The 575,525-nt window shown below is 49.7% G+C and overlaps 1 protein-coding gene across 1 annotated transcript; it reads left to right on the top strand.

Annotated features, from left to right (window-relative positions):
* Positions 1 to 200,052: 200,052 nt before the first annotated feature.
* Positions 200,053 to 553,836, top strand: PLXNA4 (plexin A4; the record flags this gene model as incomplete). Its single annotated transcript, XM_080819151.1, has 31 exons — positions 200,053 to 201,237; positions 217,557 to 217,739; positions 404,897 to 405,028; positions 453,143 to 453,243; positions 465,163 to 465,286; positions 465,990 to 466,143; positions 467,406 to 467,505; positions 469,890 to 470,004; positions 480,795 to 480,995; positions 487,445 to 487,541; positions 487,957 to 488,147; positions 491,941 to 492,092; positions 496,968 to 497,085; positions 502,362 to 502,498; positions 503,144 to 503,308; positions 506,342 to 506,435; positions 506,928 to 507,167; positions 507,833 to 507,979; positions 508,490 to 508,724; positions 511,541 to 511,683; positions 518,941 to 519,209; positions 521,537 to 521,603; positions 522,359 to 522,505; positions 526,292 to 526,451; positions 537,681 to 537,784; positions 538,321 to 538,420; positions 539,573 to 539,763; positions 540,722 to 540,891; positions 544,519 to 544,731; positions 551,745 to 551,895; positions 553,741 to 553,836. The coding sequence occupies 31 exons, from the start codon at positions 200,053 to 200,055 to the stop codon at positions 553,834 to 553,836; spliced, it is 5,682 nt and encodes a 1,893-aa protein (XP_080675277.1).
* Between the last annotated feature and the right edge of the window lie 21,689 nt (positions 553,837 to 575,525).

Here is a 575,525-nt window from a genome sequence, read left to right as displayed (position 1 = left end):
GATCAGCCACGCCCCCGCTGTTAGGACATCTCAGGCTCCCTGGCAGCAGCTCCAGGACGAGGTTTCCTGGGTGAGCTGAAGTCACCCGGCCAGGGCCCAGCTGTGAGAGGCTGGCTGCTGTGTTTTGCTGATCACTGTGTTCCGATGCCCTCTGGAGAATCAAAATTGCTGGGTGAGGAGACCCAGCTTGGGTCACTTTTGATGCTGGAGGGTGGAGCTGTTGTGGGGAGCTAGGACCTTGAGAATAAAAGGACAGTAGGAAAAAGAGAGACAGAGAGGGAGAAGGTAATGCTATTCAAGCCACTGATATTCACTGCCTGCTGTAGCTGGCACAGATGCATTCATGTGTAAGGCCTGTCATTCCAGCATGTGGAACTGCTGACAGCCATCAGGGCAAGTAGTCCGCCTGTGCTGGGGGCTGCGGAGGGGGGCGACTTGCAGGTTTTGTCTCTCTACGGCAGCCAGGGCTGGGAGAGTGAACCGTCCGTGGGAGGGGACCCCACCTACCCCCCCAGGGGGTCACCCATCTATTCCTGGAGGACAAGGGACTGGCCTCTGCTGCAGCATGGATGAAGGGCAGGAGCCAGTCTCCTTGAGGCATTAAGATGCTGCCAGCAGGGTGACTGGTCTTGTGTGCAATTCTCATGTCCCTCCACCAAAGCTGTACCCCCAAAGCAGCCCTAGGCAGAGATGCTTGGCAAGTAAAAGAAGTACCCCACGCTCGGTGGTTGTTTCCACTCTATCCCTTCCAAAACACTGGTAAAATGCAGCGGGAGTTTAAGTTGGTTTCTAGTCCGTGATGCTTGACTCAGTTTCCATTGTGTGAAATGCTTGCGAGTGTTCCTAGAACATTCTCATGTCTGAAAATGTTAAGAGTCCCAAAGACCAGTTGCTCAGATCTTCTCCAAGAAGCAGAGTGACTGAGTGTGGACCGCTGACCCCAGCGACCATGGCCTCTCCCTGAGTCTTGGAGGACCCGAGGCAGACTGTTCCCAGTGCTGTGATGGATGGAGGTACGGGGCAGAAGGATCTTTTGGCAGCGGCCTGCCCGGCCTCTGATGAGCAGCCAACTCAGAATGAAGATAAAGCACCAGTGAGCTTTGATGGACGATGGGCAAAGCTTGTCTTGAAATTGGCCTCTCAAAACAATATACAAACTAATACACAAATCAATGCAAAGTGTTTAAACCGCCAGGAAAACTGGGCCCATCTATCACACTTAAGGGGAAGAGGGGGCTATGGAGTTTGGCAATTGCCTGAGTCCCCAAGGCCCTGGGGAAGGAAACTCTATCTCTGGGAACTGACAGCTTGATTCAGCATCTCCCTGCTGAGCATGGACCCCAATACGGCCCGATCTGGGTAAAAGGGAACGAATTCCAACCTCAGCCATGCGCCCGTGCTTCATAAGAAGAGTTGTGGCCCTTGTCTCTTTCATTCCCCCCAGTGAGTATGGATGGAGGGGCCCACAGTCCAGGGGTGGCCATTGTATCAGGGGGCCTGAGATGGTGGGAATCTACGAGAGTTGGTGATTGAAAGCCCAGCAGCACGGGGGCCTGTGATCACTAACATGGTTCAGTTCCTGTGTGTTTTTTCAATATAGATGGGTATGTATTTTTATTTTTAATGAAATATAAAAAATTGTATTGAAGGTATAAAACATGGTGTTTTGGTACACATACTAAGTGAAATGCTGACCTCGGTCCAGCTGTTTCATGTAGACGTCATGTGTGCCGATGAGAGCCCCCAAGACATACTATCTTATGGGACGTTCAGTACTCAGTACGGAATTATGAGCAGTAGTCATCATGCTTGCACATTAGATCTCAAGACTCAGTCATACTGTAGACCTGCACCTCTGTGCCCTTGGCTAATGTCTCCCACGTCCCCCACCTCCCTGCCCAAGTATCTGCCATTCTACTCTCTGCTTCCATGTGTTTGACTTTTTCGGATTCCACGAACAAGGGAGATCATGAAATATTTTTCTTTCTGTAAGTGGCTTATTTCACTAAGTGGAATGTCCTCCAGGTTCCTATATGTTTCAAGTGGTGGGATTCCCTACTTTGTAAGGCAGAATAATACTCCATTGTGTGCCTATACGGACCCCCCCACCCCTAGTTTCTTTGGTCTTCATCCATCGACAGACCCTTACGTTGTTTCCACACCTCGGCTGTTGGAAGTAATGTGGCAGTAAACACGGATGACTGGGTTTCAGCGGCCACTCCAGCCCCATTCTCCTTACTCTCTGCCCATCGGGGGTGGCTCACTTCTTTCTTCATTCTCTGAATAATCACACTGTCTACCCTGGACTGATTCTTTCATTGACATTAAGCTCTTAGAATTTTGTATCAGCCTTATTCGTTCTAGATACAGCTTCACTGGAGTAAGAAGTGAGCACACGTCACTATTTGCAGCCTGCCTTGCACGTTGCAGTCTTTTCCTGTTTATGGCTGACAGTGTTAGTTCCACTTAAGAGAAGAGATCGAAGCTCAGAGAGGTTTAGTGCTGTGAGCAGTCTGCCAGAAGGAAAAACCTTGTAGGACTAGGGAGTTGTAGCTGTGTTTTATTTCTCAAATCGTTGACCACAGAAGTTGGTCTCCGGCAAGGGCTCTATTATTCCAGCTTCCACAAAGGTTCTGGGGAAGGACTAGCTACTTCGTCCTTCCCTTGGGTTGTTACAGTTTCTGATCTCATCTCGTGGCAGCAAGGCCTTACTAGCCTAGGAATTTGACCAGAATGAAAGATGGTTACTTTTTATGGATCTTACCCCATAACCCAAAACTGAAAGAACAATCCCATTTTCAGCAATAAACATTAAGAGAAAGGTTCAGAGAGCCTCCAGCAAAGGGGCCATATGAATCACAGGGGGAGAGGAGCCCCTGGATGTTCCTCGCTCATCTACTTCCGGGTTACATCCACCCCATCCCAGCCAGGTACGCTTCTGACTTCTCGTCAGAGGGAAGGAAAGGAGATGACCTTCTCCTGGAGCTTAGCCCAGTGCTGTGCAAAGCCCTTGCTTGGCAGTTCATCCTAAAATTCCTCTTCTGTAATTTTGATCCATGATCTTTGGTTGGACTCTGTCCTGTTATGATGTCTCAAAACTGCAAGGTCATTCTCGGATCCTCTAGGCTAGTCTCGGTGCCATTTGGATCACCCCTGGAATGTCTGGTCACTTGTGGGTGTCCTTCTGTATAGAGGCTGTGGACAAACTGGAGGCCTGCAGAGGAGAGTGAATAGGACATAGAGTGGACAGGCCACCCTGCCCCATTGAGCATAGGCCAAGAGTCTGAATTCTGTGGGAAAAAAAAAAAAAAGGATTCAACTTACTGGCTGGGAATTCAAAGGAGCACATTAGGGGAAATGCAGGGATGCACTGGGATCAGACACACAAAGATAGGGAGCTATGGGGAATATGGCTACAGAGATGGGCAGGGATCAGGGCATGGATCAGGGATCAGGGATCAGTGTCATGATAGGGAGTTTGGTTCTGAGAGTGGTAGGCAGCCAGTGAAGGTCAGTGCATGGCAGTCACCTACTTAGATGTGTGTTCAAAGGTCACTAGGAGACTATCTGGAGGAGGTCTCAGAGGGGCCAAGACTAGAGGCAAGGAGGGCCATAGGAGATGGGCAGAGTGTCAGCACCTAAAGAAGAAACTTCTGGCTCTTCATTTGGGGTCACGAGAGGCTCTGGGGGTTATATGGGCTTCCCCTCTCCCTCAGAGGCCCTGGCAGTTTCCCGCAGAAGGTACCGTGCTTCTGCAGGGGATCACATGGGGGCTGGTTGTCAGTTGAGCTGCTGTCCTGTGAACAGCAACCATGTGAGAGCCCACATCCCCCTTCTTGGGCCCCAGAGGATTCTGGGAAGGCCAGCTGGACAAGTTCCCAGAGGAGGAGCAGGGTGTTTTTTACTCCCCGGTTTCTGTTGACAAGAAGAAAAAAAAATCAAAACTCTTATTTTTAAAGACACATGATTAGGAGAGGCTGAGACTCATTCCAGGAAAGCCTTTGGGGGCAGTGGATCTGGTCTATACACTGTCTTTATGTTTTGGGGCCCATGAAGGCCCAGGCCTATTCTACCACAGACTCTTTTTTTTTTTTAATTGTAGTAAAATATGCATGAGATAAAATTTACCATCTTAGCCATTTCTAAGTGTACATTAGTGATAGGTACATTCACGTTGTTGTACGCTAGTCTTGGGAACTCTCTATGTGGCAGAAAACATGCCCGTGAGACAACTCCCCACTGCTCCTGGCGGCCCCATCCTACTTTCCGTCTCTGCCAATGTGACCACCCCAGGTGCCTTTTATAAGTAGACTCATACAGTATTTGTCTTTTTGTAACTGGCTTATTTCACTCAGTGTAATGTCCTCCGGGGTCAACCTCACTGTAGTGTGCATCAGCATTGCCCAACTTTTTAAGGGCGAATAATATTCTATTTAGGTATATACCACATCTTGTTCATCTATTTATCAGTTCATGAGCCCTTGGGTTACTTCCCCACTCTGGGCACAGTGAATAATGCTGCCATAAACATGGGTGTACAAATGTCTCCTTGAGACCTGCTTTCAGTTCTTTGGGTCTGTACCCAGAAGTGAAATTGCTAGATCAGATGGTAATTCTACTTTTACATTTTTGAGGAACCACCATCTAGATTTCCACAGCAGCTGTACCATTTTCCATGTCTACCAATACCCACCATAGACTTTTTATGACATGCCCATAAGCTATAGGGCTGCCATGGGAGTCGAGGTCGCAGGCTGAGTGATAGCCACACTGGGCATATCATTCAACCCTTAATCACACCACCACACACTTGCGAGCCCTGGAGGTGAGAGGCGGGGAGCAGTGGGATCTCTAAGCCACCTCAGCTCAAAGTGACTCTGGCTCAATTTCAGAGCGTTGGGTTTGAATGTAAAGATTTCCCCTACAAGTCTACTTAAGAAACAATATAAGTTTGGAATAAGCTTCCTGAGTTATGAACTATAAGTTGTTTAGGGAGCTAATTTGCCTCCCATCCTTTGTTCCTTTTTTGAAGGTGGGAAATTTCAAAGTGTCTCATTCTAGCTAAGACTTTGTTTCTGAGGCTCTCAAGTGACCACAAGAAGTTTCGTGCTACTCAATTCCATGAGATTATCTTGAAGTCAGAGGATGCAAGAGCTAAGATGCCCAATTTATGGCTGCTACGATGAGAAGTGATATAGTGGACCCTCATTGGGGTGTCTCCTCAGACTCTTCTCTGAGAACTGCGTGCCTCACCTCCAGGCTTTGGTTCCCCGCTCTCATTGCCTCCTGCCTTCCTGTTTTTGTAAATAAAGTTTTATTGGAACAGAGTCATATGCCCATTTATTACGTATTAACTGGAACTGTTTTTGCATAACAACGATAGAATCAAGTAGCCGTACAGAAACTCTACGGCCCACGGCCCACAAACCTAAAAATACTTTCTGTCTGGCCTTTACAGAAGAAGTTTGCCAACTGTCAGTCTAAGGGAAAGTCAGTTAGTCTCTCTGAATGGCTGGCCCAGAGTCTAAACCTCCGATCTGTGGATAGCCACATTCTGCCATGTAGACTGAGGAGAAGGCCGGTCTGCAGAAAGAGAGAAACAGGAAACAGACCTAGAGGGAGATAAGGAGAGCAAATCCTCCTCAGGATAGTCCCTGAGGCCTTTGTTCTATACCTTTTTTAAGGCTACTGGGTTTCTGTAGTTACTCCCAGACCCTTATGATGAAATCATCTTTTTTTTTTTTTTTTTTTTGCTTAAGTTAGCTCAAGTCTGTTTCTGGTTTTGGCAACCAAACCCCTGACAAATAATCTGGAGAAGCTCTGTGCCTCCTGCTACTCACAGATCAGTGGTGGACCGGCACACCAGAGCTAAGTCCAGAGATCTGGCCTTCCCTCTGTCTTATCTTCTGAGCTCGTGAACCTCTCCAGGCCCTGCCGGGGGAAGCAGGTGTGCGCAAATGTTGGCAGCTGAGCTGACGCAGAGAAAAAGTTGCTGGTGAGGAGCCCAGGATCAGAGCCCCGGTGCGTGGCCTCTTGCTCTTGACTGACAGCCACCGTGTCCTGCTGGCAGGAGCTGGAGTGACCTCCAAGCCTTGTGTGCTCCAGCAGCTGCCATCAGGGGAAAGACCAGAAGCTGCCAACCCTGGCCTTTCTGCCCTTGAACCTTTTGAAACAGTTCTCTCAAGTCTGACTTGAATTTCCTCTGTAACTTTTAAAAATGGACTCAAGTGTAATTTTTAGTCAAACACTTTTTTTTAAGTAGGCTCCACCTCCAAAGCGGGGCTTGAACCCACGACCCTGAGGTCAAGAGTTACTTGCTCTACTGACTGAGCCAACTGGGCACGCCTTGAACACTTCTTATCCTGGCAGCCTGGTAAGGTCAAACAATGTTTGGGACAGAGTGGAATAGCATTCATGGTTGAAATTCACAGTAGAAGTCCAACAAATTTTTAATGAGAATTTCTGGTTCAAGATGGTAGCTTGAGCTCATGCTTTCATCTTTGTCACTTAGATTTCACTGGAATCAAGGTAGAAATAATGTTTATTATGGCAAAAGAGTGGAGAGGAAGATCACCACAGGGCAAGAAAGCTCAACACTCTTCTGGAAGATGGAATGAATGGGATTTGTGATGCATGCAATAGTCAAAGAAGGACCAACCTACAGTAGAAGGAGGCTGCATTAGGATGTGGGAGCCTAAAAACCTGTTAGAAACCTAGAAAGGTTCTGGGCTCAGACTTAGCAGGTGCAGTGAGAACCTGGAGTAAGAAATGAGGCTTATGGAGGAGGGATGGTTAAGTTAGTATATGTTTGCACAGGTCATCTGGTGTGTCTGTTCCAAGACCACATACAAGAGGTATATCTGTAATTTTAAACCAACCCTCTGGAAAAGGCTGAAGTGTCTAATGCAGATTTTGGTGTACACTCTGCCCTTTCCAGAGTCTGTAGCTTGACTTTCAAGTCAGCTCTGCATCCATTCACCCTAACACCAAACCTGACAGCCAGCATGCAACCAGGCAACCTTTCACGCCCCAGGGAGAGTTAATCAAACTTCTAGGATAGAGACCTGGTGATAAAATGGATCTCTTGTGTTGTAGCACAAAGCAGAAGAAAACCACATTAGCTGCCTGGTTCTTTTAAACTATGGAGTGACAACCAGAGATCACAAGAATTAGTCAAGAATTAGACAAGAATCTGAAAGAGACAGACCGAGATAAGTAGACTGACCCCAGTGGAAATTGAGTTAATTCAGAAAAAAAAATCATATTTATACACTCACATTCAAGAGTATATTATATCCATAAAACATGATAAGATGTAATACAAAAAAAAAGGAGCAGAAAGCAAATACGAGACAGTTCTTAGAGATTATAAAATCTCACTTATCAAAATAAATTCAAAACAAGCTTGAGATAAAAAGTCAAGGGGACCTCTCAAGATGGAGAACAGAAATTTTAAGAGAAGAGAAATACTGGAGTAAAGGCAAGAAACACGAGAGCTCATCCTGAAACAACCCAACTCTCAGACACTTCTTTGCAAAATCTTTAATCACCAAGGATAATCGGTAGATCCTAAAACCTCCCAGAGAGATCAAATGAGTCCCTTCCATGGAACGAAATTTGAACTGGCAACGGACTTCTCATCTGTAACTCTCAGTGCTACAAGACAATAATGTCTCCAAGGTTCTGAAAGAATAAGACCTAACTTAATTTTTTTAAAATCCAGCCCCAATTATCAAGTATCAGGGCAAAATGAAGACATTTAATTTTCATATACCCTTCTTAGGAAATTATTTGAGCGTGTATCCCAGCAGCATGGGGAGGTAAACAGAGGAGGGGAGGTAAACAAAGGAAGGGAAAGACATGGGATCCAGGGGACGGGAGAACCGCTGAATCAAGAAGAATCGTTAAGTGGACCCCAAACTACCAAAGAAGGCAGCGCGTCTTCGGGACAACTGATCTCGAGGGTCGCTAGTCCAGACTGGAACAGAAGAACAGTGTGCTCTGTCAGGAAGAGTGTCTGAGCAAAAAGGCAGCTCCTTGTGGTAGATGATACCCTTGGGAAGATGGAAAACGGTGAGGACCTGAAAAATGCCCTTTGTTCACAGAAAAAAAGAATGTATTTAGAAACTTCTGGAAAAACAAGAAGTTATACCAGAAAGTCATTATCCAAATAACAAGAAAATTTGCATCACAATTTTAAGCAGTTGCTGGAATACCAGGAAAAATAATTCATGGAGTTTTATGCTGTGACCATTCTTCCTTCCGTGGCCTGGGGATCATAATCTCAGGTTTGTAGAAGAGAAACGGATTCAGGAGCCTTACTGAATTTGGGCCGTGAGCAATATGTCTATAGTGATAGTAATGTAAACACCATTAAAAGAAAACATTTGGAGTCACCCTGTGGAAGCTTAGAAGATGGGCTTGTGGTTGCAGAATGTAAATGCTAACCTTTTCAATTCAATATAAAAATATATCTGAGAGTAGGTTGAAGATGGAAGGGAGAAGGAAGTGTAGGGGCATAAATATTACCATCTTTACATGAAAGAGAATCAAAATACTGACTCAAGTTGATGGAACAATAAAGAAAGCACAGTGTATATGTTGTTTAATGTTATGAGAGTTACCAAATGTATTCTTAAAAAATAGGAAACCGCAAGCATGAAGCTAGGTCTTAGAGGCAAGCAGTTGAAACAGGTTTAAATCCTTCTATTTTTGCAGAAGGAAAACAACAGATATTGTTTAAAATTGACAAACCAAGAAGTGGAATCATCCATACCATTTAGGATAAGAAGGTGACCGCCAGTAGGGCACAACCTTGATCGTCTGGGTTTGGTGTAGAGCCCTGTGGGGCCTAGAGTGGCTGAGCTCCAGACTGGCCCCTGGCCATCGTGGGCTCTTTCCGCTTCTGCAGATGCGCTGAGTGGGTTACATCACTTTCTGTTTGTGCACTCAGGGGAGCAAAGTCAGGGAGGCTTCTTTTACAGAACCTGGCAGGCCTGGCTCTTTTCCATCTCCACCTGTGATCTCTCCTGGCTGCTGGGCACCTGTTTGCATCCAAGATGGAGCACTCCATCTCGGTATGGGATGGGATGGGGTCAGTTGCAGCCTACAGGATACTGGCAGTTCGAGGCTGAGCTGCCGTGCTCTTTGGAGCCGGGGAGGGCCTGCTGGGTGCCCCAGAAATGTCCTCCTGGCCAGACCTGGTGTTGCTGTGCAGTGTTCTGGTGATGTCTGTGTGCTGGAGACAGGCCCAGGTGTCTGCGGGTTTCCCTGTGAGATCCCAGTGTGTCCTGCAGTGGTGGTTTTTATAGCAAGGAGCTGGCGTACTTCGGCCCCCATGAGCGTGTACTGAAGAGCCACAGGGTAGGCTGGGCTAGTGACAACCTATGAAGCCCCCTAGGCTCCTGTGGTGGGGTCAGTTCTCTGCAGCCACAGATGCTGTGTTTGGCAGCACTTACTAAAACTCAGAACTGGTCTGCACTTGAGAACGCGACTGACTTGCTTGAAAAAAGACAGAAAAGCGAGGCCTCTCGATGATGCAGTGTGACTGGCCCAGGCTGGTGGACTCTCACTGGGTTCAGAGGGGCCCAGCGTGCTGCCAGAAGAAAGGGTAGATACACAACAGAGCTCGTAGCACGGGGTCACTTTCCCGGGAGCTAAACTTAAAACTGATGGCTAAAAGAGACCCAAGAAGCCACACCACCCTCCCAACCAATGCAAGATTCTCTTCTGTGCTTGCCCAGCTTCTGCCTGCCTGGAGTTCAAGCTGGGAAACGCACTCCTACCCCGGCTGGCCTGTCTGCTTTCTCCACAGTGCTAATCATTCAAAAATTAAATTTGCTGGTCTTCTGGGGAATGGTCCTGTTGCGCTACTCAGCCATCAAAAAGTGGAATCTTGCTACTTGCAAGGACATGGGTGGAGCTAGAGAGTATTATGCTGCGTGAAATAAGTCAGAGAAAGACAAATATTATATGATTTCACTCATATGTGGAATTTAAGAAACAAAACAGATGAACATAAGGGAGGGGGGAGGAAAAATAAAATAAGATGAAAATAGAGAGGGAGACAAACCATAAGAGGCTCTTAACTCTAGGAAACAACTGAGGGAGGCTTGGGGGGGAGCTGAGGGAATGGGGTAACTGGGTAATAGGCAGTAAGGAGGGCCCTTGTAATGAGTACTGGGTGTTATACGCAACTGATGAATCATTAGAATCTACTTCTGAAACTAATAACACATGAGATGTTCATTAAATTGAATTTCAATAAAATTTTTTAAAAATGGCTTTCTGATCATTAAAAAGAAAAAAAAGGTGAGCTCTCTAAACTTGACTTCGTGGACCAAGTTCACCTTCAAAGATGGATACAATCGGGGCACCTGGGTGGCTCAGTGGGTTAAAGCCTCTGCCTTCAGCTCAGGTCATGATCCCAGGGTCCTGGGATCAAGACCCGCATCTGGCTCTCCGCTCAGCGGGGGGCCTGCTTCCTCCTCTCTCTGTCTGCCTCTCTGCCTACTTGTGATCTCTGTCTGTCAAATAAATAAATAAAATCTTAAAAAAAAAAAAAAGACAGATATGATCACTTGAAGATGTGTTAACGTCCCTCCAATCCCAAGAGACAGAGGCAAAAACAAAAATGGAAACACACCTTAAAAGCATCTCACAACAGTGGAGAACAGCTTCAGAAGATGACAGATGAATTAAATGAAAACACTGATCTTCAGGGGAGTCTAGAACTCTGTGCCCAAGAAACTGAGGGATGGAAGCCAAGGGCCCGTGCACCGAAGGAGCAGAAAAAAGGTATGAAAACACAAATGCACGGTTGAAACAAGTCACAGATGAGAAAGAGAGCCGGTTGCAGTCTTGAGCTGAACCAATGCTGGACGTCATAGGTTTGCTTGCTCTGTCTAGAGCAGATCTCTACATGGATGGTGGCCACTTGGAATGAGAGGAAAGAGGGCAGCAGACAGTGGAATTCACCGGGTGCCTCAGTGCAGGTTGATTTGAAGAGACTCAGGGACCTAATAATTTAGACACATCCTTTAAACGACATGGAGGAAAACAAAATATATCCCCCATATTAGGTGAAGACAATTGAATGAAGAGTTTCCAGGACAAATAAAAAGCCTCCAGACAGCCCCAGTATCTCTGCAGTCCGAGAACTCTAGCTTGAACGTGAGTTTGAAAGTGAGATTTGGAAGCTCCAGCCGAATCCTGAAGTATAACAAGAACATGTAATGCCAACTCAGGGAAAACACATTGAAAAGGAACTCTCGTGCTTGCAAATAGAGAAGAATGGTCTCAAAGTGCATGGAAACATGAACCACACAAAGCAGAAGGGCCACCTCTGCGGGAAGGTGGCCGAAGACTCGGACAGAGAATCGGAAAGAACCACTTCCTTTTATCAAAATCAGATTCTCTTCTAAGAGAAAATGTTTGAGGAAGTTGGATGGCAGCTCTGTCAGCAGAGAGAAAGCTCAGTGAGCTGGGAGAAGAAAATGCTTGCAGCCACTATTGGCTAAAGTTGAGTTTCAGTTCTAGCCTGTCTCACGTGGGCCTTTGCTGCTGCTGCTCCTCGTGCAGCCCTCGGGGCCGGGAGTATCACCCCCCACTCGCCTGCACCCGGCCCCCCAGGGGAGAGGAGACTTAAGTTGGGGGAGCTAAAGGATCTGGTGCCTGAGGCAGATTTAATTCCACTGACCACAGCCAGACAATTCCCTGTGTTTCCTCTTTGCAGAAATAATTTTGATTTATCTCCTTTTAGTTTAACTGCTGTTATTTAATTGATACTATAGTTGCTCTTATGAAAGTTTGATAGCATTACAAAAAAAAAAAAAAAAGCTAATGGTCACCCAAAGAGCTGAAAATGGATAGGTTTTAGACATTGTATCTGGGAGAGGAGATGAGGATGAATGGAGGGGTCAGGTCATCTAAAGCTGGAGGAATGACAAATATGAGTGTCCCTGGAGCTCATTCCTGCTCGCCGAGTGTCTGGTCTGGCCAGGCCTGGCTTTGGCCACCTCTTTGGGGATGATGGGAGCCTGGGGGGGACCGGGCACTCCTATTGCAGAGATTTGTGAATGTTCCCTCAATCAGCCAATGTGACATCTACGCCACTTGGCATAAGCCATGTATTGTCTTCACATCCCCTTTGCACAAAAGGGCACTCTTGCACGATTTGATGTGTTACCGTATGCATGTTATTTTAAGAAAATAAGAACTATAAAAACCATTGAGAGTCTACTGGGTGGCAGGTATGATACTGAGTCCTGAGAACAGGCAGGTAAACAAATAATTGGAGCTAAAATATGTTTTGAATGACTAAAGGGAGCCTTCACTAACATGGAATCTGTGAATCCAATTCCAATGGCTGCCTGTCCTCCCATTGTACCCTTTGCTTTCCTGCGGAAACAGTTCTTTGCTAAGGACCCAGAGTGAAGGCTTCTAAAGTGACCAGACATTTCATTCATACACGGCTCTGACCAGCCTTGAGGAGGTCCTGAAAATGCCATAGATGTGTAGTAATCAGAGGTTCAAGCTGATCACGTGTGTTTATGTTGAAGAAGGCGTCTACAAGCTGATAGAGGATTTGAGTTTGTCTTTTTTTTTTTTTTAATCTGAGTGACTTGTCCTTCTAAGCTTGAATACCCTTTGCAAAATAAAACCAAAACCAACAAACACAATCCCAATCTTTTTTTTTTTTTTTTGGTTTTTGTTCTCGAATAGTTGAGTTGGCTGGGGTCCATGGGGCTGACGGTAAACTTGCCCCCTGTGTTCTGTGTCTCGACGTTAGTTCCCTGGAGGGCAAGGACTTGATTTTATTTGTTCTTGAACCCCTTGTACTGGGGACAGTGCCTGGAACCTAGGAAGTGCTCAAAAAATTGTTAAACAAAAAGTAGTTTGCACTAAATACTAAAATAAAAGGTGCCAACAAGTAATTCAGTAATAAATGTATTGCTCAGTTGTAAGATTTGGTCCTGAATACGTGAAACATGTGGTCCATCCCGTCTCCACCCCAAAAAGCTGAGTGAATGAATGGGTAGAAGAATGGATATCCTTGCTCCCAAGTGAAAGTTTGCCACAAGAGTGCACTTTGGGTTCAAACCTCTGCTGAGGTTAAAATGACAGAGGAGTAGGGATACTGTATACATATGAGAAAGGCAGCATCTTAGTATCAGTAATGTTTCAGTACAATTTCTTTTGGGCTTTTTTCCCCATATTTTCGCGGTCTGATGTAGTGCCTGGTACACACTAAATAGTGGTTTTCTTCCTTCTCTCTTTTTTTTTTTCTCTCTGTTTTTTCAGTAAGCTACTGAGCAAATGTTTTACTGCATATTGCCCTTTATTTCTCCCCCATGCCTCCCCTCCCCCCATTTGAATTCTATTATGCAGGGAGCTGGCATGAACTAAAGTGAAGAACACATCCTTGCAGACTTGGGCTTAGGGCACTGGTGTGTAAGGGTCACTCATGGCCAGCTCCAAGGTATCTGCCACTGATAGGACCTAGTCCTGAGCTGTCAGAGAGAAGAGGCGAATATCCCATGGGTCAGGATGAGACTGCAGGATCAGAAAGGGTTTTGGGAAGGGTAGAAAGACCCCAGCTGTTATCCTCCTGCCTCGGACCAGCCATCACCATGAAGAGACACAGTTCCCTGCTCACGTTCTCCTGCTCTGATCCCACCCACCAAGCCGTAGAGACACATGGGCAATGCTTGTTTACAGTTGAAGATGAAGACTTTTTTTGCCCCCATGGACTGGAGGGAAATATTTACCCTCTTGGTCCTTTGTTTTCCCATCTGTAAAATGGAGCTCCTAATATGTGCTTGCTGAGCAAGGCAAGGAGATGTCTTGGCAAACACTAGCCTAAATGAAACTGACCTTACCATCCACTGTGCAAAGAAACTGAAAGCCATGGGCAAGGCTGGCTTCCCTCCTGCCTGAGATCCGAGCCCCCTCCCCCCTGCCCCGGGAGGGAGCTGCTTCCTGCTCAAAGGAGAGCCCTTCAGAGAGATATTTTATGGGCATTGCTGAAAACATAGGGGATACAGTAAAACACAAAGACACAAGAGCATTGAGTGGGAGATCTCATCCATTCTGCTTGACAGACATAAATTACTGACCAGACGCAGGCATTTCCCCTCTTGGTCATCACCCGATGAAGGGGAGAGCTTTTATTTTCTAAATGATATATTGATCCGATAAAATTATTATTACATCATCTCTATTGCCCATCACCACTCACAATGGGAGAGCATTATAGGGAAAATGAATGCTCCCACTGGAATGGGGTATAGAGATATGTGTGTGTGTGTGTGTGTGTGTGTGTGTGCGTGCGCACCTGCACGCACACGTTCGTGTGTGTGAAAGAGAGAAAAGAATGTGTGAGTGTGCATGTGTGTGTAAAGATTTCTGACAGAGGAAGATAGAGAGTTTCATTAATATTAGTTGAGGATGTTCCAGCACTCACATGCCAAACCAAGCATCTCTCCCAGGGCCCTCCTCATGGGGGTTACAGGGGAAATTAAATGCTGTTAGGGAGATGTGTGGAAAGCATGTCATAGACCAGGGCCTTCAGGGCTAAAGGAATGGGACTAAAGGGCTCTTGCCAGACTCCATATGTCTTCCTTAAAGTAGGGAGGAAGGGAGGGAGAATCCACAAAGTAGAATTTCATACATCTGCATATGCCATGCAGGGGAAAGGGGTAGCTTAGCGAAGGTTCTCAGACTCTTAATGCATGCTTTATGGCCATCTTGGGGGAGAGCCTCCTTCACTTAAGAACTAAGGTAGCTCCATAGATTGTGGGAAACTGTCTTCTCCTGAGGCAAGTTATTGGTGGGTTAATAACCTTGAGTCAAGTTGGCCATGGGGAACTAGACCCCTCTATGTTGATAGAAGGCTGGGATGGGCCAGAGTGGTAGAGTTGTGAGTGGGACCCCAAAGCAGGACTGGCTTTAACCACCTGACCCCTGAAGGTTGCTGTCTCTGAGCCCTCAGTTACTTCTCTGGTCTTAGCAAGTGAAGGATAACAACAGGATTTCTCTAACTTCTTTGGGTCTGAGGGAACAGCTAGACCTGGGGAATTTTTCTCTCTTGAGTAAATGGACTGGGTGCCAAAGCATCACAACAGTTTGCGTGACTCTTGAGCCTACCTGGGAGCTCCAGGAGAGAGAACACAACCAGACAGCCAAGCGTCACCTGCTGGGAGGACAGCTTTTAGTTCTGGGTAATCCATGAGATGGACTGAGAACGTGTACAGATATGTACACATGCGGTGCAGACACACACGCACACACACACAAAGACTTCCAAAAGATAGAGGTATTTGATTGTACAAAGTAGTTATCCTGGAAAAATATCTCAGCCTGGTTGGTTTTACTTTCCCTATGGTTTAGTGCTATTTTAATTTTGAATTATATACAAGGGGGTGTTTTTAGTGCTTGGAGTCCTGGCCAATTTGGCCTGAGAGGGTGGAGTTGTGAGAACTGCGGTGTCCTCTTGGGACACCTTGGACCCGGTGGACCTGGGTGCATCTTGAGCAGTCTTAGACCTTATGGAGACTTTTGGGGTCACTTGTCTCCTAAATTCTCATTAACCACATATTCAAGTTTATCCTTTTGGAATACAGCTTAGTGGAGAAAGACATAACAACACAAGCTTAGATAGGTAAGCTCCCACTCCTCCCTCTCTGAGTCAATTCAACTTTGTAATGCTCACGCTGTCACTAGGTCCACAAAACCTTCAGCACCTTGAAGGCCTTCAGCCCCCTCAGCACCCTGTCTGCCCCTCAGCGGGGAGCCAACAGGCTTGCACAAGCCAGGAACCACTGACCTTCAGGGATGTTGCTGTGTGTTTCTCTAGGAGGACTAGGGGCCAACACACCCTGCTAGGAGGACCCTGTATAAAGATGGGATGGTGGAGGGTTTGTCCCAGGGAGTATCAACTTTCCAAATCGGAGAGAATGCCTCTAGACCTCTGTCCGTAGATTACTAGCAAACCTATCCTCCTCAAGAACAGAGTTGTCCTTCACTTGTGTTTCAGAAAACCTATTTCTGAACACCCTATTTTGGGCCACAGACATGGGAACTCAGCTTCCAAGGTCTTCTACCTTCTCAATACATCCTACTTACACAATAATGTTGATTTCTCTACCCCCTCAATGGCCAGTTCCATTCCTTTAGTCTCCTTAGGGTTTCTACATATGTTGGAGCCAGAGTTAAAGCTGTGTCTTACAGCAGCTCCTCAACTTATGGCCAGTCCTCTTTTAGTTCCAGATTTCCTTCCTATAAAGTGGACATAATAATGGAACCCACTTCTTTAGCCTTCATTTAAGTTCTTGGCCAGTGCCCACGGCTATTACACATATTATAACAAATGTCCATTGGTTGATGAGTCCCATGTTGCAGGATGAATCTAATGAGTTTTGACTGTGATTCTGGAAAAGCATGCAGGCTCTGGAGTCCATCACAAATGCCTGATGAAAGAAAACCTCCTTGAATATACAGGCAGACAAAACCACCTGAAATGTGAGGGTATGCTGCCTTTGCTGTTGTGCTGTATCAACGGGCTCTGTAACTTTGCTAACACTCTACACCCTTGCTGTCTATTTCATGTTGAACTTAATCCATCTTATTTTCACAAACCCAAGCATGTTTCAAAAATGTTCTTTGTAGCTATCTTGAGAAAGAGTGATGTGGTTATCTGTTAGCTGAACAGTGCAGTGGCCTTTACTGACATCACTTTGTTTTTTTTTAGAGTTATCTTAAAAGCTTTCCAGAGATGCTTGGGAAGGATGGGGCTCTAAAAGAAGAAGGGAAACCAAGGGGGAACTGAGGGGCATCAAAGGGAGAGCTCTAGAGTCCCATTATCCACGAGTATGATCTTGGAAGTCACGACTTAGAGATCTGATGATAACTTGTTTCCCTCTACAATGGATGATTACTTTATAGCTGATTTGTGTGGTTTTCAGAGTTTATTTGAAAGGAAGAAGAAAAAATGGAAAACAGAGTCACAGCTCTAAAGATTGGATGTCACTGGAGGAATTCCCTCTTCTGATGTTATCTGTATCACCTCAGTTACAGAAAGCAGATCCGACCTTTCCAGATCAGACAAGCTGGGCCTTCGTCTGACCCTGTCCTCACATGTGAGGATAGCATCAGAGCTGATCTCGGCAAGTCTAGAAGACTCTAGCACCCATCTGCCAGGATGCTGGGGCCCATGGGGTTCTTCCCACTTCCCCTACTAAGAGCTGTGGCCAGGCTGGTTTTAAAGAGTCTGATAAGCCCATTGATACCATGGAGTATGCGATTATCAGTAATTTAAGATTGTCCTTTTCCAACCATGGGTGCTCCTAAAGGTTGAGGCAATGCCTTCACCAGAAGGAATGAGTCTATAATGGCAGAATTTCAGGCCTCGGGTGTGTGTTGTGGTTGGGAAAGGCACTGAGGAATGGGTGATTTAGTGGAGGGCTCTTCTGAGAATCTCTCCAAATTATACCACAAGAGTGACCTTTACTCTGCCGGTGGTTTAAGGAGATAGCAGCCATTATGGTCTCTAGAAAGCCTGGTACCTAAAGGAAAAAGGAGGTTTGGGAAATACAGTGGAATCTTGTTGCTATATGGTAGATCCCTGACTCTTCAGGGATATGGCCTCACACCTCAGTGAACTACCAAGTTTGAGAGTGATACTAAGTCCTAAGACTGCTACCCCCGCAAGGCAATAAAATATAATTGAAAAATCTCCTGCCTCTTTTAGATCCATGAGGATTCTATAAAAATGGACCTCAGGTAATTTATAAAAGCTCCTTTCTGGCCCAGACTGTCACATGATTAGACTTCTCCTCTTTCCTCCCCCATGCTAGCTGCCGCCTTCCTTCTCAGATACATTTTTCCCACAAAGCAGCACAGGCTTTGTCATCTCCCCTGTGTTCCTGCCTACGGGTGACAAATGGAGGAGAACAAAGCCACAGCCAAGTGCCCTGTCCATGCAGCGGGCTCAGAGTGTATGATTCAACTTTGTGCCTTGGCAAAATGACTAATGCCAGCCCGTCATGTGTCATAAATTATGGGATCATTCATGAATAGTTAAAACCACGAATGCTGAGTCCTTGAATGCCAACGGCCTCCTGGATTGCTATCATGGAGATGACTTTGACACTTGAGGTACAGCCTGAGAAACACAGTGCCCTGTCCCAGGGCTGCCCAAGGGAAGGGCCTTTGACCTGTTGTATTGGCCACACTCCCCTTTGTCCACCGACCTTCGTATTAGTTTCTTGGGGCTGTCCTAACAACGTACCACCACCTGGGAGGCTTAGAACAGCTAAAATACCTCGTCTCATGGTTCTGGAGGCCCCCACGAGATCAAGCTTTCAGTAGGGATGTGCTCTCTCTCTCAAGGTGCTAGGAAAGGCCCTCTGGTCCAGGCCTCTCCTGGTTTCTGGTACCTTCCAAGGTCTACTGGCATGTAGATGGTTGTGTTTTCCCTCTGTCTCTTTACCTCTCTTCTCTCTACACGTCTGTCTCTTCACACGGTGTTCTTTTTTTATGATGACACCCATCATATCACATGAGGGCCGAGCGTAGTCCAGTAGGGCCTCACCTTAACTCATGACGTCTGCAATGACCCCACTTCAGAATAAGGTCAGGTTTGGAGGTGCTGGTGGTGAAGACGTGAACGTGTGAATTTGGGGGGAGGGGAGACATGTTTCAATCCATAGCAACCTCAGAAACTTCTCGTAGACTCTTGCTGATGCTTGTCAGTGGCCACTTTCAGAGAGTGACCAGGCCTCGTCATTTTAACACTCAAAAGAGTGATAAATACCTATTCTAACTTCTTACCCATCTCATCAAACACATGCACACCCATACCCCCCCCCACATAAACACACTCACACATACACACACCTGGCTGCTTTTAAAAGAAGCCTTAGCACCAAACACACACACACACACACACCAGGGTGGCAGAAAGCTGTGTTGGAAAGCGTGTGGGAGCCCAAGCTGGGCACTGAGGGGTTAAGTGCAGAGGCTGGAAACTCCCTTCAAGGACCCGTATTCATAGCCTGAGGCCTTGGAGGAGAATGGAGACAAGGACTTCTGCCCTGTTTACCTCTGTGGGGGGCTCGTGGTGAGGCCATGTCCTTTGAGAGAAGGAAGCTGATGACCCTAAAGAATGACCTGAGTGCCACAGACCACAGCCTCCTCAGTGCTGTCTGCAGACAGCCCCAGCGCCCCCGGGTTCTGGCAGGGGAGTGAGCCCTGGAACCAAAGCTGTCTAGGCTTCTAGATAAGTCTGTCTCTGAAGCCAAGAGAATAGAAATCCTTCTCAGGACGTCCCATCTTGAGCCTCAGAGCTGGCGCCCCCCTTCAAGGCACGGATACCGCCGCGACAGCTCTGGGTCCCGAGGAGGCAGGGGAGAGACGGCTGGGCGCCGACAAAGTCTAAACCTCTGCTTGGTGGTTCACGTTCTTCCTCAGCGTCAAGACTCCATCTGCCCAGAGGAAGGGATAGACTCCTTGGTCTGTCCCTCTGAACTTTTTTGTTTTCGTTTCCATCCTTTTCCTCCTCACAAATCTGCTACCAACGAGCTCAGGACCAAAACAGCCCCCTTCTTCAAAGGGAGTCAGGGCCACTGAAGTCTGTCTCCTTGAGAGGAGCCCTGTCCCCTCCGGGAGTGGTGGGAGCCAAGCTGGAGCCCGTCAGGACCTGAGGGCCAGTTCCCTGGTACTCCCCAAAGCCTTTGACTGAAGCTGCCATTCCCCGACATGATTGTCCAAGGGCCAGCGGTTCTCGATGAGTATTTACCTGGTAGAGAGTCTGGCCACATGGGGGGTCTGCACGCTTACCCAGCCCCTCCTGGCTGGAGGGCCAGGAGCCGTGGACAGGAGCCAATCTGAAGTGCTCAAGGAGTGTCTGCCCTGCCTTGATGACACGGTGGTAGACTTCAGAGCAGGAAGGAGGGTCACACTGATGGCGCACCCCTATGTGCATGGTGACAGTAGGTGTCATGGACATGGTCTAGCTTACTGCGCAAAGCAATTCTGTGTGGCCCACCTGGGCGCCATTGTTTTTACAGAGGAGGGAAACAAGGCACTAGAATCACTCAGGGGAGCCTTAAAATGTTCACTGACCGCGCAAGAGAGTGTTAAATTAAAACAACAACAGCATCAACACTATTCTGGGAACTGCCCTGAGAAAGACTTTCTCCTCAAACAAACTCTAATCAGGCTTCTCTGATTTTATTGTCCTATTTTAGAAAGAATCTGGCTAAATTGGTTTAGCCAGAACTTCACCCCACCATATCCGATCATCCTAAAATCTGAACGGATTCCTCATCCTCCACCGTCCCCCACAGCCCTGCAGGAGATGTCCAGTGCCTTCAGCAAGAATCCTGTTGTTCGCTTTAGCCAGAATTCACCCTTAACCCTGATGTTTCCTCTCAGTCATTTCCATCCACTGACCCCACGCTCTGCTCTTTGCTATAAATTTTCACTTTTCCTTATTGTGTTTGGAGTTGAGCCCAATCTCTCTCCTCAGTGTGAAACCCCCTTGCACTAGTCCCCGTGAATATTACACTGTGATAGTTGACCTTACTATTCTTTTTTACTATTCTTTTTTTTAAAAAGATTTTATTTACTTATTTATTCATTCATTCATTCATTCATTTAATTAACATATAATGTATTATTTGCTCCAGGGGTACAGGTCTGTGAATCGTCAGGCTTTCACACTTCACAGCACTCACCAGAGCACGTACCCTCCCCAGTGTCCATAACCCAGCCACCCTATCCTTCCCACCCTCACCCCCAGCAGCCCTTAGTTTGTTTTGTGAGATTAAGAGTCTCTTATGGTTTGTCTGCCTCCCGATCCCATCTTGTTTCATTTTTTCCCTCCCTACTCCCCACGACCCCCTGCCCTGCCTCTCAAATTCCTCATATCAGAGGGATCATATGATAATTGTCTTTCTCTGATTGACTTATTTTGCTTAGCATAATAGCCTCTAGTTCCATCCACATTGTTGCAAATGGCAAGATTTCATTTCTTTTGATAGCTGCATAGTATTCCAGTGTGTGTGTGTGTGTGTGTGTGTGTGTGTGTGTGTGTGTGTGTGTATCTCACATCTTCTTTATCCATTCATCTGTTGATGGAGATCTAGGTTCTTTCCATAGTTAGGCTATTGTGGACATTGCTGCTATAAACATTTGGGTGCATGTGCCTCTTTGGATCCCTACATTTGTATCTTTAGGATAAATACCCAGTAGTGCAATTGCTGGGTTGTAGGGTAGCTCTATTTTCAACTTTTTGAGGAACCTCCATTCTGGTTTTCCGGAGTGGCTGTGCCAGCTTGCATTCCCATCAATGGTGTAGGAGGGTTCCCCTTTCTCTGCATCCTTGCCAACATCTGTCATTTCCTGACTTGTTAATTTTAGCCATTCTGACTGATGTGAGGTGGTAACTCACTGTGGGTTTGATTTGTATTTCCCTGATGCCGATGTTGAGCACTTTTTCATGTGTCTGTTGGCCATTTGGATGTCTTCTTTGCCAAAATGTCTGTTCATGTCCTCTGCACATTTCTTGATTGGATTATTTGTTCTTTGGGTGTTGAGTTTGATAAGTTCTTTATAGATTTTGGATACTAGCCCTTTATCTGATATGTCATTTGCGAATGTCTTCTCCCATTCTGTCGGTTGTCTTTTGGTTTTGTTGACTTTCCTTTGCTGTGCAGAAGTTTTTTATATTGATGAAGTCCCAATAGTTCATGTTTGCCCTTTCTTTCCTTGCCTTTGGTGACATTTCTAGGAAGAAGTTGCTGCGGCTGAGGTTGAAGAGGTTGCTGCCTGTGTTCTTCTCAAGGATTTTGATGGATTCCTGTCTCATATTGAGGTCTTTCATCCATTTGAGTCTATTTGTGTGTGCAGTGTAAGGAAATGGTCCAGTTTCATTCTTCTGCATGTGGCTGTCCGATTTTCCCAACACCATTTGTTGAAGAGACTGTCTTTTTTCCATTGGACATTCTTTCCTGCTTTGTCGAACATTAGTTGACTATAGAGTTGAGGGTCCATTTCTGAACTATTTTGTTCCATTGATCTATGTGTCTGTTTTTGTGCCAGTACCATATTGTCTTGATGATGACAGCTTTGTAATAGAGCTTGAAATCTGGAATTGCGATGCCACCAACTTTCGTTTTCTTTTTCAATATTCCTCTGCCTATTCAGGGTCTTTTCTGGTTCCATATAAATTTTAGGATTATTTGTTCCATTTCTTTGAAAACCATTGATAGTATTTTGATAAGGATTGCATTAAATGTGTAAATTGCTTTAGATAGCATAGACATTTTCACAATATTTGTTCTTCCAATCCATGAGCATGGAATACTTTTCCATTTCTTTGTGTCTTCCTCAATTCTTTTCATGAGTACTTTATAGTTTTCTGAGTACAGATTCTTTGCCTCTTTGGTTAGGTTTATTCCTAGGTATTTTACAGTTGTGGGTGCAATTGTAAATGGGATCAACTCCTTAATTTCTATTTCTTCTGTCTTGCTGTTATTGTATAGAAATGCGACTGATTTCTGTGCATTGATTTTATATCCTGACACTTTACTGAATTCCTGTATGATTTCTAGCAGTTTTGGAGTGGAATCTTTTGGGTTTTCCACATAAAGTATCATATCATCTGCAAGGAGTGAGAGTTTGACTTCTTCTTTGCCAATTCAGGTGCCTTTTATGGTTTTTTGTTGTCTGATTGCTGAGGCTAGGACTTCTATACTATGCTAAATAACAGTGGTGATAGTGGACATGCCTGCCATGTTCCTGACCTTAGTGGAAAAGCTCTCAGTTTTTCCCCATTGAGGATGATATTCACTGTGGGTTTTTCATAGATGGCTTTGATGATATTGAGGTATTATGTGCCCTGTATCCCTACATTTTGAAGAGTTTTGATCAAGAAAGGATGCTGTACTTTGTCAAATACTTTTTCAGCATCTATTGAGAGTATCATATGGTTCTTGTTCTTTCTTTTATTAATGTATGGTATCACATTGATTTGCGGATGTTGAACCAACCTTGCAGCCCAGGAATAAATCCCACTTGGTCGTGGTGAATAATCCTTTTAATGGATTTATTGGCTAGTATTTTGGTGAGAATTTTTGCATCCATGTTCATCAGGAATATTGGTATGTATTCTCCTTTTTGATGGGGTTTTTGTCTGGTTTTGGGATCAAGGTAATGCTGGCCTCATAAAATGAGTTTGGAAATTTTCCTTCCATTTCTATTTTTTTGGAACAGTTTCAGAAGAATAGGTATTAATTCTTCCTTAAATGTTTGGTAGAATTCCCCTGGGAAGCCGTCTAGCCCTGGGCTCTTGTTTATTGGGAGATTTTTTTTTTTTACTTTTTTTTAATTTTTTTATTTTAATAAACATATAATGTATTTTTATCCCCAGGGGTACAGGTCTGTGAATCGTCAGGTTTACACATTTCACGGCACTCATCATAGCCCATACCCTCCCCAATGTCCATTTCCCCACCACCCTCTCCCGTCCCCCCTCCCCTCAGCAACCCTCAGTCTGTTTCTTGAGATTGAGTCTTTTATGGTTTGTCTCCCTCCCAATCCCATCTTTTCATTTTTTCTTTTCCTACCTCCCCCCAACCCCCCCCCCCGCATTGCATCTCCACTTCCTCATATCAAAGAGATCATATGATAGTTGTCTTTCTCCGATTGACTTATTTCGCTAAGCATGATACCCTCTAGTTCCATCCACGTCGTCGCAAATGGCAAGATTTCATGTCTTTTGATGGCTGCATAGTAGTCCATTGTGTATATATACCACATCTTCTTTATCCATTCATCTGTTGATGGACATCTAGGCTCTTTCCACAGTTTGGCTATTGTGGACATTGCTGCTATAAACATTCGGGTGCACGTGCCCCTTCGGAGCACCACGTTTGTATCTTTAGGATATATACCCAGTAGTGCAATTGCTGGGTCATAGGGTAGCTCTATTTTCAGTTTTTTGAGGAACCTTCACACTGTTTTCCAGAGTGGTTGCACCAGCTTGCATTCCCACCAGCAGTGTAGGAGGGTTCCCCTCTCTCCGCATCCTTGCCAGCATGTGTCATTTCTTGATTTGTTAATTTTAGCCATTCTGACTGGTGTGAGGTGGTATCTCATTGTGGTTTTGATTTGTATTTCCCTGATGCCGAGTGATGTGGAGCATTTTTTCATGTGTCTGTTGGCCATCTGGATGTCTTCTTTGCAGAAATGTCTGTTCATGTCCTCTGCCCATTTCTTGACTGGATTATTTGTTCTTTGGGTATTGAGTTTGATAAGCTCTTTATAGATTTTGGATACTAGCCCTTTATCTGATATGTCGTTTGCAAATATCTTCTCCCATTCTGTCAGTTGTCTTTTGGTTTTGTTAACTGTTTCCTTTGCTGTGCAAAAGCTTTTGATCTTGATGAAATCCCAATAGTTCATTTTTGCCCTTGCTTCTGTTGCCTTTGGCGATGTTTCTAGGAAGAAGTTGCTGCGGTTGAGGTCAAAGAGGCTGCTGCCTGCATTGTCCTCAAGGATTTTGATAGATTCCTTTCGCACATTGAGGTCCTTCATCCATTTTGAGTCTATTTTCGTGTGTGGTGTAAGGAAATAGTCCAATTTCATTTTTCTGCATGTGGCTGTCCAATTTTCCCAGCAACATTTGTTGAAGAGGCTGTCTTTTTTCCATTGGATATACTTTCCTGCTTTGTCGAAGATTAATTGACCATAGAGTTGAGGGTCTATTTCTGGGCTCTCTATTCTGTTCCATTGGTCTATATGTCTGTTTTTGTGCCAGTACCATACTGTCTTGATGATGACAGCTTTGTAATAGAGCTTGAAGTCTGGAATTGTGATGCCACCGACTTTGGCTTTCTTTTTCAATATTCCTTTGGCTATTCGAGGTCTTTTCTGGTTCCATATAAATTTTAGGATTATTTGTTCTATTTCTTTAAAAAAAATGGATGGGATTTTGATAGGGATTGCATTAAATGTGTAGATTGCTTTAGGTAAAATAGACATTTTCACAATATTTGTTCTTCCAATCCATGAGCATGGAATATTTTTCCATTTCTTTGTGTCTTCCTCAATTTCTTTCATGAGTACTTTATAGTTTTCTGAGTATAGATTTTTTGCCTCTTTGGTTAGATTTATTCCTAGGTATCTTATGGTTTTGGGTGCGATTGTAAATGGGACTGACTCCTCAATTTCTCTTTCTTCTGTCTTGTTGTTAGTGTAAAGAAATGTGACTGATTTCTGTGCATTGACTTTATATCCTGACACTTTACTGAATTCCTGTATAAGTTCTAGCAGTTTTGGAGTGGAGCCTTTTGGGTTTTCCACATATAGTATCATATCATCTGCAAAGAGTGATAGTTTGACTTCTTCTTTGCCAATTTGGATGCCTTTAATTTCTTTTTGTTGTCTGATTGCTGAGGCTAGGACTTCTAGTACTATATTGAACAGCAGTGGTGATAACGGACATCCCTGCCATGTTCCTGACCTTAGCGGAAAAGCTTTCAGTTTTTCTCCATTGAGAATGATATTTGCGGTGGGTTTTTCATAGATGGCTTTGATAATATTGAGGTATGTGCCTTCTATCCCTACACTTTGCAGAGTTTTAATCAGGAAGGGATGCTGCACTTTGTCAAACGCTTTTTCAGCATCTATTGAGAGTATCATATGGTTCTTACTCTTTCTTTTATTAATGTATTGTATCACATTGATGGATTTGCGGATGTTGAACCAACCTTGCAGCCCTGGAATAAATCCCACTTGGTCGTGGTGAATAATCCTTTTAATGTACTGTTGGATCCTATTGGCCAGTATTTTGGTGAGAATTTTCGCATCTGTGTTCATCAAGGATATGGGTCTGTAATTCTCTTTTTTGGTGGGATCCTTGTCTGGTTTTGGGATCAAGGTGATGCTGGCCTCATAGAATGAGTTTGGAAGTTTTCCTTCCATTTCTATTTTTTGGAACAGTTTCAGGAGAATAGGAATTAATTCTTCTTTAAATGTTTGGTAGAATTCCCCTGGGAAGCCGTCTGGTCCTGGACTTTTGTTTGTTTGGAGATTTTTGATGACTGTTTCAATCTCCTTACTGGTTATGGGTCTGTTCAGGTTATCTATTTCTTCCTGGTTCAGTTGTGGTAGTTTATACATCTCTAGAAATGTATCCATTTCTTCCAGATTGTCAAATTTGTTGCCGTAGAGTTGCTCGTAGTATGTTCTTATAATTGTTTGTATTTCTTTGGTGTTGGTTGTGATCTCTCCTCTTTCATTCATGATTTTATTTATTTGCGTCCTTTCTCTTTTCTTTTTGATAAGTCTGGCCAGGGGCTTATCAATCTTATTAATTCTTTCAAAGAACCAGCTCCTAGTTTTGTTGATTTGTTCTATTGTTTTTTTAGTTTCTATTTCATTGATTTCTGCTCTGATCTTTATGACTTCTCTTCTCCTGCTGGGTTTAGGCTTTCTTTGTTGTTCCCTCTCCAGCTCCTTTAGGTGTAGGGTTAGGTTGTGTATTTGAGACCTTTCTTGTTTCTTGAGAAAGGCTTGCACCGCTATATATTTTCCTCTCAGGACTGCCTTTGTTGTGTCCCACAGATTTTGAACTGTTGTGTTTTCATTATCATTTGTTTCCATGAATTTTTTCAATTCTTCTTTAATTTCCTGGTTGACCCATTCATTTTTTAGAAGGATGCTGTTTAGTCTCCATGTATTTGCGTTCTTTCCAAATTTCCTCTTGTGATTGAGTTCGAGCTTCAGAGCATTGTGGTCTGAAAATATGCAGGGAATGATCTCAATCATTTGGTACCAATTGAGACCTGATTTATGACCCAGGATGTGGTCTATTCTGGAGAATGTTCCATGTGCACTAGAGAAGAATGTATATTCTGTTGCTTTGGGATGGAATGTTCTGAATATATCTGTGATGTCCATCTGGTCCAGTGTGTTATTTAAGGCCTTTATTTCCTTGTTGATCTTTTGCTTAGATGATCTGTCCATTTCAGTGAGGGGAGTGTTAAAGTCCCCTGCTATTGTTGTATTACTGTCAATGTATTTCTTTGATTTTGTTATTAATTGGTTTATATAGTTGGCTGCTCCCATGTTAGGGGCATAGATATTTAAGATTGTTAGATCTTCTTGTTGGACAGACCCTTTGAGTATGATATAGTGTCCTTCCTCATCTCTTATTATAGTCTTTGGCTTAAAATCTAATTGATCTGATATAAGGATTGCCACCCCAGCTTTCTTCTGATGTCCATTAGCATGGTACATTGTTTTCCACCCACTCACTTTTAATCTGGAGGTGTCTTCGGGTCTAAAATGCATTTCTTGTAGGCAGCATATTGATGGGTTTTGTTTTTTTATCCATTCTGATACCCTGTGTCTTTTGATTGGGGCATTTAGCCCATTAACATTCAGGGTAACTATTGAGAGATATGAATTTAGTGCCATTGTATTGCCTGTAAGGTGACTGTTACTGTATATTGTCTCTGTTTCTTTCTGATCTACTCCTTTTAGGGTCTCTCTTTGCTTAGAGGACCCCTTTCAATATTTCCTGTAGAGCTGGTTTGGTGTTTGCAAATTCTTTCAGCTTTTGTTTGTCCTGGAAGCTCTTTATCTCTCCTTCTATTTTCAATGATAGCCTAGCCGGATATAGTATTCTTGGCTGCATGTTTTTCTCGTTTAGTGCTCTGAATATATCATGTCAGTTCTTTCTGGCCTGCCAGGTCTCTGTGGATAGGTCCACTGCCAATCTAATGTTTTTACCCTTGTATGTTACAGACTTCTTTTCCCGGGCTGCTTTCAGGATTTTCTCTTTGTCGCTAAGACTTGTAAATTTTACTATCAGGTGACGAGGTGTGGACCTATTTTTATTGATTTTGAGCGGCGTTCTTAGCATTTCCTGGATTTTGATGTTTGTTCCCTTTGCCATATTAGGGAAATTCTCTCCAATAATTCTCTCCAATATACCTTCTGCTCCCCTCTCTCTTTCTTCTTCTTCTGGAATCCCAATTATTCTAATGTTGTGTCGTCTTATGGTGTCGCTTATCTCTCGAATTCTGTCCTCGTGGTCCAGTATTTGTTTGTCTCTCTTTTGCTCAGCTTCTTTATTCTCTGTCATTTGGTCTTCTATGTCACTAATTCTTTCTTCTGCCTCATTTATCCTGGCAGTGAGAGCTTCCATTTTTGATTGCACCTCATTAATAGCTTTTTTGATTTCAACTTGGTTAGATTTTAGTTCTTTTATTTCTCCAGAAAGGGCTTTTATCTCTCCGGAGAGGGCTTCTCTAATATCTTCTATGCCTTTTTCGAGCCCGGCTAGAACCTTGAGAATTGTCATTCTGAACTCTAGATCTGTCATGTTACCTATGTCCGTATTGATTAGGTCTCCAGCCTTTGGTACGGCCTCTTGTTCTTTTTTTTGAGGTGAGTTTTTCCGCCTTGTCATTTTGTCCAGATAAGATTTGCTTTCTCCTGCTGTGGAATTCCGCTGTTCTTGGTGACTGAAGTTGGTTTTGGATGGGTTTCTTGTTGATCTTCTGGGGGAGGGGCCTGTTGTAGTGATTCTCAAGTGTCTTTGCCGCAGGCGGAATTGCACCGCCCTTGCCAGGGGCCGGGCTAAGTAATCTTCTCGGGTTTGCTTTCGGGAGCTTTTGTTCCCTGAGCGCTTTCCGTAGAGTTCCGGAGGATGGGAATGAAGATGGCGGCCTCCCAATCTCTCGGCCCGGAGGAGCCGAGAGCTTGGGGTTCCGCTCCTCAGTGCACTCTCAGAGCAAAGTGCCCAACGGCCCCGCCTCCCTGGCTTGCGGTCGCGCCTCGAGGAAAGCAGTCAATTGCTGGAGCTGGAGAAAAGTGCTGGGTCGCTTTCGTCTCTGTGGCCTCCGGCCATGCTCCGAGCCCTCCCAGCCTGCGACTGGCACAAGGTAACCCCGGGCTTAGAGCTCACTCCTCGGCTTTGTCGCTGTAGCCGGCTTCCCCGCTCTAATACCTGCGAGCTCTGCGGCACTCAGACACCCCTGGTCCTTCTGTGACCCCGCGGGACCTGGGGTTATGCTGACCCTGCCTGGGTTTCCCACCAGTTTAGCCTCTGGAGCGATGTCTCCCAGTGGAGCCGACTTTTAAAAGTCCCGATTTTGTGCTCCATCGCTCCGCCGCTTGCCGGAAGCCGGCCCCTCCCCCCGGGGTCTATCTTCCCGTCGCTTTGGATTCACTTCTGCGCAGGTCCTACCTTTCAGAAAGTGATCGATTTTCTGTTTCTGGAATTGTTGCTCTTCTTCTCTTCGATTTCCCGTTGGATTTGTAGGTGTTCGCAATGGTTAGATAAGCTGTCTAGCTGATCTCCTGCTACCCGATGTCATCTCAGCCTGCTACTTCTCTGCCATCTTGACTCCTCCCCCTCATTGGGAGATTTTTGATGACTGCTTCAATCTCCTAACTAGTTATGGGTCTTTTCAGGTTTTCTATTTCTTCCTGATTCAGTTTTGGTAGTTTATACATCTCTAGGAATGCATCCATTTCTTCCAAATTGTCAAATTTGCTGGCATATAGTTGCTCATAATATGTTCTTATAATTGTTTGTATTTTTTTGGTGTTGGTTGTGATCTCTCCTCTTTTGTTCATGATTTTATTAATTTGGGTCCTTTCTCTTTTCTTTTTGGTAAGTCTGGCCAGGGGTTTATCAATCTTATTAATTCTTTCAAAGAACCAGCTCCTAGTTTTGTTGATTTGTTTTTCTGTTCTTTTGGTTTATATAAATTATTATCAACAGTTATATGCCAATAAGTTAAGCAACCTAGATGAAATGGATGCATTCCTGGAAAACTATAAATTTCCAAAACTGAATCAGGAAGAAATTGACAACCTGAATAGACCAATATCTAGTAACGAGATTGAAGAAGTGATCAAAAACCTCCCAAAAAACAAGAGCCCAGGACCTGATGGATTCCCTGGGGAATTCTACCAAACTTTCAAAGAAGAAATAATACCTATTATCCTGAAGCTGTTTCAAAAAATTGAAGCAGAAGAAAAACTTCCAGACTCTTTTTATGAAGCCAGCATTACCCTGATCCCCAAACCAGGCAAAGACCCCAACAAAAAGGAGAATTTCAGACCAATATCCCTGACTAATATGGAGCTAAGATTCTCAACAAGATCCTAGCTAATAGGATCCAACAGTACATTAAAAAGATTATCTACCGTTACCAGATGGGATTTATCCCTGGGTTGCAAGGGTGGATCAACATTCGCAAATCAATCAATGTGATAGAACAAATCAATAAGAGAAGAGATAAGAACCACATGGTCCTCTCAATTGATGCAGAAAAAGCATTTGCGAAGATACAGCATCCGTTCCTGATTAAAGCGCTTCAAAGTATAGGGATAGAAGGAACATTCCTCAACTTCATAAAATCTAATTATGAAAAACCCACAGTGAATATCATCCTCAATGGGAAGAAGCTGACAGCCTTCCCTTTGAGATCAGGAACACGACAAGGATGCCCACTCTCATCATTCTTGTTCAACATAGTATTAGAAGTCCTAGCAACAGCAATCAGACAACAAAGAGAAATAAAAGGTATTCAAATTGGCAATGAAGAAGTCAAACTCTCTCTCTTTGCAGATGACATGATACTTTATATGGAAAACCCGAAAGACTCCACCCCCAAAGTACTAGAACTCATACAGCAATTCAGTAATGTGGCAAGATACAAAATCAATGTACAGAAATTAGTTGCTTTCTTGGTTTCTATTTCATTGATTTCTGCTCTAATCTTTATTATTTCTCTTCTCCTGCTGGGTTTAGGCTTTCTTTGCTGTTCTTTCTCCAGCTCCTTTAGGCATAGGGTTATGTTATGGACCTGAGACCTTTCTTGTTTCTTTTTTTTTTTAAAGATTTTATTTATTTATTTGACAGAGAGATCACAAGTAGGCAGAGAGGCAGGCAGAGAGAGAGGGGAAAGCAGGCTCCCTGCTGAGCAGAGAGCCTGATGCAGGACTTGATCCCAGGACCCTGAGACCATGACCTGAGCCGAAGGCAGAGGCTTAACCCACTGAGCCACCCAGGTGCCCCCCTTTCTTGTTTCTTAAGAAAGGCTTGTATTGCTATATACTTTACTCTCAGGACTGCCTTTGCTGTGTCCCGCAGATTTTGAACAGTTGCATTTTCATTTCCGTTTGTTTCCATGAATTTTTTCAATTCTTCTTTAATTTCCTGGTTGACCCATTAATTTTTTTAAAGATTTTTTATTTATTTATTTGACAGACAGATCACAAGTAGGCAGAGAGGCAGGCAGAGAGAGAGGCGGAAGCAGGCTCCCCACTGAGCAGAGAGCCCCATGTGGGGCTTGATCCCAGGACCCTGGGATCATGACCTGAGCTGAAGGCAGAGGCTTTAACCCACTGAGCCACCCAGGCACCCTGACCCATTCATTCTTTAGTAGGATGCTCTTTAACCTCCAGGTATTTGAGTTCTTTCCAACTTTCCTCTTGTGGTTGAGTTCTAGTTTCAAAGCACTGTGGTCTGAATATATGCAGGGAATGATCCCAATCTTTTGGTACCAGTTGAGGTCTGATTTGTGACCCAGGATGTGATCTATTCTGGGGAATGTTCCGTGTGCACTAAAGAATGTATGTTTTGTTGTTTTGGGATGGAATGTTCTAATTATATCTGTGATGTCCATCTGGTCCAGTGTGTCATTTAAAGCCTTTATTTCCTTGTTGATCTTTTGCTTAGATGATCTGTCCATTTCAGTGAGGGGGTTGTTAAAATCCCCTACTATTATTGTATTATTATTATTATTATTATTATTATTGTATCTATTATTGTCAATGTGTTTCTTTGATTTTGTTATTAATTGGTTTATATAATTACCTGCTCCTCTGTTAAGGGCGTAGATATTTAAAATTGTTAGATCTTCTTGTTGGACAGACCCTTTAAGTATGATATAGTGTCCTTCCTCATCTCTTATTATAGTCTTTGGCAATGTCCCCAGAAAAATATACACTAACTAAATCAGAAGAGACCTAAAACTGTGAGGAGAATAAGGGGGGACAAAAAGAAAAAGAAATATATATATATACACACATATATATACATACATACATACTCATACATACACACACACACACACATTAGACTGGTGAATAAAACAGAGCCACACACTTGATTCTGGGTACATTTTGGTCTGTTAGAAGAAACTACTTCCCAAAATTTTAAAGAAAGAAAAACTTATATATATATACAAAAATAAGAGTAAACACGATGAAGGGATGGAATATGACTGTAAAGATGAAAATTTTAAAATATTCTAAAAAAGGAATTGATAAGATAAGAAGTTGGTTGAAAATAGAAAAAAGAAAATAGAGGAAAGAATGTGATCAGGCTGGAGACTAGAACAAAGTCATGTGTTAGATTTAAGGTATATTTTGATCTTTTAGAAGAAATTGTATCCCAAAATTTTAAAGAAAAGAACCTATATGTATACAAAAAATAAGGTTAAATACAATGAAGGGATAAAATATAACTATAACAGTGAAAATTAAAAAAGATTTTTAAAAAGGTATTGATAAGATAAAATAGTTAAAAAACATTAAAATAGGAAAGAAGAATAATTTTTTTAAATAGAATAAGAAAAAAATAAAATTAAAAATATTTAACTTTGCAAGACTAAAGGATCATGAGAAAAAAGCCATGAATTCTATGTGTTACTGAGTTCTGCAGTTCTCATTGATTGGTGAATTATGTCTTGGCTGGGTGTTCTCGTTGATCTTCTGGGGGAGGGGCCTGTTGCATTGATTCTCAAATGTCTTTGCCTGTGGCAGAATTGCACCACCCTTGCCAGGGGCCGGGCTAATTCATCTGCTCCAATTTGCTCTTGGAAGCTTTTGTTCACTGAATCCGCAGAGCTCTGGAGGACAGGAATGAAGATGTTGGCCTCCCAATATCCAGCCCAGAGGAGCCGAGAGCTCATTGCCCCCCTCCTCACTGCACCCTCAGAGAAAAGCACTCAATCCTTCCCATCTTCCTGGTCTCCAGCCGCACTCTGTGCTCACCTGGCCTGTGACGAAGTGTTTCTGTCTCTGGTGCACGGCTGTGCCTGGAGTCTCCAAACCTAGTAGATTCCTGCTGCTCAATCCCATGCCACTCCCCCCAGGGGAGGAAGGTGAGTCTCCCCAGATCTGCTTGTGGGGTCCCTGCTTAAAGAGCATTGGCCCAACTGTGCCTCAGATCATGGTTTAAGATAACCTCAAGCTGAGAGCTCACTCCTTGCCTCGTCTCTGCAGTTGACTTCCCCACTCTGATACCTGGGGGCTCTGCCACACTCAGGCACCCCTGGTCTTTTTGTGACCCCGAGGGACCTGAGATCACACTGTCCCCACGAGGGTTCCACCGCCCACCTAGCCTCTGGAGCGATGTCCCTCAGTGGAGCAGACTTCTGAAAGTTCCAATTTTGTGCTCCAGGGCTCTACCGCTTCCCAGGAGCCGGCCCCTCCCCCCATGGTCTGTCTTCCCAAATGTTGCTTATAATTCACTTCTCCACATGTCCTACCTTCCAGAAAGTGGTCGATTTTCTGTTCCTAGAATTGCTGCTCTTCTCTTCTTTGATCTCCTATTGAGTTTATAGGTGTTCGGAATGGTTTGGTAGCTATCAAGCTGAACTTCTGGGACCTGATGATATTTAGGTCTCCTACCACTCTGCCATCTTGCTCCTTCTCCAAGATTTTATTTATTTATTTGTGAGAGAGAGAGAGAGGGGAAATGAGAGTGGGGGGTGTAGGGGGCAGATATAGAGGGAGAAGCAGGTTCTGCACTAAGTGGGGAGCCTGACCTGGGGCTCAATCCCAGAACCCTGAGATCATGACCTAAGCCAAAGACTGATGCTTAACTGACTGAGCCACCCAGGCACCCCTCACCTTACCATTCTTTAACAAGTGTCATAAATAATTATTTCTTTAATAACTGTAAGGGAATTATGTACCAGTGCTTTTAGGGATAGGAAAGAAGGAGGCACTTACAGCCAGGGAAACCATTCCCAGCATTTGTGATCTTCTTGGCTGGTGGAACCTTCTGGAAATCTTCAGCAAGCAGGCCTATCACTGCCATTGGGGCCACAAAGAGAAGGGAACCCTTTGCTGAGCAATTCAAATTAGCAGTAGCTTTTGTGGACAAATGCCCCTTCCATGGAAGGGTAATTGTAAAGCTCCAAGGAAATTCCTGGGTGTTTTCTGTGAGGGCCATCAAGAGCCCCACAGAGAGGAAGGAGGAAATAGAGCCATTAGATGTCACTGCTCCCCTCTCTTCTTCTACACATCCTTAAGTACCCAGTTACAAAGAGACATCTACTATTATTTAGACAAGCAAAGAAAAGCAGTCTGGGCTTTCATTCCTATTTTTCTCCTTTCCCAAGAGCTTGTGGAGTGGCTACTGTTAGTGATTGAAAAAGATCACCCCAAAGCTCTAGAACTAGACAAAGCCAACCACCCTATGATTGCCCTAGTACTTGCTCTAAGTCTAACGGGCCAGGATCTCCTGTGATCAGCCACCTCGGTGGTGACACCAGTAGCTAAGGGCGTGAACTGAGGCTCCGGTGAAATGTGGCAGAGGTGGCCCCTGTTTGGTGGTCCTTGTGGATCCAGGGACACAGGTGCAGGAGCCAAAGCACAGAATGGAAAGCTCTAGGCCAAAGCAGCAGGGGCAAGCAGGGGGCAGGGGTGAGCACATACCTTAAAACCTCCAGATACTTAGCATCCAAAATGTTTACAACGCTGGTGAACAGCAGGGATTGGCAAATTATGGCCCTGTGGGCTAAGCATGGGTTTTTACATTTCTAAATAGTTAGGGGAAAAAAAAAGCAAAGAGAAATAATATTTTGTGACAGGTGAAAATGATACGAAATTCTAATTTTAGTGTCTGTACATAAAGTTTCATCGGAATACAACTGGTTTGTCTATCTACTGGCTATGGTGGCTTTTGCACTGTGGGAGCAGAATTGAGTAGTGGCAACAGACAGTAGGACCCGCAGACTCTAAATATTTATTATTTGGCCCTTCATGGAAAGATTTTGTTGGCTCCTGGCTAAGCAGGGTCTAAATCCCAGCTACAACACTTACAGATTGTGTGACCTTGGGCAAGTCCTCTACCCTTTGTAAGTCTCCAGTTTCTCATCTATAATATGGGGATACAAGTGACACCTGCATCTTGGGATTGTTGGGAGGATTTCCCAAGATGGCAAATGTAAAAAAAGTACTTAGCCAAAGGCCTGGTGCAGAATTAATGCTTAATTAAGGTTTCCTGTTGTTACTCTGTTTGTTACCTTCTCAAGGAAAAGGGTTTGGCCCCCATGAGGGAGATTGGTGGTTTGCCATCCCTGTGCATCCTCCGGATATGCTACTTTCAAGGCTAGAGAAGCTAAATATTTGCTTTCTCAGTCTTCTTCCCATCCACGAATGGCCATATGATACAATCTGACCAAAAAGGCATAAATGGAGTTTGTTCTGAGAGCTCTGGGAAAGCTTTTGCTTTCCTCATAGAAGGGATGGCGTGGTTGAACACTGCCATGTCTCTATCTTCCTGCCTTGACTATAGATGTGATATCTGGAGCTGGGGCAGCTGTTTTGGGCCCATGAAAACAATGGTCAATACAATTACAGAGAACACTTGCCTTGGCATCATTAAGTTGCTGAGTCAATGTCATCAGCTACCTACCTTCAACTTTTTGTTGTTTGGGAAATATAAAACCCTATTTGTTTAAATCATTGTAAGTCAGGTTTTTTGTTTTTTTTTTTTTACACATAATAGAAGACATTTCTAATTGTTATATCCTTTTGTAAGTTGAGTGGAATACAGAGAAACCATGGGTCAGAAGGGAGGACTTTTGAGAAAGAAAATCTGAAGTAACCAGTAGATATATGGATATAAGTATGGACATTTTGAGAAGTCTGGTTCAGAGACAAAAGGCCCACAGAAGAGAGATAGGAGCTCAGAGCTCTGGTCAAGCTCAGCTTTGGTGAAGAGAGATGTCATTGTCTAGAGATAGCAGGTCCAGATTGAGATTGTTGCTTTTCATTGGTCGAGCTAATAGGGAAGAACAGGGTCTGTGATCACTCCTGAAACTGCTAAGAGGACAAGGAAACTAATTAAAATATATACTATTCATTTAACTAAAATTTATGAGCTTCTAGAAAACACACATATGTTATATTCCTCCTTAGAGTAAGTTAGCACTCTGAAGAAAGTCTATGCTTTGGATCTAAGCAACTCAAGATGAGGACAGCCCCCAGAGGCACCTAGAAAAGAGGTATAGGCTGGTGCAGGAAGGGATAATTCCTCTCTGAGCTGGCCTTGAGCCCCTTAGATTTCTAAGAGTGTAAGTGGTTTGTGGGAAGAGAGTGAAAAAGAAACAGCTTTGATGGAATGGGAAATAACCATTTCCCAGCAATTTTGCAAGTTGTTGGTTCTCCCTGGGCCAATCTGGGAAGGCTTTGCCAAGGAGGGGAAGTTTTAGTTTAAATTTATGGGTTTTTATCTATTTTCTGTTTGGAGAGGTAATGCATGTTCATTATAGAACGTTCAAATGATGCAGAGAAGTATAAAAAGAAGGGAAAAATCACTCTGAAATCCCCCGTCCATCCCAGGCAACCACAGCTTCCATGCCTCCCTCTGGGCATATATACATGTGTAATTAGAAGTGTTACACAAATGAGGTTCCGTTATGCTGAACATGCTTTCTTTGTGTTTTCTCCTCTCTGCCCCTTCCTCACCCCTCTCTCTTTTGCATTCTACTTTTTATTTGTTGAATTTTTCTTGTCGGTGACTGTAGACATGTATCCTCCTTTGTATTGTCCACATCATATTTCTTTGCATGCTGCCAAGATCCAGCACATTTCTGAGGGAGAAGGGCAGGGGCCTGACACACTTTTGACCCTGGCATCAGTGCTCCTGGCTGGAGTAGAGCCGCCTGGCCAGTCACCACCACCAACTGTGTCTCGTCTTAAGCAACGAACTCCATCCGCTTAGAGTAGAAAACAAGCATTAAACACAACACTTGACATCCCTCTAAATTCTTGTCTGTGATTGGTCAATAATTGTATGCTTTTTCTTGTAGTTGTAGACACTGTGTACACAGTATTTGGTGATGATTTCCCGCTTAACGTGATTTAGAATGCATGTTTTCCGTGTATCGACCTAGTGTCAGTACTGCTGTTTAGTGGCTGAATGACACCCCGTTCCGCCCGTACCCCTCCATTTGTTTAGCCGAGCGATTCGCCTGGTGCTGGATATTTGGGTTCTTTCCAGTTTTCCACCTTTGTAAGTAGCAAGGCAGCAACATCTTGAGTCAGAACAATGATGATAAAGAACTGAAATGTTGCTGACTTCATTTTCACTGGCAACCAAATTTAGAGAGAGCCTCAATATTGCTCCTCTCAAATGTGGGAGTAATTAAACAGCTGCCTTGAAGGACGGCTGGGTGATTTATAGGCAGCGAGATGCGTTCAGTGGGTTTGTCAGTTTCCTGCGGCATAAAGGATACGCTTGTTAATTATCTGTGGTTAATATGATAATTTAGGAAAGACAACACCTATTAAGAGTTCTTCAGTAGGCAAAAGACTTCTCATTTTTGAACAAACAAATCCTCCAAAATTAATGATCTTCACCTCTGATCTGTCACTGGGCAGGGACAGCCAAGAGTCCCGTTTCCACCCCCCCGCCGCCCCCTGCCCAGCGCCCTCAGTAAAAAAGAAGTTTCCTCTTGAAAAACCCTTCTACGCCCTGCCCCTGCCTTTATGGTTGCCTCTTTTTAGAGCCACCGAATTAACCATCATGGGACCAATTCGTTTTTTTCCAGGAGCCTCAGTCAACATTAGCTCTATCAGCTCAACTGAGAAACTTTCGCCTGCTGATTACCCATCCCTTAAATGGAGCAAGCAGTCATATCTTGATTTGTAGATGAGGAAACTGAGAACCGGGGGTGGTGGCTGGCTTGCCTGGGGTCCCAGAGCCAGGGAGGGGATGGGCAGGGGTACCCAGGGGTTCCTGCCTCCTCACCTAAGCCCTACCCCAGGCTCTACCCTTTTCCTGCTGTGTGCCCTCACTCGGGTGGATCCATCAGAGCTGGACCAAGAGCTATAAGGAGCTTCCGATTCTCAGGGAAGCATCAAATTTGTTTCAGCCCCCGAGAGGGAGGGAGGGGGCATCCCATAAAAGGGCATCGCATAATATGGTTCTGGAGACAATATCTGGAAGACTGGAGGAGAAATAACCCACCAGTGCATAACCTCATCTTTATACTTCAATAAGTATTGAATGTAACTCATGGGCTGTATTCAATCACTGCTCCCCGGTGTTACCCCGTCACCCTCTGCTGCCCCGTCTTCATATTTCATTTTGGCCTGGACAGTGCAAACTCCATTGTAGCTTTCAAGAATAATTTTTATATATGGGGCCTCTGCTGAGCCAGCATCTTGCTGCACACATTCCCCATTATCCTGTTTGGTGGTGGTGGTCACGGGGTCAGGAGTCATGGGGTAAATGGGGAGAAAACTTTTTTCTGAGACAGAGGCCCCCGTGCAGATCAGCTGGTCCAGCATAGAGGCTCCCTGCCTCTTTCCTTTAGGGCAACACCAGCCCCTCTTTTAGGGAAACGCCAAGACATCCCCCACTGTGCACCTCCAGAAGAGTCGGCGGGGGGCGGGGGAGGGTGTGCCGCTCATGTCTGTTTGGGGTTTTCAATCACGATCACATTCACTCTTCCCAATACATCCAAGAGGTTTGTATTCTAATACCCATCCAACCAAAGGAGAAGGTGATGCTGGAAGAAGTTCAGTCCTTGGTCAAGGTCACCCCGGGATTAGGCTGTGGTGGTGGACTTACACTCAGATGCTGTATTCCTGGGGCACTCTTCCCTCACCCCACACCCTTGCTGACTCTGATGCTGCTTGGGCTCTCTGGGGTGGCGGAGGGTGGCTGGACACCTCAGTGTCACAATAGAAGCCACAGGGCAGAGGCAACTCAGGGTGCACTGGGGTGGGGGGGCAGATGCACCCCACCAGCACTCAGGGGCCAGGCCCATGGGGTGTCGGGGACAATACTGGTTGTGGCCTCTGAGGACAAGCGGGGTATTCTTTTTATAAAATCGCTTCCCTTTGTGTCTGAGTGCCCACTCAGCTGCTCGGGGAGGGCCCTGGAGAAGTCAGGGGAGAGGTGGACTGGTCCTGGGTCTCAAGTCCCGTTGCTATTTTGCTAACTATGTGGCCCCAGGCAACTACTGAACTTTCAGGGCCCGCTTCCTCTTGGAAGGCCCGAGATGATGAACGTGTTTGGGATCTTGTCTCTGGGTGGCTGGGAAGATCAAGTCAGATGAGCTGCAAAGTGACTTGGAAACAGAAGCATCATTATTATTACAATCAAATCATGCGGGTGCTGGGACAAATGATTAAATGCTGTCTCACGCTTCCTTTTTCTTCCTGACAAGCTCGCCTTCTGCAATTTCTGTAAATAATACTCTTGCTGGGGTTTTCCAAAGGGCAGCCCAGAGACGAGCCCTGTCAGAGACCGCAGGGAGAGTTTGCCAGAAATGCACATTGCTGGGCCCGCCCCCACACCTGCTGAGCTGGAATCTGGGGAGCCCGAAGCCCGGGCATCTGTGTCTGCAGCATGTCCCTGGATGGGGTGTAATCCTCATGCTTGGGCTTCTATAGTCCTTTGGATTCCCTTGTAAAGCCTCGTTTCTCTTCACCGGGACTTGGGGAGGCCAAGTGGGAGAGAGTGTGTGGGTGTTTGGGTTCACCTGTCCACCTGTTATGCTGATGGTCAGCCAGTGTGGAAGCCTTTGATCAGGCCTGGCTCCCCCTTCTAGGGAGGTGACAGTCCCCTGACCTCTGGCTTGTCCCTCAATGTGACAAGTCAAAAAGATCAGCCCCAGCTTGGATCTCCCTTTTTAAAGTCTGCTAAGCCTCTTTCTGGGGGATGGAGTGCTGATTTGGGTACCGCTAATGGGGGCCAGCGTGGTCTCAAGGCTGGCTGTGTGATGTCACCCAGTCCCTTGAGCTCTCTGTGTCTTATGGCCACACCTGCCCCCCCGTCAGGAGAGGGACAGGATCTGTCATTGAGCGGAGGGAGGCCCAGCTGGTTTTGTCTGTCAGGCCTCCTGGGCTGGAACACCAGGTTTTTTTGTTTTGTTTCTTTAAAGGTTTTATTTACTTATTCGACAGGCAGAAATCACAAGTAGGCAGAGAGGCAGGCAGAGAGAGAGGAGGAAGCAGGTTTCCTGCTGAGCAGAGAGCCTGATGTGGGGCTTGATCCCAGGACCCTGAGATCATGACCTGAGCCAAAGGCAGCGGCTTAACCCACTGAGCCACCCAGGTGCCCCTGGAACACCAGTTTTTATCACATTTGTACCTTTCTTCTAAAAGCTGTGGAACTCAAGGGAACCCCGTCTTGGGTCAGAGGCCCTCTCCCAGAATGCGGGGATCGAGGAGACTTGCCACCTTCTGAGTAGTGTCAGCCCCAAATGGACACCTGGCTTCCCTGTTTGCTACCTCCTGCTTCCCTGAAGTAGGATTCCACCTAATGGAGGGCCTCTCCTCAGGTCGGGGCAGTGAGGGCGCAGGGGCGGGCAGGACGGGCAAGGGTGGAGGTCCACATTACTAAAGAATCACCAGGACCTCATTCCCAGGCAGTCTGGACCTTCCGGCCGCACGGCGTGTATATGTGTATGTGTGTATGCTTCTGCGTGGGAATGGAACACAGGGAAGCCCCAGGTTTTGCACTGGGTTCCTGATCTAGCGCTGGAACCCAAGGAGGCAAGAACGATGTCACTGTGGCCATGAGAGGCCTGGCAGAGGGTGAGGAAGCGCAGACACTGCCCCATCCTGGCTACTGGGGAAGAGATTGGCTCCTCCACCCAGCTTAGGTGAAGCCCTTAGTGTCCAGTCACCCTACGCCTTCTGGAAAGCTACCCCCACCACCCCACCGGGCATAGCAAGCCGTTAGTGCCGGTTGCCCTACGTCTTCTGGAAAGCCCGGCACCTGGCAGAGTCTCTGCTGCATGCCGGCCTCACACGGGGCGCCATGCCCACTGCCGCCCAGCCTTCGCCAAGCTTCCCTCCCCTCCACCTGCATACCACAGGCCAGTTCAAGTTTGCCCTGCCAAGTGTGGCCAGAGCAGGGTTGATTTCATACTTTGTTCATTTCGTCTTCCTCAGTGGTTCTGTGTCCCATTCGTCATTCATGATTCTCTTCTCACCCCTGACTGATTGGGCCTTCTCTCCTAATTCTAAAATCTGTTTTTCCTCTCCCCACCCCCACATCTGCCACCAAACGGGATCATTGCTACTATCTCTTTCTATATTACTTCTGCAATTCAGCCTTTTCTTCCTCTTATAGCCTCTCAGGCCCAGTGTGTGGGCTCAGGAATAGTGGAGATTGCCCATGCTGCCCTCTCTTGCATCGACACATCGAGATGGAGGTCTGCCTCGAAGGGGCTGTGTGGCCTGGCCTGGACCCTTCGTGTCTTTAGTCTTGGGTCCATCCTATGTAGAACTAGATGACCTGATCATCTCTAAGCTCCCCTGGTGCTTTGATATTGGTCAATTCTGTGGCTCAGGGGGCCAGGCTGATAGCCTATTTTAACCCCTAGGAATATAATCAACTCATAACTACCAACACAGAGAGCCTCTATGTGTCATTTTGTATGTCATGGTGACTCCCCCAGGCATCTAACTGCCACCAGGTTAATGTGGGCTTAGGAAATGTAAAATGTTGGTCTAAACCTAAGAGAAGGCCTAGACAGCAATGATTACAGACCCCAATGCTAAGGGCACTAAATGATTCTTTGATTTATGACCAAATGTGTGTTCCCTTCCTCTTTAGGGCCCCCTTGAATCTCAGGAGTAGACCAACTTGCCCAAGCGGATGGAGCTTGTCCCGTACGGAGTGGGCCCTGGAACTCAGGCCTCAGATCTGAGAGAAGGCAGGTGAGGCAAAGCTTGGCCCTGTGATATTGGCAGGCTGGACTCATTCTGGGGTTCTTGCTGGACAGTTTGATGATTCTGAGCAAATTAGAAAAAGATGTGCCCTTTGAGTGGATGTTGGCCCTAGCTGTTGTTCATGGCTTGGCAAGTCTATGTGATGGCCTGTCTAGGATGTCTGCCCAGACCCAAGCCCATCTGCCATTTTGTCACTGCCTGAGACGGTGGGGTTCTCTTCATTCCCAAAGGCCCAGTAGACCTGGGCTAGTGGTTACCCGTGGCACAGATGGCTTTAGGGATCATGGAAAGTCTCCCCTCCATGAAGACTTCCAGTTGCCCTTTTCTGGACCTCAGTCATTTAGATTCCTTCCTGGAAATTGATGAGGTATAAACACATCCCTTTGTAAAACATATTCTTGGTTCCACCAGTGCTCACATGCAGAACCATTCCAGCCCTTAGCTAGTTGGCACATGACTCGGAGTTTGCAGGCTTGTTTCTTCCTTGAGTCGTGACTCGTCTATTAACCTCAAAGGATGGCGTTTCCACTTAAAAAAAAACAAACCCAAATTCTCAAAACGGCCCAGAGCTCAATTCTTACTATATTTAACAAATAGTGTTGAATTTGGTTGAATTCAAGATGACCATCCTCAGAGGAAAGGAGGAAGGAGGGCCTAGACGTAGGTGGGCCTAACTGAAACATCCCAGACCCCGCCCTTGCCAGGAGAAGCAGATGTCTTCCTTCTGTCTCTTAGCCCCTTTGTTTCCGCTTCCTTCTCCCACCCTGGCTCCAGCAAAGGTTCCGGATGTCTTCTGGGCAAAGTCCTTGGTCTTACTGTCAGGGAAAGTGGATAATATGCTAAAAATTGACCTCACCAATGTCTGGCCAACTGCTTTCAGTATTGAAGACATTTTCCTGACAGAAAAGATGGGAGGTGAACAATGGGGCAGTTTCTTCCTGAAAGTGGCTCTGACAGCGCTTGGAAACCACTGGGACTTTCTTTCCTTCTTTGTCCTTTATCTCTACAAACCACTGCAGAGTGCCTTTTGTGGGGAGAAGGGGATGAGCAAATGGCCTCCGAGGCAGGTGGAGAAAAGTGGGGTCGCCGGGGGTGTCTGTGTGTGAGTTACAACCAGACCCCACCTTCTCACCCCTGCTCTGGGGATGTGGGACTTCCCAGTCCCAGGGGGTTCCTGGGCCCACTCTAGTGGTTCTCCACTTTCGTAGCAGCTTGGAATTCCGGGGAGACTGTGGTGCGCGGGAGCCCATCACTGCACTACTGGTTGCTGGAAATAGGCCATAGTGAGGGTTTTGACACTATGGACACGGGCAGATGCTACAAATGAGAACTTCTCTGTTTTGGGAGCTGGTTTCCCGCACACCACTGCATACAGAAAGGAAAATCATTGCACGTCCAGACTGCATAGCTAGACCGATTCACCTGTGGTCTAGGTGCCTGGCGCTGAGACATGGAACTTTCTAAGGCTTCGCAGGTGACTCCAATGTGCCGCCGAAGTCGGAACCCCTATTCCAATCTCAGAGTGCTGTTGTACACAGGCCTTGGGATCAAAGAGGTAGCAAGTCCCCATTCAATCCCAACAGCTTCCAGGAGCCAGCAGCAATTCCTGGGCTTTAGAAAAAGCCACTCTTCCTGTGGCGAGAGGAGGGACCTCCAGGCAGTAGAGACTCACCTCTATGTCATCTGTCTTCTCTTCTGCTGTCCTCCCTCCTCTCCCATTTCCCTGTTTCTGTCCCTTCCTTCCAGGGACTGAGGTGTGCCCCTTAGGAGCTGACACCTAGGATGGTTCTCAGAGTCAGGTCTCTCTGAGGCCACAAGGCCCCTAGAACAAGTAGGGTATGGTAGAGGCAGTCTGTAATTATGTCCCCACGTGAGAAGAGCAGAGTGGCCCAGGACGGAGCAGAGCTGTCATTGGAAAAAGACTGGATCTTCTCTGCAGAAGATCTAAATGTCGTTTAGATCAGAGTCAGAAAAACCACTGGCCTGGGATTCCTCAAGGTTAGGCCTGTGGCCTCGCTGGTCCCTCTGTCACTGGGCAGCCCCCTTACCTCTGGGACAGAGGTTGGTTGGAGAAGGCATGGTGGCGGGGTGCCTACCCCAAGAGGGAAGGAGTAATAAAAATAGTTTACAAAATGCTTTCACATGCATGATCTCATTTGGGTTGATGACCCTGGGCTCTTGAATGGAGAGGGAAGTGGGAGACTTGGGAATTCAAATTGCAGCTCCATTGTCTTGGGAAACCCTTTCCGGCAAATAGGAGCCAGCAAATCCCCACCTTGCCTTCCCTCCTTCTCAGGCCAGGAGCATTTAGAACTAATTGAATCACTAGATTAGCTAATGCAGCCTCCATTAAGGCAGCAAGATCCCAGAGGAGAGGCCATTGAAGAGAAGCAGACAGATCCACACCCAGCCCGGCCATCCTCCCAGCCCCCAACACCACCGCCTTAGCCTCAGTAGTCTGAAGAGAGCCCTGTGGACTCCATGGCTTGACCCCCTCAGGCTTCCTGGGGCTCTAGGATTCGAGGATAAGACTGATTTATGCCCTCCATGGATGCCCGTTCTTTATCCTAAGGAACAGAAAGTTTGTCATAGATGATGTGTTATTTCATTGCTAGATTTTCTTTAAGGGTAAGCTCTTCTGATTTGGGGGAAATTGAATCACAATGTACCCAGCTGACCTCCCAAAGGTCATGAGATGGGTTCCTGGTAGGTCAGGGACAAAACCCAAGGTCTTCTAAGTTTTTTTCCATCCAACCCAGTAACATGTTCTGGTATGAGGTGGGACGGGGGTAGAATTTGCTCCTTCATTCCATTTACTGGGTGTCCGCCAGTCCCTGTGGTAACAGCTCGTGGGAGGACAACTGTATGTAAGGCCGTCACGGTCCCTGAACTCAGGGGTTTGCAGCCTGATGACTGGGACAAAGGTGCTCAAATCAAACGTGTGGAATTAGAAAACAAGGGCGATTGACCACCTTGGACAAATAGTTCTCTTCTCAACACGTCAAGAGAATGGAAAACCCCAGATGGGATGACGAGGGATGTTGTCTACTGCGGTGCTGTTGTCTACTGCTGTGCGTGAAATGACGGCTGGGATCTTGCCCGTTCACTCCAGAGCCCTTTAGTGGCATCTCATTCAAACCTGCTGCCCTTCTGTCACCACAGGGAGTGCCCTCCCCTGCACCCCCCTTCTCCCAGCCTCTCCTCCACCCCAGAGCATCCACGTGCCAGGGGCTTTGGTCCGGCCTTTCAAGCTTCCCTGCCTTGTACTCAGCTTTCCTATCTCCTCTCCCTGGCTCCCCTGCACTGCTGGGTTTCGGGAAGAGACAAGCTTGCGGGCAGGAATGGGGTTTTCCCCCCTCCTAGGGGTCCTGCTGTTCCCTGTCTGGGTTTCGGTCATGATGAATTCCTCCGGAGAGGCCTGATCGATCCTTCCTTCCTTCCTTCTTCCCTCCCTCCCTCCCTCCATTTGTCTTTCTTTCTTTCACTTATTTTAGTCTTCCTTCCTTTTAAAAGGAATCATGTTTTTGCCTCTTTCCACAATAACATTTCATTATGGAAAAAAGGAGAAAACACAGGGAAGCACACGCTAAATAGAGATGTTGTCTAAGAACGTTGTTAACCTCTGGTGAATTTCTTTCCAACCTTCTCCACACACACACACGTTTGTTCATGTATATTTAGACACGTACCTCTGTGGATGCGTTTGTGTATATGTCATGCATATTAACAAAAACAAAACAAAAATGAGGTCCAACGTTGAGGGGTTCTCCTTTCCCAGAGAAGGGTTCAAGGTTGAACGGAGACAAGCACTGCGTGCTGGGCGTTCTCTGTGGTTGGGCACCTCTTCTGCAGCCGGCTGGTATTCCAGCCGCCAGGCCTGAGCTCTGGCCCCGCCAGGTCGGTGAAGGCGGGCTGCGGTTGCATCCCCGAGGACCGCTGTCCTTATGGACAAGGCGGGACGGGTGACCCGTCTAGCCCGAGTCAGGCAGGCATAGCCTCAGTCCCCTCATTTCTCCTTGGTAAAATGGGGGTATTGATTGTCCCCACTGCAGAGGGTTTGTGTTTGTATCTGAAAACAGTGTCTGAGACAAGGAGTGGGGGACCTGTAGTTCCTCTGGGAGGCAATCCCAGGAATCAGGAGGAGGCAGCAGAGAGAAGGAAGGCCACAGCGTTGGTTCTAGGATGCCGGGTCCTCCCAGGCAGATCTGAATGCCCAGAGTTGGGAGACTGCTCCTGTCCCATTGTTTGAGAGTTGCCCCAGGGGGCTGCTGCTTGCTTGCAGACCCAACGGCTGTGAGACGCTGATGGGACACTGCGGGGGGTGGGTCTGAGCTCACTCGAAGAAGAACGCTCCACTGCAAATGTGGTTGAGCTCGGAGGTGGGCCTAGCGTGTGATGCAGGGCGCTGGGCTCCCGCTCATCCCTCTCCCGCTGCTCTGGCCTCTGGTGAGAAGACCAGCACGAGGGGAGGAGAGGAGAGAAGCCAGTTCAGAGAGATGCACACGAAGCCTCAGAAGAAGCTTTCAAGGCAGTGATTTTCTGAGGTCTCTGACGAGCAGAGGAGAGAAAAGAGCCAGGTGGGGCAGAAAAGGAGAAAGTCTTCACAGGCCATTCAGCCTCCTGAACTAAAATCAGATTGCGCTGGAAAGAAGAGCTCTCCTCTTTCCTCCCCTGCTTGCTTCCGGAAGCAGCTGGCCTGCCCTCACCTGCCACTCCTCTCCTCAACCTCTCCCAAGGAGAAGGCTCACGTGGAACCCGGCGTGTGGGCCGCAGGCGGAGAAGAGGCCCCGGCTCTGGCCTGTGCTTGACTCCTTCAGATCTCAGGCAGCGTGTCTTTCCACAGAAGGGAGGCATGGCCCCCTGGGCATTCCGTGGCTCATTGCTGGGGGTAAAGGCATTATCAGTCTCAGAATTACTCCGGACCTCAGTTTGTTCACTTGTAAAACGGGCACAAACTCAGAACAACGTCACAGCCCGCCCGCACTGGTGTGGTTGAGCTGCTCATGCCCTGGGAGCCCAGCGCGAACACCCCTTCCACGTGTGCATTCGGTGACATCTTGAAATCGGCAGAGTGGGAGTATTCAAACCGGGTCCACGGGCAAATGCTGCGACCCAGGCCTGTTCTAGTTGGAGAGCCAGAGGTTCAGGACTCCCCAGCACATCCCTCACGGCGCTCTGGGAACTCTCTCCGTCCCTCAAGAGAAGGAGACGGAGTCAGGGATTGCCCTCTGTGTTAAGTGCCAGAGGTGAGGCTCTCTGAGTCATTGGGGGCATCGGAAATGGAGTCGGGAAGCTGGTGCCCACCCGCACGTGTTGACAGTGGTGATTGCTGTGTGTCGAGCCCCGCGCCCTTGCAGCCGCCAGCGTCTCTGCGCCCATCTCAGGAAGCCACTCCTGAGCCTTGGCTTTGTGTCTGCAGGACGGGGTCATGACGTCCTCAGGGGTTAGCCTGACGGTTTGTTGGGGCTCACCATGAAAACGAGATAACGTGGGAGAGCACGTTGTGGACAGTGAGGTGCATTCGCGGGCATGGGGTGCTGAGTATTTTGGCTGAGGGCAGGGCTGTCTCCGTCGGAAGGAGGCTGGGAGGTGAGATCTCCCTGGGTGGAGACCCTCAGGCACTCTGGCGGTTCTGTCTGTTCTCTCTGCCCTTTAAATGGACGATTCCCAAACACTTAGCTGCCTTTTACAGACACAGGCTGAAATGCCCCCTTGGTCCCTCCCCCGTCGCCGCAGCCCCCCACCCCCGCCAGGAGCCTGCCTGCTACCGAACTGCCATGCCAGCAATTTTCTCAGCCGCTTAAAAGGCCATCAAGACAGCATCAAACTGCCTGTACATGCTAAACCCAAATGCTTATGGAGCAGAGCCCAGAGTGGGCTGCTAAATTGGATTCCAGCAATCAACTTCAGCTGCGTGCAAGCCGCTGCTAATGAACGGCTCCTAATGATGGCGCTCATCGCTGTAGGGCGATGACTAAGCTGGGCAGGATGGCTGCTGGCCCCGGCTGGGGTGGGAAGGAGGCACAGGGGAGAGGCCGTGGTGCGGGACTGCCCCTGGGTGGGTGCTAGCTGGAGGGAGGGGGCGGGAAGCCAGGTTCTCCCTTCCTAGAATGGGGACAGAGAGAGGGAAGGCATTCATAGTCTCCTATCTATTGTACACACAAAAAACCCAGAAACACACTGAGATCGTGAAGGTAGGTCCAGCACAGAAACGGATGTAAATTCTGAATTCTGGTCTGGAAACTACTTTCCTGTGGTTCCCTGCCCTCACACTTTCCTGAGCTCCTCAAGCCTGGTGGTGATTACTTAAAGAAGAGAGGAGGGGAGGAGAGCGGGTCCAGGGAGTCAGGGCCTATGGTTTTCTATTCCCACCTTCACTGCAGGTTCCACAGGCTGCTCCTTCCATCTTCTTCTTGGCGTGAGCACTAGCTCCCTAGTGCTGCTCTAACAGATCAGAGCACACTTAGCTGCTTACGATGACACCGATGTGTTGCTTCTGTTTTTCAAGTGACTAGCCTGACTTGGGACTTGCCAGGGCCCGGCTGAGATCCTGGTGTAGGCAGGGCTGCGTTCCTAACCAGCGCCTCTAGGGGAAGATCTGCTTCCTTGCCTTCTCCTGCTTCTAGAGACAGCCTTCCTGCATCGCTTGCTCTCCGCTCTTCCTCCATCCCCAAAGTCAATGTTGTCGCATCTCTTGGACCACAGCCAGGAAAGGTTCTCCACCTTTAAGGACTTGATGGTTAGATCGAATCCACCTGGGTGATCCAGGCTACTCTCCCCAGCTCAATGGCCCTATCCTGAATCACATTTGCAAAGTCTTTTTGCCTTGTAAGCTGACCTATTCATAGGCTCTGTGGTTAGCACATGGGCATCACTGGGAGAAGGGCATCATTTTGCCTAGCCCGGCATGCATAGATTGGAGCCTTGTTCCTCAATTTCCTTTCAGGTAGCTGATCACCCTGGTGACCAGGATGGAGGCAGACGCAATTTGTATTGACAGCCTTGGGCGCCATGGCCATGAGCAGACAACACTGTAGGACCCCTGTCCGCGAGCATCACTCCAAGGTCTGTACCAGGTGGGATGGTGGAAGAGAGGCCTGCTCTCTGGGAACTGTCTTGAGTCTCTGTCCTCAACACAGTAAGCCAGTGATAACGCCTCACATTTGTGCAGTACTCAGTGCTTTTCAGAATGCTTTCAAAGACACATTGAAACTGCGTCGTGTGCGGCTGGTTGGGCTCGTGGAAATTAGACCCATGTTGCAGAGTGAAAAACTGAGACTCAAGATGAGTCAGTGTTTTATTTCCCCAGTACCACTGATGACTTGATGACCAGGATCCAGGACTTACCATTTGTGGTCCAGGGCTCTGTTTAGTTGGAGGGAGCACCGAGAGGTGGTGCTGATAATTCAGCTTGGCCAAAAACTCAGTAGGGCAGCCAAGGACTGCGTGGAAGAGCAAGAAGCAGGGAACAGCGTCAGCATCAAACTCCCATTATACTTCTCTGCTTTCTGTGCATCTGCCCTGCGGCCCCAAGACGGGTTTCTCCCTTCTAGAGAAGATGCATGTGCCCCAGTCACACTCTTTTGCTGGGTCCTGCCCACTGAAATTATCCACATGTAATTATAGACCACTGGGTAGCTGAGTTTCTGAGAGCTTGTGTTGTGACTGGCCTGGGAGCTGAATCTGAGTCTCAGGCTCAGGTTCACCATCCCATGACCAGATGACTCTGGTCATCTCAATGCTCAAAGGATAGCCTCCTGCCCATGGCAGAGTGTGAGCAGGCCCGGCTGTGCCAGTTAGAGCATTCGTGCCCAGGTCACATTGACCTGGGCGGATACTGGTAATCATGGAGGTGTCCGTGAGCACAGGTAAGGAAAGCATTACTCTGGGCATCTCCAGCTAGGAACTAGCTCCACTTCTGGTCTCACAGCTGCATGATCTTTTCACAGGTGTGCTTGTATTTCAGTTTGCAAGTGTTTATGAGCACATGTGACTTGGTCACATGTCAGGCACTCTGCCTGCCTGTGTCCTGCCCTCTAGCCATCGTGTCCCCCAGACTTACTGTCTGTCCTCACTTCTGCCCAGAGGCTACAGCTGCTCATACTAAGTGACCCCAAGGAGCTGTGGGGAGGAGTAGGAAGGAAGTTGGCTCTGGAGTCTGGCTGCACTGGTCTTGGTCAAGTTACTTTACATGTTTAAGTTCTAATTCTTTTATATGTAAAATGGGGCAATAATAATCGCAACTCTTTACTGAGCACCTATTATACATCATGAACTGGTTTAAGAAGTTGTATGTAGCTTTCGGGTATGCTTCACTTAGTTCTCACAGTGTCCTTGTGACTGCTAATTGTGACTTCCAATTTTTTTTTTTAAAGATTTTATTATTTATTTAACAGACGGAGATCACAAGTAGGCAGAGAAGGAGGCAGAGAGAGAGGAGGAAGCAGGCTCCCTGCTGAGCAGAGAGCCTGAAGCAGGGCTCGATCCCAGGACCCTGGGATCATGACGTGAACCAAAGGGAGAGGCTTTAACCCACTGAACCACCCAGGCGCCCTGTGACCTCCAATTTTATGTGTCAACTTGGCTAGGCTACGGTGCCTTGTTTGGTCGAACACCTGTCTAGTTGTTGCTGTGAAGGTATATTTAGATGAGATTAACATTTCAATCAGTAGACTTTGAGAAAAGCAGATTACTCTCCATAATATAGGTGCGCCCCTTCCAATCAGTTGAAGGTTTAACCATAGAGGAAAGACTGAGATCCCCATTGAGGAAGGTATTCTGCCTCTATACTGCCCTTGGACTCAAGTCTGTGACACCAACTCCTGCCAGAATTTCCAGTCTGCCACTCTGTGCAGCAGATTTCAGATCTACCAGTCCCCATACTCACACGAGCAATTCCTTAAAGTATCTCTGTCTATAGATTTATGCATGTATCTCTATCTCTCTATCTGTATCTGAGAACCTTGACTAATATGACACGATGAGGCAGGGAACATTGTCAGGTCAATGACATTGATGAGGAAGTAGGTCAGACTGTTTGCCACCTGTAATGTGTACCTGGGACATTTCCCAGACTCCTGTACATTGAGATCGGTCATGTGACTCATTCTGGCCAATAGAATGTGGGCAGAGGATTGTACAGGAGAACTGTGCCTGCTTCGGAATTCCCCACCTGTCTTTGCACTTGAGCCGAATGGAGAAGACCCCGGTGGGGGGGGGGTGTCTGAAAAGGAACCACTAGATGTCAGGAGCCTGGGTTCCCACGCCATCCTGTGGAAGGCCACTCATGGGATTGGCTGTGACAGGGACAAGAAGTCAAACCACTGACATTTCGGAGGCATCTAGCATAGTAGATGGTCTATTCTGGCAGATCCACTGTCCAGTGTCACCTGGCCAGCAGCAGCCACGTCAGGACTCATACCTGGGCAGCCTGGCTTGCTTAGCCACTGCCTTGCCCTGCACAGAAGCTACCTGTGACCTTGTTGTGAGGGCCAAACAAGATGGCGCCCAGTCAGCTCAACTAGCATACAGTAGCTGTAAATAGAACAGGGAGTTTTATTTGAGCTGGGGACTCGACAGTGCCTCTTGTAGTGTCATTGTGAACAAAATGGAGTAACATGGTAAACAGTGGTTTCCTTACCGGTTGAACAATTATCTGCAAGATATGTCGACTGACGAACTGCTGCCAATGGGGAAGTCCCAAGCGCTGAGTCATGGTAGGCTTGTCCACTTCCCTAAAGAACCGTAGGATATGTCTGCCTTCTCTGACATTTTATCCTGAGATACGTGAAGACATAGGAGGCAGGCTCAACACATTGATTGATGGAGTAAAGCTAGATGGGAGAGCTAATATGTTGGATGACAGAGTGAAATTTCAAAAAAAAAAGTCTGGGCAGGCCGGCACAATGGACTGAATCTAACAAGATAAAAAAGGTAGGAGGGATAAATCAAAGGCATGCCTTTCTTTCCGAAACGAACTAGAGGAAGACAGGATGAAGGCAGCTTGACAAAGCGGCGGCTCACGTGTGAAAGTCTTGGGGTTCGTGTTGTCTCTTAGCCTGGGATGAGTCAAGGGAATGACACAGACTCTTGAAAAATGGAGAACAAGTTAGGCTGCTCTACTGGCAGTGTCAGGCCCAGACTTTAGTCATTCACTCGTCAGCATATATCGAGCGCTTATTGTGTACTGGACATTTTTTCTGGGGACAGAGCAGTGAATGAGACGGACAGTCCCTGCCCTCATGCAGCTGACATTTAGGGATGGAGTTAGCCCAAGCTCTCTGCTCATTGGCATTGACATCTTTCTTCTCTTCCTACTTGCAAACCAACGGTAAAGGGTTTAGAAACCACGGGCTGTGAGGAATGGTCCAAGGAAATAGGCATGATGAGATTTAGGGAAGCTTAAGCACCCTGAAGGCTCATCTGTGGGAATGAATGCTGTGCATTTCAGAGGAAGAGAGGACCAGTGGCTAAGAAAAAATGTTTGATGCTTGTTGAGCTCTGGGCAAGTCCCTGTACACTCCTCGTTTCACACCGCACCTCGGTAAGGGAAACAGTATCCCTCCCATTCCACAGATGAGGAAACAAAGGTTCAGAGAGGTTACCGTGACTTGGCTGTCCTCCTAATGCAGGCAAGGGGCTAAGCTAGGATCTGAACCTCATCTGTCTGAATCTAAAACCCTATGTCTTTCCTGTTTAGCACCTGATGCAGATTTCACTGCATTTTTAAGGAAGAAGTTTCCGCCAATGGAAGCTGTTCACAAGTGGGCCACAGTGAGCTTCGCTCACTGTGTTTTAGCAGAAGCTAGCTGACAGCTTCCTGGAATAGCCCACAGGGGGCTTCTCCAGCAGCCCGTGGGAAGTGGGGGGCCGCTGGGGCACACAGGCTTGGGTGGCTCAGCCGCTGTGCCTTCATCTCTGGCCTCATCTGCTATGTTCTAGCCACGATAGGCTCTGAGATTTCTGCAATCAGGCCACCTGCTTTCCCAGCCTGGGGCCTTTTCATACCTCATGCCTACTGGAGGCTCTCCTGGCCTCTCCTTGGGAGCAGTGACTGACTTGATGTCCATCTCCTCTATGCGGACAGGGACAGGGACAAGGGCAGAGTGTGTCTTGTGTTCTGCTCTCTCTCTTCGCTCCCTAACACACGGTAGCTACCCTGTAATAGCTTGGAGATTGATGACATCTTCTAAGATCTGGTGGTGGTTATTATTTTTTTTTTAATTTAAAGATTTTTATTTATTTATTTGACAGAGAGAGACATAGCGAGAGAAGGAACACAAGCAGGGGGAGTGGGAGGAGAAGCAGGCTTCCCGCAGAGCAGGGAGCCCGGTGTGGGGCTCGATCCCAAGACCCTGGGATCATGACCTGAGCTGAAGGCAGACTCTTAATGACTGAGCCACCCAGGCACCCCAGATCTGGTGGTTATTTTGAAGCCAGGGGAAGAGCCAATTCTGTTGGGTTTTCCACTTTACTTCTATCTCATCATGCAGCCCGGCTTGGCCTGGGCTGGGTGCATGCAGTAAAGGCAGTGCTGTGGGAACCAGGCAGCCAGGAGCAGCCATGGCCCCTGACCTCAGCCCCACGGTCTCTCCCACAACGAGGGGTTGGCCATGGAACTGGGCCTGCTGTGGGAGAGGTGGTGAGCTGCCCAGGGAGCTCAGTGAGTATCTGGACCCCTTTGTAGGTTCTGGGCTGCCCAGCACATTTCCCTTCTCTCACAGGGTCCCCAAGGGCCCTGCCCCTCTGGGCGTGGGGGCTGCAGCTCATTTCTCTGTGTGTTCCTGGCTTGACTTTCTGACCAGCAGGCAGCAGGGAGAGAAGGGGGTTAACTGTGGGACTGAGACACGGGGGAAGGGAGAGTGATGTCAGCCAGGCTGCCCAGCAGAGACAAAAGCCTCTAATTGCTCTTTTCCTTCTTGTCAGAGGCTGACTCCATAGTTACTGTAATAAAGGCTGGTGGACGGGGTGGAGGCCGACTAATAAGGGAGCCATTGTCCCAGGATGAGGAGAAATGGGAGATGAGGGATAGTCTGAGGCCAGGAGAGAGCCCCTCATGTCACCTGGCCTGGGCTGCTGGGAAGTGGTCAGCAGGGTGCTGATGGCTAAGTTGCATGAGAAATGGCTGGTTCCCCCATCCCCTCCCCTCCTCCCTTGAGGTGACAAACTTGCTGGCCCTCACTGGGAGGGAGAATGCTCAGGGGAATGAAACTGGGCCTTGAGGGGTTTTTTAATAAGTAGGGATGATTTCCTTCAGGGAACAGATTCTGAGAAGCCATTTGGTTTGTAGGGGATTGTCCCGGATACTGGGTCCCTGTCTCCTCCTGTGAATGTGTCATAATTGCTTTCAACTGAGCAATTCTCCTTCCTGAAACTGTCTTAGAACCAGACACTCCCAAGAGCAGGAAGAAGGTTTGTTCCTCTGTCCATAAGCAGCTGGGTCTTTCGTTTTGGCATAATTCACAGAAATGGTTGCCCTTGCCACGCTACCGTGCCTGAGGTGAGGGGATTCGACCACCCCTCAGTCACCAGTGGGTCCAGGATCTCTGTGCACGAGCGGCCTCCTTGACCAGGTCACCTCCGTGCACCCCAACATGGAACCCCCGCTGAGCCACCCGGCTTCCCCACCCTCACCGGTACTGTCCACACCTGGATGGTCACCCTCTCTCCTCTGCCCCTTTAGCCCCCCCGCCCCCCCGCAAGAAGGCTTCTTGACCACTCTTTCTTCTCTAAACCCCCTTCTTCTGGGCCCTGGTGCCCCAATTTTAGCACTGACCTTGACACCGGAGCCAGCAGTTTGGGTTTGGAGCCTTGTCTGCCCCCGGGGTTCCAGTCTAGCCCGGGGCTCTGCTTTCCTCATAGTCTTGCAGCTGGGACAGTGTTAAGGACGTGGTCTTCGGGAAGGAGCTGCTACATTGAATTAAACTGAGTTCTGGTCTGACTCTCCCCCAGAAAACTAGGCTTTTCACTTTGAGTCATTGGGGTGGCCTTTGTTTTTGAGAAACAGGTTGAAATGACTTTAAGTTCTTCTTAAGACCCCATCGTAACAGAGGCAAATGTGGTGTCATTTCAGGGGCTGGGGAGAGACCACCGGAAGACAAAGGAGAAGAGTGTCAGGGTGTGGTTTCCAGCTGGGTGCGCCAGGGTCATGTCTGTGAGGACAGGGTTCTGTGGTCAGATAGCTTGGGAAAATGGTGTAAGCCAAGCGAAATGGGATCTGAGAAAGTCCCATTATAGACAAAGCTGTTTCGTTTCTCAGATCCTTGAAAATATGAGTGTGTGTATGTGGATCTGTGAGGGGCCGAGTGGTACATGCCGCGTCCCCTTCTGATGTCGCCCTGCAGTCCCCTGCAGTGGGATCATCTCCTGGGAGCTGGCTCCGTCTTGGGGACCCCCTACATGTAGGGGATGGAAGGATCCAGACCCTCACATTAAGGTGAGGATCTTGGGTATACCCTGTCCTCCGCCTGCCTTGCTAGGTCGCCTCTGGCCGACCTAGCTCACACTGGGGTGGGCCGGGGTCTCTGCCTTGCTTTCCTGCCCCACCCCCAGCCTGCAGCCCTGCCCATCTGGAAGCTCCTTATCACGTCTCTGGGCTCCTCCTGCTTCCTTTTGCCAACACCCTGCCCAGGGGGGTGCTAACCGACTCAAAGTTCCGAATCTGCGAGCTCCTCTCAGTCACTGGTTCTATCCCTGTTAGTCTTGTATTATTTAAATCTAGAGAATGTTCTAAGCTTGGAATGAAGTGGGAGAGACTCATTCATATGGGTCTTAGGTATTTTTTTCTAACTCTCTGGGACTTCTGAGAGCTTTGCAAGTATTACCCCATGGCTCTTTCTTCCTTTGGGGGAGTGGAGGCCCACAGAAGGCCCAGTGGGCTGAGGTGGGGTGGCCTTGGCCACGGCATGACCACAGATACCGTCCCTGCCAAGCAGGGTTTCAGAAGATGTCAGTGAAGGTCGGATGATCTGTCTGGGGATCCTAGCTTTGCTGCTAACGACCTGTGTTCTTCCAGGGAGTCCCTTCCTGGGCATTGGACTGAGGGGCTCTGAGATCCCTCTGAGGGCACAGATGCTGGGAGATGCCTCCATGTTCCTCTGTGGCAACAAAAGAGGAAAAGAGTTAAAGGCAAGCCAACGCCCTTGTCAAACTGCATAGCTTTCAGACACATTTCAAAAGTCACGACAAGCAGACCTATTACAAAATAAGTTCATCGTTTGAAATCATTTTGCTGTAACAGGAAATCCAAGGGCACCTAACGCAGAGACTGAAACAAATTCCTCATATTTATTTAACAGCTTCGTTTGTGACCTTTTCACGTTTGGTCTTCACAGTGTGTTCCAGAAGGTGAGCTGTAGAAAGAAGGTATTGCTGTTTACAGATAGGGAAACCGAAGCACAGAGAGGCTAACTTTTTCCCTTGAAGAGACCAAGCTGCACGGTGACAGAGAGCAGGGATTTAGACCTTCTGTTTCCTGGGGATTTCTCCACTAGGATGTGTCCCAAGCCCTTGGGCTTCGCATGGGCAAATGGAACGCATCCTGGTCTCTCCCTCGTCTTTGCTTCCTGTTGGTCATGCCCCAGACTCCAGTCTCATCTAGGCCATAAATGGGGCAGCTGTCCTCGTTTCTGTGCTTACATCATGACCTGCATCCAAGTGAACACCAGCTTCCTCCTCTGAGGATTTCCCAAATCCTTCCCCTCTTCCCCCTAAAGGCAGCTGTCCTGGATCAGAACACCATGTCTCATCCAGACTGGATTTTTCCCATAGCCTCTCCTGACTGGTCTCTTTGCCCCTGGTCTTCATCCCTCAAACTCATCCTGCAAACATTTAAACCTGGCTTTATCCACCTCCCCACCCTCATACAGACTTTGAAACCCTTCAGTGGCACTGATTACTTGTTAGATAAAGTCTCTGTTGTCTAGCATCGTGTTTGGGTTTTCTAGCATTGTGTTTGGGAACTTCTGGCTTCACCTTGCTGATTTATCAGCATCATACCTTAAATTTTAATAATGCTCGGTCAATGGTAATTCTCCAGTTGAGTTACACAATTTCTTGCTTCTCTGATTTTGCTTGTGTTGTTTTCTCTGCCTAGAGCAATGCAGTGTTATTCTTTTCTTGGCTAATTCCTGCCCCTTGTCTTTCAAGACTTAGCTGACCTGTCACGATGAGACCTTTACCTGTCCCATAGCTGGATTAGGTGCCCCTCTCCTTTATTCACATAATATCCCCCACCTTCCTCCAACAGGATGTTTGCATACCTATCTCCCTTAGAAGAATTTAATTTCTTGAGGGCAGGAACCACATCTTATTCATTTTTATAGGTTCAGTGCTGGTACTACAAAGCAGAAAAAAGTCTGTGTGTGGTGGGTGTTTTAGAGAAAACATGGTTTTTGGTTTTATTCTCAGAATAGTGATGGGAAGCGAAATGCCCAAGGACATAGGGTATCCTAATGAAGATGGATTGCTTCTTTGCGCTGATCCCGGGGTCTTCTCCTAGATGCTTTACTGAATGCAGGTGCTCTGTCAAGGTCATGCTGGTCTGCTCAACAGTTTCTCTGGTTCTGTGTTCAAGGTTGTAGACTCCAGTCCCGAAAGGAGCTGTTTCCTTTGCCTAGAGAAAATGTCTTTCCCAAAGCCACAAATGTTCCCATGCCACTGGAGAGCCATCTTAGAAATCTGTGTCCTTGACCACAAAGAGCTGGTGAAAGGTCACGGAGAGACCAAACCCATCCTTTCTGCAGGGGAGGACCCACAAAAAACTCAGTGTCCCTGCCTGCTTCCCAGCAATGGGGGTGGAGGAAGGGGCATAGGGGATAAGTGCCATTCCAGGGAAGTGTGTGTGTGTGTGTGTGTGTGTGTGTGTGTGTGTGTGTGACACACTTGTTTTCCCTTCTGCTTAGGAAGAGTGAATCAGTGTTGGGACAGAGTCCAACAGCAGACAGGGTCTACCAGGAGTGGCAATTGGCTTTCCCTCCCACAAGGATACTTCATCTCTGTATATCCATGGGCCTAACAAAGCAATCACTGCCTCCCACTGTTTCAATCTTTTACTCAATCACTTAATTATTTCTCGGGTCTGGGTGGCATGGCTACCACCCCAGTATTAACCCAGAGTATAATTACCCATCCTATTCCTCATCACTGCCCCTCCTGTTTAGAGCTCTTAACTGGACCAGACTTCACCCATCTTCTTGCTGTGGGCATAAAAAGGACCAGGGGCCTCTAATCACTGCCTGGGGCCTTAGAGCAGCCAGCCATAAACTGCAATATCTGCTCGTTTATTCCTGTTCATTCAATTGGCTCCAAATTGCTCTGAACGAATTCTTGGGCTGCAGAAGAAGCTGTGCAGGCTGATTTTCATTAGTGTGGACACGGAGCAGGGAGAGAGGGAGAGAAGAGGGAAAAAGAAGATGAGACTCTGTTGCCAGAATTTTTTCCACCCCCACCTCCATCCCCACCCCATCTCCTCGGCACACAAGTCTTCCTTTCCATGTAGGAAACAGACCACCGTGGGGTGCCCCACCTTCTGCCGAGACCCTGCATCTTATTGGTATAGACCACCCACTCCCACTCACAAGTCATGATGGGAAGGAGATCTGAGCCTGTGCTCTCCTCCAGCAACATCGTGCTCAAAGGAGGAGATGCTCTATCTGACCGTGTTTTTATGTCGCCCAAGGAGGATATAAAGGAGATTGGTCAGGGGTGACATGGTCCCAATGTGGTCATTTGAGCAGGACTGCAGAGTCAACTGCATGAGGAGCCTAAACAGTAATCATTTATTCCCCTCCTACCATCATCACTGTCCTCATGGGACAAACGCCTCTTGGAACCCTTGGGTTGAAAGAAAGTCTCTGAGGTCAAAGCAACTGATTTCCCTGCCCTGTGTTCTTTCTTCCTGACTTCCTGTTTTTATAGTCTGGAAGTTCTCAGTGATGTCTGTTTGGAACTGTCCTTATGTAAGAGAAACCTATTTCTTTTTGGTTTGTCTTTGCCTGATCATCTCTCTCTGTAATTCTTTAAACTTTAAGGCAGTTAAAAGTCTTATTTCACCTCCTTTGGTCTTCTGTTCTCCAGGCCAACTTGTCTTAATCCCAAGGGTTATAGAGTCATAACTTAAGAGCCAGACAGATTTCCTTTACTCAGCTCTCCTCAACTTGACTTTACTGCCCTTTACTTATGCATATGAGTGCTTCCTTTAGATGCTGTCCAATTTCTGTGTAAGACCTTAAAAATGTGGGTGGTCAAGCTTCTATTTATAATGGCCCATGCAGTTCTGGGGGCTGGGCTGAATAGTTAAAGAGTGGTTCTTGTTCTCTCGAGCTTTCCTTCTAAGGTTGGAGAATGGGCAAACATTAATTATGGTTCCTTTTGCTTTTTCATAAGGGCAGGGCAGAGCAATATAGGCTTGGTGACAGTGTATGTCTTCAGAAGCCAGTTTTCCCATCTTAGTTTTATGAAGGAGGGCTTCCCAGAGGAGACGGGGCTATGGTAGAAAGAATACCGAGTTTGTATCCGGATGCTTGGGTTCTAAGTCTAGTTCTTTTCAGTCTTGCTAGGTAACCATGGACAAGTCACTCTACCCTCTAGGTCTTATATCTCTGTCTAAGGACTGGGCTCATCTTGCAAATAATAAAAACTAGTCAGCTCCAAGCCAGGCTTTTCTAGCAAAAAGATCCAACAACCAATATTTTCTATCGCCTTTTTGTCTCCTAATGTTATGGAGATGGTGCATTAGAGGAAGGAGCTGGAGTGATTTGAGAAAAGATCAAGACCCTATTTTTAAGTCTGTAAAAACACTTCCCCGTCGCCTTTTTGACATGGTTGGATGCTTTAATGTCTTGGACCTTGATGAGCAGGGTTTGCAGTGCACAAGGCTCATCTCCCTGCCTCCTGGCTCTCCTGGGCTCAGCCCACAGCCTTCAACTCACAAAGATAATACAGCTTCTACCTAGTGATAGGGGCTGGCACAGGCTTGGAGCCCTACGGCAGTGCCACAAATCTGAAACCTACCCCAGGGGCAAAGGCAGAGGAGAGAACAGGTTGACTCGTGGGTACCTCCCAGAGCTACAGATTTCCTAGTAGCTGAGCCAGATCTGTCTGGCAAGTCAGGAGAAAGGACTGGCCAGAGGGCTGAGGTTGACACTGCTGTTCCCCACTCCAATAGACTATTCTGGACATTATAGTTCAGGACTCAGGACAAGCTTTTTTGTCTGGGTCACCAATTTTATTTGCCTTCCCTCTCCTTTCCCCTTGGAACCTCTTGCCGTCTGCCAGCTCCCCACCTCATGGTTGATATGACTAGTGCCAATTTCCTGATTGCTCTATGTGCCCGATTGCCTTTTCTTCACAGTCTCTTTATGAGATGGTCATTATTATTATCCCATCTAACAGAAGAGGATCTTGAGGACAGAAAATGTTAAGTCGTTGGGTCCAGGTCTCAAAGAGAGCAAATAGCATAGAGAAGACTCAAACTGCAGTTGGTCTGATGCCAAAGCCATGCCTTTGCCTCCACCATGTAGCAAAGATGGGAGCTACATTGCAAGAGACCAAGGACAAATAACCCTCTATGGGTCCCTGATGTGCAGATGTGCTCAGTTCAGCCACGTGCTCAGCCTATCACAGATGGGTTCCTTTTAAAGATGTATTCCCATCCTTCCTGGCAAGACAAGTGGCCACTGGGAAAGAGCTGGGACCATAGACTCCAGAGACCTTGTTTCTGGTTCTGGTTTCACGGCACCTCACACAATGTGTGGCCTTTGGCAAGTCAGTTGATTCTTTCCTTCTTATAAAATAGGAATAGCATCTCTTCTCTGGCTGTAGCCTGCATCTCCTTCCTGCATGGCATAGCAGAAAGGGTCATGGACCTAGAATCAGGTAGGTGGGTTCCAGTTTCAGCTCTGCCATACAGCCACCCTGTGACCCCAGGTATCACTTTTAACCTCTATAAGCTTCAATGAATTCATCTGTAAGATGGGTTTAATAATATTTGCTGTGACAGTAGGGTTTCATTTGAATCAAATGAGATAACCATGCTTTAAAAGAGGAAACATCCCGTGCAAAGGTAAAGTAGTGCCAATGGCATAGATGTGTCTAGGAAAGTTCATGTGAAAGCTTTGAGTTCTTTATCAGAAGGGATGTGTATAAGGTTGTGGTCATTGGAAGTTCTGTGTTTAGCAAGGAAGTGAGCATATTAGACCTTCCACGGTGCTCAGGGCTCTGTGCTATCCTTATCATCCCCTTCATTGTCTGCTGGCATCTGGGAATCAATGCATTATTAGGGCTGCCCAAACTCTTACTAGTCACTCACCAAGCCATCGCCATGGAGGACCTTTGGTGCAGGACAGAAAAAAGGAGAATAAAGTGAAGAGGATAAGAGCCCTCCAAGCTTCTGGTTTCTGGACATCTCCTTCCTCCACTGGTGACCTTCTGAATGCACTAGAAGCTTCCCCAAGCACCCCAAAAATATACAGTGGGGGGACACCCTCTGTAAAAGGCTTGTTTCAGGACTAGGTCCTGAGCACTGGCTCATGGGTCCTGAGTCATTAGAGTCATGGAGACTTTACACTAGGGTTGACCAACTCTGAGCTAATTCACTGAAGGCAGCTTCACATATTTCATGTGGATATTTCATGTGGAGAAAGAACCAGGCTGAGGATCTGCACATGGGCAGAGTTGCTTTTTAGGCCATTACTAACATCACGAAGGGCATGTTGGTGCCTGCCTGTGCCTCTGTATTCAGGTGTATCTAGGCCTGCTGTATGTCACATGGATGGATATCTAGGATATCCTCTAAAATATTCTAGAAGAAGAGAGTCCAAAATTGCCCCAGGCAAGACATACAAGTATTAGCAAATTTGACAATTTAAAAGCCTGGATTCTTTCCTATGTTTGAGAAATATTCTTAGGTTCTCAGGCAGGGGAAAATAATTCGCTGACCCGTCTTTGAAGATACACTGTTCTTTTTAGTGAAACTTGTTCTCAAGCCTATTAATGTGAAGAATTGCAGAGAGCCCAAGATTGTAGTCTACTTGCAACCTAGTAAGTTAGCCTGTTATTGTTTCAAGTTGGCAGAAGACATGAGGTTCCTGGATGAAAGATGAAAGACATTACTACAGCTAAAGCAGTAGCCACGTTGTCAACATATTTGTGTTGGCTTCCTGACCCCTGTCTCCCACAAGGTGGGAATGGAAGTGGCCAGATGATACCTGTACATACAGCAAGTTCCACGGCAGATGAAGAACCCTGAGCTTAGGGAACCCAAATCTTTTATAACAGACAATAAATATGCCTGCCCTTTGCTCTGGAGTGAGACCCCATCTCTGTCTTCCAGGGCTATTGGCTGTATAAACATTTTTGAAAAGGTAGTCTGGAACAAAGGACAGTCTGCACCCTACTTATAAGACATGAAAAATGTGAGAAACCTATGGAGAATTATCTACAAAACTTTATCAGTTTTATTATGTTTAGGTGAGCAAATTCCAGTTTCTTTAACCTTTGGCCTGAGTTCTGTCTCCCCTACTCCTTCATTTGTTAGCCATTTATTCCTCCTTGGGCTCTTACTAGTTTTGAGTCCCATGGTTTCCTACCTTCCTACCTACCACTGTCCAGACAGACCCAATCCTCTGCTCTAGGGGATTCCCTGCAGACTTCCGTGAAGGAAGCGTGCTTCCTTGTTCAGGGGGCTCCAAGGAAACTGCACCTGGAAGACATATTGCCATCATCTCTTCCGCTCTTCAGTTCCAGAAAGATGAAGACAAATTGCAGGCAATTTAGAGACAAGTAACTGAGGTGATTAGGGGTGATGTCAGGGGGAAGATGAAAAGAAGTGCACATGCAAGCTTCTGCTCAGATTGTGCTGAAGGAATCAGAGGGGAGTGATATGAGAGGAAACACCCAGTGCCCCACTGAGCAACGCTGAGCATGTCTTTCTAGACAGAGACCTCTGGCCCCATTCCTCCCTAGCCTGGCCTCCCTGTGCACCAGTCTCCTCTTTTTATAAAGCTCAAATGAAAATGTATGTTCTTGTTGGGGGCTAAGGGACATAGAGCCTATTAATCACCTAGAGAATTTGATGGCAGTATGTGCCATTTTAATAACAGAAAATTTGGGCAAGAATCTTAGGGAGCCTCATACTGAGCATCTCAGTCCACAGAGGTGGAAGCTGGGGCTCAGAGGGAAAGGGGACCAATCCATGGGCAAGAATCTAGTTACCAGAAGCAGAGGGCTAACTAGAAGCCAGGTTTCCTGACATCCAACTTGGTGCTCTGGGGAGATCAACTGATTTTCTGTTGTTTAGTTTCTCGAGTGAAGATGTGATTTTCTAGAAAAAAAGAATCAGAATATTTAGGATGTAAGAATCCATTAGGGTTACGTGTTGTTTTAATGTGTTGTAATTGTGAATGTACACACACTAAGAAAAAGCAATCATGAGTCGATTTGGTTTCAAGTTCTCCTTTGGCATTCCTTAAAAGAGGGTAAGTGCTTTTATGACGGCTTCTCTGAGATAAAACGTGATGTTCTTCCTTCAGAGTCCTCCTGGTGAGTTTGTCTTCTTGCTCACTTTGGATGTTGGCATTGACCCCTAAGTGTATAAGGGCTTTTCTTCTGCGGGCTGGCTAGGGGTAGCTACAAGTTCCTTATTTTACAAAGTTCTCTTTTAGCTGTGGATGAGAAAATTTATCCCAACTTCCCCCAAAAGAAATTAAGCTTCCTCTGACAACATAGCTTAAGAGTGCCAATGTTTTTTGCTTCTAAGGAATCATACTTTTTTTTTCAATCAAGTTACATTAATCATAGAATGATTATTTACCTATCTTAAAGTAATGTATATTAACTGCCAATCAGAGCTTGTGAATTGTATAAGACCATTGTTCTCTTACTGTGTTAAAGTACTTCTGGGCCATACATTGAAACATAATTTTTTTAGTGTGTCTGGGCAGGCTTATCTTAAAAAATTTTTTTTTTCTGTTACATTTTTGGAAATGCTGAAAGTAGTCTAAAGAAGCCCAGTACTATTTTCAAGAAACACTAGGGCCTACTACCACTAACTACAGGATAAAGAAGCAGAAGGGATTTTAGGAATAGTAGAGTCCAACTTCTAATTTTACAGAAGGAACTGAGGCCCGGGAAATTGGTCACTTGCCTGAAGTCCCTGCAGAGGCCTCTGGGAGTGACTCCCAGCCCTGTTGATGTCCCTCTTTTCTGGGAATGGCTGAAGTCCAAGGGGAGGCCCCCAGAGCCATGTCTGGGCTGTTGTCCTCCTCTGGGGGGTCCCTCCAGGGTTAGACCTCAGAGACAGGTAGCCTCTCAATCCTGGTCTAACACTGGGCTTATTAGTCTCTTTCTCAAGAGTATGGCTTTGAAAACAGGGCCTGAAGTGTTCTTGAGGTCAAGTCCATGAGGGCTGCAGCATGGGTGGAAGGAGTTCCATATTCTCCTGATGCTAGGTGACTGCCCCCACTCGTGTCTTCTCTTTGTGTGTCTTGTTCAGCTCTCTGTTCAGTTTCACAAGATACTCCAACGTCCTTGCCATGAGTTCTTCCTAAAAGATATAAGGATCACTTATAGTTGATTTCTGTTGCTGGTGACCAAAAGAACGTTAACTAAAAGAGACGTGGGACTCGTAAATAGAAATATTGGCTTTGGACCCTGGGTCTCAGGGCTTTTATTCTAACCTTCTTTCTTGTATAACATGCTGCCACTCAAAGAAAATAATCTATACATCCTCGGCATAGCCGTGCTTTGGATGATACCATAATTATTGGACAGTGGATGTACTAGGAACACAGGAGACTTTTTTCTGAGAATCCTTATTGAAAGCTCCTTTGAAAATTATGATTTAGAGGAAACAAAAAATCACACAGAGACCTCAATAGTCTATTGCTTCAAACTAGAATCATGGATTCTGTTTACTTTAAAAGGAAATATTATTATAACACAGTCTCTAGGGTAAATTTGCCAAAGCATTTATATACAAAATAGAAGGACATTCTCCGAATTTTGAACTATCTTTCACTGGTGTGTTTAATAATACCACTTCGTTTTCTATGCATTCCTGGAGGGATGCAAATCACTGCACTATAGATGAATGAAGATGCTTCTCTTCAAGGTTGTGTGGGAAAAAAATAAATTTTCTATTTCACTACTTCCCCTGTTCTATCAATAGAGAAACCAAAGCATCGAGCTCATTTAATTGCTCAAGATCCACGGAGGAGAGGCAGGGCAGGGTCAAGGGATGCAGCAGAATGAAAACTCACGTGTCTGCTGGTCTCAAAGCTTGGGCTGAGCTTGAGAAATGTATTTTGAACAAGAGGAAAAAGGATGTTTAGATGTGCATCATTTATCTGTATTCTCCCAGGGCCTCGCACGTAAACAGGTGCCTAATAAGTATCGACGGAAAGTAGAAGGGAGGGAGGGAAGAAGGGGAGGACAGAGGGAGTGGGGGACGGATGGAGAAGGGAAGAAGGTCTGCCTGCTGCATCAGAGGCCACGAAAGGAGCGCTCAGTTGAAAACTGTCCTAAGAAGTCCTTGGGACACGGGCCCGGGTTAGCTGATGAGGACACGTTGAGAAACCTGTAGCCACCGTGGCTGAAATGCAGTTAATCCACAGGGATTGGAGAAGATGCTGAGTGGGACAGGCAAGGAGGGAAAAAGAGAGATCAAACAGAAACAAAACAAAGGGGAAGAGGTTGACCTTGACTTTGGTGAAATAGTGGCCTGGAGCGTGGCTTGGGCTATGTTCTTGGTGCGACTGGGTCCTTCTGCCCACCTTGTCTTTAGCCTCTCTCCTTGTCCTGGGTGCCCACTACTCTCCCGTTCTAGAACAAAACCAGCCTCCTGGACACAAAGACACTTCCATAATTGCAGAAGACACTGATCCCTTTTCAAAGGGTTACCAAGCCCTTTTCTTAATAGGTTTAAACCTTGGTCTACAGGACCGACTTTGTAGGTGGAATTCAGCTCATCCGCCAGAGGCTTGGCAAGGTTTTGCCTAGTGCCCTGAAATGAGTCTCACAGAATGACTCTCACTGGCTTCTTCCTGCTTTTCCCCAAGCCATGCGTCTTCTTCCTACTTCTTGACTCAACCCTCCTCCAGACACCTGGGACTGCCTTGTCATCCATCTGTCCAGTTTCCTGCTGCTTACCACCTGATGGCTGAGCCAAGCTTGACGGAGTTTTAGAAGCAAGCATATATGCACAGAAGGAAGGATTTGCACCATCCAAAGGGGGTGTGTGCTGTTCCTGCAGCTCATAAGGGGCTCTTCTCAGAGTCATCCGGGTCTGCTTCTGGGAGCAGGGGATTGTGCCTTGGGCCCAGCGTGGCGTGGCCTCCTTTCTCAAGATGTAACTAGCGCTCATCTGTGTCATAGACAGACCCATGGCACCGCAGAAAATTTTAGGGAGAAAGAATTAAGAGGAGCAGCATGGGGATGGATTGAGGTGGATAGAATCCAAAGAAAGAGAGGACAGTTAATGGGATGAGGATGGACCCATCTGGCCACAGTGGTTACATGTCAGTCAACAGACACTTGCCGGTGTCCGCCAGGAGCAGGGTCACCTAGAAGATTCCAATTTTGGTGTTTGTGGAGCAGGCAATTAGGACCCAGTGGGAAAAATTTGAATCCCACCGAATACCATGATGGATGAGGGCAGGCAGTGCATTTTAAGGGTGTGAATGAACTGTGTCTGTGTTTTCCAAATTGATGGGAGGCTAGCCACTGAGACTTGGTTAAAGAGCCCACTAGATCAAGGAACTGTCATGTTTTAATAAATGCATATCAACTTCTGTTCCAACCGGGCCAAGTGCTCCCATGTGACACTGAAACCAGTCCCTTTCAGGGCATGTCAGACCAGTACTTTGATCTCATAGTGCCTCAGTTTGTCTTCCCAGATGAATACTTCTTCCCAGGTGCACCATCAGTTTTGCTTAGCCCTATCAGCTAAAGAGCACAAACCCTTCAAACTCCTGCCTCAATAAAATTGCAAATCCCATTGGATGACAGACTTCCTGGGTCCACATTGCGAAGGGTAAGCCTGTAAATGCCAAGGTTCTGTCTGCAGGAGGGAAGTAGGCCTCCCCCGTGAAGCGCTTTGGTGGGGTTCCCACTAGACTCGAATCCATTTAAAGCTCTGAGCTGCTCTGTTTTGAGATGACGCGAAGGAGGTTCTTCACTGAGTCGTGAATCTATCTGAGAATTCTCCCTTCTTTAGGCTCTGGGTGCACGATCCAGGCTGGTGAGCCAGCTGCTGTGGTTCCCAGTCCTTCCGGGACAGTGGAGTGCAGCTGCAGCCCTAGTCTCCCTGGCTCAGGGAGGGAGGCTGGCATGGGGACCTTAGCAGGGGGGCAGCAGCAGACTGGGGGAGCCCAGAAAAGGCAGTAGCATCTGCCAAGTTGATAAAGAGCACGGCCACCGATCTTGAAATCAAGTGCAGAATGAGGGAGGGGGAGGGGAGGGCAGGGGAGGAGGACTATGTCCCAACAAGGGAGCCGCAGCACTTTCCTTCTGGTGTGATTCCCGGTATGTGTCGCAGACAAAATCATTCAGAGAGAGGAGGTGGGGACGGGGGAAGAAAATCAATTGTTTTTCATATGTATTGATTGCCTTCAATGAATCTCGGTGGTAATGTAGTGGGAGGGGAAGGGAGGAGGAAAGGTCAGCCTCTAAGGGTGAGTGGGAGCCATCCGCTGTGGTGGGGAGAGGGCCATGGGGCCATGAGGGAAGGTCCAGGGACCACAACCTGCCCGCAGTGTTTCCCAGAGGATGCAGAGGGGACGTCACTCAAGTCTGTCCAGGGTTAGGTGGAAAGACCCCAAGATGCTTGTTTTAATATTTGGGGTCAGAGTCTCATCCAGATGGATTAGACTTTTACCTCCTATTGCAGAAAATGACACACATAAAAAATGGCTACAGGAAAGAGTAATATGGTAGAAAAAGATGCCCAAGTTCACCAGAGTGTTGCAGCTCTTTCAGCCTTATCATTCTATATGGTTTATATAGTTGGGGTAGAACTACGTGCACTATGTTGTATCTACATTGTATCTTGGTTTGTTTGTTTTTTTTTTTTTGACTTATCTGTAAAGTGCATTTTCCACATTATTAAGAGCTCTTTAAAGCACGCTTTGAGAAGGACTTTTTTTTAGCATGAAATAATAAATGGCCATTGCAGAAATTTGGAAAAATACAAAAAGGAAGTAAAAACATTCATAATTTTGCCACTCAGAAATGATTCCTCTTGATATTTTAGTATATTTCATTATAAGCTTTTTTCCCTATGCATATAAAGTATATTTTCCTCCATGAAATTTTGATCATTTAGTATGTGTAGTTATGTTCTGCTTTTTCACTTATTTTTTTTTAAAAGATTTTATTTATTCATTTGAGAGAGAGAGAGAACAGGCACAGGCAGGGGGAGGGGCAGCAGGAGAGGGAGAAGCAGGCTCCCCACTGAGCAGGGAGTCCGATTCGGGGCTTGATCCCAGGACCCTGAGCCCGTGACCTGAGCCGAAGACAGATGCTTAACTGACTGAGCCACACAACTGCCCCAAGCTTTTTCAAATATTTTATTTAAAATTTTTACATCGTGATTTTTTAATGTTTGTGTAATATTCCATTGTATGTGTATACCAGTCTTTAGTCAACAGCTCCGCTATTATTTCCAACATTTGGGTTATCATGAACACAGTGATGGCTTTCTTTACATCTGTCTTTAACCTCCTGTCTCTTCGTACCTAGAAAGGAAGATGACTTTTTGGTAGACGGGTCTGAGTTTTTCCCCCGGTTTCAGGTAGAAACCCCCATTCTCAAGCCCCTGAACTGGGCTCTGAACCTGCTGGGTGCTTCCCGTGGTGCTGGTCTCCTTCCAACAATCCTCATCCTTTTAAATTAAAAAAATGTTTTGTTTTAGTGAAGCGTTTTTCTAGAACTTTGCTATCTAATGTATTAATACATAGCCACTGGCTATATGTGGCTCTTCAAATTTGAATTAATTAAAATCAAATAAAATTATAAATTCCATTTCTTGGTCACACCTGCTACATTTCAAGTGCTCAAGAGACACATGGGATGTGTGGCTACCATATTGAACATGGAAAGTTCCTTAAGACAGCACTAGGAAAACAATCACCCTGAGACTCCAGCAGTGGCAAAGCAGGGACCGGGAGGCTGAGGCATCCAGGGCGAGCAGGTGTTTAGGGGTGAGCGGCTGAAACACACCAGGTAATTGAGTAGGATGGGGCAGAGACACAAGACACACACCAACACTTGGAAAAAAACAAAACAAAACAAACCCATAGCTCCAAGCCATTCGCATTCACATTTCAACTGTGTGCCAGCATCCAAATCAAACTGCTGCCTTCCCAGCCAATGGCATCCATAAGCTTTATGGAAAGGCCTCCAGGATTTAATTACTTTGGAGACAGGCTGGTGGCCAAAGAAAGTCTGGTCACGCACAGTATTTGGGAGGCAGATTCTAGACCACGCAGGAGATGGTGTTTAAAGACCCCCTCCCAAGTCAGGTCTTCCTTGCTTATGAGCTGCCCCTTCTCAGAAGACGTCAGCTCTGTGGGAAAGAAAAATGGGGGCATCGTGAGTCCTCACCCCTCAGACTGGCCACTGGACCCTTAGTTCCGGAAGAGCAAGGGCAGTGACCAAGCTTGTCTTGCTCAGCGATGAGTCCCCGGGGCAGGCACAATGCAGGGGATCCCTAATGTTTGTTGAAGGACTGAACCACAGTGATTGTACAGCTCAAATTCATCAGCTTTTGATCGGTCTGGACATGTTCCCAAAAGGACAAATGAATGTATTTCAGGGGAGATTAGGAGATTTGGGGCTACAGATGGTTTTTCCACATATTCTTCCCTAATATTGGTATTTTTTTGTTATATAGTATTTAATACATACAGAAATTGGTGTCCACATAATAAAGTAATACATACAAGCATGCTAATAAAACACATACTGGTAGTTACTGCCCAAATTAAGAAGCAGAGTTTTACTGCTCCCCGGGATGTTACCTGCCTTCTTCCCCTAGACTGCTCAGCCCTGGGGTCCTACAAAGATAAGCAGTATTTTTAATTTTATGTGTACCATTCCCTGGACTTTTCAAACATAGTCACACCTCTTTATCTGTGTGAATCATTAAACAATATATTTCAGTCTGCTTGCTTTGGAGTTTAAAAAAGATATATTGATTATATCCTTGGAGACTTGCTTTCTATTCAACATTTTAAAAAGATTTATTATTTATTTGAGAGAGCGAGAGAGAGAGAGAGCACATGAGCAGGAGGAAGGGCAGAGGGAGAAACAGGCTTCCTGCCTAGCAGGGAGCCCGGTGTGGGACTCAATCCCAGGACTCTGGGATCATGACCAGAGCTGAAGGCAGATGCTTAGCTGACTGAGCCACCCACGTGCCCAACATTTTGTTCTTAAGATTAGCCTTGTGGCTATGCGCAGATGGTGGACTCTCATTTTTCATGGCTACTTAATATTCCGTTTGTGTTGCTATGCCAACATTTACGTATTCGCTCTCTTGCTAATGGTCATTTGGGTTGTTTCAGGCTTTTGGTTTTGATATTATGCTTGTAAACGCCTTACACTTTTCTGGCATACATGTGAAGGAATTTCTCTGGGATGTATACGTTATCACTGGCTGATGGTGGGTGCATTTTAAACTTTCAAGATATTTTCATGTTGTTTCTCAGAATGAATGCATCGACTCTTCCTCCTCTGAAATAGTTTCTGTTGCTTCACATCCTCGCTACCGCCTGTTATTCTCAGGTTTTTAATTTCTTTGCCAATCTGGTGGGTATTATATGGTATTTATTGTGCTTCTAATTTATAGTCTCCTGATCACTAACGAGGTTGATCATCTTTTCATAGGGGCTTCTGTTTTCATGTTTCCTCTTTGGTGACATTTCTATTCATCTCCTTCTCTGTTGGATTATTGTCTTTTCCTAAACAGACTTGTAAGAATTACCTTGGTGTTCTTCCCTGATTAAATATATTTCAAATGTTTTCTCCCACTTGTCATTTACTTATTTAATGCTATCTTTTGATAACTAAAAACTTCTTTATTGAACAGAAGTCCTTGATTTTAGAGCAGTCAATGTTTATCAACCTTCTGTTTCTAAAGAAACCCTTTTATATCTTGGGTTTAAAGAAAAACTCACCTATATTATTTTCTAAATGTTTTAATGTTTGCCCTTTATATGTAAGTCCTCAATCCACTTGGAATTGATTTTTATGTGGGAAGAGAGTAGAATTTATATATTTACCTTCTTCTCTGCTTCCTGGCGTTGGATTTTCACTTGTCTTGGTGCCTTTTATTGTATATCCCTGCTTTCCCCAGGGACCTGAAATGCCACTTCTGTGTCAAGGGTATGGCTCTGTATAATGAATCTTGAAATCTGGTGAGGCAGGTCCCCCTACTTTATTATTCTTCCCAGGGAGTGTCTTTCGCTCATTCTCAATGATCTGAGGAAAGATGGTGGTGCTGTGTGCCCTAGATCAAAAATCCCAGGGGCTTGGAACTTGGACAATTTGCATGTGAAACTTGCTCATGGTGGCTGCACCAAGTAGATGAAAGCAAAAATGTGTCTGTGATGCTGGGGTCCTCTCTTCAAGGTGGGAAATTCTGAAAGTCCTTTTGCCTTGGGTACTACTTTCGATATCCTTCTAAGTCCTGAATTCCTAAGGCAGAAGAGCCATCTGAGTGTTAGAGTTTACTGAAGGACAGGAAAGATATCATCCTTGGGCTTGGAAACCAGATGCACCGAATGGGAGTGTCTCAAGAGGGAAGCAGCATGGGCTCAGGACGGCTTATAGACCGTGGTGCTGAGCTGTCCTGTGTTAGGAAGAGCACATGAGCAGAAATACCTTGCCTGAGATTCTCTGAGCAAAGTGCTATTTCCCTCAAAGCCTCTCCTTGACAAACAGATGCTAAGATGTATCTTGGGAATGTCCTTGATGTAGAAAAATCCGAGGTCAGAAACACATGAGGGGAGAGAAGAATCCACTCACTCATCCATGCAATAACAATTTACTGAGCACCTACTATATTCCAGGCACTGTTCCAGGTGCTGCAGGTAGGACCCTGAGCAAGACAGACAAGGTAGGGGGAGGCAGGCAATAAAAGAAAAAAACAACCAAGATAGATGTAGAGAACATTTATCTAGAAATGAAATTGCATGATGCTCAGGGCATTTTTCTCTGAGAAAGTATGAATGGCAAGAAGGGGTGGCCCTGGGAAAGTTGGGGAGCTCGTGCTCTGCTCCTGGACCAGCTGGTGGTGAGGTGCTGTTTGGGGGATGTGGAAGGCTGGAGAGTGAGTAGAAGGAGGAAGTGGTAGAAGATGAAGGTAAAAGACCGAGAGTGGTCAGATTCTATGGGGACTTGCTAAGGAGTTTGGATTTTATTTTAATTGAATGGGGAGCCACTGGAGGGTTTTAAACAGGGAGTGTTATAGGTTAGAATTGGAAAGTGATTACTTTCCTCAAAGGATGAGGAAACAGATTTGGGGGACTGCAGGAGACTGAACTGAGACCACTCAGCTAAAAAGCGGCAGAAACTCCAGATCGGGGCTCCCAGGCCCAGTCGTCTTTAAGCACGACGTGCTGCATCCAGCATCATTCCCTGTCTGTAGGTCTGTCTCTCTGTTAGGCTGGACACTCAGAGCAGGATGCCCTGAGGCCTTGCTGACTTGCCGGCCAGGAGGGGCTTGAGGCCCCAGGAACGGAGTAATTCAAGCTTTGGTGGCTGGGGGTTTTGAAGGGCTGTGTCTTTTCCATCAGGCCTGTCTTTGAGGATTTGTTTGGATTCATGGGAATATTTATCAAGGAATTCCTCAGTCTTCTATAGAAATTCAGTAGTTCCCCCATGGCTGCCTGTCTCTCATTATCCTGTTACAGCCTCAAGGTCATCCTCCCACGGCCTCTGATTTTCCCTGCAAATCCGGCCATCGATGTTTTCCCCTTTCTCTTTGCTGAGATGATACCACAGCCGATGACTTGGTCGAGTAACGAAAGCCCATCCCCATCCCTCGTGCAGCTTGGGAGGGGGAGGGCTCCTGGCATTGTCTGCTGTGCTCACAGGTGAGCCTTCGCTCACCAGGGGCCTCGCAGCCCGCCCCCACCGACAGATACCTGCTGACTGTGCGGACCTCTTCAAGAAGCCATCTGCCCAACACCCCCTCTGCAGAGCTGTCCACTCTGCTTTTCCGGACACAGCCCCATCTGTACGAGCCGTGGAACCGTATGCTCTTGGCCACCTCACTCAGCTTGGCTTTCTCCCTTTTGCTGTCATGTGCCAGGCTGTCTGTGGTTTCAGAACTCTCTCACGGGGCCTGCCCTTGACCTGTCTGTGGTACAGGAGAGCCCAGGACAGGGAGCCAGGAGACCTGGGTTCTCATTCCAACTTGCTGTACGACCTTGGGTAAACCTGTCAGGACATACGTCCATAAAATCAAAGGATTGCCCCCGCCGATTCTCAAACTGCTCTTTGGGACCCCAGGCCTCTCTCTGTAGAAGCAATTTGAATTTTATTAAAAATTGATCTTCGTAGCTATAATAGAAAAGCACAACTCCAAAATGCATTATGTGCCAAAGATAACACACTAAAAACGAACATGTGAACTCATTTTTGCACAGATCTTAGAGTAAAGCCTTTTTGCTGTATCTGCGTGTGTGTGTGTGTATGAACTATTTATTAACATGTCATTGATTTGGAAGGTTGTAAGTCTCATAGATTTGTTAAAATTCAGGCCTTGGCATGGCTGCTCCCAGTAAGCCGTACCAGCACATGCATTCCTGGAGCACGTACCCTCCATCCCTCCATGAGCAACTCACCAAGTAAGGCTCAGATGCCTGTGTTCTAGAATGCTCTTATCGTACATGACCTTATCAGTGACATGGGCCTGAGTGAACATGTAACACATTGCTCAGCGGTAATAGAGTCTGGGACTGTCTTTTCTTTTTCCTTTTTAAAGATTTTATTTATTTATTTGAGAGAGGGAGAGAGAGGAGGAGCACAGAGGGAGAGGGAAAGGCAGAAGCGACTCCCCGCTGAGCAGGGAGCCCGATGTGAGGCTCGATCCCAGGACTCCGGGGTCATGACCTGAGCTGAAGGCACACACTTAACCAGCTGAGCCACCCAGGCACCCCTGGGACTGTCTCTTCTTTACGAAACGTTTTGGTATAGAATAATCTTGGATTTACAGAGAGGTTGCCAGGATAGCACGGCGAATCCCCATGTACCTTTCACCCAGCTTCCTGTCATGTCCGCCTCCTACATCCCCACAGTGCATTGCCACCTCAGGGAAATGAACACTGGTACAAGACTGTTAACCAAGTTAGCCTTTATTCAGATTGTACTGGTTCTTCCGCTATAGGCCTTTTCTGTTGCCAGAGCTGGTCTAGGATCCTGTATTACATTTTGGTTGTCATGTCTCCCTCGTCTCCTCCAGTCTGTGGCCAATTTTCAGTCTTATTTTTCATGCTCTTGACACTTCAGAGAGTATTATAAGTCACTTTTTTTTTTTTAAAGAATCTTCCTCAGTTTGGGTATGTCTGATGTTTTCACATGATTAGACTGAGGATTTGGGAAACAAACCATTTCCATGCACAGGGGTCTTATCCACTAGAAGACAGATTAGTATTTCCTCTTCTTGAGCAGGATTGAGGAGGGATGGACATGGAGGCCAAGAGCGTGAGTGATTTTGCTTTAATTCCCCAAAAGATAGGAAAAGGATTGTGTGGAGGAGGCCCCTCATTAGGAATCAGTGAGAGTGTCGTGCAGTGTCACTGCTGAGAGAGGGAAGGCAGAAGCAAGTTTGGGAAACAGTTCTTGGTGGTGTCCCTCAGACCTTGGCCCAGACCCCATGGGAACCTGCTGAATTCTATATTTTATGTCACTGGAACCTGGGTGACAGTTGAATAAGGGGAAGAATCTCTGAGTCACTCATCTCAATAATTAGGAATTATTTGATATTGTTGGAAATGGAGAGCAAGTCTGACCAGAAGGACGGTCTTGATATGTGGGTGCATGTATGAGGGTATGTGAGTGTGTGTATGTGCGTGCGTGTGTACATGAGTATAAATGTGTGTGTATGATTAGAGGGCTGGCAGTGGGCTGGGAATTAGGTTTGAGAATTGGATCCTCGTCTTACTTTCATTTTATTCAGTCACTGTGTCTCAATGTCCCCTAGGCGTCAGATGAGGGTAGAAATACCTGTCCCATCAACCCCACAGAGTTACTGCGAGGAGGGAGTAAGTGCAAACCTTGGGAATATAAGTGCCTGGGGAAAATGTAGCATATTGTGCCCCTGTAGGATGGAATTATCAACAAGGGAGTAAAGGAGTAGGACCTGCTATTATTGGTCAGAGAGGTGAGAACTGAAAGTGAGAAGAGAGTGAGGCTTTAGAAACACGGGCGTGGTTAGCAACTCAAGTCTAGGTGTTGTACTTCAGTCAGTGCGGTGAATTCCAAGGTCAGAAAGGCATTCCTTGTAGACCCGAGGAGCCATGGACCCTTGTGTTCCTGCTCCTTGTCTTCCCAGTCGTGGGCCTGATTTCCATTTCTAACTGGCACTTGCTGCGGAGGTACAGTATATTATAGACTAATTAAGGCTGTTAATGATAATGGCAATCCAGTAAGTAATCTCTGGTATTACCCTGATCTATCTCTGTCACCCTCCTTTCATCAGGCCATTAAGGTGACAAGCTTCATAGAACACAGTAATCTCCCCTCTGTCAGTCCCCTCTGTGCTTTTCTCCCTGGAAGAGCTATGGACTCCCGAGGGCCAGGGCATGCGAAGATATCACTAATGGACCAGACTGACCAAACCCCCTCCTTCGTCCAGTCTGTTTCACTCATGAGACTGGGGCATAAGGGAAATCCCTCTTCTGTGTTCCCCTCCCCTCTGCTAGTGTTCTCGCAGAGCTGGGACCATGAAATGAGAGCAGAGGAAGCAAATACCTAAGATCTGGTACCCAGTCATGGTGTGGGCCCTTAATGGCATCCTTAGCAATAGGTGGGTCACCACTGGGGCCCACACTCAGCTCTGCAAGTCACACCACACATAACACCACTCCTCTCTGGCCCATCGGCAGCAGGTGTGGTCCTAACTCAATAGAAGCATCTACTGGTTTCCTGGCATCCTCGGGCTCTGGGTTGCTATGCCAGTGTGTTCTTACCTGTGCCCCCCATGGGCACCCAAGGCTGGCAGATGGTTTGGGAAGTGCGAGAGCGTTAGGGAGGCAGGCTCTGAGATTTTACCAGAGGAGGTGATTTGGAACAAACCCTCCCCATTGCTCAAAGGCTGACCCTGGGAGCCGCAAGAAAGGGAGCCTTATCATCCAAAGCCCCAGTATAAAGCACTTCCTTTCATTCTTGGACATTGATTCATTGACATTTAATTTTGGACAGGGACGTGTCTATCATATATTCTCGCAAACCACAAATCAACTGCTGTCTTTTTCTTCATCATCTTCCTCTTTAAATCTACCATGAAGGAATTACAGTGGCCGGGGACCATCTGTTACCCTGGCCCTGAGGCTGAAAGGGGGCCAGGATAACAAATGTCCTACCGGAGCAAAGTCATGTTCTCCGCTGAATTGAGACGTGCCTTTCCAGTGACCCAGCCCCTCTGATGGTCCACAGGCAGGAAGCCGTGGAGCCAACTGTCGCCTGGGTGGCTGAGGGACCGAAGCTGAGGAGGAACTGCTCGGCGCTGGAACTTTCTCAGGCCACCAGGAAGGTAGTGCTTCCTCAGAGCCCAGGTCACCTCACGCTCCCATCCCAGCCCAAGTCTGTGGTCCGCTGGCTGGCCAGGAAGGCTTGACAAGATGAAAGGAGTATTTCTTGGTGGCAATAATAATATTGTCAAGTGATGATAATTTCTGGATATTTATCATTGTGCTAAGCACCTTACCGTAATCTCATGATGCATTGTTACTATCTGCATTTTATCCACGAAAGGAGGTTGAGTGGCCTTCTAGGGGACCAGATGTCGAAGAGATGGGGTTTGGATCATGAACTTCGTTTGACTTTGGCATACCTGTGCTTACTTCTCCCCTAGACCACTGGTTTTCAAACACTTCTGGAAGCATGCCTCAGTAAGAAATATACTTCGCTCATGACCTATTATCCACATATGTATTTGAAATGAAAAAGTTTCACAAATCGATACTTACTAGTCCGTGATACACTGTGGCTTTTGTTTTTGTTTTTTTCCATTCTTTTTGTTTTTTAAAGGCTAGTTGGACCTACCAAACTGATGCCACAACTCGCTAATAGACTGAATGCTTAGTTTATAGGCCCTTCCTCTTGGCACCTGTGAGAGTTTTTTTTTTTTTTTTTTAAGATTTTTATTATTTATTTACTTGACAGAGATCACAAGGAGGCAGAGAGGCAGCCAGAGAGAGAGGGGGAAGCAGGCTCCCTGATGAGCAGAGTGCCCGATGCGGGGCTCGATCCCAGGACCCTGGGATCATGACCTGAGCTGAAGGCAGAGGCTTTAACCCATGGAGCCACCCAGGTGCCCCTGTGAGAGTATTTTTAACCACAACAGCATAAGGGTGTGTTTTTCTGACCCTGAGACCAGGCTGGCGTAAGTAGGAGAGAAGCTTCTGAGCTTGTGTATGCTACGTTTGGGTTGGGGCCAACTCCTGATGCCATTTTGTGTGTTGGGAGATGAACCAGTGAGCCTGGCCGCTGGAAGGGCAAAAGCCTTGGCTGTGTCTAGCACGGTGTTCGGCACTGTGGGGATTCTGCAGACATTTGTCTGTGCAGACGTTTGAGTTCTTGACCTTGAAGAGTTTATACTCTTTCTCAAAGGACACTCCAGGTGAAATGGCTAGGAAATAATGCCAGATTGATAGATTCCTGGAGAAACCTGAGGGGACGTGCCGGACTTTCATCATTATTTGTTCACACATATGCCTTTCCAAAACAGAGCCGCAGCCCCTAATGAACTTGCCCTTCAACTTGATACATCTTGTTTCTCCTTCCTCATCTTCTTGCTCTTCTTCTCTTCTCCTCCATCTCTTCTTCCTCCTTAATGGACACTACATTTGCAAGATTCAAGACTTAAGTGATCCCAAAAGGTAGATCGTGATAATTCTCCCTCCCATCTCTCAGCTCAGATGCCCAACATGTTTCTTTGGAGGTAACCAATGTTTCAAGCTTCTTATGTATCTTCCCCAAAATAGTCTTGCCCCTATAAGCAAGTGTAAACCATTTTTTTCTTTTTTTAAACACAGATCATACTCACTGTGTTGCATGAGGCACTTAATATACCTTGGAGATCACTGCGTATCAATAGATAAAGAGTTCTACCTTCTTTTCTTTTAAGACTAAAGATTTTTGTTTGGGTGGACCGTCATTTATTTAACTAATCCCTTATTGATGAAACATTGAGATTATTCCTTTTTTTAAAAGATTTTATTTCTTTATCTGATGGACAGAGAGAGAGTGCACGGGAGCAGAGGGAAAAGGGCAGAGGGAGAGGGAGAAGCAGGCTTCCCAGCTGAGCAGGGAGCCCATAGAGGGCTTGATCCTAGGAGTCTGAGATCATGACCTGAGCCAAAGGCAGACACTTAACCCACTGAGCTACCCAGGCGTCCCCATTGAGATTATTTCTAACCGTGATAAAAATGATAAAAATGTGATAAAAATGTGAAGCAACAAATGACTCATTTACACTCTGTGATGTGTCTAGACACGGCACCAACAAGGCAGGACCCAGTGGGCACCTGCCAGCTTCTCCATCCTGTGGTCCAGCATGGCCTCCCTCCCCTGGGCTGTTGGCTCCAAGTCTGTCAGCTGCCTTCTCAGTCACTCTCTCCAGCCCTGAGACTTCTGGGCATGCTGCTCCTTTTCCTGGAAATACTCCTTTCTCCCCTGCTGACACCCAGCGCAACTGCCTGGGCTCAACATAAGAAGTACTTTCTCAGGACAACTCTGTTTATCCTCAGAACACCCTGTAATCCATCACCTGGTACTATACATGGTAGCCCCAAAGTCCTTACACAGTTTGGAATTATAATAAATTTACTTCTGTACATGATATAAACAATCTGCAATTTGAAACAGGGAGGGAATTTCATCATAATTTACTATATTTAATTACAGAAATGTTGGCTTTCAATATATCTAACATGGTTTTAGATACATTTGGATATAACCATTCCATATAGCATAGGGTTTATTACCTAGAAAATTAAAGAAAGAAATTAGAACAAATGAATCATTAAAGATTTCATTGAAATCTCAAGTAAATTCCCTCTCTGTTGCATTTTGCAAATTGTTTATATATGATATGGAAGTGAATTTATTAAAAACCCAAGCTGCACAAGAACTTTATGGATATCCTAATTAAATTAGTTTTACCGTATTTCATCTAACACGTGCACATACACTTTTGTCCACATTTAACATTTCTGAAATTGGATATGTCTTACTCTGAACACTGTCTTGCAGTGTTGTGGGTCAGGCTGCAGTCTTGATGCTGTTAACGTTGTCTGAGCAAACACGGACTTGGTCATGGTTGTTTATACTGTCATCACTCCAAATGAGCTAGGAGCATTATTGACATTCCATGTTCTGAGTTTAATTTGTACTTAAGATATCTTCAGAAAGATCAAACTCTGATTTGGCACTGAAACAAAAGGTTTATGCAGAAAGGCAAGGATAGCAGAACAGCAGGTTGTCAATTTGATATGAGCAAAGCAAATTTTTATTAACTGGAAATATAGGATTAATTTAATATATTCTTGCAGTGTAACAAGCAAATGCTTTACAAGATGGTTAAGGGCTGAACTGTGTCCCTCCAATATCCGTTTGTTGAAACTTTAGTCCAATATGACTTCTGTCCTTGGGAGAAAAGGAGGAGATCCCGGAGAGTGCTTGCACACGGGAAAGGGCATGTGAGGCCACAGTGAGAAGAGGGTTATCTGCAAGCCAAGGGGAGGGGGCCTCAGTAGAAACCAACTTTGCTGTACCTTGAGCTTGGATCTTTAGTTTCCAGAACTGTGAGAAAATAAATTCCTGTGGTTTAAGCCATTTAGTTGTGATATTTTGTTATGGCAGTTGCCACAAACCAATACAGGGACCTAAGAAAGAAAGACTCCCACTGGTAGGTGGAGCTGTGTGCCACTGTTGCTGACATTAGTGTTGAAGAACTGTGTATCCCAGGACAAGCAGGAAAGCTCAGCATCCATCTTGCATAATGGGTGTCAATGGCTTCAAAGGGTCTTGGGGACATTAGTGGAGCATACTGTTAAGGAAGGCTGCCTCATCCATCATCCATCCATGGTGCCATTTTCTACTCTGACTTGAAAAGTGATTTCAGAGGAGTTGGGCTCTGAATAATGAGATTTAGAAATTCTGTAACCGATTTATTTTGCTTGTATTTATTTCCCTTTTTGACTGCACTAAAGCAACAACAACAAAAAAATCTGTCTAAATGATTCTGAGAGAGTCTTCCATTAAGTCTAAATGTTTCCAGTGATAATAAAGCATTATTTTTAAATGGCAGGCTTTCTTTTTTTCTTTCTTTCTTTTAGTGGCGCGTAGAATAATGGTGTGTCACAAAGTCACTGATATCCTGGATTTGATGTGATATGGTATATGTTTTGCCATAACATATCTATTTTGCCATAACAAAATGCCATAGACTGGGTGGCTTAAACAATAGAGATTTGTGTTTTCACAGTTCTGGAGGCTAGAAGCCCATGGTCAAGGTGCCAGAAAATTCGTTTTCTGGTGAGGCCTCCTTTCCGGGCTTGCAGATGGCTACCTTCTTGCTGTGTTCACGTGACCTTCCCTGTGTGTGAGCACAGAAAGAAAGCTCTATCTCTCTTCCTCATCTTATAAGAACACAAATTAGGGCCCTACCCTTAACCACCTCACTTAATCTCAGTTACCTCTTCAAGGCCCTATCTCAAATATCGTTACACTGGGCGTTAGGACTTCAACATATGAATTTGTGGGGAGGGAGACATAATTCAGTCTATAACATATGGTGAGATGTATTTTTTTGTGTGTAAGTCTCTCCTACCAATTGAAAGATCTCTGAGGCCCATAACTTCTTTGACTTGTTAGTTCCATAAGGACCGTGTCTTCTTTGATCACCATTGTTCCCCCAGCACCTAGCATATGGTCTGGCATTCGGTAAATGCTCCATGAATGTTTGTTATCTCACTGACAACTTTCTGTGATCCTCTTTAAAAACTGAGTATGTCTCTGCTTTGGGAAACAATGCCAGAGGTCTCCCATATATGCTTCAGATACAGTGTCAAGGCCCTTGTAGGTCATAATTACTAATCATGAAAGACAGTGCAGGGCTGGAACATCAGAGCTTGGCAGTCGTTAGAAATTCAGCCAAATCCTTTCAAATCACAGTTGAGAAAACTAAGCCAAATCCTTACCCAAAGCTAATTAGAGGCGGAGCGGGGGCTGGAGATCACATCTCCTCCGTAGTGCCCTTTCTACCCCATAACTCTGGTCATTGGTCTGGAAATTCACAAATGTCATACAAAACTGGGTGCCCTGGCCCTGAGACTTTTGCAATTTGATGTGTAGAAGCAAGCGAATTTGTCATTTGAAAATTGCATGCATTTTTTTTCTTAGCTAAAGATGAAAACTTTAATATCATTTTTGAGAAGGTTGGTCCCTTATTCTGCAAGACTCCCTGAATGATTCCTTCAGTTGTGTGAAGCCGCACCCGTGCACGCTGGGAAACTGGGAGATGTTGTTGACTCGGGGTAGATGTAAAGCCTGAAAAGATAAACAATCATTTAAGGCACATTTTCCTGTGGGTGATTGGGGTAGGGCCTTTGGGGAGTAGGAGGGATGGAGGAAGAGGCTGAAGGGCAACCTTTTATTTTGCTTTACCTAAGTTCTCATTTTTTCTTGTATAAGAAAATGAGGTTGCTGTGCATGTGGTCATGATGGCGAGTGGTGGGGAAGGTTGGGAGTTGTCTTCGGGAAAATGGGACTGGAGAGGAAAAGAACCAAGAGCATGAGGTTTGATCTTCATCTTGGGATGGAAATGGAAACTGAGGCAAGGGTACTGTGCTATAGAAAGCAAGGACAAAAGGTCTTGCTCTGGGCACCCGGATTGGAGGTTGAATCTCCCCACAGAGGCCCTCTGCTGGTTTCACCATTCCAGGATAATGTCCAGGGTCCCCAGGACTGGGTCATGTGCCACACTCAGTTCTAGCCTCATCATCCCCAGAGGCAAACTTTGATGAGGACCAGGGTGCAGCAAAGTTGCTGCCTGGGGATGCCACCTCCATAAAACCTAGGAAAGGGGTGCCCACCAGAACTGGCGAGTACGAGACGCATAGACTCGGTTCCCGAGACCTTAGGAATCCTTGGAGGCTTAGTAAAGATGAGATGTCCTGCTGGTCAGACAGGCAGATCTAGAGCCATTGCTATTTGTAGACTGAATGTCAATGAGCATTTGTCCCCAGGGGCTGAGACATTCCAGGAACACACACACCAGAGCATCTCATGCTCCCTTTTAGCTCAAAATGCTTCCCTAACACCACTCCTTCCTTTATTTTCCTTCCACATTCTCGGGGTAAAAGAGAGAGGAGCTGTGATAGCTCAGTAACCATGGGTACTAATGCCCAGTGTCACCTTTGAGTTTTATGCTGAAAGTCTTGTTTAGTCCTAGACCTAGGCTCGCCATGACAAATGTGATCTCGTGACACCACGGAGCAGCAGGGCAGTGGACCTGGCTGTGCCTGGCCGGATGGAGGGCCCAGACTGGGGTGGGGGGGAGACCCCAGATGCAGTCTTGGGCAGGGTTGGGCCCTGGCCACTCAAGCAGTGTCCAGTGGGCCGTGCAGTTCCGGGCAGACTTCAGGACCGAAGGAGGCCAAGTGAACCCCTGCCTGGTATCCATTTCTGGATTTAGGAGTGGGGACCGAAGTGGGAAACTTTAAAGGGGAAGCAAAGAGACTGAGCTACCCGTTAGCTTCCCATCTCCACCGGGGTTGGTTCAGGATCTGAGCAGAGGCTGGGGTGGGTGGGTGGAAGGAGAGCCCCAGTGCTCAGCTTATAGCAGGGGAGAAGGCAGAGGCAGGGGATATGCGGGAAGGTCTGGCGCTCTTGGTTTTGGGGAATCCTTTCATTATTTCTTCTTATTTGCTTTTTTATGTATTTGCTGCCCAAGCTATGACAACCTAGTGGGGGTGAGGAAATGAGGTACAGGACAGACCAGTGGTCGTTCTGCCAAGCCTGGCCTCTGTCAGCCTTCTAGAATCTTCTTGGGCAGGAGCAGGGGCAGAGCACGAGGGGCAGCTGAAAGCACGTCTGGGGGCATCTGTACTAATTTTTTACTCCCAGCCAAAGGGCCCTTCCTGTGTCTCAGAACTTCGTGTGGCCTTCCCCTTGTGCAGAGTGTGGAAAATTGCATTCGTGTGTGCTCAGGGCAGCCAGGGAGAGCCCGGTTTGCGTGCGGGGGCCCTGCTCTTGTCTCTTTGTCAATTCCTCCATGACAGCTGCGGACTCAGAGACCACACTTCAATTATGTACCCAGCAGGTGAGGGGTGCTTGGACAGGGGCCATCACGTTGAGATCAAGGAGGTAATTCATCCTTTTTACACCCGAGGGACTGAGGGACCGAGGAAGGACGGTGCATACAGATGTAGCCTTGGCCTGAGAGCAGGGGAGGAGAGAGTGGAGCAGGGGAGGGGGAGAAAAGGAGGGAGAGAGCGAGGGAGGGAGAAGACGGCGGGGGCAGGGGGGCTAAGAGCTGAGAAAATAAAGCATGATCAAAAGGCTCTCTGGGAACAGACTTGTAGAACCTTCAATCTCGGCATTCTCTCTCACTCATCCCTGTCATTCCGGGCATTTCCACAAAGGACTGTTTAATTCTGCAGCAAACGATACCAAGACAGCTTGAGGCAGTGGCTGCCTGGGAGGGAGGAGGTGTGTGTTGGGGTCGCCGGACAGCTGGACCGGGCAGAATTCTTCCCACCTCACTGTCCCCTGCCTCCTTTCTTCTGGCAGCCTTATTCAAATCCCAAAGGTGAGGGCTGGCCTGGGTGGCCCTGAGAGAGATGGGAATGATCAGGTGCTGGAGGTCGGTTGCACGTGGGAAGGGAATGAGTCACGGGCCATTGCTCGGCTAAGTCTCTACTCTGCTCAAAGAAGGCCACCTGATCGGGGCGCAGGGGAGGAAGGATGTGGTGGCCTTCATGCAGGGTCTGACCGTCTCAGGCTTGAAAAGAACCCAGGAATGCCCAGGTGCCAGGGACTTGGGCCTTTGCACAGTGACTGTGGGATGGAGGTGAGGGCGTGGGACCATAGCCACTGGCTGCACATTTCTATCTCCCTGGGTGTGACCCCTTGGGACGGTCTCTAAAAGGCACACATTCCATGACAACCCGTTCCCCAGAAGCCTGGACCATCAGACTGGAAAGGGATCTCTTCCACCCCACGGAGCTGGGAGTCCTGCACTCACAGAACCCTCTCTGCTCACAGCTCTATTTCTGAAGGGCTACCCCAGCTTTCCGGCTGTGAAGCTGCAGTTTGCTTGGAGTCATTGTGCAAAGCTGAGCCAACCTGGGTCTTAGATGTGAGGCTTTGCACAGTGGAGGTTTGCTGCTCTCATTCTCTGTCCTTATTGCAAGAGATGGTGGCTGTTCTTCCTTGTGTCCCCCAGTGCACATCAGGGCACTTCAGAGGGGACGTCCACTCGCCAAGCTCTGCACCCTTGGTTCCGGGGACAGACTGCTCCTTACAGAACCTTAGAGCCCTCTCCTTCATCCCTCAGCCTCCTGGCAGAGTTGCGTGCCATCCTTGATGCCTGCAGATAAATGCATGCCGTTCTTCTCTTTAAAAGTTGCCAGCAACAGTCATTCAAAGACTTTCGTTTCCCTATTTCAAGTTCAATCACCTGGCACTCAGAACATTCTCATGCTGTCAGATGGAAATGCTGGAGGCTTCTGATACTACTGCAGTGGGTCAGTTTGGCATTCTCCTGAGCTGGGGGAGGATTTGGGGGTTGGGGGTGGCTGGCGGAGGCCTGGGGCAAGGGACAGCACAGTGGGTAGAAAGAGCCAGCCCAGGTGCTGCAGAGTTGTCTGGGCATTCCTTCTTCCGCAGTCGTCCGTGGAAACTTTCTTAGCAATGACAGCTCCCACTGTTTTCTTCTTTTTCTGCTGCTGGTAACACGCTGTACCATGTGTTCTAACTCTTGGTTATCTTAAGTCCAACACTCTGTCTTGTCCTCACACCGGAGGGCGCATCAGCTCTCCAGCTAACCTGCCGGCTCTTGGGACAGGGATCATCTCGTTCTAGATATACAAATCTGTGATTCAAAAAGCCTGTTTTAAATTTCTGCTCCACAGCCTGCACTGTTTGGCATTGAGAATGCAAAAGTGAGTATGACATGACCTTAGCCCCTGAGGGGGAAGTGAGGGGAAACATGATTTCAGTGTAGCCCAATGACCACCATGATTGAGGTAAGCATGCACATCCATGCGCCCCAGCCTGGGTGTGAGGGCGGGGGCTCCCCGAGACACTGAGACCTCCATGAGGCCTCACAGGGTGAAGAGGTTTATGTGGAACAGGACAGGACAACGCAGATAGAGCAGCCTGAAGAAAGACCCAGAGTTATTTGTCCTGGGATTTCTGAGAGGGAAGTCTACGTTTCTGGAGTATTGAGTACAAGGTCAGTTGTGGTGTGGGATGGCATGGGTGAGTGAGTGAGTGTGTGTGTGTGTGTGTGTGTGCGTGTGTGTATCCCTGCTGCTGTGTGTGTGTGTGTCTGTTGCCATGGTTGACTAAAGAGATGATGAGGCTTGAGCCAGGGAAGCAGCTGGAAAACCATGAAAAATACCTAGCAGGTAAAATCGTCAGGACCCAAACCTCACCTTTACCTCAGCAATTGGGTTGCTAAGCAAACACGCGTGGATGGCCGCCTCAAACGGTGGAAGGAATAATAAGCACATGAATGAGAACACCAAGCTCCACCCTTTCCCAGTCACCTTGAGCAAATCGCGTTTGTTCTCCTCTGTCTCGGGCAATTAACTGCCTGTTTCATTTTCAGACCTCTCATCTCCACAGCCCCCTCAGAACACCAGCTCCACTGGTTTGCTTTCTCTCCATCTCCTCACCCACCTGCTCCACACACTGGCAGTCCTCTGGGTGGAAGGGAGCGGGGAAGGTCTGGTTAGGATGGAGGGACCCTTGAAAGGGACCAGACACAGACCTGCCTACCTTGTAATGTTCCCAGGATCAAAGCCAAGAGTCTGGGGCCCTCCTCAACCCCCCATACCAAGAGGACCAGAGATTCAGCTCTGGGTCCTGAGAAAATACACCAGGTGAACTGATCCCTGGCTCCAAATGCTGTAATCGGTTTCGCTGGTCTTCAGCAAAATGGAGAAAACAGGGCAGATGTACCATTTTGCACAAGTCTAAATTTATTTGGTTTAGAAGTCTGCTTTTATTCTGAGATCATCTCTTCCCATTTTGTGGTGTTCACAAGTCATTTTAAAAATGAACTGATAGTGATCATAAGATTTATTTTTAATGTGCTTATTTGGCAAAACATAAAGTTGGCAATCCTGTGTTGATCTACCCTCCCCCATATTATTTTGAAATTTTCTTGGCATGTGAAAAGTTAGAGTCTGGGAGCTGTTGAGCTAGATGTGCTTTTCCGCTTTAGGGGGTAGTATAATGGGTAAGAGTCTTACGGGGTTCGGGCACACCACCCCCAAATGTGGTGTGTTGTCATAGCAGATATTTCAAGCTGAAGAAATTTGAGAAATGGCAGGTGCAGGAAGGGCTCTGACCTTCCCTGAAACGGGTCATAGACCTCATGTGAGAGGTACCCTCCTTACATCCAGAGGAAAAGGAGCATCCTTATCCCTGAAGACCAAGGGATGCCAAGAAGAATCCAAAAGGACAGGCCTTGCTAACTTCCCCCCAGTTGACTACCCTTGGCTCTTACCCCCTTTTGTCCTATCATGTTTTCCTATGATTTTACATGCTTTATGGAACCTAGCATAAAAGTACTCAGGGGTAACTGCTTCTTTGGGTATCCATTTCCTTATGAATGCTGCTATGTCACATAAAATTTATATTAAGTCAACTCGTATGCCTTTCTCTTGTTAATCTGTCTTGTTATAGAGATAGCTGAGGTCCAAATGTGGGTAGAGGCCAAAAAAAAAAAAAAAGTTACTTTTCTTACCCACCAGCCTAATTGTGGAACCAGACAGTCTAGGTTCACACTTGGCTCCAGGATTTATGAGCTGCGTGACTTCTGGGCTTCAGGTTCCTGATTTCTGAAGTGGGAACAATAGAGTCCCAACCTTCCAGGATTATAAGGATTGAATGAGCTAATGTGCATTCTCTATTATTATTACTTCTAAAGATTTCCATTAAAATATGACTTCCTTGTCAACCAAGAGTTTTAATTCCAGAAATTTTACCCAAGAAACCTGGGATGTTTTCCCCCAGTAGATTAGTCCACTAATTCCATTGCCAGCTAGGGCTTTGATGGAAGGCAGGCGAAGAAAGGAAAAAGAGGTGGAAAGGAGAAAAAGGTGAGAAGATGCTCTGGAGTTCTTTGCACTTAAAATTACGAGGCCAAAATACAAGGCTCAGAGAAGAGAACCAAAAGGACTGTAAATAGCTGCCTTATCATTCTAGAAGATGGTTAGCACTTTTTTTTCCCCCCCAATACCACTAGATCTGGCTCTTGGCTATACTGGAAATTTGAAGAAGTCTGAATTAACTCCAGTAGGAATTTCTCTCCCCCTGTGGTTTCTACTATCTACTCTTACTCCAAGGAGATAGGGGGCTGCTTTTCTATCTATTTATTCTGGGATATTAAAGACTTCCAGTGACAAGCCTCTCAGGACCCTTTGTACAGTGAGACGATAGTGATTACAGGGAAGAATTTCTGAATTCAGTGGGACATTCGCTGTGGTTAAGGGACTGTCCCTGCAGCACTCAAAGTTGAAGCATCTGTCTGTGCTCCTCAGTATGAGACCAGCCCTGCTTCCAAGATGGAGTTTCTGGGATTGGCTTGGACATGTAGCATGGATTTGATCTTGCCAGGAGCTATAATGAAGAGTGAGCGAGGAGCAGGTGAACAGCATGGCTCGGGGAGGGTCAGTGGTCAAATGTCAGAGTCAAAACATGGCTTACCTAGGGACATAGCTACACTTGGATCTCAGGGCAAATATCAGACATAAGACATTGGAAAAACCTCCAGCCTGTGGTACCATCCAGAACATACTCACTCACTATGTTCATTCCTTCCTCTAGAAGTTGGCTTAGCCAAATGGTCTACCTGATCTGCCATATGCCTCCCTCCCCACTCCCCATCTAAACAATACCCTCCGTTCAAGACCATCCAGTTCAGTTAATTCATCAAACACTTGTTAAGTATCTTCTAAGAGCCAAATACTGTGGTTAGTGTTGAGGACACAATAAGAATAAGGCTGGACCTCTTAAATTGGGATATATGTTTTACAGATAACTCAAAACAGTGAGATAAACACTTCCCCAAAGCATCAATTTTACTTGAAGATTGGGGAAGGAAAGTAAAGTGAAACAATTTAAATGCCAATAATTTAAAATAATACTCACATATTAAAATAAACAGATCTATTATGGAAGAGAGATAGAATTCGAATATATTTAAAAAACAAAGTATGAGATTTCAAAGAAATTGCACGTAAGTGGTTGACTTCTTTATACTGTATCCCTGAAACTTCGTGGTACACACATTAATTCTCTTCTGCCACTATGAGCACATTGGTTAAAAATCCTTACTGAGTGTTGTGGGGGAGAAACTGAAGGGATTTAGTCAGGGAAGAGTCATAATAAAAGTTGCAGCTCGGATATGTCACTCTCAAGAAATACCAGGTATGCTTACAGACCAAACACTCGCGTTTCTTTCTAATCCCTGACGAAACCCCACTGCAATGGCTATGAAGAATTAGAAGAAAAAAAAAAAAAGGACAAATTAAAGTACAGGAGAGGAGATGACAAAAGGCGGAAGAAGTCTGCAAATTTGTGGAAGCTGGAAAGCAGTGGGGCTGTGACAAATGAATTACCAGTACAGAGAAAGCTGAAGTGCTATTGGGAAGAAACTGGGTTGTGGGAAGAACCAGAAATAAGAGGTAATGGTTTCCTTTGAGGTCCTCTGGTATCAGTTGTGTGCTGTGGACTGAATTGTGTCCTCCCCACCATTCATAGGTTGAAGCCCTAAACCCCATTGTGAATGTATTCGAATACAGGCTTTTAGCAGGTAATTGAAGTTACGTGATGTGGTAAGGATGGGGCTCTATTCTGATAAGATTAGAATCCTTATGAGAAGAAACACCAGAGAGTTCAGGCTCTCCCCACCACATGCACACAGAAAGAAGGCCATGTGAGGACACAGTGAGAAGGTGGCCATTTGTAAGCCAGGAAGAGAAGTCTCACCAGAAATCTTGATCTTGGACTTCCAGGCTTAAGAACTGTGAGAAAATACATTTTTATTGTTTGCGTCACCAAGTCTAAGGTATTATTTATGGCAACCCGAACTAAGATACACTATGATAGAATATAATGAATTTTCAAAATGCTATAGACAAAGAGCCTAAAAGCTGAGAGAGACAGAGGGAGAGAAGGGGGGAGGGAGTGAGGAGAGAATATTAAAGAGCAGGAGTCAGGATGATATGGGTCTTCTCATCAATGTTAGAAGTTAAAAGACTCTGGAGCCATGACTTCAGAATTCTGAAGGAAATTGTTTTTGAATCTAGAATTCCATACCCAGCCAAACTACCTCCGTGTATGAGGTAGGAGGATAAGGATACATAATGGTTAGTTTTATGTGTCAGTTTGAGTGGGATAAGGGACACCCAGATAACTAGCAAGGTGTTGTTTCTGGGTGTGTCTCTGAAGGTGTCTCAGATGAAATTCACATTTGAATCCACAAACTGAGTATAGATGATCTTCCTCACTAATGCTGGTGGGCATCATTCAGTCTCTTGAGGGCTTGAACAGAAAAAAAAAATGGTAGAAGGTGGCTGAATTTGCTCTCTTTCTTGAGCTGGGACATCCATCTTCTGCCCTTGGACATCTGCATTCTTAGTTCTTGGATCTTCAGATTTGGACTGAAATTATGCTACCAACTTCCCTGGGCCTTCTGCTTGCTGATGACAGATCATGGGATTTCTCAGCCTCTATTATTTTGTGAGCCTATATCTCATAATTAACAAACAAACAAACTCCTATTAGTTCTATTCCTCTGCGGAGCTCTGAACTAAGAATAAATTTTCAGAAATGCAAGTCTTAACAAATCATCTCCTGTATTCCCTTTATTGGAAAGCTACTATAAAATACACTCCACAAGGACGAGGGTAACTGAGCAGGATGAGCACTTCGGTCTGTTTTGGAAAAAGAAGGGAGAGTTTCAGGAGGGAAGTCTCCAAGAAGAAAAGTATTGAGTGGATTGATTACCAGATGTGTTTAAACATATTGAAAAGAGACATTCTGGTAGAAAGTTTGGAGGGGAATTAGAGAGCGGTACATAAAAACCAAGCAAATAAGAAAACACGGCAATTATTTATTCCAGGGAAAACAAAAAAACCCATACAGGAAAAAAAATGTACACCACAAGGATCAGCTGTGAATGATGCTACAGAATCAAAAGAACAAAAACAATGAAAATAGTGACGTAACAATCTTGGGAAAATGAAGAGGGGGAAAGTATGTGTGTGTTTGTGTGTGTGTGTGTGTAAAAGACCTAAACTCTCATCTTCCATGGTAGAATGCCAATAAATATCGAAAAATCAAAAACATCCACAAATAGAAACGCGAGCAGATTATTCAGGAATATAAAAGTGAATACCAGAAGAAGATGATGGGTGGGGAAGGAAATGCCATTTTTCATTCTAAGTCTTGAGTAACATTTGATTTCAGAAACTTTGTAGCACTTTGATAAAGGAAAAGTTAAATTTTAAAAAATCGTATCACTTTCTGTAGGTACTCGGAGATGGGATGGGTGAAGCGTTAAGTGGAAGCAGAGAAGGTAGTCGAAGCCACTGCAATTATCTGGGTATCACAGGGTGGATTCCAGCAAGCAGGCTCTTTATTGAGGAGGGTCCTTAGTACTGACACCCATGGAAGGGGAGGGACAGAAGTGGGAGTGGGCAGAGAGAAATGTATGCGGATCCTATGGGGAACGCTAGAGCTCAGACAGCCCTTCAGAGTGGTCTTGGGTGGGGCTGGGGTAGATGAGGCTTAGATAAGACAGCTTCCTCTGCAGCTGAAGCAACTCCTGAGGGGATTAACTCCAGGAGGGCCGGGCACCCAGAGCATTGCCAGAGCAGAGGCAACAAGGCCTTCCTGGAAGGGGACTCTGGACTGTCTATGAGAGTGTCCACTACTTACCTTCTTATTAAGGGTAAGAAATGATGAAGGCTCAATTTAGGTTGCAGCAGTGGGAATATGAAGGAGGGAACAGATTTTGGAGGCAATTAGGAGATAAAATCTACGTGACATACTGATCGATTGCTTCCGGGGAGTGAAAGGAAGGAGGAGGGCACTAGGACCATCTGGTATACCTCCAGGTTGCTTGATAGTAAGGTTGGGTGGATAGAGGCGGTGACTGGTTTCACAGAATAGGGGTCTCTAATAGAAGGGGTGATGGGTTGAGTTTGGGTAAGCTGAATAGAGAGGCCTGTGGGGGAAGGAGGCCTACCTGAAGCTTCTACCTCAGCCCACTCAGATCTCTTCTCTTAATGACAGATGACTTTTATTTTCTGACCTCCATAACCAAACCCTGAATTATATTTTCTGCTCTAGGGTAAACCCCACGAGAGCAGGGATTTTTGTCTCTATCCCATTACCTAGAAGAGATGCTGGTATTGAGTCTATAACACATGTAGGTATCTGCTGTTGATCCAGCGTGCTGTTCTATTATTTTCTGTTTTTGTCTGGTCTCCTCAATGAGACTATGAGCCTTTTGCTACCTGGTATGACAAATTACTTTGCTTCTATATATTCCACAGCACCTAGCATAGTGCTGGGCATAAGGCACACACATGCCAGTTGTGACTTATTAATGAGCAGACAGGGGATCTCAGGTCTCTAACTGATTAGACTTCACACACCCCATTTCTGCTTCCAACCTGTTTCCACCTTCCGTAGTGTTCTTTCTGGTGCTTGGATGGAACAGATGCTCTGTAAGATCCTTGAAAATAGTGTGAAAAGATGTCACCCAGAGAAATGGGGAGTACAATAAAATATGGTACAATTAGCCAGTTTTATTGGAGATAAGCTCAGATTATGTACATTGGCAAGGAGGTGATTATGAAGAAGGGCCACCGAAGTAAAAACGCAAAGTTAGTGATCCCCCCGATCATCGTAACTCTGCTCCTTCAGACTTCAGCATTGTGCTGCGATGGGGGGGGGTGTCTTTTATTATGTAGCAATTTAATCTTCAATCCGGGGAGGCTTGATTCAGCAAACCCCCACCTCTCCTGGGCTTCAATCATGGGTCTACACCCCATCATTGGTCTATCTTGTAAATTGCCTAGCCTTCACTTTTGAGGTGGAAAAAGTAAGTAGAGGAGGAATTTGAGGAACAAAAGAAGGAAAGACCAAATATACTGCTTTCTTGTTAGGGTTCAGTTTCTGCATGTGAAAATGCATTCATAGCATGGGCTATTCATGGGAAGGAGTTATTTTATCTATGTTATACAAGGAGAATAAATTGGGCAACGTAGAAATAGAATAAAGTCCCCTGACTTGGGCTGTTTGTTCTCTTTTACACTGGCATCTCTGTACATACTTATTGCTCATGCTTATTAGGGACTGATATAGAGGTAGGTGAATTTCTGCGGGTTTATGGTGAAGGTGATTCTAAGACAAGTTGGCAGATTATGGTGAACCTAAGTAGGGTATCCCTTGACAATTTGCAGGTGGGGACTGAGGTTTAACTTTAAAGTGACTAAACACCAAACCAGCAACCTGTGAGTTGTGGACCAAATTCATGATTTATACCGGACCAAGGAATTATAGTTTCCAGACTCATGCTTCCTTACCAAGACTGTTTAACTCCCAGATGCAACTTCCCATGGGAAGGAGGACTTGGAGTTTGAGTTGGTTTCCAGGTCATGAAATCAACTTTTCATCCCATACTCTTCATGCCCCTGGAGATTCCTGGCATGAACCTTTAGGATGACTCTTTGGTGTGGGGTCTCTAATCTACACTCCTAGAGCAAGGATTGCCCTCCTTGTGTAGAGACGGAACTTGCTGCAATGACAGCTAATCAAAATGCTTGTGCTTATGGTCATGAACTGGGGTCTTCATATGCTTTGCATATTGCTATCATCCCAATAAAGATTATACCCGCCAACCCCGCAAATGGTTACAGCCATTAAGGCAGGAACATCTGAGAATCTCAGTGGTGAGGGTAGTGGAGATGGCATTGGCACTTGGAGCCAAGGATGTGGTTCCAGTCCTGCAAGTGCCCTTGACTATCTGTGTGACATTAAGCATGTTACCTAACCTCTCTGAAACTATTTCAGACAGGATGATATTCACTGTCTTGACTATGTCACAGCGGGTTCTAAAAGTGCTTTGCAAACTGTAAAATGCTATGTGGCTAATATGCTGTGAGTGTTGCTGATTGCAATTTGAAGCTCAAACTTCCTTTATTCTCTCATTCCCTGGATAGTAAATGCCTACTCTGTGCTCTATGATGAGCCAGGTACTCGGAATAGAGTAGGCAAAATGCAATAAAGTCTCTGCCCTCGTGTCTTTATGGACCGTTAAAATTCCCACATCCAGAAATGCCACCACCTTTGGGGTGCCGCTGCATGCTCTGGGGTTGCTTCCCACCAGAGCCTTCGATAGGCCATCTGGAAGAGCCTACAGAGAAGGGCTTTTCAAACTGGGCTCTGTGATTCCAAGGATCCCAGGGAGAAATTCAATGGCTGAGGGGACTCTAGGCCTCCCTCCCTGCCTTCGGCCAGGTTTGCTTCTCTTTTCCTGCTCGATTTGATTGTTTGAACACTGCTGCTTTGGTGGAAGGAGGTGGACAGTCCAGTTTCTTGACCCTTTCTGACTTTTACATCTGACTCATGAGTGAGCCTCTTTCAAAGTCTCTTTCCTCTCCTCCTAGTATTGCCATTATTGGAATGAAACCAGGATACGAATTCTTTCATCTCAGCTCTGACATAGAATGGGGAAGGGGCTGGGTGGGAGACAAGTCTCCTGGAGGGATGGACTGGTTTCCTCTCATAGCCGCACAAATAGTTTTGACAGCCACCCTGCTGGGACTGCTTTGCTTCCCAGGAGTTGTTGGGTAGGACTTTGTGTAAGGCCATTTGTCTTCTCCATAGACAGTCAACCTCAACAGGTAACTTGGTAAACCATGTGGGAGCTTCACCCTGGCCCCAAGCTCCTTGGTTATCATTCTAATAGCAAGTGGCATTCTGGATAGTCTTTGACCTCCGATGCAGCAGTTCCGCAGTGTCGAGACGCTCTGTAGTAACTGACCCTGATAGCTGACCGAGAACTTCCAAGTGACCATTTAGGCCAGTGCTGACCAACAACCAGAGTCTCCCCAGGAAGGGGTCCTTCTCAGGCTGCAGCGGGAACCAGAAAATGAATGAAATCCCTTTGCTAGCCACACTGTGAAACGTCCAGCATTTATTGTCTTCAACTAGCTCCTAATTATTTAGAGATTTTCCAGGATAGAATAGTGTGCCCCAGGAGATATCACTAAATATCTGTTCCCCAATTTTTTTTTTAGCACCTGTGATCATTTTAATGAGTTAATCCTTACTACATTGTATTAGCGTACTATACCGATGGCTGTTGTAACAAACCCCCAAATGCTCAAACATACTAGAAGTTTGTTTCTTGTTCACACTAAATCCAAAACAAGTCTTGGGATTGGTGGTTATCCCTTTTCCAAATAGTTATTGAAGGACCCGGCCATCTTTTCTCTTGTAGTTCCGCCATCTAAAACGGTAAGCTTCTAGGCTCACCATGCTTTTTTGCATCAAGCCAGTGGAGGGAAAAAGGGCATGGAACGTAGCACGTGGAAAAATTGTACAGGCCTGCTGGGAAGTAGTGGTACACATCACCCCACTTAGGGTTTCATGTCTAGGACACAATGTGGTCTAACCGTGTGCCCAGAAGAAGAGATCTGGTGGACGGCCAGCAGTGTCTGCCCCTGCCACCTGCCTAGGTTGTGTCTCTCTGTGTAGCAGGGGCAAGGAATAAAGCAGACAGAGGAGGGCTGTCTTAAATAGCAGCCATGGAACTGACTTCTTGCCTTCAGAACACGGTGGGGCAAAATGAGGCAACAGTGGGAGACTGTTTTCGTTGGTTGGGTAGGCCATCCTCTTACAGTTTGAGGATGGTGGCAGGCGTTTAGGGAGATGGGCTGTATCCTACGGTGGTTGTGGCAAAGTAAGCTGGTGCAGCCACTTTGGAGAGTTATTTGTATACAGTGAAGCATAAATAAGATGCCGATTTCCGGCAATGTAGGTGGATTGGCAGTTTACAGACCGTCTCGAGGTCCAGGAGTAGGGAACCAGGTAAGTAAGCTATCTTGTATAATACGCTTGTATTATGGAATGTACCGTGAATGGTGAAAAGCATAAGGTAGATTTATGTGGACAAATGTGGTAAGGACGTTATGGCCTATTCAAAAAGAAAAAAGCAAGTCACAGAGCGAGAGGTCCCATAGTATACCAGCTATAGAAAGAGAAACAAGAACAAGATAAAACCATAAATGCCTCTGTGTACATGTGCATTTATAGGTAAAAGTACAAAGGAAAGTCTGGGAGGATACAAACCATGAGAGACGTTACCTTGCAGGAGGGGGCTGGGTGTGAGGTGGTAATCAAGGGGACTTTAGTTTTTATTGTTTGGATTTTAATCATCGTAAAGCATCATTAATGGACTACTTATGTAATTAAAAATAAATTACTAATGGAACCCCCAGGTGGTTCAGTCGGTTGGGCGTCTGACAATTGATTTCAGCTCAGGTCATGATCTCATGGGTTGTGGGATCAAGCCCTGCATCGGGCTCTGTGCTCAGTGGGGAGCCTGCTTCTCTCCTTCTCCCCCTCCCTCTGCCCCTCCTCCCCACTGCCCCCCCCATGTTCTCGATCTCTGTCTCTCTCAAATAAATAAATAAATAAATAAATCTTAAAGAAAATCATAAATTACTGGGGTGCCTGGGTGGCTCAGTGGGTTAAAGTCTCTGCCTTCGGCTCAGGTCATGATCCCAGGGTCCTGGAATCGAGCCCCGCATCAGGCTCTCTGCTCAGCAGTGAGCCTGCTTCCCTTCCTCTCTCTCTGCCTGCCTTTCTGCCTACTTGTAATCTCTGTCAAATAAATAAATAAATAAAATCTTTTTAAAAAAACCATAAGTAATTAACATAAAAGAAGAAAATGAGTAAAATAAAATAAGGAAAATTAAAAACCCAAGTTTGCTGGACTTCACCAGTAAACAATATTATTTCTTATGTTTTGTTGTTACCTCAGTGTTTTAAGATCTTGGACAAAGACACGCCCCCCCCAACTTCTCCTCAGAAGCAGGCCATGTATCCAGGGACATCTCATTTGCACTGAGTGAATCCAATCTGTTAGAACCCACAGGAGCTAATGGGGTCCTGTAGTCTGGAGAGTGTTTATCAAGAAAAAGAACTTCTCAAGAGAAACCGGCACGAGGGGTGTTCCTGTTGTCCAGTCGTTTTCAAATTACGTTCCTGTTGGAGCAAGAGGTTCCATAGCTAAAATGAAAGAGTTGCTCACGCGTACTTCTAGAATACGTCAGCTTCAGCCACTGGCTTAGGAACCGAATCAGAACAATGAATAACACAGTCGTGGCCACTTCCCACGTGGAGCTTACAGTCTAGAGACACTCTCCTAACTTAGAGAAAACATTTAGTTCACACGTAGAATTTTCTCCATTTTCAGTTTTCTCCCATGTACTTTTCCTTCAATTTTTGATATTGCTTCTAAAGCGGCAAGCACAGACGACAGCAGTAAAGACGAGCCCTTGGCAAACGAGCTTTAACAGAAAAATTCAGAAATAGTGTTCTTCTGTTTAATTTGACAACTAATCTTTTTGGACGTGTTTGCCTGGCTGCAATATTATATTTCATACATGGGGTATAATCACGCTGTCTTCTACCAAAGTTGTTGTTTTATGAAAAAGGAATTAAAAGCATAAATATCTCAGGGGGCTCTACAGAGGACATCATGATTTCTAGGCTGGGAAACTACCGGAACGCATTTGAAAGCCACTGCCATTTACTCCAATCCTTTGTCAGGTTGTTGATTTTTGCGAGGATTCAAAGCGGGCAGAATCTTCGTGAAGGTTTTCTGGGATGCGCGCGTCTCTGACATTTTCCCGGTGTTCTGAGTCATCCTTGCGCTGAGCCACAGCTTGCCTGGTTACCAGGCAGAGTCTGGGTCACAGAAACAGAGTCTAACAAATTTTACTTCCCAAATTATTTGTGGCCTCTTCCTGCATTTCTGATTTTGCCATGATGTCTGCAAGTAATGCTTCTTCAATCTCCTTTTCTTTCTTAGCTTCTTCTCTCACACATACAGTTCCTCAACAACCGAACCTGCCCCTTGAGCCTTCTGCTGCTTCTTTTCTCTTCCCCTTCGCTTTCCCTCACAATCTTGCGTCACAAAAGCCCAAAACAGCAAACCCGTGGTCTGGCCAGAGGGTAACTGGCCCAGAGCAGAAGGCAGGCAAAGGTTGGCAAAAACCAGAAGGCGGTAGGGAGGGACAGGCAGAGGAGAGTTGTGGGTTAATACTTATGGTCCTTTCACATAATCACTGGTTCATTTGCTTGGTCCATAGGTATTTCTTAAGTGCCAGCACGGGGTACAAGTGTCAACGGGGTGAACTCCGCATTTGTGTTTGTTGGGCTTCACCTGGTGGGACACAGGGAAGAGTAAGCGGGTGTTTCCGGTGCCCTGGGTGAGCTCTGTGACCAGCCGTGCAGGGCACACAGGGTGCAGGTGGGAGGAGAGGCTTCCCAAAGAAGGCCACCGAGCACACCTGCCAGCCAGAGCTGCTGGCTGTCTGCTAATCCCTTTCCTCCTCTTCTTCCTTTCATAATAGCATGTCCCTAGAGACGACATTTTTTCCACCCTTTCTGGCCACTAAGTTCAGCCATGCGACTAAATCCTGGTCATATCTGAGCAGAAGTGATGTGTGCAACTTCTGGTAATTCCCCTGAGAGGAAGTGTGCGCCTTGCTTCCCTGATTCCTATGGTCCAGAGAGTGGACCTGGGGGTGGGGGGTACCTGGAGCAGCCACCTTAGACCATGAAATGGAAGCTCAGTGCTAAAGGTGGCAGGGGAGGATAGAATGAACTGGAAACAATATCGTGCAGCAGAGTTGCCCAGCCAGCCCAAGACTTGCAGAAAAACACAAATTCTATCCAGTATACATTACCGTTACTTCATCTCTGTTAGGGTTGCTGGACCGATATATTAAGCCATACGTCAAGCTTAAAAGAGAATTCCAAATTCGTAGTCTCCTCTCCTTAAGCACTTGGGATCCCATGCTGTAATTCAGTAGTGGTCCTTGCATCAGCCAACGTGGGAGGCAGGTGGGAAATGGGCTATTAATGTTTTAGATTCCAGGGAGAGGTCGCTTCGGCAAAATAGGTACTCTCCCAGTTCAGTTCCCCTGAAAATTTCTTAAAGACAGAGATCCACTGTCTTAGGAGCTGGAAGAGTAGCCTAGAGGAGGATTTACGTATTTGACCTGAAATCGAACTCCTCCCTGTTAGGAAGGCACAGGACATACAGAAACCAGGGATACAGAGTCATTTTTCACTCTGCGGCTTGGAGGTCTCCTGCTCAGAGTTCAGGGATACCTCTTGGATTGGAGTGGAAACTGCCCGTTGATTCCTGGGCAAGGCTGCCCACGTGCTGCCTACCTGGTCTCCAGGTTTGCGTATCAGACTCTTGTACCCTGACCCCATCCTACACCCCATGCCCGGTTAGTCCCCCTCCACGGCACCCTGGCTGGCTGTCGCGGCCAAAGAACACCCTTTCGGCAGTGTGAGTTGGGAGACACCCCTCCTCAGAGACAAACCCACGATTGTGAAGGCATCTGGTTCTTCATTCACAGAAGGTATTAGTCAGGAAGAGTTAGTTTGTGCTATAGTAATGAGCCAACTGCTGAGCCTCAAATCCAACATGGCTCCACGACGTCTCCCCATTGGAGCCCCTTGAGGGACCCTGGATGACCATCTTATGACACCCCATTCAAACAGGCGGCTTCAGGCTCTGTTGTGGCAGGAGAGGAGAGGGACGTGGAGAATCACAGTTCTTCATGCTCCCAAGGGGAAGTGAGCCATTTATTGGTCATGCGGCTCATGCTGTCACTCCTACCTTCAAGGGCTGGGAGCGCTGTCTTCCCATGTATCTGGAGGGGAAAGGGGCTGAGAATACTGGTGAGCAGCAGCACTGCTGACCTCAGGGATGACACCGTGAGAAGGCTGATGGGGGCGCGCAGTGAGTCTTCAATCGGGCGTGCGCCCAGGAGGAGCACCAGATGAGCCACTGGGTGTGGAAAGAATGTGGTAGAACGGCCAGCTCTATTTATGCTTTATCTTCTTTGTAAATTTCTATTTCTTGAGTGTGTCTATTCTATCTATTATAATGAGTATGTCTATTTATAAGGTGCATAATGTATATGTAGTTTTACATGATTATAATTTATAAGTAAATAAATATGCATATGCCGGGGGTGGATGCTCAAAGAAGTTTTATAAATGGGACAAGCAATCAAAAATGTTTGAGGACCACGGGGCCAGAGAAGAGGACCCAGAGCTTCTTACGCTGTGGGTGTTGAAGGCTCTTGGAAAATGGGGCCTAGAGCTCTTCACCCCAAGGTGACTCAGTTTCCTTCATTGTGAAATTCCTTTCCAGAAGCTTCTAAGATTGATCCCACAAAGATCCATAAAGAGCAGAGGCCAAGACAGGGTAGGGTTTGGCAGAGTACCTTTTCTCCTCTCTTTCTGATAGCCAGCAAATGCAAAAGCAGCAGCAGCGCTTTGCAGGGCAGTGAAGAGGCCATGTGCATTCCTGAATATGGTGCCTGGTGCATGGTGTGAACACACTGGGCGTGCAGTGGCCGTCATTGTCAGGTCGAGAATGCTGCCTCAGTCTGGAGAGCCAAGGGAATCTCCCTGTATATGTATGTTTAAGATTTTTATTTATTTATTTGCTAGAAAGAGAGAGCCCAAGCAGGGGGAGCGGCAGGCAGAGGGGGAAGCAGGCTCCCCACTGAGCAAAGAACCAGATGTGGGGCTCCACCCCAGGACCCCGGGATCATGACCTGAACTGAAAGCAGATCATGACTGAGTCACCTGCATCTCCTTGTTATCTGCCATTACTTTCGCTGGAGTGGCTGAAAATCTTTGAAAGTTTCACTCTGGGGGAATAGTGTTATGAAATTGGGCTGCTGTAGAGAGAATGAGAGAGAGAAAATCAATGTGTGTGCATATGTATGTGTGTGTGCATGTGTGAACATTTGTGCACACGTTGCTAGAAGCTGATATGGACAGAGTATATTAGTTTTTCTCCCTCTAGCTAAAATAGAGTCTCCCAACTGGGGATATGAAAAGAAGGGGAGAAAGACCAGGGAGGGGCAGATTGGCACAGGGAATAAGGGGCAGGCACCAGTGGGAGAGGTGTGGAGAAGAAAGTGTCAGAAGACAGATCTGAAAGCAACCACTGGAAATGACTGTTGTATCCAAAACCATTAGCAGACCAGGAGCTGAAACCCTATAATCCAGGGTCCTTGTGGGACCTGGACCAGACCAAAGTACTCTTGGCAGTCTGTGGATGGCGGGAGAAGCCCGGTTGCTGTGTCCCACACTCATCCAGGGACTCAGGCTGCCCCATGTGCCTACAGTCCCCGCCAGGGCAGAGAAGCTGAGAACTCATGTCTGTGCATAATGCGACATCATTTTCCCTTAGAGACCTGCTCCTCCTTGCACTCCCCTCCCATCTGTGTGAAGGACACCATCAGTTTTCCAGTCATCCAGGCTCAAAGCCTCAGCCATTTCCCCAACAGCCACTTCCCATTCAATCAGCTGTCAGATCCTGGCAAGCTCACCTCTCACGTGGATCCCCTTCTCTTCCTCCTGATGCCTCTCTGCAGGTCAGGAAGAAACACAAAGAAACAAACAAACATTGCATGTCATAAAGCCCTGTGCTAATAGTATTTCATAGGGCTTCTAAATCTTTAGTTGCAGTGAACAGCAACCAGCATTCTAAGAGAAGAAACAGAGAGGGAAGAGAAAGGGGGAGTGGAGAGAGAGACAGATTGATTTTAGATTAAAAGTAAAGGACATCCCAAGGGCAGTATTTCAGAGGAGGCTCAGAAGAGTCTGGAGAGCTGAAACTTGGAAGTAGTGGGACACAGGCACTGCCTCCCAACCCCTTGACTTAGTCTCTCTCTGCACACTGGCTTCCTTTCTCTGCAGGTTGCTTTTCTCTGCTGCTCAGTGGGTGGGTGGGAGTCTCTCTAGTACCTTGGCACAGCATCTCCCTGGTATTGGCATCTCCTCCATGGAGGAGATCTGAACAAACTCGCTAGTCTCATGTCCCTCGGAAATTTCTTCTTGGCCAAGTTGGTGTGAACGGGCACGCAGGTCCTTGCATGCAGTTGTGGCTGCTGGGGACACATAGCTGTGCCCTCCAGCCTTGCTTCGGTGCTGTCGCTGTGTGCCTCACATGTACAACCTGTGCCCTTACCTGTCTTCTACAGTCTTTTGAACCTCCCACCTTTGAGCTTTCTTTTGGTGACTTACGGTAGGAAAACGGTACTAAGTATGCCTCTTGGAACTTGACCCACTGTCTGCCACATTGCGTTATCTCTCCAGGGTGAGCCTGCCCGGTCCACCAGCCTACATGCAACAGACCTGTGGCGACATGTGACTACCGAGCACTTGAAGTGGGACCAGTCTGAAAGGAGATGGGCAGTGTCAAATGCACACCTGGTTCTGAATACCTAGGAAAACAGAATGTAAAATACCTCATTAATAATTGTTCAGATCGATCATATGTTGGAATGGTAATATTTGGATATGCTAGATTAGGTAAAGTATCTATTAAAGTTAATTTCACCTGTTTCTTTTTACTTTTGAATATGGTTATTAGAGAATTTAACATTACCTGTGTGATTCACATTTCATTTCTGCTGGGCAGTGCTGGGCTGAACTACCTTCTCAGGAAAAGCCTGGGCATTTTTAGTCACAGTCTGTTTTCAAGCAGTTTCTCCCTCCAGGAAGGTCTGTCTAGCTCCCAGCTATCCAACTCCTATCCATCCTGCAAAACCTCCTTCCAAATCTGCCCTTTGAAGCTCCTTCCCCACAGATAGAAGATAACCTGTCCACCCTCTTTTTCTTTTTCTTTTCTTTCTTTTTTTTTTTGTACTTTAAAATGCATGTTTGGCACATTTTACCTTTACTATAACTAAGTATAGTATATATGTGTTATCTTCTATATTATATTGTAGGTCCTGTGGCCATGCTTCATTGGTTTGTCTATTCCAGGTACAGATACCTAATAAGTGCCAATTACAGACTGGAAATACTACGTTTGTGAAAGAAACTCCCTTTTGCTACTCATTGGTTGTTCTGTGCTCCAGGGAAGCCTTTGTCCTGGTCTGTATTCCAGATGTCTCCGTCACTCCCTTACCCACCCCCTCACACACTCCTCCCCTGCACATGCACGCTCTCTTACCTCCATTACCATATTCCTTCATTTGTTCATTCATTCATTCTTTCTTTCTAATATTTAATGGCACTTTACCATGCCAGGTACAGATGAACACAGGTGAATGAAGCGATGTGGTCCCTGTCTCAGTGGCATTTACAGTCTAATGGGGAGAGTGATAACAAAAGTGAATAGATTAGTGTATGCTTATGGAACTGTGGCAGGAAGGATCCAGAAGGGGAACCAGTCAGTGGGAGGGCAGGCTGACTTAGAGTCCTGGTTGAGTTGAGCCAATGCTGTGTAAGCAGAACCCGGTAGGCTGAGGAGTCAGCTGTGGGTTAAGCAGAAGGAGGAGGGCCCAGGCAGAGGGACTCTTGGAAGACCCTGGGAGGGAAGCAGAGTGTTCCATGAGGCTAGAGGACATCATCTCTGCGATTCCCAGCTCTGGATGGGCGAGAGGAAGCACTAGTAGGTCAGTTTCCTCTCCATGCTGTGAGTTTACTCTTTGGAACTTCTAGAGCATCAGAGAGTACTCTTGACTCTTAAAATCTCTCCAGATGCTGTTCAACAAAGCATACATATTAATTCCATTTCTTCTCCTAGTGTTACCCTTACGTGAACAAGTGTAAAATTCATTGCCTTTCTGTATGAAAATCATGGGTATAATCTCATCGTAATGCCCTTTTGATATACACCAGTGGTTCTCACGTGGGGGTGGTTTTGTCCCCCAGGGGACATTTGGCAGTGTGTAGAGACAGTTTGGGTTGTCACAACAGCAGGGAGCTGGTGGTGGTGCTATAGGCATCTAGTGGGGAGGGGTCAAGACATGCTGCCAAATACCTTCTAACGCAAAAGACAGCCCCCCACAGAAAAGAATCATCTAGTTCAAAATGTTGGCAGTGCCAAGGTTGAGCTGCCTTGAGGTGTAGTCAGGGTAGGCATGCTTTTGATAGATGGAAAGCTGTGTCCCTGTGACAGAGACTGCCAGTTGTCCCCTCATATCCAGTGTCCCCTCTGTCCTCAGTGGAAGAGGCCCAGGATTTTCCAAGATCACAGAGCGCTCAACTAAAGGGTGCCATTTCCCAGTGTCCCATGCGGTTAAATGTAGCCACATGCCTGAATCCTGGCGGTAAGGTGTCAGCAGAAATGACCTCGGGGAAGGTTGCTGAGATGAAGCTGCCTTGGCTTGCGGTGGTGACACGGGGACATTTTGCTCCTGTTTTTCTTCCTCCCTGCTACCTAGCATGCAGTGGGATGGCAGGAGCCCAGCTATTTGGGATACCCGTGATCCCGAAGACAGATGTCATGATGTGACCTTGAGGTGACCTTGAAGATGGTAGAGCACAAAGACGGAAGCCTTCGTCTCGGCTTCCTGGAGCCTCTGACTCTCTTCCCCCAGGCATCTTTTACGTGAACAAACAAACCCGTGTGCGAGACTCTCTGTGAGTTTGGGTTACCTGTAACACACAGCTGCCTTTCCTTCCAGCTGAGAGATCATCACTGAGGAGTCTGAGGCCCATGGCTTTTTCTCCTGGGTCTCGGGGACCACTTTCCCACCACAGGTATTCTGCCCTCCTCTCTTGGTACCAGTCTCCTTGCATGCCAAAGTGTCAGCCAGCCTCAGATGCAATTTTCACAATTTTCCAAGTTCTGGGCCAGGCTCTCCATATGGGGAGACTTGCGTGGAGCTCATCTTCTGGGATCGGGCCGCACTTTCGGGTGTCTGTTAGTGTGTGGGCTCAGTACAGTAGCCTTCCTGCCCTGGGGTCGCTCACAGGCGATGTTCAGAAGCTGCAAGCAAGGGTGGGGGGAGCTCAGGAATGTGCACGGGGTCCACACTGTGCTGTCACTTTTGAAGCCAAAGTTCTGTGCCCGAGCTCGGATTTGGAAGCACGAAGGCATGTTTGCCAAAGGCTGGAGTTTTGATGTGGAGTGGAGAAATAGCTGTGACTTTGTGGGGGAGAAAAACACCTTTCATTTCTTTAGGGAAAGATAAGTAATGCAACTTTGTGGTTTCTCACTTCTGATCTTCTGGAGAGCAGATGTTCCTTGAGGAATGGCTGGTCCAGAGGCGACATATTTAAGTTCGCAAACACCACACATTTAGATGTTAGACATTTCGGTGTTGCTAAAGAAAACCACCAAATTAAACAGCCAACTTTCCCTCTTAGTTTTGTCAGAGAGACTTTTTAAAATTAACTTGGCTGCTGGCAGTGGGATTGGCTCATTTGCCAGTCTCAGGGATGGGGGAATGGTGGATATGTGACTGGGGTCCGGAAGAGGAGTGACGGATGGAAGGAAGTAAGGGGTGGTGCCTGGGCACACAGAGAAGCCTCCCTCCCCCGGGACAGGCAGGGACCCTCCTGTGGGCCCAGCATCCTCCTGCTCTCCTGCCTCCCAAGGGGGCAAACCTCTGCCCTCTAGGAGCTAGTGTCATCACGCTGAAGGGAAAACCCACCCCTTGCCATAAGGGCACTTATGTGCCCAGGGACACACCCTCCAGGACAGGTGGAGCTGGCTGGAGAGGACAGCCTAAATGCGGGGAAAGTATTTCTTTGCATTAGAATGAATGACGCCCAGGGTATAATTGGTGTGCTGTGGGTTGCATACATTGCTTCTCTTAGCCTCATGACCCTCTTATCATGTGTGCATGCTTTCGTTTTTAAAACATGGTGGGGGCCGGAGGTTGGGGGAGCTTGTTGCAGAGAGCAGGGACGTGGAGCTTCAAGCAGCTGTATCCTAGCTGTGGGATGAATACGATGAAATGCAGCCTTTTATTTTTAGCAGGGGTGGGGAAGCAGGGAGAATATTCGATGTGGGGTTTGGAGAGCTTCTTCTGGAGGGTGAGGTTGGGAAGGTTAGGGAAAGTCCCTCCAAAGTACCGCCAGTACCACCAGCAGCAGGGGCAGGTCTGCCCCCCCAAATACCAAAGCCCCACCTCCTCTTCTTGAAAACTCCAAACATCAGTGTCCTGGTGGAGACATGGAGTCCCCAAGAGCGGAAGTGACTTGTGTCTCGATGCCCCACAATTCCCAGGGAGGAGTGGGGCCGGCCCGGGGCCTCTGGCTCCTAGTTTAAGGGTTTTGTCTGTGTGATTGCTTTGGCTTCATAATATTACTTTCTACTCTGGTACTTGGACGTGTTCCATAAGTGCCCTGCTATGTGAAGCTCTTTCTTAAAATAGGAAGAGGATAAACTCATTGGAAAGGCTGGAAGGACCTTGTGAAGAGAGCCGGGCATGATTGCAAGTCACCCTGGTTCCACTAGTTCAAGCAGACAGATGGTGGATAGAACTGAAGCCAGACAATTTGCACTTACCGAATTAGCGCCCGTCTGCTAGTCTGCAGAAATGGGGGGGAAATGGGCATCTCTCTTCTCACCATATAAGGTGAATAACAACCAGTGCTCCTGGAGGGTTGACCCTACGTGATGCAGAGGCAGTGTTCGCCAAGCTGCCCCTCTGTTGACCGCTCATGGGAGGCAGCACAGAGTGCTGGGAAGAACTCAGAGCATGGACTCAGAGAGTCACAGGTTCGAATCCCGGGTCTGGTGATTAGCACAGCTGGTGTGGCCTTGGGCAACTTAACCCCAGAGAGGCTGTTTGCTCACCCATCCCACAAGGTTAATGTCTATTCATCTAATGAAGTCAATACAAGCAAAATGGGCAGAACGCAGTAGGTGCCCTGTAGTCAGAGCTCATTAGGGATGGCTGCCAACCACACTCCGACCCCATCTAGCCTTCACCTGCGTATGCCAACGGCCACAAGAAGGGCAAGTTCCTGCTCACTCCAGGACATCCCCCATGAGCCACATGTTTGTAGGCAGCCCCATGTAAAGAAGGATGGGGGTTTTCTATGGCAGGGCTTACAATCACACTACAGAGTGTCCTGTATTTTGAGGGGAGTCCCTGGCTCAGTTTGGAAATGGGCAATTTGCCATTGACCCTTTCTTCCGCTGACCAGTACTGAGTCGATCCACCCCATGTCAGGCCCTGACCAGACCCTGGGGAGACTGGCTCAAGGAATTCAGAGTCTGGGAGGGAAGATAGTCATTTGAATAAATAATTATGACAAACTTTAAAAGCCCTGTAATCAGTGTGCTGAATCCTACCTGGCACGAGGAGGAAAGTGTTAGGAGATTCCTCACGTGGACTCTGAGCTGGGCCTTTGGGGAGGACAGGGATTCTGGCAGATCTCCAAGGGAGCAGAAGGGACAACGTGGGAACAAGGCCTCAGGGTGTGGGGTGCCCGGGTCTACCAGGGAGCACTGAACGCCACAGGGTGACAAGTGTCCAGCACACTCAAGAGTGTCAGATGCGGGCTGCTGAGCCAGGTGGGGTCCACCCCTGACTGTGGGCGTGTGGACAGGAGGGTCTTCAGTCAGGGCAGTGGGTGGTTCCTCTAGGTTTGCATTTCTGGGAGGATCAGAATGGATCATGAGAGCCAAGGGTGGGGGGCCAGGAGACCTGTGTTCAGGCTATCACGGCCCCCCGGGAGGGCAGCAGCAGAGGGACAGATTTCTGTGCCAGTGAGCAGGGCACCGGGGCGGTCCTGGTGGTGAATTGGCACGGGGGCTGGACGACAGAAGGCGGAGGATGATTACTTTATTACTTTCTGGGGTAATGAGGATCCTGGGCCAACATTGTCTTATGGCACTTTACGTTCTAATGCTTGCAGTTAGTTTCTCCTTTGCCATTAGGATGAGTGTTCCTTGAGTGCCGGGATGCTGACTCACTCATTCCACCTGTACCCTTCCTGGTGATACAGAATAGGGACCAAATAACCTTAGAATTAACATTTTGATAAATGTGAACGGATGAATATTCATTCTGCCTTGTACTGCACGCCTCTGGGGTGGGGGTGGGGGGCGAGCATCTGTGCAACTTGTTACAGCTCCCAGCAGGGGGTCTCTCCTAAGCCTCCTGTCAAACCCCATAGGAGGAGGAGGAGGAGGAGGAGGAGGAAGAGGATGATGGTGATGTGATGGATAGTGATGATGGTGATAATGCAATGCTGCTCACCTTCCCCTTTCCAGAGCACAGTGCTCCCGAGCCTCCTTGGGGAAATGCAGGAAGCACCATCGTTAACCGGAGCAAAGGGTGCTGATTGGAACTTCTTGGTTGGAAGAAGTCAGAGGCTCAGGGAACATTTCCATTACAGTGATTGTTGCTCTCACTGTGCGTGAGGGGGCCCGTTGAGGCTCTTTTGTTGAAGGAAGATAAGACTGCAATCCCCTTAGCCTGGTTTCTGTACTTCACAACCATCCATCTCTCCATCTATAAAATCTTCCCTTGATTCTTCATCGGCTCAGGGCAGATTTCCAGCTGCTGTTCTGCTGTGGTTGGTGCTGCTGCTTGTGAGGGGAGGGGAGTCCCCAGAGGAAGCAGGACGAGATCAAGAATTGGTGGAGAGGGGCAGAGAAGCGGCTTCATCCAAGATGCTTTGAAACCGTTGAAACCGTTGGGGCAACTTCTCCAGAATTTTAAACTGTATGTTACCTGCTCTGAGGGCTCGTCTCCTGCGGACTTGTGCAGGCCAACCTCTCGGAACTGGAAAGCTCGGGGCACAGGTTGTTTTGGTTAAGTGAAAATTGTCAAAAATTCTTGTTTTAGGGACAGCTGGATGGCACAGTCAGTTAAGTGACTGACTCTTGGTTTCGGCTCAGGTCGCGATCTCAGGATTGTGAGATGGAGCCCCGCACTGGGCTCCGTGCTGAGCACAGAGTCTGCTTGAGATTCTCTCTTCCTCTCCCTCTGCCCCTCCCGCACATGCTCTCTCGCTCTCAAATGAATAAGTCAATCTTCAACAAAATTCTTGTTTTGGTTAGCCTTGTGAAACTCCTTGTTCAAAGGCTTTGGTCCGTTTTCCTTCCTTAAGCTGTTTGAACACCGAACAGCATTTATTCTTGATTTTGTGATTCAGAAAGCACTTAGGATCATGATTCAGAATCCCCACTCCAAAATGCGAATTTTTATTACACATAACCACAGGTGTGGAGGAAGGCTCAGGGGACCAGGTGAGTCTCTTTCCAGGACACGTTCTTGATTTTATTTGGCTAACTTCCACTTATCAGCTTGTTTCTTGTGATGGGCTTCTTCTAAACATTGAAGACAGATGATTCCAAATATATTAGGGTTCAGGTTGCTTTCTGCTTAATGAAAGTTTTACCACCTCTCAGACGTTCCCTCCTCCCAATCTTTTCTCAGTTTAGAAGTGACACGTGTCCCTGTGAAGAAGGAGCTAGAGGCATAAACTGCGCCCAGCCCGATCGCTAACTCCCCGTGGGAGTTTGGATATACAGTCAGTTCTGCTATAACGCTTGTTCTGGAAACGCAAATTTGTTCCGGTGCAATTGATGTCTTAGGGACCAATTTGAGCATATCACAAATTTCACATGTACTTATGCACCATTTAGCATGCGAGAAACACTAGGTGAGTGCGGAAAACTGCACGCAGCTGACCCGAGAAGCGTGAGAAAATATAGAATGAACACGCCTCAGACATCTCCTGGCTCCCACGGTCCACACACTGTGCTCAGAGCCACGCGCGTCTGCTCCAGGTTGTTACAGCTTTCTGCCGACTTCATGTCCCAGCGACACAAGCTTGTAACCTTTCCGGTGCCCGTTTCTGCAAGCAAGCAAATATCAGAACTTTTTCAGGGTAAAGTATCATTCTTATGGTAGTATTTATGGATCTCTTGATCATTTTAATGTGTAAAATGGGGCTACCGTTTTTATTAGATTCTTCTCCTTTTTTTAAAAGAAATGTGTCATTGGTGGAGTTTTTGAGCGTTGTGCTTCTAACCCCATTTCCCCCCAAAGCGCTGTGGTTTTTATTGTGTGATTTTGCACATCGTGGTGATTTTTGGGAACCCATATGTTGTGTTACAGCAGAGCTGGCCGTCACTGGGGGCTCTGGGCTTCTCTGTAGCCAGCTGGGAAAGGAAGACCGTATTCATCTTGAAGAGAAGAGACTTTACTAGTTTGGCAAGTAACATTTGAGCTCCTTTACCGGAGGCCACTTTGACTACTCACCAAAGATACATAACTTATAAAGAACATTTCGAGAAGGCTGAGTATATCTTCCAGTTTCAAGACATGGAAAACTAAATAAAATTTTGAAATAGATATGTGAGGTGGTATGACTTCAACTTCACTGATGGGGTATCCAAAGCACAGAACACAAGTCCTTTCAGTTATACATAGACTTTCTTTGTGAAATATAAGAAACGTTCAGGGACATACAAGGGGCCAAACCAGCACATGCTAAGTCCTCCTGATGGAGAACAGAGGTATTCATCTCACGTAATCGTCACAGGACACTGTTACTGTATTCTTCAACTATTTGTTGAACCCCTGCCATGTAGTGGGGGCTGATCTGAGCATGGGATTCTATCAGTGAACAGAACACATCGCTGCCTCCAGGAGCAGAAATTCTAGTGGAGTGAGATACGCAGTGAGCCAATCAATGTACTCTTGGCCATGGTGTGGTACGTGGAGACCTACTGTAGCTATGGAGAAAGACAGCACAGAGAAAGGAGGGTTTGGGGCAGGGGGAACAGAAGGGACCGCTGAGGGGGTCCTGAGCAGGGAACAGGCAGCACTGTCATCCCCATTGCTATAGGTGAAGAAACTGAGGCAAAGAAAGAAGACTCAAACTGCTCAGAGCCTTCCATGGACCAGTTGGGAAGCAGGGGGAGGGAAGGAAGGAAGGTGGAATGTGTTCCTTGGTCTCTAAGGAGAGGAAGGAAGTAGAGTGAGGACTGTGTTCAATCTAATTTTACTTCAAAGTCCGTGTTCTTTCTATGCCTCCGAGCAGTCTCTACCTTTTGAGCTTGATCTTCCAAAAATATGGCTTCCCTCTCATTACCCGGATCTTGCTCAAGGACCTGGGAGGCTTCTCTGATGATGACTATATTAGTTTGCTAGGGCTGTGTCTAAGAAAGGCTCAATGCACTGACTGTACTCTCACGCTATACTTCTGACACTGAATGTGTGGGTTTTCCACACATCAGGCAATCCTCTGACATGCGGGGTGTTCTACGATTCAATTCTCTTCAGATACTATCTACCTGGAGTTAACATCGGATCCCACAAGGTAGGGGCTCTGTCCCACAAGACTGCCCCCAATTCAGATGCCAATTGCAAGTCCTTATTATCACTTGTATTTTTGACCGACCAGCTATAAATCAGGGTTCCCATGACCCCATCCGTGGGCTCAATAATTTGCTAGAACGGCTCACACAACTCAGGGAACGCTTACTTTTAGCAGTTGATTATGAAGGATATGATAAAGGATACAGATAAGCAGCCGGTGGAGAGGTCTCTAGGGTGAGGTATGGGGAAATTGTGTAAAGCTTCCAAGTTCTCTCTGGGTGCACCACCCTCCCAGCGCCTCTGTGTGTTCAGCAACCCGGAAGCTCTCTGAACACCCGTCCTTTTGGGATTTTTATGGAAGCTTCATCACATAGACAGGATCAATCATTAACTCAATCTCCATTCCCTCTCCCACTCCCAGAGGATGGGGGTTGGGCTGAATGTTCTAAACTTCTAATCATGGCTTGGTCTTCTGGTGAATAGGCCCCATCCAGGAGCCCATTAAGAGTTGCCTCATTAGAACAGAAAAACCTTCTATTGCCCAGGAAAGTTTAAGGGATTAAGGAGTCCTATGCCAGGAACAAGAGTCAAAGACTAAACAATAGAATGAAATATGCTCCTGGACTTCTCATGTAGGGACTTGGAAGGGTTTTAGGAACCCTATGCCAGCAATGGGGGCAGAGATCAAATATATAGATATATATTCCATTATTTAGAAAGTCTAACATACCAAAGCTTCACAAGTTAGGCAGCTTAAAACAACATAAATTTATTATCTCATAGCTCTAGAGACTAGAATTTAGAAATCAAGGTGTCAGCCTGGACATGCTCCCTCTGAAGGCTCTAGAGGAGGATCCTTCTTTGCTTCTCTCCTGGCTTCCAGCAGTAGTCACCAGTCCTTGGTGTTTCTTGGCTTGTAGCTGTGTCCCTCCAATCTGCCTCCATCTTTACATGGCATTCTTTCTGTGTCTGTCTCTTCGTGCAAACATCCCTTTTCCTATAAGGACACCAGTCATGATGGATTACGGTCCACTCTAATCCACTATGACCTCATCTTAACTTGATTAAAGACCCAAGATCTTATTTCCAAATCAGGTCACATTCACAAGTAATGGGTGTTGGGACTTGAATATATATTTCAGGGTGGGGGACACAATTCAACCCAGTGGCCAAATGAAGTCCCAGCTTTACTTCCTCTTGTCTCCAGAACTTGCTCACATCTACCAATGTCATCTGCCTGCTTTCCAACAAACCCCCATGCCTAGTCACACCTCCTGGCCTTTGGCTTTTCCACCATCTCTCATGTCCCTTATCCCCTCGCCAGGGCCAAAGTCCAGTTGTGCTTTGTTTCCCAGTCCTCTCTGATGTGCTCTCACTCCATCCGCCTGTCCTGGATCCATTCTCTGAATTCTTACAGCCATCACTTAGACCTAGCACCATCTGTGTGGTACATGCACAAAATCAAAGCCGAGCTTGAAGCTTCATCGTTTAGTGTGGTAAAGAGGTAAAGCCCATGGACCTTAGCATTTCACAGCACAGACTGGGATGTAGCCCTGCCCCTACCTAACTGTGTGACCTTGAATAAATATGTATCCTCTCTGTGCCTCAGCTTTTTCATCTGTAAGATGTGGTAATAATGATGCTACCCTCATAGATTGTTACAGGAATTAAATTAGATGATTCCTGTGGAGTGCTCAGTGTGGGGGCTGCACATTAGCTATTTTTATTCTGAGGACCTGGGGAGCTTGCCTCTTAAAATCTACCCTTTCTTGGTTGGTGCTGAGGCTGGGCTGCTCTACACTGCCAGCTAAGAAAGGAAGGGCCATCAAGGGCTGGGATAGGAGGGAAGGCCAGGCCCACGTAGGCCTGGTCTCAGGAAGTGGCTGCAGTCAGGGGCAGTCCGGTGCAAGCAAGTCATGTCTAGGGGACAGGGATGGGAAACGTGCCCATCTACGCATGGAAATAGAAGTCTGTCTTGGTCCCTGCCCTTATACAGAGAGGCAGCTTATCAAACGAACAAATTGCTGAACCATGATAAGTTTGGATCAGAATTGTAGAAGGAGATAGGTATAGGATGAGGCTCCCAGTAGATAATATTTCACATAAGGGAGGGGGAGAGTGGGGCAGAATCTATGGCTTCACTTGACTGGTTCTGTCCTTTAATATAATGGTATAAACTCTTTACCATGTGATGGTATAAATGGTTTACTGTTGATTGAATAACACTTCACCAGATTATTAAGATTCTTCTGTATTGCACATAATGAGAATCAGCCCAAGCTAACTTTGACCAAAACGAAAAAAACAGAACAAAACAAAAACTGTATTATGACGCACAGGGGTGTGAATTTCAGGGATCCCAAGGGCGTGGGTAATCTAAGGGATTGGAATGTCATCTGAATTGTCTCTTTTCTCCTCTTCTCTCTCTCCATTTGAACACTAGCTTCTCCAGCTGCTCCAGGCTACTCGACAGAGCAGAGTCCCTATCAGCTCCTAAACTCATGGGTATGCAAGGTCCTCTATCCAGAGGGAGACCTATCTCTTTGGGCACATATCCAGTGTCAGACCTTTGTGGAAGGGATTCCTATTGGCCTGCCTTAGGTGTGGGGCCCATCCTGGACCACAGAGAGGTAATGGAGCCCATATCCTGGGAGCCATCCCTGGGACCACGCAGACTGGAAACACAAAGGGGACTTCTCAGAAGAGGGTGGTACCCAGGGATGGACACTGCTGGGCCGATCCCAATCAGGGTGCAATAGAACCAGATAGTCTCCTCTGCACTTTGTATGTGTAATCTTTTAAGTCCTTATAACTGCCTTGCAAAATACGCATTAACCTTCCCAGTGTACTGGCATGGAAACTGAGGCTCGAAGTGATCATATAATCTGCTCAAAGTCACCATGACTGTGTAGTGAATTCAGGGTTTTAATTCAGATCTGTGAGAAACCAAGGCTCACAGTTAAGAGGTTTGCCCAGGGCCAGAATTAGTTGGTAGCCAAAGATGGACTCATTTGTGTGTTACATTCTAAAACACACAAAACCACTGCCAAGGAAAATGTATCAACAGACACCAACCTCGCAGCTGGAGGTCTAGCATACTTGGTGCCAGTTGGCGGTCCACCTCCCAAGTTCTAATGTTGACCCTGCCTTCCTACACGCTGGATGAGCTGGGTCCTGGGGCATGGCGGCCCTCTCATCTAGCAGAGGCTGTATTTTTAGGTGGTATTTCTCTATCCAAGATATTTACCTGCAAGGCTGAATCTTCTCCTGAAGGTGGTCACAGAATTGGCATATATTGGAAGGAAGAAGTTGGGGAGCCCAGCCCCTTCCTGCAGCCAGAGCTGGTACCAGAATCCTCTTAGGGAAGGTCAGTGAAGCTTCTGCTCAGAGACCAGACACAATCAATGTCTGGATTATCTGCAAGGCAGGGCTGCAGAGTAGCTGGGCCGAAGTGCTTTACGAGGGAATCATTCCCAACAAGGGATTCTTGTGACCTTATAAACCAAAGACTGAGGCAACTTGGCTTCTCTCTTCCCAGGGTGGGATTAATTCCACCTAACTCTCTGCAGTCCATTTGATATTTTTTTCCAAGCAAAAGAATACAGATCCCAGGGGTCTGTGCTGTTTCTTTGAGACATTTAAAGTACCAATCCCATTAGTGCGGGAGCTACTCGAAAGAAGATTGAAACCAGCAAACTGACTATGTGAAGAATAAAAACATGGTGTAGAGAGGAATGAAAAAAAATAATTAATACATCCATTTCAATGCTAAGAGCTCTTTTCTGGGTACTTGTAGGATTTCTTTTATCTTTTATTGATTATTTATAAGTGGTTCATAGGAGTGTATGCCTTGGGAATTTTTGGTTATGGTAGTGTGGTAGGGAAGAAATTCTCTTGCTCCATGTTTCTTCTGGTTCATAGAATTATTTTTGTTTTGTTTGTTTTTTAGCAAGAGGGTGAGCATGAGCAGGGTGGGGAGGAGCAGAGGGAGAGAGAGAATCATAAGTAGGCTCCATGCCCAGTGTGGAGCCTGGCATGAAGCTCAATCTCACGACCCTGAGATCATGACCTGACCCGAAACCAAGAGTTTGGTTCATAGAACCAGGCTCCCCTGGTTCATAGAATTCTATCCGCACTTCCTGATAGGATCAGAGAGAAGCTTCTTTCTACCTCTCAATGGCTCCTTCAAGGGTGGAGGGGGATTCCACTGACAGGTGAGATGGTGAGAGTTAGACTTTTTGTCCATGTGTCCCCATGGGGCAGGATCTGCATCAGAGACCAGTTGTCATGTCTCTGAATTTTCATGTCTCTGATCTCACTTGTACTCTCCTCCCTGGCTAAGATGGGAGATAGGTCCTCGTTCATGGCAACCATCCCGGTGGCTGCTGCTTGTCTGTTCTGTAGACCCAAACCTCCCCTATGTGTGAGCACTGGAGTGGGGACCTGAGAAGAAAGAGTTGAAGCTTGTTTTGGTCTTGGGTATAAACTGTGTCCTCTGCTCTTACCAGTAAGAAAAAAACTCAGTATTTTTATTCCTGTTTAACTTTATATCTCAGCAGATTTTGTCATTAGAGGCGAGAGGGCAGTGATCAATGGTCCGTTTTCATTGAGCGCCAAAACCACTAGCCATATTAGTGACCCTGATAGCAAGTACTTTTTTAAAATAAGGAGTTGCTAAATTGTGCTTAGAATAATCATCTAGGGGAGGGTTAGCTTTCTGGAAAATGGCTGGAGAAAAGAGCAAGGAGGTTGGAGTTAGGTGAACCCTGGTTTCAATACTCATTCCTCCACTTATTAGCAGTTGACCTTGGAAGGTTGATTAAAGTCCCTGACTCTTATGTCCCCAGAGCTTCAAAGGGGGCAAAATGAGACCCATTTCAAAGTGTCGCTGTGATGATTAGTGATAACAGCCAGCAAATAGTTATTGAGAGCTTATTACGTGACAGGCACCCTTCTGCATACCATGATTACATCAACCTTATGAGGTAAGAACTATTTTACCTCTTTTTTACATGAATCTCAGAGATATTAGGAACTCACCCAAGAACTTAACCTTTGCATTACACTGTCTTCCACCTGAACAAGAGATTCAATAAGAAATGTACGTGAAAGTGCCTACCTCCATGTGTGGCATGTGGTGAGCACCCAGTAAATACCATTTTCTTTCTTTTCCTCTCTCCTGCTGAGATGTCTGGGTCAGAGGCTGCTCACCTTTAAGAGCACAAAGCCATTCTTACTCCTTGGGACTCCCCTCTTCTGGACCAATCTCTAGAGGCAGAGTTTAGCTGGGACTTCGGATTCTTTGCGTTACATATCCAGGCCTTGGTAACCAGGAGATATAAACCCTTGTTTGGATCTAGAACTGCCTATTTCTTTCTTTTAGGGTTCTGGGGTCAATCCAGTGCTGGTGTTGATGGTGGCCATGAGAATGATGCCAATTAAGAAAAAATACTCCTGGAAGATTTGGTAACAACAAGGAGACATAAAAACATAATGAAGCTGGTAGTGAGACAGAAGCAACATGGTCCTTTGATTTTTTTAGATTATAGAGCATGTAGGTGTCATCCGTGAAGCTTGCTCTGAAGTATGCAAAGCCATGCTGGGTGTGGACCCGAGACTACAACTCATGTAGGAACAGGTTGAGTTGTCAAGAGTTGTCAAGCTCATCAGCTCTGTAGAGTGGACAAAGGTTTCATATTTTGATTTATTGTGTTTGACCTTCTTGAAAAGAACTGGGAACCTGATTACCTAGTTGGCCGGGGTCAAGCCTGAGAAAAATCACACCAGAGTCTGAAAAGTTGAGGTTAACCTGGAATATTCCCAGGCCATCACTGGGGCTGCCTATATTTGGGAGTTCACATGAGAAACCTTAGATTTTTTCTGTGTTAAGAAACTTTGGGGGCAGCCATTTCCTAAAGAGGTAAATTGGGCCAGTAAGTCGAGGTCTGAGTAAGAATGAGAGATGAGTCTTAGTCTCCTTGGCTCCCCCATTGCTTTTTCCACGTGTGAAATTAGCACTTTTACATCATCTTCTTTCTTAGGTCTTTGTTGTGTGAGAAGGATCAGCATCTGCTCAATGAATCAGTTACTAATCTAATTGTATTATTGTCAGTTAATATGTTTAGCTACATGTGACAGAAACTCTCTCCACCCCAAGAAAAGATGCCAAACAGTATCTTGAGCAAGATAATAGTTTGCTCTCTTGTAAAGAAGTCCAAAAGCATTCATCTGGGACTACTGTGGAGGCTTCTTGGTACAAGAAACCCAGACAGTTTATCTCGTTCCTTTGTAATGTGGGCTTCCATTCCCAAAGTGATTTTCTGATCCATTATAACTCTTGGAACTCTAGCCATTGTATCCACATTCCAGAAAGCAAAATGAAGAAAGAGGAAGAAGAAAGGCACATCTCCTGTCTTGAATATACTTTTTCATGTTGAATGCGCCATTTTCACTTATATCCCATTGGCCAGAACTTAATCCTGTGGTCTTTATTCTAGATGGTTATGTCCCTAGCTAAGATTAGCAGTTCTAGCACAGAAGAAGAAAAGAATAGAGGATTACTGGTATTACTAAAGGTTTCTACAACACTATCAGACATGCCTTTTTTTTTTGAAATTTTAAATCAGAAGTCTCAAGTAGATGAATTCTGGAGCTTTCTTTAGGAAGGAGTGTACTTCTTTATATTAACTATTCCCTCAACAAATACTCTTTCAGTCTTTACTGAGGCCTCTTATTTGTTAGGTGGCAGAGTAAGTGCTTTGAGGACGATGGAGATGGACAAGACATATTATCTGATCTCAAGGAGTTACAGTCTATTCATTTATTCAATACATGTTTGATAAAAAGCTTCTGTGTCCTAAGTATATGCTCAGCTCTAGAGATAGAAAGTAAAAAAAAAAAAAAAAAGTATAGCGTTAACCCAAAGAAAGAAGAGATGAAATGATAAATATAATAGACAAGTTTTTTTAAAAATTGAGAACAAAAAACATAATAGAAAAGATTAACAAAGCAAAAAGCTGATTATTTGATATCATTAGTAAAATAGACCTCTGAAAAGACTGATCAAGACAAAAGAGAGAAGATACAGATAAATAAACGTGGAATGAAAAAAGAAAGGAGAGATTAGAATAATAAGCATACTATGAATAGTACTAGTTATAATAATAGATGTAATGGATACATTTTTAGGAAATATAAATTAATAAGAAAAAAATTTGAGAATGGAATTAGACCAGTAAGTATTAAAGAAATTAGAGTGGTAACCAAAGACTCCCACCCCCGGCCCACAAAAGTCCAGACTCAGTTTTAAGGTTTCATTCTACTGAATTTATAAGAAATAGCATGTTTCTATTTATTTATATGTAATTCTAGAACTATATGCAATTCTAGATATATATAATTCCATGTATATATATGAGATTCTAGAAAACATCATGAAGCCTATAACATTTTATGTTTATGTAAATAAAAATTCCATGTGCATAAAGGTATATACACTTCATAAGAATGCATGTAAACAAAAGAACCTCATTCACTTCATTAGAATGGTAGCCAGTGATCAAGGTAACGAGATGGGAATGGGGATAAAGGGAATAAATAAATACAAGAATGAATGAATGAATGAATGAATGGGGAGAGACCATGCAGGAATGCATGGCGTATTGTCAATTCAATTCTCTGACCTAAGGTCTAGTAGAGTTAGAAGAGTGGTAATCAAATTGTGGTCATTAGGACTTACAATTCAGTAGAAGGAGATAAACATATTTCATTTAAAAGGTAGAATAAAGTGATTTAGGTATTTTGGAATAATCCTGGTCATGGTCGAATGGGGACACAAATCATGGTGTAGTGACTTCTGTCTGGATGGGGGCTGGGAGATAAACTTGCAGAGGCAACACAATAGTGGAAGAGACTGATGTGGGATAAAAAATGTAATTCAAAGAGGGACAGAGAGCAAAATAAAAGTGAATATTAAAAATAAATGCAACAGGAATGCCAAGACAAGGGGCGATAATCCAGTCTAGGGAGTAGAAGATATCTGAGCTGAGCCCCCAGAAACTGGGCAAATGACCCAGACAACCAGCCAGCCTGGGGCCATGTCTGGGTCCCGAGGTGGATGCTGATGTTGGTTCCAGACCATCCATGGAGCCCACATTAAATCTCTGTGCATGAATGCACCACACAGTGTGACCTGAGACCCGATCAGATGATCAGCAATAAAACAGAAACTTTTGTTCTGTTTCCTCAACTAGGAGGTAAATCCCTTTAAACCAGTTCCCAGTGCTGGTTGTTTTTATTGTTGTTGTTGCTTTCCACGACCGTGGCATTTAGATTCTAACTCCAAATTTGCAGATGTAATGAGATGATTTATCATGGAAAATTATTGCATGATCATCAAAAAGTAATGAAAAGTTGTCACAGCCCTTCTTCTTAATGGCGTTTCTCACTGACCTCCTTCCCCCTAGCCTGAAAATGAGCTCCAGGAGTCTCGTATGAAGCCAACCCTGGGATCTGACACTGTTTAATTCACTCAGGCAGTCAACCATAAACACATTTTTCAGAAGTAAAGACAACTTCTGTAACTTTTTAATTAAAGCATAAAAGCCCGTAATTAAAGAGACATAAATCACCAAGAAACCTTTACATCTTTGGAATCTTCTGTGGCATTACATGCATGTGTCCAGCTGTGTTCACTCTGACTTCAGAGGCAACCTGGTCCGGAGAGGGAGGGACGGCACCACCTTCCCACCGTCCTGGAGCTGCGGCCCAGCAGGACCGAGCATTCAGTGGTAGTGCTGTGATGAACATGCTGGCAGGGAGCCTGCACTTGGCAGAGGGAGAGATCAGAGGACCTCAGACAGGAGCATTCAGTCCCGTTTCTCCCTTAACTAAGTCCACTCTCAGTTTTGGTCGGTCAGGATGGCAGCTGCCTCCAGGGGACAGAGGGACAAATCAAACAACACCATGAAGAAGAGAGTTGGAGAATATATAACATTCCATGAAACCATCAGCCTGGGTTCCTCCAAAGGTCAATGTCATGGCAGAAGAGCGATGGAGGACTAGCTTGGGTTAAAGGAGTCCAAACAGCTACCACAACCCAATGCAGCTTGTGAGCTTTGCCTGCATCCTGATTAGAAATGAATACCCGGGGTGCCTGGCGGGCTCAGTCCATTAAGCATCTACCTTTCAGCTCAGGTCATGATCCCAGGGTCCTGGGATGGAGCCCCACGTCAGGCTGCCTGTTCAGCAGGGAGTCTGCTTCTCCCTCTCCTTCTGCCCCGCCTCCCCACTCATGCTCTCTCTCTTTCTCTCTCTCAAATAAATAAAAATCTTGAAAGAAAAAAAAAAAAAAGAAACATCCAAACTATGAAATACATTCCTTGGGATGATAGAAAAATAGACTTGCTATTAGATAACATTGTGGAGTTACTAATTTTACTATGTGTGGTAATGGTACTACAGTTAGGTAAGACAATGCTTAATTCTCAAGAGCAGGATGATGAAGTATCTAGAAGTGAATTTTCGTGATGTCTGCAAGTGCATCAGAATGAAAACAACTATTGGGCATAGGTGGAAAGCACCCATGGGTTCATTTGAGTGGTTTTTCTACTGTTTATGTAGGTATGAAAATATTTTATATAACACCTGGAGGAAGAAAAAATGGCAGCCCCTTTTGCTTTGTCTCTTGGAGAACTTCCTCCACATATGAGTCACAAATCTGATGCTGCAGCACAATCAGGTTGGGCAGGTAGGGCTGGACAAATTTTTTCCTTTGCTGTCTGGATGTTGTGAATGCACCCCTTTATGGCTTCTAGAATACCGTGGGCTTTAGGAAGGAGGTAGCTTAAGGAGGTAACTCATAGAATCTTTCAACAGGCGGGATCCACTGGGGCACTCAAGGTGATGGTGAGGGTCCAGAATGGGACTGAGTCTCCAGGACCCAAGCCCAGCAAAAATACATGTGTCTCAGTGAAAATGCCACTGGACTAGACCAAGAAATCTGCAAACTTACTAGCCCCCTGGGTGAAGGGGTCTCATCCTCCTGGGCTCAGTGGCTGAAAAATCGTGGCAGGTGTGTATGGTATGGAGATCCACATGGGGCCAGTCAAGGGACTAGGCTGTCCTCACAGCTAGGGAAGTAAACATCCCTGAAGCATCCTTTTCAAACTCTTCAACATTCTTTTGTCGAAAATGAAAAGGGCTTTAATTTAGAGAGAGCTGGACCTTGGAGATTGCCTGGCCCCGTGGTTTTCAAACAGTGCTGCCAAGAATTTCCAGGACAATGCGGACATTCGTGTTGAAGTTAAGACTCAGTCTGAAAGTCACAAACCTGGTCCAGAGCACTCCTCTCATAGAAGACAAGCACATTAGTATCGTAGGTCTACTGGGACAAAGTACCACCAGCTGCGGGTGGCTTCAAAGCTCCAGGGCCTGGACATCCTGAGAGCAAGATGTCAGCTCTTTCTGAAGGTGCTAGAGGAGGGTCTGTTCCAGGTCTCTTTCTTGGCTTTGGTAGTGCCTTGACTTGTGGCAGCACAGCTCCAACTGTGGAGGCCATGGCATCTTCCCTATGTGTGTGTCTGTGCCCGCATTCCCCCTCTAAGAACACCACTCATATGGATTAGGGGCCCGCCCTCCTCCAGTAAGACCTCAACCTAACAAATTACATCTGCAATGGTCCTCTTTCCAATTAAGTTTACATGCAGAGGTACTGGTGTTTAGAACTTGAACATGAATTTTGGAGGGACACAACTCAACCCGTTCTAGTGAGCTAGAGGGAAAACAGGTTGGCCGCGGCTTGCTAGACTCACCAGGTACAGGCACCTACCCCAGGTGTGGGTCTCCTGAGTCATCCTCAAGAGTTCCTTCCATTATTGCAAGCCATCTCCTCCCTGATGTTGCAACTCTACAAGGGACCCCAAGCATGCTTTTCTTAGCCCTGCTGTGTGAGTCCTTTGTGACTTTTGGGGTGCCCATCGTGCAACCTTTATTAGGACCTCATCTTCTTTGTTTGAAGTCTCCTATTGTGTGGCATGCCCGGGACAGATAGGAATTGTTTCCCCCTTTCAGAACAGAAAGGGCAGACCTCCTTCTATCTCCAGTGAGCCAGCGGGGACGCATGTCTTAGACTCAGTCTGTCAGACCCATTCTCCTGGGCCTTGTCCCTGGAATGAGCGACGCCATGATGTTCCGCCACAGCAGCCTGCCCACGAACCTCTTCCTGTGGGGTGGCCTTTCCTGGGCCTCCTCACGGTCACCCTCCAGAACTCCCTGGCTTTCCATTCCTGTGAGTCCCTGGTGTTCTTCTAGGAAGTTCCATTTTTTTTGTTTTGTTTTGTTTTGTTTTTACCATATGATTCCACTCACAAATGGAATCTTTTATTTATTTATTTATATAATTTTTAAATATTTAAATTAACATATAATGTATTATTTAGCCCCAGGGGTACAGGTCTGTGAATCGCCAGGTTTACACACTTCACAGCACTTACCATAGCACATACCCTCCCCAATGTCCATAACCCAACCACCCTCTCCCTACCCCCTTCCCCTGGCAACCCTCAGTTTGTTTTGTGAGATTAAGAGGCAGAATCCATTTCTGTTACATACAGAGAGCAGCTCTGACTGATACACCAGGTATCCCGGTATCCCGGAGAGGTGTCACTAAATTCACTTTAATTTTAGAACGAATCGAAACACATCCCCAAAGAGGACAAGCCGCCATTATGCGGATGTGGTTCTGGACCCAGGTCTGAGCTAGGACCTCCGACCTGTGCTCTGCGAGCCTCAGCAGCCCAACCTGGATGGAGCTGGGGTGAGCCAGGCAAGGAGGTGACCGTCAGCCAGCCGCCACACGCTCATCCATATTCCGTGACAGCCCACGTTCTGTGTCAGTTATGCGGCAGATAGCTGCTCCAGTAGCAGATCACAGGGCCCGGCGATTTTATCTTGTTAAAATCGAGCCTAAACAAAACAGATAAGCGCTCTCTCATCTTCCCGAATTAATCTGCAGACCCTTTATCTTCGGAGAGGTTTGTCACGGTGTCATCGGTGTCTCTGTAAACATCTGTTGGGTGGGTCACTTTTTCTAATTTAATTTGCCTTCAGATGTGTGTCTGGGGGACCTCCCCTAATCCAAATAATTTGGAAGAATAGCATCATTGAGGCAAGTGAAGTAATACATGTGGTAAACCAAGGCCTCAGGTTTTTGTGGGTTTTTTTCTTTTTTTTTTTCCTGAAGGGTAAAAAAAAAAAAAGAAAGAAAGGAAAGGACATGTATGGGGGTATTTTTGATTAAATGCCCTAGCCTTGCTTTGGTATTTATCTTCCTGTGGCAGCCCCTGATCCGGTCACAATGTATAATTCCATTAACATTATCTCTCAATTCATTGGAGGGGGCTTCAGCCCGGACAAGAGCAGCAGAAAAGGCTGCACTGTTCAGGAGGCTTTTTTCTTATTTCTTCAGCAAGTTTATTCCTTTATCGGCAGCTCGTTTAAAGGGAGCTAAAGGGGAGCCGGTCAAATCATTAAGTGCGAATTTAATGTGGGTTTTTAAAGGCAAACCCAAAAGCTTTTTTTGTGGCGGGGGTGCAGTGGGGGGCGGGGGGGGGCGATGGGGGGAAGTTTAAATTAAATAAGTCAACAAAGCCTGCACAGCTGGCCGAACTGTTGGCAGAGGATAATATTTAAAGGCCTGGTATTTATAAAGGAGGTTTTATCTTTGCACTTTTAATGAGGAAAGTGATTTTGATCAGGTGTCAGGACTCCTGGGTGTGTGCTAGCAGAGTCACTGGGTAACCTTGTGACTCTGTTTCCCTACCTGTACCCTGCCCCCGTCTTTGTCTCTTGCCTGCCACAGAGTGAAAGCTGGCAGGAAGGAAGAGGGGATCTTCTCCCAAAGTGCCCTGAGCACCTGCAAAGAAAGACGAGGGCAGGTGGGAAGGAGATGTGGTAACTTGGCATTTGTCCATGCTAATGTAGGCAGGGTTCGTGGGGAGAAATGAATTGCACAGAAAATCCCCACACCGCATTTGTGTTTTAGCCACCACCGCACCCCCCCCCCACCCCGCCCCAGAGGCCTTTAACTTAATGTGCTGCCATGTCCCCTCCCTGGCTTTGCTTTCCTTCTTCCCCTTTTCACCCCTTCGTGGAAGTGCCCAGCCCCAAACATTCAAAAGACAGACAGCAGGTGGAAAGAGAAGAGGATGCCAGGGGTTGGGGGAGCTACGTAATAACGACTCCTGGGAGCTGCTTGAGCGGCACGGTGCTTGTAATCCTGTTTCTCGGGAGAGGGATTTGAGGTGCCAAGAAAGCACATGGTGTGTGGCATTTTGAGAGCGGAGTTGGGAGGCCCTGGGACAGATGTCGGCCCTTGCCATGAAAAATGGCAATCCTAAAACACTTGAGGGTCAGCACAGGAACGAGCCTTTTTTGAGGGCTCAGTGCAGATCCAGACCTACGCTAAGTGCTTCATATGCACTGTATTCTTTGAAAAATATTTCCAAGCTGGTTTTTTTTCTTAAAAATCGTAAATTTTTGAGCCATACCGATATATGTACATTTATTTATTCATAAATTATATATATGCTATTGTTGTATTATGTGTCATATATGACCAGCTGTATATATTTTAAAAGATTAAGAAAAAGAATTACAAATAGAAGTTGTGATCCTTTTCCCTTGAATCTCCGCAGAGTCTTGGGGATAGGCTAGGTGCTCACAACCCTCTCTGGCCATTTCCGCTCCTCGAGGCTATGGTTGTGAGACTGCTTTAGTCTTTGCTCAGAGCTGGGATTGTAACTCCTATCTTCTGACTCCAGATCCCAGGTCTTTCCGTTATACTGCATCCCTTCCTTCTCGCCTCCTAACCTCTTGGGGCTCCGAGGGACAGCTCTGCATTCCAAAGGCCCACTATTCCCTGCTTTTTCTGTTCCTAGTCTCTCCATGTTGATCGAATCTGCAGGGGCCGACTCTTTGAATCTTGATCCGTCCAAATCAGTGCCAGTGATCTCATTCCTCTCGGCCAGATTCTCATTTTCCCAGTTTCCCTTGCAGCCGGGAGTACCCATGTGACTCAGTTCTAGCCAATCAGACATGCGGGCATGTTCTCAGTGATTTCACCTGCTGCTAGAAAGGAGAGACACCTAGAAGAGCCCCCAGCACTTCTTCTTGTGGGTCTTAAATATGATTACGTGAGGGGATGCTTGGAGCCGATTTGGGCCATGAGGAAATGCATCTCAGCACAAAAAGACAACTTGCTCAAGATGAGAAACTGACAAAGCAGAAAGAGACTGGCTCCTTGGTAACCTCACTGAGTCCCTGCACTCCACCAGGAACCACCTCCCCCCAGACTGCTCCTGGGATATATTAAATGTCTTCACTGCTTAAAAAGCTAGAGGGATATTTTGTTACTTGCAGACAAAAGCCTTGCTAACAGACACAGTCTCCATTCTCTAATTCTGATCAGTATCTTCCATCCTCAAGTCGGCATTTTGTCAGTTTCTTTCTGCTCCTCCGTCAACATGTTAACTTTATTTGGGAATGAGGCTTGATTCGGATGGCATCAGTAGTCACATGACCCAAACCTCTTTTTAGACTATGCACTATTTTCCTGACTTCTTGCTGTTTTATCTTTTCCAGTTGTATTACTATGTGCATGTTTGTGTGTTCATAATGGCTTATTTTTTTCTTTCTCTTGGACAATTCTGCCCACACCCACCCTTTCACAGTTACCAAAGCTTGCCTTCTTTGGAAATGAGTATTATTCTTTTGCTAGGACCCTTGTATTGGCTGCTTCCTCTCCTCATGTCTTCATCCAGCTGGTTCCCTTTTGTCCTTCAAGCCTCAGCTCAGATGTTACCACCTCGGAGAAGTCTTTACTAACCTATGTACTTTCAATCCCTCCAGTACTAAGTTCTCATTTTCTTCATGAAACTAACCACTGCCTAAAATTATCTCATTCACTCATTCAACTTGTTCCTTCTTATCTCCATCCACAGTGCACGCTACACAAGAATGGAGACCCCCAGCACCTCAAAGTTGGCACATAGTAGGTGATCAGGATATATTCATATAACAAATGAATAAAAGAATGAATGGTAAACCCCTTTTTATCTATTAGATTGGTTGCTGCTAAATTCATGAATTGCTGAATAAAGCCAATAACATCTTTAAAATTAAAAAAAAAGAAAAAGAAAAAGGAAAGAAGGAATGAAGATGAGGTACTGGCTAATCTGAGTCCTTGGTTTTGTCCCCCAGGGAGATATTTCAGTATTTATGGAACAGGGGTACTTAAAAGTAATCAGCAACTCTTATACAAATGCTATATAAATATTATACCATCATGAACCTTCCGTAATTAAAAAATCCTAACTTAGGAGAACATGCATCAGTGTTGTTATTATTTCTCATTTAGATGAGCCTTCTTTGAAAAATATTGTAATAGCAGAGACACTTTTAGTAAAAAAAAAAAAGAGAGAAAAAGTTGTAATTTGGATATGGTGTTATGATCAGAATCAAGAATAATTGCTTTCTGAATTGAATGACACTCTCTTCCTTCCAATCTCATACTACCTGGTGAAGACTTATCTTAGCGTTGATAACATATTAGTGCACTTCTTTGTTGACTGTGTTGTTCTCCATTCACCTGAAAACCCCTAAGGGTAGGGACTGTGCCCAAAACAGCTTTGATCCACAGCCCAGTGACATATGGTAGGCATAAATGTTTTTTGAATGAATAATTTTAAACATGATATGAGTTACACAAAGTATCCCCTTGGCATATTTCACTCTCCAATTACAGTGAAATTTAAAAAAAAAGAAACCTTTATAGTTGCACAAAAATCTGTAATATCTGTTTTGATCTTTGGGAGATAACTTCATCATTATTATGATTATCATTTCACTCTCCCTTTCTTAAGATGTATTCTCTCTTTGGGTAGTATTGATGCCTGAATAAGCATGAAGAATCAGGAAGGGATGACCATGCCTGAAAGGTGTTGATGAAAAACGCTAGAGGGGAAAAGATGGGATGCTTCCATTTTATTTGCATAGGGAAATGATGAGGCTATCAATAATACTGATCGCCATATGGGAGTAAGCATAATTAGGAATGGCAAAGGGACATTTAGGGTGGAAATTTGGGACTCTTGCAGAAGGAGCAAACACACATTTCTTCACAGAGAGGTACATTTGATGATGGAATAATTTCCCCTAGGAGAGAGAAGAATGCCATTGTTGAGGTCATTTAAGACAAACAAGGGGATGAAAGAGCAGTCATTATTTATAGTTTGTCCAGTGTCCACAATACAGGTAGATGTAGGACAAAAAGCCTGCCCAGCGCCCAGGTTTACAGTCTATAGGACAAGATGACATGAGTTGACATTGAGCCTGTTACCTGTGATCTGAGTCACTGGGACTTCTGGCCTGGTTTCTAGGCCCTTAGGAGCTGTGGGAAGCTTCTGAGGCTAAATGGGTAGGAATAGAGGGATGGAAAGATAGGGACTAGGGAGAAGTAGGGAGAGGCTGCCTAGTAGGAAGAAAGACAAAAGTGATCTGAGCACACAAAAGGAAAAACTAAGGACTCGGGGGAGAATATAAAAGCCAAAGGGAAACTGAAAATCCAGAAGACTGAATTATAGGAACCTCCCCTGGACAAATGATGAGGTTCCATATAGGCCTGCGCTGGGCAAAGGATGCTCTATCTGGTGAAGGGGTTTAGGAACAGGACGGAGAAGGGAAAAGGCAGGGTTCGACGTAGTTCTCTGTCTTCTCGTTCCCTTCATCCTGCTCCTTGACTTGCCTATATTTCGGACTTCATCCTCGACTTCCCTCCCTGCTGTTGGTCTTGAGTGGAACATTAGTCAGCTTCCCTAGATATTTCTCCAAATGCATTACAGTGCAATTCCGTAAATATTTACTGAGTCAATGCAAAGCCTGTTGTGTGGAGGATTCAACAACAAGCAGGTAACATCTAAAACCTCAGACCCTCAAAGACATCAGAGGTCATTTCATCCAAATTCCCATCTTCACTTAAGTAGCTCCTCATTCTCCAAGTGAGGGAGAACTCGCTACCACCCAAGGAAATCTATTCTGGCTTTTGAAAGCTCCATTAGGAAGATACTCTTTTTTTTTTTTTTTAAGATTTTATTTATTTATTTGACACACAGAAGGAGAGAGAGATCACAAGTAGGCAGAGAGGCAGGCAGAGAGGGGGGGGAAGCAGGCTCCCTGCTGGGCAGAGAGCCCAATGCCGGGCTCGATCCCAGGACCCTGAGATCATGACCTGAGCCAAAAGCAGAGGCTTAACCCACTGAGCCACCCAGGCACCCCAGGAAGATATTCTTTATATTGGGCCAAAATATCTCTGCATAAGACATTCCGCTCATTGATCTTACTCCGATATCTTGAAGTTATATAGAGCTAACACAGCAACTCTTCCTTTTGACAGCCCTTCAAATATTTGAAGCTGTCATATTCCCTTGAGTCTTACTTTCCTGAAGCTGAACATCACTGGTTCCTTTGAATGTTCCAAATATAACAGGGTTTTAAGTTCCTTTTGCACTTGGCCACCCTCTCTTGAATGGGGTCAAATTTTTCTTAAAGTGCAGGGCCTGGAACTGTATAGAATAATCTGGGAATGATTTAGCTATCTTAAAGTAGAGCAGGACTATCACGGCATGTTCTTTGGGACTCTGTTCTTTATTCGTTTGGTTTCCTACGTTCGTTGGCTTTGACCATCTCACCATTGATTCACGTTGGTAACCTATTGTCAGCTTTGGCTCTGACTTTAAACAAAATGCAGTCACATTTCCCCGATCCTATATTTACAAAGTTATGTCTATGCTTACCTATAGGACCTTGGTTGTATCCATATTATGCCTCATTTTGTTAAAATTTCCCCATAATTTTAGCATACGAAGGTACTTTTAAATACAGACAGTATATTCTGTGCTGCCGAGCTTTGATCATACGCTCGTAGCCTGAATAAAGCAGGTTCTTCTTGATTCTGCCTTAAGATCCGTGGCACCGAGTAAATGCAAAATATCCAAAATAGATGCAAAATCAACCCTTGCAAAGCATGGAAAAATTATGAAGTTCTACACTGGTGGTCTTTTGAGGAGGCATCAAGAGAAGGAATTATGTCATACACTATGAAAGACTTTCTAAAAACCTCTCTTTTTGTGAATGATGGTCATGGGCCTTGGGACTCCCCATCATCACAGCCTTTCTCCTACCTGGAAGCTCTCCTCCTCACCGCTCCCCACAAGGCTGCTGCTTTATTTTTTTTTTTCCCCTCATTACCAAATCCTTTTTCTTTCTGGAGCCCTCCCTGTATTTCCAAATGTTAATCAGCTGAACTTCTCTAACCTCTTCCATTTGTCAGCGTAGTGTCCCAGGTCAACACCCAAATGCCTCATTTAAAAAAATGCCCAAGATTAGACAAAAATTTCTTTCTCCTTTAGGAAGGAAGAAGAATACATATTTATATTGAATATTTTTCTTTTATTGCAGTCATGGACACATTTGGTGACCGTGTCTCCTGTGTCCCTAGCCAAGTTATTAGTAAATCTGTTGAACAGGATCAGTTGGAGAGGAGAGCTCTGATACCGATCCTGGGCAAACCTTCCTGCAGTCCGTCTTGATGCACTAATGAACATCTTCAGGGGTTAACCATTTGGTCAGCTTATCCATTCAGCCCACGTTGTCCCATTTTCTAAGGATTTTTACTGAAGAGTCTATCAAGCACTTTGATGCAATTCAGATACTCTCTCTTGGGATTCCTTGATCTAAAAAATCTCAGCACCCCACTGAGTTAGGGAACAAGTACAGCCTGCCAGGGTTTGTTCTTCAAGATCCCAAACTTATTCTAGTGATCACTGTATCACTCTCTAAATAATCACATGTCTACCTTTTACTGAACCAATGGTCAACATCTGGGCCAAGCTCCTTTGTTTATATTTTTCAGAACTTAAACCTTATTTTCAACTTTCACAAACTTGGAATGGCATTTGCCTGTCTAATCCTTCTTTACCTCTCCCTGTATAGTTCCCGATAAGATTAATAACAAACTCTGGAACATCTACCCGTTCCTGTCTAAAGCCCAGCATCATCATCATTTTAGCCTGTACTGTCTCTGCATGTTAGTTTCCATGGGTTTACTGATCCCACTGTAGAAGAATATTGCCTTTGACTTGATCAAAATTAGTTGCTTTATCCCAGAAAGGATGCTCTGGATCATTCCTGGAATCTCTCTCTGATCAATTAGGGCCTAACAGGAGTCCTCAGGCCAAGAAGGGCACTGGCTGGTCTTTAGGAGGTAAGAGATGAAGACTTATCTGGGCTGTGTACCCCGTTGTGCCTGGCAGACAAGCTGCCGTGTGACCTTCATGGCAGCCCCCCCAAAGAGGAGCAGGATGGAGCAGAGAGTTGGAAACTGGAACAAAGGCAAGCTTGACTATGATACAGATGGGGTGGAGGAGTGGTTGGCTGGATTCAGGAAGAGAGAGAGTAGAGGACTAGAGGCGTGACGAAGATGCTTTTAGCAGCAGTATTTTTTTTGTTCCCTTTTAACTAGCTTTTTTTAAAAAATGGAGAATGTAGTACTTGCACATGGTAAAATGTCAAAAAGAACAAAGGATGTACAGTAAAACAGTAAGATATATACCACTCCGGCTCCCACTCTGAGGTTTCTACTGGTAACTTCCAGAATGTTCTATGTATATATCAGCCTATATAGATATGTACATACTATTCCATATGTTAAAAATATGCAAATATATATACAAATACTCTGCTCTCTCCTTTTTTTTTTCCAGCTTATAGATTACATAGATTTACTTCATTTGTTTAAGATCTACACCGTGTTCTACTGCACGGGTGTATCATAATTTTAACAGTAGTGCTTGGAGGAAATGAAAAGAGAATGGTTGCCAAACAAGAGGTATTAATATTAAATTTGAAGCGGAGGCAGTAAACGACAGGTTTTAAAAGGTCTGTATTTCAGATACCTATGTAACCTGAGAAATGTCACTTCGATATCCCTTGCCTCAGTTTGCCTAGCAGGAAAGGGAAATCACTTTCCTTCTTGAGTCTAGTGTCAAAAAATATGAGTCAAATCTTAAACACAGGATTTAGGAAAAACAGCTACTGGAAAGGGTATGTATTAAGTTTTTCTCACCATCTAGAGGTGGGATGTGGGCAGAAGGCAACCCTCTCTCTGGCTACAGCTATGCTAGATTGAGCTACCATTGGTGGTGTGTTTGCTGGGTTGAGTAACTAAGCAAGCCTGCTCTGGGGCGACCCTCCTTATCTTGGCCTGTCACTGGCCCTGCCCCAGGGTGTACTAGGAAGTGTTTAACCACTGCTCTTGGCAACAGTAAGAGCCCTGGTGGGTAGTGTTGATTCCCACAGTGTAAATATTTTCCCCATGGCTGATTTCTGGCTATCAATATGCTGTCCCAGAATGCAGAGTTGGGGAGAGGGGCACACAGTTGGCCCTCCCCAGCTCTTAAGCTACTGTATACCAGAGGGGATCTCATAAGGGACACCCAGCATTTGTAAAGCCTGCATTTAGCAGGGGGACCCTGGGAGAAAAGCCCTTTAAAAGCAGAGGAAGGAGAATGGGGCCAGAGGGAGAAATGGGGTCAAGTCACAGAATCTTAGAGGGAGATGTTTAAGAGGAAAGAGGTCACCTTGGGCCCATGAACTGTGTCTGGAAACTCCATGAGACTGTCCAAGGCTCTCTTTCTACTCTGACTTAGGATAGGCATCCCTGCTGGTCTTACTCTTCCTCATTGCTTCTTTGTTCCCTCTCCCTTTCTTCCTGCCCCTTGTGCTTGCCTTGGCCTCACTGACAACCTTCAGCACTGCTTAGTTCTCCAGAAGCCACTAAGGGTTGAGGAGACCCCCCCTGAAGCCCAAGAGAAGGTGATGGGAAAGAGTCTTCCTGGGACACGGCGTGGAGAGGAAGCTGCATTGTCAGCTTCCAGCCACTTCTGGTTTCCAGTCTCTCCTTGCTATGACACAAAAGAGTCCCTTGACTTCCCTCTTGCCCTGCAGTGTGGTAAGGGTCAGGGTCAAGTGTAGGGAGCTCTTTCAGCTTCATAGGGGCTGGTGCTCACACTGGAGTCCACCCGGTCTGACCTCCAGGAGGTTCTTGTTGACAAGAACAGGGTCCCCAGCCAGTGTGCACTGCAGTGTTGTGTGTCTCTGGGGCTGGCCCTCTGGAGATGACCACACGCAGCTTCAGGTAAGTACTAGACTAGAGCATTCTCCTGAAGGGAGTTCCTGGCAGGGCACATACTGGTGGCCAGTCCCGCCCAGTAGGGTTGGCCTCGTGAACCAAACATATCCCCCTCTGCCCTTCTTATTCTAAAGCCAAGTGGGCTCAAATAATAAGAGTAAGAGGCTAATGAGGTCAAGGTCAGAGGAAGGATTCCCTCTCTCTAAGTTACTGTGTTAGTCATGTGGTTCCATTATGGCTTCATAACGGAGCATTTCCAACAACATCTTGTCCCTGCTCCGTGTTGTCTGGGATCTCAGTCGGAAAACTCAAAACTAGAATGATCGGAAGACGTGAATGGGCCTAGAGAATCCTATTCTAAATTGGCTTGCTCATGGGATGTCAAGTTTTGCTGGTGGCTGGCAGGAAGCCTTGGTTCCTTTCCAAAGGCTGCTTGAGGGTCCTCACCACATGGCGGCTCACTTGCCCGAGAGTGAGGGATGCAAAAGACCGAGCTGGAGGCTACCATGTTTTTATGACCTAACTTGGAAATCACACATGGCCACTTCTTGGCCACCTAAGTCAGCTCTGATTCATGGTGGGAGGGGACTGCCTGAGGGCATGAATACCAGTTGGTGAGGATCATTAGAGCTGTTTTGGAGGCTGGCTGTCACAGTCATTTAAGAGATGATACTTAGACCACTTGACAATCATCTTGGAAACGCATGTTACTAGACAAGTATTCAACCCACCAGCAGAAACCCATCTTCATTACAAGGAAAATGACTTCAGACCTTCGTGCTCTTTGTACCCTGGTCAGAGGGGCCAAGTGCCTCACTTAAGCTACTTGGCAAGTGAGCTAGGCAGAGGCAAGATGAAGCCACCATGTGTGAGCCATGAATTGTATCTAGTCCTTGGAATTCAGGCACACTGTCGGATCCCATGCACCCTGAGACTGAAGGGTTTACACTGACTTGTTGAGCAAGATATAGAACTGGCCAGAGCCTGGGGCTCTGGTATTTCTGGTCAGTGAAGTCAGGTCTCATCCCCTCCCTCCCCCATCCCCACCCCCGGAACCTCCATCCCACTTCCGCCACTGCACCCTCTAACTTCTAGTTCTTACAGTTGAAAATACAGATTTATGTGTTAGCTGAAAGAATAATTCTGGAGAGCAGTGGTGGGTGAAGGGGTCTAGGGACGCAGGGGAGGAGGACTTGGACCGTGGGAGCTGCTTTCGGGCCCAGATGACCAAGATCCACCACGCAGTGTGTAAGTGGGGGTGGGGGTGGGCATCCTCACCGTCTTGGTACCAGCCCCCTAGCGTGGCCTGGGAAGCCACAACAGAGCAGCAGGGCTGGCTGTGTCCAACAGTGTGGGTGGGCAGAGGTATTGAGAGTGATGTCATTCTGTCAAATGGCTTATAGGCAACAGACTTCAGTGATGTGGCCCATGAGAATAACATGACCACACTGGCTGCTGAGCACAACCACTATGGCAGGGGTAGGGGACGGTCTGTGACATAATGAGGGGAGACATGGAAGGGGTTGTCGGTAGAGACCAGGTCTACGTGAACAGAGGCAGGTTGGGAGCTCAGATTTAGGTGTTAACGTGTGTCTTCGCTGGGACCTACAGGCTCAAGAAGCCTGGGACAGTCTGGGTCTTCTGACAATACCCAGCCCAGTACCAAGTTCAAGCTACAATTAGGGACTATGGTGACTCAGGGACGCTCCTCCCCCACTCTCCTCCAAGGACATTCATTTCTCTGTCCTTTTTTACTGTTCTATGGCCTGGAGACTCAAAAATAGAACCCTTGGGTTGGAAGCTTACTTAACCCCTTAGGAATCAGAGGAAAGAATAAGTTCATTTCAATGGACTGAGAATCTCGAGAGCAGCTGTTAGACCTCCAAGTGGCAGTTTTCTAGGATGCGGATTGAAGGTTGCTGGAGTGTATAATGGACATCTGGTGACACACCCAGGAAGCAAGGGGTAGTGGGGAGTTGGGGCCCTTCCTGCTGTCCACAGCATAGTCAGTGGTGTGGCTGGGGAAGGCTCCCTTTCCTCCCAGTCTCCGCAGCGAGTTGGGATACTGTTGCTATTTCTACTGTCCTGCAGGTGGCGCCACAATTTAGGTTTTTAAGCGGACGACTGCCTGTGGTTTTCAGCCATCGTGCGGTGCACTTACAAAAAACCCAGCCATGGGGCCAGCTCTTGGGGGCAAAAATTTCTCTAGAGCACCACCAGGCTCTGGTGATTTATTTAACAAGCAAATCTGGCTTTTATCAACTTAAATAGCAGTTCTGTTCCTAGGCTAATAAAATGGTGGTAGCTAAGTGAGGGAAAACTTAAGGATTTCTCCTCTTCACTCCTCTTAAACGTGGCCCTTTTCTTCCGCCGTGAGAGACGAGCCAATACTTTTCTCCTCAAGCCCCTCAATAAACCACAACCAAATTGCCATAAAAATCACCTCCTTGGAAGATAGGACTTTATGACATTTCACTTCTCCCTCTTGTGGCCATGGGCCCAGGCACGACTACCCGGTTTCCTCACCAGCCTGGGATGGAAGGGGTGACTTACCGATCCAGTGTCAGCTAAGGAGAAAGCTTGGGTCCGTCTTCACCCCTCACCAGCTGTCAGGGGCTGCAGGAGGTGTGAGAGGGAGAAGGGTTTGTAATGAATGCCAAAACCCATTTTGAACTGTTAATATCAAGTCTGCCCTTCCCAGTGTGCCTATTCATAAAGTAGGGTCAAGACAACAGAGGACCTTCCTGTCCCCCTGTATCGTGCCATTTTAAAAAGCACATGTCCTTCTGCAAGGCAGCGCTGATTCCTCGGGTGTGTATTGTGTTTATTTTAGAGTTTCCAAGCACGGGAATAGACAGCAACTCCTTTGATTGTCATGACCCATAAGGGTAAGTCGGGCAGGTGAGAACAGGACATCTCCAAATTATAGAGCTCGCGGGTGGCAATGCTGGACCAGGACCCAGGTCTTCACCCTTCCAGGGTAGGGTCCTAGTCATCCCACCCCATCCCACCCTCCAGCCTTGAGAGAGCACATCGAAGGGGCCATAACGATAATAATAGTAATAACAGTAAAAATCAAGCCCCGCGCCATTGCTGATTCGACCCTTCCTGTTCTCCCTCGCCATGACATTATCACCACCCCTTCGACACCGCTTCCCCCGTATTACTAACTGGAAGAGGAGGAAGGGAAAAGGCAGTTGGCCACAGGGCCCTATTAATGAGGAGAGAATCGGCCAGGGCCCCTCACCTGCCCATTGTTGGCCAGCTTTTTATTCCACTCCTTTTCTGTCATTTGGTTCTGTTATTACTCTTCAGGCACCCCGTGGCATCCATTTTTCTGAATGAAAATAAATGACACCACACACTAGGCAGGAGATAAAGAATAATAAATATATTTTATTTGCCACCTCTAAAAAAGGTCTTTGACTTTCCATCCATCCATCAGAAAATGACCCTGGGACTCACCAGCAATATTCATGTACACACACACACACACACGTGTGCGCGCATGTACATGTACACACACACACGTGTGCGCGCACACACACACACACCCCATGAGTACACGGAGGGAAAAATCAGTTGTATTAAAAATACATGTTCGAGTGGCTGAGGATGCAGGCAAAACTGTTTCCTTGCTTCCCTTTCTTTCAGCATTTTTATGACATACCCTGAAAGCCAAATGGCAAGCAGACATTTGAAAGGCTCGCCTGCTCCCCTCCCCAGCCCCCCTGCTTTTATTGAGCCATATCCCTTAAGTAACCCATTACGGTTTTCCATGTGGCTAGCTGCACTGTCACCTCTGGGAAAGGCCTGTGATGGTCCTGTGCAGCAATTTTAGGAAAGATGCCCCAAAGTGGGGCCAGAACCAAGTGAAGACCGCCTCACAGGAGCCCGAACCCCAGCTCCTCCTTAAATTTTGCATCCTGGGCACCTCACCTTAGTTTCAGCCCTGCCTCGAGAGTCCTTTGGCCCCGGGCATTGAGTTATTTTGTTATGTGTTTCTCTGGACTTCCGAAACTAACCTGATATTGTGTGCTTTATCTAGAGTCTGGGATCCAGGGTTTCTGAGAATAGAGGAGCCAGATCAATGTATTAACGCAAGCTAATAAGATAACTCCTTGCTGCTTTCTGGGCCACGCAATCCTCAGCGGAGAAGCAGAAGCTAAACGGGCTCCACTCTGTCTCCCAGAATACCCTCTAAGCAAACAAGCAGATGTCTGGTTTCCTCCGCGCGCTGCTGTGGCTCATCTTTCTGTCGAGGCACCCACCTTTGAGAGCCGAGTTTCCACGGGGCACTATCAAGGCGGGCGCCGCTTGGCCTGAGGGTGCTGCCCACCTGGGGGCTTGTGGAGCTGGGCAGCTCACATGTCCTTTCAAAGGCTCCCCAGCGTAGAACTCGATTCCTATGAAAATATAACCCCCGAAGGAAGGTGTAGGGATTTTCGCTGTCATCAATCATTTCCACCTGATGGGAAGAGTCTGGGGAGATGTTTTGATGGGAGGGACAGTAATGGGCAGGAAGTTGGCTGGGAGAAGGTAACTTGAAGAGGAGTCAGTGAGGGAGGAGGCCCCAAACGGTGGCTCGTTTGGCAGGTCCTCTGTGACCGTAGCCCCTGTGAGAAGGCGCTTTAGTGGCACAAGGGAGGGTCCTGCCCTGGGCCTCTGGTGGGGCTGGGGACCTGGGCCTTGAGCATGGAGTTGGTACCCAAGTGTGGGAATCACCTAGGCGTCTCCTGCTGCGTGGGGCACCTTTCTAGGAAGATCCAGGCAGAGGTTTCTGAGGTAGTGCTCCTCGATTCAGATCCCGTGTGGTGATTTCCTCTCTGCCAGACCACTGTCTCAACCACAGCAAGGTGCTGATTGCTTTCTTCGGACTTCAGAAAGTGCCCTGATGTCCGCATTGTCTATCTTGCTGTGGTCTAGGTTTCTGAGAAGAGGAGGCAGCTCAGCCTGTCGATATAAACATGAATTGACGAGTCAGGTTACTGAGCGAGCTCTAGAGCACTTCGCCATTCATGCTCTCTCGCCCAGGCCTCCGTCCTTGGGTGCTGTGTGTGGGGGGGGTGCCTTGGTGGGGCGCTGGGGTTCTGGTTAGGACTAGGTGCGTGCGCCCCTGTCAGCTCTGAACACCTGAGGGTCCCTCTGACAGACCGTCGGCGGCCCCATCCCGAGGAGGCTGACGGTTGCCTCCTTCCGAGTGCGCGCCCTGCGCCCGTGTCACCATCTACGCGTCCCCCTCTGCCCATATCGCCCCCGACAGGGTGGGCGAGGGGTCGAGGGGGTGTCGGCAAACGCCCGTGCGGGGGAGCGCGGGCGGGGCGGGCGGCGGTGGGTGCTGAGCTCCGGGGAGGCGCCCCCTGCCCCCTCTGCCGGCCGCCCTCCGTGGGTCTAGATGTCAGCCGCGAGCTCCGAGCCAGCCCGAGCGAGCCAGAGAGGGAGCGGCGGCGGGCGGCGGGCGGCAGGGGAGGGGAGGAGGCGAGGCGAGGGAGGGAGGCAGGGAAGCAGGGAGGGCGGGAGGGAGGAGAGGAGGACCCAGAGAGCGCCAGGCAGCTGGAGTTTTTGCAGCGCTTGGCCGGGCTTCAATGCACAGCAGCAGCGAGCCGCGGCGGCAGCAGGCAGCCCGGGAGCTCCGGCGGCGGCCGAGCCAGCGGCGGCCCCGCTCCCTGCCCCCTGCAAACTTTGCGAGCAGCCCGCCCGGGGGGCCGGGGGCGCGCCCGGGAGGCCCGGCTCGGCCCGCGGCCGCGCTCTCCGCCGCCGCAGCGCCAGGCGCCGCCACCGCCGCAGCCCCGCGCCTCCCCGGGGAGCAGCCAGCGGCTCCCGCGGCCCCCCAGCCCCGGGCCCTCTGCACTGCCCGGCCAGTCCCCCGGCAGGGGCGGGGGCAGCAGCGGCGGGGCCGGCCGCGGGCTGCCGGGGGGCGGCCGCGGCTGGCCAGGGAGGCGCGCAGAGGCGCCGAGAGCGCTCCCCGGCGGGTCCCCCGCGCACTCGCCGCGCCCGGGCAGCGGCCCGACCGGGCGAGCATGGGCGGCGCGGAGTGACGCCGCCGTGCCCGCTTGGCATCAAGGACATTCAGCCCGCGGGGGTGGGGACGAAGGGGGGCAGCCCCGCGCCGCCACCGCAGCCCCCGAGAGCCGCCGCCGCCGCCGCTCCGGCTCCGGGCTAGGTGGAGCAGAGGGGTGCTTGGAATCGATCCACATTTTCCGACCTTTTTGTTGGACATTCCGCCCACCTCGGACGCCGCCAGAGGAGCTGTCAAGCCCCGCAGGCTGTGATTTCGCCCTCCGTTCGCCTCGCCTCCTCCCGGGTTCCCTGTGCCTCGGTGGAGTATTTGCGTTCGGGGCTGGGGCTGGAGGAGGCAGCCACACGCGCGCACACGCACACGCTCAGAGGAGGACGAGAGGCAGCGGCACAGGCACCATCTGCAGTGTCAATGCGGCGCTCCCGCTGAAGGAGGCAAAAGCGGCGCTTCCAGGTAAGGAGCCGGCGGGCGGGCGGGCGAGGGCAGTGCGGGCGGAGATGCCGGGCTCGGTCCAGGAGTCCTCGGCTGCCCTGGAGCCAGCCCGCTGCACGCACGCACACACACTCGCGCACACACACACGAACACACACGGGCACACGCCGCGCACACGCACCTGCCCACGTCCCACCTGGACACCCGCGTAGGTGCGGCGCGGCCGGAGTAGGCATTTCCCTTGTTCTTTCTCCTCTGCGGATCCCGACTCAGACTTCTCGCGCCCAGGACTTTTCGGGGTGGGATTTGGTGTATTACCGCCTCGCCCTCCCACCAGGGGAGGCTGAGGGAGCGATTTTCCCCTTCCCCGGCCCCTGGTATTTCTAGCTGGTTTTCAAAACCGGAGAAGTCATGAGAGCTTTGGGGAGAGACCCGCCCAGTGTCATCTCTGCTCCTTGGCCTTTGGACACCCTGGGGATTTCATGGGAGACAGACCCACAGATACTCGGACAGCTGTTGGGAGAGCGTGGTGGCCCATCGTGCAGGGAGGAGGCCACAGAGGCAAACGGGGCTGCAGTTCTGTAGGGCGGTGCATAGGGAACAGACACTGCGTTTCCCCAGTAAGAGGCAGCACAAACGCCTTTCTGAAGCATGGCATTGCTTCCCCGGGAAAGCACCGGGATTTCAGGCAGCAAGGGGTTTCAGCATCGCATTGGTGGGTGTTGCTGGCCTAGGGAGGGTAAATGGGGGTCAGATCCTCTATAAGAGGTATGATCCATTCACATCTCCAATATCCCGGCCGCAGTAAGCCCACAGGGCTTAGGAACACACGACTTGGGTCTCCCCTTCACCTCTCTCCCTTTCCCTCTACACTGTATGGGAAAGCATGGGGCTGCTTCGCTGTGTCTCCAGCTAACACCTGTCACATGCCTTTGGAGGTGTGTGTCTGAGAAATCCAACGGGAAGGGGTCGGAGGAAGGTGTAGAGCTGGAAGGGAGGAGGGTCCCCTCTCTCGTGTCCACCTCAGCAGTGCCCCACCATAAGGAGGCCAGGCATTCTTGGGTTTGCCCGTGTTCCCCAGTGCCAGGCTACTCCTCACAGTGTAGAATCACTCTCCAGGAGCCTGGGGTTCAAGGTTCCATTTCCCTACAGCTTTTCCGTTCCTTTTTTGCCCAGCTGGGATTTCACAGGCTGTTCGTTTTCAAACTTTTTCTGGAGGAGGTGGGAGGTGGCTGGGGCTCCAAAAGGGCTTTCTGGCAGTTTCTGTTTGGGGGTCAAAGAGCAATTCGTTTGGACTCAGTTGTTGTAGGGAGAAGAACGTGAGATCCCAGTAAAACATTGTTTTGGAGTTGCACGTAAATAGAGCAGGGTCCTGTCTTTCTCTCTGGCTGTCCCTTCTGGGGTAGCTTGTGGGGTAACCTGGCAAGAAATGGGATGAACTTGTACCCTTTATGCAAGATCACGTGTTCAGAGTGTCCTACAAACTCACCAGTGGGAAAAATATGTTGGGAGTCTTCCAGAACATGAGGGAAAAGGAGTCAACATTCTTTCGAACAAGGGGCCTCAGTGTTGGGCACAGGATTTGGTTGATTCTGTAAATCCTGAAGATGGGTGCTGAAATAAAGGGCTTTCTCCGCACCCCGATCCCTGCTGTTTTCAAACTTTGCCAGCTCCTGCGAAGGTCTCAGCTAGGCTAGGGAGGACAGGAGCAGACGCCCCTGGGGGGAGATTGTATTCCTGCTGTGCACTGTGTGAACTGCCCTTTGATTGATTGGAAAGGGTGGATGGACTAGAGCAGAGCTTTCACCATGGGGAGAACCCAGTAGGGGGAAGACACACATCATTTTCTTTTTAAGAATGGCGTGTGTGTACACAGACCCAGATGTACGCGTGCTTTCTCAAAGAGCCTGGCTTAACGTGACCGGCTGGTCCAGTGTGTGACAGTGGGACCCACCTCTGTCTTCCCGGCTGTGGAGGAACTGGAACATTTCCTCACGCATGCCCGATGAGTGCGTGGACGGGGAGGTCCCCCCGATGCGTAGAGGAGCACATGGTTTCCAAAAGAAATAGTGAGCTCCAGCCACAGTGGGTGGCTCCCAGGTAAACAGTCTCTCTCGGGACCTTGAAGGGGCAAAGGGATGGTGTACAGAGCTTCCTGAATTGTCTGTGTGTTTTCCACACAGACCTCTGCTCCCTTCCCTGCTTCCCTCTCTATCCAGTGGCGTGAGGAGCCATCATTTTAATGCAAAGCCAGCAGTCACGATGCTGGTTATAAGCTAAACATTTTTAAACCTGGGTCCAAAAAATCCCCACACTTTCTTCACTTAGCATTAGGCACCAATTTGGTTTCTAGGGCAAAGCAGGCGTTAATTAACATCTGTGTAAGGCTAGGTGTACATCATCTAATTTTTTCCCTGGCTCTGTTGCTGAGCCCTGGAGCATGTCACGTTGTCACACTCTCTCTCTACCACCCCTCTGTGGCCTTCCTTTTAAGTTCTCTAGGGTCTTCGCATGCGGAGGGGAGTCGGACTAGAAAAGCCCCAACCTCGAGTGCTTCTTTCCAGCAGCCCCTTGCTGCTGCAGGGCTGTGTTCTCGGGGCTCCCCAGTGAGCGTGGGCTGCCCACGAGCGCTGTTCCTTCTGGCCCAATCTGGTACTTACTTGCAGGCTCGCCTCTGTGCTCCCCAGCCTTCCTCCTGGATGCCCAGCAATGCCTGCACACATTTCCAGAGGCATCTGAGGCCGCCAACTTGTTTCCTTTCTCCTCGGCACCTCTCCATGGCTGCTGCTGCTGCTTCCTGCAGACAGGGAGATCTGCAAGGCAGAGTCTGCCCACACTCGGCCTCCTGCTCCTTGTAATCACAACGAGGGCTGCCGGGAATTGAGTGGGGGCTTTCTAGGGAGGCAGCCTCCCGAAGTGGGGAGAGAGCTGAGGGGGCGGGGTGATTAACGGCTCTTAGCTCCTAGTTATCGCCAGTCTTTGATGCAAAGAAACGGCAGCCAATCTCTCTCCTCCGAGCCAGCTAGGGGGCATTTCTTCGCCGCTTCTCCCCATCCTCGCTGGGAGAAGGCACTGCACAGACAATGCCACCTCAGAGACCTGTTGGAGTGGCTCCGTGATGGGCGGGGTGACCCATGCTGTGATTAGTCTGATGTGCCGTCCTTTCCTAGGGTCCACTCTCCTCTCCTTGTTTGTGTCCAACGCCGGCGATGTGCATGAAGCCAGTTCAGACCCTGAGGCAGTAGAACAGGGCTCATTTCCTTCCGCCTGATACCCCCTTCCTGCTTCCCCTGTATGTTCCCGTCCCCCTTGCCTGGCCCCCCGCAACTTCCTAATTCACCTCTTAGCTTTGTGTGCACATCCGACAGCCCATTCGCCCTCAAATTTGTGGCACTCCAAGAAATCAATATAACATGAATTTAACGACAGCTGGATGATTAAGTGTTATTTATATTTAAGAGCGGCATTTTAAAAAGACGTCGCGCTAATAAATCACACGGCTGTTTGGGAGATGCACATGATTAGGGTAATTGCCCTATAGGCTCCACTGAGCAACGCCTGGCCCATGCGGAGTCCTGCAGACGCTATCTCTGCCGGCCCCGCTGCTCCTGACCTCCTGCCCGATGCCCTCTGTCCAGACTTACTCACTGTTGCCTCTCTCCTCACTGCCCAGGCTGTGGCACCCCAGTTGTGGCAGGAAGGTGGAGTCAGCAGGGACACTGAAGGGGGCTCTGCTGCTAAGTGGCCAGAGATGGGTTTTAAAAGCCAAAGCAGGCAGGAGGTCCTAATTCCCAGAGCAGAGGCCTTGTTCCAGAAGGAAGAGGCTGCTTCTCTGCTTGGTATGAAGCAGCTTGGGAGAAAAACTTCCTGGATCCTGGCGAGAGTCTGTGCTAGCCCCCAGACCCCTGTGCTGATGGTCACATGGCATCAGCCTCGCCAGGGCATAGGCCACGTGGACATTAGTATTTGCCTGGTGCAAGTTGCGGAATGGAAAGGAGCGATCATCAGAGATGATGGTGGTGGCTGGTAGTTCCTTGGCACTGACTTGGATGAGCCTTCATTTGAGTGGTGTATGCAGGTCGGCCCCTATCCTCCACCTAACGTCCCCGAGAGTCAGTTACTGAATTATTCTCATTTCCCACGTGAGCAAATGGAAGTGTCTGCGGCGGAGGGCTTTGTCGAGGACCGTACAGTCAGTGGGTGGTAAAGCCACACCTCAGCCCTAAGCAGACTGGCTTCCCTCCTTATTGCAGTGCCGTCTGCCTTGTTGGGAGATCTGTGAGGAGCCTGTTGCCCCCCACGGAGGTTTGTGGGAGAGAAGTGGAGAATATGTGGTTTCTCCCTGGGACACGTCTGTGACCCCAGGTGAATCTCTTTTTTCTTCCACTCTTGATTCCCCATTCATCAAGTGGGACTGCCTTATCTTTGACTGTTGGTGAGTTGTGAAATGGCATGGATCATTCTAGCGGAGTGCTCAGTTCCTGAGGGTGACCCTTGCCTCTTTTGGCAACTCCCACCTCCCCCTGGGGAAAACTAAGGAGGAGGGAATGAGTACCGACCTCTGTGCTTTTGACTCTATGAGGCTCTGAGTCTTGCACTGGTCGGAATCTGGTTCTCTCTAGTAACAGCTAGAGATCTGCTTCAGATCTGCTGGTGTGTGGAAACACCTCTCTCAATGAATCCTTCAAACCATCCAGCAAGGCGGGGACTGTCTATCCTTATTTTGACTGTGTAGGGACTGAGACGGGATGCCCAAAGGTCCAGGACACTATATGGTCGGTGGTCTCTTCGCTCTTGGGGAAGGATGCCCATGGTAGGGGCTTGTTGGTTCATTCACTCATTAGCCCTTGGGTTGTAGATTTTGGAAGCCAGAGAATCTTCCAAAGCCAGGGAAGGAGTCTTTGCCTGCAGGCATCATGCCACACTGGGCACCTGGGCCATATAGTAGTGGGAACAGAGATTCACAGGAGGTTGGTGCCAACGGCTGCACGTGGCTAAAGTCATCCCATGCACTTAGTGTGCATGGAGCACTGAGTTAGGAATGATGTCCGGATTCTGAGCGGTGGAGGCCGGGAGGCCCTAATGGAGCCCGTAGACCTGGTTGGGCGCTGTCCCATCCCAAAGCCTTGCCTCAGCTGCCTGACTCAGTCTCTCTAGCCTTAACACTTTAGGGAAAAGCCACAGGTGATACTCTTGTGGTTAGTTGTTTGGTTAGTTTTTTTCCCTCCAAAGACAAAGTTTTATTCTACGCTTTCTTTGGCTTCTCCTCTATGCTGCAAGGTGAGCGGAAGTTTCTGCCAAACGTGAGGTGGCCAGCAGGGGTGCATTTCATCACCTCCCCTCTGGCGCACCCGTAGGAGTGGCTGAAACTGGCAGATGGGGAGTCCTGCTCAGACCTGCACCAGCAGGAGCACGGAAGCCTCGGGCGCCCTCTCGTTGCCTGCTGAACCTGGCTGGCCCCTCCCTCGCCACGGTCCCTTCGCCATGAACCAGGATTCACAGCAGCAAATTGGATTTTGGAATGTTTTGTCACTCCAACACAAAACAGATCGCTAGCTAAGAGGATGTCGCGTCTGCAGTCAATGCACTGCACGGAGACGAGCAGAATCAATTCTGAGGTCTTCCGGGGAAGAGTATTTTCATTAGGACGCACACGGAGAGAAGCGGTAGAGGAAGAGGGCGCCGGGACCTTAAGAAAGGAAAGCCATGGCAGCTCAAGATCAGCTTTACATCTGACATACTCGTTGAACTTGTCTCGTTCGGGCACGGCTGGATGTCCCTAATGGTGGTGTGGGGTCTAGAGTTAGAGGCCGAACAAACCATTCCTTGGCTTCTTCCCAAGAAGAGGGAAAGTAAGCAAAGCAGACTTGGCTGACCGTTTCCCCTCTTTCGGCGGGAGGAGACAGGGAGAGGAGGGCATGTCAGGGCAGCAGCCACAGGGACGTGTAATTGAACCGGCCTGCGTAGCTTGTCAGCTAACTTTGCAGACATAGTTAGAGTTAATTTTCTCCCTCTCCATCTCAGACCTGCTTCCTGAAGGTTAACCTAAAATGGAGCAGAATTTCCCGAAGTATATACCGTGGGAGGGAGTAGGTATGGCAGACACAAGAAGTTCCCATGGCTAAAGTTGGAGAAACCCTGAGGGTGTAAAGCAAAGCTAGAGTTCCTTGTTGCAGCACTTCTCAGAGCCTTTAAGCACACTAACTGGGATTGTAAAAGTGCGACAGGGAGAGATACTGTGTTGTGGCCCTCAGAATCCACTAAGAAAGCCTGGCCCAACACCAGGCCTTCCGTTTTTCTATTCTTAACTGAATAAAGGGATGGGTTCTACAGTGAAAATTTCAGCAGGGCATTCACGCTCTACACACAAAGGACCGAGTTCTGGTGATTACGTAGATACTAGGGTTTCAAACAGAATTTAGCCAGGTGGGCAGATAGTCCAACTCCAGGCTCAGTGTTTGCCCCTTGTCCTTCCAAGACAGCAGGGATGTCCTCAGGCAGGAGTGAGGTCCAGGCAGGTGTATATTTTCTCAGGTTTCTAGATAGTTCTAGTATGTTTCCCTGGTTAAAAAGCACTGATGTTTTGGGGAAAGTTCAGTTTTAGAGACAAACAGATGCAGATGATCCCCGCTCTGTCACTTACCAGCTAAGGGGTCTTAGGGAAAATCACCTTATGTTTCAGTATCACCATTGACAAAATGTGGGGGTTGGTCTAGATCAGTGATTTTAAAAATATGTATGCAGTGGCACTCTTTACTCAAATGGACTTATGTATGGGAGTCTAACACACAGGACGCTCTGGCCAAGGCTATGGAGGAACCCAGGGCCTTGCACTTTCGGTCTGTCTGCCCCCCACCCCCATCCTGGCCTGGGCTCCCTAGAAAGCAGAGCCCGAGGCAGAAGCTGATGTGGGCACAGTGGTTGAGGGGTGAACCCCAGGGCAGCAAGAGTGAAGGGAAAATGGGGAGAAGGAGGAGAAGGAGGGAAGGAACAGAAACCATAGATGTACAAAGAATACAAAGAATGTGTTCCCGGGCTGGCTAGAGCTTCCTGAGAAGGCGCAGCTGGTGGCTCCTTCCCTAGAGGAGCCTGATGGGGACCCAGTCTCCGAAGAGTCTGGAGGGCAGGCACGGCCAGCGTCTGTGCTGGGTCCTTCTGGTGAGCCGCGGGTCCTTGGGCACCATTCCCCCCATGAGTCAGGAAGTCCCTGTCCCTTTGGCGCTGTGACACTAGCTCAAGCCAGAGCTGTCTCTGGTCAGGCCCACAGCCTGGGGCTTCTTCTGTGGCTCCCCTCACCATGGACCTGCTGGAGCCTGGCCTTTGCCCTCAAGGAAGAAAGGCTTCGAGAACTTTAGGAATAGTGTGAGGTGTTCCTGGGGCCACTCAGGCTAGAAGTGGGACAAGGGGCCCAAGGCCAGAACTGGAGGAGAGGTTGGGCTTTCAGGGAAGGTCTGGGCAGGTGCATCAATTAGGGATCCGGGGTCATGGGTTCCCTTTAAGACACATAGGGTTCTTCAGAACCAGCTAGGGAGCCAGGGCAGGCTGCTCTAAGAAGGCATCATTCAGGCCTCAGAAGTCACGATTCCATGGCCGCCATAGCCAACCGCGCTCTGGGTTACCTAATTGAAGCCCCTGGGAGAAGCTGCATTAAGAACAGGTTCCTGTTAGGTTTTAAGAGGCTTTCCTAACTTTTAGAGCTTATTAAGCAAAGGAGTGCCTTCCACTCGGTGGTGTGTGGATAGCTCAGACATTTTTGTTTGTGTCGGCTGAAGGGCAGGGCTGCCTGAGAGAAAGGACCTCTGACTCTCTCCTCGTTTTAAGAAATATTGTAAGCATCGAACTATAAGACCAAAGGGGGCATTTTTTTTTTTTTTTAAGATTTTACTTATTTATTTGAAAGAGTGAGAGATCACAAGTAAGCAGAGGCAGGCAGAGAGAGAGGGGGAAGCAGGCTCCCTGCTGAGCAGAGAGCCTGCTTCGGGGCTGGATCCCAGGACCCTGAGATCATGACCTGAGCTGAAGCCAGAGGCTTACCCCACTGAGCCACCCAGGTGCCCCAAAGGGGGCATTTTTGCATAAAGTACTTGACTTAAGTCATTGCCTCCAGCCAGCACCCCTCCCTTTTTACAACTCGTGAGCTTCAATCCTCCTCCACCCCCACTGCCCCAGGGTCAGATGGAACAAAGGACTGATGGTTACGCTGTGCCCGTTAGCCCCCCCACCCCCAGCTCTCTTCACCATTAGATACAGACACCTGTCTCTCTTCCCCAAATGCACTTGCCTTTAACTGCTGATCGATGTGAGCAACTCACAGACTTCGAGATGTGGGTCTGTGTTCGCGTGGCTGCCTGAGATTCCCAGCTCCCGGGGGTCAGGACTAGCTTCTGGTCGACGTGTCTCCCATGTAATCAGAACTTAATTCATACTTTTTAATAATGGTAAAGACACTGCTGCGGGTGGTGGGAATGACGACAATAGCATTGAAATTATTTATTTCCTTATGTCTGTAGATGAGAGGGACCATTTCTCACTCTTCTTGTGTGCTTGGTGCCCCACCTAGGGCCTGTCATACTAGAAGCAAGCAATAAATATTTGCTGAGTAAACAGGATGAGTAAACGGAGCAGGAGAAGGCAGAGACGAGTGGCCTGTAAAGGAGAGAACTCGGGGCATGTGAACCCGCTCCTCTGTTAAGCACCTGCTCTCTGGCCGGGGCAGGGTTGGAGCTACATCAAGGCAAGTGGCTGCTACAGAGGAGAAGACCAACGAAGATGAGGGCAAGCTGAACCCATCAGGCACTTTAGAGTGTCCTGGGTGATGGTGGTTTGGGGACAGGTGGTCTATTGACCTGACGTACATGGAACCGAGCTCCTGCTTTCCATAGAAAACCCATTGTGGGTTTTGGTGCCAGGAGATTGGGAGGGACGACTGGATTGCATTTCCCGAAGCATCCCGAGGATCAGTCCCTCCGTGAAGAAAGCATCCATGGCTGAGTACGTCTTGCAAACACCTTATGCTCTGTCCTCCTCTTGGAGATTTAAGATGTACATTGCAGGCATAGGGGTCCTGCTGTAGAGACACTGTTTAATTGTTCTTTGCCAGCCATTTTTCAGCCTGTTTGGTAGTGAGTGTTGAAGCCAACTCAGGAACAGGTGTTGAGTAGAAGACATTTGGGGAGATGCTGGCCCTTGAGTGAGAGCTTTCGGGTTTGGTCCAGAGGAGGAGAAACAGGGGAACAAGTCTACCGAATGGTTACACGGGGGTACTTGTGGAGTCCAGCTTTCAAAGGGACTGCCTTCCAGTTCTTACCATTTGCTTTTGAGAATCCCAGAAATGGCTATGAATTGTTATGAGATGATGGTGACCATTGAGCCTTCAGATGTATGTTCTCTAAAGGGACCGTTTTAAGGAGCTCAGTGATGGTGGCTCCAACTGGTTTGCGGAAATATTTCCGACAAGGAGCACTTTCTGGTTGGATGTAATAGATTGAGATGGATGTTTGTAAAATAGGTGAGTGATGACGTTCACCTTCTCCATCTTGTTTTCTCGGCTACGTTTATCCAAGAAGAGGCCTCACTATAACTGCCAAAGAAAAGTGTTCCGCATTCACAAAGAAGGCTTGAGTTTTAAGACATAGCGCCCTAAAGTTTGGATAGTTGAAACAAAGTATTTTCTCTTGAGGAAGAAATTGTGCTGCTCCAGAGAGGCTGAAAGTTTCTAATTAGACTATAAACCCATGGTTTCCACCATTGGGTAGTGACCCAGAGAGCAGAGTTAGGCATTTCCCACGAGCAGCATTTCAACGGCTGAGACTCATTTTACAAAGATGGGGTGTGTGTGTGTGTGTGTGTGTGTGTGTGTGTGTGAGAAAGAGTTGGGGTGGGTGTGGGCTATCACCCCAATGGTGTTTGGATTTGGATCACCAAGGGGGACACAAGCTGGTGACTTGTGTGCCCAATTACAAGGCCCTGGCCATGCTTTGCCCGAGCACCGTGCTCCTTTCCGAAGTGAGTAACAGTTGCAAACACACACTTACTAACAAAATTCCCCTGACGCCCATTCATGAAGCATTGCGCTGGCGATTCTATCAGCATTAAACTGTTTGGTGACTGAGTTTAGAATTATAGGAATCAGAAAAATGAATTAGCAGTAAATCAAGTCCCAGCTGAGTTCGAACCCAACTGCAGTGAGTTTTAAATTAAAAATATCTTGCTATGATGAAGCAGTTGTAAGTCAAGCCCTAGAGCTCTGTCACTCTTGACTTTGGAGAAGTGCGGCAGTCACCCTTTGAAAGGAAAACCCTGGCAACAGCTCATAGTGATTCCCAGCCATGCTGGGAAATTGCCACTTCATTTCTTCTTCATAAACTGTTGGCTTCCTTTTTTTTTTTTTTTTAAAGGAATCCTATTTGCAGGGACACGGCAGAGCTCTGGGAAGAGGGCAGGTGGAAAAGGGTTCAGGCGCAGGGGGTCCATTCACTGCCTTCTCTTTGGTCCTTCTCCAGAGGAGCCAGGTAGAAGGGAGATCTGGGTCTGCAGGTGTCGTGTGATTTGTTTTGCTGCTCGGACCATATTTGATTCTTCTTTCTGGGGGATCTGTACAGAAAAACAACAAAGAGAACACTTCAAGGAAACTGCAAGACTGTCATGTTGCAGTGACAATTGCGGTGTAATAGGAAATCACTTATGTAAGTTGCAGTGCCCTCTGAATGGAGCTTGTCGGAAGTGTGGCTACAGCTTCTCAAGGCCTATTTTTTTTTTCCTTCCGCAAAATAATCCCGAGGTTTTCATTTTCAGAGCAATTGAAGAAGTATTATATGCTGGTCAGGGACGAGGGAGACCCAGCTTCTAATCCTAGGCCTGCTGACTTTCTTCCAGCAAGTTCCCTCTCTGGGCGAGGCCTCCATTTCTTTCCCTTTAAAGCTGGCATAAGCCCTTGCTGTTCCTAACCCGAAGCCCAGTAGGAGAGGATGGAAGACTGTGTTTACATGCAAGGTCCCAGAACATCAAGAAGGAGACAATGAAGTCTGGGCTCAGGGCTCTCCCCGTTATACCTGTACCAGCTCCAGCGTGTTTGCTGATCTGGCGAAGGCAACCGGCAGAGTCCGAAAGGAGAAGGTTTGCAGGAGAGCAGGAGACCAGCAGAAGCCTGGGTAGGAGGGGATACCCAATCCTGGCAATAGTAGATTAGGTCAGGACTTTGGAGAAAGCAAAGGGGTCGTGAATTCTCTCGATGCCCACCCTTCACCTCGCTCTGTCCATATATATTTATGTATTTTAGCTGGAGAGGTAGATGTGATGTTAAGAATGGCCAATTCGGTCAGTGTTTATTGAGTTCCCACTGTGTGCGAGGGCCTGTGCAAGAGGTTGGTTTTATTGAAGCAAAATGGCTTCTACTGCTGGGGTGCTCAGAGCTTGGCGTGGTCACAGCACCCACATCTATAGATAATTTAAACCCAACGTGGTAAGAAGTGAGAAATGCATACACAGAAGGCATCCTGAAAATATGTAAGATGGGGCATCCATCCAGATACGAAAGGCGGGACATGGAGAAGGTGTTCTAGAGAAGGACGAGGGTGTTTGGAAGGGTGTGTGGGCTTGGCTTCGTGAACGCATGAGGAAGAGGTAGCCAGCGGAATAAGCAATGTGGCCAAGGCATGGAGGCGAGCTCCCATGGTGCTGGCCACCTGCAGTAGTGCAAGGCAGGCTGGGAAGTGGGGCGGGGTGCAAACAGGGGGGCGGGCTGGGCCAACACGTGTCCTGCAGGCAGTGGTGAGGCTGGGGGATTTCCAAGCAAGAGACGCAAGATTCTGCCTGTAGAAAGCGGCTCTGGGGGCCGCGTGGAGAAAGGACTGGACATGGGGCTAAGATAGTAATCCTGGGGGCGTGAGGGAGGGCTGATCAGAGGCCGTGGCAGAGAAGAGGGAGGGACGGATCTGGAAGGCACGTAGGAGTTCGAGTTGACAGCTAGAATATGGCAGTGTAGGCAGTAGGGAGCAAGCAGAGGGGGCTTTGGGAGGCCTCGACACCATTTGCTGAGCTAGAGAGTTCTAGAGCCAGACTTGGTGGAGGGCAAGTGGTGAGGAAGGAGGCTGTGCTTGTCGTGGGTGTGGTGAATTGAGGTAGGAATGGGATGGTGCATAGAGGTGAGCGGGAGGCCAGCAGGCCTGTGACCCCCGTTCCCCAGCAGCTTCATGTCTGTGCCCACCATGCTGAGTGCTACTCATCCCTTAGCTCCCTTGGGGATCTGGTGGAAGCTTGGTAAGGAAGCAAGAAGACTCACATAGATACAGAATTTTACATTTTCTAAGTGGTTCATGTTTCAGATGAAACACACTCTCTGGAACATTTCACTTAAGAGTGTTCTGAAAGCACCCACCCTGGCCCTCACTGCCGTGGGAGCTCTCCACTCTTTCTTTCCCAATGGAAAAACAGTGGTACCCAGAGTTTGAGTTCTGCACCAAAGATCATCAAGCACGCTCAGGATAAAGGCAGAATTTCAGTGATGGAGAACGACCAGGTCTTTGTTGTGGATGTTCACTGGGTCCCTTTCTTGGTGTCTGTACCCCATTTTCAATCTGTAGACCCTCAAAACAGCAGAAGCTGTTGAAAGGAGCTCTACCGGAAGCAGAGAGACGGCAATGAAAATTTTGACCTTGCCCTTCAGGAATCATGTCTTATTTATTCATGGGTAAGAGCTGGTCTGTATGGGTCTGGCCTGCAGGTGGGATCTGTCCATGAGATAGGATTTGCTTGGCCCAAAGAATGTTCAAGAAGCATCTGTATCATTTGAATGCTGTGAGGTGCAGTTGTCCTCTCTGGAGAGCCCCAGGTTCCCCTCCCTGTCATCACACCTCTGCCTCACACATTTATGGTGAAGGTACTTGAATTAAAATGCCAGCAGCCTAGTATCTGGTAGATACTCCAGCAGTGATGCTCGCCCCTCCTTCTAATACACAGCGGAGAAAATGAGTTAGCGTATTAGCGTCAAGCGCTCTTTGCATTCTACAGGGAAGCTTTGAGATTCAGGAGGCTTATTTATCACAGCAGATGTAGAAGGGACTGGTGGCGAAACTTTGAGTCTCTCCATGCTCTATCAATGTGTTCAGACTATGGAAACTTGAGAAAAAAGGCCATTTTTAGTTAGAGAAAAGTAAGCAACTCCTTCAAGTCTGTACAGATCCTTTCAACCCCGGGCTCCTCGTTTCTGATGTGGAGGGTCGCCAGGGTTGTGGGGAAGAGGAGGTAGAGGACAGGGTGTGGTGTCCACGTAGCATGGGCCCAGTTTCGACTGGTCCTCCAGAAGGAGGAACGCTGAGTGTCCAGCCCCAAAGAGTGTCTTCAACTGCAAATTTGCAGTGCGATTTCAAGCAAAACAATGCATCTACTCTCTTCTCTGGATGGCTCTGGGCATCTCGGAGCTGCTACTATGAGTGGCCTGTGGACTGTCTTATGGAGTGGGGACAGGGGGCTGCGTGTGTAGTTTTGAGCTCTCACCTTCGTTGAGCCCCACAGAGAGGACGGGGTTTCTGCGCGTCCCTCCTCCCGACCCCTGCAGCCAGCCCTCGTGCATTTTGTCAGCTGGGCTCAGTACATGATATATTTGCATATCTACACTTTCTGTCTCAGGGAACTCAGCAGTTTTTCCCAGTTTATCTGGTGGCAACTTATTTCCCTAGTAGGGACCAGAGAGCAGGGCCTGGGGTCCGAAGAAGGGAAGTGATCTAACCACAGCGATCTGGGGTTGGGACCAAAATAGAGTTGTTGACACCGCTCTGGGCTGTACTTGGGGCATGGCCTGTGCGTGACTCCGCTGGGGCCAGCGGTGGGGGAGGAGGGGACTGTGTTCAGGACTGGGGAGCAGAGTCCTCTCAAAGGCAGCCTCAGGGTCTTGAAGACAAAGGTAGGGAACCCCCCCCTGCTTCCACTTTTCCGATGCAGCCCCCTCTTCTGCTTCCTTGTAGAGCCACTGACCCACGGGTTATCAGACGTCCTCCAAGCGGTGTCTGGTTCTGTGCTCAGATGAGAAGATCTCAGACTGGTGCAGACACTCGAGGTGCTGACCATGTGCATAGGGTCAAATTGGCTGTTGACAGCCTGGGACTGCGTGGTGGGGGTGATAGGAGAGAGCAGGCTTTGCCAAAGTTGGGACCAGCTTCACAAAGAAGGGGCCGAAACTCATTCTCATCTCCATCCCTTCCGCAAGTTGACGCTAGCAAGACTGAATGCTTCTTGGCAAATACGTACAAATAAATTAATCATCCTGCAAAACCTGTCTTTGTATGTATGGTTGTCATGATTGAGAGAAACGGTATGTTCTCTGCCTATAGGACGTGAGATGCAGTCGAAACCCTTTTGCTTTACTTTGGTGATGGCCGTGTTTGGATGGTTCAAGAGAGCTCACCTCGAAAGCTTCAGGGAGATCACAAGGCCAAAGACAGAAACCTAACTTCTAGAAGCGTCAGGCAGCCTTTCCTCAGCACGCATTATTTTGAAAGCACGGCATTTTCGTTCCAAAATTTATAAAATTTATATTTGCAAATTAAAAAAAAAGAAATCTTTAGGCCTGGAAGAGGTTTTACCCGCTAACAAATTTTGCAAGTAGCCTTGTTCACAGTCCGGATGTTAGCTAGGTCTAAGTATTTTTGTGTCAAGACAACGGTATACCTAGAGACTGAAAATTCAGGCTGCCAAGAACTTATTTGTAAAATATGATTTACTGGCTTGTATTTTTAGCATTTATGTCTCATATTCTCACTTAATTGCAAGGTTTTGAAAGCAGGCAACTGTATTAGACCCACATGGGGTTCCCTTTGGACCCGGTAGGTGGGTGGTTCGATTTTCTTCTTTTGATCCTCACCTTACACTTGGTTTTCTGAGCTTAAAAGGAAGAGTGCTAGAATGGTCAGGCAGTAGAGGGTATCACGCATACTGAGAGCATGGCGGATCCACAGGAAGCAGGAAGTAGCCTCCAGGGACAGTCCGCCGGCTGTGTTGGCTGCGTGCTGGTGTTAGTATTTTATTTAATTGTCATTTTCCTACAATTGCGAATGAGCCTCTGCCGCGCTGGAGTCTGGACCGCAGACTCATCCTATTGCTGGGAGACACAGAGAAACAGCTCTTACTTCCTCTCCAAAATGAAAACTTGGCTGACTTCTTGTTGTCTTTGGCCGGAAGGCTCTGAAGTTTCACAAAGGTGAGAAAATACAACTACTGACATCAAAGTGCAATTCGAGGAAAGGGATTTTTATCGAGGAACACACATGGTTGTCCCTGAGTAGTTCCTTGTCTACTTTTCGGACTCTTGTCCACCCCCCCCACCCCCCGCCGAGTCCCCACTGTTTCCATCTCCTATGAAGACGATCTTATGGTTCAGGCTTTTATCAATTCTCTTTCCACCTCTTTTCTTTGAGCCATATGTCTGAGCTTTGCCGGGAAGGTGGGCATCTTTACAGGGGGTGGGAAAAAACTGTGTTCTGGGAGCAATGATGGAGGGCTTTCTCCGAATTACTTTCCACGTTGACTGAGGGCTCGTTGCTGTTCGTGGCACGGTTAAGCCTGACTCCACATCTGACTTTGGGGAGGTGTGTGGGGGAGGTCAGAGTCTGCAGGAGGCAGGGGTTGTGAAGCCCACTGTGGGGTCCTGTGTGTGTCTGGGTCGTGGGACACAGTCTCCCCGAAGCACTCAAACCTGCCCATCTCACTGCTGGCTCATAACCGTTGGGTCTCTAAACTCCATGCTCATTTGGGGTATATTTTACGTGAACTTCTGCTATCTGGAACTTTCTTTATTCATACTTTTTTGAAAGTTAAGTTTTGAACTGATGCTTCCCATAGTAAATTTCATTCTGGGGTCCAGTTTGGACCTTGTTCTAGCCTGCTAAGAGAGTTTCAAACTATCACCAGTGGATGAAGACTTAAAACAATACAGCGTGACTGCTCTCAGAGCATCTCATCTGACCTTCACAAGTCCTGGAATTTGTCGTCTGCTAATTTGATAAGTGTGACTCTCGGTCTTTATTCAAATTACTGATAAAAATGTGAAAGAGTGTAGTACCAAGGACAGAAACCTTTAGCATGGCATTTCCTGGAGAGCTTCCCTTGTAGGTTTGACCAAAAAAATTGATTAACCTACTTTGGGCCCAAGAAGGAGGGGAGCATCCAGGACCCAGCACAGGCTACTGGAGACACACCTAGCATTATAACCTGGCCTACCCCAACTTGACCATTCCCAGTGATCAGATTATTTGGGGGCTGAGTTTCTAATGATATTAGATAGGTGAGGGCTCTAGGCCCCTCCTCCACAGGATTCCTAACAAAGCAGGTGTCAGACTCAATTCTACTGTATATCAGTCTTTGCTAGTAAGCAGACACAGGAACGGTCCCACAACCTGTTCTTGAAGCTCAGGGAAGACCCGCTCTTCTCTTTCTAGTAATGTGCTAGTGACACTGAGTGCCCTCAGACCTGAGGGCAGGTGCATGGGGTATACAGCAGCGAGAGCCCCTGGGCCCACGATGTAGCACAGATACTATCATTTCTGTGTGTGCCAGGAAGTGAGAAAGTTTGGCCAGCCCTGACATAATAGCTGTCTTAGTTACTTTAGGCTTTTAAGATAGAATATAATAGACAAGGCCGCTTAAACAACAAACATTATTTCTCACAGTTCAGGAGACTGGAAGTCCAAGATCAAGGTTGGGTTCTTGGTAAAGACCCTCTTCCCAGTTTACAGATGACCGACCTTCTTCTCGTTGTATCTGAGAGGGTGAGGAGGCGAGGGATACCTAGTCCCCATCTCTTTTTATAAGGCCACAAAGCCCATTTTCAGGAGGGCTTCACCTGCATGAGCTAATGACTCTCCCAGGACCCCATCTCCTAATGCCATCATCGTGACGTGAATTCGGGAGGACACAGACCTCCAGTCCATTAGTTACCCTGACGAGTTTATTTGTTGGAAGGTTTATTTGAAGCAGATGCAACAACATTTTGGTTTGAGGTTTCAGCTCACCTTCTAGTGGAATCGGAGTTCAGAATCTTTTGAAGGATGAAACATAGACCCATAGGAGCCCTAGACCGAGAACAGAGCCAAAAATGCTCTGGGCTTGCCAGATTTTTATACCCTCAGGGCAGAGATTCCTGGACAGTATTTCTAACCCATCCTCTGTCTTTGACACCACTTAATTTCCCACCGAAAAATTCTTTCTGACATCTCTCGTGCTCTTTAATAAACCCAGTCGTGCTGATCAAGATAGTACAGTTGAAACACTTGGGTGATCTCTGATGTGAGTCTATCAAAAGCCAACTCACCCACCCAGGAGTGTGCCTCTTTGATGATAGCACGTCAGACGTTGACTAAGCATCCTTGGGTGCAGATTAGAACTAACTTACACACATTATATCCCACTGTTCAAGCCAAAGTATCTTAAAGTTAACTACAGACATCATGAAACCCTGGCTTCTTAGCTGTGTGACCTTGGGCATGGCCTATCGTCTCCGAAGTCCAATTTCTTTATCACTAAAAAGGTAAGGGACTACATGGCAGAGTGACTGGGACAATTAAATGAGGTAATACACACTGCTTGGCACATATTAAGTACTCAATAGAGGGAGGCATCATATTGTTTACAGTTATGGTCTGCTCTTCAGATACCTAAAGCATGTTAGTCATATTTCTTACCACTCTGCATGAGATTAAAGCACTTCCGTGTTCTTGGTTATAAATAGTCACATCTGTCTCTAATGCTGGCCTTCGGTAAGGCTGATTGCCTTGAGGTGTTCTGCAAGCCAATGGGAAGGTAAGAAGGGAAGAGGCTGGTCTTTTCTCTAAGGATGACCTCTTGGAAAAAAAGATTTCAAGATATATGTAGGGATTCCTTCACTTCTGGGAGGTCCAGCACTTGCTCGGAGTGTAGACTTAACGGCCGTGTCTGCATATCTAATCTGTGCTTAGTACAGCACCTTCTTTACCAGTGCGCACTGGTAAACATACACTGTTTTTATAGGACCTCCAGCGACAGCGTAGGCCATGTGTTTTTCTCGCCAAGCGGTGGTGGTGGTTGCTGGTTTTTTCAGGTTTCCCACCCAAGACCTTAGATTTGTTTTAAGGGCAAAGCAAGTGGAAGACGCTTGGCTTTGACTCAAGGCAATGACTAAGCACCAGCGTGTGCCTGGGGCCTGGAGCCTCCCTGGTTATCATGTTGAGCACGGCACGATGAAGCATTTGCTAATATTGGCCTGCAACCAAGTCATAAAGCAGACGTGGTCCACCAGACCCCGGAATAGAGGGGTCGAGTCTGCATGGCATCAGTTGCCTGGAGATGTTCATCTGCATCCAGCCGGGGAGATTTGTGAAGACAGCCCATCTCACTTGTCTTCGGTCCCAGGTCCCTGTTTCCTGGCAAGAGAGACTTCCGTGAGATAGTGAGGGCCTCTGGGATGTTCCCTCGGAGTTTATACCGTGTGCGTCCCCGCTATCCAATCAGACTCCTTAGCCCCGAGGCACTGTAGTTGTCAGAGTGGGACCAGTACCTTGGCTCCATAAGGAGTAAAATCTCTGCCTGATGACAACTATGAAGCTTGAAACATGGCGTTATTCCCAGCGACACTCCGGCTGAGAGAGGAAGGGACCGCGGGTTGACTGTGGAGAAAGGTGCTGAGCCGCTGCGGAGAGGACTGACAGCTCGGGGAGTCATGAACCTGCAGCGAATCGGTGTATTTTGGTGATGACGGGGCCTCAGGGAACAGAGTTCAGGCCAGCTCTGAGTGAGATGGTCCTTCTCCCGAAGGCACCCTGCGGAGAGACTTATCATTCGTCCTCTGTCCCCTGAAGGAAGGGAGGTGCCTCGCTGGCCCGCGGTCACCCAGGATCCTTGTCACAGCCGCCCTCAGCTCTTCAGCCCCTCGCTAGTGACCACGGGCTCTGGATTTAGAATAGCCTTTCCTTCCCATGTTCCATGCCATAGACAGACCATGTGTCCTGGTATTTTGGGTTTGAAAATAGTTGTTATATACAGCAACATACTAACATATAATATAGCAATATATTTATATGTAAATATATAATTTTATATATGATTTACAATTAAAATTTTATATGTGACAAATTTATATATTTATACATAGAGGTACACATCTATACATATGTCTATATGCGCACATTTATCCATTTGTCTATCTATCTGATATCTAATTTTCAAAGGGTATTCTTGGACAAAATTGGGACATAGTTGAGTCTTTCCTAACCACTCCATTCAGAGCGAAGGTACTTCCTTTCTGCCTCTCCTTTTCCTCCTTTGGATGGGGCTCTGGTGCTATCCACAGTATTTTGTGTCCCTATGACTCAGGGGTGAGCGAACGCTGGCATTCTGCCTGCGTTCCGTTGGCCAAGCCCCGCTTCATCTGCTTGCTGGGGAGAGCGTTGCCTTTTTCTTCTACCAAGATGCCTTCTGCCCACCAAGGGTGGCAGACAAGAGAGGATGGCTTTCCCTAATTCTCACCAAATATCCTTGTCGGCCAGTGGGGACCCTGTTGTCTGTCCCCTCTCCTTTCTTCCACTTAGTGCTGTTCTCAGAGTCCCCTTGGTCACAGGGGAGGGGAGGTGATGGAGTGGCAGGGCGAAGACAGAGTTGTTGGAAGACAAAGCATAATGCTTGACCCAAAGAAACAAGTTCTAGAGGGAGCATTTCAGACATTCAGTGGAGGCGGTAAGATGTTTATTGGCATAGGGAGACTTTTCCAGAACTTCTCAAACCAGACAGATGCCTGAGCACCAGCTCTGTGTGTCTGTGATTCAGATTGGGCCTGGGGATAAGTGTTTCTGGCCCTTCCTTCTGCATCTCATTTCATGGATCTGTCAGGAAGCTCTTCCCTCGAGCTGATGGCTGTCACCCTTTGGCTTTTCTGATGGGTCCAGGGAGGTCAGCATGGGGGTGGGAGTGGGGGGAACACGGAGATCCTTCCAGCAGTGTTATGAGCCTCCTGGGGCAAAACAACATCAGTATTAATGTGGAAAATACCTCAAGGTGATGAGAGCTGCCGTCCCCTCTGTCCCCACACTTCCTTTCATCTGTCTCCTCTCTGTCATTCCAGGAAACGCTGACCTCAGGGTGAGGGGGTCACAGGCCACACCTGGGGCTGGCAGAAACAGGCCTCAGGATGCAGACTCTGCTTCTAGATCGTCTGGGTGTGGCTGCGGGTGCCAGAGAGAGAGGTGTTCGGGGCAGCAGGATTTCTGCCTGTGAGGTGTACCCAGAGAGACTGGCTTGTTCAGGAACTACTGTTAGGAGAGCCTCATTTTCATGTGTGGGGATGCCGAAACACCCCAGATTCACAGGCCAAGGGCTAACAAGTGAGTCCCCTGAATTCTGGCAAGACCACCTGTGGACATGATGGGCTGCGGCAGACCCAAGGCAAGATCTCCCAATTGAGTCTCTTTCTTTTTAACATAGTTTCCGCCGGTGTCACCCAGCTGGCATTGGGAAAGGCACTCAGGCTGTTACTCCTGGTGTTCCTCTCCAGGGAGATAAAACCCCAGGTTTCCTTGGTTCAGAGTGTTGGGGGCCCAAGGGGGTGTGTCTCCAGGTGGAGGAAGTGCTGACCTGAGCTCCCAGGAACCATAGTGCGGGTGGTGGCAGTAGGGTTGGGGGTGGGGAGCGGGTCATCACCGTACCACTGCAGCTGGAAATGTCTTACCTGCGGAAGAATTTCCTCTTCTCACCTTCCAGAGCCTTTCTGCTATGAGGCGTGCCACAGGAAATAGGGAGTGGAGAGGGGAGCAGGCCTGCCGCATTCCCATCCCCATGGTGGTCTCTAGAGGGTCCCTTGGCTCCCCAGTGCCCCATCTCCTGGGGCTAAGGTACTCCTAGCTCCTCTGTATGGATCAGAATTTCTGCAGGGGGGTGGACCTCCAACCAACAACTCCTCTCACGACTTCTTTCTTAGAGCAAGTATTTGCCGAGAATGAAATCAACCCTCCTAGCTCATTCCTTTCTGGGATTCTAAAGAAAGGTGCAGGAGTTAGATTTCCAGCACCAAGGTCCAGGGTAAGATCACCAGCAGTGATCTGGACACATGGTCCCGGAATGGCTTTTTCAGCCCCAGTTAGCATCCGCTAGTCGCCTTGACTCTCACCAGGGGCTTTCCTGTCCAAGACCGGGAGGTGCGGTGAGCGCTTAGCGTTCTGTGCACTGTCGGCTTGTCTCCGTTGCCTGTGGGGCATTGATTTTACGTGTCCCTCCTCCGCAGACCTGCTAATAAGATTCTTTTCCCTCTCTTTCCTTCCCCCCACCCCCTTCAACCTGGCCCGACTCCTGGTCAGACCTTGATTACATGTCTCATTGATTCCATTCAGCTATTTATTAATACGCTAATTAGTATGTTCATTTAAGGGAGAGTGACACCGCTTTTTAAAAATAAATGTACAGAGGTGCAGGTTAATGGAAATTTCTGTTTATTTAACATCGACGTCTCGTGTGAAGAGGATTAGTTTTGGATGTTAAAAGGACACGAGGGTTTTTCCAGGGTTTAAATCACTTTCGCTGACAGTCACTAACACTCTTTGAAAGGTGACACCTAGAATCATATTGCACTTTTCCTGCAGTGATCCAAGCGCTCGGCTTTTTGGGTAGGGACCCTGGGGGAGGGGAGGCCGAGCGGATGCGGGCCTGGCTGCACACAGGCGTCCCCGGACAGCTTGGATGCATGTGAGGGTGACTGGCTGCTAGGGTAGAAACAAGAGAGGGGTGCTGGCTACTCGGTCTGCGGGACTGTCTGGGGGTTTTGTCATTAAATATGTACAAAGGGCTGGATGTTACTTGTCTACTGCAGTCTTGTTCTGTTTGTTCTTGAGTTGCTTCTGAGTGGTGTTTTCATCAGACTAGGCTCATTCTGTAATGAAGAGCCCCCAGGATGGACGGGTTCACACCCTGTACGGTAAGATGGGTCCGTGGGGGAACTTGGCCGCATACAGGTGCTGGGGAAGCCAGATTCCTTCCACCTTGTGGCTTCACTGTCCCTGGAGCTTCTCAGTTCGCTGCTGGCATTTCTGCATCCGATCAGGAGAGGAGGAAGAAAGAGCGAGTGTACGCAGGAAGTTGTGTCTCTGGGATGGGAATCAGGCTCACTGTCTTCAAGCCCAGCAGCGCTGGGACTGGACATGGAGCGTCTCTCTGCCAAGGGCAGCTGTGGCCCAGCCCAGAATCAGAACAGGCCCGAGAAAGCCTGCAGGACACTGCTAATCCAGGAGAGAGAGCATGGACATACTCTAGATCAAGAAAGACTTCTCCTACGAGGTATTTTCTAAACGTTGAGGGTAACAAAAAAGAGCTATAAATGGAAAAGGAAAAAAAAAATAAAGCAGATAGAAGAGAAATTCATAAGCTCCCAAAGGGAACAGATTTGCGTTTCAGAAGTCTCTGGGGGAAACGTATTCCCTTTAGCCGGCTAGGTGCTGAGCTCCTCGAGTACGGACTGAATGGCATCTTTGCTACCGGGAGGAAGGTGGTGTAACGTGTCTGGGATGTTGGGTTGCTGCTGGGGAATCATGTTGTTATGGGATGGATTGGTTTGGGAAGAAGAGTTTGGGGAAGAGTCAGCATTATCGATCTCTCGTGCCCCCAATGTTATGAGAGCGAGGCAAAATAAAAGATGAATTCAGACTTCTTTCATGCCGAAGGATGTGGGTACCTACAGAAGGGGTTTGGCAAGGAAGGTAACCTACTGTAATTTACTTCTTAGAAAGAGTGCAGCCTTGGGGGTGTGGTGGGTGACGTAGGAGAGAATGAAGCCGAGTCAGGAGTCGGTTAGGGAGCTAACGCTGCAGTCTGGGAAGAGGTGAAGGCATCAGAATGAAGGGGAGGAAAGGGGGGAAGCTTCTAGAAACAGGTCAGGAAGAGGTGGATGAGCAGGTCTCGATGGTCAGTAGGTGAGGGGCCTGAAGACCCGGAGGGTGGTGCTGGGCCAACAAGGGGAAGGAATGCCGGAGGAGCAGGTGTAGACATGGAGGGGCGGGGTTTTGATGAGGTGAGTTGGAGGTGCCCGTGGGATGTCAAATGCACACAGGCAGGGTATGGTGTACACGTGACCCAGAGGCTGGCGGAGAGGGGACTGAGGTCTAAACCTGAGATCGGATGAGGGGCTATGGGCGGAGCTGTGGTCATTGCGGCCTGATGGGATTGTGATTTATCTGAGCCCTGGGCCAAGGTGGATTTTGGGGGGTTGTGGGTGGGCAGAGGAGCTGGACTCTCCTTCCTCCTCCTAGTGGGACTCTTAGACAAGACGTCTTAGGGACAATAGGGGTGACTGTGTACAGCAGGCCCCAGTGCCTTGTGAATACAAAATAAAGTCATGTTTCAGTTAAAGTCTAAATTATGATGATTTTTTAAAATCAGTGAGCTGTACTCAAAACCTCTTTAAGCGTGCGGTGATTGCCTCCTGCCACTCCAGAAGGGCTCACCGGCTCCCTGTGGCTGTGCCCCCCAGGAATCCAGGCGCCCACATCCCTCTCAGCAAGAGAAGGCAGGCCATAATTCTGAGTTAGCTTTATTAATGGGTGGAAATTAAGGAAGAAGGGAACAGGAGAGCTCTATAGCAGGTAACTTAGTCTGATTCACAGTGGAAGGGGGGATCCCTGACTTAAGAGGTGCCTCACGACTCAACTCTGGGCATCTGAAAAGGGTAGGTTCATCCTCATTCTCTGGGCTGGCGGGCACTCTAAGCTCCAATCAAACACCCGCATTTCAGCCCTCGTTTTCTTCTTAGGGAATGTCCACTCCCTTCAGGCCTCCTTATTGGGCACAGGGATGGGGTAGGGCGTTAAGAAACCAACAGAGCAGCGAGAGAAGAGCAAGACTGGCCCCCACGGGCGAGCTCCCCACACTCAGGGTCTGCGTGCCCTGAGCTACAAGTGGATCTGGGCTCAGCCTCTCCTGCTGGTAAAGGGAACACCCACTCCCCTGTTCTGTCTTCTCCCTTCCTCCTTTTTCTACCTCCTGCTCAAACTGTAACTCGTATGTCCCTCCACAAAAATCATCTGAGCATTTGAAAATCCTTTTAGGAAAAGGGGTTCCTGGGTGGCTCAGTGAGTTAAGCCTCTGCCTTTGGCTCAGGTCATGATCTCAGGGTCCTGGGATCGAGCCCGGCATTGGGATCTCTGCTCACCAGGGAACCTGCTTCCCCCGTCTCTCTCTGACTACAGCTCTGCCTACTTGTGATCTCTCTCTGTCAAATAAATAAAAATCTTTAAAAAAATTAAAAAAAAAAAGAAAATCATTTTGGGAAACAAAAATCCCAGCTGCCCCATGTGGCTCAATAAACAATCAACCAGTCAAAAAAAAAAAAAAAAAAAAGAAAGAAAAAGAAAAAAGAAAAAGAAAGAACAGGGAATATTAAATATGTCATAGTAACTTAACCCAAAGAGAGGTTTGCAGGACTGCTGAGGACATCTCCCTGCCATTGATATACTTCACCACTTTCTAGAACACCGAATGGGTAGTGGTTCAGGCAAATGGTTCTCCCAGAATCAAGGAATCGACCACCAGGGGTATTTAGTGTCTACTCACTAAAGGAAGTTTGGTGAAAACTGGAAGGTTTTTCCAGCCTCTGTGGTTTCAGGTTTCAGAAATCTTGGGAGAGACGAAATGTAATAGAGTCACCGGAGTTGGGGCATCTTACGAAGCTCCTCAGGTCATTCTCACGTGCAGTCATGTTCAGAGCCATTTCTCGTGGCTGAATTACACAGCTGAGACTTCTCAGAGGGAGGGAGTCGTTAAGACACAGTCTGTGAATGGGGTGATTAGGTTGCCTGAGATTCCACTTTCCTTGGGTGTGTTGGCCATGGAAGTGAATCTTATTCATATAAATTAGGAAAAACATTGGTATATTGAGCCCCAGTTCCAGCTTTGGAAAGAGCTAGGTTGTGTATTTATCGGAAAACACCATAGAAATCTTGGTCTTTGGTGAGAACATGTCCAACTCTGAGTCAGAACAGGTATTTCTAGGTTGAGTGGTGGGAGCAGGATCTGGACTGGCTGGCATCCATCCAGCTGTGGGCTCTCCCATTGTTCTCAGGGTCGTCTGTCTCCAGTCTGCACCCCCTTTCCCGGATGCTCCCTGCCAAGCAAAACCCCCAAAGGCATGCAAAATGAAGGGGCATTAAAAATAAATAAATAAATATGACCTCACATGCACTTAAAATTGCCCTAGGCTCATCAGCTTATCATAAAAATCCTTTCACAGTCATCTTGAAGTTAGAATTAAACTCGAATCTGAATTAATTTTGCATTAGGGTTTAATTTGATTAAAGGCAGGGCTAAGTGAGTCTAGAACTCCGCTTCCTATTATGACAACTAAGGGCTGTTCAACACGCCAGGGGCTCTCCAAACCCCTCACAAACCCCACCGGATTTGGGACGTGGCATTCCTAGAAACTCCTTTGACTCTTTCCAAAGCGAGGCTTTGTCTCCCTTCACGCTGTCCCCATCCGCAGTCCTGGAGTGAAGCCACCAATTCAAAGTGCTCTGTTTGGCTGGGTGTTTTCTTGGGTTTCACGTTTTGTTCGACAGCATTAGATGTGCTCACACTCAGACTCCCTGGGGCCTGTGTGTGCGTCAATGACGGCTCTCTGTCCTAATTTGGTCATGGTGATCACAGGATCTGTCGTTGTGGCTACAAAGAGAGGTGCTCTCTAGTTTCTCGCCATCCCCAGAGCTCATTTGCAAACTGCTGCATAAGCCTGAAATAGAGAGCAGTCCAGAGACCAGAAATCCAGGCTACCTACAGACGTTCTTGTCACCTTGACCTCTGATACGATTCTCCTGATGGGTGTTTATGGGGTCCTGATGACTTTTACTCCTTCACTGTCTTCTCTATAGCTCTGGGATGCCTGTCCTTTGGTTCTTCTGCACAGTAAACAGATGAGTCAGAATCCCTGCAACAGCTCTACCCTCCCCTGCTGATCCCAGGAGGAGCCCTATGTAGCTCCCAGGCTCTTTTCTTGACTTCTGCCCCCTGCTCTATCCTCAGCCATTCCTGTAGGCATTCAGGGAAGCCTTTGGCAAAGGTACAGAAGGAACTTCATTGGCATGGAAGGGGTGTTTGTTAAGTGACCAGCAAAGACCTAGAAAGTTAAACAGAGATGGAGACTTGGGAAGGTTTAAGAAAGCAACATGCTGCAGACTTCAAGGTAAAGGCTCTGGGACCAGAGCTAGATGCAGTTCACATCCTATGACTTCCTACCTGGGCAAGTTACTCAAACCTCCCCGAGGCTCCTTCTTCATCTATAAAATGGGATGATGATCCCTTCCTTCCAGGGTTGAGTGAGATGGTGTGTGACAAGTGCTCATTACCAAGACCTGGCCCAGGGCAATCATTGTTAAAAAACGTGCACTACTACGTCTTCCTTTTGGAAAGGATTCCAGCTTCGAATTATCTCCGCGAACAGGAATCAGGAAAACTATCACCATGGAGCGAGCCTGCTGGAATTCAGTGTACTATTTCAAGAGAGGAAGTATTTGAAAAATAAATGTATTTTTCAGGCCACTTGTAACAGATTGGCATCGTTTGGGCCTCCCTTTCCTTGAATAGTGAAACCAGATGGGCCAGTTTGGCATTTGACTTACATATTTTCATTTTGTGAATCTCATGGGTTGAACTCATGGTTCCCAAGCCCTGCTTATCCTAGGATTCAACTAAGGAGTTTCTGAGAAAGTACAGAGTCCCCCCACCTAATCCAAGGCAGCTTGAATCAGAATCTCTAAGGGTGTTGGGAGTGGAGGTGGGGTTGGAGAACCTTCTGGAAAGGGTTTCCAGGGGGATCAGGTGGTCATCTTAGGAAGTCCAAGGCAAGAGGGCTGTTACCGGTGTCGGTTCTCTGGTGGGGGATGTGCTGTGACTGTTTGCACTGATGGAGTTTTTTCCCCACTTGGTTCTCCAGGGTATCATTTAAAAAAAAAAAAATCACAATCCTCGAGGGATTATCTGCACCTGCCCCCTTCTGTTCCTGAATCTAATTGAATATGCCTGGTCCCGAATTAATGGTGGCCCCTTTTTGGCCACAGTGACACTACATTGTGGGGATGCTCTCACAAATAATCTTCACTGAAATTCTCCTTTCATTTAGGTTTTTATAGGGGACATATACATTGCATTCCTTCTCTTTTGCTTCCTCCTCCCCACAGTGCAGCATTGCTGAACCCACCAGGCTGGACACCGGGGATGGAGAGGTCAAGACTGCCTTAAGCAAATCCATGTCAGTGTGGCATCCTCTCTCTCTTCTTCCCTTCCCCTTCCTTGTCTTCAAACATCCTTGTGGGCACCGTCCCCAGCTGTGACCCTGGGGAGGTGTGAAGGAAGAGAAGACAAGCATGAGAGGTTATGGTATGGTTATGGGTGTCCCTCCCTGACCCTTCCTTGCTGCCTCCTCTTCATTTTTCTGCTTGGGTGGAAAATAGGAACACTCAGGTCATGAGTGTTTTAGCTCAGTGGCTCCTGCTAAAGTCTGAGCAATGGCTCTCTGCTGATTCTATTAGGGAAATGCTTCTGGAGGGTTTCACTGATGTCTGTTAGACCTGCTGCAGGGAGGACAGACTCTAGGAAATATACAGTTATAGCTTCCAATTTTTTCAATTTTTTTTGCTTCTTAAGGACAAGTTTGAGATGTTGTAAGTGACCATGTTTTAGAATCGTGTCAGCTTTGTGTCTTCTGTAGGTTCTGGGAAATCAAGGGAGAGATGTGGGAACTTCAAGTCTATTAATTTCTAAGGATCTTCAAGGAATTTGACATATGAGTTAGGACATCAGCAAGGTATACTTCCTTCTTAGCAGTGCATGCTCTAAGCCAGGAAGATATGCTGTCATAACAGGAGCTGTGGAATCCACCCCTGGCCTGACAATGGGAAAGTGAGCCTGGATCACCTTGGATGGCCTTGAAAATGGAGGTTTTCCTCCCCCTCTCTGGGAGGAGCCAGAGGGCTGCCCTAGAGCAGACTGGGAGGCCACTGGCTCCTTTTGCTTCTGAGGGTTGGCTGATATTATCTTGGGACAGGAAGGAGAGAGTTTTTCTAGAAGCCTCTTATGGGTGTCCCTCTCTGACCCTTCCTGATGTTGAGAAACACCCTCCCCAAATTTAGTGATTCTGAAATTGATCCTAAACCAGTGGTTCTGAAGCATGACTAGGAAGGGGAAACCTGCGAGCCAAATCACGCTGGTGTTTTATTTAGGCCCATGAAACATTTTGCTGTTGGATAGATGGAAATAGAGTGAATTCTGACTTCAAAGCTCAGAAATGGAAGGAGCTAAGAGAATAAGCCCCACTAATACTTGTCCTCTCCTGGATACTAGAGTTCTTGTGGTCCTGGAAGCATCCATTTTCCCATATCCATCTTCAAACCTTTTCTGTAAGGGCCACCGTTGTTTTTCACTCCAAAGATTCGCTTTAGGGGTAGGCAAGGTCCTATTCCTGAAGTTGTAGCTAGAGGACAGGACCCCAGGTCTTGGGGAGTGACAGGAACATCGCAGAAGGAAACCAGACTTAGGTCTGGCTCAGTCAGGTACACCCTTCTGGAACGCCTTGTCGATTTGGACAATTATTAAAGCAACTGTTGGACTGGCCAGTTATCAAGATGATTGGCCACTCAGTACAGTTCAGTTTCTAGGGTTGGTGGGTTACCAGTGGTTCCCTGCCCATGCCCTTACCTCCACTCCGAATACGTAACACTGTTCCATCAGTCAGCAGGAACAGGTGCGGTGACCTTCTTTGAGGTCCAGACCCCGCAGGTGCTGGGGAGCTTTGTGGCAGATGGTGTCAGCCAGTCAGCCGGACCTTTCCTTACCCTATCACACTTCTTAACACCTTTGCCTCAACTGATCCTATCCTCACCATCCTTCCTTTCCTGCATAAAACATAGCAAAGTCATGTCATCCTCCCTTCCTGGGGAAACTGGGAATCCAACTGCTGTCTTGCTTGTTTTAGGGAATGAGGGTCTTGAGAGGGAGACATGTCAGGGCACATTTACAGGGACTGTGTAATGAAAGAGTTGGAAAAAACATCAGGTCAATCCATCACCCTGCTCCCACGTGGCAGAACGTTTAAGAATTACTCATAGAGAAGGGATGCCTGGCTTGCTTTCCTCATCCCGAGGGCTCAGTTCAGCAGCTGTGGTATTTATGGAGTGCCTTCTCTAAGCCAGGGACAGTGCCAGGAGCTGGGGTTCAGTGGGGAACTGGTAAATATGGCCCTATCCCCCGGGAGGCTCGCGGTCTGTCCCTGCACCCTTACCCCTCCAGCCTCATTCTGCATCAACACCCGCATTTCCTCTCTAGCTCTCACTAGGTTAAATGAAGTCTGCCCGTGAAGGGAGGGCAGGGGCCGGCTCCTTTCGGGAGAACATTAGGAACCTTTTGAGCCCAGAGGCTGTTGAGAGAGGAGATGGCATCCTCTTGAATTCCAGGAGGGAGAGGAGTCCTGGCATAGGACAGGAAGAGGAAAGTACATCTGTTTTTTTTGCAGATCTTATTGATTCAGTGCAGACAATTAATAAAAAGGGCAGGAACAGGTTATGTATGTGTGGTGAGCCTTGCTCGATGTGGTTCACCGCCCTCCTCATCTGTAGCTCACGTGCGGCTCAGATCAATGCCAAGCTCGGTAATTTATTTATGAAATTATATAGCCCTTCCTCAAGTAACACTTTACTTTTATTTTATTTCATCTCCCAGATTCCCTCAGTGAGAGCAGAAGTTATTTCCTCATAGGTAGCTACCTTTTGACACTCATTCATATAAATGGAAGGGAGGGTGGGGAAAAATATCTATAGTGTGTGGCAGACGTCTACACAAAGAAAGACGCGATTATAGTTTAAAGGTTCACATTTCCATTGGATTCAGTTTCTACCTAGAAACCTGGGAAGTTAACCCTCGTGGGCACCTTCTTATCACTCAATGGAACCAGTAATGACAGTCCTAGGAGTCTCCCAGGATCACCCGTCACATAGTGATGGGGGTGCACCTCTCACCCTCCGCACACTTAAGTCTGTTTCTGTTTGCCATTTATTTTCCGTGGAACCTCCTGGCTGTGTTCTGAAGCTTAGGGATCTCTAGTTACTAACGAGTGGCCCCAGGAGCTTTCCGCTTGTCCCAAACAAGAATGGTGCTATCAGCAAACATCACTTATGAAATCTCTGATATCACAAAATGGGGTGAGAAATCTCTAAGTGAAATCTCTGTTCGTGAAATATAATTAATGTTATGGCGTAGTGTAAGTCAGGCCCTTGCCAGAAGCACTAGAACACTTTCTGGAAGAAGGTAACATGATCCTGGTCATCAAGTTATTCTCACAAACAAATCTTTGAATACAATGTCAAAGCAGACAATCAAAGATAAGTTGGCACACAAAGGAAACACGGTAACGTGATTAAGAACCAGCACCCACAACAGACCCGTAGGTTTCCTGGGTACTGCGGTGATCATGTACTGGCTTTAAAATAACAATGCTTACCATTTTAAATAGAAATAAGGCAAGATTGCAAAACCGGGCAGCAAACTAGAAACTATAGAAATGACATCGTAGATTTGAAACACGAACCAAAAAGAAATTCTAGAACTTAAAGTATGGCGAATGAAATTAAGAACTCACAAATGGATTTTGAAAGAATTTAGACTCTGCTGAAGAGATAATTAATGACGTGGGGGACAGGGCAAAATAAGCCATCTGAAATGAAGGATAAAAAATACAAAAGAAGGGGTAAGCGACTTAGAGGATACTGTGGGAAGATCTTACCTATTGACCTGGATTTCTACAAAGAAGGAGAGAGAATGGAGGAAGAAGTATTATTTGAGGAAGTCATGCTGTGAATTTTCTAAAACTGAAGAATAATACCAGTACGCAGATTCAAGGAGGCCTACAAATCGAAGCAGGATAAATAAAAAGAAATCTACATCCAAATATGTTGTAATACAAATGCAGAAATTTGAAGACAAATTGTACTATTATTTCCCAAGCAAGTCCCCAATTTCCTTGTATCTGTATCCTTGCGTGTCCCATTCCCTACTTCTTCAGTTTCATCTGTCCAGATGTTACCTATTATTTATCAGGCTTTATCTGATAATCCTCCTGTTGGTACGTCCAACCAGATTCACAATTAAAATAATCAATAATAGTTTAAAGACGACAATATGAATCCCACATTTTTGACTATTGCTACCATTACAGAGCACCTGTTTCCTTCTGGGCATTGTCCTTGGCACTCATCATACATGATCTCATTTAATCCTCCTAAAACTCAGTAGGAGCTTCTACACAGGAAGAAACTGAGGCCATCCGGCTCGCCTATAAACTTATATAGCATTTTACCAGTTTTGTGCCATTTACACCATTTTTTTCTTGAACTACGATATTTTGTACGCAAAACCCATCTCATCTAGAGGGCGAGACTCATCTCTTTTTTGTGTCTCCTGCTGTGCCCAAGATCTAGCTTTGCACGCCCATAACAGGTGTCCCTTCATTTGTTGAGGAAGTCTCACATGGGGCATGTCCCCCAGATGCCTTAAGTGCCTGTGGATCTGTTAAAAGTCTGAACAGAGGCACCAATGGAAGTTGTGAGCCTGTCCCCACACCTTATCATCTCTGCCTGCCTCAGCGGCTCCCATTCACACGTTAAATTGAAAGCAGCGACCGATGCTCTATTTAAAGTGTCCTCGAAAATGGCACTCAAGTGTGGAACACAGCTATTTCACTGACGTGGGCAAGGTATTTATGGAGAGGTTGTTTCTCCTTTGGATAGGAGGGTTTGTAACCAGGAACCATGATATGACACCTGTGTGGATGTCAGAAGGAAAACAATGAAAAAAAAACAAAAAAAACAAAACCCAAACTCCTCTACTGGTTACCTCCATCTCTATCGAGACATAATCTCCCTGGTTATTTTCTGCACCAAACTGTGTCTCTTCCATCCAAAGATCACAGAATATGACCCTGGGCCAGTCAAAGTTGAAGCAGGAATTGTCCGGAGCTGAGAAAATAATTGTAGTGTGTGCCATTAGCATTCCGGCAAGGACTCTCTCTGGATCTGTTCTCTCCCTCAGCTTGACAGCTTAATGGTTTGCGGAGAAGGAAGGCTTTAGCACAGCCGATCTCTACCTACTGTGGGGTGGGGATAGCTGGTGAAATCTCTAGGAAGGGGTTGCTATGGGAAAAGAGGTGTTAAGTTCGGGGAAGTAGCCAAGTTCATCAGAGCCACGCACCCTCCCTGCTTCAGCAAACCCGTGACTTGCGTGTGTTTCCGTGTTCTGCAGCTAACCTTTCCCTCCCCGGCTCTCTGTCTGGGCACCTTTTTGCAGGGCAACCTTTCAAATAAATCTTTATTGATTCTACTGATGAAATCCACTGCTTGGATTTTTGACAGCCCAGGATTTTTTTGCTTTCTGAACAGTACCGACATTCCCCTCCCTTTCTCCGTTAGCAACAAATCATAAATAGCACATTGTTTTTAAGACAAGTCCCTACTATACATTCTGTTCTCTGGACCCAATGTCCATTTCTTGTAAGAGGTTTTGGAGCACGGGGGGATCCCCAGTGCCACAGTGCTGGAAAACATTTAGCCTTTCCTAGTTTGCACGAAGGTGCCGACCTAGGATAGATTGGGTAGGGAGTGGTCGAAGCTAGAGGCTTTAGGCAGTTGCATTTTAAGGTGAGGACAAAATGTCTAGAATAAGAGTCAGCCCTCACAACACCTAAAATAGGAGTACTGGGGACTCTGGCAGCAAATGTGTCCCGTGAAACTTGCAGCACTTTGCTGCCATCCCTGTGATTGGATTGATGGACTCTCCATGCAGCCTCTGACCCCATGTTCTACTGGGTAGTTCCGAGCCTCTGGGGTGGTCAGTGTCTCTCAATGACATTCTGGGCAGGACAGATCTTCCTTATACAGGACCATCTGGAACAAGGCCAGATGAGCATTCCTGACCCTCTGGGGGCTGAACACCAGGAGTACTCAGCCACCGGAGAAACCTTGATGCATATCTAGAATGCCTACGGGGCAAAATCGCCCATAATGAAAACTTCTGCAAGTCTGAGAAGAAGAGTATGGCTGACCCCTGTACCTCTTCTTGAGGAGGGACACTGTTGAGATACCTTTGAGACACAGCTAAGTGACCTTGAACATGTCACTTCACAAACTCTCTGAGCCTTCAAGCTTCTCGTCTACTGCATGGTGATAGTGGTAGAACCCATCTCTGAGGTTTGGTGGGATTGGTATTAGGAAGTCTTCATGAGTGTCTACAATGTGCTAGGCAATTCGCCGAGCACATTATATGCAGGATCTCATCTCATCTTTGCCACCAACTGCCCAGTGAAGTGGGACCCATGATCATTCCCATTTTATAGACAATGAAGCTGTTTTGAGTCCCCTCTCATGACTCAAGGTTATGCAGCTAGTTGGACTATAACTTCATCCAGTGGTTCTCACACTTCAGCTTGCCTCAGAATCTCCTGGACGGCTTGTCAAAACCACACGTTGCTGGGATCCACCTCTGGAGTTTCTAATTCAGTAGGTAGGAGACGGGCTTGAAGGTTGGCATTTCTATTAAGTTCCTGGGATCTCTGGTGCTACCGCTCCGGGACCTCATGTTGAGGGCCACTGACTTAAGTCTTCCAATTTATACACACCAATAATCCACAGTGTGTTGTAAGCTGGAAGAAGGCAGGCGGAAAGTATGTCCCCTTCCTCTATGCACACCCAGAACACCCAGCAAGAGATTCTGTATGTGTTCTGTGGTCTTGGATGGGGCTTAGTCCCTGGGGAGGGGGACAGAGTATTACTTGGATTCTGTCTTCACTGTCCATGTGTGCAGGCTTCATGGATCCCTCAGTCCTGGGATGAAGAGGCAGTGTCCTAAGGAGGCACTGATGAGGTCCTGGGACCTTGTCGTAGGAGAGAGAAGGGCAAGGTGGGTGATGAGGTGGCAGCAGCCATGGGGAGACAGGCAGAGGCTGATGGCTTGGCTTGGGAAGTGCTAAGAGATGTGACTTATAGGTTCGAAGACCTGTACACAGAAAATGTAATTTGTTTATTGTGCTTGTATTTTCTGTGACTCTCAGATTTTTTTTCTCTTCTGATGATGATGTCACCTGTGCAGAGAGAAAGAAAGGAAAGAGATTTTCTTTCCCCCATCCTGGGGCCAGGGGATTAGGAGGGGAACCAGGTCCGGTCACCGTGGTGGCAGGGAGAGAAGCTGGAAGAGAGGCAGATGCGGGGTGGGGCGGCCGCCAGCAGGGTCCAGCTGCCCTCCCCTTTGGAGAGCTTTCCCATAACAATACTGTAACCACTAGTCAGGTGATTAGTCATTTACCATGAGCGCCGGCTTATGCAGAGCACTTTATAACAGTTGTGGGGAAGGAATGCTATTTTCAACTCCATTTCATAGACGGAGAAAGTAAGTTTGGAGATTTAGGAATTTGCTCAGGTCCATGCAGTGAGCAAGAGACTGAGCAAGGCCTGGAGCCCAAGGGTGCCAGAGCTAAAGCCTATACCCGTAAGCACTTCACACCGGTGCTGTTAAAACCCTGGTTCTTGCTTTGCCAGAATCTGGGAAGATTCTGCCCTCAGCGCCCGGACACTTAAGTTCCATTTACCCTGCCTGGAAGCCAGCGCCCCCTAAAACTCATGGAGCTGGTGCTGCCCCACACTGAAGACCAGCCTTGGCCCGAGACCCTGCCCATGAACCTGAGTTGGTCAGACAACCTCACAGGGTCTGGTTATCTCCCCTTTGTGAGCTTCAGGACCCCTGTCCTCTCTTGTGGGGCTGTAGTGTGGGTGGCTGATGAGTCCATGCTCCCGGAGGGAAAGGTTGGTAGTAGTGACCTCCTCCCCAGGGACTGTCCCAGCGAGCCTCAGCTCCAGCGGCCACCCTGGTTTTTGTAAGCCTTGTGCCTGTGCCTCCTTCTCTGTGTAGGTGGCCACCCTGGGAGAACTGGAGAAGGGGAAGGCAGAGGAGGGGACCATCTTGATGTCTTTTCTAGGAGGAATTGAAATGCAAGCAGGGCCAGGGCCAGGGTCAGAGCGGGCTCAGTGATGCTCAGCGCGCTGCAGAGTTGCTCTGTGCTGGGGATTTTCCCCTCTGCTGGTTTGATAAATGATCCAGGCCTGGGTGTCCAGGACCAGTGTGTGGGGCACGGTGGCCCCCACTGCCCAGGCGCTTCCCTATGAAATTGACAACAAACACTCCCAGCTTGAAGGGCTTGATCCAGATAAAGATCCCCCATTTTTTAATTTTTTAAAAATTTATTTTAAATTTTTTTATTTCGCTCCTGTTCTTCCCAGGGGTTTCCTGTCATTGTGGATTTGACACCCATTCTCCGAGGGCCTCTGGCCTCCATTTCTCTCCTCCTCTCCGTGCCCCCCATCCCTTCTTCCTGTGCAGCACCAGCTGGGTATGGTGCTGGGGAAGCGCCCTCCACCCTTTGTGGATGCATGTGACCTTCAGTCCTGGGATGCCCTGCAGTCCTATTTCAGGATATCTATCCCAAACTAGGGAATTCCAGCTAAAGCCCTATTAAGGGTCTTAACATTTTTTTTTTAAATAGTCCCTTGGGGGCTGAAAATGATCTCATCCGGGGAAGTGAGTGGACTTAGAAGCTTGAGGCTTCTTCCAAAAAGGCTGACTTTATGATTTGGGGCCAAAAAAGAACCATGAAGTTTCATCACTGGATTAACAATGACCATAAAGTACTCATGTGTTGAGTTCCTAGTAGGCTTTGCGCGCTGCTAAGTGCTCATGTAGGCATCACCTGGTCCAGCTTCCTGCCCCACGTGGGACCCTGGGCACAGCATCCCTGCCAAACGGACACTTGGCCTTGGGCTGAGTGTGTCTGGGGCGACCTCTCCCACAGCCAGGCAGGCCCCGTGGACTCAGGCAGGATGGAACTCTCTGCCTCATGACCTCCACTCATAGGCCCTACTTCTGCTCTTTGGAGTGCTCTAGAAAGGTCCCTCTCTCTTCCAGGTAGCAGTCCCCAAGTTCAGTCTAGACATTCTGCCCCTTCAAGGTGCCCTGGTCCTCTGTGGTGGTTTGTTTCTTTTCATCTTTTTCATCGTCCTGATGCCATGTGGGTCAGGCCAACATGGTAGCCTTCCTTTGCAGAAAGCAGAGTCAGACACAGAGTGGGGACCCAATAGTTCGTTCTCAAAAGATACACTTTTCTTCTGGAATCACCTGCTCACAAATATCTCCTTTCCTTCTAACTTCTTCCAAGTAGGACCTTCAACTAGGCCAAGCCAGTCATCTCGATAAGGCTGCTTCTCCACATTTGGGTGATGCTTTAGAAGTCGTAGCTGGAAGAGACAGCTCTTTGTGCCCTGCGGTCGCAACCCCCTGCCTCCTGCAGGCGTCCTCTGGGCTGGTTTGCCTGAGGACTGGATGCCTAATTGGTCTCCAAGCATCCACAACCCCGGTGGGAGCGGAGCAGCCATATGGGGCAGGCCTACTGGGAGGGGCTGTGCCAGCGGGAGCCCCACGGGGGCAGCAGGAGGCCTTGTCCAGAGGCCTTCTCCTGCTTTCTTGGGCTCCATTCACGCCTGTCCCACTGGCTGGGCCCTGGATGTGGCAGTGGGGGTGTGTGCCATGGTGAAGGTGGGGTTTAGTCTCTCCCCTCCGTAATCTGCAGCTTCTCCCCCGGGGCTCGGAGCAAGAGTCCGGATTGGGATAAAATGATAAGGATTAGTTTCTTGTAGGGAACAAATGGAGGAGAGACTGAGCCCACCACGGAGAGCAGTACGAGCCAAGAAGTACTGGGGCTAAGTACTGGGACTAAGTACTGGGACTAAGTACTGGGGCTGTCATGGCTAAGGATGGGCAGCCATTTGTGCCCAGCACTGTTGGGAGCAGTTACACCTAGTAACTCACTTAATCCTCACAAAAGCCCCATGCGGTATGTGCTATTGAACTCCGCTTCATTCCCCTGGAGCCTGAGGTTCAGACAGTAACTGTCCAAGGTCAGAAGACAGATGCACACTGTTCTCCAAGATCGGCGCTTCTGAGTGCTGGGAGGAACAGAAGACAGGTGGGGAGCAGAGGCTCTGAGCCTGGGATGCAGTCTGGGCTCTACTCCCCCAAACTGCCCACCTTCCCTGGACCCCAGTTCCCTCCTCTGTCAAAGGGTAGTAGTAGGAGCGCCCTTGTGGGGTTGTGGTAAAGGGTGCTGGTGTGGCACGATGATGGGGTCAAGTGTACAGCCCGGTGCTAGACATGTGGCAAGGTCTCAGTAATGAGCTCTAAGTGTGAAGGGGAGGATGCCTTGCTTTTTGATCACAGAGAAAGTATCTTGACTGTGAGGTCTGCCGAGAGTGTCTCCATCAAGGAAGAAAACAGTCTGGAAATAAAGGGACCTGGGTGCTCATTTTCTGTCACTCTTCCCTTCTGGCTCCCTTGGGTGAGTTGGTGGGACAGTGGGGTGTGGACTCGCTGGGCGGCTGCCATTAAGGTAAATGAGATGACTAGTGCTTGAATAGGAAAAAACCCCTTCCCTTTTCTCTGGGACCCCATATCTGCCGCTGCTGTGAAAAAGGAGGTAGGAGGAATGATGGTTCCACTGGATGGTCTGAGCCACCAGGGTTTTTACTAGAAGCTGGGTCTTGAGATTCCTGAGCGTGTAACCCCCCCACTCCTTACTCTCCCAGCCAGACTCCCATCCCATCCCTTCCCTGCCCAGCCCGCCTAGGGCAGCCCTTGACAGAGAGAGGCAATGAGCAGTCTGCCATGTTTTAGTGTGCATTGCCATCCGCTGGGCAAGATCTCAAAGTAAATCAGCACTTAAGGGGAGGTTCATCATCCATGATGGTGAATATAAATCCAGATACGAAAACAGTCTTCCTAACACTCTTTTTTTCTTTTTTGGAGAAGGGAGTGATGAGTTGGTGTGGTTAGTTTGTCCTGCAGCTTGTAAGGCACATGATGAAGGGTTTGTACTAGCAAGATGACCTCTTCATTTTCATATTGACCCCTAGTACCTGTGTGATTTGTATTATTTTCTGTCCATACTCTCCTGGTAGGTATCTTTTAAAGCCACTTACTAAATTTTAAAAACACTGGATTATTAAAATGAAATAATGCACTGAATCATAAATCCCCTTAATTGGCACAGATCTGCAACGATATCTTGCAAATACTGATGGGAAACGAAGGTACGAAGGGACCACATCAGTCCCTTGGCATCATGAGAGCCCTGTACTGCCCTCAGGACATCTGCTGTACCCTGTAGGATAGAGGCCTGTTGCTATACTAAATATATATATATTTCATTCATATAGTATTTTCTTTCTGTATCTCCTTAGTTTGGAGACCACACAATAAAAAACCTTCTGTGCCAGCCAACCCAGTATCTGTCCATTTGCTCTAAGTCCTGGCTGTTTTTGCTCTAGCAGCTCAATCCTCCTGCCTTTGCTCTCTGCATGTCCCCTCCCCCAGTCTGTGTCTCCACACACTTGCACACTTGTGTGTGTCTCCAGGAGCATGTCCCTAGTACCCAGGCTCTCGCCTCTGCACTATGGGTAAGTGTGTTGGCATTAGGGTAGAGAGGAACCCCAGACTGTGCTTCTCTCTCCTAGAAGATGAGATGTTCCTCTTTCACTGAGAGTCCTATAGCAAGGAGCGAGTCCAATGGTAGAAGAAGTTAGGAGGGCAGGTGGCCGCGTGGCAAGTTAGTTGGAGAGCCTGGATTAGGGTCAGGGAAGAACTGAAATTGCTGGTGGGTCTCACTAGGTAGCCCTGTGATGGCCAAGAAGCTGAGAGAAGTATTGTGTCCATTCTTTATGTTGATCTGTTTTCCATGTCTATATGAGCTCCTGCTCCCCACTCCTCTTCATCCCCATACACATGGGTCTTACAATACTTACAATACTTACTCTTTACTGGCCTTTTCTTCTAAATAGTGTTAGCCCTGGGAGACATCATGGAGCGGCCATTTTGTTTCCCAGCCTCCCATTCTTCTGCCTTTCCCTCCCTTCTCACAAGAATGTCTCTCAGTCTCATTGTATTGCCTGACAAGATGCCAAAACAAACAAACAAATAAACACTCTTAACCTTTCCTTTGGAATAACCCCACAGGGGTTGGTTCTGTAGACCATGGGCCCAAAGCAGACTTCTGGGCCCCCAAGATGAGGACATGTTCCAGGAGCTGGGTTGGTATGGGGCGGTGGCACTGAGGCCAGAGCGATGCTGACAGCAGAGCGGGGAAGGGAGCACAGAGCACGTGGGGCCCGCAGCCCGTGTATGGGAGAAGCCCGAGGACTCCACCGAGTCAGAAATCCCCAAGGTGGGCAGGGCAGCTGCAGCTTCACAGACGAGCAGAGCAAAAGGAGAACAGAGGCCCACAAGCATCAAATGAGAGAAAAATGGTTTTCTTGTGGAGCCAAGGTTTTTTTGTTTTAAGTAAGCACAAGGGACTCCTGATGGGGAAGGGAATCTTTGAATTATTGGAAAATGCTTTGGGGATGGAAAACTGGGCTGAGGCTGGCCTCTGTGGATTTGGGGGAACTCTTTGAACAGGGGATATCTGGAGACCCTTCTCCAAAGCTCAGCGGCTGGTTCACAGGACATGTTAAATCTTTTCATGTTGGAAACCTTGCCCCCATCCAATTCCTGGGTTTATATCCTGCCCAAGGATTTGGCGACATTTGATGGGGGCTTTGAGCAGTGTGAGAGATGCTATAGGGTCCATTTAGGGTCTCGTGGGATGGATCATTTCTTCTTCCGTGTCCTATTGGGCACGTACACTGTGCCGAGTACTGTGTATAAATAAGAAGCATATTTTCACGTCAGGAGGGCTGATTCAGCCGCAAAGTATATTACAGATGTAAACATTACAGCAAATGCAAAGTAGAAAGTGATCCGCTCTGACATTCGCACGCATGGCTTTGGAAATTCAGGGAAGGAGACAGATTCCTTTGGCTTGGAGATGAGGAGGGATTTGTGATGGTGGTAGAACGGACTGCCTCGTTTATTGTTCGCCACCCCCTGGAAGGCAGGTGCTACTGTCAATCCCATTTTACAATCGAGGAAACTGAGGCCTAAAGGGAACAAGTCATTTGTCCAAGGTCAAATTTTCAAGGGTAGAGATAGGGAAGGAAGAAGGAGCAGGGAATCTCAAGCAAAGGGAAGGGCTTGGTGAAGTCATGAAAGCAGGAAAGCTCAGGACTGCACAAGTACTGAGGAGTAGTTCTATCTGAGTGGAAATGATCGAAGCTAGGTGGCAGAGGTCTTTGAATGCAAGGCTGGGGTTGTCCTCCATTCTATAGGCAATAGGGAGCCACTGAAGGTTCTAGAGTAAGAGAGTGTCATGATCACAGCAGACAAGTGGTTTAGAGAGAGGAGAATCAGAGATGTATAAAGTATTAAGAGGTGACTGTAACAGAACATGAGGAGTAGTGCTTTGTGCCCAGAGGACATTATAAAGAACTATTACTTTGGACAATGCAGGAGAGAAAATTTCTTTTCATTTTGGTAAGAGGCAACTGATTTCATAAGAATGAAGGAAAAGTGGTCCATTTTCCAATTCCTTCCGACTCCATCCACCCATTTGTATATACTCTCCTAATCGCTAAACCAGACCATATTCATTACTGCTCCCCCTTTTTCTTTCTGTTTTCTGGATTTCTTTACACAAATGTGATCCCTTTAACACCAGTTCATCGGAATGAATTAAACCTCTTTCATGACTTCAGACATTTATTGGCTTCCAAGGGGTTGGTATGTGAGTACAAAGCTGGCGTATAGAAACATCTAGATCATTGAGGTGAAGGTATCGTACATAGTCAAGAGCAATGAACTCAGGTTCTAGGTCCAGGTGATAACTCCTTTGGTGGTGCTAGGATATGTGTTCTGTTTTTGAGTTTCTGCACCTGCAAAATGGGACTAAAAATACTTAAGCCAGTGAGAAAAAAGACAGTGATAAGATAAATGACAGTGTCACCTGAGAACTTGTAAGAACTCCAAATGACCGAGTCCTGTACCACACCCACCCAATCAAAAGATCAGGGAGGGCTTTCCAGGTGATTCAGCGATGCATGGTCAAGTTTGAGAGCCTCTGCTGTTTATCATAGCACTCAAGCATTCAGGCTCGTATGTGAACTCTGTCTTAGTCTGATATAGCAGTTCCCAAACCTGAGTGTGCTCACAAACACCTGGAGGCCTTGTTTCAACACAGGTCCCTTACATCTGGTGTGTAGCCCAAAGATTTGCATTCTAGCAAGTTCCCAGGTGAAAACCCCTGCTCTGTGACACTCTGGTTTTGTGGCTTTGAACATCTTTTTAGCTCTCTCTGGAACTCACTTTCCTTACCTATAAAATAAGGATCATAATAGTCTCTACCTTATAGACTGTCAGGAAAAACAAATGAGGTAATTCATATAGAGTGCTTGGCACATCAGGCCTCCCTAAACATTCTCCTTGTTATTAATGAATTTGTAACATGTTTTACAGATACAGAGGATCACTGTGAAAGCTAAATCACAGAGGACTACTGTGAGTCTATTTAAAAATAATTATTCTGGTAAAATATATAAAACATAGAATTTGCCATTTAAAATGTATAACTCGGTGGTATTAATTACATTTGCAATGTTGTGCAGCCATCGCCACCGTCCATCTCCAGAACTTTGTCATCTTCCCCACCCGAAACTCTACCCATTAAACAATAACCGCCTTCTTCTCTCTCCCACCAGCCCCCGGTAACCTCTAACCTACTTTCTGTTTCTATGAATTTGCATATTTTAGATATTTCACAGTAGTGGAATCATAGAATAGTTGTCCTTTGGTGTCTTGCTTGTTTCCCTTAGCTGAATATTTTTAAGGTTCATCCATATTGTAACATACATCAAAACCCCACTCTTTTTTAAATCACTGAGTCATATTCCATTGTATGGATACACCACATTTTGTGTATCCATTCATCTGCTGATGGGTACTTGGGTTGTTTCCACCTTTTGGCTCTTGAACATTGGCTAAATGAACATTGGTGTATATGTATGTGTTTGAGGCCCTGTTTTCAATTCTTTTGGGTACATACCTAGGAGTGGAGTTGCCAGATTGGATGGTAATTGTATTTTTAGCTTTTTGAAGAACCACCCAACTGTTCTCCACAGCAGCTGCGCCATTTTACATTTCCACCAGCAATATTCAGCCGTTTCGATTTCTCCACATCCTTGAAAACGTTTTGTATTTTTCATTTGACTATAGCCATCCTGGTTAGACGCGAAGTGGTACCCCATTGTGGTTTTGATTTGCATTTCCCTGATGACATCTTTTCATGTGCTTATTGGTCATTTGTCTATCTTCTTTGGAGAAATGTCTCATCAAGTCATTTGCCCAATTTTAAATTGGATTCTTTGTCTTTCTGTTGAGTTGCAGGACTTCTTTATGTATTCTGAATACTAGACCCTTATTAGATGTGTGATTTGCAAGCATTCTCTCCCATTCTCTAGGTTGTGTTTTTTAGTCTATTTTTGGGGAAAGATTATTTATTTATTTTAGAAAGAGAGATACAGCACAAGGGAGTGGTGATGATGGAGAGGAGCAAAGAGAGAGAATCCTCAAGCACATTCCCTGCTGAGTACAGAGCCCAACACAGGGCTCAATCCCACCACCCCAAGATCATGACCTGAGCCGAAATCAAGAGCCAGCCTCTTAGCCGACTGAGCCACCCAGGTGCCCTAGTCCATTTTTTAAGGTATAGTGCCATTGAGATATGATTGATATGCCATACACTATAACTTTAAAATATACAATTTAATGCATTTTGACATGTGGAAATGGCTGTGAGATCATCACCACAATCAAGATAGTGAACAATCCCATCACCCCCCAAAGTTTCCTCATGACCTTTGTAATTCCTCCTCCCTACCCTTGCTTCATGCCTGTTAATAGTAATGCTCTAAATACCCTGCAGTTGACACTGAGGCACCATGGGAAGATACGTAATCCGGGCCTCAGGAGGCCAGACCCCTGGTGCTCTGGCTCCATTGGTAGATGCTGATTTTGAACAGCCTCTTCGCTTCCCTGGGCTTCTTTCTGACCTGCACATGACAGAATCCTGCTCTCAGGGGTTCTCATCCACTCTGGCCTCATATTAGAATAATCACCTGGGAAGCAAGTGATTATTGCTTTTTAAAAAAGTAACATCTGATAATTACTTTATAGTTAATTTTGAATAATTACTGCTTTTTGAAAAATACTGATGTCTATCCCCCATCCTTTGAATGAGAGTTTCTGGGGGTGGGATCCTGGTGTCTGTGCTTTTTAAAAAGCTCCCCCCACCCCAGTGATTCTGATGCTCAGTAAGTTGAGATGATTTCTTCTTATTCAAAATGCTATGGCTTATCTATCCCTTTGTATTTTTCACGTTGATCTCCTTTCAGTCTTTCAAAAATACTATGAGGTAGGTAAGAAAGATATGGCTTGTTAAGAGACAAGGACACCAATCCAGACAGTGGGTAAGGGACTTGAGTAGATGTAATGTAGCGTGGAGACTATAAGGTAGTAAGTGTTTTTCCATTATTCCCTTCAATTGCTGTTAAACAAGGTGACACCAGCATGCTGGCAGCCAGTGGCTTCCAGGTAGGGTCTCCCAGGGTGGGATTGCCATGGATCAGGGGCTGACTTTGCCAATGTATCCAGAGATTAACAGATTCTTGGGACTAACTCACTCTAATTCCCTCGGATTTTGGCAGTTAAGGTAAAATGTTACCTTGTCCACTGTAATGGAGTCTGCTGCTATCTAGTTAATGAAAGAATGGTGGTTGCTCCCCTAGACACCCTTCATGACCTTCATGACAGCAAGGTCTCCAGAGAGCACACCTGTAAGGTATAGTGGGTCAGTCAGATGTGTTCAGCCTTCACACGCTTTCAGCTGTTGGCACTTTTGTCCCTGCTCAGCCATTGTGGGCATATCGGCGATGTCTCCCCTCTTGGTCAGGAGAAGTCTGCAACAGTTGACCTCATTATGAGTGGTAAGCAAATAAGGACGAGGGGTGCTCCTTCACATCTCCAGCAGACTTCTCATGTGGTCCATTTGGCCAAGTTTAAATCCTGTGAATGTTCTGAAACTCATGACTGGCAGAGGAAAAGGAGACCACCACTGATTGGCTTAATCCCATCTTGGTTAACCACTGGGGCTCAGAATCACTGGCTGATTCCAATCATGACCAACCCCCTTCTGAGGCGGGGCCCCAGAGGTGAACTCCTAAATAAAGTTAGGGGTTATATCAGTGGGAAAGAATTGGGGGGGGGGTCAGCTGCCTCCCAGAGGAGCATGGCACTGGAACCATTTTGAGAACCATGTCATCCATTTCTTGGAGAAGTCTGATGGGCAGCTCTCTTCTCTTCTTGGAGTGTGCTTCCTGTGGAACCGTGTACTCCCATCTGGAAGCCACCACAGCTCGCTCTCTCTTTCCCTGGTTTGTATAGATTGAAAACCAACAGTTGTTGCTGTTTTGCTCTGTACTCTGGACCAACCACCCTGAGTTGGTTAACACCTTCTTCATCCAGACTCTTCAGAGGACAGCTTTCTTGAGTTACATTCTTGTTGGGGGAAGAGGCCATGTCACCTGAGTGGGCCTCAGTTCCCTGCTCTTTCATCAGTGATTTCGGGACACCTTGCCCCTGGAAGGTGGCTTCTGCAGATATCTGGCGCTTCTGTGTGGATGTCTTGTTATGAAATTAACTCTCAGAAGGTCACCTTATCTCCTTGTTCCAGGGCCGCCTTTCTGTAGCCTCTGTGTGCAGACTCCATCAGCCACCTCTCGGCTCTGTTTGAAGATGTTGATTAGGTCAGGTGGGTGCCTGGGTGGAGGTTGAATTTGGCACCTGGGTGGTGTGCTGGCAGGTGGAGCAGGGAGCTGGGCTGGGCAAATACAAAGGTGAGTGTGATGTGGTCGAGTGTCCTTTCAGGGGGGGAATGCAGGCCATTGGTCTGTTGCCGCATTGATCTTTCCAGGCTGAGCATTTTGCCTCATTGATTTTTCACTGCCAACTGCCTCCTGTTCCTCGGTTCACTTGGAGATTGCTTCGTTTCTTTTCAGTTCATTTTTCTGTGCCCATTTGACATTTGGCCACGTTGTATTGCCCTTACTCGTGGTAGGTGCTGATCACCCCTTTCCTAGGACAATCTCTGTGACCCTGGCAAAGGCCTTTAACCTCCCTGAGCCTGTCTCCTCATCTAAATAGAGATGATAACTCCTGCCTGAAGCATCTAGAAGCTGGGGAGGCCATCGGGTATCTGGGACGTTAGCTCCTGGGAGGTGGTGGCAAGACATGTTTGGTAAGGGAAGTGTGGTCTTGCTCAGACTAGGAAACAGAAGAACCTCCATTTGAGGAGGGGCGCTGAGATCTCCTTGCCCCGACTCTCAATCCCCCTACCAGTGCATGCAGCTCGGGCCATGTTGGCTCCTGAAAACAAGGTGTATCCTCCTTGTAACCTCAACCCAAGTATGAATTTACAGCTGTCCATTACTATCTAATAGCACAGCTGAGACAAAGTGGACATTTAAACAGGACTTTGCTAGGGGCCTGGGGGTAATAAAAGGGAAATAAATAGAGTTACTATAACAAGTCAATGTGGTTTCCAAGTTAGGGTTTATTTTGCTTTATCAGTGGATGAAACCCCAGTTTAACGCCTGCTGTGCCTCCATGGATAACTCCATTTTTGGCCCTGAGCCAGACCTGATCTACGTCTCTCAAAGTTTACACCTAAAGACCGAGGCCCAAAGAAGGATGGATTCCCTCTCCTACCTGCAAAGGTGTGCTGTCAGTCCTAGCGACCTGTGTCGGTAGCTATCTCTTACCTGGAGGACTTACATCATGGTTGTTCACTCTCCATGAACATAAATAGCTTTACACCCAAGACCGGGACAGACAAGTCATTATCTCTCAATAAAACAGCAGCCCCAGAGGATCACCAGAAACACCTGCTTCACAAGCAGTGAGGAAGTGGGCCATCCGGACGAGGGGCTCTGAAGTCGAACCAGCTCTTTGGAGAGGAGGATGACAGGGTCTTTGAGTCTGGGAACGAGTTAGGAGTAGAGGAAGCAGAAACCCATACTTTGTTTAGATAGACTCATTTTATGCTTTTTCCTTTCTCTGTGTTTATTTTGTTTTCCGTCGATTTCATGTAATCACAGAGAAAATTGCGGCCTCTCTCAGCTGTGCTGAGAGGAACCTGGAGAAGTGGGTTGTAACAGGTGTGCGGTGTTCTGCCAGGAGGTTAAAGGGAAGGGTGCTAAGTACCCATGGGGCCGTGGTGACGGGGGACACACTGTGTTACATCAGCGGGCCTTCAGCAGAAAGGGGAAATCAAGGCCACAGGGTCTCAATCGTTTGCTCTAGCTGCTTCTCCTTACCTAGAGATTTTCTTTGCAGACCCAGATCTCGAAAGCTTTTTTCCTTTTTCAGTAAGCAAAGCAAATTATCTTAAATTTCTCAATCTACTTGACAGAATTTTTATAAAGACTAAGTGAGAAAATAGATGTAAAATTGTTTTGAGGAACAGAAGCCAGCATACCAACATTTCCCAAAGTGTGTGCCATGGAACAGTGTTCCTAGAGATAGTAATAGGTGTTATGCAATAAAGGATTCCTTAGTCAAACACATTTGAGAAACCCTGGTTAAGAATCCTACAACAGGTGTCTTTAGCAAAGGACTTCTTGGGACTTTTAATGAGCTGATGTGCATCTTGGCTGTCCAAGAGGGTGACCGGGTGTTTCCCAAACTAGCTTAAGCAGAGACCCTTTTAGGGCAGAGCTTTGGGAAGGACTGATGTATTTTCAGTGCTGTAGTCATATAACTGCGAGTGTTTGGAGTTGCAGGTGAGGTGAAGGGGGCATGCTTTCATGCAGAAAGTTTGACGGGCATTTGTCCATACCAGTTTCTCATGTCAACACTTCTTCCCATTCTCTCCAGTATCCATGAAGTGACAACTATAAACAGGGGTTACTTAAAATCCAGGAAAGTACTTTTCAAGGGAGAATGCTTTTTCTTTTTTTTTAAGTTAAAAACTATCTTACCCCACATGCTATAGCTTGGGGGAGCTTTGAAGACATTGTGCTAAGTGAACCCAGCCAGACACACTGGGGCAAGTACTGTATGACTCCATTTATCTGAGGTTCCTAGGGTAGTCAGTTTCATAGAGACAGAAAGCAGAAGCATGGCTGTCAGGGGCTGAAGGGAGGGAGGTTTGGGGGGTTAGTGATTAATGGGGACAGGGTTTCAGTGGCGGATGATGGAAACACTCTGGAGATGGATGGTGGTGATAGCTGTGCAATAATGTGAATGTGGTTAATGCCCTGAACCATACCCTTAAAAATGGTTAAAATGGTAAATTTTATGTAATGTCCATTTTACCACAACTTTTTAAAAAGTTGATTAAAATCTTGGCCTCCATCTGAGTTCTTATGATTTCAGTGTAATTTCTGTCAAACTCTGCTCATCAGACCTTTGATGGTTTGCATAACTGAGTGCCCAGGATGCTCTTTATAACTTTGAGTGAAGAGAGAGCTTTTTGCTAAGATTGTGACTGAAGCTGATTAGCCTTTGCCATCTTGGCTCCTTGAATCTTATTAATTTTGGTTGGAAATTTATGAAGTTTACCTTTTGGCCCATACTTTGTAAACATTTGCAAATTTCCTTTAGTAAAATTGAAATTTTGATGTGAGAGTGCTTCTTTCACACACAAAAAAATAGGTGTAAAATGCTAGGTCCCTAGGGAAAATATTTTTTAATTTTTTATTGACATCAATTTCCTGAGCAGGTTCTCTGTTTTCAGCACCAACACCCAAGCCAGGCCACCCTCACCCCTCCATGAACTGCTGGTCTTCCACCCATAAACCATTCTCCATCTAGCAGCCAGACTGCGTTTGTCAATGATAAACCTGACCTTGCTAAACCCTTTTCATGGCTTCCCATACCTTTCGGAAAGAAATTCACATTTCTTCCCATGGTTTTAAACGCCCTCTGTCATTTGCCCCGTGCCTTCCTCTCGGACCCCATCACTCTGCTCATCAATGCCTTCCAGACCCTCAGCCTTCTGCCTTTTCCTTGCCAAGTCTGCCCGTCCTCAGAGTTTTTGCATTCACTTTTCCTTTGGCTTGGAAGGCCCTTTCCCCAAATCTTTGCAAAGCTCATTCCTTCTTGGTATTTCTTTAGCCCCCTGCAAACATCACCTCAGAGAGACCTCCACTGGTCACTCCAGTTGGGGACCCTGCCCCTGCCTACAGTGACTCTGTATCAAATGACTGTGTCTTCCCTTTTTTTGTTTTAATTTTAGTGCTATCTGAAAATAATTATTTTTTCTTAATCATGGTCTTTCTCCCTATTAAGTGTAAGCTCTGTGATAGCAAAGACTTGTTTTTCTTACTCATCGTACCCTCTTAGAACCTGGGTTCCTGGTACATAGTAGGAGCTGAGTAGGTTTTGTTGACCAAATCCATGAATGGACTTGGGTCACCTTCCCTGCTTGCTGCTTGGCCCCTCTCATATCATCCCTTAGCCACCCAGGCCTTGCCCAATTGTGCTACCTCTCTGGGATGGAGGGAAGGGATCTCTTCTTCAGATGCAAGTTATCAAGGCCTATCAAGGTGATGACACTCCAAACAGTTTCATTTTTACACATGAATAGGCTAGAAGGCCTTCTCCTCCCACTTAACAAGCACATATGTGTCATGGGGCCTTCTAGACTCATCTGCCCGCCTACTTTGACCTACATTCTTCAGTGATGAAGTCTGATGGGTGACTTTGTGGTTTACAGGGAAGTATAGGATCTGTCCGAAGACCTCTGAGTTATAGACATGAAAAGTATGGCTTTGGGCAAGTTAATGACATCCTCTGAATGTCAACATTCATGTTGGCATTCATGTTCTATGAATGACAACATCAACTTGTTGTCCATGTCCCCATCTGGACAACGATCAGGGGTTGGATAGGGATGAATATGTAGTTTTAGAGTCATGAGTGTGTATTGCATATGAAGGAGCTTGGGGAAGGCAAAGTTTACACACAAAGGCGAGGTGGTGGACGTGGAATTCCAGGCCATGTAAGAGGAGGAGGTGGGTGCCGCTGGCTGGCGTTTTCTTCTCTGGGAGAAGAATTTCGTGTTTCCATCCACTGAGCAATGTGCAGAGCAGAGCAGACTCATAAAAGCAGTGAGTCTACTTAAAGGCCTCCTTGGTTTTGCAGGGGATTCGACCCTCTGTCGCACCTCGAATCCATCTCTTGGCCTCTTGTGTCCCCAGTGACACAACTTCTGAGCAGGTCCTGAAAGGGGGAGTCAGCAGCATTCAACATGAAGCTTCCTCTGCCTTGCCTTGCCCTGGGCCCTCCAGCACCGTGCCCCATCTGTCGTCTTGTCTCCTGGAGGAGGAGAAGGCACAACTCATTCATAGGGATGCTAGGGGAGGGAACCTGTGCTCTCAGGGGTGCAGCCAAGAGGGCCTGGCATTGATGTGAGGGCGGAAGTTGACTTGTTGAGGCCCATGGTCTGTTGCTACTTTGAGATGGACACCTTAGAGAATGGCGTCTGAGGGTCTTCACTATGCTGTGCCTTGCTTGTGAAAGAGTGATGGGTTGGGCGTTGAGACTGTCTGCCCCTCGCCTCATGGGTTGCTGGTATAAATACAGAAGTAGGGTGGGATTTCAGCAGAGTGGGGTGGGCAGAGAAGGAACTGGGAGATGGGAATGCGTGAATTAATTTAGAATTGTTTCCAGAAGCCACACGCCTCTCTGGTCATTTGGCTCATAGTCATATGCCCAGCAGGTGGGACAGCGGCCTGACTCAGTAGTCCACATCCCCCCTGCTGGGGACCCAATACCTTCAAGCACATGGGAATAAGCAGGGGGGTAGGCCAACAACAAGTTCCTTGGGAGGAATAACATACTATGCTAGCATTACTTGATCAATACTAAACACTTTAAAAATCCAGTGTTGTCATGGTGATGGAATTATTTCCAAACTTTAAGACATTAAACCCTCCTCTTAGGCTCCCTCCTTGCTTATTTCCAGGTAGCAGTGTCTGGCCCCAGAACTTTGCTGCAATCATTCTGAACATTTTTTTTTTTAAAGGAGCGAATATAGCTCTGTTCGGCTTCCGGCTGCAAGGGAGATTTCTGCCAAGATTTGCGGCACGCAGCTGAAGTATGTTTTGTATTTTATGAGCTCTGGCTCATCATGGAATTAAATAGCACTAATTACATGAATATAGACCAGCAAGGGAGACAACTGTTCACTTCCTGATTTTCCCTGGAATTGAAAAAGAAAGGGAGGAGGTAGAAGGACAAGTAGGGGACTGAGGATAGGGCCCTCCCACTAGATATTAAATGACAACAGAAGTACTGTCATTTGGCCCAAACGTGCCCCCAGTAGGCTGCTCCTTCATGGTGCCGCTCATTGCTGGGGCTACTGGCTTCCTTATATGAAGATTGTGTGGGCAGGAAGGGGGTTGGCTCTGCTGGGGACAGCAGTGACAGGGCCTGGGGTCCGGGGGCCGTTGGGGAGCCAAATGCCAACTGGGGGAGAGGCTGAGGGCCAAGGATCTGAGAGCAGTGGGCTCCCAGCAGGGTTCCCCCAGCATCCTGTATTTGGCACCTTTCCAAACATGTTGACCTTTTTTTCAGCTAGAAGATCCTAGTTAGAGATTTCACACTTGTCTAAGGAAGGGAACCTTCATTCCTGTTTCCATTATTTTCTTGCTAAGGGAAGGGAAGGGAATGGACACTGCCACTCTGTCACGGGTGTAAATTAAGCCCTTTGGGTTGGGGTGTGGGAGCTGCGACTCCTGCTGACTCTTCGGAGAGCTGTTGTGGGTGGGGGTCCCCAGAAGCCAGAAAAACCCAAGGCGCCTCCCCTGCAGGGTTAGCTTTGCTCCCTTGGATCTGGCTTGGTGCGATGGGCCAGAACCTGAGCTGACAAAGTGCATCCTACTCGAGCCTTCCTAATTATGAGAGACAAAATGGGCTCAGGGAGGGTGACTGAGGCCCACCTGACACACGAGTGCCCCCACATCCTCGGGGGGCAGGCTGTGCCAGCTCTCCCAAGGCACCCCACAATTTAGATCTAGGCTACTACAAAACCAGTAAGAGCAAAGGTGGGAAGAGCCTCAAGAGAGAAACTTCAGTGGCCGGTGTTTTGTTTTCCAGTCAACACCACCACCACCCCCCCACCCCGCCCCGGCCCTGGGTGTTGTAATCCATTCCACTATGTGCCTCTGCCACACGCGCCATTGGAGGGACCCTCGCGGCATCACTGGGGGTCTGGGTTCCCTGAGGCCTAAATGCCTTACTCTCGCTTTTCCTCAAATTAGCCCAAGAAGAAACTTGGTGATCTCTCACCGCATCACCCTATTTCCAGAAACACCATTTTACAGATGGAGGAACTAAGGCATTAAGGGAGAAGGGCCGCAGGACTGTGACCCGTTGGGATGGCCATTCCTGACTTCTGTAGCATCCTTGCCACGGTGATGCAGAGAAAGGAGGCTTTTATGGGTGACTTTGGCTGACACATGAACCGTGCACCACCGTGGGCTAAGGAGATCCCGCTTCTTCCCCCGCCCGAGAGAGGAGAGGAGGGCCTGGGGAGGAGGCGCTAGTCAGGGTGAAGCCACACCTCATGGTTTCACTTACTGCTGCCAGGCTAGGAGTCCAGGCAGAGGATGGCCGGGCTAAGGGGAATGCGGCAGGAAGAGCTGCAGCGAGCCTCCTTCCAGATGACAGTCAGTCAGCCGGGCCAGCCTTCAGCCCACCCTCCCCAGGCCACACGCATGCCAAGTCCAGCTGGGGCATCTGACCCCAGATTCCTGGCCAGCCTGTGTCTTTAAATGAGACTGGAAAGTTTACGATTCTGTCCTCCCAGCTCAGGCTGCTCTTGAGAATGTTGTGTTTTTAAAGCCTCACAGCCAGACTTGGAGTAAAGAGAGTCATTGCTTAGCGACTCCCCCACCCGGAGCACAGTGCCTGGAATATAAAGGGCCGCTGCGATGTAATAATAGAGTTCCATCTTGGGCTGCCTGGGCGCGCTGAAGCTCTGGCTCAGCTCTGCTGGGAACACGGCAGACTTGGCCAGGGAAAGGTGGTTCTGTCCCTGGGAGACTCCCTCAAGGCCAAGGACAGGGAGGACTGGGGGAGGGGAAACCATAGATGGGGGCCTCAGGGGTCCAGGGACAACCTAATCTCTGAATGGGGGCGGCTCACAGACTCACCCTCCTGCGGAGGCTTCTTCTAGGCTGGTTCCAAAGGCTCTGTCCATGGTAATCACGGTTCCCCAGCCCCCTTTAATAAATGGGGAAATGAGGATTAAGAGAGCCTTGAGCAGCTGAGCTTGGTGCTGAATTTCCTGGGGACCAGGGCTGGTTGCCTGGAGGCACAGGGACTCTACGTCTGTGCCTGGCTCCCCAGGACTCCCTCTTCCCCGTCCCTTATGCCCTTCTTCAGCCCTTCCCCCAGCCGCCAATGTCACATTTCTCATTGCTCCAAAGAACAGAAGCAGAGCAGAGGAAAAGCAGGCTCACGACCTGGGCTCACGACCTGCCCTAGCTATTGCTGCATTCTGGTTTTGTGCTGGGTTATGGCCACACTGACCTTTCAGAGTCCCCCATGCACACACAACTGTCCCGTGACAGTGCTGTGACCTTCTCTTGGGATGGCAGTTGCTTTGGCTTGATTCCCCACCCCACCCCCACCCCCCCCAGCGGTGGTGATGGATTGCACCGTGACATCCCCACCCTCAGGCACTTTTCCTCTTATGAATGTGGCACTCATTTCTGCAACAGCCATGAGGAGGAGCGGCAGCAGGGAACCCTGGGGGGCTGCGCGCCCATCACAGCCTTTGGGGGCAGCCACTGCATGACCAGACCACAGATGTCACACACACATCATAATTCTTCAGAAAAATAAAATAACAGTCCATGCCTCCCACTTCTAGAAACCAAGAGTCTAATATGAGAAAAGCAGGCAGGAAAAAAATACTGGTTACTTACTGAGGATGTTCTTCTGAGCGCATAGATTACAAACTAGAGTACGAATCTAAAAAAGGCATTTGTCTGTTTTGCTAATTTGGATGTCTAGTGTTTCTTGAATTAGATAGGAAGGAGACCCGGGCTGTGTTCCCCAGTCCCCCTCCCCGCCCTCAGCTGCACACACGTAGCACCTCCCTAGCCCTCAAACTTCGGAAGGGCCGCTGAGGAACGTGAAAAATTTTCTGCCTTACAGACATTGGCATGGTCATCTCTTACCCTCTAGGCACAGCTACTTGCAATCTGGCTTTGGGAACAAGGAGGGGGTGGCTGGCACCTAAAGGGGGTGCCCTCTAGGGGCAGCCTAATGTACTACAAGGATCAGAGCTGCCCAGCCCTCCCCACTCCCACCCCCCAACCCCCCCCTCCCCCGCCTCCAGCCCCCCAGCCCAGTGCCCAGCCTGGGCTGTGAATCCCAGCTCTGATAATGCTGACTAGTTCTGCCTGTGTTAGGGTGTTGCCAACTGCTGTCACACACATATCCACCATTTCAGAACCTTGTTCCAGTAATGGTTTCTCTCTTGCCTTTGTGTGTGGGTCCTTCCATCTCTGGGCTCCATCCTCCTATAGAGCCTCAGAATCTTCTTTATCCCACTGGTGAAAGGCTCTGTAGGGAAGTCTTATCTATTTCCTACCTGCTTTGATGTGCAGACAAAGCCAGGACATTTCTTCACTCTTCACAGGGTCACACCTGGATCCTGTGTGAAAATGTAGAGGCTGGGAAAGGTGGGCCGTAGCTTGTGGCCACCTCTTACCAACAACTTCATGGTGCATGGATGGGGAAGCATCCATTTTTGGTGGTTCATTAGCTTCCTGTCCTCCAGCCTTGCCTGGATAAGAGATGAATCATGTCTAGTGTGGCACTGAAGAGGAGGCTAGGGGAAATGAGTTTCCTAGCAGGGGTTGGCCAATGGAGCTCTGCAGAGCTTACCAGTGACTGGAGATGACCTCAAAGGGGGACAGCTGGAGGGTCCTATAGGAGATTGTTAGTCACCAGAGGGCAGGTCTTCTTCTTCTTTTTCAAAGATTTATTTATTTATTAGAGAGAGAGAGAGAAAGAGAGAATGAGCATGGGGGTGAGCCCCATGTGGAACCCAATCCCATGACTCTGAGATCATGACCTGAGCTGAAATCAAGAGTCTGATGCTTAACCAACTGAGCCACCCAGGGGCCCCAAGGGGGTACTGTCTTCTGCTTGGTACTGTCTTCTGCTTTAGTGTCTGAACCCCTTGCAGCCAGCTCGGAACCCCTTGCATAGTACTTGCTCAATCAACATTCATTAGCTGGATGAAAGAATACATGCTGATTCTAGCAACTGTGTCTTCTACCTCATCTAAGTTTTCCTCAATGCAAGTTTGCTCCCTGTCCTCAACAAGGTCTGTGCTGATTTTCTCTGCTGAGGAAGTGATGGTTTTCAAAGACTAATTTGGGGACTCAAGGCAACTTGCTATGATATTCCAGCGGGTAGACTGAAAGCTCTCATTGTAGATCCTGGATAAAAGAGACAGTTTCCCTGATGCACTTGAAGTCATGCTTGAAGCAGACAAAACTGAGTATTTCAAGTTGTTGGAAGCGCTGGATCAGAGCAGAGCAAAACCAGCATTTTGAGTTTGGTCACTGTTGGAACAAAGGGCCCAGCACCCAGGTTTGCTCTGTACTTCCACTGTAGGTGGTCCCAGATGCCATTGCAGACACATGGCAGGGGAGTGCTCATTCACTCGTTCATCCATCACTCATTTATTCATCCATTCATTCATGTGTTCTCAAACATTTATTACATACCCATTATCAGGTATTACATACCTATTATTATATACCTGTGTATCAGGCTCTGATATTGGAAGTGGAGAGAATCATGGTAAAAGATAAATTTCTGGCTTCTAGAAGCTCACATTTTAGGGAGGGTACAGCATCAGTGGACAAATACAGCACAGTTTGTACAGTGTGAGACTCTGGGGGGCACTGGTTCATCTACTACCATATCACAGGGGCATCCTGCACCAGACACAAGGCCAGAGATGGCTTCTTCGGAGATGTGATCCTAGGTGAGGCAGGGTTGAGGGGTGGGGATCCCAGGGAATGTAAACCACCTATCCAGAAGACACAGAGGCTAGGACAGTCACCATGGGGTCCCACCATGGGACCTGCCAGCGCTGCCCTCAAAGCAAACACCCAGCAGACAGAGGAGCACTGTGTTGGATTCTGAAAGTCAGCACACAAATACACATACACATACCGTCACGCACCCAAATCTTAACTGAAATAAAGCACCACTGTTTGCAGAATTCTAGGTTATCTCAGTGGCCAGCAGGATGTGGAGAACTCTTTGGCATGCTTCCTTTCCCCTGTGAAAGGATAGTCTATTCGAGAGGAAGAGGGGAGAGACACTTTAGTCTTTTGGCTGGAAGTCTGGATTTTTCAGTGTATGGGTTAGGATTCTTTCTTTAACAAATTCCAGAACCCACACTGGCTTGTGCAGAAGGGGAATTTTTGGCTCATATAACTGGAAAGTGTAAGCATAGAGCTGGTTTCAGCGCACTTGATCTAGACATCTGTGTGATGTCACCAGAACCTGGGATCCAGTAATTTCCATTCTCTTGCTCAGCTCTGCTCTCTTCAGTGCTTTGGGCTCATTCTCTTCAGGCTCCCCTCCCCACCTCCCACCCCCATGGTTATAGGATGGTGCTCACAGTTCTCAGGTGAATGCTTCTCCAAGGTCACATCCAGGGGAAGACCTAGAACTTTGTCCTCAGCACTCTCATCCAAAGCCTGTGGCCTCTCAGAAATTCTGACCAGGTATCTATCCCTGAACCAGTCATTGGGACATTCCCCCGCTGCCCCCACCCCTCCAGCAGCTCTGTACTGATTGGTCTGGACCCAAGTCATGTGCTGTCCCTTGACCCAGGAGTAGATGCCATTCGCTCAGAAGCTTTTGGGCTGAGAGAGGGTGAGGAGGTGGGTCCCTAGACGGTAAATGAATGGTACCAAAATAAAAAGTGTCCCCAGCTCTAACAGTGTCTTTCAAAGATTTTGTCGATCATGACTGTATTAGTCAGTGTTCTCCAAAGAAACGGAAACTCTGTGTGTGTGTGTGTGTGTGTGTGTGTGTGTGTGTGTGTAGAGAAAGAGATTGCCTTTAAGGAATTACGTTATACAGTTGTGGAGGCTCCAAGTCTAAAATCTGTAAGAGCAGGCCCACCAACTAGGGACTCAGAGGAGAGTCATGCGGGCCCACAGGCTGCAGACTCAGCAGAAAGCCATAGGCTGTCTGCTGGCAGAACTCCTTCCTGCTCGGGGAGGTCAGTCTTCAACTCTTTGGATGGCCACTTTATGCAGGGGGCAGGGGAGTCTTTCGCCCCAAGTCCACTGATTTAAATATTAATTTCATCTGAAAACATCCTCATGGAGACATCCAGAATAATATTTTTCCACATATCTGGGCACCATTGGCCAGCCAAGTTGACATATAAAATTAACCATCACCATGGCTAATGTTAAGAAATCCATTTCCATCACACTCAACACATACACATATATGGCTGAAACAAAAGTCACGCTAAATCGTGGTTATCCTTCCTCAATGTGACATAGTCTTATTTTTCTTCTCTATTTTATTTCGTAAAAAAGCACGTGGGACCCACTCAGTTGGTTTCTGGATTCAAGTATGTTGTAGAGATGGTCTTTTGAAACACCATCCCAGAATAAGTCTTCAGAACGCTCTATCGTCCCACAGCAAAGGTCTTTCTAAGTCCCAGCATGACTTTGCGTTACCTCAGCCCGCACCTGTACCCGTGTGTGCCTCAGTTTCCTTATTTGTAAAGAAGACATACTTACAAATACTTCTTCTACCTAACAGGGTTGTCATGAACACTAAAATCAGAACAAGGTAATGTATATGAAACATCTTGTAAACTCTAAAGTAATTTCATGAGGTAATTGCCATTTTAAACTAGTCTATAATAACTTTCTTCTCTACCACTCAGGGATCTGAGAGGCTGGTGCTATTTCATGAAAATGAGTTTGAGCTCTTCAACACTTGCCACATAAAACAAAGACAGCCCCGATTTCTTTAATCAAAATGATGATCGGCTTCTAAAAAGGAGTCCCAACTCCCCCAAGATCATTCAGAATTAAAATCTGATTTCAAAGAAGGGAAAAGTGTGGTATGTTTGGGTTCAATGCAGAGACTTTCAGTTCTCCAGCCTTCTGCCCCTTGCCCACTCTGCTAGTTCAGCGAGGTCTTTGGGGCAATCTTGGGGTGACTCAGTCACGTCACTTGCCTTCAAGGATCAGAGATGGACTGGTGCTACCTCAAATACTTTTAAAACCAGCTAATTGATGCCCCCAGACAAGACGTCATAGGCAGGACCTAGCATTGGGAGCAGGGGTTTCCTAACTTGGGTCACCACCTTACGAGGACAGATGTTCCGGAATGGAGCTGCCTACGGGGACAGAGCTGCCTCAGGCAGCCCTGGGGGGCAGAGGGCCGGCAGCTCTGCTCACCTGTGAATCTTAGAGCTGGGGGCAGGGGGCGTTTCAGTTGAGTCACACCCCGCCCAGACAAGCTGGAGCCCACACCCTTGCTTGTTCTTTTTCTTTTCCATTTCTCTGTTACTCGTTTCCTAATCAGTCCTTCCGTATTGTGTAAAATATGAGGCTGGTTATTCCCATCACATGTTATTGTTTTCTGTGGGTGCCCCCTCTCCGGGTGCAGTGATTTCACCATCCCCAGATGAGGGTGATAAGTGTTTGAGATGCATAACTGTGTCTCATTTCAGTGTCTAATAGAAGATGGAGAAAGAGCCCCGGCACCTTTCTGCTCAGTAAATTCATAATTACAGGCTTCCTCGCCTGGCTTTTTATGAACTGGAGAACTGTTGATTAGTGTGTGGGTCTGTGAGTGTGTACAGTTAGGGTGGGGGCGTGGCAGGCACCCCCCCCCCCCCCGCCAACCCCGGTGCCTGGCAGGTTCCTATACAGGGACTGCAGCAGGTTCCCTCCAGAGAGCTGGTGGCTGAGCCCTGGGCAGCACCTGCCTGTCTGGGATGAGGATTACCAGCCCTGCTGGAATTTGGTTGTTGGCAGCAATGTTCTGAGAGCTCTGTTAGCCAGAAGAACATATGGCATCCAAAGAGCATGCTCCTTTAGACAAAGGCCAGGGAGCAGGTGCTGAAATGGGGTCAGACAAAGTTGGGGGACAGGCTGCAGGTGGTGGAAAGAGCACTGGACAGGGAGTCCAGAGACCCGAGCTTCACACCGCCCCCATCTTCAACTCCCTTTGTGACCTTCTGCAAATCATTTAACTTCCCTGGATCACAGCTTCCTTGTCCTTAAAATCACAGATTAGAAAACTCTTTACCCTGGATTGTCTCTTCCCGATGAAAGACTTCTAGATTCTTCTCTGATACTTGGATTGGCACAGCCAGTTCGAGATGAGCCATCCTGAGTCCTCATCTCTCCAGCTGAGATGATGCCATCAGGTACCATCTTGTTATCATAATCCGAACCCTGTTCATCTCATTTCAGTCTTGTCAACAAGAACAACAACTATCGTTCGATAACTACTTGCTGCTCGCCTGCCCGGAGGCCCTGGGCCAGGTGCTTTCCATCACGAACACTTTGAGAGGTGAATAGTGGTGCCCTCGGGATGGATATTATCTGCCAGTTTATGCTCTGTGGGTCCCAGGGGCTTGGCTTCCTCCTACAGAGCTGTCCCGGGGTTTTTCTCTTTGGGGACTTACATGGATTGAAAAGGGCTTCTGTGTGCTCTGTATTCTGGACTCTAGAATTGTGTGTCTCTAGAAAGACTGTGGATTTTGTGGTTTGATACAGACCTCGGTTTCCACCCCAACCCTGCCACTTATTATCCCAATCCAGAGCTAAGTCGCCTCACCAGGGGAGCAGGTGAAACCACTCCAAGCCCAGCGCACGGCTGTGCTGATCAGGCAAGGGGGTCAGCGCGCAGGCTCGTACGTGGGGCCTGGTACGGCAGATGACGTTCCTCCGTGCCTCTCTCTGCCCAGGAGAAAACAGGTCTTGAGTCTCGGCTGTATGTCGGGCGTGAGCCTGGCACTGTGGACTCACCAGCGAGCATGACGGGCCTCTCTGCCCCCACGGAGCCCACGGCCTTCAGCCCCAAACTCCAGTGCTCCTGCAGAGGCTGAATCAGTGGAAGGATGGGGGCCCCTCTCTGGGGGCCTGTGCTCTTCTCCCGTGAGTGCCCCTTCTCAATACCCTGCAGTTTACAGTCTCCAGCTCGCAGGGATGTCCTGACGAGGCTCGGGGCTTCTCTTTCAGCCCTGTCTCCTACCTGACCCTGTGCTCCAGACAGACTGTCCCTGGTGTGCGCCATCTGACAGGCTTTTGCGACTCTGGCCCCTCCCCAAGGAGGCCCTTCTCTTCCGGCTCCTCGTGTCCCCGCTTAGTTCACAGCCATCCCACAGCCCTCTCCTTGCTCCCTCACCCCAGACTGGAAGTCAGCGTTCCTCATGGGAACATTCTACCATCTGTCACATAGCAGCCCGCTGTCCGCGTAAGTCGGGTTCTGGTGGCATCTACCTGAGCGGACCCCCGAGTTCTCGGAGGGTCCCTGCAGCCTTGGCTGTCCTGGGGTCCCACAGCATTTTGCAAGTTCTGACTGTGCCCCGTGCCGACATCTGTCACGTGGGGGAGCGAACGCAGGCCCCAGGCTGGCACGACTGTTCTGGGCTGTGGCTAGGCAACCAGTCTCCCTCCTCTGGTGCGCCTTTGAGAGGACCTGGGCTTTCTGTCGGGATTTCAGCTGACGTCGAGTCTTGGCTTTCTCCTTTCTTCTCTCGGCCTTCATGGAAATGTGGACTCTCCCTGTGGTTGGAGCGGCGGGGGCGGGGGGGGGGGGTTCTCTTGCTCTGTGGTCTACCTCTTCCCACCACCTCGTTATCGAGGATGTGGGGGTAAATGAGAGAAATTCAGCAAAGCTGAGATGCCCCCAAATAAGATGTAGGCCATTCCTGCCCTTAGTTTTCTCAAACTGTAAGAACTAGGAAGCCATCCTCTTGAATAGAAATGAATGAGACTGTTAGGACCCAGTGCTGTTTTGTCTCAAGGGGAGTTATTCATTCGTTCATTCATTCATTTATAGGACAACTTATTAAACTGTTTGTTCTCTCCCTGTAATGAAAACCTCTTACAAGAGGCCCCAGTAGGAGAGGCAGCCAAGGTCTGCCTCATTAAAATGACATCAGGGCTCAGAGCTGGGCAGTGTACCCAGAGGACCCAGTCACCACAGAGGGATCCAGGATCAGCCTCGTGCACCACTTGGCAGTGGGCAGGTGCAAAGGAGAAGCGTAGGTGTAGACCCAGGGGGCTGGGGCTGTAAGAGACAGCCCCCAGGAGAGGGCTTTCTGAACTATCGTGCTGTGCGTGAACACAGCTGGCGTCCATCCCCACCGCTCCAGGCTGGGGTGAACGGAGATGGATTAGCGGTGAAGAATGAGAACCTACTGTCGACTTGCACACCCGGGTTTGAATCCACCTCTCCCCCTTACAGCTCTGCAAGTTGTATAACTTCCTTAAGCTGCAGGCTGGGGACAGCCATACTGCTGACTTCAGAGGTCTGGGTGCCAGCAGGAGATGCCACATGCAAATTGGGTTATTCGTGCAAAGGTTAATATAGGAAATCTTCACAAAGAGTTCCTAAAGGTGTGGCTCCTTAAGAGGCAGAGCTGTTTGGGGGCAGGAACAGCGAGCCCCGTTACCTCCTCTAGGACCAAGTGGTAGGGGGCAGGAGGTGATTCACAGAACCTGGAGACAGAGGCGGCATGGGGAGGCATGCCTGGGGCCACTGAAACCTGGGGGTGAGGGTGGCAGCCAGTGAGGGCAGCCCACCCCCATCCTCCCGTCCCCTCCTCTCCCCTCCCTGCCGGCTTTCTGCTGACGCTCCCGGCTGCGAGCACTGCACCAGGCCCGAGGGCAGGCAGCCTGTGCACGCACAGTCCACCCAGGTCAGCCTCACAGGTACAGAGAGGGGCAGGGAGCGGATCTGGAGGAGCAGCTGGAAGAGTCCCCAGCACTGAAGGGTTTGTACGATGGAACGAGACGGTCTCCTGGAAGGTGCTGGACAGTGGCTGTTCCAAAGCCAGGCATCAGGTAGCGAGTGGTTATTGTCATCGTTGTCATCACTATGATCATGGTTATTACCATTATTGTTATTGTCGAGGTTGCCCTCCTGCCACCCAGCCCTGACTGTCCCCACCACGCGTGGCGGCGGAGTCCCTTGGCCTTCAACATCTCTCTGTGGCTGTTCTCTGTCTCCGCACAAGCTGAGGGCTTTCCGGGTCCAGCCGCACCAGCTGTGGGGGGAAACTGAGCCTCTATCATTGTTGTCCAATATCACATCCTTGCTTTCCCCTGCAGGGAGCCTCTCCTCCTGAGTCCTGGCCCTCCGAGGGGACCCTTGTGCCGAGTGCTGCCGTGCCGCGAGGACCTGTTTCTGAAATGAAAGCCATGCCTTGGAACTGGACTTGCCTTCTCTCCCATCTCTTGATGGTGGGGATGGGCTCCTCCACTCTGCTCCCCCGGCAACCCCCACCACCGTCCCCGAAGCGGTCTTTTGTCACATTCCGTGGGGAGCCAGCCGAGGGTTTCAACCACCTGGTGGTGGACGAGAGGACAGGGCACATCTACTTGGGGGCCGTCAACCGGATCTATAAGCTCTCCAGTGACCTGAAGGTCTTGGTGACCCACCAGACAGGGCCGGATGAGGACAACCCCAAGTGTTACCCACCCCGCATCGTCCAGACGTGTAACGAGCCACTGACCACCACCAACAATGTCAACAAGATGCTCTTGATAGACTACAAGGAGAACAGGCTCATCGCCTGTGGGAGCCTTTACCAAGGCATCTGCAAGCTTCTCAGGCTTGAGGACCTCTTCAAGCTGGGGGAGCCCTTCCATAAGAAGGAACACTACCTGTCGGGAGTCAACGAGAGTGGCTCTGTCTTTGGAGTGATTGTCTCTTACAGCAACCTGGATGACAAGCTCTTCATCGCAACGGCGGTGGACGGGAAGCCGGAGTACTTCCCTACCATCTCCAGCCGGAAGCTGACCAAGAACTCGGAGGCAGATGGCATGTTCGCTTATGTCTTCCACGATGAATTCGTGGCCTCGATGATTAAGATTCCTTCGGATACCTTCACCGTCATCCCCGACTTTGATATCTACTACGTCTATGGCTTCAGCAGTGGCAATTTTGTCTACTTTCTGACCCTCCAGCCCGAAATGGTGTCTCCGCCAGGCTCCACCACCAAGGAACAGGTCTATACCTCCAAGCTCGTGAGGCTCTGCAAAGAGGACACGGCCTTCAACTCCTATGTGGAGGTGCCCATCGGCTGTGAGCGCGGCGGGGTAGAGTACCGCCTGCTGCAGGCCGCCTACCTGTCCAAAGCCGGCGCCGTGCTCGCCCGGACCCTCGGAGTCCGTCCGGAGGACGACCTCCTCTTCACTGTGTTCTCCAAGGGCCAGAAGCGGAAAATGAAATCCCTGGACGAGTCGGCCTTGTGCATCTTCATCTTGAAGCAGATCAACGATCGCATTAAGGAGCGGCTGCAGTCCTGCTATCGGGGGGAGGGTACGCTGGACCTAGCCTGGCTCAAAGTGAAGGACATTCCCTGCAGCAGTGCGGTGAGTCAGGGGAGGGCCTGTGGGCTGGGAGGGCAGGGTGTGGCAAGGGGATCCTAGCCTGTGGCTTCCATGGGATTCACCCATCCCAGTTTGCAAGTGAGACAAGCACATCCCATCTCTGGGTCTCACTGGACTCAGATCAACGCCGGCTCAAATGCATTGTGTTGTGTCTATGACACTGAGCTTATCAGAGTTGGAGGTAGAGCTGAATGGTAGGTTTCCCATCTGGGCACTTCATTCCATGTTGGCATGTGGTTATAGTGGAACATGCTTGGAATAAGCGGGGATTCTGTTATATAGTTATGTGCACCAGGCGTTGTTAAGGCCAGATTTTCGTGTCCTCTAGTACGAGACATGGACCCATCCTTCCTACTGACTGTGCCTGCAAATTGCTTCCCTGGGAGCTTGGTATGAAACCATTAGTGGGATTAATGGAGCCAGGCATTCTACATTTGGGATAGATCTAGAACTTCAGGAGCATTATGATTTAGTTCCTCGAGTATCTTTAGGAAAGGGCAAAATGAGAGCAGAAGTAGGGTGGGAGTCTAGTGCACATAGGGGCGGATGCAGAACTTACTTAGAAGACTGCATTTCTGAAGCATTTTCTGTGTGCCCGGTTCCAGGCAAGAGACATGCCAGCAGCCTTGGAACAGTGCTGGGTGACAGAAATGCTGAAGGAAACCGAAAAGAGGTGGGGAGTGGAGGGTGGGTTTAGGAGGCCTTCCCAGGGCTTGCTGGGCAGCCACAGGTGCAGCAGACTGTGGCCTGACTTGCCGTGGCCGGACTTCTGCTCATCTTGAAAATGATTCCAGTAACTTAGAGGCTCGCTTATGAGCATCTTCTATACCCGTGTCCCCCTCCTTTCCCCATTTATCATTCACTTAAGAAATCATGAACCTCATTTGAGAAAAATCTATCCTGTGATCTTAATGTAAACAGAAGAAAGGAGAATTCACACACAGGTAGAAGTATGTGATTCTTGAAGGCCAGGCCAACTTTGGTGGAATGCCACATTAGGAAAATATATCTTTTTTATTTTATTTTATTTATTTATTTGACACAGAGAGAGAGATCACAAGTAGGCACAGAGTGGGGGAAACAGGCTCCCTGCTGAGCAGAGAGCCTGATTTGGGGCTTGATCCCAGGACCCTGAGACTATGACCTGAGCCGAAGGCAGAGGCTTAACCCACTGAGCCACCCAGGCACCCCAGGAAAATGTATCTTGATTGACTTTAAGAGTCTAAGTTTACCTTCATGAAGTATAGCTACTTGCCAAACACATCTCGGAGGACACTGGCTCCCGGGCAGCTTGTGGGGAGGTCATTCCTATGGGCACTGGGACTCTGGGGTGGGGGGCAGTGTAGGGGAGATGGAGGAGAAGGAAAGGACTCAGCAACGTTGGTCTTCAGGGCCTTAACATTTAGGCTCAGGCTGTTTTCCAGTGGTGAGTTTTCCAGGTTCCTGGGCTGAAACTAAAAGATGCCATTTCTTTTTGGAGGTCCCAAGAAGCCAGAGACCCCTAGTGTCAGAGGGAATGGGAGAGGCACCATGGGCCACAGAGGAAGCAATCAGTTGACAATCATGGCCAGGCCAGAGAGCAGAAGGGACTCCAATGCAGCTGCTGAGCCCTAGCGGCTGTCATATGTTTGGGAACCTTTGGTTTGGGGCAGTGACTGATCCACTCAGTAGAATCAGGGAGACAGGTTTGTGAACTTGGGGACCATGGACTTCTCCCAAATGCAGGGTCTAAAGGACAGGCCTGGCACTATGCTCTGTGTGTGTATGATACACATGCGAGCATAGCTCCCTGGGGGGGGGGGTACATTAGGAAGCTGGCATGGGGAGGACCTCTAGAGACCCTCTGGTCTGTACCTTCATTCTGAGGTCCAGCAAGGGAAATGAATTGCCCAAGGTCACTTATTTTGGGAAAGAATGGCAGACACAGCAATTGAGGAAGATCTTCCTTGCTTCTTGAGGGAAATCCCACTTGCACACATGCATGCACACACATGCACACACACACACCTACCCACATGTGTATGCACACATACAGTAAATACTCCCGCTAGCATGCAGACACACATGCACTCCCTAAGTTCAAAAATGCAAGTCTACACTGTGTGCTTATGAACCAGCTAGTTCTTTTGCGATCAGATGGGTTGGCTATTTTTTCTGTCGTTGCTTTTTTGTTGGAAACTTGCTCAAATTCTGTCTTTTCAGGTGAGGCTTTTGGGAGTAGAATCAGCTGCAGGGATCAGCCTGGCTGCCCACGGGCAGGTGTTTGTCCCGCCCTTGCTCCCTGCCACAATACAAAAAGCAAAGTTCATCATGGAAGTCTGCAGAGCTGCAGGTCCTAAGGCCGCATGGTGGCCTTGGAGAGAACAGAGGGACGACAGCTTTGCAAGACAGGCTAATGCCAGGGCTGGGAGTCATGGAACCAGATAACAAGCTTTTGATTTTTCTTTGGGCTTTAATTAGCCCTTTCAAGCTGAAGGCAAGTTCAGGGCTGAGAGCAGAAAGGAGGAGGCCAGAAACTCCACACAGGGCTGGGCTGTCTCCCCAGCCAGTATAAAAGGCCACGCCAGCTTGTAATGTCAAGTATCAGTTTCCTTTGATTTGGCCGACACTTGGATGGCTTTGCTCTGGTGCTCAGATGCTCGGCCACAACTCATTTGGCCCCAGCTCAGACCACACATGCTCCGCCCGCCCCCTTCCCCCACCAGCCAGGCTAGAGTCCTCAGCCTCCCTGGGAGGAACCCTCATGGGTACACCGTTTGCAAACCCAGCTTTTCCTCTACCCATTCACGTGACTGTTGGGTTCCTTTCCTTCTTCCCTTGAAGCAAGGATTGACAAGTTGAATCTAGAGTTCTCTTTGGCCTCTGGGTCCAAGATTCCCTGGAGGCCTGTGAAGTGGGACAGATTCTCAGATGGCCTCTGTCCCGTGGCATTCCTTCTGTAAGACAGTGGAGGAGGGAAGCTTGGGCCCAGGAAGTTGACTTTTAAGACCTGTGTTTTGTAGGCTAGGTGTTCCCTGTGGGCTTTATCATCATTACAACCCAAAAAGTTTGAGAAGGTATGATTAGTGGTTCATTTTTTAAATTGAGATATAACTGACATATGACATTATATTGGTTTCAGATGTATAACATAACAATCCGATATTTGTATGTATTGCAAAGTGATCACCATACTAAGTCTGGTTAACCGCACATAGTTACAAATTTCTTGTGATGAGAGCTTCTAAGATCTATGCTCTTAGCAACTTTCAAGTATACAACACAGTATCTTAACCATGTAGTCACCACGCAGGACATCACATCCCCAGCACTTAGTTATTTTATGGCTGGAAGTTTGCACTTCGTGACCAGTGATTCGGTTTTACTGTGTTCCTGTTGTCTTCATTCCCCAAGGATCGGATGCCCATCTCGTGGTGTCCTCCAGGGCCTCCCAGCCCCCGCCATTGCTTGGGATCCCCGTTCCTTCTCCTGAACTCAGGCCTCCAGCCCTCAGAACAGGCAACAGTATAAGCGCTGGCCCCTGACCCCCTCACTAGGTCCCAGCTGCCACTCTGGCTGTGTTCAAGGAAGGTGGGGTGGCATGGGAAGAGAACACATGTGTGACTTGGGCTGCCACGCCGGGGAGCCTTTGTGGAGCCACGTGGTGGGCCACGGCCTGATGACCAGACAGAGGGAGAAGTGTCGCACCTCGAGGCTGGAATCTTGGTCTGCAAGCCCCCAGAGAGCTCCTGTTGTTTTTATTCCAGGTAAATCAGGGAAGACTGGCAGAGCCCACATCAGAGATAAGGGATGGCGGCCTGCAGTGGCCTCCTCATGGGATTGGGTCGCTGTCAATGTAAATGCTTAGCAAACATGAACCTCTGAATAGCTGTTGGGTATAGAGGATGGAGAAGCAGCCCAGATGTTTTCTGGTGCTTGTGGGAGATGGCAGTGGATTTCTTCTTTGCCTTCTGGCCATTCTTTACCTGTGTCCTGGCTTTCCCAGCTTGAATAGAAAGAGATATCCAAGGACAACTGGTCTAGTGTCTGAAAATTACTCTACAGGTCTCAGGAGGGCATGGGCAGAAAGAGGGTCCTAGAGGCATCAGCCAGGGGTCCTATTCTGTCTTGGAATCAGGGGATTAAAGGCCAACCGGAGACCCTTTGCTTGTGCACATCCAGGAGGGTTAACGCTAATGATAGAATCTCTGTTTCTGCTGCTCAGCAATGTCTCTGGTCCCTTTTGAAGGCTGTCACCCAGGCTTCCCAAAGTGTCTGTCTGCAGAGCACAAGATGATTGGCATGAGGAACCCATGGCTTATGGCTTCTGTCATGTGCCAGGGCCCTGAATAGACCAAGGGGACAGCTCCCAGCCTTTTCTTGGAGCCCTGATGGTCCTGATCCAGAGTGGGGCAACTGGGCTAGAGAGTGTGCTGTTGTGGGCCAAGGCTCTTGGGCTCTACATGGGCCAAGGGGCCTGGCCTCCCAGATTCCCCCAGGCGTAGCTATCCATGCCTCCTCAACCTTTCTTCACCTTCTCGGCTAACTCATGGAACACTAGCTCTTCCACCTCCAAATGAATTAATGATTGAATGAAGCATTTATCAGGCCCTGGCAATGTACCCCCTCCTGGTGGATACCAAGAACCGTGAAATGACATCAGTGTCCAGGAGCCCAAGGGTCCAGGAGGGAGCTGCACCCCAGCAGGTGATGATGGCCTGTGTAGCAGGAACGATGGCTGTGGTCACAGAAAAGTTCGTCACTCATGCCACTAAGTCTTCTCTGAGTTTGGATCCAATTGAGAAGTGGACATGGGAGTCAGGGAGTGTCAGCTTTAGTACTGATAAAGCTGGATGGGGCAAAAATCAGGTTCTTCCTCTTCCTCTCAAAACTTGAACTTTGGGTGACCTTCCAATACAAAATGTATGTGCTCGGGGCAGAAACTATTATCCAGAGTCATTGCCTCACACCGGTTAGGTCTCGGTAGCGGGAGGGGAAAGGGGTGGCTTTCAAGTTGCCTGGCGATCCCCTCGTGGGGGTTCATTCGTATCAGGCCTGACAGTTTCCAGAGGGGTTCATCACCTCCTTTTCTTCTCCTGATGGTGCTGTAGGATAATAGCAAAGGCAACATCCTCTCCAGCTGAGAAACTGGAGGGACAGAAAAGTCAAGTACTTCAATCAAGGTCATGGGATTGGTGGACCAGAACCCACCATGCATCCTCATTCTCAGCCCCGTGCTCTCCCCAGCAGGGCTCGGTGGTGTGCTAGTAGCATCTGGCAGGGGATGATCTATGGTGCAGGGATTGTCTGGGCACTACAGGGCACTTACAATCCTGGGGTCCTGGACCCTAGAGCACTAAGTGCCAGGGGAACCCCCCACCACTGCAAGAACTAGAAAAGCCCCTCGCATTTCTGGAAGTCCTGGGTGGAGAACCATTGCCAAACCACAGATCTATCTGACTTGGGGTTCACCCACTGGCCCTGCTCTATCCTACACCATTCACAGAGGCGCAGGGACCGAGTTTTTTATTTTTAACCCCAAGCGTCTCTTCATGTCAGACAGTGGGGAATAGTGCAGGAGAACCCCGTTCACAGGGCCCCTTGCTTCGACTCCTGTAGGCATTAGTTTGGTAACACGGCAGCCCTGGGGGAAGACAGGGTCACCCCTCCACCCCTGCCCTGGTCTTGGGCTGGCCTCCCATCCCGGCCTGGATGGTTCTCGGGTTCGTCTGGCGCCGGGGATCCTGAAAAGCCATGAGAGGGAGCATCCGGAATGGTCAGGCGGCATCCCGGGCTCCGGGGGCTGGTTTCTGCCCGTCCGCTCAGGGTGTTTTCTTGTTCCCAGCCAGCAGGAAGTGTGGCTCTGGTTAGATGGGGGGCATCCTGTTGTTCATGGCGCTAGGCAAGGCTGTGTCCTGCCGCTCAGGCCAGGAACTCCTCCTCTTGCCTGCCCCATGCCTCCTTCCTCAGCTCCATTACATCTGACACACACACACACACACACACACGCACACGCACACACCAGGCCCACCAAACGTGCTCCCTGCACACCACACTCAAGTCACAGGCCCCCGGCACTCACGCCCCACTGCCTGCTGACCCAGTACTCCAGACTTCAAGTTTGGCATTTGGGGGCCTGCCACACTGCAACCCCAGTCTTTACAGAATCACGTGTTCCTTCTCTCCCCTGGATTTGGCTTCTGTGCTAGGCACACCAGTGAGAAGGCCATCTACCTCCCTCTTTTTGGCCAGCAGGGTTTGCAATGACAGTCATATCCCAGCTAAGTACACACGGTGCTTTCGGGTACAGGATGGTGGCTGAGCCTTGGTGTGCTGGGCCAGGCGAAGGGACACGTCCCCCCAGAATGCTGCCCTGAGCCTGTTGAGTCAGCAGGGAGAATGACGGGACCCAGGAGACCTCTGAGGCTCCTCAGCCCTCTCTCGGCTGCTCGCTGTGCTGTGTTCCACTGTTCCACTGTCAAGCTTATACTCAGTCCTTAGTCCCTCTCCCCCTCTTTGTGTGATGGATTCTCCACCCACACACTACGCGGAGCTGCTAATGCAGCGAGCTCCCTCTCACGTGCACACACACACATGCACACGCCCCACACGGTGTGCGGCCGCCCAGCCAGCACCAGCAGCCAGGTCCCTCATTCAGTGAGCACGTACACCAGCCAGACGTCACCGCCCAGCTCCACATTCTGGGCCTTTCCAAGCTCCGTCATCCTCACGGGGTGGTGTCTTGGCTGGGATTCTGGCTGGAGAGTCCGGGCCTCTGGGTCTCAGCCAGTCCCAGCTCGTGAGAGGCCACTGGGCTCGTAAGCGGCTTCCCTTTCACTTGGAGTCATACATTCTCTCTTCAGGAAGGGGGTGATAAAAATACTATCCCTTTCCTAAAGCCTGTTGAGACTCCTTAGGAAAGAGGACTACATAGACTTTAATAAGTGACAGGAGACACAGGACACCTTGTGTTTGTAAGCTACTTTAACATTTCACGGCCCCACCTGTGGGACCTTTATTCTCCTTCAGTTCTAAGAACCACCCGATGGGATCAAAAGGGACTTAACAACACTGCTAGGGTTTCAGACTTACATTTTTTTCTTCACCAGTGTCTGCACTGGAGAGATTTGGGCTGTGCCTAAGCCAAAGGTTACGTTCCATATCCCAGGCCTGGAATGTTCCCTGTTCGCCCGCCTGTCCATCCAGCACACGTTATGAATGCTAAGTGAAGGCATCTGAAGGAGAGGTTACATTTCAAGCCGGACCTCCCTGCCGCTACCTTCAGGTGTCCCTTGGTTTTTGCAAGGCATGAGGGAATGACTGCACGTTGGTGCAAGGTGCTTGATTTTTTCTTTAACCAAGTTAGTGGAGAGAAGACAAAAAGTCAACTAGGGGAGTTTCCCATTCGGCCTCTCCGTGTATGTGTCCTCCCCGGGTGGATTGGGCCCCACAGGCTGTCCGTGTAGATGAAATGGGATCCGCAGGAGAAGAAAGCCCACGTCTTTCCCAGTCTCGGTGTCATTACTGTGTCTCTGTCAGCGTTCCAAAATATAATGGGATTTGTTTGGCTGATTTATCCCGCGTGCAGGCAACATTACCCAGACTCACACACGGGCCTGGGGAGCAAGAGGGGAAGATGCGCGGCTACAAGAGTGGGGCTAATAAAATTTACTCCCACTAACAAGGGAATGGCCGACCCCATAATTCAGCCTGGCCAGCGGGGCCACTGCCTCCCAGTGCCTGCCAGAAAATGCACAAACTTAATCATCGTGACGTGCCCTGCTCCAATTATAGCTCTGGTGGCGCTGAGGCCGTCTGGGAGGGGAGAGGGGATGAGGGATTGATGGGCAGTGTGGACCCTCTTTGCCTTTGGCAGGGAACCACTGGGCATCTTTGTAGCTAAGGCACAAATAGACAGAAGCAGCACCCAGCGGGGCTGTGCTTGGGAAAATTCCCAAAGCCAAGAAGCCTTCCCTGGTATCCCCCTAGGGTCCAGCCTCGGCGACTCGGCCACTGGACTAGCCTCAGCATGGTCGCCACCTGCAGAACTGGGGTCCTGGTTCTCTTGCTCTGGTCATGTTGTCTTGGGCTTATCTGCTTACCGGAGGGAGAAACCAAGGGCTCTCCATAGCTGAGCTAATGAGGAGAAGGTCATGGACCCTATCCTGGGTCGTAGCCGCTCTTTGCCGGCTGCGTTCAGCAGTTCCTGGGAGGGGTGCATTGCCACGGCCAACTGTTGGTTACCAGCAGGCCTGCAGAGAGGCCTAATGCCTCTCAAAATAGTGGCCTGAGCTTCCTGTTAGAAGGGTAGCTTGTTATGATGATGAGTGAGAGACCACTTAGCTCTCTGGCGGGACGGAGCACAGACAGTCTCAAACACACATAGAAATACTAAAATGGGTACAAAAATAAGCATTGCTTTGGCAAATCACTTCCGTGGGTTCACAGGTAGTCAAGTGCCTTCAAACAGTGAATGTTTGCGTCGGAAGCCACATACACACACAGAACTCCTACAACATGATGACCTTCTGGCCTATATTTTAGTCCCCTCCCTTTTAAGATGCTCAGAAACAGGGCACTTGACTCTTGGGGACGTTGGTGTGATTTGTGGGGTTGTTCTACCAACCCCCAGCCACTTCTCATGAAGTCCCTTCCATAACGGTTTTGTCTAAGTAGGTTATTGGCACTGTGGTTTGCTGGCTTCCCTCCTCTGTCTCCGAACACATTCATTTCCCCTACTATCTCATTGAAAAAGACACAATACAGGAATCATTCTGAGATACTGCATTAGTAATGAAGTGGATGAGACCTCATTCCCTCATTCCATTTCCAACATCTGAGCTCACCCCCGGGGCATCAGGGCCGGTCTTCACCAGCTGCAGGACTTACCTGGCTTTCCAGAGCCATGCAGGGTCAGCATGGGCCATGGGCAGACCTTGAGGGGACGGTGAGAACTCAGAAAAGAGACACGAGATTTTATGGAGGACAGTAAAGCAATTGGTGGGTCACATAGCCCAGTTTGGGGGATTGCTTCCTTTGCTGCAGAAACGAGCACTCAGGCACGTGGGCTATTTGATAGAGTAAGAAGATTTTGGTAAGGGTGGACCTAAGCCTACCAAACCTCCTCAAGATGTTTCCACCTCCCTGAGCACTCTGGCTGCTTACTTCTCCACCTGCCCCAGTCAGAGGGCGCTCAGAGTCCTCTCAGGGGTAGATGCACCGTGGGCATCCGCCCCTGCTGCATTTATTAACACTTTAGGGGTCAGTGGTCATATTTGAGCTACGGTCCCTGATAAGTGGGTGATTATTGCCTTCTTGTACTGCAGAGTTTTACAGCTGGAGTCTATATCTGGACCCAAGCTACTTCAGCTTATCTGATCAATATCTCCCTTTAAAAAGAAATCCCACATGCGTAATTCACTGAGTCCCCATTTCCAGCGGAAGTCTGCTATGGTCAGCTTTCGGGATGTGTGTGTGTGTGTGTGTGTGTGTGTGTGTGTGTGTGTGTAAATTAATTAATTAATGGGAAGAATTCAGGGCAGCTGAGCATGAAGAATCCAAGACCTTTTCTTTTCCACATCAGCAAGCACCTCGTGGGCGTCCCTCCTCTCTTTCTCCTAACTTACATTCCTTTTCAAAACTTCAGCCCTCACTTTTCTTTGGGACCGACAGACCCAGGAAGGGAGGAAGTCCTGTTGTGACAATTGGGCAGTGGCCTCCCCCACAGGGGAGAGTTCGTTGCTTCCAGAGGCCCCGGAAAGGCAGAGCCCTCGTGCTGGGTGGCAGGAGAAGTGGAGGCAGGGGGTCTTCCCAGGGTCAGAGGCTTTCTTTGGGGCCACCCTATAGCCACCCTGGGGGAGGCCCCTATGTAAGGTCAGCTTTTTCCCTCCAGAGGAGGATTTGGGGTTCGGTACCACTTTCCCCTCCATGGGTCCCACGGGGGTCATTTCACTCTGGACGCCTCTATTTCCTCTTCTGTAAGATGGGGCTGTTGGAGTCTAAGATGCTGGCTTCTTTCCCTTCTCTGAGCCCGCCGAGGGGTGAAAGCCTGGCCGTGCTCTGCGCTGGCTGGAGCGCTCAGAGCTGAGCCTGCGCATGGCCTCTCCTGAGAGCCCCGCGGCTTCCCTGGGCCGGCTCTACCTCTAGCGCTGTGCATGCAGCTGAGACGGGACACGGATGGCCTTGTCCGAGTCGTGACCCAGGTCTGTCTCCCCCACCCAGAAAGGAGCAGAATCAGACGAGACGTTTCCATCTGTGTATTTTGGGGTCCTTACCTAGGCCTTTGTCTATTTGTTCCTTCCTACACGTTCTCAAGCATTATAATAAGTGAGGAACAGTAAATAGTGTTGTTGTCACTTACTGGCCCAGTTTCCCCTCATAGAGAAAGGAGATCCAATAACCTAAGATACCAGAGGTTGATGGAAAAAGGCCGAACAAAAGGCTCTTCAGTGGGTGAGCCTGGGCAAGTCCCTAGTACCTTCTCCCCCGTGTGATGGTCTGGCCTTCCAGCAATGGGGGTGAGCCTGGGGTCTGCATGAGGCTAGGCGCTATTTTTGCATTTAGGAAAGGCAGGGACGCTGGTTTGGGCCCAGATGGAAGGGCTCCTCTCTTGGGTGGACCAGGAGCTGCCCACAGAGCAAGGTCTGACTTTGTAGCCTCCATCCCAGGCCCAAGTTTACTCCCGCCGACTGGAGCAGTTGGCCGCTGCCTCCCCTTTTGGAGGGGCTGGCTGCATCTGTCCATTCCTGCTGGCTCACCTGGTCGGCCTCTTTCGGATCAATTCGGGATATTTGTAAACAGCCGATGCCTGGGGTAAGAGGGGAGGCCTGTGGCTATGGAAGAGGCCGTGTCCTAGAGCTGAGCTAATTGGCCCACAGGGGGATGGACCTGGTGACCTTTACCTCGTTAGCACCACATTTGGATCACTGAGCTCTGGCCTGGTTCTGACCTTTCCATAATAAGGACTCGATGTGGGGCTTCTGCCAAGGTGGGGCATCTGAGGGCGGGCCTAAGACCACCCCACCGGGTAGGGGAGCTGCCTGTACTGCACCAGCCAAAGTGAGAAGCAGGTTCAGGACCAAGTCCCTGGCCACCTCATCGCCCAAGGCCTTCTAGGTGGCTTGGCCTGGGGTCAGGGTGACAGCGCTTCCTTATGAGTCTGTCACCAGGGCATGGGGCTGGGACAGTGCCAAGGAGCTGTCTCCCAGGTCTGCTGTCTTCCTCCGCCCTCTCCAGAGTCTCCACAGAGACCCCCAGACACCTCTAGGGTCCTCGGCTGACCTTTTGGCAGCTCTGCCCCAGGAGCCGGGGAAGGTGGCCGGAGGAAGGATGCCGGCAGAATTAAAACCCCCTTTCCATGGAGATGATAGAGCTTTTCAGAGTGCCAGGCTCTCTGCAGAGTGGGAGCAATTTCCCCGTAATTGGTAAAGTAACCATAACTGCTCTGTCATTTGTATGTAGCGACGCATAATTGCACGGTAACCTTTGCCGCCGCGCGCGAGGGAAGCGCGGTGAGCTATTAGATTGTAATTTGGAGTGTCAGCTCCAGCTCTCCCCGGCACCTCTGCTGCCACCACTGCTTGGGAGGCCGCCGGGGAGCCTCTGCCTGTGGGTCCTGCGGGCCCTGCTTCCGAGCCCCTAGGCTGTCTCCTCCTGCACCTGCCTGGGCTAGGCCGCCCTCAGCAAGGCCCGGACCTCCAAGGGGTCTCACGTCAGTGCTTCTCAAACCTGGCGAAAGGCCACATCACCTACCTACCTGGGTAGATGTTAAGATGCAGGTCTCTGAGCCTCGTTCCCAGAGTTCCCGATCCAGTAGATCCGGGGTCGGTTCAAGAGTTTGCATTCCTCATACATAGCATGAAATGTTCTGGATCTTACCCCATCCCTCTGTTCCTTCCTTCAGCCTCATAGGCCTTACAGATCTGGAGGAAGTACCAGTTTTGCTATTTCATCTTGATGACATTAGGCCCTCTGATTGTGGTTTAACACTGCTCTGACGTAGAGACCATGAATTTCCCCCCAAACAGGAGACTCACAGAGGTTGTCGGAATTGTCTAAGGATGACAAACGATGAGAGCGAACACTCCCATGGCACCAAGTGCCAGACTGTGTTCTATGCGTATTAAATCATTTAATCCTTACCACAGCACTAGGAAGTATATACTCTTATATCCCCATTTTACCAACGATAAGCTGAGGCACAGAGAAGTTAGATACCTTGCCCAAGGTCACACAGCATTAGGTGGTAGAGTTGGAGTCCAAACCGAGGCATTCTGATTCTAGGGCCACAGTGTTAACTATGGGGAAAGTCAGGCTTTCATTTCCTCATCCATCCTTCCATCTGTCCATCCATCCACCCATCCATTTAACACATATGTCTTAACCTACCATGAACCAGGAACTAAGCTCAGGGTACAGAGACACCTAAAACATGATCTTGTCCTTGAGCTCACGGTCCCTGGAATCCAGTGGATCACAGGTTTTAATTTATAAGCCATGCAACCAAGAGGACATTTGTGGAGACCAGATTTGGGATCCTCCTGATGGGGGAAGAAGGGTGGAGCCCTGGCTAAGGCTTGAACAGAGAACCCTGTCTGTTCACAGGTTTGCCCAAGTAGGCACCACATATATTCCCATGGGACAGAACCTTATTTTTTCCTTGGTGAGAATGAAGTTGCTGTCTAACAAACAAGCATTATAACAACGGCCCGAGCTCATTTGTGTGCATTTGTGGAGCAGCTGAGGGAGAGGTGTGCCTGGGCGTCTGATTACACTGGGGTGCGGTCCACTCTTGCCTCCTCTGGCTGCTGCTCTCATCTTGCTGTTAATGGGGCCCAAGGGAGAGCTGGGCCAGGGTAAGAGCAGACACTCTCCTCCCCCATTGCCCAGGGTGTTCTGGAATCCACGCCAGCCCTCACCTGTCGAAGGCTTTCACCAATTAGCCTTTCCTTCCAGGGCCCACACGGCCCTGGCATCTGCCCCTTACACCAAAGCCTCCCCGGTCTGTGGTCCCTATGGGGTCCCCTCCCCCCGCCCAGTGCTCTAATTGCTCCGTGGCCACAACTCAGACCCGGCATGGTGGTGTCCTAAGGGAGCCTGCACTGGTCAGAGGCCATTCTAAGGACACTCCCTGCAGCCATCCTACCCCCTTCTGGACAGAATTCCCATTAAAAAAACGAATATGAAATATCATCTCAAATTGACTAAGTGGCTTTCCCGTTTAGCCAGTATCTTCACACCTGTTTCTCACCTGACCCTCGGGACAGTCCAGTCTTCCTGTTCTATAGTCAAGGGAAGGAAAGCTCAGAGAACAGGAGGGGACTATGCCAAGTTGTATAGTTCGGAAGCGGGCTGCCCATGTGAACCCGAGTCCTGTGTTTTTTCTGCTACTTCAATGTTAAAAAATTCCACCCCCCCCCTCATTGCACCTGCTTTGAGGAAACAAAGAGTCAGCCCATTGTGCCACAGCTGGGGGACCTTAGCCTCCATGTGGACCTGGACTGCACCTGGTCCAAGGCCTCCATCACACCTTTATCACCTGGAGCCCTATTTAGAGGGAGAAACTGATACATGGGGGAAGGGCGGGCTCGGGAGAAAGCCATCATTGTCCCCGGAATCCCAATGCTGCTTTAGGAACCCCACCTGCGGCCTTGCTTTATTTGAGTCTGATGACAGCACCGTGAAGTGGGCGGTGTGGGGGATGACGGTCAAGTGCAGGTGAGCAGACTGCCTGCCTCCTGACTGGGCCTTTCGGGAAGCCGTCCTAAGCCGGGGATGGGCAGAGCCCTCGCCACTGGGCCGCCGGACTGAGCTGTCCTCGCTTCCTTCCACTGAAAGCATTCCTCCCTGGGCCACTTGCCACTAAGTTGCCAGAGTGGCAGAGACTTGGTGCGTCTGAGCAAGCCACGATTTCTTGCTGCACTTGGCCAAATACATATGCTCTTTTTGTAAGCGATTGTTTATTTATTTGTGTTCTGCCCAGCCAAGGGGAAGAACGGTATTCGGTAACTGGCCACTCAGAAATGTGGTTCTGGGGGCTGAGCAGCCTCAGGTTCTCCCATGTCCGTGAGGCACATGTTTGTGCCAAGGGTGGCGGGAGAATGTCAAACCTGGCTTGCCTTGCTCCCTGCCTCAGTTTCTCCTTGTGCTGCACGGATAATCACCCAGCCTCCTCTTCTTGGAAAACGGATCGTAATGACGGAAGTCCCTGAAGCACAGCTTAAGGTTGAGAAAGTCAGGCATGAGGGCTCCCTAGGAAGTGGAGGCAGGAGCAGGCAAGGCCACGAGGAATCCCAGCATGCCCTGGGCTGCCTTGGCATGCCTGCCGGGTCATACTGCTGCTACGCCCAGCAGGGAGAAGGCACCATCTTCCTTTATCTGGATTTTTCTTCCTTCTTTTCTTTTTATCCCTTTTACCCTCCATCATGTGTCTCCCCCCCACCCCCAATCTCCTCATTTTAGGAAAGAACCATAAAGATGCAACTAGACCTTGAAAGCTCCCTCCTAACTTTGACTTCTGTATTGTTTCTTTGAGGGAGAGCAGTTGGGGGCTGTGTTTCGCCTGGGGTATTGGACCAGACCATGCAAGAAAGGCCAGAGGGGATCAAAGACATGATACAGACATCTGCTTGGCACGTGGCCTGCCTGGGCCTGCCCCTGCTCTCCCCAGCTCTGCCACAGCTGCCCCCTTGATAAGGAGGGGGGGGATGTCACAGAGAGGTTTTAGATGCTCAGCACGTTGTCTTCCCTGAGATGGACAATGCCTGTCACCCCCACCCCCCACCCTGGGAAGGAGCCGAGGGGCCCCCTGAGTCCCTGGAAAGCTGAGTTGGCCACTTTCACACAGCTCCATTGGCAAGAGCCTGCCTGCTGGTTCTCCAGATGCCTTTTCCTTTGGCTGGATCGAAGCCTTTAAAAAAGTGACACCTTGGATTTTATTTCACTCCTTTTTCTGCAAAGTCCAAAGACGTTTACAGGCGTGAGCTCTATAGGCTTTATGGAAACCCATCAAAAAGCAGGGCTTGTTTCCTTCATCTTTATAGAGTGGAAAATAAAAGCACGGGAAGACGGAATAACTCTTCTAAGGCCACACAGTTCTTCTGAGAAGGAGGGGGAAGCCGGTGTAGGTGCCTAGAGCCTTCGGAGAGCTCTGCACCACACCACAGCTCCTCGGTGGGGATGCTGGGGGCTCCGCGCCGCTGTAGCAAGGTCTTCTCCGTTTCCCAGTGGGACAGAACCCAACTGTGACCCTGTGCTCACCTGTGGATCTGGGAGCCTGGAATAAAACAAGGAGAGATTCAGCCCAAACTCCGTGGGGAAAATGGTCCAAAGACTTTTTGCTGTTGGGTTTGTCCCAACTTCTGCTCCTAGGATTGTCCAGGATTCAAGACCCTGGGTATCTGGGGGACGCACTCTTTAAGGAATGCTCACAGGTGTTCCAGTGCAGTGATTTTTAGGGAATACAACGTTTGGGAAAGGCTGAAGGAATGTTAGACATATTTCTTCTTAAAAAGACTTTTCAGACCTTTCCTGTAACTAATCATTACGAGTCTCTTACATGGTGTTGGAAAGTACTGTGTTTCAGTATTCAATTATTTACTCAAGGAGCCCTGTTTGGTAGGGCATCTTGGCGGGGTGGTGAGGGAGGGAGCTTGACTTCCACAGAAGACACTTCAGGACATGCTGGTGTAGGTATGATAAGGCCAGGGTTGCCCGTGTTTACCACGCCTTTAAAAAAGAGCAGGGAGTCTGAGATGGGGCATCATGAGGCACTAGTGTGACTTGTTGAGTTCCTTCCAGAACCTTCCATTTCTTCTATTTCTCTCTCCCCAACTGACTGTCTGCAGCTGCCTCTGTCATGGTATTGTCATTCATGTGTTAATGTTTCTAGTTCTCTGTTCTATGCTCTTGAGTCCTCATTTGTGTGTCTGCTCAACTTAATAAGTTGTAAGTGCGGAGGCCATGTTCCCTCTTACTCCTCAGGAGAGCTGTCTGGAGCCCACATTCATGTGTGCTGGCCCAGGGCTTGCTGGTGTGATGGTGATGAAGGACAATCTTAGCTACAAACATGGCGCCTGGAAGGGGTTGGAGGTGGAGCAGAGAGACCGCAGAGGCCAGGAGAGGAAAGAGACTCTCGGGATCTGTGTTTTTCTCGCCATGGTCCTGCCACCTGCTTAGGCTGACTGTTGACAAGCCACCTGGTTTCCCTGGATCGAGTTTTTCGTGTAAAAAAGGATTCTTCTAGCCCGAGAAGTTCCCTGACTCGGTACGTCAGCTTATTGCCAGGCTGCTCCCTCCTAATGTTTCTCCTTTTTAATTTTCAGCTCTTAACCATTGATGATAATTTCTGTGGACTGGATATGAATGCCCCCCTGGGCGTGTCTGAGATGGTGCGCGGCATTCCCGTCTTCACGGAGGACAGGGACCGCATGACTTCTGTCATCGCATACGTCTATAAGAACCACTCTCTGGCCTTCGTGGGCACCAAAAGCGGCAAGCTGAAGAAGGTAGGAACGAGGTGCAGTTATTCTGGTTATTCTGAAGGCGATCGATCCCCACGGGGACAGGTACCATCTGTGCTGTTTTACTACTTTGGCCCTGGGGGGCCGGTGATACAAATTTGAGCTAAGGAGCTATGTCGCTCTTGAGGTCACGGGTGATGCTCTCTCCCTTCTCTGCCTCTGTGTGGAGGGTTACTGTGGGAATCACAGTGGGAGAGCGTGGACATGCACCTTTCCCCTGCGGCTGGTGTGCACGTGGGGAGTTAGCCCAGCCTTGCGAGGCCATCCTAGATGATGTGTTCTCTCCAGCTTGGGTCCGTGCCCTAACGCAAAGGCTTTCTAAGGCCGGGGTGGTTGGGGAAGGTGGGCAGGGGCAAGTTACATACCTGTTCCTCTCGCTTTGGCCCTTTAGATTGGTGCATCCATCTGGAATCGTGCAGGGAAACAGATGGAGGAAAGTGCAGGACCTGCTGGAGTTGCTGATGGGGCTGAGTCAGATCATGGGATGAGGAAATTGTGGGTACTGTGGGGGCATAGAAATTACTTGAGGCGGAGCAGAACGGTGTGATCTGGGACAGGAGCTTTTCCTCATCGCTCTCCAGAAGCTTGCTGGCCTTGGGGTACTGGGTGATGTTGGCGCATCAGCAGTGTTGGGGGCACGCTTCCATCCAACTTTCTTGTCTCACCCCCCGTCTGCTCAGGCTTCTCATCTCAGTGACTTGGAGGTGGTGCCCCCTGGATGGGATCCAAAGCCTTCGTAAGACAACCCGTACCTCCTGTTTTGTGTTGGCTGATACTTAAGCTTCACTCTTGTCCCAGGGAAATAGCGGTGAATCCATGTGAAACTCCTGCTTGTCTGATTTAGACTTGCCTTGGAATTCTCTGGATATTGTGTGATTCCACATCGGGCACTGCCCGATCTGAGACAGCTTCGAGCTCTACTTTCTCTTTGCTGCGTTTCTGGGTATCAGCTCCACGTGGTCAAGGAGACAGGGTCTCGGCAATTCTAGAAGACTGTGCCTACTCTCCCATCCTACCATGTAACAGCCTGGCCATCATTTCTTTCTTTAAATTCTACAGGAACAGGCGGTGGGGCTGGAGTGTGAGAGTACGGAGGGGGGAGGCAGGGAGAGGTGTGTGTGAGGTGGGGGATGTGTGGGGAGTAGTGACACGGGGAGTATCTGGAAGAGGAAGCCCGTGCTGGTGAAATGCCACGAGGCACCGCAAGGCTGATGCGGGCGGCATGCCACCGTCTGCTGCTACGCGGAGGGCTCACCGTGACGCTGTAGTGTAGGGCCTCACGTGTCCAATGCGCGACGCGTGTGACTGCCATCTACATAGCTTTAAGAACTGTATTTCAGAGTTCTCTGCCTTTCTGCAAAGACTCGATTAAACATAAGCGAACATTTTGCTCCTGGCTTGGCGTCTTGGGATGATTTTGGCTCATGCATTGAGCCGAACCTTGTGGACGCCCCAGAAGTTTCCACCTGCGACACGTAGGTGTGTCGTCCTGGTGCGACTCCTGTTGGGTAAAGCCGCCTCCCGCCTCTCTGTCTAGGCGTGGGAGCCCGGGCTGACTCCGCTCTCTCCTCTTCCCTCTGTCCGTGGCTTCCAGCTTCCTGTGAGGCATCAAACATCCAAACCGGCGGAAGTTGTGTCCGAGAAGCCTCAGAATAAACAGAGGAGGGAAAAGCCTGGGCTTTGGAGCAGGGGCTTCAAGAGTGTTTCTGTTGGATGCTCAGATGATTTCATTCTTTATTCTGATTTGGTGAAATTAGTTTGCTGAAAAGTGAGTTCTAAACCGCAAAGGCGTTCCCATATGCGGTTCGTACAATGAGATGTCTGTTGATCTGCTTCGCCTGGCCCGACAGGTAGATAAGCACTTTGGAGAGTAAAATGTAAGCAAGACAATTTGGGGTACCTTCACTCTTCTCTCTAGTGAGCCCAGTCTCAGTGCAATGGAGAAGTGACTTACCCCAATGCACTAGAAGATTCACCCCCACTGAACTTCCTACCCCGTGCCATAGGATCATTTACTTGCTAGCAAGACTGCGTAAAAAGATCCTCTAGGAGGCTTTTTCTTTTTCCCCTTGGTCATTGTCTGAGCTGGTGTCAATGAAATAAACATTGGGAGTTCAGTGCACATAACAGAACAGACAGTTATTTTCTCTTGGGGGAGAAAAAGAGACATGGTTCCCGGCCACGGCTGCATGGTAAACCCAAGGCAGTCAACTTGCAAATGCGTGCTGTTTGTCAGAGAGTGGCCTGAGGTCGGTGGGGGCTGGCTCCCCTGCACCCGTGGAAGCCTGGCCCCTCATGGGGAGGTCAGAGCGCGGCACAGCTCCGGTGGGCTGAGGACACGCGCGGTGCGCAGAGACAATGCTCATAGGGCGGGCTGTAGGCAGAGCCTTACCTTCAAGCATCCCCAGAGCTCACCCAGGCCAGCAACGACAGGCAACACCTGACCAGGAGGCTTGGGGCTTTATAAACCTCGGGCTGGCATTTACCATTTTTTTTTTTTTTCCTTTGGGGAGTTTATATAAGAACAGTTCTGTTTCAGCCACCTGGGACGTTTCGTTTAATTTCCAGAGCAATGGTGGGATCTTTGAAGCGTAAACATTTGAGAGGTAAGAGCAGAGGGTCATGTGCAGGGGGAACAGGCCAGCAGACCCTCCTGGGGAAAGCCGGGCCATTGGGGCAGCCAAACTTTCTGCTCCACGAGCTCAGAGTGGCAGGCTTTTAAATAGTTTTGCTGGAGCCCGGCTACGGCTGCTGCGAGCTCAGCACCGCTGGCCCAGGGGACGGTTTGAGTTGGGAAAGGAAGGCTGGGCCGCCGACTCTGTTGTTTAAAATAATAAAAAGCAAACCTGGCCGGTTTATTTATTTTTTCGGAACAATAGAATTTCCCACCCCCACTCCTCGCTGAGCACCACTCGCCTTTCCTTGCCAGCACTCTGTATTGCCTTTCCCAGAGGCTATCAGACCACATCCACCTTTTGGGCAGAGGCCCAGCCGTGAGATGCTTTGGGGCTGCAAGAGGATTTTGCGGGAAGTTTTGTGAGCTGCTGAAATCAGGGGGTGAGAGTAATGGAAATCATACTGTAGCCGTAATTACAGAGTTGTCTTCTCTGAGCCCTGTAATAATCTCCCGTGTGTATCAAGGGCCATGCAGAGTTCTTTGCCATACGACAGGTGACTCGAGATGGGGAGGGCAGGTGGGAGGTCTTGGGGCTTTGCTGTGGGTTTCCGGGGTCTAGGAGCTAGACTGTAGCGATCCATAGGCTGCCCTCGAAATTACTGACTTTTCCTTTTGTTTGAAGGGTGTGGGTCCTTGTCATTTGTAACCTTGCCTCTGATGACCGTAATTTCACTCCTTTCGTGCACACATCACATGAGGCAGAGGGAAAGGAGGTGAGGAAAGTGCCAATTTGGATGTCTTTTATGTTTTCTGGGGTGTGCGTGTGTGTGTGTGTGTGTGTGTGTGTGTGTGTGTGTGTGTTATGGCGGTATGGGCAGCTTTTCCATGGCGAGCGTTATAGGCAAGTGCTGTTAAGAAACGTGGCATATAGGGGCACCTGGGTGGCTCAGTGGGTTAAGCCTCTGCCTTCGGCTCAGGTCATGATCTCAGGGTCCTGGGATCGAGCCCCGCATCGGGCTCTCTGCTCAGCAGGGAGCCTGCTTCCTCCTCTCTACCTGCCTCTCTGCCTACTTGTGATCTCTCTCTGTGTCAAATAAAAAAATCTTAAAAAAAAAAAAAAAGAAACGTGGCATATAAATACTACAGTCATCAGGAAATACTTAAGAACTTAGATATAATCCACAGACTGTTAAAATTTCAACTTCAGGTTAAAAGACAAAGATCCTGGTCTGCTTTAGGGTGTCTGTATAAACCTAAAAATCTTTGTCCCAAGTTGGGGTAATGAAGCCAGTGTTGTCTCAGATGAACAGAAATCTCCGCTTAACCCTTTGGGCCAGAGCCCTCTCTCCTTGCTTCTTGCACTCCTACCACTAAGTGATCATACTTTATGGCTGCTGTTCAGTGGTGAATTACCGCCTGACATTAGTGGGAGAGACTAATGTTCATCATGAGCCAAAACATCATAAACTCCCACTTGAGGTGTGATTGCTCCTTTCATTTTGTGATTGCATCGCTCCTGAGCGTTTAGCTAGGTTAAATTGTTCACACGTAAGGGGCGGAGTGCTTTGTGGATACTGGTTAAGCAGAACTCGGGCTGGTCTGAGCCTCGACTTGTGGTAGGATACGTACCCAAGTGTGTGATGAGCCAAGCCTTACCAGCCTCTCTTGATAGGAATTCAGTGCGTGTCAGGTGGGAGCATCAACGGGAGTGGATACCATGGAAATCATTCTTATTGAGAATTATTATGCACATTAATGTAATCTGCCTAATTTCTTTTCCTTGAACCTATTTTGAAATCGATGTGCTTGTGTTCCCCACCCCCACATCCTGACCACGGGTCCAGAAGGACCACCAAACAGGAGTGGAGTGGGGTAGAGGGAGACCCACCTGGGTCTGTATCCTTCTGACCATAAGTTCTCAGGAATGGATGTTCTGTGTGTGTGTGTGTGTGTGTGTGTGTGTGTGTGTGCAATGCCTAAGAACCATGTCAGATCAGAGATGTGTAGCTACTGCTTTGCAGCTTCCTAAATGTATCTGAGAATTCTTAACACTCACTGGAAATTTGAATGAACTTTAAAAAAGAAATTTGTGCCATCAATAGGATTCCAAATGAGTGAAGGCATCACAAAATCAAATGGAGATGTAATGTTGGAAGTCCCACTTGCCCAAGGACCCGGAGATTAGAGCAGAGGTGCGTTGCCTGGTACAGGATTTGGTCAGTGTACTCTTTCAGAAGTCTCTTCACACAGAGCTGCTGGCTGCTTTGCATGTGGTTAGACGCTCAGGCAGGAAGGAAAAGAAATATGGAGGAATCAATGCTGGACAGTTTCCGTTGTGGAAAAAGACCATCAAAGCATTTTTGTTTGATTGTGTTGCAGAGTCGTTTCTGCAATTCCCACTGCTGGTTTGGCAGGTTTGGAGCCTGTGGGCACGTGAGGCTGTGGGGTAAGTGGAGAGGAGCTAAGGTTGAAGGTGTCAAAGACAGAAGAGCACCACAGATGTCCGGGGGGGGGGGGCGGGGTCGGGAGGCTCGCTCCTTCCACTCACCTCGCATCTCAGCAGGGTGGAGTCCTCTGTCCTTAGTCTTTCAAGCCTGGGGACACCAGAACTGGTCTTCAGACGGACCTTACCTCATGCCAGCTGCCCACTTCTGGTCCACCTCCCACCTCGTGCAGTTGCCCCCGCTGGGGTATAAGCTTTTTAGTCCATGCTGTATCCAGTGGGAATGGAGAGCAGCCTAAGCTAGTCGATGTCCTTGTTGACATATCTTCCATTTATGAAGTTTCCATTCAGTCATCCTTTTTACGTTAGTGTATCCCCACTGGCTCTCACTTCTTGCCCCTTGCTACTTTTCACCACTCTGTCCTTGGGCCCACCCATGGTCCCCGCGGGTCCCTGGTTGGGGGTGAGGATCTCAAGTGGTCGCTCGGAGCCGACCTGAGCAGGCTTGGCGAGGTGTCCTCACAATGGAGCTGTGGCATCAGCCCCACTCAGAGCAGCCTGACGCCGAACGCTGGGGCATCACCTCCTGCTCCTGGAACCTTCTAGAAACATACTTTGAGATCCCCAGAAAATATCATCTTGGGAACACTTGTCATCTTATTTTCCAAATGATCATTAGTAGTGCCCATGATTTACAGAGATAGTCTTAAATGAGCTTTGCCAATTCAAGATTTACTGATACACGTGTGCCACTTTTTTGAATCATATGTGTGTGTGTATATATATACGTTTGTGTAGAATGATCCTGATCATAAATTAAAATGCGGAGACATTAAAATTGAAGAGCGTGCTGCAGAAACACCCCAAATCATCGAGCACACTCAGTCAGCTGATGCTCAGATGCCAGACACGCTGGAGGAATTTATCCAGTGACACATGCAATTGAAGTAAAATATTGTGCTTTACAAGAACATATCATTAAAATGAAAACTAGCAGCATATCAGGAGTCTGGCCATGTAACCAAGACAACAAAGATGGGGAAGGATGAAAGAGTTGGTGTACCCGAGGAAGAGGGAGGGGCAGAGGCAAGACGAGGATGGGGCCCCCCGGCAGCAAATGGCCTTGTACTGCCGGGCTCCCATCTGATAGGATCCGCATCAGAGAAGAGCCTCTTTCTGTCCTTAGCGGTGAAGGCTCTGGGTGAGAGGAGGAGAAGGGGAGGTCTTCGTCACCTGAAATCACTGCGCTTTCTCCGCCAACTTTGATGGGGGATGGCAGCGGCAGCTGGGCCGACTCTGGACCCACTCTGGACCCACTGGCTGGAGCTCTGATCGGCGTGTCTGTGTAGAGTTGCTACTTGTTAGCCAGTGACTTCTGGGAATGTGGCCACATGGCCAGCCCCTTGGGGGGGTCACTGTGTTTCTCCCCCGTAGCTTTGGCTTCTTGTAGAGACATTCACGGGGACTTTTGAAATAGCTGTCTCAAGTCTGCCGTCGTCACTCCATGGCTTCCATCCTGGCCCAGGTGACGCAGGGGTGTTAGTTATCGATTGTGGTGCAACAGATCACCCCAAAATGTAGAGCCTTAAACAAAATGCTATTAATTATCCCATGGTTTCTGTGGTCAGGAATCCGGGCATGGCCTAGCTGGGTGGTTCTGGTTCGGGATTACCGACAGACTACAGTCAAGGTGTCATCTGGGGCTGGAGTGGGGGGTGATCCTCTTCTAGAACTATTCCCATGGCCCTGGGCAGCCTCAGGTCCTCACTGGACACCCCACGCGGGCCTCTCCATGATGGCCACTCCCACAACACGGCAGCCGAGAGGGGGACAAGGGAAGAGGAGCAAGCTGAAAGCCACGGTCTCTTTGGAACCTCATTTCAGAAGTAGCATCTCATTGTCTCTGCTGTATTCTGTTCCTTAGAACTGTCAGTCATGTGGCCCAGCCCACCTGCAGGACGAGGGGCTTCTAACCTCCACAGGGGCCTGAATACCAGGGGACAGGGGGCCTGGGGACCCTTTTAGATGCTGCTCATCACACTAGAGCTCTGTGTCTGGGCCCTCGAGGGCACCTGAGCCAATACTCTTAAACTTGCCGTTAACTGCTAGTAGCGTGAGAAGGAGCACAGCCCAGCTCAGGGGCAGATGTGGCCAGAGCGCCGAATCCGGCTTCCTGCTCCCTAGGGTTTGATCATGCAGACCTGTCAGAGAATCTAGGGGTGAAACAGAAAGAGGCCATGTGGCCTGCCATGCCCAGGGCCAGAGGCTGAGGAACCATCTTTAGCAGGAGGCCTGGGAGCTCAGAGAGGCAGTCCCAGGTGCTCTGTTAATTTTAGGGAAATGGTGATGGTTTATGATGGTGGGTGAGAGACATAGGTCGAGTCAGTAACTGCGGAGAGCTCTGCATGGCCTTGGAGAATCTGTGGCTCTTGGCTTTGCCTCCATTGCGAATCATCTCCTTCCTTAGGAAGGGGTCACTTTCCTAGTGTTGGAACTGGCAGGAAAGAGGATGGGAAGGGAACTGTAGTGATTGAATGCCCAGTAAGTACCAGGCACTGTTCTAGGTGTTTTCCGTGCATAATCCTCAGCATTTCCTTTGGGGTAAATTCTACAACCTCCATTTTACACCTGCGGCCAGAGACTGACTAACTTCCCCGAGGTCACATGATTTGATCTAAGGTGGCCCTTTGACTCGTATATAGGCTCGAGTCAGGGGCTCTGCTGAGGTTGTGCTCTCAAGCTGTGGGCTAAGGTCACCTCCACACCCGTCTTCCCACACCTGGCTACTGTGCCTTGGCCAGAAACTCCCTTTCATTCCCTCTGCCCCTGTGCTGGCTCAGGGCCCTGTGCTCAAGCCCGGATGGTTATAACTGATTGCCCATCTCTAGGTGCTCCTCTCTTTAATTGTCCTGTGAATTTTGCCAGATTCATCTATCCAAAGCAACTCCAATCCTATGTTTCCTGGGTTGAAAAAAAAAAAAGGAAGAAGAATAGTCACTGATCCCAGCTTTCACGGTCCCTGCCCATCGCCCTGCATGGAAATGGCCCAGCCACACTCTCCTCCAGCTCAGTCCTTCAGCCCTGGCCCCGCACAGGGTCCTCAGGGGCCCTGGCTAATTTTAAATACCAAAGAAGAGGCTCCCACCTGAGAAACAATGGGATTCCCACCTACATGGCAGCTCTCCCTCCTCCATGATTTCCCTCTGGAGGAGCAATTATGCCCGAGGCCCATCCCGAGGCAGAGTGGGCGGTGGCCTTGGGGAGGGCTGGAGCTTTTCTGGGAAGCAGACAAACTGTGCTTTTCCACTTGCCACTGACCTGCTGCTTAGGACACACTCGGGCGTTTCTTTGTCTTCAGCTTCTTACCCGCAGGCTCTCTCTCAACAGCCTGCGGGACTATGTGTCGTGGTTCTTGATGGTTTTTCCCATTGTAGTTCATCTGGGGTCCCTGTCTTGGCTCATTTGGGAGATGGCTGCTTCTCCTTAGATCCCAGAACTGCTTTGCAAGCTCTGTGGGGCTGAAGATCTAATTACACCATCTCCTTACCACTCCTGGCTGTTTTGAGCACCTCTCCCCACCAGTCCAGCTGGCTTCTTTTTCTCCCCAAATGCCCGTCCCCTGAACCTGAGCTTCTGCGCTGTGACCTCAGTCCTGTGCTTGCTTGCTTTTGTCCACTGTCACCTCTCAACTCTTGGCTGCTGTTCCTGTCATTATGTAGTGTTGTATACTCACAAACATCATCCCCACCCATTCACCCAGGACCACTGTGAGGCTAGTGACACCTGGACCAGTCCTGGCTCCACAGTTCCTTTCTAGATTTGGTGACCTGAGGGACAGTGACTTGAGGGGCTCCCTTTCCCCCAAAGCCACCTCTTGACGCCCATCACCAGGTGGCCTTATCTCCATTTTTCACTGAAGAGTCCAAGGCTCAGGACGATGAAGAGTGGGAGCCCATCTACGTACGGGCCATGTTGCTGGCACAGCTGGGTGGGGACCCAGGTCTACTCTGTTGACCTGCTTTGCCTACATGAGTCACATTAGGAAAAGGCGGCCGGGGATGAGGCCATTCTCAGGCTGGTAAAACACCTGGCATCCCCAGGGCCTCCCCTGGTCCCAGTTTTTCTGGCTTCTTTCAGAAGCCCCTTCTGTTCCCCCCCAAGTCTCCTGAGGAGGCCTTGGAGGCAAGGAGGGCAGAAGGGAAGGAGAACAGGAAGGAGGTGGTTGTCCCTTTCGCTCTTGCAAAGAGGATGGCTCATCTTTCTGTTCAGCCACTCCTTCCTTCCCGCCAAGATGTGAGCATGCTGGGGTGGGGACAGCTGAATCTGAGCGTGCCCTCATCATTGGACTAGAGATGTCAGAAGGACGCTGAAGCTGCTGTGTGACTTGCTCTCATCACGGCATCCAGAACTTCACCCAAGTGCTCCTGCTTTTTAGGTCTTCCCACTGGGAGGCTCAGAGGCCCGTGGGTTTTCAGGCAGAATTATGCCCAAGATCCTATGGGCATCTCATGCTCTTTGTGTTTTTGATAACAGTGAAGACGGTTAGAGAGCTTTGGTTTCTTCTTAAAGATCTATAAGTCTATAAGTGCTTTAATAAATCTCTCTGCTGATTCACCAATGTTTCCTCCAGGGATCATTCAGTTCTGTCCATTTTCTTCAGCCTCCCCCAAAAGATCATAGCATTTATCCATGAGTTTCTACCAGAAACAGGACTCCTCTACGGGGACGTCTCACGATGGGTGCACAAGTTTTTTGAGAAGTTGTATGTAATTATATTTTAAATGTTTGATATTAGCATATATAAACTATCTTATTTAATCTTTATGATCACAGTTGTTTTGGGCCTTCCCTCAGACATACCAGATATGGGAGAGGAAAATGCATTTAAAAAAAAAAGACTTATTTATCCATTTTATTTTTTTAAAGATTTATTCCTTTATTTTAGAGATAGAGAGAGAGCACGTTCGAGTAGGGGGAAGGGGCAGAGGGAGAGAGAATCTCAAGCAAACTCCCTGCTGTGTGCAGAGCCCAACCCTGAGGGCTCGAACCCACGACCTTGAGATCATGACCTGAGCAGAAATCAAGAGTCGGCCACTTAATACACTGAACCACCAGGTGCCCCAAGATTTATTTGTCCATTTTAGAGAGAGAGAGATTGAGAGAGAGCATGAGCGTAGGGGGGAGGGGCAAGGGAGAGAGAGAAAATCTCAAGCAGACTCCCTGCTGAACACAGAGCCCGCCATGGGGCTCGATCTCCCAACCCTGAAGTCACGACCTGAGCTGAAACCAAGAGTCAGTTGCTTCACTGACTGAGCCACCCAGGCGCCCCAGGAAAGCACATTTTAAACTTCACTTACAGAGTGAATCTCTTTTAGATCCCACAAGGTTTTTCAGGCAGAATCAGCTTAGGCCTTGGGTGGACCTGAACTTTCACATCATTGACCTTGACCATGGCAGCTGGGACGCTGGACCCCACCGTGATCTGGGCAGTATCAAGACCACAGGGAGGCTGGCAGTACTGACCAGCTAGTGCCTCAACCAGGCTGTAGGTTTTCTTCCTCCAATGGGAAGGTCATGGGCTTTGGCTGAAGAGATACGAGTTCATCAAAGGAAGCCAAAGAATCCTTTTCCAAATGGAAGAATCTTTTTCCAAAAAGGATATGTCATGTATCCATTTCATCAGTTTGAGTTTTTATCCAGTCCTGAATAAGCGTCTGCCTTCAGCGCAGCTCAGATTACCCAGAAATCACAGGCAATCAGATGTTTCAAAACCCATAGCTGAGAATATCTTCTGAAAACAGTTTATTTTCTCTACAGAAAAGAGTTTATTAATATAGTTGGATCTTTGTCCCAGTGCATCTAAACCTTCCCAGTTAGCCTGCAGGTGCCCAGTATGGTGCTGTCTGAAGGTAACAAATGTATCCAAAGGCGGACTGTTGAGGCTTATAGTATCTGGGTGTGTGTAGAACTCTATCGGCTAGCTTAGGCTACATTACATTGTGGTCAGGAATGACTCCCAAATTTAAGTAGCTTACCACCATAAAGGTTATTTCCAGCTCAGGTTCATGTGCACCCTGGTTGGGTGGTGGCTGTGCTCCATGCAATGTATTTGGGACGGAGACTGAAGCGCAGTCCCTTTGTCTGGGGACATGCCAGTCTTCCATTAGAAGGAAAAGCGAGAGTTTGACTTCTTCTTTGCCGATTCAGATGCCTTTTATTTCTTTTTGTTGTCTGATGGCTGAGCCTAGGACTTCTAGAACTATGTTGAATAGCAGTGGTAATAGTGGACAGCCCTGCCGTGTTCCTGACCTTAGCGGAAAAGCTCTCAGTGTCTCCCCATTGAGAATGATATTTGCTGTGGGTTTTTCTTAGATGGCTTTGATGATATTTGAGGAATGTACCCTCTATCCCTACACTTTGAAGAGTTTTGACCAAGAAGGGATGCTGTACTTTGTCAAATGCTTTTTCAGCATCTATTGAGAGCATCATATGGTTCTTGTTCTTTCTTTTATTAATGTATTGTATCACATTGATTGATTTACGGATGTTGAACCAACCTTGCAGGGTTGCTGGGGGTGGAGAGAGGGATAGGGTGGCTGGGTGATGGACACTGGGGAGCGTATGTGCTATGGTGAGTGCTGTGAATTGTGTAAGACTGAGACAAATAATGAGACAAATAATACATTATATGTTAATTGAAAAAAAGAAAAAAGAAAAAAGAAACAAATGGTCAAACAGCTTTGGGGAAAAAAAAAAAGAAGGAAAAGTGAGACGGCAGGGCTGATGACTGTTAGGGCTGCCTCTTGGAAGTAGCTCCCATTCCTGCTACTCACATTTTATTGGTCAAACCAAGGTGAAGGGTGTGGGAAATATACACCTGCCACAGGAAGGGGCCTGGTGTGTATATGTACGGGGAGGGTGGGGAGGGGCAGGGAAACTTTTGTCAATAGCACAGTTTACCGTAAAAACTGTTAGCGTGACTGTCAACATTTAGTCAAGAAATATCAACTTGGTCATCTGGAATGTGCTAGATGTTTCTTGACTTAAAGAGCTGTGGTCTCTTCTGGCTTAATATTGGAGAAAACATCTGAGGAATATAGGATATGGCTGATTTCATATCATCAACTCCAGACTTTGTGTTAGAGATTTTTTAAAAAACGAAATCCTCTACCAGCTGGTTTTCTTGTGATTTGCTTTTTCTCCTAAAAACAAAGCTAGAGTTGTTCAGTTCCTTCTATTAGTCGGGCTCCGTATGTTTGTATTTCCCTGCATTCAGTTTTCCATAAGAGTGAGGGCACTTTTCTACTGAAACACAAAGATCAGATTGTGCTCAGCCGATGTCTCTGGGCGTAATTAAATTACCCAAATTTGTTAAATCATTTCTCTTACCTGCAATTAAATAGAGCCTCCCAAATTAATTTTCCCTGAGTAACTGAACCCCCAAAGATTCCTCGACTTCCCTCTCTGAATCTGCTTTTCTAATTGTGAATTCCAAAATTCGTTCTGGACATGGGCAGGACCTCTGGCCCCTGAATTCCATTTCTCCGGGCAATGAACCCGATCTGGTTCCCACACTGGCTACCTACTCCAGGTCAGTTCACGGACCTCCTTATGAGGGCTCCCCACCGACCACTGCTTTCTGGAAAAGGCAGGAGAAGTGCGGAGCTGGAATTCTGAGCGAAGGAAGCCGTCCTGCAGATTGGTTTGAACAACATTGATTTTTAGCTCTCTAACTTATTTTGTCGACTGCCAATTTTTTGGCTGATATGACTTAAACTTACACCAAACTGATGATGCATGAGAATCATTGAGCATCTATAACTGGGGAAAATGATATGTATTTTCATGGCTGAGACCGTGGCAGCCATTGTGAGGGCCTTGGCAATCCCAGAAAGCTCTGGAGCAGTTGCCCTTTTGCAAATGTGCTAGGAGGGGTCCTCTAATCTTTTGCCAAGCTCTCCAACTTCTGTTTCCAGGTAGATAAGACATACACCCACACAGCCATGACTATCTGCCCCCTCCCATACTTACACACACATTCACGTCACAAACACGCACGGTTGCCTCATCCCCACATGTACCTGTAGGCGCCCGTGCACTTGGGAGCTAGTCCCTTCTCTTTGCACTCAAGCCTGGGGCGGCTCCTCCCCTGTGCCGCCCTCTCTGGCTGAGTCCCGCCTCCCTGGTGATCTCGCTGGGAAATTAGCAGCGCACCCTCTAATCAGTTTACCTCTGACTCGCCCACTTTGGCTTTGAGATGATGACAGAGCGGAGCTATTTAGCCGTCACCCGCGCTGACTGTTGCCCAGATGGACAGCGTCTCAAACATCAGAGCGGGTTCTCTCTCCTCCATGTGTGTGGGGAGGTAATGAGTCTCCCAGTTGCTTTTTTAAGTGCTTCTTGCATCTGCCTTTCATTTTAATGCCTCCTGCCTGCTGACCTCGCTTCCCGGCAGCCAGCCTAAGTGTGATTCCCATAATTAGCTTAGCGATAATTTAATCTCTCTGCTTTAAATTTGATTGTCTTTGAGGGACTTGGGTCTGGGGACAGGGGAGAGGGGACCTTTGCTTTTGTCTGGACTCTCTCTGTCCGGGGGCAGGAGTGTGGGGCGTTGCTGGGTTGGGGTGGGGGTGGGGACTGTGATTCTCCTTCTGTCCCTCCCTTTCTTTGTCCCTATTTCCCTTCCGAGTATGAAAGCCTGTGAGTGTGGGTACACAAAGCACTTTAAGGTGCCTAGGTGGGGACCAGCTCAAAAATGGGAAAATAGGGGCACCTAGGCGTCGCAGTGGGTTAAGCGTCTGCCTTCAACTCAGGTCATGATCTCGGGGTCCTGGGATCGAGCCCCATGGCGGGCTCCCTGCTCTGCAGGGAATCTGTTTCTCCCTCTCACTCTGCCCCTCCCCTGCTTCTGCTCTCTATCTCTCTCTCTTTCTCTCCCAAATGGGTAAATAAAATCTTCTTTAAAAAATGGGAGAACAGTACACTTCCTCAGTGGTGATGACAGCCATGCTCTTAAGCCAGAGAGAGGTGAGAAGGAGCAAAAGGAGCCACGGAATGCCGCCCTGTTGTGCCCCACACGCATTCCTGGGAACCCCTGCGGTCTTCACATCCATGTCTGTATCTATCTGTCCGGGTGTGTATGTGGGGTTACCCATGCCTCTCAGTGGTTAGGAACCAAACCCGCTGGGTACATGAAGAGTTAGAATCGACAGCAGGGAAATCTTAACTGTGTTGGCCGGCAGCACCTCTGACTTTGGACAAATTGTTTTATTTGAGCAATGAGTATATTGATATATGTGCCCTCCACCTCTCTTATGAGGGAGCTGAGGGTAATAGGAGTTCCCATCTATAGAGCATTCTTTGACTCACCAGGAGGGAAGAAAGTATTAAAAATTAGGAAGACGGTGAGGATCATAGGACTTTCTGTGCCTAGTAAACTTCTACGAAGAGTTTTCAAAATCCATAAATCTAAAAGCCCACGTGCACCCAGGCAGGGTGTGTAGAAGGTCTCCGGAGATGGGGTCTCTAGGGAAACCCCAGTGGCTCCAAAATGGTGCACTAACCAGTCTCTGTGGGATTTAACTGTGCTCACGATCTCTCTGGCAGAACTTCAGAGCCCAGAGAGGAAGGTGAACGACATAATTCAGATGAGCCACCCTTGGCCACTCACTGAGCTGGTAGCGCATGTGAGGCAGTCTAACGGGGGACTAGCCGGGGTGAGAAGAGGGCACAGGTAGGGCACGCTCAGCTCTGAGCTTGGGTTCCCTCCTACCACCTCCGGCAACCTGGAAACAAGGTCTTTGATTTATGCGCTGACTTTTAATTAAAAGAACAGCAGAAAAGAAATCTCATTTTGCTGCTATAGGATAAATGGTTCGCAATCCGAACTGATTTTGTTTCTTCTCCAAATGGACCAGTGCTGTGGGAGTGTGTGCCTTTGTGTGTGTGATGGGACTCTTGGTCTGACCCCTCTAACACTGCTTTGCTCCCAGGGCTGACCTTGCTTCTCCCTCCTGGGTCCTGCTGTGTGGTCCTAACACCCCCTTCCAGGTGTGCATTCTTGCCCTGGTTGACAATTTCTCTTTGTAGCTTTCCCCAGCATCTTTACTTGAAGAGATGCTGTCAGTTCTGGTCTAAGTTGCTTGTAGAACCAACCAACCTACCTTCCTTCCTTCCTTCCTTCCTTCCATCATGACAATGTTTATGCGGTTTTGGGCAGAAGAGATTTTATTTTGGTGGTCACCCCAAATTCTTAGGATGTTTTGATTTCCCTGAGAGCCCCTCATGACATCCCTTTGGTACTTCCCAGGGTAGAATTTACCAGACTCGCAGCCCTTGTTCTCTGGGAGTCGATCTGCTCTAACAGGACTGAATCTGATGTGGGAGTGACCTCCCACATGCTTGGATGCAAACCTGGCCTTTCTTACGTGACAACATTTATTTACCATCACTACCCATCACCTCAAGTGATGTGATACAGACTGCCCTTTTCTGTGGGTCCTACCTTCTAGAAATGCCGATGTTTATTTGCTATTTAGAAGTGTAGTTCTATTTGAGAATGTGCCAGGTCCATTCACAGCATTTTCATCCTTCTCTCCACCAACAAGGTTTGTGGGGCCCTGACCATTGGTTACAGAAGCAGAAACTAAGGGTCCTCATCCCAGCCCAAGGACCCTCCTGCCACTACCCTGCTGCGATTTGGGGGCACTATTGAAGAAGCCACTGTGGGCTCTTTGTTCCAGAGAAGGAGGGAAAAATCTGTCCCTGAAACTTACTAAAAGACCCCAGGGGAACCAGCCACAAAAATCACCAGCTCAGAGAAGCCAGAAAAACAATCTCAGTGCCACGGAGAGGCGTCCTAAGCCAGGCACAGGAATTTGGGTTTGTGCTTGGTGACAAATCCTCGTCCTTCTCTGCTGCTGACTCACTTTGAGGGATGAAGGCCAGTCACCCCCCCCTTTGCAGGGTCTCAGTCTTATTTGCAGTAAACAACAGAGGGAAGGCGCTCAAGCCCTCCCCCACCTTCTGTCTGCTGCTGCATTTATAAATACTCAGTCACACAGTGTCCTAGGGAGCTTCACAGGGACAGAAGCCACCACTTCACAGCTAGAATGTTTGTTCCTGCCTGCCACTCACCTCAAACTAAGAATTGGTATCTGTGGGCTCTCCCGAGAGCCCCAACTCATACAGCCTGCTGTCTACCACCAACCCCGACCACCTCCCGCACCTGCTTCTCTTCTATGAGTTGAGGGAAGGACCCCCTGTGCCCGCCACCTACGTGATGGGACCAGCAGTGACGTCTACTTTCCAGCCTGTCAAAGTGATGCTTCCCAGAGCACTGGGAGGCCCTGGGGCAGTTCTGTAAGATGAGATCACTGGAGCTAAACTTGTCTTTGCTGACAGCCCAGAACTGGGTTCCAGGGTTCCTGGCAAACTTGGGAGGGAGTCGGCTGGGGGTGAGCCCCGCAGGGGCCCCAGCTTCTGCCATCACTGATGTCTCTTGACAAGGCTTCCTTCTCCTCTGTCTGTTCTCCCTTCCCATTTTGGCTTCCCAGCTTCCCTGTTCTAAAGATTTGCCTCTGTGCCCACCACCCCACCTAGTTCCTAGAGGCTTAAAGGGCCAGTATAAAGCCAGGTTGGAAATCTTAAAAAAAAAAAAAAAAAAAAAAAAAAGTCAGCGTGACGTCCAGGTGGCTCAGTGGGTTAAGCATCGGACCCTTGGTTTCAGCTCAGGTCATGATCTCAGGGTCGTGAGATGGAGCCCCGTGTTGGGCTCCTGCTCAGTGGGGAGCCTGCTTGAGATTCTCTCTTTCACTCCCTCTCCCCCTGCCCCTTATCCCACTCTCTCTCTCAAATAAATAAATAAATCTTTAAAAAAAAGAAAAGAAAAGAAAAGAAAAGAAAAGAAAAAAGCCAGGTTGGAGGATGTGCCCAGCATCCGTGAGGAGTGGCATGTTGCTTCTCTGTCCTTGCGCGTGGACAGTTGTCTTGTATCGCAGGACACTGGTCTTCCGTGCTGTGCAAGTCTCCCTGCAGGGAGGGGGTGAAGTGGGGTCCCGGTGCCTGATAGAGCCCCTCTCCTCTTCACACTCCCGTGTGTCTGTGGTCTGTCATTCAGGCAAATGAGTCCAGTGCTCGAAGGGTCCCAGGAATTCAGAACGAGACTTGGGAATCCCATCGTCAGGAACCAGAGTCATCTGACACTGAGGGAGAGGGCTTTCCTGGCCAGGGAGCCAGGCCAGAGTGAGCCACAGAAGTACTGTAGGGGGTAGACGAGCTTCCCTGCTGGGAGGACAAGTCCATGGTGGAGGAATGAGGGGAGGGAGCCCCAGAAACCTCCCCAGGGACCAGCCACGAGTATATGAGTCTCCTATTGCTGCTGTAACAGATTGCCACAAGCTTATGGACTTAAAACAACACGGATTATTCTCTTACAGGTCAGTAGGCCAGAAGTCTGATGTAGGTTTCACTGGGCTAAGATCACGGTGTCCGACAGCTGCGTTCCTTTCTGGAGGTTCTCAGGGAGAATCAGTTTCCTTGCCTTTCCAGCTTCCCAGAGGCTGCCCATGTTCCTTGGTTCAGGACCCTCTTCCCCTATTTTGAAAGCTAGCAACATTGCCTCTCTGTAGCCTTAGCTCCTTCTAACCACTGCTGGGAAAGGCTTTCTGCTTTAAGGACGCGTGTGATCCTATCAGGCTTACCTGCATCAGCAGCAGCGAAAGCTGACTCCCCTGCAAAGGTCAAAATCACTGCTTTGTCAGTCAGGGCTGGGGAGGGAAAAGTGAGCAGCTACTATGTGCTGGGCCCTTTGCTACCCAAACCTTACCCGTGGAAGTCCAGGGCCCTCACGACAGCCCTGTGTGGTAAATGTGTTTGCTCCAGGTTTTCTCACGAGGACACTTAGATCCAGACCCCAGACCCCATGCCCTTGTGTTCCCTCTCCTTTTGTGGATGCACAAGATTTGGGGTACATGTGCCCATGCGCATTTTAGAGCTTGATTTGGTTTCCTCACCAAGAATTGTGAGGTCGGGGTGAGGCTGGGGCAGGCAGAGAGAGCTTGAGGCTCCAGAGAGGAAAACTTGGTCTTTGATCTTGGGCGTCTCTCCTTGCGGGAAGCTTCTGAGCCTTTCAGGGCCCGTGTCCCGAGCCTCAGCAAGAGTGGGCCTTTTTCTCGCTGCCTGTTGAAATCCCTGGACTCTCACCACAAGCTTCTGTACTTACAGGACTGATGTCAATTGGGCTTGTGACAAGGAACAGCTGAAGTGTTATATAATTCCCTTTCAAATGTGTGTGTAACAGTATGTGTATAAATACGGTGTGTGTATGTGTGTGGGGGGAGGGGTTTGTTCCTGGAAAAGCCGAGGAGGACCTGTTTGCCATTTTGGGTGACTTGTTCTAAAGTATTCCTCTGCCTGTCTTCTGATTCCGTTTTCCTCTCCGTGCTTCTGCAGGAAGAGGGAGAGAAGGCTCAGTGCCAGCGGCAGTCATGGTAAGGGATGTTAGGAACACTGTTCGGGCTTCTGCCTCTTCTACTTTGTCGGCATAAAGCACAGACCTCCCCATCTGACCTCAGCTCTTGCACAGTTTGAGATGAGAAATTTTGCCTTCAGGCTTCCAGGGATCGAGTGTGCAAATAAATAACACGAATTAGGAAAAGTCACTTGTGCAGAATATGGACGGCATGTGTATAAACATCAATTTGCAAAGAATAAAGGGGGACAGTTTCTAAACAGAGTCTTCTAAAGGCAAATTATATTTTAAATTTCCAACAGTGCCCTGTGTATGTATGGGGGTGTATGTGTATTAGTCAGTTAGAGCTTTGACCATGTGAGTGTAAAGATTTTTCTGTCTCTGGTGTGATCACCTTAAACTTATCTTAGGCCTAGTGGATAGCAGACTAGAGTTGGGTGTGAGTGTTTTCCAGAGAGTGAACAGCTGGGAGGGGCTCTTCCAGCTCATGGACACCAGGACAGATGTGGGGGGAGCAGATCCAGATAAATACCTAGGGAAGCAGTCAAAGAGGCAGGTGGAGTCTGGGTGTAAGCGTGTGTGTAAATATGTGAGAGCCCCATGTAATTGCTTCTGATGGTACCTGCTGCCTTCGGGGGACAGGTGTTTCATTAAGTTGGAGAGATCTGGAGCGCTCTGACTATGCCGTGGTTGGATCTTGGCATTCCAAAGTGACCAAGCAAGGTTCCCGCTGCCAAGAGGCTGGTTTTCTCAGCAGCGCGGTTACCCAAGGATAGCGTATTTTGCCACTTGGACACCACGATCCTGAATGACATGGTTATTTAAAGTATTAGAAAGGAGGAAACAGGGTCCTGCCACAGCACCTAGGAGCGTGTTTTCTTGGGCCATCACGGGAAGGGACTGGATGTCTGGATCCCTGGTTCACTGCTTTTTCCTTCGTGATCGTGGCCAGTTACCTTACCCTCCCTGCATGTTACTTCCCCCTCTCCCCCTTCTGTTGCAGACCAGAAAACAGACTGGGGACGTCCTTGCTGAGAGCAGCCTGGGAGTGGTTTTCAGAGCCTGGGATTGGTGGGTCACGTGAACTGAAGCAGGTCCGTAACAAGCCCAAGGTCTTTTGCGTGCCCCCTGCAGGAGGACAGCAAGTGACACTGGCCTCAGGAAGAAGAACCCTGGGCGCTCATCTAAAGGGTCACCTTGGCCACAAGAGCGCAGGACTGACTCAGCTTTGGAGAAATAATGCAAGCCCCAGGGGCTCCCCGCTATAGGTCAGACAGCCTCCCACCTGTTTGGGCCCCAAGACCAGCCACTCTGCAAATCAGTGGGGTGACTCCCAGGAAGGGGGCTGAGAGCTCCTTCTCTTGTCTAGTTATTTGCTGAATCAGGAGACAAGTGGGCAGGCAGGAAAATCCAGGCCTAGGGGATCTCAACCCCTCTCCCCACCGATAACTTCTCAACCTGTCTTGAAGCTTTTCCAGGTGTGAAACAAGTAGCATGTAGCTGTTTAGAGAGTTGCTAACGGTCCTGATGGCCAGTGACGAGACGGCAACAGCGCATGTCTCCCGGAGAGGTTAAGAAACATTTCAGCCTGGGAACTTCCCCCAGCAGAAGTCTCCTGCCAGCTGCCCACAAAGCCAAGAATCTGTGAACCGGCAACTGCGTCTGCGGTCATTCTTGTTTGGGCTTCTTGATGAATGGTTCAGCCATTTGACTTTAAACTGTTAGACCACGGAGGGAAACTTAGGAAGTGTTCTAAAAATTTACAAAAGAGGGAAATGCAGAGATCAGGGAAAGGGAAAGATAGGAGAGACAGAAGCAGAGCCAGTGCCCCCACGGGAGGGCGTGTGCCTAGAGAAGATTGCTACTGGGGTGCCGTGCACGTCCTGCTGCCACCTTTACCCGCACCCATGCTCCTCAGTTTATGGGGGGAACCTGCTGGGGACTTAGCCCAGCCTGCTCTGGCCAGCAGTGATCTCACACTTGCCAAGTGCGGGCCCTGCTCTGGGTTGTGGGGCTCTATGAATCCAATCAATTCTCCCACCTGCCCTACAAAGTAGAGATGCTTGCGATTGCCAAGAACACTTGAGGAAGGCCGGGGCCCAGGGAAGTTCAGTCCAAGACTGTGTGATTAAAGCCGTGGAGGCAGGATCTGCAAAGCAGGGCCTGGCTCTAAGCCCGTGCTGGTTGGTCTCGGACTGAACAGAGTGTGGTCACCTGCAATGCCTGAGGGAAGCCTGCAGTGTCCAGGATGTCAGAGCTCACCCTCTCCCCCTCTGGCTGAAGCAGCCCCACCCCCGGGCTTGCACTCTCTTTGCCCTAAGATCGTTCGTAGCATCTAAGATCATTGGTAGCCAGGCAATGATGGATGGTTCCTCCCTGCCTGTCTGGGTGATGGCTTCTTTCCCCCCGGGAGAGAAGAAAGGCCAAGCGGTTTCCACTTGCTGACATCCTGAGATTCCTGGGTTGTGACTGAGCCTCCTCTGGCCCCTGTGGTCCCTGAGAACTGTGGCCTGGTGTGGCTTCTGTGCTTTCTGCGCCCTTAGAAGCGGACGCTCTCTGTCTATAAACCGGCATCTCTGCCTCCCTAGCCTCTTCTCCTCTTTTTCCAAAAATGTACTTTTCAAAAGCAGCAGATGGGTATACGTGTGATCTTCCAACCCCACCCCCCCAGCTCCGCAGGGAGAGGCTTTCTTCTCTTGGTCTTTTTGCTTTCCTTCCTTCCCCTCAAACCTTCTGCCCACGGCCCTGCCAAGTGTGTGATCACGCTTTGCTCATTTGGGCTCATGCAGCCTGGGCTGACACGCCTGGTCCTCATGGCTCTGGAGGGAGGAAGAAGGGCTTTTCTGTGAATGCGAGGGGCAGCTTCATGTCCTCAGAAATTCTCCTGTCCAGAGAAGTAGAGAAGTTCTGCATGGTGTTACTGTGGAACTGTATTTTCTCCGTAAAGAAAACGTTGCCGTTGTTTGGGTGGGGAAGAAGCTTTAGGTGGCTTCGTGCCAGTCCAGGGACCAAGATCCCCTTTTCTGAAGCTTCAGTCATCGTTCTGCAAAGGTTTTGAAGCTTTTTAGGCAGAGAAGTCATTCTTCAAGTAAGACCTTATGTGGAAGCCAAACATAAAACTGATACAAATCAGGTCAGGTTGACGTTGACGGTTGGGGGAAGTGAAGGGTGGGGGCAGTGGTTCCAGAGCTTCCCTCTCTGTCGTCCTGATGCCCCCCCCCAAGATCCTAGGGCACCCCATGGAGCTCAGGGAGTCCCACCTTACACATTTGCTTTATGGGTGGTCTAGACTGGATCATGAAGTCATCCTGGTGTATGAGCTGTGTGTCTTGGATTGTTGGAGGGAGGCCTGGGGAATGTGGGCTCGTGTAAAGGACTGGGAGAGAGAAGACACCTTCCACTTCCTTTGCACTCTCCCAGTGGATGGCACCTGCCCCCTCCCCGGGACTGTGTCAGACCTTAAAGGGAAGCCAGCCCCCAAGAAATGTGTTGAGTATTATGCATCTTCTCTCTTAGCCAAGTATCTCAGAGCTATGAAGAAAACAGCTTCTGGTGAGCCCCCCTTTGTCTTTAGGATGAGCTGTTTCCAGCTGAGAAACAGCCTTGAAGGTAGCTGCCAGCCCACAACCCAGGATTTAACCTGCTGAGAAGGGCGCTGACTCGTGGCAGTTTTCATTTTGGTACTCAGTAATGGTTGTGTGGGCCAAGGTCACCTGCCTCCCTATAGCCACCAATACTTGAGAGACTGGTCCTAACATTTGAATCACAGGTTACAATTTGCAAAGCCCTCTTCTACGTTGCCACACTTAAACGGCACACCCCACTTGCGAAGCGGGTGTCCCGATTCTGGTTTTATGGGTAAGGAATCAGTTTGACGAGGTTACCTGACTCAAGCCAGGCCACGGAAGTAGTCCATGGCCGGGTGGGCAGGTTCCCACCCAACAATCAAATCTCAGATCGCGAGTCCAATGCCATTGTCACTTTTCCACAGTGTTCTCAGCTGTCCCATCTGGCAGCTCAGGTTGGGAGAGGAGCAGGATGAGGGGAGGCCCTTAATTCTAGCGGGTTCTCTGCAGTCCCTTCCGAATCTCCCACAATCCCCCTGCTCGCCTCACCCTCCTCCCACGGCGAGATAGCGTGGGGCTCTTCTAGTTCATATTCCCATTGTTATTTTTTGCATCTCAGCACCACGTGTATGGCTATTTTTATCCTGTACTAGAAACTATTAAGAGGGGGAGAGATGTTAATTGGTATTATTACAGCAAACCGGGTCCTAGTAACACTGCAATTCAGAGGTAAGCTCTCCACTCCCCTCCCCTGCCTCTCAGGCAAAGGTAAGGATTTTGTTCATTTGGCTGCCAGCCAGCACAGGTTTCTCGGGCTGGTGCAGGGGCCTGGGGGGGAGAAAGAAGTATTCAGGACGGACATGTCCTGGACCAGCCGCTGGGCCTCCACTCCACAGTGTGCTTCTGAGGGAAGGATGTGGGGGTGGGGGCGCCGGGCTGAAATTGGTTCTGTTTGATCCACCTAAGCTAGACTGAAGGGTTAGTATGTCTGCTCAGGGAGCTCTCCTGGGGTGCAGCTTGCAGGGTCTTTGTGAGAGAATCTGGGGCATTTGTATTCATGGCCCAGCTGAAAGCGAGAGATAGCAGCCCTCGCAGTGTAGTCCCTGTCCTGCCCTCCTAAGCCCCAGCGCAGAATGAACAGATTAGCAAATAATAGCGATGAAGTCAGACAAGTTTGGCTTCGCTTCCAGAAGGAGGAAGAGGAAGGGATTCGACGAACCAGCGGTCTGCTGGCTCCCTGGGTTCAGATCCTGACGGTTTTCCTTCCCAGCCCTAGGACCTCCAGCAAGGGTCTCATCCTCTCTGGCCTCAGGTTCCCCATCTGTAAAATGGAGCCAGTGTGTCTGGCCCTCAGGGCTGCCATGGGGATGAAAGCACATTGCTCACAGCACGCAGTAAGCATTTGGAAAACTGAAGCTTTTATGGTGAGATTTTTCTCACGTGCCCAGAGACTCCTGAGGGCCAAGTGTGCCGGAAGCAGCAGGAGATGGAGAAATCCAGATTCCAGCCTGGGACTGTCTGCTGACTTCTTGGACCCAACCCATGGCCCATAATGTCTTCCAGAGCCTCTCAGTGCCTCTTCCCTATCCCTGCTTAGCTTGCTTTCAGGGCACCCTAACACTCTTCTTTTTTATAATGCCGATTATTTTTTAGAAGTTATTGTAGTCATATATATTGTTTGTGGAAAATATGGAAAAAGAATAAGTGAGAAAATGAAAATCACCTGAAATCCTACTACCTTCAGAAAATTATCGTTATTTTGAAATACATGCGTGCTTGCACACCCTAGTGCAGGGGAAGGGCAGAAGGAGAGGGAGAGAGAATCTCAAGCAGGTTCCACACTCAGCACAGAGACCTACAGAGAGCTCAGTCCCACAACCCTGAGATCGTGTCCTGAGCCAAAATCCGGAGTCAGATGCTCAACTGATTGACCCAGACACCACACCTTCGGAGAATTATTATTGACACTTGAGTATATTCCTCTGCGTCTTTTTTTTTTCTATAAATATGTACTTTAGGGGCGCCTGGGTGGCTCAGTTGGTTAAGCATCTGCCTTTGGCTTAGGTCATGATCCCAGGGTCCTGGGATCGAGCCGCATACCGAGCTCCTTACTCAGTGGAGAGCCTGCTTCTCCCTCTTTCTCTGCTGCTCCCCCTGCTAGTGCGCTCTCTCGCTCTCAAATAAAATCTTTCTTAAAAAATAAATATGTAAAAAAAAATATGTACTTTAAATATACATAAAATTGAAGTAATATAATATACATACTATATATATATTTTTTTATAGCATGTCTTTTTCTTACTTTTCTTTGTGAACATATTCCCATGTGATTAAATATCCTTCGAACATGATTTCTAAAGACAGCCTAGTGTTTCATAATGCAATTCCTGCTCTTCTGTTCTTTATCTTGAAGCTTTCTGGTTTTCTTTGTAATGCTTTTACTTCCTGTTTCCTTTTTATCTGTTAATTTTTGCTTTATGGATTGGATTTTCTCTGCTTTCCCTCCCCCTGGTGATTTAGAAAGCATTCATCCTATTTAAACTTAATAGTGATTACACTTAAGTTTTTGAAAGCGTATTTAAACCCATAAGCATCAAAGTTAAGAATTAAACAGAACAGTTTTATGGCCTTCCCTTCCCTAATTTCCCCATTTGGGCTGCTATACGCTAGGTTTTTTAAGATCCATGCTATTATTTTTTATATTATGATCATTTCAATATTCCTTCATCCCTTTTAAATGTTGTTTGGCATTTCTACTATTCTACAGTTAAAATTACACTAAGTATTCAGTCAGCTTGAATAGCTTGTCATTGTTCATCTCTCTCTTACCCTGGATACCCCCCACCTGTGGGTTCTTGATTTTGCTTTCTGTCTTGGTGGATCAGCATTTGCCTTTAAGACTCTTCTTTTGGCCATGAAGGGAGTACTGGTAATGCAATTTATTTAATCCTTGAATGTTTAAGAGTGTCATTCTATTGACACTATTGATATAACAACTTGACTGTTTCCCTTTTCTCAAAGTTGTTGAAAATTTTCCATTGTCTCTGAGCAGTGAATGTAGGAGAGAAGCCCCAGACCAGCTGGGTTTTGATTCTTTCATAGGTTTTCTTTTCCTTTTCCCCTTTTGAGGTTTCTAGAATTTTCTCTAGATATCAAAAAAGTATAGGTATACATGTTTCTTTAATTTCTTTTGTGTTGCATTTAAATATGCTTGTTTAGGGGCGCCCGGGTGGCTCAGTGGGTTAAAGCTTCTGCTTTTGGTTCAGGTTGTGATCCCGGAGTCTTGGGATCAAGCCCCACATCGGGCTCTCTGCTCAGCAGGGAGTCTGCTTCCCTTCCTCTCTCTCTGCCTGCCTTTCTGCCTACTTGTGATCTTTGTCTGTCAAATAAATAAATAAAATCTTTTTAAAAAATATGCTCGTTTAATCTGCAGCCTCAAGTTTTCAATTCGGGAGTGACAACGGGGATGGTGAGTGTGATGATGATAATTCTGTTCTGGGATGTTCTCTTCTTGAATGATTTCTTCTACCCACATATTGGGTCCCCTGGTTTTGTTGTCTAGGCCTCTCTTTTGGCATCACTATCATTCAAGTCCTAGGAAAGCTTTTCAAGTGTATCTTTACGTCTTAAGTTAATTTCTTGCCATACGCTTTCTGCTGCTAACTGGTTTCCGTGAGGTTTTCACGGCCATCATCCCCATAAACTTCCCTGACTCCACGGCCCTCCGTTTAGATCAGCGGTGGAGGATGAACTAGGGTTGACGTCTGGGTCTGGTCCCGGTCGTTCTTTACATACGGGCTACTGCTTTGGGGAGCCCGGCTGCGTAGTTGCCAAAGAGACCACGGGGACGCCAAAGCAGGTAATATTTACTCTGTGGTCTTTGAAAGGGAAAGTTCATTGGCTCTTGCTATAGATACGATTTAGTCTGATTTTTTTCAGCCAAAAGTCTTCTTGAATCATCCTAAGAAACAAATAAGAAAAATTTCCAGACATTCCCTTTCTCTTTTTCATTACATTACATCTGTCTGATAGGAGGATATTTTGTGTGAGCCTTCATCTTTTTATTTTTATTTTCTGGACCTCTAATGTCCATTTTGCCCTCAGTCCCACTTGCCAGCCGGCAGCTTCACCTGCAGCTGTCCTGACCTGATGTGGTTTCCACCTTGGGAAAACCTTCCCTGGGGTTCTTTGGCACCTGTGGCTCTGGGAAGGCTGCCACTCTGTCCTTCCAGGGATGGCCTGCACGGAGGCGGGCAACATGGCCAGTGTGTTCCATGCGGCTGTTTTTGAAAGCATTCAGAGAATTTCTGATCTGAATTCTTGTTATGTTGTACCTGAACTGTCCATGGCCATATGCGTTCGTTCCTGCCATGGGTTTCTACCTAGTAATTCCCGCACCTGGACTTCCAGAAGCAGAAGGTGAGAATGTCTACCTGCAGAAGCCGCGTATGTCTGCTGCCCTCCTGCGTGAACACAAAGTCTTGTTTGAAAACGGTTCCTCTCACTACATATGTTCTCACAGGCTAGCAGGGTGTGTGTGTGAGCGTGTTTTTCGATGGGGGGAAAGGGAAGAGAAGGAGCAGGCTGTGGGCACGTTTTTTGTGCAAACAGGAATTCGAAAATCAGGCGTTTTCACAATTGAGTCAGCTCCAGTTACTGCACTTCTGGAAAGGAGATGTGGCGCCAGTGACGGAAACCAACAGGTAACACACCCGATGCTTCTACTTCATTTTGGGGTACTAGGTGGTAAGTGTGGAGGAGCCTGCCACTTCTCACCGGGCTCCGAGCCCTTACCCCTCACGGATTGCCCCTCTGTGCTTATGTGGGGGCCAGTTAAAGCCAGGCTACCTTCTCTGACCTGCTGCCCCTCGGCCTGAATGTCGACCTCTAGGGGTGGCAACAGGAATTACAAGTGCCCGAGGGGAATAAACCCCCGCAAGGAACCTCAGGACGGGACCCCTACCCATCTTCTTCTCGGGGCATCACTCACACCCCCTTGTGCTTCACCTGGATGAACGTCACAGCATCAGACTTCCTCCAGCCCACTCGCTGCTCTTCAGCCTGTCCCACACTCTTCCCTGCTCCGCCAACAATATATACGATCAGCCCATTCCGCGTTTACCGCCATTCAGTTCGCTCCCGGCTTCTTCTGAAGTCTAGGTGATGACCAGGGAGGTTGCATTGCAAATAAGAACAGAAAGTGGGGAAATTTTTCCCAAACAAACAGAAAAGTCATATCGGTGTTGGAAACAACAGCAATGCCGCATTTAAGTTCTTACTCTGTGCTGCTTCATGCAGTGTTTAAATTATGGACTCTGTCCCAGAAAACTGCCCGCTCAGGAGAATACAACTTCCGAGTTGCTGTCTTTGTTCAGACAGGCAGCCCAGAGGGCTCGAAAGCTTCACGGGCACCCGCTGCAAGAGGCGGGTGGCAGCTGTGCCAAGCTCCCTGATTTGGCCACGCCCTGTAAGTGTGCGTGGCCTCATCTGGGCCCAGGTAGACACATGTATTTACACTTCCTAAGCTGCATATTTCAGGGCTGTAATTGCATCCCAGGTACCCACAACACTATCGACCTGAAGGGAAAATGAGGGCTTTGCACATTCCTAGAGATGTGATTACGCTAACGGGCGGCCCCTGTTTTGCTGTGCGGCTCTCTGCCACGGGCAGCGCAATGAGGGAATGGGCTTGGCGCTGGCACAGCTTCCCAGCCTCGCTTCCTTGGGTAAACTTGGAACTGAACTTCCATACTTATGTGGGAAAGCACGTTTATTGAAAGTGTGTGCCTTGGTGACGCGTCCCGTGTTGAACTCCTCCTTGTCACCAGTACCTAGATCAATTTCTAGAATCCCCCTGATGCCGCTTCGAGTCGCTCCTCCCACCTTCCCAAGGGCAGCCTCCCTCCTGACTTCTCAGGGCAGAGATCAGGTTCTCCCGCTTTTCCTTTCCACTGATGCAATCAGGTGGCACACACCCTCTTGTGTCTCATTTCTCTCGTTCCGCTTTATGTTTACGAGATCGATCCGTATCACTGCCAGTAGGTTGTTCATTCTTGCGGTTGTATGGCATTCCGCGTTGTGCAACCATACTAAAATTTACTTTTCTATTTTATTGTTGATGAGCGTTTGAATGGTTTCCAATTTCTGCCTTTTACGAACCGTGCTATTCTTAATACTCTCTTGTATGTCCTTTGGAGAGCATGGATTCACGGTGCTCCTGCAAATGTACCTAGGAGTGAAATTGAGGGGTCATCACATGCTTTCAGCTTTAGTAGATGCTGCCAAATATAGACTAGATATTTTTAAAGGGGTTTTTAGTTTCGGGAGGCTGGCTCATCTCCTCACTGGAAAATAACAGGAAGGGGTAGCTTTTTCAGGGTGTGCAGAGTAGTGGGTTTCAGAGGGAGAGAGACCTGGTATTAGTTCAACAAGTGTTTACTGAGTGTCCAGTGTTTTAAGTGGCTGCTGTAACAAATTACCACATAGTTGGGGGCTTAAGACAACACAAACTTATTCTCTTACAGCTCTGCAGGTTAGAAGCCTAACATGGTGTCAGCAGGCGCATGCTCTGGGGGACATCCATTTCCTTTCCTTTTCTGGCTTCTAGAGCTTCACTGGCTCATGCCTCCTTCCTCTATCTCTAAGATCAGCATCGTAGCAACTCCCATTCCCACTCTGCTCTGTCTCTGCATCGTCCTCTCCTCTGAGTAATGAAGTCTCCCTCTACTGCCCTCCTACAAGGACACTTGTGTATGTATTTCAGACCCACCCACATAATCCAGAATCCTCTCCGTACCTCAGGATCCTTAGTCAGATCTGTGAAGTCTCTCTTGCTCTGTAAGGGTACCATCCACAGGCTCCAGGGATTAGGACCCAGATGCCTAGCCATGACTCAGCCTCCCACACAGGGAGATGCCACCCTCCCCTGATCTTCCCCATGTCATCCGCAGACCCTGCCTTGAGGAGCAGCAGACTCCCACATCACAAAACTGCCCCATGGTTCTGCTCCTCTCTGACTGTTACTGCATTGTGGGAAAAGGTTGATGGGTGGGACCAGAGAAGGGTATTGAAAGGATAGATGACATTTGTTTCATCAAATTGTCATTTGCTTTCCACGGTAATAGAGACTTTCAAACGGGTAGGAAGAAAAATATCAAAATGCAAGACACCGTAAGTGCAATGTGGGATCTCAGATTGGATCCTGGGACAGAAAAAGTGGGCATTAGTGGAAAAACTGGTGAAAACCAAATATAAGCCTATAGTCTAATTAATTTTGTTTCAGGAGTTGTACCATGGTTATGCAGGATGTTAGCCTCAGGGGAGACATGGTGAGGGAGATGCAGGAAGTCTATTATCTTGGAAATTCTCTAAATCTAAAATTACTTCAAAATAGAAAGTTAGACAAAAATGCAAGGCATCCACTCAGGAACAGTAGAAAAGCTAAAATTCTCTCTGTTTATGTGACATAGGAGATAGGGTCCCATGTTGGCAGAATGAATTTAGAAGACCCAAAAGGTGATGATGAGGCTTACCAAAAATATAACCACTGGGAGCACCTGGGTGGCCCAGTCCCTTCAGTGTCTGCCTTCAGCTCCGGTCATGATCCTGGGGTCCTGGGATCAAGCTCCTTGTTGGGGTCCCTGCTCACTGGGGAGTCTGCTTCTCCCTCTCCCTCTGCCCCCCACCCCCGCTTGTGCGCATGCTCGCTCTCAATAAAATCTTAAAGTATATATATGTATATGTATATATATATAAAGTATATATATGTATATATATACAGTATATATATATACACACACACATAAAGTGTATATATATATGTATATATATATGTGTATATATATATATATATATATATATATATATATATATAAAACCACTGAAGTATGAATGGAGATCGGTGGGTGTGAACCAGTAAGATGGTGCTTGTTATCTCCGCGGAAACACGTGGGTCATCAGTCGCACCTCCCCAGTGTCCCCCCAGGGAGCTGGAGCTGGGCCCCAGGGTACTGCTTCGGTGTGAATGGAGAGAGGCCAGCCTTCCGCCTGTGATTGATTCATCAACTCCTCCCCGCCCTCCCGCTCCTCCGATCCTGGCCCATTGCAGGGCTCAGTCTGTTAAGGGCTCCCCAGTGGCCAGCGAGCTCACAGCTGAGTTGTTATCTTCCCACACACACTTATCTGGGCACGGTTAGAGCTTCCTAATAAAATTTGTCACTGACTTTAATCCCATCACTGTCCAGACCCGGTGATTAGCCCCTCTGGTTGTTTTGGCTTTGCTCTGTACCTCCAGCCTCTTCCAAGGAAATTGGTAGAGATACGAGTTCAGAGAGAGCTCCTGGCCCTATAAAAAGAGAACACAGAAGCAGCAAACCAGGACCACAAATAATTCTACAATAATTAGATACAAATGGCTGAGTCTCCCTCCTGCCCTCTGGTCTACCCCATTTCAGGCCCATGAGGGACAGAAGGAAAAGGGGGTGTCTTCTCTTGTCCGTGCTGTGAGCTGCAGAGGCTGGGCTTCACCTCCGTGCCCTTGACAACGCCACGTGTCCCCTGACTTCCTCCTCGGTCTCCTGAGATGGTGAGGGGGTGACAGACAGGTCTGGACAGGGGAGAGAAGGCTCTTAGTCAGCTCACCTGGAGCTCATGCACCCACACCCCGAAACTGGCTCTGGAATTTCTGGGCCACATTTCTCGTCCCCTGTGCCAAGCCCCATATGCCCTGGCAGGCTTCTGGGGTTGTATAACCCTCCATGCAGCTGCGTACTGGAGGCACAGTTTTGGAGCCCAGAAAGAGAGGAGATGTGGAGAATGCAAAGAGGGACTTCTCTTAGGGGCACATTCACTCTGCAGAAAGAAGTGGGGGGGGGACGGTGGGTGCCCCCATCAGACACGTAGATGGTACCTGGTGTGTGTGTAGGGGTGTGAGTGCATTGAGATACGCCCTGTCTCTTGGTGTAAATGTAAACATCCCCCGCTGTGTGGGGGGTGCTATGTACAGGGGGACAGTTTTCTACGGGCTGGCCCTTCTTCCCGGATCTTGGGGCTCCGCTCTACCACGCAGCTGCTAACCTGCCTCCCTCTCCGCCCCTTTGCGCCGTCCAGAGAGTCAGACGCCCTCCCAGCTCCTGAAGCAAACCCGTTCCCTGGCAGTCTGTGTGCTGCCTCAGCTCTGGAGTTTTTCCTTCTCAGCCGTCGGGGCTTCACGCTCTGTCTTTGGGCACCTGCCAGCAGGGAGGCGAACGCCGGAACGGCAGGGGCGCGGGGCGGTGGGTGCCTCCCTTGCTTGTGCAGACAGAGCCTGTGGGAGACTGGAGGCAGGCGGCCCGGAGGCGGCCAGCCAGAGCCGCCTCTCACAACTGCTGGGCTCCCTGAGGTCCCGCTCTCCCTGCAGCTGGGAGCTGGCATCTTTGTAGTCTCCAGCCCCTTCCCCGGGGCAAAGACGCAGAGAATCTGCACTGTGGGCCAGATCAGCCCCGGGGGTCGCTGCAGGAGCTGTGGGAGGGGGACAGCTTGCCCTGAGGATGGGAAGAGGTCAGCCGTAAGAAAACACCACAGACCAAGGTGGATCCAACGACAGAAATGTATCCTCTCATAGTTTTGGAGGCTGGAAGCTGGAGATGGAGGTGTAGGCAGGCGATCCTTCCGAGGCCTCTCTCCTTGGCTCGTAGATGGCCCTCTTCCCCCTGTGTCTTCACAGGGCCTCCCCTCTGCACATTTCTGTGTCCAAATTACCTTTTCTTGTAAAGACATCAGCCAAATTGGGTTAGGGCCACCTTCATGACCTCATTTTAACTTAATCACCTCTTTAAAGACCCTATTTCCAAACACAGTCACATTCTGAGCTGGGGTTAGGACTTCAGCATAGGAATTTTAGGTACACAGCCCTAGCCATCACGAGGATGACTCCACCTCCTGTCTGTAGGCCCATCTCCTAGCTAGTTTCAGGTTAGAGCCAGGGAGAGCCCCCCAACAGAACCCTAGCTCTGTCTCCTGCATGGGCGATAAGGCAGCCTTTGGTCTGGTGGCTTACAAATCGGCTGCAAAGAAAACAGAGTGGCTTTGGGGGGCTATTCTTTTAATAATTTTGGATCGGGAGAAGGCAAGGCAATTTAATGGTACAAACAACAACTTTGCAACATGAGATCATAGTTGTGTGGCCTTAACCAACTCCCTTCGCCTCTCTGAACATGTTTTTAAGTCTACACGGTGGGGCTATTGCGAGACTTGAGCTGGTATGTATGAAATGCTCAGGGCAGCGCCTGGCATCTGGCAGGGGCTCAGAAGTCCTTCACCTCCTTTACTTTCAGTCACGGTGCTGGTGCTCCCACCATTCCTGTAGACAGGATAGTGTGACAGACGCTGAACGCCAGGAGCTACCAGCAAACGCCTGCTGTCCCCGCAAGGGAGCTGGGACCAGCGATGCCGAGCGCGAGGGGAAGACCTAATTCTGGTGCTTCTGAATGAACCACACTCAGATGTCATCCCTGCTGATGGCGGGTCAAAGACAAAACCTTTGTGCAGAAATGGTTATTTTTTTTTTTTTCCATTGAAAGCGAGCCCAGTCTCAAGGGGAACTTTGAACACCAAATTTGAAAAAAAAAAAAAAAATAGCCCATGTAGGCCAAGTCCGGAAACAAAAAGGAATAGATTCCCTTTTCCCTGCAGGGGCAGCTCTCAGACTTGACCGTGAACCGGAACCACCTTGGGAGGCTGGTTAAAACACAGGTTGCCGGGCCCCACCCCCAGGGTTTCTGATTTGGGAGGCTCTGGGTGGGGTCTGAGCAGTCGCCTTTCTAGCAAGTTCTCAGGAGACGTGGACACTGCCGGTCCAGGAACCGTGCTTGGAGAAGCACTGCCGCAGTGTTAGCCCCGGTTTAGGGTCCGTATCACCTTGTTTTCTCCGGTCTGTTCCATCTTTGCCACTGTCCTGGCTGCCTGATGGGATTTCTCTCTGCTCGTCCTGGGGGATGGAGAGGGGAGGAGGGCAGGCCTCCCCAAACTTCTCCATTCTCTCCCTGATTTGCGCAGGACTTTCACTTGTTAAAAGGCAACTATTTCTTCGGCTCTTAGCCCTCTTCCCTTTTCTCTTTTTACCCCTCTTTCGCGTTTGGGCCTCCGGATATTTCACTGTGACTGAGGAGTAGACCCCGGCATACAGCTGCCTCACTGATGCCTGTGCTGACCCCTGGGTGGAGGAGGAGGAAGAGGAGGCAGAGGCAAAAAAGAAAGAGCATCTCTCCCAGGTGCCTGGGTGGCTCAGTAGGTTAAGCATCTGCCTTTGGCTCAGGTCATGATCCCAGGGTCCTGGGATCAAGCCCCACATCGGGCTCCGTGCTCAGTAGGGAGCCTGCTTCTCTCTTTCCCCCTACTTGTGCTCTCTCACTCTCTGTCAAATAAATAAATAACACCTTTAAAAAAAAAAAAAAAGCATCTCTCCCATCGCCGCCCTCATCTCCTTTACCCCGTGTGCCTCTACCCCGGCACATCAGTTCCCTGGCCCCAATTCCCTAATCACTTGGCCAGGGTAAATCATTGCCGGTGCGTGGTGACCCGGGGTCAGAGCCAATGGAGGAATGTAATTAGGGCCTTCATTTCCGGCCATTTGGGGAGCTGTCTTCCAGCTGATACTTGTGTCTCTGATCCCTTGTGCCAGTGTTCATGTTTTCCCTCATGTTCCCCTTCACAGAATGGAGAGCTTGGGCTGGAATAGAATTGCTTGTGAACAGAGCCTTTCCCCAGAGAAGGGAGAGGGCAGACCGTCCGGTGCCAGGGAGCCCGGAGTGTGGCCTTCACACCTTTCATACCACCCATCAGAGTGCGTGAGTGCTTTCTCGTGACTCCTTCTGGAAAGGATCTGAGACTAGAAACATGGCCTGTGCCGTATCTTTCTGGACTGCCCGGCACCACCATGGCCCCCCTTATTTTTTTTCTTGTTACTACGTCTTCTTCTCCCCATGCCTTGGGAGCCCTGCGATGTGTGCTTGGGGGAGGTGGCTATTCTCTAGGTTTCCTGGGCTGGGAAGGCCTGAGTAGCTTGAAACGTGTTTGTGGTGGGTGGGACGCAACAGTGGGAGGCAGCGGCCTTGCCTTTTATTCCTGCTTCTTCCGTCTCTGGCTGCTGGTGCCAGGATGCCTTGCTGGGGGAGATGATGACGGGTAACTGCATTCCAGGTTCTTCTGGAAGCGTTCCCCCTGGTCAAAGCAGGGGAGGAAAACATCTTCTTGCCTCTACTCTAAGTCCCCAAGCTAAGCCAAGACTTGAGACAAAAATAAACCTGTGACTACTCCAAGAGAAATGGCCAAGAATCTCTTGGGTGTCCCCTTTTTGGGATGGGGAGAGGGCTGTGGAGGAAGGACGTGGGCCGTAAGTGATGTCATGTTTGGATGTCTGGTGCCTTGAGCCTCATTTTGGAGGAAGGTCCATATTAAGCCTGAGAGAAACAGAAGGTTTCTTGATTTAAGAAAAGGAGGCTCCTGGGCTGTCATCTCTAGGAAGGTCATTGCTACAAGAAACTTGCACAGCCGCACGCCGTACCCCTGTGTGTGGGTGTAGATCCTGGCCTGGTATGCGCAGTCGGTACCAGGCCACTGAGGCAGGTGAAGAGTGTGAGCTCATTCTCGCACTCTCTTAAAGGGCCTCACCAGGCCTTCCCTTCTTGGAGTCCCCCTGGGTCCAGGAACCACGCTGTCCCCTCGTTCTTCACTTAGAAAACTTCCCACAGGCAAGAATATGTCCTTGACTGCTTGCCCCACTGTTCTCCCCATGTTCTCCCCATTGGGCACATCAGGGACAGCAAACAACAAAATATAAGCCTCCCCTCCCCCTGCAAAAAAAAAAAAAAGTTTTTTTCTTGCTGAAGATCAGTGCAAGGGAGCCCTCTTTAAAATTTTGATTGGGGAATAGGCTTCTGTGTTGCTTAATATTTGCTCTATGCATGTGTACTCTCATGCACTGTACATTTCCCCAACTGTCTAAGGGCTGGAACTATCTGTCCTTGCAGACTTTCCTCCACAAACAGTCCGTAAGCTGCTCAGTGCGTCAGTTATTGTTGGGGGAACGTGATGCTGACCGGGAAGGCGATGGCCACTGCCTCCAACTTCCTTCCATGGTGATCCCCAGAAACCTCAAAGCAGGGGTGCAGTGAAAAGGGAGCCCAAATCAACACCTTGGCTGAAAGCGCCTGGAGGTGGAATCAAGCTGTGCCCCCTTCCCCCACCCCTGCTCAGCAGGCAAGGACTTTCAGATCGGCACTGGTGGGTCTTGGCTGTGAAGGGTGAGCTGCGCCCCCATCCCCCCACCCCCGCTCAGCGGGTGAGGACTTGCAGATCAGCACTGGTGGGTCTCAGCTGTGAAGGGTCAGCCCTGACTCCACCTGCTCTCCCACTTGCCTTTCTCACCCACGATCTCCTGGAGGTCTGGTCAACCACCATTTAAAAAGAAAGGGGGATGGGTTTTGATGAGTCGGGACCTACCCTGAGTTAGCAACAAAGACAACCCATACGTCGAGCATGTGGAGACTGAAGAGAGCATAGGCTGGGAACCTTCAGGCTAGAGCCATCTCATATTTGAGGCCTCCAACCCTTGGGTGGCAGAGTGCTCAAAGATTGGGTCCCTGTCTGGCTCCCTGAGCCAGGATGCCCACCTGGGACTCTCTGGCTTTCCGACTTGCCCAGAGGAGCTCCAGGCCAGAGTAGAAGAGAATCCTAACTCAGGAACATGCAGAGATTGTTCTGGAATTTCAGAGAGAGGGCTGAGAGGTTCTCCGTGGAGGTTACGAGTCCAAGGGGACTGCGTGTCTGGGTCCTTGACCATAGGCTCTAGGGCAGGCTGAGCAGGTTCCTCCAGCCCTGAGGGTGTGACACTGAGGGGAGGGCCATCCTTTCTGGTCCCCTAGTTATCTCGGGTCCCTGCAGCCACCCTGTGGGGAGCAACTCTCCTCAGCAGCCAAGTGATGGAAGAGTTGGGGGAGGGGTGAAAAGAGCTTGATCACTTGCTGTGGATAGAACAGTAATGAAATTAACGGGCAGTTAGAGCTGCCCCATTAACGGCGGAGTCAGTGTGTCAGAGGCATTCAGGGCATCAGTCCTCCAGATGTCATCCCGGGACAGACATAGAGCTGCTCAGTTGTCCTACCGCCTTTGTGGGAAGACCTACGTGCTCCCAGAAGGAACACCCCCTTCCCTCTTGAAACCTCAGTGCATACCCCTCACGGGGGAGACGTGGATGGCCAGGGTTTTGCTAGGGTTGTTCCTGAGGCCTGTGAGAACTGCACGGTACAGAAACATTATATGGAAGCATTGCATAGCCGCCCGGACCTGCATTCCAGCCCTACCTCTCTTAGTAACTTACCGTGTGAGCCTGATCTTCTCACACAGCCTCTACAGATGCCGGTTTGTTCATCTGCAACATGGAGACATCCTATGGAACAGTCATCTTCATTCCTGGAGGAGGGAAGGGATTCGAGATGAAAAACAGGAGCGGGTGTCCAGGAAGGAAATGGGCAATGTGACGGAGAAGGATTCCATCCGGGGTCCTTAATCTTGGGTCATCGGCCTGGGGCCCCCCACTGGGCTATGGGAGGCTGACTGATGAGCTGTGTGAAGTTGTCCATAAAAAACAATGGAGGAGTGAGCATTTTCCAGAATTTCTGAGAAGATTCTCAGCAAGGTCTTAGCCCTTACAAAGTGAACCCCCACGGGCAGCTTTGTGTGCAATCAGCCTGGACTTTGGCCACTAGATTGGGGAGGACAGGCCTCCCCTTAGAGGCAGTACCCTCCTGCCCCCCAGCAAACTTGGCCTCTTATCCAGCAGGTAGAGGAAAGCCTTGCTTCTGGTTCTGGGTAAAGCTCTTCTGGTTCTGGGTAAACATGGAGAGGCATGACAGTGGAGGCAGTCACGTGTGACAGAGAAGTCAGAGAAGGACAGATTTCCACATGAGGTGGATTGGCCTTCTCATGCCTTGATAGGACCAGCGCTGGGGCCATGAGACCAGCATGTGTCCCTTAATTTCCCTGGGCATTGGTTTCCCTGAAATGGATCAACTGTGTTGAGAAATAATAACCAGGCAGGAGTTTGGGGGAGATGGCTCCTCCTAGCTTCGGAACCCCTTTGGATGTGAACCTGGCAACCATTCTTGGCTGGCTGGACTTTGCGTTGTCATTTTTTCTGGCTGTTCCAGGTGCAAAGTTGAGCATTGTCAGGGACCAAGTTCCCAGGTTAACTAAGACTCACAGTCTCAAACCATATGGCTCTGACTAAGGGACCAGAAGCCTGGGAAGTTATGGAGAAGGAAAACAGTCAACTGCCCAGTCTAGCAATGAGGTAGGGAGCCCTAGGCACAAGCCCAAATGAAGTGACAAGGTCACGCTTATGCTTAACCAAGTATCTGTCTATCCAGCAGCTGATTTTTCACTTCGTTGGAGGAAAAGCATTTGAGCAGGGTTGACCTCTGATAATAAGCCAGTGGTCTGGCACCAAGGCAATTCAGTTCAAAGCAATTCAATGAATAAACCAAATATTTGTGAATTACCTGTTGTGTCTTCAGGACCTTGCCAGGTACCATAAGAAATAAAAGGCACGCTCTCTGCTTTGATGAGCTCATCAGTTAGCTGAAGAGAATAAATATTTGTAGAAGGAATAGCGGGAGAGAACCGTGGCTAGGTGTGTATAAACGTGCATCAAGAATTCAGTGTCCGGTTAACAGGTCTTTGCTTTTCTTACATACCTCAATTCATGGTTTCTAAGAAATTAGAGAATCCAGTGTCTCTCATGTCTCTTCACCTCCTTCCGTCTGGGTCTGAAAACGTGACCAATGATTGTGTTCATCAGGGAGTCAGTACGATACGGGGCTGAGGGAGTGAGGTTGTGTCTGGTTAGGAGATGAGGAGGTGTGGTTGTCGGGAGGTTGCTCTTTCCAAGAGATCAAAGAGTGTGGATCCCTTGACTTCCCTCCATCCCTCCCACCTTGTTCCACCCTTCCTCTGCCTTCTGCCTCTGTCTGAGCTGACCACATGACTGGACACCCTCTTCAGGAAACCTCCCGCTCTCCAGAGGGTTGGGGGGAAAGCCCTCATTTATAGAGTATGCCAATTTCTGTGGTGTCAATGCTGCCGCTGTGGTGAGCTCAAGCCGATTTAACAACCAGATCACGAAATTCCTAAACAAGTAATAATCAGCTCTCCTGAGCCGGCAATAGTGGTCTGCAGCCCACCACTGTTGGCTCTCATCACCCCATGGGTCGGATCATCACTGACCACTTCGTGGAGCCCTGGGTCCAGCTGTTACTGGAATAGTGGCGGCTTCCGTAAAATACCAGCTGAGCACCTGCTGGGTGGCATCCAGTGGGAATGGGGAATTCCGGGAATAAAATGGAGTGCTATTTGGTACCTCATAATTCCACATAATTATCAGAGGCAGAAACTGAATGTTGAGAGAGAGAGTGAGAGTCTGTGTGCTTGTTTGGTTCCTTAAACTTAGGAGAAAGCCCTATCCTATTGAAATATGCTGTGTGGCCTGGACAGAAGACTGACTTAGATGACCTCTGAGAATCATTAAATCCGTTTTTAGAAAACTTTTTAATTATGTGAAATCTTCTGATGGACTAAGGGATTAGGGCCCCTCTGTCTGCAAGATGGTAACCTGGTTACCTTCCCACCCCTTTCACTGAGCCTATCTTCCTCACACCTTCCAATCCATTTTGCTCCAGGATAATCTCCTTCCTCAACCACAAGAAGTCAGATTCCACCACGTCTGCTTGAGACGGGGCCCGGCACGTTCAGGGTGGTACGGCCGTAGACTCGCCAGGTCTGGTTGAGAATGTCAGTACTTAGGAGGTCGAAATTCAGCTGGTCCCATCTCACAGGGACACCTGTTTCCTGCAGTTTCTCCCTCCTTTCCCTCCAAGCTGAGAGCCCTGAAGGATTGGAGGGGAGAGCCCAGCCATCAGCTGGATAACGGGAAATGAGTCCAGGGGGTGCCGAGCACCTGCGAGCAGGGAAGGGGGGTGGGGAGAGTCCAGTTCGGCTTCTCCAGGTGATGAGCTATCCCGTCCTGGGCTCCAGTGGGCACCTGGCCAGCTGAAGGTCTCCGAGGGGGAAATCAACCAGAAATGTCAGTCAGGCAGTGGAGCGGGACCAGAAAAATCAATGCTGAATTCCAGACGCCAGGAGGGCAGGAGAGGGAGGATGGAAGGATGAAATGAGAGCATTTGTTTGCAATTCTAATATAACAAATCAACAGATCACCAGGCAAAGATGCCTAATGAAAATGCACATGATGGATGGGGGCGGGTGGAGAGAGGGAGGGAGGGAGAGAAGGTCCAGGCACAGGCCTGCTGAGGAATTCAGAGGCGTCTGTGTCCACTGTGATCCTGCTGCCAAGAGAAAGGGCACCCAAATCTGCCGCTTACTCCTCGTGTGGCCTTGGAGCCGTTGTCTCACCTTCCAGCTCCTTCATTTCCTTCTCTGTAAAAGGGGGCCATCAGGAACACCCACCAGGTCGGGCTTTCACGGGGATAAAATGAGGTAACTGGTATAGTTAATGGAAACAGCTATTATTTTTTCTCTTACTTAAAACACCCGTCATAGTGCCTGGTGCATAAAGTTAACTCCCTTTGCCCCTCGGGGCAGACTGAAAGCTGAAGAAGACGGAGAGGTTGGAGCGCAGATATCACCGTCCAAGCCATGCCAGGGCCTTCCCTGGGTGTCGTCTCTGGGCTCTCAGATGGAACCAACACATTCCAGTCTTCTCTAATCCCACTTTCAAATCTCCTTCTGCTGTAGGAAGGGGGACAGACACTTAATAGCACAGGGTCTGGACTTCCTCAAGTGTAAAGTGATGGCAGCGGTGCCTAGCTCGGCAGACTGTGGCGGCGGGGGTGGGGGCTGAAATGCAAGGAATTCTGGAAAGGTTCATTGTTCTTACCTAACCTTTATGGACATGTGTGAAGTGTAGTCTCTCATCTGAGCGGGCTATGTGCATGATCTCGTTGCACTGTTAACAACTGTAAGGACTACACACTGCTGTTCATTTATGCTTCAGGGAGATGGGGCATTAGTAGGACTAGTTATGGCCGAGACTCCACCTGCCCACGTTGGCCTCTCCCTGGTGGTGGCCCTCCCCGGGGCCGTCTCTTCGTCTGTCTGAGCTGGTGTGCTCTTCTAAACATGGTGCGGGGCCGAGGCGGACCCATCAGGGAGATGACTCAGCTTTCAGAGCTGGGCAAACAGTCCCTTCATCAAGAAGTACCTACCTGTAAGTTTTTCCCCTATAAATGTGGCCTAGAGTGTTACCAGCTTATACTGTGAGCCTGAGAGAGTATGTTAACCATAGCAGAAGGCAGAATCCAGAAGGGAGGACTCCGGGAGAGCCCAGCAGAGCTCCAGTGAGAAGAACGTCCTGCCACCCTTCAGCACCACTCAGAGCACTCCATCTCGCTGGATGGGGTCAGCAGAAACTCTGAGGAGATCCCCAGAATTTCGTTTTCATGTTTCTCTCTTTCTTTCCTTATAGACAGAGAAGTGAGGTACTTGAATGGCTTGGCCACAAATCAGGTGAGATTTTCCAAACCATATATTTGCCCTCTTTTCACACCTTGGCAAATTTTTGAAGGATTTGGGGTGTGAAAAATGCCATTATCTCTCCAGAAGTAAGTGCCCCCAATTTTGTAGGGTTGCTGTGTGCTATAGAATAAATGTTTGTGTGTCCCCCTCTCACGGCCCAAAATTCATAAGTTGAAAACCAGTCTTTAATGTGATGGTCTGTGGACTTGGAGCTTTGGGGAGGCGAATAGGTCATGAGGACAGAGCCCTCATGAATGAGAGTAGTGTCCTTATAAAAGAGGCCCCGCAGATCTCCCTGGCCCCTTCTGCCTTATGAGGACACAGCAAGGAGAGGGCTAACTATGACCCAGGAAGTGGGCTCTCACCAGTGAATCTGCCAATGACTTGACCTTGAACTTCTCAGCCAGGACCGCAAGAGATAAATTTCTTTTGCTTATAAGCCATTCAGTCTATGATATTTTGTGATAGTAGCCCAAATAGACTGAGATAATGCAATAATTGCTGCTTCACACCACAGAGGTAAGTCATTTATATACTGTCACCCCTTGCAGTAGGCAATTAGACGTGTCTGTTTGTCTAAGGTGTGTTCCGTGGATGCCCCCCAGGGGCTCCGGTGAGAGCTGAATGAGTGGACACTGAGGCAGGCATGTCTACTCAGCAGCCGTGAAGAGAGGGCTCCAGAAACCTGAGAAAGAAAATCAGATGGTTTGGTATGAATTACTCCAGACAAAATTCTTCTCATCTGCGTCAGAAGTAACAGAAGAAGGAGCAGGTGGCCGGTTTGGGATATGAGACTGCAGGTATAAGGGTAGATGTCCTGAGTTGAGATGGCTGGCCAGGATCAGGAAGTTAATGGGAACCAAGTTTAGGGAGCGGTCCCTTAAAGGGCCTGATGGTGATAGTTTTCACTGTGTAGGAGCAGAGATGGTGACTGTCAGGTTCTTCTGGACTTCTAGAAAAATGGATTAGCATGGACACAATCTAGGTGGGGACCAACAGAGTCCTCAAATGTGGGGAAGGCAGAATGCGTGTGTGGTCCAGTGATCAGGGCCTCCCCACTGGTAGGCACTGCCTCACTCAAGCCCAACAATCCGTCTCACCCCACACCAATGTAAACCTTCACACTGATGTGCAGCAGGCCGCCTGGGATTCCTGGAACTTATGTCCCTTTACCAGATGCCACCTGTCACTCACGGTGCTCAAAATACAGCATATGGTCCTCGTTGTCCAGAAGGGAGTTAATTCCTGAAAATATATCTGAGAAAAAGGGCATTGCTCAGAGGGTGAGGTAAGTGTTTGGTTCGATCTCCAAACTGAAGAAGAAAAGTATGCGTGGGAGAGAATTTCAAAATAAAAGTTTCAGATTCTAGGAAAAAAAAAAAAATCTGTTAACGAGGGCTGAAATTTAGCAAGAGAATGCTCTTACGTTCACCTGAAGGTTTTAGATCTGGCTGCATGGGGAAGCAGGGCATTTGGGGAAAAGGGGAAGCATAAGGGGGTCCCCTGGAGTTCACAGAAGGGATGTATGGCCCAGTAGATGCCTGTTTCAGCGCACAGAACAATGGGATCTGAATAGGTCCGTGGTCGTCTCTCTGCTTATTGATAGGATCTGTCTATTATTGTGTTTCCTGGAATGGAAGCACACATTTTAAAAAAAGAAGCGAAGCCAGATTCGTTTTAATTTGCGAGAAGTGCCAATTTAGGAAATGAAGGGGAGCCCTGGAGATGCTCCATGTTGGTCTTCGGAAATTTTCTCTGCTGAATCCTTCAGTGACAATATTTTCCCTTCCACGTAATGAAGAGAAGATACAGACATGAGGTTAATTAAGAGGGACATAGTAAAGGAAGGCTGAGTGCAGAGCAATCCAGGGAGAACATGGCCGTGACCACCAGCAGCCTCTTCGTCACCACCCTTGATTTCTATTGACTGAGCGCAGGCAGGGGAACAGAGCGCGGGGCCCCCGGCAGCTAGAAATCGACAGGAGACACATCCGGGCAGAGAGGGTACGGAAGTCACTGTCATGAAACCGCCCGTCTCTCTTACCGTTCAGAGGGGAAAAAATAATATGCAGAGAGTCAGTAGAATTGAGTTCTGGGAAGAAAATTGCAAGCTGACTTTAACTTTGGGTAGCAAGACTCCTGTTTGTGAAGCCTTGGGACTTTGGAATGTGTTCACAAGCAGCCAAGAGGGCTCCTTCGAAGAGAACACAGTATAGAACAGATGATGCCACTGATTGGATTTGCCTTTCCTGGAGGAAAACAATCACGAAGGGAGGACGGGCTCTGAGCATTAGCAAAAGAATATCTTCTGGGTAAGGTAACAGTTCCTGCTCCTCCAAAGGACTTGGGGACCCTGGGCCTCAAGAGACACCAAAGGCATGAAAAGCCGTAGAGAGGTCTGCTGTCCCTGGGACTTTGGGCCTCGGCTGGTTGGTCTCATCAGTGATGAAGTGTGGGGTGGTGGTCAGAGTACACGTGGGACATCCCAAGCTCAGCCAGTCAGAATGGCCACTAGGGCCTTACCAGCACCATCCTGCCCAACGTCAGCCAGCCTTGGGCATAAAGCAGGGCTTTGACCTCTCAGGGCCACACCAGTCCCAGCAACCTAGAACCTCAAGTCCGTCAGACCAGGGCAAGGTAGATCAAAGGAGCTCCGAGAAGAAGCCACCCAGAAGATTCAGGAGGCAAAAGGCATTGTTTTCAGTTCCTTGCTTAATGCCTCTCTTTCATACTAAACCTTAAGCTCCGGATGCCTGGGATTTAGCCCAGGGCCTGGGGCGCCGTGGGAGATTGGTGCATGCTTCTTTAAATGCATCAAACAAGTTTGCAGAGGGCGACTTCTCTGAGCAACAGCATTTGGGAGAACAAAGGTCAGCATCTAAAAGAAAAATTAAAAAGAATAGGAAAAATCCTATGGAGAAACAGCAGATCGGAATCCAGAAAGAAAATGTAGGAGGCAGGGGGAAGCTGCCCATTCGCGAAAAGTAAAAAATCTTGAGGCGTTCCCAAGAAGCAAGGGGGTGGGGGGGACATCTGTTAAAACTTCTGAGAATGGGTTGGGTGCTGGGGGAGTGCTTCATCCCATCTTTCCAGGTTTTTAAGCCCTTTGTTTTCTGTTTCTCTGTTTACTTCTGGGCAGTCTTAGAACCCGCAAATTCACCTCTCCCACCGTCACCTGGGAATTCTGGGGTCCTGGGCCCCGACACCCAGGTTGGTGACACCACACATGTTCCTTTCAGCTCCAGCTCTGCTACTGCCTGATAACTTTTTCTCCACTCCTCGGGCGGGGCCATGATTTATCCTCGCTTTTGTGCCCACCGGACCAGCCCCGAAGGCCATGTGTGACGACGTAGGGGCTGGAGCCTCCTTTCACCTCTGTCTCTGATAGATGGTGACTTGAGGCCAGGAATGTCACTCTCTCAAGCAATTGGTGACGTGCTGCTTTGTAAAGCAGTTGGCACTCCTTGCCCTGAAGGGCCCTCCGAGCGCAGCCCGGTCAGACCTCTGGCCTCATTAAGCTGGGTCTACCTTTGGGAACTCCAGTCTCTGACACTGAGGCTTTGTTGGCCTTGGGCAAGTCACTTGTTGAGAGACCTTTGTTCCCCTGAGTGGTGGTCAAGCAATAGGATTATTATTTGACTGAATAAGTTTTTAAAATGTGTTATCGTCAGGATATATACATATATATATATATATATATATATGTGTGTGTGTGTGTGTGTGTGTGTATGTGTGTTTATAAACTCAGGATAATATAGTAATATAGTCAGGAGATATATAATATTTATATGATATGAAATGTAAAAAAGCATGAAATAAGTTCCAAAAGCAGACCTTGGAAAAGAATTTCAATCATTACTATTTAAAAAGGTAGAGCTTGGTGGCATGAGCACACAGACAGGCTACCGTTCTTTTTTTTTTTTTAAGATGTTATTTATTTGAGAGAGAGGGAATGAGAGAGACGTGGGGGGGGGCAGAGAGAGAACAGACTCCCCACTGAGCAGGGAGCCTGACATGGGGCTTGATCTCAGAACTCTGGGATCATGACCTGAGCCGAAAGTAGACGCTTAACCTACTGAGCCACCCAGGTGCCTCAGACATGCTACGGCTCTACAGGCTTGGGATCCATGGTGCTTCCGAGCATGTGTTCCTCCCCTGGGGCTGTCAGTGGAAGATGAGAGATTTCTGTTGGTATTCTCAGTTCAGTTCAGTTGAGGACATAGGGAGGACACACGTTAGACAGGAACTGTGCTGGGTGCTGTGGACTCAGAAAGACTTGACTATGGCCTGAGGAGCCCCACTTACAGATAGGTCTTCTAAAACAGTGTGAAGGGAAGCATCTCGTCTAGAATCACACAGCAAGCCCAGTGGCAAAGCCGTGTTTAGAAATCACTTGCAGAATTTGCATTTTGTACAAGGCAGGTGGGGTTCCGTCTCATGGGGCAAAAGCTAGCTGAGGGAGGCTAGGGTGGGGGAACTTGTCTATGACTGAGCTGGGAGACGTAGGTCGCAGCTCTATCTCTGATGGAAATTCACCGTGTGATTGTAGACAGGCCATGATGTTGGGGTTCATTCTGGCAAGAAGCCTGGGTCCACCATTCCTGTGATGGGGTTTAAGAAGGTGAGTCTTCAGTACCCCAACCCTTAGATTTTTTCATATATAAAATAGAAATAATAATGGAATGCTCACCCTCTTTACTTTCCATGGATTTTAGGGAACAAAATGTGAGAATGGTGGTCAGAACATTTTGGAAAAATCAGCATATTAACCATCTTGGTTCTGCCTCCGGAAGCCAGCGTTGCCCCACTCAGCAGCCTTCGTCGTGCCTCATTCCTTTCTCTGCCAGGTGCCCAGTGAAGCCCTGTAGAGCCCAGCAGGGCTGCTGCAAAGAGAGTCAGACACAATTTTAAAAACATTCTACTTATGGGCAAAAATCCCGTCGTAGCCGTGAGGCCCTGACCCCAGTGTAGTTGGCTCTATCCACAAACAAGTGCCTGATAATCACCCTTCATGGTGAAATATTTGATTTATTCTATGGAGGTTCGTTGGAGGGCCTTTAAAAACGGACACTGTGTAAAAACATTTGCTAGCAGCTTTAGGGAAGGGGAGGAAGGAGCAGAAAGAATTACGACCACACACCCTTGGAATTGTTATCATATTAAGCCTGTTTCCCTGAGTGGATGGATTTTCTGATGCAGTTGGGTATCTTGCCTCTGGACAGTGAAATTGCTATCCTCTGCCACAGAATAAATTACCTGTCAGGCTCTTTTAAGCGGTTTCAGGATGGTTAGTTTGAAGACAGCAGCGCGCGTGCTGGGGAAGGCGGGCGGGGCTTGGGGTGGCGAGCGCACTTTCAAAAGTCGCTGGGCGCGTGTCATAGTGTTATTTGCTGTGTCGTGCTGATGTGGTGCAATTTGACAGCTGCACGGGAGAGGCAGCCACCTCAAAGAATGGTGAACTGCCCTCCAGGTGTTTGTCTGTGCAACACATGTCTGTGCAAGACAGTGGGGAAAGGAAGCCAAGCCTCCCTTTTGAAACACAGAGATCCTGGCATTTTCCTGCAGATTGAAGCTCACGACTTTCACAGTTGCGTTGTTGTAGGGAAATGGGAGGATGTAACTGATTCCTATAAAGATAAAAGTGTGTTCTGTGGCAGCAGTGTATAACCCCACACAGCCACATGCACACACACACTGCGCACACACACACACACACACACACACACACACACACACGTGCATGCGCATGTACAGTCACAGAGTAAGGTTTTCCAATTAGCTAGCCAGAAGCACATTACCCTAATCCCATAAAGCTTCAGAAAGCAGCACACTGCTCCTTCAGGTTTAGGATGTTTTCTGGGGCCAAGAACCAGATGCTTCTCACCCTGGTAATCTCCCAACTGGTAGGGCCTGGAGGACCACAGGTTAAAAAAAAAAAAAAAAAGCCCCGTGAATTAAATTGCTGGAGACTTTAGGGAAAGGGCAGAGAGTAGAAAGAATTACTGCCACAGACTTTGGTTGATCACCTATTGCATGAGCCTCTGAGTTCAGGGCTTGCCCCTTTCACGAGTGGTTTCCAAATGTTTGGGTTCCAGAAGCTGCTTGAGCAGAAAATGCCCCACTCTCCCCCACAAACGTCTCTACCAAACGTGTCACGCAAGGTGAATAAGGAGGGTAGTCATGCGTTGCATGTATGCACATGCATAGACTGATGCATATGTATTTATATGTATGTGTGTAGACGTGTGTGTGTGTGTGTGTATGTCATGGTAGCCAGACACGTGACTGATCCATGTGTTCCAAAGCAAGGACAGTCACACACTCTGGGATACCTGTCTGCAGATTGTCTGGAGGATCTTCATAGGCATCCAGAATTGACTTATCTCAAAGGGGCTGGCTTTCACGACAGCTGAGCCCGAGCAAAGGGTTCCTACACGTGTGGGCCGTGTGTCTGGAACTCCGGCACCTGCCAGCCGAGCTTCGAGTGTCGAGGCAGCTGCATCTGGTGGAGACTCTTTCATGCTTCTCCATTCCCTCCAGGCCAAAGCTAAAACAAGAACTGCGGTTCTTGCGTGACACCAGGGCGGCTGAAGGCACCAGAGATGGTAACGTTCTGGCCGGTGGTAAAGCATGTTATATGTGGTAATGATTGCAGGTTATAGCTTGCTGCCCGGGATAAAGGGTTTAACATGGACATGCCAGTTCCTCTCAACGCTGGTTGAAGAATGAATATGTCCACGTGCTTCCGAGAGTCATGGCACGTTAAACCTCAGACACCCTCCCGTAAACGCCTTTTGACAACTTACGGTCCGGTGGTGGCCGGCTGATTTGGAACAGAGCTTTTGTTTTGATATCCTGACAATCAGTCACAGGGAAGATTGAAGAAAAAAACCCATTAAACCAAGAATAGAATTGTCAATATTGAGCACATCGAAAGCTTTACAGAATTATATAATTTTTGAAGCATCTCTCAGGTTGTAGGTTGATGCTGGGTGTTGGACGGAGCCAGGCTGATGGCTGGCAAGTGGCAAGTAGGGGTTGCTGCCAAGTTTGGACGTTGGAGTCTTCGCTTTACCATTGGATTACATGACACTTTGAAATCTATGTTGGACTGACGTTGCGATTATCTGACTACAGTTATCGTCCAATGGGAATATTCCTTGTGTGGTTGTGAAGGGTCCATCTGCATGTCTACCTGAGTAAGGCGAACCATGGATGCGTTACAAATAATAACATTACATATCTGCTACTCCCCCAGTTTTGCTACCTCGTTTTAGACCTTGGACGGGGGGCTAGAAAATAATAGAACAAATGAATGTTTATTGAATACCTAGTACATGCAAGGTACTGTGCCCAGTGCTTTATCTGTGGATTATATCATAAAAGCAGCTCTGGGAAAGAATGGCTTAACAGTGCCTACATCTCCTGGGTAAGGAAATCAAAGCTCCACATGCTCTTGATTTAACCAGGGTCGGTGGCTTTAACAACTTTTAATCTCAAGTTACCAGGGTGTGCTCTTGGCGTGGTATATACCTGTACATTTGTAGAGTGGGCTGAGACCTTCCTATAGAGTGCACCAAAGCCGTGGCCTCCCCACCCCACTAGAGGGCCCCAGGTGAAGAATGACTTCTTTTCATGTTCCCACCAAGGCGACCACATTCTCCTTGTGGCTCCGGCCACCAACCTTTGTCTCGTCCCCAGCCTTTCCCTTACTGAACCCTTGGCTTTGTCTTTGCTCTTGCCCACTCCCCTTTGTGCTCCTTACCCCTCTCCACTTCCCTTTCTTCAGGCGACAGTGGTTGTCCCCAGTGTGATGGAGTGACCTCTGCTATCAGGCTATTCTCTGTGCTCACCTAGATGTGGCTTGGGGTGGTGGCAGCAACTGTTGGTGTGCGTGCCTCATCCCGGCTGAGGCCTCTGGGTTTTTCTATATTTGCAAGATGTGTGTACTTAGTGGCATGGGTCAGCTTGGGGAGGGAGAAATGAAGATCTCTGTCTGCTTTGCGTCGAGTGAGAGGAGAACAAGAGGAGTGTGAAGAGATCCATCAGGGTATGGCAGGCTAAGGGTGTGGAGGCACAGAGCAGGACGGGGGGGTTGTTTTGACTCGTAAGCAGCTCTCTTCCCATTCTGCGCCATTGCTGAGACAGGACCCCCAACTTTCACGTAGGCACCACACTCCACCAAAGATCGCGGTTTCCTTTGTGAAAACGTGTGCGTGTGCGTGCATGCACCTGCACACACCACGATCGTATCCCTCCCTGCTAGATTTCTGCCTCTGAGAAGTCAGCTTCATCACATCTGCTAACCGTCTGAGCTCGACCACAAAGGGGAGAGGCAGTGAGCTACTTTCCGGCTGTTGGCAAAGATCTGTACTCTTCAGGATTTGACTTTTTATGCTCCATATCCTGACCTTTGTGCTTATGGAGACTATCTTTGAAGAGCAAAACAGACATGCAGTGGGGGCGCCCAGTTGGCTCAGTCAGTAGAGCACGTGACTCTTGATATCAGGGTGTTAGTTTGAGCCCCAAGTTGGGCGTAGAGATTCCCCCCCAAAAAAACAAACAAGCCCCCCCAAAAAACCAAAACAGACATGCAATACCAGTTGGTGGGTCACCTGAACTGGATTCTCTTTTCCATAGGAACTGCTAGTAGTCTTTTTCACCTGAGGATTCAGGGAAACAGGAAGAAGGAACCCGGAAGAAATGCCTTTCCTCAGCCATGACATTGAGTCCGAAGTCTCGATGGGCATTATCCCTGAACAAGTAGCACTTGCAGAAGATGGAGCATTTAGGGGGCACTGTGGCCAGCAAGCCCATGGAAATCCAAGCCAGGTAGAAATCCAAGCTCTTGCAGGGGTGGTCTCTGAGCGGCCAACAGCCCAAGTGACGTCAGGCCCTGAAACTCATACCTGTCTATGGAGCGTGGCAGCCGTGAAGCCACTGCCTGGAACCACATCCCAGCTGGAAGGAGGGACTGGGGCTGTTTGTGGGTCATTCCTAGTTTGTGGCACACAAACCTCACCCTCCCCCAATCTCCTGGTCAGTGACCTTTTTGTTAATTTCTGTCCTATGCTGATTTTTGGTCTCCCCTTGTCTCCTAGGTGGTCAGCCATCAGCCAAAATTCAGGCCATTAGTTTCTCCATGTAGCAACTTAGGTGGGGGGTTGAATGGAAGGTTTCCTCAGAGACTCTCTAAAGGCTGGAAATTGAGGGAAAGATCCTCTTGTCTGATGGGGCTCTGTCCCCCTGCTGGATCCTTTTCTTGGGTCTCCAATAGTGGCCGTGACACTGGCAGATAAGGTGGAGGTGGAGGGCTGGAGTTCCTGATGCTGACTGGCTCTGTCCCCACATTCACCATCTAGGGGGCAGGCCATCCCCTGTGCCCGGCTCCCCCCGCCCCTCTCCAGGATGGCTGGGCCAAGTAATTACCCCAGACAGCCTTACAGTGTTCCTTGCCATGGCCTTACCTCACCAGCCTCCCCCCCGCCCATTTTTTACTCTAGCTGCTTAAAATATAAACCAGATCCCTTGTCCCCCTAGACAGACTCCCTCCAGAGCAGGACGGAGTGTGGCGTGTCATATGTCATCTGATTTGCAGTGTGTTTGGGTGATTGCCAGACGGGCATAGGAGGAGGGAGAGAGCAGCTCCAAGGGAGCAGGGGAGAGTTCGGTTTTCTGGAGACAGCGGCTCTGGGCCGACCCCAGACCCAGCGGGTGACTTTGACAAGTTGTTCACCTCCGAGGCCCCATCTGTGGGTTGGAGGAAAACCTGGAAGTCACCAGTCATTTTCTAGGAACTTGAGGAGTCTGGAATCTGGGTTGGGTGTCCCTGAGCCATAATCCCTCCACTCTGATGTAACTCTAGAGAGCGTTAGTGCGATTCTTCTCTTCATCCCAGCTCACTGAGAAAGCTGCCAGTGCCTGCTTTCTGCTGGGAACCAACCCCTGTCTTTGCCTTATGGGGATGAGCCTGTGACCTTCAGCCTAGAGCTTTGCGAGAGAGGAGAGGAAAGAGGATTCCAAGGTGTCAGAAAGGAGGAAGAGAGATGTGGACAGGCTCAGGTGACATGCCCACAGACGGCCACACTGGCATGATGGCTGGGTGCTTGGGGCTCCCCCGTGCAAAGATAACCATCCCCTGACATGCACACACATGTGCACACGTGCATACACACACACACATTTCCCACACTTGTGCCATCCTGGGCCCCCGACTACGTCTTCTTCCACTTTCCGCACTCTTCATCCCCATCCTCCTTTCCCCAACAGATTTCCCCTTTCCTGCGGGAGCAGGGTCCTCAGAGAGTGTCAGGGGTCCTTCCACCCGGGCGGGTGGGGGCAGTCACGGCCTGGGACCGAAGGCTCCATAGTCCACACTGATTAGAACAGGCTGCGGTTTGAGCAACCGTAATAAGGAGTGGTTGTCATGGAAACCAGCTCTTGATGTTGTCCAGATTTCAGAATCTCTCCCCTCTCCCTACCTTGGTTATTTTCCTTCCTTCCTTGTTTTTCCCCCGAGGCTACAGCTACATGTTTGGCAGGAGTTTATGGGTCCACGACCGAGAATGAGGACAGTGGATCTTGGCCAGGCTCCGCCATGAGGCCGCCCTCCTAGTTGAGGATGTGGCCCTGCGTGGCCAGGACGCCCGAGGCAGGGCACACGCACTTCCTGCTAGAATCCTAGAGATACAGGTGGTGGGTCTGGATGCCAGACGTGTCGACAGGTCCTGAGAAGTGCCTTTCAAGCCTGGGTGGCCTGGGAAGCTGAACCTCAGCTCTGCCTGCTCCCCGTGGTGGCCCCAGGGCAGCCGGGAGGAGGAGGTGAACTTGGGATCTCCACGCTGGGTGAAAAATCAGAGTGGGACTTTGATTATCGCCACCTGCAGGGCCAAAGACGCAGATGTGCTCAAGGGTTCCATCTGCACCGGAGACTCCTCTTCTAACGGCCCTCTACCTGCACTAGTTGGGCTCATGTTCATGCCCCTGAAGGTGGTCAGAGCCCAGCCCAGCCTACCTTCATGGGCTGTGTGTCTCAGTGTCCCTGAATGCCACAAAGCAGGGATCATGTGATCATGTCTCTTGATCCATCTTAAGGATATTGGGAGGCTAAAAGAAAACAGGTGGCCAGCTACTTGGGAGGGAGCAAGTCTTATTGCTGGGAATGTGTGGCTAGACAGAGTTAGAACAGGAGGGCTTGAGAAGGAACCCAACCTCACCCATGTGGTTGAGAACCTGAATTTCTAATGTGGAGTGGTTTTTTTTGTTTTTTTTGTTTTTTTTAAAGATTTTATTTATTTATTTGACAGAGAGAGATCACAAGTAGACAGAGAAGCAGGCAGAGAGAAGGGGAGGGGGAAGCAGGCTCCCTGCTGAGCAGAGAGCCCGATGCGGGACTTAATCCCAGGACCCTGAGATCATGACCTGAGCCGAAGGCAGCGGCTTAACCACTGAGCCACCCAGGTGCCCCTCTAATGTGGAGTTTTTAAAAGTTTCTGGGAGAGAGTGCAAAGTGCCAACAGCATGTTCACCCTCCTGTTCTCCCTCTTTGCTTCCCACTGTGGGAAGCTGGCGTGGGTATGGCAGAGATGCCAGCCAGGCTGGCTAAGGTGGGCTGGGCCCCCGGGACAAACGATGCAGGCACCCTGAGTAGCCAGAAAACCATGGAACTGGGGGGTTGAATGCAAGCTATGGGCAAAAAGGGCACTGAAATTCAGTGCTGCAAGTGCCTGATCGGGTTCCATTGAGGGAGCTGGGGATGGGCAATGGAGACAAAAGCAAAATGTCAGGAACTAAGGAGACATAAGAACAGAAGGGGAGGGAAAACCAAATGTCGCTGGTGTCCCTGTAGTCAGGTAAGGCCGCATGGTGGTGGGCAGACCAGCCCAGGTTAAAGGTTCAGGTTGGAGCAATTCTGTAGTAGTTGGACTAGAAGGTGCAGAACAAATCTTTGTCCATTGGGTGACACTGGTCATCATCTCTAGGGCTCTGGGTCTTTACTTTTCCTTCTGTGTGTCTTTAGCCTGGATTCTAGTTTGTGGGGCACTTTTATTTCTCATTTTCCTTCTCTGACTACTCAGTTGAGTAGAGTGAGGGTATGGAGGGAACTTCCCAATATGGCAGATCTTTCTAGCACATGGGGAGCCAGCCCTAGATGGGATGTTAGGAAGGCAAGGGATGGCCGGACTCCTTTCATCTCCTTCTAGGAGGTCGGCGGTGCTACACGAGGAAACCTCTGTGTGGGGGCCCCTCCCTCCAAGGAGTAAAATGCCTCACCCCAGGTGAGGAAAATGGCCAGCTGATTCTCTGTTCCGAGAACAGAGAGGAGGCTTCAGAGGCAAGCCAGTCACCCTCTTATTGCAGTGGTGTTTTTGCTGTCTTTAAAGGGAAATGAATGCTAAGCATAAAACTCAGAAAAACATCCTATTTAGAACAGTTCTGCCCATGGTCACATGTTTCCTCTTTCAGGTGTAGTTTTTTGGCTGTCCTTTACCCCGGGCCACCCGTGTTTTGCTAACTAGCGAAGTAGACACCAAAGCCTTTGCTGGTGTTGAGGATGGAAGGTGGTCAGGGTGGGCCTCATCTTCAGGAACCCCAAAGGCATGGCTCTGGCATCGCTTTGGTTGCTACAATAAAAGCGTGACATCAAACCAATCACTGTAGTAACAAATAACATCACAGAGTTGTCCAAGTGATAAATGATTTCACAAGTCAAAAAGGTTGATTTTTTTTTCCCCCTCAAAATTTTTACTCTGGCCAGGGCATGTCCATAGAAATTTGGAAGTTAAATAAAACTTCTAAGTTTGCCGACTCTGTCAAATGCTTCAATCTTGTTATTTTTGTTCTTGTTGCCCACTTGGTACCAGTATCGACCAGCATTCGAGAGAATTACATATGTAAGAGCCCGTGGTAGAATGATAAGCGTTTACTGCAGTGTGATAGCCACGCATGGAAGTGGCAGGCTAACTCTAATTGTGTGTTAGGATTCTGAGCAGAGATACCATGGGAAACAACACAGGAAGCAGGACTCAAAAGCGTTTGAGTTTCAGCAACTGCATTTCTAGGTGTGTGTCATTGGACAAATCGCTAGATCTTTAGGGCTTCATCTGTAGAAGTGAAATGAGCCTACTTCTCGGGGAGAAGTAATTGAGAGATTATTTGTAAAAACACACATCTCGCCTGCTAATTACATTAATCATACTCGCTTCTGGTGAGCAGTCCTTCCTGGCTCCCTGTCTCACTCCTTCCCTCAGTTTTTCCATCTGTTAAATAGAGGCAGTAGCTCACGGTGCTTCCCCACCCAACCCCCAACACACACACTTCTTCCTCCCCGTGTCTCCCCCGTGTTCATGAAGAAAGAATAATGGATGTGAAAAAAACTTCAAGTTCCTTGAAACCCAGAAGTGGAATAAATACCCTATATTGATTATGATGATTATATCTGGGTCTAGAAAAATATGATTGCCTGGTTGCCAGTAGCAACCAGATGGAAATGCAGGAGGAAGCGGCTGCACTGTGCTGTGTAGAGAGGTTCTCTGGAAACGGGAGCACCTTTCTTTCCTTCTTCTTTTTGAAATCCCCTCTCCTGCTCCCTTGGTCTGGCATTCCTGCTCTTGGGAGACGTGGTCCATTGTGAGATGGGAGTGGGCTGACTAAGGGCCTCTTGGGCAATGCCATGGGGCGCCAGTGAGTCTTGCTTCAGAGAGGTTTCCCCTTTGGACGCAGAGATGAGAGATGCAGCTGGCTGGCTGGGAAGGGGGCAGGCCGCCGCTGGCCTAGGGAAGAGAAGAGAAGCATGGGACCCACAAAGGACATTGGGGGCCACCTTAGAGTGGGTGAGTTGAGGCCCCCACAGTGGCCCTGCAGGGATGCTCTAGGCTTGGTTAAAGCCACATCCCTCTCCCAGGTCCAAGGTGTTGATTAAGAGAGGCTCTAACCTCATCATAGACGGTGAGCACACCTGTCATGTCACTGAATTCCAGATTCTTTTGCCTTTATGCTGGAAGTCCCAGGTGCTGCGCTATGGTGTGTGCTGAACACACATTATCTCCTGTCCTCTCATTTAACTGCTATCCCCGTTCACAGAGTCACAGGGCCAAGGAGGGGCAACGTCAGGTTTGGAACCCGTGACAGCCTACATTCAAAGCCTGTGCTCCTCATGCCTTGATGCTGGTCGTTTCCCCAGCTGGTCAGAGGATTAACAAGTGTCTGCTCACTGACGCTAAGCAGGAGGGATCCCAAGAGAGTCTGGGTGTTAGAGAGCCCCTGTATTTGCCCACTGGCTGGAGGCTTGAATCCCTTTGTGATGCCCCTGTGTTCTAAGAAAGAAGGCATCTGACCTCTGGGTCAGGACTTCCTCCCTCCCTCCCACAGGGCTGGGGGCTGTGCGTCTTCTGCGGAGCACACTGACTTCCTTGACAAAGTCCCATGTGATGCTGTACATGTCTTGTTGCTGGCTGCCCCCCGCTGACTCCGGGAAGGGCCTGGGAGAGTATATGTCCGCTCCCAAGGATGTGGCCAGGGCCCCGCCCTCCGGGGATTGGAGGATGAGAAAGGGGGCTAGTGGGGATTGTGGAAATGCCCACCCCCCCAACCCAAAGAAGCTGCTTTGGCTCAAATGTGACTTCTGACCAAGGGACACAATTTCACCGCCGGGTAGATAGAAATACATGGTATTTATCACAGCATTCAAAGAGCGGTTTAACTAATTGTGAATTTCCCTAATACAGTAACATTATTGTGGTATAAGAATAACAATAATGGCTAATGTTGATGGAACGTGCATAAGCACTTTGCATGGATAGCCTCACCTGATTTCACAACAGGCTTGTTGGCAAATTCACTCCATTTTGCAGGTGGGGAAACTGGCTCCCAGGAAGGAGGGACCATTTCCAGTAAGTGCTGGAGCTTACTCCTGGGCTCGGCCTCCAGGCTCTACCGTCCTAGTCACTGACCTTTACAGATCAACCCTGGCCACTCTTCTCGCCTTAGCGGAGGGACTCAACCTGCCTGCTTCCCTCCTGGCTGGGGGTTTCTTTAAAAGGACGCCTTGCTTACTCCAGTCCTTCTGCACTCTGCTGCGCTGTTAATCTTCCTAATCTCATCAGCACCCAACCAACCCTGTTCAGAAAACCCAGCACCTCCCACCACCTCCATGAATTTAAACTCCATTGTCTGACATTCTGGGCTCTCAGCGATCGGGATAGAGTTCAAATCTGGGCCCTTAAGCATTGTTACTCCTTGAGCTACAGGCATGGATCAACAAGCTAACCTACCAGTGTTCTTAGAGACACCATCCTGCCTGAGGCCCGTGCTGGTTATCCTTCTAGCTGGAATATCTCCCCTCTCTCTCCCTCTCTCTCTCTCTCTCTGCCCCAGTTACACAGGCCCAAACTGCACCCATTTTGACAGTCTTAGTTCAACTGCTTCAGTGGTCATGGGGCCCTTCTTGATTTCCCCAACCGGGTACCCATTCTCCCTCCTCTTCACGTCCATAGGATTTGATCTTTCTTATGCCCCTAATCATTTCCATCTCGCCCAGAAATCCGCTTCCTCATTTAGTCAACATTAGGAGGCGTCCCTCTTCCATTCATTTCACTGGGTGATTGCTTCCCTGGCTAGGAACACCTCTCCTCTACTCGCCCGGCTTGCTCACCATTGGTGGTGATGTCAAATCGCCCTTGTAGGGAGATGTCCTGGGGGCTTTGCATGGTTGGGGGTGGCGCCGGGCTATCGTGCCAGCGTCACTGAGCAGAGACTGACCATCAAGACTCTACATGCCGGGCTGAGCCCATGGAGTCGTGTCGAAGCCGTGTGTGTGACGCAGTCAGAGAAGCAGTATCCTCCAGCAGCTTGTGGAATAAGGGCTGGCAGACTCCGGTCCACAGGCCAGATTTGGGCTACCTGTCTCCATCTAGCCTGCCAACAAGAGTTCTTACATTTTTAAGTGGTTGGGGAAAAAATTTAAAAAAAAAAAAGAAAGAAAAAGAAGAAGTCTATCTTATGGCATGTGAAAATGATAGGAAGTTCAAACTTCAGTTGTCCATAAGAGAAGTCTTGCTGGCAGACAGCCGTGCACATTTTGTCTGTGGTCAAAAATGTGGTGGGCAGACCAGCCCAGGTTAAAGGTTCAGGTTGGAGCAATTCTATAGTAGTCAGACTAGATGGTACAGAATAAATCTTTGTCCATTGGGTGATGCTGGTCATCTCTAGGGCTCTGGGTCTTCAGCTTCTCCTTCTGTCTGTCTTTAGCCTGGATTCTAGCTTGTGGGTCACTTTTATTTCTCATTTTCCTTCTCCGACTACTCAGTTGAGTAGAGTGAGGGTATGGAGGGAACATCCCAATATGGCAGATCTTTCTAGAAAGATGCATGCTATAGGAGCCGCTGAGTCTTTGCAATAGTCAGCACACAGCCCACAGGCCACAGTATTTGCTCGCTGGCCCTTTACAGGAGAGGTGTGTGAGCCTCGTGGTGGAGGACAGAATTCTTGTGTAACTTATCCTTTTTGGTCAGAAACAAAGGACTTTCCACCTCTCCCAGTACATAGGGCCCATCAGCTGCTGGGATCACAGGCTGGTGTTAAGGAGCCTGCAAGTGCACAGAGCATGTGGGTGTGGGGTGGGGGGTGGAATCCTGAGTTCTGTGTGGTTTGGGGTGAACCTTTCCCATTAAGTTTGGGAAGCATGGTATATAAGGAAAGGCCTGTCTTGCTTGCAGGTGGGCATGGGTCTCTAGTCTACCTGGCCTGTTGTGCAGAAGTCTGTGTTGCATGAGGACGGTGCTGGGCCTTGCAGACTTGTCCTCTGAGGCTGTGGCCTGGGCTCCAGTCCGGTGGACTCAGGAGCGCCCCTCACTGCAGGGTCCCAGCGCTGGCACCCAACTGCTCACCACGAACACTGGCTTTTTCCTTGCATTGATCCCTGTTTGGACTCAGCTCAGCCTTTTTTTTTTTTTTTTTTTTTGAAGCGCTTGAGATCTAGACGGACTGTAATTATGTAATTCCTCCTCGTTATCTTTTCTAATTGTTCTCAGAGCCGTTTCCTAAACTGATTGGAAACAATTGCAGACAGGGAATGGAGTGGGAGGTAAGCGAGGACCTGGAGGCCAGCCAGGGCCAGGCTGTCTGCCGGAGGCTGTGTCGTCTGAGCGGGGTAGGTACAAGGTGGCGACTGAGAGGCCACCGCTCATGGTTCCTTGTGTCACCGGGCGTGGGGTGGCTAGGAGAAGCACTCATGGAGGTACTGGGAGTGTTGGTTTAATCATTCACAAATGACAAATCTCCCTCCTGCTCCGAGGCCCCACAGGCCTGGCTGTTTTCCCTTTCTCTGCTGCGGCGGTGACGTTGGCGGAGCTCCCTGGGGATTCTGCCAGTGGCCACCGGGGAGCAGGGCCCTTCCCTCCTGGCACTGAATTGTTTGTGCTTTCTTGACAGAAAAAAAATGCAACTCTTGAGCCATCTAACACCCCCCGAAAGCTGGGCAGGGGCCCGTGGAGGGAGAACGTGGGGACTTTCTGCTGATTTGGGCCCGAGTGGGTAAAATGGCACAGCTGGTAGCAGGTCCTTGGGAGAGCAGCAGCGGGGCCTCCTTCCTCGAGCCGCACCCCAGAAGAGGGGCCAGGCAGCAGATGGTGCATACAGGGCACGTGGGGCGCCCTCGGGGCCATCACTGTCACCTCAGATCTTCTTTGTGGTTCGTCTGTGTTTCTGTGAGGTTGATGGTGTGCTCCCCTCCCCCACTGCTCTTCTTCCTGCTCCGCGGAAATGGTGTGAGTCGCTTCTCATAAAGCACTGAGGGTCTTAGAGAAGTTGAGGGACGGGGCAGGGACGCCCACCTTGCCTAGTGCTTGATGATTCCCTCCTGGGCCGCCATCAACTTCCTCTCTTCAACCATTCACAGAACCCCTCTCACACGGGGGAGACTATCATTCCTATTCTCCTTTCGAGGAAACATTTTAGGAAGAATTGAATTCCATTCCACAAAGGTGTGACGCTCCTAGCATGTGACAGGTGCTAGAGAAGGCATCGGACACAGAGAGCCCTTCTCTAAGGACGTGACTTATAAGTTCCCAAAGATGTTCCCACCGTGCTGGAGCCAGCATTTGAAGCCATATGGGGCTCAGCGCTCGTTCTGCCAGACCCAGAGCTGCCCATTGAGGCTGAGACTGGTCAGGCCGGAAGCCGCACTGCTTGCTGGGAGGATTCAGCCCGGGGTCACTTCTGGTGGGGTGGGGGCAGCAACTGTCCTCTTGGGTATCTCTCTCTCTCTTTCTCTCTTCCTTCCCAGCCTCTGTTTGGAGTGGGGAGCAAGGGGGGTATTGAGGGGTGTCCATGAGTGTTGGGGACCCAAAGATCCCTTGCTCTTCCTCAGTCCTCCACCCAGAACCCTCACATGCCACTGGCTATTTTTAAGGCCCTGAATCCTCTCAGCCCCAAACTTCATTCCTGCTTCAGGTTGCCTGGAGCATATCCATTGGGTATCCCATTTCTTTCTGGGCTTAAGGTCTGGGCTGAGGGGTGGGAAGAGGCTCCTGACATAGTTTGGATTCTGGAAGCTCCTTCCTCTGAGCTGGAAAAACATACAGGCTCTGGTGCTACTTCAGCCTCCAAAACTGAATCTCTTACCCCTTTTAAAGCTTGTCATTGCCTTCATTGGTACATCTAGGGCTCACTGTCCCAGGGCAGAGCCTACTCCTATGCCCAATTTTTTGTTTAGTCAAGAGGATGCACATGAATGGTTTCATCTCTGGCCTATGTGGCCATGGCAAGTCACGCGGGGGCCACTGCCCTAGGCCAGAGTTTCTCAGACTCTTTCTCATTATTACCTTCTCTCACTAAGAGAACAATAAACTCAATTTAAATTCTTCCAAATGAGGAGGTATGACAATATTCCAGGTAGGGCTGAGCTTCAGAGATCCACAGACCAGTGTAATACCTAGAATTTTTGTACACCCTCCAATTCTCATGCTCTTGGGGGATGCTGTTGCCCCCACTGAGAATACGCGTTGTAGGCTTTCCAGAACATGTTTCCAAACTGTGTGTGAATTCTCTGTTGTGTTCTGTAATATACAGAAACAAGGTCTTGGTGAATGAAGAGAATAGGGTTTTAAGGACTACATTGGACATACAAATTTGGTACTGAGTCCTCTACTGGAGTGAATGCTTTCCCATTTCTGGGCCTCACTGCTTCCCCTTATAAAACTCAAGCACCTACTTCTTGCGTCCTCAACCAACTAGGAGGCCACAGCTAGGGTCAGGCAAGCAGGACCCTGGCCACACGTGTGCACCTCACATGGGGACCTGGGGCAGGGCAGGATAACAATAACATTCTTTTCTTCCCTTAGCTTCTGCCCTAGCACCCAGCCACCCAGTGGTACTCCTGATGGTGGTGGGGAACCCCACCCTCACCCTCTTGGTAATACTTCTTTTTTTTTTAAAGATTCATTTATTTATTTGAGAGAGAGAGTGCATGTGCGCGTGAGCAGGGGGAGAGGCAGAGGGAGAGGAGAGGATCTCAAGCAGATGCTGCACTAGGCACGGAGCCCGACTAGGGCTCGATCCCAGGACCCTGAGATCATGACCTGAGCCCAGATCGAGAGTCGGCCACTCAATCGACTAAGCCACCGAGGCATCCTTCTTGGTAGCTCTTCTGATGTGTCCCTGTGGGACACCAAAGAGCTGGTGACCTGTTGGCAGGTGGGGTCTTCAGGATGACCAGGGGACACTGTAGTCCCTCTGCAGTCTTCTCCTTGCCTTTTAGTCATCCCCATTTCTTACACTGCTCTCCCTCCCGAGGAGGCTTTCTTGCCCCTTCTGCAGGAACCAAAAACTCCACTATGCCGCCTTTGTCCAAGATGACGCCCCTCAGAGCCTCGTGTCTGCACTTTATGACATTTCTCTGTTTCAGGAGCAGGGAGTTTGGGGCTGCCGAGCAGGGTGAGCCTGGGCAGGAAGCCGAAGGGCTGCCTGTCGGCCCCCAGTTTGGAACAGACTGAGAGCAAGTAGAGCCCAGGGTCCCAGCCCAGTCACATGATGCAGAGTTTAATGGGCGGCACAAATGAGAAGCAGGCTTCTGGAATCCGGCGTGGACTCCCAGCTCTCCGTTTCCGCAAGTGTTTCTCCTCGACTTTCCCTCCCGCTCTTCCTCTCTGGGTTCTCTTCCCTCTCTGCCTCCTTGTACTATTGCCCGGCTGCCTGGCTGCTTGTCGCCTGCCACCCCCACTCAACTGAAAAGCAGGTCCCCGTGACCAAGCCAGGACTTGTGGTGGGAAGGAGGGAGGGGCAGGGGTGGAGGAAGAGGAGCGAGCAGAGGTCCAGTGAGTCCAGCAAACAGAAATTGGCCCTTCCTTGGCCTGAGGAGGTCAACCAGCCATTTCCCTCCCCTTCCCACCAAGGTCATAAAATCTGTTTCTAACTTTTACCAATTCCCCTGTTAGTACCAGAAACACACAATTAGCTTTAAAAGTGTCTCCGAACTGTGGCCAGTTAGAAAATTTATGACTTTTTTTTTTTAAAAGCTTTCCTTTATAGTGGCTAATTAGGTGTATTTCTCCAGTGGTAATTTAAAAAATGCTAATTGGTCTACACTCTGGAAGGAAGAGAAAAAACTGTTCCCCCCCCCTTTATTATCTTGGCACTGGGGAGATGCGGAGGAGACTGACAGAGCCTGAGCAGAGCCAGGGGGCCTGGTGCTGGCCCTCTGATGGGCTTGGCGGCAAAGAGGAGGCCAGGAGCATGGTTTTCCATGTTCCAGACAATTTCCCCGGGGAAGGCAGTGCAACTCGGTGCCTCTAAGGAGGGAGGCCGGGGTAGGGCAGGGGCAGAAGAGGTTCACCTACCCTGCTGCCGGGGTGCTCAGACCCCCAGCCCTAGGGTAGGCCTGAGAGAAGCCACCACGGTGGCTTCCAGGGAGGATGGGTGGGTCAGGGAGGGTGCTTGAAGGGCTCGCCCCGCCCGGGACTCACGCACCCCAACCAAGACCCTGACCTAGAACAGAACTGGACAGCTGCCGAAGAACACGCTGGCAGAACACACCATTTGGGGAGGACGGTCTATTCTAAGGATAATTGCAAATTGAATCTGTATATGGTGTTCTTACATTGGAGAGGGGACATGTCATAAGGAACCTTGGGGCAAGAACTCTGCAGACCTCGTGGGTGGGTACCACCGACCTCCTGACTTGCCAGGCAGGGTGGGGGCTCCCCAGAACTTGAGTTCCCATGGAGGGATGGGAAAGGCCTGAGACTGACTGGGTGTCCTCTAGAGGTGGTGCTCCATCCTCTCCCAGCTGGGCAGTCAGCAGCTCCCCAACTGAGCTGGCTCCTCTGCCCGTCCAACCACAGCTGGCCTCAGGACTGGGGAGTTGGCACTGGGCTTCTTAGACCTGCCTTTTCTCCAAAAGGAGCTCAGAGATGGGGAAACACACAGTCCTGGGATGCCAAGGCCACCCAGCAGAAGCAGTGTGTGAATCCACGAGACCTGCAAGTCCAAGGCGTGGCCCTGGCGAAGTTGGAAGATAGGGTCCGGTTCCTCCTCTCGCAGCCAGAAAATCCAGAGACCCTGCTAAAGAGGAGGTTTGGGTTCCTCCCCTTCCGTTTCTTGCTCGTTCTCCTCTGGACAACTGAAGCGGCGTAGACAGCAAAGGGCAGGCTCAGGAGAAGGTGGGGGACAGCGCACCTGGGGGGAGGGGTGCCCTGGGTGCTGCCCTGCCCAGCATGGAGGGATGGAGGGGCCTGGGGATGAGTGGTGCGTTCCCCTGGAGAGTCCGTCACATTTTCGCCTTGGCCCAGATGCTGGTGGCTCTTGTCCTGCAGTCCCCGTGCGTTGCTATGCAAATAATACAATTACGAAGGCATAGAACAGGGATAAACAGAAAACATTCTGCAGCAGAGAGGGTGCAAGAGGGAGGGCCCAGAGACAGTCAGATATTTTGTTATCGGATCAATTCAGGGAGGAGCAGAATTCCTTAAAACGCTGTACTATTGCAGAAGGGAGGAGTGAGGAGCAATTAAACACATTATGCCATTTATTTTTCAACATTAGCTTTTATCCAGCATCTCTCACAGTTCACCTCTTCTCTTTGGCTCCATTAGGAAAGGCAAATGGAAGTGGGACTGGAGTCCAGCCCCAAATCTCTGCTCAGGGACTCAGTTTATCCATCTGTCAAATGGGAGGGGGAAGCCTCCGTATTATCTCCGAAGCAGCAGGATGATGGGGCGGGGGCAGGTGAATCTACCTCGCATTTCCTTGCTGGGGAGCTGCGGAGTTTCGCTTTACCTTGTAAGCTTTGGTTTGTTGGGAAAAACCAAATGCAATGCACAAATTGTGCAAAATGCAAATATAGACTCGATGTCACTGTTACAAAAAGGAAAGGAGAAGACAGATACAAGGTATCTAGCTCAGTGCTGGGAAGGTAGGGCCCTGCCCAGTGCAGCTTTTACCCTATTACTGAGTCTTTCTGGATAACTGTGAGGTGTGCTCAGGGGCGGCTAAGGAGGGTGAACGTAGCTCAGGAGTTGTGTAAAGAAACCTGAGCCACCCCGAGGGGCCAGAGGGGCAAGGATGATAAATGTTCCTAATTGAACCCACCGCACGATCCATTTTACTCTCCCTTGCCTCTCTGAGGCTGATGGGGTGGAGGGGCCTGACTCCTTTGGCTACAGGAGGGTTCTACCTTCCGTAGTTTCCCAAGGTGCTGGGCCACCCAATTTATCCGTCTTCTGGGATGGTCTATTAATACTTAACCTTTTAGACCCTTTGTCCAACAGGATAATAATACCTACTCTACAGGGTTATTATGGGGATTAAGAGAGCTAATGTATGGCCCAAAGCTCCTGGAACAGGGCTGGGGTCTTGGAAAGTACTTAATGAATGCTACTTCCTTTCCCTCAGCAAAGCCAATAACCAATTAATCAGCAACTAGATATAGGACCATGCACATCACTAATTAGCTTGAGCCATAAAGGAGACAGAGAGGAACAAGAGCCAGGCCATTTAGATACGACCAATATGAATCCATCTCCAAATGGGTTTCTGATGGACAATTAGGATGCGTCCTTACTAATAAGGCTGCTTGAAAGCATGGACACTTCATAACTTCTACAGGGAGATGAATCTGTTTTCGATCTCAGCCTTATGATATACCAGCTGTGTGACTTTGGGCTGATCACATATTCTCTGTGTGATTTTGTATCTTTGTCCATTTATGAGAAGGGTTCAGTATCCTCATGGATGTAGAAAACTGGTAGCACAGAACAGACCCCCAAGAGATATTAATTTTCTCCCCTTCCTCCTGACTGAGTTGGGATCCTTCCAGTCTGTGTAAGTTTCCCATTGTTCTGCGGGAAAGTCAAAGTCTTCAGATCCTGTACATGCCCTAGCCATGCATGGCGATGAGTATGGGGGTTACTGGTTTACCCTTGTTTCCTAGCTCCTCAGATGGGCTTTGCATATGGCGAAGGCTCAAAGCATTCAGTGACCAACCGAGTGAATTGGTTCCCAAACTATTAGCATTTGTCTGAAACTACAAGTGTAGATTTAACAGTGACTTCCCTGTGAAAGGTTTAGAGCCCTTTGAAGACATTGCCTCATTGCTGGGAGGATTTTAGAGGCATTATTTGATGTTCCTCACAGAGGAGCAGGCTGAGCAACAGAGAAAGACAATGGCTTGCCCAGGTCACAGGGAAATGGTGGCATATTTGACATCTGAGTCCCGGGCCCTGACTGTCATACTTTTTGTAATAAACCAACTGGTGTCTGGAAAAAGAGGTTCATGAGATTCTCCTGGGGGATTTCCAGGGATCATTTGGGATACGGGGAATCAGACTGTGACCATGGATATCACTAATTAGGCTAATAATAATCATTATTATTATCATTTTGAGCACTGAATTCTAAGCTTTGTGTTAGATGTGTTGCATCTTCCAACTCATTTTTTTAAAGATTTTATTTATTTATTTGACAGACAGAGATCACAAGTAGGCAGAGAAGCAGGCAGAGAGAGGAGGAAGCAGGCTTCCTGCTGAGCAGAGAGTCCAATGCGGGGCTCGATCCCAGGACCCTGGGATCATGACCTGAGCCGAAGGCAGAGGCTTTAATCCACTGAGCCATCCAGGTGCCCCCAACTCATTTTTACAACAAATATTATATATAAGAACAATAGTTCCATTGTATCGATGGAGCTCTGGTCAAAACCTACAGCAATAAAGGGAAGATGTGGGTAAGATTTAAATTCAGGGGTTCCATAAATAAAGTCTGCTCCCTGTCCCTGACTCCACAGTGACCAAGAACCAGGTGGGAGCAGGACTAGGGAATGTCTCTGAAGACTAGGGAATGTCCTGAGGAGGAAGTGGATATTGCTAGGGGGAAAGAAGAGGAGAGTTTATCTTGGACTTTGTTGTGTGTTAAGACTGAGAAAAGCCCAGGTATGTCCTGACTTCCTAGCAAACTTGGGGACTCCTCCTTTAAAAGTGAGTATTCGTTTCCTCAGCTTTATGAAGGAACAAAATCCTGAGGCATGCTGGGACGTGGACGAACCTGGGGGTGCCTCGTGCTAAGGGAATTAAGCCAGACACAAACAGATACACACTGTATGATTCCACTTGTAGGATACCTAGAACATTCCATCCCTAGAGACAGAAACTGGAAGGGTGGTTTCAGGGGCGGAGGGGAAGAAGGGGTGGGGGGGTCGTCGTTTAATAGGTACAGAGTTCCAGTTCTTCAAGGTGGAAAGGGTTCTGGAGGTCGGTGGCACAACAAATGTGAGTATCTTGATGCTCCTGAAATGGACACTTAAAAATGGTTAAGATGATAAGTTTTCTGTTATGTGGATTTTACCCCAATTTTTCAAAAAGTGAGTGTTCTTATTTCTAGTCCGGTGCTTGGAAGGGAGGAGCCTTTTGGTTGTCTGGAGCATCTGGGGGGACACTTTGGGACCACATGGCTTTAGGTTAGGTGATATGGCTGTGGTCAGCTAAAGCCCAAGAGCAGGCATCGAGGAGCACTTGGGGAGGAGTCCCTGGCATAGACTGTACACGTGAACCAAAAAAAGTCTTGGAAAGAACAGAGATTCTCTCCCCTTCCACTGGGCCAGCAGCTTCTGGAAACTACTGGCTCAGAGTCTCGTGGAGAAGATAAGCCAGCAATGAGACAGTTCAAGGAAGTATGAGAAACCAATGACACAGAAAACACCTTCTCTCTGAAGAAACCATTCAGAGAGACCAGGGCCAATAATTAAGTACGTTATAACTCAGACTAACACAGAGGCTGTAGGTCAACATGAGCTTGACCTTGACTTGTGGACGCAATAGCAAGGTTGTTGGGACCCCCTACACCCCAACCTATTCATAGAAGCCAGAGCCCTTGAAGAAGAGAACTGGTAGTATGCCCTAGACATTGGTGACATTGTGGGGGTACAGGTCAGCAAACTGCGGCCCCCAGGCTAAGTCTGGATCGCCCCTTGATGTGTATAACCTGTGAGCCAAGACTGGTTCTCATGTTATTTAATGGTTTAAAAAAAAAAACAAAAGAAGACTATTTCATGACACCTGGAAATTAAATAAAATGTGCCTTCCCGTGCACATAAGTAAAGTTTTATTGGAACATGGTCACACTTGTTTATGTATTGTCTGTGGCTGCCTTCAGCCTGCAAAGCTGAAAATATTTCTTATCCACCCTTTACAGGAAAGTTCGTTGACCCCAGTCTAGTCTAGTATTTTCTCAAACTGTGGGTCATAACCCTTAAGTCAGTCGTGAATCAACTTAGTGGAACATGATCAGTATTAAAAGTAAGTTTAGAAAAATAGAACAATGGGCAGAAAACACCAGAGTCCATTACTTGTTGCAAGGCTGATTTTTCCTTACGCATTTTTTTTCTTTCCTTAAGCTTTTATCTCAATTAAATAGGCATGTATACACTCAGTCATGAGGAGAGCTGTTTTTCTTAGTCAGGGGTTTTGGTGAAAAATGCTGGAGAGCTATCGGTCTATGTGAACCTGGGAGATTTACTGTTGTTCCCCCCGGTATCAGGGGTAACACTTGGCTGCGGGCCTCTCGCTGACCTCTGCTCAGGGGGATAAGGGTCTGTTCCGACAGTGCAGGCTCAAGCTAAGCTGGTGGCCAGGATTCTCCCCATTTCTCCCCGCAGAGCACCCTTGTCGACAATGGCCACCATGGGCTGCGAAGTGAGTGACGCCTGACCTCAGGTGGGGCCGTTGCCTTGTTTCCACCCAGTTTTCTCCCCCTTGAAGAGGGAGGTTTCCATCTCCCCAAGGGCAAAGAGTGAGGAACGCACCCTCTTGAGTGGAAAAAGAAAAACAAAGCCAGCCCAGGACCAAGGACACATAGCTCCCTCCCTGACCCCTTCGATTGACAGCTGATACGGAGTGATGAAGGACAGCTCTTTGTGCGAGGTGACAAGAGCCCAGATTGGAGAAGGCTTTGTGTTGACAAACATATTGCCAAAAGTGTCACGGATATAATTGAAAAACATCAATAGCAATCAATGGGAACAAAACACTGGCCCCAGCCTTTAGAAAGGAACAGAAATTCAGGCAGGAAGGAAGTGAGGGGGAAGAATCTGGTAGAACCCTTCCCTTCCCCCTACCCTTTCCCCCCTCCCGACCTCACTCTGTCCCCTGTCCTTTCCTTCTGCTCCTCCACCCCCCATCACTGCTGATTTTTCTTTATGCAATGGAAGGAAAACATTGATTTGTGCATGAGCATTTGCCTTGGTCTTAGAGGCAGAATGGGAATGGGGCTACCTGCTTTCCTCTCTCCTTTCTCCCAGCTGTGCCCAGTGTGTCTGTTGAATTTCAGATAGTGAGTCTGTGACCAAATGCTTAGCCAAACTTCATATCCTCAGTGTCATTAGCCATAGGCATCCTCCATGACAGCCTTAAAGGGCCAGGTGACAACGGTCATCGTAATACAGTATGTTTCATCTGGAGCGGATTATTCCAGGCCCTAAAAGCTAAGCTTGGTTGGGTGCATCCTGATTACTGAAACTTCTAGAAGGCTGAAGAGGTGTGTTCATCAGGAGGCTTTCAACCCTCACATCATGGTAGAAAACAGCACTCTTCTTTAAATTAGGAGCAATTGATAGGTAAGGGGTCCAAGCATTTGTGGTGACTGTGATATGGGTGTAGACCTCTGGGATGGTGGATCTTGCAGGTAGGATGAATGAACCTGGATGGACAGTGAGGAGAACCTTTTTTTAAAGTTCAAGTCACATTAGGATCTTGAGAAAGGGTATGGTCTGTCTCTCATAAAATATAATAAAACCAGCAGCAACAGGAGCAAAAGGGCAGCTAGGTGCCACTTACGGGGCTGCGGGGGAGCTGGGGGGCCCACGAGTCTGGGGGCAGGCTTGGCTGGGTGCTTGACTGTGGATGAGCACTAGAAGGCCTTCAGCGCCCAGAATCTCCCATGGCTAAATTGACTCAAAAGGTCTCAAACACGAGGAACCATGGATTAGGGGAATTTTTTCCAAATAAACCAAAATGACCAAGGAAGACAGAGCTCAGAGGATGAGTAGCAGAGCAATTCAAGAGAAAGCAGCGTCCCACAGAGCTGAAGGAGGCAGGTGGGGGACCTCCAGAAGGAGAACAGAGACTAAGGACCAAGGAGCAAGTCAGCCTTCCTGGGGCTGATACAATAGACTGGGTAGGAGCCGGAGTAATAGGTTTGGTGCCAGTGGGGTTCCTCCTTCCCTATGTCTCTGTCTATCTCTCTTATTTATCTATTCGTCCATTATATTGGTTGTTTATGACATGCCTGGCTTTTTTTTTTTCTGCACATCACGATTAAGATTTAAGGGATACGGAATTAAAATCTCCGCCCTCAAGGAATTTGTGAGCCAAAGCATTACCTCATTCCTTATCTACCGGACAGAGTCTATATCCTGACATTTCTCGTTTTGTCTCAAAACACTTTTATCCTTTGAATGGCTGAATATGGAGTTTAAGGGAACACCGTGGAGCAGGGGTCTAGAGACAGGCAAAGGAGGCAGCCCCAGACCCAAGTGCAGGCCCTCTGCGGAAGGGAGAGAACCAGATTCTTTGGGTGGTGGGGAAAATGATTCCCAATAATACCTTCCAACGAGGGCCACCTTCTGCCGTCTCGTCTCTGGCTGTCAGAGGCTCCCCCACAGCCCCGGTCAGTAAGAGAGATGTCAGGAGGAGAGACTGGCCTTGCACAGTGAGGTGGTGGGTAATGATATTTGAGGCCAGAAAGGAAGCAGGGGTCCTTGTAGAGCACTTATAAACCTACCCTACGGGACAGTCTGTGGATTTTAGTGCAGGCAACACAGCCTCTGGCAACTTTCCTTTGAAGACACACAAACCCCTTCTTTGTCCTGAGAGCATCAGTAGGGTACACCCACTCTTTAATATTGGGCTCTGAATTGTCCTATATTCTGAGACATCGTCCCCTCGCGGTGATCTGTGGAGAAGCCGCTGGGTGTGCGTGAAAGGCAGTGGGGGTGGGGATGTGGCACTACGCTATAAAGTGGTTCAAGGACTTTGTGGCAGATGTCATCCATCCAACCAACCGGTCACTGGTTTACCTGAGAAATATTTACTGACAGCCCGCCATATGCCCTGAGCCACACCCCAGGGACACAGTAGAGCACAGAGTCCTACTTGGCTGCTTCCCAAGCTCCAAGTTGACCACTTACCTTTCCAGTGGCTGCTCGTTCACAAAGACCCAACTTCTCATTCTTGGGCAGCCTCGTGCCATCACCAGAAGGGAAGAGGCAGCAGGAGGGGTAATGACAGTTATTTCTTCCAAGCAAAACCTACCTGTTAGGAATCCGAGTGGTGTGAGATGATGATGCGAATGGCCTCTGGGTCCACGTCTCATGAGCACTCAAGAATGAGGGCAGATGGGAAGGGCCAGGGTGACAGGCTGGGTGGGAAGGGAAGAGCTTGGGTCTTAACTGACCATGTGATCCAGGACAAGTGGGCTCGGTGGTAAGGAGAAGGAGTTTGGCATTCAGACCCTCAGGTCTCTTCCTTCTGTGACATTGAGTGAGGTCTCACTTGGTAATGACGCCAACCTCTTGATCGGTCTTGCTGCTTCACTCTTTCCTTTCCTTGCTGCCCCGTTTCCTTTCCCTTCTAGATCTGAGCGGCTCCCACGTCCTCACAGTCCCTCCTGTAGCTCTTTTTCCTGAAGGACGTTGCATCTCGCCGACATCTCTCCAGGTCCTCTCACCCAGCTCCATCCAGTAGAACCCTCAGGGATGATGACAAGAGTCACGGGGGCTCTGGTCCCTAAGGCAGCCACTGGCCACACGTGACTAGGAGGCCCTTGAAATTGTGGCTGATGGGACTGAGGAAGGGATCTTAAATTTTATTTAATTTTCACTTAACACATGTGTCTAGTGATTACCTAACTGCATCTCGCTAACTGCTTTTGCCCACACTCCTGGGTCACTATTGTGTTTGTCTGTTTATCTCTTCTTATGTCCCTGGTTAAGAGCTTGCTATCTGGAGTCTGGAGTCTGATTTCCTTTGCTTGAATCCTCATGACCACTCATGAGGTCTGTGGGACCTTGAGCAATTAGTTAACTTCTTCCAAGCCTCAGTTTCCTTGTCTGTTAATGGAGGCTACCGAGGGGCCTACCTGCTAGAATGGTTGTGGGTATTAGCCAGATAATGAACACAGAGCATTTTAACACAGTGTCTGGCCTCTGTAGATGTTAGCTTTGGAGGAGGAGAAGGAGGAGGAAGAGGGGAGAGGAATATGTTTCCTTCTTCTTTCTTCTCTCAGAGTGAAGACTTTAAGAACTGATACTATCTAACCTGCTGTTACTACGTAGCAGATGGAGACAATCGTGTGTCTCCCTGGGCTCACATGGGTGTCCTTTTGTATTTGATCCCTGTTCTCCCTGCCCAGCTACCATCTCTCCCTGTACCTCTGTACTCTGCACCAGGCCAGAGTCAAGTGTCCTAACAGCGCCCACCCTGTTGTGAGCTGAGAGAGAGTTAGCCTGTCCTCACACACACGTGTGCACACACGCACACACTCCTCGCAAAGCAGTTGGACCTGGGATTTCGTTCCTTCAGACACATCTGTGTCTCCCGTCTCTGGCTCCTCCTCCTCTGGGCAATGGGGAACAGGGTGATGACCCCATTAATTCTAGGCAGACCCTTGTTGCTCTGCAGGTCTCCCACTCCCCTCAGACCTCCCCTCCAGCCAACTCCATCTCCCAAGCGACGCTTCTCAATCCTGCCCCAGGAATCAGATGTCTAAATAGCAAATGAAAGATTAATGCCAGTGGCCAAGATTGGGGTGTGAATAATTTAAAGGGAAGAAAAAGAGCCAGCTCCGCTTACCACGAGGGCTGCCTGGGCAGAGGTCAGGGAGAGGGGAAGGGCCAACTTCAGGCCAAGATAGGAGGTTGTGGATTCTAACAAATTGATTGGGAAAGGATTTGTTGTCCTTGGCATCGGGAAGCACTCGTAGGTACAGCCAGAAAATGGGTCCTTTGGCATTCTTATCAATACAGTTATGGGTTTCACGAGAAAGGTGGGCAGTTTTTCAAGTGGGCGCCATGTTTCTGTGGACAGGGCAGTGCCCGAAACCTCCCATCACATGAACTTCCTGTTCCCTCCTGGGAGGAGGACCCCTCATACCAGTGTCTCTGTTCTCGTCGCCATGCCACCTTGAACCTGTTGGGCTCTAGAAGTCCAATGACTGGGGTAGTTCGTGGAATGCTTTGTGGGGATATGGAGTTGGCGCTGAGGTGGGAAAAGCAGCCTGATGTTTGTGAAATGAGCAGAGTTTTTATAGTGTGGCTCTTGTCCAGGCAGGAAACCTCTTGTGTGGATATTTTCCTCTCCTCTCTCTACCACCTCAGCCACCTCTCTGCTACCCCAGCCTCCTGTTAGGTTTACCGCAGTCTCTCCTCTGATGGTTTGGGGTTTGATAAATATTTTCCCCTCTGGAAGTCTTTAGCAGTGCAGCAAGAAGGTTACATGATGGATTCTCCCCATCACTTAATTGAAGCCATAAAAAATGGAAAGAGAGTTTCCAATAAACCAAACCATTACTCACTGGTGGCTAGAGAGGGGATCCCAGAACCGGGCCCTGGGAGGCGCAGCTGGGAAGCCCTCCAGCTGACTGTCTATTATGATTATTAATCACAATGGCAACAGGGTTCATCTGCACGGAGCTTCTTAATGAACTTGGACTCGTGTCCTTACAAGGTTGTAGCCAGTATAACAGCCAAGGCCTTTCTGTTTTAAATCCCTGAAGGCTTAGTTGACTGGGATGGATGCCCGAGCAGGAGCATTTGTCCTGGTGCTCCCCCAAATTATGAGATACGCGTAGTTGTGTCTAGGCTTGAACAGTGGAAGGGAGAAAGCCATGTCCGCTGTGGCTGGGAGACTCGGGTGTGATTAGAAGTAGGAGAGAATGGCTCATGGCTGGGTACATGCTGTCTGTGGGTGTCTATGGGTGTCACATTGATGGTTGCATGTTGTGTATGGCACGGTGAGAGTTGTGTTGGGTAGGTGGTTGATATAGGACATGGAAGTGAGGGTTGTTCATGGTAATGGGTATCCATATGTTAAAATAACATCATCTCTATGGGTGTATATATAACACTTGAGTGTCCAGGTGCAATAAAGTAGGAAGACCCGAGAATTTCTTGTCCAGACTGGAAGAGTTTTGGGAGTAAAAGGGGGCATTATTACTGTTTTGTCTAGACCGCTCACATAAACCAGGACTGTTGCAGGCGACCAAAGGGGTGTGGTAACACCGCGAACAAGCTACCACCGAATCACTTAGGTGCGTTTTCCATTGAGGTTGACCTCCCGTTAGGTTTATGTTGAGAGTGAGTCTGTCAAGAGTTAGAACTTAGAGGTGTGGGCAGAGGGTTGCCTGGGCAGGGGGTGAGGGGTGGAGAGCATAAAAATCACTGGCCTCGGGCCTGATTGCTGCCACCTGGTGGGAGAAGCAGCCCCTGGATCCTCCCCCAGGCTCATCGCTGCAGCTCTAGAGATGTCCTGGTTGCCTGCGCATGTCTTGATACCTGAGAGACCTTGGCACCCTCTCCGGGAACCCTGTGTCATTCAGGATGGAAAACTGTCCAGCAAACCTGTGGGCTGCAACCTCATGGCCCTCGGAGGGACTGACCTGACCCAGGGAATCTTCAGAGTCACGGTCTGTAGGTTCACTGTGTGTGCGTCCTGGGTCACAGCGTAGCGAGACAGGAGCCAGACTCTGTTCCATTGTGGTTGGGTCTGCCTTTGACTTGACCTGGGCCTCAGTTTACCTCTCCGTGAAACTGAGGGATGAATAGTATCTCCTAACAAGAGTATTCAGGTTTGAGACAGCATTTGGGATGAGCTGTGTAAGAGAAATGCACCTTCTTTTTCTGCTTCCTTCCTTCCTTCTTTCCCAGCCCCTCAATCCCTGCAGTATTTTTGTGTTATCAGGTGACTTGACCTCTAAAGACCCCCAGATCCTTGTTCCTCCACAGGGGTTCTTCCATAGCAGTAATAATTTGTCGCACCACTGGCAAACTCCTGAGGTCTGGGAGGAAAGAGAAGGGGGGGGGTCTTACCAGAATCTTGGCTGGTGTTTTCCGCATGGAGGTTGCTCCCCAGTTGCCCTGGTTTTCTTTCCAGCTTTCTCTGTGACCCATGGCAGGCAGCAGCTCCCCACCATAACACCCATAAGAATCCTGCCCAGCCTGCTTTCTGCAGAGACTCTCTCTCCCATCTTCTCCCTGAAAACCAAGAACTCCCACATGCCACAAGCAAGGAGATGAAAACAGACATTAATCCATCTGCAAAACCTCGACATGTCACCTGATCCTTATCAGTGCCTCGTAATCGCCTCTAAGGAAGATCTTCTTCTATTAAAAAGCAGTTGTCCTCTCTGCTGGTAACACTAACAGATTTTGTGTGATACTTATACCAGACTTAGCTATCAGCATGTGAAATGCTGTCCCCTTCCTTCTGCCCAGGTCTTGGTCCTTAGCCTCTGCAGGTGTCTCTCGAGATTTCGTTTTCCCGCAGGACCTCTGTTGGCAAGATGCTAAGCCCAATGGGGGCATCCGTCTTGCTGAATGTTGTATCACCAGCACAGGGAGGGTGGCTAGTGCACAGGAGGCACATGATTTCCTCCATCTGTCCGCTTCATTCATTCATTCCTTCAACAAGTGGAGTCAAGGTCTAGAGGGGGAGACAAAAGAGACAAACAAAACCAAATAATAATAATAATAATGACAAGCAGTTATAAGAGCTCCGAAAGGTACAAATAGGGCTTTGAAACAGAAGATAATCAGGGTTGGGGTCTACATCAAATGAAAGGCAGGAATATCCTCTCTGAGACCTAAAGAATGACAAGGCACAGCCATGAATGATGGTGGAGAGAGGAGGTCTCTAGGCAGAGGTCTCCTCCTGGGGTCTAGGAAGTGGAGAGAGAGCCGAGCTCCCTTGAGAGCCTGGGAATTTCAGGAAAGGGAGCATTTGTTGGCTTTAAAGAGGTAGGAAGCAGTGAGGCCATTTCAGAAATGTCTAGGTGGTCAGGGCACTAGGGGATGTGATTGCTGGGTAGAAATTGGGCTCTGTCATACTCCAAACAGAAAGATCTAGAGGATCCAGAGTGAAGCCCCTGGAAAGACTGTGGTATGGAAACAGAAGGTGAGGGCAGTGAAGAATGGAATCTGAACGAGGGGTTTGGGACAGTGGGTTGAACCTCTGGGTCTCCTTTTCTGCGCACGTTTTGCTTGACACATCGTTTGTTTGTGTCTTCTGTTCCTCTGTGTTTATTGAGATGATGTAGCTATAAATAGGGCATCTGGACTCATAGGGCTCTTGCTGCGATTGGGGCTGAACTTGAAATCAGGGCCTAGCCAAAACCTGTTGATAAGACCCAGATTTCAACAACAACCACGATTGTAGATTGTAACAACATCATCCACCACTGTTCTTATCTTCCAGGCTCTTTGGTGTCAGTAAACGGAAAGCAGTTTCACTTGAGATAGATTCAATGGTGAGAGCCAAGCCCATAAAATGTCCTTCAAAGGTTATGGTCTTGTCAATTACGCATCAGAACAAGTTGTTGATGAGCGATTTCAGGGCTGAGGCCCAAGCAGGGTGGAGAGGAGCCAGCACACACTCCAGCTGGTGGCAGCTGCTTCACGGAGCCCGGGGAAGCGCAGCCTGGGCAGAGAGTCGCCCGGCTCTCGAAGAACTTGGGCTTTCGTCGGCAGAAAGGGAAATGGTGGGGGTGGGGGTGTTGTCTGCACAAGAGGAGCGACTCGTTAATTAGAAGTTAAAGGTCCTCTTTTCTCTGCCAGATCTGAACACATTCATGTGAAAACTTACAGGCACAACCTGATTGCTTTCATCCTCTCTCCATTTCTAAACATTTCTGTGCCTTAAACACCCCTGTGTTCCTTTCATTTGTGGCAGCTAGATCCTATCACTGACAGACATGATTGGGGTGACAGTGGAGACACCGGGACTTTTTCTAGAAGACACTGCTGAGGACTGGGCTGTTAGCTCCTGGGGCTCACATCTGACGTTTGGCTATCAGTGGATTCCTTGTTCAGGAGAGAGGCGAGCCCGCGGGGAGGGGGTGGACAAAGGGATAGACGGACGGCCAGAAAGGGAAAGACCAGGAGTTCAGGCAGGTCCCTGGCCTCCTCCAGCCCTCCGGATGGTGGTTGGTGAGGGTAGAAAATGGTAGTGGGTCTGGGGATGGGGCGAGGGCTCAGTGGAAGTCCACCAACCCCATCTCTCCCCTGCCCCACCACCCATTTGCCCATCGCTACTGCCATCCCATGTTCTCTCCCCCAGGCAGTAGAGACAGCCTGGTGAGCCAAACCAAAATGTGGCCTTATTACTTTTAAAACCAACTCTCCCTGCAAGGATTTCAAGTCCTAGCTTCTGTCAACCCAATGGGCTCAATTCAGGAAGAGGGGGCAGGAGAGGTGACCTTCAACACATTTTACCACGAAGGGCATGAAGTCTCCTGCGAGGTCAGGCATTAGCACTTTAGGAGATGGAGCTTAGGGAGGTCCTTGGGGGCTGCCCTGGGGGGAGGAGGTGGGGCTTCTGGGGCAACCAGGGAGGCTTCGGAAGGCAGTGGCCAGGCCTTCTACCAACCCGTGCGGAGATATTTCACTAGGTAAACTTTCTCGTGCATAACTGGCTGCATGTCAGCTCTGAACGAGACGTTTTTTCCTCCAAACTGTGGGAAAGATGGCCCAGGTCCAGCGGAGAGTTACAATTACACGTAAATAGACACGTTGAATATTCCGCCTCGGAAGACTGTTGCGAGATCCAGCCGTCCTCTCGTCCCGGGTGGAAAGCTGGTCCAGGATGTAGATTCTCCTCACTTACCCTCCCCTGTGAACTCTCCAGGTGCTGTGGCCTCATCAAGAGAGGCACAGGTTTCAAGGGCGGCCGGTAATACCGCCGAGGGCCCAGGACTCAGAAACATGACACATTGCTTCTAAGGAGGTGCCCTCGTGCTCAAAACAGACCCAAAAAACCCCAAATCTGTGGGGTGCCTGAGTGGCTCAGTTGGTTAAGCATCTGCCTTTGGCTAAGGTCAAATCAGGGTCCTGGGATCGAGCCCTGCATGGGCTCCCTGCTCAGCGGGGAGCCTGCTTCCCCCATTGTCTCTCTGCCTGGGGCTTCCTTGCTTGTGTGCTTTCTCTTTCTGTCAAATGAATAAATAAAATCTGTAAAAAATATTTTTAAAAATCCGTGGAAGTTGGCCAAAGGGAGATGCCTAGGGTCTAGAGCTGCCGGGGCAAGTGCAGGGTGTGAGCTCTGTCCCTCTGTCCCTGCATGGGTCACCCTGCCACCTGGTCCAAGCCCCGGAGATCGGCTTCCGGGGGGGCTCTCCGATGGAGACCCGGTGCCGTAAATGCGTGTCCCCCAACAGCGATTCCTGGCTTCGCAGCACAGCTGCCAGTGACCCCCTTCCTTTGGGTGTTTGTCTCCAGATGTCCAACCCCAAGGACACCATGTCAGCACGTTTCTCTGCTGACTGGGCGAGAGCAGCTGCGTCTTCTAGCAAACCCTTCCAAGTCCACCGCTGGTTAGCGTGATTATAGTATTTTACTCGTGAGATGGTGACGCCTCCTGGTCCGCTTTTTGAGATCCCATTCTCAACCACGGGAGGAGGATCCTTCAAGGCACAGAGGGTTAGAGCAGAGCGGGTTTTAGAGGTCGTGGGGTCCCACACGCTCCCTGTGGAGATGAAGAAAGGGGGTGCTCAGTGAGTGAGGCAGGCGAGAAAGTCATATAACTTCCCTGAGGTCACCTGCAGGGGTGGTGGCAAGGACGTGACTGGCCCTTCCTGTCTCTAACATCTCTTCTGGTTCAAGTTTAAAAAAGAATTTAAGAGAAAAATTATTGGTTTTACTTGGAAAATACAGAAAAATATCAAAGAAAATGTGTACCCAGGATGTTACCACCCACAATCATTGTTAATACTTCCTTTCAATTTTTATATTAATTATTCCCCATAGTTAATATTATTCTATGTGTGTGTGTGTATACATATATACATTCACTGAAAAGTCCAGAAAGAAAATCATGTGTGTGTGTAAAGACATATATGAGATCGTATATGTATGTATCGTGTGTGTGTGTACATATATACACACACACACATCTGTATAATTTTCTGTCTGGCCTGTTGAGCAAAACCTTGTAACTCAAGTAATTTCTCCACTTGTTACAAACTCTTCATAAACATAATTTTAAACATGTGCTTAAAATTCTGTTATGTGAATATACCATGATTTACTTACCTACTCCCATATTGTTTTATATTTAAGTCACTTCTCATTCTCAAATTATAAACAATGCTAATAGGAAAATGATTACGTGGAAAGGTTTGCTTTCCTTTTTTTTATTTAAAATCCCTGTGTTTCCGACTATTTCCTTTGGCTAGAATCCCAGAAGTGGTGTTTCTAGGTCAGAGAGTATAAACACATTAAGGATTGGCGATCTATTACTAAATCGTTTTCCAAACGTATTGTTCCAATTTATGCTTCCACTAGAAGGCTATGAAATTTTATTAAATCTTTGTTAATGTGGTAGACAGTTCTCATTTCTGATGTGAAAAATCTCAGCGTTCTAAGTTCAGGCGTAGCTGTGAGTCAATGGAGATTTTGATGTGAATAAATAGTCCCATTAAACATGTTTGAAAATCTAACAAAACACTGGATCTATCCTAGAAAGCAAAGATTTGGCCCCATGTAGCCCAGTTGGCTAGGACCAGGCCCTTAAAGTGATGTCTACACCCCAGACAGGGATAGATGTACTGACATAGCCCAAGGAATACAAATAAAGAGGGTAGATTGATCTCCGATGGGCCTGCTAGAATGTAGGACCTGAGCAGTCTGTGTGCTCACATGCACACGTGCGTATGTACATGTGTTATTTGCATGCATGGACAGGTGCACGTGTGTGTGCACATTGCAAAGCACGTCCAACTGTGGGGAAACCAGGGTATTGGATCAGCGGACTCATAAACACATGTCTCTCAATGGAAAATGGGGCTGAGGCACCATTCTGTGACAATCACCAGGGTGGCTCATTTGGCTTCTCAAAAGATCACGTCAGTCCTTCTCAGCCCTGCTGTTCAGAGGTCCTCCCGGTCCTGGGGGTGGGTTTCCCAGCAAGGGTCAGGCCATCTCAGCTAGGCTGGGGGAAAAGGCCGGCTGAGATAATGAGCCCCTGCTCATGGCAGGGCGTTCTGACAGGCAGGGACCTCTCAGAGCAAATGGGAATGTTAATGTCTGTCTCTCCAGACCCGCAAATGCAGGCCTGTCAGTGTAGATGTTTCTAAAGCCCCCTGTCCCCTGCAGCTCTGCAAGGGGCACGAGGACACTGGGATGATTGGTCCTTACGGAAGTGAAGATCCTGCTTGGGCTTGTTTTCCTTATTGTTAAAGAAGGGGACAATGAGAAGGTTGGGTTCTGCCCTCAAAATCATCACTCGGTCCATTTCAGTTCCCCTGGGGTACCCTCAGCCTTCCCTGCTCGTACATAGGTGGGTGACCCTTCTCATTGTCCTTCATGGGGAAATTGTGAGGGATGCTGGGGCCTGGGAGATGGACCAGCTGAATTCTGGCCCTGACTCTAGTGATCTGTGTGGCTCTAGGCGAGTCACCAGCCTCCCTTGGTCATGTTCTTATCACCTGCAAAGCAGGAATCTGGATTTGGTGAACATTAGGCCCTTGCCTAAAGTTTTATATATTTTGTAATATGATAAAAAAAAAAGTATGCCCAAAGGAGTGACATTTTGGCAAGAAGAGAGCAGTTTCTCTGAATCCAAGAGGCCAGAGGAGTGGTCCTTCCAGCCACTTGGGTGTCAAGGAGGCTCTCGGGTGTCCTTTAGCATCAAAAATTGGGAAGAAGAGCTGAAGGTGAACAACAGGTAAATCAGGAAGGGTCTGGGTCAGTACAGTCCTAAAAATCTCAGAAGTGAGGGGAAAAACCTCAAGTGCAACAGGTTAGAGACTGACTGCAGTTCTGAAGGCGCTTTTGGAGAACGTCAGTGACTTACCCAAGGCTGCTTCATTCACAGCCCACGAAGAGGATCCGTGGGCTACCGTGTGGCTGGAGATGCATGCTACCCTTGTCTAATGAGCCAGGTCACGTGCATGCTGGGAGTTAGTCATCAGAGTGATTCCAGACCCCTGTCTGTGCCCAGGCGGCAGGAGAGACTTTCTCGCCATGCAATTTAGCCCTGGGCACATCTGGTCTCTGCATTTGTCGGGCAGTCTGTCCCACTGCAAAATGGAGTCTTTGCATTATAGCCTTGTAAAGTCATTGTCACTTCCCTGCCTCTCCAACAGTGCTTTCTAAACGGGGGGTCACAACCTCTTCGTGTGCCGCTAAGTCCGGTTACTGGGCTGTGACCCACATTTGAAATCATGGAACAGAGTAAGAAAGTAGAGTGCATTGCAGGTAGCAAGGGCAAGGCTTGTCTTCATGAAAAGCTTCGTTTCATCCTGCGTTGCGATGTGAATGAGATCTCCTGGGTCGGTCTCAATCAAAGCCTCGAAACGACTCTGTAGGATGGAGAGGCTGAGGGATAAGGACCCCGGAGGTTCTGCCTGTGTCCTCACAGTGTATGTTCCGGGCCACGTAGGTATGTGTGGTGACAGTCAGAAACACCACCTGAGCCATGGAGCCTGGAGATGGCCGCTCATCCCCCTGGATTCTGACTTTGTGGCCCGGGCTCCTGACTCAGGCATCTTGCATGCCAGTGCCTCCCCCACCCAGGATGACAAATATCTGTTACCCATCCTCTCCAGGCCAGCAGGCAGCTGGGACCCTCCATTTCCCTTTCCCCTTCCCCAGGTCCCTGCTCCTCTGGCTATTTTCAGGAGGTTGAATCAGGGAGTAATTAAGCCAGAGACAAGTGGCTGCTCAGCGTCTCCTGTTGAGTCCCTATGGCAAGAAAGGAACCCCAGTACCTGGAATTTAATAACTAGAAGGAGCTGGAAGAACAGCCTCGGCCTGTCCCATCATTGTGCAAGGATCCTGAAACTCAGTGAGGTTATGGGCAAACACCTTGTAGGGCCAGTTTCAAACCCAGGTTCCCAATCAGCAGATCTCATGCTCCAACCCCGTGTGCTGCTGCCCTCATCTTGCTGGAAGCACCACCTTTTAGCAAATAACTTCTGAGAGCTTTGGGGTGAACACATGCATCCTTGAGAAGGGAAGGTATATAACCACCCCCCCCAACACACCCTGTACCACACACACACACACACATACCCGTCCCCAGCTGCCCTTTCTGTCTTCTCTGCAAATAATCCACCCCAGTGATCTCCCCAAGCAGAATGGTAGCAGCAGGTCTCAGCTCAACAAGCGGGACCAGCTGTGGAGTAGCCAGTGAGGGGATAATGGGGGTGTCAGGGAGGCCCCTAGCATCCCTCCCTCTGCGTTATTCACCTTCTGCAGCCCCGTCATCCCACCTTTCCATGCCCCTGGTCTCAGCCCTGAGAGAAAGGAGAAGCAGAACGGGGAGGAGGAAGAGGAAGGGGAGGCAGAGGAAGAGAGAGGAAAGAAAGACAGCACCCATGGTCATCAGAGCAGCGGTCGGAGCCTCCGCGGGCACTGATCCAGGCTTGGCACTGTTCCAAGCACTTTACACGGATTATCTCAATTAATCTTTATACAAACCCTGTGAGGTAGCACTATTGCTATCCCTCCCTTTCACGACAGACAAAACCCGGCACAGGAAAGTTACATAAGTCATTGTCACACAGCTCATTAGCATCCCAACCAAGCGGCCTGGCTCCGCAGCCCCATTGTGAAGCACGGCCCGGTACCACGTGGCCGCCCTGGTGCCCGGTTCACGGCCAGGTGCGGCCCACGGGGCCCAAGCAGCCTCGCTGGCCGGGCGGTGTCCCAGTTCTGTCATGGGTGATGCCTGCCCAGTGCCTCCCGGGCTCAGGGCCCGGAAGAGCTGGATTGCGGCAAAGGGTGAGTGGTTACCGGTCCCCGCTGCCGTCCGCTCCAGCTGCCTCCTCCACCCCGGGGAGGGCCAGGCGCAGGCACCTCGTCCACCATGGGGTTCGATGGCGAAGTTACTGGGGCGACTTCCCCATGGCCCTGATGGAGAGGAGTCTTCCCAAAGATGTTTGGGGGTGTCTCCTGGAGCTCTGCGGGGCGGAATTCTGCAGTGATGTGGCCTCACGCACAGTCTCATGTCAGCCTTCCCGAGGGTTATGTAAGGTGCAGGCTTCTCATGGAGCTCTGTGGGGTCAGGCCTCCAGGTGTGCTCCTCAAGGGGATCTGACCCGTATTGCATCACAGAGGTGCTTGGGGACCTGAGGCAACAAAAGAAGTGAAAGAAACCCTACTCTCTCCCTGCACAGAGCCTAGGACCATCCTTGCTGCTCAGAACTGACAGGGCCAAGTACAGAGCCCTCCCCGCGCTCTCTGCCCTGTGAGCCCTGAGCCTCCCTGTGGTTTCCTGAGTCCAGCCGGCAGGGAGGCAAGCGTATCTGCTCCCAACTCACCCGGCTGCCCCGAGAAGCCCAGTCCCCTTTGCCTGGGGGGACTGGACACCTGGACCCTGAAAGTCAGCAGGGTGGGTCCAGGTGGCCACCACTGCTCACCCCCTCAAATTCTACCCCCCACAGGGGTGCCCAAACTCTCCCTTTCTTCTCTCTCCCATCCCCACGCCCCCTCCCCACAAAGTGAAGTCAGAGATCTACCTTTTGTAGTTAGTATTCCTCTGTCATCACTTTCAGGAGAGATGGGGGTAGAGGAGGAATTGGAGAGAAAGAAGAGAAGCTAGGAGGGAACAAAAGTCCCCATTTAAACCCAGGCCGATGCGGGAATCCGGCTGACACAGCAAGAAAGCAAGATGAGTAAAAAGTGAGCGGGAGATGATTTATGTTTCATGCCTGAGGACCCACGGAAGACTTCCAGGTGTCACCAGGCCGCCCAGAAGTCTTTAGCAGCAGTTAAAGCTGGACACTGTCCTGAGGCCCCAGGCCCCTTCCTGCCTACTTGGTTTTAGGCTGATGCTTTCAGTTACTCCCATGTGCATGGGGGCTTCCAGAAGCTTCCCTTCCCTGACTAATTTATCTTTCTCAGTTCTCCCCTTTGGGTGATAACAGGATCCCACGATCGGTGTTGCGCTAGTGGAGGACAGTGCGTGGCCACACCTCAGGATGCCTGGGGTCTGGAGCCTCTGTCCCCTTCCCTTCCACCCTGGGGGCCATACGCACGTGTCCAGGCATCCAAGTCTAGGACAGGGGTCAGGAAAGACCAATCAGTCTTCCCTCATCTCCCCTCTGCATATTGTTTCCTGGGGTGTGGGTGTGGAAAGTGGGGAGGGCAGGCCCTTCCTCTCCGGTTCTGAAGCACAGAGGGCAAAGGCAATGCAGCTGACCAAGGAGATGCTCCGGGTCGGCACCAAGGGGAAGAGACTTCTGGGTTTTGCGCATGGGCACGGTGGCATTGGGTCAGCTGCATGATTTGTGTTTTGTTAATGAGCTCTTCTACACTAGCTCGCTCGATGCGAGGGGTCATTGGACAGGGGTGCTCAGTGCAAGAAATGAAGCACCCGGGTCAAGGACACACAGCACGTCTGGCCAAGCTGCTGTTGGAGTTCACAGCTAGACCCATCGCATGCAAAGCAACGGTGTCACGGTCAGGGTGTGGGAGGTGACTCCCCTGGTCCTGGGATGACTTCTGGTTAAGCCTGATTGACCCCACAGACCGAGCAGTTTGAGAGCAGCCTGCCCTTTGCTCAGCATGCCATGGGAGGGCAGTGGTGGGTGCTCCCAGGGAAGGAAGCAAGTTTGGAAAGGGGCACTGATGTTTTTGGCAGAGGGCATTCTCTGGAATCAGAAAGGTCGCCGGCTGCCCCTTACCTGCTGGCAGCCTGCATTAAGACATGGCTGCTGCCTTTGCACATACACTGGACAAATTCATAACAGGCGAAGAAAAAGCAAGGAGAGGCTCTGTGGGACTTTTGGAACATGGGCTCGGGCATCCTAACGCTCTTTCTCCGCCTTCACAGAGGAGCCCCTCTGCCTTACTACCATGGCCTTCTGCAGATGAGTGCCCTGGCTTACTTTATGCAGATTCATGTCTCCCCTCTGCTGTTGGGCTGTCCCTTGCCCCTGTTGTCAGCGATGCTGTCTGATGCATCACCTGTTTAATTTTTCCTTTTCAATTTTCCATGAGCTTGGAAATAGAGAATCAAGCTTATTAGACTTGTGTGTAAAACAAGAAGAACGAGGCTCTGAAGGAGTACTCAAGGGACCCGTGGAGTCGAGGGCATTTGCTTTGGTGTGTAGGTGCTAGGATTCCTATTTTAACTCTTTCCAGGTCATTTCTGCTATTTTCTAGTGCTTAGTGGGATTCTGGATGGAGTTACCTAAGGCAGCTGAGTGCAGATAGGCAAAGGGGTTATGAGCCATGCGGGGGCTGGCTTACTTTTATACGCATCACATGCTCTATTCTGAAGCCTCTCCAAGTTCTCCACATTTGGGTTCCCTGAGAGATGCTCAGTGTCTTCTGGAAAACTGTCTTTTGCTGACAATCGCTTTTGGCAATTTGCAAGGACATGAAGCTGGTTCAGGTGGTTGAGAGATCCACCTACCCAGGGGCCGGGATGGAGCGAGTTTCTTATTCACGGTTCTGTCCACCTTCACTCCTCAACCACATCCAAGTTCAATCCTCCTTCTCCTTCTCCTCCCCGGACTGACCACACCTTCTCCAAGCCTTTCTTTGTTGACCTGCAGTGCCCTTCCCCTGCTCCTACCTCTGAGCCTCCCACCTCTGTGGAGTCCAGGTTTGATCACTTTCTTCCCATGGTGCCTTCCTCCTCCTCCCCCTTTCCTTGAATGCCTATAATACCTGAGATAGCAGTTGGTTTATTTATTCAACCGGTATTAATTAAGCCTTTGGTGCCGAAGCTTATGCAGATCGTTCCGGCAGCTCTTGGGGCTGTAACTCCTCAGCCCACATCTCCGCTCCTGGGGCAGCGTTCTCAGCCTGACTCGCCCGCAGGATCGTCTGCACAGCCGTGGGAACCCTGATGCAAAGGCTGCACCCTCAACTCATTAAGCCAGACACCAGCACCATTTTTTTTTTAAATTTTCCCTTTTGAAGTAATTGTGGATTTGCATGCAGTTATAAGAGGTGGCACCGAGAGGTCCCCCACCACATTTTTATGTAACTGTAGTGCAATCTCACAAGTGGAAATTGACCCTGATACAACCCATTCAGGTTCTGCCAGGTTTTTTGTGCACTTTCCCGTGTGTACCACCCCCCTGCACGTGTATTTAGTGCTGCACAGTTTAACCACATGCAGAGATTCATGGAATCGCCCTGTAATCGCATTATTTTTCAAAACTCCCAGGCGATCGCAGTGTGTGACTGAGGCTAAGAACCACAGCTTCGCAAGCCACACCCCGTTCACATCCAGCCGTGCCCCTCAGGTGATGGTTTCTGTTTCCTTTCTGATCTGGAGTCTCTTCTCCCCAGCTAACACACCTGACGCGCTGGGAGCCAGCAGGCGGCACCCACCCTCCCGACTGCTGCAGCTCCCTCTCTCTCTCTCTCTCTCCCTCTTCCCCCAATCTCTGCCCCCCGACCCCAACTCAGGACCCATGTGTCAGGTTGCTGGAGTCCTCCTCTGGCCTGCCTGCACCAAGAGCTATTTCCAGGGCTTGAGAATGAAATTGAAAATAGACCAAACAATGTGACAGTTTTCTGCTGCTATTTTTTCTTTCACGAACAGAATGTTCAGCATTATTTTCTTTCTCTTTGTGCAATGCTGCAAGTGAGAAATAATCTGATTGGAACGCTGGCTTATGCTGTTTATAAGCTGCAGTCACCAGCAAGCTGTGCAGAGGGAACTTTCCCAGGGACTCGGTGTGGGGGGAAGGTGCTGGCGAGTCGTGGGTAACAGCCCCAGCCGGGTGCTGATTAGGCTAGGAAGTAAATGCCCACATGCATGTGGGTGCTCCTTCTTGGGGCTTGTCTGTTCCTGGAAGCTTTGGGATGCTTTTTGCCTGAGAGTGATCAAGCTGCAGCCGGTGCATGGGCGCTGGGAGGGGGCTGGGAAGGAAGACTGAAGCTATCCAAGGCTGGGGCATATTTGACCACAGACATTGACACTGAATAGCCGGGCGCCAGCGGTGCGGGAGGAGAGGGGTATCTCTGAGGCCCCATTTTGCTTTCCCAAAGAACCTGGAATTTGAGGTCTGACGTGGGTCTGCTGTAAAAATCACAGTCCAGTTTAGGGGTTGGTGCTATAACAAGAAAACGAAAGCTCTTTTCCTCCTGCTGGGGACTCCTCTCCAATTGCAAGAGAAGGGACAAGAAAGTTTCGTGACTGTCAGTGTCATAGGGGAGCTTAGAGAAAGTGGAGTCTATAATTTCTTGGGAGACTTTAATCTGACAATATTCATTCCTTCCCTTATTTAAGAAGCATAGAGATCATTGGCTCTCCACCACGTGCTGAGCTTGGTTCTGGGGACACTAGATGTTTATCTCTCTAGATATGGCTTAATTTTATTTTGTTTTTTTCTCCTGGGATGGGAGGGGAACCAGAGTTGGGCGAGAGGAGAAGTTGATTATTTTGATCTCTTCCAATCCACAAAGTCCCGGAAGAGGTAAGGACAGAACAATCAGATTTTAAAAGTCACCTTCCTTATTCTTCAGGCACTGTGGAAGTGGTCTAGATCTTGACACAGGTGAATGTGAACGTTTGTTAAAAGCCCATCAGAGTTTATGCTTAGGATTTGTACCTTTCACTGGGTGTAACTTGTACCCTAAAAAAAAAAAAAAAAAATCACTTTCCAGACAGAAAATCAAAAAGAAACAGTGAAGCCACAGTTAAGAGAAGAAAACTTTAATCAGGAGTAAAGCCCTGATTTTGAAATCTCATCCTACCTACATTTTCACAGATCAGACAATGTGGCCCCAAGACTCTACCCCCTGAAGCACAAGCATCTGCCCATCAGGGGACTGGCTCTACCCCTGGCCTGGCTATGCCTGCTTCTGCTTCTGGAACATTCGTCCCACACTCCAGCAGGGGCTGGGTGGTCCTACCTTCCCCATGAAGCCTATCTCAATCTCTCCAGTGAGTCTAAGTGACCGTTCCCTTTTCTGCTTTACCTACCTTTGACTGCCTTACTATAATCTGACCCTTGGTTACTGAGCGTATTTCAATTTTATTTACTGAATAAGTTAGTACATCGAAAGGGCTCAGAACGGTTTCTGGCACAAAATAAAGCTCAATAAATGATCATTGTTGTTGTTGCTCTATTTTATGCTTCTGGTCCTTGATTGACCTACAAGTCTGGGGTGTCCTTGACTGACCTACAAGTCTGGGGTGGGGGGAGGTTGGCTTGTGTGCTGTGGGGTTTGGCACAACACTGGACATTTGCGCTTACTGAATTCTGCACCGATGTGTGTGAACATCGGGTAACTCTAAACCCATGTATTTGGTAAATCTGACTACACCAGAGGTGACTGAGGAAAGTTCTAGCAGAGTCTTCTGCACTGAGATGCAGCACCACCCAGGTGGCATGGGGAAGGAGGGCACGCCAGGATTTTAGAACCCGTTCCCAGGCCCACGCTTGGGAGACCTTGAGAGAAGCCTGGTCCCCAACACAACCCAGAGGTGGAAAGTTATGACCTCAGAGTACCTGGTCTTTGTGGATGGTCTTCTGAGCCACCCAGGACACCCCGGGGTGGGGTAATGACATGCCACTTGATAATAGCAGCCCCACTTTTCAAAGCCACACTCTGCAAAAGGGCAGCACGACAATGACACCTGCTCATGAGCCCCGCCCACCTCAAGGCAGGGAGGCTGGGCCACCCTGCTCATTAGGTCGGCATCTGTCCCCACCAGCCTGCCTGCAGCTGATGCTCATTAATCCTGGAGCCCTGAGCCTGGTGGGCCCAAAGAGGCTGAGCTTTTAGAGCCATTTATGGCCAGAGGCTTGGCGAGAGCCGCTAGATTGATTTATAATTGGGCTGAAAGGCCCCCTGCGTCCCTGGAGCCCAGGCTCCCAAACTAGGCCAGTCCGGGAGGGTGGTTTTGGCTCGCTGACTTCATGAAAAGTCTCATGGCAGGGATGAGTTTCCTGCCAGATCAGCACTGTGGCAAGTGCTACAGGGCCAATTCCAGCACATTCTGAGGCTTTCCAGCTTGGCCTTCCTGGTTTGGGAGATGTAACAGAACCTGCCCTAGTGAGGACTTGGTTCCCTCGGGAAGGCGGGACGCTCATCCTGGTTCTCCCTGGCCAGCGTTGGGATCAACCTTCTGAACTCACAACATTTTGCGGGAGAGTCACAATAATGACAACTGCAGCCGGTATATGTTGACATCTTCCTGTCCCCCTGACATTGAGCAAAGGCTTCAGGTGTCTTATCTCATTCGATGAAGCTTAAGAACTGTTACCAGGCCCATTTTGCAGGTGAGGAAACTGAGGCACAGAAGGTTAGATAACCTGCTCCAGGCTACACCTTCCAAGAGGCAGAGCTCAACTTTGGACTGGCTGAGGCCTGGCTCAGAGGTTTGGCGCTTTTGCTTTCTGCTGTCCCAGGCATAGGGCTTGGAATTAGCAGCAGAAGCAACGAGTCTGACATGTGTCAGAGATGCCAGGAGCCTGTACAGTAGACAGGAAGCCCTGGTTGATGGAAGAGAGGCTGGACGTCGGGAAACTGAGCGCAGTTTGATTCCAGCCACCGAGAAGCCATGGGATGTCGGGTCATCACCTCCCAGCTTTGTGCCCTCCGCCGGACAGGCATACCGCCCTCGAAAATAAGGATGCCAGGCTGCCATCAAGGTGAAAACCCTTAGCAAGAAGTAAACAATGACAGCAGCCACTGCCCCTGGCCCAGGAGGAAGGCCCCGCCACGGTAGCACCCACCTGGAGGAGTGGCCCATTTCAGGCAGTAGAGATGATGGGTGATGTTGGCTCCATCACCGGGAGGGGGGGCCTTCCCAGCTCTGTCTGTCTTCCTTCGCTTTCCATGTGCCGTGGGGGTGACCGGACCTCCAGGAAGCTCGTGTCTGCTCACCTCCTCTCTGGGTCTTTTCTCGCCCCTGGCACAGGCTCTCATGGGTGCGTGGGCAGGAGTGAACTCCTCTCCCTCCTTTCCCCAGATCTTCCTGTCGGCTTCTCTCCACTCCTGCGTGCCTCTGCTCTTTCTGCCGGTTCGCTATCATCAAAGGCAGATCTCGGGATCCAAACTGTGAACCCAACTGTCTCCATTGCTGCGGGTTTCAGAGCAGCCGCGTGACAGGGGCGCTTTTTATGGCCCCAGAAGCTGCTGATGCATAATTCAACAAACAATCCAGAAATGCATCAGCATCCAAATTACTCACATCAGAGGGATCTTGATGTTAAACACGGTCTCTTAAAAACCCACTCCATTCATGTGCTTTTATCTTCCGGCATTTGTGAAAGTTTGGGGAAGGCTGGGCTGCAGTGGGAAGTTTTAGCCTAAAACCGATGGCTGGGTGTCCCTGTGGGGTGTAAGGTCCCCAGCCCCCAGCCCCAGGCCAGCTGTGAGAGTGGCTGGGTCTTGGGGCTGGACTCCCCCAGGTTCCCCCAGCCTGGAGTCCCCAGGCCTCCCGGCAGGTCCCCCCCACCCCCACCACCACCAACAGAGGCAGGTCTCTGCCCTGAAGCAGGCAGCTTCCTGATTCACTGTGGAGAGGCTGCATAGTGCTTAAGAACACAGACTTTAGAAGAAGACACTGAAGTTCAAAGTCTGGCTTTGGCCCTAATCATCTGGTTAACCTTGGGCATGTTTCTTAACCTCTCTGTGCCTTCTATTCCTTATCTGTAAAGTTTGGAAAATAATCATGCTTATCTTACAGTCCTGTTGTGAAAACCAGCGTTTTTATGGCTCTTACGGTTATTTTTTTTTATGCGAGTGCTGCTCTTACGGTTATTCCGGAAACTTCCATGGCTATCTGGGGACCATTGAGTCTCCCCATCCCTTCCATGGGATCTCCATTTCCAAGCACTCTGGTTCTGCCCCAACAATGTATCATCAGCCACATGACCAGACATGACCTATGTGGGTTGCGAGTGCCTGACCACCTACAGTACCTGGAAAACAACTCCTTGCCCCAACCTCCAGCTGCAGTCTTCACCTTTATCCTGGCTGGCACCTTTCCTCGGCAGGACTCCCTCTGCAGTCTTCTCTCAAGTTTTCTTTTCTTTATTTCCTCCTCTGACGGGCTTCTGAGTCTAAAGAAACTTCCTCCCTACCCTGCCCCACCCCCACAGTCTCCTATTTCCCTGGACCTTCACCAAGCAGCCCCTGATCCTCGGCCATGCCCACTAGCCTCTGGAAAACCTGTTTCCCTGTCATTTTGCCGCAGACAAACGTGCATTTTCTGAAAGGCTGGAGGGGCTCCTGTGGCTGGTCTGTGCTCCAGTCCAGACCTGAATACCTAATTGCACGTTTCTTCCACTATTCCCAGGAGGGAAGAGTGGGGTTATATGATCAGTAGCCCTCATGGCTCTTATCAGTGACTCTGGTTTTTACCCATTTGCTGTGGGGCCAAGGAGAAGCATGGCGTCACCCCCACTGAGTGTGCATCTGGTCCTATCCATTCCGGCGAGGCAGGGCCATGTTTGTAAAGGGTGAGGACCCGACCTGGGTCCCCAAAGGCTGAGAATTCCCATACCCAGCTGTGGACTCACTGGGCTGGCAGATCTGAATCACGGATGGCCATAGAGGACTTTGGCTAAGCAGAGGAATGGCAGAAGTCCAGAGGAGGGCAGAAACTGTAGCAGATGGACCAGGGGCTTCCTGGCGACTGGAATCCTGGGGTAGGGACAGTGGGAAGCAAGTGGGGGAAAGTACTTCATGGATCCTCAGAATTTCTTCCTGGGTTCAGTGGGGCCCTCACTTCACGGCCGCTCAGGTTTAATCCCATGCTGCTTGCACTGTGACTTGCAGACGTGTGCTGACTTCAGCACAGAGGGGTAAGGGAATTGACTTAATGTCGTACAACAGGTTAATGGTGGAATAGAAATTAGGACCAGGTTCTCTTTCCTCGGAAAGCAGTATATGCTGTCCTGACAGCTAGAATCTCACATTCAGACAACAAGAGCACTCGGGTTCAGAGAGGTGATGTCGCTCGCCCAATGTCACCCAGCTAGTTCGTGGCAGAGTTGGGACTAGAACCCAGTGCTCCTAATTCTTAATCTAATGTTTGTGCCACTTCCCACCCTTGATCACTTCTGCTGGTTTGTTCACCTGCTCCCCTCATTAGCTAGGGAGGAGGGGGTCCTCCCAGGACCTGGCATCTGCTGATGCCATCTGCACTGAAATCGGCCTGGGTATCTCGAGGGGGTAGGGCAGAGCAACGCTCCTGGCTGGGCGGCACTTCAGAGGGAAGTGGGCCCATCCCAGGGCCTGGGCTGAATGGAAGGGCAGGCTTTGCATAAGCACACCCTGCTCCCATCCCCCTGTGCCCACCCCCCATGTGTCCTGGGTCTCAGCCAGGGCTTGGAAAGAAATAAATTCTGGATGGCTGCTAGCCAGGCAGACACCCAGGTTGTCAGGGGATTGGGGAAGGTCAGACAGGGATGCCAGTTAGCATGAAGAAAAAAAACAGAGGGTGGGTGTAAATTAGTGGCCTGTGTCTCAGAGGCTCTGTGTCTAGAATCTGTAATGGGCCTCATCGCACGTCGGCTGGGGATTCTAGTTGATGACACAACCCTCCTTCTGAGTCGAGCCCTGGCTTTGGTGCCGCACAATGAAGATGACACGGGTCAGTGTCCTGGTGGCACCCTGCCCTCCCAGAGTCTCCCCTACTTAACTGCGGTTAAGACTGATCTCTCTGGGCGCCCTCGGCTCCCGATTGCTCTTATGCGCCTCGCCAGTGGATCCGACAGCCCCTCTACATCCCCTACCCTCTCCGTGTACTTTTCTGTCTCTCCTTCCAGTCCCACGGTTGCTACAGGGTCAGGGCTGTGATTCTTTCCCTTTGGAATGCCCAGTGCTGAGCCCAGGGGGCACCTAGCAGGTGCTCAATGAATACTTCCCAGGTGAATGAACGGGTGAATTAATGGATGAACAAACAAAGACACGTTTAGGTGGCAAATGAAGGCCAGAGAGATGAGCCGATGGGGGCTTCCAGCAGTAATCAGCCCTGTCCAGTGCCAGTATGTGGTACAGTTCACTCTCCACGTGTTTGTTGGTTTGGCGCCCGGGCCAGAACCTCCGATGTGTGGCTCCTGGAGGCTAAAGCTCGTGCACTCAAGGACCAGGGGCCAGGTGCTGTGGTAGGTCCTGGGCTGATCATAAGAAGAAAGCCATGGTTTCCTGACCTTGATAGGATCACAGTCTGGGAGGAGAGTACAGCACAGAAACCACCCGTTAGAAGCTGTCATCGAGGGCAAGGATTCACCACCTGCCGTGGGAGCCTGGAAGGAGAACGAAAGAGCCTCCTGGGGAGGGGGGTGGTGGGTCAGGCTCTGGGGAGGAGGCTGGTAGAGAAGGGGAACATGAGGGATCAGTGAAACTTCCCGAACAAAAAGTGGGGGGAGGAGGGAACACACTTGGAGGAGTATATTGGTTGACAGCCTGTATGAGGAGCAGCAAGGCTTTATTTGGCTGGAAAGGGCTTGTGAGGTGCTCCATGCCCATGGGAGAAGAGTGCCTTCTATGGGCCTGACCCAGGGGCACGCGTGCTCAGACAGAGGGAGAGACGCAGCCCATCCCGGGGCCTGGAGAGTCTTATAAAGGGTCATGTCTTGTGCGCCGACTGGCTCTGATCTCAGCTGGGTGCTGGAGGCTACGTGCATGCCCCTGGTTCAAGGCCCCTGGATTGCCGCAGCCTCCCACGCAGGGCACCTTGGGCAGTCTCGAGGAGGCTGAGCGCCAGCATGTAACACAATAACTGCCGAGCAAGGCACGTGGCACCAGCAACGCTTGGTGGCCCACCTCCCTGCAAAGGCCACTGAGTTCAGATGGTAACTTCGAGGGCCTCCGTGTGGGGCATGTGATCACCTGGCCAGAGCCTCTGCTCCCCAGCTTGAAGGAATCATGACTCTGGTTGGTGAGAAACCAGGAACATCCAGGCGTGCCTTCCCTGTAAGGCTTCAGGGGACCCGCTGGGAATGGCAGCTTCTGCCACACATTGGTGAGGAACCTGAAATATAAGTTAGAGGTCATAAGAACCAGGTTCATGTTTAGATACCATCTGAGGGCTGCTTAGCTTTGCTTCCACTCCTGATGGCATTCCTCCTACTTTCACTTGTTAGTGTGATAAATATTTATTGAGTGTCCTTTGAGCACAGGGCATGTGGAGCCTACCCTCAAGGAACTTGTGGTCTAGAAGGAGGACAGAAATAGAAGTGATGGCCACGTCATGTTGTGACGGGTGTCCATCCCTGTCTTGTTTATGCCCCAGACCCTCCGCGGCTTCCGTAGACGGTAAAGGCCACCTCAATGGCCTCTGACTGCCAGTTGATTCGAACAGTGAGGAGTTTGGCAGGAGATTGCGGTGGAAAAGAGGGAGGCGGAGGGATTTACTCCCCAGGTCCTCACTCCTACCCCGTCCTCCCATTCTCTCCTGGGTAGACTTGGGCTGGCTGCCTCCTTCACCTATGATCACTTCTCTCAAGCTGGCCATGGGAGACTTTAACCCTTCAGCTTCCAGGAACCGTTCCTACCGCTTTCTCCTTCAGGTTCAAGGGTGGGGAGGGTCCCTCACATTGCCAGCCCCAGGATACTGCACTATCCTATGAGGTTTCCCTTTAGTTCATATTGCGAGTCGGGGAACTAATTGAAATGTATCAGTCCATGTCATCCCCAGTAGCAGAAGATGAACTCACAGAGGTTCCACTGTCCTCTTCAACATCCCTTGCTAGTCTCATTTGTACTGATGTGGAAACCGGAATGGGGAAGCTCAAGTAAGAGAAGTGGGTTTTCCCCATCCTGGCCCTGATGGGGGACATCCCCCGCACCTTGCATTTCCTGCATATGGTCTGTCTACTGATGCCACACTGGTTCACGGCCACACACACGTGGATACCACACACCTGCCCCTTCTGGTGCTCCTCCATGCTCCTGGCTTGGGACATAATCCCCTTTCCATGATGCTGTGTTTTGAAGAGGAGCAGAAACAACCGGCGTGTGCTGTCATTACTCTACTTTGTTCGAAAGGAGAAGCATGGGGCCGAAGAGAAACACCCTAAGACCCGGTGGTTCTTGGGAGAAATTACTTGAGCTCACTCTCCATGTGCCTTCGAGCTCCGTGGTCTTCTCTTCCATTGACTTTTGAGTCTCCAGAAAAGAATTTCGCTCTTCATTGCAGACACCCTTTTCCAAGATTAAAAGCACAAAAGAGAAAAGAAAAGCCTTTGCCCATCTCATGCTCAACCAGTGTGAGGAAGGAAGAGCTAACTGGAACTTTCAAGAAATCCCAAAATTGTGCTAAAATGCTGGGGGCAGGGAGGGGTGGGGAATGAGCGTTTCTTAGGAAACACTGAGGGTGGGGTGTTGGTGAGAAAGGGGGTGAGGACACATGGGGCAGAGAATCTAGGGTCATGGTACGGCATGTGTTGGCGCTCTCTTTCAAAAGGAAAAGTTAACGAGAGGTGTTATCCACAGCTTTTGAGAAGGCTGTCATTTCCAGCCGGAGTTCGGGGGAGGCCATTACCTTAGCTCTGAGCAGCTTGTCCCTGCTTACATGATTCAGGTTCTTCTTCTGTGTCATAGAACCCAGCAGGAAGAAGCCCCACTTTGAGGCATATAGAATAGTGAAGACCCAGGCTCCCTAGAATTTCCCTGAACTAGGAGGGATGAGAGAAGCAGGTTAATCTGATGAGCCCCAGACTTGAGCGGCTCCTGAATCCCACAACCCGAGTTCAACACAGTTCCTGTTTTGGCCACTGTTGAAGCCAGTGTGGCCCTAATAGGGGCCCTGAGGCTGCTGGGGACCCCTCTGGGTGAAACTTCTTTTGACTTATTCTCCAAAGGGCTGGATGCGGAACCAGAGGAAATACGTTAATAAGGAGACCATTTTCTTTGAATCAAAACTGAGACTTGGGGGTAGATTCTTATGACAAAATATGGGGTACAAGAACTATCAGTGCAGTGGACCATCTGGGGACTGGGATCAGCATGGGTGAGGGATTCACTAATCCCATGTTTTCCTGTGTTGTTTTAGGCAGCAACACAAAACAGCTGGGGGACTGTGAGCAAAACCCTTGGCCCCTGGGGACCTCAGTTCCGAGGGTCTCTCCAGCTGTGTGCATTGATGATTTTGGGTGAAGGGGGAGAGGAGCCCCATGAGGATCAGACCGAAGGGAGAGCGACCGTGCAGGTGGGCTGTGGAGGCACAGGGTGGCACCCAGGAAAGAGAGCCCAGGAATGGCTGCCCTCATGCTGGCCCCAGACTTAGGGGACTCTTGGGACTCAGCGCACGTCCCTCGTGATTTCCTGGGGCTGGACTAATGGGGTTGTGACTTCTCTCCTCCCTTGTGTGCAGGTTCAATGTTTAATTAAGGACCAGGGCTGCTCCTCAGTGGGAATTGATTGAAGTGAGTCTGCAGCCCCAGACGCAGGCATAGACGAGCTGGAGGAGGGGAGCAGAAAGCTGGCCCCTGGGGGCCGCCGGCCTCTCTGGCATGCTGCTGGAGACAGAGCGGGGTGCAGAGAGCCCTTAATGGCCAAGCACATTAGGAACATGGTTCTGGATGAGGGCACAGAGCCCCGGAGAATGATCATCAAACTCCTTGCGGTCAGTCAAGCAGCCAAGATCTCGATAAACACGTTTCTGTCTCCAGTCGGGCGGGCCCCCCTTCGGTTGTGGAATCAGGTTGTCTCTTCCCATGTCCTGACCTTGGACTCCTGGCCAGACCCTGGCAATGTGCCAGATTTTCCAAAGTCAGATGCCGTGGCATTCCCCTCCCCACCCCACCTCCCGCACCGTGCTTGCTGTTTCAGGGCTCACTGTAGATCTGGCAAGCATGCACACTCATTCTCTGTGGGTTCCTGAGCCCACACACTGTCCAGCCACAAATGGACTCTGTAGAACCCTCCGCTTTTCTCGTCCACCCTTGCCCCAGTGCCCTAAGTGCCTTGGACTATATCAGCCTGCAGACTCTACTGAGTATTCTACCCTCCCCCACCCCCCAAGCTGAGTCAAGATGCTTCAACAGTAAGGACCTCAAGTGTCTTATTCAAAGATCCTTGTAAGGGTGGTAAGGCTTGGATGTGAGGAAAACATTTGTGATCTATTAACGCACGAGCCTGGGCTGCCCCCATGCTTCTCAAACTTGAATGTGCCCTTAAATCAGTCGAGGACTGCATGCCAGTGCAGATTCTGGTTCAGCAGGTCTGGGGTGGGGGACGTCTGTATTTCTGAAGAGCTCCCAGGTGATGCTGGTAACAGTGGTCCTTGAACCACCCTTTGAGGAGCAAGAGTCTAGGTCAATGCTATTCTGAATGTGGTGTGTGGACTGTTTGTTAATGGTCTGCAACGCGATGGGAACGGACACCGGGAGCGAGCCCTTGGAAATTTATAGAGCAATTCGACATCGCTGCAACGTTCCAGAGTGTGGTGGGTGCGTTTGCATTTTGTGTGTTTAAATTTCATTTTTCTAGTAATTTCTTTTTTGTGGTTTTTGACGAAAGTATCCATCTACAGTGGGTTGGAAATGTTACACAATAGCTCTTCAGTGCTGATAATGTGAGAAACAGGGGACTGGATGACTTCTGACATGTTTGCAGTCTCTCAGAGCCTCTGGACGCTCTGCAGCTCGTGCACAAAAGTGTCTGTCTGGACTGACCCTGGTAGCCTGTGATCCCTGCAGAGGACCCCCCACCCCAGCCAGGTCCTTGGCATTTCCTCCCCTCGCCTATTTTCCGAGGGCAGTGTTTTCTTTCCCAGGCAGAGTTCTGGGTATTTCAGACAAAGGTTTAACATGTCAGGGGAGTTCAGCCTCTGATGATGCCAGGAAGTGCCAGCTAACAAGAGAGATTGGCAGCCTGAGAGCCTCTGAACACACTGCCTTGTGGACGTCCACACTGGGACTGAGCAGCCCGTGCCCCTCGGCCCCGAGCAGGATTTGCCTCCACTGCGGCTACCACCTGCCCCACTTCTGAGAAAGAAAAAGCCAGACTGTGAAAGAAGCCAGGGACAAGGCTCCCTGCCCGGCTGCCCACAGGGGAGGGCTGGGTGTTAATGAACCTAAGGGCAGTCACAACAGGAACGGGGCCAGCTGGAGCCCGCCCATGTTTGACCTGCGGTCATTTGGCAGGCCTGGGACTGCGGGGGGAGTGGTCATAGACGAAAACACAGGCCAGTTTACTTCCTGGAGCCGAAGTCTCTGTTGTACTTGGCCCACTCCCGGCTGTCACGAATGCTGGCCAGGACTGGTGGGGATGACCCGAGGCGGGGGCAGGGCAGGCAAGACTCATTTATTTCAAAGCTCGCCTTCTTTCTTCCATCCCCAGCCTTGGTGCCCGGCCCAATGTTGGGCAGCTCACAGGTCCCCTCCCCCAGTGCCTTTTCACAGAGTGATTTTAAACGCTCCCTGATTCCGAGCTAGAGGTAATCCCTCAGCAATAGAAGCCCTACAGAACATCTCACCATCTTCACTAAATGCTAATTACGTTTGAAAATCACAGAGAAAAGGGGTTGATATTGAATAACCATGTGTTGAATGATCTTCTTACATCCTTTGGAAATCAGCCACTCCAGTGTTCAAAAAGATGATTTCAGCTAAGCCGGATTTAATTGAGTGGTTAGATTTTTATTTGTGCCTATGATTTATTAGATGACCCAAAGCTGCTTTACCTTTCAATTTGTGTAATTTGCTAATGATGTTCTAGGTTGGCCACAGGAGGACTCATCGTTGAGAATGTACGTGTGTGTATGCTAGCCTTTGTATAAAGGGAGGCATTTGAGAAGGTGGGGTTTTGAGTTGTTCCTTCAGGCATGGGAATGAGCTGACCTACCCTAGTTGGTCCCCCTGGCTGTCAGAGACAGACACCCTCATATGTCTTCCCCAGACAGGTGCCTGGGGCTGGGGATGGTATCCACAGCCAAGGAACAAGAGCGAAGCTACTTGGTTGATCCAGGGCTTGGACCCATGACTGTGGCCTTGTTATGACTATGGCCATCGAGGCTCTTAACGTATTTTGTGAAGCTGAACTTTTGTACACATATTTACTGAAAATGAGAAAGGGAAGGGGAAGAAGGGCCTTTATGGCCACATCTGTGCACCACAGTCCAAGTTTGTAAAGACACTAAAAGGATTCACCTTATTTAGATGCCGGGTCCCGGCCCCCTTGCCCCCCACTATGGATGGATCCCAGATTCCTTAGAGCGACAGTCACTCTGGAGATCCTGCTTTCTAGCTGTAACCAAACTGAGGAAAACTTCCAAGCTGTGTGGACCTGCTTAGCGTATTGTCTGCTTTGGATGTTGGAAAATGGAAACAGAGAGCCAGCTTCTGCAGAGAGTGACCACACCACTCGTATTCTGCCACCGTGCATCCCCAGGAAAAAAAGACTTCTGAGAGGGTCTCCCTGCTTAGCTTTGTGCTCGGGTGAGGTAGCTGGTCTCTCTTCCCTGCCCCAGGCACAGCGGGCGCTCCGGCCTCGAGAGCTCAGGGATGGTCTGGTTTTTTGTGCTGCCACTGCATGTTTCAACAAGACGGACTCCCCTATCAGGATGTGGTCAGCTCTTCGACCTGTGTTCTATCTTTCCTGATAGGACAGGATGATCTCTGCTTCTGCAGCCCACAGCACCTGACACTGTGTGTGTGTGTGTGTGTGTGTGTGTGTGTGTGTGTATGCCTGTGCACATGTGTGCACAGGGCAGGGAGGATGGACCCTGCCTTATTGTAGCATGAAGTAATTGCCTCGGTGCTCACACCAGCCTCTGCAGGAGGAGAGAAAGAAGCAGCTAGAAGCACATGCTAAGGCTGATCATATGCGCCAAAGCTCTGTTGGCATCTGGAATAGGAAAGAACCAATCGAAAAGTTAGTCAGTGTCTGTCCAGCCTCTTTTCTTTGATGCTGGGGGCCATAGCTGGGCATGACTGCATCTCCTGCCTGAGCAGTACCAGTACAATTCCAGAATGCTTGGCCAGGGAAGCTGGGGAGGAGAAGGGGCATGGAAAAGGAGGTGAGAATGCTTGGTATCATAAGCTTTCCTAATTTCCGTCATTGCTACTAGGAGAAGAATACATGAAGGTAAAATGTAAAGTTAGAGGCCAGTGCAGTAATCTGATTCCTTGAAACAGTTGAAGATGCTGTGATTCATTCTTGTGCTAAGCACCACCTTACTAAGTCCCAGATGATCCCTGTGGGAGACACAGCATTGGGATGCTGGCTCGGTGGGTCCAGAGCCCCCAGTCCACAGGAGGTGATGGGGCAGAAGGGTCCTTGCGAAGCTCTGTCTGGGTGGTGGTTCCAGAGTTGGGACTGGAAATGAGTCCCCAAACTAGAGAGTTCTTGGGGGAGGTGGTACCCCCATCTGTGTCAGACTGTCCATATCCGGGAGAGCCAAGGCTGTAACAGGCCATCTGAGCTGCAGAGGGATAGGTAAACAGAGACTCTGAAGGAGTTGAAAGCATTATAAACAGTTCTTCAGAAACAAGTCCCAAGAGTTAGATATGAAGCTGGCTGTTTGCATTTGAAGCATGGCTCTTGGGAAGTCTAACTAGTACAACACTGTTGGAAAACAATTTGTAAATATTTAGCAAGAATATTAGAAATATTCAGGTCTTTTGAACCTGTAATAATTTTTTATAGGAATCAATTCTAAATTTTTTGTTAAATGATGCTAATCACAAAGATGCATATTTCAGCATTGTTTGGCTAAGTTGGAATTGATCTAAAGACCCACCTAGAGTGGAATGGTTGGGTAGATTTGGCGTATTATGCAGCCACTAAAAATGTAGTTTATAAGGCCAGTATCATAACCAATTCTTGTGCAATAAACAACAGTGAAAAAACACACTACAACTAAAACTTTTTGTAATGCACAAAATAAATACTAGAAAGAAATCTAGCAAAATGCTAACAATAGTCATGCCTGGGAAATGGGACAAGGTGTAATTTATTTTCTCTGTTCACCCGTATTTTCTCAAGTTTCCCTTAACGAGTACTTAACTGCTTTCATAATTGGAAAAACAAAATTTAAAAAACAGGAAAAAAAGGTCCAGGAGAATTTTTTAGGTCTAGGTCTAGGACATCTAGAACAGACAGGTTTTCAAATACCAACATTCAGCGCTATGGATAGAGTCAGGCAGCCAGTGGACTCGGTGATGAGGACAACTTTTCCTGAGTGGGTCAGTGGGTTTGCTTGGTGATGGGGCCATCTCAGGACACATGCCATGAGTGGGCCCCAGAGAGAGGATGTGTGAGTGAAGGAATCCGCCGGGGCCTTCCCCCACTGCTGGGAGAAATCCACCAGCCATCTAGGATTTCTTCAGAGTTTCCTGTGAAAGATGCCCCCAGTTTTGAATGAAGGATCGTACAGAAGTACAAAGGAAAATTGTTGCCCATAAGAAATTGCATTCTTATCTAGGGAAAAAAGAAAAAAACAGAGATAAGAGCATATACAGAAATAGCTCATGAACATGTAATATATGTTTGTGTGTGTATATATTTGTGTGCATATGTATATATAACATGTGCACACATACATTTGCATGCTCACATGCACATACATACCGCAAACACTCTCTCAAATATATCAGTAGCTCGGACAATATATGATAATTGTGCAATGGAAAATAAGCACTTATTGTACTATGTTAGCAGCATTGTCTTTGAATACAAAGGACAGCATATCATCGCAGATAATTTTGATAGCAATAACCATGATTGCAGACCATGCCAATACTCTCTCTGTTATTAATGAGCTGATGTCGTAGCAATCCCCGTTTGCAAAATGCCACACATAGCAATTTAAAATCTTGATCATTTGGACAAAATTGAGGAGGCATGCTCAGGGCGGAAGGCTCTTGGAGGCTTGGGAGGCCATGGCACTGAGATCCCACATTTGGTTCTCACCTGTGTCTCTCCGGGTGAGTTTGCACAACATGGAACAAGGCGTAGGATGGACACGGGACCAGCAGGTGTGCATGGCAAACCACCTCAAGGGGCTCTCCCTGGACCCCAGGACGGCATTCTTGAGACCTCAGAGATGGGCTGTGGTCTTTTTTTTTTTTTTTTTAAGATTTTATTTATTTATTTAAGAGAGAGCGATCACAAGTAGGCAGAGAGGCAGGCAGAGAGAGAGGAGGAAGCAGGCTCCCCGCCAAGCAGAGAGCCCGATGTGGGGCTCGATCCCAAGACCCTGAGATCATGACCTGAGCCGAAGGCAGAGGCTTTAACCCACTGAGCCACCCAGGCGCCCCAGGCTGTGGTCTTAACTCTTTCTGCGTCCTCTTCTCGTGGCTTCAGGGAGTGAAGAAACCTCCACCCCATTTGCTTAATTGGAGACAGCAAAATGCATACAATTTAGAAAACCCATGACGGGTCTGTCCTTACACCGTGCATGGAAACGAGACCCTGGCTTCCTTTTCCCCCTTCTCCCTCATGTTTCCCATCCTTGTGACTTAATTTTTTTTTTTTTCTCCCTCAATGCAAGCAAACAGATAGAAGTATGAATAATAGATTGAGAGAATCTGCAATGACCAACGGTTCTAGTTGGAATCTCTGGCCTAGGAAGCCTGGGGAGGTGCAGAGGGGAGGTTATCCAGATGGAGGCCAGGCCTCTCTGCCTCGTGCCCTGGAGGGGCTGCAGGTGGTAGTGGGGCTGTGCCTGGGCCCCCCACGAGAATTCCGTGACCTGGGCAAATGGTGCAGGATTCTAGAAAGTCCTCTGTTCTACTCTGCCTTAGGTCACATCAGACATGTTCTACATGTTTACCCCAAATGTGTGTGTGTGTGTGTGTGTGTGTGAAGCAGAATACGGGCTCCTGGTATAAATTCTTTGCCTTATTAATATGGATGCCAGATGTTACCAGACTGCGTTTTGCATAACTATAATGTCACTGGAAATTTAAATAGATGTTTTTGAATAAAAATGATCAGATCAGGGGCACCTGGGTGGCTCAGTCGGTTAAGCGCCTCACTCTTGATTTCGCTCAGGTCAGGATTCCAGGGTCGTGAGATCGAGCCCCGAGTCAGGTTCTGCACTGAGCACGGAGCCTGCTCGAGATTCTATCTTTCTCTCCCTCTGCCCCTCTGCCCCCCTCTTCTCTCTCTAAAAAAAAAATCGGATCAACTTTGAGAAATGCTGTCTAGACCTCTCTTTGAGATTCACTCTACATTTAAGTATATTAAAATACCCGAGAAGTCTACCAGTAAATTGTTTGCATTTATTTTTTCCAAACATACTTGACCACAGGATCACATTTGGGATCACTTTTTTTTCTTTTCTTTTTTTTTAATCTTATAGGACACCATTGCGCAGCGTGCAATTGAGGGAACGTATTGGTCTGTGCAGCTCTGCCCTTGCCTCATACCGAAAAGACTTGGTGAGGCTGGAGATGATGTGCGTTGCAGTCCTTCCCTATGTCAGAGCAGTTGAGGGACGTCGTCAAGGACGACTGAGGAGTCCTATTTTGGCTTCCTCATCTGTATCACAGGAGGAAAACCCAACCATCAACCCCCAAATTGCATGTGTGATTGTATGTAATAGCAACTCTCAGTCTTGGAATGTAGGAGACTCTAGTCTCGTATAGAAAGTGAATACAAATAGAGCCCATGGTAGATGAAACTATGCCGTAATGAAGCGGGACTGACTCAGACCCATTGCGGAAACATAAGCATCCTGCCCGGGAGACTTCTCACCTGCCTTCAGGAACTGAGCTCCTGCCTCGTTCCTAACCCTGGCCGTAGGAGGTCCTTCCGGGTTTCTCTCTTGCCTAGATCCCTGTAGTTCGAATGAACCCCGTTCTCCCCTGTGACCGTGGCTCCTGGACACCAGCATCAGCAGGAAATTGTTAGACAAGCATGTTCTGGCCCCAGACTTACAGAGGTAGGCGCTCTAGAGTTGGGGACCAGCCATCGGAATCGCAGCAAGTTCTCCAGGTGACACTGATGCTTGCCAAGCTAAAGCATCATCTAGGCTGCCTTTGCCAAAACCCACCCAATCTCCCTCCCACATGGCCCTCCCCTGCCACTTAAAACCTGTCCTATCTCCTTGGCAGCTCCCCGCGGAGGAATGCTGCCTACTTCCAGGGTTCTCGGACTGGTGGTAGGTTTCTTAAAATCAGGGTTATGCTATTCGAGGGGGGCAGCTCTCTGTACTTAGACAACAGACAAGGGATGCAGGGCGCCCTCACCTCCTCTGCTCCCTCCAAGCCTTACTCTGCACCCGGGGCCGGTTCGGCTCCCAGAGACCAGGGCGGGTAAGCCAGCTTTGGAGGAAGCATGAGCTCCCGGGAGAGAAGGTCGGGTAAGCGCGTCTCCCGGTTGTTACCATGGAGGTTGCTACTGTGCCACACTTTACACGGGACCGTAATGCTGCAAATTCCACAGGCTGCTTTCTGTGGGGAGTTGAGCAATAGATAACAAACTGTCCAGAGGGTTATTTCTCTGGTATTTTGGTTCATTAAAAAAGTTGTCTGTGGTTCCCAGAAGCCCCAAGGGGAGGGGCTGCTTCTACTCCTGGAATCCCATGTGGGGCCAGTTTCGGCAACCTGCCGGCGATTCTCAAACCGTAAATGAGTCAGCACCTTTCTGTGACGTGGTGAGTCCTGCCTCGTGTGCATGTGTTGTGGAGCTCAGAGCTGGTGGTGCTTGGCTCCAAGGTCATGTGTGCGAGTAGTAAAGGTCAGGCAAGAAAGGAAGAAAGGACCGGTCCCGACCCCAAAGGCCTTGACATCTAAAGATAGATGCTATTTTTTTCATCACTCATGAAATTTGCAGAGTTAGCACAAAGAGCGATACCCGGGGTTTTGAAAAGCCTGGGATCCAATGTTGACTTTGTCACTGATGGTTTGTGATTCAGGCAAGATTATTTCTTCGTTTATTCTTTTATTCTTTCCTCCCACATTGGATTAATGGTGATTATGTTCTTGGCACTCTGTCGGTCACCTGGGGAAACAGCAAAGGGTAAAAAGCACAATCCCTGTTCTCCAGTAGCCCATAGTCTTAAGACTGATACAAGCAGGGTTTCCATGGATGCACTCTCCAAGTCCAGTGGGAAGCTGGAGGACAGAGCCATGCATGCTTTGGAGATAGGAATGCTTCTCAGACAAAACTTTGAGATGCTGCCTCCATTCCTTCCTCCCCTCAGTGCAGCTTACATGAATTAGGTCCTGGCTTTCTTCCGCATCATAGGCTCCCAGAGGGAGAAGGGAGAGCAAAAGCTGCCTGGTTTAACCACTCCTTGGATGCTTATATACCCACTCCTGTGTCAGTAGACACACACCGTTGCCCACATGCAAGAACCCAGCCAAGTTTCCAGTCTACACTCGAACATCTCCAGTCTTGGGGAACTTTTAGCCCCACATTTGAAGGACCGCTTTTACAAATAAGAGAATTAACAGCCATTTCAGAAGTTTTGGTGTATGTGCTGCCAACGTGAGTACCACTTCAGGAGTTTTAAACAAGAGGACAGATACCCATTTCAGAATGGTGTTGGCTGCCACTTTGGTTTCAAGTAGACTACATCTCAGCTAGAGGTATATCCTGACACCCTTGAGGGGAATTCCAAATTTCAGTGGTTCCAAGAAAATCAGAGGTGGGAGGGACCTTGGAGAATTCTGGATCATTCTCCTTCTCTTTCCCTAAACCCCCTTTTACAAATGAACGTTTGAGACCCAGAGAAGTAAAACGACTGATCCAAGTTAGTGATTTCCCTCGGCTGCTATCCATGAAACTTCTTGGAAGGTCTGGTAGTTTTCAGGGAATGGGGAGCTTGCAAGGGTACTTTTCTGGCCTCCTGTAGCCTGGGTTGCGCTGAGTCTACAGAAATCTGCCACTGCTGGGGAGTAGGGATGCCCCCCCGCCAAGAACGCTGCAAGCCTCCTCCTCAAACCACCCTGATCTCCAGTGGTGGCTCCATGTTGGAGAGGTTTGGCTTCAAGCAAAATCTTGAGAGACAGTCACCCGGAATGTACTATATGCCAGCTGTGGGCCAGAGGCGGGGAGAACTCAGAATTTAATACTCTTCCTCTTTGCCCTAAAGCAAGTTTTCAATTCTAAGTGGGAAGAATACCCATTTCTATGGCTCAAGAATGTACAGCCCCAGGCACATGAGAGAAAAATCACTTGCTCCATGTAAGACACCGAGCGTAACAATTAGTGCCCACTTGCAGGGAGCGTCGTGACCCAAGAGCAACTTGGGCACTTCTGACAGAAACAAGATAATTGGAGGACGCCAGTGACAGCATAGACAGTTTTATCCGGAGCCTGTGATGGTGGGGGCAAGAGAGGGAGTCACCCGGGTGTCACTCCTGCCTCCTCTCCTCCTGTTCGGGAGAGCGGTGCAGCATTAACATGGGTGGGACCGTTGCTCCAAAGGCCATTGGCCCTCATGGCCTCTGCCCCTCCTCTAAGCACCGGGTAGCACAGTCCTGAAGCTCCGAAGCCCGAGTGCGTCTTCCTTTCCTTTTCTCTCTTCCAAGACAGTGTCAGGAGACGCGGCACTCTGTCACGCCAGCCCCCTCAGCTCCTCCCTCCCCACAGCACCGGGTCACTCGCGCTCTCACTGCCACCGGCCGCGCCTTCACACGCGCAGGCTCTCCCGGAGAGCAAAGGGATTGCCCAGTAGAAAGCAGAACTTTCTCTGCTGGTTCTGTGCCGGTGGCCTCTGAGGGGCGGAAGGAAATCAAATAGTCTCTCCCACCAGTGAAGCGTGGAGGTGAGCAGGGGAAGGGGCTGGGCCCTAGGCGGGAGCCGCCCATGGGTGCTGCCGGGCAGACGTGTGGGTACCGCAGGTGGGGAGCGGGCCACGTCGGGTTTCCTCCCACGGGCAGGTGGTCATCCCAGCTCTCTCTCTTTCTCTCTTCTTTTCCTTCTTTTATTTTGAGCTCGAAGAAGCCTGGGTCTAGAAAAGCTCTGTGCTTATCAGAGAAACACATTCTGTAAGTGCCATCCTAGGAGCATCTCTAAATAGGAGGCAGAGGGCATTCGGCTTGGAAAACTGATCTTTAGGGTTGAAATCGTTTGCAACGATGGCGGTAGGAAGAGGAGAGAACGTATTTTTGGACCTGGCTCCTGTCCAGCTGGGTCCCAGTAAACAAGGCTGCCGGCCTGCTGTTCCGTAGCAGGAGCATTTCCTAGTCACTGGCTCTTCCTAACGAGCCTTGCCTAGCTAGAGACAGACTGGGAGAGAGAGGCTCCCATTGTCTCATCGAGAACATCTGGGGAATACCGTGTAGAATTTTTTTTCCCTGTGTTTTGTTTTTTACAAAATTCATGAGGCTGGGAGAGGAGTTTTTTGCTGGCATTCATGTTTGATGAAGAGAGAGCGATGCAGGCAAGAGAAGTTTCTCCGTAAGCAAACATAGCCCACGGCAGGATTCAGCCTTTCCCACTGGAAGCTGGTGGGGGGGAGGATTAACCCCCGCTCCCCCCACCCCCGAAAGCCGAAGATTGACCCGGAGGGGCAGAGGCACAAGCAAGCCTGGGTGCGGGTGGGGCCATGTCGGGTCAAGGTGACAGTCAGCTTACATCTTTTCTAGGATAGTCACACACGCAGGGACAGTGTCTCCTGATCCCAAACCCAGACCAAAGTCGTGGGCAGGGCCTGCATGATGAAATTAGCGGTGATGGGCTGCCTCCACTGTGGGACGGAGACATTAGGAGCCTGGGAGGCCTCTCCTGTCTGAACAGTGATTGATCGGGGCTCCTGAGGAATGGTTATCACTGAGCAAATCGCTTCCTGCAAACGGAGATTTCACAGCAGCAATTTGGTTCCTTCTGGTTGCTTCTCGCTGAAAGCGTCTTGCCTGACATCACTGTCTATAGTGACAGAGTTTGAAGGGCCTTCAGAAAAAGAAAAAAGACCTTCAAAAGAAGATATTTGGGGAAGCCAGGTTGGGCGCACTCGACTGGGAGGCAGTGAACAGGGGACTCCTGCATCGCGTCCCCATGTCCACGGTCCTGTGCTCTGCCTCACTGGGCTGGGCACCATTTTCCCCCTGGCATGTCAACTCCGAGGACTTTCCAGCAAGCCTGGTTCAGCCCCTGGGCCAATGCTGACATGCCTGGTAATGAAGAATAAAGCCCCTTGGATTGCTCCATTCTCTACGGTCGTGTCTCCATCGCGTTCTCACGGCAACACTGGGAGGCAGGTGTCCCCTCCTACGTTACAGAGGAGGAGACCGAGGTGCTAGGCGTTCAGGCATTTGTCTAAGGTCACGCCTCTGGAACTGAGATGCACACCCTACCATTCACCCTTTTCTAGCATGTGAACTGGCAAGAAATATTGCCCTCTGCCCCTCTTGGTTCCAGGAACCTCTTCCCTTTCTAAATTCCAGGCAAGGGCCCCCTACTCCACGTTGTTTTTACTCCAACGATTCTAAGTTATGTTTGGTCTCCCTAGCAGGCCCTGCTCTTTCCCACCCCTCTGACTGAGCATAACTTGCTTTCTCTGTCTACAGCATCTTTCCTGCTCTCTTGACTGTTCTAGGAGCCCCTATTCAGGTCAGATGTCACCTCCTCCAGGAAGTCCTCTCTGATCCACTGTGAGATGAAAATTCTGTGTTCTCTGTTGGTGCAGGGGCTTCACCCAGATTTGCCTAGAATTAAAGACCATGCTTCTAGTCATGGCATTTCTGCTGATCTTTGGGTTATTAGGGTTCAAGCGCTTAGCAACTTGTGTGCCTTTTGCCATAGTGGAGGAAAAGCCCAAAACCAACACCAGTGCCCGTCAAAGACTGAACATGTTCATCTGTACAGGTTTCTGATGGATGTATTCTGATACCCGCCAGTGACTTCTAATTACGAGCTACTCATGCTTATCTTCCCCTCAGCCTCCACCGGCTCGGGCCTGGCATTTCCCAGAAGCTTTGCCTTTGACGTCCTGCTCGTCTGGGGAAGGAGTCTGCCGTGTGGTATTAGGCATGGAGGATCAGTCCCTCAGAACTGAGAGTGAGACCCCCAGGTAGAATTGCATGTGACAGGAGAGATGAGTTCATTACAACCGGCAGCTCCTAATGAGCACAGCCGTCCAACGCTGATGGGAGCCCTAAGGAATCAGGCATTGGTTAAAGCCATGAAGTCTTTCGAATGCACGTGCCCCCTAATAAATCACATGTTGAAACTGGTCGAATTTCTCTTTGGTTCTCTCTTAGTAAAGACCAGGATGCGCTTCTCCTTTCTTAATGCGGGAATGCAGGGGAGCCAGGCTGCCATCTTTGTCTAGCCCAGGTCAGCATGAAAAGGTTCGATGATCTCGGATGTGCCATGACTGGTGTGTTGCTGGACCGCAGCCCTGCAGACAGTCCCAGCAGCTGGGCCAGAGGGGGGGTGGGGGCCCAGCCACCTGAGCCGCAGGTTGGAATCATCTCTTATATCCCCATTAAATTCTGGGCCCCTACCACATGGGACAGTTTAAGGGGAAAATGAGATTTTATTAAAGCCAGGGGACCTCCCTGACTGAGCAGAAACCCTAATAAGAGCCGTAAGGGTTTCTTATCTTGGATGAAAGTTTCCCATTTTCCCAGATTCCTCCCTTTTGTTGTGGCCATATCGCCCCTCCTCCACCTCCTTCCTTCCACGGGTGCCTCATTATTTAAAGCCACTGCTAAAAAGCCAAAAAGCAGTTCGTAGCCAAACCATCCAACAGCTTTTTCTCCCCCTAATGAAGGCCAGTGGTTTTGTGTGTATGTGTTTTATAGTCTGAACACAATGACTTCAAAAGGCTCCTGAGTTTCAGAGCAGTCACATGGTCTGGATTTGGTAAGGGGGGGGGGGTGGGGGGGGTGGGGAGTAAGACAGGCCAGAAAGGTGGTGTGCATCTGGGCTTCCTGCTCCAGGAGGGGTCCATGACCCAAACAAGCCGAATTGCTTGGTCTCAGCAACTCACACTTCATGCATTTTGAACTCAGCAGCCTAGCCTGTGAGGGATGGTCTCCTTTCCCCACCCTTGCTCTTGATTTGTCCTGCACACCCTGGGGAGGGCATTGCAAGGGTGGGCTTGGCCAATGACTAGGTCACTGGTAGCCAGGACCAGGGATTAGCTCAGCGGTGAAGTTCCGCGAAGACCCATAGGGAGCCCGGGCTCCTCGGCCTGCCCTACTAGCTTCCTCATTACTTCTTCTGTCCTGCCCTGGCCACTTTCGAAGCTTGGGTTTGTTGTCTGTGCAAAGTGGAGATCATGTTATTTACCAATCACACACTATAGCAAAGATTAAAAAGGACAATGGATTCTAAACTCTTAGAAAAGTGCCTAGAAACAGTAGGTGTTTAGCATGTTATAATAAATATTATAGTAAATGTTTAGCATGTTATCATTAGCATTGCCTTAAAGTATTTTATGATTTTGCTAGCAGACACTTTAAAAATGCCCATTTCCTTGGAGCGCCTGGGTGGCTCAGTGGGTTAAAGCCTCTGCCTTTGGCTCAGGTCATGATCCCAGGGTTCTAGGATCGAGCACCACGTTGGGCTCTCTGCTCAGCGGGGAGCCTGCTTCCCTCTCGCCCTCTGCCTGCCTCTCTGCCTACTTGTGATCTCTGTTTGTCAAATAAATAAATAAAATCTTCAAAAAAATAAAAAAATAAAAATAAAAATGCCCATTTCCTTAATGCTTCCCTCCTTCCCATGCCAGGCCCTCTGCTGAACCCACAAACCTAGACTATCTTCTTTAAGCCTTCCAACCTTCCCTGTTCACAGGTGAGAGAGTTGAGGCTTTGAGAATTTACACAAAACCCCACTGTCGGTGAGGGCAGAGTCAGAATTTCATTCATCCGGGAATTATCCAGTGCATACTGTGTGTCAGGCTCAATTCTAGGCTCTGGGGATTTAAAGCTTTGTGGTTTGATTCTGAAAGGCTTTGTCTTTCCTACTCACCATGCTGGTTTCTAGTCTGTATAATGTGGGAGATGAGAAGCAGCATCTCCCGGCCTGGGATGTATTTAAAGATAGAGAAGATCCATGGGTTGGCGTAGAGCTTCTGCTCCTGCCTGAGACGGGATGGATGAGCTAAGCGGATGTCATTAAGAAGAGGGATATGCCATGGGCCTGTGTCACCTCTTTTGGAAGACCAGCGCCTACCCAAAAAGAAGCCACGTGGCTATCCAAGACGTCTTCAATGAAGAAGGAGCTCCTTAAGGAAACAGGCACAGACCACATCGTGTGTGTGAGGCATGGGGGGATACTGAACGCCATGCAGTTTGTTCAGGTGAAATTTAAAAAATGAAAATGGCAGAACCACTTAGGGTTCTCCTCTCTGCCTTGGCTTGGCCATTTCTTTCTGCATTTTTTATTATTGTTATTATTATTGAAGTCTAATTGACATATGCTATCCTATAAAGTTGGGTGTCTATCACAGCGATTGGATGTTTTTATACATTTGGAAACGCTCCCCACCAAATTGCGATAACATCAACGTTATCACAATATTATTGATTGCATTCCCTGTGTACATTACATCCCTGTGACTTACTTATTTTAACTGGAAGTTTGTACCTCTTAATCCTCTTCTCCTACTTCGGCATCTTTTGGACCGGAAAATTTAAGCTCTTTGCTGGCAGGAACTTAAATTTTTGCTCATCTTCTGGCCCCACATAGCATATCACAAGAATATAAGTTTTTTGCAAAGCATATGTGTGTGCCTGGTCACAATGTAACACTGTGAGTTGACTGCCATGAAGTAAGAGTCAGGCTAGGGCACAAACAAGATACCTGTCAGTCTAGAGGCAGTGATCAACAGTAATTAAACCGAGTGGTGACCCAGATAATGAAAAGACAATACGGTTTGGGTTTAGGAATGCGCGGTAGCAGGGTTTCGGTCCAGGTTGACTTTCCTACCTCCCCAGTTTGGTCTCCCCGAGGATATTTCTCAGCTGCTTATGTGGACAAAGGCTCTCTTTAGGGGCTGGGTGTGTCCCAGATGTTGTGTGCATGTGGAGGGCAGACTGTGCAGACTGGGGGGTGGGGGGTGACAGATTAGGAAGGGCCCAACCATGAGCTCTCATAAGGGACACCATCCCTGTGATTTTTCCTTGCTTCCTCCATTTCAAGGACTGCTGGGATGGTCTCTCACCCCCGGCCCCTCCAGCATACCCTAACCAGAGGCTTCCTCCCGACGCTCACTGCCGTTTTGGTTTTCGCCATCAGTTGAAACCCTCCACGAGGACGAATTTGCCATCCCAGCACTTCCTTCACAGAGAGCTGGGTCCAGAAACAGGCTCTCCCAGTGGAGAGGTAGTGAGGTCTTTGGAGAGAAATTTTCACAAGTGATTCAAGATCCTAGAGGCTATCCAACAGGCAGCAGAAGATGGTGGGTCCTAGGCCATCCCCGAGGGGTTCCTGGAGTGATGGTTCTTGGTAAACTTTTTTTCTTGTCCACACCAGTGGCTCTTGGTTTAACTTTCAGTCTCCTTTCCTTGTCTTCTCCGCCTCCCATCTTTCCCTCATCTTTGTGACTATTGTATACATGACATGGAGGCTTAAACTTAAAACTCAGTTCATCATTTCCTTCGATGCTCTTGTCGCTGTCCCCACCCCCAGCTCCTTCTCTGTCCTCACCTACCTCCCCTCCCCCAACCCCCATGGCACATTCATTAGCAGTCAAGACCCCCACCCCTACCCCATGTTCTTCTCTGGGATCTCCTTTCCCTGTTGTCCTCCCTTCCTCTTCCTCTGCCCATCCGTGTGGCCAGCCACACACAGCCCACACATTCAGGTGCCCCCGCAAGTCAGCTCCCGTTACCTGTCTGGGTGCAGTGCATCCTCACTGCGGACCCTTGAGGCAAAAATGGGCCCTCAGGGGGCACCATCGGTTAAGTGGCTGACTCTTGGTTTTTGTTTAAGTCATGATCTCTAGGTTGTGAGATGGAGCCTTGCCTCGGCAGAGTCTGCTTGTGACTCTTTCTCCCTCTCCTTCTGCCTCTCCCCCTGCTCTCAACTAAATAAAGCTTTAAAAAAAAGGGGGGGGGCTCTCAGCTGCAGGGATACATTATACCGCCATAGCACCCAGGGGCTGGAGCAGGTTGGGGAGAAAGTGCTCTAAGAATGAGTCAGAAGAGCCCAAGAAAAGGCCCTGCTCCCGGCTCCATTGAATGAATCTGCTACTCACTGACATTATTTATGTTCTCTTATGTTAGTAGTAGGAGAGGAGTAGAAATCGGTGACACACAGGGTCCGGGAGAATGGGCACTGCCAAGTATAGGCACTACAAAGCAGGTTTTACTAAGTATCGATTTTTTAAAAAACCAAATGGACGATTTTATAAAAGATATTGTCCAGAGTCAAGAATTCTAAATAGGGCCCCAGGGGGCATCACCAAAGGCCAGGAGCTGGCTGTCCTCCAGCACTGGAGAGGCTGCGCCCGAGCTGAGAGTCTGTGGGAGCCCGGTGGGCTCTCTGGAACCCCACGCCGACTGGCTGCCTCTTCCTTCCGTGGGGTCTCCCGCCAGCATCTACACAGTCTGGGACAACATGGCCTTGTGTAGACTCTGAATCCTGCCGGGACTGCACTTGGGGCAGACTGAGTCTGGATTTTCCTGACTCAGATTCCCAAACGGGGTTAAGACTGGGAAGGAAGGACACCCAGGTTGACTCTGAGGCTCCAACTTTAAACATCTGGGCTCTCCTGCAGGGGAGCCAAACCTTGAACTCGCAGTTCCAGGCCTCTCTGCTTATACCTCTTTGTACCTACTTCCGGGGGGGGGGGGGGCGTAAGGGACAGATTAGGCATCAGAATCACTCCTCTACAGAGTCTATAAAAATTCCCCTTCTTTGATGAGCTCATTGTTCAAAGCAATGGTTTCAGGGCAGACACAAAGTGCCTGCTTGTCGGCGGAAACCATGGTGGAAAGTTTTTCTCTGTCAACATGGGTAGGTGTGCTCTTTTTGGTGAAGGTTGTACCCACCCGGGGCTCTTCCATTCTTTCCACCCAGCTCCCTGGCTTCTCCCATCAGCAGAGCACTGGGATCACTCGCCTGTCCCCCTTGGAAGTCTCCTCCAAATGGCAGCTAAGGGACAGGAGTCAGGGACCCAGGCGAGGGGAGTTTCCTGCTCACGCAGCTCCCAGAAAGCCTCGTCCTGTCAGTTTTGCTGAGAAGGGGAAAATGCGTATGATACCAGCAAGGGGTCTTAGCAGGTTGCTGGCGCCTGGGTGGCTCTGGGGGCCTGGGAATCAAAGGAGGGGCTTAGGCCACTGGGCTTAGTGCTGTCTTTGCTGCTGATTTTGCCCGAGGGGAAGACAGAAGTTGAAAGGAGCTGCCTTGGTTGAATGGCAAAGGCAGGGCTGGGACGCTCTCATCTCCTGTGAAGGGGCCTGGAGAACCCCTGTGTCTCTCTGGGCAGCCGAGCTCAGGCCCGTAGACTCAAGATGGTAATGCCGAGGAGAGCCGGATATGGGGATGAAGAGGGAGGGTGATTTGAATCAGGGCAGGGGCTGGAAATGAGGATGACCAGGAAAGCCTGGGGGTTGTGCTGAGAGCTGCAGACATTTGTAGAGTGGTGTGCGAGGTGAATGCAGAAGCCCGCTACTGTGGGATGTGGTCCCAAGGTCAGAGCTTGAAATCCAACGTCACCCTGCGGCTCGCGGCTGGCGACTGCAGATTTCACTCTGGCAACCTCGCTGTTTGAGGGCTGGGCTGTGGTCCTTCAGGGCTGGGCCTGGCTCCTCGCAGATGCATCTGTGTCATCTCCCCTCAGCCCAGGCCTTGTCTGCAACTGTTGGCTGAGGTGGGCACGGTGCCCAGAGCAGAGCAAGGCGTCCTTGAGTGACGCAGGACAAGCCACACCTGTGCACAAGTGCCCAGCGCCCCCATGGCCGGGCCGGGGCTGTGCCATCAGCCCCTTGCTGCCAAGGTCCCAGCCCTGGAGTCCTCCCCGTGCCAGCTGGAGCAGGGGCAGGGGTGGCAGGAGAGAGCAGGGTCCTGGCCCCTGGGTCAATGGGGCTCTCGGCCAGCTGGACCCGGGCGCACACAGCTGCTCCTCTGGATTTGGGACAGGCCCACGGAGCCGCTGGCAGGAAGGAGAATAAAGGGAAGCAAGTCCTGTGGATGCAGCCACTTTGCCCCTCCTCCCTTCCCCTCTACTCTCTGCTCCTGACGCCCGTAGCTCCCTGCGGCTTTTCTTTTCTCACACCCTAATGACAGATCAAATAGTTTTTGCACCGAACTAACTGGGGTGTGTGTGTGTGCCTGGATGGCTCGGTGGGTCCAGTGTCTGCCTTCGGCTCAGGTCATGATCCCAGAGTCCTGGGATGGAGCCCCGCATCCGGCTCTCTGCTCAGCGGGGAACCTGCTTCTCCCTCTGCTGCTCTGCTCTGCCCCCTGCGCTCGCGCTCGCTCTCAAATCAATAAATAATTAAATAAAGCTAACTGGAATAGGATAGTCACAGATCATCTCACTCTGCTCCCTTCCTCCCGCATTTCTTTGGCCCTCCCTCTTTCTCCAGGCGACGCTGACCCCCCGCTTCATGCTAGCAGCGTTTACTCTGGCTCAGCCAAGGCCCTGCTGTACAGCCCGCTTCCAAGACGGCGCACTCCCTTGGCCATCCTCCTTCTTGTGCGTGTGGTTTTTCTGGGTCATCACAGAGAACTCTCTGCCGTGACCTCCGCCCCCTCCACGGCCTCCATCTTCCGGGCCTGGAGCATTAGGAGAAAGGTGCCACAGGGGAAGAGGGCTCTGGCCAGCAGACATGGGTGGGCTTCCAGTTCCCCTGCTCACCGCTGGAGGACCGTGGGCCTTTAACCTCTGGTTCTTGGCTTTCTTATCCAATACAAGCCTGCACTGCGGGTCTGTTGTGTTGAAATCAAGTCAGTTCAGCCGAAGGACCTGGCTCCCGTTGGCCGTCCCATCCCTGCTTAAGTCCTTTGTTGCCTTCTTCCTCCCCGGTCTGTGTTGGTCCCCAGGGATGCTCATTCTCCAGGGACATGCTGTCTCCCTCTGTGGTCATCTGTCCCAGCCAGGCAGGTCCTTCATCTAAACTGAGTCATCTGTAATATTCCCTGCCCCTGGGGGCTCATTGTTGGTCTCCTCCTTCCTCCACTTCTCTGTCTCTCCAGCTTCTCTTCGGGTCCCTTCAAGCCCCCCCCGCCACGTCCTCCCACGGGGCCCCACCTCGTGCCCGTCCACCCTCCACCCTCTCTCCCTGAGGCCTCCGCCCCTTTTCTTCTTCCTTCTGCATCTCTTTCCGTCCCTGCCGTCTTGCTCCCAGCCCACTTGTCCTTCTTGAGGGCGATGTGATTCCCCACCAAAGCGGGCAACATGCATGCAGAAGTACCTCTTTGATCTCTGCCTGTGTCAGAGCCACCGGCCCAGCCTCCTGAGCGATCTCTGGTCCCAGGCAAGGGGGTCTGTGCCATCTCTAGAGCCTGGCCCACCACCACTCAGCACGCCTGTACATTCCCACCTCTACATGGCCAACTGCATTCCTGAGCTGGTCTATACCCACGGGTAGAGTGCCATATTTAGCAAGGATTTCATTCCTAGGGATTTTAGATATCTCTTCCTCGGCTTATTTAAAAAGTTCTCATTTCCATATCCAGTCAACAGGTCTCAAATGTTTTTCTGGCTAATTTTTCCAAGGTGAACGTAAGTGGCCCTTTGTTGGAATCCCTTTTCCGGAATCGTAGACAGCTAGCCATCTACTTCCCAGATGGTGACTCCTGATCTCCTGGAAAGCTGGAGTTTGGCAGAAGAAAGAGCTACTTATTTAATTCTCTCTCTTTGATAGGGGTAGGAAAACTGAGGCCTAGAAGGCACAGGATCTATGATCCTAAAACACAGTCCCTCCTAGCCCTGAAAGTGCAAGAAGAACCAAGGCCTCCTTCTCCAGGCACTGAGCTATATTTTGTGGGAGCCAGGAACATAACCAGTAAGGGGTCAGACTCACCATTTCCCCCGAGTTCATCCTTGGATTATAGATTTCTTCCAATTTCTCTCAGTGTGATGCTCCCTATAACCAGACAGTCATCTTTGAGACAAGTTCATGGCTTCTACCTAATCGCACTGTTTCTCTCCAGGAGTCACCAAGCTCCTGAGAGATAAGGAGGCACCCGAGGGCCTGAGAGGCTGAAGGCAGCTACCTCCTGTGATTAGTGATGTGAAAGGAGAGGTAGCAGGACACCCGGCTTCCTTCCTTGCAGTGTGCTCTGCTAACTCATTTTTTAAGTTCTCAAAGGAACAGTGTTTCAACAATCTCCTTAGCGATACAGGTTTCTATTTAAGAGGACTTGGCAGAGAAAATATTTCCTTGCTGCTGTCCGTCCTCTCCCTCTGAGTCTCCTTCTCCTCTGTGGCCTGGGTATCAGCAGGCCTGGCTTTGGGCTCTATCTCTACCCTCTGCCTCATGTACATGACCTTCATTCTTTTCCTGGTACATGTAGCCATCACCACAGTCCCAGAATTGTAGATCCATAAGACTACAGAACCTTCTAGAAATTAATCGAGGCAAACCTTCATTTTAGAGATGAGGAAACTGAGCCCCCAAAGAGGGTGTGTGAGGAAGCATAGCCATGTGGGTGGGTGTCCATTGAAGGGGCTTTGGCCGTGTTCCCCAGATGGGGGTGGAGGGCACCTCTACTGGGAGAGACATAACCCGTATCACTGCCTATGTGCTCTCCTGTGCCAGGGACCTTACATCAGTCAGGGAGATAAGGCAGGCATTCTTGCTTATCTCCAGCTTACAGACGAAGAATGTGAGGATTAAGCAATGTGGTAATTGTAGTAACTCCCTAAATTTATAAACTAGTAAATATCAGTCCCGAGAGTCAACCTGAGTTGGTCATCTCCCAGAGCCTGCCTGTTTCACCACAGCCTTTAACTACGAAGACAGTGCGGAAGAGAAACCATCTCTCTCCGCATCCCCAGAGCAAGGCCACAGAATGGGCAGTAAGAGAAATTCCTGCTGGTTTGCGATGACTTTGCTAATGTCTATTCTAGGCAGGACTATGGGCTCAGCGACCCTCGGTGGGCCCTGCTAAGTCCAGTGACTTTTAGACAACTTTAGGGAGATAGAAAGAGACCCTGAAGCTGGTTGTCACTCCCAGATGCCAATGGCATCCTGAGATGGGACGTGTCCAGGCAGCTCAGCCTCTTAATGGCTAGGAGCTGGCATTAAACCACTGCCCCATCACAGGGAGGACAAGCACTCGCAAGCTTTGTACTCTGGCGGGCTGGCTCTGATCTCGCCAGCTGCAAGGCCTTTGTGAAACAAAGAAAGGCAGCGCATCTCGTTCTTTTCAACCCATTATTTGAGAGCTGAGGCTCTATCAGAATATCCTGTTATTTGCTCCACATGACAAGATCTGAGCATAAATATGTCACAACCAAAATGCTAATGGCTTCCTCCCACCATGGCTGCCCATCCTTCCCCAGCTTTCCCTCCCGCTTGCCCTTCGCATGCTTGGGTGTGTGTTCCAGGAGGCATTATCTGAGCCATCCCCCTGCCAAGGGAAACATTACTGCCAATGAGCGGAATGTTCTTTCCCACTCTTGCGCTCGCTGGTCCTGGCCCAGGGACCACATGCCCTCTGCACACCAGCAGGTGGCAGAACGGATGGGATCGAGCTGGTGCCTCTCCATCCCGGTACTCTGCTGGAGCGAGATGGCCTGCCAACCGCAGCCTGGGCAGCAGTGAGGACGGGGAAGTTGCCACATGTGCTTGGCCAGGCCCAGGCCATATCTGGCCAGCCTCAACTTGAGTTTCATCAACCTTTGTTTCTTTGTGGTCTTTCAACCTGTCCATGAAATGTTCCAAACAGGCTTTACTAATTGAAATTTAAAAAGAGATGGTGATAGGAGGGTGGCTTCTCGAAAAGTGAATATAGAATTACCATATGATCTAGCACTTCTACTTTGGGATATGTACCCCCAAAGACTTGCAAACAGGGACTTAAACAGATTATTTTGGGTGTTGCTGTTGTTGTTTTCCTAAGATCGATTTATGTATTTTAGAGAGAGATTGAGAACACAAGTTGGGGGAGGGGGGAGAGGAAGAGGGAGAGAGAATTCTCAAGCTGACTTCCCCCTGAGCTCAGAGCCCAACGCAGGGCTTCATCCCATGACCCTGAAACCATGACCCAAGCTGAAACCAAGAGTTGAAACTCAACTGACTGAGCCACCCAGGGGCCCCTTACACAGATTATTTGTTCACCCATGTTTGTAGCAGCACAATTCCAAGAGCCAAAAGGTGGAACAAACCCAGGTGTCCAATAACAGTTGAATGGATAAACAGAGCGTGGCATATACAGATAACGGAATAGTATCCAGCCTTTATTAGGAGGAAAATTCTAGGGGCGCCTGCATGGCTCAGATGGTTAGGCATCTGCGTTCAGCTCAGGTCACAATCCGGGGGTCCTGGGATCCTGGGATCAAGCCCTGTATCGAGCTCTTGGCTCTGCAGGGAGTCTGCTTCTCTCTCTCCCTCTGTCCCTTCCCCCGCTTGTGCCCTCTTTCTCTGTCTCTCTTATTCTCTCTCAAATAAATAAATAAAATCTTAAAATAAAAGGAGGGAAATTTTGACACCTTCTACAATATGGATGAATCTTGGGGATATTCCATCAGTGAAATAAGCCAGACACAAAAGGACGAATACCATGTGATCCCACTTTAATAAGATACCCAGAGTAGTCAGATTCATAGAGCCAGAAAGCTGAATGATGGTTGCCAGGAGCTGGTAGAAGGGTGGGGAGAACAGAGGGGTTAGTGTTCAATGTGGACCAAGTTGCAGTTTGGAGAGATGAGAAAGTTCTGGAGGTGGATGGTGGGGATGGCTGCAGAGCACTGTGACTGTACTTCACGCCACTGAACTGTACACTTACAAATTTGTTAAAATGGTCAATTTTATGCTCTATAATTTACCATAATAAAAAAGAAATAACATATTTGAGCATGTTTCACAAATTGCAAAGTCCATATATAAATGTCAATTTTCATGTCATTTGTATTATTTCTAACAATAGGACACCCGTGGCTCAGAAATTTGTCTTTCCTAAGGTCATGGCTCATGGGCTTTTGACTTTATGTCTAGTGCTATTTTCAGTGTCCCTGGGGTGGCATATACCTGGCGTGTGGCACCAGTCCTTGTTTCTCCCCCTATGGCAGACATCAGTTCATTGATCACTTTTTTTCTGATGAACTCCACATTGGACCTCAGAATCATTCTTATCATAGCCCTCCAGACAGTTACCATCCATCAGTCAGAGTTAGTCATGCAAGTGGCAGCTTACTAGCATTTGTGTTCATTGCTTAGTCTGAGTGCCCCTCTTTCTTTAGGAAGTTTGCAGATGCACGAGACTGGTATGGAAAGGCCAGGGCCCTCTGCGGAGAGCAGTGGGCTCATTATACAGATTCCCAGCCCAGAAATGAGTTAAGCGCTGGCAGCCATGTCGTATTTGAATATGGCTTCCTTCCGCCACCTCTTGAAGACCAGTGCAGCAGCCCTACCTCATAGAGGCACCCCTTCCTGAAGGTGGCGCCGCAGAGAACCCAGTGGAGATGGAAATGTGAAGTCCTGTCAATCACCCATGCCTCCCGGTGGTCTGACTTGACCCCCGCTACCAAGACCTCTGATAGTCTCGTGCCTTCTGTGGGGATCAGGCGAGGGGACAGGACCCATGACTGAGAGAGGGTCCTCGGTGACCTACTGGCCTTTTGAACTCCCTCTTGTGACGTCCTCCTGGTTTTTATTTGTGAGAAGCCTGGGCTCAAGAACAGCTCAGACGCCACTTCATTTCCAGTTGAGTTATTGCTGCAAGTGAAGGAAAGAAAGGAAACAAGATTGGTGTCAATTTCCCTTCTTCTTTTTCTTTCCCTAATGTTCTTCTTTCCTTTGAAAGATCAAAGGAGGGCCAAGTAGAAATTCTTTTTTTTTTTACACCCTCCCCATCATAATAGAATACAGGAGGGAAAATTCCAGCAAACGAAATTGTTCTCAGACATCTTTTTATTTTTCCTTTCAATAGCTTTGATTTAGGTCCCATGGCTTTAATCAAAGTGTTCGAGGGGCAAAGAACTGATTCTGTTAAATGAGGTCCTTGCAGCACTCGCTCTTCCTGCCCCAAACCTTCCTGCTCCTGCCCTGCTCTCCACATTTGTCGTTATTGTTTTTTTATTAATGTGGTTCGGGGAAAAAATATATATTCTCCCAACAAAGGAGTGAGGACCGGAGAGAAATTGTATTTTCGGAACAAATAAGTGGAGGCTGGCTCAGGCACTCTCCTGCTGACAGACTGCTCCCCATACCCAAGTCCCTTCTCTCCTTCCCTCTCTACTAAATTCATCCGTCACTCTGGGCAAAATAAATAAAAGGCCCAATAAACAATTCAATCCATCCATCATTTTCTCTGAGCTCACCTACAGTGAGGCACACGAGTGGGATTCTGTGCTCACGGCACCTACGGTGGGCACACGAGTGGGATTCTGTGCTCACAGCCGTGAGGGCTCACATCAAGCACCGTGAGCCCGCAGGGGCCTTCAGAGACGCGGACTTCCCTCCCTGGATGTCACAGTGAACAGCCCCATGGCTTCCGTCTGTTCCTTATGCCCACTTGGGTTACTTGTCTCTCTCCCAGCTCTTCCCAGTTTTCTCTGGAAGTTACCCTATGCATTCCCCTCTAGAGTGTAGCAGCAACCTGCCCTCTGGGGCTTATCATGGCTGACTCCTTGGGGAAGGGGATAGCACCAACAACCTTCCATATGAAGGCCAGTTCTCCGAAAAGGCCAGCAGGCAGCTTGCAGTCATGCATTTACTCACCTCTTTGCTCCATTTAGCATTCATTCTGCAAACACTTAATGAGCACCTATGCAGGGTTAAGAACAGGACCAGCCGCCAGGGAGACAAGGCAAATATGGCAGGTGTGGCCCCTGTCCTCAAGACTTATGCATTCAGTAGACTGACTTAGAGGGGTAGGGGGCTCAACAAACGTGGGTGTGCAGGACTGTGGATGCCAGAGTCAGCCAAATATTGGGGGCAACACCCACCACACCCCTCTCAAGACGGACCTCTATGCCATGTTCTAGGCTGCAGTGTGGACAGAGGCACTGTCCCCTCTGCAACATGTCTGTAGCAGGTTTGGCTTTCCTCTTCCATATCTGCTCATTTTTGTATTATTTTTTATGAGACACATCGTTTAGTTCTGAAGGCCATTGCTAAGCGTGAACCCTACCTCTGCTCTGATCTTCAGTCTTTTAGCTCGGTGTTGCAGAGAAGGGATGATGCCCGGGACTTGGGGCTGGGGAAGCAACTGACAGAACATATTCTCCCAAGCCTTCTCGGAGTTCATTAGGAAGGCCTGAGCGACAGCAGGAGATCTTCTGTTTATTTATGGGTGAGGGGCAGATGCACCTAGAGGTCCTCACCTGGATTTCTCCCATGCCCTCTGAGCCCATGTGATCCTGAGCAGCTGACCCTGCAGAGAGGCGAACTAAGGTGGAGAAGGCACCTGTCCATGATTGTGGGGGTAGGTAGTGATGGTCCCAAGAGCTGTGTAATTTGGTAGGATGAGAGAAGTAGTGTTGTGTCTTTAACATCAGGTCCGCAAAGGGAATATATTTGTTAAACATTATAATTACCCTTCAGCGGCTGAATTCCATGGCAAATGAGAGCTCAAAAGCAATTGAGAACTATGTAGCAATTGAAGCCACACCGAGGCCCATTACTGTTCCTCAAATGATGCTTTCATTTAGATAAGGCAGATAATTATACATCTTGATTAGGTCACTGCTCCCAAGGGGATACGGCAGTTTTTCAGGAGTGCCCCCTCCCTGTAAATAATGCCAGAGAGCTGCAGCCTGGCTTCCAACTCTCTTTCCTCTTTTCTCTCCAGATCTAGATAATGAGATAAAGAGACCCAGACACAGATATATAAACTCATGCATATACAGATGCAGGCATGGCTCCATTCTTCCTCTCTCCCGTCCTAGTACTTAGGGACACCGAGACATGGGAGTCCGTGGCCAGGGTGGAAGAGGTCAGAAAGAATCACAGTAATAGGCATAGGTATGTAAGTATATACCTATATACAGTAAATAGGCATATATTATCCTTTATTTTACAAAATGTATTTACACGCCTTATTTCTTTTGATCATGGCCACCATCAGAGCAGACAGAACGGATATTACAAGGCTTGTTTTTTTTTTTATTTCCAGACTAGGAGGGAACAGGACTAAAACCACAAACAAAAACAACAAGCTGGGGTGGGTGCCCACCAGCTCCAAGTTTGAGTCTATCTGTGCTACCCTTGTATACAGGAGAGGACGGAACCTGGGGACACCCAGTGGCTTTCTTGGAGCCTCCTGGCTGGTTAAGATGTTGACCTAGGTCTAGACCTTCTGATTCTGGTGTTTCGTCCTCGATATGATTCTGCATCTTTCAGTGGATTCTTACCGCATCCAGGGTAAAACTAGACGCCACTTATGTGGCCGGCAAGATCCTGGCCGCTCCGGGCTGTGCCTTGGGGCACCCCCACCCCGCTCCCCTCTGTCTTGGAGGAAGGTCACCCATTTGTAACTCATCCATTCGTAATCACGGCTCCTTTTACCTTGGCGTCACTGAATTTACACAATTGTAATTATTCGTTTGTAAAAGTTAAAAAGAAAAACATGCGTTCCCCCCTTTATCTCCAGCACCTACTAGGGTTCCTGTCATGGAGCAGACACTGAGTCTATAGTTGTTGAATGAACGCACGTGTTGAGGAAGGATCTGTGACTACCTAATGGTCTAGAGGCTCAGAAATCTTCACACCTGAAGATTTAGTAAAAAAGCATTTAGTAAAACACAGTCATTTCCTGCTCAGTTTTCTTCTCCACCAGCTCTCCTCCAAATTACTTGACCACTTGCTTCTATTTAGAGATCCTGCTGCCCATCGAATTAAACCGGTAATACATCTTAAAGTTTCCTTCTGCCCAGAGTGTGTGGACACCACAACTCAGGATCTCTTGTGAATATAAAGGGCATCCCATGAGATAATTGAGCTTGAATCCTCCCCTCCGCCCTCCCCCCACCACCCCAGTTTTCAAACGAGAAACCTGAGTCGCAGACACTCTCTACAGATGACAAACATCTGGGTTAAATTGGAAATTTAAAAAAAAGGATTCCTGTATGTCAAAATATCTGGATAATTAAATAAACCTCTCAATCCCCCTTCCAGATGCTTGATGCCCTATAGATGCAGAAAGACTTTGTTTTGGAGTCTAGAGAAAGTTCGCGGTGGCAGTGGATTTGAATCTTGGTCACAAATCTTCATCTGAGGTAGCCATCCTTCCCTGTGGGTGGCGCGCTGTGTGTCCAGCCACCTCCTGCTGTCTGGTGTGGATTTCTCTGTTAATTCTTTTCCCCGACTCTGGCCTAAGAAAATCCTGTACTTAATTCAGCCGAAGGCTCAGCCCAGCACTGTTATTTATTTATTAGAGTTGCCTGCGGAATTCCAAGACCACCAGGCCTATGTGCAAATCTATAAAAACACACAACGCAATTTCCAAACACTGTAGTAACCCCCCACTCCCCGAAGAGTCTGCTATCATCGGGGATCTCGGACTGGAAGCGTCTATGTAGAGGCGAAGAGGAGACCCGCTCTCTATGAAATGAATGCGGAGGGAGATGTAAAACCCTTAATTCTTTCTGGGGAAACATTCTGGGCTCCGCCGGCCCCCACATGCCTGAGAGGAAATGTCAGAAGCTCAGGCTGATCCCCACACATGCCTAAGATGAAATGTTGACAGCTTCCTAGTAACCCAGCTGGAGAGACAACACCCTGGGGGCAGGTATTTTGGGGTCTTGGTATCTTGAGATCCCCAAACCGGCTGTGGATTCAGAGCCAGACTATTGCACAACTCCAGGGGGCATCATTTACAAAAAAAAAAAAAAAAAAAAAAACAACTGTGTCCTCAAGAGCTATTTGACACAATGGCCTTGGAGTCGCTCCCATTGGGGTGGGGCTCTGGAGAAGAGCTACTTTGCTTTAATCATACACTCCTGACCCCCAGAAGAAGGTGAAAGAAGCCGTTTGTGAAGGGGATTGCAAAGGTGAGAAGGAGGTGAAGAAAAGAGGGAGGACAGGGGACATGCAGGGCATACAGCTTGGCACTCAGCGCACCTTGACAGGACACAGGCCTGCCCACAGCACCCTCCAAGGGCAGGGCTGGCTTACAAGCAGCCTCCCCTGTGGACCCCCCCAGGCCTGCGTGCTCTACAGAGATCATCATTCCCAGTGGCCGCATTAAAAAAGGCTAGGGAGTTCCGCGGTTTTGAGATGGAGGTGTCTCCCGACAAAAGTACGCTTTGAAGCTTCTAGGTGACAAAAACACCTTTCCTGCCACCAGTCGGTCCACCTGGACACTGCGTCTCTGGTAAACAGGGATGATGCCTGTAAGGTTAGTGCCCCTGGAAACAGGTGGATTCATAAACTCTCCTCGGTAATCTTTCCCATTTCCGTCTTCTTTGTTCTCTAATGTGAATCCCTCCTGGAGCACGTTCGACTCTCGAACCTGTGTTAGAAGGAAAAAGAAGGTTGGCTACCATCATTCCTAGCAGAGCCCCACCTAGAGATCAGCGGTTCTAGATGAGTCCTGCTCCTGATGCTTTGTTTGGCTTAGAGCTTAGGTAGGTTCTCTGTTTGAGCTTTCAAAATACCCTTCGCTTGCCTCCGGGCTTCTCAAGACTTGCTGAGAATGTGGAAACGGTATTTCCTGGGACAGAAAAATTATACATTCTTTGATCCTGGGGATCACTTCTATAAGGCCCTCACCCATGTCTTACATGGGTTATGAGGGCAGGCGGGCTGTTGGTACACTTAGATCTGTCCTCGCAAAACAGCCCAAACAGCCACAGATGATAAAGAAAAGAACGGGGCTCTGCCCTTGCAAGGGTTTGCCCTTACATGGTGTTCTTGGTTCAAGCGGGAGTGAGAATATAAGAATATTTAAAACGTGAACCCTTCTACTTCTGTTTTTTAAAAACAGCGTTGACCGAACACAGGAAGTTCATCTTTAATATCACTGTTTATGAGCTGCTCAGCAATGTTTACCATGGTTATAATTGGTATCATTAAGCTTAGGTGACATTATTAATGCTGCTGATTAAATTGCTATAAACCCAACTTCACCATTTATACAAACAGCCAAGTCTGAGCTTCCAGCCTTCACACTCGAGCACTGGGGTAGGAAACACCCAAGCCCATTGGGAGGCACAGTTGGGAAGGAAAATGGAACACATCTCCGTCAGGTAGAGCTTCTGAGAAGATCCAGCTCAAAACACCTTCACCCACTATTGCTAAAGTGTGTTCCTTTTGTAAAGTGGTTCTTTCCGGAACTGGACATCTTGACTCTGTGAGTGCACATTAATGAAGGAGTTTTACTGGACTGTCTATCTCCCTTTTGCTCTCCTGTCCCTGAATCTCTGCCCCCTCGTCCCTTCACACCTGGCCTCCATCATCTGCCCCTGTGCTATGGTCCTTTGTCAGCCCGTACCCCACTCTACCTCGCTGCTACTCGACCACTTAAACAAGACAAGTATCCCCCTCCTTTTTAAGTTAAATTTTACTTTCTGTTGTGGTTAAAAAAAAAAAAGCCATGTAACATAAAATCTACCCTATTAATATATATGTAAGTGTGCAGTACAGTGTTTTAACTGTGAGCACAATGTTGTACAGCATATCTCTAGAACATTCTCATCTTGCAGACCGGAAGTTCGATACCCATTCGACAGCCACGTCCCTATTCCTCCTGCTCCCAGACCCTGGCCCCACCCTTCTACTTTCTGCTTCTATTTTACATGGCTCAGAGAAGTAGAATCATGTAGTCTTTGTCCTGTGGCTGGTTTATCTCACTTTGTGTAATGTCCTCAAGGTTCACCCACATTGAAGCCTATGGCAGGCTTTCCTTCTCTTTTAAAGCTGAATAATATTCCATTTTATGTATATCCCACCTTTCCTTCCTTCCTTCCTTCCTTCCTTCCTTTCTTTCTTTTTTTTTTTTTTTTTTTTTTTTTTTGCCTAGACTGAGCTAGAATTGAGAGACAACATTATATTTTCTTTAGGTATACAAAATAATGGCTCGGATTTGCATTAGAGTATACCACACTAAGTCTGCCTTTCTTTCATCATCATAGTTACACAGCATTTTTTTCTTATGATGACATCTTTTAAGATTTACTGTATTCACAAGTTTCCCGTATGCAATAGAATAGTATTCTGCACCTCACTCTGTCGACCACTGATCTCTTCTCTGTATGTAAGCTTGTTTTTCTTTAGGTTTCACATGAATGAGAGCATAGGATACTTGTCTTTGTCTGACTTGTTTCACTTAGTATAATGCCCTAATTGTCCATCCATGTTGTTGCAAATGGCAAGATGTAATTATTTTACGCCAATTCATATTCCATTGTGTATGTGTGTACATAAGTACATATACACACAAGTCTTTTGCCTCTTGGTTAAGTTTATTCTTAAGTATTTTATTCCCTTTGATGCTGTTATAAGTGGGATTGTTTTCTTAAAATGCATAGAAACAGAACTGAATTTTGTATGTTGATTTCTTGTTGATTCTGCAATTTCGCTAAATTTGTTAGTTCTAATCTTTTTTGGTGAAATCTTCAGGGTTTTCTACATATAAGATCATGTCATCTGCAAATAGAGATAGTTTACTTCTTCCTTTCTCATTTGAATGCCCTTATTTCTTTTTGCTGCCTAGTTGATCTCGCTGGGAATTCTAGTACTGTGTTGAGTAGAAGTGGTGAGAGTGGGCATGCTTGCCTTGTTCTTGGTCCTAGCAGAAAAGCTTTCAATTTTTCCTAGTTGAGTATGATGTGAGTTGTGGGTTTGTCATATATGGGCCTTTATTATGTTGAGGTAGTTTCCTTCTAGTCCTTGTGTGTTGAGTTTTATCATGATAGGGCATTGAATCTTGCCAAATGCTTTTTCTGCATCTACTGAGATAACTATGAGATTTTTAACCTTCATTCTGTAAATGCTATGTTATCACATTGGTTGATTTTCGTAGTTGAACCATCCTAGTATCCCAGGATTAAACCCCACTTGGTCATGGTGTATGATCTTTTTAATGTGCAGTTGAATTCAGTCTGTTAGTATTTTCTTGAGGCTTTTTGCATCTTTATTCATCCAAGGATATTTCTATAGTTTTCTTAGGATGGCTTTGTCTGGCTTTGGTATCAGAGTAATGCTGGCTTCATCAAAAGAGTTTGGAAGGGTTCCCTCCTCTTCAATATTTTGGAAGAGTTTGAGGATTGGCATTAATTCTCCTTTGAATGTTTGGTAGAATTCTCTTGTGAAGCCATCTGCTCCTGGGCTTTTCTTTATTGGGAGGTTTTTGATGACTGATTCAAGCTCCTCACTAGTTATAGGTCTTTGCAGATTTTCTATTTCTTCATGATTCAGCCATAGTAGGTTCCACGTTTCTAGGAATTTATTCATCTCTTCCAGATTACCCGGCCTGTTGGGTAGTCTCATGATCCTATGTACTTCTGTGACATCAGTGGTTCTGTCTCTTCTTTCATTTCTTTTTTTATTCATTTGAGGTTTTTTTTTCCCGAGTCGAGCTAGGGTTTGCCAATGTTGATTTTTTTCAAAAACCTATGTCTTAGTTTCATTGATTTTTTTTCTATTCCCTGTTTTGTTTATTTCTGCTCTGATTTTTGTTATTTCCTCTTGCTAACTTTAGGCTTAGTTTTTTCTTTTTTCTAGTTTCTTGAGGTGTAAATTTAGTTATTTATGGGAAATCTTAGCCCCTTCTTCTAAAAACCCTTTTCTCTCTTGGCCTCAAGGAGTCTCTCTCTCTCTTTCTCTCTCCCTCATGCCCCGCCCCCCCCTCCTTTTCTCTCCTTTCCTCTCTCTCTCCCTCCTCCTTCCCTCTCTTCTTCACTGGTTGTTCCTTCTTAGACCTCCTTGCTAGGGTGCCAGGGTTCCTTCTCCTTGGACCTCCTCTTTTCTCTCACTAGCTATGGGGGCTCATTTACTTCCTTGTCTTTAAACACCATCTAGACATTGGTGGTTCCCAACGCTGCATCTTCAACCTCATACCTTTTCCTTGAATTCCACACTCATACCGAAATACCTGTTCATAATCTCTGCTTGGATGTCTAATCAACATTTCAGAAATAACATGCCTAACATTGAACTCTTGGTTTCTCTGTACAATCCTACCCTCCTCCCAGTCTTCTCCAACGAAGTTAACAGCAACCCCACTACCTAGATTTTTGCAATAACCCTTGTACTGGTTTTCTTACCTCTTCCTCTCCCCTCCCTTCTCAGTACAGCAACTAGAGGAAACCCTTTGAAACATCAGCGGGATCGTGTTGCTCCAGTGTTCAGCATCTTCTGGTGGCTTCCATCTTGCTCAGTGTAAACCCTAGGGTTCATACAGTGGCTCTTGAGGTCCTTCCCCAGCCAGCTGCCTGCTCTCTCCAAGCTCACCTCCCATCATGCTCCCCCTTGCCTAGAGTCTTCAGCCATGCTTGACCTCCTTGCTGTTTCTTCAGCACACGTCCGAGGCTCCCAGAGTCTCTGCATTTTTGGTTCCCCATTCTTGGGACTCTCTTTCCCACATGTCCACCTAACCAGCTCCCTATCAAAGAAGCATTCTGTAGCCTCACTTTAAAAAGCAACCCCATGCCATCTCCAGCACTCTTTATCCCTCTATCCTGGCTTCCTCCTCCTCCTCCTCCTCCTCCTCCTCCTCCTCCTCCTCCTCCTCCTCCTCCTCCTCCCCCTCCCCCTTCCCTTCCCCCTCCCCCTCCCCCTCTCTCTTTTTCTCCTCCTCCTCCTCCTCCTCCTCCTCCTCCTCCTCCTCCTCCTCCTCCTCCTCCTCCTCCTCCTCCTTCTTCTTCTTCTTCTTCATAGCACTTAAAAATGCCTAACACGAGGGGCACCTGGGTGGCTCAGTGGGTTAAGCCTCTGCCTTCGGCTCAGGTCATGATCCCAGGGTCCTGGGATCGAGCCCCACATCAGGCTCTCTGCTCAGCAGGGAGCCTGCTTCTCCCTCTCTATCTGCCTGCCTCTCTACCTACTTCTGCCTACTTGTGATTTCTCTCCCTCTGTCAAATAAATAAATAATCTTTAAAAAAAATGCCTAACACGAGAGCTATTTATTTGCCTATTTGTGATTATCTGTCTTCCCCTCCGCCCCCTACCAGGATGTAAACTACCTGAGAATGGAGGTGTTCTCTTATTCGTTGCTGTGTCTCTCGTACCTAGGAGAGTGCCAGGCACTTGGTTAGTGCTAGGTAGATGTTAATTGAATGAATGAATGAAAGAGTCTGCCAAGCACTTGATGGGCTCATTTGTCTGAATGTTATATGGAAATGGAGACGATTGGGTGCATTTCTTGCTCATAGCCAGTAATGAAATCTGACGTCAGCTGTCTTGGGGATTTATCAGTTAGGATGTTTCAGTTGCAACTAACAGAGACTGACTCGGGTTATCTTAATCAAAAGGAGAATTTATGGGGCAGAATATCAGGGCGTCCCAGAATTGATGAGTGGCTGGGGGACCAGGCTTGGATGAAGTACAGGAATCAGGGCATCCTGGCGGCTGGAAGTATGACAGCCATCTTCCAGCAAGAACAGTCTGCAGGACGTGCTGTCCCTGCCGTGACTCACCGCTGACATCCTGGACAGTTTCTAACTGTTCTTCCACGTGTGTCACCTGCTGGAGAGCCAAGGTCTTGGGAGCAGGACTCTATTGACCAGCCCAGGGATTTAATGGCCAGAGGCATAAAGAGGGAGCATCCAGCTCTTTCTGCTTCCAAAGGGAGGACATTGGGTCCTGCCTGCCACCAAGACCTCCCTTAATGGGGGGTTTCTCCAAAGGAGGGGGTGCTGGGGTCCTGGACTACCCCCAAAATAAGTCATGGAAGCCATGCATTTGCCTGATCTTTTGCAATCATTGTTTCAAAGCCACTTAAAGAGGTACCTTAGAACCGCGCCAGTGCTGACAAGGAAGTTGGGCGCCTTCTCCCCGCTTTCCTGGGGCTGTCAGCAAGTCTCCTCCCAGGAGGCCTTTGTGGGGCTTCAGGCCACTTCCCAAGTTCTCTGCGTTTGCCGCATCTGTACGTGCTGGTTGCTAAGCAGAGGGAGGAGCTAGAATGTCTTCCTTTTAGAAGGCAAAGAATCCCTCTCTGAGAGCTTTCCTTGCCCAGATTAATTAGAGCCATCTGCAGAGCAGGGGTGCATTAGGGACACACACATGTGTATACAAACACACACACCCGTGCAGCTATGCACTGCGCAGCCTGCCCTGACGTCAGTAACCTACACATGTTAGTGCCAAACAATGCGGACAAGGTATCCTGATAAAAAGTTATTTTTCTTAAGACACTGGCCTTCCACCTTCCACCATCTGAATATTCTATTCCCTGATGGGAAAAGCAGAGCTGTCGTGGCAGAGCCATAAAAATGTGACTATAAAGCCCTTCGACTCCAGATAACTGAGCCCGAGAAAGATTTTAGACCCCAGTGGGTTTCAAAAAAAACTCGTCCTGCCTTAAATATGAAGTCCATGAGTCCACAATGATACAATACATGTTTGTGGATTTGAGCTCATTCCTGATTTAAACCCTTGCTATGCATGTACTGAGTGCACGCACAGACTCATGCACGCACGCACACACATACATTCTGCCCGGGCCCCCAGCTCGCAGGCGTGCACGGTTCTGGCTGTAATGATTCAGATGCCATTAATCCAGTCCCAGCAGGACAGTTGCTCCTTTGATGCTCCCTTGGGGGAACATTCCAGGAGGTCCTCACTCTTACTGATGTGGAACTCTCTGGGGGTGGGTGAGCAATGAGGACATGTGTTGGGAGTGGGAAATAGAGAAAACCCCTGGGCTCAGGCTCCATGAGGGAGACAGATCTGACATGAAAAGAGCCCAGACACGAAGGAGATGCCCCCAAGAAGACAATAGTCTTGGTGAGTGCCCGAGGAGGAGGGCCTTCCTGCAGGGAACAGGACAGCGGGTCCCCCCATCCCAAGGTCAGGCAAGCTACTTTCTGTCCTCCTGCCTTAGTTTCTCCCCTTGATTGATGGGAGGGAGAAACACATTCTCTGCCTCTCAAAGAAAGCCAAGTCATTCATAGACTTATCGGTTTCAGTAAGAACTGTAGAGGAAACGACAAATTACAGAGCTGAGATCATGCTTGTCTGTTTCTCTTTGTTCTGTAATGAGGTTTCCCTTCAGTTTCAGGAAATTCAATATCCCAAATACACCACACTTGCCAAACACATACTTTAAGGTGTGACAATATGTATAAGCCAGAAAAAGCTTCCTAGTGAATATAGAAAGAGATTCAGTTTGTAAATATTAGATCTACAAGCAACTTTCCCGACATACACTCCATTCCATGGAATCGGGTGCACACACCTGTGATTAAGTTAGTAATGATAAGATTATAGCAATTGGCATCACACTGATGCTAAGTTTATACTATAACAATTAGCCCTTAAATGAGAGTTAATAAGGGCATAAACACATATTTAAGAGTGGATCTAAGAACAACCTAGAAAGTAATCACAAAAAGTATTCTGGGACGGAGCCATAAAATCCAGGCCAGTAAATCTCCCCCAGCCAACCAGACATTCTGTTATTTGATAAAACTAATAATGCAAAACTTATTGCTATAGCAGAAACGTCATAAAAATGTAGTAAAAATAAACAAGCACATGGCTCTGGCAGAAGAGCTAAAAACAAGTATGGAAACTGAAGACATCAAAGGAAAGCCAAGAAGCATCTTGGCAAGTGGGAGCAGGCGATGTTCACATATATTAGTGGAAAATCTTAAGGAATTTGGGATTTTTTTTCATGTTTGAGCAATATTTTGGGAAGTGGTATTTCATACATACTTGTCTGTGTACCAAGAGATTTCTCTTCCCAACACTATTTTGTAATGTACTTGACTGGTGAGGTCTGTTACTGTTATGATGCCTTTTGGTAGAAATAGTTGACATTTTTCAAGCCAAGGAGAGACACCAATGTTATCAAGACATATACTCACCATGTACCTGCATTGTCACGATTCTCAATCCTAAAAGCTGAAGGAAGGGGTGTTGCCATTTTGCAAAGGAGCTCTGAGAACTTGGTCATGTAGCCACATGGTAGGCATGGGTCTATCTGACTCCAGAAGCCATGGGCTTGGCCATGGCACCTGCTGCTTCCTGTTCCTACTCCTCACCAGAGATTGCCAAGGGTAAAGGAAGGTGGTTCCTGTAGAGCGCCATTCTGGTTGTCAAGGACCCACTATGTGCTTGGGGAGCGTTCGTGAATGCTCACCTCCCCACTCACTGTGTGGACTCCTTTCCACCTCTTTGCCACCAACGAGTCAACCCCCAGCCCCTGAAGTGCCATCAAGGGCTGACCAGAGGATTTATTTCCCGAAGTCTAGCCCTTGTGCTTGGAGTAGGGGATAGAGGAGATCTGAAGGCCAAGGCTAACAAATCACCCTCTTCATCAGCTCCCAATGCAAAACCCCAGCACCATCCACAGTGGCTCAGCCTTTATGTCCACAGCCGCCTGGAACCAGGGAAGGTGAGGCCGCCTCTCTCCCTGGGGCTCAAGCCGCTGTCAGACGTCCGCTGCCCTGCCTCGGGGGAGCCTACGGTTCGGAGAACGTCAGGCAGCGATGGGTGCACACATATTTGCAGGAGAGGCCTGCTGGGCCTCTGGGCAGTTTATCAAAGGAGGAGGAGAGTGAGGAGAGTGAGGAGGAAGAGGAGGAGGACAGCTGTGTTTTGGATCTGAATGGGTCACCGGCCCGCTCGGCCCTCGGAAGGCGGCCAGCGGGGGAAGCGGGAAAGCCGTGAGGAGAACGCCAAGTCGCCCCTGCAGGGGCCTATCCAGCTGAAAGCAGCCTCCTCGCCCTCAAATCCAATTAAAGGCCGGGACTATGTCAGTGGAAATGTATGCCAATCCTAATACAGTCTAATAAGCCTTAAAATAGCACTCTGTAAGTGGAAAGCCCTGTGGTTTAATTTGATTCACAGCCTAATAACAGGCTTAATAAGAGGGAATTGGCCCCCTTTTATTTTCCAACGGGCCTCGGCATGCTCATTTCTCCCCTTCTTTTTTTGCCTCCTCTTTCTTTCTCTGGAGCTCTGGTGAGTGACAGGATGACCAGGAGTGAAGGGGAGACCAGCATTTCTTTCTCTTTAGGCTTCCGGCTGAGGGACATCTGGGTGGCTCAGTCGGTCAAGCAACAGACTCTTGATCTCAGCTCAGGTCATGGTCTCAGGGTCCTGAGATCGAGCCCTGCGTCAGGCTCTGCGCTGATTCATTCTCTCTCTCTCTCTCTCTTCCTCTAAAGGAAGGAAGGGAGGAAGAGAAAAAAGAAAAGAACTTCTGGCTGAAAGGCCCCTGGCTCCTGCCATCCGAGGGAAGGTGGCAGAGACTCTAGGTCCTTGGTCCTATGCTTGTCTCACTTCATGCCTGGACAATCCTTGCTTTTTGCTGTGCTACCTTCCATTGACAGTGGGAGAGATGGTTGTGGGGCTCCTCAAAGCATGTATCTTAGACACCTGCCTTCTTCCTGGGCCTGGAGTCTTCCCTCCCAGCACAGTGGAGCCGACGACCATTCTCACACTTCTGGGGGGCGATGGGCCAGTCTTAAGAACACGGTCCAGAAATCAATTCAAGGACCTGTTTTTTGGTTAATACTTGAGAGAGTAAAGGATTCCCAAACATTTAAAAAGCAGAGCTTGGGTATTTAGTAGACTCTTTCCTTTTTAAACAGGTTTAATGAGATATAATTCACATTCTATACAGTTCACCCATTTAAAGAATACAATTTGGGGCACCTGGGTGGGTCAGACAGTTGAGCATGTGCTTTTGGCTCAGGTCATGGTCTTAGGGTCCTGAGATTGAGCCCAGCATTGGACCCCTGCTTAGCAGGATGCGGGTGAGGGGAGGGGTTTGCTTCTCCCTCTCCCTCTGCCCCCCCACTATGTGCTCGCATTTGCTCTCTCTCTCTCACTCTCTCTCTAATAAATAAATAAATAAATAAAATATTTTAAAAATAGAATACAATTCAATGGCTTTCAGCATAATTACAGAGTTGTGCAACCATCACCACAATCAATTTGGGATCATTTTCATTCTGCTATAAAGAAATGTCCTAACCCTTCACCATCAGTCTCCCCAGCCCCCATGCCTCTCATCCCTAGAAAACCATCACTCTATTTTCTATCTGTACAGATTTGCGTATGGCGGGTATTTCTTAAGGACGGAATCCTACAATACATGGTCCCTTGTGATGCTGTAGCATGTGGCAGGACTTCATTCTTTTCTATGGCTGAATCATATTCCGTTATAGGAGTATAGCACATTTTCTGTATCCATCCCTCATTTGATGGACTTTGGGTCGCTGTCACTTCTTGGCTATATGGACAATGTTGCTTTCAATATTTGTGTACAAGTTTTTGCATCAGCCTATGTTTTCATGTCTCTTGATACAGATCTAGGTGTGAAATTTGGAGATGATATACTATATCTATAGTCAACCATTTAAGAAACTCCGTTAGCATTTTCCAAAGTGGCTGCATCATGGACATTCCCGCTGGCAACATGGGAGGGTGCCCGTTCTCCACACCCTCGCCAACACCGGTTGTCTGTCTCTTGTCATAGCTCTCCCAGGGAACAGGAAGTGATATCTCAGTGTGGTTTTGATTCACTTTCCTCCAAATGGACTTAATAGGCTCTCAGTCTGAACGGGTCTGTGAGTTCATCAGCAGTGAGTGATGACTTCCAATCTGAACTCTGGTGACTATCAACCAGATAATCTTCAACAGGTGACTTGATGTCTCTGAATCTTCGTTTCCAGATCTGTGATTTGAGGCTGAGATACCTCCTCAGGCCATGAAGGCTGAGAGATGCTAGCAGAAGCAGCCAGCTTGTGAAGGGAAGGCCCACGACTCAGGCTCCCCCCATTCTGATCTTTTGACCTCCATTTCCATGGTGCTATGGGGGGGCTGATATTATATGTGCCCTACCAATTCCACAACAAGGTCAGGAAAAAGACCATAACTTTAAAAAATCTTTAAAAAAGGAGGTTGATAATGGATTGGGATGAGTTGGGACAAAGAAAAAGATGTTTGACACTAAGATAAAGAAATTGGAGTTTTGTTTGTTTGTTTGTTTAACAAGGAGAGACAAAGGGTGAGGAGTGACATAATAACCATCTTCAATATAAAAGGGGTGATTATGTGGAGGACGGTGACCAGCTGTTCCCCATCTCCACTAAGGACATCAGAAGGAAAAATGCATTTAAACGGTGGGAAGCTGCCTGTAGCTTAGTTACCAGGAAGAGCTTCTTCGCTGTCAGGGTCGTGAAACATTGGAATGGGAATTTATCAAATTTCCTGTCCCTGAAGGTCTTTCCATATATGATGAACTGCATCCCAGAGAAGGACTGTGGTGCCCCGAGGCGGTTCTCTTCTATCACAGCTTTTTGCAGTGTCCATCCTTGCCAACACGCCCCATAAGACCCCTCTGCACACCACGTCGTGTTCTAGTGACTTCTCTACCCCCCCACCCCCCGTTTGGGCTGGACCTGGTTGCTCTCTCTTCTGTCCCGAAATGGTGTGGGGGAGTTGCTGCTCTCTCTTTCAGTGGTAACTGATGTGGTTTCTATACATAGCCCTGGCTTCTAACTTCTTTGCCAGCTCCTGGGTTGAAAGGTGCTGTTAAGAGAGAGGGAGAAAAAGAGCTAAATAACCCTTTGATTTTGGGGGGAAAAAAATCTTTCAAGAAAAGCTCAAATGTTTGGTCCTTTAATAGATGGTGAGACTGTGGCCATTATTGTCCTTGGCAGAGTTCTCGGGCTCGGAAACCCGGCTAGCTCCTCCTGTTTCATAGATGAGCCGATGTATGTGCCGGGGAGAGCTTATCAGGACCACAGAGGGCGCGTCTCCAAGGCTGGGTGCTTCCCTGGGGGATCCTGGTCTGTCTGTGTTGGGTGCGATGGGAGCTTCCGAGCGAGTCATCCCACCTTCCTCCCATAGCACAGTGAGTGGGAAATGGAAGAAGGGTTGCCCTTCCCCCTTGACTACAGGTGGGTCCCGTAGGCAGGAGCTAACCGGGGTAATCCCATCTGCCTTGTCTGGCAGGGTTTGGTCCAAACAATCCTAAATGATAAGTGCCCAGAATTTCCCTGGCCCTAGAGTCTGGGGCCTCTCCAACCTGCCTCCACCTCCCCTCACCTCTTAGTTGGGGGTTTGCTTTCTTGGCTGCCCCCTTGGTTGCCGTGAGCCCAGATATTGCTCCCCATAGCCCTGGGGGCCGGCAGGAGGGGCCTGGGGCAGCTACAGCCCCTGGGGCCATCCCTGTGCCTCTGTGAGCAACCTTCCTGTTTACCTCAGCGTACTCTACCAAAATTATGACTTCACTGTGTGTGTTGTGACAAGAACAAGTTTGGGAAACACTGAGAGAGAAGAGACCAGAAAAGAAGGATAGACGGGCATTCCCCCATCCATGTGCTCATGGGCTCGGAACCGTCTGCTATGTCCTCTGACCAGACTTCCCTTGAGGCTGCGGGTGGGCTGCTAGCAACATCATGGGCCTATGTGGGTAGTGTTATTACCCCTGTATTAAAGATTAGAGAACTGAGACAAAGGGGTTGTCTGGGCAAGGTTATAAGTTAGCAGATGGTAGGGCCCAAGTTGTAACCCAGGCAGACTGGCCCCTCCACCCCCGTCTCTCCAGGGCAGGTGGAGGAGGAGGACGGGGGTATGTCTGACACATCCTACCCCATCAATCACGCCTCCAGCACCCACCTAAGGAAAAACTGAGAGACAAATGAAATTTGCCCCTTCTTCCCTGTTACGCTTCTCCCAGAAGAGCCTGGTCTGGGAAGGCACCAAACTGTAGTGTCTGACGAGCCGCCGTCCGTGCTCCCTTGCAGGGGAAGTCTGGTTACAATGAACGTGCTGATAGCACTGTAGTGCTTTGGCAGAGCAAAGCTTCCTGGAAAAGCTGTATAAAGGGAGAAGGAGAAAGGGAAGCCAGCAGCAGAAACAAGGACCGCCCCGGCCCGAGAGTTGGAAGCCTGGGAGGAGGATCTGGGCTCTGCCTCTATCTGCGTGATCTGGAGCAACTGCCTTCCCCCATCCCCAACCCTCAGACGTGGTGTGCAGACTCTTCTAGAACACACCTACCTGTCCCTCTGGGCACCGGGCTCGGCACTGGACCCTCAGACTGCCTCTCCTTGTGTGACCGAGCCATCAGTTCTGCCTTAGCCGCCTTGGATGGCTCTTCTTGGAGGCAGCAAAGTCTCTTCACTGAGCCGGCATTGGTCTTGTCAATTTCCAGTCCTTGTCTCCCTTCTTTTCTTTCCCTTTGCCCATCCCACCGCAGACACTCATCCACAAATTTGCATATCCCCGTACAAACAGGCTCACCCTTAGGAGACTCCAAACTTCCCAACAAATATTCCCTTCGTCTCTCTGTGTCTTGTTTAGTTTCCAGGTGATGAAACTGGCCTTGGGCCTGGGTGGTTGTCATGGAGATGCATCCCAGCTTCCCGCCCCACATGGGCCCTTGAGTTCTTCCCGGAAACCTTACTGGACTAGAAAAAAAGATCTGGCTCTGCCCTCCGTCTCTCCATTGCGGGGAGGGGCTTCAACTGGGAGTGCTCTGATGCTGCCTATCCCAGGTCTTTCCACCGGGGAGGGGCCGAAGGGCTGGCAAAAAAATCCGGGAGGTGTTCTATGGCCTTGTTCTATCAGCTAATTATCCCAAGTGATGATTAGAGAAGAAGACAATGCATCAGGGTAACATCCATGGTACTTATATTTTATCATCTTTGCTAAGGTCAGCAGAGGAATGTAGTTTATCCCTCTCTGAACGTTCACTTCATGTCATCTTCTCACTGCTGAGCAAACGTCACCACCCACTGAATAGCACCACCAAAAATACCTCACCTTTTCATTCAGCCTCTGAATAATAGACAGCTCGTCAATAGTATCTACCCGAACCATGGTGAGAGCACATCCTTCAGGAGCTTAGACAGGCCCAGTTTTCTAGTAAAGTGTGTGTGTGTGTGTGTGTGTGTGTGTGTGTGTGTGTGTGTGATTTAACCAGAATTAATTTCTAAGCATCTCAATGGACTTTGGCCAGTGCTTTACATACCCTCACCATTTTCAGTAGGAGAGGGACACCTGCTCCCGCTGCGGTGGGCAGACAGAGGGAAACTGAGGCACAAAGGATAAATGAAGGACAGCATGTCCCTCTGTGGAGTCTAACAGGTTGAAATCTAGTGGCCACAAAGGGAAAACAGAGTTTCCTGATTGTTCTGTGACCTTTCCAGCATGTTTGGAAAGCAGACCTATCACAAAAATTCTAAGCCACAGGGTCTGGTCTACAGAGAAAGGGGTGGAATTAGCCCCAGAGGGGGAACCTGATAACCTGGGTCCTCGTCCTGCCTCCTCCATTACTGAGTTGGCTAAGTCAAGTAATATTTGTGAGTTTGTTTTTGAAAAATAGTTTTCCTAAAAAACTGAGTTTAAATACCCACTTTTCTCCCTCTAGATGATCCAAAGGTGTGAAGATACTTTGAACCTTTCAAGGCATGCTAGAAACGCTAAGTTTAATTAAAGCCATGAGATACCTCATTTGGAGCTTGCATCCATCCTATGGGGGTTGCATTATTTTGCAAGGCTCAGAGAGATCAAACAACTTGCCCAAAGTCACCCAGGTAGCAAGCGGCAGTGTCTGGATTGTGCTCCGCCAACTTGAACTTGCAAGCTTTTCATTTGCCCACACCTGACCATCTGTCTAAACCAGCGCAGAGACTCAGATCCAGAGAGAGGGTCATTTCAAGGTCATCCCAACAAACGGCCTGCTGTACCAGCTCTGGAATGATATGCAGCTCCAGTGACCAGGAATTATAGGAGCCTTCTGGGCTGATGCAGCAGATGGGGAAAGCGGAGAAAGGGATCGAGTGGGAGCAGAGAAAAAGTAGAGGAAAGGGGAAGCCATGTGAACCCCCATGCTGGCCTGGCAGAGGGGAGGGTAGTGTGCTGGGCTGAAGTCTCTGAGCCAAGAGAACATGTGTGTCTTTATCTCTGTCCGTACAATTTATGGTCCAGCTGGGCCCGTCCGTGAGGCTGGGCTGTTCTGGCACTGTGAGCAAAGTTACTCTTGGGGCCAAACACTGGAGCCCTTGGGGCCCTGCCAGGAGCATACCGTAGTCATGGTTATTGGAGGGAAGTTCCTGAATGGGATGGGCGAGCAGAGCCCAGGAGACGTAGAGGGCACGATGCTGGGGAGTTCCCAGAGCAACTGGCTGGCCTGAACTCATGTGTGTTAGAACCATAGGCTGTCTCGTTTCCTTCCCTAGGGTTTCTGACAGACACTCTTGTGGACTCATTCATTCATTCATTCAACAGAGATTTGTAGAAAGCCAGGTAGTTGTTATCATTGTAGATGAGATTTCACATGTCTGTCTATAGGAGAGCTCAACGAACAAGGTAAATTTGTCTTTTCCTGCCCTCAAGAGACAAGCAAGAGACAGAGGTTAACGTGACAAGCCCCCCACAGTTGTACAAATTATTAGAGTTCACTGTAGTCTTGTGGATTATTCATTTATACTCTACTCATCAATGGATTTCCTACTTTCACACCTGGGGCCGTCCCCAAAAGGAGTTATTTTAAACCTCTAAGATCTAGCCAAATGTATGTGTGCATTCACCCATTTGTTCACTGCATCAACATTTATCCGATGCTGGTACATATTCTGTTGGGGAGATATTTATTATGAACAAATATCCAACGAGAAAGTCGACATAAGACGCCGCAGAGCCTCATCTCTTATTAGAGGAGGGTTTCATCCAGCTAAGGCATGCATTGCTGGGGCTTTAGACACAGGATCCCCACATGCCTCGGAGATATTGTTATCTCCCGTTCCACTGGAAAATGAGTTCTTCTCAGCTCTCTCCTTCCTTGACACATAATTAAATTGTAATACAGACAGTGACATGACAGCACTTTGAGGACAGAGGTAGAAATACAAGATGTTTTGAGGAACAGCTATTGGGAATCTGCATCAAACCAGGCATGTAGATAATGGAACAACATAAAGGAAGAAGGAAGCTGAAGACGCGCACAGAGAGGAAGGGCGAGGGTACGGATGCTGGCCCTCGCTCGCAGGGGCCAGCCCCGACTCTTTCTGAGTGCAGGAAGTAGGCAAGGTGCGTGGTGTTTGTGCTACGGGGGTTGAGACTCTACATGATCCTTTCCTGCAGCGGTCTCCCCCACCTCCCTGGAGAGCTGAGTTCTGAATGTTCTGAATGTCTTATGGGATGGGAAGGTCCATACTTCAACAGTCCTTTAGCATAACAGGACATGCGTAGGAAATGATCATTTCTAGGGGGCACAGTGAGTGCCTTGTGTGCCTTATCTGCCCTTGGGGTGAGCTCACCCAGGTGACTTCTCTTCCATGTGAAAGGACAGGTGATTTCCAGGAAGCGTGTAATCTCCTCTCCTGTTTCTGGACAGCAGCTGCCCTTGTGCCGTCCTGATGAGGCGCAGTTGTCTGGCTGGCAGTGGGTGTTTTGGGAGTCGTGGGCGGGCAGGAGGGAGGGTAGCAGCTTTGTATCCAAACCAAGCACTTCTCATCCGAGAGGTGGTACCTGTCTATGCACTTAACCTATTTGCTGCTCCGGGGCAACCCTCGGTCTCCTGCTGGCTCTCTGATCAGTGTTTCTCTATGCCAGAGGATTCTGGAAGGATGACCCTTCCCTCTTCAAAGGGCAAACGTTTAGGCTCCCTCTTGAAAGAGCAGGGCCATAGTGATTATTAAATGTTCCTTTACAAAGGACTTTCCCAGCAGAAAGAAGTGTTGTCAGGGACTGGGGGGAGGGAAGAATGGGAAATTCATGTTTCATGGGCATAGAATTTCAGTTCTGCAAGACAAAGGGGTCTGTGGATGGACGGTGGTGATGGTCAGGGAGCTCTGCCAATGTGTTCACCACTGTTGAACCATACACTTAAAAAGTGTTTACGATGGTGTGGGTTTTACAATTCTTTTTTTTTTTTTTTTTTAAAGACTTTTCATCAAAAGAGCATACCCCGGGGCACCTGGATGGCTCAGTGGGTTGGAGCCTCTGCCTTTGGCTCAGGTCATGATCCCAGGGTCCTGCTCTTTATCATTTCCAAGTACCTTCCTTCTTCTCTTTATAGTGTGTATTTCTAACCTTAAAAAAAAAAAAAATCTTGGGGCACCTGTGTGGCTCAGTCGGTTAAGCATCTGACTCTTGATTTCGACTCAGGTCATGATCTCAGGGTCGTGAGATCAGGCCCCGTGTCAGGTTCTGCACAGAGCGGGGAATGTGCTTGAGAGTCTCTCTCTCTCTCTCTCTCTCCTGATGCCCCTTCCCCCACTCTCACTCTCTCTTTCTCAAAATAAATAAATAAAATCTTTTTAAAAAAAAGTCTTACCCCCTATAAATTGATCCCTAACACTATAACATTGAGTACTACCCTCCTTACACTTTTCCCCAGGAGATTTCGCAAACATCTTCCTCGGGAGGCTCACCCTGGATCTCTTGTCCATAAACTGATGTGCAGAAGTCAGAGGTCACCCCCACTCTGGCCTGGGAGGGGACCAGCAGGAAGGCCAGCCTCTCCTCTGTGCCCACACATCCCTAAGCCAGAGAAGTGGTAGGCAGGACTCTTCCTTTGGGTGGCGCTCTCAGGTTTATTAAAATACACTTGTCTATAGCCTGATACTTCAAAGCCCAGGTTCGTTTATATAATAACCACAGCAAGAATCACAGAAGCGACTTATCTTATAGCTAAGTTTAATCTGTTTGTAACTCATTCTTAGAATTCTTAGAACCTTCATCTTAGAACCTTCATTTTAGAACCTTCTTAGAACCTTCATCTGCCTAAGTATATTACTCTGGTTCCCGGATTCTGTTGTTGCGTTCAGCATCGTTGTACGTACGTTCATCCTGTGTTACTGTTTTTACGGAGTCACCTTCTTCCTTACTTTTCAGTAATGCCTCAAAGTCCGTGTTTTATTCATAATCATAAATTCCCCAATGGCAGGAATGATTTTCCTGATGTTACAGAGAAGAGAAAGGGCAAGAGACAGAGCAAGGCTTAGATGGTCTCCTCGAGCCATATCGATGCCAAAGGAAAATTCCACGATGGATCGATCACTCCTGTCAAATGCATTGACTGTGTATTCACTCTAGGCCGTGTGTGATGCTGGTGCTGAGGACACTCAGATCCACAAGGATTCCAAACGGGGCAGCAGCATCACCCAGACCTGGGTTTGAATCCCATTTTGACGCGGTACCGGACCTGGTCAGTTGCTTGTGTGAATTGGGCAGATCTCCACCTAGATCTGTCTCCCTTGTTCCGTAAGACAGCACCCACTGCGTATGGAATGCGTGTAGTGCATGTAGTGAATACTCAGTAAATGTTAACTATTACCTTATCTTCCTTGGGGAGCTGACGACCTACAAAAAGAGCCAAACCTTGAAATACTCAGAACTGTGCTTCGTGAAGGAATAGGGTGAGGGCCATAATGAGGATGAGTCAAAGGGTCAGACTCGCCCAGGGGAGAGGCTGGGGCCCAGGGCTACCTTCCAGGCAGAAAGCGCAGCATCGACCCAGGCCCAGAGCTGAGAAGGGCTGAATGTGCCGATGGAAGAGAACAAGGTCTGGCCCACAGCACAGGCTCTGGGCGTGAGGCTGGACGTGTCAGTGAGGCCACTGTGAAGGGCTTGAATGCCATCTCGAGGGATTTGGGTTTGACTGTATTTTAGTAATTCTTTTTTTTTTTTTAAAGATTTTATTTACTTGAGAGAGTGAGTGAGAGAGAGAGCATGAGAGGGGAGAGGGTCAGAGGGAGAAGCAGACTCCCCGCTGAGCAGGGAGCCTGATGCGGGACTCGATCCCGGGACTCCAGGATCATGACCTGAGCTGAAGGCAGTCACTTAACCAACTGAGCCACCCAGGCACCCCTGTATTTTAGTAATTCTAAGACACACATTTTTCCCACACATTTTAACATCTCCAAACTGAATGCATCTTATCATCAATGTGTCGTCCTAGTGGGTGGCCATCATTTATTTTCTTTTTTAGGAGTACCCAAAATTATAGGGTACTATACAGTTGGCACCTGGGATCAGGTGACACAAGGTGTGTTAAAGGCCACGGGACCCAAGGCTTGAGTGGAGCCAGCTTCATGCTGCTCCCTTCCGTACTGCTAACGTGCTCAGTGCTGGGGGATAAATGCCCCCTCGCGCCAGATCTAACTCGGTGCTGGTAAAGGATGCAAGTCCTCCCGACTCTTAGCAATGCTTGCCTCAGTGGAGCAGCCCTGGCCAGGGTCGAGTCTCCCCGGTCTGGCTTCAAAGAGGTGATGCTGTTTTCCACTTTTTGGTTCTTTTGTGTGCTTCCCCATCTCTTTTGTTTTCCCCCATTCTTTATGCCCCTCTTTTCTGCTTCTCTCCATTGACTAGAGCTCCCCTTAGGGCACAGTAAATCCATGGCTCACCTGTTGTGAGGACAGAGACAGGGCCAGGGAGGCAGACCCTGGAGAAGAACAGGGAGGTCCCACCAGCTGATGCCAAACTAGCTGAGGCTCATTTACATCCGGGCCACTCAGAAGCCCTACCCGCCACGCCCCCCCTTTGGTGGGTGGGGCTGGTTGCCTAGCAACAGTACCCTCTGCTCTTTCCGCTCCTTTTCCTCAGCATCCCCTCCTCTCCTCGCTTCCCTTCAGACCAGTCTACGAAATTCATTTTCATACAGCTTTAACTTGAGTAAATAATTGAGACATGTTTGATGTGATTTTCCTTAGACACTCAACCCTTTGAGTTCAACCAGGCCACAGAGGGCTCTCCATGGAATCCGCTGAGTCCTGAGTCACTTGGCTCACTCTGGGACTGGTCAAAAGCAAAGGTTGAGGACAGGACCTAGAGAGTGAACAAGTCCACTCGGGATCTGTCCGGTCCAGAATCCCACACTCCACCCCACCCCCTTCCCATGCCAGCCAGGCAGGGAAGCTGAGGGTGCATTTCTAATCCAGATCAATATTATTTGTCCTACATGATGTGTATGTAACATTACAGGGTCTTTAGTGGGGAAAAAAAGTCGTCCTTATTAGGTTCAGCTTCTGTGCTAGGTTCTTTCAGTTAAGAATCATTGGAAGTTCTTTTCAGAGCTTTCAAAGGAACTTCCGGTGAGAGCTCGGTCTTCCAGAGTCTCGTCACAATAAATCTTGAGTGCAGGCATGGTGTGTAATGCAGCATCTTGCCCGAGTGTGGGGGCCTTTGAATATTCTCTCTTAACTTAAGATGGAAAACTCAGGTCTACTCTGTTCCAATTGCTGTATCCAAGAAAAGAGAAAGAAGAGAGAAAAGTTATATTATTAAAGTTTATTTGTTTATACATGAGCAGTATATTTGTAATTACTACTTTTCACAAAGTGGATTGCTTTTTCCTTTATCAGTGGCTTGCGCAGGGTATGCGCACAATAGATATTTGTGAAGGAAGAACGGAAGGAATCTCTCGTTCAATGATTTTATTAAAACACATCTTCTCATGGGATAAACTACGGAAAATTGATCTGTGGAGTATGATTGAGAACCGAGATTAAATTTAAACCAAGAGATTATTTTGTTTGAGAAATTGCCTATGTGTTTTACTGGAGCGATGGGGGTGGTATGATGGGGAACAAGTCATGTCATCTGGTCAGAATTTGCACTTACAAAATGAGGGGTGGGTAGCAGATCTCTCTTTTTGACCAGCTCTAGCATTCACGATTCCAGGTGTTAATCACATTTTTTCACTGGTTTCTGTTCCAGTTTGTCTTCTGGTCAGTAAAAGGCCAAGGATGCCACTCACCCTATAGTTACTAGCTGGTTAAGCTCCTGAGCCAGGGCAGAGCCCATATGAAGTCCTTTTCCTCCCAGGGCTTCCGGACATTCCTGGGAGAAGCTGTGTCCCATCACAGAAGGCTCTGTGGGCTTCATTTCTCCTCACCAGCTATCCCTCCCCCTGAAGGAGGCCTGGCATGGAAAACAGTGATGGCTGGTGGTGGTGGGGGGGGCTGTCATCTTGCTAGCAGCGACATGAGCCATCCTTTCTCCCTCATTTGGCACATGGACATCCCAGTACCCCAATGTCTCTTTAGGATGCTGCTAGGACCCAGAAATGTACCTTTTTGGGGAAGAAACGGATTATTTTCTTGTCCAGAGGACAGGAGCTAAGTGTCAGATGAAGGAAGTGGGTGGTGGGGGTCATCCATTTCTGGTTATTTTTGAGGGCTGATGCTATGACTTGTTTAGTATTGTGTCCCCAGAGCCAGACCACCCCCACACCTCAATATTTACAATGTGGTCACTCAGTCATTATTTGTTGAATGCTGAGCATTATAAGACATTCCACCGCTAGACTAGAAGGATATCTGGCTGTCTATAGAACTTCCTCCTGTGCTCTGGAGGGCAAGGATGTTAATCACTGTGTAAATATCTGAGTAATTACCGCATTGGCAGCACTTTTAAGACAATTTGTCCTGAACCAGGGTGGAGTAACTCATTCTTACCAGTTACACAAGATCCAGACTTAATAGCTGCCTGGCTTTGATAACTTTGGGGATATTCTTTTTTGGTGTGCTCTGTTTTCCATAAAAGTGAGACCCGCATTTGCTGGTGGATTTCAAAACATTTAGGGGGTCACAGAGTTCGGAGGGGTCTCCCTGACATGCCAAAGTGACTCTGAGGGTTTTGACTTTGTCAGGATTCCTGTGCTGGTGCTAAAACCTCTACGGAGTCAGGTCTCCTTACTCCAAGCCCGGTTCTTCGCAAGAGCTGACCATCCTGCAGTCCTTGCAGAAACTAGAAGTTGCAAGAACTTGGCCTCACCCCAGTCTGCAGCTGGGAATCTGAGAAGGGTTGACAAAGTCGTAGTGAATTTCAGAGAGGAACTCCCAGTTTGAGAAGGGAATAAATGTTTCTACAGTATAAGCATAAAGAGTGGGATGAGCAGCTGTTTCCCCTCACTCCAAAGGAAATGGACTTACATTGCTCAGGGAAGGACTTAGGGCAGACAGTCAGCAGAACTGTCTCTGTGGTCTCTGCAAAGACAGACCTATTAGCCGCTGACTCGTCACTGCTGAGAGTGGTTTTCCACTCTTGCACACCCGTGTCCTCCCAGAGTGCAAAGGAAGCCCCTTTAGTGAACAGGGTACATATTTCCAGCCTGGAAATATGTTCTAAGTATCCTCAGACCCCTTCAAGCTCATGATTGCAAACAGAAGCAGGTTTCATCATTCTGCATCAAACCCACTGAGCTGGAACCACGGAAGCTACCTTGGCTGGCTTTGCCTAGCAACAGGTCACGGACACAGTGTTCCAGCTTTCCAACCTTGTTGCTCAAAACTGGGCTGAACTTGCCAGTACTGGGGTGCAGTTCACTGTACCTTTCCATGGTGATGTTTATACGAAAAAGGAATAAAACACATCTTTTCCATATGACTGTCCATTTGCACACGTGTGTTGTGCAAGTACAAATACGTGCATCACAGGTATAGGTGCACTGTTCCAGGTGTGTATTTTTGCACATGTATCTGAGTATTGATGTGCACAATTGTCTGTGCTTCCGCAGCCAGGGGACATATGTGGACATGGGAAGCGCATGTAAGTGTGTGTGTGTGTGTGTGTGTGTGTGTGTGTGTATGTGTCTGGGTGCATGAACATGCACATGTGACCCTTGTGAGTTTTTCTTTCCACGTCGCTCGTGGCTGCATCTGTGTACAGGTATCTGCAGTACGTTTGCAAATGTCCATTCTATTTTTGCTCATGCTATTCTGCCTGCCTTTATGGGGGAGAAATTGTTAAATGTTGGCAATGCAATAAAGAGAAACTGATTTCAGTGGAATGTTCCCTTGCCCTGCAGACACATTGCCACTGCTTTTATGCTGCACATTACGCCGTGGTGAAATTTAGTTAATTTTATGGTTTGTTATTACAACAGCAGAGTGGATTGAGAGAGGCAGCTTCTGTTGGCTCCATGTCCCAAATTTCCTGGGTGTGATGGGAGTGAGAGCAGGAAACTAGCAGTGGTCGTCAGAAACAAAGTCAAACCAGAAGCAAAGTGACTGCTGTAATTGGCTTTCGACTTTCGTAACTATAGGAATTAATTGGTCAGTGGAGGCTTGGCTGCCACCCTCATGGAGTGTGTATTTTGGTCAGGGAATCAAGAGGGACATTCACAGAACTCTGAGAAAACAACCAGGTACTCAACTATTTCGCTGAAAAGCAACACGTTTTGGTGAAAAGAGCGTCGCGGTCTGAAGACCCTATGTTCAGTTCCCAGCTTTGGCAGCTCTCGGCTCCTTCTTCTTGAACCTCAGCATCTAAATCCCAACTTCTGTGAAGTCGGGAGAGTGATGGCCACCCTCAGAGGCCCCTGGAAGGCAAGCGCCGGGAACCCAGTGGGTGTTCACGAAGTGCTCCTTCCTTCCTCACTTCTGCCTAGGAAAACTCTTTTGCTCCAGAATATCTCTGGAGGCAAGGGAAAGCCAGAGCGGTGATGTTGTGAAACCAGACTGAGTACCAAACAGGAAAGGAGGGAGAATACACAAGTGATCGTGCCCATAATTTCTGAACCCCCACATCAGGACATACGGGTCTGAAAACTTTGAAAGGTCTATTCTGGAAAATCCACACCAAAAACAGGTGCCGCCCGGATCCGATGCTTGATTCCTCCGAGTGCGAATGTGACTGAAACCCATTAGCTCATTGAGATATATGCCATCAGTCACTCTGAATGAGGCAAAGCTATTAACATTCTTATTTATACTACTAATGAAGCTAATTAAATCTTAAATCCGAAACAGAGTTGGTGTGGACTAGAATACTCGGAGAGCAGAAGCTGTTTCCACGAGAACATAGCTTTCCCTGTTATTCTTCTCAGCTGGGTCCTTGGATCCCACCACCGATGGTAGGGCAAGCAGATGACAAAGAATATGTCAGCCCCACTATCTTCCCTCCAAGGTCTGGCAGCTTCTTCCCCGGGCTGGGAGGCTGTTCATCTCTGTACTAGTCGCTCCTTCATTCTCAGCAGACAGTAGCTCGGCAGCTCGCGTTGGCCCCTGCACGAGTCTCACGTGCTGGCTGGGGCAGACCCCACTTCCCTCCTGGAATGGGGAGCAAGTTTAGAGAGGAGGTGAAAAAACAAAGCCTTATAGATTCGGGTGCTTGGGCTAGCTTTTATTCCTCCATTGACTCCGTCTCTCATCTTTAGGAAGTTTCTTTTTCGGGAAGTTTCCTTGCCTGTCCTCTTAGAAGAGCTCTGGGCACATTGAGAAGCCATAAAGTTATATTCTCTGATGGTTTGGGTGAGAGGGCAAACAATGATACTTTTGTTTCCTGAGTTGAAATACATCATTTCATGGATAATGTCAGAGCTCGTCATTTTAATATAGGGTGCTCTTTAGCTTTAATGTTTAAAAAAAAAAAAAAAGTTTCTATTTTGGCCCAGGAAGCCCCAGAATGAAAGTATTTGAAAACCACCAGAAGGCTGACTCATTTAAAAAGCGTTAACTCACGTGCTGTGGGGCGGTGGGGAGGGGAGGGGAGTGGAAGGGAGAGGGGGGCAGGGCGTGTGGAATAAATTCTCATAGAGGAGGGTTCAGGCTTCTGACTCATAGCATCAGAGAATAATTAGATTTGGGTGATTTTAGCAATCACTAAACCAACCTGCTTATTCTAGAAAAGGTAACATTGTTGATTTACTGTTCTCCCTCCAGACTCCAAATATTCTTATTGTTCATCAGCCCCAACTTTTGATAAAACTCGTGGGAGAGGCCAAAGAGATTACTGGTCATTCGTGAAGAACATGGTCAGGGCACAAGGTATTGTGAGTCCCTGAACCACAGACTGGGGGCAACAGGGGATGAATTTTCAAAATATTAAAAAGCAACACATTGGCCTTCAGAATAACATTAGCCAGATATGATGTATTTGTTAAAACTATTTGGAAGTGGTAGAGATTTTTACAGTGCTTAGAGTAAACGTTAACCTGTCAGTGCCAATGGGCAGACATCTGGTTCATAGAAAGATCTGGTAAATAGGACAAAATAAGCAATGTATGGTATCAAATTTTGTCTGCGGTGTTTTGTAATCTGGCTTATTTTAGAATCAGAAAATTAGACTCTGACCAGAGTCTCCTGTTATGTTCCCATTCAATCCTGATGTCCAAGGCACTGGTCATCAGGAATTTTTTTTTTTTTAAGATTTCGTTTATTTATTTGATAGAGAGAGAGTGAGCCCAAGCAGGGGGAGCAGCAGAGGGAGAGGGAGAAGCAGACTCCCTGCTGAGCAGAGAGCCCAATGTGGGACTCGATCCCAGGACCCTGGGATCGGGACTTGAGCCGAAGGCAGTCACTTAACCGACTGAGCCACCCAGGCACCCCTCTGAGGGTGGGTTTGAAGAAGTATGAGGAAGAGCGTTTCTCCTGAAGTCTGCTATATACATGAATGGGAGAAGGGCTTCAGGGTACCCCCTTTCCCTCTTGCTTAACACACCAAGTCCAAATCTGATTCTGGCCCTAAGATAATGAGCGGCTCCTAAATCTTGACTTCCTCATCGTTTGCAGTCGGGTCACAAAATCCAAGGTGCTATTTTCTAAAGTACCATAAAGCATCAGAGAACAATTCCTGGCAAGAGATTTGCCTCCGTTTAAATGTAATCACTGAGACTTCTCTCGGCAAATAATAATAATAAAGACAGAAAGAAAGAAGAAAAAGAAAAAAACTGCTTTCCACTCTCCGCCGCTTACGTGTTTTATACCTGGCCACAGGAATTCCATTAAAGAGTTGTTACATAGTGTAAAAAAGAAAGTTAGAGATGTTATAAAATCATCACAATTATCAAGTGTAATTCAATCAGCGTACCAATAGTAACTAAATATGTGTTCAAAACACTGCTGTGCTCAAAGCACCTTATAAACAGGGAAGAATTAGGTCTTACAGGGCCCTAGAGAGGGGAGCTGAGTTCTCTCCCTGTAGAAGAGAAGAAGAAACAGAGGGGCCAGCAGTGAGGTGAGTTCTGTTCTGCGCCAACACCTAGCCTTCTTGCAAAGTGCTGCTGTCACTGCGTATGCGACAAGGCAGGACGGTGGTCCCACCTTGGACCATGTGTCACTAGCAAGTCCCCACGGGGCTCCTGGGAAATGGGTCACTGTGCTCATCCTCCTCCCCCAAGGGGAGAAGTGTTATCTTCCAACTGCTTTGTTCTCCGGGAGTCCCAAGCCTTGACTCTCACCCCTCCAAGCCTGGACACCTCCTTGAAGACACCCCACGGTGGTCATGTCCCTCCAGCAGCTGAGGACCAGGCACAATTAGGCAGCTCAGTGAGCTCCAGCCACACCTGCTCTCCCTGCGGGGCTGTTAGCAGCGGGGACCAGGGAGGAGTTGGGGGAGGCGAAGTCTCCTCTTCCACAACCTCCCCTGGCACTCACCCTTGCCCAGGTCACAGTTGCTCGGTGCTTGTTGCTACCTTCCCACCTCCCCAGCTTCCCTCTTCTTCCTTCTTGTTGGGGATCCAGGGGAGCGCCAGCTCTGGGCTGGGAGCAGGTGCAGGATAGGGAGGAGCTAGGGGAGCCCATTATCACTCTGCATGCACGTAGTCTAATTAGCATCAGACAGGCGTCCTAGAAACAAGATGATACTGGAGACCCCCCCCCCAAAAAAAAACCCTCCTGGCCACACCCAGGGAAGGCCGCTGTGGGGAAACAAGTAGACGAGGAGGACATCTGCCTATCCTGATTTCAAACCACAAAAAATGGAAACTGATCATGTCCTTTGAGGTCATCAAAGACAATGACTTTTAAATTGTGGCATGAGACCCATTCATGAGTCTCAAGCAATTTAGTGAGTCACAACCATCATTTTGAAATAAATAAAGAAGATACCTGAATACATGTCACTTAGAAATGGGACTTTTCCTTCAGTTGTCTATGAGCATGTGTGTCCTGGGTTGAGATGTATTTGCATGGTAAATCTCAAAGAAAAAGCTGGAAAAAGGCATGGCAGCTCAGTCCCACCTCCTTCTGCTCTGACTTCTCTCCAAGTTCTCTGAGCCATTGAGAACCATCCAGTCTGCAAAGATTTCCATTGGAGGAAGTGCCTCAGCTCCCTTGGCAAGCCCGTCCTGGTCTCATGAACGTCCCTCTCTTCCAACAAGTTCTTCCCTGCTGTCTTATCTGAATACCAGTCAACACCATTTCTCTCACTTGGTTATGGAAATCTGACCACCCTTCATGTAATGATCCTTGATTAAATTCTCCCCGTGAGGAGTTTAGAAATCCCAGATCCTCGGGTTAAGAATTGGTCACACAGTCTGCAGATGACATCTCCCTTTGCCACTGGCTTTTTTACTTGACATCATCTCAGCCACCCTTGAATGAGGCCCATGTTATAGTCCAACAAGGCTGGGATGAAGACGGTCTTGCTCTCAAACACAGTCATAAAGACCAGAGGTCACAGAGGACAGTGGCAAGGAGAGAAGCCTCCTGATTTCAGAGTGGACCGGGTCCCAGGAATGGAAAAGGAAAAACCTGCATCCCAGGCAGGTATGAGCCAAAGTCTCAACACAAGGAACGAGAACCCGCCTTCCATGGTCTGAGGGTCTAAGTTGTTATGAATGGTGATGGACACCACAGTTTCCATCCACTCTTTTCACGGGTAGGGAGAGGGAAGAGTCAGGGATTCCAGAGGCTTTTAGAATGTTCACTGAATTCATAATTAGCTTGTCAGTAACGTGCGAGGGCTTGGGGCACCGGGTAGCTCAGTCGGTTAAGCAGCCAACTCTTGATTTCAGCTCAGGTCATGATGTCAGGGTCCTGGAATCGAGTCCCATAGGGTGAAGTTGACTTGAAATTCTCTCTCCCTCTCCCACTACCCCTCCCCCGACTGGCATGTGAGCTCTCTCCTTTCTTTCTTTCTCTCTCTCTCTCTCTAAAATAAATAAAATCTTTTTAAAAAAAAAGTGAGGGCTTGAAGGAAATTCAGGAATATCTATATATATTTCATAGAAGATACACATCCTGCCGATGGAAGTTTAGTGCCTTGTCCAGAGTTGCCCAAAGTTGCCCAGATTTCTGTGGCTGAGCAGGGTCTAGAACCCCGACCTCAGTTCTCAAATGCTCCTTCCACTCTCCCCGGGTCCCTGACTGTCCCTACTGGCTCTGGTGGCCCTGCTCCTTCTCCCACAGGAAAAGGAGAACAGGACCAATTGTTCCCTCCCCGTGGGACTCTTACTGCATGTTGTTGGAGACGCACAGCCCACCGCTTTGTCCATCAGTGGTGCTTGGGGCTGTGGGGTGGAAAGCTGGTGCTTTGGGGCCCCTGAAAAGAGGAGAAAGCCTGAGACCAATGGCCACACATTATTATGATGAGTGAAATACTGTAAACTTGAGGTTATTACTTTTACCATTGTGATTATTAGATTTAATGGCTGAGTGAGCAGTTCACTTGGCCCTAACAGAGAATTGGTCCTGACAACCCTCCGTAACCGTGAGATCTGGGGAAAGGCAATTGCAAGAAATGCTCTCACCTTTGCTGGGGAGTGACCTGGGCAAGGCTCAGATGTGGATGACCCAGGTCCCCGAGCAGCAGAGCAGAGCACGTCACCCCTTCTCTGGCCTGGGGCTCTAGGCAGGAAGGGGTGAGGGCAGGGAGGCTGCGAGCCCTAGGGACCCTTAGCAGAGGCAAGCACTCTGTCCTTGGCCAAGTCGAGGTGTGTGTGCGGGGGCCGGGGGAGACCCCCGTATCCATCTTCTTTCCACTCTCAGCTGAGCCCATTAGGAATGTATCTCTGCCTCCCGATTGCTCTTCTGTGCTATTAATTTGTGGTTGTATTAATTCCTGCTGTTATTATGCAGCTAGGTGATGCAGAACAAAGCTTCTCATTAACATGGCCGAGGCGCTGTTGCTGCTGCCAGAGTTGTTCCCCCTCCCCCGATCCCACCCTGCGCTCCACTCTGTCTTGACAGGAGGGGAGGCTTGAACCTTGGAAAATGACTGGTGGATCCTAAGACCTAGGCAGTAATTTGGAAGCCTAAAGGCAGCCAGGGAATCTCAGTAAAAGGAACAGCTTTGCTCAATCACTACCCTTGGCTGCCCTTCCCCTTTATCAAAAAAAAAAAAAAAAAAAAATGTATTATACTCTTAGCACCACCTGTAACCCTTTATGACAGGTGTCTTGGGCTGCTTTGGGGATGAGCAGGGAGGCATGGTACACCAGGTCACATCCGCAAGGTCACAGCCAGGGTCAGTGGTGCCGTGTGATCTTGGCCGGATCCCTCCATGGGAGCCCGTCGACCCACCATCCAGATCCAGTCCACAGCCCAGCTCAGGCGCTCAGACCTCCACCCTCTGTCCTTCGCCTCGGGGTCTCCGTGTGGACGGCTCACCCCTGCACAGCCAAACACAGGCACCGTTTGGAACTGGAAAGGTTCCCTGGTGGGAGTCCCTCGCATACTGGCTTCTTGACATGTTTACATTTTAAAGTGTGCTGTAAAGAAATACTCAGGACTGCTCCTAGGCTGCAGGCAGGCACGTTTCATGTCTAAGGACTGAGGACACTTTCCGCTCTTTCTCTGAACCTGTCCCCTCTGCATCATTCAGTGGTAAGTGGGTTGTATTTCAGTCTGAGTGGTGATTCTTGGAAAGCGTGAAACTTCTTTTGGATGGGTACGCTGCCACCACGAGACTGTTGATTAAATCCCGGTGGCTGCCCCCAATGCCCTGATGGGAGGTGGCCAGCACTGCTAAGGTCTGCCCTCCTGGATTCACTTAACCTCCCCCAGCCCTCCAGTATTCTCTGCTTAGCCACACTGAATGCCTCGTTGTTGCCCAAACACCCCAAACAAGGCAGGTCCTTCCGACTTCTGGTCTTTGCACACCCTGTTCCTTAAATTAGACTGTTCCCTCTCTTTGCTGTCTGTAGAATACCCACTCATTGCTTAAGATTCAACTCAGGGACATCTGCTCCGTGACCCGCCTCCCCTCGCCTCTTAGAACCCATAGTACCTCTTAGGTTCCAGCAACAGCCCTCAACACACAACGCAAAGCTCCCCTTAGAAGAGTCAGGTCTCATAGACATTATGTTTACCCCACGCCCCGCACAAGACTTCCTGTAAGCTCAGAAAATATCTGTTGAATGCATGATGGAATCCCCCCTATTTTGTAAATAGAAAATTTTCATCCGAGGGGTCAGGGGGAAGGTCACCAAATACAGTTCCAGAGGCAGTAGGACTAGAACTTGGGAACCCTGATTCTCGGGTGGGGGTCCCCTTCATCTGCTGGTATCCTCACATTTCCAGAGTGTGGCCAGAGGCCCGCAGCCCACCCATTTGTATCTCCATGTCCCGTGATCTCTGGAGAAGGGCTGGTGCAAAGGGATGTGAATTGTTATTATTTTGGTAATTAAAAACAACCCATGAAGCTGGAGGCCCATGATGCAAACAAGGAGAAGCAGCTGGAATTAGCTCCAGGCTGTCAGGCGATGCTGCCACAATTAAGGGTTCTGCTTAACCGATTTTCTCTGCTTTCCATCAAGGCAGGGTATGACAGTCCCTGGGTCCTCGGGACATGGGGCCACAGCAGGAGGACGGGCAGGCATGGGGATGAGTACCCTTGTGTGGAATCCTGTGGGGACACAAATGAGAGAGGAGCTCACTGTCTCCTTGTGAAAAAGAGAAATATACACAAAAGGACATGAAAACCCACCAAGTCAGGCCTGGGGTGAGGGACTGATGACGGTAGTGTTCCCAAAGAGCAGGGGGCACTCCAGAGCGGGTCTGGGGTGGGTGTTGGAAAGATCAGGTTGGGGCTGGATTCAAGGGACAGACTCCACCAGCAGTGAGGGGCAGAGGGGGCCACTGAGAGGTGGCCTCGAGGTTTCTTGAATGGGCTGATGGTAAGGGACGCTTGGAGCAGAAGTTCTGAGACTTGGGTGTGCATCAGAATCACCGGGGGGCTTGTTACAACACACGCTGCTGGATGCACCCCTCGAGTTTCTGATTCTGGTCTACAGTAGGTCTGAGAACCTGCCTTTGGAATAAAGTATCTGCTGCTGGCCCCAGAACCCCGCTTTGAGAACTGCAGCGAGCTTCCCCTGGGAACAGGACCGTGCGAATCTCTGGCCAGGTGTGGCGTCTTCCGTGGTTGCATCTTGAGAAAAGACAATGTCTCTCTACCTGCCTCGGTTTCCCCCTCTTAGAGTTGCTGTGAGCATGATGTGAAATAATGCAGTTGGTAAAGCTGAGGGCTCTTGTCTGCGTCGGCTAGCACGGCTAGCTTGAGATGGCCAGTGAGGTGTCCAGAGGGGGACCCAGTTCTGATCCATGCTCTTCTCCCCTCTCTTAAGTCCACCAGCTCATAAGAATGGGCAGTTGGTGGCCCAGAAGAGAATGGGAACACCTCTCGGGGACCATTCAGGATGGAAAGTGTACCCAGAGGAGATGCGCCCTCCCCATCGAAAGCCATCCCCACGGAGGGCTGTGCCCTCAGCCCCCAGCCATCATGGGCCCTCCTTGTCAGTGGGAGGCAGAGGTGAAGGGCTTGCTTCCGCTGCAAGCAGGATCATGACCACCCCTCCCAACAGCAGGTGTAGCCGGCAGCCGCTGGGAGGGTAGAAGTGGCGTATTATCCCACGCCAGCAGGCAGTGGGTTCAGCACTAGGACTGATGCCAGGGGACATGCCCTGGAGGTCTGAATCCCGCATCCCCATCTTAGCACCTGCTCTCTCTGCTTTGTGAGCTCCCTTCCCCAACTCCCAGCACACCCTGACCCAGCTCAGCCTCTGGGGCCCACGCTCTTCTGTCCCACTCGCCCAGAGAATCCCAGGAGTACAGAGAGAAGCGTCCCCTTGTGGGGCCCTTCCGGTCATGCCTGGGTGCGCTAGGCGGCTCAGATGGGTGGTGGGCACGAAGGGACATAGGTGAGATGACAGGGACCGGTGCTTGTGAGGGACGTGCAGCAAATCGCTGGGGCCATGGTGGCCGTCTCCTGTGAGCTGACTCATAAGGTTTCCCTGAGAGCACCTTCCCCCCAGGGCTGCAGAGGGGAGCTGTTCATTTCTGGGGGGTGTCCCTCCCGCTGCTAGGGACTCCTGGAGGGTGCCTCCTATTCTGGATGCTGTCAGCTTTCCCCAGGCCCTGGGAATTCTGCAGGGCAAAGCTGGGCGGAGAACACACCCTCTCTGGCTCTTCATTCCAGTTTGGCTCTCGTGAAATCCTAAGGAATCTTTACCCTTCACTTTCTCCGACGCCAGAACTGTTGAACTTCACAGCTTCTGGTAACAATCTCTCGAGAGTCAAGACCCACAGGCCTCTGGTCCTCTCACACGGCTCGCTGGACCAGAGGTAAGAGGGGTGGAGCCGAGCTGGGCGGCCATCCCTGCGCCGCCCACGCTCCAGCATCTTGCACAAAGCGCTCCTTTTGTCCTGCCCTCCCCTAAACCTATGAGCCTCAGTGATGTCGTGATGGAGACTTGGTGGGGGGAAGGGGGGAGGGTGTCATGGGCCAAGAGGATCAGAAATGCAGCTGAGGAGGTGGCTCAAAATAGCTCATGGAGAACAGGCTTCTGCTTGACAGGCTGACGAGGATGTGCCTGGAGCCAAACACTCCTCTTTGAATGCTCTGTCTCCTTCTAATTATGGATCTGTCAGGAGGAAGAAAAGCCAGTGCCCGCCCGACCCCTGTGACCCTTCACTTAACTCGGAGACGAAGAAGGGAAGCTCAACCCCCCATTAGCAAGGCCAGACACCTCACTGGGAAGACATCTGCCCACCCCCGTCCCTACCATGGGGACCGGAAGTTCTCTTCGCCCAAGCCAAGCTTCCTTCCTGATGGGGAAGAGAGGTCACCTGTGTCCCCAAGCAGGGACAGGTCTCCCTGTTCTTAGAGCCTGTTAGGAAGAGTGAGGACCTCCTCCTCATCCAACAGGTGGGTGGGGAGGCTGGTCCACAGAGAACTTGCTAGAAAGTTGTCTGCCATCAGGGACTGACTGCATGTCCCTTCTTTATAAGGTGTATTAACTTTTATATGAACATCTTTTTAAAGGATTTAGATTTAGTGTAATTTGATTAATAAATTATACTGAGTTAAGACTGTGCCTTCGTCACACAGAGCATTCACTTCTGCGTCCTGAGGACCTGGGGTACTGCAAAGCCTCAGTGCTTGTTTTCTCAAGGAGTGACTGACTCTGGTGTTCTACGGATGACCGGTGAAATGTGTTCACAGAGGGCAAAGAGGCTATATACTGGTCTTATTCTGGAAGAACTTACCACTTCAAGCAGTTTAGGGGTAGAGATGGGAATGAGGGTAGTCAACAGAATTTGATGATTAGCAGCTATACCCTTCCTTGGTCCTTCCAGATAAAAGTTTATCAAAATATATACCTATATAAATATATACACATCTATGTGTGTGTGTGTGTGTGTGTGAGTGTGTGTGTGTATTTATACAATTGACTTACCTCTTGGCACGTCTAACCCTAGACTGCTGCCTTGCCTCGGAGTGCCAAACTGTGGTTTGCTGACCCCAGGGGCCACCCTTGGGTGGTGGACGGTGTGGGCTCAGAGCTTGGGCATACAAGGCGATTCCACTCCCCACCTCCCTTCTTCCTTCTTTCATTCTCTCCTCACTGCCTTCCTGCCACAAATCTTGCTGAGTACACACTTCGTGCCAGGCACCGGGCACTGATGCTGGAGGAGGAGTAGGACAGGCATGGTTCCTGCCTTCAGCGAGTCTACATTCTAGCAGGGGAAACACGCAGCTTTAATTTCAGGTTGTGTTATAAAGAAAAATGAGACTTGGGCAAAGGAATGGTGACATCTTAGGAGGAATGAAAGTTATTAGAATTGAAGGGTCAGGGAAGGCCTCTCGGAGGAGAGATAACATTTGAATAAAGGACTTGCAAGAAGGCAGGGAGCAGCTCCGTGAGGCTCTCTAGGAAAGCATCCCAAGTGGACAGAGTGGTCCTGAGGCAGAGACTGAGGTGTAGGGTAGAGGAAGGCTAGAGACAAGGCAGGCCATGGAAATGCCTGGTACTCATTATTGAAGGACTTCTGGGCATCTGATTCTAGGTCCTGGGTTCTGCACAGAAACAGAACCAATAGGAGATATAGGTAGATGATGGATGGATGGATGGATGGATGGATGGATGGAGATTTATGATAAGGAATTAGCTCACATGATGATGGAGGCTGAAAGTCCCCAGTTCTGTAGGCAGCAATCTGGAGGTCCCAGAGAACCACTGATGTTGTTTTCAATCCATACCCGAGTCTGAAGGCTGGAGAAAACTGATGTCCCATCTTGAAGATAGGCAGAAAGAGAGAATTCTCTTACTCAGCCTCTTGTTCTACTCAGGCCTTCTCCAGATCAGAGGAGGCCCACTCACATTAGGGAAGGCAATCCGCTTTACTCTGTCTACCCATTCAATGTTAATTTTACCCAGAAACAACCTCACAGACATGCCCTGAAGGTTTAACCCAATATCTGGGCACCCTGGAGACTGATCTAGTTGGCACCTGAAACTAACCATCATACAAGGCGACTCAATTCAAGGTCTGTGGAAGTGAAGAGAGGCTGGTGGGGTGAGGGAGGGCTGCTGTGTTGGAGAAGCCAGGTTCCATGCACCTGCTGCCTTTCTGGCCCTGAGGGCTTTGCACACCCGTGTCCACCCTTCCCCATTCCCATGACCATCTCCAATGTCCACGATGCCCTGCTGGGCTTCCTGGTACTCATCTCCTAGGGCCGCTGGAACAAAGTATCACGAAGGGGGTGGCTTGAAAGACCAAACATGCATTGTCTCACAGTGCTAGAGGCTAGAAGTCTGAAACCAAGGTGGCCACAAGGCCATGCTCTCTCTGAGACTCTGGGCAGAACCCTCCTTGCGTCTTCCGTGCTCCTGATGGTGGCCATCTGTCCTTGGCATGCCATCATTTACATCACATCACTCTGATCTCTGCCTCCACTGTCACATGACATTTTCCTTTTTTATAAGGACACAAGGAATATTGGATTAAGGCACACACGAATAACCTCATCTCATCCTGATCACATCTGCACAGCCCCTAGTTCCAAAGGAAGCCACCTTCGTAGGTACCAGGGATTGGAACTTCCATGTATCTTCTAGGCTGAGCACAATTCAACCCATAACACTTCCTGAGCCTCCCAAAGGAGCCAGAGACTTGTCCAGAGTGGCCTTGATGATTAAAATTTTGAGAATTCTACTGCCATCTTTCCGTTACCAACAAACCCACTGACTATCGCTGGCCAGGGCATCCATCCCGAAGTTTCCTTTGAAGCTCTGGCACATCCTTGCTCACACCCCAAATCCAGCAGAAGTTCTAGGCACCCTGGAAACTACTCTGAGAAGTTGGGTGGCTAAATTGGAAGCGCAGAGTGAGCGTTTCTTTCTTCTCCTGGGATGAGTAAGAGTTACTCCGAAGAACAACCCGTCTGAGGAGCCCTGGGAGGGAAAGTGGCTGCGGGCAGGTGTCTCAGACGCCACAAGAGTGTCGTAGGTGGTTTGCCAGTCAGAGGACTCCCGCCACCCCACCCTTGCCAAATTCCAGCTAGAGAAGAAAAGTTTGTCATCCTGTTTTGTTCTCAATGGAGGACTTGTGTTCTTGATGTTAATCTTTTTCCCCCAAGGACATGAGAAATTCTCCTAAGTGGAGTCTGGTTCCTGTCACCCATCACCTGACACTCAGACACCTTTCCAGAAATCTGTGATGCTTATGTTTGGGCAGAATTTGGTTCTCCTCCATTTTCCAGTGTCCCTGCCCCTCCCTGCAGCCTCCAGAGAAAATCCCAACTCAATAAATGCTGGGTTTAGGCATCTCTTCCCTTAGCCCCAGGGAAAGGCAGTTTAATCTGCAAAATTACTCTAAAGTTACCAAGAGGGCTCTCCAATTCCGAACATTTTTAATAGCCAACACTCATTCCTTTCCCAATGCAAAGAAGAGATTTATTCTGCCCAGCTTATCCCAAGTAAATCTTGGGTATCTCGGCTTTACATTTTAACGAGAAACAAGCACTTTATAATAACTGCTCAGATTAAACTCCAACATACTTTCAAACCATTAACCTGGAAGGAATTGTAACGATAAATTAAACATATTAATGAAGCTGTACTACAAGCTCGAAATTTGTTAGGTAAATTGTAGCATTATTAACAACCAACTTGACTTATCCCAATCTATCATTGGAGGGAAATGAACTAAAACAGTGATTACATGACAGGCAAACCTCGTCAGAATAAATGAAAACAGAAATGATCGTTAACAGCAAATGCAAATCTGTTGGGACATTTTCACGTGAGTGTCAAACCTGACAGATCTTGTAAATTTTTCTTTTTCTCCTTTCTCTCTTCCCGATCCCTCCATCCCCTTCGCTCTTCTCTGTGGAGGATCTGAGGGCCCGGTTTGGGGTCTGCTGGTCGGCAGACTCATCATCAGTTCTGCACTCACTTTACAGAGAGCCTAGTGTTTGCACACAGTGTAAGTCTCTCTGGTCGCTTGTTATCCATGGTTCGCCTGTCTCTGTCCCTGCAGGGCTCAGTACAGCCCTGCTGTATCTCGGTCCTCAGGCAGACATTGGGATTACGGGCACCAGAATGAGTTTGTGACCTGGTAGGATTGCAGAATTTTATGCTTGAAGGAACCTCAGAGATACGAGGCCCTCACCTCCATGTAAGGGAGCGAAGGCCCACCAGTGACATATCTCCCTTATGGCTCCCCAGATACTAAAGTGATAAAAAATGGAAGTTGCAAGTCTTCCAAAAGGGACATATCTGTACATGAGGCCACACATGTCTCAGTCCTGGGCTCAGAGCTTTGTATAGAACCTGGTCACAGTCTGAAGGAGGTCCATGCCATAGTGGCTCAGCTGGGACACGGCCACCCATGGCCTGGGGAGTCCCTGGTGCACTGAGCCCCTGCACAGAAGATTCTCTGCCTAGAATTGTCCTGGGAGATGGCAGGAAGACCAGGTCAGACCTCTGGGTTGGGGCTTCGGTGTTGACGGCTCTGCTTGTGCTGCCTCGTCCTAGTCCTTGGGGGTCCCGATGCCTCCTCAGATCACTGGGAGGACTGCAGACAGCATGGTATCATGGTAATGACTGCTGGCACGTCAACACACCTAATGGTCACGTTATCTGAAGAAGAACTAAGTACAAAGTACTTACTTCTGCCATCAGCCCCGCGCCCCCCCCAGCATAGGCAAACTAAGGCCATCCCCTAATGGGGAGGGGATGAGAGAGGCAGAAATGTTGGGATGGAGGGAGGAGAGGGGTCAGGTGGGGAAAGAAAGCAGCTGCAAGAGAGAGGAGACACTTGTGCTGTCTTTGCTGGAGCGAGTCTCAGCCTTTGTGGTCTACCAACTTAGCCCAGCAGGCGGGAGGCTGCAAAACCAGCCCGTGGAGAATACAGGTCCCCAGTTCTTGAGCCGCACCTGTGGAGGCACGCAGAGGGTCGCGGGAACCACAGTGCTAGAGTCCTGGAATCTCCTGATGACACTCTTCGACCCCTCCGCTTCCTGTTCCCACCAGGACATCTGTTGGGTTCCATGAATCAGCCACCAGCTCTAAGCAGTGTACACATACAAGTGATTTACAGGCAGGGTGGGGGGCGGGAGGGGAGACGTGCTGGACAAGGTGAACTCGCGGGGATCACAGCTCAGTGGCCACCTGAGTTATGAGTCTCTCCTTCCATAGATCTCTTGCCTCCATGAATTTCCATTATGTCACCCCGCATACTTCATTGGTGCCAGAGGAGAATTCACCGATACAAATGTGCCCCCCTTCCCAACCAACCCTTATGTTCCTGATCTTAAGACCCCTCTGAACATACTGCCTAGAGGGGATGCCCCAAGAGGTGGTGGGTCAACTGTTCTGTTTAAAGTCTGAATAGGGACGTGTGGGTTGCTCAGTTGGTTAAGCGGCTGCCTTCGGCTCAGGTCATGATCCCAGCGTCCTGGGATCGAGCCCCACATCAGGCTCCTTGCTTGGCAGGGAGCCTGCTTCTCCCTCTGCCTCTGCCTACCACTCTGTCTGCCTGTGCTCGCTCGCTCGCTCTCTCTAACAAATAAATAAATTAAAAAAAAATTAAAGTCTGAACAGATCTGTAAGTCACAAGAAATTAAACCCCAGGACAGTGATACCCACACCTGGGTTTGTGACATTTCTTCTTCCTGAGTGTCTCTGGCTGTTTGGAAGAGGGGCCCAATGGTGGTCTTAATCCCCCAAGAAAATAAGTCATCATAGTTGAAACATGCATAGGGTGCCTGATGGGCTTAAGAAGATGGGAGGAATGTTTTAAACCTAACGAGCAACAGCGATAGAGCAATCCAATCCTACATGGCCTGTACTGTTTAGGGTGGGAAGCTGGAGAGGTTCAAATCGCACCAGACTCACTTGGTGGGGAGGAAGCTGTGGTTCCAGATGCTCAACCTTGCTACCTTCTTGTTGTAGGAGAGAAAGGATGCGGACACAGCCTCTTACATTCTGATGCTCCATCTTGGAGAATGAAATTATAAGGCAGCCCTTTTAGTGAATTGGAATTCCAGCCTTTGTCTATTGGGTTTCCAGACTGAGTGCAAATAGCATGTTAGAACAGAGTGCCTGCATGCAAAGATTTCCAGATTCCTCTGCCATGTCCCTTTTACAAACCCTTTTCCTCACCGTATTCATTTTGACTGCATTTTTTCCTCACTGTGATTCTACTGTAATTGCACCCAATTTAGTGACTGGGAGAAAAGAGGCATGGAAACTAGAGGGTAATTTGCCCAGACATCAACGCAGTTGGGTAGATAGACACATAGACCAGCTTCTGCTTATTACCACTTTCTTCTGGTTGTGGAGCTGTAAGGCTCCCTGCCCCTCCTCCTTCCCATACTGGCTTCCTTTCCTCCCCTGTGCCCAGCTGGGCTGTCTCTCCAGGGCCTCAGAACCGGGCTGGGAGATCAGCCACCTGCACACAGGGCTCCCCAGTAGCCACGCCTCAGTCTCTCCAAAGCGCTTTCTGTTCCTTCCCACTCCCAATCCACAAAAAGTATCTTCAAAATTTTGTCTTGAACATTCACCAGACTCCAACACGTGTCCCCTGGGGCTCCGTGCTGCCAGTCTGTCTGCCTTCCTGCAGGGCGGTCTGCTGGTGCATGCCCACACAGCAAACACACACGGTACACCAACACTTCGACGTGGCGTTGCTTTGAACAAGCCCTACCAGGGGATCAGAAATGCAGAGGGCAGGTGTCAGAGGTGACCCGCCGCCTGCCGTTGATGGGAGTCGCTCGTTCTCCGGGTCGGGGGAATGTGTGCAGAGACTGTCACCGCCAGTGCGATGAGCATCCAAGAGGTTGTCACTGGTATCTCTGTGGGAATTGGACCATGATTTTAAGAAAAATAAAATAAAAAATCTTGCCTAGAACATAGACATGCTGGGGTAACTAGATTTTACGTTCACGCAGATCCTGGGTTTGACATCCTTGCCTTCAGCAGCTTGGCAGATAGAAAAATAACAGTTTGTTTTGTGTGTGATCAGAGTTAAGTAAACTAAACCCTGCCAAGTTCTTCTCTTTGTCAGCAGAAGGAGGTGGAAGGGGGTGAGGGCATCACGAGTGTGTGGGAGGGGGCGGCAGGAGAGCCAGGCGAGAAGAGACCATAGGAGGGAAAAGTCACGAACAATGCTGGCCTGTGAGTGTGTTCTGGGTTCACAGGCTGGCGTCTGATACCATCTCAAGGATAGAGATGGGGCAGGGTGGCTGGGAGTAGGTGATTCCAGGAATGGGAGGACAAGGAAATAAGGACATTTGGGGACACTGAGTGCTATAGTGTCCCTCAAACTCCTACCCTGCTCTCCTCTTTCGATCAGAAGGTAAAACACGAGAGCAGGGCCTTTGGTCTATGGGGTGTGAGAGGCTGAGTTGTGTGCCCCCCAAGAAATGTTGAAATCCTGACCTCTGGGACAGGCGAATGGGACCTTATTTGGAAATAGAGGCTCTGCAGAAGTAATGAAGTTATTTAGATGTAATCCAAGTCGTGCTGGGTGAGGGTGAAGTGCTTAACCCAACGTCTGGCATCTTTATAAGAGCACAGAGTGAGAGATTTGGACTTAAAAATAGACACAGGGAAGAATGGCTTGTGAAGATGGAGGCAGAGGTTGGGTTTATGCTGCCAAAGCCAAAGGAAGGCAAGGGTTGCCAGCAACCACCAGAAACTAGGACAGAGCAAAGAAGTAGGCTTTCCTGGAGCCGTCAGAGGGAGCCTGGCCCTGCCAGCACCTCGATCTCAGACTTCTAACCTCCAGAACTCTGAGAGAGTAAGTGTGTTGCTTCAAGCCCCTTGGGGTGTGGTATTTTGTTATGGTAGCCTCAGCACTCATGCACGGGGGTCTTCCGAGTTTGACTGTGAGATCTTAGGAGCAATGAGCATGACCACTTTGGGCGGGTCTGATGTCCACTGACTTTCACAGGAGACACCCTATTCCCCAAGCACATCCCTGTTCAGCGTTTGGCGGCTTGACTCGGGAGCCCTGCTTGGAGCGTAACCAAGGAGGGCAGCCTTTTGCCAGGGCCATGGGATGGGAAGCGGGAGGAGAGTAGAGCGTGCCCCTTCCCTGCACAATCTCAGCAGAACACCGGGACCACCAAGGTGGGGGAGGGTGCTAGGCTTTTCAGGAGTTTGGACAGAATGGAAGAAAGCGAGGTGTGACAGCAAGAGAGTCTGAGGAAGCCTCCGGAAGGAGTAGGAAGTCGGTGATCTTCGAGCACAGGGAAATTAGCATCCGGGAAAAGAGAAGTGGTCTCTGAGGCCTGCAAAGCTTGAACTTCATGGCAGAGGAGAACAGTGGTGATGTGTTGGAAGAGCAGGAAACAGGTGGTGAGAAGGAGCAATTGCACAGGGCCCGAGAACAGATCGTAGAATGGAGCCCTCGTCGCCGTACCTGGGATGTTGTAGCTTCCTAGTTCTCAATCTGGGGTTCCCTGGCCACGGGCTGGGAACTGCCAGTCATGCTTATTGGAAATGTAAGTTCCCAGGCTCCTCCTCAGCCACGCTGTGAGTGGGAATCCCAGCAGACAGGGCCTGGGAAACGATATTTTCACCGACTCCACAGGTAGATTTTATGCCCCTGAACTCTGAAAACCGTCGCTGCAGACGCTTCATAAATGCGAATAGGTTTTCCCCTTTCTAGATAAAATTAGGGGGGATTCAAAGAACAGGAGAGGAAGGGAGGAGAGGGGATTTCAGGGGAGTTTTTGGATAGCTCTCCCCCCAGATCCTCTTGCTCTGGACCTCTGTGTGGGCCATGCTGGCTTCCCCATGAACACACACCTTCCCTCCCACGGTGGGGACCAGAACTGACCCGTTTTGGGGCCCATAGACTGGAATCACCGGCCCGTCGCAGCTCTGCCACCTACTGGCTGTCAGAGGAGATGCAGCACTCGACACAGAGTTCTGGCTGGTTAAAGAGCAGCTTCAGAAAACACACACACATACACACACACATGCACACGCACATGCACACATGCACACACGCACACAATGACACCACCCACCAGGGCCCCCTGGCCCCGCTTAGCCGCAGCCACAGCTGCTGGTCCACCTGTTGCCGCAAGCACAGATGTCTTAGATTTCTCAGTTCGGGGCTGATGAGATTGGCAGGGGGAGGAGGAAAAAAGAGAGCAAAGGCGCGGGGTGAGCACCAGAGGCTCTGAAAAGACTTCCTCTTCCTCCTTCCTTCCCGTTTTCCAGTAAAGAACGCAGGAGGTAAAGATGTTAGGTGAGCCTGGTGGTGGGTATTAAGGAGCGCATGTATTGCATGGAGCACTGGGTGTGGTGCATAAACAATGAATCTTGGAACACTGAAAAAATAAAATTAAATCTAAAAAAAAAAAGTTGTGGAAACTGCCCTCAGCAGGGGGTGCGGGAGGAAAAGGCAAGGTGCTGAGGCTCTCCAGGCTTCCAGCCCCAGGGGCAGGGGGGAGGGCTAGAGGGTATAAACCCCCACCCTCCCTCAGCCGATCCCTCCCGTATTCAGAGCAAAGGAGTGTAGACTATTATGCCTTCCCCTTGAGGCATGCTGCTGGTCTTGTCTGCCTCAGTTTCCCCTTTGTGAGCAGACAGGGCTGTGGCATGAATAAATGGATGCCACTGCCTCAAACCCTGCCAGAGTGTTAGGTTCACATCTGATCTTCTCTAGAGCTCAGAAGGCCAGGAATGTGCGTAGGTATCGAATGTTTGGCTAGGACGGGCTCCAGAACCCAACCCCCCCCACCCCCTGCAGCCACCCAGAAGAGTGTAGCCTCCGCCTTCTGGCCTCCGGTCCGATTACCTGCAGGCCTGCTTTCTCAGGATGAACTTCTGACCTTGCCTTGTCTCAGGCAGTGGTCTCACGTCAAAATCACTGGGGGTTGAGTTTCATGGACCAGGTTATCTAAGTCTTTGAGAAAACGGTCAACAGATCACAGCTGTTCCCAGGAGTCACAGACTCTTGCACTCTGGCCTGCAAACGTTGCCCACCCATCCCCTTTGCTCTGTTTCTTGCTCTCCATTCCCTCCTCTTGGCTTTCTACCTACCCCTCTCTGAAGCTGCCTGGCTGGCTGTAACTTAAACCTGCTGAGGGAGGGAACAGGTTGGGAGGGTTCTTGAAGTGTGTGTCCAGGCAAAGAGTACTGTCTTTTGCTTGTGGTGCCCTACTTTGCTCTTCTGTGCATGACTTGGTCATTGTGAAACCACTGTGGTTTGGCAAGGGCAAGCAAATGGACACTGAATGACACAAAGCATACACAATCAGGGCAAGCTTTGTCGCAGACCAGTAAATCAAATCCAGTCTAACACAATCCAGTCCAATCCAACACAACCCAATCCAACACAACATAAATGCAATCCAATCCAGCACAACACATCGCCATCCAACCCAATACAACCCAACACAATCCACCCAAACACAACACAATGGAATCCAGTCCAACACAACCCAACATGACCCAACCCAACCCAACACAATGCAATGCAATGCAAACTAAGGAACACGGTCCAATCGAACCCAACCCAGCCAAATACAAGAGAACACAATAAAATCAAATGAGCCCAGCCAGTGGGCAGTTTTATAGCACCTTATTGACTCATCTCACTCTGCATTGATGGAACTGGGGGGATAGGAGACTAGGGAGTGGGTTTTCCTGGTCATATTTGGTCCCTTATTTCCAGGATGGTTGATAACAAGGGAGCGTCAAGGCAGCAGGGAGAGGGCGGCGGGCTCAGGAGGAAGAGAACGGGGACTCGAATCGGGGTATTCAGTTACCACCCGGGTTTTTGTTCTGCATCTGTTGTGGGGCTGGAGCCTAAGGATATGTTACCAACCACACTGATAGGAGGATCGCCAAAATACTGGTCATGAAAACTCTTTTCAAAGTTTAAAATTTTAAGCTATCATTAGTTGAGTAACTACTTTATAGACAACAAGCATTAAATCTGTGTTTTAAAGTCTTAGCCTGGAGGCCTTCAAAAGCTGGGGTTTCTACCCCACAGTGACTCAGGGAAGGCAAAAATAAAATGCTGTGCCTAAGTCCACTGTTTTCCATGAGTCCAAATTGGTTGATTCCATTCATATTGAGAATATATCAGAGATTTCCAAAACTCCAGGTAGAAAGCGTGTTTTGAAGACCTGTGTTGTTCCCTTAACACACAAACAAAGAACCCAAACACAAGAAGTTGGCTAGAGGAGAACTGAGAGAATGTGGGTGATTCCATATAACCCACCTCCTGACACAAAGTAGCAAAGTAGGCAGCTCTTGGTGGTGAAGTAGCATTTTGTTTTAGTTGTTTGAGACAGTAAGTAGATCCTCACCTTTGCTAAAGTAATGAATATGTTCACCTTCCAAGGTCTTATAGTAGGTTTTCCAGTTGGGAAAGTAGTGTTCAGGTGATTATCTCCATCTTATAAAAGTCAGATTATATCAGTTTCCACCTCTGAAACATACAATGCTTCCTTTTTGCCTGCAGATTAAAGCCCAGTGCTTGGAAGAGCATTTGGGGGTCTTTTGTACCTGCATCCAAATTATGATCCCAGGCTTCCTGCTCACCTGTCCCTCTGAAATCATATGCCCTGGCCATAGCTGTCCCGTCCCCACCACACACACATGGCACTGTCATCCATCCCCACCTGCTTGTGCCAGCCAGTCCCAAGACATGTTCCTCCCTGTAGCTCCTTCCATTTGAATTATATTCCTCCTTTAAAAGTCCGCTCAGATCACCACTATTCTGTGTCCTTCTCTGTAGTCACCATTCTTTCCTTCTTATGGCCACCGACAGCCTTTTATCACTGTTCATCCCTCAGGAGAAGCTTGGTATGGCCAGTCAGGCATGTTGGCAGAGATCTGGTAGAAAATTCTGAACTTCCCGCCTGTTAGCTCTATCTGACATCAGGCATGTCTGAGTCTTGGTCTATCCTGTTACAAAACATGAATAAAAAGAACTAGAACTCTTATCTCATCAGAATTGTAACTCAGTTACTAACTAAATCAACAAGTGTTTATTGTATACCTGCTATGTGTGGCACGGAATGAATTAGAAAATGAGAAACTGCTTTCTAAGTTGTGCTTCATAGCTTAGCTGCTTCAGACAAGGAACCCTTGAGGACAGAAACAAGCCAAATATCCATCGGATCTTTCGCAAGATTCCCTTTGCGTCTTCTGTGGCAGGAGTTTATACAGTAGGTGCTCAGTTCATGCTCAAACATGGCATGACCGAGAGAGAACAAGGCTCCTAGAGGGTGCATAGCATGGGCTGGTGTGAGAGCCCGTGGGGCCTCGGTTTCCCCTGCCTCAGTCACAGACCTAGCTCCCCTGCTCCCAGATCCTCCTGCCCGCTCATCTCAGTTGCTAAATGAAAAAGGCAGGAAGAGGAAGCTGTAGAGGAAGAGCACAGGAGTCCATTGAATAAACAAAATGCTTGGGAGAGTAGAAGATAGATAGATTATTGTTAATTATCTGATGCCTTTATTTATGTAGTATCTGTCATAATAATAATAATAATGATAATAATAACAACAACTCTCTGAAGTGTTTGCAGCACATTGGAGACTGAGGAAATAATTACCTGCTTAGAAATCCAGGAGGAAATTAAGTGACATGAGACAGTTTTGTCGCTGGCTTCTTTTTGTCTGTCTTTCACTCGTGCAATACAGAGAGCTGACAGGATCAGAGTCCTCTGGGCTGAAGAGGAACAAAGAAGTGTTTCCGTCTTGCTTTTCCCTGGTCTACCTTGAGGGGCAGGAAATAAAGCTTGCTGTCCAGTGAACGCAGCGCAGGTCCAGCCTTTGGACTGCATCTATAGAGCTAGGGTGGAGGGACCTTGTGACCTAGCACCCAGGGCTTCGTGAGGTGGCCGGGGGCCGGGGTGGGGGGCGGTGTTGGGGCTTTTCTTGGAGCCTGGAAAGTAACCGCCTGTACAATCTCCTTCTCCTTTCCTGAGATTTCTCAACCCTCTGTCCTCCCACCTTTCCCATGCTCGCCCACTCTGGCCTCAGTTCCCCCTCCCTATTCACTGGGGCAAAAGTTGGAAGCCCCCAAGAAACAGCAGGGAACAGTGACCCCTGGTGGTAGGCACTGACATGAGCCCCACCAAAGGGACCCAAAGCCAAAGGTCTATGAGAAGGTAGGGCCCAACCACAGGCTCTACTCTCAGAGTCAACCCTCAGAGCATACTTCACTTGGTTTTAAGCCTTAGGTCAGTAAGCCCTGAAGGTTTTGTTTTGTTTTGATAATGATACATAAATAAGGGTTTTGAAAATGACACAGACTTTGGAGAGAAGATCCTCTAAAGGTCAGCCTTTAGGTCAGCCCCCGCCCTTGTCAGAATATTTATATCTTAAAAGATGCTTAACCCAAAGGAAATTCCTCAGCTGCTAGAATTTGGAGATGACAGTGACTATGGAGAAGATGTCTTTCATGTGTTCCTCAAAGGGACTCCCTATTCATCTGTAAGCTTAAGTAGGTTAAGGAATGGAGCCTCTTTAAGCCTCGGGTTGGGAAATGGGAGAATGTTCTCATTTCTCAACTGAGGGAGCCCTTCGTGGTTGTTTGGAGGCCACCTGAAGGGAAGTGGGAAAATGTGACCTGTGTTCTTCCCTTTCATCACTGACTTGCCAAGCTGTGTTCTGTAATCCATGAACTGTGCCAGACCTGACCTCAGCGAGAAGGTGAGGGGGCCAGCCCGGCACAGTGGCCTAAAATCTGGCTCTGGAAAACGTCATCGCGTCACGATTTCACAGTCTACTTCTAGCATGGGGGGAGCCAAAGGCAAGTCCTTAGCAACTCCCTTCTACCCAAGCAGCAGTCCTGAATTTCCAGAAGCAACCAGACACAGTCAACTGGTCATGCCACCTTCACCTCACGTTTAACAGATCTCAGACTTGCTCCTTATCTTTCTACCCAGGCCAGTCCTCTTGCCCTTGGTCCTACCATTCCCTTGGTCATCCAGGTGTGACCGTTGAGACTTGTCACCAATCTTCAAGCTCCATCACCTTCCACCTCCATTCTTTTCCTTGATTCCCACTGCCTGCACACAGTGGCTAGACCACAATGAATATCACCGTCTTTTACTGTCACCCCATCTCTGGCCTCTCCCATTCACGCCATCCAATACAAAAATTATGTTCCAAGAACATGCACTTTCCTACAGCAAGAAGGCTTAGAAAGGGGAATTATTTCCATACGGTCCCAGACTGCCACCACTTAGCACATTTTATCCCTTAACCTAGCTTCAAAATACATTAGATAAAACTGCAAAGAATTTCATAAGTAAGACTTTGGGTTAACCATTATTAGCTTAGTATAGACTTGTGCTTGAAGAAAAATGGTGGGACTATGAAAGCATGTTCCTGGGGTGGCACATGGTAGGCAGAGGGTGGGAGATGGGCATTCTAGGACCGTCCCTACCCACATAGAGGTGGGGTCCAGCTCCTCCCTCAGCCCATCGAAAAAGAATGAGTGTCATTCATCCCATGATGCATCTTAGTGTTGATGGGCACAAAAGACCGAGCTTCTCTCCCTCACCTGTGGTGTAACCGTGAACAGGAGTTATGCGAGAAGTGTCTCGGCATAGCCTATGGCCCTCCTGTGACATTAGCTAAAAACTTCAATCCTAGCCCTAATGATGTGCCAGGTGCTGTGCTAAAGGCTTTTTCCTCCATTTATTCATTCATTCTTCCCATCAGCGAATGTGGTAGGCATGCAGTCCTCTGCATTTATGAATGAGGTCGCTAGGGGTTGGAGGAGTTGACTCAGTGCCCAGGGAGTCTCGTAGCGAGGTCAAGGCAGAGCTGGGTTGGGAGCCCAAGTGCTTCATCACTACACTACCTAATTTCTTGGCCAAACCAGGAAAACAACATCCTCACAGCATAAGTATTGGCCAAATGGAAAAGGGAAACTCTTCCTATTCATACATTAATATGACATTACATATTTTATCAACGTATGGATTCTTTGTGTTAATTCTCCAACCAGTGACTTTCCTGCTCTGGGTTACTTCCTGCCTGGCCTCAGTTTCCACCTCAGAGCACGCAGAGAGATGGCTCCCACAGGAGCAAGAGTGGTGGCTGTGGGCTTTGCTCGGTGCCTCAGAGTTGTGAGATCAATAGTTTAATTGCTGTGAAACACGGGCTTTGGTGATGCTGTATAAATAATTATAATAACTGTGGCCAGTGACAGAGAGGATGGTTTTCCAATATCTTATTTTCAAATGCATTTCTCTACAATTAACTCCACAAGCTTCTGGCAGAACAAGTATCCCTTACAGCACTGGGGTTTATTTTTGTTGTTGCTTTTTTGTTTGTTTGTTTGGGGTTTTTTGTGGTGTTGTTGTCCCTCCCCCCCCCTTTCAAGACCCTTCAGCTCTGATACCTCATGCTTTTTCCAGACTCTCCCTCACTGGGATCAAAGGTCGCCCATCTGACTGGAGGAGAGTGTCTTTAGGCCCCTCCAGGGAGGGTGGGGGCGGCTTAAAGCAGGGTCTCTGTGGTTTTCCTAGGATGAAGGGTGCTCAAAAGACCCTTTGTGAGCATCACAGCCAAACTGCCCGCTGGCCCTGGGGCCCCTCGGCTTTCCGCATCTGTGCATTCCAGCGCTGTCTGGTGATGTCATCCCCGGACAGGGACGCCCTTCTCCACTCCAGAATTCTAAGCCCGGAGAAGGCTGTTCCCCACAGTGTCTCTGGGAGCAGATTTTCTGACTGCAATCCATTCACAGGCCTCACCCAGGCCTCATGAATTCCTGGGTTCTCATTTGAAATAGTTCCAAGTGTTTCTTTCTCAGAGTAGTTGCTATAAAAAAAAAAAAAAAAAGAAAAGAAAGAAAGAAAGAAAGTGAAATGTAGTAAAATGTGGGCAGTGGCTGCCAGGGGAGATGTGTGGGGATAAAAAGAGGACAAAATAAGTAACTTGGTGGTCTGTGAGACAGCACTGCATGAAGTCTGCTCCTCAGAGAAGACCCAGAGATTTTTTTAGTTTTTAAGATTTAATTTATTTATTTGACACAGAGAGAGAGAGCGAGAGAGGGAACACAAGCAGGGGGAGTGGGAGAGGGAGAAGCAGGCTGCCCCTTGAGCAGGGAGCCCAATGCGGGGCTCTGTCCCAGGACCCTGGGATCATGACCTGAGCCGAAGGCAGATGCTCAAAGACTGAGCCACCCAGGCGCCAACCCAGAGATTTTTTTTTACTGGGCTATAATGAATGCCATCACAGTGGCATACGACCCTACCTACTTTTTTGTCAGTTGTTGCTGAGTGCAGGTTTGATGCCAGCAAACTTCAGCTACAGGATGGACTTTCCCCACTGGCTTTTTGTCCTGGGGTTAGATGAATGAGGCACAGCCCTGCTCTCAGGAAGCACGTAGGGGAGCGCATGCGCCCCCATGTTGTGATGGGATCGGGTCATGCGGGAAGGGCGGCTGGAGCTGGAGCAGGAGGCATCAAAGCTGTACTGGGAGACAGTGGGGGCAGTTTTGGAGCGAGTGATGCTGAGCTGGGTGTCATAAGTAAACGTTAAATATATCCCATGCTTACTTCTTTTTATTTATTTATTTATTTATTTATTTATTTTAATAAACATATAATGTATTTTTATCCCCAGGGGTACAGGTCTGTGAATCGCCAGGTTTACACCTTTCACAGCACTCATCATAGCCCATACCCTCCCCAATGTCCATATCCCCACCACCCTCTCCCGTCCCCCCTCCCCCCAGCAACCCTCAGCCCATGCTTACTTCTGATCCTCATTTTGGCCATACCAAAAAAAAAAAAAAAAAAAGAATTCCTAGATAGCCCAGAAGCCGGTGCTACTTTGCAATTCTGGTCTAGAACCCAAGTGAGCAAAACTCAAATCTCTCCATGTTTCAGGACTTTGCAATCCACTGACATTTGAAAGGAAGCTTTGGCCATTCAGCCAGGAGCCAGACAGTATCTCTCCGACTAAAGTCCTTCCCGAGGGGCTGGTGCCTGTAGGGTGTGGTTTGTAGTGTGAGTGGCTGAGGCCCCGTCCTTGTTTGGAGAAATGTGTTCACCTTCTGGGAAGCCAGAACCCTGGTGCTTTGCACCAACTAAACATGGGCTGTTCTGAGCCTCACAAAAACACACACAGGTGTCCTTGGATGGCCCCCTCAAAAGGGCTGATGCCCCAGCAGCTTGATGAGGCTGAAGGGAAAGAACCCAGAGCAGAGCTCATCAGAGAGAGCAGATGTCGAGGTGATAAGCACTTGTCTGTCGCTCCCTGGGTTATTTATTTGTCAAGGAAATTGCCAAACAGCGCCTAGAGGCTAAGCAACAGTCCTATGGCTTCGTGCAGACAGCTCCCAACAGTCTGACAAGTGGCAACCGTATAGGGTTGGCTGCTGCTGCCCTTGTGTTAGAAAGAGCACTGATGGTCCTTTCAGGACAGGACATGAAAGAAATGTATGCTTGGGAGAGTCTCTGAGGAGCTGGGCCCCTTTTGATCTTTTCCCATTGTGATTAGAGCTCATGCATCCGTTTGTTAACTTACCAAACATCTAATAAGCAACCCTGGTGTTTCACATAGCCGTTGGGGGCCTCCCTGTACATCTGCGCTGTGCAATATCAGCGTCATGGACACATTGTCTCATCTTCATACCGACCGAGCACAACCACATACTAACTAGCCACAGCCTGCAGTCCTGTGTGTTCACTACTGTCTGCATACCAGGCACTTCCGTAAGAGCGCTTCCCAATCCGCCTGATCACACCCTGCGGGTGACCGTGAGCTTGGGATTCTGACTCGGATATATCAGCTGAGGATAATTCAGTAAATCCTGAAGTTCTGCCTGAGGTCACCTACATTAAGAGGCAGAGGCGGGATGCGAGCCTAGCTGGCTACACAGCCCCATGTTTAATTAGGCACGATGCCACAGACCTGCCCTCAAGACACTGACACTCGTGGCTGAAATCAACACACTGGAAGCCTGGGGGCCATTCAGGATAGACTTCCGCACATGCTGAGACAGGAGGCAGCAGAAGGGGCAGCACCGGCACCTTGGGTGATAAGACATGAGGCAATCAGAGCAGGGCACATATTATGGAGAAAGCCTTTGGAGGGGTGTCCCTGCCAGGTTCCGAGGGGCCAGTGCACCTGGGGTGGCTGAAAGAAAGCAGGGTGGAAACTGGAAGACGGAATGGGGTGAGGGAAGTGGTGTGAAAAGGAGTGTGAGCAGGCTGGCCCCATTCCTGGAGGGAAAAGGAACACCTCCCCCCCTGGCAAGAGGGGCTAGGCTGCATAGAGGGGGAAGGGGATCCTGCACCAACGCCGGTTTTGGGTGGGCATCGTCAGGTGGTTGCCAGGCAGTGAGGAGGAAGACATGGGTGTTCTTGGAGTCAGGAAGGGTGTGAGGGGAGGCCTGGAGGCGGAGGCTTGGGCTCTGCTCTAGGGTGCCAAAGGCAGAACCTAGAGGATGGTCCGGGGTAAGGATGATGACGTAGCCAGGAGGTGTGAAGGGGGCTGGGGGGCTGCCTCTGAGCTGGGAAAAAACTGGACAAAGCCTACTCCCTTTATGCAGTCGTCTTGAAGCTTGAGTCTCTACTCTGTGCTGAGCCCTGTGCTGGAAGCGTCCACCCTCTGAGCTAGGACCTGGGTGGTTAGAAATCCTGAAGATGCTGAAGACCCTGCCACAGCTCATGGGAGAGTCCATCCATCTCGTCTTCGCTCTGCTTCCGTTCTCCCTGGGTGCCCCAGTTGGACAGGGGTTTCTCCTCGTTCTGGTACAGCTGCATTAAGCATCTGCCAGATCCCACTCCAGAGGAACTAGGTTTCCAGCAGGAGAGACCTGCTGACCACACATCAGCCCCTTGCTGTCATGATGTACCGTGTTCATTAACCCCTTTGTGACTGCAACAGTTGGGGGTGGGTAGAAGAGAGGAGATAGCCCCCTATTTGGCAAGGGGGTACACAGAGCCCAGAGACTGTGTGGGAGGACAGGGAAGAGAGTGACTTGTCTGAGTCATAGAAGGGGCAGGGAGGAGTGTGGATGAAGAATCAGGAGTACTGACTGGTCCTGGGGCCAGAACTCTGCCCCTGATGCCACGTAAGGCCAGGCTTCATCTCTAGGAAACTGTCCTTGCCTCCCAGCATCCTGCCAGCTCTGACTCTGCCTCCAGCCCGTGATCAGGCCTCAGAGACACCTCTCCTCCCTGTGAGGCCAGGCTGTGGTACTCCACTTCCCTCCTGTGGCTTACCCAGACCATGAAGCTGCTTCTTTCTCTATAAAGTCTCTGGCTTTCTGAATCACACCCCAGCGAAGCCAGACTCAAGGTTTCCTGGATGATTCCTCGAGCTTCGGGGCAGCCGGGGGAAGGTGTCTGCACCATGTTGGTGGAATGCCTCTCCGAACGTTCCATCTGTGGGCACAGACACTTCTCTACCCAGGTCCCTGCCCTCCGTCCAGCAATGCCCCCTTTCTTATCTGCTTCAGGTGGCCCAGAGGGGAGTCATGGGTCCTCTTCTCTTTCCAACCCCTCGCTGACCTCGTCGGATGCCGGGAACCCAATCCATGGGCCTAATCTCTCTATGGCACACACGGTTGCTGCTCCCAGCAGGAATGAGTGGGAATCATGGGGGCCGATTCATGTGAATTGCCTCCCTAGCAATTAACATTCATGGAAACTTCACTGTTAGCCTTTCTCGATGCTAAGTATTCTACATGTTTGGAACATGATCAGACTCCCATCATAAGAATAACAGTATCTGTTGGACGGAAAGTGATAAAGTTTGACAGATTATCTCCGGCCACAGAGTTCGTGTGTGGCAGAGGTGAGGTTCCCACCATCTGCTCCTGGGCTCCCCACACCCAGGCTCTTCGGCTTGTACACCGCATCTCAGGAGCCAGAGGACTCTGGTCTTTTGTAACGTGGATGAGCCTGGTCCGTCTGCCAAACACCGGAACCAGCTGATACGTGTGAAGCACATGGCGCAGCTCGTGGCAGACGGTGAATCAACTATTCATCCCGGCTTGTTATTCTAGGAGTGGGTGCAGTCTGTCCAGGCTCGCTTGTGGCCAGAGGCATGTGGGAAATGGCAGCCGAGGCTTTGGGGGTGCAGGCTACTCAAATACGTGGTGACTCTGGGACCACAATCTGGCTGACCCACCAAGGTTTCCAACCTGTATGTAATTTACACGTTCTATGCCTGCTCGGGTCTCTTTGCAAGTGGGCGGCACAAAAGGCTGGTTTTAAATATTTAGTGTTTGAGATATGCTGGTTTGAACCGTCTTCTGGCACTTCGAGTTGTATCTTGCTTTATGTGTTGGCACCCAAACCGGTGGGGTGGGGGCATGAAGACCCTTGTTCCCGATTCCTCCGTGTGGAGCAGTGCAAGGTGAGATGTCCTAATGGAAACCCAGAGATCATCACTTAGTTTTGTGGGTGTGCAGCGAGAGACCCAAAGGGACCCATTTTCCCAACAGTGTTTGGTAACACAGCGCATGATCCACACACGCAGGGCTTATCTAATTAATTACTGTTTACACTCTTGCCGTTCCCTTCTCATCCTTTTCCTCCTGGCTGGAATCAGGAAATCAAAACAAAGCACCCTCATTGTGCTATTCTGGGGCAGCCTAAGCAGTGTGAACACAGAAGCAGGGTGTAAGCCCACATTCAGAGCCCTGGGAATTGGAGCTGGGAGGAGGGGCTGCCGCATGTCTTCGAGGCCACTCTGGTGAGACCGGGCTGGACAGTCTCAACTCCTCTCCCACTGCTGAATCTCCCGGGGAGAACACCCCCCAACGATTTGGGTTCCTTGCTGTACAATAAGGGATCTCTGCATCGGGAAGACAAATTAAGACAAATTAAGATGTCGACGACTAGTGTGAACATTTCCATCCTTTCATTTGTCCAACGAGTATTGATCGAGCACCTACTATGTGCATGGCTCAGGGTTTGGGATGCACCACTGAACACGAAAGATAAGGACGTCCGCTCTTGTGGCATTTACCTTCTTGCAGGGGAGCCCAACAATATTGTAATAAATGAGTAAATCACATAGCATGTAAGAAACTGACAAGTGCCATGGAAGAAAGAAAAGCGGAACCGGGAAAGGAGATGGAAGTACCAGTGAGGCAGGGGGTGCTTTTAGAATGAAAGTGACATTCCAGGGGCGCCTAGGTGGCTCAGTCATTAAGCATCTGCCTTCAGCTCAGGTCATGATCCCAGAGTCCTGGGATCAAGCCCCACATCAGGCTCCCTACTCTGCGGGAAGCCTGCTTCTCCCTCTCCCACTCCCCCTGCTTGTGTTTCCTCTCTTGCTGTGTCTCTCTCTGTCAAATAAATAAATAAAATCTAGGAAGAAAGGAAGAAAGAAAGAGAGGGAGGGAGGGAGAAAGGAAGGAAAGAAGGAAGAAAAAAGAAAGAAAGTGACATTCCAGGGGAGCCTCAAGTTACAAGTGAAATTGTGTCTTCAGGTGTCCTCGGTTTGGGGTCAGAGGAATACGGACAGTAAGCGAGTACCTGGGGCCCCAGGGTGCTGCCCTTGACAGAAGATAAACTTGCAGCCCCTGAGGGTGGCCGGAACTTGGAGGTTCCCTTGTCCACTGCCCTACCAACCAGGCAGCCTTTCCCCAGGGGTATGGAGACATGGTAGGGGCTCCTTTCCCTAGAGAGCTTGAACTGCACAACCAGCAAATCACCACAGTACCCAGATCTGATGCTGGTGTCCCCTCGCACTGTTCCCGGTCCCTCCTCATCCATACACCTGCACTGTGTCACCTTGTGTCAGACTTCTGAAGGGAAACTTCTAGAGGCCATGTGGGAGTTGAGACATGGCCTCATCTGCAGAGACAGAGAACGCGTGTGTGCACACGTGTGTGTGTTTGTGTCTGTGAGTGTGTGTGTCTAACAGTTCCAACTCTGGTAACTCAGGCCAAGAGTGAGCTGCTCAGGTCATTCATTCACGCGTTCATTCAACAAAGGAGCGCTTCCCACGTGCCTGATGCTGGCACTCAAGGCCGTGTTTCTCCCTTTCACCCCCTGCTCAGCCTGTGTGGCAAGATGCTGAGTGACAGTGACCAGGTTATGTCACTTAGAGTCTTGGGGGGCAGCTGAATAAACTGCATAAGTAAGATCCAAAAGTTTCATGGTTTTTCCACCTGAGAGACACCACGGCCCTACAGTGTCCCAGGAAAGCAGATCCTGGTCACTCGGTTCTCACCGAGGGTCCTCCCTGCTCTTTCTGCCTCAGTGGGAGACCGGTCAAGGCCAGAACAGAGAGCCAGGACCCCTAAGAGGGCCAAAGTTGTGTACTCAGGGCTCTTGAGAGGAGCAGAGCCTAAATCCCTCCCCTCCCCCCTCGGGGCCCTGGCCTGCCCCCTCTTGTGTGCACCCTGCCTGCCCCAGCGAGGGCTCCATTTTGCAAACTGACCCACCTGCATGTCCTTGCACAGGAGCCCCTTAAGGTTCTGGAAACTTCGGAGAGTTGCCTGAAAGGGAAACAGCCCTAACTCTGGCTCAGGCTCAGCCTGAATGTGGGGCTTCCATCTCCGTAAGCCCTGCCCGCCACCCCCTGGCTCTGTGAAGATGGCCTGGCCTTGGGGCCGCCCACATCACCAGGTGGGTTTCCACTTGCCTCTGTGTTTGGGCTTTTGAGGGTCTCGGTGGAGAATTCGGAGTGTCCCGGGGACATCTGTCCCACCCTGCCTTTCCAGTTGCGGCTCCAATCCCAGGCCTGCCAGATGCGACCCCGCCCTCTCCTCCTCCGAGCAGGGTGCAGCCCAGAAATCTGGCAGGGTAGACCTGGACCAGGAAATCTGGGGGAGGATGTGAAAGGAAAGAGGAAAGGGGGATACCGGGGCTTGCCTGCATCTTTTTAAAGATGAATGGCACTGTTTGCTCATTAGGGAGATTATTCCAAGCAAGAAGGCAGCCAGAACGGTCTAGTGCGAGCATCTGCCTGCTACTGGGAGCCGGTATTTATTGTTCAGTCCTTCAATGGATGTAAATCAACAGCCCGGCCCAGATAATGTTCCAGTAAACAAACAAGCAGCTGCCAGGAGCTCCCCGGATGGCTGACCTTTGTGGAGGCCACCCTGCTGATGTTTTAATAGCGCTCTGCCTGGTAGCGCAGACACTCACCGTGCCAGGGATGAAGAGAGGTGGACGGGCTGGAGGGGAAGGGGGCCGCGCTGCCCGGGAATAGCCCAGGCTGCAGATGGCGTGGGAGGGGCAGGCTGGGGGGGCCCATGTGTGCCCCGGGGAGCACTCATGCCTGTCCCGGGTAGGCCTCCTGTGGGGAATGGCGCTGTGCGTGCTAGTCACTGCGATGGAGGGCCCTGCGCGGTCCAGGCATGACGGATGTCTGGTCATTTCGTCCTGGTGTGGTCTCGCCCACTGTTGCCTTGCTCGTCTTTACTGAAGTATATCTGACAAGTAAATTTGGGATATATTTAAGGTGTAGGACTTGATGGGATGTTGTGATCTATATAATGCATATACATTATGGAAACACCTAAGACCAACCTTTTAGCCAACTTCAAGTGTACACTGTGATCACATCGCTGTCTATTAGATCTTTGGAATTTATGTACCCCATATAACTGACACTTGATACCACTTGGCCAACATCTCCCCATGCCCCCATCCCCCCAGCCCCTGGTAACCTCCATTCCTCTCTCGGATTCTGAGTCTATTTCAGATTCCACGTAGAAGTGAGATCATGCAATATGGGTCTTCCTGTATCTGGCTTGTTTCACTTAGCATGATGCCTGCCAGATTCACCTGTGGTGTTACAAATGGCAAGATTCCCTTCTTTTTTTTTTTTTCCATTAATTAACAGTCTCTTGTTTGTGTGCATGTACATATGTGTGTATTATAGATATATACACACTATAGCTACGTGATATATATATCACATTTTCTTTATTCAGCTGTTAACAGATGTTTAGATTGCTTGCATGTTTGGCATTGTGAATAACTCTCTGCTTGTTAAATATTGAAATTCGTCCCCATGATTGGCAGTCAGTTGTGCCCCCAGACCCCTGAGAGCCCACACCATCCAGGTCGTGCTTTGCCCCTAGCAGTCTTGCCTGGTACGGCGGGGAGCCTCTGGGGCTATGCCCCTGTAGCATCTCTTCGGACCGCTTGGTTCTCTCTCAGCTGTTCTTAAGTGTTCTCGACTGCCACACACCCCCCGGGGTATAGGGCGTACCTGGCATCCAAGAGGTGTGCCCAGATTGCCTGCAGCCTGAGAAAATGGAAAGAGAAGGCAGGGGTACATCAAACAAGCTCGCCGGGTGCTAGGCTAGAGCAGAACCCAGCCCACACAGCTGCACGTTATAACTTGCTCAGGCTGATGGGGACCACACAGCTGTAGGAACTTAGAGCTTGCGAGCTCCAGAAAAGTGAAGACAGTGGGACACATGCATCATGCTATAAATGAAAGGTCCTGGGAGACACAAGGGTGTCAGCCAGGGAATGGAGTGAGAAAGATCTCAACTGAGAGCACCCCTAGAAGGATAGTTGGCAGCCAGATTATTAGCAAGATCGCTCGGTGAGCACAGATCAGAACACAGGGATGACAGACAGTGATCTAGAATTGTGCCATCCCATAGGACAGCCATGGGCCACATGTGGCTATTAAGCCCCTGAAATGTGTCTGGTCCCTATTAAGGGTTGCTGTAAGTCTAAAATACATACACATCAGGTCTCAAAGATTTAGTGTGAGGAAACGAATGTAAAATATCTCACTAACAATTTTTTATACTGCTTACATGCGAATGTAATAATACTTGGGGTACCTTGTGCTAGATAAAATAGATGATTAAAATTAATTGTAATTAATCAGTTTACCTGTTTCTTTTATCATGTAACCATTAGTGGAAAATGCTAAATGTCACATGTGGCCCACATCTGTGATGGGCGTTATATTGCTGTTGTCTGGTGCTGGTTAGAAGAATATTCCATCTGGTCCTAGGTGAGACCTGAAGGGATGCCACACCTAGCCACAGAGAAACAATTACACCTAGTCTCCTCAGGACAGGGCTGCATGAAGACAAACAAATCTCTCCCTCTCTTACCTCTGTTGGCCAATATGGGTATGTCTTTATCAAATCTGTTTGTACCACTAGTTTTACTATTCCAGATCAATCTTCCTATTGGACTGAAGAGATTTGGTCTCCAACTCCTCTCAGAGTTGGAGGCACCATGTTGGTAGCTCCTTTGTACAATGGCTTGCGTGCTCCCTTTAGCCTCACTGGAGCCTAGACTGAAAATTCCTGGTTACACTCTAGTCAGTAGCCAGATTTCCTGGGAAGAGGGAACAAGGGCCATGAACACACTTAACTGTAACATTTTCCACTTGGCCTTATTTGTGTGGTGTCTGAGCCCTTCAGGGGACAGGCTTCCTTGGAAGACAAGGCAAAGACCCAACTTTCTCCTCCAGAAACTAGCTTTGAGCCTAGAACACCATGGCATTCCATGAATGCCCTATGAACAATGAATGAACGTGGAGTGTCCCTCTTTCAAGGGACATGTGGGGTCAGGATGTGATGTTCTCCTTGGTGTTAGCCTCAGAGAATAACATCTTCTAAACACCTAAATTTACATTAGTAGCTTCTTAACATTTTCTACCTTAAAACAAAAATCAACTTCTATTTTTATCCTTTCTCACTGCTTAGGTGATCCACAACTATCATCTGCGTTGCATAAAATAATAAATCTTGTTTGTCCTGATGTGTATAGTAATAAATCTCATTGCTTCTTACTGTCACCTCACCAGCTTCAGGGTGGTCCCTCTGTCGGCAACTGAACCAGGGCCACTGGCCAACACATCTCCTTTGATTTCAACCTTGCCTTTGTGGCCTGAGGCATCTTTCCTAGGCTGTTCTCCAGGTGCAGGCATCTGGATTATGTTTCTATCTCATCAGAGGTGGACTGAACATGATACTCTGTATTCAAGTGAACTTGGCCAGGAGAATGACTTCTGTTTGTCTGTTTTCCCCTGAAATCCCATTTGAATGCTGCTTGACATGTTGCTGGCCCTTCAAGCTGCTGTAGGGTATGGGGAGCAGTGAGTGATGACCTGAGCACTTCTTTCATGGTCCCGCCTCTCACTTTGAGTAATTCCTTGGTCTCACCTTGATCAGCTCAGGGTCTGTGGTCCCACTAGTAGAATGTGGCTGGGTTTTCCCATAGGGAGTTGACCACTTATGTAGTAACTACTCATCTTTCCCTGTCTTTATCAAGGCATAAGTGGCAAATAAAAATTGTCTATGTTTAAGGTATACAATGTGATATAGGTATGTCTTATGACATAATTGGTGCAATCAAGCTGATTAGTATATCCATCACTTCACTTAGCTACCATTTTCCTTGTGGGTGTGACGAGATCACTTAAGATCTACCTTCTTAGTGAATTTCAAATACACAAGTCAGTATTACTAACTCTAGTCACATTGCTCTGTGTTAGGTTTTCAGAACTTACTTGTCTTGTAACTGAAGGTTTATATCACTTGGCCAACATCTCCCCATTTTCCCCAACCCCAAGCCCCTGGCAACCACCATTCTAGTCTTTGTTTCTAAGAGTCTAACTATTTTAGATTCCACATATAAGTGACATCATGCAATATTTGCCTTTCTGTGTCAGGCTGATTTCACATAGCATAGTATTCTCCAAGTTCACCCATGTTGTCCAAAATGGCAGGATTTCTTTCTTTTTTAAGGCTTTATTTTATATATTTAAAATATAAACATATATATGTTTTACATATATATACATATGTAACATATATGTGTGTACATGTGTTCACATAGGTGTGTATTACCCTTTCCTTCTCCTTTCATCCATCAATGGATACTTAGATACTTTCCATATCTTGGCTATTATAAATCATGCTGCTATGAGCATGGGATGCAGTCATCTCTTTGAGGTACTGATTTTGTTTCCTTTGGGTAAATACCCAGGAGTAGGACTGCTAGATCATAAAGTAGGTCTATTTTTAATTTTTGAGGATCCTCCATACTGTTATCCATAGTGACTATACCAATTTACATTTTTACCAACAGTGTGCAAGAGTTCCCTTTTCGCCACACCCCTACCCACACCTGTCTGTAACAACTTGGTGAGAACCGGCCATGTCCTAGGTGCTATGCTGAAATGCGCAGTCCTTGCTTTTTGGCCCCTGTGCAGTTCCCCTCCCCAGTGCTCCCTGAGAATGCATCACCCTTCTGTAATTCATCTCCACCATTGGCCTTTTTGCCAGCTCAAAGAGCTCAGATTCATCTGCATACTTTCTTGCTCCCTCCTCCAGACCACTTACTCAAAATATTAAATAAAATAAGTCATAACACCAGTGCTAGGCAAATGCCCCCGGCTCTGCTCCTCCGTGCTGAAACGTGTCTTTTTCTGTCTCTAAGCTGGTTCCCTCTCCATGGTCAAACTGCCCAAAGTCCCACAGTGACTCATGATTTTTAAAGGCCTTTTCATGTGGAACCTTGTCAAAGGCTTTTGGGAAAATCTAAATGGCTAAGAGGCAGGCACCAAGCTAGGAACCAGGAGACCTGAATTCTAGTCCTGACTATCCTCGGTTTACCACTAAACTTTTGGCAAGACCCAGAACCAGCACGCGTCCCCTCCTCTCCAGTTTCTTCATCAGCGAAATGAGAACAATGATGCTAGTTGTCAACATCACAAATATCTTAAAACCATCCAATGGGTCGACGTTATTTAAGAATGCTGTGCAGGGTAACACAAAAATATAAGGGTTCGTTATTGGAAAATTTACAGCAGCATCATCTTCATTCATATGCATGATTCTCTCCCACAAGAACGGTAGCAGGTGCAGACAGGGTTCCTCCCACTCTCCCAGGGTGATGTTGACTTAACATCAATGACTTGCACTTCTTGAAGGGATGCGGGTTTATACAACCAAACGAAACTTGGTTCAACAGGCACTGGTGTAGTACATAAACACACGGAGGCATGGACAGAATCGGTCAGACCTTGGTAAGGGTTGAGGCCATGCCATTCACTAGCTGTGTGACCGTGAGCAAGTTACTAAACCTCTCTGTGCTTCACCTGTAAGTGGGATAATATTAGTGCTTACTGCGCAGAGTTAGGAAGTTTAAATGAGAAGTTGGTAGGTGTACAACGCGAGCACGAGACCTGACACACGGTAGTCACTCCGCCATTAGCAGTTCTTGTTGCTATCTTTTATGTGAGGCCAAAGCAGCCAGGAGTTGGATCGTTCTACCTAAATTTTGTGATCATCCATCATTCAGCCAGTCCTACCACAAGCTCCTTTTAGCCAAGATCTTTGTGAGATTCTTTCAGCGGATGGGTGAAATGGATGTTTTCCTTTCTGGTTTCTGAAATAAGTTGAGGACTGGGTAGGGGTATGGGGAGAGGGAACCCTGCCTTTGCAATGACTGATTTCCCACCTAGGCTGAGTGTGGAAGGGGGTACAATAACCCTATCCTGCCTCCCTGGGGAAGGCTCGTGAAAACTTGCCCTAGGTGTTCCCTGGTCCTTCCTTCTGTCCCCAGCCCCACTCATCTGGTTTCCTCTGATGTCCACCGACATCCATCCGGCACACCGCCTTGTGCTAAAGAGCAGGGAGCTGGGGCCCAGTGATAAAGAAGATTGCTAAGGCACTGAATCCAATTTCCCCTGGGGATCAGACCACAGGCACCTCCTGGGACGCATATCCACCAGAATTCCTTGGGGGAGCCTGCTCCTGCCAGCAGCCTGGAGGGGCTGGAGACCAGCCAGAGTGCTCAGTGTCACTCTTGTCACTCTCCAGAGGTGACTCACAGCTGGGGTGCAGCCTGACTGGGCTGGGGGCCAAGGCCATTGCCACGCAGTCAGACTCGGGTAGTAATCCCAGTGGGTTTGCATGAGCTCTCATTTCATTCAGATGAAGGAAGGGCCTGGCCAGGATGGTCGTCTGGTGGCGTGGGGATGGGCACAGAAGCAGGGGGGCTATTGGAATCTGAGGGATTTTGATTTTCAGAGCTAAAAGTATTCTCTTTCTATGCCTTTATTAGTTTTGTTTTGTTTTGTTTTGTTTTCATGAGCTTCATGAGAAATCAGCAAAAGGAAGCTTTAGCTGCATTCATTTATTTCCTCATTCTTAAAATAAATATTTGTCAAGCTTGAGTATTTCAGCATCAAAATCAGGAATGACTGGCAAAAGCCTCCAGCATCGTATAGACCAGAGACAGACGCTGACCTCAGCCCCCTGCCTTTATCTAGGTGGCACGCCCCAGTGAATGAACGTGAAACCCACCAAGGAACAAGGTCTCATGTAATGGGGTCGTAAGGAAAAGCATGGACTTCGGAGTCGAACTGAATCCAAATTCTGTCCCCAGCTTTTATAGCTCAGGCTAATTGTTGACTGCACCTCTATCTCATTTTCCTTGTTGTTTGTATCAGAATAGCAGTTAAGACTTTTGATGTTGCAAAAATGCCTTTTTACTCTTTTAACAATAAGGAAATAACTTGAATAACTAGAAAGATCTGATGGAGGGCAGGCTGTGGGGTCATTTTGATTCAGTGACTCAGGGACATCACCAAAGACCAATTCTTTCTGTCTTTGTGTGTAAACCTTTCCTGGCTTCAGCTCTCCTCTTTATGACAAAAGGGCTGCCAGCAGCTCTTGGAGTCAGCTGTTTCTTTGATGTGCTGAGGGTGAGGAGCAATTCTCTCTTCCCTGATCACAAAACACTGTCTGTCCCTGCTTCACCCTGAGTACATATGTTGATTGACTTGGGCCTGTTTTCATTAATCATTGCGGCAACAGAGTGAGATGAAACTGAATTGCTTGTGCCCATCAAGGAGCACCCCCTCACCCCCAGGGAAGCAGGGGGTGGATCCAGTCTTGCCTCTAAGGTGGCAGAAGGTGGAACAGATGCTGGAGAGACCATGCACGTCGGGACAAATGACCACTAACCCCACAGGACTGAGAGGGTTACACCAATAAGGAATTACATGCAAAACCATTTCTTAGTGCCTGACATCTAGGAAGGGCTTAAAAGTTGTGCTTTAAGGGAAAACAAACAGAGCTTGGAACAAACCTAAAAGCAAACACATAAACTGCAAAATGACCTAGTGTTGGAGTTCAGTGAATTCAACGGAAATGAGAGGCGGCCGACTTTTCAGATGAATTGATGTCATCCGTTGGCATTAATGTGGTATCCCTTCTGTAATTTATTTTCTCTGAATAACTTCTCTTCTCCTTGATACCATGAGGGGTTAAAAATTAAATAGTAAAAATTACAAGTAAGAGGAGTGCATAATGGGAATATATGGGATATAACTTTTTTCTTTAGTTTCATTACTGAAACCTCTAAAATTACACTACGGGTACCTTACAGAGTCTTATGCAAGGGGCATATAATCAAGTTCGATGATCCCCTAGCTATTGCCTCTCCCTGTGTCCCTGCGGATGTTTGGTTCCAACTTCGGTGGGTGGCGGTATAAGTACTGGGCAGCAATTGTGTCGAATTTATGAGCCCAGACTTGTAATGATTCTGATTCTAGAGACCTGGGCCAGCACCCCAGGTCAGCTGAGCACCACACAGCATTGAGAAACCCCCATCTTTCTAGAATTGTCCTCCATTATGGGGGGTGTGGGCAAAAAGTCTCTCCTCGTCTCCACTTTGTCCAAACAGTTCTAGGAAGGCCCGCAAATGGACCAGGGGTGATCTGCTCTGCTAGGTGTTCTCAGAAGTTTGGAAATGACTCATTCCCAACATGCATTTTCCTGGAATGCTCACATCCCCTTCCCTGGGGACATGAATAGAACCTCCAGGAGGTCTGAAGACCTACATCTACTCCTAAGGCTGAAGCAGAAGCCAATAGTTAATGGCCAGAATGAGCCCACTCAGTGTGAAACTTCTGGGATTGGCTCCTTGCCTTGTTCCCCCTCAAAGGTATGGCAATGGGGGTAGCCATCTCAAAGAATCAGCCTACACTCTCACACCCACTATTTTCTGAGAACAAATCTAGCAAATAATATTGCCTTTCTGTTACACGATGGCCCCCTGATCTGAAGCAGCTTCAGTTACCCATGGTTCACCCAATCCCAGCCACTGCTCCCCAGTACCAACCCCATCCTTTTCTCTGAAGACTTTGTGGAGCCTGGTTTGGTTTTCTGCCTTCCCTTCTCTCTGCCTTTCCCAGCAGAAGGCCCCTGGGGGGCTTCTCTTCAGGGCCCAGGCTCGGCATCATGGAGGCAGAGCTCACTGCCTCTTCCTTAGCAGTTGGGAGGGTCTCTGGGCTGAAGCTGAACTGTGGGCAGTATAGGATCTGAACTCATATCATCTCTCCTCTCCCTCTTCTCCACAGATACGGGTGGATGGGCCCAGGGGCAACGCGCTCCAGTATGAGACGGTGCAGGTGGTAGAGCCCGGCCCAGTCCTCCGGGATATGGCCTTCTCCAAGGACCACGAGCAGCTCTACATCATGTCAGAAAGGCAGGTAAGGCTCTTGGGCTTTATTAGACATTTGTCTTGTGCTAAGTACTAGCCTGTGGCTCAGTAGAAACCTACAGGAGGCCAGCTGCAGAGAGGGCATTGGATTTATTCGGCTCAGTGTGTATCTTTTTGGTTATATTGCCTGGGGGCTGAGGTTGAGTGCACTGAAAGGGGGAATAAAACATTTAAAATATCAAAACATCTGGGAGTCTAGAACAAATCCACTAACTTCAAAGTGATGGGTGAGTATAGATTCAAGGCCAACATTTACTGTCTTTTGAAGAAACATGGTACAAATGCCCAAGTTTTTAATCCAGATTTCCCTACAGAAAGTATCAACTCCTACCAAAGTCACCCTCTTGGACCCTGGAGGTCTATGGTGGACAAGGATTTGTTGCCCAAACATCTTAGTTGAGGGAACATCATAGAATAGTTCCAAATGGATGGAGATTCCAAACACGGGTCTCTGTCCGTGAAGTGAGATGATAGAGCACGTGTTCTGAACCTTTGCATGTACCTATAACTCTAGCATGAAGTTCCAGCAAATTCCATGAGGCCAAGCCGGGCAGAACAAGAGGGTGCAGGGATTACTGTTAACTGATACTGAGTAGGAAGTAGCAAAGTTGGGCTTGTTTCTGGAACTCATCTGAGTACTAAGTAAGTTCTTCAAGGGTCCTTGGCCTAGACCAGGACTTATGCGTCTACAGCAGGCAAAGGTATACATATCACCTTGAAAATTCCACATATTTAAGAGTATGTCTTGGAGTGCCCTAATTCACAGCCCAGAGTGTTCCAGCGCGGCAAGACACGCCCATCTCAAGAGTGGATTAGCACTGCCATGCCTTCCCCCTCTCCTCTCTGTATGGGGTAGGACATTCCCAGGAGCTGTCCCTCCAGTCCATAAATATGTATGTGACACAGGCAGCAGCCGTGAGGGGCAGATCCCATCTCTTATTCATCTTCATTAGCGAGGCCTGAACTCCCCAGAGGACCTTGCCGACAGAGTCTGGATTGTTCCGCCTGTCCCCTCTCTGCATAGGGAAGGAGATGAATACCACATTATGCCGCCCCCAGGGCTTGTGTATTATGCGTTGGCAGCCCACAGCAGCTCCACCCTCCCTAAGAGCATGATGACATCTTCTCTTGGTGTGGGACTCCCCACCCAGCCACACTGGGACCCATTGTGGTGCCTTCATTGAGGCTGCCCTGGCTTGGGGATTGCCTGATGTGGGGCCGACAGAGGAACATTTGACCCCAGGAGCCAGGATAGGGTCTGAGGCAGCTCCTTTGCTCTCCTTTCTTGCTCTTTCTCAATGGAGCCCACACTCCCCACTCCCTGCCTACTTTTGAGGCTCTAGACATGGAGGGGAAGTAGCTTTCCTCGGTAGAATGACTCCTTTGGAGAAGACCCATTGCCTCCACAAAGCATGACCTATTTGGGGATTTCTTACCTTACCTGAAAACCAGGATCTCTCAACCTTTAGAACTTTATCTAAGAACTTCCAAAGATGGAAAATATAAGCTGTGGGGAGCCCCCTCTGATAACAGAGATGGGATTCTGAGCTCCTTGTCCTCTGCATTCTGCTCGCCCGAGAGTGGTCCATGGTCATTACCTACCCAGGCTTGGAGAATGAAGCATGATGGGAGCTCTGGGTTGTAGGAAAAGAAAGGAAGGCAGGAATGGATGGGGCCAGGGCATTCATCCTCTCTGGAGCTGCTCTTCACTGAGATGGAGGGCAGCCCGCCATCAAAATAAAGTCCCAAGGCCCCTGACAGCTGGCCCAACACTGGTACCCAGTTGGTTTGCCCATTCTCTGTGGGGAGTGGCGGTGCAGCACAACGGTTAAGTGCACAGGTTTTGGTGTCAGAATGTCCCAGCATGAACCTTAGCTTCACCATGTACTAAGCATGATCTCAGGCAAGTTCCTTAACCTCTTTAAGATTTAAGGTTCTCAACTGCTGCATAGAAGTAATAATAACATCCCATAGCGTCCCAAGGATCAAACGACATAGCACATGTAACAGGCATGAACCAAGCCTGGCACAGAGTAAGGTCTTGGTAAATGGAGGCTCTTGTTCTCATGACATTTCAACAGGAGTGTCTGGACATTGACCATATTTGAAATCAGGCAGGTGGTGGCATCAAGATTCTGGGTGACCTTTCAGGTATGGAGCTCAACAGTTCAGGTCAAGACTGAGGTGGGCCGGGAGCAGGGATTCAGTCCCAGTGGAAAGCCTATCAAGAACCCACAGGCTGCCTTGTTGGCTGAGCATACCAAGTAGAGCTGGAGCCAAGGGCAGCTTGGTAAATGCACTAGGGATATTCCTGCCACTGTCAGCTGGTGGGTTGGTGTCAGGCATGCTGTGTCAGGATGCTTTGCCGAATGGAGTCTACAGGTTAGTCTCTATATGGCCAGCTGTGATGTGGGCTCTGCCTGGAGGACACCTCCCTTTCTCATCTGGCGAATTTTGCCTTGTCCTTCAAAATTGAGCTGTGCTGTCCCCATCTACAATGAGTGATTGCTGACGTCTGCTTAGACACCTCTTTGGTCATGCTTCTCACCCGGGGCTGGCTTTCTCTCCTTGTCTTTCTCTCCTACCAGACTGTCAGCAACTTGGGGGCAGCCCTATGTCTTCGTCATCTGTCTAAATCTCACCTAATGGGCCTTTGATAATTATTTGATGAATGAATGAATGAATTATTGATTGAGTCCCATTGTCATCACGGACCCAGAATTGGAAAAGAGGGACTGATACAAATTCCCTCTCACGTTTCTTAATTCCCAAGTTCAAACTTACATATAATTACAAGACTACCCTTCAGGCAAAGGAAGTATCTCTCAAACTTTGGTCATCTGTTCATCCCTGCCATAACTTTTACCCTGTCCTGAACTATTTTTTGCTTTGTGTTTTTATTTAAGTAAACCTACTTATCCTAAATAGCCTACTTTAAACCTGCTTAAGCTTAAATAGCCTACTTTAACTATCTTTTAAATAGAACTATTATAGATCTGATGTGCCAGTCATATATACCTAATTGTGATATTGTGGTTTATAAGAAGAACATACATTTGGTCTTCATGCCCATTTCTGCCACTGGGCTACCAGAATCCTTGGAATTTCCTAAGTGATGAGAGCAATGGAGAATCTTATATTTATAATATTTGGTCTTTTGTCCTCAGTTCCTGAAGTCTTCAGGAGCCATAAAAGTGAAATGGGGGGACACCTGGGTGGCTCAGTGGGTTAAAGCCTCTGCCTTCGGCTCAGGTCATGATCCCAGGGTCCTGGGATCGAGCCCCACATCAGGCTCTCTGCTCAGCAGGGAGCCTGCTTCCCCTCCTCTCTCTCTGCCCGCCTCTCAGCCTACTTGTGATCTCTGCCTGTCAAATAAATAAATAAAATCTTTTAAAAAAAAAAAAAGTGAAATGGGTGTCTTGTTATTTGTAATAAGCTCCTTCCAATCACAGGCTGAATTTATGTTAATTAGGTGACTTTTGGAAATCCCCTAAAGAAGGAGAGAGGGGTTATTGGTTGTCAGGGGAGCCAGTCATGTGATTAGAGGGTCAGAAAAGGTAAGGATGGTGTAACTAGTAGAGGCAGAGAATGGAGTGGGGTGTGTGTGTGTGTGTGTGTGTGTGTGTGTACATGTGTATGCATACCAATGTTATGTATTTCCTGGCTCTGTGACAACAGACAAGTTACTAACCCTCTTGGTACCTTATTTCTTCATTCAATACGAACAAATATTGAGCACCTGCTGTGAGTCAGCCACTCTCCGGATACTGGAGATTCAGAGGGAATGAGATAGACAAAATCCCTGGCCTGATAGTGCTTATATTTTAGGTAGAGACTCAGACCATGAATGAGTAAATGAACGAATGCTGAATGTCAGGGGATGGTGAATACAATGAGAAACTGAACAGACTCCGTGGGAATAAGGTGGTGGCCAGGAACATGTTGGGGAATGCTCTTTTCAAGAAGGGTGTCAGAGAAAGCCTCCCAAGAAGGGAACTGTTCAGCAGAAAGAAGGATAAGGCCAAGTGGCAGGAGGCAACTGGGAACAAATCCTCCTCCAGGGAGAAGGAACGGTTAGCTCAGAGGCCATGAGAGGCAAACACATACTCGGTGTTTCCGGGGATCCAGAAGGACTGCCTTGGAACGGGGAGTGGACGGTGATAGGTGATGCACTGGGAGAGATCCCCCACACCTCAGTTTGTGGTCTGTGAAATGGGGATGTAGTAAATGGTATCACTCTCCTAGGGCACTGATGAAGACCAAACGAGATAATGCCTGTGGAAAGAGCTTGGCTCAGCATCTAGAAGTGAGGGCACCTCCAACCTACTATGATTATTTGCAAATTGAATAATTCCAACCGAGGATATTATTTCCTCTATTAGGAGTATGCAAGTTCCTCTTTATATCTCACCCAGCGAGGCTTTCACTTTCCATATACACTTCTCCTCGGTGTGTCAGAGTGAGTGTACAGCTGGACATCTCCATAGAATGCGTGTGTGCATGTGTGTGTTCATGTGTGTGTGCATGTGTGTATTCATTTGTGTGCGTGTTTCTCTGTGTGTGCATGTGTGTGTTTGTGTGTGTGTGTTTCTGAGTATGTGTGCATGCATCTGTGTGTTCTGTGTGTGCATGTGTGTGTTTCTGTGTGTGCATACATGTGTGTGTTCGTGTGTGCACGTGCATGTGCGCACACACACAGACCTCCTCCTGCGTCTGTCCCCGCCCGCATGTCTCCCATCGGCCTCCTTCCTGCTCTGTACGGATCTGCATGTATGTATACAGTGTATATTTACTACGACTGCCGTGCTCCCAAGGGAATGTCAGTACACACCGCAGCTGCTGTGATAAAAACCTGCCAGAGCGAGGGGAGGGAAGTGAGAAAAAATGTCAGCGAGGCAGATGAATGAGGAGATGAGGCGGCAGAGCTGGGCTGTCCTCAGGGGCCCTGGAGCAGCCCCCCACCGGGGAAGAAGCAGCTGTCCCCCAATGCAAGGCTAGTCTCCTCGCTAGGCCCTGGAGCGAGTGGCAGATTCAGCATCTCGGCCACTTCACGCAGCCGCCCTCCCCTGCCTGAAAGCCAGAGACCTCAAACACTCGCTTCTGCTTTGGAGATACATGTGCGTTGTGTCTGGGCCAAAGCTATCCTTCATGGCGTTCTTGGTTTCACTGACTCCTGTGACAGTGGGTCTTCCAGGGGACACTCCCGCGAGCTAGTGACACTCAGTCCTCGCTGTGATCCTGAACAAGATACCTGTGGGGGCCGAGGACGTGGGTCTGGAGGCAGGTCCACCTGTTGCTCGGAGTTCCTTGGAAGGCAGGGCCAGCTGGGGCAGCGCTTCTTGGCTCCTTCCAGCATACGCCAGCAGCCAAGTAGCGAGGGCCTTCTTGCTTTGTAAACTACTACCTGGGCCTGATTCAGTCATTCACTGAACACGTGTTCCCTAAGCATCTGCCAGGGGCGAGGTGCTAGCTAGCCTAGGCCTTGGGGACACAAGTGTCAAGAGACACTTAAAAACCTTGACCATAGGGGCTTGCGGTTTTCCCAAGAGGACACAGCAAAGAAGGAGCCATCATCCCAGATAAATCTCACAGTATGTTTTGGGGCAAAAGGAAATGGGGCAGAGTAAGTGGGGGTCTGAAGACCTCGTCAAAGCAAAAGAGTTGTCGTTTTCAGCAGTGGTCAGAGAAGTCTTCCCAGAGAGGCACGGGTGTACCAAGGGACAAACAGAGGAGGCTTGGTGACCTATTCCCTTCCTTGTTCTTCATGTTTCTTTTCAAGCTCCATGCTCGGGGTTGTGACGCAGGGCCGGTCCAGTGCGCCTGTTGGGATGGGACTGGTGAGAGGGTCCCTTTGTGACTGGGATTTTTACCATGTTGACACTTGCCTGGGGAAGTTTGGTTCAAAGGGAAGGTGGTACTGGGGTCCAAGCCAGGTTCACACTACTTGGGACTGGGATCCCGAACTGTAAGGAGCCTCTGCTGGGACCCGCTGTGTGATGGGAGACCATTACTGTTTCTTTGTGCCTCAGTGTCCCTCCCATCCCCAGCCTGCCTCCCAGGGGGGTTTCTGAGGGCAGCGAATGTGAAGTCTGGCAATCTCAGGCATCTACAGACTCCATCTCACATAAGTACAGCCGCAGAGATGGTTTCTGTCCCCGCTGGGCTCCTGTGAGAACGATTCTGACCCTCTGGGCTCTGGATTCGGGGCAGATCTCTCCTGAGGTCCGTTTGAGGTGACAGGAGCATCTGGTGTCTTTCTTCCCACCCCTGCAGGGGACAGGGCTGTATGCTGCCATTTGTGTCTGGATGGCTGACACTGTGAAAAGCCCATTTGGACGTTTGCTCCTGGCACCCAGACCGGGCTGTTCTGATAGCTCCTGGGAGAGGGAACTTGAAGCAGGGCCCTAAGAGTGAATGGCAGGAAACAGAGCTGTCTCAGACACTTGAAAAAAGAGGAAGGCTCTTGCGGTGTCTCACCCGAGGTCACTCAGATGGAAGCCTTCCCATTTGTCTGGAGCTGATCCAGAAGGTTCCAGCATGCCCTCACTGAAATGCTCCCACTTCTCACTTCCTTCTCTGTAAGGCAGAAAATCTCCATTTTACTGTGGCAGAACTGGAGGGACCCAGCCTCCTACACTCCCCAGGTGCTGGGACCCTGGCTTCCCCCTAGCATCACAAAACCCCAGAACTGGAAAAGCCTTCAAGGCTTGCTGGGGCCGCCTCTCTCCTGCAGCCTTTTCCCTGTAGGACTGAGGAGCCAACTGAAACCCAGTGAATGGCTTGGCCGGCGTCACACAGCACGGTGGCCAGGGAGCCAAGTGAACACTCAGTTCCTCCTGTGATGTTTTCTGTAGCCCCGTCTTCTCATGAGGCACATGGAGCTCTCCGTGGGGGCAAGAGACACTCTTTATCTTCTGGTCCTGTCCGTGGAAAACATACACCTGACTCCTTAGGCCCTAAAATGAGCCTGAGAAGGCAAAAGGGCTCGCTAAGGGTTGAGGCCTGAATGGGGAGGTGGGGGCGACAGTGGGAGCCCAGAAGTGCCCTGCAGCCCCGTGGAGGGGATGCCTTGGCTTAATCTGCCTTAGTTCTAGCCTGGTGGAGGTTGGGACGAGAGCTGTCTTACAACATCTATCCTGAGCCTCTTGGGGTACATGAGGCCCCAGACACAGTCAACCCACCCCATAGAAAGAGTAGGCAGGGGAGCCCCCTCCTTTTCCAACAGACATGTTTCCAAGTGCTCACTCATGTAGGCATAAAGTCTCCAACACCTGAATGTGATTGAGTCCGGTCACCTCCCCAAGAGAGAAAATGACAGTGGCCTGACATTTCTCAGATGGGGTGACTGGAAGGCAAAAATGTATGCAGGAGGGAGCACACAGGGTGGTCCCGAATAGGCCATGAACTTGGGTTTCCATCCAGACCCTTTGCACACTCACCAGCCCTGCCACCGGACCAAATCTCTCGTGCAGGTGGCACTTCGATTTCTTCATGTGTCAAATGCAAATGATAATGACCACCTTTCAGGGCTTTTAGGATGAAAGGTGAGCTATGTAAAGGGCCTAGCATGGAGTACGCTTTCAGGATGTTGGGGGAGCTCTTTCCATCATTATCATCATTATTATTCCCACTTCAGTAGCTGAAGGCCGGTTCAGCTCTGGGCACCAGCTCCCCAGGGCAGCCTATCACGCGTGCCCCCTGTCCATTTGGAAGCCCCTCGGACAATACTAAGCCTGAGCTTTCCCTTTATACTTGCCGGTGCTGCCCTCCAGGAGACTGAAGAGTCAGGAGCCCGTCCACCCTAGTTAACAGAGCTGGGCAGCCTCTGTGGGGCTGAGTGGGTTTTCCTCTGTACTCTACTTCCGCTGCAGGGAAGGAATTTTAGTGTGTTTGAGCTGAGACCCACTGGACTTGAGGTTATCGCAGACCAGGCACCTGAACTTGCTTCTGGCTCTTCATCCATCAGGACTCCTAGGGAAGACAGGGAATGTCTGGTTTCCCTGCCCTCATGTCTGAACACTGGAAGAGCTAGTATATAGAGGTAGGGCAGCAGGGGACGGGGGAGGGGTGGTGCAGGAGGAGGACTAGGAGAGGCAAGGGGCAGGTGATTAGGGAAACGCCTTGGCAGCTCCTAATACTGATCTCCATTAAGCATCTGTCTCCGGCAATTGCCTTGACAGTCACATCACCTCTCCACTCGGTGTCTGCATCCCGAGACTGTCCGGGCACTCAAAGTGCCATTTTAAGGACAACTACCTATAATATTCCACTTAGCAACATGCGAGGGGAATCCAACAGCATGGACAAACAGGGCCAGGGGCTGCTGCATCTCTGCCCCCTTCCAGGTCCTTCCTCCCACCATGTGTGCTTAGCAAGTGCCCCCTGCATGCCCTCCCAGCCCAGGCGGTGCCACAGGGTAGAATCAAAAAGAGCAGAAGGAAGGCGCTGTGCTGGGAGTCTCTGTGAGGGCTAAGCTGGGAGCAGACTCCAGCCTGCCGCCTGAAGGACACGGTCTCCTCGTGCACTTGGGTGGGTATCATGGGGACTCTGGTCTAAAGGCCAGAGCTCTTGGGGTATTTCCCAAGACGGTTCTCAATTCTGCGGGCACCACTCAGCTCCCATCTCCTCTTAGCTAGGGCGGGTGTGGATGGAAACTGACTCCCACCACCCTAGCCCACTCCCCTGTCCTCTAGGGACAGCACCTGAATGGAAGTGGCTCAGTTCGGTGAGACTGATTGACTGGTGCTTGAGTTCTGCTGAAAGAGAGGCTGGGAATATCGGATACTTAAGTGAACTGTGTTCTCAGTTTGAATATTGATGAGACATTTTCAAAAGTAAATAGATGCATGTTAATTTGCGCCATTGTTCAAGATGACTAGTTGGCATTAGTGATGCCACAGGACTTTACCAAATGCAATATAAGCATAAAAGGAAAAATTACGAATGGCAGAATTGTATCTGATCTGAGTCCCTTAAGTGCATTTCAGATATTTTGCATAGACAATGGAGACATGAATTTGAAACTGACTCAAAGACAATGCCATCATTTCAAGGAAACGCATAATGGTTGAGGGAGAGGCTATCTGGATATTTATTTAAAGTCATGCACAACAGAGAAGGACTGGAGAAGCAAGCGTAGAAATAGGTATGTCCTCCTTAGAAAGGATTCCAAGCGGGTGCTGAACTTTACCTGGTTCCCTGTGGGATGATTTGAAGGAAGGTCAGAGCAGCGGCTGGAGCCACCAGCCCTTTTTGGTTCTGGATCTGCCACTTTCTGCCTATAGGACCCTGGGCTAATTATTTAATCTCTGGATACCTTCAGTTTCTCAACAGAAACACCTGTAAGTGCCCACCGCCTGGGTGGTTACAATGAGTAAACTAGAAAGTGTATTTAGTGCGGTGCCTGGCATAAAACGAGGGCTCCATAAATCTTAGTTTTCCTCTTTGTTGTTTTCAGTGTGCTGGTCTAGTAGAATGGCGTCTGCGTTTTATTTTTTAAAATCTCACCCGTCCTGTTTTTCCTCCCATCATTCATAAACTCACTTCCGTCTCCTCTGAGGCATGTCAGACCCTGGGTGGCCTGGGCGGCAGAGAACAGAGCAGGTGGCCTCCATTGGCCACACCTCCCATCCTCTGCCGCCCCACAGCCTGGGTCCACAGCTCTCGGCTGGAGCTGTGGTCATTGTGCCCAGAGAGCTTCCTCGACCCACTGTCTCTGGCAGGAGTCAGGGCTTACACCAGAGTTTACCTGCAGGGAGATAGGAAAGGCCCCTCGAGGGAAAGTCCTACTGTCCCGAGGCCACCTTCATCCACAAGGCTTGGAGAGAAATACTAGTCTCGTTAACGTGAAGGTGTCTCAGGTCACAAGCAATAGACACATGAGGCATGACAGGTGAATGAGGCCTCCCACCTGTCCCTTTGCCTCGTGATGGCTTTAAGCACCAATTAGTCAAGGATTACCCAAATATTCTTCTCAGAATCAAAGTTCGGCAGTACATTTCTCTTTTTTTTGGGGGGGGGGTCAAATATATTTGGAGAAATCTGAGTTAAGCAGATACCTTAGAACATTTGGTGTGCTGATGAGTATTAGAAGTCTCCAAGCTGGGGGTAAGGTGGCAAATTTGGGAACGAGCTGTCTCCCAAGCTCATGTGACCACACAATTGGCTTTACCGGAAGTACCCAGAGCCGCTGGTGGAGTATGGATCCTCCACTGGAAAAAAGACTTCACTTTGATCTTTCCCGCCTCTTCGGGTCTCCTCTCCCTGCTCGCTGGTGGTGATCTGCCTGCCTCTAGCCTCACCTTGGCCTCTCTTCTGTTGTGCTGTTCCATCTCCAGGCATGGGCTGAATTCTGTCTTAACTCCCCTGAGTTCAGGTAAGGAGGGTTCTTTGGATCCGAGTCTCAAGTTTACACTTGGACCTCAGGCTACTTTTCTTCTCTTGCCGCTCACTGACCTCTGGCTTGCTGGGGCTCACTTGAATTCCCTCCTCTATCCCAGGTGCCTAGAGCCCTCTTCAGCTCTGAATTTAGCCCCAGCCTTAATTGACAACTCATTGTCCTTCTCTGAAAGCCACCAATTTTATTAAAATTATTAAAATCCTGCCTCTCACCTACTGTTGCCATTCAAAGTTATACATTTGGGATGGACCGAATTAATGTATCCTATCATTTTATATCTGCTCAAATGGTTCTTAATTGAGGGGTCATTGTTTACTTTCAGATATTTATTACTCTTATCTTCAACAATTAAATAAGTGTTGATAACCTGATATCCCTCAATTCACATGATTTAGAGATTTAGAATTACATTTATTTTTCATTGTTTTGTTCCAGAACACCAAAGACCTAAAACCACAAACTCTAAACCACTGAGCTTCCTTTTTGCTTGCCTAGTGTAGTGGCACTAAAGTGCACTTTGATGCAAAGAAGGACAAAGAATGATCCAATGGGACAAAGGAAGAAATCACTTAGAGCTTCTTTTTTATTTTCTATTTAAAACGAGAGATTAGGTTTTGCTCATATTTAATATACAGTTGGTACTGGGTACTGTTTACCCTGCCTTGGTCTGTATGTCAAGCATCCATGTGTCAGAAAGGCATTGAGCTCCTTATCTCCCAGCGGTGATACTGGTTTTCTTACTGGCTGATTCAGTTTCAAGATATTACAACAAGTTTGCAGTTTACATGCAACAGATATCAGTATTGTAAAAACAACTCTCAAAATAGAATCTTTACAATTTGAGATGGAAGTAACCATGAAGATTTTTTGTACAACCCAGAGGTTTGCTGGTTATGGAAACATAATTAAACACTTTTTCTTTTAAAAGAACTGAAATGTTCCACATTCACTGATCTTTTCAGGTCTGACAAGCAGCTGTCAGAAGTATGTCACTTTGCTGATAACTTTAAAAAATTAAACACTTCATCTCCCCCCTCAATATAAAGGTAATGCATTAACTAAGTGTTGGAAAGTAACCACTTTTAGGAAGAGTTTATAGCATGGGGAGACCATTTTGAAAGAAAGAAAAGAACGTTTGGAAATATTTTCATCTTTATATGATTTTGTTGTTGATAATGAGTAGGTGTGACACTCCAAAAATTTCTATCTAAAAATTTTTAAAACTTGGAGTTTTCTACTTGCCAAACAATCTTCCAAAGGAAGAGTTTCAGAGAGTTTTGACCCATTTTAAAAAAATATATATAAAAATTCAGCACCTTCCGATTAGTTGAAAGAATAGCTGATTGACATCAGAGAAGATGGAAATCTACCAGCTGAATTTCAACAACAATCTTTGCATAATTGGTGCATGAAACCGAAGAGAAGTACCTTGATTTAGTCGATATAGCCAAAAATGCTCTTTTTGCATTTATGCGTCTATGTGAGGCGTTTTTTCCATCATGACAGCCATGAAAGCAAAGTTTCAAAATAAATTGAACCCTCGACCTCAGAACCCCAAATCCCGAAGTGCTCAGCAAAGACTCTCGTAAATAATGAAGCCGATTCTAACATCAGTCCCACCATTTTTAATAATAATTTTCTTGGAGGTCGTAAAATGTTTGTATCATTCATTAATAAAATAAAATAAACATTAAAATCCTTATCCCATACCTTTATTTCCTAACATTGTGTGTAGTTGATAATACAATGATATTAGTAAGTAGAGCACGTATAGTCATAAACAAATACGTATATTGTAGGTGCATCCTCAAAAAGTTTTTACTACGAGGTATGCAATCATCAATACCCTTTAGACACCCACTGGCTATCAGAGTATGTAACTTTGCGGAAGTTTCATAGGTTAATCTCATTCAATCTCTAGTCTTCACTTTCCTATCACCTTTGCAACTATCTACTGTGTATTCACAGTCTGTTGTTAAGACCCAGCTCCGAAGTCCATAGGGCCCATTGTGCCTTGGTGCATGGGTGTGGGTGGAGTCAGTATGGTCAGTTTCTTTATCTTTGAGTAATTTACCCAGCGTCTCCCAGATTTTTCAAAAGCCCAGATCACCGAACAGCAGACAGAACATTCTCTCTGGGAGGGACAGCAAAGAATTTGAGGTCATGCTGACAGATAAGACATTCTGTAGACAAGCAGATTGCATGATCATGGCTGCGGCCATACAAGCTGGCAGGGGATATTTTGTATATTTTGTAGTAACTATGGCCAATATGATGGTGGATCTTGAGAACTGATCTAATAGGCATCAGTCTATCAGTCTAGAGTTAGCCTTTGCTCATTATGTCTCCCATTTCCCATTTATTTTTCCTTTGTCCCATTCCTTCCTTTCTCTCATTTTTTGGTATTCCTCTCACCTTCCTCCTTATTTTTTATCTCAGTCTCTTTTCTTACTTTTCTCCACATTCACCTTCCATTTTCCTGATGGTTGAGGAGGGAGGGAGAGCTGGAATGGGGTCAGGTCTGTGTTTTTCAAGCTGCCGGTCATGACACATTAGTGGGTCGAGAAATCAATTTAGTGGGTCATGAAATCAATTTAAAGGGTCATGACCAGAATTTTTTTTTTAATGGACTAGAATAAAATCGAAAAGAACAGTGTCCATCAAGCACAGTAAGGATAAGTACTATTTGTGAAACTACATATGTGCGTGTATGTGTGTGTGTGTGCGCGCGCCCTGGGTTGCATTGTAAAGCGTCTCTTGCCATGAGTCATGGTCAAAGTGAAAGCCATTGGTCTAGGAATAACATCTTGCATGTACCGGCAATAAGTTTACTGAAGCTTTGGGCATCCAACTCACATTTCAGGCAGTGCTGATGACATCATCTAGCCCTCTGCTGGTTTTTATCCAAGTAGTTTCTAAACTTCAACAATTTGGCATCCACGGCTATTTGCTGACAGTTTAGTGTGGCAGCTGTGGGGTAATGGAAGAGGCATTGGACACAGAGTAAGGCTAACTGGAATCAAGTTCTTGACCCACAAGGTCTTGATGATTGAGTCTCAGTTTTCCCATTTGTGGACCATCAATGCATTCTAACCTGTTATTTCATTAAGATTCATTTGGCAATGAATTTATTTCTATAGCTCACTAGGGTGAGAGAGGTGCCCTCATAACCAGAGAGGGACCAGGAGTACCGTCTTCTCTAGGCATTTCCTGGCAGCTCCAAGGGCTAAAAAGATCAACATGGTAGCACACCTATGGCCTATCCATGGCATTGGAGAACACCACCACACACCAGTGAGGAAGCACTGTCCAGATGACCATAATGGACTATGTAGGCCTAGAAATCTTTGTTCCTGCAGCTCTGTGGGTAGTCCCCATGCTGGCAACTTACAAAGATGCCCAAGACATCTATGCCCTCGGGGAGCTTACTGTCTAGTGATTGTGTTCACCACCTGCAGTTTGCAAGAGATGCTGGGTGGTACAGGGTCAGTGGAGTCATGATTCGCCTTTCTTTGCAGTGGCCTCTCCTTGTGTAAAGCCTCAACATTCCAAGTTTCTTTTCTGTCTGTGGGAACTGAATCCAGCCCCTAAATCTCCTTACAGTCCTGATACTTCTTAGTTATAAATGTAAACCCGAGTCAAGTCAAGATGAGAAGGGCAGACTCCAATGGTTCTCCAAATGCCAGATCCTGCTGCATTTGCCATGGGCACCGAAGGGAATAAAACTAATTACTACTTTCCTAAAGAGCTGAGCATGGGTGGATACGCCCTTGAAAGTGGCCAGCAGAAATGCTTCCTGCAAAACATCCTCCCCATGCAGCTGCCTGCAGGTCTCGGCCACAGCCTTTGCTGCCCGAGGACCCCTTCCTCGGGCCATTAGCGAAGAGGCTGGTCATTATTAACTAGCTGGCATTGACGGATGACACCGAGTCTCTTTTGGCCTCGTGTGGGCTGGTGGCAGGCGTTTAGTTGACCCCTGGAATTTGGAGTTTATTCTGCCATGAAAACAAAGAAATAAATTAGAGGCATGAACAGAAGCCCCTATGGTTAGACAGTAGTTAGAGACAGCTCAACAGCCTTAGGTGGCCCCCTCCCCAGGGACACACCAGCCGGAACACTCCTTCTTCCTATTCCCCTGGCTGTCACTCCCAGATTCCTGGTGCTGCTCCTGTCTAGGCTAGTGAAATGAGGAAAGAGATTTCTGTTTCTCTCTCTCTCTCTCTCTCTCTCTCTCTCTCTCCCCCCGCCCTTTGGAGCATGGTGTCTACACAACATCCTGCATACTGGAGATTTAGAAATTCCATGGATGGAAGGGACCCATTCTTTAAACTATGCTTCTATAATAGGTTATATATTCTGAGTACCACAGAAATCTTTCTGCATAGAAAATCACTCTTTGGGGGCACCTGACTGGCTCAGTCAGCAGAGCATGCAACTCTTACTCTCAGGGTTATGAGTTCGAGACCCATGTTGGGTATAGAGATTACTTTAAAACAAAATCTTAAAAAAAAAGAAAAGAAAAGAACTCTTTTAATATGTTCTGTAGTCATTTACTTTGTCTTTCGTAGTTGATTTTTTTTTTTAAAAAAGTGAGATGCACTTACTATTAAATGGTCTCCTTTCCATTTAATTCAACAAGCACATATTGCTGACCTACTAAAGGAGCTGGTAAACTACACTACAAATCTGATGGACATCCTGTTTTTGTAAATAAAGTTTTATTGGAACCCAGTCACACCCATTCATTTACGTATGGTCTGTGGCTGATTGGACCACAACAACGAAGCTGAGTGGTAGAGACAAGGCAATATGGCTGTTGCAAAGTCTAGAATAGAAACTACCCAGCCTTTTATAGAAAACAAGGTGGTTCTCCTAACTTATTATGTGTTAAGCTTCAAGGTCAGGGGGAAAAGGGATGGGGACAAAAGAAGTCAGGCAGGATCCTTGTCCTTCAGGAGGTTACAAGTTTATGAGGGGAGAAAAATCTGAAACAAAATTTTAACAGCCAACACTTGCCAGTTTTCTGCTCAGTCACAATGTGTATCCCCCACCCTTGGGTCTCTGCCTCTGTCCTACTATCTGTCCAGGATGCCCTGTTACTCGTGTCACCAGGGAAATCATGTGTGTGCTTCAAACCTGCATTCCACATTGAGTCATCCATACCCATGTCTTCTGCATTGCGAGCTCCTGCTTATGTTTGTCTTGGCAACCCCAGGAGGCCCACATGGCAATTTGTACCATGTAGACACTCAATAAGTATTTGGTGCATTTAAATGAATCCTCACACTGATTTGGGGAAGATGAGAGAAACATGAAATGATCTTCTCTTTACCAATTTTTTTTTTTTAAATCCCCAATGGAGCCTGGGTCAGATACATGAGACCAATCTCCCTACATCTTTTCTTAGGCGAAGACCTTAAGGTTGACTTTAAGCCAAGTGCCAAGTTTCCCCCCAAATAATTAAACCATTTTGGTAATTGTCTTCTAAGCAAGTCACTGTTTCTGAAGAATACTTGTACATTTTTATCTTATAGATAAAAAGGGAGCCAAATAACTCATCCTTCTCCAGCTTTCCCACTAAAATCTCCTAAATCCCACTACACAAAAGGACATTTTTTAAAAATCAAAATGAGAACAATAATTTTATGTGACAGGATTATTTATATGGCTGTTCTCCCCATGATGAATCCATCTAGGGGCTCAGCACCTACCCCAGATGCCAATTCATAAATCAGGAAATGCTATTACCCACTGGCCATAAAAACAGAGCCCACCCCAACCAACACAGAGGACTCATTTCAGAAGCGGCTGCCCCATTTCAGGGCAGAAATGAGTTCAGAAAATCCACCTGGCTGTCCAGAGAGAGAAGAAATGTCTTTTACTTGATAAATAATCAGTCTTTCCTTCCTCTCAATCCCCCTTTCCCCCATAGAAATAATGTGGAATTAATGGCACGGATATATGCCATTCCACAGAAAAAATAATAACAGGGCTAACTAGATTGAAATGAGGCAAAGGGCAAGCATGAGTATGGCAAGAAGCCTCCAGATTTCCCATGAAGTCTTTTCTATTATCTTAAATGCAGTTTGAGAATAAACAGCTTAGCGAAAATTTAGTGGGAGTCCTCCTTTCTGGGAATTCCTCCTGCAGGCACCCATTAAGAGCAGGCAGAGAGCCAAGGAAAAGGGTCAGGAAAGGAAGAGTCATTGCAAAGAAGCCTGGGAGAGAGTGAGTGGAAGTCTCTGGCTTCGTCTGTGATCCCTCCAGTGTGACTGTGTACTTCATTTCTATCTCAATAGATATGTGTTGGAATGGGGAGCGCACATAAAGAGAGTGAAAGGAAAGAGAAGAGAGGAGGGACAATGAGAAGTAAGGTGGCCAGGAAATTCTGCTGGGGGGCATGGTCAGAGTCCCTGGCAACAGTGAAGATCCAGCAGTAGACAAAACAGATGATGCCCATGCACGCATGTAGCTTCATGCTAGGGGGATCAGAATGGACAATAAACAAGTCAGCAAATAAAGAGCCAAGATAATTTCTTCTCATGGTCAATGCTGTAGAAGTAAGATGGAGTGACGTGAGAGAAGCTGAAACTGGCAGAAGGGGACAGGTTTGGTCTACAAGGCCCAGGAAGCTCTTGTTGAATAATGACATGTGAGCTGGCTACTGAGTATCTATGAAGAAAACATTCTAGACAGAGGGAACAGCAAGTGGCAAGACCCTGAAGTAGGATGCGCTTGGCATATTCAAGTAAGAGGATAGTCACCATGACAGAGAAGACAGAAAGAAATGCGAGCCCACATGATGCATTGGAGACAATTTTGGGAATCTCCAACAGTGCTCGAGTAAGCACTAGGTCCAGGTGCTGGTGACAAATTTTTTTGTCTAATTTACCCAGTGTAGCAACAGTCAATAAATAAAAAGGAGAGGGCAAATAAAAAGGAGAGGGCCCTTGTGTCCTTAGCTTATTGATTGGACTGGCCTTTGTTTTGAGCACCTTAGTCTACAAGCACCCCTAGTACAGAAGAGAGATGCTCCTTGGGAAAAGAGCAACCATGAAAACTAATAGTTCCGTGCTGCTTACTGTTATGATGACAGAGTTTGAGGTCTTTTTTGTGTTCTGTGTTTTACCAGCTTGATTGAGGTGTAATCAACATATGATCACCAATTTTAAATGTATGTAAAGTTATGTGGTAGTACTGGAATAGTTACAGGAATAGTTACTGGAATGGTTACAGGAATCTACACCTGTGATACAATGAAACAGAACGATATACATATTTTACACCAATGTTGGTTTCTTGGTTTTGATATTATCTTTTTGTAAGATGCAACCATTGGGGGAAACTGGCTGACCCTCTCTGTACTATCCTTTCAATTTCCCATGAATTTATAACTATTTTAAAGCAAAATGATCTAAAATATAAAAATAAAAAGAAAGAGGGAAAAAAATAAAATTGCACTGCAATAATCATTGTTGCAGAGAAGAGCCACCATTGGATACAAAAATCAGTGGGCAAAAGTTCAAAGGAAAATGGGATATTTTCAGTCACAGAATATGTCCTCCAGGTTATTTATTAACTACATAGGGAAAAATAGTAACTTTACAGTGGAGAAACCACCTTAGCCAAGTGATTGAGGTTAAGTTAACATCAGTATCAAGACATATCACTATCATGAACCCCTTGATAGATGCACTGAGAAGGAAACAGTATCACTTCTGTGATATTCTTGCCAAAAATGCAAACCTCACTCTAATTATGTGAAAATCTCAGACAAACCCAAAATGAAAGACATTCTACAAAGTAACTGAGTAGTATTCATGAAAAGTGTCAAAGTCAGGAAGACAAGGAAAGATTGTTACAAATTAGAGGTGACAAAGGAGATATCATACCTAAATGGAATACGAAATCCTGGAATGAATAGGAAATTAAGTAGAAGACGTGGTGACATTAGAATAAGATCTAGAACTTAGCAAATTGTATTATAGCAATGTTAACTTCCTGGCTTCCATAATTATGATATGGTTACCTATTCTCTTAAACATTAGGGAACCATGGGTGAAGGGGATATGGGAACTCTTTTTACTTATTTTAGCAACTTTTTTTGTTAAGTCAAAAGTTAGTTCAAAATAAATAGTTCTTAAAGTTGAAAAAAAAAAAAGGCATACAGCAATGCAGACACCCCTACAGTCCTGACATCATTTCTATTACCCCCAAAAGTTCTTTCATGCTCCTTTGCAGTGGATCTTTCCCCACTTGTGCCTCCCCTGGAAATCACTGACCTTCCTTCTATCACAATAGTTTTTGCTTTTTCTAGAGTTCCACATAAATGGAATCATGCAACATATAGTCTTTATATCTGGCTACTTTTACTCCACACAATGTTTTTAAATTCATCCATGTTGTTTGTCCTTATTTGCTGAGCGGTAATCTATGATATGTAGAAACCTTAGAGAGAGAGAAAGAGAGAGAGAGAAACTTTATATATAGAAACCTTTTATATATATGAAGAATATGTAATATATAAAATATATGTGTAATACATGTATATTTTATAATAAATATATATTATATATATGAGAAACCTTTTATATACATATATATGTGTGTGTGTATATATGTGTGTGTGTATAGATAAAGTACTAAGTATTTTATATATATATACATATATATATATAATGAGTACCTTAGTTTACCTATTCACCATTGAATGATATTATTTGGGTTGCTTCTGTTGTTGGGTGATTATAAATAAAGCCCCTATAAAGACTCTCATACAGGTTTTTATCTGAACATAAGTTTTCATTTCTCTTAGGTAAATACTAGGAGTGGGATTTCTAAGTCATATTATAAGAAATGGTTAAATTGTCTTCCAGGCTGGCTGCAATTTGCACTTTTACCAGCGATGTATGAGAGTTCCAGTCATTTCCCCCATCCTCATTCACACTTGGCATCATCTGTTTTTCATTCTTGTTGTTTGTTTTTGTGTTCTGTTCTTGTTTTTAGCCAATCACGTAGATATGTAAGGATGTCTCATTGTGGTTTTAATTCACATTTTCCTAATGATTAATAATAGTAAACATCTTTTCATGTGCTTACTTGCCATCTCTATATCTTCTTTGGGGAAGTGTCTGTTCAAATCTTTTACCCTTAAAAAACCAGATTGTTTGTTTCCCTATTATTGAGTTTTGAGAATTATTTGTATATTCTGAAATCCCTCTGTCAGATATATGATTTGCAAATATTTTCTCCCAGTCTGTGGCAAGTTTGGGGCCCAAACTTATAGAACAGGAAACTGAGACACACACAGGTTAAGCAACCTCCCCGAGATAACACAGTTCATGAGGGTTTAGATAGGATTAAACTTCAAGGGTCTGTTCTCTTAGCCACTCTCCAGTACTGCCTCTGTCCCAGGTAGAGACAAAACGGGATAATCAGCATGACCGGTCCTACTTCTGATGGACCTTTCTGCCTGAGTAAGTGACCCTGGAATAGCCTTTGGAGATCTTATCAGTGGGACCAGCTAGAGGGCCTGATGTCTTTACATGTAGAACTCTACTACAGAGTGTTTATCTATAAATAGAGGACATCCCTTGGCAGCCTTCCGGATTCCATAAAAATGATCACTCATTAATTAAATTATTTTAACCACATAGAACAATCACTTCTTCAGAGAGTTAAAGGTAAACTCTACTTTCTAATGATAGCCATTTCCTGAGTTTATTTTAGTCTTCTGTACTTAATTTTTATGGAGTTTGGTTTGGCAGTCCTAATTAGGTATTTCTTCCAGTTTTCTGAACGTCAGAGCCCGCCACACACTTCTGCAGAGGATGCAGAAGACGAAGGATTTTTCTGAAACTGGAGGTTCCTCAGGTGGGACTTTTGGACTCCAATTTCTGCTTAAAATTCCTTTCTTTCTCTTAGATCTGGAACCTGTGTCTTCTTATTTTGAATCCTTATGGTCAGGTGCTATCTAGAAATACAAAATTCTCCCTATTCTATATTTAGAAAACATACACTAAGACCTCATAGTCAGACATGGCTATAAAGAGGAAACCCATCCAGGGGGTCCTCGGCTCCTGGTCAGAGCCACAGTCATTCATCTTTCCTGACGACAGGAGTCATCTGCCTTCCCTTTCCTTTTTGCCTCGAAACCTGCATTACCATGTCACATGAAAGGACCCCAGTGGAAAACTAAGTATAGATGCTGTTACTCATCAATATAGCTTTCTGTATATACAAGAACCAAGACCTCAGGTAGGAGGAAAAATTGAAAATTAAACATTTGAGTTCAGTCAGCCAAGCTGCATACAATTCTCAATGCTGAAATAGCCTATGGTGTTATGATTCCGGCGACAAAGTGACAGGTGATTTTGTGTGTGTGTGTGTGTGTGTGTGCGTGCGCGCACACGCATGTGTTCAAAAACAACAAGGCATGAAGTAAAGAATCTCAGGTATGAGTTTAGTGTATTGTATTTTCCACTAACTTGAGGTTCCAGTACTGTCCTTTCAGTAATTACAGAAATCACTTAGAACAGATGATGTCTGCTCCATGAAGATGTAGACTGTATGGGGATGAACTTACCCACTTCTATCTATTGTAAAACTTGATTATGATCTGTCCAGGTAGGCAAATTCATTCATTTATTCAACCATTTAAGTAAGTACCTACCCAGTGTGAGGTTCTGTCCTTGGCAAGAAAGTTATAGAATTAAATAAAATGCATCCCTTCCTTCAAGGAGTTCCCTGTAATATTAAAAGTTGGCATGTAGGGCGCCTGGGTGGCTCAGTGGGTTAAGCCACTACCTTCGGCTCAGGTCATGATCTCAGGGTCCTGGGATCGAGTCCCGCATCGGGCTCTCTGCTCAGCAGGGAGCCTGCTTCCCTCTCTCTCTCTCTGCCCGCCTCTCTGTCTACTGTGATCTCTCTCTGTCAAATAAATAAATAAAATCTTAAAAAAAAAAAGAAGTTGGCATGTGAATACATAAATGCAATACCATGAGTTAAGTGTGACAACAGAAGTGATTAGATTATAGAGAGGTAACACAGAGAAGGGAGTGATGAAGAAGGACCTGATGAAGGCCACACATGAGCAGAGTTTCAAAGATAAATAAGAGTTTACTGAGGGAACAAGAGAGGAAAAGGACATTCCAGGCAGAAGGGACAACATTGCAAAGTCAAAGAAAACTTGAAACATAATAATTTGGAAAGCTATAAGGAATTTAATGTCATTGGAACGTAAATTGAGGTGGGAGATTAGTGAAAGCTGTAGAGTTGGACAGGGATGAGATCATAATTAAAAAGGGGGAAGGGTTGGATTTTAGTCCATAAACAATAGATTCATTGACATGATTTAAGCAGGGGCAAGACCATAACAGACTTGAAAGTCAAACAGATTATTCTGGTGGCAAAATAGTGAACAAATTTAAAAAAATGGGAAATCTATTTTTTTTTTAGCACTAGGGAGAACCAAGTAAGAAGTTTTTACTATCACTATGTCAGGTATTTATTTAATTTAATCTTCACAGCAGTGCTACAAAGTAGTTATTTTTATTTCCATTTTACATATGAGAAATTTAGAGGTGTGTAATTTACCTGAAGTCACCCAGTTGGCAAGGGTTAAAACTGTGATTAGAATGCCTCCAACCGAATTTAAAGCTTCACAAAGGTAGAGGTTTAAGGGATACTAAAGAGGTTAAGCAGCTTTGTGATAACAGTATGTAGGGGAGTGTAAAGGAGGTGAAGGAGTTCAAGATGATTCCTGGAGTTCTCAGTCAGTAGAAATTAATTGTATGATGATGCCATGGGCTCAGATAAAGAAATAAGAAATACAGAAGGAAAACCTTTCCAAACCCTCATATGTTCCCTCTCTTCATAAAAAGTTATCTCTCACCTGTGCTCTGAATCCTACCTTCTTCGAACATACGGAGGATTTTCTGTCCACATTTTTTATCTTTTATTTCTTCCTGTCTTCTGTTCTTGCACCCCTACCTTCAGTCAAACTCAAGTTTTGTTTTTCTCTTTTTAACTATAGCCCTATTTCTTTCCTTCGCCAGCGATACTTCAAGTTTCTGCATTAGATTTCCTACTTTGATTTTTTTACATCTAAGTCTTTCCTCAACCCTCTGCAATATGGTTTCTCCAATGAAACTACTCTCTTAAAAAGGTAGCCTGTGACTGACTCTTCACCAAATCCCATGGTCTCTCTTCAGTTCTCATCCTCTTTGACCTCTGCTTGATGGTTACATCCATCATTTCATGGCAGTGATGTTGATCTTAACTCAGCTTCTTCCTGCATGGTAGAGTTGTGATCATCAGAAATTCAACATAGACTCCTTCACCACTTTAAAAGGAAATTCAGAAATATAATTCTATGCCAAATAGAAACATAAACCTTTGGAAACATTTCTTTCATAGCTTTCCCAAATAAACCAACATCCAAGTCATTACTGTGGGGGACATTGTGAGATATGTATCTTTTTTTCCCCAAGTGAAAAAATTTTCCTTCTTCCCTATATATTTATTTGATGCCTTTGGTAACAGCATTGAGGTTTTATTGTGATAGTCTTGGTTTTAAGACACCAAAATGAGTAACCAAGTGTATCAGTTAAGATGGGATAGGGTATAATAGGATAAGCTTCAAAATTTCAAAGGCTTAACATGTAACATTTTATTTCTCATTCATTCAGTGTTAACTGTCAGTTCAGCAGTTCTCTAGGGAAGATGCTTCCCCAAATGGGAACTCAAGGATAGAGGCTGATTCCATCTTGCCTCTGCTATATCAGACATGGTCTATATCATTGTTGATGTGGAGGAAAGAGAGAGCTAAATGGTTATACATCTTAAATGCTTTGGCACAGCAATCATACCTATCACTTTTACCACATCCTCCCTGGCCAGAATTTGTCACCTGGTCTCACTTAACTGCAGGGGGACTGGGAATCTCAGTTTCTGTGTGCCTATGAAGGAAAGAAGAAGCTGATACAAATATGCACTATTCATTTTTATCATATTGAAAAGAAAGGTTCAAAGAATAGTCTCCCATTATCTTCCATAAAATTCCACCCTCTAGCTATGAGACAAGTACTCTTTTAGCTTTACATTGGTTATGTATTGTTGAGCTGCAACTCTACCCAGAGCCGGGGGGGGGGGGGGGAGTGTTAATTCATATCATGGAAACATTTCAAATGATAAGATCAGAAGTTCAATGTTTCAGCACCAGAACGTGAGGACAGCTCCCCCACATCCTAAATGATTGTGCCTGGATGTCAGGTTTTCTTAACAGTACTGATTTCCTGAATTTTTATATAGGTATAGACATATTCAGAGCCAAATAATGCAATTAAAACCCTCCTTACTTTCATTCCTCTATCCTACAAATTTGAGCAACTTCTTTGATGAGCAGAAACAGACCATCAAAATGCCATTCTTTGTAAGTGTTTGGTTGGTAAGTCCATCTAAATTTTAAGTGACAACCTCCATTCTCTGCACTCATGAGGCTGCACTGCATTTTACCCTAATGAAACTGCCAAGTAATTTTGGAACCATGGGGGGGAAGTCTGGCTCTAGCCCCCAGGGGATATATTGAATAACTTGGTTCTTGCTGACCTCAATCAGTCTATAATTTCTATATGTTTTTAGCTATTATCTGTGAATCTGTCCTTCTTTCCCAGTTCTTATTTGGAAACCCTCCCCCTGGTACATACAACTGAAGGAGTCACAGGCACAGAAATTACTGATGAAAGAAATTCACATGTGGCAGCTCCCTCCATACATGGTATGGAAATTAATAAACATTTATTTTATGGCAAGGTAATAACAAAGCTGTAGGTAGAGATATGTCCTTATTTCTCTGTATATACATATCTCTTTACACATGGTTTTTTCTCTCCAAATAGGCATTTAGGAAGATGAGTTCAGCTCTTAGAAAACCTAAGGGTGAACAGAATGGATTTCTGAGCATGCTGGTATTCTCGATTATTCCTGTCAACCCCTCAAGCACGTTTCTTTGTCATTCCCATTAAAGGTGTGGGCCTCAGCACTGACTTTCCATAATGTGCTAAGGACAGCTCCTGCTACCCTCTGCAGGTTCCCCTTTTTGCCTCATTCCTTTCTTTTCTTTCTAGTAATAGAAATATCAGACATCCCAGCAGTGTGTCCCTGTTCATCCAAACCTGGCAGCATCTCAGGGAAGAGGACACCAAGATAAAGCCAATCTCTCAGAAAAAAAAAAAAAATAAGATAAAATAAAACCATTAAGGGGGCATGTTTTTTGGAAGGGCAATAGTTGGCAGAAAAATGTCCTTGGGGGGGGCAGAAAAAGGTATCAGAGTCACATCACTGGGTCAGCTTCTTGTTATTTCTACATCAGAACTATATCTGCACCTTCAGATCTTGCTGGCTTTTCCAGACACATCTAACCTGTCATCAGAACACTACCCAGTTCTGAGGCAGGGTTGATGTGGCGTTCCATTCTGCTCTAGGCATTAGCAGCAGTCTTTCCAGTCCTTCCCCATCTCTATTGTTTGTTCACCAGTCAGCACATCTGGACACATTCCAAAAATTAAGAACATAAGCCAATAAAATAATAATACCCTGTATTTATATAGCACCTTCCTTGGAGATATGCCAAATCCTCTACCAACTGCATGTCACCAGGACCCCCTCCAGTACTCAATGCAGAGCTACCACCCCTTGCTGTAAGAAGGGACAGCTTAGATATCCATGGGGTCATCAAGAATGCTGACATGGCACTTCTCTACCCATATCACACATTTACCAATTGGGCCAGCAGTTAATGTGCCAGAAACATGCCTCAGCTGACCAAGAAAGCAACAGACAACATCCAAGTGAAGAAGACTAACAACACCTGTGCTCCACCAAGTCTGGCAACCTGCCTCCTCCTGAGGGACCCACTGTCTGACACGTCCAATGGGGGTGAACTATGCCGTGGGTACCACTGTGCATATGAGGCAAAAGCCTGAGCTTTTAGCTACCCCTCTTAGCAGCAGAAGGGGTGTGTAGCCCTTGGCCCCCAAGTAAATAATTCCTGTGTCCTTCCCTCTAGTCACACTTGCTTTGCTTACAGTAATTCTTCATAAGTATTTAGTAAATATTTAATGATCATATCAGTAATCCAAACAAAGTTTCAAGTTCATGATGAACTTGATGATAAAAGAAAGGGTAATAGAGAGTGAGTGATATAAGGACAGTATTGTATTTAGGATTGAGGAAAGTGAGGCAAAGGGTTAAACAGTTATGATGGTCCCCTGCTTGGTGCTTTGGGTATCCTTCTCTGACACTTTAAAAGGAGCTTTGTGGCAAGCATGGAGTAACCCTCCCTGGAAAGAGAGATCATCCTGCATATTTCCCTGTGTAATAAATTCCCTTCCCAAGAGACCGGGGAAACCACAACAGTTTAGGGAATTCCATGCCAACCACATCATATCTCAAGGCCCTACAAACCATGGAATGGCACTAGAGACTCGCAAGTTCATAAATTATCCTCCCAGTTGATTGCATTTTTAATCAGGGTGTGCACCATGATCACTAATGGCCCTTGCTTACATGATGAAGCCCCAGTATTTATCTTGTTTTAATTATATTAGAAAGCAGTGATATTCAATTAACCAACTAATCAAGTAAGCCAATCAATGCTGGTCCTAGAAGAATCTTCCATAACCCAGATCCTTGTTCTGGGTGGTAGTCTATGCTCTAGAGTCAAATGGAGTTAACTCTTGATGGCCAGGGTCATGCCGCTGAGCAGTAGGCAGGGATAAGGTAACCAGGATTCAGCTTTCAGACATGGGAAGAAACCCTATAGGTTCTTTCCTTTGCCTAACACCTCAACCTAATGAGGTGTTATTTGTTCTACAATGTGTATATTGGTTTCCAAGTAAATAGAGGAGACATTTTTCCCCATCCCACAGACTGGAGATTTGAAATCCCCACATCCTAATACAAGCCAATGGCAGAGCTCTAAATACTGAGTAGATCTGATCATGGAATGACAGCATAAAGTAACTTGTGATGTTCCTAAGGACTGCCAGATGGTTCCTAACTACGTGAAGTAGTCCTAACAGCAGGCGGACCAATCTGGAAAGCCCCCGCTAGGATCATTTTAGGTATGTGTGTCTAGGCTCGTGAACAGCTGGGAGATACAGGGAGTCAAGAGCAGAGCCGCTCCCAGGGCGAAGGCTCAGTGAGCAGGCACACCCTTTGCTCCATTCACATGTGCCTAGGGACACTTGGCTTTGTGCCTGTGTGGTTGTCTAAAGCTAGGGAGTGGTTGTTGGCTAGAGAGGAAAGTGTGTCCCTTTGGCTATATTCATGATCCTTTAACTTTTACCTGGCTCCTCCTGCAGACACACGTGGACCGAAATGTTCATGTAGCAAGCCCACCTCCCAAGGCCAACTGATGACTGAAATTTGGGGAAATTGCCCCGTTATCCCATTATTTTTTTTCTGGTTTGTAGGGCAAGAGCCAGTATAGTTTTCCCTGGATGCTTCCTATTGGGTGGTTTTGCTATTCATTGGACCCCAAGTTCTGTGATGGTTTCAGGAATTCCCACCCTTTGCAAAGCTGAGGATCTCAACTGGAACCTGTAAAAATGGTCTACTCCTAGAAGAGGATGGCATCAGAAAAGGAGAAATGTCCAGAGAAGAGATGGGACGACAGGTTCCAGAATATCCATCTCATTAGCCCACAACTGCTCATAGAGAAAGTTTAACCATTTTGCAGACCAGTCAGGCTGCCCTAAAAGGGGGAATAAGCCTGTTTGATGACTGCAGACTACACCCTAGTAATGCCTTTTCAAACGCATCAAAATTCCTAAGGCATGCTTGGAAGAAAAGTAGAAATCATTTGGTGCAGCCACAAAGCCAAGGGTTATGCAGAACAGCACATTGCCAGTTGGAAGAACCACCCAAACACTCAACTTTCTGCATCTGTGTGGACCGATGCCTCAGGTGGGCTAAGAATCAAAACCCGAGTCCCCAAATGTGGCCGTCTGAGCCTAAGCAAGTATAAGGGAAAGTGAGACTTTTCACATAGAGACAAATTAAAAGGGAAAGAATCCTAAGACTGCCGTTCATTTCCAAACATTTGATGAGTTTCAATTCATTAAGAGTTTTGTAAGCTTGTTAATTTAATAAGAGCAAATGGGGCCCTAATGTCAGACAGCAATCAGTAATTTGAAGGGGGTAAAAACGAATAAGAAGTAAAACAGTCATTACCTAGCACAATGTTTAATCAAAAGACACCAGGAACTTTCAACTTCACAGTAATGTTTTCAAAGGTTGGAGATTCTCAAATGTACACAGTCTTCGACTCTGGCTGGCAGGCTAGAGAAACGGACACAGTTGTGATAATTGGCTGTGATGGAATTTAGAAGTTCAACCCCTCTCTCTCCCTGCCACACACATACACATACTCACCCTAAACCTTCTCTCTTTCCCTTGAGCTGGATTTAGTTTGAGTTTCAGCCTAGTACTTCAGGAATAAAGAATTTCTCTGGGAATTTGAAGTCTGCTGAGGTCCACACTGATATTAAGTCAAGTTGTTCTTGACTTTGAACAATTCAAGACCTCCTTTTCTTCTAATGAATTTGTCCAATTTTCACCTCGTCCCTTCCATGCTATAGATAGGACCTCTGTGCTTTTCCCCTTTCCCCTGTTGTTCACTCTCACTGGTGTGAACATATGGTCTGTGGGTTTCCCAAGTCCTTTGGGCCTCCATTCTGCTCTGGCCACCTGCCTCTTGATGGTTGCCTGGGATATTAAGGCCTGGCAGAGTCACAGCACACAACACTTGCAGCTATGCCCTGTCCTCCTCTTGGAGGAGCATCCAGGCTTCTAGGGCCTGAGTACCCTTGCTCAGCTATACAAGATCTCTTGGTTGAGAATCAGAGATCCATAGTATCTAGGGAGGATAGCATTGATCTCATCTGCCCTATGCTTGGTACTTCTTTGTCCAGGACTGAAAATGACCCCGATGCTGGCCTATTGCTCTTTTTCTACTGTCTGGTCCTTTCTACATAGCACCCTGCATATTGCTTTGCAGTTCTTAATTGTTTAATTCCTGGGGCCTGTTGAACATCCAAGAATGAAAATGCTTCAAAGGCTTCTCTTTGACTTTTAAGATGACCCCTTGCCTGACTTGACTTATGATAGCACAGTGTATAGCCTGGGATAGAGACCTAATAAATGCTTGATCATTGATAAGCAAAATATTATTGTAAGTATATGGAATCAACTCATCTATTTTGATCCAGAAGCTTTAGGATGATTTTGAACCCTGGAGAGTCAAGCCAGGCTGAATCAGGCAGCACTCAGCTCAGGCTAAGGCACAATTCAGAGTTAACACCCAGGACTTCCCAAATTTATGAACCTAATACTTAGTATAGTTAGGAGCCAATCCCAAGTCCCTCAAGGACTTTTTCCACTATACTAAACTACCTCCTGTTGCCCGCACTTGTTGCCTTTTATATCTGTTGTTGTATGTATGCATGATAAAAAAGTTTGCTGTTATATCTACTTCTTTAATGTAGTTGCTTTAGTAGCATCAAAAAGAGACAGACTAGGTATTTTTAACAGCCAACTGGTGCCCAAGAAGCAGATGGCAGTGGCTCAGGGGCATCAGGAACCCAGTGGTGTAGGCAATGTTAGAAACCATCCTCCTTGTGTGCAGAGAAACAGTAGAGGGGCTCCAAAAGGAACCATTGCCTATGTTATGTGTCCCTGGTAACCAGCCCTGAGAGAAGGCATATGTTGTCCTTTTGCAGAAGAAATGAATGAGCTCCAAGTCAGGGAAATTCAAGGTCAGGCTGGGATCAAGGTGTTTGTTGTTGTTTGTTTTGGGTTTTTTGTTTTTTTTGTTTTTGTTTTTTTTGCTGGTGCACCCAAACCCCACACCAGACAGTCATCCCACAGTAACCTCTGGGTCTGTGGCTGCATCTGCCTAAGGAGAGAAGCAATTTCCGTACCCAATGCAGAGAAAGCAGAGGGAGCAAACTCCAGGGGAGAGGGCTCTGATGGGATATAGATTCCTTAATAACAATTACCACAAGCACCAGAGCTTTCAATTTAATTAAACCAATTCTTCAGCATGGGGATCCATGCCTGGGCTTAGCTGTTTTTTCTTCTTCTTTCTCTTTTGTTCTTTCTTTTTTATAATGTGTTTGCTTCCTCGATGTTGTATCTCAGTATAGCAGGATATCTGAAATGATGAGTGGATGAAAAAAGAAAAATGATTTCTCTTCTGGTGCCTTAATGGAAGGTAGTGAAAGACTGAATCGAGAAGTTAATAGTTACTATCATTTATGCTCCCTGGAAAGCCTGGTACAGGCAAGCTCTAAATTATCTTTGCTAATGGGACAGTGGTAGCAAATGAAATGATGTCATGGATCTGTTTAGCACCTGCCATCTCCCGCGTCCTTCCCACAGGACATCTCATTGAACCTGCCCAGCAGCTCTTAGAGTCATCATTATCCTACGTAACAGGTGATAAAGGTCAAATGGCTTCTCAGAAGTCACACAGCTGATGGCAAGTGGCACGGTTCATCTCGAAGCCCCGTCTTTTGATTTGAAATCTGAAGCATCTGCTTTGACTCCGTAAACAATTCTCCATTCTCCTTTGGTGGGTCACTTTTAATTGTCCCTCCCACAAAATCAATGCAAGCAAATGGCCAATTGGATAGGTTCTGTTATATCCTTTCTGTCTTCAGGGAGGGATGCTGATGAGTCATAAAGTATTCCCAAGTAGACCTCCTGTGTGGCACGCTCTCACAACAACCAAGGCAGGGATTACTGTCCCCAGTTTACAGTGGAGAAACAGACTCTGAGATGCTAAGGAACTTGCCCGAAAGCATACTTCTACTAAGTAACAGGCAGAGCTGGCCAGCCTGCCCACTGACCACGTGCTGTATGGCTGCTGGCTTAGCCAGTTCAAAATGCCACCTGTGCCCACTTGTTGGTAACCCTGTGCCAGGCTGGCAGTGAATTTACATGCCTGGAACAGATCACAGAAGCCAGTTGTGGTCCCCGCCCTACTGGTGCTGGGTCAGCCCCACCAGCTCCCCTTTCAAACCAGCCTCCCTGTTTCCATCTCTGCCAACTAGATTTATGGGAGGGAAGACAGGAGAGCCCCAGTTATGCAGGGGAGAAGAGCAGCCTCTCTTTCTCATCCGGACCTGCCATTTTCAGCAGTGCCTAAGGGGCTTAACTGGAAGCCCTGAGGGCTTTCAACAAGCTGCCCCCCATGAAGGAAGGAAGGCTTTGGTCCCTCCACTGAAGGGAGTTGTTTCCAAGAGCCAACCGCTGCTTGGTAGCTGCCCTGCCTATTCTGTCCAAGCCTCGGGTTGCAGCACCACACAGAAATGTGTGGACTTGAACCCTTGACTTCAGCCAGGGGTTCGTGGATCACAACAACCTCTAGGGCCCAGCAGCCCCCAGATCTTTCCATCCAGTACCTTTTCTCTTCCTCTCTAGGTATGTCATTGAGCTCATGCCAGAATGGGGTCTCCTCCTTGCCCCCCCCGATGGCCACCTGAAGGGCATGTCTTCCCTCTCCTTGCAGCCCATCAGGAATAACCCTAACTGCAACAGTAATTGATTAGTTAATTAATTTAAAAGACTCATGGCCCTGGGAACCTGATAGATACATATATATGGTTGTGCTGTCTCTCGCCATTTGTGCCAGTGGCTCTCTCAGACCCCCCAACAAGGAGTCACTTCAGAGGAGAGTCCCCCTCCCCATAATGCAGCCTTCCCCCACCATTGGGAAGAGAGGGGAAGGCCCATCAAGGTCTCCCGTCAAGGGGGCAGCTGAAAATCAAGTTACCACCAGCCCAACATGTTTCAGGAGCATCTCGGCTCTCATGCATCGACCCAAGGCATCATTAATAATCCACAACCTAACGACAGAGATGAATATTAGAACAGAGGGGCTGCCTTGGTGCAGTGAGGCAGAGGCAGAGAGTGACTTATTAGCCCTACTCCAGATGTAACCTTCTCCCCACAACCAAGCCGGGGCCATGATGATTTATTGGTACAGTAAACGGATTTTTATAATTAAAATTGATTTTCAGTTTTAGCCTGGTCTGGAAGGACCCGGTCAAGTTCAAGAGGGGAAAGGGGGGCAATCTAGGGAAAGAAAGGGAAATGTGTTCTTAATTTCCCATATGTCTTAGATTGTTAGAGCAGGAGGGAACTTCTCATTTCATAGGTGAGGAAACAGCCCTGGGAGGTGGGCATCTTGGGCCTCAGATGGTGAAATAAGGCACAGCTAGGATTCATCCTCGGTCTCCTGAGTCACCTGGATCCCTGAGATACACTCATTTTTCTGGGACTCTATGTGTACGCGCTCATAAAACCACAGGATACTGGGCGACTGGGTGGCTCAGTGGGTTAAGCCTCTGCCTTCAGCTCAGGTCATGATCCCAGGGTACTGGGATCAAGTCCCGCATTGGATTCTCTGCTCAGCTGGGAGCTTGCTTCCCCCTCTTTCTCTCTGCCTGTGTCTCTGAGTATTTGTGATTGGTCTCTCTCTGTGTCAAATAAATAAATAAAATTAAAAAAAAAAAAACAGTATACTGTGGTATAGGTTGCTCACTGCACAAGGATACCTAACCCAGGGAATTCTTGGGGCTGAAATCCAGCCATGTCTTATGTGCTGGGACAGGGCTGCTGCAACCGAGAGGATGTTTCAGAGGTGCCATTTGGGACTATTCCCTTAGGTGTCAGCCGCTGGCCAGTCAGCAGCTGCCTGGGTCCTCTGGGGATGTGCCCATTTGATCCTCACCTCACCATCCAGTGCCTAGAGGCTACACTGGGTTGTTTAATGAAAGACCTAAGGGCTCTGCTGCAGATGGTAGAGACATCCTGGGCTCCAGTGTATCCAGCCCAGTGCAATCCCCCATGCTAGGCATCCAGGACCCTGGGAGTGGCAGAAGCAAAGCTAGAGATGGTGTCAGTGTGTCTGCATATTCGGGAACACACGAACTGGGCACATCTAGAAGATGTGGCTGGTGTCACTGGCACTACCACATATGCCTACTGCTCTTGACCCCTCCCTCCAGGAAGGCCAGAGTGTCCAGGTCAGAGTGCACTCAGCAGACTTCTGTTCCAGCCCATCCCAGGACACGCAGTCACAGGTCCCTGCGTCCTCATCCATCACTGGCTTCCTGCACTGGGTCCTTCAGCCACGGCTGCTTCCCAGTGGCTCTGGTGGGAGCCCAGCTCCTGCCCCGCCCATATGCCCTGGGGCATGTCATACTTGGCGTGGTCTCTTGGTAAGAGATGGAGGAAGGATCCATGAATATGGACACATTCTTCTAAAAAAGTGATAGAAAATGGTATATTGCCTCTTTTCCCCACTTAGTGTGTTGTTTAAAGTAGACTTGATTTTTTAGAGCAATGTTAGGGTCAGAGCAAAATTAAGTAGAAAATACAGAGAGTTCCTACATATCCCTGTTCTCCCCTCCCCCACCCTACAGCCTCCCCGCTGTGGACACCCCCCAATGCCCCTCACCAAGGTGGTGCGTTTGTTATCCTCAAAGCACCTACACTGATATGTCATCACCATCAAAGTCCATAGTTTACATTAGAGTTCACTCGTCTTCTTGTTCATCCTGTGGCTTTTGACAAATGCATCATGACATGTACCCACCATTATAGTATCATAGAGGCGATTTTCACAGCCCTGAAAATCCCCTGTGCTCCCCCTAGTCATCTCCCGCTCCCTCCCCAACCACCAACCCCCACCTCCGGTCCCGGCAAAGGCTGATCTTTTCCCTGTCTCCATAGTTCTGCCTTTTCTAGAATGCCGTATAGTTTTGATAATACAATATGTTGCCTTTTCAGATTAGCTTCTGTCACTTAGCAAAAATGCGTTTAAGCTTCTTCCATGTCTTTTTGTAGCTTGATAGCTCGTTTCTTTTTAACATTAAATGGTATTTTGGTGTTTGGTTTTAGCCCATTTTATTTATCCATTCACCTCCTGAAGGACATCTTGCTTGCTTCCAAGTGTTGACAGTCGTGCCTAGAGCTGCTATAAACACCCACGTGTAGGTCTAGTCTGTTTCTCCTCTACCTCGCTGGCCTACCACCCACCACAGGGAAAAGACCCAAGACCCAGATGCTCAAAGACTTCAGGGAGCCCAGACTGGCAGGAAGAACTTGGAAGAACACACCACATCCCACAGGTGTCCAGCCCACGCCTCGCACTCAGAAAGGGCTTGGCATCTGCCTGCTAGGGAGGGAGGAGGGGCCCCTTTAGAAGGCTAGGTAACCAAGAAATGTAAAGAATGCTCCCAGCCCTTTGTTTCTGTAATTATGAGTAGATTACCATGGTAGACCGAGCAATAAATTAGGACAGCAGTACAGATAAGGTGTTTAATGCTGCATCAAACTGTTTTGGAAGTCACATCTGATTACCCTTAATGATGTGCACAACCCTTATCATTTGTTCTTCGATTTGGGTATAACCGGTGCGTGTATTGCCGAGATGGCAGTGATGATGGCTTAGATCCAATGGAAAGCTGGATTTTGGAGACCTGAAGGTCCCGTCCGATGCTGGGACTCTGTTCCTTGCATTAGGCGCCAACAGCCACTATCCTTTCTCTCCTCCCCATGTCTGTTCTTGGAGCGGTGGTCTGGATGGGTGTGGCTCCTTTTCCCAAGCATCACGAAAAGTCTAAGCTTCAAGCACATGCTGTCTTACAACATGAGGGTCACCAGGAAACTGGTCACAGGGGACAGGGAGGAGGAGATGGGAGAACAAGGAGAAAAGCCCATTCTGAAAGCAAAGGTGAAGACTGTGGTGGGGGCCAGGTCCCCGCTCCTGGGAATCACTGGGCACTTGGGACTCTCCCGCCCCCCACTCTGTTCCCAGGAATGACAGCTCATTCAGGCTGAAGTGTGAGTGAGTGACCGTGCCGGGCAATTTCTGATCAAGAGTGAAAGGGAGAGACAAGGGGGAAGTTCAAATTGCAGGGAGGTTGGGGCAGCCCAGGCAGGAGAAGAGACCCCTCCAACCCACGGCGTTGCCTGTGCGTGCTTCGTTCTGCCTGCCGCCTTTCCGGGGCATGACAGCTTTGGTTTGCACTATTCTCACACTCCCTTCACTGCTTGAAGAAACAGAGGACAGAGAAGCCCCAGTGGTGGTGAGAACTGGGCCAGGTTTTGCTGAGTCTAAGTGAACAGAACAGGACATGGCTCACTACTGCTCTCTAGGTAGCAGTGGCCCAGGGCGTAGGCAGGCTCTGAGGTCTGCAGCCCCCAGAGCCAGTGATAAAATTCCATAATTGGTAAAGTCTCCAGGCGTTAGGCATACCACCTCCTCCCTGCTCCTGCCTGGGGAAGCATTGTACCACACTGAGCCTGGGTGCCGGGTCCCGCCCTGGGTGAGATGATGAGCCATATTTGGAGATGAGAGCCGTGGCTGTTGAGACAGACCTTGCCATGGAAACATGCTAGCCAAGGAGCAGTTCTAAGAGATATCTAAATGGGACCTCTCCAACCCAATTCTGCCTTCATCAATTTCCATGATGTTTGGATCCATTTCAGGCAGTTACTGCTTCTGCACAGAGCAGTTACAGGCTCTTGGCCCCGACAAGAGAGGGAATTCCAGGGGAAAGGGAGGCTACACCCGCCTTGGAGCCGTCCTAGCGAGTCCTGTGCCAGAGTCCTGACTGTGGGTCCTCAAGCGAGTCCACTTAACCTCCTCCAACCTATGTCCTCATCTGTAAAATGGAGGCTGTCGTCCCTAGCTGGGCCACCTCGCAGGGTTGTGGTGGGGGTCACACGCAATCATGCCTGTGAAATTGCTGTGTAAATTGTGAAGCCAGGTACAGCAGTCAGGACCACCGCTGTGCCCACGCCCCCCATCTCTGTGTTCTGGAGCCTTCAACCCTCTGCATCTCTCAGACTCCAGGGAAGAAATACAGCAGCCTTGGATCCCCGCTCCTCTGCCCCTGTGCCTGAGGCGAGCCCATCATCAGCGTCATTGGTCGGGGCTGAGCAGAGAAGCTCTGTGCTTGGAGAAAACACAGATGCCTGGCTCCTGGAAATTCTGACGGCTGGTCCAAGGTTGGCCAGGACCTCAGCATTTTCTAAAAGCTCTACGGTTAGGTTTTAGCCAAAAGCTCAGCGAGGTTCGGAACCCCTTCACCTTGACCTCACTTCCCTGCCTTTCCCTCCTCCCTGGCACTGACTATGTGGCCCAGTTCTCCCTTGGACTTGTAAGGCTCCCCGCGGGTGGTCCACGCTTGGCAAATGGTGGCCTGGGGGAGCGTGAGAGGGGCGTCCTACACCCCGCTCCAGCCCCCTGTGTCCCCAGACTCCGGGCCAGCCCCAGCTCTGTTCACGGCAACACGCCGGGCAGGCCTCATGGAGTAGAAAAGCTTTTTCACGTGAATCCCACTTATGGCCTGCTACCTGCCCCAAACTGTCATGTTTGTTTTCTTGCGGCTGCCCCAGTCCTGCGACCTGCAGTTTTGTTTGCAAACTCAGCAAACATCCTGTGTTTAATCGTGTCTGGAGGCTGCCTCCTCATGTCCCCGTCACAGCGGGGGCGGCTGGACTTGGTGCCAACACCGCCACGCTGGGCCTTGCCGCCCAACCCTGGCCTGCCAGACATGCCAGGCCGACCAGTGTACCCACATGCCGACACGCAGCACGGCCTCTGGGGCTTGGCTGCGAGCCAGCACACTTTCCCGTCCCAGACCCATAGCCAGCTTTTGATTATGCCTGTTTGCAGAGGTCAGGGGAGAAGCTGAATAAATTAAGGCCGCAGATAACCCTGACTTCATGTCCTCTAATAGCCAGAGCGGCTCCCATATCTTCACCTCACTTTCTCCAGCGCTATGGGCAATAAAATGAATTTGCTGGGGTTTCCCTCCTCTTCCTGCCCTCTGCTTGTTATTGGAAGGCAGGAGAGTCAGAAAAGCTGGAGAGGGGAGAGGAGGAAGCAGGGGAATGGCTGGAAAGTTCTGAGCTGGGTGTGGATCCAAGCCCCTATTCAGAGGGCCAGGGACTGCTGGACTGGGGACCGCAGGGGGTCACCCGGGGCAAGGCTGGTGGGTCAGGGGTAAGATCGTGAGGTCCCAGCATGAGCTCCTTCAAGTCCTAAGGCCTTCTCCAGCACCACCTAGAAGGCCAACCATGGCAGAAGGGTTCAGCTGTCCCGGGGACACACCTGGAAACCGTTAAAGTTGAAATTATCAAAAATACCTAAGTGACAATCAATCAATAAATAAAATTAAAGTGGAACTTTTCATTTAGGAGAAGCTGACCAAAAAGGCCAGTTGGCCACGGTTGCCATCACGGCCAGGAGAGCTGCCGCGTGTTTCGTAGGGATGCTCCAGGAGCCATCTCGGGAGTTTATGGGCGTGGTATTTAATCTGCATAGCCTTTCAGAGACGGGGGAATGTTCCATGTCTGGCCAAGCTAACAAGTGGCAGAGCTAGACTCTGAAACCCCACTCCTAACAGCTGCCCTTCCTGGCTCCCCCCTGACCCTCCCTCCCCCATGGCAGGTTCTACACCCCGACATCCCTCTCCCAGGCCCTCCCTCCGCTGAGCTTCCCTGTCACCCACAATGGCATTTTGATACTGGGAGATGTTTATTGCTGTAACAAAGACTTAAGTGGACAGAGAAGGAGTGGCTGAGACTCCCGGCTTTCCCCCAGGCCATCCCACGTGTGTCTTCTGAGAAGGGGCACACATTAGCCAGGAACAGACACCTCCTCCCCCCACCCCCCACTCCAGGGCCAGCAATTATTTCTGACCTCGCTGAGTCCCCATCTAAATATAGCCCTGGCCAGCCGCTTCTCATTTGAGAAGGGGAAATCTGTTTCAAGCCTTGGTCTGATGTAGATCAGATTCCCCAGCTGCATACAATGTGCAGGGGTGAGTTACCAGCACCTCACTACTCACCCCTCCACCATGAACATCCCAGTGGAAACCACATGACCCATGGCTACAGTCCTCTGGGGCCAGCTCCTGGCAGATGCATGGAGGAGACTCTGCCTTGCCTTCTCAGCTCTGCTGCCTGGACACACGAAGGCTGGGGATGGTGGGCATGGCTGGGTTGCCTGATGTCCTATTGTCTCCCTTAAAGAAAGGCGAGAATGGGCATTGTCTTCTCAGATCTAAAGAGCTACTGCCAAATGCCCTCAGGGGACCATCTCTGAATGAGGAAAACACATTTGTCCCTGTGGGCAAGATGACCCCTGTCCGAGGATACTCAGACATCAGACAACCATCTTCCTCTTTCTCCAGCAGTAAGCATGGCCCCTACAAAGGGAGCTCCCATGGGTTTGGGAGTGTTCATTGGCTACCTTGAGGCAGGGAGTGAGGACAGAGGAAGAAGATTTGGGTTTCTTTGGGGCACCTGTAGTCTGCCTGAGATGCTGGGCATAGAGGGTGCCCAGAGGTGTATCCATTTCCTTTCATTTGGGCAGCATGATTTTTCCAGGGTCAGATTCCTTTTTGAAGGAAGATGTTTGTTCACTATCCTCCTACCCAGACGGGAATGTCCGCAAGGAAAGACGTGTTTCTTTACAAGCACGCTGCCATGGTCCTGAACACTCCCGCCTGTCGCTGTGTGCAAACCTCGCTCCTGGTACCAGGCATGTACATCTAGACACACGCCCTCTGGCCGCTGTGCACCCATGCCCATCCGTGTACCATTCATACACCATCACCCTCTAGCCTGAACAATCAGATTGTTGCTCGGGATGCTAGCCAGAAGTGCCCTTGACAGAAGGCTGTTGGAGGGAAGAGCTGGGTTCTGGGTAGAGGAGGTGCCTGCCTGGTTTGCCCTGCCACTTCCCACAAAGAGTCATGCCAGCGAGCCAGAGGGTCTCGGCATATGTCTTGGAACTCACTTGGCTCAGCTGCAGGGGCCTGGAGAAAGGTGTCACCGTGCCAGCCCCTCCCCCTCCCTCTTCTTGGCTGCTGGAACAAAGGCCTCCATTGAGCAGGCTGGGCTTGGGAAACTCACACCAGCAAGTCCCCAGTCCCAGCTCAGACGGGACCACAGCCTCCGTCAGTGGCACTTGGTGGAAGACGGCTGGAATGGGAGCAGCACTTTGATCCCCAGGACAAAGGCTCCTTCCCACCTGTTGGGCTTAGGGGTGGGGAGGGAGGTTCCCAATCTCCACTGGGGTGGGACCGGAAGCTCTGACTCTCCCATCAGCACCGATCTCAGGGCTAGGTCAAGAGCAGACACCTTGGGCAGGACTCTGTATCTAGGGATGGGTCTCAAAGGAATTGTGTTGGTGGCCATGGGGCTTTGGACAAATTCTCTGGCAACTGAGCTTCACCTGAAAAATGAGGGGACTGGTGGCTGGGTTTTTCCCAAGGTTCCTTCCAGCTTATTAACCCAGCGAATGCCAGAACATTTCTCCTGTCCTGGGCACCTTCTCTCCTGCTTGGTGGGGTGGGATTGGGGGGCTCTCTGGGTGGGATGTGGATATAACTAGCTGCCAGGCTCCTTTGTCGAATGCACAGGATTGACCTGCCGAGAAAACTCAGGCCCAGCAATTCAACAGCCCCAGAGGTCTGGTCTTACACACCCACTGTGTGAATGTGACCACGACAGTCCAGAGAGGGGAGAGAAGTTGACCTTTACACTAAGAGATGAACTTGTGGCAATAATTCAGAAATTATAGGTTTTGGGGGATAACCAAGATAGGCAAATCAGTTCCATGTGGTTCTTGAAATGTGAGCCTGATAGAAACCAATGTCATTCGTTCTTGCAAGCACTTGCCCTCTTGCTTATGGGCTGTCACTTGCCATGTCTGAGCTGGGTACTAGGTGTGGAGAGATGAAGAGAGATGACTTCACACCACCTTGTGGGGGGCAGGAGGGGGACGTCTTCTCTGGGAAAGATGCTGGAACAGCAGACCGAGTTGTTACTGGCATTCCACTAACTCGTTCATCTGTGCCATCCCAATTCGTCCTCCCACCAACCCTTCAGGGAGCTTCCTCTTATCCTCAGAGGAGGAAAAGGAGGCCAGGAAGGGCCAGATCCAGGATTCACACCTATCTCTGTCTGCTCCCCAGATCTCTGCTTTTCACTTGGCACTGACATAAAGCTATTCCGAACTCCTTTTTTCCCTCCAAGCACATCTGAAGGAGCCAGGAAGTCTCCCTGGAGGAGGAGGGCTGCACTAAGACCTACTGGCAGTCTCTTTAGGGCTCCAACTCCATGTTGGACCTCTTGGCCCCCTGGAGGGGCCCTCAGCCCGTGAACTTAACCAACCCTTCCTGGTTTACAATACACAGCCTGCAGTGCTGTGAAATTTTCAACCCGAGAACCGGGGTTCAGTGGGGGTTCCTAAGGTTTTTCAATCCCCTGGGCTGCACCCAGGGAACCCGTATGCTGGAGCCTGATTATGGGCTGTGGCCCCACCTTCGTTTCAATTTCCGCCTTTGCTGCTGCCTTGCTGTGTGACCTTGGGCAAGCTGCTCAGCCCCTCTGGGTTGTGGCTTTTCCATCTGTGCACCTGAAAAGGGCATCACTCTCCTGCTTGGTGAGGGGTCTGGTTAATAACAAACGCGGGCCATTGCCGTGCAGCCCACGCCGGGAGGCGGGGGATAGGGTGATTTCTCGAGGCTCTGTGGAAATCGCGCTGAGAGCTCCTCACCCAGCTTCTGCCGCTTGCTAATGAGGAGCAGCATATGTTGATGATTCCGGCGTCAACACTCGCTCCTTGGCTGTCCGAGTTCCCAGAGCAAACTGGCTTCCTATTAGGCATTTATACTTATTAATAGCAGCAAATTGCAGCCCTCCACAACATCTGCTACATTTCATTTGCAAAGAGCTTCCCAGACCATTTGTATTAGTAGTATTCTGTGACTGATTCTCCTAGGCAGAGTAGGCCTGGGTCCTCCTATCTGGAAATGAATCAGTGGAGACATAACGAGGGGGAAAGGATTTGTTCAAGGTCACCCAGAACCCCAGACCTCCACTCCCAATCCTCACACTCTGAGGCTGTTGCCCTTGTTGTTCTGAGTATCGATGACCTTGACCATAGAACTCCTGCCTACAGACGGGTGGGGACGATGCTGACAGCCAGGGCTGCTGCCCTTGACCCTGTACATGACCCCACTGTCAGAAAAGACCCCCACTGGATTAACCCCAGGGCCAGAGCACAAGCAGGAGGAACTGCAAAGTTCAAGGCAACCCATTCCTGAGGGACTTGTATTGCTGCCAAGTAGATAAAATCATTTCCCAGTGCTAGGGCAGCCGGGAAATCAGTACAGAGGGTTCTGTGAGCATCTGTTCTTCCGGTCAGCCCTCCATACCTGGAGAACCACATTCTCTTTCCTGTCTTTTCTGGTACTTTGCTTAGGGGCTGGACCTCCCTGGGATTTAGAATTAGGAGAGTTTGGTCAGCATGGAATACACTGGGAAGATTCATTTGTGATGTTAGACCCGGCTTTTAAAAGCACGTAGAACCACCACACTGCAACCTTTCCCCTCCTCCATTCCCCCTGTCTCCTCTACCTTTCAGAGGACCTTTGCACCCTGGTGTGACTTTATGGCCAGCATCTATGTATCAGCTAGCTGTTGCCACCAAAAAGCTGTGTAACAAAGCCCCCCAAACTCAGTCGCATATTATAATAAGCATTAACTGTCATACGCATGGACGCGTACATCCATTGCCTGTCAACTGTTGTAGGTGAAGCTCAACTTCACCTGCTTCAAGCTGCTGCGTCTGCTGGGCTTGTCTCCCATCAGTGGGTTGGGCTCAGGTCTGCTCCACATGGGCTCATCTGCCCGAAGAGGAAGTGGATCCATGGGGAAGCTCTTTTCATGGCAAAGGCAGAAACCCAAGAGGGCAAGGCCAACCACAGAGGCACATCTCAAGCTTTTGCCTTGTGCTTGTTGTCTTTCCATTGACCAAATCCAGTCCTGAGGCCAAGCCCAAGTCAAGGGGCTGGAATAACACCCCACCTCTCCATTCACCATGAGGCCAGGTAGGGCTGGGCGTGGGGATGTAGGAGGGAAGAGTTGGGACTCATGACACAGTCTGCAAAGCCTGTGGCCAGCCTTCTGGTCCCACCCTCTCTGGCCAACCTGCCAAGGTCAAACCTACCTGCCACCTCTGAGCAAAGGGGACATGGGTGACTGTGTGCCAGGCGCCTGACGTAGGCTGAAATAAACACACTTCTGGAGCCAGTGCTCAGCCACCGCAAGTTCGAGCCCTGGCAGTGAGGGGCTCAGAGGTCATCAGGGAGACAGAGCCTTCATGCAACCCTTGCACGGCCCCAGGTCAGCAAAAATGAGGCCTGCAAAGGCAAGCAGAAGCCACCAAAGGAAAGAAAGGCCCCTGGAAAGTTTTGGAGAGGCACCCCAAGACCACGATGCTGAAATCCACGTGTATTGCTGAGTTACTAATTTTCTGGAAAATCACTGACTTTTCCCAGCTCTACTTCCTTTGCTCAGAGACAGGAGGACAGGACAGGGATGGATGGGGCAGCACCAGAGGACGATGGGTTCTGCACATTTTGACAGCTGCACAGCAGTCCCTCGGAGTTTCTTAATGCGTCCTCTTGCATCCTTTTTTCCCCTTTTTTGACAATTTTGAAGGAAATTGGGTACTTAAGAAGCCTTTTGGACATTTAAATTAACCCCCACCATCAGGCTCAGCGTAGCCACTGCAGCATTAGCATCCAATTATAAGAGGAGAGACGGAGTAATAACTCACATTTCGACCAGAATGTCAAATGCTTGAACAAATGAGAGGCGCTCACAGAGACTGTACATTGTATCTATGGAACATTTCTGAATGTAATCAGCAGAGCAGCAGGCACCCTTTGGGATGCTAACAGCAACAGGCAGAGTGGGACTCTACTGCCAGAAGAAAGCATCTTTCAAAATATCAGGGAATCCAAGCAGAGTCTAGACAGTCGGCGGCAAGGACTCAAGAAAAATAACCTAGTTGCCATGAGCACACCCAAGTCCCAGGCCCTCTAGGGAGTGGGCTCTGGTGAGCAGAGTGCAGAAGCTTGTGAAGGTCAAGTTCATGAGTTGAAGTCCTTGTGTGGGCTTCTTCACTCTGTCTCAATCTGTCTCTGTCTGTCTAACCCCGTCCATAGTTCGTACATTCCTGGCCTCGTCCATGGGGCCAGACGAGTGCAGGAATAGAGATGATGATTCTATTTACAATGTGGAAAAGCCAGACCAAACTACACTCTATGACTTAGGGAAGTTTACCTTGGGGCAAAAGGGTAAAGAAAACCAATGTGTGTCCCAGAAAGGTAATTGGGGGGAGGAATAGAGATGGGGGTAACCCCCGCACACAGGCGTTTCCTTGTCATAACTGAGAACATGAACCAGAGCAGAGGGTAAGCAGTAACTGGAGAATCTTATAAAATCATCGACCTTTTGACCTCCTAAGACCTATTTGAATTCTGGGACCCTTCCCTGGGCCTCTTAGAAGAAGTGAGGGGGCGTGAAGTAGGGTTCTGGGTGGAACAAAGTGATGACATTACTTTTCCGAATCAAGAAACAGGTTCTCTGAGCTTGAGAATGACAAACCCGGTTACATCACAGCACCTGATAAGAGATATTTATCCAAAGCCCTTTTGTCCATTTGAAATTAAATTGAAAAGAGTAACAATGCCTATCTTTTTACCCAAGGATCTCAGAATATTTCATAAGCATGAATTTATTAGTCTAACACCAGAAACATTTGTCTTTTTGTGTCTCGCTCATCTCCCTTAACATAATGTTTCCAAGGTTCATCCATGTTGTTGCCTGTGTCAGAATTCCCTTTTTTTGAAAGGCTGAATATTATAATCGTCCCTCCCTATCCAGAGGTTATATGTTCCAGCCCCCTCAGTGGCTACTCAAGACCATGGTTAATACCAAACCCTAGATATACTCTTGTTTTCTCCTACCTATACATACAAAGCTATGATAAACTTTATAAGTTAGGCCCAGTAACAGATTAATAACCATAACTAGTAATAAAATAGGGCAATTATAATAATAGACTTGTATTAAAAGTTATGTGAATGTGGTCAGTCTCTTGCTCCAAGTATCTCATTGTACTGTCCTCACCTTTCTTGTGATGATGTGAGATGAGAAAATGCCCACAAGATGAGACGCGGTGAGGTGAGTGATGTAGGCCCTGGGACCTGGCATTAGGCTGACATCGACCTTCCAGTCATATGTCAGGAAAGGGGGATCGTCTGCTTCCGGGCTGTGGTCGGTCGCAGGTAACTGGAACCCCAGGAAGGGAAACTGGATGGGGGATGGGAGGAGAAGGGTGACTGTATTCATCCAGGAAGAGTGAATTCATCATCCAGGTTAGCTGGTATAGACTGTAGGTCTATACCACATCCCGTGTATTCAATCACCTGTCCGTCTGCTTCGGGTTTGGGTTGCTTTGGGTCCCTTTCCACCCGTGAGCGATGGTGAATAACGTTGCTATGAACATTGGTTTACAAATATCTGTTCAGGTCACTGCCTCCAGTTTTGGGGGGTGTGTCCCCAGGAGGGGAGTGACTAGATCACATGGTAATTCTGTTTTGGAGGAACGACCACACTGCCCAGTAAGACCTTGAACAAATCCAGTGGAATGCGCCCAGATGGCCCTGTGTGAGCCACGTCCAAACCCCTCCACCTGGGGACCCCCAGTACCCCCGAGCACAGCATAGGCACACACTGAGTTTCTGCGAGGCAGGGGGTCTTCTCTCCCTAGAAACAGGGAGGGAGTTGTTGCAGACACATCAGTCAACACGTCTCCTGGAGTCCAGTGGCCAGGGGACCAACTTCAATCTTTTGTGGTGTCTGAGACCATCCATCACGAGGATGGCTGAGGTCACACATGGCCATCTGATTTGTTCTCCACGCAGAAGCCCCCCTCCATGACTTCCTTTTCTCACCTCTTTCCGTGGTCTGAATTCCCTCACTCAGTTAATTAGCATGCCTGGCACCGTAGCTGAAGACTTTAATCAGCGTGGGGTGGTTTTAATTAATCGTGTGGCTCTGCATCTGGAGTGGTTTGTGTTCCAGGGTCAGGGGAGGAGCTGGCGGTGGGGGAGGGGAGAGGCGGCTTTGTGTGGTGGAAGGTGTGGGTGGAGAGTCTAGGGGTCTGGAGAGAAAGAATCGCATCGTCCCCACGGTGGCTCCCGTGCTACCTGGGTCCTCGTGCGGCTTCCTGAGCAAGGTGTGGAAGGTTCCCTGAGCCTTTAGGGTATAGAATGGCACCAAGATAAGTGATGGAGTCAGGCTGATTTTCAGAAGGGATTCGAAGTGTCCGAAGAATCCCTGATGCTTTCCAGAATCACCCATGGGGTGGGGAGGGAGGCGATGCAAGGGTATATAGATCGGGAGATGTAGAGTCGGTCCCGGAGGGGTTGGCCGTTCTAGGAAATACTGCCTGAAAATGGGACTTTGAAGGTCTCCTGGGAAACCTTCTTTGGGAGAGCCCTGGAGAGGCGAGGGAAGCGGCACCTACCTCTCAGGTAATGGGAACCATTTTACTCGGTCTCTCAGAGTCCCGTGAGCGCCTCACTTTGAGCAACCACACTTTAAAAAGAATGGGGAAAAAAAACCTAGATCAAGCTCAGAAGAGTAATTAAAAAAAAAAAAAAGACTGAATGTATAGATAGAAAGATCCTAGAAGAAAAGGTTGAGAGAAAGCTGGGTCTCCTAATAACTGCCAAGGAAGGACTTCTGCCCCTGTCCCACAGGGATCCGGCTAGATGAAAAGCAGAGAAAAAGATAGGCCTGTTAGAGTGGCTGGTGACAGCATTAAATAAGTCCAGGAAGCAGGGCTACCCCAGAGTTTCATCCCAGAGATGAAGCAATGACTGGTTTAGGGGCAGACATCGCAGTTCAAGGAGGAAACGGTATGATCAAGGTGCTAAAGAAGAAAAGTTCTTCCGGCCTGTGATACTCCCGGCAGAGCTCCCGGGGCCAGGGAAGCCTGTTGGAGCAAGTTCCTGTGATGTGGCAGAGAGGGAATGGGGCTGCGCAATGAAGAATGGGGGATTAATGACAAAGATGACAATAATAACCGTCGCCCGCCATGTGCTCGTGCGTTTACAGAGGAACTTCGCGCCTGCCAGGTCATCTGTGCTCTGGGAAACCCTGTGAACAGGGAGGGGTGGGGGGATTCTGTGTCCCTGTGTAGAGTCCAGGGAAAATGAGACTCGGGACCTCGTTGCTGGTAAACGGGCAGAGCCAGGATTGGAACCCAGCTCTGTGGGCTCCCACCCTCTTTCCAACCGAACTAAAATCATGCTCATTTAAGAGTGGGAGAGGGAGGGTTTTACAATTCTAGGTATTGGCGCTACTTAATACCAGTTGCGAGATATTTTTAGAAATCTGAATGCAAAGCCTTTTGAGAACATCAAGTTCGCCAAGCAGCTGGCACACCCCAGAGCCCCATGGCACATGCATCCAAGACAGATTATAGAACATGTCAATGGGAGAAACTGGGAAGGATATTAATTAAGTTTAGACCAAGAAAATGCTTTTGATTGAAAAAGCCATGATTTTCTCCTTAAGCCCATGCAAAATATGGAGTGCTAGACAAGCAGCTGTAACATATGAAAACATTATTATGTACTCGTGTTACCAACTTCCACCACCGAGGGTCCATTTTATTACTCTTTCCCCTCTAGGCATCGTGTTTTCAAAGATTTTTGCCCGCTAAACAAACTGCATTTATTAAGTAATGATATATTTCCTATTTTTAATATGTGACATATATCACTGAGTTTGCATACGAAAAAGAAAACAGCAACAATCCAATTTCCATTAGGCTCTTGGAACTATTGAAAATAGCTTGTGGACCTTATTACCACTCCTGAATTCCTTGGAGTCCAGGCACTTGGGGTTGGGAATCACTATTTATATGCTTACAGGACCAGCATGTCTGTGCCCACTTATAGGGTAGGGACAGAAATGAAAGAGGCCTTAGGAATAGGGTAAGTTCCTGGCTGTGGGTAGAGCCAGCAGGGTAATTTGTGCAAAACTGATTGTCAGAATTAATTGCAAAAATGGGAACGTCGCATATGGGCAGAGCTGAGGCCTGGTCCGTGCAGATTACACGAGCAGTAAGAACAGGAAAGACGAAATCCCACAAGTGCAGAAAGACATCCAAGAACGTGGAGAGAGGGTCGCGAAGGCCAAGGGCAAAACCACAAGAAGGGGAGCCGGAGGCCGGCAGGTAACCGGGAAGAAGTGGGATTGCAAGGTGGTCATTAGGAAGGCTCCGCATGCGTTCGAGGAAACAAAACAAGACAAAAAAGATACGTAAAGGGAAGGAGAGAGTGAAGGGAGGAAGGGAAGGCTGGGAATTAATTATTAATTAATTCCAAAAGACAGTTTCGAGACTAATTGAGCAGACCCTGGTGCCAGTTCGCCTGTGCATGAGTTACAAGTAGCCCCTGCCAAGTGTACAGAATTCTACGGAGGCAGACGCCCCACGCAGCAGCAGGGGGCCCAGCCTGCGCCTTGGCTCACGAGGCACAGAGGCGCGGTCCAGTCCGCATGGTTTGCACGTCTCCGTGCCTGTTGTCTGATGGCGAAAAACTAAAAAGGACGGCCACATCAGATTCTCTTAGCGCGAGCCGAAAGATTGGGTAAGAAGCCTTCTGCAGAGATACAATGGTGCCCCAAACAGAAGAGGATGATTAAAAAACAAAACAAAACAAAAAACTTTTTGTAAAGAAGAAACTGGCAACATAGAGAATAAAGACCAAGGCTATTGAAAGAAAATTAAAATTCTGTGTGATGCTGGGTATCGTGATCAAGTACCTTTTATGTATTGGGCCCTGAGAAGTCCTGTGAAAAGACATCATCCAGGCAAAGCTACGTTGGAGAACAAAGACACGCACAAGACTCTTTGGAGCCTGCAGGAGACAGAAGCATTTGGGCTGAGCACAAGTGTCACGTGGAACATTTTACATTAACAAGCGGCTGGCGAGGGCGAGTATAAGGCTTTGGGGTTGGAGAGGAAGCCTCTAGTCATGAAAAGGGTGTGGATAAGGGGAGACATAGCAACAGCTCTTCTATGAAAACCCCAGAGGGAAAAACTTTTAAAGGCATTTGGCCAACAGCAGGAGGAAGAGTGTGGACAGCTTAACAGCTACAAAGTGAGTTCAAAGGCACCGGGAATGAGAAAGAGAAGGGTCTTGGACTCCGCTTACTTACATGGTCTCTGGGACCACACAGATGTTAAAAAACAAACAGCCATAAAGGAGGGGAACTGAGAGGAAGACAGAACACCTTATAGCAAAAAAGGAAGGAAGGAAGGGAGAGAGGAAGGGAGGAAGGAAGGAGAAACAAGAAAAAAAATTAACATTTGGGTTTATTACATTATAAGAAGTAAATAAGTGATGGATTGGATGTTTGTAGAGTATTTTGGGTTCTGACGGTGGGAAAGTTTAAATGTACACAATATAAATATCTTCTGTAACAGTGTAATATGAACTCTAAGGAGGTTATCGGCAGAGACTTCTAAGAAAGTAACAAGTGTTCGTCTCCCCTGGATGCTTTTGTGGCCACCTGCTCAAATATGATCACTCAAGGCCCCTTTCTGTTCTGGTGCCCTGGGCCTCTCCACGTTCCTACATTGATTCGGGTGATTTATCCGATAGAATAGCATCTCTCCCCAGTGAACTGCTGGGTATTCTGCAAAATCCCAATCGCCCTTCTCTTGTCCTCCTATCCTAGCTCACCAGAGTCCCTGTGGAGTCCTGCGGTCAGTATCGGAGTTGCAGCGAGTGTCTGGGCTCTGGCGACCCCCACTGCGGCTGGTGTGTGCTCCACAACACGTGAGTACCGCTGGGCAGCTTCCTCCTGCCTCCCTCTTGCCCCGTCATTCTCCTCCTGTCCTTGCCTTTTCTGCCACCACTCTCCTTCCCTTTGATCTCTGTTCTCTCCCTGCCGTTTCTTACTCTTCGTTTTTCTGTACGCTGTGCAAATCCTACCCCCTTCTTTGTTCCGACTTCACTTTAAATTGTCAGATTCCCATAAGAAATATACGGACATGTCAGCCTGGGAATGATGGCGAGTCGGGATATGGAATCATGCGGGCAATTGCACACTGGCGGGCCGGAGGGAGAGTTCCTGGACATTTCTGATGATGACTTGGCTGCAGACTGATGTTCCAGGACTAAATCCCAGGGGAGAAGGCCCCACACTTTTTTCTCAAGGCTCACGTGGGCCGCAAAATCATGTGCGAGATATGGATTCTCCGCTTAGTGATTTGACAACAACAGAAGATACTCTTCCATATCTACCCAGAACCTTCTGGCATTTGAGGTGGACATTTCCAGTGTGTAGCACCCAAGGACCATCCCTCTTTGTCAGTACACCCATCTGGCTGTCAGAGGACGATGGGCCTGGGCTCACTAGACCAATGAACGCCTGTCCCAAGTGCTGGGCACTCTCCCTGTGTGCTTCTTGGTGCCCATTCCATGGTATTCTCCAGAAGAGGGAAGAAGGCAACAGTATACAGTGGAGGTAGATGTAGCCTGAGATGTGATTGAGGGCTGGGGTACAGGGTACAGACAAGCAACCCAGACATGTGGGGAGAGCCGAAAGCCCTCCTTTGGGGGCTTGGAGATCAGAAGACCCTTGGCGTTGCTGACTAGAGAAGCCAACAATAGTTGGGCCCCCCACTCAGAGGGAATTTGTGTCCAGTTAAACTGTTGTTGCTGGAACCCCAGGCTTCTAGTCAGCACCTGAACTGACTTGCTACCAATTGGACACAGTGTTACACACTAAGGAGAAGGACTTTAGTCTCCCTGCTGAGAGCCTGACTGTATGTGACCAAGGACATTTTCCAGGCATTTTCAGCTCTAAGAAGGAGGGAGCGGGATCTTGCCCCCATGCAGGGAATGCTTCTGAAAGTGAGAAATGTCCTCTTAAATTCTAGCACATTCTCTCCAAGGGCACAGTCACCCGCCCGTCCCTGGGGACAAGTTCACACATAATGAGTCCTTGAGCTCCTTGAACTCCCTTAGGCGTGTTATAGTGGGAAAACTTGAGACCCATTGACCCGGATAACTGAGCGATGACTGGGAAGTGGGGGTAGGGGCTGGGCACAAGGGCGTGTATGGAACCAGGAAGCAGTAGAGCCCACGAGTGGCCAGCAGGACAGAATGGGAAAGATTGCATTCAGAGATCAGATTGGCTCTGATCGGTACAGAAGGGTTGCCTATGTGGTACTTTGCAAGGCAGAAGGGAAGTCATTTCCTCTTTCCCCCACAATGAGGTCTCTCGGGAAGGGACCATGCTCCAGACCCACTGCTTCCTTGGGGACCTAGGCGACCTGGATTTCTCCTTAGCCGAGGGTGGCTCCGTAGTTCCAGGCGTGGGGCACTCACACCTTAGCATCCTCCAAGGGCAATCGGTAAAGCTGGACCCTCAGACACTGTCTGTGGGACCCAAAGACAGGTCTCCATGTCAGCTTTGGTCCTGCCTGGTGATGCTGACCCACACAGCACTAAACCCTGGGAGGAGGAGGGACCCCTAGGCTCTGAGAAGGAAGCAGAGGGGTTGTGGGTACCCTCACATCCCATCCCTAGAGGCAAGTTAAAGAGGAAGAAGAGGAAGGACCAGAAATTACTTCCTGTGTCGTCTTGGTTTCTCCTTTGGCAACGTAATGCCTGCCTCCCATCCAACGGCAGAAAACAGGGGTGGTCTGGGGCCCAAGAGAAGTCTGGGCAATTCATGAAGGAACCCATCAGCCTGCATTGGGAAGCCAGCAGTGCCGCAGTCAGCATGGCCTAAGGAAAACAGCCATGGACATGATCTTTGGGCATCTGCCACCAAGTCCCAATTCCACAGTCCCCAGCTGGGCAGCAAGCTGGGGCAGCCAGGCTCATCTGTGGATGGGAGATGGCGATGCCTGTCCTGTGCCCCTCACTGAGTCGTTGGAGAATGAAATGAGATGGCATTGGTGAAAGCATGTCCTGAACTGTGGAGTGTCATGAGATGGAAAGCAGAGGTGGGGCAGGAATGGCCACACGGTCAGGGAAGGACCGGGAGCTCCCGGGTGCGGGTGCCCGGCCTCTAATGACTTCAGTCGACCCCCGTGGATTGTCCAGATGGCTCGACTTCAGTTCCATCCTTCCCCTGCCGTGGGCATCCCAGCCTCAAACTGCCTGCCTCTGAGCCACGGCTGCTCCAGCAGGATTGCCCTCGTCTCCTTTAACCTGGCATCCCGTCTGATATTGAAGTTTGCATATCGTGTTCGTATGTGTCGTGTTGGTACAGTGCTCAGTGGGCACACGTCCTCAGAAAGCAAGGGCTGTACGAGGGCTTGGTTTTTGCTGCTCGGCATGGAGCTGCTGTTGCTGTTGGCGGCTCTCCCTTGCCCAAAATGCCGCGGCCGCAGCAACAGGGCTCACACCTGAACAAAGCCCCTCTTGCACATGTATTTTCTCCTCCATGAGGCACATCATGTTCTTCTCAGGCTTAAAGGCAGTAGACAGCACTTCAACACAATGCTTGGGGGCCATTTCAAAGAGCAAAGTCACTGACAAAATGCACGAAAATGCAAAAACAAAACAAAAAAAAACAAACAAAAAAACAACGGTACTAAACAGACCATGAAAAGGACATTTGTTTATACATGAACTGAAACAAGAAAGCCGAGTATCATCGCCTCGTTCAGCCTCTGATAGGAATGGGCGGGTGTAGCAAGACATAATTTTCTCCATCCTGCTGCTTATGTCCAGGAGTGACCCAAAAGTGCCGTTAAGTATCCATGTGGGGATTTTCAATAAAGGGTAACAAGAAAGGTGACTTCGCCAATGTAGAATCCACAACTTAAGAGGATCGGAGCTCTGTACATCGGAAACTTAGAATCCTCGTTTATAAGGAGGAAACAAGATCCTTCTCGTGCTGGTGGCAAGCAGATAAAATCAAGTGATAATGGATGTTATAAACGTTCGAGGCCCAGCACCGGGTCCAGGGGGTGTCCTCGAAAGCTTGAGTCTCCTGGTGCCAGGATCTGTGCAGGCGTGTCTGGTAAATCTCAGCTCCTCTGGGAAGACAGAGCTCCCGAGCACCCCTGCGTCAAGATGGCCTGCTCACCCCGACACCCCCTCCCAGCGCTCGTCATTGAGGAGGAGCGCTGGCCCACATGGCTAGATAAAAACCAGAAGGGCCCGGGATCTTCTAAGACGCTGTACGTGGGAATAGGATGTTTAACATAGAGTGAGATAAGCAGAGCTTAAGTGTACACTCTGAACAGTTTTGACAAATGCAAAGACCCAGGTAATCTACACTCCCACCAAGACAGACAAAACGTCGAGGGCGCCCGGGGGGCTCGTGATTTCGGCTCAGGTCATGATCTCAGGGTCATGAGATCAAGCGCTACGTCTTCTTACATCAGGCTCCACGCTCAGCAGGAGGTCTGGTTCTCTCTCTCCCTATGCCTCTGTCCCTCCCCCAGCTCACATGTATTCTCTCTCCAAAATAAATAAATAAAATCTTAACAACAACAACAACAACAAAATATATATATATATATATGCACACACACACACAAAATATCCTTCATCCAAAAAGTTCTCTCATGCTCCTTCCCATTCTTTCCAGTGGGACATTCTTCCTTAATCACTTAAGTTCAGGTCATAGCCAGACACTGATTTTTCTGATACACTTTCCATTTTATTTTACTTTACTTCATTTTATTTCACTTTACTTTTCTTTTCTTTAATTTTCTCTTCTTTTGTTTTCTTCCTTGCATTTTAAATAGATCCCCCCGGACAGTCACGGTTGGGAGGACATGGCTGGAAAAGGCTGGGGCAGGCAGAGTCAGTGCGGAAGGTGGAGGGGGCCAGAGGGAGCCTGCAGACACTCCCCTGGGGCGCTTCTGTTTGCTGAGAAGGGAGCCTGGTGAAAACTGCAGGGGGACCTATTGCCTGTGGGAGTGCTGTGCCCCGTACTGCTTCTCTGTACATCCTCAGTGCCAGGCACAGGGCCAGGCTCAGGGGAAACAAGGGACTGCATGAGACGGCCTTTGCCCTGAAGCTTCTTGGGAACAAGGACCCTAATCCAGGGAGGGGGCAGGGGTTGCAGACTGTACCAGAATCAGCTCATTTGGCAGGTGCCCATCATGGGCGAGCCCCAGTGCCAGGTGCTGCGAGGCCCAGCGAGCCTGACTCTCAGGAAAACCAGGACAAAGAGCCTCGGGAAGAGGGTTCCTTAGAGTGTCGAGTGTCCTTTTCCTGCCACTTTTGCCAGTTTTCCCTATGGTTGTAGGGAGTAGGAGGGTGGAAACTTTGTGGGAAGAGGACAGCAGAAGCTGTGTGTGTGCGTGTATGTGTGTGTGTGTGTGTGTGTGTGAGAGAGAGAGAGAGAGAGAGAGAGAGAGAGAGAGACAGGAGGCGACAGAGAAGGAGAGAGCAAGTGCATAGTTCAAGGGCGGGGCCCGTACTAACAGGTGGCTCAGGTGGCTGAAAGGGCCCTTTCTACCATCGAGGGCACAGGTGGGATGCAGACTGAACAAGCTTAAGAAATGCTTGTGTAATTGAAACCTCCCTTTTGTTGTCTCAGAGGATGGGCCTGCCAACCCAGTAGCACAGAGCATCGCCCCTTTGTCCTCTCATGCGGTCCCTGACCCAGCCCGAGGCTTGCTGGTTTCCGATGGCAACAGTGGTTTCAACAAGCCGGGTTTTTATTTGTCCCTGAATCTTGAGCCTGTCTTTCCAGGGCATTCACCTTGAGCCTGAGCCTGCCTGTTCTGACTTGGAGAAAGGTTAAGGAAAGCCTCTGGCCCAGCCCACCTTTACCTGTCCTGGGCCTGGAACATTGCCCCCAACCCCCAGGCTTGGCACGTCCCCAGGCCCTTCTCCATCTCCTCTGCCCACCCCACCCCCCCCCCCAAGGCCCTGACCAAGAAGCCAGTCTCAGTCTCAGCAGGTAATGGGATCCCACGGTGGACCCAGCCACATCGATTGGCCCAGACGTTACCTTTCTGAAGAACGTTCATCGGCGTCACTCCTGGGAGGCTCATGTAACCCAAGACATCAACAGGGGGATGATAAGACCAGCTTTTATGAAGTCTCTCCCTTGTCCCATGGTGACCCCTCCTCCTTGCAGATTTCTTCTGTTGGAAGAATGCCCACCGTGAGGTGCTTGGCCCGGGTTACTCTGCGGTATCCACTCCTTTTCTCTTTTGTGTGGCTTCTGCCAGGATGGAGAGGGGGAAAGGGAGGGTGAGGAAAAGTACTTCTATCCTGAGCGGAAGGGAGGGGCTACAGCTAAGAAACTGCCTATGGACAGAGCCAGCCCAGGCTCAGTTTCCTCCACTGAGAGCGACAATGGCAGGGTCACCTTGCAGCCACCCTCGAGATGAAAACAAAGGACATGCGTGAAATGCCCTCATGGTGACCTGGAGGTCACCCTGATTGCAGTGACTGTGGGAGCAGAGGCTGCGGGTCTGACCCCAGGGCCTCCACCATGGCGCCTGTCCCTTCCTGTCCCCACCCGACCCAGGACTGGGGGGCCGTGGCTAGGCAGCTGGAACAAAGTCTCCCCGCCTTGGACAGCTCCAACCAGCCACACTGTCGAGGCGGTATTCAGCAGCCTGGGTCGGCACTGGCCCCTGGGAAGCCTCAGAGTCTGTCCCGTAGCCACGGCTGAGTGTCCCCTGAATGAAGCACAAGCCAACCCTAAAAATGCAAATCCTTCCTGGCTGCTTCTCAGCATATCCCAGAGCCTGGTTTTACTTTATTTTGAAGCTGTGTCAAAGGATTACTTAATACCAACCTGCAAAGGCAATGATCTCTCCGAGGGCTGTTTGCAGAAGGCCCACACACTCCCGAGGAACCGTCAGAATCCCGTCTGCCCAGCAGACTCTGCGGTCTACGCTCTGGTCTTCCCTGACTCTCTGCCAGCAAGTTACCAGCCCCCGGTCCAGGGGGAAGAATCCCAGACGGGTTACTGGTACAAGCGAGTTTTTCCATCTGTGGCTCAGCAGATGCACAGCAGGGGTTAGGGAAGCTCGCTTTCCCTCTCCTCACTCCGGCCTCCCCCTCCTCCCCATATCCATGTGTATAACACATGCGTTCATGACCAAAGGATGTGAAGTCAATGATGCCATCAGCTTGTAGGAATTAGGAAAGCCCTGTGGTCCATATGAGGTCTGAACATCCCTCCCAGTCTCCTGACTTGGCCCCCTGCAGACAGCCTGAGGGGCTGAGCCGCCTCTGAGGTTCAAGTGCAGACGGACACACCATACACCAGCACGCACCACACTCTTCCCGGCCGCGCCGCCGTGCACCAAGCCTGCTGACCTGGAGACATTAACAGACATGAAAGGTCCAGGCTGTGGGATAACGTGTAGCCTGCAGGCTGGCTCGGATCAACCCAAGTAACCCGTGAGTGTGTTTTGAGGAACAGCCAGCATCCTCCTTGTTACTGACTGGATTGCGAGGAGAATAGACTAGCCTCCTACCCCTTGCCTCTGCTTCCTCCTCCTCCTCTCTGTCTCTCTCTCTCTCTCTCTCTCTCCCTCCATCTCCTGCCCTCTGTCCCTCCCCCTCCCTGCAATCCTGCTCTTCTCTCCACCTCCTCTTTCCCAACCCATCCCCACCATTAAAAGAAATAAATAGGTCCAAACCATGCTCCCTACTGACGAAGAGAGGCAAGAGACAGTCCCCGCTTTCCCTTCCTGTTGGGCACCTGGTAGGTGCAATTCTCTTCTCAGAAACAGGGAACCTCCCCGGGTTCCTTTTATGACCACCTAAGGTTTGTGTTCAATATATCATGTGTTCGAGGCTTGCGGGGGCAAAAGGAAGGCAAGGTGAGCCTTGGACCTGGCGCCCAGGGCGGAGCTCGGCTCTCCCTGCAGACATGCTGGTGGGCTAGGACCACGTGGTTGCCACGTAAGCCCATGAAGGTCCTTAGGCATCGTCTGGACTCCTATACTTGCGGGCCCCGTGAAGTCCTGCACCCTCCTCCTGCACCAGGATGTGGGATCCGGGAGGCAGGGAACCCCACAGCCTCTGCTCAGGTTGGCTTTGGAGCTTTAGAGATGGCAAAGGGTTGTGAGTCCAGTTGCCGGTTCAGCGGCTGGTGACAAGGAAAATTGTGGTGTAGTCATGGTTTATCCAGAAACAGCCTAAATACTTAGGTCAAGGCCATGGACCCTAGAATCACGATATGGCAGGGCTGGCCTGGTCCATGCCCTTCCTGCAGAAACCTCTTACACACTTGCCTGCCTGGAAGGGTTCCTTTCCCCATCTAGCTCACCTTCCTCCAAGCCGCACAGATGTGCCTGCCCATTTCCACAGGCTTTCCTGACGAGGACAAGGCCAACGGTACTGGCAAACCCAGTTTCTCCCCTTACCAGGGTTCCCAGATGCGGATACAGTGACCAAAGAGGTGTTAGAGTGAGCATTCCTCTTAGCCCTTCTGTAATGATCATTTGGGAAACCCTACCCCCACCCCATTTTTTCAGTCTCCTCAAATTTCAAACACAGCTCCCCACAACAGCGCCCTTCAGCCCAGACCATGACCAATGTGAGACGTTAAGGATGGCCGGGGGTCAGCTGTGGGCAGAAGTCGGGAGACACTCTTATATCCAAGGCTGGTGGCCCCTGCTGGAGGGCCAGGGCATGGGCCAGCCCTCACCCACCCACCCCCGGCCTGGAGGCCCACCCAGGCCGCACTCGAAGCCCCAATTCCAAATTGAAATTTGCTCGCCCAGCCGGTGGCCCTGGACGTTAATATTTCTATCACTGTCCCTAGGAATTAATTTCTAAAGAGCTTAATCACCACTGCTTCCCTCTCCCTCACCCCCTTCCTTCCTCCGTTCCTCTCTTTTCCAATTTTCCACTTGGCTGGGAATTCTCCAGCAGCAAAAGTTCAGGCTTAGGGGAGGGCGGAGGTGGCCGCTTCATTAGAGAGGATAATCTCATTGGAACCACTGGCTTGAATAATAACCCCTCCAGGGGCCAGGCCTCTGTCCTCACGGCCTTTCAGCACCTCTGGACTGGGGCTGGAGGGTCCAACTGCAGAGAAAGCAGGATGAGGAAGGGCTGTAGGAGGAGGTGAGCAGGGCCACTCTCCAAGTTCTGGGGGCCTGCCGGAGCTATCGGCTGGGGTCTGCTTCCTGCTGCTCCCTGCAGGTCTGTGTTGGGGGAGGGGTGGCCAGGGTGGTAGCATGGGTGACTGTCTGAAGATCCCAGGTCACCTAGAGTGTATTGTCGAAACTGCTTGGCAGATGGGTGAAGCAGGACCTTCCTCCGGCTCCAGGGTCCTCCCGCAGCCGAATAAAAGGAAATGCTGTAAGAAGCATCTGGAGACCCATTGAAGGAAACATCTAAGCCATCACCCCCGCCCTCCCCCAAAAGTCATGCATGAATCCTTTGCACACTTGCCAGTTCTTGTCTGGGCTAATGAGAAATCACAGTCCTGGAAGAGTAGGGGGCCATTACCCTGACAGACCCGGTAAGGACTCAGAAGGGATCTGTCCTTCCCCCTCCATTATCCTATCACATCTAAGGTCAGTGGTCTGTGCGTTAGGACATTTGCAGCCTCCACCCTCATGGGCCCTGAGGGATAGTAGAAATGTCAAAACATCCCTGACACTGACCTTAAACTTGACTTTCCCGAAGAGAGCTGAGTAGTCAATACCCTTTGACAGCTGGTAAGAAAGCAGAGCTCCAAGCAAACCAGACCACTCTTTCCCTTTTTCCTCCCTCCTGGCCTCTGGGGTCCCCCATCCCTCATTAGGAGGAAAACTGCTGGAACCATCTCTGTCTTTCTGTTTCTGGTTTGCCCCATGGACCAGTCTGAAAACGCTTGTCAGCTGCAGTTCGGGAAGGCATGCATGGGGAAGGCAGAGCAGGGATGGGATCATAATCCTGGTGGACATTTATTGAAGGCTTATTGCCTGTGAGCTATGCTCTGTTCTAAATACTTTACTTATATAACCTCATTTCATTCTCCATAATAATCCTATGTGGTAGATGCTATTTTGTCCCCATTTTGTAGAAGAGAAAATTGAGGCACCAAGAGGTTAAGTAGTTTGCCAAAAATTACACGGTTAGATGGGATGTTTCAGATTGTAAGCTACAGGTGGCTTTCTTGGTAAGACCTAAACCTGGGGAAGGGGGAGGACGAGTATTTGGTTCAGGGGCTCTCAAATTTGGGGAGCCGTGGAAAGATGCAACCACATGAATCTTGGCAGCAGCAAACCATGCAGGTAGACCTCATCTTGAGATTCCCCCCAGGCAAGGGCCTTTGGACCCCTGCATGAGAAGTGGGGTCCTTTCTTCCTCATCTGGATTTCTATTTGGCAGGTGAAGTTTGGCCTGGATGCAGGTTCGTTTTTCTCTCTTTGTAATTTAATCAAAGACATTTTTCAGACCTTCTGATTGCTCTTGGAAATCAGAACTTCAAAGTTGGGGAGTCAGTGAATAATTTAAGCCTGTACCAGCTCTCTGGGTCTACCGTTAATGGGAGTAATAACACTATTAATAGCGATGTCAGTGCAGACACCCTGGAAAAGTCCATAACATTAGCTTAATGGCTGGAGGTAATGAAGTCCTCACAGAGGAGCTAGCCTGGTAAATTAACTTCCAGGACTTTTAGGCAGATGCCCTCGTTGCCATGGTCTGCTAGAGCAGTCAGGGAGTGCCCGGGAGGTGACCACATTCATGTCTGACCCTTTGCTCTCAGGATTCCTAGAAGGATCCTAGAGAAGTCACAAGTTGCAATGATATTCAGAGTGCATCCTCGTGGCAGGCAAAAATAGTGATTAGCCTGGAGACAAAGCTTGAAGGGAAATTTTGAAATCGCCTCAAGCCACATGAAGAGAACATCGAGATAGTGGGGAAATGGGTTTAGTCTGTAGCAAGGTGGTCTGACCCTCGCTTCTCCGTCTCGAAGCTTTGGGGAGGTACAGCACAGCGGTCACGGGCAGAAGCTCCAGGGTTCATCTGTGTTCAAATACTGGTTCTCTCTGATTAGCTGGTGCCTTTGGGCAAGTGACTCACCCACCCTTTCTTCAGTTTCCTGGTCTATAAAATGGGTTTTTCAATGGTACTTGCCTCACGACATTGTTGAGAGACGTTGACATGAACCATAAGCCTCTTAAAACGTGGTGCCCACAAAGCGCTCCGTGGCCAGCAGCCATGAGTGTATTACTCAGAATTGTTTTCTAGTTTCTCGTTACACATCCGGTTTACTCCGTGGCCATCCTTTCTGTCCCTGGGTCTCCCCTTCTGCATTTAGTCCACACTTTCAGTGACTTCTCCTTCATTTGCTGAATTCTCCCCTGACTCTCCACCGTTAGGCTGTCCCTCCCTCTGAAGCCAAAGGTGTCTTCTTCCCCTGTGGTGTTCTGCTGTGCACAGTCACCGCAAGAGCAGCTCGGGATGTCCTGGAGCCTCTCTTCTCTAGCCCCACGCTTCACCTGTCTGCTTCTCAAGGCGGATGCTCCCTCCCCAGTATCCACTCCCCACGCGGGCTCTACATGACATCCTGGCCTTTCTGGTTCGTACTTAACTCCTTGCCTGGTGCTCATTCCTGTCCCTTCCAGTCCCCAACACCCTCCTTCCTCTGAATTCTCTTCTCTTTAACCAAAGCAGATCAGCCACTCAGGAATGATCTCCCTGCTGCCCCAGCATACCCCAGCCTGTCTCTCTGAGGACCCTACTTCCCTTGCCCCCACAGCAGAATCAGGGGTCCACAGTTTCCAAATCACAGCAGCTCAGTTCAGCCCATGGTTTATCTGACTTGGATTAAAATGCTACTTGCTAAAGCTCAGATATGTGTGTGCAGGGAACTCCCCCTGGAAGGCCTGGATGGCCTGGCCCCGGGCAGAGAGCTTAAGCACCTTCCCCATGCACGCTGTGCACATTTGGATGAAGGGCCGTGATTCTCACGTGCATGTAAGCCGCATCACTTAGGCCTGTGAGTTCCCAGGTCGCCCTGGATGGCATCCACATGTGACACAGTATACTTTGAACCACACAGCTGCTAAGCGTCCACTCTGCTCCTTTGATCCTTCCTTCCTTTCCTCCCCCCCCCACCCACATTTGTCTTCTGTCTGCTGGACAGGAGGTATACAGGGGATCTCAAAATAAGTCAGGCAGGGTCTCTTCTTTGGAGCTCACACCTGGTAGGAGAGGGCTACCCATAAGTATCATATAGTCAGAGAAATTCTAGACGATAAGAAACCCCCTGATGTCCTTCACTTTGCCTAGGCTGGTGGAGGGGAGAGATTGCAGGTGCATAATGATTGACCTATGTCCGGAAGGGTAGGTGGAAATTGGACAGGGGAAATGGGCAGGGAGGGTTGGTCTGGAGGGTGGCACGAGATGAGGAAATCTGCAAGAGTATATTGTATATATATTGCAAGAGCAATATATACATATTGCGAGAGCAGGTCTCGGTTTGCTTAAGTGGGGAGGAGGGCTGAGGGTGAGTGGGGAGGTAGAACAGTGACTCTGCTACTCTTTATGGGAAAGAGGAGTACCAAAGGGGTCTTTGAGATGACCCTCAAGTCTCTGCATTTGGCAACAAGGGATTAGACTTGCCCTCTTTTTTAAATTAGGCCATGGTCGGGGAGGACCAGGCTGGAGGAAGGAGGCAGAAAGGTCAGTCCTGGACACATTGAGTTTGGACATGTCCTGGGAGCTGCTGGCAGGGCCTGATGTCTGTCTCGGCCCCTTGCTGGAGGAAGTGGCCATCTCCTAAGTCATGCGTCACTCTGTCCCTCCCAGGTGCACCCGGAAGGAGCGCTGTGAGCGGTCCCGAGAGCCCCGCAGGTTTGCCTCTGAGATGAAGCAGTGCGTCCGTCTGACCGTTCATCCCAGCAACATCTCTGTTTCCCAGTATAATGTCCTGGTAAGGGCAGGGGGATCTGGGTCCGGGGACGCTGCAGAACCCTCTCCCCACCAAAGCCCACCAAGGCCCCTCAGGAGAGCTGGGCCGCACCTGACCAGCCTTGCTGCTCCAGAGCAGCGTTAGAGGATGCATCCCTGGAGATGGAAGAGGGGAATAGGCACAGGGATATGGGGCAAAGGCTTTCTGCACCATGGGTAGGAAGATCCTGCTTGTGGTACCAAGCAGGATCGAAAGGGTGACCAAGAGAGGGAGGGTGTTGGGAAGGACATCTTTGTCTGTAAGATGGCAAGAACGTATGCAGAGGGGGAGAGGGGCAGCTCCCATGTCCATGCATTGGGCACTTGGTGGTTGGTTTGCCAGTTTTCCAAAATTGGGGACAATCAAGAGGAGCTTAACCACAAGACCCCAGTCCTGCCAGCCTTTCTGTCTACAGACTCATCCCCTAAGCACTCCTGTTTCCTGGGGCCAAATCCACTCATATGTAATGAAGGTTCCTCTGTGTCTGTCCCTTTGCACCCTGCCGCCTTGTCTCTATGTCTTGGGAGCAACTGGCTTCTTCTTCTCTATGTTAATATCGCCTCCTGTTTTCCCTCTTTCTTTCTCTCTGATCTCTCTTGCTCTCCCTCTTTCTTCCTTTTCTCCACGTCCTCCCTTTCCCCAATTCACTCTCTTCCTCTCTCTCCCCTTGCCCCGCTGTTTGCAGCTGGTCCTAGAGACATACAATGTCCCGGAGCTGTCAGCTGGTGTCAACTGCACCTTTGAGGACCTGTCAGAGACGGACGGGCTGGTGGTGGGCAATCAGATCCAGTGCTACTCCCCAGCAGCCAAGGAGGTACCCCGGATAATCACCGAGAACGGTGAGTGGTCCCCGGAGGCCAAGCTGGGTGGCATGTCCTTCCCTCCATCCTGATGAGAACTCGGGACAGGCATGGGGGCATTGAGGGAGCCCACAGGCAGGGGAGGGAGTGCATTGGTGGGTATGATACGGAAGAAGGGGATGAAATGTCTTTTCACTGCTCTTACACATGGCTGTTGAAACCAGGTGAGCTTCCTGGAGGCAGTGTCATCCTAGGTGAGGAGCAGCTGCAAAGAGAGTGGAGAGAAGGCAAGGCCAGGACAGCATCAGAATGTGCCGGCTGGGTTCAGAGACGGTCCTGGAGCCTGAGGGGGCAGGCATGGAGGGGCCATGGGGGAGGGGAAGCTGGTCAGGAGAGGGGGAGGAAGGGGGTGGGGATGCCAGGGCCCATCTGGCTCCTTACCCTGCATGCATGGCTAGGTCTTTGATCTCAGGCCACTGCTTGCCATCCCCACCCTGCCGTGCCTTCCCAGAGCTGCAAGATCACGGCCAGCTGCACTGGGAGGAATGGGGGTGGAAAGAGGCCCAACACTGGTGAGGGACAGGCCCAGCCTGGGCAGATTGATTCCATGTTGGCGCTCCCATTTGGGCTTGTCACATTTGTTCCGAGCTGATTGATTAATGAGACTCTCGGGGAAGGCACAGAACAAGCCTGGAAGTGGGGGCCTGGGGTCAGGGCTGTGAATTAAACATGGGCTCCAGCTCCTCCCTGGTGCCAGCTGAGGATTGTGGGGACAGCCGCCGGGATGGAACCCTGAGCCCCCGCCCAAAGGTGGGGATGTCAACCCAGAGTGTCTCCTTACCGAGAGGAGGAATGACCTTAGGTGCGCACCACATGCACATTTACGCAAAACCTTGTGCATGGCCTGCAGCAGTATTATGAAGAGCCTATGCATTCTTCCTAGTAGCTAATCAGTGTGTGTGTGTGTGTGTGTGTGTGTGTGTGTGTGTGTAATTCTGGGATTCTGGCCTGGACACCCTGCATGGGAGCCTGTCACAGTGGGCAGACAGGAGAGAAGCTGCTGACCATAGGAGGGGTGGGTGCCGACAACACAACATGCACAGAGGAATGGACCAGAAGCGCCCTCTGCAGATGCTCTCAGGGCTGTCCTGGGACTGGACCCAGCTGAATCAGAGTCCTGCCAGGGCTGAGAGCACCCCTGGAGTGGCAGGCTCCCCCTTCCCAGGATGCATCCCTCTCAGGGGGACCCTCACACAGAGTCTTGGGCTCCCATTGAACTTGTGGTTGACTCCACCCCACAGGGGACCACCATGTCGTCCAGCTGCAGCTCAAGTCAAAGGAGACGGGCATGACCTTTGCCAGCACCAGCTTTGTCTTCTATAATTGCAGCGTCCACAATTCGTAAGTGGCCCCCAACCTCACTCAGCTAGCTCCCTGTTCCCGGGGGTCAAGGTTCATCCAGAGATGGAAGGTGCCAGCACTTTGGGCAAGGAGTGGCCATCTAGAGGCCCTGTAGGGAGAAGGGGCGGTACCCACAAGGTTAAGGGGAAGAGGCAGGAATGAGCAGAGTAAGAACCACTGGTGTAGGAGCTCTGAATCTGTGGCCCACACATCTTCACTGGCATCAATCTGTCTAACCCGATGTGGTTCCCACCATCTGCGGAGGAGGACGGTGCCCCTCACCTGAAGAACAGAGGAGCCAGCACCCTGGATGACAAGAGGGGTCTAAGGAGGGAGAGGAGCCCCCACAGGTGTCCAGGCCCAGCACCAAAGGGTCAGCCCTCCCCAGTCCCCTGTGGGCTAGCTCAATACTCGGACTACGGAGGACCAGAGTGGGGCCCAAAGGCACATGCTGGCAGACTCCAGCTGTAGCCCGGGCCCTGTCTGAAGCGTCCACTACCCAAGGGAAGGCATGGGGACCAGAGTCTTGGACTCTGGAGTCAGACCAGCTGGAAACTTAACCATTCATGTCCCAGTGCCCTCTGTCCATGGGGGAAATTGTAGTCCTCCTTCCAAGAATGTCACCCAAATATTTCACCGCTGACATGGCCGGGGCCCTTCTGGGCATAGCCCCAATTGGCTGGTCACGGCCCCTGGTCGCTGCCTGTGCTCATCAGCCCCGCTTGGTGCATAAGACAGCTGTGAGGGCTAGAAGAGCCACCACAAGCACAGCATTTAGAGCCACTGTCTGGGCACGGCTCACATTTTTGCTGTTATTATATGATTATCTCCTCTCTAAAATGATGGAGTTGGACCAGACTGAGAAGGTACAAGCCAGAGAAACCTTTCTCCAACCAAAACTAGGTGTGGAAGCCTGATATACAAAACAGATGGGAGGAGGAGCTACTCTGGTTGAGGGTTGGGAAGGCCTGGGACCGCGCTGTCCTGGAACCCCACGCATCTATCTCCTTGTCTTCAGCAAAACTCATGGAACCCCCAGGGTTCCACAGAACATCACTGGGAAACCACAGGACCTGATTTCATAAAGCCCTGCTTGTTTTAAACGCTATTCTGTTTTCCTCTCCCTATAGAACAAGCTGGTTAACATAACCAAAGACACTTCTGGGCTCTAGGCTGGTGGAATGTTAGTCTGCCCATCTGGTTACGGCAGGTGTGAGTCCAGCGCTTGGCTATCTCTGGGGCTCCAAGGAAGGGGTAGTCAGGCCTTCTGGCCAAAAACAAGTTGCTTTGACGCCCGAATTCTCTTCCTGCTTCTTGCCACAGAGCTGCCCGTGGCTTTACCACTTGGTGGCCTCTTCCCTTGCTCCCCTTCTGCCCCTCTAGGAAAGCAGAGTGGACAGATAAAATCATGTGTGAGGTTTCCAGGCAGTCCAGAAAAAAATTTTAAGCATCTACCAGATATAAGAAATGTCATTAGACAAGAAGGGTCAACAGTGAGTAACACTCAGAGACCCAAGCTGCGCTTCCAGAAGTCATGGCCATGTGGACTAGTGGATGAACTGGGCAGTGAGTAAGTAAAATATGATACAGCAAGACCAGGACGGTCCCAGGGACATAAAAGAGTGGCTAACGGGATAACGGCCCAGGGTAACCAACTCTCCATTGGTCAAAGAAGGAAGAAGAAATGGGCAGGTGAGGGAAGGGGAAGTGGTACCCCAGGGAGAAAGACAGCGTGGGGAGAGCACAGCCTGTTCCCGGCTGAAGCAGCAAACACATGTGGAGACAGTGGGCCTGGACATCATGAAGGGGCTCAGCCTGCAGGGCAAGGCATGTGGGTTTTACCCTCTGGAAGACGGGAACCATGCTGGTTTTAAGCAGGAAGAAGCTCTTATAATGTTACCTTTGTTTCTTGAGGGTGGAGTGTAGAAGCAGGATTGCAGGCTGTGCAGGGACCCACTGCACTGGGAGAGCAGCCTGGAACCTTCCTCTGGGGCGGGTCCATGTGGGTCCTTGACAGTGAGATCCATGAGTCAATTGGAATTCAACCTCGATTTCTTTCTCAGCACTAAATGTGTGGGCCCCTCTACTCTAGACCTTGTTGTCCCCTAGTTCAACAAAAGAAGGCACCATCCTGTGGAGATGGAGTGTGGTGGATTAGGCCATTGGGGATCAACGTTTTCACCTACCTGAGTGAGGGGGAGAAGGCCACAGAATCTGGGCATCCTGAGAACTTGAAGCGGAAAGGGACAGATTGGTATCAGATCTGCTCTTCCTGAGTGTTGGAAGGTGGTTTAAGAAATATTTAGCTAGACCCAGGTGTCTTAGTCCCTTTGCTTTGGGTTCAAAGGCTCTGTAATTTGTGCCTGTTCCTCCTCTGTGCACAGGTGCCTGTCCTGCGTTGAGAGCCCATACCGCTGCCACTGGTGCAAATACCGGCATGTCTGTACCCATGACCCCAAGACTTGCTCCTTCCAGGAAGGCCGAGTGAAGCTGCCTGAGGTAGGTCCAGGCACCTAGCATGGTGAGTGCTTCTTGCCGTGAGCATGGGGCACAAGAGGCAGGCCTGCCCTTAAGAAGAGAAAACAAAGGTAAATCCTACAGGACTTGCTTCCGCCCCAACCCTGACTCCTAAGGGACCACCACATGAAAGCAGTAAAGGCGCAAAGCCCTGCGCTGGGGCCAGTGGGCTCTGGGTCAGTCCTGGAGGGTCAGCTATAGGCAAAGGTACATTCTAGGTCACTCTAGCCATGAAGACCCTCCACATGCCAGGTGAGTTCTGGAACAATTCCAGAGAGATGGGCCGGTATGTGTGTGTGTGATAGAAATAATTACAAGTACACAGCAAGACTATGTATAGACTCCTTGGCTGTCTCTCAGAGCATATCTGAGATCAAACTGGACAAGTGGAGTAACAGGGCGAGTGAAATAAGAAAGAAAGAAAGAAGGAAGGAAGGAAGGAAGGAAGGAAGGAAGGAAGGAAGGAAAGAAAGAAAGAAAGAAAGAAAGAAAGAAAGAAAGAAAGAAAGAAAAGTCAACTTATCAACCAGAGTGGTGGTCCTCCGCATGTGGTTCCCAGATCAGTGGCATCAGCATCGCCTGTGAACTTGCTGGAAACTCAAAGTTAACCACCCCACCCCAGACCAACTGGATGAGAAACTCTGAGGCTGGGCTTGGTAGTTGGTGGTTCTATAGCACGGTCCCATTTGGGAATCACTCGAGTTGGCTTCATGGCTAAGAAGCTGTGTTGTTATTCTCGCCTAATCTTAATTCTTATCCTTTCTTTGGTTGTTGTTGTTGTTTTGTTTTGTTTTGAGAGAGAGAGAGAGAAAGAAGGAGTGGGTGCATGGGAGGAGAGAGAGGGGGAGGGAGAGAGAGAATCCCAAGCAGACTCCCCGCTGAGTGCAGAGCCCAACAAGGGGCTGGATCTCATGACCCTGAGGTCATGACCTGAGCTGAAACCAAGAGTCGGATGCTTAACAGACTGAGCCCTCCTGCCCCCCAGCGCACCTATTCTTATCCTTAAACACTATTCATCATCATAATAGAAATACTCTATGCCTCTGTTGCTGCCTTTCTTAGGATGTGAATTTCTGGGCCAGGACCTCAAAGATAATGGGTTTAAAAATACTTTGGAAAAGTCTGCTGCTGTTCAGCCATTATGGTGCTTGTATGACTCCATCCATCAGGCCAGTAGGACTGAACAGAGTGGTTGCTTTAGAAAGTGGTTGTTTAAAATAGAAAGATACACACACACAGTGTTGGTTAGACCCCACTGACTGCGGGGGCAGAGCTGCCAGCCTGGCCCACACTGTCTCCATCAACTCTGGACCAAGACAGTTTCCAGTATCTTCACTCCCTTCCCCAGCCTTGAGTGTACCTTCCAGTCCCTTCCCATACCCACTCAGGTGCCATGACTGTGTAGCAAACCCCATAGCGATGAGAGCTGAGTGTGGTCCTGGTGCAGGAAGCATGAAAGCTGTTTGGGGGACAGGAGGGGAATGGTGAGAACAGAGAGGCCCATCACAGTGCCCTTGTCCCCTTCTCCCTGACTTCTACTCCCGTGGGAACCCTCACTTTAGCCAAACCTTTAATGGCAAGAGGGAAGCTGTCTTGTGTCTGAGGCTGAAAGGGAAGGGAGTTGTACTTCCCACTACCAACACCTGCTGCGTGGGGCTCTGCCAGCCCACAGGGACAGTGACTGAGCTGTGCCCGGCAATGAGAAAACCCAACCTCTATATCCCACCTTCCTGGGCTCTGATGGCTGAGCAGTAGGTCTACAGGGAGAGAGTGGACAGGGCAATTGATTTTCAAGGTAAAGGCAAGGAGTGGTGAGGTGCTCCCAGGGAGAAGATGCTCCTACTGAGGGCAGCACGTGAGGAGGAAAGCAGAAAGAAACAAGAGAGAAACAAAGAGAAGGAAGAAGAGGCTGTGGAAGTCTCCAGACGTAAAGCCCTCTCCCTCTAGGATAAGGTCTGTCTATGGCTAGAAATGGCTGATCTTGATCACAAATGACAAAAGAGATCCAGACTTAGATGGTCCCTTTATGGGGAGAAGGAGGAAAGAGATTACATGTTGGCTTTAAAAAGGAGTGTGAAGCTAATAGTGTGCTGATCCTGTTCCTCTTTAAGATGAAATGGATCTCAAGCTAGTAGGACAGACGTGGGTTTGACAGCAAAAGGCACACCACTAGCATGAAGACCCTGAAAAAATGCTGTCCAGTCCCCTTAACCCTGAGCCTTTATCTTGAGGCATGTGGTCAGGAAAGGAAGGTCTGTTTCACCCCCCCCCCCCCACCCCGGGAGCAGGGGCCGAGGACCCAGGAAGAAACATCTTACCTCACTCGGGAACTTGCAAGTTTCTTGCTGGAGGCAGAAACAAAGAGGTTTTCAGCCTCTCTCCGCCTTTCCAGACTGGTATGTCTGGCACAGGTTTCATGTGTGGAGAGGGCCAAGGATGGACTAGATGAAAGCAGAAACAATTGAGCCATCTGATGGATTTCAAAGGCCCCCTAATCATTTAATTACCTTGAAGGAGGTTTTCAAATTTCTGCTTTTTCTTTCTTGTTTGCTCCTCTTGTCCCAAGTTTCTTTCTTTTAAATACATAAAAGAAGCTTGCATCTGCCGCTCAGAAGGAGGAAAAAAGAGCTAGGAGAGAATAAAACAAAAGCCCACCATGTTTCCCAGGGCACTTCAGGGATCCCTGTAGGAAGACAATGTCTTGGAGTGCCCATGTTGCCAGCCAGACACAGCGCCCCACCTACAAAGGTTGCTGGCGAGGCACAGTGCCTCCAAGGGTCTGATGTCTGGGCTCCCAGGAAGGAGGCCTGGAGGAACGTGGCCCATGGAAGGTGATGATGAGCTGACACACCACGGCCACTCTTAGACACTGCCCATTTCACCCGAGCTGTGTTATGGTGAGCCGGGCAGGCCATTAGAGCGAGAGGCTCCCAGGGAACTTGGAATGCCATGCCTCCCTCATCATCACTGAATGGAAGTCACTTTTGCTCTTCTTTTTCCTGGATGTTTATTTAGTCTAAGAAAGAGAGGCTCTGAGGCTGTGTTTCTGGTCCAACTTTGGAGGCTGCTTTCTTCCCAGCTCAATACTGGGACCATTTTGAGTATAATACAGAGAAGAATCCAGAGCTGACCACTTCATGATGGTCATGGTTGTGGCATCTTCCTGGGGAATGCACCAAAGAGGAAAGAAGTAATAAATATTTGTGGGCTCTTGACTGGTCCAGCCATTTGGGGTCATGGAAGGAGGCCATTGTGCTCAGAGCTTGAAAAGAAAGTCCCTGGCTGCTAATGGAATTAAGGTGACTTTTTTTTTTATGTCGTTATTTTGTTCTCTATATTTTTGTTTCTGGGAAGAGAGAGTAGCAGGAATGAGGCATAAACAAAGAAAAGCAGACATTTGAAAGGTGATTTTATAGAAGCCCCCGGACACAAGGGTTCCCTCCTCCTGCCGGGGGAAGAGTTTGGTAGTCAAAGCTTCCCCTATGGGTCACATTTCATCCTGCATTACCCAGTTCCTGAGCTTTTCCCATACGCAGGGCATTGCGAGAGCTTCCAAGGTGCATAAGACATCTGTAGTCTGCATTTAGAGTTGGGTGAAATGGAACCTTTGGTCTCCATGATCTCTAAAGTTCTCCAATTGTAAGTGGAAGGAAGCTGGAAAGCACCAAGGAGCTGTCCATGCCCAAGAAGTGGTCTTGGAGGGTGCTCAGGTCCAGGCTGTGGCCTCACTGTCCCATCTACCAGGGCGACTGCTGCTTGGCCTCAGGGCCGGAGGCTCCCCTGGACATCCGGGCCCTGACCCATAGGGAAAAGGGGGGAGTCAGGCCCAGAGATTCTTCTGGAAGTCCCCAGGCTTTCATTGCCTTTCAACATCTGAGTGTGGGGACGCAGAGAGTGTCCTTTTGTCAGTCAAGAGTGGGACTGCCAGGTAGCTCTGCATCGCCCCAGCACCATCTTGTATCCCCAGGAAGGCTTTCATCCCTGCATCTTCCCATTTCAACACTGGCTTTGTTGACTGTCACCAGTGATGTTGAATTACCTCTTTTCCCCCCTTGAACAAAGAGTGCATTCAGGTGAAGTTATTGGTCTGGAACAGAGCACTGGTCGATCATTGTTGTAATTATATTAATGACAAGTATTCTAGCATAATTACCATTCTTAGAAATAGAATGCCCAATAAACATGCGTTGTCTGTAGTAACTATATTCCAGTTACAAGGAATGATTTTGTTTCCACTAATGATGGCATCGCAATCACAAGGCTGGGTCTTTAGATCAGCTGCCAGATCCTGGGTACCAAAGAGAAACGAGAGAGAAAGGTGAGGAAGGCTGATGAGGGGTGAGTCTTCTGCTCTCGGCCCAGTTCCCCCAGAGTCAGGAGAGACTCCTTCTTTCCAATGGAATAGCCTTTCCTGGGGACAGCTGTTAACAGGGCCACATCCCCACCTCTACCAGGTGGGAAGGGCCTCTGGTCTCTGAATGGCTTTGGAATCCCCAGGCTCCGGGGCAGGAGCCCCCTTCAGGCCCGCACGCATAATAACGGTGATCCACGAGGAAGAAAGGTGAACTTCCATGGAAAAGAAAATCCACTGACAAGAATTTATCCTCCATAGACGATTTTACTGTTATCTCTCATCTAAACTGAAAAGCAAAGTCAGCTGCTGAAGCTGTTCCCTGGGCATCAGACCAGATGGGCTTTGCTAGGAAGGCCCACGGTGCACGGGCTCGGAGAGAGAGCTCCTGCGGGCCCGCTCTGCTAGAAGTTCAAACAGCATCTACTCCAGGGAGCAGGCGTTAAGATCAGAAGAGGCAAAATGAATTCTACCTGATTTCCAAAACAGTGCTGGAAAGGTTCTTCCCATATTCCCTCCCACCCCCACACCCCAGGCATGCATGTAGACAACATGGGTATCGTAATGTCTGCCAGCCCCCATGGTCAGTCTTCTCCAAGAACGAAGAGCCTGCAGGGTGGGCAGGGTGGGCAGGGTCCGAGCCCCTGGACTGAGACAGGGCAACCCAAAGGCATTTACCCCCCACTGCACTCTGGAGGGAAATCGGGTCAACTACCTTGTCAGTGATTCTGGCAAGAAGAGCCCTTTCTGGGGCCTGACCCAAGGGAACAAAACCACCATCGCCATTCACCCTCCTTTGAGAAAACAAAGCCAAACGTAGCCAAAGAACTTGCTTCCAACGCGCACGCCGCCCCCCACTCCAGGTCTCCATTTCCGGACTGCCATGTCTCCAGACAATTGCACTTTCCATCCATCTCGTCTGCCCCACCCCCCCTTGAGGTTATGGGTATTTCCTTTCTGTATTATTACGTTGCTCTCTCCATAAACCAGCCCATCGTAGATCACACGAATGGCATTATAACCTTGGGCAACAGCAAGGAAATATGTGGCGCGTTAGGTTTTCGTATTGGGCGCCACAGGTCTGAGAAGGTGAGTGTAAATTTGGGGGGGGTGGTTAGGGCTAGGGCTGGCTTCTTTGGAATTGATGGGGGCCGAGGTGACATTCGTGGCTAGAGCTGTGCCCCGCAAATCATTTATTCCTTCGCTGCCCCTAGGTGCCGCCCCTGCCCCGCGCTCCCCCAGAGCTTCACGGTTCCCCAGTCTTGCTGTAACAACCAGAGAGTTAGGGCCCTCATCGCGTACACACACCAGGGGCTGTAAATCCACAGACCTCCCGCCCCCTTCCCCAGGCAGCACCAGCCCTAAGGGCAGTGTTTTCTCTCTCAGCTCAGCAGCACACTTTGTGTCCTTGTTCAATTATTTAAATACGCATTAAAACCTCTGTATAAAGCCACCACTGGCATGCTGGACACGGCGGATGGAAAGGCCTCTTTTTGCTTTCATACTTTGGCATGATGTTCCCGCTCCCTGGAATTAGCAGTGCTCTCTTTATTTCGGTGTGCATTTCAGGGAAAACCAAAAACATGCATGGGGCTGGGCAGTTGACCCGGGGCCCCCTGCAGCCAGCGCCTGAAAGCCAGGACGTTCAAGATTTCCTTGCACCGCAAACTGCTGCCACTCTCAACCCGCACTTCTTACGACTGTAGACTGTCACCACAGGCAGAACAGGCTCCAAGGGAATCTGGCTCGGAATGTGTGCATTTGTGTCCACGTAATCTTGTTAAATGCAGGTGCTTTCCACCTCCGAGAGCTGGCCCTGTCACGTGATAGCTCAGAGACCTCTCTTCCTTGAAAAAGAGAAGAGTGTTGTGTCTTTGAGGAATTCTGTATGGGGGCCTCGAGTATCATCTGGGGACAAAAGTCAGGAAAATGATCAGGTGAAAATATTTTGTTCATCATTGTGGGAACTGAATGAGGTAATTGGTGTCCTTTGTTCCTTTGTCATGAACGTGGGGGCAGTTAGATGTATTGGGCTGTGAAACAAGATAGCAAACAGGAAAGCACGTGGAAGGTAATGGAGGGGGTAGATTGCTCAGTGGATGGAATCCACGAACCCCTTGTGCTAGAATCATGAGAGCACCACTCACTGCCTAAGACTGTACCAGGTAACCATGGGCCAGTTACTAAAATATTAAAATACTTCCCTTCCGGGAGATAAATGGCCCCTTCCAGAAGGTCCCTTCACCAACCAGCCCCCTCCAGTGTTCGTGCAGCTGATCCGTGTTTGAATGTCACACCCAGAGCTAGATCAGCTCTAGAGATGGGAAAACTGAGCTTTAGAAAGCCTTTACAGAAAGGCTGTATAACGGTGTGTCCCAGGCCATCTATTGGGTTAATAATAGAACTAGGACCATAGAACTCACTGAATCCAAACCAGCCTCTTCATTCTGTGGCCAAGGAGACCCAGAAGGTCTGGGGGACTTGCCCGAAGCCACATGGTTGGCCGGCAGAGGTCCCGTCTCAGAGCACAGAGCACATGCTGCTGTAGGCTGTCACCTTCCAGAAGAGGGGACTGTTGTTAGAAGAGCAGTGGACAGACACGGGGCCTCTGTCCCTGTTCCCTTCTGTCTGAGACATTTGGAGCTGTTGAAGTCATCAGGCTCTGAAGCCTAGAAAGGGGAAAAGCTGGACTGTGGGAGCTGATGGGGTATTGGTGGAAAAGCACACAGAGGCGGGAGCGGGGGAGATGGCTCCTTGGGCAGTGACGTAGGAACAGGGAGTAGATGGGGGAACAGGTACGGCCTGAACTGGGCAGCGGGAGACGAGGAGAAGCCAACATTTGTTGAATGCTTGTTCCCTCTGTATCAGATGCTTTATAGGTGGTAGTTCATGGGAACTACCCCTGCACCCCCCCCCCACCACACACCAAAAGCTCTTTGGAGGAGGCGTTTTTAATCCCCACTTAGAATGAAGCCAAGCAATGATTAGAGCGCTTTAAGGCTCTGAAATGAGCAGGAGGAAGACAGGCTTGCGTTCCGTTTTGAGACTTCCCAGCTAGTTTAGCGAAGGACTCTCAAAGGTGATTGTCTGAGCCCCAGGCCTTGGTGGAGGTGCTTGGAAGTAAGGTCTTGGGACCCAACTCAGAGAGAACGGTGGTTTCTCTGCCACTTCCCATGAGCCTCGGCCCTAGAGATGGTTTCACACCTGGAATCTCGGGACAAGGCAGGTCAGGATCTGAGAAGCGGGGTGCAAGTTGGGGACAGTGTGGTAGTGACGGTCCCTTCATGCCTTGCTGCCTAGAGAAAAATTGCCATTTTACATTTCAATTAGGAGGGACACTGGGGTCAACCATCAGTGCCACTAGAGGAAAATGGGCCCGGCCCAGCCGTGGGCCTCTCCAATTATTATTAATGAACTTACTCTCAGACCTGCCAACCTTTTTATATGCAAACTAGGCCTTTATGGGGCCACTGGCAATCAGGACTCATTAAAGAACGCGCCAAGCCTCAGTGAGAATCTTATGGGGGAAGAGAGGCTTACAGGTGTGCCCATGTCCTGGACTAGGAGCAGCCCAGCCCCAGGCAAGGTCCCAGCCCCACAGGAGTAGGAGGACCTCCAGGAGATCCTTCCAGACCCACCACTTCCTCCTGAGGGGGTCCCACTCTACCAGTAGGAACTTGCCTCTTTCATTAAGGGGAGGAGAGAGAGTGGGTTGGCAGTTACCTTCTTCAGCTGCCAACACATCTGCTGACACTGAGCCATGATGTTTCCGTTCCCTGCCTCAGTTTCTCCTTTGCAAAGTCGGGTGGATCCGTTAGGCTGGTCCAGAGGACCAGATTCGAGATACCTCCTGAGCATCGTTCATGGACGGGAATAACATTTTGCTGTAGGAGGTGGGAGCCAGCCAGGCACGACTTCTCTTCCTCCAAACACAACCGCAGACCCAGCTCCCGGACGGTGCCGATGTGAATGGAGCAGGAGGGGAGGGCAGGCTTGGGAATGCTTGCGGGAGAGGAGAGCTGCCCCAGGGCCTCAGGAAAAGGAGAAAGTGCAGTCAGCACCCTCTGGCTCAAAACTCTCTGCTTTTCGTAGAACTTCTCTCTTGATTCTCCAACATCACTCGTCCTGCCCGTCGTCTTATTCACTAAATCGTTCTTGTCTTCTCTGGGTCCTGCATTTTCATCTTGCCGGAGCCGGTGCTGGGGGGTGAGGGGGGGGTGGGAAGTTGCTGAGGTGGCCGCCGAGGTGGGGGTACGGGATGGAGCTGTTAAGACTCTCTCCATGTGGGACCCCGAGGCCACATGCCCAGTTCATCGCTCCTCTCCTTCTCCTCTCCTGCTGCTCCTCTGTGTTTTCATTGAGTTTTAATTGTGGAAGAACACGCACATGAAACCTACCATCTTCACCAGTTTTAAGCACCGTTCGGTGGCATTAAGTACATTCACACTGTTGGGCAACCATCGCCACTATCTCTCTCCAGAATGTTGTCATCGTCCCCAACCAAAACCCTGTCCCTGTTAAACACGGACTCCCCAGAAACCACCATTCTATCTCTATAAATTTGATTATTCTAGGTGCTTCATATGAGTGGAATCTTGTGATCTGTTGTCCTATTATGACCTATTATTTCTTGAAAACAGTATAATGTTTTCAAGATTCAGACACACTGTAATGTGTGTGAAGATTTCCTTCCTTTTAAGACAGAATCATATTCCATTGTCAGTATATATCATGTGTTGCTTATCCATTCATCCGCTGATGGACGCTTGAGTGGCTCCCACCTTTTGGCTGTGGCGAGTAATGTTGCTATGAACAGGGGTGAACAAGGATCTGTTCTAGTCTCTGCTTTCAGTTCCTTGGGGGACATATCCAGAAGTAAGAGACAGCTGGATCTGCCAGGCCTCAACTAGCTGCTTTGCAGAATAAATGTACGGGCACCCGGAAGGAGGGAAAGGGTTCATTGAATGGGCCTGGGATATCTGCTCCCCTGTAGTAAGACTCCAGGGTAATCAGGAAGGGCAGAGGTGAGACCACCCCAAATCTCGGAACCAGGACCGCGAAGAGCTGAATAGGTCCTTGGATCCCACCTGATTGATGGATAAGGAAGTTGAGTCTCCGAGTAGGGGTGTGAAGGGCTCAGGGTTCCACAAATAGTCAGCAGCGAGGCGCGCACTAGAATGCGGGTCGTCTCCCTCCCCACTTTCAACGACAGAAGGGGCTCCTGTTTGCCTGCAGACCCAGGAGGGACAGCTGCCCAATGCCTGAGTGCCTGAGACCCTCCTCAGTCCAGCGTTCGCCCACAGCTCCCTTCCGCCTTGCTCTGCTGGGGAGGAGGGCTGGGGTTACAGGCCAGCAGCCCCTGCCCAGAGCTGCATCCTTAGAAGGCTGTGTGTACCCTGCTTCTGATGGCCGGCCTGCCCAGAAGCCATCTGGTTCAGCATTACCCGAACAGTGCCGTAACGGGAGTCATCTGCGGGATGCTGGGACTTACCTGACATGGTGGGGAGGGTGGGGGGGTCCAGGCCCTGCTTGTGTCTGCAGAAGGCCTCACTGCTGCCCGTGCCCATCAGGCCTGGCTTTACTGACTCTTCTCCACCCAGGTCCTCAGAATCCAGCTACGTGTCAGCCCCCACCTCCAGATAGAGGGCAGAGCACCCACACTCTGTGTTTGACCTCGTCTTTCCCCCCAGCCCTCCCTGGACATAGCTGACGACCTCAGGGGAAAAGGGCCCAGTCATTTTCTCCATCCCCCAAGGCTCTCTGGACCCCACTCCAGACTGAAGGATGTGTGCTCATTCGCTAGCATCCAAGAGGTGCCCCATGTGCGTCTGCTCTGAGGGGCATTTCCTCAGGGTCAGGTGCTGCGGAGTGCAGTCAGAAGCTTCTGGATTTTAAAGGGTCTCTGGAGCTCATTCCCAAACATTCCCAACCGCCAAACTCAGCCATGCATGGAAGACCATCCCGGGCCCTCCTGCTGTGGTCGAGACCCACCTTCCAGAGCTGGGGCCCAGGGCTCACCACAGAGCTGCTCTGGTGCATGTCTCGGTCCCAACTCTTGGCAGCCTAGGACTGAAGCACAGGGGTCATCAGCCCAAAGTGGGGCATGGGACACCCAGCAGCAGAGTCTGTCTCTGCTAGCGTGGCAGGGGGGCTGGGAGGAGACAACAAAGAGTGTCAGAGTCTGGAGGGCATTAAAATGGAACCCAAAGAGGGCAGGGGACAACCTCCGTGAGAAGTGGCCCCCCAGACGGTGACAGTGGGATCTGGGATTTCTCGGACCCGTTCCCTCTCACATAGAGGCCAGGGAATGGCAGCAGTGTCTAGAACCTTCTGTGGGTGTTTCTGAGGGAAGGCGGAGCAGGGCAGACATCTGGGCTGTGTGTGGAGAAGCTCCCCAGCCCGAGCTGTGCTCTCTCTCCAGGACTGCCCCCAGCTGCTGCGAGTGGACAAGCTCCTGGTGCCGGTGGAGGTGATCAAGCCCATCACTCTGAAGGCCAAGAACCTCCCGCAGCCGCAGTCCGGGCAGCGCGGGTACGAATGCATTCTCAACATCCAGGGCACGGAGCAGAGGGTGCCCGCCCTGCGCTTCAACAGCTCCAGCGTGCAGTGCCAGAACACCTCCGTGAGTGCCCTTGGCCTGCCCCCTCCTGGGCTTCCTGAGCCACCACCTCTGCGAGTGCCCCCCCCCACCACCGCCCACCTCCACCCCTTTCTTGTTCCTCTCTAGAGCCAGGTCTGCTCAGCTTGGCAGGGTTTCCCCAAACACCCACAGAACAGTCCAGCCCCCTGCGGAACGGCTCCCTCCAACGCTGCTTGCCCAGTGCAGCCTCAGACGCTCGCCGCAACAGAGTGCTGGGCTCTGAGGTCACCAAATGTCAGCAGTGGCTTGGGGACAAGCCCTGGGGCTGCTGAGCACTGTTTGTGGGCAGAGGTATTTACAGAGCATCCTTGGCTCGTGTCCATCCTCCTTCCTGAGACACGCTCTGGAGTCCCTGGGCCCCTGCCCTCCCACCAGGGCTGACCAGAGTGCCTCCTTTGATGCTGCAAAGGCCCACTGATGCCTTTAGACCTGCACAGAGGCTGTCTCCCGGCACAGAGGCTTCGGAGACAGACTGGACGCCTGCAAAGGGAGCAGAGGAACAGGAGGGAACTAGCCAGAAGGGTGTGCTCAGATCAGCACAGACCTGCCCAGTGTTTAGAGAATCCACAACAGGTCCTTGCCCCACCAACGATGGGCCAGTGGCCCCCGGCTGTCGCCTGACTCCTGGGTACTATGCAGCATGCCCCACTACGGTCTCCCAGCTAGCTGAGGGACCGGGCTGGATTCAGGGTCTCCTCCTATGTCCCTCTGCCTCCCATTCACCCTTCCCGTTGCTTCTGGGGACTCGTATATGGTGACTGTATTTGGGGATGTGATATATGCCCAGGAGAGTCCTAGACAAAGCAGTTCATGGGCGCACCACACTCTCCTTGCAGGAAAAAGTCTTGGAGTAAAGGTTGCTCAGAGAGGCACACATGCTTGCCCAAGGTCACTCAGCATTGCGGGGACCGAACTAACAATTGATGGCCCAGCCTCAGGAACCCCAGAGGTGTCCCCACAGCTCCCACGTGCACGTCTTCCCCCTGTCCTGGCAGCCAGGCTGTTTGGCAGATTTCTGCAGCATTCCAGATTAAACCTGCAAGCAAATGGGATATTAAACACCTCCTGTTTCCTCATAAATCCTGGGGCCAACCAGACCAGCCCCAAGGGTTTGGCTCAAGTGCTTCTTTCCCAAATAAGTGAGTTCGTGTGGGAAGAAAAAGCCGGAGCCCCACATGTGAGTCAGTGGAGGGCAGACTTTCCACAGAGGAAAGTCTGTTTTGTCAGAGACACTGCCCCAGGGAATCTGGTCCCGGAGGTGTCAGGAGGGAGGACAGAGTTGTGGCCTCTGATGATTGAGCCCTTGTTTCTCCAGACAATACAAGACTGGGCCTCGCGGGCCCCGGGCTTCACTGGGCTCAGCTGAATAGATGAGGGCTCCCCATATTGTCGCCTAAGTTAATCCTATAAACTTCTTGTCAGAACTCAGTGCCTTGGGACCCACTGTCCACAGCACTCCGAGTGAGGCCTGCCTCCATGAATGAGCCCACTCGGGTTCACATTGTCCTGACTGTGGGGGTGGCGTCGGAGCCTCCTGCAGACAAAGACCCAAAATGGAGCCCTGACAGGTGGATGGGTTCCCTTGTCCAGGGTACCCTGTGGGGTAGCTGTGTCAGCATCTGAGGCCCCCCACCCACCAGGGGCTGGCTCACAGGACCTGAGGTCACTGCTCCCAAAGAAGCTTGGCCTTTTTAATTTCGATACCCTTGCAAGGAAGGTGATGGGCAAGTTTTTTCTGTACCATTTTAAGGTCTTAGAAATGGAGGCAACAGGGGGTGTACCCCACAAAGGGTAGATTCCAGGAAAGGTCACCTCTAACTACCAGGACCCCCTGGAATCATGCGGTCCAGAGGGGCTCAGCTCTGACTTCTCCCAGAAGCCTCTCTTTGCAGGGATCCCAGTGGAAATGCTGGTCTGGGCCAGGATGCCACTAGCCGCCCAGGGACTTCCTTAAAACACTTCAATGTCACAGGCAGGGCCAAGCCTCCTTTCCCGTAGTTATAGAGAACAACATAGTATCAGAGCAGGAAGAGACCTGAGAGGGTGCCTACACTTGATTCTGTGACAGAGGGGATCTCTGCCGCCCAGAGAAGGCAATGTGACCAGCCCTAGGTCACACAGCAAGGCAGCAGCCAATTCAGAACTTGAATCCAACTTCATAACACACCCCCACCCCCATCAAAGGTTGGGCAAGAAATAGCAACTGAGCTCTTTATACCCAGCCTGAGTGCCGTGCCTGGGAACAAGGCCTGATGCGCCTCAGAGAGGACGGTGGGAGGAGTCCTGTGGTTTCATTTCTTCCGTTCTGAGCTTTCTGGAATTGGTCAGTGGGAGGGGGGGTGGAATCCAACAGAAACCCTGGGTTCGTGATGGTAGAGGAAGGTGGGTGACAAAGAGGTCTCAGAGGAGAGCAGAGAAGGAAAAGAGGCCCCGGAAAACTCCTCGTGGGTGTGACCCCGGGCTGGGTGGACAGGCAGGTCACCTCCAGACCACATTTTGGGGACAGGCTCAGGGCCATCGCCCTAGCCCTGGGGGAGGGGCCATGGGAGGAAAACAGGGCGGCTCACAGGCAGCGGTCAGGGGGAGGAGCAACTGTGGGGCTTCTTGGCCTTCTTTAGACCAAGGCTCCAGGGAAATGACAAGTGCTACTAATAATAGTGCCCGGGACCCGCCCCCCCAGTCACTGGCAATCAGGAGAGCACGTCGGCCGCAGGGGGCAGCCAGCTCTAGGCCTGGCTCCCACCAGCCTCCCATCTTCTCCTGGTGTCCCAATTTACCTCCTGCAAAACAAGGATGAAGAGACCAGGGGGGAGGTTACTTGCCCCCACCCCCACCGCCCTGCTTTCCTGGAACACGGCTGCCAGTGGGTCTGCTGAGCCCTCCAGGGTCCTGGAGAGGGGCACGAAGCATACACACGTTTCTTTTTTCCATTGTTCAGATCTGTCCTCCCGAATGGTAGCATTTTTCAACACGATATCTCAGAGCTTAGAACAGGGAACAGTTCGAGGAAAGGACATCCGAATTATATAGGTCTTGTCTTTGCTTTCCAAGGTAGAGGTTCACACTTTCCCAAGGTAATGAGCAACGTTACCCCCGAGCTGGGCTGTGGCGTGCCAGACCTTGATTGAGACACTTAACCTCCTGGCCCTGGAGAGCCTGAAACACTCTCCCCTCGGCTCTGGGTTTTGTGCAGATTAACTGCCCGCTGATTACAGAGAGCTCTGTCAATGCTAAGTGCGGCAGAGGTGGGAGTCCTGGGGGATGGGAGCCAGTGGTCCAGGCTCCCCAGCTGTCAGCCCCCTCCCCCTGCTGAACGCAGGTCCTGGGGAGAGAGCCTCCAGGAATGAGAGTGACCTCCCTAGAGACGGTGGGGGTGGTGGGGAGAACCCAGGGTTAATGACTTCTATAATATTTCATAGTCAGGATCCCTGGAATGGGCGATAAAATGATAAAGCCATGCCCGGCATATTCTGAGCCTTGATGTCTTTGGTTCTCCATTTTCCTCAAAAAGTGAAGGCATGTAAACACACACATGCACTCCAGAACACATAAGCATTCTCGTATGCACACGTCTCCATATGTACGAGGGTCTGGTGTGTAAACACTCCATAAGTGTCTGCTATTATTACTTCACATAAACATAAACACAGGAAACACAAACATATTTTTGGACAGCATCCCCAAATGTATACGCATAGACATAAAACACGGTAATATTGGAGCACTCGGGCTATGTGACAGGGGCTGTGCTCGGAGCAATGACGGTTACCTCCCACCCTCCGAAGAGTCCCGTTACGTATGCACTGTTTCTAATCCCACCTGACATATGGGAAAACTGAGACTTACGTGCCCACAGGGGGTCCCTGCAGAATCCCTTTGCGGCCTTGCCTGTGTGCGCATGCGTGTGCACGCACGTCTGAACACACAGATCATACAGATTTGTGCTCTTAGCTCTTCTCAGGCCAGCTGCGTGTGAGCTCATTTCTGTACCCAGACACACGCATGCACACGTATGCAGAATTTTTTGCCTTGCTCCCTGGGGGATTTCAGGGCCTTCCTGAGAGAGGCGTGTAGGATGTATTGGTCTTCGGCTGATGGGCCGCTGGTCACCACCTGCTGCTTCCACAGACCTGACCACATCCCAGCCTGAGAAGCAGGAGCCAGGCTTGGGTCCTGACTTACCCCCTACCCACACCCCACTCCAGCATCCCTCCTAGAGTAGAGGCCAGAAGAGCCTGCAGCCAGCCTTTCCTGCACCTGCCCTGGGGCTTTGAAGGAGGGAGATGATGGGAAGGAGAGAAAGTGGAACTTGGCTAGAGGAGGGGATGGGAGGGAAATCTGGAAAGGTGTTCTCTCCCTCTCCCCTTCCCTCCCTTCTCTCCCTCACCCGTCTCTTACTCCTACACACCCCTCGTGCACACCCATTCTGCAGGGAATGGGGATTCTCTAGCTCCGTGCAACACCAGAGTCACTAGAGTGGTTTGTTTGAAATGCATCCCCATCTCCTAGTCCAGCAGGTCTAGGGGGAGGCCCTGGGATCTGCATGGAGGCCCCCTAAATGATTCTCATGGATGGGGCCCACACACCCCTCTGAGGACCACCAGTCCAGAGAGGACGAGGTTTTGCGAGAAAGCTCAGGACGCCTTAGAGCGACCTAGTCTGACCCAGAAGCAAGAACAAAATCTCTGGGGAGCTGATTACTGCTCTACGTGGCTAAAGGTTTATGAATCACCAGCTGAGTTAAGCGTTCATCAAAAGCTCCACTGCTGTTTTCTGTAGGGCTGGGAGCCTTGCTTTATTCTATGGCTTGAGCCCAGACCTTGGTCCTGGCCCAGGTGTCATGGGTCACAAGAGAGAGTCTATAAGAGGGTGCATGGTACAGTACGAACCACCATCACAGTGGGGGAAACCCTGAACGTGGCTCCTTGGCCTAGGCACGTGTCTCTAGGGAGTTAAGGAAAGATCTGGTAGTGTTCGAGTAGATGAAGAAGGCTGGATGTGATCACACTGATGTTGTGTGTAAGGACAGCCTCATGGCATAGTCCCGTTGAAGCACATGCTGTAACTCAGGAATTAGGGCAATTTCCCTGGGGATTCCAAGCATCCCCTTCTAGAAACCTCTATGAATAGGATCCAGGGGGAGAGGCAGTGGGACAGGCCCCGAGAACCTCCCCCAGGCTGTGCAATCCTGGGGTGCTGTAGCTGCCCTTCATCTTAGTGAGGCACTAGCAGCGAGCCAGCCCTGAGGAGGAGACATCTGCTGCCTCCATAATATCCCTCACACCCCCCAACGCCCAGCCCCTCCAAAGTTCAACTAAGTTAAGAGTCTTTGGCTCTGCAAACACCACTTCAAACCAGGTCTCCTGGACTGAACCCCTCTAGCAACTTGTGAGCCCTCAGCCCCTCCTTGACAGAAAAACCTGTCTCCTTCCCATTCTTCTATCCACCCCCTGTGGAGGGCAGAATCTGGTGGAATAATGAGAAAATCACCAGGTAGGAATTGGAAATGCTGCCATGGGCATGTGGAGAGTTCCTGCCACGTACCCTCCTTCTCTGGAGGTTGAGAAGTGTCTGCTATCAGAGGGCAGACATTGGTGGGCTGGCACCTCCCCCTCCCCCTCTCTTCCCTCCACCCACCCTCGCCCCCATTCAGTCCCAAGGCAGAGACCCAGCCAGGTGGGGCACTGACTCTGAGGTGAGCAGGACAAGGAAGCAGGGCCCAACTCGGACCCTGTGCAGGCGTAGAGGCAGCTCCCCCATGGGCAGCCACAGAGCTGGGGCCTGGCCTCTTCCAGTCAGCGAGTGCCTTTGGAGTCTCAACCCAGATTACCAGGTTTGGCGCCCAGGGCATCCACGGGATTTCCCTCCTCACCTGTAAGCCCCACCCAGCTCCCCTCTCTCCTCCCCTCCATCAGCTCAGCCCCTGAGTGCAGCCCCTTCCTTTCTAGTGCCTGCACCCATGGCCCCCCGACTGGGAGTCGATCCGCCCTCTCCAGGTCTTTGATTAAGCACCCACCTCCTGTGAACTTATCCTAGAAATTAAAGTTCCCCAAATGAATCAAGGGCCTGGTGGGGGCCTAATGGCAGGGCTCCCCTGGACAATGAGGGAGGACACTGGGAAAGCCCAGCTGGTGGGAGCCAGCATCCATGGATGGGGAACGAGTAGCTTGCTCTCATCTGCTCAGGGAATCTACTTTCCCAACGGGTGTCCCATCCAGGCCTGCCCCTCCCCTGCCTTAGGATCCCGCCCCCGACCTCCCTGAGCCACGCCTCCCCCCACGTGTGCGCATGCGCTCGCCACACACACAGTTCACAGTTCAGCAGGTCCTTACCCCGGAGCGCCCCTGGGGGCCCTGGCTGAAGAGCCGGCTCTCCCTAGAAATCTCTGTGACCCAAGCTTGTTATCGCTCCTACCCCCAACCTGGCGGCAGTATTCCTATGAAGGGATGGAGATCAACAACCTGCCGGTGGAGCTGACGGTCGTGTGGAACGGGCACTTCAACATTGACAACCCAGCTCAGAACAGAGGTGAGTGGGGAAGGGGCCCCGGCGGGGAGGCAGCGCGGGCGGAAGGAGCGGCTCTGCGTTCGAGGGCACCTGCGATTCCATCCCTCCCCCCGGCTCTGAGCTTGCCCTCCTCGCCTCTCCCCTGCTCCGAGACCTCCCAGGTCTGGACCCACCCGTGGGCAGTAGCTCTGGGAGGGTCTGAGCAAGCAGGACTGGGGGAAAGAGCCCTGCTGATTCTGGAGGGAGCCCCACTTCCCAGTCCAGTTTTGCGGCCGCGCCCCGAAGTTCTCCTGTGGTCTTCTCTGGGTCACAATGGCTGAAGCAACCAGGCTGTTTGTGGCTCACCCTCCGAGGCCGTGACTGCACTCCTGTCCACGGCCCCAGCCCCTCCTGCTCCCACTCTCACTCCGAAGTACCTCTTGCCCTTCGCCCACAGTTCACCTCTATAAGTGCGGAGCCATGCGGGAGAGCTGCGGGCTGTGCCTCAAGGCGGACCCGGACTTCCAGTGCGGCTGGTGCCAGAGCCAGGGCCAGTGTACGCTGCGGCAGCACTGCCCGGTGCACGAGAGCCAGTGGCTGGAGCTGTCGGGCGCCAACAGCAGGTGCACCAACCCGCGCATCACAGAGGTAAGCCAGGGTCCTCGGCCACTCTGGGTGGCCAAGCCAGGCCCTGCCATGGCCCTGGGGCCCTGCCAGCCAGGCGTCGCCATGGTGACAGCCACCACGGTGATTACCAGGGCTGGCTGGCGGCATCCTTGTTTTCCAGCCCAGCTTCCCCAGAAACTGTGGGTTTGGTCCTATGGTTGCTTCCCTTATCAAGGAAGGTGGAAAACAGAGAGGGGCTCAACTGTCCTGTTGGAGTCTCTATGTGAGCTGTGTCAAACATGACTATAAGTCCTGGCCACAGTGCTTTGTCTCGAAGAGTCTGGGGGACGAAGCAGACAACCTCACCAAGCAGTCAGTCACAAGCAGAGGCTGTGTAGACCCTTAGGGCGCAAAGCCCAGCCCTCCAGAGGTGGACAGGGTGGAAATGGTGAGACCCCCAGACTCATTCAAGGCGAGACCTAAGCGGGTAGATGGCAGAAATGGATTTGGAGCGCTGTTCAGGAGGGCCCAGGGGATACAAGCCATGGAGGAAAGACCAGGGAGGAGCAGGGCAGAGCTAAACATGCAGAGAACAGGGCTGGGATCCCGGTTCTGCCAGCTAGTTGCTGGGTTTCCCAGGGCTAATTCGTCGCTACCGTCATGCCTTGGCTTTGTTCTCTGTGCAGTGGGTCTAAAGTTCCATTTCACAGAGGAATTACAAGGACCGAATGAGAGAATCATGCAGAATGCTGGCTCCATGCCCAGCCCTGGGGATCTCACAACCTCCTCGTCCATCCTCGACATTGTTAAAGCCGTTTGCGTCCACGTCTAGGCCAAGGGGATTTCTCCTCTTTGGGTTTATTTAGGTCACGTGGTGTCTTCACCGCCCCACTCCCCACTTTCAGCAGAGCGACCCCCTCAGGCACCCCCAACCATGCTCCCCTGGTAAAACAAGAGGTGCGCAGGTCTCAACAGAGGGACCCTCTGTGTCCACAATGCTGATTTTAATAACAAAGCAGAGAGGGACAGAGACGAAAAGAGGGAAGGGAGCTCAGTCTCTTCTCCATACCTGGTAAGGAGATACAGGTGTGTGGCTTTGTGCAAAGTTTCACAAACACACACCTACCCCATCCTCTAACAGGGCAGCTACAATAAGAGGCAAATATGGGTGTGGGGCTTCAGTCTGCAGAATATTTTCCCATCCCTTACTTTGTCTGTCCTCACGGCAGCCCTGCCATATGGTTCCTAGGGCTGTCACTATGCCGTACCACAGACCAAGTGGTTTCAGTGACAGAAATTCCCCGTCTCTCAGTTCTGGAGGCTGGGAGTTGAGACCCAGGTGTGGGCCAGGCCAGCCCTTCCGAGGGCTGTGCGGAGGACCTGCTCCGGCCTCTGTCTTCGCCAGCAGCACGACATCTTCTCCCCGAGTCCCTTCTCCTCATCTTTTCCCGTGTCTCTGTCCAAATTCCCTCTTTATATGAGGATGCCAGTCCCCTTGGATCAGGACCCACCGTATTGACCTCATGTTAACTCCATGATCTCTGTAAAGACCCTTTCTCCAAATAAGGCCACATTTGGAAGTGCTGAGCATTAGGGCTCCCGCATAGGGATTTGGGGAGGACAAAATTCAAGCTAGAATGCCCGCCAAAGCCCGGGTGACCAACCTCCTTTCCCCGATACAGAGGGCCATGCTCAGAGATGCTAATGTCCTTTCCCCCAAGCCTAAATCAAAGGGGCTCTGACTTCCAGGTCTCTGGGTTGCCCGACTAGAGCTCTCCTTCACCAAAGGGGCAAGGCACCCATAGATCTACGCCCTCAGCCCTCCGCTTACAGATTATGCACACACAGCAGGGATGTGTCCACGCAGGCAGGGAACTTGACCTCTGTGAGTGCACAGCCTCCTCCAGCAAGGCCGCCTCTCATCCATGGCCCTCTGTATGTGCCCCCTGCTCCGGCCCCTTCACCCTGCACACCCCTGGGTTTCCAGACACGGGGAGTCTCCCTCAGCCTCCTGCCTGGGGATGAATCTCAACAGCAATTCTCAAATTGGGGCAAAAGACATGCATTGAACCTCCAGAAGTATCTGGGAAAGGAGAGCCCTGGGTGTGCCCCGGCCCCCCTCCTTCCCAGCCACCCCCACCCGCAGAGCCCTTAACACGAACCATCCCCGGGGGCTGCCATGCGTGACTGGTAATGGTGTGTCTGCCGCAGACAGTGGGACTTGCTTCTTCTTGGCCTGACACTGAGAAAATCACAGGGAGGAGATGGCAAATTAAACAAATCTCCCTGCGACAGAGGCTGTTTACTGGCACACTGGCATTGGCCCTCCGGGGAGCCTGGAGAACCAAGGACTGAGCCTGAGATAAAGCTTCTTTTTCAGGACAACAATCCAGGGCTAGAATATCATGCACTCACTGTTGCTGGGGGCCAGTGGGGCTTTGGGGACTGTCTGGGCAGGCATTTGGGAAGGACATGCCCTCCCCCTCCCAGTCCTCCCTCCATCTGCCCACCTCCCTCACATAGAAATGGGCCCATGTGTCCAAGGGACCTGTCTCTCCACTGCCACGGGAACACACATGTGAAAACCCTCACACTCATGTGCACACTCGCCCACAAACATGCATGGGTGAGAGGAAGGGAGGGTCTTAACTTGTAGGTGAACAGCCTTCCCCAGCAAAGCTGTCCCTCTGGCCTGGCTTCTTTTACTCCCCCTCCCACCCTTCTCTGGGGTGCACCCCCCCACCCAACTGTGACCTTTGGGGGTGAAGCGGGCAGGAAATATTAGGAGGTGGGCTGTCCAGGCTCTTTCAGTTGGGATCCCATGGACATTGGCCAAGATCCAGGCACTGAGGTTGAGAGACACCAGGAATGGGAAACGTGCCCTTCTCTTGTCTTCTGAATGCCAGGAGAGGCTGGCATAGAATGTTGTCTGCCACTAAAGTCCCTGCCGCGGGATGTCCTAATTAGATCGTGGGAAATGGAGGTAGCACCTGGCTCAAAGCAGGCCCCTCGGTTGTTGATTCTCCAGCATCGCTATCATGGGTTTTTAACACCAACAGTGACATCTGAGGAAGAAAAGCCAGTCATTTGGGCCAGTATATGAAGGTAAAGTCTAAATTAAACCCATCTCTGAGAGAAAGCAAGCCAGGTAGTGCAGGCAAAGGGACTGCAGCAAATGCTCTTCTACATCCGGGAAGATGCAGGGTAGTTGTGATTTTCAATCCAACAACAACTCGAGAAATCAATATGGTGCCGTCACTGAAAAGTCCATGGGAAGTAAGACACCATCCCTGCTCTCAGAGACTCGGGATCTGCAGGATGAGGAATCAGACACAAATCATTGTTACCAGTGAAAGAAGAGTGAAATTTCAGTGGAGAGAGAGAAGTTGGTTATGGAGAAGGGACATTTGAGAAGGATCTTGAAACCTGGGTGGATTGCCATAGTGTGGAGGGCTGTGGGGACTAAGAGGACTTTTTTCATTTTCCTTCAGAATGGAACAAGACAAGCACATGCCAAAAGGCTTTATTCCTTGATTTTCTATGAATCACCTGGTAACGGTGTGGATCACTTTCCATCCCCCTCATGTCATCCAAAAAATAGGAAGGCGAATGAGAGGATTTGAACACGGTTCCTAATACCACACGCAGACACGGACTGCTCTGCCCGAAACTCCTGCCACTGACAGTCCCAGACCTGGGTGCCCTTGCCGATGTGGGCCCAACTCGGGGAATGGCGTGGAGGTGGGGAAAAGCCAGAAGCCTCTCCTTGCCCCATCAGCAAGTGGGGGATGGCTCTCTCTTGGTACCTGTCCAAGTCACTGCTTCCTCCTTCCAGATAATCCCAGTGACAGGTCCCCGGGAAGGGGGCACCAAGGTCACCATCCGAGGAGAGAACCTGGGCCTGGAATTCCGGGACATCGCTTCCCATGTCAAGGTGGCCGGTGTGGACTGCAGCCCCTTGGTGGATGGCTACATCCCTGCAGAACAGTAAGTGGAGACACAGGGAGACATAGGGAGGTGCTGCCGTGTGGTGTTGACTCGCCTTCCCTGGCCAACCACTGACAGCCAATGGCAAACCATGTTAGAGACCGCTGGCATATGATGGGAGTAGAATGCCCTTAACATTCTAGTGTCCCCCCAGCCCTTGAACTAGCTAGCTGTCATATCGGCAACTGCAGAAAGGAGAAGGGGACAGGAGGCCTGGAGGGCAGAGAAAAGTGATGCCACCTCCTTGGGGTGTGGCCATGGGGAGTGAGGAGACAAAGCAAAATTAAAATCTACAAGGGAAGTGTGAGTTCTGTTCCCTATCCCCTGCTGTCTCTAAGTCCCCACTCCTGTCCTCCAATTACGGAAGAAGCTAAGACTCTGCTACTTTCTGTGGAGACTGAAAATGAAACCCCACGACCACTCCGGCCTGGAAGCATTTGGGTGGTTTTTCTCCAATGCAAAGGCTGCCGGAGCACAGAGTGGGTCATCCCATGAGCAACCTTCACCTCCCGGCCCACCTGTTAGAGGAGGTGTGGGAGTCACGCATCATTGCCTTGTAAATAAGTAAACACAATTTTTCAGCCTAGCAAACACACCATGAAATGTTTAACAGCACAACAGAATCTATATTCTATACCATCTCTGCTGCCCCTCCCAGCATGACACCTTGCCACTTGTCCCCTGTGCAAGTAAGTTACTGACACTTTTTAGGTCTCCCTTAAGTATGTTGGTGCAGCTGACCTGTCTGCTTCCTGGGTCTTGCCCTGATTTAGTGATTCTGGAACCATCGGTACCACTATCTGATTTCCATCCACAGCTTCCTAAAGCACTCTTAGGAGAGCCTGTAACTGAAGGATCTTTTTTTTTTTTTAAGAATTTATTTATTTATTTATTTATTTATTTATTTATTTATTTATTTGAAAGAGAGAGAGAGAGCATGCAGACACACAAGCACAAGCCAGCAAACTGGGGGGAGAGGCAAAGGGAGAGGGAGAAGCAGGCTCCTTGCTGAGCAAGGAGCCTGATCTGGGACTTGATCCCAGGACCCTGAGATCATGACCTGAGCCAAAGGCAGATGTCTAAACCCACTGAGCCACCCAGGTGCCCCTGAAGGATCTATTCTTGATATAATTCACCTCCTGGGCGCCTTTGTGGCTCAGTGAGTTAAGCCTCTGCCTTCAGCTCAGGTCAAGATCTCAGGGTCCCAGGATTGAGCCCCACGTCAGACTCTCTCCTCAGCAGGGAGCCTGTTTCCCTGTCCCCCTCTGCCTGCATCTCTGCCTACTTGTGATCGCTCTCTGTCAAATAAATAAATAAAATTGTTAAAAAAAGAAAAAAAGGGAATTCACCTCCCTGGTCCCTCATGGCTTATTTACCCAAACATTTTTCTGTGGCTCCTTCGACTTTCGGAATCCTTCCTAGAACAAAACCCAAGCCAGCTGCTACTAGGCCGTTGTGATTTGGGGAACTTTAAAATGCCCTTCTCTGGGCCTGCATAGCCAAATAGAAAATATATGATTATAAAGTCACATGATTGAATTATCATGGTACTAGTTAGATCAGTGGAGGGAGGTAGAACACCCAGAAAAGAATCCTGATACATAAAAATTTAGTGTGTGACGAGGGTGACGTTTCAAATCAGCACAGAAAGGAAAGATTGGCCAATAAGCAGTGGGGGTTCACTCTCTGGAAAAAAACAAAAACAACAACAAAAACCAGTATCAGACCCTCATTTCACATTATATACCGAAATAAACTGCAGACTGATTAAGGAGTTAAGTGAAAAGAATAAATCTGTGGAATGATTAGAAGAAAACACAGGTGAGAATTTATCTGATTTCAAGTAAGGGAAGTGTATCTGTTCTAAGTATAACAGCAAAAGAAAAAAGTGATAAAGAAGAAGATTAGGGGATCTGAGTATCTAAAACTTAACATTTGTACATCAAAAATCATTGCAAGCAAAGGAAAATTATGAGTGATGAACTATCGTTATACCCTATGACAGTTGATACATGCTTTTTCTTAACATACAGAGGTTCCATAGTTAAAAAGGCAAACATCACGGAATGGGCAAAGAGCATGAATGAGCGTGAGTGTGCAGTTCACAAGACAAAGAACCAAAAGTCATATAAAAAAGTTAAATAGCATTAGTAATCAATGAAATGAAAATCAGAACAATGGGGAACAATTTTAAAAAGTTAATGCCCAGTGCAGAGGAGAAGCGTGAGAAATAGCACATCATATACTCATACTCGGGGGGTAGATTGGGACACGCTTTGTGGAAGGCAATTTGGAAATGTGGACTGAAAATCTTTAGCTTAGTCGCCATATTTCTAGAACTTTGTTTAAATAACCAGAATGCACAAATATTTTTTGCAAGAATACTTATTTTGGCCTTATGTGTAATCATGGAAATGTAGAAGCAATTGGTGTATTTTAAAATAGGGAATTAATCCATTCTTAAATTATTGTGCATGCATGGGACAGTAAATTATGTAGCCGTTTAATCTGATGTTGCAGAAGAATCATGGCCAGGTACAGGCTCAAAGTATATTAGCGAGAACATCATTCGCCAAACAGAAGAGAGTTTCTAGTGAATTCTGTAAAAGAAAAACGAAACTGAAAACATGAACACCAAAATGTTGACAGTGGATATTTCTGGGTGGTTCAAATGGGGTGGGAGGAGGTGTCCGTATAGCAAGTATTTTTATGCACTTTCTCTTTTTTCTTTATACTGAACATGCACTAATTATGCTATGGACAGAAAGGCATATATTTTTACTGGACTCTCACCCAGAAATTCTCTGAGACACAGAACCTAGAAGCCATCAAGTAAAAGAAGGAGCCACTGAACCACAGACACTTTTAAACTTCAGTGTGGCAAAAGACATTATAAACAAAGTTGAAATACAGATGACAAGCCAGGGGAAAAAATAATTGCAGTACTTACTAGAAACAAAAGTTAACACTCCTCAGGGCACCTGGGTGGCTCAGTGGGTTAAAGCCTCTGCCTTCTGCTCAGGTCATGATCCCAGGGTCCTGGGATCGAGCCCCACATTGGGCTCTCTTGCTCAGCAGGGACCCCGCTTCCCTTCCTCTCTCTCTGCCTACCTGTGATCTCTGTCTGTCAAATAAATAAATTAAAAAAATCTTTAGGGGCGCCTGGGTGGCTCAGTGGGTTAAAACCTCTGTCTTCAGCTCGGGTCATGGTCCCGGGGTCCTGGGATCAAGCCCCACATCGGGCTCTCTGCTCAGGGGGAGCCTGCTTCCCCCCCTTCTCTCTGCCTGCTTCTCTGCCTACTTGTGATCTCTGTCAAATAAATAATCTTAAAAAAAAAAAGAATCTCCTTTAAAAAAAAAAAAGTTAACAATCCTCATTCAGCAGCTCCTACAAAAAAAGACAATTCATTAGCAATATAAAGAGACAGCTTCAAACCAGTCAAAGGAAAGGCTATCTAAGATTTTTTTTTTTTACAACCACACACACATACTTGCAAATATCTGCAAAGTCACTAGCAATCAGGGCAATAAAAATGACAGGAAAAAAAAATCTTCTTTCCCTTTTATATTGGAAAAACTTTCAAGGGATTGATAATATCTAGTGTTGGCAAAAGAGTGAAATAATCTCGCTCAATTGCTTTTGACAGAAGTACAAATCAGTAACGACCCTGTGGGACCATTATCTTCCACCACCTATCAAACGTCACTTACATAAACAATGACCCTACCAGCTCCCCACTCAGAGCCGTATTCTAATAAATGTGCAATGCTTGAGGATATGTGTATAAGTCGGTTCATTTTGCAGGGTTATTTGAAGTAGGAGAAAAATCAGGGGAAGTTAGATATCCATCAGTGGGAGGCTGAATAAATGCACAATTGTGTAGCCGAGGCATGGAGCGCTATGACGCTGTCAGAAAGGACCCAGGAGCCGTGGCCACACGGGGCAAGTCTGCTCTAGGTTGTGCAGTAAAATGACCGGGTTTGGGACAATGGGGAGTTAAGTTTCACTTTTATGTTAAGTCATATATATGTTTATATAAGTATATATATTCTGTGTCTCGGCTTCTACATTTGTAATATGGAGATTTTATATATATTATATATATTACCTATGTTTGTGTAGATCTAGAGAATGGTGTGTGTATATATATATATCTCAAACTTTGAAGAAAGAGTAGGAGTGAGGAAAGGGACACTTATTTTTACTGTCACACTTCTGTACTGTCTTGTTTTCAAGGGGTATGAACAAATTTTATAATTAAAACCATGAACGTTTTCGAAAAGGAATAGCTCTCGTCCATCCTTTCCCCGCCCCTCAAGCAGGAGTGTCTCCTCCCAACCAAGCACCTGGCCGGGGCTGGGGACAAAAACACTCGAATGAGGCAGTCCCATGCGGTAGAAACCAAGTGGCCCTGCATGAGGGTCTGCAAACCTCAAATCTGCTCCAGGGTCCTTGTCCGACATGCTGTGGGCCCTTGGAAAGGTCACTGCCTCTCTGGGCCCTGACAGCCGTGTGTCCCTAAGCTGTTTGGCTGAAATGTTCCCTGCCCTCTTGTTCACAACTGAGGGGACAGTTCCTGAATGAGGGACTGAGAGTCTGGGGTCAGAACACAGGGACCCTCCCCTGGGCTCCGCACTTGACAGTGGAGGCGGTCTCCCCACGGAGACCCCTGTACGTTGCATTTCGTCATTAACCCAGAACCAAAGAGGAGCCTTGCAGGGAAGAATCGGGGTGTCTTTCCCCTCCGCCTCCCCCGCCCATCCCTGAGACCTTACTGCAGAGAAGGGCCAGGGGAGGTGTGGGGCCCTGGGGTCACACCTGGAAGTCCTGTGACCCTGCTGTGAGCATGGGGACCTGTCCTCTCTTCCCTGCAGGATCGTGTGCGAGATGGGGGAGGCCAAGCCCAGCCAGCACGCAGGCTTTGTGGAGATCTGTGTGGCCGTGTGTCGCCCTGAGTTCATGGCCCGGTCCTCACAACTCTATTACTTCATGGTGAGTCCCGACCATCCAGACCTGCCCTGGCGCGGGCCAAAGACCACATGACCGTGGTTATGGGCCCCGCTAGACCTCTGTGGACAGACCCTGAGCAGCTCGTGGGAGTCCGTTCTGCAGCATGAGAGCACAGCCCTGGAAATCCGAAAGATGGGATTCAAATCCAAACCATGCTGTGCCAGGCCCTGATCCAGGGAAGCCGCCCTGGCTGTCGCTGTCGGGCCCAGCGTCCCCCTCGGGCTGAGTGGCAGTGTGTCTGGGCCGGGAGGGGAGCCCTGACTCTGCCACTTACTCACTGGGCGAATGTGAGGACGTTGCTTAACCTCCCAGTGTCTTCATTTCTAAAACGGGGGTGCTGAGACGTGCATCTACCCCACAGTACTGTGGTGACAATTACATAAAGCAGACGCAGCCCTTCCGTCATCTCCTGCACGGTTTCTGTGCCCACGTGGCTACTGTGCCCTGTCCTTTTCGGGTACACTGGCACCCCATCATTTCTATCCCGTCATCCACGTTCAGCCCACCTTCCCCACACCCCATATCCCATGACCTGCTTAACCCCACACCCATCCCACACTCCCCTGCACCCCCACTCCGCCTTCCTCTGGCCATGCCGCCACCTCTCCCTGCACACCCTTCCCTTCCCTTCCTGTGGCCTGTCTGCAGACCTCACCCTGATCCCCACGTTCCCTCCAGCTGGAACCCTCATGAGGCAGCCCCTGGTGAGGTGTTGGGGGGGGCAGGGGCACTGGGGATTGCTCGATCTCGTGATGTGGGGCATGCGGGAGGCATGTGCGTCTCACACTGTGTGCCCCGCACACTGCCTCGTTTTCCAAACTGTCTGTCCAGTTCACTTCTGGGGCTAATGACAGCTGTGATGGGATCGTTTCCTCAGGGTCCCATGCTGTTTTTGGAAGCTGGGAGCCTAAAGTGATGGACTTTATGCCTGGGCATCAAATGCTCCAGAGCACATCACAGGGAGCCATGAAGTGAAACTCCCTTCCCCCACCCTCCGTCCCCTCCTCCCCTCACCCTCCTCTGCCATCCTCCCCCCCTCCTTTCTCCCTTCACCTGATAACTATTTACCACCTTGTACCCGGCCACTAGATTATTCGATAAATATTTGCTTCATTGGTTGAATCTTATAATATAATTCGGTGGCCCTGGCTTGTGGGTGTCCAGGGGTGACTCAGACCCTGACTGTGGCGGGGGTCCTGCTCCAGAGGAATGTGTGGAATGTGCATCAGAGGCCTCCTCCCGCCAACACCCTGCTCCCTCTGCTCCCTCCCCTACTCTTGAAAAGCTCCCCTCCTTCTACACACAGTTGGGCACGCTGCGCGCGGCAACCCATATAGGAGGACACGTGTGTGTGATGGGCGTGTAGGTCTCCCCATCTCTTCAGGATTCACACCCCCACCTTCTTCTCAAAGGATCTGAGAAAGTTTCCCCATGAAACCCAACACACCTGCACACAGTGAGCGGTACAGGAAGAGAGAGAGAGAGAGGCCGTGTATACTGAGTAGGATGTAGCTGGTCTATACAGAGATCGTCGATCCAGCCTAGTCGAGATGCTGAGGGGAAGGAGACAGAGGCAAAGGCAGAGACGGCGCTCCCCAAGTGTGGGAGGTGTGGGGGCGTGCCAAACTTGGGCATGACATCCAGCTCTGAAGCTACCTGGCCACTCTAGGAGCAGGGAGGAGGCCCCTGCGTGGCCGAAGCCAGCCCTGGGCTTCCTCCTCCAGTCAGCCCCTGCCCCCCACCCCCTGAAGTTTGCATCCTGGTGTCACTCACTCAGCAATGACAAATGGGCGGTACCAGGGATGGCTGAAGCTTCCTTTGGGAGTTAGCCGTCTCTGCCGTGTCTCCCCTCCGCGACTCACTCCAAGGCCACTGATCCCTGGCTGTCTGACCGTCACCTCCCTGACCCACCCCGGCTGCCCGCTCCCACAAACAGTGAGTGCCCCTCACTTGCCCACGTCTATCAGGGGCTTGTCCCCGGGCCACAATTCTGGTGGACTGTGGCTCAGCTTCCCTTCATTCCAGATTTCAGCCACCCCATCACCACAGCGTGGAGTCTCACTTTGCCCATTCTCCTGGCTGCTGCAATGACCTCCTTAAATCCCTGAATGTAGAGGTCTGAACCCATTCTAGCCCATCTGGCCCTGCAGAACACGGTTTCCATCTTGTTAGCCCCCACAGCAAGGAGAACCCAGGGCGCCACTGCCTCCAGCTGCCGTCTAGGCTCCTTGGTCTGGTCCGCCCTGTCTATCCGATATTGTTTCCCAAGGCTTCGCATGGCCTGACTCCTCTCCCTTCTCCATCTCCTTCCCCACATTGCCCCAAGCCGTACCCTCCTCGTTAGTCCAAGCCCTGCTCACGAGCCCCTCCACGCCTTCTCTGCATACACAGCCCACAGCCCCCACGGTTCCGTGGCTCACTGGGGATGCCATGCCGTCTGCCTGCCCACATGGCCCTGGGTGTTGCGTCTGGGACCCCCGGCTCCTCTGTTCAGACCAGTAAGTCTTTGGAGATGAAGCCCTGGCTGCTTACCTCTTTGTTAGCCCCCATGGTGCTTAGGCAGTTCTAGACCTCCCTGTGTGTTGGAATCTCCTGAGGGCCTTTAAAGCGAAGGTTCCAGAGACCCCCCTGACCCTGAGCTAAGTCCCCTTGAGATTCTAACTCAGCCCAGAGTGAGGACAAACAGAACTGGCCTAGGACAAACAGAACTTAGAGAACAGATCCCATGTACTTACCCGTACGATATGTGGTTTCAGGTTTAATTCTTATAATGAGCCTATGTCGTATTCAGAAGCTGCTTCTGCTCTCAGGTAAGGCCAGTCTGGCCTGCGTGACTGTTTCCGCTCTGGAAACAGGACGTGGTGAGAGGCAGGGCGTCAAGGCGAGGCTTCAGGGAAGAAGCTGGGAAGGGAGGCAGGATCTGTACGAGGCAGAATGTGACGCTCCGTATGAGTCTGGAGTGGTGGGACGCTGACCCTGGCATGAGGTATGGAAGAGAAACCAAAGATGGGAGCAAAAGGGACGGAGAGGGAAAGGGGTTCGCAGGAAGAAAAGAGGTGGGAGCGCAAAGACAGGTCAAAACTGCATTGGTCCAATGGGGCCGTGGGACTCCAAGATTTGTGTGCCTTTTTATTTGAGGGCTACCTCTGAGGAAGGGTCCTGGGGAAGACTTTCAGAGAGGAAACCTCCATTTCCTCCCCAGTCCCCAGTGTGCTTTTAAGGGCCCAGTCACTGAGGCTGCCCCCACAGAGCTCCTAGGGGGCTACAGTGGGAATGAGGGTCACCTGGGAGGCGAGGAGTGACAGAAGGACCCTGTCTCATGCTCCGCAGCATCTCAGAGCCGTGGTTGCCTTCCTGCCCTGCTAGGCAGCTTGCAGAGGGCACACAGAAGCCCCTGACTCCTCTGGAGTCCTGAGACACTAGAGAACCCCTTCCCAGAGGTCCTCTGGGGACTTGGGGCACATTGGAGAGCCCCTTTCAGGGATGCCTCTTGGGATCTGGGGCATACCAGGGAGCCCCTTCCCAGTGCTGAGGTTGGGCGTAAGGTCTGGGTCTAATAACTCAGTTTCCCTCCTCAAATGAGGCCAGACTGTCAGGTTTGGGTTTAGTCACCCAAAACCCAACCGCCAAGGCCAAGGGATCCGCACTCTTGGTCTTGTCCCCAGTTTTGCCCTAGAGATCTGCATGGAGGGAAACTTTCCCTTCCCTACCTCCAGCTGGGAGCCAAGAGAAGAGGTGGCAAATAATACAGAATTTGATTTCCCGTGCAAACCCACCATGAAATATTTATGAAGCATGACTTAAATAATTAATCATTTCTCATGACTTGAAAACATGCCTCCGTGTCATCCTCTCCTCACCCCAAAATAATTCCCCCGCCCAGCCCCCCAGTGCAGAGCCAGCAAGGATTACTCATTTCCATCCCTTCTAGAACCCCACCCACAGGCTGCCGGAGACTGCCACAGGCTCTTCTTTCCATGTGGCTCCCACCGCCATCTATCTGAACTTGCCTGGGTTTTGATTCTATCTCTAGGACCTCCCTTGCTTTGCACAGACTGCACTCTCTTTCCCTTCCAGACAGTGGGACAGAGGCTCCATTTGTGGGATGTGACCCTGAGTTACAGAACCAGAAAACCAGCAGGCGCCATTGAGATAACTGGTTTTGACCCTGCTCTCTGATTTTACAATCAGAGAGGTTATAAGACTTGTCCTGGGTCACACAGCAAAATCTCCGCCGAGCTGAGAAACCAAGGCTCTTCCCACGGCCTCATCCCACCCTCATCCGGGTCTCATTTGGGCCAGGAGCGGCTCTGGAATGAAGCATTCCTTCCCTTTGTGGGTGCTAGGGGGATACCAGGCTCGGGGTCTGCGGGGATCCGGTGGGCGACGGGACGGGTGGGCCCTGGGAGTGTGCGGGGCAGACACTGGGGGCCAGGGTCAGCGAGCAGACCAGGTCACTGGGGCTCCTCCTCTCTCCCTGAGCTGTTAGGGATTGGGGACTCTCTGTGAGGAGGTGGCCTGAAGGCTGGGAGCCAAGTAGGTTCAACTTTTGGTGGGAAATTCTTTCAGGGGCAGGGGAGAGAGAAATCTTCATTTAAATGCAGATACAAGCTTCTCACCTGGGACTGAGGAAAGTTTTTTCCATTAAAATGCTAATGAAAGAGCCAACCTGCAACTGCTAATTCTCAGCTCACAGATGCCCCCTCCCGCCATCCTTCCTCGGTCCCCTGACCCTCCTTCGCTTCTCCTCCGGGGTTTTCCTGGGGCCTTCAGGACCCATGGCTCTGGCTTCGGGTGTTTGGGCAGCTCTCTGGAAGAGGCCCACACAAGGAGCTCATCACCTTCCCAAAAGCAGCTGGAGAGGGGGTAGAGAGCCAGAGCTCTGCAGTCAGCTCTCAGACGTGCCACTTTTTAGCTGTGTGATCTTGGGAACTTTACTTCACGTCTCTGAATCTCTTCTGTAAAATGGTTAATAATCCTACTTTGTAGAATTGACTGGGCACGTACATCATATAGAGATGGACGAAGAGATAAAGCCTGCCAGTTAAAACACCAGCACATGGCAGCAGTTATCATTACTGTAATTAATAGAGAAGTGTAAACTCTCAGGGTCCAGAGCATTGCTTATCCACACAAGCCCAGTACGACTTCGTGGGCTCCGTTGGGAGGTCTCCGTTACTTAGCGGCTCCGGGAGCGGGGTGCTGCCTCTTCAGACCCTGTCCCGGTGGTGTCTCAGGCCAGATCCTTTCCTGCACAGACGCTGACTCTCTCGGACCTGAAGCCCAGGCGGGGGCCCATGTCCGGGGGCACCCAAGTGACTATCACGGGCACCAACCTGAACGCAGGCAGCAATGTGGTGGTGATGTTTGGGAAGCAGCCCTGCCTTTTCCACAGGTAACTCACCTCCAGGCAGTCCTCGGGGATTCACAGCCAGGAGGGTAGGGCCCATAGGGCTGCTCCAGGGCCGCAGACTTCCAGGGCTCACCTCTTGGAAGTGCTTTCTCCTCCCTGAGAAAGTGGCCGTTCTCTCCGAGGGATGCTTATACCTGACTGTGGATGTTTCTGGCTCAGTCTGGAGACCTGCCAGGCAACCCTTCCCTAGCGGGGCCATTCCTGCTGTCGCCTGATGTTTGGCCACTGGTATGAAATGAGTAAGAAGCAGCAGCAGGAATGGGAAGATTCTTGCTAAACTGACAACAGGGTTCTTGCTGCGGGCAGCCCGGGGTGATCAGGTGCCCGGGGGGCGGGGGGACTCTGGCTGACCCCACTTTGCAGGATTCTTGCTAAAAATGGGACTTGGCAGGGGCAAGACGGGGCCCAAGGATGAGGCCTTGTTGAGAAGATGTCTCAGGGGAACCCGTTTGGTGGATTTGGTGGAGAGAGTGTTTGTCAGTAGTGGCTGGAGCTTTCCACCTGGGGCAGTGCTCACCATGGCCTCTGAGGAGCCTGGGAGCAGGGGGCTGGGGGGGGGGGTGGCCACCCGGACCGCTGTCCCCTTCAGCCCCCGGGAGCCCAGCTGCATGTCCGCCCTCCCTGCAGACGCTCTCCGTCCTACATCGTCTGCAACACCACGTCCTCAGACGAGGTGCTGGAAATGAAGGTGATGGTGCAAGTGGACAAGGCCAGTATCCACCAGGACCTGTTCTTCCAGTACGTGGAGGACCCCACCATCGTGCGCATCGAGCCGGAGTGGAGCATCATCAGGTAGGCATGGCCCTGCCCTCGGCTGTCCTTCCTCGACTCTCAGAGAGCCAAGGACAGTCTCGGAGCCCAGTTCTGCTTGGAGGACTGATGAATCAGAGCTTCCTGCCAGGGTGCGCTCCTTCCACAGACAGTACCTGTCAGTGGGCCCCGGCCCCAGAGCCCGAGCTCTAGTCAGCAAGAGCCCATAGCCTGTCATCTGAGGATTTGGTCCCCCCTACCCCCAGCCTCCCCGGAGGCCATGATCACATCACAGTGAGGGCTGGGGGTTGACAGTCCTGTTCCCAAATGCGGGCGATAATTCCAGTCCTGCCAAGGGACGGAGGAGAAAGTGTAAGGTCAGCTCCAACTTGTCTGTGGCCTGCCCTTGAGCAAAAGTGTGTCCTGACCATCAGGGTCCAATGCAGAGGCCCCTTCTCTGGGCTTCTGTAACCTCCTGCTGTCCCTCTATCCTGCTCTGACATGACCCTGAAGTGTCTGCTGCTTTATCCTTCCCTCTACTGCAGACTGCTCTGGCGCAGGGACTGGGTCTTGTGCCCATTCTTTCTGCCACCGCTGGCCAACACAAGTACAGAGAGCGCATGTCTGGGAGGGAGCCGGGTGTGTGCTCTTATGGAAGGACCCTCCAGGGCCACCGCTTGCTCAACCAGTCACGAGCTGTCTTGCACCAGCTATATACCTTTCTGGCCTCCCACCTTGAGAACTTCACGGGGGGCTTTGGAAATTCCAGGAGCCCTGAGGACCCTCCCAGTCCCCCACTTGGTGGGGCTCTGGAGCGCGGCATCTCACTTCAGGGAGGGAAGTGCAGGAAGTGCAGCGTAAGGGGAAGGTGCGGCAAAGAGCACCCTGACAGCACGGCCCCTGCTGCCCATTGGGAACCTGCTGTATCAGGAGCCAAGGGGGAATGCAACAGGGCTTGGGGTCAGAAGGAGCTGGCTCAGCCCAGCCAAATGACCTTAAAGGTGACTTAACTTCTCTGGGCCCATGGTTTCTCATCCGTCAACTCCCTCCTAGGACGCTGGGAGGGCTAAGCCGGGTGCACAGGCACAGGGCAGTGCCTGGCTCAGCTCTCTCCTGCTGCCCCTGGCCCAGTCCTCAGCCCTCCCCATGGTTGGCTTCAGTTCTAGAGGGCGTCTGACATCAGGGGAAGGGGGAGAACATGAAGATGTGGTCTCCGTGGCTGAAGCAGGGATCAGGGACAAGTCCAGTCCAGAGAACAGTCTTTTTTTTTTTTAAATGAGGGGTCAGCAGACTCCAACCCGGGGGCCAGATCTGGCCATCTGCCTCCTTTTATGAATAAAGTTTTATTGGAACACAGCCATGCTCATCCGTATATGTTTTGTCTATAGCTGCTTTCTCACCACAGCAGCAGAGATGAGTTACTGCAACAGACCATATGGCCTGGGAAGCCGAAAATATTTACTCTCTGGCCCTTTCCAGGAAAGTCTGCCACCCCCGGCCTTATGTCCACGAAAGGCAGCCTTTGTGGACATGAGATTGGGTTGTTCTCCAGGGTTACTCCCTAAGACCCAAACTTTATAAGCTTTAGCTGTGATTTTAAAGTAGACTACGAGGCCCAGAGAGGGAGAAAGCGTCTGTAGAAAGCTCTTCTGGGTTTTGCCCCCAGGGCCTGGTGAATCCAGGAAGTTGGCGTAGCCCTTGGCCTAGACAAACTGTGCAGCTCCCTGCGGAATTCACAGCCTGGCTTCATTGAGCTCATCCTCAAGTGGCCAGCACAGAAACTGAGGCGTCATAGCTGACCCCGAGTCACGTTCACAACAAGAGGGAGGTTGCAAGCACGATCTGGGCCTCCCACCGGGCTCTAGAGTTTCTGCTGCAGTGAGCAGGTTCTCTGATGGGGCAGGGGCCCTGCCGAGTATGCTGTGCACTGCTCCCAACAGCCTGGGCTGCTCACCATGGGGGGCGGTTCTTAAACGCGGATTGAATTCATGATTAAGAAGATTGGGAGATGGCCAGATAGCAGAATCTCATTCTGGAACACAGCCATGGGCAGAAGAGCCTGTCTGGGTTTTATAGGACTCTTCCTGCATGCATGAGTGTGTGTGTGTGTGTGTGTGTGTGTGTGTACGCACGCACGCACACACGCGCATGTGCGTGGGAGTAGGAGGGCAGGTGGAGCGCAGGGAACACTGGGCAGTACAGAGACGGGCAGAGGCACAGAGAGGGAGACATGGCTGTGGGCGTCATGGATTCTTCACTCACCAAGCTTGTAACTAACTGTTTCAGACGGTAGGATTCTTCTTGAAGATACTCTCAGGATTGTGGAGAAAGTGACTTGTCCCCTTCCTTTGAGTAGCCTCCAAGGAAGATAGCCCTTGCCTTGGGTCAGCTTCTCAGACCCCCGCATACGGCAATGGCACCCAGGTTTTCTTTGAAAAGCTACGCAAAGGGGAATCTCCTGCTGTCTCCTCCGGAGCTGGCTGACACCCAGGATCCAGGTGACCTGGGGCCCAGGACATTGGCTGTCTGCGCTCCTACAGAGGCTCCTGGGTGTCTGGGCCTCGGCCTTTCCCAGATCTCAGTGGAAGAGAAGCTTCCAGTGGAACGGAAGCTTCCAGGGTGAAGCCATAGTGATGGCCTTGAGGAGGAGACTGTGCTCAGATCCCGGAGGGTCTGGTGGGGGACATCCTGGAGCAAGGCTTTCATTAGGCCGAGGCCAGTATGGAAATCTCCCTGGGACTGGTGAGGGCTGGGGGAGAGACCCCAGGGGGCTACAGAGAAGCATCTGACTCAGGTCAGGAGGCTCCAGGGCCTCCGCGGGTGTCCGGATACATTCAGAGTAGGACGGCCACAGACCTCCAGTCATCACTGTCGTCCCTTGGCCGCTGAAAGCTCATCCTTATTATTATTCAGTCAGTTCGCCACCATTGTCCCTAGGAACATTATCACGCCTCCTGGTTGTCATTGCCTTTAATGCTGGAGCCCAGCCTCATCGTCGTCATCGTGGTCGTCAAGCGCCATCGCTGTTCCCATCCCTGTGCTGACACGCCTCCTTGTTCTTTCCCCCCTGGTCAGTGGAAACACACCCATCGCCGTGTGGGGGACTCACCTGGACCTCATACAGAACCCCCAGATCCGGGCCAAGCATGGAGGGAAGGAACACATCAATGTGAGTGCAGAGGTGGCTCAATGTGTCACTTTCCCAAAGGGCATGGGGTATCCCAAGTCGGGCAGGCCACCCAGACCCAGAGGACCCACTGCACGTGACGGCCCCCAGCACTGGGATGGTGAGATGAGGGAACAGATAAGAAGGCATTTTCGTACCTTGGAGTACAGGCATAGAGGAGCAATCGCTTTGGGGGTTTCTGGGGTTTCATACCCTTAGTCCTCCATCTTTCAGACCTCAGGACTGTTCTTTAGCTCCGAGATACTCTCATCACCTCCGCACCCCCATGGGCACAGCAGAGGCGGGTCCCAGCTGCAGAGCTGACTCCTCAAGCGGCCAGGTTCCGTGGTCCTGGCTGCAGAGGGGCAGTGACCCATCTGTAACTGTCCCACATCAGCCCCATGCTGTATCCCAGCCTGGAGGGAGTCCTGCTGGGTGTGTTGGGGGCTGTGTAAGTCCAGACGCCCCATGGTCTTTCCTCTCTGGCCCCTCCAGCTCTGTGAGGTTCTGAATGCTACTGAGATGACCTGCCAGGCTCCGGCTCTCGCTCTGGGGCCCGACCACCAGTCCGACCTGACCGAGAGGCCTGAGGAGTTCGGCTTCATCCTGGACAATGTCCAGTCCCTGCTAATCCTCAACAAGACCAATTTCACTTACTACCCCAACCCTGTGTTCGAGGCCTTTGGGCCCTCGGGAATCCTGGAGCTCAAGCCCGGCACTCCCATCATCCTGAAGGTAGACGGAGGTCGTGGGCAGGCGGTGGGAAGCAAGGAGACTGCTGGGGATGGGTTTTCAAGTCACAGAGAGAGGCCAGAAGTCATGGGCTCAAGCCCGATTTCATCTCTGGAGTCCCTTGCAGTGGTCGTCTTATAGTCCAGAGTACAGAAAACAATGTCTCTGAGTTTGTATTAAGAGGCAAACTCCTTTTAGAGGCCCAATCAGGGCAGTTGGAGCCGTCCTGGCCCTCTGACCCCCAAGCTTCCTTTGTCCCCAGAGTCCGGGACCTGGGAGGTCAGAGGCTCATCCTGCTTCCTCTGATGGAGCCCTTTGCAAACCACAGTGGAGGGCTTCTTTGGAGTGTGGGTAGCTAATAATTTGTAACTCCTATGACAGTTTGAATCAACTGGTCGTGATTGACCATAGCTCTGTGTTGAGAAGGGTCCTGAGGCTGCATTTGGATAAGCTAAAGAGTGCCTTGATTACTGACTCCCCGCTGAGGAAGGGGGAATGGCAGTGTAGGCGTCACAAGGTTTTCGGACTTGCTATGGAAGGTGGGCTCTCCCCCAGCTCAGCAGCAGGACGGGACCTCGGGGCGGGGGGGGGGGAGGGGGGGGTGGCGGCCAGCCGGTAGCTACGGTCCTTGCTCTGGGGTACAAAGCAGGGCTTCCCTGTCCCTCCAGGGCAAGAACCTGATCCCCCCTGTGGCTGGGGGCAACGTGAAGCTGAACTACACCGTGCTGGTGGGGGAGAAGCCATGTGCCGTGACAGTGTCCGACGTGCAGCTGCTCTGCGAGTCCCCTAACCTCATCGGCAGGCACAAAGTGATGGTGAGCCTGGCGGGGCCCCATTCTGGATGGGACAGGCTCTAGGGATGCTGGAGCATGAGTAGACCAGGAGGGGATCCTGGCCGGTTGTGCAGTGAAAGCAAGGCAAAGCAGCATGAATGATGTGTGCATTGCCTGCTACAGGCAAGAGGCCCTTGCAGGAGGGGCCTGTTGCTGGCCAGAGGAGGTCCATCGTATCATGCTCTGTGTCCCTGTCACCCGTCCTTACCCTGGGATGAATCTCAGGGAACCACTCACTGAAGTCGTGTCAGACTTCTTCAGGTCCCGGCTCTGTGCTGTTTGCTTAAGATGATGGCAGCGCTAGTCCTGGGTGCCGCGGGGCTTTCCATCTCTGAGCCATCCGGACCCCCGCTCAGCCCCCACACACCCCCTCAGCTGTCCTTCCCGGAGCCCTTCCCCGTGCAGCCCCGTGGCCAGTTCATCGACAAGGCCGTGGGAACCCCCACTGCTCTGCGCCCGCTCGCAGCTTCCTCTCGCCTGCTGTGCCCGCAGGCCCGCGTCGGGGGCATGGAGTACTCCCCGGGGATGGTGTACGTCGCCCCAGACAGCCCGCTCAGCCTGCCCGCCATCGTCAGCATTGCCGTGGCCGGCGGCCTCCTGGTCATCTTCATCGTCGCCGTCCTCATCGCCTACAAACGCAAGTCCCGCGAAAGTGACCTCACGCTGAAGCGGCTGCAGATGCAGATGGACAACCTGGAGTCGCGCGTGGCGCTCGAGTGCAAAGAAGGTACCGGGCGGCGGCAGGAACTATGCGCGTGCGCATGTGCGTCTCACACGGGCCCATGGGCTGGGCACCGGCAGGCAGAATGCGGGCGAGGCATCTAACCTCTGAGCCTCATCTCCCAGCTGTGTCCAGACCCCGCCCTCATCCCAATAGACCCTCCCCTTCCCTTCCCCACCCCCGAGGCGCACCCCTTCCCTCTCTCCCACATCCCAGCAGGCCCGCCCCTTCCCTTCCCCTCCCACGAGGTGCCCCCTCTTCCCTCTTTACCCCCGCGTCAGGTGGGAGGGTCCTTTCACACCCCCCAAGGGCAGTTGGCACCCCCAAATCCTGGCCCCGGGAGTTTGGAGAGAGCTCGGGGTGTCTTGACATGACGTGTCCAGCAACCTTGAGCTCCCTTCCTTTGGGAGAACAGTACAGCCATAGCTCTGATTTGAGATTTAGAAGAAGAGGGTTTCACAGCTTGTATTTTTAAATAATTGCCAACACTACCATGATATGAAATCAGCAGCACTAAATCCAGGAAGGAAATTTAGGAGTCAAACTCTTGTCGCCCCCCCGGATATCATTTCGTGAGTCACCCTGGGAGGGTCTGCGTGCCTTCTTTGCTGTAGATTTACTCCCGGAGTCAATCCGGCCTGTACCTGGGGCTCTGTCCTCCCCACCAGGGAAGCCGCAGCTCCCTCTGATGGGGATGTGGGCCCGTCCCATCCCCTCACTACATCCTTAGCTGTCAACACGGCATCTGCCTTGTGGGACTGTTAATTACTGCCTTTTATTATATTTACGCTGCTTAATTTTTTTCTCCGCAATGTACTCTTCCCTCTAATTAGGTGTAGTGATTAGAATCTCTTTCATGTGTGGCAGGCGCGAGGCTTTGAATGTTGGAGGCACTTAGTGACTTGAAGGAAAGCTGCAGACCGATAAAAAGCCAACCCTCCTCCCTCTCCTCCCCGCGGGCTGAGCACCCCAACGGGGAGGGGGCAGAGAGGGGCATGCGAAGCCAGGTTCCTCTCGGAATGTTCTGGAGAGGGAGAAATTAGCAGCCAGACAGGGAGTCCAGCCACAGGATGTCCTCGGAGGCACAAGGAGAGGGCCTTGGCTTCTGGCTCAGGAGAGCGCTCCCCTACACCAGTGGGCACAGGGGGAGACGTAAAGCAGAGATGAGCCATGAAAGCATTTGTCGGGGAGTGAGGGGGCCCTGAGGTGGCCCTCAGACATATAAGGGGCAGCTTGGCTCCCAGAAAGATGACTCCCCAGAGACTTGACAGTAAGCTAGGACGTCACCCACACACCCACCCAGAAGAGGCCCAGCCTAACTAAGCCTTTCACTGCCTAAACACACACACGTGCATCACTGCCCCACACACTCACCGACATACACACGCACTCAGACGGTCACTCGTGTGCTCACACATACACACACCCACTAATGCCCACATGCACGGGACACACATTCCCACAAACACACACTCATCAGAGCTTTCGGTGACAGTACAGGCCAGAAACCTTCCCGACTCCTTTCATACACACATGGCACACACGCTGGTGTACACTCCACTCCGATGCGGGAATCACTTGCCTTGACAGGGACCCCATGTGTCAGGGTGACCAGGGGTGCAGGAACAGAGCGGCCCGGGGGAGGTCCACAGGAGCCTGCCTAGGGGTCCAGGGGTGTCTTCTTTGTTGTTCTATCAAAGAAGCAGCACTACTGACTTCAGGACCCAGGAAGCTGAGATCCAGGGCCCAGGTTGGCACAGTGGGGTGCAGTGGGACCCCCATCCACAGTGCCCGGGCCAGCCGTGTGGTGTTCGTGGGATCAACAGAGCCCACAAAAGACTTTTTCCTGATTCTGGTGTCTTTAGGAATATTAAGAAGAATCCTGTAACCAGTGCCCACTGGCTGTTCTTCGCCAGCGTGGGCTAATCCATCCTCCCTGGGGGCGCGCGTACATATGCGGCAGGCATGCACGCGTGTCGGTTCGTGTGCGTGTGCCCAGGGGAGAGGCCGAGCAGGGAAGGGCCCGGCGCGGCATTTCTGACTCTCTCCCAGGGTGGAAGGCAGCCCGGGAGGAGGACTGTGCGCACGACCGAGTGTGGTCACAGCATTGGCGCCATCTAACCACCTGGGCCATGTTCTGGACTTTCTTGGAGGCCAGAGGGAAGAGGGTCTTGCTGCCCCGTGACCATCGGGAGGCCTGAGCTGCCTCCACGGACAGCCATGCCCACATGCAGATCATAAATCACCATTGAGTGGCATCTCCTTGAGGAAGGAAGGATAAAGACACGCCCTGCACATCTATCCAGAAGGAATATGTTAGCATGGCAGAGCCTTCCTCCGGCTGCCTGGGTGGTTTGATGGCTCCAGCAAGCTGCCTGGCCCAGAACTGGGACCGCAGAAGAAGCTGTTCTTAACATTTCAGAGGGAGACCGCTTTAAAAATGCAGAATTGGGAACAGCCCTTCCGCTCCTGGAACCTCTCCCCTCCCTCCCTGTCCCCCCACCTCCAGCCTTTTCTGCAAACCCAAACCCTTCATCTTTGGACAGGGAGGCCCTTCAGGTCCCAGCAGCAGGCCAGATCTGTGGACAGCCCACCCCACCCCATCTATGCTTTGGAAGGGATTTGGCCCTAGACCAGCTTCTTGTGCAGCATCCTTCTCCCCTTCCTAAGTCTTTCACCCCTGCCACTTAAAACAGCCCACGTTATTCCTGCACCCCTGCAGCCCATTGCCTTTTTCTCCCGGGGGCCTGGGGGAGGGTTCTGAGCCTTCCGACCCAGGGTCTGCCACAGTCGGCCGTCTCATGGGCTTCTCTTTGTGCCAGCTTTTGCCGAGCTGCAGACGGACATCCACGAGCTGACCAGTGACCTAGATGGAGCCGGGATTCCCTTCCTGGACTACAGAACCTACACCATGCGGGTTCTGTTCCCTGGGATCGAAGACCACCCGGTGCTCCGGGACCTCGAGGTGAGAAGCAGGTGTTAGTGTGGAGAAAGTTATTGGTGACCTTCAAGTACGGCCCCCGGGAAAGCTGAGGCCGGGGAGGGGACATGACTGGCCCGAGGCTCCCCCTGCTTGTTGGCTCCAGCCAGCCGGTCCCTCTGCAGGAAATGGGACCAAGCCAGGGAGGCTCTGAGCAGAGACGGGTGTAGATCTGAGGCCTAAGGGTCATGGATCTCCTGAGAATTGAATGGAAGTTGAAGGAAAAAACTATACTGATGCACAAAAACCAGACAGTGTCATGAGTTCATGGCCCCCCGTTTAGGAAGCCACGATGTAAGGGATTTCCCCTGTAGCTGGTGCCCAGTGAATATATGTGGGCAAGATAAGGAATGCGCTGGGAAGGGAGGTGAGAGCGTACGTGATAAGAACATCACCGTCTTTTGTACCAGCAGGACCTCATCTTTTGAACATTTTTATCCCACTTACTGCCTAGCATAGTGTCTGGCTTATGCATATATTCATATTACGCTTTGTTCCAAAAGGGATTTGGGATGACTCATAAAGATAAATATCAGAGGAAAGTGAAAAATACAAATGAGGAAACCAGGGCAACATAATAATCATAAGGAGTAATCGCCATCAGTGGACGGCTCACCAATCTCCGGGTCCGGTTTTAAGGACTCCACGTGTATGTGCTGATTTAATATGTCACAAGCAGGCTGAAGACGGTGTGCTTTCGGGGCAGCCACACTAAGGATTCTGGGAACTCGGGGGCCACCTGCTGGGAGGGAGCAGGGCCGGGATTGGAGTCCCGCAGTCAGACTTCAGGGTCGGTGCTCCCCATGACGAGACTTTGCACATCGCTGTCTGTGCCTTAAGGCTCTGGACACTTATTAGGATGGATCAAAAAATCTCCCGCCAAATCGACAACAGAGAATCAGACTAATTCCAGGATTTATAGCATCCATAACATCCCAACAGGCCCATCGCTCAGCGGTCGCACAGTTTTGCAGGTGCTGACCCCTGTGGGAACGTCTGTGTGGGCTGTCCAGGGCAGTGTGGAGGCTGTGCCCTTCCACAGGCAGCAGAGCAAGGCCCCAGGGACTCCAGGACCCACATGTGTTTCTCCGTAACTGTTTGTTGACTATAACGTGTGCCCATGTGAGCTTCTCTAATGAGCTCACGGGCACTTCTGTCTGGAGGAGGGTCCCGCGGGCTCCTCAGTGGATAGACACCCAGAGGTACTTCAGAGGCCGTAGATGGTAGGCTCAGTGTCCTCACTGAGAACGCACCTTTCCCTCTGTCTGCACATCTGCTTGTGTGTGCGTAGCTAAGGTATATGTGTGTGTCATGTATACACATGAGAACACCGTCTGTATCATGATGTTCTATCCATTCCCTTGGTCTCACTCTTGTTGCCTGTGCCCTCTCTCATTCTCTTTCATTTTCCTCTTCCATTTATCATTTATCTAGCCTCATTTTTACCTCCTTCGAAATCCCAGGGTGTTTAGCCCACTGAAGACTATGAACTTTCCATAGGCATTTGCCTCTCCAGAGATTCCCAGACTCTCAGGCCAGGCTCGGCACTAGTTTCACACACACCCAAGGGCAATACACTCCCAAGAACTGCCCAGGGCAGTGGCAGGAGAATTATAGGGTTCATTCTCCCATAGGAATTCATGGGCGTTTGTGCAGGTTGAATACTGCAGTACTCCAGATGGCATCATTCATATGTGATACCTCTTGGAGTTGTTCAGTGCACAACCTGCATCACTATCTACAGCAGCCCTGTTCCCTGAGGACCAGAATACAAATGATTCCTTCTCTTTGCCCTTCTGAACTGTACCAACCCTCTTGCTGAAAGCTGGTGGAGTCCCCACCCAGCTGTACTTCTCCAGGCTTCCCTCTAAGGTTGGTTTCCTGTGAGAAGTAAAGACAGGGGCGGCTGCCTAACTCCTAGCCTTATTCTTCAGTGAGGCACACAGCCAGGATCCCAGCTCAGCAAGCCAGACCCAATAAACAGAAACGCCCAGCGCCCTCATCCTTGCCCTCGGAACCTTGCGTGGAGCCAGCTCCTGCTTCACTGTGCTGCTTTGGGCCTATCTGCCTAGCTCCCCGACACAAGACACCCCCAAACAGAAGCTTTGGGGGCAACAGACCCCACTCTCTGCCAGAAAACTTGAAGAGCTCTGGTTCAGCACTGTCTTACAGGCTCATTTCTCAACTTCACAATGACACCACCTACCCCATGGGCTGAACCCATAGGAGGGCACCCTCAGAGCCGCACCACCAGGGGTCACTGCCTTCCCCTCGTCCATCTGTCTGTCACAGGTGTCAGATGAACCCAGTCCCGGGAGGGCCGCAGAATAAGGCCTCTGAGAATCAGGGCTGCTGTGTCGTAATCACGTGAGCAGCCTGGACAACTGACTTCTGGGTCGTTCAGTGCACAAGCACGGATTGCGGGTGGATACCCTGCCCCTGCCCCATACTGTTCCCATGGCCCCCGTTACACATTATGTCACGTCCCACCATGACCACGACCTTATTCTTCATCTGGCATGTTAATGTTTCCCCTCGAGAAGACCGGAGACTTCTCCCTTCTTCCTTGCCTTCCTCCCAAGGGGAGACTTTGAGTTCCCACCTCCTGCTCAGGAAGGAGTTAGCAGCCGCCTTCACAGACTCCCCTGAGCTGGAACCCACAGCATGGCCATTTGTCAGGCACAGGCTCTGAATCAAACAGGTCACACAGGTCCAACAGCTCACAGAGCTTTTCTTGTTTCGAATTGCGGTAAAATATGCCTCACAGAAAATAGACGATTTCAATGATTTTTCCACGTACGGCTCTGCATCAGTGAGTACATTCACACTGGTGTGACCGTCCCCTCCACCCATCTCCAGAAGGGTTTCATCTTGTCCCAATGAGACCCTGTCCCCATTAAACACTAACACCCCATCCCCTCCCCCAGAACCACCGTTCGACTTTCTGTCTCTATGAATTTGATGGCTCAGGGCCCCTCATGTTGAGTGGAATATAGAATATTTATCCTTTTGTAACTGGTTTACTTCACTTAGCAAAGTGTTTTCAGGGTCCACCCGTATTGTAGCATGGGACTGAATTTCTTCGCTTCGTAAGCCTGAGTCATAGTCCATCATACATATGTCCTGCGTTTTGTTGATCTGTTCATCTGTCAGCGGACACTTGGGCTGCTCCCACCTCTGGGCTCTTGGGATGCTACTGCTAAGGACATGAGTGTACATATATCTGCTCCCAGCCTTGTAGGTATATACCCAGGACGAATGGCTTTTCGTCTCCATGAAACTTACTAATGGACCGGCCCACTTTGGCCCGGGGCTATATGAGGTCAAGCATCCCAGGCAACATCCAGGGATTTTGTCCAAATTGTTCTTTTCCGATTTGTTTCCAGCCCCGTCATACCACTGGAATAGTCTCTCCCCCTTGGCTTTCTGAGTATGGAAATATTCCCAGGGAAGCCATTGACTAATCTACAGCAATGTTTCCTGACCTTGTCAGCCATGGGGCTAGCGGCCCACTGGCTGGGCGTGAGCGGTAGATGTGTGAGAAGAAGGAGGTGTTCTCTGGCTTTAGTCTATCCTGGACATGGGCCACCAGTCCCCCGTCTTTTGTGACCATCTGGTGAAGGCCAGGCAGGTGGGTAAGGGGCTGTCTAGACACTGGACGCACACTGATCCTTTATTATTTTTTTTTTAAGATCTCATTTATGTATCTGAGAGAGACAGTGAGCGAGAGAGAGCACAAGCCAGGGGCACAGATCGTTTAAAAACCGGGAGCAAACAGAAACCACCCACCCCATTCTCAACCTGTCCATGTCTCCTAAACTCTAACCTGTTGGGTTACAATTAAAATTTACTATCCAGTTTTATGCTCACAGGCTTCAACTAAATTATTGAACCACCTGGTGAATAGAGAAGGTCTTGTTTCAGAGTGGCATTTGCTTGGAGGGGGGTGCCAAGTTACAAAGGGGAATTGTTCTGGAACTCTCTACCAAGATACTTCACTTCCATCTCCATGTTCGTAAAATGGGGAGGAAATTCCTACCTCCAGTACCCCTGGACCTGGGGCCAGTGCATTCGATCTCTTGGAAACTCCTGGGCACAAGGGATCGGTGAAAGGCAGCCAGTGGAGTAAGAGAAGCAGGTAATAAAACCACTGTTAAGTGCACACTGTGTGTGCCGAGCACTTTACATGCATTATCTTATTTAATGCTCGTAAAACATTATGACGGGGGCTCCCGTGTTCTCATTTTACAGACAAGACGATCGGGCCCGGAGGTGACAGAGCTTTCCTCCAAGTAGGAGTCAGTTTGTCTCTCTGATTCTGAAACTTGGGCTGCTGACCGGTAGGCTGTGGCCCTGTAGCTGGCTTGGCTGCGCCTTCCTTCCCAGGGCTCCAGGCCTTGATGCCCAGAAGGCGCGTGCAGCCAAGCCAAGTTCAGAGCATGTCCCCTCCCCAGATGGGCCACCTGGCCAGCCCTCTGTCCTCTTCCTCCTCTCCAGGGGTCCCAGTGCCAAACCTGGCTGTGGCTCCCCTGACCTCGATGGCCAGCCTGAGCTGCCAGGAGGCCTTGCAGGGTAGGGGGCTCAGAGCTGGCTCTGAGTCACGTCCCAGGCCCAGGGGTAGGACTAGGTGTGGTGAAGGATGGGGAAGATAGACGGGGACTCAGGAGCCAAACAAACTTGGGTTTGGAAATCCAGCAGGTTCCTGCACCTGCAGGCTGCCCTTGGGACTCCTAGAGTAGCATCTGTGAGGGGCCATTAGGAGGGTACACTCACTCTTGCAAGGTCCTTAGGCTTCGATGGAGCGGTGAGAACAGTGAGCAGGACTGTGCACTGCGCCTGGCGGTGCTGAGGGGTGACATTATCTCTCAGCAAGATGAGTTGTGGAGATGTTGCTCTGGGGGGATTGAAGGACAGAGCAGGTAAAATGCGCACACATGTGCCAGGGGCAGTCCCAGAACTGGGAGGGAGGTTAGCGGGACACACAGACGGCTGGGTACACTGAGGCCGGGCTGATGGCAGGTAAGCCTGCCTCCTACCCTTGTCTTCCCTTGCCAGCCCCTGTGGAGTGGGGAATGGGGGTTGGGGGGCAGGTAGGGTGCAACCGTAGGGAGCAAGGAGTTTGCCAGGGCTGGCCATGCAGAGAGCTGGGACACGCTGAAGCCGGGCCCTGGCTCCAACCAGTTCCCGTCTCTCTCCGGAGAGCTGCCTTCCGACAGGACCTTCTAGAGGGGCCTGCTGCTCACCCGCCAGGGGCAGGCCTACGTCCAACTGATCTCCCACCAGGGCCTTGCCCTGAGCCTGGAACACAGGGGAGCTCAGTGAGCAAGTGGCACGAACATTTTGGATCTGCACCTGCCCCCTCCTTGGACCCGGACCCGGGGCAAACAGGGATTCTCTGGCTGCCCATCCTCCCCAGTTTCAAGCTTCTGGGGTCAAGGGGGATGACGGTTGCTAGTCAGTAAACACGGCTGTGTGTCGGGCTTCTGACACACCGTCTCCTTCAGAACTCACACCAGCCCCCTAGATGGTGGGATGCAGTGCTGACCACCCGGGCGCATGGCCTGGCCCTGACCCTTGTCTCTCTTGGGGTCTTGGGCGAGTTCCCCACGATCGTGAGGCCCTGGGATAATAATGGTACCTGCCTCATAGAGGGTCGTGTGGCATAAACAGGTCCATGTTTCTCAAGTACGTAGAAGAGCACTCAGCAGAGTAAGATCTACACACATCAACTGTTGAGGGAGCGGTGTCTTCTCAGGGTCCCCAAACTAGTATATGGCTGTGACAGTTCACCCAACCCAGCCGACCCAAACTGCGTTCTGCACTGTCGCATACGGTGCTCCTTCCCAGAGACCCCTGCAAGGGAGACACAGTCCTCAACATGGCATCTGCTTTGGAGGTCCCTGCTCCCCCCCACCCCCCACTCCATGAAGGGTGCCCTGCTCTCTTCCAGAGGGCTTCCTCTTGTTGCCGGAGGCTCTGCTTTATTTGTTAAGCAGCCTTTTTGCTCTAATGGAAGAACCCGCGCAGAGCAGGCAGTGCGCACGTTGGCAGAACCCAGCTCAGAGCATTCTCCCTGAGTGAACACAGCCATCCGGCCAGCACACAGATCAGGAAACTGAAGGTTACCAGCCCTCCCCAGAAGTCCCTGAGAGCCCCCTTCCCATCCCAGCCACCCCCCAGAATCACCACTTTCCTGCCATCGCTGATGGCTTTTTTGTCTTTATTTAAAGGCTGTTTTACAGTTCACCCTCTTCTTTCTGACTTCCTTCATTCAATGCTGCGAGAGGTACTCCTGCTACTATGAGCGGCAGAAGGCCCTTCCTTCCCTCGCCTGTGTGGCTTCCTGCTGGGCGATATGCCACAGTTCCTGGAGCCCTTTGCTGTTGCCGGGCAGCCGGCTGTTTCCAGTCTGGGGCTGTGACCCGCAGAGCTGCTGTGTCCCCGTGCATCTCGGGGATGCGTCTTCCCTGCCTAGCTCCGCCGCTGGCTAGTGCGTACTGAGCGGACGGTGCCCCCTCGCAGGTGCCTCCTGACGAACATAAGATGCAGGCGGGAAGACAAAACCTTCTTCCTCCCCTTTCCCTGGGTCTCAGAGGAGTTTCTGGGAAAACATTAGTCACTAGAGTCGATCAAGGAGCACCTGAGAGACCTTCGGGCTTAATCTTCCCCTTTCTGTGTGGGTGAATCACCCGGGCCGCCAGAGAAGTTACTGGGCTTGCCTGAGGTCACACAGGGCAGTGGTAACAGAGCCTCGTGGACCCCACATGTCCTGACTCTGAGGCCACTGGTCTGTTAACGGGGTCCACGCAGCCAGAGAAGGGTCAGCATCAGGTCGGCTGGAGGCTCAGGTGTGGTGATCCCTCCCCACTGGGGTCACCTGCGGCAGCACCCCCGCCCCCTGAAGGCCCCATGGGGGGTGCGCTCTGTGAGGCTCATCTGCCATGGTGCGGGGCCCCTCACCAGCTCTGTTCCCCACCAAGGAAGAGCTCAGGCTCCCAAGTGGGGGGATCCCTGCATCGTCATGACGATGCGCCTCCCCGGGTTCAGCTCCGAACCAGAGGCCATGAGCAGTGGCGCGGGTTAAGCAAACCGCACGGTGCCCGGCACCCGACGGGGCCTTGGTGCCTCTGGCCAGCTGGGCTGCGGCCTGAGTGGCGGTGGGGTCCGCGGGGCGCACAGCCGACCCCGGGCCGGGCTGGCAATCAGGACTCCCCCCACCCCGCCCCCGGGGCTCGTCCGCAGGTTCCGGGCTACCGGCAGGAGCGCGTGGAGAAAGGCCTGAAGCTCTTCGCCCAGCTCATCAACAACAAGGTGTTCCTGCTGTCCTTCATCCGCACGCTGGAGTCTCAGCGCAGCTTCTCCATGCGCGACCGCGGCAACGTGGCGTCGCTCATCATGACCGTGCTGCAGAGCAAGCTGGAGTACGCCACCGACGTGCTGAAGCAGCTGCTGGCCGACCTCATCGACAAGAACCTGGAGAGCAAGAACCACCCCAAGCTGCTTCTCAGGAGGTGAGGGCTGGGCCCGGTGAGGGGGGGACGGACGCAGGTCAGGGAGAGCCCACTCACCTGGATCTTGGGCCTCCTGGGGAGATGGGGGCAGGGCTCCCAGAAGGAGCTGCCAAGGCCCCCCATGCCCTCTGGGAAGAAGCTGTCCCCACGGCCTGTCCGCTCACCCTGCTGTTTGTCTATTGCTCTGCATCTGCTCTGCGTTCTTCTTTCTCTCTGTCCTTACGCCCCCCAATTATGACCTTCCCACTGGAGTTATTCTCCCGTGGACTCTTCAGAGGTCGTTTGTCCATCCCCTGCCCTTACCTACACCAGAACATGAATTAGGAGAGATACCCCTGGGCCTTCTGTCTTGGGAACCCGCCACAGCATCTCAAGATGGGAGACTTCAGCCCTGGCAGCTCTCCCTGCTGTCCGGGACCAGCCCTGGAGCCTCACCCTGGAGCCTGTAGGTAATGCGGGCTCTCCGGTCCCAGCCCACACGCACTGGGGCAGAATCGGCAGGCTCCCGAGAAACCGTGGTGCCGAAGGCCCGCTGGGGTATGAGAAGCCCTGGGCCAGCCGGTGTGTCCTCGCCTGATGCACATGCTGGAGGCTCTGCGTGGGTCTGGGGCACTCCACCCCCCGCCCACTCGGATGCCTCACTGTGGAGACCCGAATAGCCACATGTGGCCACCAAGCCATATCCCGTGGCTTTGGCTTTATAGGACAGTGACTCCCTGACTCCATCCAGGCTGCCACTCACATCTGCCTCCTCCTGGAAGGCCATTTCTCATCTAGACTGTTAGTGCAATGCCTTTAGCCTTCACACGGACAAAGCTGGAAAGCTCCCATGTGCAGCCATCACTCCCCGGTACCGTCCGCCTCTGCCTGTCTTCTGCCTCCCATCCTCAGTGTCTGGGTCCGAGGCGGGGCCTCCTACTTGGGCCAAGTGGCTAGATTTGGCTTTCCGAAGTGTTTACCTCGGGCTTTTCCCTGTGCCGTGGGCATTCGCCCGCACAGCTGCGGAAGGTTGCTACGTATCGGAGCAATCATCCAGCTTCAGAAACAGCGAGGTAGATCATTTTGATTTTTGTTTTACTTCCACCACGCAGCCACCCACCGGCATAATGCTAGGGTTGCCACTGCCTGCCAGAGCTCCCACCGACAATTTCCCGGCGTGGCCTCGCTCTGGATCTGCGCGTCTCCGCCTCTTGTTTTCACCCGCTCGCTCCCAGATGCTCTCTCCGCTTCTGCCCTCCTCCATCGCCCTTTCTTCCTCTTGCCCCTGGCGGGCCCCCTCACTTCGACAGTCTTCCTTCTCATCTCCTCCTACTTTGCTGTGGAGCTCACAGCCTCCCAGCTGCTGCAGGGCTCCCACCAACTGCAACTTCCAGGTCTAGCCAAACATACCTGGGTGGGCCCGTTGCTCTCTGGAGCTGGCCCCGGGCTTAGCACAAGTTTGAGTCCCGTTTGTTTTCTCTACATGGATGCAACCCGAAGGGTCTTTTCGCCCTACCCCTGCTGCAACAGCGGCTTCCTTCCAAGGTAAAAGGAGAAGTGGACTTAGGTAGCAGCACAAAGAATGCAAGTTAGACTCAAGAAGGCACTTCCTGTCATTGCAAATGACACATGAGCAGGGTTCCCAGGAGAAGTTCCAAAGGACTCTGAGGTAGGATAATTTGGGCATTGCTTAGGATGAGTTAAGTATGCAGGTTTAATCCGTGTCAGCTCTGGGAGTCTTTCGCTCTAGGTGATGGGGTCAGAAGAATCTATCTGGCCTTTGTCGCCTGACCCGCTCCTCCTGCCATCTTCCTATCTGTGCCCTGCCAAATTAGTATGACCCCAGGTTTTTCAGTTTTCTTCTCTCGCCCACCCACAGGAACTAGAAAGTTCTCTAAAGCTGTCCTGTTCCATGTGGTGACTGCAAGCTACACATGCACATTCAAATGCAGATAACGAAAGGTGAAGAAAATGTAACATTCTGCTCCTCAGGCACACTAGCCGCATTTTGAGTGCTCTGTGGGCACCTACGGCTGGTGGCTTCGCCACTGGACAGCTCGAGAGTTCATCATCACCACAGAGAGCGCTGATGGACAGAGCTGCTCCCGCACTTTCCCACCGGACACCCAGCCGGGAGCCCGGCACCAGAAGATTGTCTCCTGGCTTCGTAGGCAAAGCTTGTCTCGTCACCCTGGGGTTTCTAGGAGTCTGTGGAATTCTAGTATTCTTTAGGATCTCAGGATTTGGCCCAAAAGTCGGAAGCAGCAAGATCGATGCAGAATCGGTCCCCTGCCTTCCCAGTCCTTGGCCTCTGACCAGCTGCTTCTGTCTTTGTCTTGCTGTGACAGGACTGAGTCCGTGGCCGAGAAGATGTTGACCAACTGGTTCACTTTCCTGCTCTACAAGTTCCTCAAGGTACGACTGGATATGGGGGTATCACTGGCGCTGCCTGTTACCCCTCCAGCTTCCCTGCACGCCCTGAAGCCCACATTCCCCAGGCCTAACTCCTAGAACCCCACCAGGAAATGCAGTCCCCCTCATCGCCGCCAGTGTCGCCAAGGGGGCAGACTCCCGACCATCTCAGGAGACCCCCCGCCCTGTCAGTCCTGGCATGAGAGACAATCTCCTGTCCCCAGGCCAGGGGGAGATGAGCCCATGAGAGGACCCCGTGTGAGCCAAAGTGCCCTTGTACACTCAGAACGATTCATCCCTTAGTTCCCTGCTTTCCCTGTTCTCCCCTCCTGCCTCTCCCAGCCCCAGACTCCCCGAGGCTGATCAGGGCCCCCAGGCAGGGACCACAGCTGTGTGTGGCAGCAGCTAAGCCCCCCATGTGCCTCGGAGGTGGAAGAGCTCCGACTCCCGAAGGACTTCGCACCCCCGGGCACAGACGTCTGTCTCCTGATGGGCGGAAGTGGGGGAGGAAGTGGGTGGAGTGGGGTGGGGAAGAGGAACAGAGAGGGGACAGGAGGCAGGGAGGTGAAGAGGAGAGGGCAGACGGAGAAGACAGGTGTCCAGAGGGCCAGGAGAAATGCGCGTCTGAAGGGGGAGCTGACAACAGAGGCCAGGGAGCAGAAGAGAACTGGAGCAGAGGAATGGAAGGCAGCCATTCGAGAAACAGGCTCCCGGAGGTTGGTCCAGATCCGCCCAGCTCGGTTCTTCTCTGCGTGCAGGAGTGTGCCGGGGAGCCCCTCTTCTCGCTCTTCTGCGCCATCAAGCAGCAGATGGAGAAGGGGCCCATCGACGCCATCACGGGAGAGGCCCGCTACTCTCTGAGCGAGGACAAGCTCATCCGCCAGCAGATCGACTACAAAACCCTGGTAAAGCGGCCTCATGGCTTTGCCCTGGGGCCCCAGTAACGGGACTGCGGTCCCGTGCAGTCTCTGCCCAGCAGAGGGGACAGTGCAGATGCTGAAAAGCCACCTGGCCTGGTTGGTCTGCTGCTCAGGGTCAGCCAGGTGTCCCACCTGGGCTTGTCACCCCAGACTCCCCCAGGACCCCCACACCAGAGCACCTGGATTGAGGGACCAGTAGCTGAGGCACATCTGAGCGACACTCCAGGGACCAGTGTGGTTCCAGACCAGCGCGCGGAACATGGGGTCATAAGGCCTCGCCGCAGCTGGCTGGCTGATTGCGCTGAGGGAACCACTCATCAGCGCCCCCGGGGTGGGGGCACTTCCAGGCAGATGAGGTGGGGGCCCGAAGGAGAGGAAACCGGAAAGAGTCCCTCGTGTTTCGGGAGCCCACCTCTGCCCTCTGGTCTAAGTTCAAATACACCCATGCCCCGAGAATGTGAGGCTGGATTGGCCTACCGGTTAACGGCCTTTGTCCAGGGAATTCGGGGCTTTCCTCTGTCAAGGTCAGACTCCCTCTTATCTGTCATCCTAGGAGGCAGCCAGGCTCAGCACGGAGGAGCATGAGGTCTGGACTGGAGCCCTGACTGTGCTTCAGCAGCTGGGGGATTTGGGGCAGGTCCCTCAATGCCTCTGAGTTGGGGTGTCTTCATCTGAAAAAACGGAGGGTAACACTAGAACTGATTTACACAGGGATAGTAATAGTGCGTACCCCCCAAAGTTGTCCGGAGGATGGAATGGGGCACCGAGTAAGCGCTCCCTGCTGCCCACGGAGGCCCTGCCACCGCTTTCCCGCCGCCCTGCCCTGCCCGTCTGCCGGCTGCCACGGTCCCTCCGGGCCTGGCACTCACCCTCACCCCTGGCTCTTTTGGACAGAGGTGTGATTCGCCACCAGGCCTCCACTAGGAAAGTGGAGAGGGCGTGAAAGGAAGGAGGTAGAATATAAGCTAACAGGTGTTGGTGATGACGCATAGGAGGTGCCCAAGATGGGTGGGGGGGCGTGCAGACAGAAGAGAGATGGGATTTAAATGTATTTATGGGATTATAGGAAGGGGTGCCTGGTTGGCCCAATTAGTTAAGCATCTAACTCTCAATTTCTGCTCAGGTTAGGATCTCAAGGTCATGAGACTGAGCCCCATGTTGGGCTCACAATGGGCGTGGGCCTGCTTAAGATTCTCTCTCCCCCTCTGCCCCTCCCCCTCCCTTTCTAAAAAACATAAATAAATAAAATAAAAGTGCTTTTGGGGAGATGAGACCCACACAGGCCAAGATAGGGCAGGGCTGAGCTGGGCTGAGCGGGACAGGAGTGGTGAGCCCGGGGTGAATCCCAGACCCCACAGAGAGCAGGAAGACGGTGCCTCCTGGCTGAGAATGATGTGGCTGGGATACACCTTTCCTCCCATTCTCAGTGGGCTGGGGGGGTCCCAGTGGGCTCCCCTAAGGAGGCTTCAGAGGAGCAGCTGTGACTGGGGACCTTACTTCCTTACAGTCACGTTCTGCTCTGGAGGAGAAAGAGACTCTGATTAAAATGAAAAAGGGGGGTGGGGGGGAGAATCTTCCCAAAATAGAGACCAGGATAGATTTTCAGTGCTCTAGAAGTACCCCTGAAATGTCTCCCGCCTGATCTCCCCGCACCCCTTCCTCTCCCATCCCACCCGCGGTTCCTCAGTACGGAATCCAGCACCGTGAGCTGCGGTAGTGCCCTGTCCCCACCGGTGGCATCCTTTACTCCGGAGGCCAGGCAGCTTGCAGATGGTGGGACTTCCCGCCCGTGTGAAGAACTGGAGTGGGCTGGGGGCCCAGCCTTCGGGCGGATAGCCTGGGGAGAGGAGGGGGAGATTGCGCTTGTTCCGCCCAGGGAAGACAGGCACACAGGAAGGTGTGAGGCCACCTTGGGCCTGAGAAAGGGACTCCAGCAGGCTGAAGGGGAGCAGCCCCGGGCTGGTGAGGGGGGAGAGGAAGGGAGGGAAAGCTGGAGGAGCTCTGAACAACTTGGGCCAACTGATGCTATTGCTGTCCTGGGCCAGGGGGTACCCCAAAGGAGACAGGTGCTGAGAGGCTCAAGGCCAGCCCACTTCATAGCGAGGTGTTGCGTGATTAACTGGCCTGACAGTAGAACTTGAGTTCACCTGTCCCGGGGCCCTGCTGCTGGGAGAGCCTGCTGCCATCACCCATGAGCTTGCTGGGTGTGGGTGCTTCCCGGGAGCCTGCTGGGTGCCAGAGGTTGGACATTTACCTGCTATAACGCAGAATCTCAGGCTCACCCCCGACCTCCTGAGTCAGCACCTGCATCCTAACAAAACCCCTGAGTGATTCTAGTCACATTGAACTTGAGAAGCACTGAGCTAGCAGAAAAAAAAAAAAAAAAAAAAAAAGACCACCACCACCACCAACCACCACCAGTTTGCTCAGAAACTAACCAAGGAGCGTAAGAATGGGAGCAGGGAAGGGACTTCCGGGTGGAGCTGTGGTTTGGCCATTGGCCAGGAAACCCTGTCCCTCTGTACAGCTACTGGCTGCTGCTGCTTCTCTGGATGCCCCAAAGCATCCCACGGGGTTCTCCTAGGCCACCATGAACCCCTGGGCAAGTAGAAATGTCAGAAGGGCATAAGCAGGGGGCAGCCTCTGCCTCAGGGTCCCTTAGGGGAGGATGCCTGGAAAAAGCTGCGCTGCTGCCTGGGGGAGGCTGAGCCCAGGGTGGCACGAAGTGGCAGCGAGGGGCCAGGAAGTCTATAGGACTGGCTGGGAGAGGGCACTCAGTAGGGACCCCCGGTCCAGAGTTCCTTCCACCATTGTTTCCAGTTTAGGACATTCTGAGGGTGAGAGTTTGGTTTTACAGATTTAGGAGGTTTTTTCTTTGCTTAATGAAAGAAGCATGTTTCCCTGTGAGCTCGCAGCACTCTGGCTGCTAATGAAAGGCAGGCGTCCAGGGGCCAGGGTTCTGATTGCCCCCACGTGGAGCGGGGGTGGGGGGAAGCTGGCTCTGTGTCTGCAGGCCTACAATTGGGGGCGGTGCAGGGAGAGATCAGGGAGGGAGGGGGGGTTGTGGGGGGAGATGAGGGAGGAATGTGAGGAGGGCTCAGGCAGCAGAGCAGAGAGAGGGTGTGGGAGCGGTGTACCCCACCGTGGTCCCCGTGGTCCCCACAGCATCCCACACTGTCCCATCCATGTGGACGGAGCCCTCCCTGAGAACAGTGCGGGAAGAGAGGCCTTGGGAAACAGCCCAGAACTTTTTCAAGGAAAAAAAATATCACTTGGTGCTTTAAGCAGAACCTTCATTTTTCTGACTAGCTCCAAAAAGAGACACGGAGGCCCTGAACCAGGGCGGCCTCCTCTCCGAACACGAGGTTCCAGGCTCAGAGTCAGGAAGGCATCTCCAGTGGCCTGAACCGGCACCTTTTTATTTTTAAAGAACATATGAAGCGTCTTATAGATTCTCCAACCTCCCATCGGCCCAAAACCCTCACAAAAATCAAAGCTGATGAAACCTCTTGAGCAAGCAGCCAGATTCACATTCGTGCGTGCATGTTGGGGTGGGGGGAGGGAGTGACAGGGAGGAAAGACTGACACACATGGAAGGTGGGGGTCCAGAGGTGGGCACAGGCCTGGGCATGCTGCAGAGAAGGTGCCATGTGTGCATGTGGTGTGCACGTGAGAGAGAGCGTGCATGTTCGCCATGGTGTCCAGAAGGCGCCTGGGACTCCGCTCCTCCTGCTGCCCTCCCCCACATGCCTCTGCCTCCCCTTCCTCCAGGTCCTGAGCTGTGTCAACCCAGACAATGCCAACAGTCCCGAGGTCCCCGTGAAGATCCTCAACTGCGACACCATTACTCAGGTCAAGGAGAAGATTCTGGATGCCATCTTTAAGAATGTGCCCTGCTCGCACCGGCCCAAGGCTGCAGATATGGACCTGGGTGAGTAGGCTGCCCAGCCAGGGGTGCCCTAGGACTGAGCACTAGGCAGAGAGGGGACTATGTCTGCCGGCAGCACCGCCCCGGGGCCTTTGGAGTAGCCAAGGGGTGTCCCATCTGTTGTGAAGGGGATTCGGGCTGAGTCTGTGTGGTCCAAAGTCCCGCCACCACCATTGTTAGACCCGGGCTCATCCCTTCTCCTCTGCTCTGTGCGTGTCATTTTTGCTGACTATCAAGGCAGGAGGGATCTGGGTCAGTGATGGAGGATGGAGAGAAAGAAGAGAGAGGAATGAGAGATGACAGCCTGCTGGGGAGCAGGACGACATTTTATTTGAATGTTCCATGAATAGATCGCATAGCCTTTATAAACAAGGGCACGCCACTTAGGGCCAGCTGTACTTGGATCCGGTGAAGTTTGGCCTGAGTGTTTAATGAGACGTTGTCCTGGGGAAATCCTGGTGGGGAGTTCCGAGCTGCAGAGGGGCCGGGGCTGAAGAGAGGCAGTGTGGCATGGTGGTTTGGCCTGACACCTGGATTTGAATCCTGACACCGCGAAGTCCCAGCCGTGTGACTTTGGTCCAGGTACTTACCCTTTCTGTGCCTTCGTTTCTTGACCACTCCGACAGTGATAATCCTAATGTGCACCTCACTATAAGAAGGAAACAAGATGAGGCATGTAAAAACCTCTCGATGTGGTGCCTGGTCTGTAGCGCACACTCAGTTAGCCTTGGCCGCTGTCGTTACGGCTTGGGAGAAGAACACTGGGGAGGAGATGGCCTGTGTCTGTTGATCCGGAGCATGGAGAGAAAGGCATTGACGTGTATGTGCTTGTGTCTGGAGATTTGTGGCAAAGGAGGGGCAGGAGGACGTCCAGGGGCCCCTGATCCATCCATCTGGCCTCTAAGCTGCCTTCAGCTAAGCTGTCCAACACAGAGGGTGTCCACCCTGTTTCCTAACGTCCAGAGAGAATCTACATCCCCTCTCACTGCGCCACCCACTTCCCCCCAAATTCTCATGCCTGAAGACTCGGGATCGGGAATTCTGCTAACCCACCTCAAAACTTTGCGCTTCCTTTAACCCCCCTCCTCTTGCTCGGCCCCTGGCAAGCTATGTTCGGCGCCAGGCCCGGGGCTCAGACACCCAGGGAGAGAGACTGGGCGAGCACGTGCTCCCCTTCACCTGGGAGGTGGCCCTGCGCCTGCTGCTTTGGGGACAGGGAGGAGGCCTACGCGAGAGCCGGCGGTGGTGGCGTGCCGGCGAGTGTGTCCCCCTGCGCAACCCAGAGCTCTGGGCCCTATGGTGGGAGCGAAGGCTTGTGTCTATGCGCGGTCACTCTGCTGCCAGGGAGAGCCCACAGACTGACGTGGGGAGCCTCCTGTTACAGAACAGCGGGAGGGGACATGGCTTCCAGGAAGCAAGGCTCCCACATTCCCCACCCCGAACAGTGAAGGGGGTTGTTCCATAACGGGTGTCCCGGGGAAAGCTGAGTTCCCGCCGGTGGCCAGGTAGTTCCCACCGGTCCTTCTTTCTCTGTGTGGGACCCACATCCGTCCGCGTACACGCTCAGCTTCTCAGTGTCCTTATCTGCACAGTGGGCTGGGGGGGGGGGGGACAAGCTGGCACAGTGGGGCCCAGAGGAGGAGCCACTAGAAAAGCCTTCATGCTGGAAGGTGAGTTTGGAAAGATGGTGCTAGAACACAGGACAAGCTCCTGGGTGCAGGAGCCTATCGGATCGTTGTTTCTTGGGGTGACTCGCCCAGAGGGAGAGCGGCAGGTGGTCTCATAAGCCTCCGCCGGAAGCACGGAGATGGAGTTTTCGCACAGGAATGCCTTCTCTTCCTGACCAGAAAAGGGCAGATGGGTGGTGAAGAACATTCCCTCCCGGGGTGGCCTGGCTATGAGGAAGGGCAGGACCTGAGTTCTCCTGTGTCCTCTCAACCCCAAGCTAGGGGGCTCCCTCTGGAAGCAGATCCGGGGACCGTGCCCTCTGCACCTGCTTGATTTCCTGGAGCAACTCTGTGGCCGGTACCTGCCTCCTGGGATCTGCACGCCCTGAGCTTGGGAGGGGAAGGGGCTGCTTCTAGCTTTAGAAAACTGCTCCCTTCAAAGGTCTAGGGGTGCAAGCCCAGCACAGCAGATGGTGAATGAAGACGGAAAGCACCCCGTGGCCATAGGGGTGAACCATTTGCCGTGGAAGGGGCAGCCTCGGAGCAGCCTCCCTGCTACTCCCTGCCTCACCCCCCCCACCCCCCACCGAGGGTCGGGCTGAGCGGGGCTGCCTGCTCCGGAGCTCAAGCTGCTCTGGCCAGGGAGAGGCCGCCTGCCTCCCAGCGGGGTAGCGTGTCCCGTGACACACTGTCCACCACAGCTGGCCACATTTCAGGTCCCACGAGACCACAGGGCACCTGTCCCAGCAGAGGTGCTGCTGGGGAGGACCCAGGGACTATCCTGGAGGGACGAGGCCTCCAGCCGCAGGGACAGATGAGTGGGGAGCCCACTAGGGAGGGAGCGCTATGCGGAACTCCTTAAAAAGGCCTCCCGTGGTGGGAGCTTCGGAGGAATGTCCTTGTTCTATTAGATCCAAGTCTTGGAGCTGCCCGGAAAGCTCCCGCCTTCTTTCTACCAAAGCCAGATTGCGTAACAAGGAAACGGGGCCTCCTCTGAGACCCAAATGCTTTTTCCACATGATTCAACTCAGCCTCGTGGCCCCCAAGGGGAGAGAGAGGCAAGGCAAGTTTTTCCCATCATGTAGGTGATAGTGCTTTAAAAGCCTAAAAGCAATTTACAAATGTAAGGTGTGATTATTATCAAAAATTAAGCTATGCCGAAGGGACAGAACACAAAGCCCGCAGGCCCAGAAAGGACTCAGCCACATGCCTCGGCCAGAGGCAAGATAGCCAGGCGTCCTCCGCTCATTCCCCACTCCCCTAGCTGGGGGCACTGGCCACACACCTTCCCCCTCCTGATACTGGCCCCTGGCAAGGCGAGGACACTTGTCCCACAACAGCTCAGAAGGGAGCAAAGATATTTTAAGCCACCCCAGTAACGGTCCTAACTAAATCCAGCCCCAAACACCTCCCTCTGCCTTTGGTCATCACCGTGGCCCCGGCCCGGCCCGGCCCCTCATTCCAGACACTTCTACCCATTGCTCCTTGGACTGCAGTCCTCTCCCCTCCCTAGCTCACCTCCGTCCACCCTTTCACCAGACTTTCACGGGCAACCACGATGGGGAATGTATTAGTCAGGGTTCTCTAGAGACACAACCAGTAGAACGTGCACGAGATTTAAGGAATTGCTCACGTGATTCCGGAGTTGTAGTCCGTTTGGGCAGCTGTAGCGCGAGACCGTGGACTGCACAGAAATTTTCCTCACAGTTCCAGTCTGGGAAGTCCAAGATCAAGGTGCCGGCAGGTTTGGTGTCCGGTGAAGACTGCTTCCTGGTTCACAGGTGGTGCCTTCTTCCTGAGTCCTCACCTGGCAGAAGGACCAAGGGAGCTTTCTGGGGTCCCTCCTATAGCCGCTAATTCCATTCAGGAGGGCTCCCCGCTCATGTCCTTTGATCTCACAAAGACCCCACCTCCAAATCCCATCACGTTGGGGGTTAGGGTTTTAACATAAGAATTCTGGTGGGACACATTCTGTCTCTGGCAAGGGGGCCGGCCAAGTTCAAAACCTCCAAGGTAGGCTGGCAGGCTGGAGACCCAGGGAGGAGCCCGGTTGCAGGTCAAGTCCGAAGACTTCCGCAGGCAGAATTCCCTCTTGTTCAGGGGAGGTCAGTCTTCTCTCCTCTTCAGGCCTTCAGCTCACTAGATGAAGCCCACCTACATTATGGAGGGCAATTCACTTTCCGTTCGAAGTGTTAATCTCATCTAAAAACAACCTCACAGAAACATCCGGAACAATGAGCACAAAACTGGATGCCTAACTCCAGTCAAGTTGACACATCAGATTAACCCGCACAGGAGCCCAAGTGAAGGACGCTAGGTCTGCTCTCCTTTCAGTCTGTTGGAATCTAGGGAAGGAAAGGCGCCACTGGGCAGGCACTGGGGGCAGTGCCGGGTCAGGGAGAACCTTGGGAGCTCTCAAAGCACGGTGGCCACGGTGGTCCACTCTTTTATACACGAGGCTGTCCTCACCCTGTTTATGTCCCTTTTTACATGCCAGTATTGGGTCTGATCTGAGTATCCCCTGCAGCACTAAACTCTTTAACCGATATATCGTAGAGCCTGCCTCGGGGCAAACTCTGAGCCAGGCACGGGGGTGCCAGTGTGAGCTCGACGAGTTCCTCATCTCTTTGCACAGCCCCAGAAGGCAGGACACCCCTCCCTCTGAGCCAGGGGACTCAGCAAAGTGGGCATCACTGATGCTGGTACGCTCCACTACACAGGAGAATCGGCCACGCAGAGAGGCACAGCGCGTGGGCCCTGGTCACACAGCACGAAGGCGGAGAGAACACCCATGTCCTCCCTGTACAGTCTCCCCGTGGGCCTTGACCTTCCGAGATTCCTCTGGTTTAAGGCAAATGCTCTCTCAATAGCCCCGGAACTCCACCACCCCCTCTGTCTTGCCGTTCAGGGTTCAAGTCATGCTGAATGGATATATATATATATATATATATATATATATACACACACACACACACACACACACATATGTATATATACATATATATACACGTATGTATATATATACATATATTTTTTTTTCTAAACAAGTAATTTCTGCATGCAGTAAAAAGATACACTATCTTCCAAGGGAAATATAAAGAGTTCACAGCCGCTGTCTCCCCAGTTTGCATTTTGCACTGCACCTGATGGGAAGGACAGATAAAGATAATGGGATTTTTTTTTTCTTTCTTCTTTCACCTCCCTCTCTCCCCGGAAGGTGGACGTGTAACAAATTGGATTGTGACTGTGTCTGTCCTTTGTGCTCGGAGCCTGGAGCAGGGCCCAGGGCAGCCAGGCAGGAGCTGGGAGAGAGCGCTCAGAGCTAGCCACTCCCTCTTGGTGCTGTGCGTCGGAATCCCAGGGTCACCTTTCCCCCTCCCCGGTGCCCACCACCTGCCTTCTTCACTCTTCTTTGACACTGCACAGCAATGCTCAGCTGGAGGGACCCCAGAGCCTCTGTGTCCCATACTCAAGAATATCCATTAAGCTTTAGTTCATCTCCTTAATCAAGGAGCAGAACCCAGTCATCTTTTGCCTGCAGCACCCACAGACTTTCCCCAAAAAGCAACAACTAGCCAGAGCCACACGCTTTCTGGTTTCTGGAGGCTTCGAACCTCATGCGCAGGTGGCACAGTCCCACCTGGGAATTTCTTCCTGGAGCACCACATTTCATAGTTCAGTTATTTTCTATCTTAGAACTTGCTCTTACAATAACCAAAATATTATTAATTTTTGTAACAAAACATATTTGGACAGTAACCCCTTCCACCCCCAGGTCAATTTTCCAACCTTGTTGGCAGTGACACTCTGATCCTGTCACGCCCCCTCCCCATTCTGCTCCAATGCATGTTCCCCACGCTGCCGAGTAGCTGGCTGTTGAGGGTCCCAGGGCTCCCTGCCAGGGTTCTCCTTGGGGCTCACCTGTCGACAGGTGTCCAGCAGTCCTCATGTCTCCTCCTCCAGTCCTCTGCTCAGGATCCTGTCTCCGGGGGTGGGGGGGGGGGTAGAGCAGACACTGGGCAGGGTTGGCATGTGCCCCTGGTGAGAGCCTGCCTGTGGCTCCCTGGTTGGGGCAAGGCAGCCTGGGGCGGAAGTACAGGCATCTGCCGGGATGGTCCCTCGTGGGTCAGGAGGGCTGGCTCAGCCAGGACCACTCAGGCTGGTGAGCCTGTCCCTGCTCCCTTGCCTGTCCAGGTTAGCGCTTCCCAAAGCTTCTGTGACAGGTCTGAGGACAAGGGCTGATAGAAAGAACAGAAGGAGGGGGTGGTGGTTGCAAACTTTGAGTCCCCACCTTAAGATAAAATGAAGTGCACACGTGAATATGTGTGTGCATACATCTGTGAGTGTGTGGGTGTGTGTGTGCATACGTGTGCGTATGCCCTCGCCACAGCCCCATGCCACAAAGGCCCAAGCTCCTGCAGGTTTGCATCCCAGGGAGGGGCTGCCTCTCAGCATAGCGCCGGCTGGGACGTGGGGGACCTTCCAGGAGCCAGGCCAGGGATGTGCTTGGGGCCCGGGCCTCCTTCTGGGGCTGTCCTGCAGATGAAGCCCCACTCCTCTATGCTCTGGCTTCTAGCTCATCCCTCAGCCACCTTCTTGAAATTTGGGGGACATGCCATGGTGTTCCCATCTCTTATTCCCAGAGAATTTCCAAGCAGTATGTAGCCTACCTCCCGAACACCCCCTGCGTCTACACCCCAGCCCCCACTGCCTTGGCCAAAGGCAGTCATCCCAACCTCCATGTCCCTCAAGAATTCCCTCCTTCTCAACCACCCCATCTCCCTGGCCCACAGCTCACTGCCAGATGCCTTAGCCTGGCTTGCCAGATCTTTCTTAACCAACTTCTGACTTGCACGTCCCCTCCAGCCTCTCCTTTCTGCTGCCTCCCACTCTGATGCACACTCATGGATCCACATACGTTGTGCCTTTGGACCCCCGAAGCGTCACACCTGCCCACCTTGTCCCTCAACCCTCAGCGCCATGGCCATCCCTGCACCACTCCCCACGAACACTGCTCATTCGCCCCCACACGCAGCCCTGATCCTGGGCCCGTGATTCTGCATGCTCCCTCCCAGCCCTCCGGCCAGGGAGCCCTTCAAGAGCTAGGTGTAGGTACCATGTGCTGCTGGCACAGGGCCTGGCACACGGTGGGTGCTGGGCAGACAGTGCTGGAATAAGTGAGTGTGTCATGAGGCTCTGAGATTTTCTGGATCTGGATTTTCCGCATGGAGGCCACGGGAGATGCCTCTTCCCAGATGTCCTGGTCCAGCGCGTGCCTTGTCTCAGGATTCTCTGGGGCCATCCCCAAGCTCAGCGTCCCCCATCATTTGGTGCCTGGAGGTAGTTTCCAATCTCTCTCTGTGCCCCAAGGGCAGGTGAAGCTGTCTGGAGGCTGGGCTTTCACCTAGAGGACACTGGCTGTCACATCACCCCTCAGCTGCTCTAGTGGGGTCACCTCATACATATATAGCAAGGTGTGGACACAAAAGAGGGATATTTTTAGTGTTGTTTTAATAGGCAAGACAGAAGGAGCCTGTCTGGTGAAGGGGTTGCTGAACTTGGGATTGGGAAGCTGGGTTCTATTGATTTTCGTTACTGTCATTAAAAGTAAGCATATGTTGAATACGCACCAGCACACAGAGTGCAAAATGAGATATGCCCTTGCTCAGGGGCCTCCTGGGCTGACCGAAAAGCCGCACACACCACCAAGGGCACCAGGCCACTATCCTTCAGATCTGAAGGTGGCAGGTCTGCCTGACCTTGATCCAGTCCAGCCTGCTCTCGGGTTCCTCCTGTCAGGCAGGGATGAGATTTCCAGAAGCCAGAGATGCCCTGTGAAGGATGGATGGCTCCCAAGACAGGGAGAAGTCAGACACTTTGGTCCTTGACCTTGTCCCTTCCTGGTCCTGGCATGGCTCAGCAGTGCTCCCAGGCTCATGCCCCTGGTAAGCCAAGGTCACGAAGCAGAGCCAGAGCATTCCAGAAAGCTGAGCCCATGTCCACTATTTTGATTTTCTTGAGACATGCCATGATGAGTCTGTGGAGAACAGAGCCCATAGCTGGTCTGGTTGAGGGGTTTCAGGAAAGGAAGGAAAGTATAACTCAGAAGCAGAAGTGTATTCAGGCCAACAGGTCATACTGAGGACCCTGGCAGAGAAGAGTGAGTTTCGGGGGTGAGTCTCCGTGTTAGCCCATTCCAGTTATCCAGTGCCAGGAACCCCGTGCCTTCCTGCTACACTGTCATGCCCCCCCCTCCACCGACCCTGGGTCCGCTCAGCAAGCACCCCATGGCCTTGCTTCCTCCCTGCAGGGCCCAGGGATGGGGCTGCCAACAGCTGCTGGCCCTTCTCATATTTCAGGAAGAAGAGCAAACCCAGTGTTTCTGTATGAGGCAATGAGAGTACTAGGCTCCAGAAACCTAAAAGCAGGGGGCTGAGAGTTCTCCTCCTGGACCGCAGCTCACTATCTCCATCTTGGTACCTGGGGGAATATTCCTGACTTGTGGGGATTACAGCTCAGGGCTCCAGGCCTGCCAGCTCACACCCTCCCCCACATCCTGACCCTTGGCTGACCCATCCATGTGACGGGTGCCATGCTACTGGGCCCTGAGCCATGTCCATGTTCGCGGAACACCTAGAGCATCGGGGAGGGGGTATTCTGTTCCTCTGTGTCACTGTCTCCAGGTGACCTCGTCCAGTGTCCTGCCCAGAGAAGGAGCCCAGTGAGTGCCCCAGGGAAGAGAACTCAGCGGGTTATCAGAAGGAGCAGTGGCCTGGGGGTGGGGACCTCTGCATCTGTCTTCCCAACCTGTTTCTTTTATTTCCTGGTCATGAAATTGGAAGGATGAGCGATGCTAATTTAAGACAACTTTCCTTCTGGCACTGGCCGCGCCCGGTCGTGTATCTGAGGAGTTCAGATCGTTGGCCCAGGTTGCTAACAGATAAAGTTCACCGTTCACCTCTGCCTGCTACTCTCTGCCTGCCCACTGTGAGCACCAACATACAGGCAGAAAATTCTCTTATACTGCTTGGAAAATAGGCCACCATCACTCACTCACTCACTCTTCTCCTTCCTTCCTTCACTTATTCATTATTCCTTTAATAAATACTCATCAAGTACTTGCTGTGTCCCTGGTGCCAGACCAACACTGCAGCAGGCATCTAGCAACATTGAATTTTTGCACTCCCAAGGACAAGCCATCATTCCTTGACTGCCCTGGGGGAAGCATGGCCATACTCTGCCCTACTTTTTTCAGTTGGGGACAGAGAAACAGACTGATTTTCACTTGCTTACATAATTATTGGACATGACTCAGAACTAAGGCTGCTGAGTACAGCCACACAGGCTGCGCACTGCACAATTTCAGGGGAGTTTTGCAACAGGGAAGCCTGACACCGGGCTCCAAAATCAGTCACCAGCAGTCATTTCTCAGTCCAGCAAGCTGTGTGGCTTGCTCTGATCCCACTGAGTGGCGCTACAACTCCCACAGCAAGCAGTGCCGGTGTGGCTGCTAAACCAGAAAGCTGGTCCGCAACTAGTCCCGGCAAAAAGTCCACAGCCACTTCAGTGGAGGAGACTTCCTTTTCCCTTGGGCCCAGCCAGTGGGCGTAACATCCAGAGCTCTTGCCCTGCTTTTCCTCCAGCCCCCATGTGGGGAGCGGTGCCCCCACGCTATCTCTGTACTACCCCCACCACGCAGCCTCTGACCTACTGGCTCTGATGCTATTCACCCAGCAAGCGGAAGAGACCCAAGAGCCTTCGCCTTTGAGGGTCGGCTGTGGGACCGGGCCACAGCATGCCACTGCCGTATTCCTTGGCCCCAGGCTGGCCTTTACCCGGAGTCGGCTTGTACCACAGATCAGCTGACGACCGTGGCCAGACAGGCCACGTCTTTTGTCCCACCGCTCACAAACACCTGCATCCCTCCATACCTACAGAAAATGAAAACAAAAGCAAAAAGCACAATAAACCCAACACTGCCGCCTCGGTGCCGCAGTGAGGCCTCGTGCCTTTAATGTCCTACCCGACCTGCCCCAAGGCCCTAATCAGTGCGATCGATTCCAGCCAGGCTGTCCTGCAGGGCTGAATGACCGGCAGCCCCCGTGGACTGAGCGAGGCCCCTTCACTGCAGGGAACACGCACGGTATTCGTGTGTTTTTGTTCCTGGGACAGACCGACATTGCAGGAAGCTTTAAACCAGACAGAGGCAAGCCCGGGACCTGGAGCCGGGACTGTGGGGCTGGGAGCCACTCTGCGGCTCCTCAGGGCAGGCATCTCCCTTCCTGGGCCCGGTTCCCATCAGCAACACTGGCACTACCGAGGGCACGAGGCAGGGAGGCATCGGGGCCCTCCGTGCTACCGAGGTGGCCCATCTCGGGCCCACCGCTTAGCCTTATGGGGGCGGGGGGACTAGCGTGGGTGGGGGCAGATTCGGAATCGAGTCAGCACAGACCACAGGAACAGACATGGTGGGGTGAGGCAAGGATGTGGGCTGACTCGGGCCAGAACCCCACTGCGCTCTGTGAATCCCGGGGCTCCTGCACGGTTCAGAAGTCCCGGAGTCTGCGCGGATTGCCTGGAAGCCGGATTCGGGGCTTGCTGGCTGCGATGCCTGTGAATCCATTTGAATTTAAAAGGCTGTTTTTCTTCGCTGGTGTGTGTGTGTGAGCATATGTGCGTGTGTGGGTGTGCACGTGCCTCTGCACTGGAGGGCTGGCGTGTGCCTGGCACGCACCTGGGGCCCCATGTGCGTACATGTGAAGACTGGAGAGTGCAGGTCTTCATCTCCGTGTGGTTTGTACCACCGGGGGGGGGGGGGGCGGGGTGACAGCAGTGGGGCTGATGAGAAACAGTCTCCTGCTTCCCCCTGTGGGATCCAGCAGACAGCCTTTGCACTGTGGGCATCTGGGTCCTTGAGCAGACCGTCTGGCTAGAACTGTATACCTACAGCATCAAATAATTGGGCATTGGCTAGATAGCAAGATGTCGTCATCCACCTCAACTCTGTGGGGCTGGAGCTGATCCTGGGCGCGAGAACAGGTTTTGCAGGCCTCTCCACACACGGTCACCCAGCCTCCCTGCCAAGGGTGACCGACCTGCCAGCTTTCAGGTGCAGGACGTGCCCCCAGAACTGGACCAGGGTGCACAGAGCCTCAACCTGCAGGCTTGATCTCATTTGCTCCAAGACCTTGCAACCAAGCCAGCGAGCCTTTGGTGCTGATCATGCCGCCTTGTGTTTGCGTAGCGCTTTCTTAAGTGCTTTGACCTGCCCTATCCACCCAGCCAGTACTTACTAAGCATCTACTTGCGATGTGGCCACTCACGGGGACAGATGGTGTTGTCCCGCTTGTGTCCCATAGTCCGTTGGGATGAGGACCAGAGCTGGGACTCAGGGCCCCTCTGCACTGAGAGCCTGTCCCTGCTCCTGAGGGAGCATCTGCTAGCACCCGTCTGTCCTTGGATGCATGCTCCAGATGGCAGAGGATAGCTGCCCGCACGGGGGCCCTCGGGATCCCTGCAAGAGGGGCCCCAGGGCCTCCCTGAAATACAACTGCTCTCCCTGCAGAGTGGCGACAAGGAAGCGGGGCGAGGATGATCCTGCAGGATGAAGACATCACCACCAAAATTGAGAATGACTGGAAGAGACTGAACACCCTGGCCCATTACCAGGTGGGGGGACCGTGCTGGAGGAGCGGGGCTCACTAGCCCTCCAAGTCTCCGGCCTTCAATAACAGGCTCCCCCAGAGGCTGGACACCAAGCTGCCCATCCACCTCTCAGCCAGCACTTCTGATCCCTTAGTGACCCAGGGAAACTTGATGTCCTCTAGCCAGGGAACCTTGACCTCTCTGGAGACAGGATCCCAACATACGTGCTTCTGGCAGGATGTGGGCAAGTCCCTGAGAAAAGGTCCTTTCTTGGATGTTCCCTGGGGCGTGAGGCCGGGCACCCTGCCAGGGAAGCATCAGGAAGGAGGGTGCTGGTGAGAAGCTCTTGCCAGAGCTGCTCCAAGAGGGACCTGTTGTATAGGTCACTACTTAGTGTTCAGGTCTGTCATGTGGCATCAAAACCAAGCCGACAGCCTCCAAAGTCCCCCGGTCCTCTGTGAGCTCTGACTGCCCTGAAGCCCAAGTGAATTCTGATTGTCCTTATTTCCTAAGGTGGCAGAGTCTCTGTGCCCAGGCTCTCAGAAGCCTTTTTCCTGCAGGTGCCGGACGGTTCTGTGGTGGCTTTAGTGTCCAAACAGGTGACAGCCTACAATGCAGTGAACAACTCCACCGTCTCCAGGACCTCGGCGAGTAAATACGGTGAGTTCTCCGAATCATCCCGGGGCAGAGAGGATGCCCAAGCCTGTCGTGGTGATGGTCACAACGGCAGCACGCCTGAAAGGCATCGGAGACCTGGATAGGAGGCAGGCAGGCTGACCATCGCTGGGGGGAGCCTGAGCGGGGAGGAGTCTCCCCATTCTGGAACTCTGATGCAGGAACGGGACCTTCATCCTTGAAAACAGGAAGAAAATCTAACCTTCACGAGCACCTTACAGTCTACACGGTGCTTTCACTTTTGTGATATGCATTATTGCACGTCATGTTCATAACAATCAGTGAATTAAATAATTATTATTTTCCCCTATTATGCAGATCAGCAAATTATAACTCAGACACCCAGAAGCTAAGCAACGTGTAAAGGTCACACTGTTAGGAGGCAGTTGAGGGAAGGTGCAGACCCAGGTCTGTGGTTCTGCGGCGGGTGGGGGAGAGGGTGCTGGAGGCGGGCTGGGAGCCCCCAGTGCAGCCCCATTCCGCCTCCACCTGTGTGCTCTGGGCCCAGCTGCCTGACCACTCTAAGGCCTGGTCTGCCCAGCAAGATGGGGAATGAAAAAGTTACTGACTTCACGGGATCAGGGTGAAAAATAAGTAGCAGAGCCAGCAGCGCCCGCACACAGTAGGACCCTCCTCTTTCCTGCTCCACCCCCACCCCACCACACCCACACGTCGGCAAGCCCGTGGGAAGGACTGGCCCCGGCCAGACACAGGATGCTGGGAGGCAGGTGACAGGCGATAACTCAGCTGGTCAACAGTCAACGAAGGGAACGGGCTGCCCACTCTTAACGTTCCTCCTTAACTGGCCACATGGAACACATCCTGAGACATCACCTCAGAGCTCTCGCAAGGAACAGTGTTAACAACAGACAGCCTTCTTTTCTTAGAAATTGAGTAATTAAGGGCTGGGGAGATGCAAGTACAGGAGGGCGAGGAATCCCTGTGGGTGAGGTATCCCTGGAGGGCTTCCTGGATGTGGCGGGGAAAGCATCCCGGTTCCAGGGAATGGTTGCTTGCGAGGCACCAGGCCCTTGCAGGAAGGATCACACAGCCCTGGCCATGGCTGCAAGGGGGGCTGGGGGGGTGTACTGTGGGTGACAGGACGGCCTCACACGCATGGGGTCACTGCATTGGCAGAAAACATGATGCGGCACACGGGCAGCCCCGACAGCCTCCGCTCGCGCACACCCATGATCACCCCCGACCTGGAGAGCGGGGTGAAGATGTGGCACCTGGTGAAGAACCATGAGCACGGGGACCAGAAGGAGGGTGACCGGGGGAGCAAGATGGTGTCCGAGATCTATCTGACACGTCTCCTGGCCACAAAGGTAGGGGACTTCACACAGGGCTGGGGCACACGTGGGGAAGGGGGAGGAACCTCATCACTGCACAGAAGGGTCAGAGCCGGCAGGTACCTAGCGTTTGTGCTAGGACCCCTCTGTTACCCACTCCGCCCCGGGACTCTGCCAGCACAGAACCTCAGAACCCTCCTCAACCATGCTGATGACTGGACTTAAGGAGGGCTTCCTCTGCCAACAATACGGTTTGGTTTAATGCCCTCCGGTGCCCCAGCAGGCCCCACCCAGACATCTCTGCTGGGATGGAGGCTAAAGCTTCATGTCCATCTTCTCTTCTCTGTTCTCAGATACAGAGACACTAGTCACATCTGTCCATGCTCTTCGGCCATGCCCCACGAGAGAATGACTCCTTCTCACGGGTGTCATATACCACCCCTAGGGAGGGACATGGGGGCTCCATCGGTGACTTTCCAGGCTGTATTTCCAATCCCGCTTCTGGGGACACGGTGTGCCTATGGTTAGCCTTTCAGTCGTGCAGCTGGCCTCTGCCCTGCTCTAGGCAAAGCCAAGAGAGTGTGTGTCACTAGCCAGTGAGGAATGCCTCAACCAGACCGGCAGACCGCGTTTGTCTGCCGTGACCCAGTGAGTTGTTCATTAGCTTGCGTGAAAGGGGCTACAGTAACACCACTGAAGGGCGTGAAACCCACCCGCATTTAACCCATCCGCGTTGGCGGATGAAGGTCTCCTTAGGTCCAATCATCAGCGTTCTGTCTGTTTTGCACGTGCAGGGGAGAGTTCAAACTGTTAGAGACAGAGGAAGCCAGTGGGGGTATAATGCTCGAGCTCACCGTATTTCCACCCCCCGGGGCGGGCCAGGCTGCATGCCGTCCTCCCTTCCCCTCCCCCCCGTCCACTGGCAGATCTCACAACCCGGCCCTAGAGCTCCCTGGGCAGAGCTGTGTCTGAACCCCTCCCCATCCATGCACAGGGCACCCTGCAGAAGTTTGTGGATGACCTCTTCGAGACCATCTTCAGCACGGCACACCGGGGCTCCGCCCTGCCCCTGGCCATCAAGTACATGTTCGACTTCCTAGACGAGCAAGCCGACAAACATGGCATTCATGACCCCCACGTCCGCCACACCTGGAAGAGCAACTGGTGAGTGCGGCCGTGGCCCCCCTGCACCCCTCAGAGCGGGCGGGCTCCGAGCCTCCCCACCCTCTCCTGTCTCAGCGCTCACCTCCGCTCTCACCTCTCCCGACACTGAGTGCGCTGACACTATCGGGCCCAGCCCCCGGCCTCAGTGGGTGATGGACAGGCAGGGAGCTGGTTGGACAGGGAGGCCAGTGCAATGGGAGAAGATCCATGAGGGCAACCAACCCTAAAAGGCAGCACCTAACAGTGACTGTCATGCAGTCATCTAGGTGAACAAAATGTATTTCTGTTCTATTCAAGAAGCCAGACTCCTCTTCCAAACTCCCTGAAGGGAAGAGACCTTCCTGTCTGTGCTCTGGCCATCTCTGAGACAGTAAGACAGCCGGGTTCTCTGAGTCCTGACACTCTAGGGGTCTCCACTGTGGTCCATGTCTCTGTAACACCTATGCCCCTCTCTCTTCGCACGGCATGCTCTGGGTTTCCGTCTGCAGCTGCAAGGTTAGACATCAGTATTCAGCACTTGGCGTGGAGCCTTGAACAAAGCCGTGGCTCAGTATATATTGATAACGAGGCCAGGCCAAGGCAGTCTCTACTCGAGGGCTCTACCTCGGGCAAGGCCGGCTTGTATCTAGTCCCATCCATTCCAGAATCGCCTCCCTGTAGCTTTTTAAACAGCCCCTGTCCCAGGTCGTCGTTCCCCAGATCATTCTTCCAAGGCAGCCCAACCAGCAGCTCCGGACTGCTGGGAGGGGCCCGGCACCGGGGGCACAACCAGGCATGCCGACAGCCAGCCCGTGGCCCCAGACCAGACAGATGACAGGAGAAGTCAGAAGTGGCGCTTACAGCCTTATTTCATGTCATCTGCTCTGGCTTCTCATCGCTCTCACCTGAAGATTAGTGCTGTCTCTGCCGAAATTGGAAAAGCCGGCAGGCAGGAACAGAAGTTTGGACCGCGCACTAAGGAGTTGGGTTTACTCCCACATTAATTTCGGGTGAGAGAGGATCTTCCACTGTAGAGTTCTTGCAACCTTTTCGAAACAGACTCCAAGAATCTGGATTCCTCATTCAGGGCGGGAGCACGCAGCGGAGCCTCTTCCCTGTGGAAGGGCCTGCCAGGCGTGGTGGGTCTCCGTGCCCACCTCTGGCTCAGACCGCATTGAATTCTGCCCATCCTTCGACCCTGACCCTTCCGAGCTGTTCCAAGGGCCGTGTCGCTGGCCTACCCAATCTGCTTCCCTCTGGCAGGGAGCCTGCCTTAGTGACCCCCTCATCTGAATGTCAGCAGCCTTCACGACACATGACATGCTCCGCCCTGCCTGGCTCTTGGTGCTCCTGGCTGGGGAGAGGCAGTATTTCCCAGACACTCCTACCCACCCTCCTAGGGCAGTGCAAGCAGACATCCCTGAGATGGTGTCTAAGCCATTTGGTTTCGGCCCATACCTCCTGCTGGGGTAAGGCCACCTCCAAGGCTGCCATAATGCCCTTGGCGTGGGGCCGGCCTTCCCTTCGCACCGGCTCTCCCCAGTACCCTGCCGTCCTCACCAGGAACTCCAGGCCAGGACCAGAGCCAGCAGCATGCTCTGGTTCTTGCTCCAAAGGACGTACGCCCCCGACCCTGCTCGCTTCCCTGGACAAGAAGCAGTTCCTCCGGGAACTGGGACATCTGCATGCGGACTTAGAGTTCCTTGTCCCCAAGTGAAAAATGATGACTTCTTTTTTCCCAGCCAAAGTTGTAACTCACCTTTTCGCCCCCTGCCCCCCTTCCTCGACAACCCCCCTACCTTTTCTCTTTGAAATAAACCTCCTGCTCATTTAGCCTGAGTGGCTGCAATCAACCAGAGATTAGTGCCACCACTAATGTTAATAATATGCTAATATTTCATTAGGCAGGAGCCTCGGTGTGGTGCCCTGGCTTCCCGGTTTGATTTGCTTGTCAGCACAGCCGGCTGAAGCAAGGAGAGCGTTGGGAGAAACAACAGCGTGTTGGACAGAGACACCCCCGTGTCCCCTCTTCTGAGTGGGACTTCCAGAAACAGGAAGGCGTGGGCAGGTGTGACAGCCCTTGATCCAGAGCTCCGACCCTAGCTGCCGTGGTCTCCCCGGGCACCCACAAGGACCCTGTCCTTCACCGCGTGTCGCCATTTTCTGTGCTATCCCTTTATTTCCTATTCCCTATTTCCTAGGCTGAGACGAGCGCCGCTTAACATGGTCAGAGCTCAGCACCGCCTGCCCAAGCTCCGCACCACACACTCTGTGGGAAGGGAACACTTGTTGATTGATGCGCAGTCTTGAATAGGCGGTCTTTGTGTCTCTTAGCATTTGTCATGGCCGCTGGAAGAGATGATAGATAGAAACATCGTGCTCGCCGTATTGAAGGAAGTAGTTCAAAGAGTTTAAGTTCTAAGAGACAAGCCAAACACACAGGAGCACTGTAACTACTCCCAGCAATGAGGACAGCAGCCAAAACACTAAAACTCAGGGCAAAAAGCAGGTGGTGAGCAGGTAGGGGCAGAGGGAGGGAAAGAGGCATGCCTTTGCTTGGTGCCGCCCTGCTTCCTAACCTGCACCTCGGGGTGGGGGCTGCATGGAAGCCCCGGAACAGGGGAGCCAGCAGAGGGCGGCCTGCTCCCGATGCCCCGGGACCCTTTCTGGCAATACGGATGGTGACTTGCTGTTACCAGGTCACACTGCATGGTTTTTCCCCTCTTTGTCTTGCTTCAGCTGATTCCTCTCCAGGCTTCCTCCAGCTAAGGAACACCAGTGCATCTCTAAAATTTAGACTATCAAGTGTCTTTTCCTCTGCAAAGACTTTCTGGATGCTTCTCTCTGAGTAGACTGGATGACACCTCCCTATGTCCCACATCAGACCCTATGTGTTCCTGGGTTCTAGCACTGATAGTTCTCAGAGCACTTGATGACATGTCTGATGCCCATGAACCCACTAGAGTGCAGGCTTCTTGGGGGCAGAAGGATGTGCCTTAGTCACACTGTATCTCCAGGTGCCAGCCTAGCTCTGGGTATGCAGTAGGTGCTAAGTGCAAGAAAGTGGGGGGGGGGCACGAGGGAGCGGCTGAAGGGCTGTGAATGTGGGTTTCTGTGAATGCCAGCCCCGAGAGGAGGAATCAGTTAGCTACACTTAAAGAGCCCAGCCCAGGGCCTGCACCATGTGGGATCAGTCTGATACTCCCAGGCAGGGAGAACCGATGTGCCTTCTTCCAAGTCATACAGTGGACAGCAGAGAATAAGACACAAAGTCTATATTCCAGGTTATTCTTTACAGTCTGCCACCTGGAGAGGCCTTGTATCCAGCATAGGGGGCAGACAATGGACTAGAGTCAGAAATTCCATCCTGGCCACCTCCGAGCCCCCAGCCCTGGGCTACCAGGGAAGGCTGCAGTCCCACAGTGCAGGCCGGGCATCAAGCCCTCTCCGGAGCCGTCAGCATTTTAGCTGTGGGCAGATTATTCAGCCTTGCTGACCCTCGGCTTCCTGTCAGGTAAGTCAGAAGCACAGGCTTTGCCTAAGAACGGCGGGTTTCCAGCCTTTTCTCTTTATCCAGAGAACTCTCCGGGCTACACCACAGCCCCCCGCCCTAGGTTCTCTGACCGTCTGCCTCTTCCCTCCGCACAGCCTGCCCCTGCGGTTTTGGGTCAACATGATCAAGAACCCGCAGTTTGTGTTCGACATCCATAAGAACAGCATCACGGACGCCTGCCTCTCCGTGGTGGCCCAGACCTTCATGGACTCCTGCTCCACGTCCGAGCACCGGCTGGGCAAGGACTCCCCCTCCAACAAGCTGCTCTACGCCAAGGACATCCCCAGCTACAAGAACTGGGTAGAGAGGTGAGTGCTGGGCCTGGGAGCCAAGGTAGGGCCCCTTGCTGCAGCAAAACTACTGCCCTTGATGTGGGGTTCCGTCCCCTCCAGAATGGGCTGGTCCTTACAGACGGGTCATTCACAACGCCTGATCCTGTGGTTGCGATGCCCACACCCCCACGGGCCCAGTGGTACTGTCCGCTGAACAAGACCCCAGGGATCCTGGCCGGAGGTCGCCACTGGGCTCTGCTTCCCTGCATGGAGGGCCCCAGATCTTGCGTGGCTGAAATGCCTTCAGGCCCAGGAAGGAAATACAGCTCCTGCTCTAATCCCCACCTGAACAAAACAAAACCAACCAACCTTCGAGGGACTAAATGACATCTGGCACAGAAATTCTGGAGTCTTCTACCCATCTGCCCCTGTCCACCCGGCAAGTCTCCCTACGTCCAGCAGGGATGTCATTGTCACTCTGACACTTCTCACTGCCCCAGTCCCTCGACTCCACCAAGATGAGCTCTTGACACCCCATGCCCCACAGTGTTTTCTCAGCCTTCGTAGCCCTGATCTGATCATTGTCTCATGCAATGCCCTGTGACTCGAGAGCCCGTCTTGGGAAGCTGGGGAGCCCGTCTTCGTGCACAGTGAACTCCTGGTAAAGAACTTCAATGGTTTGTCTGGGCCAGTCAGCACCACATACCAAGCACCTGAGCTAGGCAACCAGCCAAAGCTTTATTTATTCACGCTAGTAACTCTGGGATATAAGAGGACAGGATTATAACCTCATTTTCTGCCCATGAAAGTGAAGAAATATACATTGAGCATAGCTAAGTAATCAGCCCAAGATGACTTCATTGGCCAAAATGAGAGTTGACTCCCACACTCAGCTGACTCCCACATCACTTTTCTGCTATTTATGATACTTTTTGGGTAACATATACAGTGCCCCTGTGTGAATTAGGGAGAGTGCCCTTTCCTGCTGGAGGATGTAACCCCAGGACAGGGTGCATGGTTTGTTGAGTGATGGTCTGCTTGTCAGCCCAAGCACCTTTGTGCAGTGAACAACCTGTACAACTCCACATGGTAGTCCTGATTTTAAAGTCCCTTTCTCTTTTTACCATGTGGCTTAATAATAAAAAACCTGGAGCAAAGCTCAGATTTGGTGCCTTTCTTAAGAGTAAAGGATACCAGAAATTGTTCTGGACTTAGTTCTGGAGACAAAATGAACAGTATCATTTCACCCATGGCAAAGAGACCATCTCCATCTTCATACTTGAAAACTGCCTTCTCTTGTAAGGAGGGAATAACTGAAGGGGCGTGGAGTCCCGGCCACCCCAGCAACATAGCTCTGCTAAAAGGGACTGCATTTTGTTCTTCCTCCCTACCTTGTTCTTTGAGCTCCTCCCCACCCCTCCCTGCTGACGCATGTGGTGGGCATCCCTGTTGGCCAACAGAGAGGGAGCTCTCTTGTCCTTGTTTCAGATTATGTCTGAGCCTCAAGGAGAGGCTCTCACCTCCCTCATGTAGATAGATGGGGGCTCATTCTTCTGACAGTAGAGCTGCGAGAAACAAGCCGTCCTGTGTGGTCCCCGGCTCTTCAGCAAAGAGAAGGAGGAAAAAGGCGGCAGCTGGCCTGGGGGACCTGGAAACTGGTGTGACGGCACCGTGCTGGGACCTCAGGCAGGGAGCAAGGAAGCAGGGATGTGGGGGACTGAGGGCAGTGCTGAGACATGCAGAGAGGGCTCTCCCCAGAACACAGTTCGCAAGACAGGGGCGAGAAGGACGCATGCGCGGGGCTAATGGCCTTCCTGCTGCTCGGCGCTAAATGAAATCCGTGCCATGCAGCTGCTACAGGTCAGGAGGAACCCTGGTCCATGGGGTTATTTTTAGGAGTGGCTCGATGGTTTCCATTTCTTATCCCACTAGTTTCTTAGCAACCACTGGCACTCCCGGAACAGTCATCTTTCACTAGCTTGAGATCCCACCCAAACCCTGCTCCTCTCGTTCTGGGATGAGGTACAGAGACAGAGCGATTAGGAGACAGTGTGAGCAGGTCTGGAGATCGAGTCTAGAATGCTTCTCCGTTTGGTGATGGATGGACTGATTCCACGGTCACTGCCTGAGGAGCCTGGCATCTGAACTTGTCGGCTGGCTGGAAGGTGAAGCCTAGACGCACAGAACTCGCTCGTGGCCCACAGGGAGCCCGGTCTCCCCCCTCAGCCTAGCCAGGGCACCAGCAGCCTGCAGTCCAGAAGAATGATGGTAGAACCCAACGCCTTGGGGCCAGGGCTCTCCCACTTGTGATGTCACTGCCTGAGCCTGCAGACAGCCCGCCTAGGACTCAGGCTTAGTGACCCGCTGTGATAGACGGCACCCTACACACATTTGAGGAGGGCCTTGTGTCCCATCCCAGCTAAGAAGCAGGGTTTACCCCGGCTGGTCTCCTCTACAGAGCAGGTAGGAAGCATGTGGATTCCGGAGGCTTCACTGACTCTGTTGGTTGAACAACCTAGATCATTCTATCACACCTATGCCGGCTTGTAGCTCCTAGAACTTCTTCATCTGCCCATCCTCCCCCAATTCTGTCCTCCCATCCCATTCTTCCTCCTCTCCCATCCCTGTCTCCAAATACCTTGCAGTGCTAATGGTCCGTGGCCCCACTGGAGTCTCCCAGTCTCTGCTGCCTCCACCAAAGTATTCGGGGTTTTGGTTATGGCCACCTCTGGAGAAGGGGAGAAGGATCTCTTGGTTCAATCAACCACTACACTCATCTTAGCAGAACTCACCGATGTTGTCACCATGAACAGTGTGTCCTGAGCAGTCGTAGTTTCTGTTTCTTTAGCAAGAGCAGTAAAATGATGTTAGGTGGTGATTTCCTCTCGTTTTCAGTTGAAAGAGCGTCAAGGTCATTCCTCTCGCAGCATGAGCTGCTCTCACCTGCGCTCAAGTGCAGGTGCGTCCAGGTAGGAATGAGTGGAGTGGCACCACTACTGGCCCGCTGGACAGGGGTGTGCCACACGTTCGGATATCATCTATCATGTATCACAGCACGAGAAAGGTTAAGAATCTTGAATATTTAAAAATGCCCCCTAAGGAAACCATCCATTCAAAATATAAAACTGTGACAGCTCACCCTGGGAGCAATAGTGGAGGTGAAGTATAGACATTTCATTAACTTATTCATCAATCCATGGGTCAAACATTTACGGTCTCCATCAGGAGTGTATGGGACCCTCAGGATACATTACACTTGATCCTTCCCTTGTGGCTCTCGTGGTCTAGGAAGGCACGTGGGTCTCCACGGTGGTCTCCCCATGGACAGGTGTTCCACAACCCCATGAGCTGTAACAGGGAGGCTCCGGGAGCGAAAGCCTGGTTCCGCTGGGCCCGGAGAGGTCACAGAATGGTTCTCAGAGGAAGAGACTCTGGTGTAGGGCCTTGCAAGCCAAGCGTCTGTACAACAGAGCATCAAGCTCTAAGCATTTTTCACGTCTACATCTTCATCCTTGAGGCGTTTGAAGGGATGACAAAACTCTCTTCTTCTAAGAGTTCAGGGCATCGGAGACCACTTCTGCGATCACTAGAGCCATCGTAACGGCAGAGATGAAACACCCACCATCACACACTGGGCCCATCCCCCAGAAGCCCACAAACCTACACTGCTACAGACTGGTCGACAGCAGGAAATTCAGCATTCTGGGGCCCTGTCTTTAGAGCAGCTCCCCAGGGACCACATGGGTACTGGCATCCCATCCGGTAGGAGCAAAGTCAGCAAGGAACGCTAGGGAGGGCCAGTGGCAGGACCCAGCCCTCCTCAGCAGGCGTGGCCTTGGCTGGCCAGCTAGAGGCGGGTCTTGGGGGACCTTCAGAGCACCAGTCCCTTCTGAAGGGGCTCACCTGCAGGCAGAAATCCCACGGAAGGAAGTTCAAGTACAGAAGCCTGGGCTGACTTTTCCCTTCCTCGCTGCACAGCCCACTGATAAGAACACTTTTGTGAAGTTCATTAATGGGGCATAATTGCATTCTTCACAATCAATAAGCCTTCTCCGTGGCGGAGCCCAGCGCAAGGCCAGCCCAGCGGGAGTCAAGAAGGAAGCAATTGCCCATTAGCCAGGGGATCCAGGGTGAGGTCATTATCAGGCTCAAGGGGTGCTGGCAAGGCCGGGGGTGGGGGGCACAGCCCTGAAGGGGAGTGAGGAGAGGTCAAAGCAGGTTCAGCATGCCCCACTGGGGGACCGGACCCAGCTAGCCCCAGGCAGGGCTGGGGTCAAGAACCGGACAGATTGTCAGCCAGACCCCAAGCCCCACCTCATCCAGGAAATAGAGCTGCCCCTGGCAACTCGGCTCACTTGTTCTGAACTTGCCAAAGGTGAGGACGTGTAGTTGATCTATTCATGGACTAGTGTGTGGCTACAGACGTGCCCAGGTCCAGTGGAGGGGCCTCAGCATGGAGGCAACAGGAGAGAGACTGGTCTGCTGATGTGGACACAACCTTGATGTCGGAATAAGGTAGAGCATGTCCAGGTGGGCCGCCACCCGTTTCTTCCGCTGGAAAGGTTGGAAGCCCTGCCTTCTCCCCACTCCACTCCCACCCCCTTCCTCCCTCTCTTTCTCACCCACAAACACACTTTCTAGATATTCTCTTTGGAGAAATGGCCTGGGCGTCTAGCACACACGGAGACAAGCCATGTTGAACAGACAGGCGCTGGGTACCTGCTAGTTCCATGGAGACAGCGGTCCCTAACCGGGGCTCTGGTGCACTGCAGGGACCATAAAGGCTACAGTAGGAGCCTGGCCGCTACGTGCCAAGAGCCTGACAGGCCATCCACGTACCCATGAGGGGTTTCACGAGCAGGTGACTGAAATGGCAGGAGTCTTTGCATCTGATGACAGTCCTGTCCTGTCGGTGAGGACCTGCGGTTTTTCATCCCGGTCAGTCTCTCTGACCACCCACAGGTGACAGAGTGTCACTGTCGGGAGAGAGCTGCGGACCCGGGTGTTGTAGCGCCGTGCCTGGTCGCTGGCGGTGGAGAAGCCAGCGAGGTTACCAGGTCACGGTTTCCACCAATGGGACCTGACCACGCAGCCCGATGAGCACATTTAGCTCGGCAGGCGTGGGATCCACGAGGAGACAACGGCACACATCTCTTTGGGAGGGGTGAGGTCAGGAGCCACCCCTGCAACCCTGGGTCTCCACTATAAAATGGAACACTGGCATTTACTGCCTTCCAGAAAGAGTGCCAATGAGTCGAGTCTCTCGCTGGAACATTTATACCTGGAAGGTCATTAAATCACCCAGGACCCTGAGGAAGCTGAGGGTGTGGAGGGGTGGGCCGCGGGCCGGGAAGAGAGTGGGCTCTTGTCCGAAGGAGCGATGGAGCCACGAGGCCACAGGACAGGAAACGGGGGGCTCTGAACATGAGGCGGCCAGGGGGACGGACGGCCCCACCCCGGAGGAAGGTTGTGAAGGATGAAGTCCGGGTGAGGCCAGGGGCAGGACGGCTTCATCGGAGCCCCCCGGCTCCTCTGAGAAAGGCCATTTCATTAAGCTCTTGTCGCTGGGCCCAGACCTCCCGCCAAAATGCAATCAGCTCAACAAAGCAGTTGGCGAGTGTGTCTGTGTGGGGCCGGGTTTCTGAGGTCGAGGAGGCACCCTCCGGCCGGCCCCTCCCTTTGCCAGAGCGTGGGGATTTCATCTCCTTCCCTCTGCCTCCCTCGGAAGGTTTCCGGAACGACAGGTCTGCAGTCACAGTGAGGCTGCGGCTCGGGGCAGGGCGGCCATCACAGGCCTCGGCAGCCCAGAAACGCTCTGGCAGCAAATTGAGCTGTCATTCCCCCGCAGACCCTTGAGCATGATTGCTGGAGCAACACACAAGTGCCCCCTGTGTCGGCCTGTCACCCGACTCCTGGGCAGGGATGGGGGGAGGCGGGGGGACAGCACAGGACTTCTGCATTCACGGTGGGTGCCCTGAGGGACCCGGGCTGGGAGTGACACAAGGCCAAGGGGCCGGGGGTGAGTCTCTGAGGATGCCCCTACCCTCGCCTGATCAAGCCCTGGGTTCAGGGAACTCCAGAGGCCTGTCATGGGCACCTGCGCATACACAGGTGAGACAGGGCCTCGCCTAAAACTCTGTGCCCCGGATGCTTCACTTGCCTCAGCCTAGTCCCCGTCCCCGGCGACTGTCCCAGGTTCTGTTCCCTCCTCTGTTCCAGGTTCTCAGGCTTGCTTTCCCCAGCTCTGAAGCCCTAGGCATTCAGCGCAGGCTGAGCTGGGGTGACCAGGACTCCTGGGGTGCCCCCAATGCCCTGATGTCCTCCTGCTTTTGTGGGTTCCTGGCCCCTTTCACACGGCCCACAGCCAGCCAGCATGTGGGGAGGGGGCCGTGGCTATCTTTGGGGCACCGGGGCCCTTCCGTTCCTCATTAGGAAACTGTGCAGCTCCCCTCTGGCAGAGGAGTTGGGGTTTGCTGCATAAAATGTCAAATTGCACAAATTAAAAATGTAAATGCTGGCATCTAATTAACCAGTTGACAGCGGTGCACAGCTGCAAGTGACAGTGACTGATTGCCTTCTGCCAGCCTCTCCCCAAGCAGCCCCAGCCCCGCCCTCCTCCCGGGTGACCCCAAGGGAGGGGAGGGCATCGAGGCAGAGCAACTGTGTGGAAGAGCCTTCGGGCCCTGTGGAGGGCAGCATTTGCATCTGCAGGAGGGGTCAGAGGGACAGAGACGGACTGGACGCTCTTCGGTAGCCAAGAACAAGGCCGACTCAGGGGACAGCTTCTCCATACTCCTGCTCCCAGCCCTATTCATCCTCTGGCCATATCAGCGTCATGTCCCTTCCCTCTGTGCCCCCTGTACCCACAGCTGCCGAGGGCTCTCCCGGGCCAGACCCAGAAGCACAGGTGGGAGAGAGCTCCCCATGGTCCCCTGGGGACCATGCCTTGCCATCCACTGGCCCCAAACATCGTGCTGGGAGTTCCCATCTCTCCTCTACTCTCTATGCATGGCTCCAGCTCCTTTCTTCCCCTCTCCCTCCCCTGGCAGGTACTACTCGGACATCGGGAAGATGCCAGCCATCAGCGACCAGGACATGAACGCGTACCTGGCGGAGCAGTCCCGGATGCACATGAATGAATTCAATGCCATGAGTGCGCTCTCGGAGATCTTCTCCTACGTGGGCAAGTACAGCGAGGAGGTGAGCCTGCTCATCCTGTGTGGGGAAGGACGGGGTACAGAAGGACATCTCCCTGCCTGTAGCAGCCTCTGTGCACAAGAGCACCAGGCATGAACCCCAGACAACCCCCCACCGCTGCTGGGAAAACTCCCTGCCACCTTGGACTTGGGGGCTGTGCTCCGTAGAACGGGGACTGTAGAAGTGTCCCAGTCTGTTAATTCTGCCTTAATCCCTAGTCTCAGATATTTAGAGAAAGTATCTGTTTCTTTCTTTTTCCTTTTCAAATTCTTATTTCTTCCTTGCTTGTCCCTCTCTTTTATTTTTCCCTTTTTTCTCTCTGATCTAATTCTCTTTAAATAAGCAGTTTCCCCCTCCCATGGCAGGCTGTATGGTATGGTGGGGTGGGAGAAGAGGGGACAGGGGAGGGGAGGATGGCAACAGATATAGAACAGAGCAGAATGGGATCTATTTACCTGTTCCCAGGTGGAAAGCCTCCCCTGGGGTCATGGCCACGGCAGACACTGCCTTCTCCCTGGCCAGTAGGGAGGTGCTTATGGGAAGTCTCTTTGTCACGCAGATTAAGCCCAAGTGGGTTCAGAACCTAGGCTCCCCATGTCTGAGCAGCAGCATAACCTCTCCTCCTTGAGTGCAAGGTAGTAATAGGAGCCAAAGCCAGTGTCTCCTGTTCTCTGCCTCCTCCTGACTCATCACTGAGAGTCTAGGAGCCCCAGCAGGCCAGCGGCAGCGTCATGCTGCAAACCTCAGGTGAAGGGGAAGCCAGCTGTGGCTTCCTTGGGGTTGGGGGGCCCGAGACACCAGCCTGCGGGCCAGTGCTGGTCCAGGGCCAGGTTTTCCCCTGTCCGTGGCCACATGAGAGAAGTAAGGATGACATGGAATGTGCCAGCACGGGGTACAATGGCCTCATCTTGGAAGCACTGCCCTTTAGTCTACAAGGACACTCATCTACCCTTGAAAATGTCCCTTCCTCATGAAATGTCAGTGCCAGTAACTGGTGGTTCTTGGCCAGCGAAGAAGTTGGCGACTCCATCTTGGTCTCCCCAGTTAAATACCCGTGAAGCGGACCAGCAAACCCAAAGCTCGCAGAGCCTCCTCTTTGCCTCCCGCTCACCTGCCTAGAAACTGGCAGGTCTGTTACTCAGTCCCACATCGCCAGAGTCTGAATCAAATTCTCATCTCTTTTCCCTCACGACCTCACCGTCATTGTCCTCCACCAACCATCTGATCTCAGAAAGGGCTCTGGCAGGCATGATCACTTGATGATCACTCAGACATGATCACCGCTGATGACCAGGAAAGCACGAGATAGAACTCTCGGAGGGTATTTGTTCATTAACATGCAAGTGAAGCCAAATGGCTTCCTCAGTGTGGGCTCTCGGGGGCTGGTGGGGGAAGATATTCTGTTGTAGGAGGGAGGGGTGGGATTTCTTAGTATCTGTGAGGCCACATTCCCCAGACACCCTGGGGTGCCACCCTTCAGGTGGGAGCGGGACTGTGTGCTTGCTTACCCCGGGGGGCCCAGCACATTGTTGCACGGGGGTGTCTGCCCACCGCCAGCTGCCAAACGCGGGCAGCAGAGGGCACGCATTTAATCGGACACGCTGAGGTGAGTGCGACCCCCGTGCACATTGACCCCAGGGTACCCACACACCGCACCTCACACCCGAGCACCCCCACGCCTCTCCACCAGTAGGCCGGGCTGCCCGCAGACCCAGTGGCTTCATGTGCGCATCTTTGTGTGCACGTGGCTTCCGCAGCCCGGCCACACTCGCCCTGTGTGTGCACACCCTAAGAACAGAGACCTGGATGCACAAACCAGTAACCTCCCCGTTCTCCGCCCTTCCACAGATCCTCGGACCTCTGGACCACGACGACCAGTGTGGAAAGCAGAAACTGGCCTACAAACTAGAACAAGTCATAACCCTCATGAGCTTAGACAGCTGAGAACCGTCCTTCCAGGGCCCCTGGGGGGAGGGACACACCAAGCCGTGCCTCAGTCTAGATTATCATCTTTACCAAGTGCAAGTTCCAACTGGCGTCAGCAGCATCCCCTGAGCAGCGCTGTCTCCCTCCGCCTCTTTCTGTCTCTCCCTCCTCCCTGCCTCTCTTCTCTCTCTGGGGTTCTGCCAGGGCGATCAAACCAGGCCACCGCCCCTCAGCAAGTCCCAGAGGGCCAGGCTCACATGGGGACCCGGCCAGAAGATGACAGAGGGGCTCTCTCTCCCGGCTGACCGCAGACATCAGCAGCGGGCCCGAGGATGGAGGACAAGCCACGGAGAGCGGATGCTCCTCCACCTCCCACGCTGGGCCGAACTTTGGTCTAGGGAAGCGCAATGAGCTCAGTATTATCTTCATTGGGAAGACGTCACCTGGCTCTCTTCTGTGCCCCGTTTTCATCTCCAAGGGGATCCACCAGGATGTGGTCCTGTTGCAAGTGTGAGAAGAAAGGCCACAGCTCCTGCACATGGCAGATGGGGGTTGGGAGAGGGGAGTTGGGAGGTGTTTTTCGAGCTGCCTCTCACCTGTTGGGTTGGCATCCGGAGGCTACCTTTCCCCCTGCGGGCTTCTTGGAGTCCTTCCAAGTGCTCCTTGGGACCTGCCTGCTCCAGCCCCTCCCCAGCCTGTGGAAAGCCAGACAGGAGACACAGCTACAGGCCACCGCAGACACCCTCCTGACCTTCTAGTCTGGCTCCGAGCAACAGAAACATCCCATGGAGGAGGAGAAAGGGAAAGAGAGTCGCACCCACCCTGGAAGCAGAATGTGTTGTTTTCATTCACCCCCAGACGCAAATGAAGCACGTCCATAGTCCTAGGCCTCATCCATTGCCAGATCCTCGATGCTGTCTAGAGAAAGTACCGGCATCCTCCTCGGTCGGCGGCGCTCATCTAGGGTCAGTGGAAAACGCAGAGTACATCCAGGAGATCCTACCTCCGGCTGCCTTCACTGGCTCCATCCCCAGCACCCCTCCTGAGAACTCTATAGAAGGCTGGGGCGGACAGCCGAGCCCCTGTCCCCCTGCAGAGCCCTATGCCATTGCTATGCAGATGACTTTGTCACTGGACTGTCCAGACCTCCTTGGCAATGACTCCTTTACCATCTGCTGCCTCTTTAGTCACTGCCTTTGCCTCACCTCTTCCCCAGTCATCACAGAAAGAACCACACTCAAGCCCAGCCCCACGGAGACAAACCAAAACGCCAGCCACACTCAGCCCCCAGCTCGCCATGTCTGGGAGGGACCAAGGACTCAAGCTGAAGGACCTAGCCGACAACGTAAGAAGAGACATACAGCGGACCTCGGCCCTGGCATCTGTCTCTCCACCTGTCCTTCCATCTCTGGATCTCTCATTTCAGGCAAATGTGTGCTCAGACATGGGTGAGCAGGGGCTGTGGTAAGAAATGGTCTCATGGAAGGTCATGGAAACCTGAATCCTCAAGGGACCTTAGTTGCCACCTGGCCCAGTTTCCCACCCTAAGCGGGATTCTCTCCTGGCAGCTCTGGTGGCTAATTGTCCATGGCTCTGGGAGACAAGGAGAAGCATCATCCAAGGTGTAGTTGGGAGAGAGGGTTCTGGTCTTGCCTTCACTCCCTGAGCATCAGACATCCATCCCTGTCATCCTCTCCAAGTGAGCCCCAGTTGGAACGGGGAAGGAACCACTCCATTTCCAGCAAAGCCCATGGAGCACCCTATACTTTTAGGAACGTGGCTCCTTTGGATATGAGTATGTGTGTGTGTGACTTGCGTGCACATATGCATGTGAGTGTGTGTGTGTGCACACATGCACGTGCGCCCCAGGAGCAGACACAGAGCTCAAAAGGATTTCTAGTCTGTGGAGGGACCCTCTAGTGATTCCCTTCTCCTTCCTTGCTCATTGATTCTACAGCTTCAGGACATGTCAACACTAGCTTTCTGTGCTAAGTGCGGGTGGAGGGAAGGAGAGTCACCTGTCCGCAGGAAACCAGGGTGCTCAGCGGCCGCAGGAGGTCTGGACTCGACTGGAGGCCGGGTGGAAGGTGACCCACACCAGAGCAGCACGTGACATCAAGGAGAGGACAGATGGGGACAAAACACCAGTAGCCTAGCCTCAGAAAGAGGAGAATGGGGAAAAGATACACATCGCGGGGGGAAATAACCAAAGGTTTTGGCGAATGAAGTGCCAGGTGAAGAAGCATGGGCTTTCTACCCTTGACCCTTTTATTTCCTCCCAAGAAGCCACAGGCCCGACCAGAGAGGAAGTGCGTGGGGGTGGGGGGGCGGCGGAGGCACCACGGCCGCTAAGAGATATTTGCACACGTGAGGGGTTGGGTTGGAGAGAGACACAAACATATTTAACACAGATTCGCTGAGTGGAAGCTGAGTGTGTGTCTGTGTGTGTGTGCGCGCGCACGCGCGCATGTGTGAGTGAGTGTGTGTGATTTACTTTTTAAGTTTTGCACAGTTAGAAAAAATGAACAGGCAGAAAAGAAGACTGTTATCATGGTTCTGCTGAAGCTTTTATTTTTTACCGGATTATTATTATTATTGTTATTGTTCCTTTGTCGGTACAGAACCACCGCCCCCCCCCGCCCCACCCCTGCCCCGTTTTGTCATAAGAGAAACTTCAGACAACTCAGAGAGACCTCAATGTCAGGAAGAAAGAGGAGGGGACAGTCCCCTGCTTTCTTTTCTCCTGGAGAACGGATTAGGGCAGATTTTACTTTAATTGCTGGGGGGGGTGGGTGGTCGCTGCTGGCTTTTTTTTTTCTTTCTTTCTTTCTTTTCCCCATAGTCTCTGAGGCCTGCTTGGGCTGGAGAAACAGGATAGAATCACCCAGAGCTGCAACCCACCTTGACCCACAAAAAATTCTTTCCTTTCTCCTTTCGTTTTCCATTTTTTTTTCCATTTGGATTCTTGGTACACATGTGATTCAAAGTAATCAGAAAGCTGTCTTTCACTCCTCATGTTCTTTCCAAAACTCCCCTTGGGATCCCAGGCTCCTCCTGGCAGGCCAAGAGCTGCCCCGAGGGGCACGGGGGGCACCACACAGCAGAGAAGGGAGGTGGGCAAACTGGTCCCAGGGGAGGGAGGACCCCTCAAAGCCTCCCTCCCCCATGGCAGCGGATTTGCCGGGTCATAACTCTGTTTAAGGTGGAATCTTTACTTAACTTCTTGAGTCCCTGGCAGAGAGGAAGAGAGAAAAGGCCCCTCTCCTCTCACCTGCTCCTTCAACCGCCTCCTGCACCCTCCAGCCCTTGAGACCACCCGGCTCCAAATGGCGCCGGGAGATCACACAGAATAACTGACTTAGGTTACACGGGGATTTTGAATGTAGGAGAGAGATGGGCTGAAGCTGGGGTAGTGGGAGACAGGGAGCTTTACAGGGTCCTGAATTTAAAAGGATGGACGGAGAGAAGCTGAGACAGATGGCTTCAGGTGCGTCATTGCTCTCGGGGAGCACAAGTCTCCCCACGTGTGGGCTTTGCCGTTCTTCGTCCTTCCACATAAGGGGAGACCCCAATATTTCTTGGTAACGGCAAATAGTGCCAATAAGTGAATAAGTGAAGTTGGCTACTGTGTCAGTTAATTCCTCAGGAAAATACTTTTTCTTGCCTTCTTTCAGTGTGGTTTTAATTTGGGGGCAGAGGACTGCCTGAGCATCCCCAGGCCAGGGTAGGGTCACACCCCAGAGCAACATGCACACCCAGAGTCCGCCCTAGAGCCTCCCTCTTGTAAGCCCGTGGGCTGATGAGTCAAGCCCGAAAGGCTTGAGCAGGGCTGTGGCCTGGGAGGAAAGTCCTTTTCAATGATCCCAAAGTGAAACAGACTATCCAGGACTGTGCCAGGCAAGAGTGGGAGTCCACTCAGGCCCGGGTCTCTCCCCCCAGCCCTAGGCTAATGTCGAGGTACTGTCCCAGCACCCCGTCTCCCCCCACCCGAGATCCTTGTGCTCGTGTTGCCCTTGCATGTCTGGCTTCTGAGAGCATCCCTCCCCCGCAGAGGCGAGTGTGCCCCGTCGTCCCCCTCGTCCCCCTCACCTGCAGCTGCTTGCGGAGCCTCTGCCCCAAGGCTGCGTATTTCCTGGTACAGGAGCCTCACACCTCACAGCACCCCCTCCCCGGGCAGCTTTAGGCCCGTCACCATCCCAGCACTGCCTCCCTGAGAGATTAGGGGCCCCAGTCCCACCTGGGCCCTGGGGATCCCCCAACAGAAGAGCCACAAGCAATGATTTCCCAAGCAGCCTCCACTCCAAGAGGCAAGTCCTGCTGATGTTTCCAGCAACGACCACGTGCTTTGCCCTAAAAGGGGAAGTCCTGTTTTCCGTCTGTCCCCTTTCTCAGGAATTAAGGGACACTTCCTTTGGCTTCACAGGATGTGAAGTCAAATACTTAACCTAGCAAGGGTTGAAGTTAATTATTCTTAATTGAGAACAAACTTTCCCACCTCTCAGAAAGCAAGGAGGGAGGGGAAGAGGCAGGGAGGCTCTGTGGGTGGGAGGCCCAGGGACACCCCACTCATGGCCCTTCCAGGGATGGGCGGCCCCAACAAGCGGTCCCAGCAGGGGTCTGAAAGGCTTCCGAGAGGCATGTCTAAGCATGAATACCCTCCAGGTACCAGAGTCCCCAGGAGAAGACCCTGCCCCAGGCCAATCCTGGCTCCTTCCTGGCCTTTCTTCTTGCTTCTAGTTCACGTCAAGGACCTCCTATCAGCTCCCCATGCCTCCTGTCAACATTCGGGACAGGCGACTGAGGGCCCCTGACTCCGCAGCCCCTCCCTTTTTCTTTAACCTGTACGTGGACTGTCTACTTGGGGTTTGAGGTTTTTTGTTTGTCTATGTTAAGCATTGGAGATTAAGGAAGGAGCCCAGGTCAAGTCCAAATTGCTGGAAGGAAGAAAAAACTCTTCACCTATGACTTGCCAGGCGAGCCTTGGGGCTGAGAAGGGGGGCTCCCCCCGTTCTTAAAAAATGGGTCAGGATATTGCCCAGGCGTGGATGTGGCTGCTAATATCCATGGTGCTTCCCGGGCACCTCTGATGGCTAGAGCCCGCGATGCTGCCCCTCTCCTCCCACAGATGCAGCCAGTGAGAGCTGCAGGAAGCTGAGGCACAGCCATGGGACAGGCCAGAGAGGCAGCTGCAGGGAGAGGCTGGGAAGCCAGGAGCCCCTGTCCTCATGGTTCCGAGAGTGGCAAAGCCCTCCGCCGGAAAACCTAGAAAAAGACCGTTCCTTCCATTCACAAAGGAATCTCTCTAGTAAAAGTTTCAGACTTGGAAGAGAGACTTCTGTTTTTAATCAACAAGTCTTTGCTCCCTGACAAAATTGTTTTCGTTTTAATTAGGGGGAGTATCCAATTTTATAAAACATACAGGATGTCTTGGTTGTAAAGGTGATACAACTTTAACATTAGAGTCCCAGGTGAATTCCGTGAGGAGACAGGTGACTACCCCAGCTAAGCAAAGCTAAACAAAACGAGATTTCTAATAAATGAAAAGAGGTTTCTGTCCTCATTGGCAGAGATAGTGACATGGCGGGGGGGTGCTTATGCCCTCCATCGGGTGTGCCCCATCTTCCCTTCTCCTCACCCCCCTTTTGCTTTGTCCAGCCTTGGCTCTCTGGGCCACCCCTGGTGTTGCTGAGCCCCTCTGCAGTCCCCATCAGCTTCCCTCAAACTGGAGGGACTCCCAGTTCAGGATCGGTCATGGAGGGACCCAGTCCCCTCCCCCAAGAGGGCAAACGCTCATGGCAAATAGACACGTTCTATGCAGCTCACCTTCTGTTTCTTTAGAACTGGAATTAGTTCTTTTGTTAGTATCTTTGATCTTATGACTCAAGCACATTTTGGAAGGGCTCCCTTCCAAGAGTGGGATTCAAAACAGAGGATACAGTTAAAGAGCAATGCAAAGGACACAACCAAGCACGACCGCTTCCCAGACGGGACCAACGGATAAGGGTCAGGCCCAGGCCCGAGATGCACTACGTGTCTCATGTGCTGTCCTTCCTCCTCCCTCCCCTGATGTTCTCTCCAGCTGTTGGCTCATTAAACCTTCCGTTCTTTAAAAAGAAAAGCTAGTTTACCTCAAAGAATCTTGTTTCCATTTGGAAACCAATGACTTTGTGTTTTAAGAGTAGACGACCCTCCCCCCATCACTCCCTGCCTCGGTCTGGCGTCCCTGAGGCCTGAGGTCCTTGATTGGTCATGCCATGGCAATGCTGACCAAGAACAAGACCCCCCCGAACCCTGACATAGACAGGAAGGAGTGGGTGCAGCTGGCCTCCTCCCCGCCACCCCCACCCGGGCTGGTAAGGACCAGCCCACCTCTTCTAGCAGGATCCTGCCCAGGCACCACAGCAACCAACAACTCCAGTGTACCACCCACAGAGAATGGCTCAGTGAGCCAAGGCGTAGGGGGAGCAGTGTCTGGCCTGGTCACATGACCCAGAGTCAAGTCCAATGCTAGAGGGAAGAGGAGAAACAGGGAAGGACGAATGGGTGGTCTGAGGAACAGGCGGAGGCCTCTGAGTCTCGGTGAGAGGCCGTTGAAGGAAGTAGGCCAGGTCACTCCTGCTCTGGTCACCCCCCCAGCCCCACCCCACCTCTGATTCCATAAAGCTCCCACCTTGAACACTGACCCTTGGTTAGGATAAAGCAAAACATATCTCTAGACAACAGTGTTACAATGAGCCTCAAAGATAGGTGGATGGAATCTATTAGAGGAAGAGGGTCTTCTGGTTTTGATTTTTAACAAAGAGTATCCTAGTAAGGTTAAAAAAAAAAGATTTAAAAAAATAAAGTTTTTAAAAAGGAAACCTATGCTATTTAAATTGGAGCCCAGTTGTAACTTGGTAAAGGCAAGCTTCTGTACCTTTGTTATAATTAATTGTATACCTGTGTATGTAAATATAAGGCATTCCTATTTTGCAGTTCAGAACAAAAAAAAAACCTATTTGTAATATAGAATAAAGTTTATTAAAAAATAATAAAAATGCAGTTTGGCATTTGGGTCTTTCTCTGTGTGTCTGGCTGGAAGCCGCAGAGGGGAAGCCTGGCTGTAACGAGGCCCCCACGTAAGTAGGGACAGACGCGGCGGCTTCTCTCTCCAGCTCCATGATATCTAAACTCAACCACCAGAGGTATGTTCTTCTACTCAGGGCTCTGTCTGCAGTTACAAAGCAGACCTCTCTGGAGGGGATCATGCCCCCAGGTAGGGAGAGAGCACACATGCTACCAGCCAGTGTCATCAACGGTCATCACTTCCGCATGAAACCGAATCAACCTCTGAATCCTTCTCAACACAGGCCTCCAGCAACACACTATGAACCCACTAGAGCTGTTGCTGGAGAGGACATGAGTGGCCATCCCTGCTGGAAGTCTTCTCGGCAAACTCTATCTTAGTATAAGTGATTTCATCAGTCTCTCCCACCTCCAGCATTTTGATAGAGAGTGAAAATCCTGAACCCAGTGGTGCCTCCGGCACAGAAGCAGGACAGGGAGAGAGAGAATGGGAGTGTGGCAGTGGAGGCAGGGAGCAGGGACGGCTGTCCGCCTGCCACCCGCATCTGTCTGGGGTCCATGCTGGCCTCCAGGGGGTAGCGTGAGGGGAGAGGGGAGAACTTGCAGATGGGGCAGCATATGGCCCCACCTGTACCCAGGAGCTCTGCGTCCTCTGCCTTCAACTGGCTGCCTTTGGACAGATCCTTCTGTCTCTCTGAGCCTCAGGTCAACAGCCAGAGAAGGTGACCTCCACATCTCCACTTATAATTCAAAGTGAAATCCAGGAGAAGACAAAGGGAGGAAACAGGATGAGGCTGGAGATACAGAAACCCCGAAGCAGGGAGAGTGAGGAAGAGAGGTAGGGAGACAGGGTGGGGAGAAGTGAGATAGACCCCAGGCCACCAACAGCAAATCCTGCCCTTCCCACCTCCCCGCTGCCCCCGACCCCCCAGCCCTTGGGCTCTGCCAGCCTTCAAAGAAGAGCCTCCGGGGTGTCACCAAAATGGGACTTCTGGGGACCAGAGAGGAAGGGCAGGAGGTGACTTGGTGCAAAGTCTGTGAGTCCCAGCTTGCCCTGCACCTTCTAGAAGAGAGCCCTTCTGAGATGAGGGGAGAACACAGAGCCCCAGTGACACTGAGATGCCCCCATCTCTGGAAGTCACATTCTACAGCCAATGACCAGGGAACACGTCAACCTTGAGACTACGAAGGAACAGATGAAAACTAGGAGGGAAAGTGGGAATTAGCGACCTCAAGACCCAGCACAAACTGACGGACTGAGATCAGATTGCTGTTTGGTATTTTTGTTTTGTTTACTCTTCTTTTCAATAGTTCCAACTGACAGGAAAAGTGTATTTCTCTCTTTTCCTAAACAATGAGGCAGGCCGTGGTAGGGATAATGGTCTCAGTCCGAAAGTTCAAATCAGATTCCACACGCGATCAAGTTCTGCCACATCCGCTGACTCCCTCACCTACATGATGTCATGCTTCAGCACAACCAGCCACCGTGACCTTGAGCGGACCACTTCTCTGGGATTTGGTTCCCTTCTCCATGACCAGAAGATACTTCTAACTGCTCTATGAAACCCAGGAGAGCGTGTGGAAGGCTGACTTCAAGAATAAAAGTGAAAAGATCCTGAGACCACAAAGGGTCACACGTGCATGGGGTGTCATTATTTGTCACAAAAATGATATCATACAAACAAAAGAGTGGATCCAGCCCAGGGCCTCAAAATTTAGAATGGATGCCAGACTAGTCGGCTCAGGCCACCATCGCAGAATACCAGACTGCGGGGCTTAAACAACAGGCATTTGTTTCCTCGTGGTTCTGAAGGCTGGAAGCCCAAGATCGAGGAGCCCGGATCGCTTTCTGCTGGAAGCTGTCTTTCAGGCCTGCACAGAACTACCTTCTGGTCCTCCATGGTCCTTCCTCGGGACACACATGCAGAGAGCTCTCTGCTGTCTCTTCTCATAAGGACACCAGTCCCATCAAGTTTGGGCCCCACTCTTATGGCCTCATTTAACCTTAGCTACCTCCCTAAAGGCCCTCTCCCTAAATTCAGTCACACTGAGGGTTAGGGGTGAATTTGTGGGGGGGGGGAACACAATTCATTCTGTAACAGATGCCTTATGTATTCATTGCCAAAAAGTAAATATCTAACATCTTATGAAAAGGAACATGAATGTATTTTGACTGTTAGACTGTGAGATTTTTGAAGGCAGAGAGCATATCAGCTGAATTTATGCTACCCAAGCTTAGCAAGTGTCCAGCACAGAGCAAGTGTTCAGTAAGTCATGAACGGGTGGCAGGAGGAATGTGGGCAGTAGGATAGGAGAAAGCCATCGGCCACAAAGGTAGTCACTGGCTCATCTCCCCACCCAACTGACACGCCTCCGTTACTTTCCATATCAGGCCACATCCCCTCCCATGAATATTTTATCTCTAGGTAACTAAGGCCTGGTCTTGCAGCCAGTGGCCATCATTTGCAGGTGAAGAGAGCCAGGCATTATGGTCAGAACCTCGCTCAGGGTAGCAGAGCTGCTGCTGGTCAAGCAGAATAAGGGGAGGCAGGGGCAGGTCACTTCTGCACCAATCCCCTTCTCCAAACCTGTCCTGCTTTGCTTTTAACAGAATTCCCACCTTGAACACTGCCCCCAAGCCTACAGGGCTGCAGGGGGGCACATGCCGAAGTTAGAGCGGGTATGTAAGGTCGGGCTGTGCGCCAGGATGGCTGGTGAACTGCGTCACTGTTCAACAGTGAGCACCTTCCCTCCCTGAATGAGCACGACGGCTTCCCACCCTGATAAAGGAAGGCCAACCAAGCCACCTGCCGATGGTGTGTGAGCACTGGACAGTGAGGACAATGACAACGCAGAGTTGTCCCTGCTAGTCACGTAGCATGAGTGAAAACTGAGTCTTTGCTGTTTTAAGTCAATGAAGTGGGGGGAGGGGGCTATTTGTTACTGCAACATAACAGACCGTCCTGATGGCTACGGGGTACTGCAAGTTTAAGCTGACCACGAGGTAGCCCCTTAGCTGACAGCTGATAGAGGAAATCTCACCTTCCACCCGCAGAGAATTTTGCTTTTGACCTAAGTCCTTTTCTTTTTAAGACGTTATTAGCTATTTACAGTCAATGTGACTCATTTTGTGGAAGTTCCTAATTTCCCTGAGCTGGATTTTGGAAAGATTGGGGAAGAAGGGGGGAAGACTTAGAAAAAGAAGGAGCAAATCTTATAAAGAACAGGAAAAAAGGAAGTGGAGGGAAGGGAGGCTACTGGGAGAGAGAAGGGAGGAGGAAGAAAAGGAGGAAGGACAGCTGCTAGCCAGCTGTGTGCTGGACGTTTTCTACCAGCTGTTGACCCAGACACCTGCCGTGGTGAGGGGTTTCCAGTCTCAGCAGGACATCGCAGCACTCACACCCCACACTGCCAGGAGAAGCTGTATTTGCCTTCTAGGGATGAATCCAGCCAAGTTCATTTTATTTGTTTGTTTATTTTAGAGACAGAGAGAAAATTTTAAGCAGGCTCCATGCCCAGTGCAGAGCCCGACCCGAGGCTCCATCTCACGACCCTGAGCATCACGACCTGAGCCAAAGTCAACAGTCGGGCACTAAACCAACTGAGCCATCCAGGTGCCCCCAAGCCAAGGTCGTTTTAAAACATAACCTATAGTTTCCTATATACTTGGATCTTGACCTATGGTCAACTTCCAGGAGAGCAGAGAACTCGTCCGTAGTAGGCGCACAGACCGTGTTCTCAACACAAGTCCTTGTCAAGCTGGCAGCCCCCCTTAGGAGCCCACAAACAGCAATGTCTCATGAGACCTAGAAAGGCCTGTGCACACACAGATGCTGGCTTTTCTCAGCAGACTTACTGCTGCCTGACGCTAAGAAAGGCCTGACCTCGCCCCCTCTAAAATGCAGACGAGGTACACATGGCCCCAACCAAAGAGGGGCCCTTCTTGCCCTGTTCCACTTTGGAGCACAAACCTGGGCCACTGCTTCCCCATCTTCCAAGTCCCCAGCCATTTCCTGAGTCAGGCTGTCTAGCTCTAGGGATGAAAAGGCAGGGTCTGGGGGGGACAGGAAGCTGAAGGGTCACAGAGGGGAAGCTGGCAGGTCACTAGGGGTGCAGTCTCCGCCCCATTCACCAGGAGCACATCCTGTTTCCTGCACTAAAAGGACCAGATCCCCCTGGAGCGCCAGCCCGCAGGGGCTGCCCCCACTCCACACTGCATCCCATCCCTGCTTCCTCTGTAGTTTGTCTCTGGGGGGAACACAGGCGAATAAGCTACTCACCCAGAACCGCATGGGCGCACCCATCCATCCAGCTGGACTTCAGTCCCCTGACCCAATCTCCTAATCCCCCCCACCACAGCCTGAACGTTCTCCATGTGTGCCCCTGGGTAAGTTCCTAACCATCTCCAAATCCCGATTTTCTCATCTGTAAGGCTGAGAAAAACACCACCTTCCTCACAGAAGATCAACTGAGGCAAGGGTTACAAAGCACTTGGAGCAAGTCCCAACATCTCATGAGTTTTCAGTGGGCGGCAGCTTTTGGCGTCAAGTGACAGCCTTCTTGAAGAAGAATCGCGCGTATTCTCTCTCCAGCCCTAGCTTGTGGGACAGCATACGACAGTCACTCTAGAAATGCTCGTGAAATAAATGAATAGACTCAAGTCGGTGCCAGGCTCTTTCCACTGCCCAAATCCTGAAATGCAAGTAGAGACTAAAGCTTCCCAATAAAGTACAGAAATGAAGAACTAAAAATGCTAAGTGCCTCAGTTTCCCCCCAAAGCAGAGCTTGAGACAAGGGCTTGCGAGCAGGTGGCTGATTTGGGGACGTGGTCCTAAGAAACAGAAGTGGAGGCAGAGGAATGAGGACATCCCAACTCAAGAACGTGCTGTCGAGCGGGCCCCCACTGTGGGCAGCAGGACGGTCTCCCTTGGGCCCCTCAGAACAGGACAGTGTCCCCTCAGAGTGTGCCTACAGGTCGCACATGGGCCATTCGTTCCCACAGACTCCTAGGCTTGCAAGTCTGCAGGAAAGGCTAGGTGCACCACACCCCCAGTGACCCCAGAGACAGGAGCAGAGCAGCACTCAGGAAGAAGGCGGGGGTGCAGGGTGTGCCCCTTAGGCAGGTGCCCTCGAGCTACTTGCGCCTGCCCCCTTGTTGCTATGGCAACAGCCGGGCAAAAGGCGGGTCAAGAGGCTAGAAGGTAGAGCACAAGGAGGTCTGCAGCACAAGACGGAGTCCTTTAAAACCCTTAATGATTCTATAAAAGCAACATTAAAGTCATTTCGGAAAGTTATTTTCTCGGTAAGAGCCCTCACTCTCCTACCTCTTCACTGCTGTGTCACTTCCATCACAGGCTCCAGGCCCGACCTCTGTACCTCCTCCCCACGATGTGCCGCAGAACCAAGTCTTATTCCACCTTCAGAGTTGTGACATGTGCGAGATAAGGAAAGAACATCAAAGCGATGCCAGGCAGGGGTGCTGGTGAGGGCCGGCCTCGCGGGCCTTGGCTCCGTGACTCATCAGAATCGTAGGTGACTTTTCAGAGGGACCTGTTGCTAATGTAACCTTCCCAGCACCTTCCACCTTTTTCCTGGGCACCACCCAATTAGCACCCCGACCCAGACGGCTGTAGCCTCTCACTGTCTCTAATGCACCACTCACTGCTTTATTTGAATAGACCAATGCTGGTATGTACCTGATAATTTTATTCCCTAAGAATTGTGCCTCCTCATCTCAATTAATAGACCAACTTTTACGTTTCTTTTATTCTGAACTGAACACTGGATACAAAGCAGTAAGAGAAAGGCCCCCAGTTTTCTCTAAAGTACTGGGCTACAAGGTCAGGTCCCTGCAGAAGGTCACGTCATGAAACCAAACTGATCCTGAAGACAAGGCTTCTAAATGACTGTAGTCCTCTGTATCCCATCAGCTAGAAAAAAATTAGGTCTTTTCATAGATGTAGTGCTGATAAGATCCTTGGAGTAGAGAAAGAAGAAAACCCGAGAGCTGGTCTGATTCAACGCCCGATTCAATGCCTGATGACAAAGGGTTGCCGCTCCCCAGACCACAAAGACGTCCTCAAAGAGGTAATTTCATACAGTGAAATCATTTCTTTCAAATCTCAGGATCCAGCTTTAGGTAGTCGTTGCCACTACTATACCCATTTTATAGATGAGTACACCGTGGCTCACATCAATAACCACATCAGTCCCCGACATGGCGAGTCACAGAGCTAACAGAACTGACATATAGCCCAGGTTTCTCTGCCTCTAACACAGATGCATTTAGTGATTGTGCTATGTCATAACAAACCTTAAACCAAGTCCCTCTCTCTCCCATTGATGGGTTGACGGACTATTACCATAACATCAGAAATACAAAGTACAATGCAGAGAAAAATGAGCAAAGATGGGTATTGGGTTGCAACTGAGAACTGAAGCAGGGAGGGAAGACTAGAATTGGAATGGGAATGTAGCTGACAGACTCAGGGACTGCCATTCCTGGGGATGAGACACTGGCGGGCCTCCTGGTGGGAAGCACCATGGTGGCGGAGGGATCAGCCTCCAATCTCCAATACACCATACCCAACTGTGGGCTCGTGTGACCTTCAACAAGTCTGTCTCTCGGCCTCACTCACCTTATCTGTGAAATGGAAATAATCTATAAGAAAGTTGTATGAGTTAAGTGTCATTATGTGCACAATGTCTGACACATAGTAAGCACACCTCAGGAAAAGTAGCTAATTTTTTTTAAGATTTATTTATTTGACAGACAGAGGAAAAGTAGCTATTTTTAACAGTGCCTCCCTGCCTTGCCATTGAAACCTGCTTCTGGTGGCCCCCTTTTTTTTAAACCCTGGATGTGGCAGATGCCGCAGTTAGAGCCGGGGAGGGTAGGCCTATTGGTAGCCACAGTCTCCTCTTCCCTTAGGCACATCTTCTCAGCTGGAGGAAGGTCAATGCCACTTCCCTCAGCAAATGGGCTGCTCTCAGTCTGCGAGCTCTTCTGCGGCCTTACTATGTGTTTCTCACTGGTGGTCGCCATTTTGTAAAAGGACCAACGGCAGACATGGCCCAGACAAGGGAGAAGCAGGGAACCTCATGCCATTCTACCTCATCCAAAGAGAGATCCAGGCCCTTGCTATGTGGTTCCAAAGCGCCTTGCAGAATGTCACTGTCCCACACCTCCACAGAACCCCACAGAACCCCTTCCATCTGGTGTTTGGGACCTGTAGCTCTTCAGGTGTCCTCTTCAGTCTCCGTTCCTTGGAATTCATGTTGACAGAATCTCTAACAGTAAGGCCCAGTTGTCAGTACCCAGCACCCCTCACGTTCCCCAGAGAGCCTAAAGGGCCTGCTTAAAGCCTCTGCCTAGGGAATCTCCCATCGCTGACACCCTGACTGACCTTCCTGGGGGCCCCGAGTAAGAGCTCAGGCCAGGCTGGACTAAAGAGCAGACCCCAGTGAGTTATGAGGCTGTAATTCCATCAGAGGCCTCTGGAGAGATCGTAAACTCACGTTCGAGGTCTCCTGTCCCCCGGCCCCTTTTTTCCCCAGAGTGATTTATGACCCTATAATTCTGAGGCGGGACTGCTTCTTATTTCACATCATCCAAATATTTTCCTAAGGCAATACAGGTCCTCCTCTTGGCTTCGAACTTCCTAGGCCTCTCAGCTCAAGAGTGGCAACAGCGCCGTCTAGTGGCTGGAGGCCTTGGAGGGCTCCTGGGTGGATCACAGATGTGCCTTTTCTGCTACTTCGTAAGATGGTGACATCTGCTTTGACACTGTGTGTGGAAACCCACCTCATGTCTGAAACCAAATGGGTAAGAAGGCTCTCTCGGTGGGGCGGGTGGGGGGGCGCGGAGTTCAGGGACATGCAGATGTGGCCCAAGAGGGACTCGAAAAGTGTTGATTTCCATGCCTCCGCTGATTCCACTGACAACCATTTACTGAGTCCCCGCTTCAGCGGCGCTCACTCCAGATCCTGTGAGCCACACTGCCAAGCCCAGCCTTCTCTCTCTGGCTGTGCTTTTGCCCTTCCGATCCCTGCAAGTTCTAAAGGCTGCGTGTAAATCTTCCACCATCACCACAGCCCTAGAGCTCTAGAAATGTCTGTTGAGTGAATGAATGAAGGTCTGAGCAAGGGAACGAGTCCAGGAGGTGGCTGGTTGGTCTGTGGCACTGACCCCACTCAATAGCAGGGAAACAGAGGCAGGAAAGGGGGTGGGCTTGGCATAGGAACCTTCCTGCCATGTTCTCCTGATTGCCAACTCTGTTTGGGGTGGAGGCCCACAGATAGTGGGCTGCGTGGTGGAGAAAGAGGCGACTCCTGGAGCTGGCACCAGGATCAGGCCAGCATGGCACCCCTGAAGGGTAAACCTTCCTGCCAGCTGTGCCAAAGGCCTCGTGGCAGTTACCTCAGTGTCCTCCATGGAAAGCTGCATCAGTGGCGTCTGGCCCTGGGACGGGGACAACAGCTAAGTGCTCCAGCTCTGCAGAGGGGCGGCCACTCTCTCCGGCCCAGACTCCTCCTCCCTGCCACCTTTCTGACTTCCGCCCGTGCCTGCTTTTTCCCTTTAAGATCTGCTCCTGTTCTCCTCGGTGGCGCTGGTAACTATGGAAACTTCAATTAGGCTGTTTCGTTCAATGTCTCTAAAAATGGCCGCGTGCAGGTGGCAGCAGCCCCTGACTTCCCAGCGACCCAGCCTGAGCTCATCCATATGTCCTGTTAAGACACACTCCTTCTGCATTTAAGAAAACACTCCTCGAGCTTATGATGAAAGACCAGTTTCTCTTTGCAAAAATGTCCAATTCCTCACAGTCCTGTGTTTTTGTACAACACGACAAAAACAAATTAGAAAAATGAAATGAAAACCACAAAAACTATACAACATACAAGCCCCAAGTCTATAACATAAATTGAAGAGGCCTAAGAGTACTAGTGCAACTATAGAAGCTTCTCGGAGCCCACTCTGGATTTCCATGCTGTATCACCACGGGTGAGTATCAGTTGCGGACAGACTCCAGTAACGAATGGACCACACATTGAGTAGCCCTGGCCTGGAAGCCCAGGGGGAGGGTGCAGAGTGCCACCCAGGGCTTCCCCCTCACCCAGGAGCATCTCTGGCCAACCCTGCTGACCCAGTCCTGCACTGGCCTGCACTCAAGCACGCCTCAGGGTGGAGGCTAGGACCTCACCTGGGAATACCGTGGAAATGTCTGCACCTGAACTTGAGCCAGTGTGTGAGGGAAGCAGCTGCAGAAGCTTTGCCATGACCGGAAGAGCCCCTCAACAGCCAGGAATCTGCGACTCGATCATCCCAGCCAGGAGAGGCTTCCCGTTCACCCCAAATCCCTGGAATCCAGCACAGGATCTGATGGCACAGACCAGGGGTCATTCCGAGGAGGTCTGACCGAGATTGCACTGCCCCATGATACACCAAATAACCACACCGCTTTCCCCTGTGTCTTCTGCTGGAAGGAAGACTGCTGTTCCCATGACCCGGGTGGAGATCCACCTTTTCTCCTACTTGACCTCTGGGCCCCTTTCTTCTTTTAAAAAATTAAAGTACTCTGGAGCACCTGGGTGCCTCAGTCGGTTAAGCGTCTGACTCTTGGCTTCAGCTCTGGTCATGATGATCTCAGGGTCATGAGGTTGAGCCCCGCGCTGGGCTCCTCACAGAGCATGGAGCCAGCCTGAGATTCTCCCTCTCCCTCTGCCCCTCCCCACCCCCCCCACCCCCACTGGTGCACCTGTGCTCTCCCTCTAAATAAATAAATATTTCTGTGAGTGAATTAAGGTATACTTTTTGTAAGTAATTACACAAATATTGAGTATAGTTCTATGAATTTTTACATGTGTATGCCAACCAGATGAAGATATAGAACACATCCACCTCTCCAGAAAGTTCCCTCATGCCTTTTCCTAGTAGGTACTAACCTTCCCCTACCCTCTTAGCTAACTACAATTCTGATCTTTATCACCATAGACCAGTTTTACATTAATTTCATATAAATGGGTCAAAAAGTATATATTCTTTTTTTTTTTTTTACTTTTTTCACTCAAAATAATATCTGTGAATTCTTTCAAGTTGTGGCCTGATATCTGGGTTCTTTCTTATTGCTGTGTTGAATTCCATTGCTGCTGTGGATATTCTTGTATGGTTTTTGGGAAACACACCTATTTCGTTGCTCAGATAAATATCTACAGGGGTAGCTGCTGGGTCATAGAGTAGACCACGTTTAGGTTTTAAATAAACACTGCCCAACAGTCTTTCAAAGCAAATTGAGCAAATTGAGCAAATTCATACTTCCATCAGAAATGTCTGAGAATTCAGGTTGCTCCCCATCTTCAAGACTTGGTTCTGCTTTTCTTTTCATGTTTGCCATTCTCATGGGTGTGTAATGGTGTCTCAGTCTTGTTCTGGTTGCAGTCCTCTGATGAATAATAGTGTTGAGGACCTTTTCATATGATCGTTGGCCATCGGATATCTTCTTTTGTAAAGGACCTGTTAATTCTTTTGCCCTTAAAAAAATCAGATCCTTTATTAGATGTGCTCTGAATATCTTCTTCTAGCCTGTGGCTTATCTAGTCACTTTCTGAATGATGGCTGTTGATGGGAAAAAAACAAGATCTTATTTTAATATAGTCCAATGTATCCTTCTGTTCGTTTAGGGCATTTCTGAGTGCTGTTTGAGAAATTTTTGCACACCCCCAGCGTCATGAAGATATCCCTTATGTTTTCTTCCAGAACTTTGCTGTTTAAGTTTTCACATTTGGATCTATGATCTACCAACTACTAATTTTCGTGTATGGTACTCCTTTTTTCTCCACAGAAAATATCTAATTGCTCCAGTACCATGTACTGCAAAAAGCCATCTTTTCCCCCACTGATTTTCAGTGGAGCCTTTGTTGTAAATCTTGTGACTGCATATGTGTGGGTCTATTTCTGGACTCTCTATTCTGTCCCACTGATTGCTCTATTTGTCTCTCTTGCACCAATACCACAGTATCTTAATTGTTACGGCGCTACAGTAACTCTCAAAACCTCTTCAATCTCTCTCACCGGTGTTTTACAATCTTTAGTGTAGAGGCCTTGCATACCTTTTGTTGGATTTACTACTAGCTCTTTGATATTTTTGATGCTACTGTAAATAATTTTTTTATTGTAATAGGAAACACAAAACGAAATCTACTACCTTAAACAAAAGTACAGTATCATTAAGTATATTGTTGTGCAGATCTCTGGAACTTTCTCATCTTGCACAACTGAAACTCTATATTCACTAAACAACACCCCATTTCCCCCTCTCCCCAGCCCCCAGGAATCATTTTCTCCTTTCTTTGTCTACGTATTTGACAACTCTAGGTTCCTCATATAAGTGGAGTCACATTGTATTTGTCTTTTTGTGACTGGCTTATTTTACTTAGTGTCATGTCCCCAAGGTTCACCCATATTGTAGTGTATAACATGATTCCCTTCTTTTTTAATGCAGAATAATATTCTAATGTATGTACAAACCACATTTTCTTTATCCACTCATCTATCAATAGACATTTAGGTTATCTCTACCTCTCGCCTATTGTGAAAATACTGCTTTGATATCCTGTTTTCAGCTCTTTGGGATAGATACCAAGAAGTGAGATTGCTGGATCACATGGCAATTCTGTTTTTAATTTTTTGAGGAATCTCCATACTGTTTTCCATAGCAGCTGCACCATTTTACATTCCTTGTAAATAGCATTGAAAAAATCCCATTGTCTAATTGTTTGTTGCCAGTATCAAGAAATTCAACTGATATTTTTATATGTTGACCTTGTGTACACTGATACTTGGCTAAATTCAGCTACTAATTTCAACAGTTAGCAGATTCCTTTGGATTGTCTATGCATACAATTATTACCTCGGTGAATGAAGAGTTGTACTTGCTTATTTTCAATATTTACATCTTTTGTTTCTCTTCCTTGCCTTATTGAGCGGTTGTAAACCTCCAGCACAGTACTGGGCAGAGGTGGTGAGAGTGTCCATCATCATCCCTCCCTAAATTCAAGGAATCTCTCACCTCATGAGCCTTACTGGGAAGCAGAACTCACCCTGACCTAGAAGCTCAAATGCCAGATGCTTACTCTCTCAGCATCTTTTTCCAGGGCATGGGGAACAGAAAGCGCACTCAGATGGGGTTGACGAGAGAGGTTACTGAAGGGACCACCTGCAGTGATAAGGTAAGGGCTGAACGGCCAGTCAAGGGCCCCAGGCAGTCAGAGACCCACAACAATAGGAAGCTTGGGGGGAAGCAAAGTGAGGAAGAGGGGTGCCCGAGGCTCCCACTCAGGGAGAGGGATGCATCTACCACCACACTTCTGTGCTCAAGTCAGAAGGAGTAACTAGGGGTAGAAATACCAGGGTTTCTCTCTCTCCACTCGTCCTTCTGTCTCCTACTGGTACCTGCCATTGGTCTAAGCAAATGGAAACCTGACAGCAAGGGAGTCTGGTGGGGGGGCAGTCTATGGGGATCAGGCCTGCAGACAGGAAATAGCCAGAAAAGCGTGAAGCATGGACGGGGTGGGAAGGGTGATGACAATAATTGGCACAGGCAGGAACATGTGGCCTCGGATGGCCCAATCAGATGCATCCTTCCCAGGCCATGATTCAGAAGCCAGTGATGTAAAGAAACAGAGACGGGGCACATTTGTTCTGGTGGTTGCAAGAGGGATGCCAGGCACCAGCTGTGACAATTCTGTGAGCTACCTAATATCTAGTCAACAACGTCACCTTCTGTCTAAACTAGCCACAGTTAAAGTAATTTCACTGTAGCTAAGAACCTAGGACATGCCCCAGTGATGGCAACTTATCTCCATGCCAAAATATCTGAAAAGTGTCACATTCTACCACCTGATTCATCCAACAAATACTCACTGAGTACTCCTCATGCTCCTAACCTAGGCTGGACACACACCAAGATGCCTCCCCCAAAACTCACTGTGGTCAACACATGCTGGGGCAGAGGCAGAAACAGCTCCATTTTAGAGACCATTAAGGCCACAGGCTAAAAATGGAAATCTTCTTGAACATAAATTTTACTTAAAGTTTTTTTTGAGATGGATGACCTAATTTTACTCACAAATACCTAAACTATTTTTGTATTGAAACAGTCACGTGTATTATGGAGTTGAACACAACATTTGTTGGACCTGTCAAAACAAAAGCCCTCAAGGTAATTCCAAGCATATCGTGGTCCACTCTTTGGTACAAAATGTTAAGAAAAACTATACTGGGGTCTCTGGTTCGTGTGCCCATGACGTGGAACACCAGATTGCTTTGGGGGTCTGGGATCACCTTCAGAGCACTGCTGATATAAAGAAAAGCTGGTTGTAATCTAGGTGTTAGAATTTAGATGCAAGCACTATATTTGAAATGGAAGAGCATGATGGGACTTTTATTAACGTATTTGAAAAGACTTGGTAAGGTTCTCCTGCTCAACACCCTGGACCTTGAATTCTGGGCTTCTACCGGTTTGACGGTCCCCTCTGGTCACTGCCAACAACAACACTTGTATGAGTCACTTGGCCTTGCAGGAGTCAGGGTTCTCCAGAGAAATAGAATAGGATATATAAAGACTGATCATAAGGAATCTGTTCATATGAGTATGGAGGCTAAGAAGTTCTGAGAACACAGCAGGCAAGCTGGAGACCCAGGCGAACCAGGGTGTAAGTTCAAGTCCAAAAGCCAGCAGGCTTGAGACCCAAGAAAGACAGTGTTCCATGTAAGTCTGAAGGCAGAAAAAGACCAATATCTCAGCTCAGTCAGACAAGCAGAGTTCCTTCTTACTCAGCCTTTTTGCTCTGTTCAGGCCTTCAGTTGATTGGATGCCCCCCCACCCATGAGGGAGGGTACTCTGCTTTATTCAGTCATCTCACGCTAATGTCAATCTCGCTTAGAAATGCCCTCACAGGCACATCTGGAATAAGGCTTGACCATATGTCTGGGCATGCTGTGTCCCAGTCAACTTGACACATACCCTTAGCTAAGACAGTCCCAACCAGAAGTCCCAGGGGTCCCCTAAACAGGCAGCAGGACATATAGCTAGTCTGGGCTCCTTTTGCTGCACCCACCAAGACCCCTCATGGGAGTGCTGTTTCTCCCCTAATCCGGGGAGGCCAAAGCTTCCATGAGGACTGTGGGAGCCCAAGTAAGCTCATTCCTACCTTTCTACCACCACAGTGCAGCCTAGAGGACCAGCCTGTGCTGGTTTGCCTATGGCTCTCTGGTGTTAGCACTGAAAGTCCCAGGTCCTGGTAATCCCCAGGGAACTTGGATATTAAGCCCCCAATCCAGCCTAACATTGGAAGAGTGAGAAGCTGCAAATCTTCACACCCCATCTGGGCTAAGAATCCTCATTTTCTTCTTCTTTGGTCTATGGAGAACGGGTGGGAAGAGTAAAGCTTGCTTAGCTTTTACTCACACCAGGTGAGTCACACGGTCTAAAGTCCATCCATGCAGAGAACAGAGAAGATGCTTTCAGTCCCACATTTAGATCCAAGAAATTAGTTCTTCATCAAATGAGCATCATCAGTGAGGCAGTGCATGCTCCAGACCCTGCCCATCCTCCTCAAGAACAGGCCGGTGCGGGTTGCTGGGC

The sequence above is a fragment of the Martes martes genome (genome assembly GCF_963455335.1).
Source record: "Martes martes genome assembly, chromosome: 11".
Taxonomy (NCBI): Eukaryota; Metazoa; Chordata; class Mammalia; order Carnivora; family Mustelidae; genus Martes; species Martes martes.
The sequence above is the reverse complement of the archived record's forward strand: the minus strand, read 5'-3'. Positions and strand labels throughout refer to the sequence as shown.